This window comes from Cloeon dipterum, chromosome 3 (genome assembly GCF_949628265.1).
Source record: "Cloeon dipterum chromosome 3, ieCloDipt1.1, whole genome shotgun sequence".
NCBI classification, from domain to species: Eukaryota; Metazoa; Arthropoda; class Insecta; order Ephemeroptera; family Baetidae; genus Cloeon; species Cloeon dipterum.
The window spans coordinates 8,315,302-8,881,005 of record NC_088788.1 but is presented as its reverse complement, the minus strand read 5'-3'; the positions used below and the strand labels follow the sequence as shown (position 1 = coordinate 8,881,005).

At 38.5% G+C, this 565,704-nt stretch overlaps 43 protein-coding genes and 5 long non-coding RNA genes across 68 annotated transcripts; 25 read left to right on the top strand and 23 right to left on the bottom strand.

The window, feature by feature from the left end:
• The first annotated feature begins 98,257 nt into the window (after positions 1–98,257).
• LOC135941288 (uncharacterized) lies at positions 98,258–98,761 on the top strand. Its single transcript, XM_065486663.1, has 3 exons — positions 98,258–98,346; positions 98,400–98,517; positions 98,577–98,761. The coding sequence occupies exons 1-3, from the start codon at positions 98,323–98,325 to the stop codon at positions 98,759–98,761; spliced, it is 327 nt and encodes a 108-aa protein (XP_065342735.1). The 5' UTR covers positions 98,258–98,322.
• Positions 98,762–111,874: 13,113 nt separating this feature from the next.
• LOC135939591 (uncharacterized) lies at positions 111,875–115,500 on the top strand. Its single transcript, XM_065484060.1, has 21 exons — positions 111,875–111,918; positions 112,017–112,039; positions 112,098–112,130; positions 112,328–112,361; positions 112,431–112,492; positions 112,551–112,665; positions 112,719–113,005; positions 113,065–113,124; positions 113,183–113,228; positions 113,299–113,363; positions 113,481–113,816; positions 114,002–114,071; positions 114,134–114,183; positions 114,244–114,279; positions 114,340–114,454; positions 114,518–114,618; positions 114,677–114,742; positions 114,807–114,843; positions 114,898–114,968; positions 115,030–115,129; positions 115,183–115,500. Exons 5-21 carry the CDS (start codon positions 112,490–112,492, stop codon positions 115,413–115,415), a joined length of 1,791 nt encoding a protein of 596 aa, XP_065340132.1. The 5' UTR covers positions 111,875–111,918; positions 112,017–112,039; positions 112,098–112,130; positions 112,328–112,361; positions 112,431–112,489; the 3' UTR covers positions 115,416–115,500.
• A 456-nt stretch (positions 115,501–115,956) lies between these two features.
• On the top strand, positions 115,957–117,049 carry LOC135941282 (uncharacterized). The gene is made up of 7 exons (XM_065486656.1): positions 115,957–116,004; positions 116,085–116,304; positions 116,389–116,414; positions 116,472–116,504; positions 116,668–116,701; positions 116,773–116,834; positions 116,894–117,049. Exons 1-7 carry the CDS (start codon positions 115,957–115,959, stop codon positions 117,047–117,049), a joined length of 579 nt encoding a protein of 192 aa, XP_065342728.1.
• A 22-nt stretch (positions 117,050–117,071) lies between these two features.
• LOC135939885 (uncharacterized) lies at positions 117,072–119,830 on the top strand. Its single transcript, XM_065484489.1, has 13 exons — positions 117,072–117,350; positions 117,412–117,471; positions 117,527–117,572; positions 117,640–117,704; positions 117,760–118,113; positions 118,285–118,354; positions 118,407–118,456; positions 118,514–118,549; positions 118,602–118,719; positions 118,896–119,011; positions 119,070–119,333; positions 119,395–119,494; positions 119,554–119,830. The coding sequence occupies exons 1-11, from the start codon at positions 117,120–117,122 to the stop codon at positions 119,217–119,219; spliced, it is 1,296 nt and encodes a 431-aa protein (XP_065340561.1). The 5' UTR covers positions 117,072–117,119; the 3' UTR covers positions 119,220–119,333; positions 119,395–119,494; positions 119,554–119,830.
• Positions 119,831–122,420: 2,590 nt separating this feature from the next.
• On the top strand, positions 122,421–122,990 carry LOC135939144 (uncharacterized). The gene is made up of 3 exons (XR_010574722.1): positions 122,421–122,760; positions 122,827–122,896; positions 122,952–122,990. It is a non-coding gene; the product is annotated as an uncharacterized LOC135939144 (long non-coding RNA).
• A 2,447-nt stretch (positions 122,991–125,437) lies between these two features.
• GstS1 (Glutathione S transferase S1) lies at positions 125,438–126,951 on the bottom strand. Its single transcript, XM_065485033.1, has 4 exons — positions 126,814–126,951; positions 126,076–126,243; positions 125,872–126,014; positions 125,438–125,648 (listed from the first exon to the last, which is right to left on the bottom strand). The coding sequence occupies exons 1-4, from the start codon at positions 126,947–126,949 to the stop codon at positions 125,481–125,483; spliced, it is 615 nt and encodes a 204-aa protein (XP_065341105.1). The 5' UTR covers positions 126,950–126,951; the 3' UTR covers positions 125,438–125,480.
• A 48-nt stretch (positions 126,952–126,999) lies between these two features.
• Positions 127,000–130,179, bottom strand: Fancl (E3 ubiquitin-protein ligase Fancl). Its single transcript, XM_065485031.1, has 8 exons — positions 130,006–130,179; positions 129,669–129,791; positions 129,310–129,369; positions 128,987–129,250; positions 128,777–128,930; positions 128,027–128,148; positions 127,699–127,965; positions 127,000–127,135 (listed from the first exon to the last, which is right to left on the bottom strand). Exons 1-8 carry the CDS (start codon positions 130,117–130,119, stop codon positions 127,115–127,117), a joined length of 1,125 nt encoding a protein of 374 aa, XP_065341103.1. The 5' UTR covers positions 130,120–130,179; the 3' UTR covers positions 127,000–127,114.
• Positions 130,180–130,607: 428 nt separating this feature from the next.
• Positions 130,608–137,394, top strand: LOC135939903 (uncharacterized). Of its 3 annotated transcripts, none has more exons than XM_065484509.1 (6): positions 130,608–130,763; positions 131,133–131,459; positions 132,078–132,241; positions 133,771–134,217; positions 134,860–135,048; positions 136,717–137,394. In XM_065484509.1, coding segments are annotated over exons 1-6 (1,359 nt in total). In that variant the 5' UTR covers positions 130,608–130,762; the 3' UTR covers positions 136,948–137,394. The 3 variants fall into 3 exon arrangements, with proteins under 3 accessions (XP_065340581.1, XP_065340582.1, XP_065340584.1); XM_065484510.1 differs by having other exon boundaries at positions 130,608–130,993; XM_065484512.1 differs by having other exon boundaries at positions 130,611–130,763; positions 134,860–134,940.
• Positions 137,395–137,988: 594 nt separating this feature from the next.
• Positions 137,989–138,414, top strand: LOC135939595 (DNA repair protein SWI5 homolog). The gene has a single exon (XM_065484062.1). The coding sequence runs from the start codon at positions 138,059–138,061 to the stop codon at positions 138,323–138,325; it is 267 nt and encodes an 88-aa protein (XP_065340134.1). The 5' UTR covers positions 137,989–138,058; the 3' UTR covers positions 138,326–138,414.
• A 7,965-nt stretch (positions 138,415–146,379) lies between these two features.
• LOC135940171 (uncharacterized) lies at positions 146,380–199,165 on the top strand. Of its 2 annotated transcripts, XM_065484959.1 has the most exons (4): positions 146,380–146,609; positions 155,973–156,029; positions 191,988–192,103; positions 195,743–199,165. In XM_065484959.1, exons 1-4 carry the CDS (start codon positions 146,488–146,490, stop codon positions 196,447–196,449), a joined length of 1,002 nt encoding a protein of 333 aa, XP_065341031.1. In that variant the 5' UTR covers positions 146,380–146,487; the 3' UTR covers positions 196,450–199,165. The 2 variants fall into 2 exon arrangements, with proteins under 2 accessions (XP_065341031.1, XP_065341032.1); XM_065484960.1 differs by lacking the exon at positions 155,973–156,029 and having other exon boundaries at positions 146,382–146,609.
• On the top strand, positions 149,951–151,617 carry LOC135939729 (uncharacterized). Its single transcript, XR_010574774.1, has 2 exons — positions 149,951–151,036; positions 151,458–151,617. It is a non-coding gene; the product is annotated as an uncharacterized LOC135939729 (long non-coding RNA).
• Positions 199,166–206,908: 7,743 nt separating the features above from the next.
• Positions 206,909–209,464, bottom strand: LOC135939882 (uncharacterized protein C14orf119). Its single transcript, XM_065484485.1, has 3 exons — positions 209,156–209,464; positions 208,948–209,102; positions 206,909–208,737 (listed from the first exon to the last, which is right to left on the bottom strand). The coding sequence occupies exons 2-3, from the start codon at positions 208,972–208,974 to the stop codon at positions 208,393–208,395; spliced, it is 372 nt and encodes a 123-aa protein (XP_065340557.1). The 5' UTR covers positions 208,975–209,102; positions 209,156–209,464; the 3' UTR covers positions 206,909–208,392.
• Positions 209,465–210,440: 976 nt separating this feature from the next.
• Khc (kinesin heavy chain) lies at positions 210,441–219,658 on the top strand. 3 transcript variants are annotated; one of them, XM_065482457.1, is made up of 12 exons: positions 210,441–210,954; positions 211,109–211,424; positions 211,478–211,621; positions 211,674–211,798; positions 211,862–211,966; positions 212,031–212,317; positions 213,884–214,394; positions 215,074–215,223; positions 215,279–215,308; positions 215,681–215,995; positions 216,523–217,252; positions 218,049–219,658. In XM_065482457.1, exons 1-12 carry the CDS (start codon positions 210,808–210,810, stop codon positions 218,216–218,218), a joined length of 3,030 nt encoding a protein of 1,009 aa, XP_065338529.1. In that variant the 5' UTR covers positions 210,441–210,807; the 3' UTR covers positions 218,219–219,658. The 3 variants fall into 3 exon arrangements, with proteins under 3 accessions (XP_065338529.1, XP_065338531.1, XP_065338530.1); XM_065482459.1 differs by lacking the exon at positions 215,279–215,308 and having other exon boundaries at positions 210,442–210,954; XM_065482458.1 differs by lacking the exon at positions 215,279–215,308 and having other exon boundaries at positions 210,442–210,954; positions 215,678–215,995.
• A 12,067-nt stretch (positions 219,659–231,725) lies between these two features.
• LOC135940153 (uncharacterized) lies at positions 231,726–235,863 on the top strand. Its single transcript, XM_065484931.1, has 4 exons — positions 231,726–231,850; positions 232,701–232,892; positions 234,309–234,737; positions 235,184–235,863. Exons 2-4 carry the CDS (start codon positions 232,701–232,703, stop codon positions 235,616–235,618), a joined length of 1,056 nt encoding a protein of 351 aa, XP_065341003.1. The 5' UTR covers positions 231,726–231,850; the 3' UTR covers positions 235,619–235,863.
• A 340-nt stretch (positions 235,864–236,203) lies between these two features.
• On the bottom strand, positions 236,204–239,180 carry LOC135941278 (uncharacterized MFS-type transporter C09D4.1-like). Its single transcript, XM_065486646.1, has 6 exons — positions 238,822–239,180; positions 237,517–237,937; positions 237,267–237,462; positions 236,727–236,969; positions 236,659–236,661; positions 236,204–236,483 (listed from the first exon to the last, which is right to left on the bottom strand). The coding sequence occupies exons 1-6, from the start codon at positions 239,158–239,160 to the stop codon at positions 236,204–236,206; spliced, it is 1,482 nt and encodes a 493-aa protein (XP_065342718.1). The 5' UTR covers positions 239,161–239,180.
• Positions 239,181–240,226: 1,046 nt separating this feature from the next.
• dgo (diego) lies at positions 240,227–292,748 on the top strand. The gene is made up of 13 exons (XM_065483268.1): positions 240,227–240,531; positions 269,359–269,542; positions 271,050–271,148; positions 279,911–280,012; positions 287,969–288,169; positions 289,985–290,083; positions 290,147–290,245; positions 290,376–290,606; positions 290,903–291,082; positions 291,153–291,233; positions 291,298–291,639; positions 291,885–292,233; positions 292,475–292,748. The coding sequence occupies exons 2-13, from the start codon at positions 269,396–269,398 to the stop codon at positions 292,606–292,608; spliced, it is 2,064 nt and encodes a 687-aa protein (XP_065339340.1). The 5' UTR covers positions 240,227–240,531; positions 269,359–269,395; the 3' UTR covers positions 292,609–292,748.
• On the bottom strand, positions 292,714–295,646 carry LOC135939089 (CDK5RAP1-like protein). Its single transcript, XM_065483269.1, has 9 exons — positions 295,294–295,646; positions 295,000–295,239; positions 294,734–294,944; positions 294,431–294,576; positions 294,161–294,366; positions 293,847–294,002; positions 293,168–293,446; positions 292,972–293,112; positions 292,714–292,906 (listed from the first exon to the last, which is right to left on the bottom strand). The coding sequence occupies exons 1-9, from the start codon at positions 295,526–295,528 to the stop codon at positions 292,772–292,774; spliced, it is 1,749 nt and encodes a 582-aa protein (XP_065339341.1). The 5' UTR covers positions 295,529–295,646; the 3' UTR covers positions 292,714–292,771.
• Positions 295,647–295,872: 226 nt separating this feature from the next.
• Positions 295,873–296,976, top strand: LOC135939091 (PEST proteolytic signal-containing nuclear protein-like). Of its 2 annotated transcripts, none has more exons than XM_065483272.1 (4): positions 295,873–296,049; positions 296,239–296,405; positions 296,462–296,592; positions 296,647–296,976. In XM_065483272.1, the coding sequence occupies exons 1-4, from the start codon at positions 296,007–296,009 to the stop codon at positions 296,771–296,773; spliced, it is 468 nt and encodes a 155-aa protein (XP_065339344.1). In that variant the 5' UTR covers positions 295,873–296,006; the 3' UTR covers positions 296,774–296,976. The 2 variants fall into 2 exon arrangements, with proteins under 2 accessions (XP_065339344.1, XP_065339343.1); XM_065483271.1 differs by having other exon boundaries at positions 296,236–296,405.
• LOC135939090 (uncharacterized) lies at positions 296,820–298,280 on the bottom strand. The gene is made up of 6 exons (XM_065483270.1): positions 297,956–298,280; positions 297,703–297,891; positions 297,558–297,646; positions 297,406–297,503; positions 297,213–297,355; positions 296,820–297,153 (listed from the first exon to the last, which is right to left on the bottom strand). The coding sequence occupies exons 1-6, from the start codon at positions 298,132–298,134 to the stop codon at positions 297,033–297,035; spliced, it is 819 nt and encodes a 272-aa protein (XP_065339342.1). The 5' UTR covers positions 298,135–298,280; the 3' UTR covers positions 296,820–297,032.
• Positions 298,281–298,748: 468 nt separating this feature from the next.
• LOC135939248 (ubiquitin-like protein 7) lies at positions 298,749–300,563 on the top strand. The gene is made up of 5 exons (XM_065483527.1): positions 298,749–298,990; positions 299,047–299,237; positions 299,296–299,629; positions 299,684–299,826; positions 300,377–300,563. The coding sequence occupies exons 1-5, from the start codon at positions 298,840–298,842 to the stop codon at positions 300,524–300,526; spliced, it is 969 nt and encodes a 322-aa protein (XP_065339599.1). The 5' UTR covers positions 298,749–298,839; the 3' UTR covers positions 300,527–300,563.
• On the bottom strand, positions 300,547–303,142 carry LOC135939247 (uncharacterized). Its single transcript, XM_065483526.1, has 3 exons — positions 302,624–303,142; positions 302,044–302,343; positions 300,547–301,387 (listed from the first exon to the last, which is right to left on the bottom strand). Exons 1-3 carry the CDS (start codon positions 303,074–303,076, stop codon positions 300,905–300,907), a joined length of 1,236 nt encoding a protein of 411 aa, XP_065339598.1. The 5' UTR covers positions 303,077–303,142; the 3' UTR covers positions 300,547–300,904.
• Positions 303,143–303,337: 195 nt separating this feature from the next.
• Positions 303,338–307,341, top strand: CstF64 (cleavage stimulation factor subunit 2 CstF64). Of its 2 annotated transcripts, XM_065483524.1 has the most exons (11): positions 303,338–303,496; positions 303,560–303,638; positions 303,694–303,863; positions 303,916–304,061; positions 304,120–304,227; positions 304,361–304,568; positions 305,118–305,265; positions 305,344–305,373; positions 305,437–305,561; positions 306,893–307,014; positions 307,078–307,341. In XM_065483524.1, the coding sequence occupies exons 1-11, from the start codon at positions 303,451–303,453 to the stop codon at positions 307,195–307,197; spliced, it is 1,302 nt and encodes a 433-aa protein (XP_065339596.1). In that variant the 5' UTR covers positions 303,338–303,450; the 3' UTR covers positions 307,198–307,341. The 2 variants fall into 2 exon arrangements, with proteins under 2 accessions (XP_065339596.1, XP_065339597.1); XM_065483525.1 differs by lacking the exon at positions 305,344–305,373.
• A 1,661-nt stretch (positions 307,342–309,002) lies between these two features.
• LOC135940164 (uncharacterized) lies at positions 309,003–316,902 on the top strand. Its single transcript, XM_065484944.1, has 4 exons — positions 309,003–309,127; positions 310,381–310,554; positions 314,879–314,988; positions 315,465–316,902. Exons 1-4 carry the CDS (start codon positions 309,073–309,075, stop codon positions 315,690–315,692), a joined length of 567 nt encoding a protein of 188 aa, XP_065341016.1. The 5' UTR covers positions 309,003–309,072; the 3' UTR covers positions 315,693–316,902.
• A 254-nt stretch (positions 316,903–317,156) lies between these two features.
• On the bottom strand, positions 317,157–317,812 carry LOC135940165 (poly [ADP-ribose] polymerase tankyrase-2-like). Its single transcript, XM_065484945.1, has 3 exons — positions 317,592–317,812; positions 317,270–317,544; positions 317,157–317,219 (listed from the first exon to the last, which is right to left on the bottom strand). Exons 1-3 carry the CDS (start codon positions 317,680–317,682, stop codon positions 317,172–317,174), a joined length of 414 nt encoding a protein of 137 aa, XP_065341017.1. The 5' UTR covers positions 317,683–317,812; the 3' UTR covers positions 317,157–317,171.
• Positions 317,813–318,459: 647 nt separating this feature from the next.
• On the bottom strand, positions 318,460–319,917 carry LOC135940538 (poly [ADP-ribose] polymerase tankyrase-2-like). The gene is made up of 4 exons (XM_065485459.1): positions 319,686–319,917; positions 319,444–319,636; positions 318,603–318,877; positions 318,460–318,549 (listed from the first exon to the last, which is right to left on the bottom strand). Exons 1-4 carry the CDS (start codon positions 319,830–319,832, stop codon positions 318,502–318,504), a joined length of 663 nt encoding a protein of 220 aa, XP_065341531.1. The 5' UTR covers positions 319,833–319,917; the 3' UTR covers positions 318,460–318,501.
• Positions 319,918–320,300: 383 nt separating this feature from the next.
• On the top strand, positions 320,301–332,106 carry LOC135938981 (uncharacterized). The gene is made up of 4 exons (XM_065483082.1): positions 320,301–320,439; positions 327,071–327,282; positions 327,792–328,025; positions 331,095–332,106. Exons 1-4 carry the CDS (start codon positions 320,394–320,396, stop codon positions 331,467–331,469), a joined length of 867 nt encoding a protein of 288 aa, XP_065339154.1. The 5' UTR covers positions 320,301–320,393; the 3' UTR covers positions 331,470–332,106.
• Positions 332,107–332,928: 822 nt separating this feature from the next.
• LOC135938980 (NADP-dependent malic enzyme-like) lies at positions 332,929–393,844 on the bottom strand. 4 transcript variants are annotated; one of them, XM_065483080.1, is made up of 10 exons: positions 393,768–393,844; positions 344,054–344,240; positions 337,707–337,865; positions 335,991–336,353; positions 335,448–335,747; positions 335,112–335,393; positions 334,306–334,575; positions 333,946–334,069; positions 333,249–333,404; positions 333,058–333,196 (listed from the first exon to the last, which is right to left on the bottom strand). In XM_065483080.1, the coding sequence occupies exons 1-9, from the start codon at positions 393,830–393,832 to the stop codon at positions 333,286–333,288; spliced, it is 1,869 nt and encodes a 622-aa protein (XP_065339152.1). In that variant the 5' UTR covers positions 393,833–393,844; the 3' UTR covers positions 333,058–333,196; positions 333,249–333,285. The 4 variants fall into 4 exon arrangements, with proteins under 4 accessions (XP_065339150.1, XP_065339153.1, XP_065339151.1 ...); XM_065483078.1 differs by lacking the exon at positions 333,249–333,404 and having other exon boundaries at positions 332,929–333,196; XM_065483081.1 differs by lacking the exons at positions 333,249–333,404; positions 393,768–393,844 and adding an exon at positions 348,027–348,172 and having other exon boundaries at positions 332,934–333,196.
• Positions 393,845–395,010: 1,166 nt separating this feature from the next.
• LOC135940517 (suppressor of lurcher protein 1-like) lies at positions 395,011–423,048 on the bottom strand. Its single transcript, XM_065485437.1, has 6 exons — positions 422,938–423,048; positions 419,898–420,084; positions 404,872–405,062; positions 400,835–401,042; positions 398,513–398,775; positions 395,011–395,465 (listed from the first exon to the last, which is right to left on the bottom strand). Exons 1-6 carry the CDS (start codon positions 422,996–422,998, stop codon positions 395,404–395,406), a joined length of 972 nt encoding a protein of 323 aa, XP_065341509.1. The 5' UTR covers positions 422,999–423,048; the 3' UTR covers positions 395,011–395,403.
• A 3,019-nt stretch (positions 423,049–426,067) lies between these two features.
• LOC135941421 (3-oxoacyl-[acyl-carrier-protein] reductase FabG-like) lies at positions 426,068–428,958 on the bottom strand. The gene is made up of 7 exons (XM_065486936.1): positions 428,168–428,958; positions 427,949–428,098; positions 427,223–427,479; positions 426,631–426,700; positions 426,532–426,568; positions 426,405–426,468; positions 426,068–426,333 (listed from the first exon to the last, which is right to left on the bottom strand). Exons 1-7 carry the CDS (start codon positions 428,358–428,360, stop codon positions 426,175–426,177), a joined length of 930 nt encoding a protein of 309 aa, XP_065343008.1. The 5' UTR covers positions 428,361–428,958; the 3' UTR covers positions 426,068–426,174.
• A 477-nt stretch (positions 428,959–429,435) lies between these two features.
• Positions 429,436–445,751, top strand: E23 (Early gene at 23). Of its 3 annotated transcripts, none has more exons than XM_065486931.1 (13): positions 429,436–429,901; positions 432,558–432,733; positions 433,360–433,529; positions 435,650–435,755; positions 436,413–436,513; positions 437,618–437,779; positions 438,007–438,100; positions 438,906–439,223; positions 439,968–439,982; positions 440,267–440,587; positions 442,011–442,225; positions 442,669–442,877; positions 444,878–445,751. In XM_065486931.1, the coding sequence occupies exons 1-13, from the start codon at positions 429,795–429,797 to the stop codon at positions 445,059–445,061; spliced, it is 2,178 nt and encodes a 725-aa protein (XP_065343003.1). In that variant the 5' UTR covers positions 429,436–429,794; the 3' UTR covers positions 445,062–445,751. The 3 variants fall into 3 exon arrangements, with proteins under 3 accessions (XP_065343003.1, XP_065343004.1, XP_065343005.1); XM_065486933.1 differs by lacking the exon at positions 429,436–429,901 and adding an exon at positions 431,422–432,381; XM_065486932.1 differs by lacking the exon at positions 439,968–439,982 and having other exon boundaries at positions 429,438–429,901.
• Positions 445,226–449,147, bottom strand: LOC135941420 (UDP-glucosyltransferase 2-like). Its single transcript, XM_065486935.1, has 6 exons — positions 448,966–449,147; positions 448,694–448,906; positions 447,955–448,254; positions 447,289–447,667; positions 446,289–446,508; positions 445,226–445,463 (listed from the first exon to the last, which is right to left on the bottom strand). Exons 1-6 carry the CDS (start codon positions 449,116–449,118, stop codon positions 445,226–445,228), a joined length of 1,503 nt encoding a protein of 500 aa, XP_065343007.1. The 5' UTR covers positions 449,119–449,147.
• Positions 449,148–450,565: 1,418 nt separating this feature from the next.
• Positions 450,566–450,870, top strand: LOC135938691 (uncharacterized). The gene is made up of 3 exons (XR_010574688.1): positions 450,566–450,681; positions 450,747–450,779; positions 450,837–450,870. It is a non-coding gene; the product is annotated as an uncharacterized LOC135938691 (long non-coding RNA).
• Positions 450,871–454,110: 3,240 nt separating this feature from the next.
• On the top strand, positions 454,111–454,528 carry LOC135939143 (uncharacterized). Its single transcript, XR_010574721.1, has 3 exons — positions 454,111–454,238; positions 454,296–454,329; positions 454,379–454,528. It is a non-coding gene; the product is annotated as an uncharacterized LOC135939143 (long non-coding RNA).
• Positions 454,529–456,723: 2,195 nt separating this feature from the next.
• On the top strand, positions 456,724–458,756 carry LOC135940451 (uncharacterized). Its single transcript, XM_065485329.1, has 9 exons — positions 456,724–456,905; positions 456,959–457,019; positions 457,070–457,285; positions 457,398–457,741; positions 457,808–457,846; positions 457,904–457,937; positions 457,987–458,069; positions 458,301–458,400; positions 458,453–458,756. Exons 1-9 carry the CDS (start codon positions 456,798–456,800, stop codon positions 458,668–458,670), a joined length of 1,203 nt encoding a protein of 400 aa, XP_065341401.1. The 5' UTR covers positions 456,724–456,797; the 3' UTR covers positions 458,671–458,756.
• Positions 458,757–463,223: 4,467 nt separating this feature from the next.
• On the bottom strand, positions 463,224–463,945 carry LOC135939795 (acyl-CoA Delta12-desaturase-like). The gene is given in 3 exon segments (XM_065484364.1): positions 463,224–463,484; positions 463,746–463,809; positions 463,811–463,945. Coding segments are annotated over 3 exon segments (405 nt in total). The 5' UTR covers positions 463,912–463,945; the 3' UTR covers positions 463,224–463,244.
• Positions 463,946–468,216: 4,271 nt separating this feature from the next.
• Positions 468,217–476,411, bottom strand: LOC135939794 (acyl-CoA Delta-9 desaturase-like). Its single transcript, XM_065484363.1, has 5 exons — positions 476,108–476,411; positions 473,345–473,596; positions 471,694–472,120; positions 468,788–468,977; positions 468,217–468,511 (listed from the first exon to the last, which is right to left on the bottom strand). The coding sequence occupies exons 2-5, from the start codon at positions 473,592–473,594 to the stop codon at positions 468,272–468,274; spliced, it is 1,107 nt and encodes a 368-aa protein (XP_065340435.1). The 5' UTR covers positions 473,595–473,596; positions 476,108–476,411; the 3' UTR covers positions 468,217–468,271.
• LOC135939793 (uncharacterized) lies at positions 469,260–471,059 on the top strand. Of its 2 annotated transcripts, none has more exons than XM_065484362.1 (8): positions 469,260–469,445; positions 469,496–469,541; positions 469,599–470,296; positions 470,351–470,395; positions 470,451–470,484; positions 470,535–470,614; positions 470,669–470,768; positions 470,820–471,059. In XM_065484362.1, exons 1-8 carry the CDS (start codon positions 469,317–469,319, stop codon positions 471,032–471,034), a joined length of 1,347 nt encoding a protein of 448 aa, XP_065340434.1. In that variant the 5' UTR covers positions 469,260–469,316; the 3' UTR covers positions 471,035–471,059. The 2 variants fall into 2 exon arrangements, with proteins under 2 accessions (XP_065340434.1, XP_065340433.1); XM_065484361.1 differs by having other exon boundaries at positions 469,496–469,544.
• Positions 476,412–476,713: 302 nt separating the features above from the next.
• On the bottom strand, positions 476,714–483,621 carry LOC135939792 (uncharacterized). Its single transcript, XM_065484360.1, has 11 exons — positions 482,825–483,621; positions 482,420–482,515; positions 482,195–482,265; positions 482,073–482,136; positions 481,746–481,954; positions 481,511–481,674; positions 480,945–481,125; positions 480,471–480,887; positions 479,915–480,153; positions 479,791–479,866; positions 476,714–479,736 (listed from the first exon to the last, which is right to left on the bottom strand). Exons 3-11 carry the CDS (start codon positions 482,244–482,246, stop codon positions 478,406–478,408), a joined length of 2,733 nt encoding a protein of 910 aa, XP_065340432.1. The 5' UTR covers positions 482,247–482,265; positions 482,420–482,515; positions 482,825–483,621; the 3' UTR covers positions 476,714–478,405.
• Positions 483,622–488,586: 4,965 nt separating this feature from the next.
• LOC135939905 (uncharacterized) lies at positions 488,587–489,384 on the top strand. Its single transcript, XR_010574792.1, has 3 exons — positions 488,587–488,746; positions 488,808–488,991; positions 489,049–489,384. It is a non-coding gene; the product is annotated as an uncharacterized LOC135939905 (long non-coding RNA).
• Positions 489,385–494,175: 4,791 nt separating this feature from the next.
• LOC135940529 (uncharacterized) lies at positions 494,176–504,827 on the bottom strand. 2 transcript variants are annotated; one of them, XM_065485449.1, is made up of 10 exons: positions 504,737–504,827; positions 500,444–500,519; positions 500,334–500,385; positions 498,741–498,946; positions 498,521–498,684; positions 498,282–498,468; positions 497,825–498,226; positions 497,527–497,765; positions 495,810–495,885; positions 494,176–495,748 (listed from the first exon to the last, which is right to left on the bottom strand). In XM_065485449.1, the coding sequence occupies exons 2-10, from the start codon at positions 500,478–500,480 to the stop codon at positions 494,316–494,318; spliced, it is 2,796 nt and encodes a 931-aa protein (XP_065341521.1). In that variant the 5' UTR covers positions 500,481–500,519; positions 504,737–504,827; the 3' UTR covers positions 494,176–494,315. The 2 variants fall into 2 exon arrangements, with proteins under 2 accessions (XP_065341521.1, XP_065341522.1); XM_065485450.1 differs by lacking the exons at positions 500,334–500,385; positions 500,444–500,519; positions 504,737–504,827 and adding an exon at positions 500,167–500,265.
• A 4,412-nt stretch (positions 504,828–509,239) lies between these two features.
• On the bottom strand, positions 509,240–511,879 carry LOC135939791 (uncharacterized). Its single transcript, XM_065484359.1, has 3 exons — positions 511,667–511,879; positions 511,012–511,087; positions 509,240–510,950 (listed from the first exon to the last, which is right to left on the bottom strand). The coding sequence occupies exons 1-3, from the start codon at positions 511,811–511,813 to the stop codon at positions 509,527–509,529; spliced, it is 1,647 nt and encodes a 548-aa protein (XP_065340431.1). The 5' UTR covers positions 511,814–511,879; the 3' UTR covers positions 509,240–509,526.
• A 5,421-nt stretch (positions 511,880–517,300) lies between these two features.
• Positions 517,301–522,655, bottom strand: LOC135940499 (uncharacterized). Of its 2 annotated transcripts, XM_065485424.1 has the most exons (10): positions 522,534–522,655; positions 521,833–521,911; positions 521,722–521,779; positions 520,538–520,743; positions 520,312–520,475; positions 520,073–520,256; positions 519,619–520,017; positions 519,329–519,564; positions 518,830–518,905; positions 517,301–518,766 (listed from the first exon to the last, which is right to left on the bottom strand). In XM_065485424.1, the coding sequence occupies exons 2-10, from the start codon at positions 521,894–521,896 to the stop codon at positions 517,367–517,369; spliced, it is 2,787 nt and encodes a 928-aa protein (XP_065341496.1). In that variant the 5' UTR covers positions 521,897–521,911; positions 522,534–522,655; the 3' UTR covers positions 517,301–517,366. The 2 variants fall into 2 exon arrangements, with proteins under 2 accessions (XP_065341496.1, XP_065341497.1); XM_065485425.1 differs by lacking the exons at positions 521,722–521,779; positions 521,833–521,911; positions 522,534–522,655 and having other exon boundaries at positions 520,538–520,572; positions 520,628–520,947.
• A 1,433-nt stretch (positions 522,656–524,088) lies between these two features.
• LOC135940667 (snaclec botrocetin subunit beta-like) lies at positions 524,089–526,081 on the bottom strand. Of its 2 annotated transcripts, none has more exons than XM_065485644.1 (9): positions 525,613–526,081; positions 525,305–525,380; positions 525,162–525,225; positions 525,066–525,104; positions 524,934–524,996; positions 524,799–524,823; positions 524,691–524,746; positions 524,519–524,633; positions 524,089–524,459 (listed from the first exon to the last, which is right to left on the bottom strand). In XM_065485644.1, exons 2-9 carry the CDS (start codon positions 525,373–525,375, stop codon positions 524,230–524,232), a joined length of 663 nt encoding a protein of 220 aa, XP_065341716.1. In that variant the 5' UTR covers positions 525,376–525,380; positions 525,613–526,081; the 3' UTR covers positions 524,089–524,229. The 2 variants fall into 2 exon arrangements, with proteins under 2 accessions (XP_065341716.1, XP_065341715.1); XM_065485643.1 differs by having other exon boundaries at positions 525,652–526,081.
• A 455-nt stretch (positions 526,082–526,536) lies between these two features.
• LOC135940666 (baculoviral IAP repeat-containing protein 7-like) lies at positions 526,537–530,690 on the bottom strand. 2 transcript variants are annotated; one of them, XM_065485641.1, is made up of 10 exons: positions 530,643–530,690; positions 530,205–530,285; positions 530,004–530,148; positions 529,829–529,948; positions 529,433–529,759; positions 528,930–529,374; positions 528,493–528,875; positions 527,863–528,057; positions 527,606–527,804; positions 526,537–527,525 (listed from the first exon to the last, which is right to left on the bottom strand). In XM_065485641.1, exons 4-10 carry the CDS (start codon positions 529,854–529,856, stop codon positions 527,354–527,356), a joined length of 1,749 nt encoding a protein of 582 aa, XP_065341713.1. In that variant the 5' UTR covers positions 529,857–529,948; positions 530,004–530,148; positions 530,205–530,285; positions 530,643–530,690; the 3' UTR covers positions 526,537–527,353. The 2 variants fall into 2 exon arrangements, with proteins under 2 accessions (XP_065341713.1, XP_065341714.1); XM_065485642.1 differs by lacking the exons at positions 528,930–529,374; positions 529,433–529,759; positions 529,829–529,948; ... (1 more) ...; positions 530,205–530,285; positions 530,643–530,690 and having other exon boundaries at positions 526,644–527,525; positions 528,493–528,695; positions 528,752–528,876.
• A 1,740-nt stretch (positions 530,691–532,430) lies between these two features.
• On the bottom strand, positions 532,431–535,818 carry LOC135940923 (uncharacterized). The gene is made up of 8 exons (XM_065486052.1): positions 535,681–535,818; positions 535,349–535,550; positions 535,124–535,296; positions 534,883–535,069; positions 534,437–534,829; positions 534,153–534,388; positions 534,024–534,096; positions 532,431–533,971 (listed from the first exon to the last, which is right to left on the bottom strand). Exons 1-8 carry the CDS (start codon positions 535,729–535,731, stop codon positions 532,590–532,592), a joined length of 2,697 nt encoding a protein of 898 aa, XP_065342124.1. The 5' UTR covers positions 535,732–535,818; the 3' UTR covers positions 532,431–532,589.
• A 2,296-nt stretch (positions 535,819–538,114) lies between these two features.
• Positions 538,115–548,839, top strand: LOC135939991 (acyl-CoA Delta-9 desaturase). 4 transcript variants are annotated; one of them, XM_065484619.1, is made up of 7 exons: positions 538,115–538,294; positions 539,197–539,284; positions 539,347–539,476; positions 539,569–539,860; positions 541,684–541,814; positions 542,855–543,246; positions 547,099–548,839. In XM_065484619.1, the coding sequence occupies exons 4-7, from the start codon at positions 539,707–539,709 to the stop codon at positions 547,412–547,414; spliced, it is 993 nt and encodes a 330-aa protein (XP_065340691.1). In that variant the 5' UTR covers positions 538,115–538,294; positions 539,197–539,284; positions 539,347–539,476; positions 539,569–539,706; the 3' UTR covers positions 547,415–548,839. The 4 variants fall into 4 exon arrangements, with proteins under 4 accessions (XP_065340691.1, XP_065340689.1, XP_065340692.1 ...); XM_065484617.1 differs by having other exon boundaries at positions 539,347–539,860; XM_065484620.1 differs by lacking the exons at positions 538,115–538,294; positions 539,347–539,476 and having other exon boundaries at positions 539,261–539,284.
• Positions 548,840–549,177: 338 nt separating this feature from the next.
• Positions 549,178–561,039, top strand: LOC135940635 (acyl-CoA Delta-9 desaturase). The gene is made up of 4 exons (XM_065485605.1): positions 549,178–549,389; positions 556,806–556,933; positions 558,423–558,811; positions 560,687–561,039. Exons 1-4 carry the CDS (start codon positions 549,209–549,211, stop codon positions 560,985–560,987), a joined length of 999 nt encoding a protein of 332 aa, XP_065341677.1. The 5' UTR covers positions 549,178–549,208; the 3' UTR covers positions 560,988–561,039.
• An 884-nt stretch (positions 561,040–561,923) lies between these two features.
• Positions 561,924–563,155, bottom strand: LOC135941077 (uncharacterized). The gene is made up of 2 exons (XM_065486320.1): positions 562,816–563,155; positions 561,924–562,148 (listed from the first exon to the last, which is right to left on the bottom strand). The coding sequence occupies exons 1-2, from the start codon at positions 563,042–563,044 to the stop codon at positions 561,955–561,957; spliced, it is 423 nt and encodes a 140-aa protein (XP_065342392.1). The 5' UTR covers positions 563,045–563,155; the 3' UTR covers positions 561,924–561,954.
• Between the last annotated feature and the right edge of the window lie 2,549 nt (positions 563,156–565,704).

The window sequence follows — 565,704 nt, the reverse complement described above, 5'->3', positions numbered from 1 at the left end:
ATATTGCGTTTGGTTTATTCTTAACCAAAAACCTCTTTTGTTAAAAAAAAACTAATTGCCAAAGAAAAGGTTGAAACATTTCACCGATTATATATAGATTTTTTGCCTGTATAGGAGCATGAAACCACATATTAAAGCGACTATTTTGAAAATTATTTGCCTTGAAACCGATTATAAAACCGATTATTTGCCTCTAAAATTCCGACTATAATAATCGATTATTTCTTTGCCAAATGGACTATTTTTGCACATCCCTAATAATCAATGAATATCAATTTTCAGGTTGTTATCGTGCCCAAGTGGACATCTAAAGTGGAAACCTTTTCCGAGTGGACGTCCGCTAGGAAGAAGAACCGAGTAAAAAGGAATTCACAACTCCAGCAGTCTACCAGTGCAGTGTTTGACGAGAGATTTTTTTAGCAAAGCATATAAAATTCTAAAATGGTGTACCCACAAAGATTTCATCCCTACTTTATATGGTAAGAGAAATCAATTTCAGGAAAATCTATAAAAGTTTGCATTTATAATCTGGTCCGTTTCTGTGCGATTTCGAGCTTTCTCTAATAAGGATCCCTATTGTTCGCACTGAGATTTCAATCTGTCGGGCCACTCTTTCGCCTATTACTGATCTAAGAGCGAGGTGCCATGACCTGGTGTCCGTACCGAAAAGTCAAGTGCACGCCTCGCTAGATAGTACTCATTTTGTATTTTTTTCTTACTTTTATAATCTTTTTGGCCCATTATTTAGCTTTCATTTGCTATCTTATGCGTTATCGAATTGTGATTTTACTGGCCAGACGTTTTAGTGCACTGCGCCCCTTGCAAGCCATGTGTTAAGACGTTAAGGGAAAGGTGAGGTCATTGGCCCCGCAGTAGTGCTCTTTAGACCAGCCGCGCCTGGTGGAAGTAGTCAATGAGCACAAAATCGGCAGCAGAGAGCAGTGGCCTGCACAACAACACTCACACAAAAGAATTTGGGGGAGGTGGGATTTGCTGCCATCCGCGCGCGGGGTTGTACGCGTCGGTTAGTAAAGAAATAATTTAATTTCGCCTCTCAGATCAGTAACAGGCCAGAGTGTCACGACAATACTACTAAAATCAAACAAGATGCAGCCCCAGCTACAAAAATTAAAAAATTTGTTTAATAATGGAGTGAATTTTGGACGGATAAAAATTCAAATTATATGTTAATATAAAATACTTCTCGCGTTCTCGCACCTCTGTTGCAACGACGGTGCTTCACGCATAGAACAACAGGAGATTCACTAAATTTACCCCAATAAATCTTACGTTTGATTTTAAACCAAATTCGCAGTTTACCAATTTACGTTGATTTTTTTATGTACTGACTTCATGTTACGATTTTCTTAATTTTTGGTATCCTCGTTGCCATTTATTTTATTTCCAGGTACGAACCTCTGCATGGCGATCGTCTATACGCAGCCAAACAAGTGCCACAGCCACAATCTGTCGGGTAATATTCGTTACTACACATAAAATACCCAATTTTTTCGAGGGGCGCTGTAGGCACCGAGCCCACTTTTTGCGTCTCAAAAAGTTCCCCGGGGGAAATAAGAGTTTTGCCCACGGGCATATAATTTGGCCCCGCATGGCCCCGTGGAATAAATCACTTCTCTATAGAAGTGTAGGGATACCTACATTCCGTCAAACATTGTAAATTTCAACAACCCTGAGGACAATCTGGACGAAGAGCCTGTAAGGCGTTAAGGTCGCCTGGAATGCCGAAAGAAATTATTTTTTTTTCTTATTTTTACTCTCTATCTCGATAAATAAAGCGGGACATCAATCAATTATGTCTCAATATAGCTAAAATATTAAATATTAATATTTTCTTTGTAGAGAAACGTTTGTGGTGGCTCTGGCTCTCGCCCCCACTTGTGTGTGTAACTTCTCACCCCACATCTGGATACTTCCAGCAGCGTCTTAAGTGGGGTTGAGATGTCACACACACACACACCCACACACACACACACACACACACACACACACACACACACACACACACACACACACACACACACACACACACACACACACACACACACACACACACACACACACACACACACACACACACACACACACACACACACACACACACACGCACGCACGCACGCACGCACGCACGCACACACGCACGCACACACACACACACACACACACACACGAATTCGCAGTTTACCAATTTACGTTGATTTTTTTTCTGTACTGACTTCATGTTACGATTTTCTTAATTTTTGGTATCCTCGTTGCCATTTATTTTATTTCCAGGTACGGACCTCTGCATGGCGCTCGTCAATACGCAGCCCAACAAGGGCCACAGCCACAATCTGGCGGGTAATATTCTTTACTACACATAAAATACGGGGCGCGTACCCAATTTTTTCGAGGGGCGCAATAAATCTTACGTTTGATTTAAAACCAAATTCGCAGTTTACCAATTTACGTTGATTTTTTTTCTGTAATGACTTCATGTTACGATTTTCTTAATTTTTGGTATCCTCGTTGCCATTTATTTTATTTCCAGGCACGGACCTCTGCATGTCGCTCTTCAACACGCAGCCCAACAAGGGCCACAGCTACAATCTGGCGGGTAATATTCATTACTACACATAAAATACGGGGCGCGTGCCCAATTTTTTCGAGGGGCGCAATAAATCTTACGTTTGATTTAAAACCAAATTCGCAGTTTACCAATTTACGTTGATTTTTTTCTGTACTGACTTCATGTTACGATTTTCTTAATTTTTTCCAGGTACGGACCTCTGCATGGCGCTCGTCAATACGCAGCCCAACAAGGGCCACAGCCACAATCTGGCGGGTAATATTCTTTACTACACATAAAATACGGGGCGCGTACCCAATTTTTTCGAGGGGCGCCGTAGGCACCGAGCCCACATTTTGCGCCTCAAAAAGTTCCCCGGGGGAAATAAGAGTTTTGCCCACGGGCATATAATTTGGCCCCGCATGGCCCCGTGGAATAAATCACTTCTCTATAGAAGTGTAGGGATACCTACATTCCGTCAAACATTGTAAATTTCAACAACCCTGAGGACAATCTGGACGAAGAGCCTGTAAGGCGTAAAGGTCGCCATCGCAGCGAGACGATGTTGCTTTCGTCCCCGATATAGTCGATCGCACGCCAGGTAAGAGGCAAACACTTTGGATGTTGCGCGCCGCTTCAACAAAGTCCCTGACACACCCACTCGGACACGTCCGAGTCTTTATATCGTCCCATTCTCCAAACCTCCCCACTACATATACACAGCAACACAGCCAGTCTACTCATTTCCGATGTCGTCCCATTTACCCATCAAGTCGCAGTCCATCAACACGTAGCCAACAACTTCATCTTTAATAAAATTAATAACCCCCATCGAACCCTTTACCACCCCCTGGAATGCCGAAAGAAATTATTTTTTTTCTTATTTTTATTCTCTATCTCGATAAATAAAGCGGGGCATCAATCAATTATGAATGAAATATTTTATTTAACACCAAGGTGTGCTACAATACAATACAATACAATATACACATACAACAATACAATAAGCATGAATAGAACATTTTTTTTTTAAAAAATCACTTGATCACAGAAATTGCTGCTTGCGCGAGACTCATAACGTTTTTATCACAGCTGAAGAAGTGGTAGGAGCCAATGTTCTTTTCGCAGACACACACACACACACACACACACACACACACACACACACACACACACACACACACACAAGTGGGGGCGAGAGCCAGAGCCACCACACCTTCAAAAAATAAAATTGCTAATATTGAGATAGTAAGAATTTATTTAGGTTTGTTTTTAAAAAATAGCATTAAATTGCTTTTTAATTTATTCAAAATTACTTATATTATCTATATTTATTAAGAATTTCAAAATATATTCTATATTCTACAGTGCACTTTTATTTTTTAAAAATTAATGCCACCAAATCTAATATTTTGTATGCACAACATTTGCACCAAATGATGATGGCTAAGCAATTATAATTGGTTGCAAAAAAAGGCAAATTATATCGAGGTTTGTGATCAAAAAGTAATTCTTGAAGCTGAGAAATTATCCTATAAACTTTTAAATAAGAGATCTAGTTCCATGAAAGTTAATAATGTTCCCATGATTGAGTGGGAAGCACATTTTGATAAAAATTTTAATTCCTTAAATCTTTCAGTAACAGATTCATTAAATTTAAAAGAATTGTTAATAGATTATCCTATGGTTACAGATGTTAAATTTTTTATTGAAGATGAAGTAAGTTTTTCAATCAATGAATTAAAGGTTAAAAAGTCTCCCGGACTTGACTTGTTGAATAATGAAAACCTCAAGTTCTTAGGTAGTAATATTTTATACGAGATCACTAAATTTTTTAATAACTGTCTTGTTTTAGGCAAAGTCCCTGATAGTTGGAAAGTCTCTAATTTAAAACTTTTGTTTAAAAATAAGGGTAATCCGGACGATGTCAACAACTATCGCGGAATTAATATCTCCTCTTCTTTATGTAACTTACTTGACCGCATGTTAAACAAAAGAGTTTATTCCTGTTTAGCAGATACTATTCCTGCTAACCAATTTGGCTTCTTAAAAGGAAAATCGACTATTCAAGCAGTTAATACTTTAATCAAAGCTATTGAATTAACAGTGTATACAAACAGAAAGCCCCTTTATGGTCTTTTTCTTGATATGAAAAAAGCTTTTGATTCTATTGATCGTAAATTCATTTACCGTAAAATTATCGATAGTAAGAAGTTTACAATTCATGAATTAAATTTAATGGCTGACATTTTAGATATAAATTTTTTACAAATCAATGACGGGATCACAACTTCTAAGAAAATCACTCAGAGTAACGGTGTTAAACAAGGAGGCAGTCTATCCCCTTTTTTGTTCATTTTTGCCATCAGCGACTTCAACGATCTGCTAGTAGACTATCCTGATGTTAAGGCAATAATGTACGCGGACGATATTGTTTTGTATAGCGAAAATCTGCTAGTTTTCCAAGATCTCATTCGCGATATTAAAACCTATTTAGGCAAAATGTCTCTATATTTAAATTGGGATAAATGTCAAATTATAAAATTTAGAAATAAAGGTCTTGGTAGATATAGTAAAATTGAAAAAGCATGGGAATCTGAAAATAACTTAAAATTTTCCCCTTCAGGCAACTATTTAGGCGTAACTTTTCAAGCATCTGGCACTTGTTTCAGTCAACATATTAATCGAAGGGTTATGGCCTCTATTTTCGCAACATTAAAAATAAAAAATCTGTGCAAGTCCTCTATTGATACGGCTACAAAGTTATTTAATTTAGCAATCTCGCCTGTTGCATCCTACGGTATTGAAGCTATTTGGTCACATTTAAATTTAAATGATCTCAATAAATTAGAAAGTGCTAAATCTAGATTTTTTAAAAAGGCGCTAGGAGTTGATAAACGAATGCGTTCTAGATTGGTTTATGAACTTGTACAGACCGACCTATTTGTAAATGAGCTAAAATCAAAATTCTCTCTCACTTGTTCCGAAGCTTTTGTCAAGTTTGTAAGTAATATGAATATCAAAAAGCAAAATATTGATCCAAAATTCTATTATACTCCTGCAATGTTAAATACTGATTGGAAGAAAACGAATTGTAAGGATCGTTCCATGCTAACCAGATATTCTTTTCATGGATATCATTTTCTTATTTGCACAAATTCTTGTTTTCACCTGGATGTTACAGACAAATGTAAATGTAGTTATTGCAATGCTGATCCGTATAGTATGTACCATATTCTCGATTGTCCTCTGAAACCCTTGACTTTAACCAAAGCTGCCTCATATAAATGTTGGAAATAGTTGTACACCGTTGGCGTTGAATAAATATTCTATTCTAATTGGTTGCATTAACTGATATTCTTATTATATTAATAAAAGAATACTGTAGAATATGTGGAATTTATTTTAAAACGCACGTTTTTGTGGAGCGCTGTGCGGCAGCGCACGAATTTGCTTTGCGCGATATTGCAGCATGCTGTTTGGCGGCGTCTCGTGCGGCGGTATATAATTTGGATGCGGATGCTTTTGTGAAGCGCGCGGGGGTGGTGGCGCGAGTTTTTGCCGCGTGCGGCGCGGTGGCTTTAGCTGCCGGCAGAAGTGCTCTCTCAGGGGTCGTTCCGCTGCTCTTCAACGTGCTTGTTTATATTAATACTAGAATCAGATCTCACCTATAGTAAAAAAAACATATGGAACTATATTAAGAACGCTCAATTTTGACCAAAATTTTTAACTAACGTGAAAATCACGACACTGGGACATGGGGTGTAGTTCACAGTCTCTTCACACGACCTTAAAAAGCTTTATTAATGTTCAATCTATTTTGTGTCAATATAGCCATTTAAATTATAAAAATATTAACAAATATCCACAAACCTCGATTATCAGAGCTAAAAACCCATATTTTGTCGTTGTCTAAAGACTCTTGAATAATCCTTTTAAAGAGTCAGCCTAAAAAGATCTTCGTGTGCAGTAGATGATAATTAATGACATTATTCTTTTGTAAATTGCAGCAACCAGCTGACCCTTGGTGGAGATGCTGAATCAAACAATGTTCGGAATCGCCCAAGGATGTTCCTACGCAACATCAGAATTTCCTTCACCAAGTAATGCGATAAATTAAAAAAACGTTCTAGAAAAAGAAATATAATTATTCAATAAATATTTCCAAATATAAAATAAATTATGAACCAACGGTGCATTCGTGCTAGTGCAGTGCGCGCCCTTCCCGGTCCTCGGACAGGGATAAAAAGAGCAAAAAAAAAATACATTTGCATAAATATTTTGTTATTCACAGCATGGAAAATCGATCTGCCTATCAAAGAGGACTAACGACACAAATGACTTATCAGGATCTACAGTGGAGCCTCTATGAAAGATACAAATACAACTTCCACCCTGTTGTCTGCGGTCTAATGATACGTAAGTCGGTGTTAAAATCGTGTGGCATATAACTATATTGCTTTTACTTGTTTCCAGATTTGATCCACCCGAAAAGCCAGGATGTTGCCAAGGAAACTATCAGCTTCGAACAATACAAAAAATTGTGGCCCTTTTTCGACAAATGGTGTGCGAAATTTCGCGAATTCGCCAATTTCTTGGAAGGCAAAGATTTGAAAGAAGGAAAAACAGTAGAATTTTCCACTGTTTTTCAGAAAGGCTTCCTAATTCGTACGAGAGTGCACCCAGGTAAATACTTTCGATTGATCACTTCTTTGATCATTTTTTACAACCTCTCCCAATAGCACTAATGTCAGCGGGCTATAAAGTTACTGATACATTTGCCACGGTCGCCTTCGAAAGATTCAAGGAAAAAGAACATCCTGGAGCTGTATCTCTCAACGGCTTCGTGGCAATTTGCCTTACTTTTTTGCACTCCCACATGGTTCATAGGTAAGATTTACAATGATTTAATTAGTTATATTCAGTTTAGATATACACTCGATGTAAGTTTGAAACTATGAAAGCAATAGTTTTGGTATATTTGATCCTTAAAACTTGCTCCTCTAAACATTGATTTTCGGCGTTATTAGCGCTACGTTTTTTTGGAATACAACATGCTCTAATAGAAAACATTTCGTAATTATGTAATTAATGAGAATTTTATATAGTAACATATCTGCTAACATATATAGTTATCTGCTTGGCGGTGTTATTGGTGAGGTCATAAACACAGGATGTGCAAAGCGGCGGTCCTAAAAAAGCCGGGAGGAGCTTGTGCTCAGCCTGATTTGAATTAAGAGAACGTAGCTCGTTAAATTGCCAAATCAAAACTCTTTAGAAAAATTTTCATTGCCTACATAATCTGATTTCAGATTGCAAGATCAGAAGATGGACTGCTTCTAAGACACCATGCCACATTGCAGTTCAAGCTAGGGGCGGATTACGGCACGGAATTTTAGCTCGACCTTGAAGCATTGTAGCCATATATGCCCAGCGTTGCCATTTTCTACCAAGGTTGGGGTAAAAAAAAACAGTGCCGTAATCTGCCCCCTGGTCATCGCCAATTGTTTTTTATTGTAAATCGACTAGTATATGGTCAAATTCACCCTCCAGTCCCAACTTGTTCCGCTCGACCGAGGCGTACCCCCGGCCCCGACGCCACTCCTGAGTGAGAGCAAATCTGAGCTCTGCCCATGCTCTGGGGCGAAAGTTGCCGTACCTTTGCACCCTCTGAGGATCCGGCAACACCACGAAGTGCGGCCCCGACACAACTTTCTGGCTAAATACGTGGATTCGGCAACTATAGGGGGGCAGCTGACTGAAGTTTGGGGATATCTAAGGAGATGCGGCCGCACAAACCCGATTTTATCCTACGTCCGCGGAAAGCAACGGCGACGCTCCCTTCGAAGCCCCACGGCGCCCCTTTCCCGCGATCTGCGACCCCGGGTCCATATGCTCGTCCGGCTCGCCTCGGCCGCCTCGACCACCCCTGCGAATCTCGCGCCGATCCGATGACCCGCCCCGTGGTGGCCCCTCCTTTTGGGGGCTCCCGAGCCCCCCTCGGACGACACCGGGCTCCCGCGACGACGGCGCCTAACTCCACGACCCCCGCGCTACGGCCCACGCGAATTTCGGCCCGATCGCCTGAGCCGTTCCAAAGCCGACCCCGGGGGCGCCGTCTTCGGAGCCCCGCCGCGCCCCTTTCCCGCGCTCGGCGTCCCCGGGTCCCTATGCTCGTCCGGCTCGCCTCGGCCGCCTGCGCCGCCCCCGCGAATCTCGCGCCGATCCGCCGACCCGCCCCGTGGGTGCCCCTCCTTCGGGGGGCTCCCGAGCGCCCCTCGGACTTTTGCGGACTCCCGCGACGACAGCGCCTCGCTGCGCGATCCCAGCACTACGCCCCACGCGAATCTCGACCTGATCGGCAGTGCCGTTCCCGAGCCACCTTTGGGGGCGGCAACTTAAGGGCCCCGCCGCGCCCCTTTCCCGCGCTCGGTGACCCCGGGTACCTATGCTTGTCCGGCTCGCTTTGGCCACCTCCTCCAGTAAATCTCGCGCTGATCCGCCGACCCACCCCGTGGGCGCTCCTTGTTCGCGGGGCTCCCGGGCGCCCCGCGGACTTTTGCGGGGCAAACGGACCCTCGCGGTGGCCTCCCGGGTCGCCGCGGAACCCGCCCGCCGAATTTCGGCTCGATCGTCAGACGAAAGTTTCGGGGGGGGGGGTTGGTATAACCCCCTTCCTGCATTTAAATACTTGGGTATGTATCCACGTCGGGTGCGCCCCGGGCCGATCCATCACCCACGCGAATTCGGTCCCGATCGGCCGCGGTCGCCAGTGCCCGTTTTCCCTGACTTCTTCCGTGCATCGTACCCTGAAAGTACCATTAATGGGCCATATCAAACTGTACAAAATCACTCTCCTCTCAATATGTTACCTATGACTATGATTGTAAGTAGTAGTAGTAGTAGTAGTAGTATAGCTTTCCCCGGATGAAAATGTTCAATCCTCTTGTATTAAACACCGCAACCATTTCTGTTTACATTTTAAAATTACGGTTTTTTGTGGTAGTTGCAATCTTATGTAACTTGCAACCGCATATTTTTCTAAAAAAAAACACCTTACTACATTGAAAAAACTGTTTTTAGCTATTTTTTCTGCAATTTTGCGAAACTTTTTGTAAACATATGCGTATTTAATGATTATTAACCAGAAATTCTCATGATGCTGGTTAACCAAAAATATAAATTTTTTCACCGTTTTTTAGCTCGAATTTGAAACAATGCTTACCTTATGCCCAGTGTTGCCATTTTTCTCAAGGTTGCGTTGCCGTGATCCGCCCCAGTGGCACACTAATTATTATTCGCTAAAATCTTGTCTGTGTTGTAATAATAACCATAACGGTAAATATGACCAATATAGCACTTGAAATCATTTTGATTATTGTTAGAGTCACTTAAGTTCCAATAAAACCATATGTCATCAGCAGGTGCCAGATTCGTGCAACGCGCAGATATGGCGTTCGGTGGAGTATGGCGGGAAAAACGGTCAATGCGCGAAAAGAAAGAAAGTTTTGGTCAATATTGTGACCAAAACAATACTTGTCTTGTGATAATTGTATCTTTTGGATCGTAAAAAAACTCTTGTCACTCGTTCGGCGATCCAAAGAGAGTTGTTTGTTTCCCACATCAGACGCCATCTTTGATCTGCGAAGTGGGGACTAATTATATCGCACATCTGTACCCCGCTGCATGTCATCATCTATTGTTTGTACAAACCTAAACCACTGCATATAATTTCTACTTTTCCAATTGATCAATAAAAAGAATTCAAATATACTAACGTAATTAATAAAAAGAAGATTAATTAGTCAATCAGTTTGCAATTTTCATAGTTTGCTAATTTTTGGAGAAACTGGAATATTATTCATTTGAGTGTAGAGGTTGCTGAGAATTTTTATTCGCGCGCTCTTGCCAGGCCAGCAAAACGCATATTTTATTCTTAGGATTTTGGACTGCTCACAGGCAGTGGGGCAATTAATATTTTTAAAGTCTCATAATTATTCCAACTCGCTGCCGCGCCTGAGCAGCCGAGTTGGTAATAATTATGACCGATTTGTTGGCATTATTATTTAGCCGAGTTGAATAACATAGTTCAGCGGATAACAGCTTAATGAAAATGATTTTATTGTTAGAAGCATAATTAGAGAGAGAGCAAAAAATATAATAATAAGCAAGGCAGAATTAGTATAATATTGATGAGAGGCTATTGAGAATGGTTTGGCCCAGCAGCACAGATAGAGAAAATAAATAGAGAGATCGGCGGCGGCAGAGGTCTGCTTGAGTACGTCAGACAGCTTTCCCAGCTCTGCGTGGACCGTAAGTTACATGGAACAGCCAGGCATTTTGCGTGGTGCTACAGAGCCGACGAAATTTGGCCAGCCAGCTGCCGACACCTGTATTGACAGCTGGGAGCCGGAAAGCAAGCCGACGATCAAAATGTGGGCGGCTCAGATGTCTATAGTTACAAGGATGCAACCGCACGCTATGCCACCATGGATTGGTATAAAGGTAAATCGCAAACCGCGCAAAGCTCTGCTAATCACGTATAAGTAATTTTTAAAAACAAAATAATGTTTTGAGAAAATGCGTCTAAAAGAGACATATTGTCGAAGCATAGCAAGAAAACCTGGAGTTTTTAATTTTACAATTTGTCAGAACCTTCTATTTTCAAACTTTAATTAATGTTTAAGTAACAATGGCATGAAATTAAATTCTACAAATCAAGAAGGCCAAAAACATACACGATTGTCGTGATCAAGAATGGTTATGCAACGTGCACCACTTTCGTGCTGAACGGCACAGTTTTCCCCTGCTTTTTTGACACTTTTTATTCCTTCATGAAATGCTTTGAATTTTTGTTCTTGATATTTATGATATTTTGCCTTTTTAGCAATGTTCTTTACCAATCAATTAGCAAGAAAAGCAGGACCTAATTCCATTAATACTTAAAGGACCCCAACAGAGTGAATTAATGCAGTGAGTCGAAGAGCAGGTATATCCAAAGTGTTTCTTCCAGCTTTCTAGAATAGGAAAGGAATTTACAAGAGTAAAGAGTACATATTTTTAATCTTTTGGTGCATTGTGTACGTGGTTCCGAAGGTTTCAGGCCACACACGGCCTGTTCTACAAAATGGCTATGAAAAAAATTAAAAAATTCGATATATTCACTTTCACCTTTGACCATCCAATTTGATACAATTCAATACAAAAGTTGTTTGCATTGTTGAGACGAGTTAAGCGGTTTTTTATTTTTATTCTAGTACCACCCTGAGCGAAAAGTTGAGAATCACTCAAAATTCCCGGATTTTGACTTTTAAACGCTCGCAAAACCCGCAAAAATTAGAAAGTCGGAGTTTTACTTGTCGGTCATTTAGGGCAAAGTTTGCCCAAAAAAACTTTCGTCATAATCAATCGACCCCTGGACAGAAATTTGTTGCTTTGAGAGATATTTGCTCTATATTGAATAAAATGCGTTTTGCTTCACGCGTCAGAGCTGATCGTCAATTCTTCTTTTTCTTTTGTCGCACTTAATAGAAAATAAACTAGAGCCTGCAAAAGCTGTGCCACCTGCAACTGGAGAGGAATGCGGAAGCGAGAGGATCTCTACAGAGTTCGAAGAACTCCTTTCAAAGAAATGTAATCAACCTAAAAATGTGGAAATGCGCGGGAAGATTAAAGCATGAGGGTTAATCCCAAGGGAGGCTATTTTAAGGTATTGTTGCTTTAGGCCGACTCGCTTCTTGCTGGTTTGTTTTCCTTTCCATCATGCGAGATGTGGCATCACGGGACGAATGTCTATAGCGTTTCAATGCAGTCCTCGGTGCGGAGGCAAGTGGCCCTTGAGTGGGCTGGGTCCCTGTGCGGCCTGGTGCGCTAATAATATCCGTTCGCGGTGTTATTCGCACTCGGAATTCAGCATTCGTGCCAGTGCAGTGCGCGCCCTTTCCGGTCTGAGAACAGGAATAAAAAGCAAAAAAATAGATTTCATATTTGCCCTAATTGGTAACTTGCAAGTAGTGGCTAATAAATATCAAGGTGAACTAGATATCAAGAAATATCTTGGGCAATCTTTAGTTTGCAATAATTTTTAAATTTGATCTCTAAAAAGGGATAACACATATTAGAAATATTTCCAGCTATCAGTCGTCTTGTGTAGTCTTTATATTAGAAGCTAGTGTGGCAACAGTGTGTATTGCTCCTTTTCCAGCATAGATGTAAGCGCTGACAAAAGATCTGATTGATCACTTCTTTGACCATTTTTTTACAACCTCTCCCAATAGCATTAATGTCAGCAGTGGGCTTTAAAGTTGCTGAAGACTTTGTCAAGTTCGCCTTCGAAAAAATCAAGGAAAAAGAACAAGAAGCTGTATTTCTCAACGGCTTCATCGCAATTTGCCTTTCAATTGTGGTGGCGGTGCTTAAAGACCGTCTTGAGGGCCGAATTAGGTAAAGTGGATATTTTTTAAAGCAGAAAATGACAATTTAAAAAACACTGTTGAGGAAATTTGCTATCAAGGTAGTAAATTATTTCCTCGACACTCAAATTTTTTCTTTTCCGGAATATGTATGAATCTTAAAATGCAAATAAAAATACTCTGAAAATAAAATTTTGATTGTTTTTCTTTTTGACACCATGGACGGGCGCACTCGGACCCTAAACATCGGGTCCAGGCGTGCTCAAGCAATGAGATGATTTAAAATATCGGGTAAGAGCGGGTCCGGGTTGCGTCACTAGGGAACAATCTTGCCCGCGGGCAGCGAAAATTTGGCACGATGAATTACGAGTGCCTCGTCATGGAACCTCTCATGACCATTTTGATTACTTTCCCTCCATCTCTTTAATAATTATGTTCCTTTTGAATTTATTTGTCTGGATATGACAATGTATGGGGCAAAATAGCACTGCAGAACCATAATAAAGAACACTTTGAAACTAAATAATAACTGAAAGAAAAAACAGTTAAAATCGTTATATCTGATTTTGTACCAAAACAATTAAACCATCATTGATGTGCATGGTATTTTTTCAGCTTTCATGACGTGAAAAAATAAAGATAATTTGATTAATGAGTTTTTTTTCCAAAAATATAATTTAGATGAGAGCAATTGTGCATCTGTCGAATCATTAAAAATGTGTGGCAAGGTTATTTCCTTTTTATGCTCTGTCCGAGACGTTGTTGTGGAATGCGATTGCTTTTATTGTTAGCACGTGCTGTTTCGTTCTTCTATAGAGCCATTGAAAAATAATTCTTTGAAGAATTAGATAGACTGCGCATGTTGCTATTTCATTTATTATATTGAATAAGATGCGTTTCGCTTCATGTGTCAGAGCTGATTGTCAGTTATTTATTTTTCTTTTGTTGTATTTATAGAAAGTACACATAAGGACACTTGTAAACATTTGCCGCACCTGCTACATACATAACAATTTCAATTCTTCATCCTGTTTATCCCACCAGCGCTGGAGAAAAATAGGTAAGCTGGAGAACTAAATTTCAAAGAACTTCTTTTTCATGAAATGTGAAAAAATAGGAAAAGAGGTATGCAGGAGGACTGAAGTAACCCAAGGGAGAAACCAATTTAATGTTAAAAGTTCGCTTCTAGCTGCCGCTTTTTCAGTATTGCTGCGAACCAAAATTTTCAAGAGGATGTATATGGGGGGGTTGCTCGACTCGTTTTCAGGGATGGGGTGGTTTCGACAAGGCCTAAACAAACAATACATTGGTCCTAAAGTCGAGAAATTAATAGAAGAGCTCGAAAATGAGTCGGTATTTAAAGTTAAAAATTCAAGGGGTGGATTTTTGAGGGGGTGCTTGTCCATAATTGGTCTCAATTTGTTTTGAATTTTTATGTTAGAATTTTGTAATTTGAGATATTGTATTGATTTTAATTGATTTCTCGTGATTAGGACGAACTGGATGTAGAGGTCTGAGCCGCCCAATTTTTGTCGGCTGCTGGCTAAACCGGCTTAGCCGCCTAAATCTCGCGGCTGCGGCGGCTCGCCTAAAATAGGCGGCTGCTGGCTCACGGCGCAGCTTCAGTCTCTAAAATAAATGAGTAAACAGTGTGTATTGCTCCTTTTCCAGCATAGATGTAAGCGCTGACAAAAGATCTGCCGCACAAGGAGAGGAGGAGAGAGCATTGACCGCGTATAGAGTGCAGCCACCACATAATATAGTTTCATTTAATATTTAAGACAACTTTTGGGCTATAAAAAATGAGGTGATTTCAAAAAGAGCACCATATTTAGTGTGAGACAAAATCTTTTATTTCAAATTTTGAAATAGGCGAACCCTCGAGTTTGAGTTCATATTGGAAATAAATTAAACCAGGCTTCATCCTCGATGCTTCAAAAATTGTCGTTTTCTCACATTTCATCTTTGGAGCTAGCCTCAACTGCCCCATGAATAGGTGGGTGATATTTGTTAAGAAGTGTTTGGAATTTTCGTGCCGCAATTTTGTAAGCTTTTAAGCCAGTTTTAAATCCTAATTGCGAAATTATATTTCTGTTGCGGCAGTTTCTTGCTCTGTGGCCCGTCTTTCCGCATCCAAAGCGGCGCGGGCCGCCTCCGATGTTTTTCCCTTGCTGCCGCTTGCCGGCCGGCTGCTTTGTGTGCGCATAATTGTCTTGGGCCGGAGTCTGCTTTCTGTTTTGGTGTATATTCGATCACAAGCCGAATCAAACTCGCGTAACTGAAAGGTGGGTTTCCATCTTTGGCCCCGGTAGGTGAGGAGGAGGCGGCGTATTTGATGGCGTTATTGGGCGCTATCGCGTCCGGAGCCGCGGCTCGTTGATCGTTGAGACAAGGCAGCCAGGAAGCTGATCGCTGTCAGGCTACGGTCCAGATCGGCCATCTCGAATCACATGTTATGTAACAATCACGCATGTAAGGATAGCAGCAGTGCCTGGCACCTGGCAGTCCTCATAAATCCCGACCTTCGAAATCAGAATTCATTGCGAAAAAAAGATGAAAGAAAGGAATTAAATATCGCAAAGGGGCCCCCAAAATTTTGTGCCACAATAATTTCTAAATTTTAATTGGAACATTGGTGTGGCGCAATACTTCCCGCGCACTCACTCCTTAAAACGTATAGCACAAACGCCACTGGGTTTTCCGTGTAGAGAGGGAAACAGGGACGGGTTTTTGGTCCCGTCCCTGTCCCGTCCCAGAAAAAAATATTTTCCCGTCCCTGTCCCATTTTTTTCTCTCGGGTTTGTCCCTGTCCCGTCCCTGTCCCTGTTAGCTCTTAACCTTGTCCCTGTTTAGTCCCCCCTCGACCCCTCACCAGATTCGTATTTCGTAAATTTCTACTTTATTTTTAAAATTAGCTTCTTAGTCAGTAAATAACAATAATGATGTAACTTTTGTAAGTTTTTCTGCATGAAATGTAAACACCCTATAAAAATGGGGGAAATAGGAGGGGTAAAGCATCAGGGTTGCGTCCCAAGGGTGAGTCTATTAAGGGTAGGGGTTTTGGAGAGGACCTAGTCGTGTTTCAGTTTAATTGCTTTCATATTCGCTCTAATTGGCAACTTGAAATACATATCGAGGTGACCAATAAGATATCAACAAATATCTTTGGCAATCTACAGTTTACAATCATTTTTAAATTTGATTTCTAAAAAAGGAATTAACTCTAATTAGAAAAAGTTGTATCATTAAGAAGTACCACTTTTCTGCGTAACGATTTGTCAGGGAATGATTGTGCATGAGTCGTCATGTAAGGGAGCTAGTGCGGCAACATAGTGTAGGGCTCCTTTTAACGCAAAGACAAGTGCTAACAGAGTGCACTCTGCAGGACGATTCGTTGACCACACTTGTGAGCTGCGGGGGTGCATGGGAAAGCATCAAAATTTGCCTCGCTCATAGCCGAGTTTAAAAATAGGCTGATAGAATATTTTTAAATTATTATCACAGATTAATTTTTTAGTTCAACTTGCATGGTAATTGCAATATTGATTTTAAACATTAAATCACGCAGATGAGCATCTCCTTTTAGTCTCAAGTGTTTTGAATTATTTAATAAATTATCAGCTTTATAAGTTTTGCTGTTAATTACGAGTAAGAAATTGAAGCATGCAGCATCTCAGCGGCAAACTACTTATTTATAAACAAAACAAATTTCCAGCAGTGCTTAAAAGACTGCACCGCCGCGTAATTGCCCGCTCTTTTTAGGTAGCAGTGTTTTTTAAGTGTGCTGTATTCGTCACATAACTCACAATCAGGAAATTTTGAAACGTTCTACTTTTAAACTTTATCGCTATTGACATGATATTTTAGCACTCACACTATATGTAAATGCAGTCAATTCCTCTACATAGAAACGTCAAAAAAGATTTATTCTACAAAATTACAGATTTAGTTAAAAATAATTTGCTATTATTAAAATATCTCGCCAAAGCAAAAACTAGCATTGATCTGTGATTCATTTATTATACGTATGTCTGTTGTAGACTTTTGGTGAAAAATGAAGATTTTCATTTCATTAAAAAATATCAAGTGTTTGATATTTTATGGGAAAGTTGTATGGCAGACACTACTTAATATCTGCAATGAAAACTAGAAGCTAATTATTACAAAATATTTTTCTGGAATTTTCAATTGGAAAATTATGCTCATTGTCAGTTGAAATAAAATCAACTTCCTTGGTGTACAGCGAGATATCAACTAAACATCATGATCATGACACCCTAGAGTGGATTGAGGCGCCTCCTCGCTACAACTATCCTAACAAGTCGATGTGTCAGTGGATTTTGCCAGTATCTGCGCGGGGCAGCGAGCGCGGTAAAAGCCTGGCAACGAAAATGCCAGGGCGTGAAATACCAATATCTGCATTTCGTTGCCAAACACGTTTTCGCGCGAAATCGTTTTTGTTCGAAATGACCGACGTCCTGACAAAATTTTACATCATTACAAACATCTTTTGGGTGAATAGAATAACCAGAACAATAATATAGCCAACTAGTAAGTTTAGTCATGCCCAGGCGCGCATGATGTTACTTTTGCAACTCTAAATCTCGGGTTCTAAACATCAGAATAGCGAAAACTACCCACCGTTGGACTCGTCTCGATCTCCCCAATCCAGCTAAAGGGTTTAGGGGTGCTTACCCTCCACCCCTAAGTTGCTATACGTCAACCCCCTTAAAAAAAGAAAATCATTTTAAAGCTCTCGGATTTTGTATTTAATGTGCTTTTATTAAATATTGGGTCTGTTTCGGTTTGAAAGAAGGGATGGGGTGTTAGTTTAGAAGGAGTTTTAGACAATTTGAAATTTATTTTTAAGGCCAGAGGATGCATGCTAAAAATTTTATTATCGAAATAGTAGCAATATGGGGATGAAGGGGGATGGGGGTAAGCACCCTTAAACCCTTTAGCTGGTCAGGGGAGCTCGGGACAAGTCTCACGGTGGGTAGTTTTTAAGATTCTGATGGTTAGAACCCGAGATTTGGAGATGCAAAGAAAACAAAAAGTCAAAAAATGTCATATGACTGTGTATTAGGTTGACCCCGAAATTTAATAAATAAAATGAATGAAATAATAAATATCCATAAAAATATATTAAACTTTCCATAAAATTTGAATGGCATGTCTGTAAAACATTATTATCACGTGGAAACCAAGTGGCAACAATAAATGCTCCCGATTTTGCCTTGTTCGAGCAAGTGAATCTTGCAGTTAACGCATATTGATGATCGGTAAAGCATATGAAAATAACCGGATAATAGTGCAGATACAAAATGTCGACAAATTTTCATTCTATCTGTTGCTGTGTTGTGGTAAACCGGTTTTTTGATGCTCTTGAAAAAATTGGAAACATGCAGATACTGGTATTTACCGCCCTGGCATTTTCGTTGCCAGGCTTTTACCGCTCGCTGCCACGCGCAGATACTGGCAAAATCCGCTGCCACAGCGAACTACTTTGCATTAAATACGCTTCGCCAGGCGGCAGTATTAAGATGTGCGACAAGCAGTGCACCCTTTCTGCACCTTCTCCTCCACTGCACAATCAGACTCGCACCAAAACAGTCGCAACACAATATTCTCTCTCCGGCTAGGATGAGATTAGGTGCGAGAAAATTCTATAAAACTATTTCTTATTAGACCCGCACTACGGGGTAACTGTCATAATTGTTTGTTTTCGAATGTTATGTTTTTATTGTTATAATTATTTGTTGTAAATGTGATTTTTGATTATCTATGTAATTTCACAGTCTTGATCTTGATTACTGATACCTCAACCACGAGACATGAATAAAAGACTTAAGCTACTAATTGTAAAAGACGCATTTCTGTCACGGTTCCACGTACCCACAGTATCATCGGCCCTCTGCTTAGCGCGAACTCTTAAATTTTTTTATTAACTTTGAATAATATGTAGCAGAGTGCATCCCCCTGCATTGGTATCTATCCCATACAAAGTTTATTTTTCATTTTATAAAGCACTGGCAAATATTGAATTATAATTCATAGCATTAATCAATAATATGATATCTTTAATTTAATTAATTAAATAATATTATTTCAATATTTTACTTCTATGTTCCAATGATCATTTTAATTATAAATTATTTTGAATTGTTTGAAAGATTACTATAAATTCTCTGACAGCCTCTATGGAAATAGTTAGATCCCTTTATATCGTCCTGGTAGCGGAAAAATTGCGCAACTTTCAACAAACAAACGCGAATTTCTTTGTTGCAAGAAAAGGGCAACAATCCATTCGACAATGAAAATTTGGGTATTTGTTGAGTGATGCGCAAATTTACCGCGACCAGGACGATATATTGTCTTGTGTTATTTGGGTTATTTGAATTATTATCGGTTCTACCGAAAGCGGTTCTATCGGTAGACAATATTTTTTGGAAAATTGGCATTGCGGTGGTTATTGAATGAAAACCGGTCAAGATTAAATGCATCGGCTTCACCGCGGTAGCCTCTCGTTTTAAGAAACCGTGGTCAGGCGCGGGAAGTATTACGCCGCACCAAAGTTCCAATTCAAATTCAGAAATAGAAGCTTGCAATTAGGATTTGCAACTGGCTTAAAAGCTTAAAAATATGTCTGTTACTTATGAATGATTAAAACAATTTTTAATCTGTAAATATTTTGTTTTTGCACTAATCCAAATCAGATTCAAGGTTAAATTAATTGATTAAAATTAGGTGAACTTTTAAAAAATTAAGCTGATAACAGACAACAATACTGTGCTATTTAAAGAAACAAATTTTTTATCAAACCGCTCACAGTCTATTTTATGTGATTTTATATTTCAATTGTTGTAAATATAACATAATTAATTAATATCTCTGCTTCTGTTGGGTTAAGCTTGGTGCTGAATATAACTAAAAATATTCCAAAATCCAAAATAAAACAAATAAATCAAATTCGAAGTTTCTACGCCAATTAGCACCGGAATTATGAAATTTTTGGTTTGGAGCAAAATTAATCTAGCTCTGCTCTCTAACAAGTCAAAGCGGTGTGTACAGGATCGTTGGTTTTCATTAGAAAAATCATATTTGGTCATTTACTCATTCTTTATTTCATTCAATTGAATGATGTTTTACAAATACGATTAAAATCTAAATTCTCTATTTCAAAGTTATTATGGATTTATTTCGATGAAGCTTACACTTTTGATGAAATCCTGTATGTTAATATTTTGAAGTCAATCTAATTGCTGTTCTGGCTCATGCAATAAAATATAAATATTTTAAGAAATAGCTGTAAATGTGTACGAATAAAGTTGAGGTGTCATTTTCTAAAGCAATTTGCTTATAAACTTATAAATAAAGCCTCGCAAGAGTGCTCACTATTAAAAATAGGTTGGTGGAGACTGGAGACAGTTGACTTATTTTTCTATTATTGCTTGCAGGGCTCGCAAAAATTGCATTTTCCGTAAAACCCCACTCCATAGCTAAAAACTGTTTTTTGCTGGGTTTTCCGCAATTTTGCGCTTTTTACCGAAACAATTGCATTTTTCTCGAAAATAAAAAATTCTCATGCTGGATGACCAAAAATAGGAACGTTACAAAATCAAAATAAAAGCCACTGGTTGAGGGTTCATCAATTTTTGCACTACGTAAAAATGCACCACTGGGTTTTGGCGCATGAACGGAGTTGGAGGCGTTTTTTCCCGAATTTAACCCCGAAAAGGTCGCATTTTTCCCTAAAAGAAGTGTCAAAAATATTGTAAAATTGCGGTTTGTTTTACAATAATTGGTTGTCTTTTGGTGGAACCAGTGGCATTTTTACTAATTTTTAAAAATCCCTATTTCTGGTCATTCGTCTTAAGAATTTTTAATTTTCAATAAAACGCATGTACTTCGAAATAAATGCGCAAAATTGCGGAAAAACCTGCGAAAAAAAGCAGATTTTTTGCTGAGAATCTTTAGGCTTTTATTGCTGCAATTGCTGCCGATATAAAACTGTCCCTCGTCCCGCTGCAGATCGTCCCTGTCCCGTCGCATCCCTGTCCCAAAATACAAAATTCGTCCCGTCCCTGAAGGATTCCCTCTGGGACAGGACGGGAATCCCGTAATCCCTGTCCCTGGTCCCCTCTCTACTTCCGTATATCCACTGATTAATACATATAAGTTCTTAAAATTACGCAGAACTGTTCCCTTGTTATTTCAAAATAAAATCAGGACAGAGTCAGAATTTGTCTGTTTTAGAAGTAAATCAACATCTTAAAGTGGGTTCGTCATTTTTGATTCAAATCATTTTGCCTAATTGTGAAATAATTAAATAACAAAATTTTAAATGTTAAAATTGTGTTTCGTGACATGTGCCAGGAATGCACGTGACACTCTAAGGCGCTTACTGCCCTTACGCAGGCCGCCCCTTGCCTACTACCCCTAAACCGAATTTCGTCCCTCATCTTCCCTGAAATTTTCGAAATTTTAATCAAGCCTAAAAAAATTCACCAGCTCTAATATTTTTCCACACATTAATATTTAAGGTTAATTATGTATGTGAATTTTGTTCTTTGTATAAATAAACGAACTTGTTTTCAATAAGCGAATTGTTTCATGAATTAAATATTTTACGTTCTCGCTGGGTGGCCGCAACACAATTAACACAAATTACAATAGGTAGCAAGAAAAATACAGCGACACATGGGCTGTTCTCATTGTCAGCTCTCTCGCCGTACGACTTCCATAGGCCTCCTCAACAATAACATAGATTCAGGAATAAACAGGAGAATACATATTTGAGTCATAGGGGTTGCAGCAGAAAACTGAGCTCAACAATACATATTGCTTGTTCATTTAGTTGGGTTCTAGTTTTCAGCAAGTGCACATCCAGTCTTCTCGCATCCTCACACAGATTTAACGCGAGTACGCTTCTGAGTCGAAAAGCATTTGTTATTGCAACAAGTCTTTTTCCCCAGCTTTATCTGGAATCAATGTAAGGGATTTTAACTAACTTTTTTTTCTCAAAATTTATATTTTTAGCACTTTTTATCCCTGTCCATGTCCAAAGGCCATGTAAGTACGTAAGGAAATACGTTTTGTTTGTGGCTAGAGCGTATCCCAAGACAGGAAACCGAAGCTGGAAACCGGAATCCTGTTCTTTTCCGGTTTTTCACACGGAACCGGAACAGGACCGGACAGGATTTTCAATAAACCAAAATATTTTTATGGTTTTTCCTTTTTTAAATAATAAAAATACTTTTGTCCCGCAGCAAAAAAGTGGGCAAAAATCAAAACATTTTTTAAAATTTTTGGGTTTGCACCTCCAAATCTTTGGTTCTAACCATCAGAATTGCAAAAAAATACCCACCGTTCGGCTCGTCTCGACATCCACTAACCAGCAAAAGTATTTGGGGGTGCTTATCAACATCCCCTTTCAACCCCATTGCTATAATTTTGATACAAAATTTTTTAGCTTGCTTCCTCAGTAGAGCGTATTTCCGAGAGAGTTTTTCCGGTTGTTTGCGGTTCTTGTTTCAGCTACTAGGATAAGATCTTGTCCGGTCCGGTTCCGGTTAAAATATTTCCGGTTCCGTGTTAAAAACCAGAAAAGGACCGGATTTCGGTTTTAAATCTCAATCTTCGGATCGGAATTAAAACCCGCATTTTTCCTCAATTTTGCGTATGTTATGCATTTTTTAAGGAATACGTATGTTTTGTATGGATACTTTTAGTTTGTGAAGGTGCATCTTTTTTCCCGTTTAGTTTATAAAGGAGAATTAGATAAATAAGCAATTACGCATCAACAAATAGAATTCCAATAAGTTTCAAAACAAGAGTAAAAGTTTGAAATGACAAAAATATAAAAAATTAAACTATTTTTTAATATATGATTTGGAAAATTAGAAAAGATATTCAAAAGTGGTCCCATTACAAGTCTGAACTTTCAGAAAAAGTTCATTGAGACTGGTTTATATTTAAATAATTCCATTTCAACTAAAAGAATTTTTCCTTAACTCGCTATTTTTGCAACTCGAAAACTCGGGTTCTGACTATCAGAATTGTAAAAACTACTCACCGCTGTACTCTTCTAGACCCACCCTGACCAGCTGATGGGTTTAGAGGCACTTACCCATCACCCCTTAGTTGCTATACTTCATCCCCATCAAAAAGAGTAAAACATTTTAAAAATCTGGAATTTTGAATTGATTTGCGTATAATTTTAAAAAGTTTTTATTTTTTAGTTTGAAAGAAGGGATGGGGTGGTTATTTAGATTTAATTTAGGATAGTTTAAAATATTTTTAATCCCAGAGGTAACATGGTAAAATTGTTGATATCAAAATTGGAGCAATGGGGTTGAAAGGGGATGTGAATAAGTGCCCCCCTATCACTTTGGCTGGTTAGTGGAGGCCAAGACGAGTCTAACGGTGGGTAGTTGTTGCAATTCTGATGGTTAGAACCAAAGATTTGGAGGCGCAAAGAACCAAAAAATTGAAAAATTTCATGTTTATTTTCAAACTGAAGTGGAATTCCACGCAAATTAAAATTAAAAACACTCTGAAAATTAAGAAATATTAAGCCTTCTTTTTTGCTTCGGGCCATAATAATTTTTATTATTATTTATATTATTAGAAACTGAAAAAACCGGAAAATTTTTTGATAAATAAAAATCCTGTCCGGTCCTGTTCCGGATGAAATATTTCCGGTTCCGTGTGAAAAACCGGAACAGGACAAGATTCCGGTTTCCGGTTACGGTTTCTTGTCTTGGAATACGCTCTATTCCTCAGGGCTTTAAAATATTTTAGTGCATCTTTAATTCTTTTCTTTCAAAACTTAAACAGAAAAATACTTTCAAAATAAATGTTAATTAATTGGAGAAAATATTGGAGAAAAGTACCTCCACAAACTTTAATGTCCATATAAAATATTAATATTTTGTCGAAACATCCGCAAAAAACAGTTTTTCGTAATACAGTGGTTTTTTCCAGAAAAAAACTATTTTTTTGCGAACCCCGATTCCAAAAACCGGAATCTTGTTTTTCACATGGGACCAGGCCCGGATAGCCCATCGGGCGAATCGGGCAATGCCCCGGTGGGCCGCCGGGCAGGCCACCAGACCGGCCGCAGGACTGGCCGCCCGCCGACACTTGATTAACTCAATTCCTTAAAATAGCACGTCTCGTTGTGCGCCCCGCGATCTGGGTACACAAACACCCAGACTGAAAATTTCAGTGTTATTTTATATTTGGTTTTGAAAAATTCTTCCAAATTTTCAAAACAACTTTTACATTGACCTCAAAGTGGTAGGTCAAAGGTCAAGGTCATAAAAATTAATTTTTTGATTTTAAACTCAAATTTGAAAATGAATATATTGAAATTTTTCGTAGCCATTTTGTAGAGCACAAAAAAATCAAGCTAAAAACGTTAAAATTTGGAATGGCGTCTTGCCTCATTTTTTTTAATAAAAAATGAAAACTTCGAAAACCCTTGTTTTTCGAGGTTGGTAAAAAAACGATGATTGACCAAATCTCGACTTCTAGTCATCCGAATTTCAAAAACCGAATACCGTTAGACTCCTCTCGATGTCCCTAAGTGCATTAAAGGGGTATGAGACCCACCAACCCCCAACCCCCTTTTAACCCCCTCAATAACGTGAAATTTAGAATTTTTCGTCCGTTTCAACACCTTATCATGACGTTGACGAGTAATTGTCTTCTTCAAACCAATTCATTAACTTAGTTCACTCAAAGATGAGTCAAATGGAACTTATTTTTTTTAAATAGGACCACCACAACCTGAGATTCGGGTGCACAAAGATTTTTTTCCAAACGCGATGCAATAAAATTCTGGATGATCGACCAAATCTCGGCTTCTAATCATCTGATTTTGAAAAACCGCATACCATTAGACTAGTCTTAACATCCCCAAGTGCATTAAAGGGGTTTGACACCCACCAACCCCCAACCCCCATTTCGCCCCCTTAATAATGTGAAATTTAGCATTTTTTCGGTCGTTTGAACACCTTATCATGACGTTGACGAGTAATTGTCTTCTTCAAACCAATTCATTAACTTAGTTCACTCAAAGACGAGTCAAATGGAACTTATTTTTTGTAAATAGGACCACCAAAACCTGAGATTCGGGTGCACAAAGATTTTTTTCCAAACGCGATGCAATAAAATTCTGGATGATCGACCAAATCTCGACTTCTAATCATCTGATTTTGAAAAACCGCATACCGTTAGACTCGTCTTGACATCCCCAAGTGGACTAAAGGGGTATGAGACCCACCAACCCCCAACCCCCATTTCGCCCCCTTAATAATGTGAAATTTAGCATTTTTTCGGTCGTTTCAACACCTTATCATGACGTTGACGAGTAATTGTCTTCTTCAAACCAATTCATTAACTTAGTTCACTTCAATACGAGTCAAACGGTACTTAATTTTTGTAAATAGGACCACCTTTTTGTGTTTTGTTCGAGATTTGGTGCTCACCGAGCATTTTAATGCACCCGCGTCTTAATAAAAAAACTTTGTGCCACACAAATATCAGGTTGTAGTGGTCCTATTTTCAAAAATTAAGTATCGTTTGACTCGTATTGAAGTGAACTAAGTAACTAAATTGGTTTAAAGAAGACAATTACTCGTCAACGTCGTGCCAAGGTGTTGAAACGGACGAAAAATGCTAAATTACCCGTTATTGAGGGGGTTCAAAGGGGGTAGGGGGTTGGTGGGTGTCATACCCCTTTAATGCACTTGGGGATGTTAAGACTAGTCTAATGGTATGCGGTTTTTCAAAATCAGATGATTAGAAGCCGAGATTTGGTCGATCATCCAGAATTTTATTGCATCGCGTTTGGAAAAAAATCTTTGTGCACCCGAATCTCAGGTTGTGGTGGTCCTATTTACAAAAAATAAGTTCCATTTGACTCGTCTTTGAGTGAACTAAGTTAATGAATTGGTTTGAAGAAGACAATTACTCGTCAACGTCATGATAAGGAGTTGAAACGGACGAAAAATTTTAATTTCACGTTATTTAGGGGGTTAAAAGGGGGTTGGGGGTTGGTGGGTCTCATACCCCTTTAATGCACTTAGGGACGTCGAGAGGAGTCTAACGGTATGCGGTTTTTGAAATTCGGATGACTAGAAGTCGAGATTTGGTCAATCATCGTTTTTTACCAACCTCAAAAAACAAAGGGTTTTCGAAGTTTTCATTTTTTATTAAAAAAATGAGGCAAGACGCCATTCCAAATTTTAACGTTTTTAGCTTCATTTTTTGTGCTCTACAAAATGGCTACGAAAAAAATAAAAAATTTCAATATATTCATTTTTAAATTTGAGTTTAAAATCAAAAAATTAATTTTTATGACCTTGACCTTTGACCTACCACTTTGAGGTCAATGTAAAAGTTGTTTGCCTTGATGAGACGAGTTTACGGGTTTTTTAATTTTTGTTCTAGGACTACCCTGAGCAAAGTTATGAAGTACTCAAAATTCCCAGATTTTGACACTTGAACGCCCGCAAAACCCGCAAAAATTGGAAAGGCCGAGTTTTCTCAACTGTTTTGAAGTACAATTAGGGCAAAATTAACGCAAACAAAATTTCATCAAAATCCATCGACCCCTGGACAGAAATTTGCTGCTTTGACTGATTATGGCTCGTGTATTCCTGAAAAAATGCTTAACATACGCAAAATTGAGGAAAAATGCGGGTTTTAATGAACTCCGATCCAAAGAACGAAATTGGAAACCGGAATCCGGTCCTTTTCCGGGTTTTAACACGGAACCGGAAATATTTTAACCGGAACCGGACAAGATCTTCTCCTAGTAGCAGAAACAAGAATCGGAAACAACCGGAATAACTTTTTACCGGAACCCGGAACTGGAAAGACAAGATGGGAAAATCTGTTCTTGAATACGCTCTATTTGTGACTCTATTTGGGTTGGGTATGTTAGACGATTTGTTCCTGGCGCACGTGTTTTTGACTAACAAGGGAACCCTGGATATGTTATGTTTAGGGATGTGCAAAAATAGTCGATTTAGCAAAGAAATAATCAATTATTATAGTCGGAAATTTAGATGCAAATAATTGGTTTTATGATCGGTTTCTAGGCAAATAATCTATCAAATAATTGATTTCATCTATGTTCCTAAAGGTAAAAAAGTTAAAGTAGAACTTAACAATCCCCTAAAGGATTAAAAATATTTTTATTTAAAAAAACGCTATTATTCAATTTACTCGGTATATATATATTTTTTTAAGAAATATATTTATTTTTAAAAGCTACAGAAGTCCAGCCAATTCCGGAGAATTAACGGCTGGTGCTTATTCTGCTACACAAGGCAGCATAATTTTAGTACATTAGTGTGCAAATTACATCAATAAATTATTTTTTAATGCAGTGTCGTCATTGAGAGTCCATTCTATTTTTAATAGGTTTTTTGATGTTTCGCTTCACAACACATTTGTCAGTTAAATTTTTAAGTTCACTTGGTAACATGTTCCAAAGTCTTGGCAAGATACATTCAGATGTTCGGTTAAAATATTTGTTCACATGCATTGGTTCCAAAACTGGGGCAGAAAGCAATATATTCGAGTATTATACTGGTGTGTTCTCTGAACACCAAAATCGCCATCAAAATATTTAACACTCAGTAAATTCAGTTGGTAAATTTTGTCAACAGGCAATAAATTCCAAAATTGAAAGAAATCCTCCACTTTTTGTCGGTCTTTTTTAGAGCACATCTTATACAATACTTTCTCTTGGAGGTTCAACAAAGGCGTCAATCTAACAGCTCCCCATGCGGTTATGCTATAATTCAAATAGGAGTGAGCAAGAGAAAAATACATAATCCTTCTCACACTGTGAGACATATTTGCCTTTAAATAATTAAATTCACAAATAATTTTACGAAGCTTTTTAGAAACATGTTGAATATGAGCCTTAAAATTAAATTCTTGATCAACTAGCACACCTAAATACTTTGTTTGAATAACTTGCGACAGTTTCCTGCAGCTACAACCAATACAAAAGTTATGAATACAGTCTGTATCATGGCACACTATTTGCAGCTGGCAGTTTTCTCGCAGCCGCGATTGACAAAAAAGTAAAAACACGGTCTTTTTCGTGTTAATTAAAAAACCATTATCGTGGCACCACTCAGTAACAATATTAAATTCAGACTGTATTACGCTCTGGCATACCGCAAAATCTTTGTGGGGGTACAGTATCACAATGTCATCGGCGGAAATATTAACAAAGCACTTTTTCAATAGCGGAAACAGATCGTTCATATACAAAATAAACAAAATTGGGTCCAGATTTGATCCCTGGGGTACACCGCGGTCAAGCTCACTTTCTCGCTAATCTCTTTGCTTATTTTCACCACAAATTTACGATTATTTAAATAGCTTCTGAACAGATTTAAGACAGGTTCACGAATGCCAATATTCTCTAGTTTGACTAGGAGTTTATCATGATCAAGCACATCAAATGCTTTTTTATAAAAAAACTGAAATGGGGTGCAGTACACCACGTTCCAGAATTAAAAAAAAATAACGATTTTGTTCAATTTTAGTCGGAATATTTCCAAAAAATGAAATGGGGGATAGTTCACCCCGTTTCAGAATTTTTAAAAAATGCTATTAATCAAGAATTCTTTAATAAATTGGTTTTGGCAACCTCTCTGCTGCTTACAACATTTGAATCACGTTGAGCGGTTTTCGACGAGATAATGTGAAAATCCCAATTTTTTTCAAAACCAGACAATAATCGCTTTTTAAATGGGTGATAATCAAAAAGTAGTCGGTTTGAATGAAATAATCGAAAAAAAAATCGATTTTGAAAATCAGTCAAAATGCTTAACAATTATTGATGATTCGTACTCATTTGATAGTCCGGATATCATAAACGGAAAAGAAAAAATAATCGATAATCAGTTTTGCACAAACCTAGTTATGTTCCGCCCGGTGAATCGGAATACTCGCCGCCAATTTTTAGTTTTAAGTGCAGTAAGAAACGAGAGCACCAATTAAAATTCTTCCATCTAGCATAGTTTTCGAATAACAGAGCTGCAAAGATTTTCCAAGTGTCCACGGCGCTCAAAAAATTACTGCCAGCTAAAGCCTATACGCATTACTGAGCAGTTTCACGACATAATTATAATTGTTACAATAAGCGGATTCAGTTTATCCTACTCCGGTAATAAAATTTTCATCCAAATCTTAAACTGATAAAATCGTAGAAGTTTTTCCTAAACAATTTTAACTTTAACAAATCCTGGCCAGGATATAGTTGTATTAATTAATATGTTTTTGCTTAATTTAACATTGTATTTCGGAAGGGTTAGCAATACCGACTGTTTATTATTATTTTTTTTTTTAGAAAAACGATGACCGGATAACGAAAAGAGTTCAAATCATCCATTTTTAAGCTTAAAAAAACACGGTCAACGCCTTGACGGATTGTGTGTGGTCGCGAAGATTTCAGGCCGCAAACCGCCGCTTTATATATCAGCTCTAAATACAGGACAAATCTCATCTTGCACGGCTTAATCTTAAAATTTCCTTCGTTTTTGTTCAATAGAGGAAAAAACAAACTCACAGAAAAAATCAATGCATAATTTTGATACGTTTTTCACGAATATCAATTTTCAGGTTGTAATCGTGCCCAAGTGGACATCTAAAGTGGAAACCTTGTGCGACTGGACGTCCGCTAGGAAGAAGAACCAAGTAAAAAGGATTTCACAACTCCACCAGTGTACCACTGCAGTGTTTGACGACAGATTTTTTAGCAAAGCTTAAAATTGAAAAATGGTGAGCCCAAATCAGCAGCGTCCCATCATTAAAAGGTAAGAGATATAAATTTCAGGCAAATCTATAAAAGTAGCATTTCGTCCTGGTCCCGGCAAAATTGCGCAACGTTCAACAAAAAACCCAAATTTTCATTGTCGAATTGATTGTTGCCCTTTTCTTGCAACAAGGAAATTAGCGTTTGGTTGTTGAAAGTTGCGCAATTTTGCCGGTACCAGGACGATTTATAGGCTGGTCCTTTTCTGGACGATTGTGAACTTCCTCTAATGAGGATCACTTGTTTGAACTTTTTTACGCATCAAATTTTTTACCATGGATTTTTTAACTGTTTTTTTTGTTTTTTTTTTTTTGCTCTTTTTATCCCTGTCCGAGGACCGGGAAGGGCGCGCACTGCACTAGCACGAATGCTGAAACCCGGGTCGCAGTAACACCGCGAACGGATAACATGGGCGCACCAGGCCGCACAGGGACCCAGCCCACTCAAGGGCCACTTGCCTCCGCACCGAGGACTTTTTGAAACGCTAATAGGCATTCGTTCCGTGAAGCCAAATCACGCATGCTGGAAAGGTGCAAACCAGCAAGTGGCGAGTCGGCGCCGGTGCGCCTCCCAGCCCGTTGAGCAATTTGAGCATTTCGAGTCACTAAAATAACCACTTTTTGCCATTTCTGACATTGGGTAGCCAGTATTAGATCTCCGAACTGCTCAAATACCTCTCATTGCTTTGACACTCCTGAGAGTGGCTTAACAATGCGAGCCAACGGGCTGGTTTATACTTTATAACTGTTAATATTTTTTAACGAGTTGCGGAGAGAAAATTTTTTTGAAAGATGAATTATATAAAATCCAACAAGATACAGTCCTAAGTCTGTCATGAAACTTTTTGGCCTATTAATGTATTAATTAATGACCTGAGAGGTTCCATGACGAGGCATGCACCCGTAGTTCATCGTGCCAAATATTTGCTGCCCGGGCAGGATTGTTCCCTAGTGACGCAACCCGGACCCACTTTTACCCGCTTTTTTAATCATCTCATTGCTTGAGCGCTCCTGGACCCGATATTCAGGGCCCGAGAGCGCCAGCCCACGGTGTCAAAAAGAAAAACAAATAAAATTTTCTTTTCAGAGCATTTTAATATCAGCAGTATTTTTAATTGCATTTTTAATTTTTTATGTATTCTGCAAAGAAAATAAAAATCTGACTGTCGAAGAAATTTTTTACACTCCGATCCTCGCAACAGTACATTTTTGTTAAATTCTCATTTTCTGCCTCAATTAATTTAATTTACATTTACAGAATTCAGAATGGTCATCCTCAAAAGGCAGTAAAAAATTGGCTGAATCAGCCACAATCCTATTCACCCATTCCCGTGGAGTATAATCCCATGCTCCATGTTGGCAGGTAACAGCCATAATCATTAAATTACCTTACAAAGAGAGCCTCTTTTAATAGCTTCATAGGCAGCAATTGATAATAAATGACATTTTTTAATTACAAATTGCAGCAGCCAGCAGACCTTTGGGGAAAAGGATCGATCCAAAAATGATTTGGTTACGCCAAGAAAGAACCCTCGCAACATCAGAAATCGTTCAACCAGGTAAGGACATAAATTTTAAAAAATACGTTACATGAAAAGAATTACAATTATTAAATAAATATGGCCGAATACACAATAAGTTGGGAACCAACAGTGCTCAACGATCGAGTAATTGAATTTATTTCATAGGAATGAAAATGAAAAATTTATTTCACTTTCTAAAAATTATTATAGATTTTAATTAAAAATGAATGAACCTGCTTCCTTTTTACCTATTTTCAAAGTTTTTAGATGTCTTTGACATATAATTCTGAGAAAAATCAAGTACATCCTACATAACAATTTTCCGCAATTTCACGCATTCAATGCTTTTTCCGAAACACAAATAATTTTATGGTTATACAAGTAAAAAAAATAAATATTGCGTTTTTTAATTTTGAAATCTATAAAAGGTGTTTTTAGGATTTCGATTAAAAAATTTATTTCTGATAAATTTCCATTTACAGAAATTCAAATCATGCTACTCAACAAGGAGGAGTCAGTGTGAGCCAACCCTCACGACCACTTCCAATAGAAGGGAAAGATTTGGTGTCTTCACCATTGAAAAGGTAATATTAAACATATTAAATTCGTAACGAATTTTACTTGTATGTGATATGTTCACCTGCAAATTAAAAGTTGCCTTACACTTTTATAATGTGGATTTCATCTAATCCACAAATTCAACATTTTATTAGTCCTTAAAATAAAATCAGGACTGATTTTGTGGGAGTCAGGATTGGATTGATTTAGGAGCAAATCGACATTTTAAAGTGGATTCATCATTAATCACTCAATCAATTCAAAACTCGTAAAAATGCTTAATTTCCAAATTTCGTTCTTTTTGCAACTCAAAATTTCGGGTTCTTCCCGTCAGAATCGCAAGAACAGAGGTCAAGGTCACAAATCTGCGTGCAAAATGTTCAATTAAAAATATCGCAAAATACGCCCCCTCGGAATTTTTTTCTTGAAAACGTAAAAAATGTAGCCCTGAATGCGAAGACCCGAATGTCCACGAGAAATCGATGGAGACTCTCGCGAGATATTTTGAATTTATGGATTCATGTTTGGCGTCTGGCGTCTGGCACCATGACTGAATCTTATCCGGCGATTTTACTTCCATCATTTCCGGCGGAATTTGATCTGCATCTGCAACCCCAAATGATATGCATATATGATTACCTATAGAAAAATAGTAGTGCATTTGCTTTAAAATTTTTTTGGCCTCAAAATTTTAAAAATTAAGTGACCGCGCGCACCGAGAAAACAGGAATTTTTCAAATATCGTTATTTTTGCAACTCCAAATCTCGGGTTCTAACCATCAGAATTACAAAAACTAACCACCGTTGGACTCGTTTCAACCTGCCCTGACGAGCTAAAAGGGTTTCAACTCTCCACCGCTAAGACCCTTTTACTTTTTTCGAGGGGGTTGAAGTATTGCATCTTAGGGGTGGAGGGTATAAGCACCCCTAAACCTTTCAGCTGGTCAGGGCAGCACAAGACGAGTCCAACGGTGGGTAATTTTCGAAATTCTGATGGTTACCAAAAAAATTAATTAAAATTTAATATCATAAAGTTTTTAACTTGTTTTTGCTGCTCTTTAAAGAGGCACATGAAGCAATCAGATTGCCCACTATCACTTTGAGGGGGGGGGGGGTCGATAATAGGGTCTCAGGGGCTTCCATGCCCTGGTGAGCTTTTCGATGCTAGTCTGGCGTCTGGCCCTAGTAATGAAAATCAATATTCGGAAAATCTTTAAAAGTAAAACGCATAATCTGGTCCTTTTCTGGACGATTGCGAGCTTCCTCCAATCGAGGATCATTTTTTGTTCGCACTGAGGTTCCAATTTTTTCACATCAAATGATTTAATTTAGATTGTCATAATTTTGCATGTTGTTTTATCTATTTATTGCGGAGAACCTAAAAAAAAGAGATTAGCAATAATTAATCAAACGAGAGATTTAGTCCCAGCTAAAAAATGAAAAGAGTTTATTTAATGAAGAAAATTTTAGACACAAAAATGCAAACTACCTCCCGTGTGCCTCTATGCTGCAATGTCGGTCCTTCACGTAGGACATCAGGAGATTCACTAAATTTACTCCCAATCAATCCTACATTTGATCATGCCCCAAATTCAGGAGGGTCTCATCAGTTTTCATCAGTTTTTTTCTGTAACTGACCTCATGTTATATGATTGTCTTAATTTTGGTGCCCTCCATCTTCATTTATTTTAATTCCATTTACAGATTTCCTAATGACGACCCTCATAACGCACACAAATTGATGATGCAGCCACAATCAGATCAATTCATTTCCGCGGGGCAAACTTCCGCGCCTTCAACGTCCCGTGTTGGGTAATATTAAATTTTGAATAAATTGCATGTTCTTCCCCAATTAACCCCTAGAAATATTTATAATTTTTTTATTTATATAAAATTGAAGATATTCGACTATAGCCTCCCTGCCTATCGTGATGTATAAATTTACATTTTTATCAATTTTAATGATGCTTCTCAATCTCAATATGTGAAGTCCAATTTCCTAAACCACCACCACATTATCCAACTAGGGGGCTAGCTTCGGTGTGTCTTCACAGATAAATGGTTAAAAAATATCTTTAAAAGCAATGTTATGTGAGGTAGAAGAAAGATAATGAGATTTTACAATTGCACGTTGCAGCAGCCAGCAGACCTTTGGTGAAAAGGATCGATCCAAAAATGTTCAGGTTGGGCCCAAGAAGTCCCTTCGCAACATCATCGCTTCCTCAAACACGTAATGATATATATTAAAAAATACGTCATAGCAAAAGAAATATAATTATTCTATAAATATTGCCGAATATACATTAAATTGTGAACCAACTGAGCTCATGAATCAAGTAATTAAATTTATTTCATATGAATGAAAAAGAAAAATTGTATTTCATATTCGAAATTAGATGTAAAATTTTAAGGAATAGCAATAAAGAAGATTTTTGTATTAGACGTGTAAGATTAGTACACGTGATAGAACGAGATTATTAATATTTTCAACTCATTTATTTTAATGTCAGGGACTAACAGTAAATTGATTTTTTTTCAAACTAACATAGAAGTATCACAAATAAGTTAAAAATATAAATTTAATACGATCAATTCTTTTGACAACGAGGATGAAGCCTGGTTTTAATTATTGAACACGTAAATATACCTTTGTAAAACTATTCATCAAGTTCTTCATCGGTTTGAAATTTTCAAAGGATTATTCAAGTTATATCTTTCTTATTATACGTCTTACAGCCTTAAAAAACATAGCAATTAGCTTAAATATTTTAATATTCACAGCGAGGCAGCTCCAACTGCCTATCAAAGAGGACAATCGACACAAATGACTTATTGGGATCTACAGTGGAGCCTCCAAGAAAGATACGAATACAACTTCCACCCTGTTGTCTGCGGTCTAATAATACGTAAGGTGGTGTGAAAATTTTGTGGCGTATAATTACATTCCTTGTATTTGTTTCCAGATTTGAATCGCCCGAAAAGCCAGGATGTGTCCGAGGAAACTATCAGCTTCGAAGAATACACAAAATTGCTGCCCCTTTTGGACCAATGGATTGCGAAATTTCGCGAATACGCCATTGTCAAGGATGGAAAAGATTATATCGAAGTAAAAACAGTAGAGTCTTCTACTGCTTCCCAGAAAGGCTTCCAAATTGATGCTAGACTGCGTCAAGGTAATTACTTTCGATTGATCTCTTCTTTGACCATTTTTTCTAATCCTCTGCCAATAGCATTCATGTCAGTGGGCTTTAAAGTTGCTGATGCGATTATTGCCAAGTACGCCTTCAACAAAGTTGTGGAAAAAGAACAAGGAACTTTATCTCTCAACTGCTTCATCATAATTTGCCTTCTTCATATGCGGTCTTCTATGCACAAGTAAGCTTATTGTTGTACATACTATACTGGCCTGTTACTGACCTGAGAGGCGCCATGACCAGGCGCAAAACTAAGAATAACATTGTGAAACAAATTAATCGATTTCTTGACTGTTCTTGGAATTATCAAGGGATAAATAAATGAAAATATTCAACCCTTCTTTGTTGTCTGTAATTATTTTAATATTCACAGGGCTGCAGTTGCCTATCAAACTGAACAATTGAGGAAATTTACATTTTTGTTTATCTTAGAAATATTTTTGTACACAATTCATTCCAAGAACGTATATCATAGAAATTTTCAGAAAGAAAATATTCAATCATCAGATTATTTTTTTCTGTACTGACTGGCCTAATTTTGGTACCTTCATATCCATTTATTTAATTTCCATTTATAGAATTCCGAATGGTGAACCTGAAAACGCCGGCAAAAAATTGAAAACGCAGCCAGAATCACATTTATCTACTCCCGTGGAGCATGCACCCAGGCTCCCGGTTGGCAGGTAACATTAAATTTTGAATAATATATTCCTGTTCTTTTAATGTTTTTGTTATTCATCGATTCCCATGTCTTCATCGTTCCACGAGGGATAATATCATTTTTTCATTTTTTCATCAAATTAATCATATTTTGACACTTTTTTCACTAAATTTTGTTTCTTCTCGCTATCTTTATTTACCAAAATATACTTCCATTTACAGAATCCCAAATTGTGTTCCTCAACATGGAGACAGTTTGCACCAATTTAAACCACCACTTCCAAAAGAAGGGCTTGCTTCGGTGTCTTCCCCGCATATAAGGTAATATAATATCAAATTTTAACGACGAAAAAGTTAAATTCAAAAATTACGCCCACGGGGGCCGGGGTAGATCACACTATCTACACACGGCCTAAAAAGCCATAATCATTAAATTTCCTTACAAAGAGATCCTCCTTTAATAGCTTCGTGGGCAGTATAGATGATAATAATTGACAATATTCAATTGCAGCAGCCAGCAGACCTTTTGTGGAAATGTCGAATCCTTAAATGGCCGGGTTGGAGAGGGGACCAAGGACAGGGATCGATCCAAAAAAAATCGGGCTAGGCCAAGAAAGAACCCTCGCAACACCAGAACTCCTTCAACCACGTAAGGACATAAATTTAAAAAAATACGTTACACGAAAAGAATTATAATTATTAAATACATTACCGTGGAGCATACTCCCATGCTCCATGTTGGCAGGTAACAGCCATAATCATTAAAGTACCTTGCACAGAGAGCCTCTTAATAGCTTCATAGGCAGTATAGATGATAATAAATGACATTATTTAATTACAAATTGCAGCAGTCAGCAGACCTTTGGTGGAAATGTCGAATCCTTAAATGGCCGGGTTGGAGAGGGGACCAAGGACAGGGATCGATCCAAAAATTATCGGGTTACGCCAAAAACGTACCTTCGCAACGTCAGAACTCCTTCAACCACGTAAGGACATAAATTTAAAAAAAAAATCATTACATGAAAAGAATTATAATTATTAAATAAATATTGCCGAATATACAATAAATTGTGAACCAACTGTGCTAAAAAAATCGAGTAATTTAGTTTATTTCATAGGAATGAAAAGTTATATTTCATTCAAAAACTTTAGGAATAGCAATAAAGTAGCTTTTTTTATTAGACGTTAAAGATTAGTACACGTGATAGAACGAGATTATTAATATTTACAATAGATTCTTTTAAGATCAGGGGATTAACAGTGAATTAAATCATTTGATTTTATCACATAAACATGGAAGTATCACAAATAAGTTAAAATTGTAAATTTACACTTTTGTCAAGTAAAACGATTCATCAAGTTCTTTATCGGTGTGAAATTTTTAAAGATTTATCCATGTTATTTCTTAGATGTGTCTCCCAACCTTAAAAAACAGCAATAATTTGCTTAAATATTTTTGTATTCACAGCGTTCTCAAACGATCTGCCTATCAAAGAGGACTAACGACACAAATGACTTATCAGGATCTACAGTGGAGCCTCTATGAAAGATACGAATACAACTTCCACCCTGTTGTCTGCGGTCTAATGATACGTAAGGTGGTGTTAAAATTTTGTGGCGTATAATTACATTCCTTGTATTTGTTTCCAGATTTGAATCGCCCGAAAAGCCAGGATGTGTCCAAGGAAACTATCAGCTTGGAAGAATACAAAAAAATGCTGCCCCTTTTCGACCTATGGATTGCGAAATTTCGCGAATACGCCATTGTCATGGATGGCAAAGATTATAAAGAAGGAAAAACAGTACAGTCTTCCACTGCTTTTCAGAAAGGCTTCCTAATTCTTGCAAAACTGAAACAAGGTAAACACTTTCGATTGATCACTTCGTTGATTATTATTACAACCTCTCCCGATAGCGTTAATGTCAGTGGGCTTCAAAGTTGCTGAAGACTTTGTCAAGTTCGCCTTCGAAAAATTCAAGGAAAAAGAACAAGAAGCTGTATCTCTCAACGGCTTCATCGCAATTTGCCTTTCAATTGCGGAGGCGATGCTTAAAGTCCGTCTTGAGGGCCAAATTAGGTAAAGTGGATGTTTTTTAAAGCAGAAAATGACAATTTAAAAAACACTGTTGAGGAAATTTGCTATCGAGGTGGCAAAAATTTCCTCGACACTCAAATTTTTTCTTTTCCATAATATGTATGAATCTTGTCTGAATGCAAAAAAAATACTCTGAAAATAAAATTTTAATTGTTTTTCTTTTTGACACCATGGACGGGCGCACTCGGGCCCTAAACATCGGGTCCAGGCGTGCTCAAGCAATGAGATGATTTAAAATATCGGGTAAGAGCGGGTCCGGGTTGCGTCACTAGGGAACAATCTTGCCCGCGGGCAGCGAAAATTTGGCACGATGAACTACGGGTGCCTCGTCATGGAACCTCTCAGAACCATTTTGATTACTTCCCTCCATCTCTATAATAATTATGTTCCTTTTGAATTTATTTGTCTGGATATGACAATGTATGGGGCAAAATAACCCTGCAGAACCATAATAAAGAACACTTTGAAACTAAATAATAACTGAAAGAAAAAACAGCTAAAATCGTTATATCTGATTTTGTACCAAAACAATTAAACCATCATTGATGTGCATGGTATTTTTTCAGCTTTTATGACGTGAAAAAATAAAGATAATTTGATTAATGAGTTTTTTTTTCAAAAATATTATTTAGATGAGAGCAATTGTGCATCTGTCGAATCATTAAAAATGTGTGGCAAGGTTATTCCCTTTTTATGCTCTGTCCGAGACGTTGTTGTGGAATGCGATTGCTTTTATTGTTAGCACGTGCTGTTTCGTTCTTCTATAGAGCCATTGAAAAATAATTCTTTGAAGAATTAGATAGACTGCGCATGTTGCTATTTCATTTATTATATTGAATAAGATGCGTTTCGCTTCATGTGTCAGAGCTGATTGTCAGTTATTTATTTTTCTTTTGTTGTATTTATAGAAAATACACAAAGACACTTGGAAACATTTGCCGCACCTGCTACATACATAACAATTTCTATTCGTTATCCTGTTTATCCCACCAACGCTGGAGAAAAATAGGTAAGAGAGAACTAAATTTCAAAGAACTTATTTTTCATGAAATGTGAAAAATATGAAAAGAGGTATGCAGGAGGACTGAAGTAACCCAAGGGAGAAACCAATTTAAAATTAAACGTTCGCTTCTAGCTGCCGCTTTTCTGTATTGCTGCGAACCAAAATTTTCAAGAGGATATAGGCGGGGATTGCTCGACTCGTTTTAATGGATGGGGGGTTTCTACAAGGCCTAAACAAACATTACATTGGTCCTAAAGTCGAGAAATTAATAGAAGAGCACGAAAATGAGTCGATATTTAAAGTTAAAAATTCAAGGGGTGGATTTTTGAGGGGGTGCGTGTCCATAATTGGTCTCAATTTGTTTGGAATTTTGTAATTTGAGATGTGACAATATATTGTATTGATTTTAATTGATTTCTCGTGATTAGGACGAACTAGATGTAGAGGTCTGAGCCGCCCAATTTTTGTCGGCTGCTGGCTAAACCGGCTTAGCCGCCTGAATCTCGCGGCTGCGGCGGCTCGCCTAAAATAGGCTGTTGCTGGCTCACGGCGTGGCTTCAGTCTCTAAAATAAATGAGTAAACAACAGTGTGTATTGCTCCTTTTCCAGCATAGATGTAAGCGTTGACAAAAGATCTGCCGCACAAAGAGGAGAGGAGAGAGCATTGAGCGCGTATAGAGTGCAGCCACCACATAATATAGTTTCATTTAATATTTAAGACAACTTTTGGGCTATAAAAAATGTGGTGATTTCAAAAAGAGCACCATATTTAGTATGAGTGAAAAATATCTTTATTTCAAAATTTGAAATCGGCGAACACCTCGAGTTTGAGTTCATATTGGAAATAAATTAAACCAGGCTTCATCCTCGATGCTTCAAAAACCTCTCAATATATGGGTGGCCCGGCAAAACAAATTACAATAGGTAGCAAGAAAAATACAAGCGACATGGGCTGTTCTCATTGTCAGCTCTCTCTTCGTACGACCTTCATAGGACGACACTTCTTGCACAGAATCCTCCACAATATCATAGATAAAGGAATAAACAGGAGAATATTTGAGTCATAGGGGTTGCAGCAGAAAACTGAACTCAACATATTGCTTGTTCATTTAGTTGGGTTCTAGTTTTCAGCAAGTGCACATCCAGTCTTCTCGCATCCTCACACAGATTTAACGCGAGTACGCTTCTGAGTCGAAAAGCTTTTGTTATTGCAACAAGTCTTTTTCCCCAGCTTTCTCTGGAATCAATGTAAGGGATTTTAACTAACTTTTTTTCTCAAAATTTATATTTTTAGCACTTTTTATCCCTGTTCATGTCCAAAGGCCATGTAAGTACGTAAGGAAATACGTTTTGTTTGTGGCTAGAGCGTATCCCAAGACAGGAAACCGAAACTGGAAACCGGAATCCTGTTCTTTTCCGGTTTTTCACACGGAACCGGAAAGATTTTAACCGGAACAGGACCGGACAGGATTTTCAATAAACCAAAAGATTTTTATGGTTTTTCCTTTTTTAAATAATAAAAATACTTTTGTCCCGCAGCAAAAAAGTGGGCAAAAATCAAAACATTTTTTAAAATTTTTGGGTTTGCACCTCCAAATCTTTGGTTCTAACCATCAGAATTGCAAAAAAATACCCACCGTTCGGCTCGTCTCGACATCCACTAACCAGCAAAAGTATTTGGGGGTGCTTATCAACATCCCCTTTCAACCCCATTGCTATAATTTTGATACAAAAATTTTTAGCTTGCTTCCTCAGGGCTTTAAAATATTTTAGTGCATCTTTAATTCTTTTCTTTCAAAACTTAAACAGAAAAATACTTTCAAAATAAATGTTAATTAATTGGAGAAAAGTACCTCCACAAACTTTAATGTCCATATAAAATATTAATATTTTGTCGAAACATCCCGCAAAAAACAGTTTTTCGTAATACAGTGGTTTTTTCCAGAAAAAAAACTATTTTCGGCCGGAAATTTAGCATTTTAGCATTTTTCGTCCGTTTCAACACCTTGGCACGACGTTGACGAGTAATTGTCTTCTTTAAACCAGTTTAGTTACTTAAATCACTTCAATACGAGTCAAACGATACTTAATTTTTGAAAATAGGACCACTACAACCTAATATTTGTGTGGCACAAAGTTTTTTATTAAGACGCGGATGCATTAAAATGCTCGGTGAGCACCAAATCTCGAACAAAACACAAAAAGGTGGTCCTATTTACAAAAATTAAGTACCAGACAATAATCGCTTTTTAAATGGGTGATAATCAAAAAGTAGTCGGTTTGGATGAAATGATCGAAAAAAGTCGAATTTGAAAATCAGTCAAAATGCTTAACAATTATTGATGATTCGTACTCATTTGATAGTCCGGATATCATAAACGGAAAAGAAAAAATATTCGATAATCAGTTTAGCACAAACCTAGTTATGTTCCGCCCGGTGAATCGGAATACTTTTTTACTTTTAAGTGCAGTAAGGAACGAGCACCAATAATTAAAATTCTTCTATCTCTATAAAAAATTATAACTTTAACAAATCCCGGCAAGGATAAGAGTTGTATTAATTAATAAGTTTTCGTTTAATTTAACATGGATGTCGGAAGGGTTAGCAATAGCAATACCGACCGTTGCTATTTTTTGAGAAAAATGATGACCGGATAACGAAAAGAGTTCGAATCATCCATTTTTAAGCTTTAAAAAAACACGGTCAACGCCTAGATGCATTGTGTGTGGTCGCGAAAGTTTCAGGCCGCAAACAGCCGCTTCCTATATCGGCTCTAAATACAGGAGAAATCTCATCTTGCACGGCTGAATCTTAAAATTTCCTTCGTTTTTGTCCAATAGAGGAAAAAACAAACTCACAGAAAAAATCAATGCATAATTTTGATACGTTTTTCACGAATATCAATTTTCAGGTTGTAATCGTGCCCAAGTGGACATCTGAAGTGGAAACCTTGTGCGAGTGGACGTCCGCTAGGAAGAAGAACCAAGTAAAAAGGATTTCACAACTCCACCAGTGTACCAGTGCAGAGTTTGACGACAGATTTTTTTGGCAGAGCAACGCATTAAAAAATGGAGAGCCCAAATCAGCAGCGTCCAATCATTAGAGGGTAAGACAAATCAATTTCAGGCAAATCTATAAAAGTAGCATTTATAGGCTGGTCCTTTTCTGGACGATTGCGAGCTTCCTCTAATGAGGATCTTTGTTTGAACGGAGGTCCCAACTTTTTTACGCTTCAAATTTTTTACCTCGGATTTTTTAACTGTTAATATTTTTTATCGAGTTGCGGAGAGGAAAAAATTTTGAAAGGTGAATTATATAAAATCCAACAAGATACAGTCCCAATCGGTCGGGAAACTTTTTGGCCTATTAATCAATGACCTGATAGGTTCCATGACGAGGCACCCGTAGTTCATCGTGCCAAATTTTCGCTGCCCGGGCAGGATTGTACCCTAGTGACGCAACCCGGACCCGCTTTCACCCGATTTTTTTATTAATCATCTTATTGCAGCCCCAGCTACAAAAATTAAAATAAAATATATTTAATAATGGAGTATATTTTGTAAAAATAAAAATTCGAATGGTATGTTAATACAAAAATACCTCCCGCACCTCAGTTGCTTCGCGCCTAGAACACCAAGAGATTCACTATTTTTATTTAAATTAAACAATTTTTGAAACTTTTCTCTTCATTTTGTTTCTTTTCGGCGGCTTTATTTACTAAAATATACTTCCATTTACAGAAATTCAAATCATGCATCTCAACAAGGATTCAGTGTGAGCCAATCATCACGACCACTTTCAATAGTAGGGAAAGATTTGGTGTCTTCACCATTGAAAAGGTAATATTAATTTCGCAACGAATTTTACTTGTATATTAAATATCCACCTTCAAATTAAAGGTAACGTGGATTTCATCTAATCCCCAAATTCAACATTTAATTAGCTCTTAAAATAAAATCAGAACTGATTGTGAGAGTCAGGGTTGGTTTGTTTGAGGAGTAAATAATCGACATCTAGTCCCGATCACTCTCACTCTGCGGAAAACGAGACTGGTGATCAGATCAGTCTGCCCAGATAAACCGGGGAGTGTATACTTCTTACGGGAGGCACGGCTGCAGTGGTTGTCCCTCCTCAACCGGAGTCAGTTTCCTCCCAGCTTCTGTGGACCTCCATCCTGCAATTGCGGTCCTTCGCGTAGAACTCCAGGAGATTGTTGCGCGAACAAAGACAGAACAAAGAATTCTAAGACTGACTTAAACCCAAAAAATGCTCACTAGAATTTCCCAAGTTGCTCTCAGCTCCTTTCTTCGTGCTAGTATGGTTTCTCCAATAAATTGCCTAGCAGAAAATTCTTATAATTCCCCTGAACCAAAATTCCAATAATTGCCAAGGGTGCAAAATTTATACCCACAGACGTTAACGAATAGAACTTTATTTTTTACTAATGAAATATTAGAGAGATCACAGAGATTCGCCTTCTCGCCTAAAAAGAGCTTCCTTTTGCTTTTGCATGACCAACAAAACCCAAGTCTGCTCTCATCAAGATTCACAAAATTTTATCTAACAATTCCCACGTTTCATCCTGCTACAAATTCAGAAAAATTTTATTGTTGCTTGTTTGTCAATTTCAGAACCCATGGTGATCAAAACCCACTGGAATTATTAGAAGATATGACTCGTTACCGCTTTCCAAAGAGCATTCCGTTGTATTCAAGGTTTGTACTTTTCAATCGACTGATTTTGATTTATGATGCATTGATTTTTTTACCATTTGTAATTGTTTTATAAAACAATGTAAATTTTTGTGTATCTTAGAATAAGTTTTATAAACAAGTCATTCCAGAAACGTATATCATAGAAATTTTCAGAAAGAAAATATTCAATCATCAGATTTTTTTCTATACTGACTGGCCTAATTTTGGTACCTTCATATCCATTTATTTAATTTTCATTTACAGAATTCAGGATGGTTATCCTCAAAACGCCGGCAAAAAATTGGAGACGCAGCCACAATCACATTCCTCCATTCCCGTGGAGCATGCTCCCATGTCCTATAGCAGGTAACATTATATTTTGAATAATTATATTCCTGTTTTTTTAATGTTTTTGTTATTCATCGATTCCCGTGTCTTCAACGTTCCACGAATAGATAATATTTTTTTCATTTTTTTCCTTCTTCAAATTAATCATATTTTGACACTTTTTCACTAAATTTTATTTCTTCTCGCTATCTTTATTTACTAAAATATACTTCCATTTACAGAATCCCATATAGTGTTCCTCCCCGTGTAGACCGTTTGCATCTATCTGCACCACCACTTCCAAAAGAAGGGCTAGCTATGGTGTCTTCCCCGCTTAAACGGTAATATAATATCAAATTTGTAACGACCAAAAAGTTTGATTAACTCGAAAATCACGCCCACGGGGGTCGGGGTAGATCACGCTATCTACACATGACCTTAATTAGCCATAATCATTAAATTTCCTTAGAAAGAGATCCTCCTTTAATAGCATGATGGGCAGTAAATGATAATAATTGAAATTATTCAATTGCAAATTGTAGCCGCCAGCAGACCTTTAGTGGAAATGACGAATCCTTAATTGGCCGGGTGAATCAAACGACGTTCCTCCCCAACAGCAGCCTTTCCTCAACCACGTAATGACATAAATTTTCTTTTAATATTGTTGTCTACTTTGTTATTATATTATTATTATTATTATTTACTGTTTACTGCTCATTTTAATTATGTACCTGCGTAAATTATTATAATTAATGAACAATGGCGAGAAATGACAAGCAGGAACTGCTTGAACGCCCGAAACAAAAAATTGATTCGTCGTCGTCACGGGCCGTAAATTAATAATTTAACACTCACAAACACTTTAAAAATGCACCACAGGAACTGGTCGCACAATGAGGGGTATTTTGATGCGCCACTGTCCTTTAAACTTGGTGGCAGGTCGTTCATCCAGGGCTGGCATACCCTGAATGAAAAGGTGCTTCGGCCAAAAGCGGTTCTCGCCGGGGGTGGCTGGAGGCGGGAATGTGCCGTGTTGTCCCCTTGCAGGGTGCGCCCCTTAATGATTCTCGCTCTCGCATCGAAGTCTGTCTGGCCACTTTGGCACCTTTGCAAGAAGACAAGATCAGTGTGCCGCGCAGGTACATGTCGAACGGCATCACATTTTGCAGCCTCGGCACCTGCAGAATTTTTTCATAAGCAAAGCGCATCGCCCTGTTTTGCACTCAACTTAGTTTGTTGATATTTTCCTGCGTCGATGGGTGCCATTTTAAAAAATATAAAATTTTTTTAAATGATGTTACTTTTCGAAAAATGATCGAATTTTAAAAAACCAAACAGGCTTCCCTTGTCAGAAATGTAATTTACGGCCAATATTGAGATCGCATGTCATTTTCTCTGTTAAGGTATAGTCACTCTAGAGCCAAACAAACACCAAACACGAGAGGGACTGAGACGGGTTTTTGATCCCGTCCCAGAAAAAAAATCAATAATTTTTTTCTCAGGTTTGAGACTGTCCCTGTTTAGTGTTTAGTCCCCCTCGACTCCTTACCAGATTAGAAACTTTTCAAATATCTGAACTTAACTTTTAAAATGAGCCAATTTTTGTCAGTAAATAACAAAACTGCGTATGTGAATTGTAAACCTCGCAAGGGTGTTCACTTTTAAAAATAGGTCAGTGGATACAGATACTATTTATTTTAATTCCATTTACAGAATTAAGAAAGTTGATCTTCATAACGCTCACAATAGGATGGTGCAGCCACAATCACACCCATTCTTTTCCTCAGTGCCAACTCCCGCGCCTTCAACGTCCCGTGTTGGGTAATATTAAATTTTGAATAAATAGCATGTTCTTCCTCATTTAACCCTTAGAAATATTTTTTGTACACAATTCTTTAAAAAAAAGTATATCAATGAAATTTACAGAAGGAAAATTCATCAGTTTTTTTCTGTAACTGACTTCATGTTTTATGATTGTCTTAATTTTGGTGCCCTCCATCTTCATTTATTTTAATTCCATTTACAGAATTCAAAATGTAGATCCTAATAGCGCACACAAATTTATGATGCACCCACAATCGGATCCGTTCATTTCCGGGATGAAAACTTCCGCGCCTTCAACGTCCCGTGTTGGGTAATATTAAATTTTGAATAAATTGCATGTTCATCCCCAATCAACCCCTAGATAAATTTTTTGTACACAATTCTTTATAAAAAAGCATATCAATGAAATTTACAGAAAGAAAGTCAATCAGCTTATTTTTCTGTACTGACTTCCTGTTATAATTTTCTTAATTTAACTACCCTTGATCTTCATTTATTTTAATTCCATTTACAGAATTCTAAATGTAGATCCTCATAGCGCACACAAATTTATGATGCACCCACAATCGGATCCGTTCATTTCCGGGATGAAAACTTCCGCGCCTTCAACGTCCCGTGTTGGGTAATATTAAATTTTGAATAAATTGCATGTTCATCCCCAATCAACCCCTAGAAATATTTTTTGTACACAATTCTTTATAAAAAAAGTGTCTCATGAAATTTACAGAAGGAAAATTCATCAGTTTTTTCTGTAACTGACTTCATGTTTTATGATTGTCTTAATTTTGGTGCCCTCCATCTTCATTTATTTTAATTCCATTTACAGATTTCCTAATGACGACTCTCATAACGCACACAAATTGATGATGCAGCCACAATCAGATCAATTCATTTCCGCGGGGCAAAATTCAGCGCCTTCAACGTCCCGTGTTGGGTAATATTAAATTTTGAATAAATTGCATGTTCTTCCCCAATTAACCCCTAGAAATATTTATAATTTTTTTTATTTATATAAAATTGAAGATATTCGACTATAGCCTCCCTGCCTATCGTGATGTATAAATTTGTATTTTTATCAATTTTAATGATGCTTCTCAATCACAATATGTGAAGTCCAATTTCCTAAACCACCACCACATTATCCAACTAGGGGGCTAGCTTCGGTGTGTCTTCACAGATAAATGAGTCAAATAATATCTTTAAAAGCAATGTTATGTGAGGTAGAAGAAAATTAACATTTTACGATTGCACGTTGCAGCAGAGATTAGTACACGTGATAGAACGAGATTATTAATATTTTCAACTCATTTTTTTAATGTCATGGACTAACAGTAAATTGATTTTTTTTTCAAACTAACATAGAAGTATCACAAATAAGTTAAAAATATAAATTTAATAGATACGATCAATTCTTTTGACAACGAGGATGAAGCCTGGTTTTAATTATTGAACACGTAAATATACCTTTGTAAAACTATTCATCAAGTTCTTCATCGGTTTGAAATTTTCAAAGGTTTATCCAAGTTATATCTTTCTTATTATACGTCTTACAGCCTTAAAAAACATAGCAATTAGCTTAAATATTTCAATATTCACAGCGAGGTAAATCGTTCTACCTATCAAAGAGGACAATCGACACAAATGACTAATCAGGATCTACAGTGGAGCCTCTTTGAAAGATACGAATACAACTTCCACCCTGTTGTCTGCGGTCTAATGATAGGTAAGGTGGTGTGAAAATTATGTGACGTATAATTACATTCCTTGTATTTGTTTCCAGATTTGAATCGCCCGATGAGCCAGGATGTTGCCAAGGAAACTATCAGCTTCGAAGAATACACAAAATTGCTGCCCCTTTTGGAACAATGGATAGCGAAATTTCGCGAATACGCCATTGTTAAGGATGGAAAAGATTATATCGAAGTAAAAACAGTAGAGTCTTCTACTGCTTCCCAGAAAGGCTTCCAAATTGATGCTAGACTGCGTCAAGGTAATTACTTTCGATTGATCTCTTCTTTGACCATTTTTTCTAATCCTCTGCCAATAGCATTCATGTCAGTGGGCTTTAAAGTTGCTGATGCGATTATTGCCAAGTACGCCTTCAACAAAGTTGAGGAAAAAGAACAAGGAACTTTATCTCTCAACTGCTTCATCATAATTTGCCTTCTTCATATGCGGTCTTCTATGGACAAGTAAGCTTATTGTTGTACATACTGGCCTGTTACTGACCTGAGAGGCGCCATGACCAGGCGCAAAACTAAGAATAGCATTGTGAAACAAATTAATCGATTTCTTGACTGTTCTTGGAATTATCAAGGGATAAATAAATGAAAATATTTCACCCTTCTTTGTTGTCTGTAATTATTTTTATATTCACAGGGCTGAACGATTGAGGAAAAAAACTGAGGATCTACAGAAGAAACTAAGTGTTATATTCAAATATAACTTCAGCCTTGATGTATGCTGTAAAATGATATGTAAGGCAGTGTTAAAATTGTATTGCTTGTAATTATATTACTAATATATTATTATTTGTTTCCGCAGGTGAAGTTCACCTGACAAGCAAGAATATTGCCGAAGAAACTAGCGGTGGAAAATTCAACAATTTGCAGGCTAATTTGCAGAAATGGATTCTAGAATTTCGCAGATTCGCTTATGTTTGGGATGGCATGGTTATTGGCAGTCAATATGTTGGAGCACACACTGTGGCATTCTTACCTGCTATTCATCAGGGCTTCTTAAATCTAGATAGAATGAAAAAAAGTAAGACTCGCAATTTATCACTTTTTTCTCTGACCGTTTTTACACCCTTCAAATAGCATTGGAGTTTCTAGGCTGGGATATTCCTGATGAATATGCCGAATTCATCTACAAGAAATTTAAGGAAGAGGACAAAGGAGGTGTTTCCCTCAACGGCTTCATCGCGATTTGCCTTGATTTCCCATTTCCCCATGCTTAATGGTAATTTTTACAACGATTTTATTAGTTATATATTTTATTTAGTTCTTCCATTTAGACATCTGAGCCGCCCACATTTTGATCGGCTCCGGTTCCGAGCCGTCAATACAGACATCGGCGGCTGGCTGGCCAAATTTCGTCGGCTCGGCCGGCGGCCAGATTGCAGCCGGCTCATGTGCTTTTCAAGACCGCGTAACCCGAAAGTCGCCACTCAAAACGTCAGTGTAACACGCTGTAAGCTGCAGGGATCACAAAACCCGCATTTTCCCGGATAACACAATGCATTGCGAAAAAAACTATTTTTGCGAGTTTTTCCGGAATTTTGAGACTTTTGTTCTGAATTACACACGTTCATTTAGGAACCCTGTAATAAGCCGTTAGTTGCGTTTTGTGCCTTAAAATGGACGACAAAGTGAAGTGAAGTTTTTTGAACTTGAGGTTTTTCCCCTCAAATGGCCACCGTTAACCCCCACTGCGTAATTAGACTCGAACATCTGATGTTGTCTCTCCAAACTGGATTGAAGAGACCGTGCGAGATCAATTCAAGTGGATTTGTAATTTATGATACCCGATTTGGAGTAACGATTTATTGTTAATGATTTGGCATTATTTTTGTGTTTGCCAAATTGTTGAACATAATTGTGATTTGTAAATGAAATTTTCATTATCTTTTGTAGTTCTTTCATGTATGTGTATACTATGTATAATTAGGGATGCGCAAAAAAAGTCGATTTTGCAAAGAAACAATCGATTATTTAAGTCTGAAATTTAGAGTCAAATAATCGATTTCTGGGAAAATAATTTGTTAAATAATTGGTGTCATGTGTTGCTAAAGGCAATATTCATATGTTTTGCTGAATACTATTTTTATGTGAACAGACGAGGAAATGATAGCGATGAAAAGAATATCTAGTTAACATAGCCCTATCTTTGGAATTTTGTATTTGAAATTATGGAATGCCTGCAAGTAAAATTTTTTTTCTTGTTTGTAAACGACAACTACCATGAGCATTATTTTTTGCTAAATTACTGCTGATGTAGCAGCTGAGCGAGAACCAGCCGATAATTCAATCTGAATTCTAAATAAATATGTATATACTTTCAAAAAAAAAACATTTAACAGACCTGATTTCATTATTGCCCGTTGTAGGAGTTAATTGTTGCTTAATTTAAAAAAAATTGAACATAAAAAGAACAACTTGCTAAAGCCAACAATGCAAAAATATTTTTAATCCTTAGCGGCCTCTTAAAGTGTAATGATCCTGGGCAACAATTGAAAATTCTTTAAATTGTTCGAAGCTATAAACAATTGATCCCTTAACAATTTGTTCAACAATTTGAAATAACAGAAAATGGACCTTCTACAATAAATATTCAAATTTTGCCAATTTTCTCCAAAATTTACAGTGCTTGAACATATTTTCTTGCAATATTTAGATTCCTCTCGTCGAGATCTGTCCAACTTATTGGGGAAACTCTTGGTTTTGAAATTAACTCGGATTTCATGTAAGGAGACAGCCATTACCATTTGAAAAGCACGGTAACTTTCCAGCCAAATTTCTCAAAAAATTACAGCGCTTCTTAGATCAATTAAGGCTTTATCTGAATCCTAAGGGGCGAGGTTATGCATTGGCAACAAGCATTTTCCAGGCTTTTCCAGTATCATTCCTCTTTAAGTTCTACTTAAAAAAATTACTAAATCTCAATGGTTATTCTACTGTATTTGACCTATTACTACGACTTTAATTAACTTTTAACTATCTAAAATTCTCAAACTAAACATGTTTCAAACATTCCACATGCGCCCATATTATCCGTTCGCGGTGTGATTGGGACCTGGGTTTCAGCATTCCCGGTCCTCGGACAGGGATAAAAAGAGCAAAAATGACAAGCAGGATCTGCATGAACGCCCAAAACAAAAAATTAATTCGTCATCGTCACGTGCCGTAAATTTGAAATGAAAAATACATTTTGAATTTTCTCTAAGTGAAATTACCAATAATCTAATAAAATAATAAAATTGTCGTGATCAAGAGTGGTTATGCAACGTGCACCACTTTTCTGCTGAACGGCACAGTTTTCCCCTGCTTTTATGACATTTCTTTATTCCTTCATGAAATGGCAGGCCCGGACTGGTAATCGGGCGCACCGGGCGAAACCCCGGTGGGCCGCCCTGACCGCCCAATATTTCCAAGACTGTCAAGCGGCCCGCGTTTGTGGCTGTCGCGGCCCATATTTTGTTAGTGGCTTTCCCGTGTTGGGACTGGGGCTGGAGGCAACACACGCTCTTATTATTCAATTCCTTGTTTTAGCTAAAATAATTTCAAAATCATAGGATAAATCTTGAAAATAAAAAATCGAAAAATAAATTTTCATTTTTGTTGCGCGTGTTGCATGCCCACCGCTTTGGCCGTTCGGCCCGCTCCTCATTAAATTCATTTTATCATATTTTTGTTGGGGAGTGAGCAAACGGGAAAAACTATCATCTCCTTTTTTCCGTCTTTGCACACAGGAATATAAATTAAACCGAGAGCTTGATCAGGTACTAGGACTCGGCGGCCCCCACTTCGAGAGTGAAAAATTCGCTATGCGTGTTTGAAACTAGCGCGGAAATTATTGAATGCATTATTTGGGCTGCGTTTGAATTAGATTTTTGGATGAGAATAGGCCAACAAACGGCCGAAGGAGCTAAAACTTCTTTTTTCCATTTTCGAACTATTGACCGGCGGCAGGCGTGCCTGGCGAGCTAAAACCAAATTGGCTAATTAAAATTTGGCGAGGCTGGCTGATGTGAGTGCTCTAGTATACGTTTCTATTTTTATTTAGAAGTCACATATTTAAAAAATTATCAAAAAATTATTTCAGATGATATATATATTTATACTGCACAGCTAAATAATCCGTACAATTAAAAATCAGTTGACATGAATGGCAGCTTCCTCGGTGAATAGCGAGCTTTATATTTTTCTGTATTTCTACAGAAATATCCTGCTCAACTAGTTTCGGCTACTGGTTGTAGTCCAAATTCATGAGCTTCCTGTCCCGACTAGGGGCTTATTTCTCTACGTAGAAATACGGAAAAATAAACAGCTCGCTTTCAGGGTTGTATTTGCTTTAGTAATACCACCCGATTTTTTCACCACTGGTTTTTAACGGTTTCTACAACTCAATTTTTAAAAATTTCTTGCGCAAGAAATGAATTTATTCCATTTTCCCCTTGCGAAAATCTAAGATTTTCGGTCGGAAGTGGTCGGAATTTCCTCTACTGTACGATTTTTTTGTATTTAAATTGCCATTTGCTGCCTCAATTTCTAAAAAAAGTTATCTAAAAAATTTTGAAGTCGAGATCTTCAGCAAATAATTAGAAAATTATTGAAAACTGAGATGCAAACATGGCCTCCAAGAAGATGGTAAAAAATTGAAAAAAAAACTTTTTACCACTTCACCGCGTTTTTTTTTAAATGCCGGTCTTTTGCAACCCTGACTCTCTATCCACCGAGGAAACTGCCTTTTATTTCAATTGAAAATTATAAAGGTTCGGGGGGGGGGGGGGGGGGTAATACGCCGCGGTGGCTCGGTGGGCCGCGAAAATCAACAGTCCCCGGTAAAAAATTTGGTGCCAGTCCGGGCCTGGCGAGCACTGTTTAAATTTAACGTTGCTTTCGCGCACTGAGCGCACGACCTATTAATCGGTTCAAATGGGCCCCTATCTTTTAATTTTCTTCGCTCTTCTTAGTTGTTCAGCTAGCACACCGCCCAGCGAGCAGATTGAGGGAGAGAACGCACCAACAGCGGCTGACGCTCAGCCAACAGAAGTACCAGCCGCTTCAGGAGATGGCGTGGCGCCTGTCGTGGCGCCCGCTACGCAGGCTGCCGGTACGAGCAGCGAAACACAGCCAACGAGAGGGAAGAGAGCCAATCGCTGACTGACTCATAAAGCGGCCGCCAAATGCACCCTCTCCCCGAGTTATCGAGGAGGCTGCATTTGGCCCGTTTCACAGAGGGTTTTCCGACAAAAGACCATACTCCGCCTCAGATCCTCCATTTCACCGCGCAAAGCGTGAGGCACCCTGTAAAGCGCGTTGTACGTTTTTGAATCCACACGCTGGTATCACAATATTTTATCAGCTTTTTAAAAAAAATTCACGCAATAAACACAGCTTATGGTTAACAGTCCGTCATTGAGTGATTGAGGATCTTCGCGAGTTACAAAGTTCACTGAACGAAAATTCCCGCATACACTGGTCAAGACCTCCCGCTGCGTAGGCGATGTGCCTCCTCCTTTACCCGGGTGGCTAAGCTTTTGCTCACGGCTTTGTTCATGATTTTGCCCCCAATACACCGCGGCTTCCTGCTGCATGCATTGTTGGTTTCGTTTTTGTTTGTGTTGTATTGTTTTGCTGTTTTCCTTTTGGACGGTATTTTGTGAATTCGTGTCAAACTCTTTATACAGTAGCTTCTTCCGAATCTTTCTCGGTAATCCCAAGCGACTTTGTCATTGAATTGATCTTTTCTGAAGAATGTTATTCTTCTTTTTCTTCGTCTTTTGACAGCTTTTGCAACTATGAGATGTTCCTGCTGCTTTTCTACGCAACAAATCATCTTGTTTACTTGTGCAGTTTTGATGATATTTGACTCAAATTTTTAATTTCAAAGGTAGTCAAATCAATAGAGAATATTCACATAGCTATAAGAGATATTTCAGCTTGAGGTGCACTTGAAAAATCGCGTGAAGAAAACCAACAGCGTGCGCGTTTTTATGAACACAATGTCAATTAATCGAGTTTCATTATAGCCAACTTTATATGTATTTAAAAAAAATGCAATATATCGTAAGGTGTAGTTTTTACATCGTTTGTTCCGGAAAAGAAAGTGGGTGCTGGATTATTTTCTATCGCACACTAGTGAAAAACTAGAAATTTCAGAACGGGTGCTTGTTTTCACTCTTATGAAACCATTGCTGTTGAGCATGAAGGGGCCCAAAAGCCTTGCTAAAATGAGCAATTTTATTGCGATGAATATATAAATATAATTTTCCTAACTAATCGCGTCATTTCCCACTGGCATACTCTCTATTATTATTATTCCTATTTATTCTTGCTTTGGGTCAAATATATTAAATATAAAGGGTTAAAAGCAAGAAAGGGGCGAACAATACTAGCGATTGAATGCTTAAAAGATCGATCACAATACATTGTAATATCAAGCCGCACCGAGGCGCAAAAATTTTAACTATCACTGATCACATTCAGTATAGACTTCTTTGTTGCCACAAGTGTTTTTTCAGAGGGAGGAAATTTAAGCAAAATTGCAGTCCTTGAGCTCTAATAGCACGCGGATGTACTGCTCTGTAGGAAAAAGCACGCTGGCCGAAGACATTGCGGGCTGGCGGCTACAGACGCTGTTGTGGCCGGTCTCTCGCGTCGCCTTGCGTCCGTGCTGTGCTGCGCGCACGCTTGATGGCAAATCCCTCGTAACTCTTGAAGGCTGAGAAGTCATCGATGCCATTTCATGCAGCCATGATTCGCCAATTTTGCAATGCGCAAAAATGCACCACTGGTTTTTTTGCGCAAAAAACCGGCTGGAAAAACCAACCAGTCTTGGGTTTTTCCGAATTTAGCCCGAAAATAGTCAATTTTTGCTTGAAAAGAGTCTAAAATTTCAGAAAATTATGCAGAGAGTTAAAATTTTGAGTCTCTTGGTGGAACCAGTGGCTCGAATACTGATTTTGGAAAATCCCTATTTTTGGTCATCTATCATGAGAACTTCTTTATTTTCCTTAAGAATGCATGTGTTTCGGAAAGATGCGCAAAATTCAGAAACCCGCATAAAAACAGTATTTTGCAATGCAGTGGGTTTTTCCTGAAAAATGCGGGTTTTTGCGAACCCTGGATACAGCAAAGCCGGCCACCGCTGCACCTTATTCATTAAAGAAGAACCAGCAGCTAATGGATGGAGCAATCACCCAATAACCAGAACCGGCAACAAGGCTCGTCCGCGGCAACGCTAACTTCATTAACGTAATTTAAGGCCAATTTCGTGATCTAATGTTGAATTGCAAATCATTTTTTTAAAGAAATAAATGAAATTAATTTGCGCGGCGCTGCCAATGGAAATCTTTAAATTTGTAAAAGTTCATTAAAATGCGTCAACGAAACTAAAGATTTTAATTACCCCCCTTCACCTTTACAAGTAACAATGGCAAAAAATTGTACAAATCAAGAACTTCAAAAACATTCACGATTGGCGCGATCAGGAGTTGTTATGCAACGTGCACCACTTTCGTACTCAACGGCACAGTGTCCGCCTTATAAATCCGTCGGAAAGTTTTATTAAACGCATCAGCTTTATCGGTCAGGGGCGAGCTGTTGAGCAGCAGTAAGACGCCGAATTTGGAGATTATATTTGGAGTAATAAGAGAACTATATTAGTTTGAATGATATCGACGCAAAGCGGTACGCGGGTATGATGGAACAAGAAAAAATATGAGTAACCAATCATTCAACTCTCTAGGCTCTATCCCTAACCCCTGCCACAAAACCCCCCTCCCCCATTTGCGCTGTCCCGAAGGCTGGGACGACTCAACGCAAAGCGGGCACTAGCGAAGCCTTAGCGAAGCCGAAGCATTCTTATTCCAGATTTGTTTGAGAGAACAAGTTTAGTGCACAGGGAAAACTTAAAAGGTAATTTCAACCCGCATCGCGCGTCCACCCCATACATAGTAATAACTAATGTAATTATTTGTTTATTTCTCTCCCATGTCGTTTACATAGATACAAAGATAATAATGTATAAATAGAAACATCAATTTCTTGTAATAGCGGCTGTTTCAGCCACAAAGCCACGTCAGCATTATTTGGCCTCGAACATTAAATTCAGTCTAAATGAAAGCTGCCAAAAAAATTAAATCTGCAATTAAACACGGCCGCCTTTATTCAATAATTTACAAAGCTATTCGCGTTTTATACCACGTTGCCGAAAACTTTGTTGTTTGACTGTTTCCTATCAGAGATTTTTAATTAATTCAGTTTTTCTTTTATTTTTTCAGAGGCAAAAATTTGACGAGACGAGGAAATCAAGGAAAAATTCTCTACGCTTCAACCAAGTTTCCAAAACTTGATAACCGGTAAGAAAAAACATTTAGTCCATATTTTAAAATCTATTTTAAATAAAATTAAAATAATACGCGCAATGATGTCGTTTAGCGGATGTTGATTACGATAATTAGCATTAAAAATTACGTTCAACTGGAATTTTATAGAGCATTAATTTAATTTTAAATTTAATTTAGGGCCAGTTTAATTTAACGATTCATATATTTGCGTTTTTAAATTCCTTTTAGTAAGAAATTTTTCATTTAATTAAATTAGGATTTTTAAACTCACAAGTCTATTAAAAATAAACTTCATCTTATATTTTTATCTTAACGATATCAGTTGTCGTAAAATTGATGTGCTTTTTATCAAGTTGAAATAAGTATTATTCTGAGCGCGTCAAGAATTATTTTATATTATTTGTCTGTTCCCAATCAGATTATTAATATTTTCAACTCTCTTAAATTTTCAGAGGCCAAATTTTGACGAGATGAGGAAACAATGGAAAATTAGTTACTGCGCTTTACACAGAAGTCTCTAACATTTGATTGACGGTAAGAAACTGTTTTTGCCCTTTCTCAAAATTTGTACCAATAATACTGTATTTAATATTAAAGATATTAAAACCATTTTATGAAGCCAAATGCTGATAAAACCGCAGGTAGAATATAATATTTAGCATTGAAAAATTGCGTTCAGCTGGTTTTTTTATAGAGTTATCAGTTATTTGTCAAATTTCACTGATTAAAAATTAAATTAAAAAATGTGGCAAATAATGATCCAAATAATAATACGACGATTTTGAACATATAATGTTAAACGAAAATATGTGAATTGTGCAGAAAATTTAATTATAACTTGTTCGAGATTCTAATTTATAGTTGCATCATTAAATTTTTTTTCAATTTTTTTTCTTTCCATTCTGTATTATTATTGCTTGTTTATTCTCACCAAATACATGCTATATTAAAATATTTACTTGTCGTATTTAAACAAAGCATATGCCAGCTAGGGCGTGAAATTCGTGCTTTATATTAAATTATGATATTAAATCAAATCTGAGAGGCTTTGCCAAACATGATTTTCGAATTTGGCTTTTCCAGATATCAGAGTTTAACTTGAATCTCTTTTACTTTTAGGACAACCAATTTGACGAGAATCTGCAGAGAATCCGGTGAGAATTAAAAGGTAAATATTAAAAAGTATCACAGAAAACTGTTATTCAATTTTTAAATTTTAAACCTTTTGTTCAGAGGTCAAAAATTTATAATATTAAAGATATTAAAACAATTTTAAAGCCAAATGATGATATTACCGTATGTAGAATATAATATTTAGCATTGAAAAATTGCGATCAGCTGGTTTTTTTATAGTTGTCAGTTATTTGTAAAATTTCAGTAAATTTCAATGATTAAAAATAAAATTAAAAAATATGGCAAATAATTATTAATGATGCAATTAATAACACGGTGGTTTTGAACATATAATGTTAAACGATAATATGCGTATTGTGCAGAAAATTTAAATAAAATTTGATCGAGATTCTATATAATTTATAGTTGCATAGTTAAATTGTTTTTTTCAATTTGAATATTGAAAACTGAGATGCAAACATGGCCTCCAAGAAGATGGTAAAAAATTGAAAAAAAAAACTTTTTACCACTGCACCGCGTTTTTTTTAAATGCCGGTCTTTTGCAACCCTGCTCTCTGTCCACCGAGGAAACTGCATTTTATTTCAATTGAAAATTATAAAGGTTCGGGGGGGAGGGGGGGTAATACGCCGCGGTGGCTCGGTGTGCCGCGAAAATCAACAGTCCCCGGTAAATAAAAGAACAAGTTTTCAATAAGCAAACAAGGGTATGAATGAAATATTTTCTGCCTCTCACTATATGGGTGGCCCGGCAAAACAAATAACAATAGGTAGCAAGAAAAATACAAGCGACATGGGCTGTTCTCATTGTCAGCTCTCTCGCCGTACGACCTTCATAGGACGATACTTCTTGCAACGAATCCTCAACAATAACATAGATAAAGGAAAAAACAGGAGAATATTTGAGTCATAGGGGTTGCAGCAGAAAACTGAGCTCAACATATTGCTTGTTCATTTAGTTGGGTTCTAGTTTTCAGCAAGTGCACATCCAGTCTTCTCGCATCCTCACACAGATTTAACGCGAGTACGCTTCTGAGTCGAAAAGCTTTTGTTATTGCAACAAGTCTTTTTCCCCAGCTTTATCTGGAATCAATGTAAGGGGTTTTAACTAACTTTTTTTCTCAAAATTTATATTTTTAGCACTTTTTATCCCTGTCCATGTCCAAAGACCAAGTAAGTACGTAAGGAAATACGTTTTGTTTGCGGCAGTACAGTATCACAATGTCATCGGCGGAAATATTAACAAAGCACTTTTTCAATAGCGGAAACAGATCGTTCATATACAAAATAAACAAAATTGGGTCCAGATTTGATCCCTGGGGCACACCGCGGTCAAGCTCACATTTCTCGCTAATCTCTTTGCTTATTTTCACCACAAATTTACGATTATTTAAATAGCTTCTGAACAGATTTAAGACAGGTTCACGAATGCCAATATTCTCTAGTTTGACTAGGAGTTTATCATGATCAAGCACATCAAATGCTTTTTTTATAAAAAAAAACTGAAATGGGGTGCAGTACACCACGTTCCAGAATTAAAAAAAACGATTTTATTCAATTTTAGTCGGAATAATTCCAAAAAATGAAACGGGGGATAGTTCACCCCGTTTCAGAATTTTTAAAAAATGCTATTAATCAAGAATTCTTTAATAAATTGGTTTTGGCAACCTCTCTGCTGCTTAAAACATTTGAATCACGTTGAGCGGTTTTCGACGAAATAATGTGAAAATCCCAATTTTTTTCAAAACCAGACAACAATCGCTTTTTAAATGGGTGATAATCAAAAACTAGTCGGTTTGGATGAAATAATCGAAAAAGGTCGAATTTGAAAATCAGTCAAAATGCTTAACAATTATTGATGATTCGTACTCATTTGATAGTCCGGATATCATAAACGGAAAAGAAAAAATATTCGATAATCAGTTTAGCACAAACCTAGTTATGTTCCGCCCGGTGAATCGGAATACTTTTTTACTTTTAAGTGCAGTAAGGAACGAGCACCAATAATTAAAATTCTTCTATCTCTATAAAAAATTATAACTTTAACAAATCCCGGCAAGGATAAGAGTTGTATTAATTAATAAGTTTTCGTTTAATTTAACATGGATGTCGGAAGGGTTAGCAATAGCGATACCGACCGTTGTTATTTTTTGGAGAAAAATGATGACCGGATAACGAAAAGAGTTCGAATCATCCATTTTTAAGCTTTAAAAAAACACGGTCAACGCCTTGATGCATTGTGTGTGGTCGCGAAGGTTTCAGGCCGCACACTGCCGCTTTCTATATCGGCTCTAAATACAGGACAAAGCTCATCTTGCACGGCTGAATCTTAAAATTTCCTTCGTTTTTGTCCAATAGAGGAAAAAACAAACTCACAGAAAAAGTCAATGCATAATTTTGATACGTTTTTCACGAATATCAATTTTCAGGTTGTAATCGTGCCCAAGTGGACATCTAAAGTGGAAACCTTGTGCAAGTGGACGTCCGCTAGGAAGAAGAACCAAGCAAAAAGGATTTCACAACTCCACCAGTGTACCAGTGCAGAGTTTGACGACAGATTTTTTTGGCAGAGCAACGCATTAAAAAATGGAGAGCCCAAATCAGCAGCGTCCAATCATTAGAGGGTAAGACAAATCAATTTCAGGCAAATCTATAAAAGTAGCATTTATAGGCTGGTCCTTTTCTGGACGATTGTGAACTTCCTCTAATGAGGATCTTTGTTTGAACGGAGGTCCCAACTTTTTTACGCTTCAAATTTTTTACCTCGGATTTTTTAACTGTTAATATTTTTTATCGAGTTGCGGAGAGGAAAAAATTTTGAAATGTGAATTATATAAAATCCAACAAGATACAGTCCCAATCGGTCGGGAAACTTTTTGGCCTATTAATCAATGACCTGATAGGTTCCATGACGAGGCACCCGTAGTTCATCGTGCCAAATTTTCGCTGCCCGGGCAGGATTGTACCCTAGTGACGCAACCCGGACCCGCTTTCACCCGATTTTTTTATTAATCATCTTATTGCAGCCCCAGCTACAAAAATTAAAATAAAATATATTTAATAATGGAGTATATTTTGTAAAAATAAAAATTCGAATGGTATGTTAATACAAAAATACCTCCCGCACCTCAGTTGCTTCGCGCCTAGAACACCAAGAGATTCACTATTTTTATTTAAATTAAACAATTTTTGAAACTTTTCTCTTCATTTTGTTTCTTTTCGGCGGCTTTATTTACTAAAATATACTTCCATTTACAGAAATTCAAATCATGCATCTCAACAAGGATTCAGTGTAAGCCAATCCTCACGACCACTTTCAATAGTAGGGAAATATTTGGTGTCTTCACCATTGAAAAGGTAATATTAATTTCGCAACGAATTTTACTTGTATATTATATTTCCACCTGCAAATTAAAGGTAACGTGGATTTCATCTAATCCCCAAATTCAACATTTAATTAGCTCTTAAAATAAAATCAGAACTGATTGTGAGAGTCAGGGTTGGTTTGTTTGAGGAGTAAATAATCGACATCTAGTCCCGATCACTCTCACTCTGCGGAAAACGAGACTGGTGATCAGATCAGTCTGCCCAGATAAACCGGGGAGTGTATACTTCTTACGGGAGGCACGGCTGCAGTGGTTGTCCCTCCTCAACCGGAGTCAGTTTCCTCCCAGCTTCTGTGGACCTCCATCCTGCAATTGCGGTCCTTCGCGTAGAACTCCAGGAGATTGTTGCGCGAACAAAGACAGAACAAAGAATTCTAAGACTGACTTAAACCCAAAAAATGCTCACTAGAATTTCCCAAGTTGCTCTCAGCTCCTTTCTTCGTGCTAGTATGGTTTCTCCAATAAATTGCCTAGCAGAAAATTCTTATAATTCCCCTGAACCAAAATTCCAATATTTGCCAAGGGTGCAAAATTTATACCCACAGACGTTAACGAATAGAACTTTATTTTTCACTAATGAAATATTAGATAGATCACAGAGATTCGCCTTCTCGCCTAAAAAGAGCTTCCTTTTGCTTTTGCATGACCAACAAAACCCAAGTCTGCTCTCATCAAGATTCACAAAATTTTATCTAACAATTCCCACGTTTCATCCTGCTACAAATTCAGAAAAATTTTATTGTTGCTTGTTTGTCAATTTCAGAACCCATGGTGATCAGAACCCACTGGAATTATTAGAAGATATGACTCGTTACCGCTTTCCAAACAGAAATTCGTTGTATTCAAGGTTTGTACTTTTCAATCGATTGATTTTGATTTATGATGCATTGATGTTTTTACCATTTGTAATTGTTTTTTAAAACAATGTACATTTTTGTTTATCTTAGAATAATTTTTATAAACAATTCATTCCAGAAAGTTATATCATAGAAATTTTCAGAAAGAAAATAACTGATCATCAGATTATTTTTTTCTGTACTGACTGGCCTAATTTTGGTACCTTTCATCTCCATTTATTAATTTTCCATTTATAGAATTCCGAATGGTGAACCTGAAAACGCAGGCAAAAAATTGAAGACGCAGCCACAATCACATTTGTCCACTCTCGCGGAGCATGCTCCCAGGCTCCATGTTAGCAGGTAACATTAAATTTTGAATAATATATTCCTGTTCTTTTAATGTTTTTGTTATTCATCGATTCCTGTATCGTCAAGGCTCCACGATGGATAATATTATTTTTTTCATTTTTTCCTTCAAATTAATCACATTTTGATACTTTTTTTCACAAAATTTTGTTTCTTATCGCTATCTTTATTTACTAAAATACACTTCCATTTTCATTTACAGAATTCAGGATGGTTATCCTCAAAACGCAGGGACGAATTGGGTTCCTCAGCCACAATCATATTCCTCCATTCCCGTGGAGCATGCTCCCAGGCTCCCGGTTGGCAGGTAACATTAAATTTTGAATAATATATTCCTGTTCTTTTAATGCTTTTGAAATTCATCGATTCTCGTGTCTTCAACGTTTCACGACGGATAATATTATTTTTTCATTTTTTTCCTTCAAATTAATCATATTTTGACACTTTTTTCACTAAATTTTGTGTCTTTTCGCTATCTTTATTTACTAAAATATACTTCCATTTACAGAATCCTATATAGTGTTCCTCCCCGTGTAGACCGTTTGCATCCATCTGCACCACCACTTCCAAAAGGAGGGCTTGCTTCGGTGACTTCCCCGCTTAAACGGTAATATAATATCAAATTTTTAACGACGAAAAAGTTTGATTAACTCGAAAATCACGCCCACGGGGGCCGGATAGATCACGGTATCTACACACGACCTAAAAAGCCATAATCATCAAATTTCCTTACAAAGAGATCCTCCTTTAATAGCATGATGGGCAGTAAATGATAAGAATTGAAATTATTCAATTGCAAATTGCAGCCGCCAGCAGACCAGAAATGGCGTATCCTTAAGTGGCCGGGTTAATCAAACGACGTTCCTCCGCAACAGCAGCACTTCCTCAACCACGTAATGACATAAAATTTCTTTTAATATTTAACTTATCTTATTTATTGAATAGTTTATTTCTCTGCTATGTCATTTACATATATCAAAAAGAGTAAAAGGGCACATGTACAAAGTGATCAGGTCACTGAAACGTCGGCAATCAAAGAATTGTTGTCTACTTTGTTATTATATTATTATTATTTACTGTTTACTGCTCATTTTAATTATGTACATGCGTAAATTATTATAATTAATGAACAATGGCGAGAAATGGCAAGCAGGAACTGCATGAACGCCCGAAACAAAAAATTGATCCGTCGTCGTCACGGGCCGTAAATTAATAATTTAACACTCACAAACACTTTAAAAATAGCACCACAGGAACTGATCGCACAATGAGGGGAATTTTGATGCGCCACTGTCCTTTAAACTTGGTGGCAGGTCGTTCATCCAGGGCTTTCATACCCTGAATGAAAAGGTGCTTCGGCCAAAAGCGGTTCTCGCCGGGGGTGGCTGGAGGCGGGGATGTGCCGTGTTGTCCCCTTGCAGGGTGCGCCCCTTAATGATTCTCGCTCTCGCATCGAAGTCTGTCTGGCCACTTTGGCACCTTTGCAAGAAGACAAGATCAGTGTGCCGCGCAGGTACATGTCGAACGGCATCACATTTTGCAGCCTCGGCACCTGCAGAATTTTTTCATAAGCAAAGCGCATCGCCCTGTTTTGCACTCAACTTAGTTTGTTGATATTTTCCTGCGTCGATGGGTGCCATTTTAAAAAATATAAAATTTTATAAATGATGTTACTTTTCAAAAAATGATCGAATTTTAAAAAACCAAACAGGCTTCCCTCGTCAGAAATGTAATTTACGGCCAATATTGAGATCGCATGTCATTTTCTCTGTTAAGGTAGTCACTCTAGAGCCAAACAAACACCAAACACGAGAGGGACCGAGACGGAATTTTGATCCCGTCCCAGAAAAAAAATCAATAATTTTTTTATCAGGTTTGAGACTGTCCCTGTTTAGTGTTTAGTCCCCCTCGACTCCTTACCAGATTAGAAACTTTTCAAATATCTGAACTTAACTTTTAAAATGAGCCAATTTTTGTCAGTAAATAACTACTGCGTATGTGAATTGCAAACCTCGCAAGGGTGTTCACTTTTAAAAATAGGTCAGTGGATACAGATACTATTTATTTTAATTCCATTTACAGAACTATGAAAGGTGATCCTCTAAACGCACACAATAGGATGGTGCAGCCACAATCACACCCATTCTTTTCCTCAGTGCCAACTCCCGCGCCTTCAACGTCCCGTGTTGGGTAATATTAAATTTTGAATAAATTGCATGTTCTTCCCCAATGAACCCCTAGAAATATTTATAATTTTTTTTATTTATATAAAATTGAAGATATTCGACTATAGCCTCCCTGCCTATCGTGATGTATAAATTTATATTTTTATCAATTTTAATGATGCTTCTCAATCACAATATGTGAAGTCCAATTTCCTAAACCACCACCACATTATCCAACTAGGGGGCTAGCTTCGGTGTGTCTTCACAGATAAATGATTCAAATAATATCTTTAAAAGCAATGTTATGTGAGGTAGAAGAAAATTAACATTTTACGATTGCACGTTGCAGCAGAGATTATTACACGTGATAGAACGAGATTATTAATATTTTCAACTCATTCTTTTTAATATCAGGGACTAACAGTAAATTGATTTTTTTCAAACTAACATAGAAGTATCACAAATAAGTTAAAAATATAAATTTAATACGATCAATTCTTTTGACAACGAGGATGAAGCCTGGTTTTAATTATTGAACACGTAAATATACCTTTGTAAAACTATTCATCAAGTTCTTCATCGGTTTGAAATTTTCAAAGGTTTATCCAAGTTATATCTTTCTTATTATACGTCTTACAGCCTTAAAAAACATAGCAATTAGCTTAAATATTTCAATATTCACAGCGAGGTAAATCGTTCTACATATCAAAGAGGACAATCGACACAAATGACTAATCAGGATCTACAGTGGAGCCTCTTTGAAAGATACGAATACAACTTCCACCCTGTTGTCTGCGGTCTAATGATAGGTAAGGTGGTGTGAAAATTATGTGACGTATAATTACATTCCTTGTATTTGTTTCCAGATTTGAATCGCCCGATGAGCCAGGATGTTGCCAAGGAAACTATCAGCTTCGAAGAATACACAAAATTGCTGCCCCTTTTGGAACAATGGATAGCGAAATTTCGCGAATACGCCATTGTAAAGGATGGAAAAGATTATATCGAAGTAAAAACAGTAGAGTCTTCTACTGCTTCCCAGAAAGGCTTCCAAATTGATGCTAGACTGCGTCAAGGTAATTACTTTCGATTGATCTCTTCTTTGACCATTTTTTCTAATCCTCTGCCAATAGCATTCATGTCAGTGGGCTTTAAAGTTGCTGATGCGATTATTACCAAGTACGCCTTCAACAAAGTTGAGGAAAAAGAACAAGGAACTTTATCTCTCAACTGCTTCATCATAATTTGCCTTCTTCATACGAGGGATTCTATGCACAAGTAAGCTTATTGTTGTACATATTATACTGGCCTGTTACTGACCTGAGAGGCGCCATGACCAGGCGCAAAACTAAGAATAACATTGTGAAACAAATTAATCGATTTCTTGACTCTTCTTGGAATTATCAAGGGATAAATAAATGAAAATATTTAACCCTTCTTTGTTGTCTGTAATTATTTTAATATTCACAGGGCTGAACGATTGAGGAAAAAAACTGAGGATCTACAGAAGAAACTAAGTGTTATATTCAAATATAACTTCAGCCTTGATGTATGCTGTAAAATGATATGTAAGGCAGTGTTAAAATTGTATTGCTTGTAATTATATTACTAATATATTATTATTTGTTTCCGCAGGTGAAGTTCGCCTGACAAGGAGGAATATTGCCGAAGAAACTAGCGGTGGAAAATTCAACAATTTGCAGGCTAATTTGCACAAATGGATGCTAGAATTTCGCAGATTCGCTTATGTTTGGGATGGCATGGTTATTGGCAGTCAATATGTTGGAGCACACACTGTGGCATTCTTACCTGCTATTCAGCAGGGCTTCTTAAATCTAGATAGAATGAAAAGAAGTAAGACTCGAAATTTATCGCTTTTTTCTCTGACCGTTTTTATACCCTTCAAATAGCATTGGAGTTTCTAGGCTGGGTTATACTTGACGAATATGCCGAATTCATCTACAAGAAATTTAAGGAAGAGGACAAAGGAGGTGTTTCCCTCAACGGCTTCATCGCGATTTGCCTTGATTTCCCATTTCCCCATGCTTAATGGTAATTTTTACAACGATTTTATTAGTTATATATTTAATTTAGTTCTTCCATTTAGACATCTGAGCCGCCCACATTTTGATCGGCTCCGGTTCCGAGCCGTCAATACAGACATCGGCGGCTGGCTGGCCAAATTTCGTCGGCTCGGCCGGCGGCCAGATTGCAGCCGGCTCATGTGCTTTTCAAGACCGCGTAACCCGAAAGTCGCAACTCAAAACGTCAGTGTAACACGCTGTAAGCTGCAGGGATCACAAAACCCGCATTTTCCCAGAAAACACAATGCATTGCGAAAAAACTATTTTTGCGAGTTTTTCAGGAATTTTGCGACTTTTGTTCTCAATTACACACGTTCATTTAGGAACCCTTTAATAAGCCGTTAGTTGCGTTTTGTGCCTTAAAATGGACGACAAAGTGAAGTGAAGTTTTTTGAACTTGAGGTTGGCCACCGTTAACCCCCACTGCGTAATTAGACTCGAACATCAGATGTTGTCTCTCCAAACTGGATTGGAGAGACCGTGCGAGATCAATTCCAGTGGATTTGTAATTTATGATACCCGATTTGGAGTAACGATTTATTGTTAATGATTTGGCATTATTTGTGTTTGCCAAATTGTTGAACATAATTGTTATTTGTAACTGAGATTTTCACTATCTGTTGTAGTTCTTTCATGTATGTGTATATACTATGTATAATTAGGGATGCGCAAAAAAATCAATTTTGCAAAGAAACAATCGATTATTTAAGTCGGAAATTTAGAGTCAAATAATCGGTTTCTGGGCAAATAATTTGTCAAATAATTGGTGTCATATGTTGCTAAAGGCAATATACATATATTTTGCTGAATACTATTTTTATGTGAACAGACGAGGAAATGATAGCGGTGAAAAGAATATCTAGTTAACATAGCCCTATCTTTGGAATTTTGTATTTGAAATTATGGAATGCCTGCAGATAAAATTTGTGTGAAGAAGAAGAAAGTGTAAGATTGGTTGCTATTGTGTGACTAATTATTTGTAATATTTTTATGCACACTCTATATTTGTAAACGACAACTACCATGAGCATTATTTTTTGCTAAATTACTGCTGATGTAGCAGCTGAGCGAGAACCAGCCGATAAATCAATCTGAATTCTAAATAAATATGTATATACTTTAAAAAAAAACATTTAACAGACCTGATTTCATTATTGCCCATTGTAGGAGTTAATTGTTGCTTAATTTAAAAAACATTGAACATAAAGAACAACTTGCTAAAGCCAACAATGCAAAAATATTTTTAATATTTAGCGGCCTCTTAAAGTGTAATGACCTGGGCAACAATTGAAAATTCTTTAAATTGTTCGAAACTATAAACAATTGATCCCTTAACAATTTGTTCAATAATTTGCAATAATAGAAAATGGACCTTCCACAGTAAAAATTCAAATTTTGCCAATTTTCTCCAAAATTTACAGTGCTTGAACATATTTTCTTGCAATATTTAGATTCCTCTCGTCGAGATCTGTCCAACTTATTGGGGAAACTCTTGGTTTTGAAATTAAATCGGATTTCAAGTAAGCAGACAGCCATTACCATTTGAAAAGCACAAAAACTTTCCAGCCAAATTTCTCAAAAAATTACAGCGCTTCTTAGATCAATTAAGTCTTTAACTGAATCCTAAGGGATGAGTTGATGCATTGGCAACAATTCCAGGCTTTTGCAGTATCATTCCTCTTTAAGTTCTACTTAAAAAAGTACTAAATCTCAATGGTTATTCTACTGTATTTGACCTATTACTACGACTTAAATTAACTTTTAACTATCTAAAATTCTCAAACTAAACATGTTTCAAACATTCCACATGCGCCCATGTTATCCGTTCGCGGTGTGATTGGGACCTGGGTTTCAGCATTCCCGGTCCTCGGACAGGGATAAAAAGAGCAAAAATGACAAGCAGGATCTGCATGAACGCCCAAAACAAAAATTAATTCGTCATCGTCACGTGCCGTAAATTTGAAATGAAAAATACATTTTGAATTTTCTCTAAGTGAAATTACCAATAATCTAATAAAATAATAAAATTATCGTGATCAAGAGTGGTTCTGCAACGTGCACCACTTTTCTGCTGAACGGCACAGTTTTCCCCTGCTTTTTTGACATTTCTTTATTCCTTCATGAAATGGTTCGAATATTTGTTCTTGATATTTATGGTATGTTGCATTTTTAGCAATGTTATAGCAAGAAAAGCAGGATCTAATTCTATTAATTCCAAAAGGGACCCCAACAGAGTGAATGCACGCAGTGAGTCGAAGAGCAGGTGTATCCAAAGTGTTTCTTCCAACTACTTTCCAGAAATTGACGTAAGAGTGTTTTAGAATTTTCTGTAATATGTTCAGCGTTACACTTATTTCTTATACCTCTTCAGAAAAAGAATTATTTTAATATTGTTTCATTACATTCGTTTAAAATTTTGAATTATAAAAAGCATATATTTTGCTAGTTTCTTGGCAAAACATTCAACCTTCTTTGGGTTGTTTTTGGAACAGAATGTTGAGGTTTTTATTTTAAAATAATAACACAGAAAATATTAAAGTTTCCCACGCGATGTACTTAATTTAAAAACCGTTTGATTCGCTTCACTGTTGAGAACTATCCAAGGAAAAAATGCACTTTTCATCAACAGTTCTCCCTCCATCTCTCTTTCTCAATTTTGCTGCATATATATTTGATTTTTCGGTACACTCATCATATTTGGATTCCATACGTTGCAATGAGTTTAAAGGAAAGGAATTTACAAGGAATTGTTAATCTTTTGATGCATTTTGTGCGTGGTTCCGAAGGTTTCAGGCCACACACGGCTTTTTTATTTCATTTCTAAAAGCACACTTTGCCCAGCTTCATTTTAAATCTACACAACCCTTCTTTTTTGTTTATAAAAAAACACCACACAGAAAAAAAGCGAGGCTAATATTTTGATTTTTTCCCCTGAATATTAATTTTCAGGTTGTTTTCGTACCCAAAAGTTGGCATCTTGCGACTGGACGTCACAACACCTAGTAAAAAGGATATCCCAACCCAAGTAGTGCACCAGAAGGGGCGCAAGTGCAGATTTCGATGAGAGATTTTTTCCAAAGCATATAAATTTATAAAAAAAATGGCCAGCAATTATCATCAGGACTCAAGATACAGCGAGTAAGGGAAATAAATTTTGGGAAAATCTATGAAAGTAGCCTAAGCTGGTCCTTTTCTGGATGATTGCGAACTTCCTCCAATCGAGGATCACTTCTTGTTTGTTCCATTTTTTATCGCATCATATATGTTTTAATCTAGATTATCTTGCATTCTCATCATTTTCCATTGAAATGCGGAGAAAACAAAATTTAAACAATTTTACTGTATTTAATCTAATCTCAAAGTTTGTCTCGTTGTAATTAAATCAGACAGCCAAGATAATTTACAAAACTACATATTTAAAACGGAAAACAAGCACATTGTCAAGTAGAAACTTAAAAAAATGGAATTCGACAGTTGCATCCCTTTTTAAATAAAAACTTATATTTTAAATCAATTGAAACAAGTCTCACTTTTTTCATTATTTAATACATGACAACGTGAAACAAAATTATGACAAGTCTTCATCTCCATTTACAGAATTCAAAATTATGTTCCTCAACATAGAGTCCATTTGCAAAAACCAGCACATCATCCAACTTGGGGGCTAGCTTTGGTGTCTTCGCCGCTTGAAGGGTAATATCAAATTTATACCGAATTGTGTATGTTCATTTTATTTTCACTTGAAAAATTAATAGTTGCCTGACACTCGTAACGTGGATTTAAACCACTAATTCAACAGTTTGTAAGTTTATTAAAATTACGCATAACAATGCTCCTAATTAATTATGGCAAGATTTGTATGCAAAGAAAAAAATACAATATCAGGCAATATACTGCTTTTTGCTTTTAATATTAATATTATAAATAGTAGCCAGTCGGCTCGCATTGTTAAGGCATTGCTAGGAAGTGTATGAAGGAAATGAGCGTTTCAGGGATAGGATTGATTTTGGCTACCCAGTGTCAAAGATGGATAGCAGAACATTTTTCATTCGATTCAATAACCTGATTTCAGATTGGAAGCTCAGCAGATGGACTGGTGCCCAACCTTGCCGCAAAGCGAAGTACGCAATAGCAAGTTCTTCCAATCATGGCACTCTGAAGGTACCAGCATTAATGGGCCACGTGAAATAGTACCAGATCAACCTCACCGTAATGTCCTACCTATGTGGGTATTCATCTTTTAAAACAAAATATTATTTTAACAAAAGCTTCTACGGGCAATCTCTTCAGCCAAACCACCACAAAAATTTTGGCGAAACTTATTATGAAGCTATACAAAAAAAAAACGCTCAAAAATTTTAACAAACTACAAAATCACGCACTGACGGAGGAAGGGGATAGGTATAGCCCCTACCTTCGACCTTAAAAAGCCTCACTAAATTAGTTGTCAATTTATTTTGTGTCTACGGCCACCAGAATTATACAAAATATTCATAAACCTCGATTTCCACGGCTAAAAAGACAATTTAATGTGCAGTAGTTGGTATTAATTGACATTATTCTTTTGAACATTGCAGCAGTCAACAGACCTTTGGTGGAAATGGTGAATCCAATATTGTTCGGATTAGCCCAAAGAGGTTCCTTCGCAACATCAGCATTTCACCAAACACGTAATGACTTGATTTAAAAAAAATCGTTACAGGAAAAGATATTTACTAAGGAAATATTCACATTTATATAATACATAATTAATTAAGATACTAAGGTGCTCAACATTTGAGTAATTTGATTTGTTTCGTATAGAATTCAAAAAGAAAAATAATACAAGAAAATTTTAAACTTAAAACGTAGTGACGTTCAAGATTTTATTACAAAATAATAACTTGGTTGATATGATTTCTTATTATGAAGTCTAAGAGTATATTTTAATATTCACAGAGCTCCAACTGCCTATCAAAGAGGACTAACGACACAAATGACTTATCAGGATCTACAGTGTAGACTCTATGACAGATACGAATTCAACTTCCACCCTGTTGTCTGCGGTCTAATAATACGTAAGGTGGTGTGAAAATTTTGTGGCGTATAATTACATTCCTTGTATTTGTTTCCAGATTTGAATCGTCCGAAAAGCCAGGATGCGTCCGAGCAAACTATCAGCTTCGAAGAATACACAAAATTGTGGCCCTTTTTGGACAAATGGATTGAAAAATTTCGCGAATTCGCTATTGTCATGGATGGCAAAGATTATATCGAAGGAAAAACGGTAGCGTTTTCCACTGCTTTTCAGAAAGGCTTCCTAATTCTTACGAGACTGCAACAAGGTAAATACTTTCGATGGATCCCTTTGACCATTTTTTACAACCTCTCCCAATAGCATTAATGTCAGTGGGCTTTAAAGTTGCTGAAGGCTTTGACAAGTTCGCCTTCGAAACATTCAAGGAAAAAGAACAAGGAGCTCTATCTCTCAACGGCTTCATCGCAATTCTCCTTCTTCATGCGCGGTTCTATATGCTTTATAGGTAAGCTTGTTGTACACGTCCTGGCCTGTTACTGACCTGAGAGGCGCAATGACCAGGCGCAAAACTAAGAATAACATAATATGGTCTAACAAATTAATCGAATTTTTTTCAAACCTGCTTGGCTGTATCAAAGAATATAAAAATGAAAATTTGTATATCTTATTTGATGTCTCTAAAATATTTTAATATTCACAGAGCTCGAACAGATATGACTTTTCGGGATCTACAGCGGAAGCTCAATGATTTATACAAATACACCTTCCAACCTTTGGTCTGCATTCAAATGATACGTAAGGAGGTGTTAAAATCGTGTAGCTTATAATTATATCGCTATTATTTGTTTCCAGATTATATTCACGGGACAAGCCAGGATGCTGCTAACAGTCTGCAAACTATCAGCTTAGTAGAATACGAAAAATTGTGGTCCACTTTGGACAAATCGATTGCGAAATTTCACGAATTTGCCTTTGTTAAAAAGGATGACGGAGATTATGTCGAAGGAGTCTCAATAGACTTTACCTCTGCCATTCAGCACGGTATCCTAAATCTTGATAGACTCAAACAAGGTAAAGACTTTCGATTCATCACCTTTTTTAGTTGACTAATTTTTTTCATTCTTCCAATAGCATTTGAATCAATGAACTCGCATATGGCTGATCACGTTGCCGAGCAAGTCTACGAGAAATTTAAGGAAGAGAAAAAAGGAGCTGTTTCCCTGAACGGCTTCATCTCGATTTGCCTTATGTATTGCGGTTCGCTGTGCTAAATAGGTAGCTTTGCAACGATTTGATTGTGTAGTTATATTTAGTATAGATACGATCTTTCGAGGTTATTTGTTCCATGTTATGGAAACTAGATGCGAACACTCGATGTAAATTCAAAATTATCAAATGAATGTACCTGCCACTTATTTTACAGCTTACTGCGTTTTTTAACCATCTGAATGAGTGAATGAAAAATAAATTTTGAAATTTTTGTAAGTGAAATTACCATTACTCTGATAGAAAGAGATTTTCTTTCAACAAAAAATCTCCTTCAGTCGCAGAACGATTTTGAGTTTAAAAATCGTTTTATCCAAGAATATTTTGGAGCAACAAGTTTTAGCCCTCCCTTTGGCTCGCATTCTTAGGACTTTCAAGGCAGGTGGGAGATATTTGAGCATCTCTGGGATCTATATAAGTAGTTAGTTGATAGTTAGTTCAAACCAAAAAATCTGTCCTTCTTGTATTAAGTTCAATCGGTCTTAAAAGGATTTGAAGGAACAGTTAGTGTCGAAATGCTCTAATAGCTCAACGGAATGGGAGGCGCACCGGCGCCAACTCACCACTTGCTATGGATTTCGCACCTTTCCAGCAGCTTTACGGACAAATTTCTGGCGTTTCAATGAACGACCTCGGTGCGGGCAGGCAAAAAATGACCTTAGCTAAGATTAAGTAGTTAATGTTATTTGCAAATTTTCAATAAAATACGCATCAATGCACATTTGATCCATGCGAAACTAATGAGACTTTGATTATTTTTAATCCTTCTCTAGAAGTAACAATGTCACAAAAAAAAGTTTCTACAAATCAAGAACTCCAAAACCATACACGATTGGGGTGATCAAGAGTGGTTATGCAACGTGCACCCGTTTCCTCCTGCAAACCGCTTTGGTCCTCATGTTCGGAAATTTTAAGTTTTATTAAACGCAAATTTCTCGATGTGTGGCTGTTTGATATTTTTTTTTTCATATTTCTAAGAAAGGTCCTGCTCAACGCTCAACCAAGCTTGGTTCGGAAAACACATCAATATCACTCCTACTCATTTGAGCTTTTAGATCTTCGCTTTTTGGTCTATTTTTTACTAGAGTTAAAACTAAACGTTTTAATTTATAAAGTTCTAACATATGCTTTAAACATGATCCAATTTTTTTTTAGAAATAATCAGAAAATAATGGGTTGATTATAATATTGAAAATTTGAAGGGAGGAACAAAGAAACATTTCTACGTATTTTTGCTGCCTTTCTGAATTGGTGAGTTTCTTCCGCGCATTCCCAAAGTAACCAATGGCATATTTTTAGGTTTCTGTTACATATCTCACTATCTGAATGTGTGATTTGAATGGGTTGCTCATTTCTAAAGTGATGAATCAACAATTGGTGTTAATTTTTTAATTTGTGCAGATGTTGTTTTATACTATATGCTTAAATAGTAATAAATCTTTTATGATAAAAATAATTTGATGAGTGTTTATAAAAATATATCAATACGTCTGTGATGCAAAAGAAACTAATGAATTTGATTATTTTCTCTCCTGATTTAGAAGTAACAATAGCAATAAATTAAATTCTACAAATAATCAAGAAGGCCAAAAACATATAAACGATTGTCGTGATCGCAAGAGTGGTTATGCAACGTGCACCACTTTCCTGCTGAACGACACAGTTTTTTAATTTAGGAAACTGAGTGTAAGGTAACATTAAATCTGCATTTTATCAATGAAATTTTTACGAGAGAAAATAAAATGACACGTGTCCAGCTGTTTCGGCCCCAAAGACCTCATCATCAATACTTTTCCTCATAACCGCATATTATAGCAGCAGATAGAAATCTGAGTTAGCGATTTTCAAAAACGACACGCTGTGCCGATTTCTAAGAGTAAAAATCGGAACGAGTGACGGAATTCTCGTCCTCCCTGTGATTATAACCACAGCAGGGCGTAGCATAATTTTGTTGGACACATAGCGGTTCTCGTTAAATCCCCGAAGTTAAGCAGTCAGTAGTTGAATGAGTGACCGCCTGGCTGCCGGCTGCATAGCTCTATGCTTCACGGGACGAATGTCATATATAGCGTTTCAATGCAGTGCTCGGTGCGGAGACAAGTAGTGGCCCTTGAGTGGGCTGGGTCCCTGTGCGGCCTGGTGCGCCCATTCAATACGTTCGCGGTGTTATTGGGACCCGGGCTTCGGCATTCGTTCCAGTGCAGTGCGCGCCCTTTCCGGTCCTCGGACAGGGATAAAAAAGCAGCGACGGAATTCCCTCTAGAAAAGCAAGATGCGTGTGTGTAGCAGGGGGGCCAGCACACTACCAGAGTGCATAGCACTGCACGCCACTTTTGGCAAAAAAGCGGCTAGAGCGAGAAAAATAGCAGTATAACCAGAACCGGCAAGTATCGGGCGTAAAGACTTTTGATTGATTACGCTATGTCTTTGACCGTTTTTTCATCCTTTCCAATAGCATTCAAGTCACTGGGCTGGGAAATGACTGATGAATTTGCCAAGCTCACCTTAAAATTTTTTAAGGAAATAAAGAGAAAAAGATGTTTCGCTCGACGGCTTAATCGCAAGTATCCTTAACTCTTGCGGTTCCCCGTGCTTTTGATTAGGTGTTTAGATCGGGGTTTGCCAGTTTGAAATGCGCAAAAATGTACCACAAAAAACCGACAGGAAAAACCCCACCAGTATTGGGGTCTTTTTCCGAATTGAACCCAAAAATAGTTAATTTTTCACTCCAAAAGAGTCTGAAATTTCAGAAAATTACGTTGAGAGTTAAAATTTTCAGTCACTTGGTGAAGCCAGTAGTTCTAATACTAATTTTGGTGATTTTGAAAAATCCCTATTTTTGGTCACTCATAATGGGAATTTTAAATCTTCCATAGGAATGCATGTGTCTCGGAAAAATGCGCAAAATTGCAGAAAAAAACGGAAAAAATTATTTTGCAATGCAGTGGGTTTTCCGGAAAAATGCGGGTATTTGCGAACCCTGGTTTAGATACCAAAACTCAAAAGTGAGCAAGATGTTTAGAAGCTTAGAAATATGGCAAAATATCAGCTCAGCACACACCGAGGAAGCTGTATTTAATAAAACTTTAATAAAGGATAAATAACGACACCAAAATCGTGTACATATTGCTTGATTTGTAGAATTTACTTTTGTGTGCCATTGCTATACTAAAGAAGGAGACAAAATAAAATCAAAGTCATAAGTTTCTTTTGCACTACAAATATATTGATGCATTTCAATGAAAACTTATCAAATTATATTAATTATAAAATATTAATTACTCAACATATAGTATAAAAAACATTCGCACTAATTAAAATTGAACTTCAAAAGTTGAGTGGTTCTCTTTTGAGATGAGCGACCCCCTGAGAGCGACAAAATATCAAAACCGACTTAACATTTATTTAAAAGCTGCGAGGGAGGGGGGATGGCTGGAAACGAGGTATATGAGTGAGCAATTGTTTCACCACACTTTACAATGAGCAAATAAAACACCCTTACGTAATGAAATAGAGATGGTCGAGGGTTACGTGCTTTAGTTTTGGCTTTTCTTTTGTTACCCCAAAAAGATTACAAGTGCATCAAACAATATTCTTACGCAAAGATCATTATTAAGAAATTTCGAGTGCAATCCTGTGTATTGGTAAAGTTAAAGGCATTCAAATATTTTTTCAAATCACTCTGACTGGCACGTAACACCCCAAGCGGTGTCACAATAAATATCAACCCCCCCCCCCCCGAGTTTCGAGGCGGCTTTCGCCGGCTCAGACCGCAGTTAGTTTCCTGGCCCCTGCCGAGCATCATCTCTCCTGCGCCTCTGCCTACAAGTTTCCTCTCTTTTGCCTTTCAGTCACAGTAAGAATAATTGATCTTTTATTTTCAAAGTCTCGTTCTGACAAGGTATATGTTCCGCCCGGCGAATTGGAATACTCGCCGCCAATTTTGAGTACGAGTTGCAGTAATAAACGAGCACCAATTAAATTTCTTCTATCTAGCATGGTTTACTAATATTAAGAGTGTCCACGTGGTAAAACCAAAATATTATCAAAAGTGTCCAAAAATGTTTGGTTTTTTTAAAATCCAAGCATTTTATGAAAAGTAATACTTTTTTCTAAAATGTTAATATTTTTTTGAAAATTTCCTTCATATTTCAAAGTACCAACACTTTTTGAAAAATGCTCGGATCTTAGAGCCAAATTAACACCAAAATATAGACGGGAACCGGGACGAGTTTTTGATCCCATCCCTGAAAAAATCCATTTTTTTCTCGGGATTGTCACTCTGTACCTCTTTAGTCCCCCCTCAACTCCTTATCAGATCCGTAATTTTTCAAAAAACTAAACTTAACTTTTAAAATTAGCCAATTTTTGTCAGTAAATAACAACTGCGTATGTGAATTGTAAACCTCGCAAGGGTGCTCACTTTTAGAAATGGGTCAGTGGATACAGACACTATTTATTTTAATTCCATTTACAGAACTATGAAAGGTGATCCTCAAAACGCACACAACTTTAACGCAGCCATAAAATCCATTCAGCAGACTCGTGTCTCTGGAACGCTCCATGATGGACGGTAATATTAAATTTTGAATAATTTGCATGGTTTGCTTTATTCTGGTACCCTCATCTTCATTTATTTTAATTTCATTTACAGATTTCCAAATATATGGTGGCTATCCTCAACATGCAGACAAATGGATATATCAGCAAGAACCTTATGCATACATTCCCGCGGAGCAAATTCCCGTTTCGTCAACGCTTTATGATGGGTAATATATTGTAACGCTTAGAAATATTTTTGTAAACAATTATTTCTAGAAAAGAATATTGCATAAATTTTCAGAAAAAAAATCAATCAGTTTATTTTTCTGTAACTGATTTCATGTTATATGATTTTTTTATTTTTAGTGCCCTTCATCTTCATTTATTTTAATTCTATTTACAGATTTCCTAATTACGATTTTCATTACGCACACAACTGGATGATGCACCCACAATCAGATCAATTCATTTCCGCGGGGCAAACTTACGCATCTTCAACGTCCCGTGTTGGGTAATATTAAATTTTGAATAAATTGCATGTTCTTCCCCAATTAACCCCTAGAAATATTTTTTGTAAACAATTCTTTATAAAAAAGTATCTCAATGAAATTTACAGAAGGAAAATTGATCAGTTTTTTTTCTGTAACTGACTTCATGTTATATGATTTTGTCCTGGTCCCGGTAAAATTGCGCAGCATTCAACAAACACCCAAATTTTCATTAGAATTGATTGTTGACCTTTTCTTGCAACAAGGAAATTCGCGTTTGGTTGTTGAAAGTTTCGCAATTTTACCGGGACCAGGATGATTTTCTTAATTTTGATACACTTCAACTTCATTAATTTTATTTACATTTACAGAATTCCAAATAATGATCCTCATAGCGCACACAACCGGAACCGGGTAATTTATTCTCTCGTCGGCAGGCCCGGACTGGTAATCGGCCGCACCGGGCGAAACCCCGGTGGGCTGCGGCCCAAGTGGGCCCAATTTATCCAAGACTGTCAAGCAGCCCGCGTTTGTGGCTGTCGCAGCGCATATTTTTTGTGATTTTTCCGTGTTGGGACTGGGGCTGGCGGCAAAACAAATTCAATTCTTTGCTTTGGCTAAAATATTTTCAAAATCAAAGGAAAAATCTTGAAAATAAAAAAAAAAACGAAAAATAAAGTTTTATTTTCGTTATGCTTGTTGCATGCCCACCGGCCCACCGCTTTGGCCGTTCGTTCGGCCCGTTCCTCGTTAAATTCATATTATCATATTTTTATTGGGGAATGAGCACTCGGGAAAAACTATTATATCCTTGATTTTTCCGTCTTTGCACACAGGAATAAAAATTAAATCGAGAGCTTGATCAGGTACAAGGACTCGGCGGCCCTCACTTCGAGAGTGAAAAATTCGCTTTGCGTGTTTCTAACTAGCGCGGCAACTATTGAATGCATTTTTTGGGCTGCGTTTCTATTAGATTTGGATGAGAATAGGCCACCAAACGGCTGAAGGAGCTGAAACTTGTTTTTTTTCCATTTTCGAAATTTTGACCGGCGGCTGGCGTGCCTGGCGAGCTAAAACCAAATTGGCTAACCAAAATTTGGCGAGGCTGGCTGATGTGAGTGCTCTAGTATACGTTTCTATTTTTATTTAGAAGTCACATATTTAAAAAATTATCAAGAAAAAAATTAATGTCAAACTGATTTGTTCAAAAGGGAAAAAGGTAATTAATATTAATCTGACAAAAATATTTATTCTTATGGTTTAGCCAACCAGGTGCGGGTAATTTAAGAAACCCGATCAACCAATAAACTCAAACCTCAGTCTCATATAATTTGTATTGGCTTTAAAAGAATTTCTGTACCTTTTATGATTTTATGATTCAGGTGAATGTTTGGCATTTGTAGAAACTTTATGATTTTTGTGTGTATTTATTTTATGTGTGCATTGAAATTGGGGGGCGTATAATCAGAAATGTAACCATATCTGATGTATGACCTCGCCAAAAGACAATAAAGACATTGCTATTATTTTACGCTCTCAGAACAAATTCCAATGTATTGGAAAATTTTGTTCAATGAGAGAGTGAAAAGAGCTGACAATGAGTGGGCACGGCCGTGGGAAAAATAACCCACATTTTTTTAAATGCAGTTTGGTTATTAAATGCGTCGTTTTTTTTAATTTTAACCAGTCCTGCAGGCAATGTTTGCACCTTAGTTTTCAATAATTTTCTAATTATTAGGTAATAATCTCGACTTCAAAAAATTGTGAAAATTGCATTTTTTAAAAACAGAGCCAGAAGCAAAAAAATGACAGTATAAAATTCAGAGGAAATATTCGGTCGGAGTGGTCAATATTTCCTCAAATGTGAAGATTTTTTTCTTTCGCAGCATAAATTTATGCAAATAAAATACTGTTGATATTAAAATGTATTGATATGAAAAGGAAATTTTAATTCATTTTTTAGGCGGGCGCACGCGGGCCCTGAATATCGGGTCCGGGCGCGCTCAAGCAATGAGATGATTAAAAAAAAATCAGTTACGAGCGGGTCCGGGTTCCGTCACTAGGGTACAATCCTGCCCGGGCAGCAAAAATTGGGCCCGATGAACGCACTAAGCGAGACTAGGGGATTTCAAAGACTTAAAAAGCTAATGGCGACGGGCACTCCTACGACGACTTGGACAAGTCGATCGGTCGCGCGGATTAAAGTAAGGGACTCTTGCAATCGGCGTCTAACGGATAAACAATTTGACGAACAGCCGGGCTGTATACAGGGGAAACCTCAGGTCGGTTTCTCCCTTGCCGATAGCAAGTTAGTGATCAGGGTAAGGAATGACACACTAAACGACTGAGCTATATGTATAGCTCCTGCTCTGACGGACTAACTAGACTCGACAGGTTGCGAAACTCAGAATGATTACAATCAGAGCTGCCGCGCATTATTTAAAGTGTCGCTCCCTACTCCAAATTTACTTACCTATATCTATTGACATGTTATAACTTGCATGGTGTTGGTCGTCTCATATCAAATAAATTTTCAGAAAGAAAGTCGATCAGCTTGTATTTCTGTACTGACTTCCTTTTATGATGTTCTTAATTTTACTACCCTTCATCGTCCGTTATTTTAATTCCAATTACAGAATTCTAAATGAAGATCCTAATAACGCACACAAATGGATGATGCAGCCACAATCAGATCCGTTCATTTCCGCGAAGCAAACTTCCGCGCCTTCAACGCCCTGTGTTGGGTAATATTAAATTTTGAATAAATTGCATGTTCTTCCCCAATTAACCCTTAGAAATATTTCGAAAAACAATTCTTGATAGAAAAGTATATCATTGATATTTTCAGAAAGAAAGTCGATCAGCTTATTTTTCTGTACTGACTACCTGTTATAATTTTCTTAATTTTACTACCCTTCATCTTTATTTATTTTAACCCCATTTACAGAAATCTAAATGATGACTCTCATAACGCACACAACTGGATGATCCAGCAACAATCAGATCCATTCATTTCCGCGGAGCAAACTTCCGCGTCTTCAACGCCCTGTGTTAGGTAATATTTTTTTTTTAATAAATTGCATGTTCTTCCCTAATTAACCCCTATAAATATTTTTTGTAAACAATTCCTTATAAAAAAGTATCTCATGAAATTTACAGAAGGAAAATTGATCAGTTTTTTTTCTGTCACTGACTTCATGTAATATGATTTTCTTAATTTTCGAACCCTTAATCTTCATTTATTTATATTCCATTTTCAGAATTCTAAATGAAGATCCTCATAACGCACACAATTGGATGAACAAACCACAGTCAGATCAATTCATTTCCGCGAAGCAAACTTCCGCGCCTTCAACGCCCAGTGTTGGGTAATATTAAATTTTGAATAAATTGCTTGTTCTTCCCCAATCAACCCCTAGATATATTTTTTGTAAAAAATTATTTATGAAAAAGTATATGAATGAAATTTACAGAAAGATATCAATCAGCTTATTTTTCTGTACTGACTTCCTGTTATAATTTTCTTAATTTTACTACCCTTCGTCTTCATTGATTTTAATTCCATTTACAGAATTCTAAATGAAGATCCTCATAGTGCACACAAATTGATGATGCAGCCACAATCAGATCCATTCATTTCCGCGGAGCAAACTTCCGTTTCTTCTACGGTCCATGATGGGTAATATTATATTTTGAATAATTTGCATGTTCTTCCTCATTTAACCCCTAGAAATATTTTTTGTAAACAATTCTTTATAACAAAGTATCTCAATGAAATTTACAGAAAGAAAATCGATCAGTTTATTTTTCTGTACCTGACTTTATGTTATATGATTGTTTTAATTTATGTACCATTTATCTTCAGCTATTTTAATTCCATTTACAGAAATCTAAATGAAGATCCTCGTAACGCACACAACTGGATGATGCAGCCACAATCAGATCCATTCATTTCCGCGGAGCAAACTTCCGTTTCTTCTACGGTCCATGATGGGTAATATTAAATTTTTAATAAATTGCATTTTCTTCCCAAATTAACCCTTAGAAATATTTCGAAAAACAATTCTTGATAGAAAAGTATATCATTGATATTTTCAGAAAGAAATTCGATCAGCTTATTTTTCTGTACTGACTTCATGTTATATGATTTTCTTAATTTTCGAACCCTTAATCTTCATTTATTTATATTCCATTTTCAGAATTCTAAATGAAGATCCTCATAACGCACACAAATGGATGATGCAGCCACAATCAGATCCGTTCATTTCCGCGAAGCAAACTTCCGCGCCTTCAACGCCCAGTGTTGGGTAATATTAAATTTTGAATAAATTGCTTGTTCTTCTTATTTTAATTCCATTTACAGAATTCTAAATGTAGATCCTCATAGTGCACACAAATTGATGATGCACCCACAATCAGATCCATTCATTTCCGCGGAGCAAACTTCCGCGCCTTCAACGCCCTGTGTTAGGTAATATTTTTTCGGAATAATTTGCGTGTTCTTCCCTAATTAACCCCTAGAAATATTTTTTGTAAACAATTCCTTATAAAAAAGTATCTCAATGAATTTTAAAGAAAGAAAATCAATCAGTTTATTTTTCTGTAACTGACTTTATGTTATATGATTGTCTTAATTTATGTACCATTCATCATCAGTTTTTTTAATTCCATTTACAGAAATCTAAATGACGATTCTTATAACGCACACAACTGGATCATCCAGCAACAATCAGATTCATTCATTTCCGCTAAGCAAACTTCCGCGCCTTCAACGCCTTGTGTTGGGTAATATTAAATTTTGAATAAATTGCTTGTTCTTCCCCAATCAACCCCTAGATATATTTTGTGTAAACAATTCTGTATAAAAAAGTATATCAATGAAATTTACAGAAAGAAAGTCAATCAGCTTATTTTTTGGTACTGACTACCTTTTATAATTTTCTTAATTTTACTACCCTTCATCTTCAGTTATTTTAATTCCATTTACAGAATGCTAAATGAAGATCCTCGTAACGCACACAACTGGTTGATGCAGCCACAATCAGATTCATTCATTTCCGCGGAGCAAACTTCCGCGTCTTCAACGCCCAGTGTTGAGTAATATTAATTTTTGAATAAATTGCATGTTCTTCCCCAATTAACCCTTAGAAATATTTCGAAAAACAATTCTTGATAGAAAAGTATATCATTGATATTTTCAGAAAGAAAGTCGATCAGCTTATTTTTCTGTACTGACTACCTGTTATAATTTTCTTAATTTTACTACCCTTCATCTTCATTTATTTTAATTCCATTTACAGAAATCCTAATGACGATTCTTATAACGCACACAACTGGATGATGCAGCCACAATCAGATCAATTCATTTCCGCGGAGCAAACTTCCGTTTCTTCTACGGTCCATGATGGGTAATATTAAATTTTGAATAAATTGCATGTTCTTCCCCAATTAACCCTTAGAAATATTTCGAAAAACAATTCTTGATAGAAAAGTATATCATTGATATTTTCAGAAAGAAAGTCGATCAGCTTATTTTTCTGTACTGACTTCATGTTCTATGATTTTCTTAATTTTCGAACCCTTAATCTTCATTTATTTATATTCCATTTTCAGAATTCTAAATGAAGATCCTCATAACGCACACAATTGGATGAACAAGCCACAATCAGATCAATTCATTTCCGCGAAGCAAACTTCCGCGCCTTCAACGCCCTGTGTTGGGTAATATTAAATTTTTAATAAATTGCATGTTCTTCCCCAATTAACCCTTAGAAATATTTTTTGTACACAATTCTTTATAAAAATGTATCTCATGAAATTTACAGAAGGAAAATTGATCAGTTTATTTCTGTAACTGACTTCATGTTTTATGATTGTCTTAATTTTGGTACCCTTCAACTTCATTAATTTTATTTACATTTACAGAAATCTAAATGACGATTCTCATTACGCACACAACTGGATGATGCAGCCACAATCAGATCTATTCATTTCCGCGGAGCAAACTTCCGTTTCTTCTACGGTCCATGATGGGTAATATTAAATTTTGAATAAATTGCTTGTTCTTCCTCAATTAACCCTTAGAAATATTTTTTGTACACAATTCCTTATAAAAAAGTATCTCAATGAATTTTACAGAAGGAAAATTGATAAGTTTTTTTTCTGTCACTGACTTCATGTTATATGATTTTCTTAATTTTCGAACCCTTAATCTTCAATTATTTATATTCCATTTTCAGAATTCTAAATGAAGATCCTCATAACGCACACAATTGGATGAACAAGCCACAATCAGATCAATTCATTTCCGCGAAGCAAACTTCCGCGCCTTCAACGCCCAGTGTTGGGTAATATTAAATTTTGAATAAATTGCTTGTTCTTCCCCAATCAACCCCTAGATATATTTTTTGTAAAAAATTATTTATAAAAAAGTATATCAATGAAATTTACAGAAAGAAATCAATCAGCTTATTTTTCTGTACTGACTTCCTGTTATAATTTTCTTAATTTTACTGCCCTTCATCTTCATTTATTTTAATTCCATTTACAGAATTCTAAATGTAGATCCTCATAGTGCACACAAATTGATGATGCACCCACAATCAGATCCATTCATTTCCGCGGAGCAAACTTCCGTTTCTTCTACGGTCCATGATGGGTAATATTAAATTTTGAATAAATTGCATGTTCTTCCCCAATTAACCCTTAGAAATATTTTTTGTACACAATTCTTTATAAAAAAGTATCTCAATGAAATTTACAGAAGGAAAATTGATCAGTTTTTTTCTGTAACTGACTTCATGTTATATGATTGTCTTAATTTTGGTACCCTTCAACTTCATTAATTTTATTTACATTTACAGAAATCTAAATGACGATTCTCATAACGCACACAACTGGATGATGCAGCCACAATCAGATCTATTCATTTCCGCGGAGCAAACTTCCGTTTCTTCTACGGTCCATGATGGGTAATATTAAATTTTTAATAAATTGCATGTTCTTCCCCAATTAACCCTTAGAAATAATTTTTTAAGCATTTTTTTATAGAAAAGTATCTCAATGTAATTTTCAGAAAGATAGTTGATCAGCTTATTTTTCTGTACTGACTTCCTGTTATGATTTTCTTAATTTTCGTACCCTTCATCTTCATTTATTTTAACTCCATTTACAGAATTTTAAATGTAGATCCTCATAGCGCACACAAATGGATGATGCAGCCAAAATCAGATTCATTCATTTCCGCGAAGCGAACTTCCGCGTCTTCAGCGTCCCCTGTTAGGTAATAATTTATTTTGAATAATATGCTTATTCTTCCCCATTAACGTGACGTCACTTATTTTGGTTCTTTCGAGTTTCTCAATGCAGATATTGAATTTGCGTATAGAGCTTCAACGTTGTGGGTGAACTGCTGCATCGATTTTTTGCTTAATCTATTGCTATTCGGACCCGCAAAACGATCTGCCGCGTTGTCCAATGTTATATTAATGAGAACTTTTTTCAACACGATTGACGAGAAACGGCAAGGACGGCGAGCACGTGCTCGAGCTAACGCGGCACGATCGTCTCGACGGACATTTACCTGAAGGCGCGAGCAGCCTGGTGGCCCGTCAGCGCGTGCCGCAGCAAGCGCTTGTCAAACAAGTGATAAGTCCCAGCTGAATAAAAAACATATTTAATGGAGTAAATTTTAGAAGATTAAAAATTCAAACTATCTCCCGTGCCTCTATGCTACAATGGCGTGGAACCTCAGGAGATTCACAAAATTTTCTCCGATAATTCCTACAATTGATCTTGCCCCAAATTAAAAAAAGCCTTAATATTGTTGCTCATTTGTTAATTTCAGAACCCATGATGATTGCGACGCATCAATAGATGGAAATTTAGATTCTTTAATAAAGCTCTACCTTACAGACGGATATTCGTCATCTTTAGGGTTTGTAAGCTTTTCAATCTTTAAAACTTTCAAGATTGCTTCTCTAGTTGGCAAAATTTTTTTTTATGGTGAATAAATCCCTTACGGTTGATTTAATTATATATAAAATTGAAGAAATTCGACAAAAACCTCCGTATCGTGATTTGAATATTTATATTTATCAATTGAAATGATTCTTCTCAATATTTGTGAAGTCCAATTTTGTAAACCTCCACCATACTATTCAACTGGGGGGCTATCATCGGTGTCTTCACCTCATAAATGATTCAAACTACGTCCTTAAAAGCGATGTGTGAAGTAGAAGAAAAGTAACATTGTTCAATTGCAAATTTCAGCAACCAGCAGACCTTTGGTGGACATGATGAATCCTTCAATGGCCGGGTCAGTCTTAGGACGGTCCTTCGCAAAATCATTCCTTCCTCAACCACGTAATGACATAATTTAAAACAGTTTATGCTAATGGAAAATGTATAATATGCGAGCAAAAATCTCAAAGCAAACATTTTTTGTCCAGGTGTCGATAGATTTTGACGAAAGTTTTTTCGCAAACTTTGCTCTAAATGACCGACAAAACAGTTGAGAAACCCCCGCAATTTGCAATATTTTTAAGGCTGGGTGACACACAACACATGAGATATAACTTGAACATATTTCTATTTTTAGGACCAACTTTAAGAATAGAAATTAAACTGCTTACCATTCACACAGTCCCTTAAAATTTTTAATATTCACAGACAAAATCTACGGAGGAACCTCAATGATATATTCAAATACAACTTCCACCCTGTTGTCTGCGGTCTAATGATACGTAAGGCGTTGGTAAAATTGCATTGCTCGTAATTATATTACTTATAATATTTGTTTCCGCAGGCGTGATTCACCCGACAAGCGAGGATGTTGCCAAAGAAACTGTCAGCGGTGAAAAATTCAACAATTTGCTGGCTAATTTGCACAAATGGATGCTAGGATTTCAAAGATTCGCTTATGTTTGGGTTGGCGAGGTTATTGGCAATCAATATGTCGAAGCAGAATCTCTTGAATTCTTGCCTGCTATTCAGCGGGGTGTCTTAAATCTCGATAGAATGAAACAAGGTAAGACTTTCGCAATTGATCACTTTTTTCTTTGACCGTTTTTTACACCCTTCCAATAGCATTCAAGTGTCTAAGCTTGGTTGTAACTGATGAATTTGCCAAGTTCACCTACGACAAATTTAAGGAAAAGGATAAAGGGGAGGTTACTCTCAACAACTTCATCGCAATTTGCCTTCTTTTTGCGGTTCGTCGTCGTTGTGAATGAAAGGTCGTGGCGACCTTTCATTCACCACAGCCTACTATGTAAGAGTCGACGAATGCAATGTTATCACGGAACTTGAAAACGGAAACTATGTATATATATACATATATACAAGCCCGAAAACCAGCCCGTTGGCTCGCATTGTTAAGGCACTCTCAGGAGTGTCAAAGCAATGGGAGGTATTTGAGCAGTTCGGAGATCTAATACTGGCTACCCAACCCAATGTCAGAAATGGCAAAAAGTGGTTAGTTTAGTGACTCGAAATGCTCAAATTGCTCAACGGGCTGGGAGGCGCAGCGGCGCCGACTCGCTACTTGCTGCTTTGCACCTTTCCAGCATGCGTGATCTGGATTCACGGGACGAATGTCTAGCGTTTCAAAAAAGTCCTCGGTGCAGAGGCAAGTGGCCCTTCAGTGGGCTGGGTCCCTGTGCGGCCCGGTGCGCCCATGTTATCCGTTCGCGGTTTTATTTGGACCCGGGTTTCAGCATTCGTGCTAGTGCAGTGCGCGCCCTTCCCGATCCGAGAGGACAGGGATAAAAAGAGCAAACAAAATTAATAAATCTAATAAATAAAATTTAAGTAAAGTTATAGTAATTATTCAAATAGCTCGCAAATAAAACGCAAGCCATCTAGGGTGTAGCATGTTGGACTCAACAGTTCTCGTTTGCCGTGACATGACTCAGCCTCATCCGCCTCCGGCCATCCTACGCAGGCGAGACAGCCGCCTCTCGAAGGAGTCTTCAGGACCGGATGACCAAGTCCCAATTCCTTCGTGGCTTGCCCGAAAGGCTGTACGGCAAACTTACTGGCCGATGAAGGAATTAGGGGCCTGCGACCAACTGCGCACCGGTGGATGTTATAAAGAAGGCAATGTGTACTGAAAGTCCATTTCTGATCGTGAGTCCACCGCTATTTCGTGTGTGTGTGTGTGCGAATACGCCGCTCCAGCGTGTGTGTTTGTGTGCGCGCGCGCCGCTCCTGCGGGTGTGTGTGTGCGAGCACGCCGCTTCTGCGTGTGTGTGTGTGTGGTGGCTCTTACAAATTTTCTTGTTGCATTCAGCTGTCTGTGAACAAAATCTCGATTAATTTCGTCTAGTGTAAAGGGTGTGCGTGGGGAACATATTAATTCGCAACATCGTTAGATCACCGAAGTTAAGCAACATTGATTGCAGTCAGTATAGGTGGATGGGTGACTGCCTGGCTGCCGGCTGCATAAATCTAGGCCGACTCGCTACTTGCTCTGGTTTGCATCTTCCCAGCATGCGTGATTTGGCATCACGGGACGAATGTCTAGCGTTTCAATGCAGTCCTCGGTGCGGAGGACCTTCAGTGGGCTGGGTGGGTCCCTCCCTGTGCGGCATGCTGCGCCCGTGTTATCCGTTCGCGGTGTTATTGGGACCCGGGTTTCAGCATTCGTGCTAGTGCAGTGCGCGCCATTCCCGGTCCTCGGACAGGGATAAAAAGAGCAACAGAATACATATTTTAGAAGATATATTTAGCGAAGGACATTGCTGTGAGGGTGATCTGGCCATTAATGGTACCTTCAGGGTGCGATATGGTCGGGAGAAGCTGGATGTGCAGCTGGTTTTTGCAAATCGACTCCATGTTGCGGAACATAATTTTGAATTCTTTATATGGAAATATAATATAATATGGAGATGAAGACTTGTCATAATTTTTTCACGTTGTCATGTATTAAATAATGAAAAACGTGAGACTTTTTTCAATTGATATAAAATTTAAATTTTTATTTAAAAAGGGATGCAACTGTCGAATTCCATTTTTTAAGTTTCTACTTGTCAATGTGCTTGTTTTCCGTTTTAAATGTGTAGTTTTGTAAATTATCTTATACAAGAAATCGTGGTTGTCTGATTTAATTACAACGAGACAAATTTTGAGATTAGATTAAGTACAATAAAATTATTACAAAAAAAATTTCGCCGCATTTCAATAGAAAATGATGAGAGTGAAAGAAATCCAGAAAAACTACAGCTTTTCTGCAATGCAGTGTGTTTTCCGGAAAAAATGCGGGTTTTTGCGTGTTACACTGACGATTTGAGTTGCGACTTTCGGGTTGCGTGGTCTAGAAAAGCACATGAGCCGGCTGCAATCCGACCGCCGGACGAGCCGACGAAATTTGGCCAGCCAGCCGCCGATGTCTGTATTGACGGCTCGGAACCGGAGCCGATCAAAATTTGGGCGGCTCAGATGTCTAAATGGAAGAATTAAATTAAATATATAACTAATAAAATAGTTGTAAAAGTTACCATTAAGCACGGGGAAATGGAAAATCAAGGCAAATCGCGATGAAGCCGTTTAGGGAAACACCTCCTTTGTCCTCTTCCTTAATTTTGCTGTAGACGAATTCGGCAAATTCATCAGGAATATCCCAGCCTAGAAACTGCAATGCTATTTGAAGGGTGTAAAAACGGTCAGAGAAAAAAGTGATAAATTGCGAGTCTTATACTTTTTTTCATTCTATCGAGATTTAAGAAGCCCTGCTGAATAGCAGGTAAGAATTTTACAGTTTCTGCTTTGACATATTGACACAATTTTAACACTGCCTTACATATCATTTTACAGCAGACATCAAGGCTGAAGTTATATTTTAATATATCATTTAGTTTCCTCTATATACTGATAAGTTTTTTTCTCAATTGTCTAGTTTGATTGGCAGCTGCAGCCCTGTGAATATTAAAATAATTACAGACAACAAAGAACTCTAAACCAAAGGTCTGCTGGTGGCTGGAATTTGTAAAAGAATAATTTCAATTATTATCATCTACTGCGCATGAAGCTCTATTTCAGTTTGACGCTTTAAAAGGGTAATTCAAGGGTCATATCAAAATGACAAAATATTTATATTTAGCTCTGATAATTGAGAGGGTTTGTGGATATTTGGTAATCTTTTTCATAATTCACATGGCTATTGACACAAAATAGATTGAACATTGATAAATTATGGCTTTTTAAGGCCGTGGATAGGGGCAGTTACCTACCCCCTGCCCCCCCGGGCCGTGATTTTGAAGGTTACAAAAATATTTGGTCGCAATTGAGCGTTCTTATAGTTTCATAAAATGTTTTTTGCTTCGAGAATTGCGATTCTAGTATTAATATAAACACGCACGTAGAAGAGCAGCGGCACGACCCCCGAGAGCACTTCTGCCGGTGGCGAGCAAGCGCTGCCAAATTTGAACAACTGTTTAAATATTTCCCAGCCAGCGGAGCACCTCACCGCCGATGTCTTAATGCTCCATAATTGGAATCGACCGTGTGTAATCATATTAAAAATCTTTTATCGTTTAATCTGGGATTGCTCATAATTCGCACATACATATTTCTTAATTTTACAACAACTGTGAAGCTAAAAATGCTCATATTTTTTAGTTACTTTCTAAAATAAATATTTTGTTACCTATGTCGAGATTTTTTTGTTAGTTGCTGGCTGGTAGATTTTTTCCTCTTATAGGGGCTAAAACTTTTGGCCTGTAACAAAGGACACTTATACTGAGGGGAGAAGAAGAAAATCTGAAAGAATATTTTGATGTCGTTCAAATAGTGGGTGCTCTTTGATTGGAGGAGACAAGATTGGGTGTTATTGTACCTTTGGAACATGCAAATGATCTTAGAAAAAGCAAAATTCCTGAAAATTCCTGAATTCCGAGTGCCAATAACACCGCGAACGGATAACATTGGCGCACCAGGCCGCACAAGGACGCAGCCCACTCAAGGGCCACTTGCCTCCGCACCGAGGACTGCATCGGAACGCTAGACATTCGTCCCGTGAAGCCAAACCACGCATGCTGGAAAGGTGCAAACCAGCAAGTAGCGAGAGTCAGCCTAGAATTATGCAGCCGCCAGCCATGCCTTCCAGCTATTGACTGCACTCAATATGTTGAGTTTAAAATTCACATGGCCGAGGCCCGGGTATGGGAGTGAGCAATTGTTTCACCACACTTTACAATGAGCAAATAAAACACCCTTACGTAATGAAATAGAGATATTCGAGGGTTAAGTGCTTTAGTTTGGGCTTTTCTTTTGTTACCAAAAAGATTACCTGTGCAACAAACAATATTCTTACGCAAAGATCATTATTGAGAAATTTCGAGTGCAATCCTGTGTATTGGTAAAGTTAAAGGCATTCAAATATTTTTTCAAATCACTCTGACTGGCACGTAACACCCCAAGCGGTGTCACAATAAATATCAACCCCCCACCCCCCAGCTTCGAGGCGGCTTTCGCCGGCTCGGACCGCAGACGGTTTCCTGGCCCCTGCCGAGCCTCATCTCTCCTGCGCCTCTGCCTACTAGTTTCCCTCTTTTGCCTTGTCAGTCACAGTAAGAATAATCGATCTTTTATTTTCAAAGTCTCGTCCTCACAAGGAATATGTTCCGCCAGGCGAATCGGAATACTCGCCGCCAATTTTTATTATTAGGTGCAGTAAGAGACAAGCACCAATTAAAATTCCTCTATCTAGCATAGTTTAACAGAGCTGCAAAGATTTTCCATGTGATCACGGCGCTCAAAAAGTCACTGCCGGCTAAAGCTTACACATTACTGAGCAGATTCACGACATAATTGTAATTGTTACAATATGCGGAGTCAGTCTATCCTACAACGGTGATAAAATTTTTCATCCAGATCTTCAACTGATAGAAGAAGTTTTTCCTAAAAAATTATAACCCGAACAAATAACGGCCAGAATAAGAGTTGTATTAATTAGTTTTCGCTTAATTTAGCAGGGATGTCGGAGTTTTAATTCCATTTACAGAATTCTGGAAAGTGATCCTCAAAACGCACGCAACTTTACGCAGCCATAAAATCCATTCATTCCCGCGGAGCAAACTCGTGTCTTCGACGCTCCATGATGGACGGTAATATTAAATTTTGAATAATTTGCATGGTTTGCTTTATTTTGGAACCCTCATCTTTATTTATTTGAATTCCATTTACAGAATTCCAAATATATAGTGACTATCCTCAAAATGCAAACAAATGGATGCCGCAGCAAGAACCTTATGCATCCATTCCCGCGGAGCAAATTCCCGTGTCTTCAACACTCCATGATGGGTAATATATTCTAACGCTTAGAAATATTTTTGTAAACAATTTCTCTTATATGATTTTCTTAATTTTGGTTTCCTTCACCTTCATTTATTTCATTTACATTTACAGAATTCCAAATAATGATCCTCATAGCGTACAGCAATTGGATGGTGCAGCCACAATATCAGATCCATCCATTCCCGCGGAGCAAACTTCCGCGTCTTCTACGCCCCGTGTGGGGTAATATTAAATTTATAATATTTTTGCCAAATACTGATATAACAGACTGATTTTACTTTTCCCTCTGTTATCAATACAAAAAAAGGTTTTGTTATATTTGGTTGTTTTCTGGATGTGGCTGTATGGGGCACAGTTGCCATCTGCTGAACCGTAATAAACCGATTTTGAATCTAACACACACTATTGGATGGTGCAGCCACAATCAGATCCATTCGTTCGCGCGGAGCAAACTTCCGCGCCTCCAACGTCCCGTGTTGGGTAATATTGAATTTATAATATTTTGCATGTTCTTCCTCAATTAACCCTCAGAAAAATATTTGTAAACTAATCCATTCTAGAAAAGTACATCAAAGAACTTTTCAGAAAGAAAATCGAACAGCTTATTTTTCTGTACTGAGTTCCTGTTATGATTTTCTTAATTTTCGTACCCTTCATCTTCATTTATTTTAATTCCATTTACAGAATTCCTAATGACAATCCTCATGACGCACAAAACTGGATGATGCAGCCACAATCTGATCAATTCATTCCTGGAGGTGTAGTAATTCCCACGGAGCTATTAACTCCCTCGCCTTCAACGGTCCATGATGGGTAATAATAAATTTTGAATAATACGCATATTCTTCCCCATTAACGCGACGGCGCTTATTTTTGCTCTCTCGATTTTCTCAACGCAGTTATTGAATTCGCATATAGAGCTTCAACGTTGTGGGTGAACTGCTGCATCGATTTTTTGCTTAATTTATTGCTATTCGGACCCGCAAACGATCTGCCGCGTTGTCCAATGTTATATTAATGGGAACTTTTGTTTTTTATTGCAAGCGCTCTCCTCCGCCACTCGGTGGACCTCATCGGCTCTATCGCGAACAGCCATTGGCGGGTGACCTGGCCAGGTCACGCTACCTGAGCTAAGGGCAGGCGGAGATTTTTTTCATTACTGAATTTTTCGGCGTTTTTCAACACGATTGACGAGAAACGGTCTCGATTGACGGTTGCCAGCATGGTGGCAGGCGCCCAAAGAACCGAAGGCGCGAGCAGCCGGGTCGCCCGTCATCGCGTTCCGCAGCAGGCGCTTGTCAAACAAGAGATAAGTCCCAGCTGAAAAATGAAAACATATTTAATGGAGTAAATTTTAGAAGATTAAAAATTCAAATTATCTCCCGTGCCTCTATGCTGCAATGGCGGTCACTCGCGTGGAACCTCAGGATACACTAAAATTTCCCCGATAAATCCTGCGTTTGAGATAGCCCCAAATTCAGAAAGTCTTTATTTTGTTGTTTATTTGTCAATTTCAGAACCGATGATGATGACAACACATCAACAGAGGCCAGTTTAGATGCTTTAATAAATCTGCACCTTACAGACGGAGATTTGCCATCTTTAGGGTTTGCACTTTTCAATCTTTCAAACTATTTTAAGATTGCTTCTCTAGTTGTCAGAAACCTTCTTTATTATTTATATGGTGAATAAATTCCTTACAGTTGATTTAATTATGTAAAATTAAAGAAATTCGACAGTAGCCTCCCTATCGTGATTTAAAAATTTATATTTATCAATTGAAATGATGCATCTCAATATGTTAAATCCAATTTCCTTAACATTATTATCCAACTGGGGGGTTAGTTTCGGTTAAATGATTCAAATTATATCCTTAAAAGCGATGTGTGATGTAGAAGAAAATTAACATAGTTCAATTGCAAATTTCAGCAACCAGCAGGCCTTTGGTGGAAATAAGGAATCCTTAAACGGCAGGGTAAACCCAAGGACGTTCCTCCGCAACATCTACTCTTCCTCAACCACGTAATGACATATTTTAAAATATTTTATGCTTTTGGAAAAGATATAATATTAATATTTATTCAATCCAGACAAACATTTTTTAATCAATTCAGAACCAAGCAGCGTTTAAGTTTTTTCATAAAACAAAAATATAATAATGAAAAATTTATTTCATAGCCAATATTTAGGATTTTTAGGACCCATTTTAAGTATAGAAATTAAACTGCTATTTTGTACTAAACGTTTTAAAGATCATTATTACACCTGATCGAACCAAAATTTTAATTTCTTAAAAGGATTTCTACCTACGAGGCCAGGGGAACTTAAATCAATCGATTTCATTCCAAACAAATATATAATATGGAAGAAAATAATAAAAATAAAAATTTATACCTTCAAGTAAAACTGTTCATCAAGCTCTCAATGAACGTCAATTTTCAAACATAATATGTTCTCATGTTGTATGTCACCCCAGCCTTAAAAATATCACAAATAGCATACCATTCACACAGTCTCTTAAAATTTTTAATATTCACAGCCAAATTCTACAGAGGAACCTCTATGATATATTCCAATACAACTTCCACCCTGTTGTCTGCGGTCTAATGATACGTAAGGCGGTGTTAAAATTGTATTGCTCGTAATTATATTACTGATATTATTTGTGTCCGCAGGTGTGATTCACCCGACAAGCCAGGATGTTGCCAAAGAAACTGTCAGCGGTGTAAAATTCAACAATTTGCTGGCTAATTTGCACAAATGGATGCTAGGATTTTGCAAATTCGCTTATGTTTGGGTTGGCGAGGTTATTGGCACATATTATGTCGAAGCAGAATCTCTCGAATTCTTCTCTGCTATTCGGTGGGGCGTCTTAAATCTAGATAGAATGATACAAGGTATGACTTTCGCAATTAATCACTTTTTTCTTTGACCCTTTTTACACCCTTCCAATAGCATTCAAGTGTCTAAGCTTGGTTGTAACTGATGAATTTGCCAAGTTCACCTACGACAAATTTAAGGAAAAGGACAAAGGGGAGGTTACTCTCAACAACTTCATCGCAATTTGCCTTCTTTTTGCGATTCGTCGTTGTGAATGAAAAGTTTGCTTCCATGTGTCACGGCCTACTAAGAGACAACCAGAACAATTTTATAACGGAACTTAATTTAAAACGGAAACTGTATTTAAGAAAACTAATATATATATATAATAAATATAATTTAAGTAAATTTATAGTAATTATTCAAATATTTCTCATATAAAGCGCAAGCCATCGACAGAATACATATTTCAGAAGAAGATATATATATTTAGCGAGTATTTTTAAAAGCAACATAGCAACTCCATTTCCCTTTATTTCACATATAGCATAATTATTTTGCATGTAATTTTTCTGCACGCTATCTATAAGTTAAATTAGCAACGTTTTTAAGCTGCAAAGAGCTTGTGCACTATAGTGCTTAGCCTGGTTTATGAAAGAGTTAACTCTCTTGCACGCAATGAGAAATGAAATTATTTTACGGTATGAATGTCAAAATTGCGTAAGTGACAAGCCCCTGAAGCTGGTCCAATTCTCGACTCATGAGCTTCCTCCAGTGAGTCCCTTCACCCATTTTATTCGTTCGAGATAAAATTGGGACAAGGAGATTTTGAGAGGTTGTCGCGCTATCAGGGGGTCGCTCATCTTAAAAGAGAAGAACCAATCAACTTGAGGGTAATAAATTTTATTTGCTTAATAATGAATCTTTTTTATCATCAAAATGCAAAAGAAACAACTTTTGACACTGATTATTTGCTCTACTTCTTTAGAAGTAACAATATGGAACACCAAATAAATTCAAACTAAAAAAAACACACACGATTGGTGTGATCCAGAGTGGTTATGCAATGCGTGCACCTTTTTCCTGCCGAACACGGCACATTTTTCCAGTTGCAAAACGCTATTAGATCATAATGGAATTGAAGAAAATAAATTGAATCCTAATATCGTTGCGATAAAAGCTACCAAGTTCTCAACGCCTGCAAAGAGTTCGGAAAATTTCAAAATTCCGGCTCGATTTAATATTTTATGGAATAGATTACAATAAAGGGATAGGAGGTACTTTTTTTAATTTTTATTAAACGCAGTCTGCTCGGTGTGTGGTGAGCTGATATTTTTTTCCATATTCCTAAAAGAATTCCTGCTCAGCCAAGTTTCGGCTGCTGTTTTTGCAGAGAAACATATCGATCTCTCTTTTCTCATTGGAGCTTAGATCTCCGCTTCTGTTTATAGTATATTTTTACTAGGATTAAAACTAAAAGCCATAAGTTTTATTACATTCTAGCGAATGCTTTAAACGTAAACTAATTTATGTGAGGTTTTAGTATCTCTATTTTTGATATTTTTTTAAATTCCTATTTTACTATTGAAAAATTGAAGGGAGGAAAAGATAAAATTTCTTCGTATTTTCTGCCTTTCTCATTTGGTGAATATTGTCATGATATCATTTAGGCGAGTGTTTGCTAGCGCAGAAAACGAATCAGTCATAAATAAGAGAAGCATTCGTTGTGGGCGAATAACAGAGAAAAGCCGCGTGTCTGAATTAATGTGCGCGTTATGCGGCAGGCGCCTGATGCCGGAGAAAAGAGCGTAACCAGCAGCGAGACCAACGGAAGGGATTGGGGGACACTTTTATATGTTGATATGTTATTTCTTTTGTACATTTCAAATTATACCACTCTCTGGTTTCCACGTCAGACACACATTTTTTATTTCCTTTTGATTTTAGTTTTCAATATGTTTTTTGTGTATAAATAATTGTAATTTTCTACCAAAGCAGTATTAAAATTAACTGTTCACTCTCGGGTCGGAATTAAATTTGATCTTAATCTGGACAAAATTTGTTAGGCTCGGTAAAGAAATCCACAATTTCATTAATTAAAATTTTAAAGACTGATTTAAACCGTTAAATTTAATTTAAAAATGGGCTCAGGAGCAATCTACAGCCATCCGGCCAGAGGTTTCCTTGGGAAGCAAACATTTTGGCACTCTCAAAATACCGTTCGTAATACACAAATTCACGATTTTTTTATTTAAATACTCACAAAAACTATAGAAAAAATACAAATAACACAAAATCACACTATACTTATTTAAATCTTGCTGTCACGCACGCCTTGCATTTGGGGGAAACATATCAGTCCACTCTATGTGTTACGACACGATATATTCAAACACATTTTAGCCGAGATCGGTGCAAGCAGGCGGCAGCTGCAGCCGAGAGCAGGGAGCTGCAGGTCGCCGTCGATCGGCAGAAATTTCTGACAGGCGAGCGCATCGAAAAAGGAAAAAACCAGACGAGCTAATATGAGTGACTTTGATTATCTTGATCTGGAGATATTTTTAATCTCTGTGTTTCCAACATTTTGTAATAGCCGCGTGACAAGAAAAATACCAAAGAAACTCCCAGAAAGTAGTTAAAAAAGAAAAAGACTTTTTAATTGAACGAAGAAAAAATTATTTTTAGTTAATAACAAAATCTTCCTGAAAATATATGCTTTAAAACAAGTCATTTCCCAATAACAATAATTTGAAAATCGACGTCACCGTAACAATTCATTTGGAATTTGTTCCGCATAGACGAGAGTTAAAAATAGAAAAATTCATTCTATTCAGCTATGTCATAGCTTCTCCTGTTTTTATTCTTAACCTTTTCATGCAAGCTGACACACATCTGGGTGAAAATTCCGCTTGCAGAAACAATCACCATTTTAATAACCATTTCAAAGCATGGCACACTACTTGGGATACTCGGTACGCAATTGAGTTTTTTTTATTTAATGTTAAATTGACCATTTTACAGGAGTCTGAAAGAATTCTGTCCGCGGAAACAGTGAATTCATCCCGGCTGCGAAGGTTGCTGGCCGTGAGACTCAACCTTACCTTGAGCTACGAAACTTGTTACCTCCTAATTCGTGAGTTGAAATTTTTTCTAACCAATTAAATTTTATTTACCATGTATATATTCCTAGAATTTTGCAATAAAGGACTGGAGGACACGATTACCTTGGAAGGATATGCTTGCTATCTAGAAAAAGTGGTTAAAATTTGGTTCAATGTCTTTAGACGAATTGAATGCGAAGGCCGAGGCTTCGCCAACAAAGATGACATGTGCAAAAGTAAGAATCTTTTAATTTATTGTTCTCATTAGGGAAACTTTCAAACCCCTGAAATTTTAGCTATTTTGCCGTTCCCTGGCGTGCCTTCGGAAATCAGCAATTCCACCATTCGTTGGTTCATTGGTGAGGAAAATCGAGTTGCATTGGACAAATTCATCCAATTGTTAGTCTTGCTGACGCAGCAAGGAATGCTTCGCTTGGAATAGAATATTCAGCATTTTCTAGATTATCCTGAGCTCTGAACTAACTATGACTTGACGGCAGTAAAATGCAGGCATGGTGTGAGGTTTCATATAAAATAGTGTACTTTTATAAACGAAATAAAGAAATCGTTTTCAAATTGAAGCAGAAAAGTGTTTTTATAATCAATTTGAACAAGAAATGAAAACGTAAATATTTTAGACAAATATTAAGCCTCGGAATTTTCCGTTGCTTTACAGAATTGAAGGGAATGAATTAATTTGAGGAAAAATAGAGAGAAAAAATAAAATAATATAATTATTTATTCAATGCCTGTAGCTTGTAGCAGAACAAAACATTTCGTTGGTGATTAGAAATTCCACTGGAGAAAAATTCTTTATTATATTCAGGTTAAGAAGTGAAGTGTGAGTTATTGGTGCAGTTGAACAAAATATTTTTGCTTCTCGAAAGGAGGCAAAGGAATGGCTGAAATGGAAAGAGTTTCCAACAACAATATTTGGAATCTAATCAATGCAGTTGTCATTATTTGCCTTTCTAGTGCAGGCCGACACACATCGCTGCAAAGAAACTACAAATTCTCATCAATACCGGAAATTAAATTCTCAGAATGGCCACATGCTCTGGATACTCAGTGAATATTAGAATATTCATCTAAATCTATTATTTTTTTAAATTTAATTTTAGGAAATTCCATTTCGTGGTCCCTGGGAGCAGGGTACCATCGACAAGAGCTATCTGCAAGCGCTGCTAGCAGTTGATCACGACTTAACCCTGAGCGAGGACACTTGCTTGCAATTGATCCGTGAGTACTAATTAATTATGAAAATAATTAGAGATCATCTCTCGTTGCATCAATCCTAGGACTGTTCAGCAAAGAAGGAGGCGATGATATCACTAATGACCTCTACTACTCGTATGTCAATGATTTGGTCACCATGTGGTTGAACGTTTATAGGGAACTGCTCAACCGCTCGCTTTTCATCACCAGGAATACCGTGTGTAATGGTTGGAAACCGAATTCTATTAAGCGCTCCATATTATATTAAAAACTCATTTATTCTAGCAATGAAGCAGTGCACCGAGGAAGAGGACCACGACATCATCAACTCGATTGTTCGAACGGAAATCAGTTGTGATGACGATGAAATCTGTTTGGAGTGGTACATTCGCTTGTGGATTTTTTATTTGGAGAAGAAGCAGACATACCAACAAGATGAATAACAAGAACGGATCGATTCTTTGTTCTCTCGGAGCAAGCACGTTCTTTTTTTCAGCGGTTCAAAGACGGAATTCTTTCAAAATACCATATAATTGAAAGTAAAAAAAAAACAAGTTGGCTAAACCCTTAAATTGGTGTTCGAAGTCACCAACGGACGGAGCAACCGTATACTTTAGATTTTATGGCACTTTCCGCTCAATCTTGCTACTGTACTTTCTGCTTCTAGAATTATTTCTTCAGACGCGCTGAAAACAAAAATCAGTCCAGCATTTCGCCATAGAAACGTTGGAAAATATTTTTTATTTAAAAAAAAAATAGTTTTTCACGTTTCTACGGCGTTGGACTTTTGCACGTCAAAAGAAAACATATTAAGTGAACCGGACTGAAATCACAGCGGAAGTGCCCTAATATCGAAATTCGAACACCAACTTGTGAATGTAAGTCCTTTTAAAAATCAGTAAAGTCACGCTTGCCAGATTTGAAATAAACTAATAATCAAATTTTGAGATTCTTCAAAAAATCCATTTGTTGGCAATGATAATTTTGCGAAGCTGAATGTTTTCAAGACTATAGGAAACACACTGCGGTGTGATAGAATCAATAAAAAATTTTAAAGCTAGAAAAACCTATATAACACAATTTTAACCATTCCGCTTGACTAGCAGAAATAAATTCAAAATTCAATAACGAATGCCTGCTTTTTATTTCCAAAATATATAAGATTTGATTTTGACTGTTAGTTGCTGAAACTTAGTTGTGAAAATACGCTATGGATTGCTTGGGAAGAACGCTTCAGCTTGTTTGCCGGCGACAGTCCTCTATGCATGCTCATACCCATCGAGAGCATAGTAAAGCACAAGCAGTTCGAGCGGTCACATGACACTCAATCCCGCTAGGGTGTCAATAATTTTATATATTGAATTATATGTAGATTTTTAACAAGTTTTATTGAAAATATTTAAAAAAAAAGATGTTGCCTCTACAAAAATTAATTAACAACTTTTTATGACCAATATCATTGTTGACAAACATTCAAAATTTAAAGTCCAGGAAAGTTTATTAAAATATCACTCAAAACTTTACATAATAGCAATTATGTTTGACGGACATCATTCATTTAACAAGTCGCCTAGTAAAGACTGCTGCTTTTTGACCTGTGAACAAAGAGTTTAAAATTTTAAAATTGAATAACAGTAGTTTTCTATGATACTTTTTATTCTTCACCTTTTCATTCTCACCGGAATCTCTGCAGATTCTCGTCAAATTACTAGTCCTAAAAGTAAAAGAGAATCAAGTTAAACTCTGATATCTGGAAAAGCTTGATTCGAAAATCATGTGTGGCGAAGCCTCAGATTTGATTTAATATCATAATTTAATATAAAGCACGAATTTCACGCCCTAGCTGGCATATGCTTTGTTTTAATATGACAAGTAAATATTTTAATATAGCATGTATTTGGTGAGAATAAACAAGCAATAATAATACAGAATGCAAAGAAAAAAAAATAAAAAAAACAATTTAAATATGTAACTATAAATTAGAATCTCGTACAAATTATATTTAAATTTTCTGCACAATACGCATATTTTCGTTTTACAGTCTATGTTCAATATATGGTCAAAACCACCGTGTTATTAATTGCATCATTATTTACCATATTTTTTAATTATATTTTTTAATCATGGAAATTTACTGAAATTTGACAAATAAATGATAACTATAAAAAAACCAGCTATCGCAATTTTTCAATGCTAAATATTATATTCTACATACGGTAATATCATCATTGGCTTTAAAATTGTTTTCATATCTTTAATATTATAAATTTTTGACGTGTGAACAAAAAGTTTAAAATTTAAAAATTTAATAACAGTTTTCTGTGATACTTTTTAATATTCACCTTTTAATTCTCACCGGATTCTCTCCAGATTCTCGTCAAATTGGTTGTCCTAAAAGTATAAGAGAATCAAGTTAAACTCTGATATCTGGAAAAGCTTATTCGAAAATTATGTGTGGCAAAGCCTCAGATTTGATTTAATATCAATTTAATATAAAGCACGAATTTCACGCCCTAGCTGGCATATATGCTTTGTTTTAATGCGACAAGAAAATATTTTAATATAGCATATTAAAATCTTTTGGTGAGAATAAACAAGCAATAATAATACAGAATGCAAAGAAAAAAATTTAAAAACCAATTTAATTATTCAGCTATATAAATTAGAATCTCAATCAAATTATATTTAAATTTTCTGCACAACACGCGTATTATCGTTTAACATTATATGTTCAAAACCACCGTGTTATTAATTGCATCATTAATAATTATTTACCATCTTTTTTTATTTTATTTTTAATTATTGAAATTTAACGAAATTTGACAAATAACTGATAACTCTAAAAAAACCAGCTGAACGCAATTTTTCAATGCTAAATATTATATTCTACCTGCGGTTTTATCATCATTGGCTTTAAAATTGTTTTAATATCTTTAATATTATATATTTTTGAACTGTGAAAAAGTTTAAAATTTTTAAATTGAATAAGAGTTTTCTGTGATACTTTTTAATATTCACCTTTTAACTCTCACCGAATTCTCTGCAGATTCTCGTCAAATCTCTAGTCCTAAAAATAACAGAGAATCAAGTTAAACTCTGATATCTGGAAAAGCTTGATTCGAAAATTATGTGTGGCAAAGCCTCAGATTTGATTTAATATCATAATTTAATATAAAGCACGAATTTCACGCCCTAGCTGGCATATGCTTTGTTTAAATACGACAAGTAAATATTTTAATATAGCATGTATGTACATCTTTTTGTGAGAATAAAAAAGCAATAATAATACAGCATGCAAAGAAAAAAAAATTGAAAAAAACAATTTAACTATATGCAGCTTTAAATTATATAGAATCTCGATCAAATTTTATTTAAATTTTCTGCACAATACGCATATTATCGTTTAACATTATATGTTCAAAACCACCGTGTTATTAATTACATCATTAATAATTATTTGCCATATTTTTTAATTTTATTTTTAATCATTGAAATTTACTGAAATTTGACAAATAACTGATAACTATAAAAAACCAGCTGATCGCAATATTTCAATGCCAAATATTATATTCTACATACGGTAATATCATCATTGGCTTTAAAATTGTTTTCATATCTTTAATATTATAAATTTTTGACGTGTGAACAAAAAGTTTAAAATTTAAAAATTGAATAACAGTTTTCTGTGATACTTTTGAATATTCACCTTTTAATTCTCACCGGATTCTCTGCAGATTCTCGTCAAATTGGTTGTCCTAAAAGTAAAAGAGAATCAAGTTAAACTCTGATATCTGGAAAAGCTTATTCGAAAATTATGTGTGGCAAAGCCTCTCAGATTTGATTTAATATCAATTTAATATAAAGCACGAATATCACGCCCTAGCTGGCATATGCATTGTTATAATATGACAAGTAAATATTTTAATATAGCATGTATTTGGTGAGAATAAACAAGCAATAATAATACAGAATGCAAAAAAAAATAAAAAAAAACAATTTAATGCTGCAACTATAAATTAGAAACTCGAACAAGTTATATTTAAATTTTCTGCTCAATTCACATATTTTCGTTTAACATTATATGTTCAAAATCATTGTATTATTATTTGGATCATTATGTGCCACATTTTTTAATTTCATTTTTAATCATTGAAATTTGACAAATAACTGATAACTCTATAAAAAACCAGCTGAACGCAACTTTTCAATGCTAAATATTATATTCTACCTGCGGTTTTATCAGCATTTGGCTTTATAAAATTGTTTTAATATCTTTAATATTATATATTGCTACGAATTTTGAGTAAGGGCAAAAACAGTTTCTCACCGTCAATCAAATGTTAGAGACTTCTGTGTAAAGCGCAGTAACTAATTTTCCATTGCTTCCTCATCTCGTCAAAATTTGGCCTCTGAAAATTTAAGAGAGTTGAAATTATTAATCATCTGATTGGGAACAGACAAACAAAATAAAATATTTCTTGACGCGCTCAGAATAATACTTATTTCAACTTGATAAAAAGCACATCAATTTTACGACAACTGATATCGTTAAGATAAAAAATATAAGATGAAATTTATTTTTAATAGACTTGTGAGTTTAAAAATCCTAATTTAATTAAATGAAAAATTTCTTACTAAAATGAATTTAAAAACGCAAATATATGAATCGTTAAATTAAACTGGCGTTCAATTAAATTTAAAATTAGATTTTGAATAATATTCTATAAAATTCCAGTTGAACGTAATTTTTCAATGCTAATTATCGTAATCAACATCCGCTAAACGACATCATTGCGCGTATTATTTTAATTTTATGGAAAATAGATTTTAAAATGTGGACTAAATGTTTTCTTACCGGCTATCAAGTTTTGGAAACTTGGTTGAAGCGTTGAAATTTTTTCCTTGATTTCCTCGTCTCGTCAAATTTTTGCCTCTGAAAAAATAAAAGACACCTGAATTAATTAAAAATCTCTGATAGGAAACAGTCAAACAACAAAGTTTTCGGCAACGTGGTATAAAACGCGAATAGCTTTGTAAATTATTGAATAAAGGCGGCCGTGTTGAATTGCTGATTTAATTTTTTTGGCAGCTTTCATTTAGACTGAATTTAATGTTCGAGGCCAAATACTGCTGACGTGGCTTTGGGGCTGAAACAGCCGCTATTACGAGAAATTGATGTTTCTATTTATACATTATTATCTTTGTATCTATGTAAACGACATGGGAGAGAAATAAACAAATAATTAAATTAGTTATTACTATGTATGGGGTGGACGGACGACGCGGGTTGAAATTACCTTTTAAGTGTTCCCTGTGCACTAAACTTTTGAAAGTTTGTCATCTCGATGCAGCACGTGTTCTCTCAAACAAATCTTGAACAAGAATGCTTCGGCCTTCGAGCGCTTCACTAGTGCCCGCTTTGCGCTGAGTCGTCCCAGCCTTCGCCACGGGACAGCGCAAATGGGGGAGGGGGGCATTGTCGCAGGGGATAGGGAAAGAGCCTAGATAGTTGAATGATTGGTCGGATTGGTCACTCATATTTTTTCTTGTTCCATCATACCCGCGTACCGCTTTGCGTCGATATCATTCAAACTAATATAGTTCTCTTATTACTCTAAATATAATCTCCAAATTCGGCGTCTTACTGCTGCTCAACTGCTCGCCCCTGACCGATAAAGCTGATGCGTTTAATAAAACTTATTACCGACGGATTTATAAGGCGGACACTGTGCCGTTGAGTACGAAAGTGGTGCACGTTGCATAACAACTCCTGATCGCGCCAATCGTGAATGTTTTTAAAGTTCTTGATTTGTACAATTTTTTGCCATCAAGCGTGCAAGCAGCACAGCACGGACGCGAGGCGACGCGAGAGACCGGCCACAACAGCGTCTGTAGCCGCCAGCCCGCAATGTATTCGGCCCGCGTGCTTTTTCCTACAAAGCAGTACATCCGTGCTATTAGAGCTCAAGGACTGCAATTTTGCTTAAATTTCCTCCCTCTGAAAAAGCACCGATGGCAACAAAGAAGTCTATACTGAATCTGATCAGTGATAGTTAAAATTTTTGCGCATCGGTACGGCTTGATATTATATACAATGATCGATCTTTTTAGCTTTATATCGGTAGTACTGTTCGCCCCTTTCTTGCTTTTTAATCTTTATATTTAATGCATTTCATCAAAGCAATTATAATAATAGAGCATGCCAGTGGGAAATGACGCGACTAGTTAGGAAAATTATATTTGAGCAAGGATTTTGGGCCCCTTAATGCTAAACAGCAATGGTTCCATAAGAGTGAAAACAAGCACCCGTTCTGAAATTTCTAGTTTTTATCGAATGTGCGATAGAAAATAATCCAGCGCCCATTTCTTTTCCGAAAAAAATCAATGTAAAAACTACACCTTAGGCTAGATTGCATTTTTTTAAATATAAAGATGGCTATAATGAAACTCGATTAATTGACATTGTGTTCGTAAAAACGCGCGCGCGCTGTTGGTTTTCTTGACGTGATTTTCCAAGTGCACCTCAGACTGAAATATCTCTTATAGCTATGTGAATATTCTCTATTGATTTGACTACCTTTGAAATTAAAAATTTGAGTCAAATATCATCAAAACTGCACAAGTAAACAAGATGATTTGTTGCATAGAAAAGCAGCAGGAACATCTCATAGTTGCAAAAGCTGTCAAAAGACGAAGAAAAAGAAGTAAAACATTCTTCAGAAAAGATCAATTCAATGACAAAGTCGCTTGGGAATTACCGAGAAAGATTCCGAAGAAGCTACTGTTTAAAGAGTTTGACACGAATTCACAAAATACCGTCCAAAAGGAAAACAGCAAAACAATACAACACAAAGAAAAACGAAACCAACAACGCATACACAACACGAATCCGCGGTGTATTGGGGGCAAAATCATGAACAAAGCCGTGAGCAAAAGCTTAGCCACCGGGGTAAAAGAGGAAAGGCACATCGCGGACGCGCAGCGGGAGGTCTTGACCAGAGATCGCGGGAATTTTCGTTCAGTGAACTTTGTAATTCGCGATGAGCCTCAATCACTCAATGACGGACTGTTAACCATAAGCTGTGTTTATTGCGTGATTTTTTTTAAAATGCTGATAAAATATTGTGATACCAGCTAGCGTGTGGATTCAAAAACGTACAACGCGCTTTACAGGGTGCCTCACGCTTTGCGCGGTGAAATGGAGGATCTGAGGCGGAGTATGGTCTTTTGTCGGAAAACCCTCTGTGAAACGGGCCAAATGCAGCCTCCTCGATAACTCGGGGAGAGGGTGCATTTGGCGGCCGCTTTATGCGTCAGTCAGCGATTGGCTCTCTTCCCTCTCCGTTCGCTGTGATTCGTGATTCGCTTCCGGGATGAGAAAATTTATGTAAATTTAATAGTGAGAAAATAAAAAAAAATAGTGCTTTTGAGTCTTGAAAGTAATTTTTTATTTTTTCAAAAATCGCAGATTTTCAAAATGGGGTCTGTGTTTGGCTTCATTAAAATTCACCTGTTCATAGTTGCGTTAAATACTGCATAAATTCAGATAGCTGATTAAATTTCCAGTTTTTCCCCACTCAGCAAAATTTTCTCAAATTCAGCATTTTCGAAATAAAATCGTCTGAATATTAAATAATGTGATTCTTCAATAAATCCAGATTTTGGCAATGATTATTTTGCGGAGCTGAATGTTTTCAAGACTAGGAAACACACCGCGGTGTGATAGAGACAATAAAAAAATTTTAAACCTATATAACACAATTTTAACCATTCCGCTTGACTAGCAGAAATAAATTCAAAATTCAATAACGAATGTCTGCTTTTTATTTCCAAAATATATAAGATTTGATTTTGACAGTTAGTTGCTGAAACTTTGTCGAGAAAATACGCTATTGATTGCTTGGGAAGAACGCTTCAGCTTGTTTGCCGGCGACAGTACTCTATGCATGCTCATATCCATCGAGAGCAGTGAAGCACAGGCATAGTTCCAGCGGTCACGTGACACTCAACCCCGCTAGGGTGTGAATAATTTTATTTATTGAATTATAGATTTATAGATTTTTAACAAGTTTTATTGAAAATAATTAAAAAAAAGATGTTGTCTCTACAAAAGTTAAATAACAACTTGAAACCTCTTTTAGGACCAATATCAATATCATTGTTGACAAATATTCGAAATTTAAAGTTCAGGAAAGTTTATTAAAATATCACTCAAAACTTTACATAATAACAATTGTGTGTGACGGAGAACATTCATATAACATGTCTCCTAGTAAAGACTGCTTATTTTTGACCTGTGAACAAAAAGTTAAAAATTTTAAAATTGAATCAGAGTTTTCTGTGATACTTTTTAATATTCACCTTTTAATTTTCACCGGATTCTCTGCAGATTCTCGTCAAATTGGTTGTCCTAAAAGTAAAAGAGAATCAAGTTAAACTCTGATATGTGGAAAAGCCTAATTCGAAAATCATGTTTGGCAAAGCCTATCAGATTTGATTTAATATCAATTTAATATAAAGCACGAATTTCACGCCCTAGCTGGCATATGCTTTGTTTTAATATGACAAGTAAGTATTTTAATATAGCATCTATTTGGTGAGAATAAACAAGCAATAATAAAACAGAATGCAAAGAAAAAAAAATTAAAAAAAACAATTTAATGATGCAACTATAAATTAGAAACTCAAACAAGTTATATTTAAATTTTCTGCACGATTCACATATTTTCGTTTAACATTATATGTTCGAAATCATTGTATTATTATTTGGATCATTATTTGCCACATTTTTTAATTTCATTTTTAATCATTGAAATTTGACAAATAACTGATAACTCTATAAAAAAAACCAGCTGAACGCAATTTTTCAATGCTAAATATTATATTCTACCTGCGGTTTTATCAGCATTTGGCTTTATAAAATTGTTTTAAAATCTTTAATATTAAATATTGCTACGAATTTTGAGAAAGGACGAATACAGTTTCTTACCCTCAATCAAATGTTAGAGACTTCTTTAAAGTGCAGTAACTAATTTTCCATTGTTTCTTCATCTCGTCAAAATTTGGCCTCTGAAAATTTAAGAGAGTAGAAAATATTAATAATCTGATTGGAAACAGACAAACAATATAAAATAATTCTTGACGCGCTCAGAATAATACTTATTTCAACTTGATAAAGAGCACTAAATTTTACGACAACTGATATCGTTAAGATATAAATAAGATGAAGTTTATTTTTAATAGACTTGTGAGTTTAAAAAATCCTAATTTAATTAAATGAAAAAATTTTTACTAACGAGAATTTAAAAACGCAAATATATGAATCGTTAAATTAAACTGGCCCTAAATTAAATTTAAAATTAAATTAATGCTCTATAAAATTCCAGTTGAACGTAATTTTTCAATGCTGATTATCGTAATCAACATCCGCTAAACGACATCATTGCGCGTATTATTTTAATTTTATTTAAAATAGATTTTAAAATATGGACTAAATGTTTTTTCTTACCGGTTATCAAGTTTTGGAAACTTGGTTGAAGCGTAGAGAATTTTTCCTTGATTTCCTCGTCTCGTCAAATTTTTGCCTCTAAAAGAGTAAGAGACAATTTAATAAATTAAAAATCTGGTAGGAAACAGTCAAACAACAAAAATTTATTCTTGATGTGCTAAGCAATTGATTAATTTCAACTTAATATAAAGCATGATTTTTTTGCGCCAGCTGACCTTCATAAGATATTAACAGGAGAAATATTTTTTTAATAGACTGCTTGTTAGTTTTAAAATCCACATATTGAGTTAAAAATTAAAAACTCTCTTGGTAAAAGATTTTAAAATCGCAACTATGTAATTTTGGAAATAAATTTACTTTTATAATGAATGCCATAAAACCAAAAAAGATTGAGTAAAGCTAAAATTTGTAAGCCAAACAAGCATAAAAATCAACATTGGTGAGTAAATTAGTACTGAATCAGTTTAAAATTTTTTTGTATTGTTTGTTTAAAAAGCTATCCGGACGTATTTTTCAATGCTGAATATTAAATTGAACATCCGCTAAAGATCATCATATGGCACTTATATTTATCATTTTAATTTTAATTTTAATTGTGCAGAATATAGACAAATAATACCTGATATATTGAAGATGTATTAAGGAGCTGCGTCTAAACTGTGTAGTAGGATGCTGTACTCTAAAAAGAAAAATATTTAATTAATTGCTGGCTTAAAAAATTTTAATAAGAAAATGATGAATAAATTTTATTGATCAGATTAGTTTTTCGCCATTGTAACGTGTAAATATGTCAGAATGAGGGATTAATTCATCATATTTAATCTAAAGTAAATTATTTATTGCCATTTTCCTCACCAAAAATCGAAACGCTGATTTCGCTTCACAGCACTTGGTCACGAGATACAGGATGCTGTAGTAGAGTATTTATTCTCAGAAACGACGACCGCCGTTCGCGACGGCCTACCCTACAATGAGCTCCTCCTCGCTCGCTAACGCACAGAGGGGTCGCTTTATTCATAAGGTGATAGTGGGGGAAAAGGTTGCTCCTACATCTGAAGTAATCTAAGGAATTTTTGTTTTTCAGCGTTATTTTCCTCACCAAAAATCGAAACGCTGATTTCGCCTCAATGGCGTAGAAAAGCAGCAGAAATACCTGTCACAAGACGAAGAAAAAGAAGAAAAACATTCTTCAGAAAAGATCAATTCAATGACAAAATCGCCTGGGAATCACCGAGAAAGATTTGGAAGAAGCTACGTATAAATAGTTTGAAACGAATTCACAGAAATAACTTCAAAAAGGAGAACAGCCAAAAGAATACAACACAAAGAAAACGAAACCAACCACACAACACGAATCCGCGGTGTATTGGGGGCAAAATCACGAACAAAGCCGTGAACAAAAGCTAAGCCACCGTGGTAGCATAGGAAACACACATCGCGGACGCGCAGCGGGAGGTCTTGACCAGAGATCGCGGGAATTTTCGTTCAGTGAAAATTGTATCTCACTTTTTGTACATCACTTTTTAGTGTTATTTGAAATGCGTCGGATGGTTAATTGTTTCTCAAGCCAAATATATTTACAATTTATGTAACTGCTTGTATTAAATAAGATTATTAATGGAGCTGTGCAATATGGAAATACCATGCACCAATATGAAAATTATGACGTGGAAAAATCCTTGCAAACAAAAGAAAAGGCTTTTGATGAGTGTAACACAAAAATGAGTAAAAGAATTCAAATATCGAGAGGCATATTTTATAAATGGAGAACTCAATGCAAATCAGATCCAAATGGCGATGCTCGCAAGAGCGTGTACGAAATTTTCATCTGTGTTATAGAGCAAAAGATATTGTTCGACAATTCAGAAAATGATATAGTTAGAAATAAAATGTCTATATTTTTCCCCCAAAAATTTCAATATTTCAGGCTGAGCCAGCAGCGAAAATACCTCGAAGATGCTATTATAACCAGAACGTCCAATGCACATTTAATGTATTGATATAAGATGAAATTATTATTTTTGCAAGTATTTCTAATACGAATTTGTATTAAAAAGACCATTATTGGGGCCTTGTTCGATAAAAACGGAACAAGTGAGATATTTTTCTTAACTATTTTTATAAATAATGATATTTCAACTTAGCCCTCGATGGGGGATCATCTGTTACTGGGGTTGATGGTCAAATATGGTTCAAATCCGCACTAGGCAATTACGTAAATAATTATTGTTATTTAAGCTCAATCTGCGGTTGTGCAATGAGTTTATTTCAGACATATGCCTACATGTATACATATTGCTGCTCTCTTGGCATGCAAAAGCCATTTGCTACATCCTTCGATGAATTCAACAAACTTAGAGACAGGTGGATGGTGGTTTAAGAAAATTTAAAAATAACTATTTTTTGACAATGTAACTTTAAAGGAGAAAATTATGATAATTTCCTCGCCGACACACTGATTCGCAGACTAATGAAGAGAAATGGTGCGACACGGACACCACAGTCAATCCATCAGAGATGTCGGAAAACAATTTTAAACTGGACCAGGAGCCTAGCTTTTTTATCTACCCAAAGGCTCTCCCAAAGTGCGTTCTCTGCCTCATTCCAAGATGGACAGAGTCACTGTCTCGTACTTTTATTGCAAGACTCCCTTTTAAATGCGGCGCCAGGCGAAATCCCCACATAATATGATTTTCCAGGCTATGAATATGTAACAATGATCAATTATTGCCTTTGCTGATTTGTTTGGAGTTTTTGGGATTTTAACAAGGCTTGAGATTGAATAAAACATGTTTTGGTTGATCTGATATTTGAGTCTTACAAAATTTTAATTTTTATTAAACCTTTACTGTGGAAAAGAGATGATTGTACAACCTTCTTTGAAATATTGTTCTGCGGCACGGATAATTTTAATTCCCAAATGCTAGGAGTGCGTTTATTCATGTTTACATCATGATTTTTTTTAATATTGCCATCTTTGAAAGAATCTTGGCTTTGGCACTTGGTACCGCTTGATACCAACACAATTTTTGAACACTAAAATAATTTAAAAAGTTTTGGGTAAAATTTTAAGCCAAATTAACCCAGATTTAATTACTTTGAAATAAATTTCAAATTTTAACTGTTTAAGGAAAGTATAAATCCGACAATTTGCCAAAAATCCTGTAGCCCTCAATAAGAATTATATTGGGGGGGGGGAACAGAATTATTGGATCCTAATCAATCTATCCTTTCGACATATAAATTCAAATTTTAACAATTTTCTAAAAATATCCGTATTATTTACCACTCTAATTTGAAGAACAGCAAAAAAACATGATTAAAAATTTTTTAGTAACAAAATCAATTATTTATTTTGAAACATGGCTGACAGCGCAAAATTTCAACTGAAAAATATGGTTGGATGCCGAGCTCCTAGTTTCCTGAAACTCGATTTCAAGGAGAGAGTATGCTACACGCTTTGTTTTTCTCTCGATATCCTGTATATTTCCATTTTCACTTCCGTTAGTCTGCGCAGCGGATGGTTTTTCCAGCTTTTTGATGATAGAATAAAATTTTAGTGAGATGAAGTTGCTCGGTGTTGTCACATTCTGCGCAGTTCTCATAATTGTGGTAAATTAAACTTATATTGAATAGATTAATTATTTTTAGTAATCATTACTCTGGATTTTTTAAAATCGAATTCTATTTCAGGCTATCACACTTGCTGATGCCCAGAAGAAAGCAGCAGACAAAAAGAATAAGTCTAATGTCAAGTCTGCTGGAAACAAGATGGGCAGTGGAAAGGCGCTTAAAAAGACCACCACCAGCAAGTCAACCACCAGAAGGAGAAAAAGTAGCACAATGTTATTGAAAACGACGAAAAAAAACAACTGTAACTACAGCTTCAGCATTCAAATTGGCAACACCTTTCAATGGTGCGATTTTTACAAATTCATGTTTTCTCAACAATAAAATATAAAAGTGAAACAATTATAAATAAATAATTTATTTTAATTGTTATTATGATTTGCAGAGGATTCTCCAGACAATGAAGCTGTGAAATCATTTCTTACAACTCTATTGAATTAATTTAATGAAAAACTTTCGTTCCCAGGGATCTGATTGCTTTGACGCTTGCTATCCAAACGTAATTATTATTTCTGAGACACGTGCACACATCAAACTTTTGCTTCTTTTAAATAATTCTCAATAGTTGAAGATCAGAGCATTATATTGTTTTTATTTTAATTAATTATTATCTCGAATTGGTAAAGCCTTTCTGTCATGTTCATTTGCGTAAAATACTTGTTGTTTAAACTTTTTAATTTCGATCAAACACCCTAGACGTCATTTGTCACCGCCGAAGGAAAAGTTCGGAGTACGCTTTCAGTTTTTTAACCTAATTATCTCAAATTCAACAAAACCACATATTTATCTGTAATTCTAGATTCTGAACAGTACGGAAAGATTGTGGAAATCAAAGGTCAAACCTTTTTGGTGGGGACAATGGTACGCTGAAATAAACACATTTTATTGTGAAATTGATTAATTCACGAGAAACCGCCAGCAACTTGGCTCGTGGCAAGATAACTGGAAAACTTGCTGCTCGATTGGAATGCAGCCACTTATTTTTACCGAGGAAACAAAAATTAACGATTTCATAACTGCCGCTAGTCTGGCGAGTATTCGTTTTATATACGCGAACAGAATATCGCATTACAAAATTTAAATATAGAGATCGAGAAGGATACGCGATTCTGGACTGGCGGCTTCAGACACGAGATTAGTCGAATGTGGTCGTGGTGTACCAAAGACACTCCTCTGCCCATCGACGATGACCTGTTGCTGGATATAACAGACAATTCTGATAAAACCGATAACAACTGCGTGTCGATTTCTATTAATATTAGCACTTCCAAATATTCAATGCCTAACATTTTGTGCAATACTGATGAAACCACGGATCCGTCACCTCCACATCTTGCCTGCGAATTGATTGCAAAGAAGCCGAATGATAAAATGGTTTGCATAGTTTATTAAAATCAATTTAAGATTATTGCTAGCAATAATTTTTTTTGTAGATAGTAAACAGCACTTGCATGGGTGCCAGATGCGGCATCAACCGTCAATGCAAGAAAAAGGTTCGATCAATTCAAATTAAATTTATCAGATTCAAAAAATTATTTTTCTATTCATCAGGATGCAATAAAGAAATTTGCTGACAAAGGAGTAGATTTATCAAATAGTACACTTAAAAATTGAGTTCACCATATGTCATTTTTGTTACCAATTTCTTTCTTTCTTTCTATCTATAGTGAGATATGGATTCGGCGAACATTTTTCAGCATGCAACAGATATTTCCTGTTTTCTAATGAATCTGTGAGTTGAAATTTGAACAATGGTTCAGATTCTTTCTATATTTATTTAATAATTGAATCATTGTATTGTCATTAGCATCTCAATTTTAAGGTGTTCTATTATGAATTTCATGTTTAGACAACCTTCGACGATGCCCGTGAGAAATGCTGCGCTTTGGGAATGCAACTGCTCTCCGTCAAATCTGCTACCAAACGTATCTGTTTGTCGAAACTCGCGAGAAAATACAGAGACATCGCCGATGAGTTTTGGACCTCTGGCACCGATCTGGACTGCAAGGGCAACTTCCGTTGGTGCTCCGTGGACAGGGCCTTCCTGAAGAGCGAAGTCCTCTGGGCTGCCGGTGAACCTAATGGCAAGGAAGGGCGCTGTGTCACAATCAAAATGAGCACCATGTTTGGCAGCACCACTCTGCAAACGACCGACTGTGGAGCAAAGAAGCGATACGTTTGCGAGGTCAGATTACTTTTGTTTAGCAGATTCTTATGTTTTCTTAACATTCGGAACAAGGCTTAATAGAATAATTAAAAAACGCAATTGAAACCCGTTTGATTTTCCCTTGTATTTAATGTGTTGAAATAGTGATGCAAATATAATTCTTTATATTTTCTATCATTCCATTTTTATATCTAAAAATTCAGGCGCGTCAATCTGGAACAACTGTGAAATCAATCCTGAATAGGTGTACTACTCTGATCGGTCTCCAAAAAGGTGCTATATTGAAACGATAATTATTAGCAATTTGATCATATTTCAACCATTAACTCAATTAGATCAAGTTGATGCTCTTCAGGATACGGAAAATTACACATACGCGATGAAGGTTACCATCTCTCACTTTTGGACTATGTCTATAAACTTTAAAATGTTTCTTAATTTTTAGTGTTATTTGAAATGCGTCGGCGACGGATTAGAAATGGTTAATTTTTTCTTAAGCAAAATATATTTGCAATTTATGTAACTGCTTGTATAAAATAAGATTGATAATGGATATCTGCAATGTGGATATACCATGCGCCTATTTGAAAAATTTGACGTGGAAACATCCTTGAAAACAAAAGATAACGCTATTGATCAGTGCAACACAAAAATGGGTACATATATAGAATTCAAATTTCGATGCATATATTATAAATGGAGGACTCAATGCAAATCAGATCCAAATGGCGATGCTTGCCAGAGCGTGTACGAAATGTTCGTCTGCGTAAAAGAGCAGCTGCCTCAGGGTTTCAACAAGATATTGTTCGACAATTTAGGAGTTAATAAAGTTAAAAAGAAAATATGCATATCTCCATTCTCAAATTTCAAAATTTCAGGTAGAGCCAGCAGCGAAAATACCTCGAACATGCTATTATCAACAGAACGTCATGTGCACATTAAATGTATTGATATAAGTTGAAATTATTATTTTTGCAAGTATTTCTAATACGAATTTATATGAAAAAGACTACTCTTAAAGCCTCGTACGATATAAACAGAATAAGTGAGATACTTTTCTTAACTATTTTTTTTTATAAATATTGATATTTCAACTTAGCAAGTGACGGAGGCTCATCTATTATTGGGATTGATGGTCAAAATTGGTTCAAATCCGCACGAGGCAACTACGTGATTACGATTTGGTTTTGATTCGAGTTCACAGGTTGATTGCGAAATGAATTTATTTTAGACAAATGTCGACGCATTAAAATATTGCTGCTCTCTTGGCATGCAAAAGCCATTTGCTACATCCCTCGATGAATTCAACAAACTCAGAGACTGGATGGATGGTGGTTTAAGAATATTTACAAAGACAAATTTGTTTGACATTGGATCTTTAAAGGAGAAAATTATGATAATTTCCTCGCCGAGACTTATACTGATACGCAGTATAATGAAGAGAAATGGTGCGACACGGACACCACAGTCAAACCAGAGATTTCGGAAAACAATTTTAAACTGGATCAGGAGCCTAGCTTTTTTTATCTACCCAAAGGCTCTCCCAAAGTGCGTTCTCTGCCTCATTACAAGATGGGTAGAGTCACTGTCTCGTACTTTTATTGCTCTCCCCGTTAACTGCGGCGCCAAGAGTAATCCCCACATAATATGATCAATTGCCGTTATTGATATGTTTGTTTTGAGTTTATTGGGTTTTAACAAGGCTTGAGATTAAATAAAACATGTTTTGGTTGATCTGAAATTTGAGTCTTTTAAATTTTTAAGATTTATCAAACCCTATTAGGGGGGGGGGACAGGATTGTTGAATCCTAATCTATCTCCATACTATTCGTTCTAGAGATACAGGTAGGATTCAAATTTTACCAATTTTCTCCAAAGTGGACGAATGTTTTCCACTCACATTTATGAACAGCAAGGAACATGACTAAAAATTTGCATTTTTGTATCAAAAATCGATTTTCATTTTGAAACATGGCTGACAGCTCTAAATTTCCACTATCTGATGTGATGCAGTGCTCCTGGTTTCCACGGAGAGAGTATATGCCACACGCTCAATTTTTCGTTCTGCGCATCCTGAAAATGTTCATTTTCACTTCCGTTGGTCTCCGCACAGGCAGGTTTTGCTAGCCATTTAACGCTAAAATAAAATTTTAGTGAGATGAAGTCGCTCGGTGTTGTCATATTGTGCACCATTCTCATAATTGTGGTAGTGTGTATACTTCAATTCAAGAGAGCTTGATTGTTTATAATCATCACTCTGGATTTTTAAATTGACATCTATTTTAGGCTATCACAATCGCTGATGCCCAGAAGAAAGCAGCAGATAAAAAGAGTAAGTCTAACGTCAATTCAGCTGGAAACAAGAAGAGCGTTGGAAAGGCGCTTAAAAAGACCTCGACCAGCAAGCCAACCACCAGAAGGAGAAAAAGCAGCACTATGTTATTTAAAACGACGAAAAAAACAACTGGAACCACAGCTTCAACATTTATATTGGCATCATCTTTTGGTAAGAGAGTTTTGCAAATTGATGTTTATTTGCCAATACAATTGAAATAACAATAAAAAACTTATATAATTTTGTGATTTGCAGAGGATGATGCACCAGACAATGAAGCTGTGATATCATTTTTTACAATTCTATTGATTTATTTTATTAAAAACTTTCGTTTCCAGGGATCTGATTGCTTTGACGCTTGCTATCCAAACGTAATATATGATTACATAATACACCTCAAACCTCAAACTTTTGCTTCCTTTAAATACCTTCAATAGTTGAAGAGATTAGTGCATTATAATGTTTTTTTCTCTCATGTCCATTTGTGTAATTACATACTGTTTTAAGCTTTTTAATTTCGTTCAATTGCCTTAGACGTCATTACTCACCGCCGAAGGAAAAGTTCGGAGTACGCTTTTAGTTTTTTTAACCTAAATTATCTGATCTTCAACTAAACCACGTATTTTTCTGTAATTCTAGGTCCTGAAAATTACGGAAAGATTGTGGAAACCAATGGTAAAAAATTTTTGGTGGGGACAATGGTACGTTAAAATATACAAATTTGATTGTAAAATTTATTAACTCTCGAGAAAACCCCCAGCAACTTGGTTCGTGGCAAGATAACTGGAAAACTTGCTGCTCGATTGGAATGCAGCCACTTCTTTTAACCGAGAAAACAAAAATTAACGATTTCATAGCTGCCGTTGTTCTTGCGAGTATTATTTTTTTCTTGTACACGACCAGCTGCGCAATGTAAATTTTAAATATAAGAACTCGAGAAGGAAACGCGATTCTGGACTGGCGGCTTCAGACACGAGATTAGCAACATGTGGTCATGGTGCACCAAAGACACTCCTCTGCCCATCGGCAATGAACTGTTGAAGAATATATCAAACAGTGCTGAAATCGAGCGCAACTGCGTGTCGATAAATATTGATATGGGCAATCCTAAAAGTACAATAATAGCCAACATTTTTTGCAACACTGATGAAACCACGGATCCGACGCCTCCCAATCTTGCCTGCGAATTGATTGCAAAGAAGCCGAATGATAAAATGGTTTGTATAGTTTATTAAAATTAATTTAAGATTATTGTTAGCAATAAGTGATTTTTTGTAGATAGTAAACAGCACTTGCAGGAGTACCAGTTGCGGCATCAACCACCAGTGCAAGAAAAATGTTCGATCAATTCAAATTAAATTTTGCAGATTAAAAAAATATTCCCATTCATCAGGATGCAGTGAAGAAATTAGCCGACAAAGGAGTAGATATATTAAATAGTACACTTAAAAATTGAGTTCCCCAGACATCATTTTCGGTAATGATTTTTTCTTTCTTTCTTTCCAGTTAGATATGGTTCCGGCATACATCTTTCAGCATGCAGCAGATATTTCCTGTTTTCATATGAATCTGTGGGTTGAAATTAGATCTATATAGATTCAGATTCTCAATGAATTTCGTGTTTAGACAACCTACGACGATGCCCGTGAGAAATGCTGCGCTTTGGGCATGAAACTGCTCTCCGTCAAATCTGCTGCGAAACGCTATTGCTTGGCCACTCTCACGAAGAGCTACATGGAAAAAACAGGGGATAATGACATCTCCGACGTATTTTGGACCTCTGGCACCGATCTGGACTGCAAGGGCAACTACCGTTGGTGCTCCGTGGACAGGGCCTTTGTGAAGAGCGAAGTCCGTTGGGCCAACATTAAACCAATTGTCAAATCTGAACGTTGCGTCACGATTCAAATGAGTGATATGGAAACTAACACAGCTCTGCAAACGGCCGACTGCAGCGCAATAAAGCGATTCGTTTGTGAGGTCTGAATTTTTTTAATTTTCAAAATCTTCACATTTAAATTTAAAAAAAATCGAACCTCTAAAATGAAACAGTCATTTATCTTGTACCAAGTAACAAGTCAAATGAATGAATAATTTATCTTAATATAAAAAAGGTTTTAGTAAATTTTAACATTTTTTTTAATATTAAAGGTGCGTCAATCAGGAACTACAGTGCAGTCTATACAAGATGAATGTATTGATCTGATTGGTCTTTCCAAAGGTAAACAATTTCTAGTAATTTGGCGCTTTTTTATTTCTATGAAAATTTTTAGACGAAGTTGACGGTCTCGACATTACAAAAAATTACACGTACTCGATGAAGGTCTCAATATTTTAGCAATACGCATTTTAGAAAAGTATGTTCTGCTTGAATTTGAAGTGCTTCCTTAAATGTGTCGCGGACAATTTGGGAATGGTAAATTTGGTTTCGATACTAGTTGAAATGAAAACAATTGACAGAAAATTAGATCATCTTTGGAAACATGAAAGGTGGCAATACACTGCGCCTCATGGAAAAGTACGACAAGGAAAATTATGATTTCATCAAAAATACGCAAACAATCAACCTATGCAATACCAAACTAGGTTAGATGTGTGTTCTATATCTCAAATTTTAAATGACTGCTGAGAAACAGTTTATTTTTCAGTCTCGAAATTTGCAATAAAATATAATTTACGATGAATGTTTTAAGCTAGAACTGTGACTTTGATGGTTTCTAGTAGGGATTGTTTTTTTTCCTAATTGAATTTTGTTCCGCTAGTTCCAAACAGCGATGTTTGCCAGAGTACTTACGAAATGTTCCTCTGTGGAATATCCCGTCAGCGTCAGTTCTTCAACAAAATAATGTCACCTAACAATAAGTCCAATTATAATGACGTGCGTTAAATAAGAAAGTTTTGCAGTTATCCTGTTACCTAAACTTTCCTCATTTCAGAATGAACCTACACTAATGCCAGAAATACCCCGCGCTTGCTATAATAGAATGAACGTTAGATGTGGACGTAATGTATTTTATCAATTGATATTAATTTTATATGCATTTCTAACACATTTATTAAATAAAAACCGATACAAAGATGTTTAGTAAGGAAAATCTTATTGTTTTTTTTTTAATATTAAATGATTTAAAAAATTAGCCTATGAGTTAATGACTGGGATTGACGGTCGAGACTGGCACAAATCCGCACTAGGCAACTACGTGATTACGATTTGATTTTGATTAGAGTTATTAAGTTGATTGCGAAATGATTTTATTTTAGACCTATGTCGGCGCATTTACTTATTGCTGCGATCGTGGCATGCAACTTCCAGCTGCTACAAACCTCGATGAATTCATGAAAATCCGGGACTGGATGGATGGTGATGAAACCAAATTATACAAATTGATTCCCATTTGAAATTGAACCTTTATTAAAAAGGAGCAAATTACGACAATTTCTTCGGCGAGACCTATACTGATCCGCAGACTAATGAAGAGAGATGGTGCTTCACAGACGCCGTGCTCAGTCCAGAGTTGTCAGACGACAACTTCAAACTGGAAAAGGAGCAGAGCTTTTTTTACTCACCAAAGGGATCTACTGCTCCAAAAATGCAATCTGTTCCATATTCCAACATGAGCAGCGTTATAGTTCCATTCATTTATTGCCAGCCTTTGTAATGAGAGGAATCCACAAATAATTTAGTGGCACTGACCTGTTTGATGTTTGATTGGTTATTAAAGGGTTTAAAAACAAATAAAGCGTGATTTGGTTGATTCAAAAGTTAATAGACGCTAAATTTTGAATTGGGATAGAGCTTGGTATGCAACCTGCTTGTAAGCTATGTTCTGCGGTACAGCATCACTCTGAATTTTAGGAGATGTAAGTTTATTTTAAAAGTATAAGAAACACAAATTTAGAAAAGCCAGATGATGGTAAAAGATAATGCGTATGAAATTGAACTCTATTATATTGTAACTATGTATTGAATTGCTAGCAAATCTTAATCTGGAATATCTGGAAAAAATCATCAGACGCCATTGCTTGATTAGATTAGATTAAAAAAATATTGATCCCGGATCTCAATATGAAAAACACTTCTTAAAAGTTTTTTTGAGTGGTTTGTTACACTTTACATTTTACATTTTAAGGATAGCAGAGAATATTATCTGACAATGGGCCAAAAATCCCGTTACATTCCATAGTAATTACATTGGGAGGGGGGTAACAGTGGGTGGAATTCAAATTTTACCAATTTTCTCCAAAATAACAAAATTTCGTGCCACTCACATTTTAATAACAACAAAAGGAACATGACTAACATTTTTTTGTATCAAAAAAAATTATTATTTTGAAAGACAGCAGACACAGCTCTAAAGTCCCACTGGAAAATATTGTTTGATGCAGTGTGCTCCTGATTTCCTGAAACTCGATATCACAGAGACGGTATGTGACACGCTCTATTTTTTCGCTCGAATATTTCCCGTTTCACTTCCGTTGGTCTCCGCAGAGGCAGGTTTTGCCAGCTATTTGATGACAGACTAAAATTTTAGTGAGATGAAGTTGCTTGGTGTTGTCACATTCTGCGCGATTCTCATAATTGTGGTAGTTTTTGTACTTAAATTAAAGACATTGATTATTTAGAAATCATCACTCTGAATTTTTTTAAATTGAAAACTATTTCAGGATATCAATTTTGCAGATGATCAGAAGAAATTAATTGGTACACGAGTTTTACAAATTTATGTTTTCTTAACAATAAAATTGAAAAACAAAGTGAAATGCAAATATGAACCAATTAATTGCTGTTCTGATTTGCAGAGGATGGTCCAGACAATGAAGCCGTGATATCATTTCTTACAACTCTATTGAATTAATTTAATTACAAAACTTTCGTTCCTAGGGATATGATTGCTTTGACGCTTGCTATCCAAACGTAATGATTATTTATGAGCTACGACAAGATAAAACTTTTGCTTCATTTATATACTCTCAATAATTGAAAATCAGTACATAATATATGGGTTTTTTAATTCATTATAATTGTCTCGATTTGGTAAAGTATTTGTGCTACGTTCATTTGTGTAAAATACATAATATGTACTGTTGAAGCTTTTTAATTTCGTTCAAATGCCCTAGATGTCATTACTCACCGCCGAAGGAAAAGTTCGGAGTACGCTCTTAGTTTTTTTAACCTAATTATCTGATCTTCAACAAAACCACATATTTTTCTGTAATTCTAGATCTTCAAAAATACGGAAAGATTGTGGAAACCAATGGTAAAACCTTTTTGGTGGGGACAATGGTACGCTAAAATATACAAATTTGATTGTAAAATTTATTAACTCTCGAGAAACCCTCAGCGACTTGGCTCATGGAAACATAACTGGAAAACTTGCTGCTCGATCGGGATGCAGCCACTTCTTTTAACTGAGAAAACAAAAATTCTCGATTTCAGAACTGCCATTGGTCTTTCGAGTATTATTTTCATTTACATTTTCATTAGCTGCACAATGCAAATTTTGAATATAGAACTCGAGATGGAAACGTTATTCTGGACCGGCGGCTTCAACCACGAGATTAGCAACACGTGGTTGTGGTGCACCAAAGACAGTCCTCAGCCCATTGACAATGACCTGTTGAAGGATGTTTTAGAGAGGACTGAAAGCGAAGAACGCTGCTTGTCGATCATATATGGAATAAAATATGTTTATACACCTCTCCAAAGTGCAAGATTGACCAACAAATTATGCACCACTAATGAAACCAATTATCGGATGAGGACGCAAGCCAATCTTGCCTGCGAATTGATTGCAAAGAAGCCGAATGATCAAATGGTTTGCATAATTCTTATATAAATTAATTTAAGGGTAGGTACATGTGATTTTAATTTGTAGATAGTAAACAGCACTTGCATGGGTACCAGATGCGGCATCAACCATCAATGCAAGAAAAATGTTCGTTCAATTAAAATTGAATTTGCAGATTAAAAAAAATATTTTTCTATTCATCAGGATGCAATAAAGAAATTTGCTGACGAGGGAGTAGATTTAACACAAAGTACACTTAAAAAATTGAGTTCCCCAGACGTCATTTTCGGTACCGATTTCTTTCTTTCCAGTGAGATATGGTTCCGGCGAGTATATTTCAGCATGCAGAAGATATTTCCTGTTTTCTAATGAATCTGTGAGTTGAAATTTGAACAATGGTTCAGATTCTTTCTTTTAATAATTGAATCATTGTATCGTCATTAGCATCTCAAATTTTAATTTCTTGATGAATTTTCATGTTTAGACAACCTACGACGATGCCCGTGAGAAATGCTGCGCTTTGGGCATGAAACTGCTCTCCGTCAAATCTGCTGCCAAACGCAATTGCTTGGCCAGACTCACGAAGAGCTACATTGTATCCAGAAATAATAATGACATCTCCGATGAGTTTTGGACCTCTGGCACCGATCTGGACTGCAAGGGCAACTTCCGATGGTGCTCGGTGGACAGGGCCTTTCTGAGGAGCGAAGTCCGTTGGGCCACTGTCAAACCAAATGACAAATTGGAGCGCTGCGTCACGATTCAAATGAGCGACAAGGAGACGATCACAACTCTGCAAACGGCCGACTGCAGTGAAAACAGGCGATACATCTGTGAGGTCTGAATTTATTAATATTAAATAGCAAAAATTTTAAATTAAAAATTTATTGGTATAATTTTGAAGGTGCGTCAAACTGCAACCACAGTGCGATCTATACAAAATGAATGTATTGATCTGATTGGTCTTTCCGATGGTAAAATTAAACTCTAGGATTTTTAGCTCATATACATTTCTATGAAAAATTTAAGATGAAGTTGATGCTCTCGACAATATATATATGTACAATTACACAATGAAGGTCTGAATATCTTAGCGATATACTCTTTAGAAAAATAAATTCTATTTGAATTTGAAGTGTTTCCTGAGATGTGTCGCGGACAATTTGAGAATGGTAAATTTGGTTTTGATTCTCAACAGAATGAAAATAATTGATAGAAAATTAGATAGTCTATGGTAATATGCACATAGGCTATACAATGCGCCTCATGAGAAAACTGGACACGCGTAGAGAATATCTTTACAATATTATTGATGGTAAATTATTAATGGAAACACTCGACCTATGCAATACCAAACTAGGTGAGATGTGTGTTTTATCTCTCATTTTCTCATTTTAAACGAATGCTCATTAACTGTTTTTTCGGTTTCAAAATTTGCCATAAGTATAATATACGATGCTGCAATTTATTTCGGCTGTTTTAGAAACTATGAATTTGGTTTCTAGTTTAGATTGTTTTTTTTTAAATACAATTTTATTCAATTTTAGTTCCAAACAGCGATGCTTGCCAGAGTACGTACGACATGTTCCTCTGCGGAACATCCAGTAGTCTTCTTCGGGATTTCAACAAAATTATGTCACCTAAATTTAATAATTATGACGATAATGACGTACATCAAATAATAAAGTTTTAAAGTGCTTTTTCCTATACTTTCCTCATTTCAGATTGAACGTGCACGGGCTATACCCCGAACTTGCTATAAAAGAATGAAAGTCGAATGTGAAATTGATGTATTTTATCAATTTTAATAATAATTTTGTAATCATTTTAACATGTTTATTAAATAAGCCCGATAGGAAGGAATTTTTCGATACAATGGGAACTAGTAAGCAATATTTTATTGATTTTTCATAATAATAATTATGATTTTTGAAAAATAAGCCAATGACGGAGGATTATCTGTTACTGGTATTGATTGGAAAAAATGGGTGAAATCCTCTCGAAACAACTACGTGATTACGATTTGATTTTGATTAGAGTTCAGAGGTTGATTGCGCAATGATTTCATTTTAGACATATGTCGACGCATACAATTATTGTTGCTCTCTTGGCATGCACCAGCCAGCTGCTACAACCCTCGATGAATTCATGAAAATCCGGGACTGGATGGATGGTGATGAAACTAAATTATTCAAAAAGAATCCCGTTTGAAATTTAACCATTAAAGGAGCAAATTACGACAATTTCTTTGGCAACACATATACTGATCCACTGACCAATGAGGAGAGATGGTGCCTCACAGACGCTGTGCTCAGTCCAGAGTTGTCAGACGACAACTTCAAACTGGACAAGGAGCATAGCTTTTTGTACTCACCCAAAGGATCTACTGCTCCCAAAATGCGATCTGTTCGGTATTCCAAGATGACGAGTGTTACAGTTCCATTCATTTACTGCCAGCCTTTCTCTAAAGAGGAATCCACAAATAATTAAGCGTCTGTTTGATTGATTTAATTGGTTGTGGTTATTTAAGGTTTTAAAATCAAATATAGTGTGATTTGGTTGATTCAATAGTATGTGAGTATTTTATTATATAATGGAATAGTGTATGCAACCTCGTTGTAAGTTATGTTCTGCGGCACAGCATGAATCCCAATTTTACGCGGTGTATGTAAAAGCAGTTTATTTTAAAAGTTTCATACATTTTGACTAGGAACAAAGACAACTTTATAAAAATCAGAGCTCACACAGCTATCCGTCCAGGTTTGTTCTGGAAAAAGCATTAGATCTTTTTCTACGCGATAGATTTTTTACCCTATATCTCTAAAATCTGTGACTAAATTACCAAAAAAGTAGTGGTGAAATGTATGGAGAGGATAAAATCTTTCCAAAATGTTTAAAATCTTCGTTCATATTCTATTTCTGAATATTAAATTGAACTCGTTTTAGAAATTAAAAATGAAAGTAATTAGACAAATAATACACATAATATGAAATTGCACTCTATACTACTTACAATTAAGTAACTTGAAATGCTAGCAAATCAAGCTGGATGAAGCTTTGGAAAAATCCACCAATACCGGAACGCAATTTCTCGATTAGGTTTGATTTGAAAATATTGAACCCTTACCCAAATCAATATTAAAAAATATATTTAAAATATTCTGGTGTGGTTTGTTGATCTGGTCATTCAGCCATTTAGTTTATTGTGATACCTTTTCAGATCCAAGGAAGCTTAAATAAAATCGGAAAGGGTTCTAATGATTTTTATAGATATTTTCAATAGAACCAAAAAGTGGCAATTTTCATTAAAAATCTTACAATACAATTGTGGAAAAGGGTGGCTATTTTCAGAAGGAAATTTTGTCTATTTCCACCTATTTTGTCAGACCCTGCTAAAAATTATATTGAAATGTACAAAAAAAAAACTCTTACTTTGTTCGAGATTAATGAAACGCTCTAAAAAATGTGCATTAAAAAGTGATCAGATGCTTGGGCGAGAGAAAGAAAAGAACTGATTGTGAGTGGCGAGGGAGCTTATATCTTTTAATGAATGCGCAATCACATGATTGTGTCGGGGCGCTTGTCGACCCAGGACTTGATGGCCGGGATCTTCAACACCTTCTGCTCAAGCGCCTTCAGGGCAGGGTAGTCCTTCAGAAGGTCATAGCCGGCCATGTAGTTGACATAGTCTTGCACCCCGGCTAACACCACGTCCGCCCACGATAGCTGAAATTATTTATTTTATTTTGTAGGATTTTAAAATAAATTTGCTGCAAGTTCAATATTTAGTTTTTGGTAATTACAATTTTTCTTGGATGTAGAATTGACACATGTAAATGAAATAAATACTAAAATCCATCGCAAACGGTGACAAAAGAAACAGTTTTTTCCATAATAGATTTTTTCTTAAGAAAAAACACGGTGCAATGATAATGGGTTAGTTTCTCACCTTTCCGTTGACCAAGTAGCCGTCGTTGTTGATGACCTGCTGCTCGAGGCGCTGCAGGTAGAAGGGCAGGAAGAGCTGGAAGGCTTGCTCCTTCTTCCTCCTCTTAGACTCCTCGTTTGTGTCGTAGAAGAAATCGACCAGCTCTGCGGTCAAAGAAAACCGGGATTAGCGCGAGCAGGAATTGATTATTTGAATTTGACTGACGCGCTCTGTAGTCGGCGAGCGTGTCGACGGCCATGTCGATCAGCAGCTCCTCCTTCAGGTCGGCGCCGGCCAGTCCAACCTGCTTGGCGAAATAGCGTGCGATCGCCATGCTCTGGTGCACCACCTTGCCGTTCATCTCCAGGTTTGGAATCTTGTTGTATGGAAAACCTGTCAATACCACGTTTTAAAATAAGAAAAAAAAAATCTTTAAGACATATAATTAGGCCGACATTTGGGGAGGGGGATCCAGAGCCACAATGCTAATATTGAGAAGATCTTTCATAGAAAATAATAATTATATTGTGATTTAACTGCCCCTTGACTATATTTGTCCTTTCAGGGGAAAAATCAAATTTAAGTTTTTTTCAGACGCTATCAGGTTAAATTTAAAAGAGGCCTGGCACACGTTTGAACTATTTGAACATGCTATTCTTTAAACTGCCTGCATACGTTTTAAATAAAAGATAAAGGTAAGCTGATAAAACAGGTTTTGTCTAAATTTACGTGAGAACAACGAAAAATCTATTTGAGTGGACCGTTTGCCACTTGTGACACTTTGAAGCCTGGAAAATGAGGAATTTTGAGTTTTCCTTTCGTTCAAATACTCTAAGTTTGTCTAAAAAATATTGTAAATTTCCAACACACTGTATTTCAGACATATTTCTTCACTTTTTAATCTTCTTTAAGCATGAAATTGACCACGAAAGAGAAATAGAAGGCAGTATAAACGCGTCTTACGGCTCTTGTCGCTCTTGAAGTCCTCATGGCTGATTCGGTAGTCTTCATAGGCTAAATTTCCGTAGGCAAAGAGAAAGCGGATGGGCTCGGCCAACGCCTTGGCGTCCACGTAGATCAACTTCAGTTTCGGCTCCATTATTTCAGCTCCAGTTCCGCTAGAGTTGAGCCCAAAAATCTCAGTGCTTTTATATGACTGCCTGGAGAGCGCAAATTCGGATGATGTTTATATCTTATCTGGTCGTTTTTTATCAGTCTGGAGCCGTGGAGAGATACTCAAACTGAGAGATGACTCGCGTTTTCTCTATATTACGCAAGAAATTTCCTGCAGAAGAACAATATCATTAGTAAAAAGGGAAATTTGTTAAAAATTCGTAATATATTCATCTGTTGGAAAGGCTATTAGTGTTCGGAATCACCAACAGATGGCGCCACCATTCAATATGCATTCTTGATATTAAAAGCTTGGATTTTAAGTGCTGGAAACCAAAATTGGTTCAGTCAATCAAGTCAAAATCCTGAGAAAACAAATTTCCAAGATATAAATGCTCCAAAATGCTGGCTTTTTTAAAAATAATTTTTATAAAGCTGTTTTTAACCGGTTCTTTAAGCTAAATTGGCTAAAATTAGGAACGGAACAAAATTAAAATTATTCAAGCATAAAACACATCTCCACCTTGATTTTTAAAATCAAATTTTAGCAGTGTTTCAGTATTTGTTTCCAGAACGCAAAAATGAAATATAATTTTGCTAAAAATGTTCAGTAATGGAATTTAATTCAAGAAATCGCTGCGAAAATTAATTATGACCCTAGCACCATCTGTTGGGCTGTTGGCAGCTCCGTACACTCATTTTCCACATTGTCAAAATAAATAAAGAAATAAGTACCTGTTTGCATAGGGGACATTGTCCAACGATTCTGTTGAAGGCGGTGCGGTTGGAGGGGACGGACTGCAGCCACTGCAGCAGGCACTGCTCGTGGAAGAGTCCTTGGCACATTTCGCACGTTCGGTCCAGCGCGTCGGGCGCGAAGCACACGCTGCACATTGGCTCCTGCGACTCTGCCTGAGACGCAGCTGCGCCTGCCGCCTCTGCAAACTCGACGCCCAGGAATTCCTGCAACGACGCCAGCAAAGACTCGTCGCACACTCGCCACTGGAATCCAATTTAGAGCTTTTATTTGGAAAATTTTCAGTTTAAAATAATTATTGCGCACCTGCTTGTTGCGCACTCTACTCTCCAAAGGGTCAACTTTGCTGTCTGGACCGAGAAAGGAGAGTTCGGGCAGCGCCAGCGGATCGCTCGGGTCGACCGCCACTGTCACAGAAAATCCTGATTCTAAAATAGAGACAGTTTATAAACCTTCTGGAACAGTTTTAATGATAAACGAACTTCTTTAGAGCTTGAAAATATTTTTAATCAATGAAAATCTCACTCCTTTACCTGATCTCCAAATTAAAACGGTTTGTTTTAAAATATGGAATAAGAGAATACATAATATTGCAGTGTATGAAAGTATTTAAAGGAATGGAATAAAGTAGTAAGGAGTGGTATGGGGCGGAGGGTAAGCAAGCACCCTCTAAATCCTCCAGCAGGTCAGGAAAGATCAAGATGAGACTTGTGGTGGGTAATTTTTTGAATTTTGATTAGTTCAACCCGAGATTTGGAGTTAATATTATAACTTGTATAACAAGAAAAAGTCGAAAAAAAATCGTTTTTTTATGAAGGGGATATCAAATAATAAGTAAATCGCCTTTATAGATTACATTAAATATTAAAAAATCTTCAGCATGAAATATTCGCAAGAAACTTAACCCGTCCCTTGAAATATTGAATTCTAAATAAACTGAATCTGGAACTGGTCACATTAATATATTTTAAAAGAAATTAAACTTGAAATTAAGGTTTAAATTATTTCCATGCATCTCTTTTGTCAGGAATAACAACAAAAGCTTCCTGGACTCACCAATGGAAATTTGCCTCCTGGTGTGTCCTAGGTTGGGTTCAGCAGGGTCCAGGACCCAAGTTTTGGCATCAATCTCTGCGAGTTGTTTCCAGAAAGGCTGCAGATCTTGCACCTGCTGCTGCAGCGATTTAAACGCGGCACCTATCGACCGTGACTGCAAACAAAATTCTGTCAAGAGCCTCTACCACGATAGTGAACTGAATCTGGCACCTGCAAGACAAGCTGAGCGCTTTTGTCAGGTAAATTGGGGCACTGGCAGTTGAAGGAGCCATCAGGGTGTGCCTGCACGCGCAATAAATGCGTGCCTGCATCGCTCTCGACACTGAGCACGAAGCTGCCCAGGTCCGCCTGATCCACGCTGACGATGTTCGCGTCCCCAATCGACGAGAGCACGCTGACAACGCTCCTCCAGAAGTCCAGCGGCACCTCGATTGGTTTCACACCTGCCAATAGCTCGTCGACCTTTCTTGACATCTGGACATAACAGAAAACTGATAAATTAAAATTTAAAATCAAAGAATGGAAATACTCACTGCCAAATTCTGCAGCCATACAAGAAAGTCGAAGAACGCCCGTGAATTTGAAGAGAGCCACTGTCAACCCAGATTTGAATTAATTTTTAATTCACTGATAGCCGTTAACAGATGGTGCCACCAATCACTTGAAAATCTCGGGATTTACGATTTCAGATTGCTGTCGTTTCTACCGTGATTGACGAATCAAACAATAATTAGTATTAATATTTTTACGCTGAGAACGCACTTAAAAAGGATTTAATCTTAACTGGCAGTATATGTCTAAAATTGAAAATGAACAGTGGTGCTATCTGTTAGCGAATCTGAAAACTATGCGCACTGTCACAAAAAATAATTGGCAAATCACAATCACACACCTGCTGCATTTCAATTTGACAGTCTTTGGTGATCTGTGCCAACTCGTCGGACATCTCCTTGATGACCATGTCCTTCACGGTCGGCAGGTGAGGTACATAGACGTGCAGGAACAAGTCCACCTCCTGCGAGTGACAAGAAAATAAAAAATGCAAAATAAACAGAAGCTCCGAAGTGCGTCTTGCATGTAACAACGCCCATAATATAATTTGCCTAGAAGGATTCTCGCGGCGTTACGTGCAAAAGCTTAGGCAACTAAATATCGCGTTAATGCAGTGTCTGTCTGTCCGGCCGAGAGAGCAGAGCAGAATGTGTGCCAGTTTGTACAGGATGACTTACTCCTGCCGAGAAGAAACCGCGGTACTGGTCCAGCTCGCGGTTCGGAACCATCAGGGGGAATCGCTCGAGCATTTGGACGACCAGTCTCGACATGGCAACTTGACACCCGTCCATCGTGAGCAGTTTGTTTGTTTGTTTTTGTTTTTGTTGTGTTCCTGTTCCTGTCTAGTGTTTAACATCTGGGTATCTGGGTGACCAACGTATCTACTGCGCATGCCCGCAGAGTGATTTGCGTGAAGCTGTCTCTCTTTGCCAATCACGAGTGCCACGGTTCAAATACCGGTTACCACAGCTTAAATATTAAATCTTATTTAGCACAAATTTTCAACTGATAGGGTAGAAACTTATAAAATTAGTATATAAATTGATATTTTATATATAATTTATAATGTGTTTAAAATTCTTTATTGCTAGAATGTTGTGATTAACCGGGATTTGATAACCGGTTTTTAATTTACAACTGTCAGGGAATCTTAATTTGGATTGATTTTGGATTTAGAACGAAAGAATTTTCTAATACTTTATTTAGGATTTGAATGTTTTTTATATTGACCAATCTAAACCGGTTTTTTAAGGGCCAGTGATGACCGTGACTTGATTCAGTCGATTCACTGGTGGTCTTCTACGTGTGGCTAGCTTCACGACCATGCACACGTGGACAGCGGAGTGAAAATCAATGGCGTAGTCGCAAAGGCGCTAATTAATCCACATCTTCTACCCCAGCTGGGCCCTTTTTCGGTGGCTGACATCCGTCTTGAGTAAGAGCAGGAGGCTTCGTTGGCCGATTTGGCGCGATTTCAGTGCACCAAGCGCCACAAAGTTGCTTGTTATTGTTCGTGTTGGGCGCACTGGTGCAGAACCAGCTGATGCTGCGCTGCTGCAATCTAATCTCGATCCGCGGCCCAATTTTCGGCACTGCTGCGATGACAGGATCAGCCGAAACCAGATAACGAGGCCCCTTTTTTCTGCTGCCGAAGTTCTTCAAGGCGTAATTAAATCCTTCATTTCCAATCTCTGGTCAAAAGAGTAAAAATTCATGCATTGATTTTTGTATATACGGCTTCGACGGTGGCCCCATTTGCCAGCTGTCAGTGTGACAAATTAATTTAAATGCGTCCAATTTGCAGTGGCGATGCGTCGGTCGGCGTCCTTCAGCAGCGGCGGTGGAGGCGGCGAGGCTCGGCCGTCGCGGATCCCGGTGGCGTCGAAGGCGACGCCGCCTCACAATCAGCTGCGTCGGACGGGGTCGATGCGGCTGCCAAGCCGCAGCCCCGCGCACGAGAAGGAGGTGTGGGGCGTGGGCTCCGGCTCGTGGGGCAAGCGACAGCAGCAGTTGCGCCGGGACAACAACAAGTTGTCATCGCCGCTGTCGGTTGCCTCCTGTAGAGGCTCCAACACCTCCATCGACACCTTCGCCCTCTCCACGAGTAGACGGCCCTACGAAGACGAAGATGGTGCGATTCAAACCCAATTTATTAAATTGTTTTAATTTTCCTTTCAACCACCAAGAGTGTATTTCCTTACTATTTTTATGTAAGGAATTTTTCCTGATATTTTAGTCTTTGTTCAGGAATCATTTCTGGACTTAACACTGAAAAAAATATATATTTTGCTACTATTTTGGATAAACTGGTTTCTGATAAATGATTTTTATTCTAGAATTCAAGACCCAGTTTTCGACTTCAAAAAGTGGTCATGCTCGAAGTATCCAATAATTTTTATATTAATATTGATTTTTGACCAACCATGAGCCATTTTCACTCACTTTTCTTAAGAGAATTGAAAATTAAGAAAAATTTTGACACTTCTGGAAATGCTCAGAATAATTCTACAGAATATTAAAAAAAATTATCAACTTTCATTTAATTGCCACATTTTAAGGTGACAAATATAAATAAAAAACATTTTAGAAATCAGGAAAAATAATATTCTGAAAAGATTTTTTAATAAATTGAAATCCAACACGATTTCTTGTTTCAAAAATTTTACTAGCTCTGGAAAAGCACTATTTTAATTGAAACAACTCACTGTGACTCTGTAATGGTTGGTAAAATTTTGTTAATTTGACGCAGATCTGTGCTCGGAGGTGAGCTACAACTCGACCATGTCCGTGGACAGGACCTCCTCGGCCAGGCGGTTTGTCCTGCACTGTTCTGGCGACGCACACGCCCAGCAGAACGGCACCCCCTACCTGACACCCACGCAGCGAACTAACCTGCTCAATAAGGACCTCAGGGTACGTGAGATCTTTCACACTTGTCTGTAATACTTGAACTGTGGAAAAACTTGACAACTCCTCAAAGTCAGAACCTACTAAACTTGTTCATCATATCAAACGGAACGATAAACATGTCATAAAGATAAAGAGAAAAATATTTACGTTAATTATGTATGATGGTCACTAGGACAGTGAATTTTGAACGTTTACTTAAAAAAATTACAGTCCATTTTTCGTGAAATTTACACGGTTTCTGTGCCGGTTTAGACGATGTTATTGACACCATCTAACAATAATTCTGTTAAAATTTAGTTTTATTTACAAAAAAAAAATAAATTAAATAAAAATAAAAAATGTCAACCCTTTTTTGGAAAAAATAAAATGCTTAAACGCAAAAAAAAGAACAAATATAACGAAGTATTTGTCAAAACAGTTACTATTTTAAGGTCTGATATAGCTTGAAATTTTTAATGTATTTTTATTGGGAAATGCAGTAGTTTTCTTTCTAAAGAGGCTTCTCTTACAAAAGTCTTTCCATAATTTTCTTTCACAACACAATATCTTTATTTTTGGTGGATTAAAAATTGCATTAATTCACCAATTGCGTTAGTACTCGTTTAGTGTTTAAATTCACAAACTGATTGCGCCACTGGTTACTTACGATTTTGAGCCATTTCCGCCGTGAGTCCAAACTCCAAACTCAATCCTGCCACTGTGCTCTCTACACTTAAACTGTCTTCTTTTGTTGTGCAACAATCAGTCCAGCCAATCACCGTAGGAACGTTAGCCAAGATTATTTTTTGTTTTCCAAAAAATTTTGTTTCTAGGGTGATTGGCTGGATTGGTTTTTGTTTTCAGCTCACTAATAGAAATTAATTTACGTGCTGAATGCACACCGGTAGGATTGAGCCTGATATCGCAGAGTAATTGATTTAAATTCGCAATTTACTTGTGGCTCGCTTTGAATTCTTAAGGCTAATGGTTGAATTGCTAAAAAAAACGTTATATATAGCTTAAAGTTTAAAGAAAATTAGAAGATTCACACAGATAGATGCTCAGTAAAATGGGCCATTTAGTACGTTTGTTTATAACTCTTTTTTCTTGTTATTTTTATTATTATTTCCCAGCGTCTTTTTTTAACCACTCAATTTTTACCAATTTCTTGCGCTAAAATTATTTGTTTCCCATTTTCCCCTATAAAAAATTACACATTGCTGTCAGAATAATATATATTTCGTCGACTGTGCAGATTTTTTCTTTTAAATTGCCATTTTTGCTACATCAATAACTCCAAAAAAATATCCTTGACTATTTTTTAAGTCAAGTTCAAGAGCTAATGATTAGAAAATTATTGAAAACTGACAACGAGGTGCAAACATTACCTGCAAGAAACTGGTTTAAAATTCGGGTTTTACCACTGCACAGCATTAAAAAAAGACGCGTTTTTTACTACCCTGTTAATTTCTATTATTATTTTCTTCAATATTTTTTTATAATAATTCAACATTTAACTATACATTACTGACTACTGTTTGAATTAATTACAGGTAAAGTTGAAGCATGCGCTAGACGAAATTTCCCTTCGAGATATGGAAATATCTCGCCTGACGCAAGAGTGCGTGGAGCTGCGCATGAAGCACGCACGGCTGAGCGCCAGTCCAGACGCCGCGGTGGATGAGTCGCCGTCATCACCGACGCCGCCAGGCATCGAAAAAGATTCGCTCGACTCGTCAGCGCACAGCGAACTGCCTGGGGAGCCGATCCCCTCCGTCTCCGCCCCGGTCACCCCCGTTACCCCCGCCGCGTGCGAGCCCAAGCCGAGTAGGCCGGACATTCTGGACCTGGGCCGCCGCCCGCCGGACAACTGCCTCTTCAATAGTCTACCTGTAGTCATCCAGATGCCGGTCTGGTCACCTGAGGAGGCCAAACCTGTGATCCAGCAACCCAAACAAGACTGCACCTTCACCGACCAAACCACCACCAAAAGCACCAAGGTTTGTTTCCCACGTGAAATTAAAAAAAATGGTGTGAGACCTAAATTCCAGGCAAAAGGCTCGCAGCTATTTTAATTCTATTCATTTCAAAAAGTTTTTTAACAGTTAAATTGTGTGGTAAATCTGTGGTTGAAATTTAGAGCTGCGATTTTTAAACTTTTTTTATTAAACTGTTTATAAAACGGGTTTAAATTCTTTATCAAGGTTTAAATTGGCTTTAGCAGCTAAAATCAGCTGTCCAATTCAATAGTTTACTCCCTGTTTGGCCGCAAGAAGCGCCATTACGGCGTGACCTCTGGCACTAGAAGGGGGGCCAAGTGTGTTTTTCTATGAATACGACCAAAGACAGGAAATATTTCTATTTCCTGAGGAACTGACGCTGTTTTTGCACTATTTAAACCCAAAGAAAAATAGTTGTCATGCCTCTTTAACAACAGATTTTCCTATTGACTCTGGTCGAAGTTTAATTGGCGGTAAATTTGAGCTGAAAATTTGCAGTGCCAATTTTGGCTCTCTTTTGGGGATTAAAAAACCAGAGTTTTGCATATTTTGGATTATGAAGTAAGCGTAAAACTCTCATTAAAAATTTTACATTCCATCGAGCTAACAGTATGAATGACGTGCCTTTGGCTTTGGTTTCAGGACTGTGAGATTCAAACAGATGCGCGAGACGACGTGGAGGAGCAGCTGAAGGCGGCGCAGGAGGCCCTAATCGAAACCAAAGTAAGTTTGTGTCGCACTTGCAGCTGTTTAAAGCGCGCTGGAAGCAAGAAACACGTGCTACTGGACGCGGAGCAGGCGATGGTCTTGTGGCGAGCAGCCCACACTCAGGTCAGAGGCAAAGAGCCCGGGTCTCTTCTTTTTCGTTCGCTCCTCTCCGTAGGCGTCGGCTTTCCTCTCTCCTCTCTCTTGCAGCATGCTCCTCCGCACTTAAATTGGGCACCTTTTTAGTTAGAAAAAATACGCAGAGAGTGAGTGAGATATCAGGTATTTGGAGTCTATGGTGATTTTTTACTGTATGGGGACTGAATTGCTGACTGTCACTGGAGGAAAACGACAGTCGGCCGTTTCACGCTCTGGCAGGATTTTGCCATTGTTTAAAAGCAGCACTATTGTAGACTTGAGAACAATGCGCCGTCACGCTGGCCAGGGAAATGTAAACATAATACCCGCCTTCAGGGTCTTTGCAAAGCTGGTGTTATAGAACCATCTCTTCCAATTCGTCTTGGTGCCGTAAGAATTGCACACAGCTCAACAAATACATAAATTTTCATTGTCGAATGGATTGTTGCCCTTTTCTTGCAACAAGCACTGGAATTTCGTTTTTGACAATCGACTCCTGGAGAGACGGCCAAATCACTCTGTTGCCAATTGGAGTCGACGTGCCAAAAATTGGCAGAAACGTTAAGAAACCGTTTTTCAAGTAATAAGTGCCGGAAGAACGCCGTTGTCTGACGACCAATCAGAGAAACGAGTGGGTCTTTGATTGGCTCTTTGACACAGCTAGACAAAGATCGAGACAGCAGCCAGTGAAAGCGAAAAAGGCTGGTGGCTGGCTGACTGAGACCTGTCTTTTCTCTTGCGCTGGCTGTCGCTGTGGCGCTGTCGTCTCGATCTTGCGCCAGCGGTACGTCAAACAGACAGAGACCTGCTCGCGTTTTTTGCCGGTGTTCTTGTTGCACTTTTTACTTATCTTTCCCAAGTTTTTCAGAAAAAAATCTCTTGAAAAGCTAATATTTTCAGGGTTTGCATAAATCCGCATTTTTCCGGAAAGAACCACTGCATTAAAAATTGTTTTTTGCTGGGTTTTCTGCAATTGTATGCATTTTTACAAAACACGCATTTTTTATTCAAGGTCAAAAATTACAAAGTCATTACAAAAACGATAAAAATCACTGGGTTTTACCAAGAGACCAAAAATTTAATCAATTAATCGTATTTTTCCAAAATTAATGACTTTTTTGGCGCGAAATATGACCTTTTCATAGCTAAATGCGGAAAAACCAAAACTAGAAAAAAATTTCCTGCTGGTTTTTTGCGCCAAAAAAGTGATTTTTCATACTAAGCAAAACTGGCACACCCTGAATATTTTGCGCTTGTAATAACACAGAGAGGAATATAAAAATAGCTAATAAACGTTCAAAAATCCTTAATTTTGTGTCCCCATAGTGGCCCTGATTAAAAATTAAAAATTCCAATTTTTTATTTCCTAAAATTTAATACTATATTCGTAATTAATATTTTAAAGCTCATTTATTGGCTATAATCTATTAAAATCCTAATAAATTGAAAATTTGTCCCAGTCCTGACTGAAAATAAAATTCTTAGCAATAAAAACCAATAATTTCACCCTGTGGCTAAATTGCGGCCCTGGAGGCCGGCATGTTTTCGTGGCCTTGGCTCAATGACGGCGCATTGTGCTTGTGAATATTGTATTTTTCGATCAAAATTAGGCAGCCAATTTAAAGTTTTGCACTCGTCTGTTTCATGTTGTTGCAGGTGCAACTGAGTCGAGTGAAGAAAGCTGCGGAGAACTCACAGGCCGAGGTGACGCTCAAGTTCCTCAAGTCGGCCTTTTACCACCTGATTACGGACAGCAGCCAGGGCATGAGCCTGGCCACCAAGTCGCACTGGCGCGCCATCCAGTCCATCCTGGGCTTCAGCCCCGAAGAGTGCCAGGCGATGGACGCGGCCGTCGCCGCTGGCGCCTTTCCTGGCAGCACCTGGTGAAACGCCGCCGGACAATAAACAAAAAACAACACGATGATAAATTCAACGCTTTATACTTAAAGCTATATTACTTGACGAATAATGTGATGCCCGCGAGTTGTTTGTCTTTCAGCATTTTTAGCATATCACTCTCGTGAAATAAGCAGCAAACTGCGTGTATTATACACACACACTACACCTATATTGCAACTATACCATAGTTCCATCAGTTCTCATATCATTTATACAAATGTATTTGTTTCTATTAATATTAATTGTCCTTGAAATGAAAAATGTGTGATTTGCTTGTTGACATAGTTCACTTTGAACGTTGATCTTAGGCTTATTAATAGTGATAATTGGTTCCTACATTTACGCGTGTAAAACAACAACAACAACAGAAAACGAAATATACAAGTTATATGTATTGAAGAAAATAATGCAGCTTGCAATCGATTTGAAAGAAAATGTTAAGTTTTATTTACATCAAAGCGTTTCCCTTTCCACTTCGTTTTTAACCAAAAATATGTCCACAAATGTTGTAATAATTTCGATCCAGCTTAAATTTAATTTATTTCACTGTGGCTGACTAATTTTTCCAATCAAGTCTGAAATAAACATTATCGTATAATTATTAAATTTATTTTACTGTCTAAAAATAAGAATTCGTCCTGGTCCCGGCAAAATTGCGTAACTTTCCTCAACCAAACGCGAATTTCCTTGTTGCAAGAAAAGGTCAACAATCAATTCGACAATGAAAATTTGGGTGTTTGTTGAACGTTGCGCAATTTTGCCGGGATGAAGACGAATTATATTTTATTAATTCTTTTAATTTGATTTCCACTTTTAAAACGACTAAACTCGCCAAATTTATTTTTACTCTATTTATTTTCACTAGCCCTCTAATCAAATAATTGCTCACGTTAAGGGCAAAGAGCACATTGTTCAGAAATAATCGAAATAATCTTAAAATTCATCTCATTTCTGCTATGTACTACTTTTGACTCGATCACAGGTGGCAGCACCGATCTAGCAGCTGGCGGGAAAGCTGTAGTAAGACTTTTGGCTTCCAGCTGGTGTGTTTGTGACGTTCAGGTGGCCTAGCATAGCAAAAGGTCGGATTCGGAGGGTAATGTCGGACAGCGGGAGGCGGTTGGAGGAGCTGCGAAGCGAGGAGGCGCGGCTGGAGGCGGAGGAGCGTGCGCTTCGGGCGCTGGTTGCCGAGCAGACCGACGAGCGGACGAACGCCATCCTCAAGAAGCAGCACATCGACGCCTTGCACGAGTACAACGAGGTAAAGGACGCCGCTCAGGTCGTGCTCGGCGTCCTTGCCAACCACGAGCAGCTCACCATCAAGCAGATGCACCTCAAGTACCAACTACCCACCAAGGGCGACTAAAAAATCTAATTTTGAATTTTGTAATTATTTGAATTTGTAAAGAAAATTTGAATTGAATAAAGAATAATAAAAATATAACTGAAAATTAATTTTAAAAAAATTTCTTTTTTTAAAATTTAATACTTTGAAGAGGGAGCAAAATCAGTAATTTATATTAATAAAATTTTTAATATCAAATAATTGGGTTGGGTGATTTTAAATTAGATATAAATTCCGCGGTCTCTGCTGGGTCTATATTCATACGCACATATGTTGTAATAAATCTTTGTAGGAGGAAATATAAATAAATAATTTTAATAATGATATTGTAAAGCAAAAATTTTGAAAAAATCAAACTAGTTAGAAATTTTGGGAGTTTTGTCAGCTTTATAGCATGGAGAAAAAGATTAGATGGGAATTTTTATACATTTTATATTCGTGCACGGGGTAGGAATTTGGAATGTGACTCATTTCTCGTTACATCGTCCCTGAAGGAGTTATGTTCGAGATGAAGAGACGTAGATTTGTGTGTCGCCGAGGTCGGGGCAGCTGCGTAAAAGCGCGAGTCAAACGCGCCGCCCGCTACTTGACTGTCGAAAACCTTAGCAGCCGCGCATCGTAAAGCAAAAAGGCACTGCTTTTATGCCCCTTTCCACTTCCAGCCGAGAATAAAATCGGCTCTTCACACGAATAGGCGACATTTTCAATTCCAATCTCTCCGATCTGCACGGAAACTTTTGTAGCTTTTCTTCTTACCTACAAAAAAAATGGTTGGAAAGAGCAAACACAAAGGTGTGTGCTTTTTCCACTCGCCCACGACGAGAGCCGAGGGGATTTTTGCCACTTGAAGAGCGAAATGAGAGTGTGCGCTCTCAGCAGCAGATGAACTTTTGCCGGCTGAGTTGTTGCCCCATAATTTTGGTCCGAGAGCAGAGTAAAAAAGAGCAAATGTTGGGAGCTTTCATGAAGTCGGAATATGGGATTGTCCGACTGCAAATCGTAGCAGCAGGAGAGCTGTAAAATTTAGACAGTACCTTATTTGACTTTTTATGTGCTTCCTATATATGCGTAACCATCAAATGTGCAAGAATTAAGCATAAATTAGAAATTTCATAAACATATATTCGAAAGACTATAAATTTCCTATCTAGGAATAAAAGGGTCTTCAATCATCATTATCGACTATCTCGGAATAAATAAAAAAGGGTCCAATAGGTATCTGCTGGCAAGCCAAAAGATTATAATTACTTTTTCTTATTGAAAAAGTTATTTTTGATGAATGTTGAGAACAAATAATTATTTCAAAGTGCGTTTCATCTGTTCTCCATTTTCTAATTTGGTGCGGGGAAAACGTTTATTTCATTTTCAATTTTGCATTGTTTGAACAAAACAATTGGAATCTTCAAGCCATTTCAGAAAAACTTCCTGTTTGAAAAAAGATGTTCTTAAAAATATTGAAAAATGTAAGTTTCTTTGCAGAATATAAACCATATTTTAGGTCAAATACTGTTGAATTGTGCCGAAAACGGCTCCCTAAAAACCGTTTAGACCAGCGGGAGCCAGATGTACGGTAAAATTGGTTCCCACTGCGCAGATCCAAGATGGCGTCTGAATTTGTGAAACAAAAAGCTCTCATTGGATTGCCGTGCGAGTATCAAGAGTTTGTTTTTACGATCCAAAAGACACAATTAGTACAAGTGATGCAAATTATGTCTCAATATTGACCAAAACTTGGTTCTTTTCGCGCATTTTCACGTGACCATTAGTTCGCGCCACACTCCAGCGGACGCCATATCTGCGCGTCGCACGAATCTGGCCCCCGCTGGTTTGAACAAAACAATTGGAATCTTCAAGTCATTTCAGAGAAATTTCCTATTTGAAAAAATAATGTTCTTAAAAATATGGAAAATCTAAAAGTTTCTTTGCAGAATATAAACCATATTTTAGGTCAAATACTGTTGAATTGTGTCGAAAACGGCTCCCTAAAAACCTTTTAGACCAATTATTTTTATTAAAAAAATCACAACCTTATTTATTATGCGCACATTTCTTGTTTCCTGTCACGCTCCCGCGGAGATTCTTGAATTTCTAATGAACCATAAGCCTCAAGAGCTAGTCGATTTTGTCCTTGCCTTGATTTTTCATTTCCATTTGGATTTTATTTGGGAAAAAGGAATAAATAACAGGTCCGCTCAGACGTCGCCGAGTTATTTTCCCGGCGTTTATTGCGCCGCCGGGCGAGTCCTTTGACGCACAAACACACCGAAATCCGCGTTCAAAGGCAGAGCTTTTGCTCTTGAGAAACGCAAACTTTTGATGATATGACGAGAGCAGGCAGTCGGTTTGGCGTAATTGGCGCAGCGACTGCGTGCAGTTCAGATTCAGACCCGCGGCGACGCCGCCACTCACAAATGAAGCAACGAAAAATAATTCCAAGCACTTCAAACCGGCAAAGAGATCAAAGCGAAATTCAAAAATTTTACTCTTGAAAATGCTTTACTCTACCAGAAAGATCAGAATTGATTGCCTCAGGGGAAGAAAATCTTAATTTCAATTCGAGAGGAATAATTATTTATTCCGTTTATTTTGATTAGAAGCGTGAATTTGTTTTTTTATTGACTTGAAAAGCTGGGAGTGAACAGTTTTTCCATTTTTCAGTTTCAGGTGGGTTTTAAATCTATTATTTTAGGTGTTTTATGATTTTAGAAATTTTTATTCTTTGGGGGCACAAAAATTTGTTAAACCACTTGTGCCAAACTTTTTAAGTAAGTTTTACAGGACACAATGAATGTCAAAAAATATGCGTTACCGTCAAGCGCTGGAGAAAGCGAGCCGCCAGTCCATTGTGGCGTCATCAATTCTCAGAGTAGAAAAGAAAATTGTACTTTTTGGATCACGAAATGCATTATTTCCCAAAAAATTGAGATCTAATATTATAATTAATCTAAAACAGCTCGTCGAGAGCACTATATTTTTTTAAAAAATCAATTTTTTGACTGCAATGTGCCGAGAGAAGGAAGAAAACTCAATTTTAAACAGGATATTGAACACGCGGCTTTTAATATAATCGGTTAAAGATTATTTGTCGAATGGAACTTTTATTTATCTGAAATCTCGCTAGCCCAGAACCATGCTTTTAAATTCGTCTTGCTTTATTTTGGTCTTGTAAGCTCGAAGCAAAACGGGAAAAGCAGGCATAAAGCTTTTCTCTCTTCTTCATTTTTCCTTATTTAAACTGGCGCAGCCGCAACAATTGGTCTGTTTCCACTGTCTCGCGCGCGCCGATTGAGGCGGGCAAATGGGGAAAAGCTAGCTTTTGTGTGCACGAATCTTTTGAGTGTGTTTGACTCGCGTTTTCCATTTGCATAATGGCCACGTTGGCACTTGGCACTGCGTCGACGAAAATCTGCAGTCTACATGTGAGTGAGGCAAACAATAAAGGCGCAGAAGAAAGGCGTTATTTTTTTGTCCAACGACGCGTTCCCTTGGCGCGGCCAAGCCAAAAAAGAGAAAAATAATAAATCATTTAGTTTTGAATATTTGACTTGTGCTATGCGTCGGAAAAGTAAAAAAGATATGGCAATAAATACAGGGCTTGCTCAATTTTTTTCAGATGATCAAAATTCAATTCATCTTTCCAAATTTACGGTGCAAAAGATTTTAACATGAGTACCTAAAAAAGTTGTCTTTTGAAATTTTATGATAAATGATTTAGACATGAAAGAATATTTGATATTTGATATTTTGCGAAAAAAATGCGTTTTTACCACCCAAGTAATTAGTGAGGACAATTTTCCTGGTACATTTTTATTGTTTTCACTCGTTTTAAAAATTTCAAGTTCAAACTAACTGCTAAACAACCACTAGACAGTCTTTATGCCAAACCGTCTGCACAACAAGGTCGGGAATCATTTACACTAGATTGCTCACATTGTTGTGCATTGTTTTAAAGAAGGACTGTTGAACACGCTTGGATACGCAATCCTCCGCAGCCGCATTTGATCCGTTCCATTGAGTTTGATTGCGACCATGGACTGCAACTTTGTGTGCTCATTTTTCATGCCCAAGGCTAATTTTATGAGCTGTGCGGAGGAGCAAACCTTGTTTGCCTTTCCTCGTCGCCGCTTCTTATTCTCTCATTCAATTTCGCTCCTCTTAGTCCTCTTGGCGCTGTGCTCTGTGCACTTTGCAAAATCCTCTCTCGATCCTCTGAGAAATTGACGACGAGGAGCGAAATAGTTTTCAGCCTTTTTGCTCTCGCCTCTGCTAAATTGCTTTCCATGAGTTGTTTTTCTTGGAGAAAGATTTTAGCAAGAGGATGTTTTTTGCATTTTATCCTTCCATTTTTTTCCAATATAAAAGAAAACAAAAACACGCAGCAAGAAATGTCGGGTTTTTTCTCTAAAATTTAGATTTCCTAATTTATTTTCCACAGGAAACCACGAACATTTTCTAATTGAAAGAAAAATTTGTTTTCGCGAAAAAAAAATAATTCAGAGATAACTTTTCGAATTATTGTTTTTTATATGCTTTTCTGCAGTTCGCAAAAAAATCCAAATTTAGAATTCATCAGAAAATCATCCAAAAAGTTTATATTTCAAATTATTTCATTTTTTTAGTAAGAAACAGTGGGGTCCAGATGTGCGATAAAATTGGTTACTACTACGCAGATCCAAGATGGCGTCTGGATGTGGGAAGCAAAAAGCTCTCTTTGGATTGCCGTGCGAGTGTTAAGAGTTTGTTTTTACGATCCAAAAGACACAATTATTTTAAGTAATGCAAATTGTGTCACAATATTGACGAAAACATGGTTCTTTTCGCGCATTTTCACCTGACCGTTTTTTCGCGCCATACTCCACCGGACGCCACATCTGCGCGTCGGACAAATCTGGCCCCCGCTGTAAAGAAATCCTGTTTTTCTGAAAATTTTAGTTAAAAAAAACGCTGGAAATATTAATTACCGCTTTACTAAACCCTTTTCGCTTTTGACGTCGGCTTGTAAACCACGAAATATAGAGTTTTGAGGAAAAGAATGCGGAATATTTTTCAATTTACCTCAAGATAATGGAAAAATGCCAGCCATTCTTGCAGAGGCTGCTTTATTCTTTTGCGTCGCGAGGACAAGCAAGCCAAGTCGCTCTCTCTTTTGTGTGAAGCAACTAAGCAAGCAGCATATTGCGTGCTCGGAAAAATAAAATCGTAGCTCGTGTACTCAAGAGAGCAATAAAGACTCAATCCCTGTTGCAGGTAGAAAAATTGGAATCGCACGCCGCCTGTCCCGCCCCAGGCCGACGTCGACGTCGATTTTTCTTCCAGCTCTCTTATTGTGCAATGCAGACAAGAAAGTAGAAGAAGAAAAACGAAACGGCACCATAACGTCCGAGTGCTTTTTACTTTTACTTCTCGGCAACACGTCACACGTCGTGACCTCTGACCGGGCGCGGCTCTCTAATGGCCAAACGCAGTGGAAGTAATGGCAACCTAAAATCTTACTCCCGCGCCGCAGTTAACAGTTTATAGAGAGAGCAGTGCTTTTATTTTGTTTTTACTTGTAGGTATAGTTTCTTTTTATTTACATTCAAGTGTTATGTTCTTTATTTGCTTTGTAGCACGTACTAGAAGAATATTGTTAAAAATACCAGCGGGGGCTAGATTCGTGCGACGCGCAGATATGGCGTCCGGTGGAGTATGGCGCGAAAAAACGGTCACGTAAAAACGCACGAAAGGAACAAAGCTTTGGTCAATATTGTGACATAATTTGCATTACTTGTACTAATTTTGTCTTTTGGAAAGTAAAAACAAACTTTTGACACCCGTACGGCAATCCAAAGAGAGCTTTTTGTTTCCCACATTCAGATGCCATCTTGGATCTGCGCGGTGGGAACCAATTTTTTCACACATCTGGACCCCGCTGATTAATTTATTCAATGTTCCCCCTATACATACGTCTGTGTGTATGTAGATTATCTTATTTTTCAAGATAAATATCGAGTTGCTATGAAGTTTTCATTTCTAATCAAACAAAACCAATAAATTGAAATCGATTCTGGAGTAAAAAACTAATTTTTTCCCGTCCTCTCTCAAACCTGAAGCGTTTACCAGCATCAACGGAACGTTATATTTTTCTCCGCAATTTTCTCTAGCGTTCGCTCGAACGTTCGTTCATTTGCTGTTGGAATGCATTTTCCTTGCAGAGAAAAATGGAATTCATGCTGGTTATGTTTGCATTCTGGTCGTGGCAGGACGTTTTCCGCGGGCGCCGATAAGCAACCTGCGTCAGAAATGGGTCACATGCCACGCAAGCTGCTCTCTTTTTCCAATTTGAATACAAATGAGCACACAGCTCGTGGTAACCAGGGTTTCCTTGAAAGTTCTGACCTGCACGGATGACCCTGGAGCAGGCCGGTGGCAGGGCTCGGACCAGGTCAATTGCTGGCCCTATCGCGCATCGATCGTCCGTCCATTCACCGCCTACGTTCCTTCTGACACGCATTCCGAGACGCAAATATTTACCTAACTCGACAATACGGCGGCAGTCGCGCGGTTGGCAAATTTATAGTCACAATAAATATATGAATGCCAGCATTTTGGTGAAACAAATCAACTGCAGATTAACTTGATGCAAAGCTTTATTTCAAAAAAATTATAATAATTTATTTCCTGGATACTTTTAAAAAATTATTTTCGATTTTAAATTAATTCAATTTAATCAGCAGTTTATTTTTCTGTAGATTTCTAGCGTGTAATTTTAAATGACAACCTGGCACCACACCGATGAATTAATGATTAAAAATATCAATTTTTTTTTAATCAACAGTTAGAACAAATTGAAACCAAATATTTTTAGGAATTAATAAGGCGTTTTACAAAGACCGTAAGAAGACAAAGTCGTGGTCTGAAAATTGGTATTTTCCAATAAAATATTTTAACTATCAGTTAACAGAAATTTTCAGTTCGTGAAGTCTTTTTAAATTACTTTTTGTCTTATTACGTTCCAGATATAAAGTTATACCACTTTCTCTTGGGCTGACTCTCAAAATTTAGGATGACAGAGATATCATTTTTAGTTGCAATCAGTGACAATTTTAGAAAAAAAGTAGACGTTTGATGATTAAATAATAGACAGGTATTAAAAGGTAAGCCCTGGAACGACCTGCCATCGATTTTGACGGACTGCGACGCATCAAAATTCCTCAGTTCTTGTGGTGCAATTTTTAAAAAGTTTGTGAGCATTTAATTCATTAAATAACGGCTTTCCCATGACAACGACAAACCAATTTTTTGTTTCTGGCGTTTTTGCAGATAATGCTTGTCATTTTTTCCATTGCTCATGAATAAAATTTGCATAATAAATAGTTAAAATGAGCAGTAATACAAACATATTGGAAATAAATAAATCCAGGTTTCATCCTCGTTGCTTCAAAATCGTCGTTTAAATTTCTCGATATTTCATAGGCGGGTTTAGAACAATTTCAATTAGTTTTATATTACGAAATTTCATAAAAATTGAAAACGGGGCAAGTTATTAAACAATTTAATAGATTGAGTTTATTCAATCATTGATTGATTATTTTTTCTAATCAAATTTATTTGCGTAGCTATTATCAATAATGCACTCAACATCTTATATTCAAAAAAGCAATTCAATTTTTCAAATTTAATTATGTTGTAAAGTATATTCAGATGAATAAGTTTTTTCTTTCAAAACGTTCAATTTAAGCACTTAATTGAAATCCTATTATATAATTTTTAATTTTCCGACAGGTACTTTTCGGCAGTTCACGTATTTTTTCCAATCTTTGTGGAATAATTTTCGACGTCATCCAGTACGTACGTCCTAATCATGAATAATCAATCACATCTCAAATTACAAAATTCCTACACAAATATAAAACATTATTTGAGATATTCGAGTAGAAAGAGCGACTAACAAGACGGCTGTCCAAGCGTTATGCAACGCGTCGGTGTGTGGTGCTGCGCGGGTTGCCGGCGCGCTAATGATCGTGCGAGTGCGTGTGGGAGCTGCTGCTGCTGGTTCGGCGGTGGCGGCGGCGGCGGCGGCAGGGTCGGGCCGGGCCGACTAACTGTTGAGTGCGTGGAGGCGGCAGAGGGGCGCAGGTCTGTGACTGGCTCTCGGGGCACTGGCGAGTTGGGCTGGCGGTGTCAGTGTGCGGCCGGGCAGCATGACGAGCGAACCGCCGCCGCAGCAGCGTCACGTGCACCGCCGACGAAGAAACCGCGGGCCGACGCGCAAGCACCACGCCATGGAGCCGCCGCTGCCGCCAGAAGCCCTCACCGCTTCCAGGTAGGAACACCACAGCTCGCTCTCCACCGCTTCCATGCTTTTCCCGGCTTTTGCCTCCATCTCGAAATTTCATTTGCAATGGCGGGTCCGATTTGAGTTCTTCTTAGGCGGTTTTTCGAGCAATTTCAATTAGTTTTCCATAATTTAGAGGACAAATTTGAAAACGGGGCCATTTATTAAACAATTTAATAGATTTAATTTAAACCTAATCAATATTATTGTTTATGGACGCAGGTTGCGTTTATTAAATCATTGATTGATTATTTTTTCTAATCAAATTTATTTGCGTAGCTATTAACAATAATGTACTCTACATTTTATAATTAAACAAGCAATTAATTTTGTAAAGTATATTCAGATAAATCAGTTTGTTTCTTTCAAAGCAAAATTAATGTTCACTTGAAACACTCTTATTTAATTTTTTATCATTTTAACAGTTGTTACTTTCGGCAGTTCACGTTTTCCCAATCTTTGTGGAATAGTTTTTTTGAGTAGATATTTTTTTAGTTAATTTAAATTATCCAATAACGTATTAGACCTTTATTTTTTGGAAATTTCTCTTATAAACAAAATTAACAATACATACTCGACAGTAAAAATGTATAAATTAACTAATTAAAATAATGAACAAAACATTTTCTGAAAAATTTAATGCTTTTGTTAAAAATTAGACAAAACTTTTTTGTAATAAAGAAAAATGCGCAATTATTTCACAATTTAAACTTATATGATATATTTAATTTGAATTTTAAGATCGTTGTTTTCAGTAGGTTTAATTAGTTTTCTACGGAGCTATACAGATTCAGCAATAGCAACTATTAAAAAAATACTGTATGATTTAATTCAATCCTTATCAAATTTTAAAAGGTTTTATTTTTATCTTGAATTTTCATTCAGGTTATATATCTGTTTAAATCTAAGTCAAACCCATTTTGAGCATTTTGAGAAGGGGCAAAGGGTTAGATGATCGACACAAAGACACTTTTAATTGCGAAAATACTTCTGCTTGTTTAAGATCAGTATAAAATCATGAATTCCGCTTGCTCACCATTGGAAAATTTTATCTTGGGACAGTAAAAATTAATAGTTATTCGTTCTTTGAGCTATTGATTTCTCACTTTTGTCCACAAGAAATATCTATCTATCTCCACTAAAGTTCAAAGCTTTTTGTATTTTGATCGTTTTTCATTTAATGGCTCAAAAATCAAATTTAAAACCAAATTTTTCATATTTTCAAGGAGATCCCTAAGCGTCCAATTGATCAATGTACAATTTTGGGGGATTTCCATGCAAATTTAGGTAAAAGTCCGAAAAATCTGCCATGTTGAAAACCCTTATTTTTTTTAATTTACCAAAAAAGGCTTGGGAGGCAAAAATGCAATACAGCACAAACTTCCTAATGGAACGGTCTGAGTGCTAGCCAGTAATCATTAAGACATTGTTTGCATTGCGCCTGGCTGAAAACTCGCAGAGAGAACAAATTGGACCTGCCGGCGAGGAAAAAGACACTGCTTGGAAAACCGCTTTATCACGCACTAATCGCGATTTGATCTCGGCTTTCATTATTCGCAGCACGCGCGGCGAGATGCGATTTTCACGCTTTTTCGCAGCGCATCAGGATTCCGGTGGCCGGGGGATGAATGGTAATTCGGCCTTGACTCCGATCCACACAGCCCCCGATCGAAACCGACTTATGGCTTCCCGCTATTAGAGCCGCCGTAATAATCGACCTTACGCCCGTTTCTCACTCGATTCGAATTCGAGAGACACATCAACAATGCAAATGCAGCACTTCTTACTTTACTTTCTGTTCACGGAACGACAGACGACAGAGAGCATTCCCTTCTGACCTGCATGTTTGCGCAAACATAGAATTATTTCCGAAATCGATTCGTGTCTGCGTGCATCGCCCACGAATTTAAATTTCCTTATCAGATTGTTAGTACAAAAGGCCAGACATTAAAAAATCGATTCAGCAAGGTCAACTGCTTAAGAATATTACGGACACGTATTTTTAATTTGAATTTTTCTCAACTGATAGAAGAGTTGGTTTAATTACGATATTTACATTCCAAACGGACAATCTCTCTTTATTTGCTGTTTCCTATATAAGTTAATTCTAAAGTTCTGATGCCTGCTGAAACGCAATTAGCTCAAGTTTGCTCGAGCTCATAAAATATGCAGGATGCGCGAGCTCAATAAATTGTTTGTCTAGCCGGTGGAGTGCAGGGGAAATAATTAACATTCACTTGGCAGGCTGGAGGAAAGTAATTAATTGAGTTATAAACGTTAGACTATCGGTTGTTTTTTTTTATTTCCAATGGCAGATGGTTTGAATCATTAATTTTGAATTGAAGCGTTTAAAATTATAAATAATAATTGCAAAAATCTATTTTTTTATTCCTGGTGGAATTTTAAGCCTAAAATTTGGTCACGTAATGCATTATATTTTGTCTACTTCAAGTCTGTTAAATTGCCAATTTTCAGAATTACCTTTTTATTAATATCTTACAATTAGGGGGAGGAATATTTTAGAGCTAAGTCGTATTTGGCCATTAAATGGTTGAGTCTTTTGTAAAACCCTGATATGAAAAGACAAATTTTCAAAATGACAGACAATTTCTAAATTCACCCTCAGTTTAAAGATTTAAAAAATTGTACGGACTTTTTGCAACAGATGAGTCGCATTATAACTCAATTTTGAGTTTTAAAAAATCATTTAGAAAAATAAAGCGATTCGAATTAAAAGTTCCCTTTTTAAACTTTGGTAGTAGTGCACGAGACGCGAAGAAACCATCTAAAACCAGCTGATGAAAAATACTCTATAAATAGCAGATTATATATCTTTCCCGAAAATACCGTTTGAATTTTATTACTGCCCTAATAACATCAGTCTCTGTGCTGCTTACAGGATGCAGATGAGATTCATTCGATTAATTGGGGTTTGTGATGACGAGAGCGAGAGCTGCTGCTGTTTTGCATACCTTTGAATTCTCGGCTGTGGCCTCAATTGCGCGCGGAAGAATGCAAAGAGCCTTTCGCCGCTCCAGTTATACTTGATTTATCGGCATAAACGCGCGCGGCCGCAGTCTATTTTTACCTGGGCACTGATCAAAGTGTCTTAATTAGCGAATGGGCATGATCCGGCTTCGCGGTTCGCGCGCGGGGCCGATTCCAATCTCTCTTTTGTTGCAGCGACCAGCGCTGGAAAATTTCTCCTCGCGGCCGGGCTCTTGTTTTTGCACTTGTTGATGCTGAAATTCAAGCCGGGGCAATGAAATGTGCACCAAAGTTGTAGTTTTTTTAATCTGGCTTTATAGACGTTTGATAAAAACATTACCCGCATAAAAAAATATAACCCAGGAATATCCGGAATAATCTTAGATTAATCAAAATTTACCCGAAAAAATTAATCCAAAAAAATGATCCAGGATGAATACTGTATTAATTGAGATTAATCTATGAAGGTTTAAGATCAATCTAGAGATTAATCTAAAAATATATCCTCAGATTATTCTTTGGATCATTCTGAGATTAATCCAAAAAAATAATTTTTGGAATTTTCTTAGAATGAATCTAGATTAACCTTAAAATGTTTTAAAGTTAATCTAGAGATTAAATTACAAGAATATCCCTAGAATAATCCCAAAGGGGAAATTTGAATATAGTTAATAGAATATCCCCAGATTATTCTATGGATCATTCTGAGATGAATTCTCAATATTTTTTTAATGTTCCTAGAATATTCTTTAAAAAACCCCTAAAAGAGAAGAACTTAGATATTTTTCTTACAATTAAAAACATAAAAATAAGTATGAAACATAATTTAATCAAGAAAATGAACTGCCATACTGTTAAATATTTTGAAATCGTTATCACAAAAATTATTTTTTCTCGCAAATATTTTTTAATTAATGCGATGGATTCAATTTTTATATTAAAACCTAACAAATTTTTCATTATCTTAACACAAAATTATGATGCCTTTATTTTTCAAAGTATCTGCCCAGATTAAAAAGGGTAAAAATCATAAATGCGATTGAATAAATTAATTTCTTAACACAAGGAGTCTTAATTAATGCTACCGACAAACGGGCCAATTTGAATAAAAAATCAGAAGGACAAAAAAGGGTTAAAAGGGCGATTTTAGTGTGCGCGTGGTAGCGGCGGCTGCACATGCATGCACGCACTTGCATGGAATGCCTGCTGCCTGCCTCTGTTGTGGAGCGGGGGAGGGGCGACGGGCGGTGGCAGCAGCAAGAGACTTACAAAATCCTGCTTCGCTCTCTTTGTCTAACGCGTCAACGGTCAACCGCCGTTCAAATCGAAGTTATTAACGGACGCAGGACGCCGGACGCCGCCAATAAGGGACATCACGGACGTCCCGCGGACTCGGACGGATGGCCTGGGATCTTACGGTTAACAGGGTAAGTCTCATTTTATAGATTAGCGTCCAAAGAAATAAGAACAGATCGCGCAACTTTCAAATCCAACGGATTTATGGTAAAATTACACTTTTCGCCGCTACTTGTACGGTTTTCGCCACCAATATTTTGATATGGGATCCTCTCCAGTCCCAAATGTTCTTAATTAGAACCCTATAAATAAGTTTGGGTGGCGGAAACTGTAAATCGGTGATGAAAAATATAATTTTTCCATGTAAATCGCGGTCGCTTTTTTTGTACGCTTACGAGAATTTGTATTACACATTCTGATTCAATTGGCTTCGCATGGAAAATGGAAAAATATTTTGCATGAACTTTACATACTTCTACCTTCCATTTTCCAAGCAAAGCTGATTGAAAAAAGCTTTTATTTTTTTTTCTACGAGTCGCTCCCTTTTTTTAGCTTCAAGCCGTCCGCAGATGTTTTGCACGACGGGAAAAGATACAATCGTTTAAGTTCTGCAGTTTGGGCTTCAAGATTGGCGGTGCTGGCATCGAATGAGAGAAAATTGTGTACCTGATATGATGAAAAACCAATAAATTTTAAAAATTTAACTAAATAAGTTTGTAATTATTTAAGTAATTCCCAATTAAATCGCAGTTATAACATATTTTGAAATATTCTAGGAACAATCTGAAGTAATTTTAAAAATAACTTAGGGATAATATTTGTCACACTTAATATTGACCTTAAAATAATATTAGATTAACCAAAGAATGTTCCAGGATGATCAAAAAAGAATAATCCTATGTAAAGATTTGATACGCTAAATATGAATCCCAGATCAATCCAAAGATTAATCCATAAGTATATTCTGAGAATGTTCTAGGATCATTCTTTAGAGCTTTTTGAAACAAACCCCGGCAGAATAATCCTGGAACATTCTAAGGATATTCTTTTAAATTAATCTACAGATTAATCCAGTATCACGAAAAACCGTATCATAAGTTCATATATAATTAATTTTTTAGATTAATCCTGGGCGAAATCGGTATATTCTTAGAACATTCTCAGGTGATATTTTTTTATGCGGGATAAATTTAAAGGAATTTTTACGGGAATTCCCGGTAAATTGATAAAAGTGCAATTTGAAGGTTTTTGTGAGCAGCATTGAATTTAAAGAGTTATTTTAAAAAGCTGAGTTCCCCCTTAAAAACCTTTAAGCCAACAAATTTACATTGCATATTTTTTTAGATTATTTTACAGCCATTTTTAATTTACATATTACTACCTTTTTAAATTTTTTTACATATTCAATATAAAAAGGATGAGAGTAATATAATTTTCATTCCTCTTTAAACATCCTCCTCTAATTGAGCGTGTTTGTTGGCGGAAGAAACAATTTAGAACACGAGGAGCATGTTCTCATTTGTCAGAACGTCTTGGGAGCTCGACTTTCTCTCTAAATCTGCCCCAATCAAGCAGAGATGAATGGGGCACGGCTGAAACGTGTGTAATGACGGGGCGAAAGAGTCTCGTTTCTCGCGGCCTCAGCCATGATTAGACGCCTTTTTTCCGCTCCTTTTATTTCCTCGCAAGGTGTAACTTTAGAGCACGCTCTCTCGCATGACGGAGTCCGCGTTTCCTCTGCTTCCGCTCGTAAATTTTTAGTTACGACGCACATATCTCGTCCATAAATTTGAATCATGAAATTATATGGCGCGCAGCAGAGGCGCATTGTTTCCATTGGCCAACGGCTGGAGCTTTAATCAGACGCTTTGTGATACATTGTTGAAATAAAATCCGCGGATATTGTATTTCCTCTCGTTGCCAAGAGCGGATTTAATTTACTCGTTCTCTAGAGTGAAAACAAACTTCCTATGAAATGGTATTATTGCATCAAGCACGATATCTGTTTTGCTTTTCCTGCAGTTTAAATATGGTTTGACAAAAAGGCGGTAAATAGATAAAAGGACTGTCATGTGTGAGTCTCTTTGTTCAAATATAACAAGGCTCTGGGTTAATTACATAACTTTTTCCACGGTTGAGAAATCTAGAAAACGTTTCCATCTCTCTGAAATTTATTAATTAAACTTATCCAATTAAAAAAAGTTAAATTTACAGCTTCGAACCGAATTGTCATTTTTTGGCTGTTAAATTCTTTTTCCGCTTTGGACCACAATTTAAATTGGAATGATACTGGGCAACAATTGAAAATTATTTAAATTGTTGGATGCCTTAAACAATTGACCGATAAACAATTTGTTCAACAATTTGCAACAATAAAAAATGACCTTCCTACAATAAAAATTCAAATTTTGCCAATTTTCTCCAAAATGTACAGTGCTTGAACATATTTTCTTGGCATATTCCGATTCCTCTCGTCGAGATCTGTCCAATTGTGTATGCCACTTATTGGGGAAACTCTTGGTTTTGAAATTAAATCGGATTTCAAGTAAGGAGACAACCATTACCATTTGAAAAGCACGGCAACTTTCCAGCCAATTTTCACAAAAAATTACAGCGCTCCTTAGGTCAATTTAGGCTTTAACTGAATCCTAAGGGATGAGTTTATGCCTTGGCAACAAGCATTTTCCAGGCTTTTCCAGTATCATTCCTCTTTAAAATTAAAAATGCAATTTTGACTGCTCTAATTTATTTATTTATTCCCTGCTGAAAGCTCTCGTAATTTTGTAGTGAGCATAAAGAGCTCTGTTGGTTGGCAACGCAGACAGTCATTAAAATGCGCGCCGCTGCTGGCTCGCGTCGAGTGATGGATTCGGTTTCGAGCTCTTTTTAAAGCGCCGTTGAAAAGGAGAGATCGCTCAATTAACGCGTGCAGCAGCTAGGCAACTCGTCTCAAGGCAAATCGATTTCCCATCAGCACGGAGCGAGCGCGCGAAACATCAATCTGTGCGCCGTTTTTATTTCCGATAACGCATTCAACTCATTAAGTGCATTAATTTTTCAACGGCTGCACTCGCCGATAAGACGGACAGCGCATGAATAATTACACGATGGAGAAGCGCTATTCCGATTATTAATATTGGTCGACTTGCTCCTCGCCGCCGCTCGCGTCAATCTTTGATGAGGCTCTTACTGCATTCTAAGGAGAGTGGCTTTTAAATTTTCTCGGCTAAATTTATTTGCGTCTGAAGAAGGATAATGCATTTTTATTTATTCATGAATGAAGAATTTTCTCTCTATGCGGCATTGGAAAAATCTTCACTGTCTTTTCCAGATGTCCTGAAAACAATTAATCGATTTTAGTCAAAATTTGGTCTTATGTAATGACTAGTAAACCCGTCAAGAAACCACCAAATTCCCAATTTTTGCTGCTTTTGTGGGCGTCAAAACCCGGAAATGTTGAATTATCCATCAATTTGTTAAAGTTGTTCGTAAAACTAAAATTCAAATACCATTAGACTCATCTCGTCAAGTGTAACAACTTTCCTATTGAGCTCAAAGTACAAAGTCAAGTTCCCTAAATTCGATTTAAAAATAATTAAGAAAATAAAACATTGAAAATTTTTAATTTTGAGATAGCCATCTTCTAGAGCGTAAAAAATTAAAATCTGGAATGGAATTTCACCTTGATTTATAAATAAAAAATAAAAACCTAAAAAATTAATATTTTTGGGATTTTAAAATATTCCAACGCCCAAATCTCAGCTTGCAATGGTCGGATTTTCAAAATTCGCACTCCGTTAAAAGAGTCTCGACCTCCCCTGGATAGCCGAAGGGTGCAATCCCTTCAATCCCAAATTTTCACCCTTAAAACCGTACATTTTTGTGGTTTTTGCACCTCACTGTGCAACGGAGATGACAGTTTATCACCTTGGAACCACTTTACTACATCGTGAGTAAAATGTTCAAGATCAACTCAAGCTCTTCAATTAAATACATTCCCTTTTGATTTTGCTCCAGGGTGAGCGTTTCTCACTTTGTCAGTTCGTCGCGTCTTGGGAAGGAGAGGATGAGCATCGAGCGAGCAGAGTGACGCACGCGATGATGAATGGAATTAGCGCGCGATAAGAAGCTCCTTCTCAGCTTCGGCAGCAGCCACTTGCAGCGCGCGGTCGTTCAATGCTCTACACGTCTCCGCGCATACATATTATCGTCAATTCAATTACACGTGTGTATGTTTAGCCATGTCGCCCTGGCGCTGGCAGCGAATGGAAAGCAATGATAATAATATGACAGTCGCATGCACGCGGCGAGCGAAAACAAAGCATTTCGGTTTGCGTCACACTCGCGTTCGCTGAAATAACAAAAAGCCGCGGACAAAGGTACGTTGTTTGTGTGATTCAATTCCCATCGCTCGGTTCGAATTGCATTGTTCCAACTGTCTGTGCCAGCGAGAAGACGCGCAGTTCCAAAATATTATGTCACACGACCGAAACTAATTTCTCTCCATACGTCTCCGCCACCGATTTTCACCGCAGAATCGGAGCATTCAGAATTTTTTTTTGCGTCGCACCGTGCATTAGCTTGATTGCTCTCCACTTTCAAATCATAAGTGATTAAACCGCACATCGTGTATCGTGCTTCCAAATGATAAAAAAAAATAACGATGACAAACATGAAAAAAGAATGCGCGCGTAGGGAATATTGTGAAATGGTTTTATGTTACTCTCTGTTGGTAATGTAGCTTCAAAATAAAATCCATGTAACAGTATTAGCTTCGGGGAAGTCAGAATCAATGTACGAGTTCACCGATGAAATGAGAGAAGGATTTAAATTTCCTTTTTCATATTTTACACATAACAGGGCCATCATTAGTCCATTGCGTAAATCACAATGATTTTTTTTGTTTTGTGCTAGAATCATTTTATTTCTCATTACCACTTCATCATTTGTAAATAGTCAGAAACAGCCTCATCTCCATGAAAATCATAAAACTAGAGCTATTATTTTCCTATTTCTTTTGAACTGATTTTACTGAGGCATTTTTTTGTTTCTTCTCTGTTATTGCAGGATATTATCTCCGTATTTCGACGGCGGTATCTTTTCGGGGAACATCGATCTTTTCAGGTCTGTTTTACGTTACTCCATTTTTTCTTTTCTCAAAAAAACCTCTTGGAACCACGCACAAAAACGGCGCAAAATAATGCCTGATGTTTCCCCAAGGGCGGAAAAGAAAGGCAGTGAAGAAAGGCTATTGTCATCAATTTTCTCGGCATTCCGCAATATTTTTTAGCCTGGCGCCTGCATAAAAAATTCAAAAGGAATGGAATTGAGTGTAAAAAGATGGGGTCTTTTCATCGAAATTTCCACCGGTATCTTTATTCAATTCCCAAGGGGTGACGAGAGCATTTTTCACATCCCCCGGGCGGAGGAAGGCCAGTGGATCAGCTGCGGCGCGATGGCGGAGGGATATATAGGCCGCAGCTCGCGCGCAAGGGAGGAATAAAAAGACGAACACACACTCAATTAATCCATCTTGAAGGAGTTGTCACACCACAGAGTGCACTGAACAGGCGGCCTGCAGGACGGGAAGCCCCTGCGGCGGCGGTGGCAATGTCAAATGCGATTACGCGAGAGAAAAGTATAGTTGGACGCGCGCGCAAGGCCAGAAATGCAATAAACAGCGCGCGTGGTTATTACTCTTTACGACGCGGCCGGTGCCCTTTCATCCCTCAAATGATCGAAAAGCGCCCCGCCGACCCAAAGTAGAAAATGCGACACCTGTCACGCAGACGCCGACTTTTCTGACACGCAAAAGCAACTCTGAGTCTGAGTGCGTCTTCTCTTGGGCACAGAGCAGACCCTTGCCCCCCTTCAATTGGCCAGCCAATTTCGTGTAAGGGATTTTATCTGATACGAGATGGAAAATGCAGAGAGGGTTGTCGTTTCGGAAAAAGCACAGGGGCACGCGCAGATGCGGTATAGAGTACGGCGGGAAAATTACAAACGTAAAATAAAATTGGCTAAATTATATTTATCGTGAAAATATCTTCAGCAGAATGAATGTTTTTGTTTCTTTAGTAACAGTTGATTGCCCCAGTAATTGGGGAATGGACCATTAAGATGACACATCAGGCTAATTGAAATGTAACAAAATACGCGGGAATTAAATTACTATAGGCCTTCTGATTGACTGCTGGACTTTCTCCTGATTAGCCTACATTATTTTGACACCATGTTGACTTCTGACCGGCGGGAACCAACACAGATCGCAACCTGGCTCCCGGTGGGAAAAAGAGAAATTAAATAAAATATTATTATGCTTCACTCTTCTAATAAATGAGGCTTTGATTGGTCTTTTAAATTCTTAAAAAATACCTAAACCCAAAAAATTAACTGTAAATTTGGAAAAACTTAAATTTTCACAGGTTAGTGCAGTCTAAATTTGAGGTAAAAGTTGGCATGGCTAATCAAAATTCCAGATTTATTTAAACATATTAATTCGCACACCGTTTGATACATCTTGACAAGAGGATTAAAATTCAAGTGGACATAAAGCTGTTAAAAGGAAGACACTCCATAATGATGTATGATGTAGGAGTTAACGGCAGTTGACGGTACTTAATGTCAACAAAACCAGCTGACAATTATAATTAGTACCAGCCACTACAAAATGGAGTTTTTTCATCCTTTGTTTTATGCACCTTTTACGAGATTTCTTGCGACCAGCACGAAGAATGAAAGCCCTTGTGGGAAAGAACTTAAGCGACGCTCTAGCGACGAGGATCACGCCGCAGGGTGATAGATAGGGAACAAGAAAGAATCCTCAAGAGAATATATTACTCATTTTATGCCTCTCATATTGGTTGAAAAATTGCGTTACTTCCAAGAGTCAGATGATCATTTTTCAACGTAAAATAAAAATTCAAAGCCTCACGCATTCAAGTGTGTTAAAATGGCCAGGATTTTTGGTCTAATAAATACAGATTTAATAGGATTGATAACAGTTTTAACAAATTTTTAAACTAGGACCTTTGCTTTAGATAATATTTAAATTTTGCCAATTTTCTCCAAAGTCCACAGCACTTTTCTTGGCAGATTTTTATTCCTGCTCCTGTTGAGATCTATATCCAATGGTGCATGAATCTTCTAGGGGAAATGCTTTGTTGTTAAATAAATTAAGATTTTAAGTAGGGAGACAGTCCAAACCATTTGAAAACCATGCTTACTTAGCAGACAATTTTCTCAGGTCAATTTTGGCCTTAACATCATCCTTCAGAGACTATTTTTTGATGCATTTGGCCACACTCATTTTCGGTGATTTTGCAGTATCAATCCTCTTTAAATAATGCTTCCATTTATCTGATCAAATTTTCACGTTTAAATGTTGGCTAACAGATTTCCCAGTTGAACGACTGGAAATCACGCGTCATGAGGCGCGATCGGAAAGCAAACTAGATTGTGGCCGAAAACCACCCGAATTCGTTTCCGCAGCAGACGAGACGCGCGTGCGAATAGGAGCACGCAGCACTCCCTGGGCGCGCGCTGCAGCCTTGTTCCCATTCCCGCATTGTTCCTCTGGGAGCGGTTGACGGGTCGTGGTTGCGAATTAGCAGAGGGCTTTGCAAACAGCCCCACCGACAACCGAGATTGCGTCAGTCGCTTTCGAGTGCAATCCAACAACAATACCCCCACAAGCTGACCAAACAGGATAATATTGTTGCCGTCCAGCCTTAATTAGCTTCGTTGCAACCGTTTAAAGAGGAATATGACATTGCGAAGTCTGGAAATGTTCTTCATGTCATTGCAAAAGTTATGTTTGAGCATTGAGAAAAGACCAGTGGGGGCCAGATGTGCGATAAAATTGGTTCCCACTGCGCAGATCCAAGATGGCGTCTGAATGTGGGAAACAAAAAGCACCCTTTGGATTCCTGTTCGAGGATCAGGAGTTTGTTTTTACGATCCAAAAGACACAATTAGTACAAGTATTGCAAATTATGTCACAATTTTGACGAAAACTTTTCGCGCATTTTCCCGAGACCGTTTTTTCGCGCCATACCCAACCGGACGCCATATCTGCGCGTCGCACGAATCTGGTCCTCGCTGGAAAAGACAAAATCAACAGTGAATTTACCAGAAAATTGACATAATCAAAATTTAGTTAAAGCATTTCCCTCTTTTTGATGGTTTGCGCTTATTTTACAGAAATTTTCAGTGCAAATCTACTATAAACGAAACGGCTGGAGGTCTGGCCGTGGTAGCAATAAATTCTAAACAAAAAGAGGATGAAAAAATCCTCGAAGCGAGAGGCCTCGCCCACATTTTCCCTTAAATGAAATTACATCTTTGAATTGTGTGCGGGGTCACGTCTGTTTTTCGGCGTAAAACCGGCACTTTGTCACCCTCGCCGTGCCTATAATGAACGACCGAGTTTTGCCCCGAATTTTCCAGCGGCCGAGTTTAATCATCGTAATGGATGAGCCCCTCGGACGAAACACGCGAAAATGCCTCGCGCGCAGGGGCCCAACACGAATAATTAGAGCTCGTTAACCTTTTTCCCCAGCCGACTGCCCTTGCCCACACACGAAACACTAAAAAATAAGCGTCGACTTTTATCTTAATTTATATAGCGCACGGGCCGGAATTATTGTTCAAATTTTGCGCATAATTACTCGTAAACTTTTAGCACGCGCAGTCCAGCACCCCGAGATTAACAAACGCGCTGTGTGCCATTTGGGAAACGCGATATTTTACTGCGGAAGATTTACGACAATCGCCGCGTAAAAAGACGATTCAGCAGAACAGAATATCACTCTATTTTCCTCACAGTTCTGCCTCCATTAGAAAGATCAAACATCACCGTCTTCAATTTCCAATTTAGCTTCAAAGGCCTGAAAAATAGAATCGAATTGTTCAATCGAAAGGCTTGTTATACTCATGAAATCGATCTCTGCCTCTCGAGGGCGCAGAGACGGATTGTAATTGACGCTTCAAACAGTCCCGCGCGTAAACGTAAAGTGCGTCTTTCCAAACATTTGCCCATCAAAACGAACGTTGAGCGAAGAGCTTTTTCAAACAAGAAAACGCAGCACTTGTCTCCCCTTAAACTTTGATTCACCAGCGTCACCTGTTCCAATTATTTCATAGATTTTTTTATTTGCAAAGCCAGAAAAATCCTTGATGTCAATCCATAAAGTAATCCTTAAGAATTCGGTTGAAAAAGTGGCTGCAAAATTAGCATGCTTTTCAAAAGGTGAGGCCTGTCTCCCTACTTATTATATCCTTATTATATTCCACAACAAAAAGAGTTTCCCCGTACACCGTTGGATCGATCTCCTACCTAGGGAAAACAAGGTTTTGTTAAAAAGAGATAGCACGTTTGCCAGCAAATTTAATCCTGCTCTCGAACTATGAAGGAAGCGTGTCGTAAAGTGCATAACCCATCTTTTGTTTATTTTCCTCGTGGTTTGTTAATGAAAAAAGCAGCAAGACACGAGTCCCAGCTTAGAATTCTAAAAATAAACTCGTCCGTAATGTCTAAAACGGCGCAATTCCGTTGAAGCATAATCAACAAATAAAATAAATAGGCTTCTTTGTTTCCTGTTTTCGCATAAACAAATAACAACATTTACTGTGCGGAGCTTCCATTTTAAAACTGCAACATTTCAAAGGAGTGCTCGACATTTCTTCTTCGACTAAAAAGCGAGATTTTTTTATGATTATGCGTCCAATCTCTGGGGCCGAGAGGAAAAGAGCCGAGCTAGCTCAAATGCGGCGATCGAACACGTTTTACAGCTTGCTCAGGCTCGGACGTGCGGCTTGTGCGTGGAACGAAAAAAAAGATCCCGTGTGCGGAACAAGAACAACGCTTCCTCTGTCCGCGGCGGCGAATATCGAAATCGTTCAGCTGCAAAAGCGATAAAACCGTTCTGGCCAAGCAACAGCCTTCATTCCAGAGCAAATAACGGATTGCTTCGACGGTTCAAATGGTTTGTTTGCAGGATCGGCTTTGTCAGCAAGTTTTTTAATAGCCCCGGAGGGGATTCCTTTAGTTAATAATTTTGTAACAAAGGAATTATAGAAAATATGTTAATTTTTGAACCAATTTAGTACTTAAAGAAGCTACTAGATTTAAAATTAGATTTTATAATGACTTGTGGGTCAAGGAAATAGGAGATATTTTAGCACTTCGTGGATTTTTTACTGGCTGCCCAATGTCAGAGATGGCAAAATGTGGTTAATTTAGTAACTCGGAATGCTCGAATAGCTTGACAGGCTGGTTTTCGCAACATTCCTGCGGCTTTAGGGACAAATGTCTGGGTGCGGAGAGACAAAAAGATGGCCACGATTGGACCCCATTTTAATCGCTCGGTGGTGTTAATGAGATCCAGCGAGCTCAAAGCAAACGGGATGTGTGCTGATTGTGAGCAGAGGTAAAAAAAGGCTATGGAGAAAAAAATAGGGCGTGAGTGGCTCAAAGGAAAGTAACTGCATAGAAAATAATGTCACACACGCTTTTAAATTTTCACTTAAGTTCCATTTTAGATTATTGAACTGCATGTTTACAATAAAATTCAAACTGTTATTCAGCCATCTAAAATTTCGCTTTAAAATTGTAGAGTTTTGAGGTAAAAACTCGTGGAGTTAACAGTGGCGAGAGCATTCCGGTCGGATCGGTTTTGCGGAAACGCGAGTTCACGCGTCATAAAACCGATGCTGCGTGCTGCCGGGATTATTGTTGCGCTGGCTGCAAATCCTCTCTCGTAACTCATAACTTATTTCCCTGGGCAAACAAACACGTCGTAAAAGCGGAATTACACTGCCCCCGCCAACGCCGCCCCCGCCGCCGCTGCTGTTGCTGCCGTGACGAATGTTTCCAGCTAATGCACGGAATTTTCCTTGCGAAACGCGCGCGGCCGCCGCGCGCTGCAAATAGCATGGCGAATTGTTATTTGCACTTCTGCTTGTGAGTCTTTCCAGTTCACTGCCCCGCCACGCTGATGAACCCGATTCAAGCCTTCTACTTGATTTCGCAGAAAAAACAGCCTCATCTTTGATCCTTACATGGTGTAGAAAATTATGGGAGTTAATATTATTTATTTTATAAGACGTAGAGCTTAAATCGGTTTCCTCCCCCTCTCAGAAGTTTGTTTGAGAAAATATACACCTAAATTTCTAATTAAAAAGCCTGGAGAAAGAGAGCATAGAACGGCTTTAAAAATTTTAATATTAAACTCTCGGAAATTTTTTATTTATAATTGGTTTTTTTCCTGGGGGATCTCCAGTATAATTCCTCATCTTTAATTCAAATAAATAGCTGGCTAGATTAATTTCAAACTTGGCCCAGTTTTCGCCACGTCGACGAAACGCAGAGCCGCATATTATTGACGCTTTGCAGAGCATACTGGCTTTAGCTGGAACGACGAATATCTGTTTTGCATTTGACCAGAGTGCGGACGGGACGGGACAGCTGGTGCCGAATGCCCGGCCTTTTTGCGCAATATTTATTGCTGCTTGGAGGCGCTGACGAGAGCGAAAGATGCATGGCGTGTGTTTAGGGAAATGCACGTGTCACCCAAGGCGCAAAAGTTGCCGTCTGTTGCTGCTTGGGTCGCTCGGCCGGCAGTCTGGCAGGCGTGTATTATTTTTATCCTAATCTCGTGCATGAATGACCGTTTTGTTCGCCGGGCTATTTTGGTGCCTCCGGTCGCTGCCTCACATTCAACACACACATAATGATCATTGCTTTGCAATTTTTTTTTAATATTTATGCCTAAAGCATGTTTAAAACGGGTGGAAAAAATTAATTAAAAATAATTTGAATCAAATCGGTAGTTTTAAACATTTATTCCGCAATGTGCGATAAATTTGCGGCGCTTGACCTTTATTTTTGGCACATTTTGATACCTCTTGTCAAGATTTATCCAAATTGTTCGGGGGAACTCGTTTCTGTGAAATAAAATAAGATTTCAAACAGAGAGAAAATCCTCACCATTTGAAAAGCATGCTAAATTTTCTACTTAGTTAAATTTGGATTTATCTTAACCCTCAAGAATGATGAATGCGTTGGCAACATTATTACAAAATTTTAAATAAATCCATAATTTCATGTATATAAAAATGCTAATTAAAGAGATAAATTTGAACGTGTATGAGCGCAAAATGCCTCTCTATGCTCTTTTCTTGGACGTTCGAAAGGCTTTCGACTCGATTGACAGGAAATCCATTTTTGGTAGATTGTTAAATTCTAGGAAATTGGCGTTTGAGGAGATCAATTTGATAGCTCAAATGCTGGACCTAAATTTTCTAGTCGTCCAGGATGGAGTTTCGATGTCGGAGCCGATTGTCCAATCGAACGGAGTTCGGCAGGGTGGCAGCATATCTCCATTTCTCTTTATATATTCAATCTCCGATATAAATGCACTCTTACAGACCTTCCCAAATGTCAAATTAATCATGTTCGCCGATGATCTTGTTCTGCTCTCAAACTGCTTGGAGGAATTAAAAAATTTCATGGCCAATTTAATCGACTATTTAGCGGATAAAGAGCTCAAATTAAATTTTTCAAAATGCAGCATACTCAAGTTTAGAAACAAGGGAAGAGGGAGGCTGAAGCAAACCGACAAATTAGTAGTGAGAAATGAGGTCGTCGATTTCGTCACCGAATTTACCTATTTAGGAGTAACGTTTCAGTCTTCCGGAATTTCTTTTTCTAAACATATTGAGAAAAAAGTGAGAGCATCAATTTTAGCCACCTCCAAACTGAACTCTCTCCCTAGATCATCAGTCAGCACTGCTTTGAAACTTTTCAATCTTGCAATAGCTCCAATCGCAAGCTACGGAATAGAGGCAATTTGGCCATTTTTAAGTCTCAAAGACTTTAATAAATTAGAATCCTCCAAATCAAGATTCCTAAAAAGAGCTCTATCTGTATCTAAGTTAACTAAATCCAGGCTGACATATAAATTAGCAGACACTGAATTTTTTGTAAAAGAGTTGTTAACAAGATATTCACTGCCGGAGACTGACTCATTTAAAAAGTTCATAGCTAACCAGGACTTTAAGGCCTCCGAAATCGACCCGGGGTTTTTCGTCACCCCCGCCATGGTCAACCAAAGTTGGAAGGGAGCCCTTTTTAATAACAGACACATGTTCACGAGACACGCTTGTCACGGTTTTCACTATTTTATTTGTAAAAAATTGACCTACCACTCCTGCGCGAGTGAGGACTGTGAGTGCAAATTCTGTGATAAACCAATCAGTTTCTACCATTTCCTCCAATGTGATAAGAACACTTTGACACTGTGCCAAGCCGCCAAAGCAAAGACTAGCAATGAACCTGTGATTTAATTATTGTATATGCCTGTTGTTGTACACCCGTGGTGTCTAATAAATATTTCATTCATAATTTCATGTATAAAATACACAATTTTACTCAATTTTATAATTTCATTCACTTGGTCCAGTCAGTGTCACCAACTTGACAACATCTAAGAAGTTTAAATAGAAAAGAACTGTTTGGTCAACAGAACAAATTCATTTGATTCGGTGTTTAGGTGGTCGAAACGAGTGGAGAGGCGAGAATCGAGCGTCGCTAGCTCTTTTACGACGACAATTTCGCGCGTAATGAGCGCATTTCGTGTTTGCTCGTTCATCAATCTTCATCAGCGGCGGTGGCGGCGGCGGCAATTCCTCAGTTTATCGGCCATCAACGAAATCAGCCTCTATTTATATATATTATACGCTTTTCTCGTTGTCTGCGCGCCAGTCCGGGCCTGAGCAAGCGCGTCTGCGGCTGCGGAGAAGCAATTCCGGCGCTTGTAAATCGGCCACAACGCCGCACGATTCAATTATATGCTCTTGACTAACCAACCGATTACGAAACTTCAATAAAATCACTCGTGATTGCAAACTGAAGGACACTATCCGAGCCAAAGCCAAATGAGTTATAGGGTTGGGGATTTTAGTTCAGATGATTTTCTTTTTTTTCTGTGCGACTGATTTACTTCTCAACATCAAATTGACTAATTCCCCTCAATTCCTAACACAACAAATGAAAAAAGAATTTTGGGGTTACACCAGCGGGGGTCCAGATTCGTGCGACGCGCAGATATGGCGTCCGGTGGAGTATGGCGCGAAAAAACGGTCACGTGAAAATGCGCGAATACCCAGTTTTGGTCAATATTGTGACACAATTTGCATTACTTAAAATAATTGTGTCTTTTAGATCGTAAAAACAAACTCTTAACACTCGTGCAGCAATCCAAAGAGGGCTTTTTGTTTCCCACATTCAGACGCCATCTTGGATCTGCGCAGTGGGAACCAATTTTATCGCACATCTGGACCCCGCTGGGCTACACAAAATCAATTATCTCCAGGAAATTTACGAAATTACAATAGATTAGTAAATTTACATTAATTTAATGTCAATATATAACATAAAAGATATTAACTGACAAAGAGATGACATATTTGGCAATCACAAGAAAAAGGTGTAATTTTTCAGATCTATTTCCAATATTTTTCAAATAAATATTTGGTCGCGGGGAAGAGTTGACCAAATAATAATTCTTCTTTCAAACACAGACTAGTTTAATCACCAACAGGACTGTAATACATTCAATCAATTACAATTACAATAATATTTTATCACTAATGGCACTTACCCCAAATTCTTGGGTCCGCGAATTAATAAACGTCCGTTACAATGAACTGCCAATTGAAGAATGATACAATTTGAATATTCGCGTTAACAGTCAGAAAACAACAATGACAATTTGAAATTCTTACACGGCAACAATGAAATAATACAGACCAAATACAACAATCAAATCAACAATACGCTATAGTAGTCCCCTCCGTAGGCTGGAGGCCTGAAAGGAACATCCATATCTATCAGGTTGTTTTACTCGGCGGCCGTATCGAGTTGTATTTCTTGGTTGCTCGGCTGGCTCGACGCTGAGTGCAGGTTGGGGAGGTGGTTCGGGTGCGTGATCTTCTTGTTCGTCAGGTTCTTGCTCAGGTGGAGGAATGATATGTGGACTTGGTGCAAATTGTATCAATTTCGGAGGTGGGGCGATGAGAATGGGTGGCTCTGGCGCCAAGATGAAGGCGGGTTTCAGCCGGTCAATCGAAATGGATTTTGGCTTACCCTTAACTTCTAACTCGAAAGTTTTTTCGCCACGCTTGATGACTTTGAAGGGGCCTGTGTACGGCGGCGTCAATGCTGGTCTTACGGCATCGGTTCGGATGAAACAATGGCTGGACTTGGCTAGCTCGGGGTGCACGAAAAATGCTCGGCCGCTATGATGCGCAGCTGGTGTTGGGCACATTTCCGCTGTATGCGCTTGAAGACTCGTCAGAAAATCTGGGGGTGAAAGAGAGAGCGATGGCGGCGGCACAAAAAATTGTCCTGGAAGGCGAAGTGGTTCGCCGTAAACTAGTTCGGCTGGGGAACAACCAAGGTCATCTTTCAGGACGGAGCGTAGGCCAAGTAGCACGGTTGACAGAGCTTTCGACCAGGGTGTCTTATGGCACATCAGAGCTGATTTCAAAGTGCGATGAAATCTTTCTACCATTCCGTTGCACTGAGGGTGGTACGCATTTGTATGGTTAACTTGAATACCTGCGTTGCTTGCAAATTGCTTGAACTGGTTTGAAATAAATTGTCTCCCTTGATCGCACACGAGAACTTTTGGAGTGCCGAAGCGGGCTATCCAGTTGTCTTTGAAGGCGCGGATGACATCTTCGGCGGTGATGGATTTCAGGGGAACGACTTCAGGCCATCGAGTGTAGCGGTCCACCATGGTTAGGCAGTACCTAAACTCTTCTGATATCGGAAGCGGACCAATAAGGTCGATGTGTATCACAGAATATCGTTCAGTTGGCGTCTTGAAGTGCTTAAGAGGAGCTTGCGTGTGTCTGGTTACCTTCGAGCGCTGACACTCGAGACATGCTCGAGCCCAAGTGTAACAATCTTTTCGCATCGATGGCCAAACGTATTTTGCAGACACCATTTTTGACGTTGACTTTGCGCCAGGGTGAGCCAGATTGTGAATGGTGTCAAAGGCAGGGCGGCGAAATTGCTTTGGAAGGAAAGGGCGCGCTTCTGAGGTTGTCGTGTCGCACCATAGCTGATACTTGCTGCCGGACACGGGAAACGGTTTAAGATTCAGACAGCTGGAAGGCGAGCGGTATTTTTTTATGTCTTCGTCATCCAGCTGCGCCTTGGCCACGTTTTCAGACGTCAATTCCAGGATTTCGACGGCTTCAATTCGAGACAGCGCGTCCGCCACCACATTTGCTTGTCCGGGAACGTACTGGATGTCAGTTGTAAATTCGGCGATATACTGCAGGTGACGAATTTGACGTGGAGTTCGATCTTCTTTTCTCACCTTGAATGCGGACGTCAATGGTTCCTGGTCGGTGTACACCTTAAACTGCCGGCCCTCAAGGAGATATCGAAATTTCTTTACTCCACTGTAGATAGCGAGCAGTTCGCGGTCATAGGTTGAGTAGTTCTTTTCAGCCGGAGTCAATTTCCTGCTGTAAAAGCTGAGCGGTTGCCACTGGTCATCGACGAGCTGCTGGACGACGGCGCCGATCGCAAAGTCCGATGCGTCGGTCACAAGAGCAAGCGGTGCACCATCGAGTGGATGAGCAAGCACTGCCGCCTTTGCCAGGGCTTCCTTTGTCTTCTCAAATGCTTCTTGTGCCTCATTTGTCCAATTTAGTGGGCGCTTTTTGGGGAGCCTCGGGCCCGCTAAGAGCGCATGCAGTGGAGATAGAAGGTGAGCTACTCGTGGAATAAACCTATGGTAATAATTGAGCAGGCCAAGGTATCGGGACAGTTGGTCGGTCGTTTTGGGCAGGGGAAACTCGGAAATCGCGGCTACTCGATCAGGCAGCGGACGAAGACCATCCTTGCTTACCTGGTAGCCGAGAAACTCCAATTCTTCGGCGCCAAAGCTGCATTTCTCGACGTTGAGTGTTAAGCCATTATCTTGGAGCTTTTCCATGACGGCGCGCAGGTGGCTGTGATGCTCCTCCCTTGTTCTTGAGGCGATGAGTAGGTCATCTACGAAGACGAAAACAAAGGGTAGTTGGCCTAAAATGCTGTCGATCAAATTTTGGAAGGTGGCGCCAGCGTTCCTTAGCCCGAATGGCATCTTCGGAAATACGAACAGGCCAAACGGCGTCGTTACTGCTGTCTTGTGTATGTCTTCTTCAGCAACGGGAATCTGGAGATAAGCTTTTTTCAGGTCCACTTTTGAAAATACCTGGCATCCGTGAAGGGCTGAAGAGCAGTCGTATATGTGACGAGTGGGGTAACGATTGGGAATGGTGCGTGCGTTTAGCTGGCGATAATCACCAACAGGACTGTAATACATTCAATCAATTACAATTACAATAATATTTTATCACTAATGGCACTTACCCCAAATTCTTGGGTCCGCGAATTAATAAACGTCCGTTACAATGAACTGCCAATTGAAGAATGATACAATTTGAATATTCGCGTTAACAGTCAGAAAACAACAATGACAATTTGAAATTCTTACACGGCAACAATGAAATAATACAGACCAAATACAACAATCAAATCAACAATACGCTATAAATATATTTCAGCACTGGAGGAAATGTGCAGCCAGAAGCAAATCCAAAGCATGCTCAAGCGGAACGTCAAATTCAGGAATTTGGTCTACGGATGAGCAGTTTTTGTAGATCCTTTTGTGTTCAAAGTACTTGCACACGTATTCCAGCACAATTGACCTGGACAAAAGTTGAAGTTTCATAAATAATTTGAAGATAGTATTTTCTGAAATCCTCTTTGTGAGGAATCATTGTCTGAACTCACGAAAGACCGCTGAGATGGATTTTGTTAGAGTCGCCCACAAAACGAAGGCAAGACCTGTCAAGCATCAAACCCAAGGTTTCGGAATACGTGGTTGCGATCGTGCGATGCACCGGGAATTCCTTTCCATCCGACGAGACCAGGGTCACGAAGTCGGCATCTCCCTGCTCACAATCAGTCAAAAAACCAAAAGTTTAAATTAGTGTTTCACACTCACATTATTTTCAGCTGCCTGAGCCATGTTCAGAACTCACTGAGATCCTTCAAAATCCTAAAGAAACTGAACTGGTGTATCAGATATTCGGGTTATAAATAATTTGGAAACAATGGAATCATTTATTGACTGTTTGTATTTGTAAAATATAATACTTTCACCAGTGATTTCCAAAGCTTTCAATTCTTTTGTGACATCAGTGTGGTAACAATTTGTGTGTACTGACTTGTTTCGATCATTAAAACAACTCTTTTCATTGCACCAGATTATAGTAAACAATAATTGCTAGTATTTTCGACATTCTGAATTTAATCACCTATAATATGAGTTGGGTGAAAATTCAACTGTTATAATTTCACTATATCAGATTTTAAGGAGAATTGATACTACAAAATCCCAGGAAATCCTTGTTGCAAAAGAATTCCCTAAAGAATTCATTTAGAGCAAAAATTTGCCTGTACTTTTTTTAGAAAAATACTGCATATTTTCCATGCTGTTTTTCAAATAGTAACGACTGTCTCCTTAATGTAAATCTTATTTTATTTCGTAACAATTAATCTGCCCAACAGTGTCACAGTTGGATAGATCTCGACAAGATGATTCGCGAAATCTGTCGATAACATCATGGTCAAAATCATTTGAAAATTTGCAGAAAATGGGAAAAATTGAACTTTAAATTAAGCAAGGATCTCTTTTGATTATTGCACAATGTAGTTCACGAAACTACGATTTTTTCTGATATTCCTAAATTATTTTTCTACAGTTTGACCTAATTTTTGCCAGCGGGGTCCAGATGTGCGTTAAAATTGGTTCCCACTGTGCAGATCCAAGATGGCGTCTGAATGTGTGAAACAAAAAGCTCTCTTTGGATTGCCGTACGAGCGTCAAGAGTTTGTTTTTACGATCCAAAATACACAATTAGTACAAGTAATGCAAATTATGTCACAATATTGACCAAAACTTAGTTCTTTTCGTGCATTTTTACGTGACCGTAATTTCGTGCCATACTCCACCGGACGCCATATCTGCGCGTCGCATGAATCTGACCCCCGCTGTTTTTTGCTTTAAAAAAAATGAAGAAAAATTGGAATTTTTGCGTTGTTCGTTAGAGTGGAAAATTCGATTTGAATAGTGCAAATCACGATGCCTGAATCAATTTTCCCTTGTCTCGTTAATGCAGTTTTCAAGTGCGAAGAATGACTTGCATTTTCCGTCGCACGAGTTTGCAAATTCAAGTGCGGATCAATGTTTGAGAGGGAATCTGTGCGTCGGACTGCGCTACTGGAGTACGTGTCTCGGACACATGTTTCTAGCGAATCAAGCACGTTATAAAGGCCTTTTTGCGCTTTGCTTTGCGTGAGCGGTATAGCTCTCGAGAATTGTGCTGCCTCAAAGGCTTCGTTCGCTCTTGATTATGCGCGAGGAGCGCCAACAATGAAATTCCACCGACCGACCAGCCGGCCGACTTTTCTCTTACCTGCTTTGCATTATGCAGTAAGAAAGAGAGAACTCCTCCTTTCAAAAAAATGTATTCCGTATGCAAATTCTGCGGCACCGCGCACGAATAAAAGCCATCTTTCTCGCGTCGCAAAAATTACATTCCGGCCCGCAGTGCTTCCTCCCTGTTTGGCATGGCAATGTAAATCGCCTTGCGGCTGTAATTTCTTCCGTTTGAGCGAAGGAAGCAATTTTCTTTCTTATCCCTTAATTTGACTTGAATGAAACACCGTATTATTATAACAATTTAAAAAAACAATAAATTAAATTAAAAATTGATTTATTCGGGTGAAGCGAGTGGATGCAGTACAATAAAATTGTTAGAATTCCTTTTTACCTTTACCTGTATTTCCTATGAATTGGAGAAGACATAAAATTTAATCAGATTTCCGTTTAAATTTCGGAAAAATCGGAATTATAAATTCTAATCAAGTAGCGTTTTGTTTTAACAGGAAGGAAATTTTCCTCATAATTCGCACACGTTGGATAAATCGCGATGAGAGAGGAATAGAAACCAGGCAAAAAATCATAAACAGGAATTTGGAAAAAACCTGAAATTTAAATTTGGTATTAGGTCCTGATTTTTGGCACATTTTAGATATGAATTGCTTCGAAATTCCACACATAAAATCAATAGATAACTTGGCAGTGCTAAAAATTTGTAAATTAAATTGATCAAATTATTTTTTAATCAAAACTGCAAAATCTTGATGATTTTGTTTTGCCATTCAGTAAAAGATCCACTTTAATCTGGCGAGTTGAAGCCAATTTTTTTTGTTAAACAATTTTCAGTTGAGTTTTCAATGTCAAGCCAGTTTATGACAAGGCATTCACGTCCTTTAGCTGGGGAATTTCTCTGCCAGTTTGTCTCGCTTTTGCAACTACTTTGGTCTCCGCGCTTTTGCTTTTGCCGCACGTGCGTTCACATGAAGCTGCTTTAATTAACGCGCGCGCTTTGAGAGAGCAGCCAAGGGAAAATGTTTTGTCGAGCCTTTTCTGGGAAACGGAGTTGCTGGCTGGCAAGGCGCATGGCATATGTTTAGATAATCGCTGCTGAATGCGCCTTAGGCCTCGCAATCTCAATCCGAGACGCACACAGCACACAGAGACTACAACTTCTTGCCTTTCAAGCTTCAGCAAACACGCTGCAAACTGTTTAGCTGCGATTACCGGCCTCCAGGGGCTCAAAATCGACGGAAATTAGAGCAAAATAATGCACTGAGAACAAAATAAAATTACCAGGAAATTGCAAAAGGATGAATAGTGGCCTAAAAAGATTTTTATTAGTTGGAAATAACTGATTTTTTTTCAGCAGTCTGTGAAAAAATTGAAACATAAATCCCAATATTTGAAAATTTAGAGTTGAGGTTTTTAGGGTTTAGAGTTAAATTTTTGCGACGTTTTACAAATTTTGTCATCTGTTTTATGGTTTAAGACACTATTTAAAAAACCAATAAAAAATCGTGTGAAATTTTTTAAATATAATTTATTTTTTAATTTGCTGTTTTACATGCTCTATTTAACAAAATGACCAATGCAAAATTGTGCGTGTTGCGTGTTTGGTTTTTTTATTAACAGTATTTCCTGACATTTAAAAACAATTTAACCTTTGATTATGACTTTAAATTGAAACCCCATTTCTTGACCTTTTAAAATCAGTTTTAAATCTTCTATTTATTATACGCTCTTTTCTGTTGTTAAAAAAACATGAATTTTTTGCTGGTTTTTATACAGAAAAATAGGCAGTATTCGTAAACACAAACTAAATCTGTTTTTCCATGATAAATAATGTTTTACTCGCAGCGAGAGGAAAACAAATAAAGGCGCGGCACAGCGGGTAAATTAATTCAGCAGAGCTTAATTGAAACGGACCAAATTGAATTCGCCCGGGGCTACGATGCGGGCCGCCGCAATCACGCCGCCGCCCGCAAAAAAAACACAGCAGTGCCTTTGCAGCGTGCAATTAAAAAGTGTGAGACGAGGAAACCCTTCGTTATTGTGCGCGTATACATAACTCCAAATATTGGACGGCGCGGCAGGACTTCTCTGTTTTCTCTCGCTAGCTCATAAGGGGCCGAAGTCACAGTCAGATCGGCAGTGGTGGCGGCGGCAAATGTGCGGCTTCGCCCCCACGGACGGACGGACGACCGAGCGACTCGATTCACTGTCAGAGCGCGGCCGAGATTTCTGTTTGATCTTGTAAGGCGGACGTGCCATGATTATGGTTCTAGAGTTATTGCTTGTGTCACCACCTCCAAGCCACAACACACACATACCTTACGCAACAACTACAACAACAACAGTAATCATCATAACGAAACAATACAATTTACTCTTGGAGAAAAATCCATTAAGTTAATTGCCTTTTTGTGGCACTGAAACAAAACAACATTTGATTCCGACGGGAATCAAAGAAATCAGGTGATTTGTAAAATAACTCCTCTGAATCAGGCACACACAGTTGTCAATTTTTATCACACGCTAAAAACTTAAAATCCTTTATTGTAAATTTTAAAGAGTTATATTGTAAAATATTCAAATATGTTAAAATATTTTTTCGGGTGAGTTAAATAGCTTTAGATGATTTCTTGACAAATTAAGGATGTTTTGCTTGGTATTTTGAGACATTTTATAGCCTATTTACCATGAAATGCACTGCGGCGTCACACGACAGCCGCTCCCCAGAGCCTCCGTACAAATTCTTGAGTTTGGACTTGAAATAATAAAAATGACAAATACCAGACGAAACTTTTATATAAACTAACGACTAAAAGGAGATAGACCATAACATTTGAAAGAATTTGACTCATGGGAAGCAGACTTAAAAAAACAGATTTAGAATTTAAGTTCAGCGGGGTAAAAACAAACAAGGGAATCAACACAAAGATCTGCCGAATTCGGCAAATTTTATTTTCTGACTCTAATTTTAATAATAATTCACTCCCTATTGGTTTCTGGGTTAATTCAAGCCTCTAGAAAACTCCAAATTAGTTAAGGGTTCTCATTTTGACACCGAATGCGGTCGAAAACTGCGAAATTGGTGAATTTGCGAGTGAGCTTGATTTTTTGGGGTGCAAAATAAAATGCATTTTGCATACATGCTGGCGAAATTTTAACACAATTTTTTTTTGTATGTAATTCTCCATTTATTACATAGTCCATTTTGGCGCTCTCAAATCGAAATATTTTCACCGTCAGCAACGAATTTCCTGCTGTCTGGATCCAGTCTGTAATTTTCCATCGGCTTTTCCAGAATCAGCACCAGTGAAGATATGGCCCAATTTGACAAAAAGCGTGTGCCGCGTGCGTCAGGTTGTATGCTTTTCGCACAGCATTTGGCAAATTTCATTCAGTGCCGTTCGAGAGAGAAAAAGCGCGTGTCGTTCTCGCGACGAGCCTACTTTTTACGAGGCAGCTTTATTCTGCTCTGGCTGCCTGAGTGCCAGAGTCTGTGTGTTTATGCTCCGCCACATCAATTGCGCGACGCCGGCTGCGGCTCGAATTTTGCGAACGCGCGCCGCCCGACAGCTGTTTGGATTACATTATTGTAACAGAGCCAGCCAGCCAACCGCCCTGAGCACTCTGAGCGCACCGCCTCGCATTCGAACTTAAGCCTCACCGACACTCTCCCCACACACGGAGCAGCAAAACGCCTATTCGCAGTTATCCCCAGGTGGACTAGGGAAGTGTCAAAGTGCTTAAGAGGATAATGTGTGTTGAAAATAGAGTTTTCACGCGAAAGGTGATAATTCTTAAAACCAGAGTGCCGTTGGAGTTTTTTAATTATCTGCCAGCGGCAATATTTTGTGACGTCATCCCTGCTTAGGAGAGAAATAGAAAGATGTGTCAATTTTTACAGTAATTCTTGAGCTGCTTGTTGGATAATTTGTTGTTTCTTTTACTTTTTTTTAACCAAAAACAATTGGAAAGGAACAATAATCAAGGTAATCAGGGCGTGTCATGGGTATGACATTGATGACGTCACAATATGGTCGCTCTCTTTGTCCAGCGCTTGAATGATTCCAAAAATTCCAACGGCCTTCTGATTTACAGAGTTTCTAGGTGATTAGTGACTATTCCAAAATATAACTTTTTTCATGCATCAAGACCTTTAAAATTGACAAAACAAAATGTTGATTGAGCTTAAAATCTTTTCTTAGTAATGCAAATTAAATGGCAAATAGACAAAAAAGACTAGATTTTATCACTGGGGGCCGGTTTGCGATCTGTGTTGGTTCTTGCCGGTCAGAAGTCAATATGGCGTCGAAATGATGGAGGCTTAAATTAAAATTTTTATAGTTGTTTGAATATACACCCATTTTGATGCTGCGTAGTAAACTTGTGCGCATCTGAAGCATGCGCAGTATGTTCAGATCGCTTCTTCATCTCACAGGGAGGCTGCAACTCGTTACTGCGCATGCATGAACCAAATTAAAACCTTCTGCGCAGTCGAAATTCCCACCAGAGCACTGAGTTGCAATCTGTGTTGTTTCCCGCCGGTCAGAAGTCAATGTGGCGTCGAAATAAATGGAGGCCAATCAGGATAAACTCCAACGGCCAATCTGGAGCGTCAAAAAAGAGGCGTGCCGACCTAGTAGTTTCATTTCCACGTATTTTGTTACATTTCCATTTAGCTTGATGTGCCATCTAATGGTCGATTCACCAATTACCGGGCTAATCAGCTGTTAGTAAAGAAATGGAAACAAAAACTTTCATTGTGCAGTAGGTATTTTCCCGATAAATTTATTAGATCTTTTCCAAGCCGTTTGTAGCTTTCCCGCCGTGTTATACCAGACGCCATATCTGCGCGTCGCATGAATCCGGCCCCCTGTGGGCGATATTATATTAAAAACAGAGTTATTGCTCTGCCATAGGGGATCAAGTGTTCATTTCGGCTGAAGTCATGGGCGATTAAACTTTGGTCCGACCCGCAGATTTACTGCCAGCCCCGGGAATCAATCGCTATCGCAAGAGGATAGGAATCAGCAGAAAACGCTATAGCTGCACGCGTAGCACAATTTCCGGGCCATTTGAACGGTCCCTTTGCGTTTGGCCCGGCCGGATGGAATAATTCTTGCAGCAAAGAGAATTGATTAGCCGGGCCTAATTGCCGGCGGGCGTAATTACTCTGTCAGCCGGATTAGTGGATTTGCGTGAATGAAACGGATTACCAAAAGGACAAACTATCCGAATTGCGCAATTCTCCCGGAGGATCAGCGAAAACCTGGGAGCTTGAAAAGTTTTATGAAATGAAGCCTGCGATCTATAATTCCACTGGAAGACGAGTGTGCCTGCGGCTCAATATTGCTGTACGTTAACTTTTCTCATTAAAATCGACTTCATTCGACGATAATGAATGGGGTTTCATCCTTGAGTCGGCACAAAGACTTAACTCTACATTCAAATTATTATGCAATTCGATCAGCCTCAAATCAATATTACAGCTCACCTACTTCGTTTACAAATGCTTTTGTGCTAACATTGCAGCCATAACAAAAAACAACCAAAACTCCATTGAACAACCACTAACATCAGAATGGCGAAAGGCAGACTATATTTTCTCTTGATTAATATTGCAGTAGGATCTTTCTTCTAGAAGGTTACACAAAGTCAATTGATTTTTGAATGAAATTTGGTATTTTGATTGCATCAAGGAAGGTAATTACATTTTCCAAAATTACAAAATTGCCTACATTACAGGGAGAAAAGTTGAGGGGTTATAAAATAAACCACTTGCTTAAAATTCGGTTATCTTTCGGCTTCCAGAAGTGTAAATGAGACAAACTCAACGCCATTAAGTGGGCTATACAAATTAAAAACAAGGGGAAACCTCAATAAAACTAATATCCGAAATATTTGTGAAGCGGTTCCAAACTGTTGCACGCTAGCCAAACAACAAAGAATTTTGGTTTTTAAATTATTTGGACTATTACATGTGGTAAACATTTTAGTTAATTCCCAGCGCGACTCGAATTCCAATTTTACACAAATATCGTACATTCAGAACATTTTTATAACGTTGTAAAGGTTAATTGGCTTGAGACTAGATTTAACACGAAAACATTTACTTGTTTTGAAATGATCACGCACTGCTTTTGAAATAAACAGCTGCTCCTAAATAAGTGGGGCAAACTTTGGCAAAAAAAAAGCTGTGCGATAAGAAGTGTCACAAGAGGAAATTTCTGGATCGTTGTCCTCCGCAAGAAGTAGCAAACGGGAAGTGGCGCTGCCAAATTAAGTTTTCCCCCTCGCACTCTATCTAATCTCGGCGGCTCGCCTGTTGTTTCTTTCGTCCGATATACAGAGTTTCGTTGCTGCGGCGGTGGAAGGCAAAAACAAGGGTGTCACGCGCGTTTCGTGTCTGCTTTTTGGAGAGCAGTGCATTAAAGTTTGAAGGCGCGCGTCGAGTCCGTGGGAAAGAGAGTTTGTCCGCAACTCGAGAAAACAACGTGCTGGATGAAATATAATGTGCACACACACTTGTTAAGGGTCGTTCGCCCGCTCCAAAATCGATCGGTACCACCGGCACGTATTATTGATAATTTTGTCACATTGCACACTTCAAACAAGTCTTTTCTCGTCGTGCAAATGCGCAATTGACAACTTTCAGGTGACCTTTTCTCAAGTGGAAATCGTGCCGCAAATTGCTCTCGTTGCCAGAAAAGCCGAATTTCCAGATTAATTTCCGTTGATATGTGTACAAAAATAAAAAAAAAACCCCGCCTTTTTCCAGACCATTCGTTTGATGAAAATTGCCTTTTTGAACAACACGCAACTCGTGCAGAATTTCATTAGTGAAAAATCGCTGGCGGGCATCAGGAAAATGGAGAGACAAATAGTGAACCTGATTTCCCCGGCGACGGCCGAATTTAACAGGCGACACCGAAACTTTTGATCAACGTGTGCGCGTCCTCCGCCGCCCTCGCCTTTTTTCTTCTGCCCTTATATCGTCTTGAGTTGATAAAAGAATTTAGAGACTCTCGAAAAAAAGAAAGCGGCGGGCCTCTTATCAATGATGCTCGTCGCTGACTCGGCGGAAATTTATTGATTTTAAATAGCCTACGTGGCACACGACGCATCCGCTGTCGATTTTGCTCTTTGGCGTGTTTGGGGAAAAAATACTTTGGAATTTCTCCGAGTTGTCGTCGACCGAGCAAAGTTTGACTGACGAAAGAGCGGAGAGTTGACGAAACTATTCTGTCCAGAGGGTTTTTCCGGATATTCCAGAAATAAATAATGGTCTTTTGCCGTAGTTGTTAAATACAGGAATAAATCCTAGAGAGGAAAATCAGGGAAATTTTCCTGCATTTATAAAGTTGGCATTTTTCTCGCATCACATAAACTAAAATATTTATATTTGAAGCATTTAACCGATTGTTCAATTTTGAACTGTTATTTTCCCCTCTTTTGATTACATAAGGACCATTATACATTTTGCGTTGTAGTCGTTTTCATAGGTTTATTAACAAAATATAAATTCTGCTTACTTAGTATTTCTCACTTTCAACGTTTAGTAATTTTTCTGATAGTTTTTTCATCCATTTAAGCTCATAGCTTCTGACCTTTTATTAATTAAATTTTAACTGAAATTTAGTTCTTAATCAGTTTTGCCCGTCCGATTTTTTTTCTACGACTGCATTGGAAATTGGATACTACGGCCGTGGAAAATCGGAAAGGCAAAGCTTTGATCTAAACTTTTCTTATCCTTATCGTCTTTTTTCGAACAATCGATCTCGTTCTTGGGCGTGGCGTGTTTCGCGCCGGTTTCCAATTTCCAATCGAGCGATCAATTGTCGTTGACGGCCCCTTTTGTTTCTTTGGCTTCTCCGTCGCGCTTCCTAAGTTTTTGTTGGAAATTTCGGGATCGATTATTTGCCTCCTCTGCCGCGCGGCCGGATTCATCTAGAATCATGCCACAACAAGTTGACGAAGCACTAGAGGCAAACTAGGCAACCTGCGCGGTCGGGCTGCACGGCGCGGAGTCTGTTTATCTTTTTGCCGGGCACGAATTGAATTTCGCTGTGGCCCATTCAAATCCGTCCAAAACAAACATCAAGGTCAATGAGAGTAAACAAACAAACAAGCAAACAAGCAGCGGCTGCACGTTTCATCTCCTTTCAAAGCACGTATTAATGCATGCCAATTTTTGAAAGAACCACTCTGGCTAATGGGGAAGCGAGTGGAATTCCTATTTTTGAATGATGCTCACTACTAATCTTGGCTGGATAGAGTAAAGAGTATTTTGGGATGGGAAATGTAAACCGGAATTCTGAATCTCTGGATTTTATTTTGTGTTGCAATTTATATTTTTAAAGAAAATAAAATCTCCCGATAACCGAGCGAATTAAATTCTGTCTTAAAGTGAGTTAAAAAAATTAATTTAAACGGGTTTGAGCTCTAAAAACGGTTGGAGACCATTTTAAAAATATTATTTGATGCCTGTATTGAAATCTGACGCACATCTAGAACAAAAAAATCGATTGTCCAGTAAAAGAAACAGATTTCCTTGCAAAATTAGTTAAAAATATCACATTTTAAAATATTAGGATATTTTGATACTGCGTAATAGGACAATAGTCCTTAGTTTTGGCCAATATCCAGTCCAGCCTGCCCAGCTCACGGACCAACAAAGGAAAAGTCGCGAGTGAACTCTCATAATTAAGCGGCGATGCGAGCCAAGTCTCTTGTGCCATCGATCTGGAGCCTCTCTCTTTCTTTCTCTCTCTCTCTCTCTCTCTCTCTCTCTCTCTCTCTCTCTCTCTCTCTCTCTCTTCGGCCCGGCCCCAAATCAAATATGTTGTCACAGCGCGGTGCGTGTGTGGCGATGGCGACGTTTAATTTCGCCTCGGCTGACGAGACGCGCCTGCGATTTTTCACTCGGAGCGCGTGACTGACAGCGGCTTTGCCTCTTTTCCGTCTCGCAGCGTCGTTCAAAAAGAAACTAATCTTTTCATTTTTAGTATGGCGCGCGCGGGAACATTTCTCACTTGCTCTCTCGCTCGCGTCAGTCGGGAGCGAGCGAACGTTTGCTCTCGTAAAAAGGCAATAAATATATCGTTCAGCCCGCGAGCCAACTGCAAATAAATCGCAGACAGCGAATATTGCTGTGTGTACGCGCGCGGATGTAAAGCTGCAGCAGCGATAAAACACGCTTGCAAAGTGCGAACCGCCGCGCCGACAACGACGAATAAAATTGGCTCACCATTGTCGTATTGCCAACAATGGACCCAAAGAGCCGCAGTAAACAAGCAAATGAAGCAGTATTATTTGTTGGAGAGCACGGCTAACTTCATTGCTTTTAGTCCAATTGTGTAAAGAGGATCTTAATAAGACGCCAGTAAACAACAATTCTGCATTGTTGGCTCTTGGCGAGTGGTCAATTTAATCTATTTTTTATTGAATGCAGCTAGAATTCAACTCTTGCTCTGCGGATCCGCAATAAAAAAACTTGGAATGAATCTAAAATGTACATAAACGTCACAAAATAAATCATGACCAAGAAACAGTTTAATTTTAAAATTTTATTTATATTTAAAAAAAGTTTAAATGGTTTGTTGATCATTTTCTTGCTTAATTTCGCATCCTTTCGTCGTTATTTATCCAACAGCATGCAAACCTTTCTGCAAAATAAATCTTAATTTTCAAAAAGGAGAAATTATTCACCGCCTGATTAGCATGCAAATTTTGCAGCCGATTTTCTCAGAAATTACTCTGGAAATATTTTAGCTCTCTCCCACTTTTTAGATAATTTTTACGGCAAAAAAAACATTTTTTTACCAGAATTTCGCTCTACATTATCCACTTCGAGTGAAAAGCAAGTATTTTACGTCGCGTCAAGACTCTGAAACCTGGCGTGTGTGATTTGTCGTCTGGTGAAAATTGAGAAATCAATCGGGAGAGAGGGTGGAGTGCTTGTCATGCAGCTAAAGCCAGCTTGCGCGGCAGGCAAAAGCCAGGCAGGGAGCAATTTGGTTCTGTTGTAACATGCAAATGCGCGCGTGGCACTCGCGGCGCCGTCTTTTCCCAGTCGACGGGTGGCTCTCGTTGGGGGATTTGGAGCTGCGCTCGCGTGTCGTCTCCACTCCATCCAAGCCAGTCGCACAGCCAAAGCAATCTCTTCTTCGCGCCCAGAGAATAAAAAAAAATAGAAAAATCAACACATTTTTTTGCCAAACAGAATCGGAGGGTCGAACCTTTTGCAGTGCATCACTGATTTTCTTTTAGATGATGCGACAATGAACTCGAATCGCACAATTCAAAGGGTTTTTAGCCACGCTAAGAACCGTTCAAAAATGATATATTAAAACCTAATTTAAACCCTGCAGAGCCAAGAATGCAATTGCTTGGACTTCAAAAGAGTTTGGGAAGAAATTTCAGTAAATAAAAAATTAATCAAAATTCACCAATGCAACCTTATAGATTTGACCTTCATACTCTTTTTAAAATTAGCAAGGAAATTTTAAACCCTCTTCCAAACAGTAAATCACTAAAAAATAAATTATATATATTATGTATGTAATCCCTGGCCCACAAATCAAGTATTCATTTTAATAAAACTCCTCGGGCAAAAAAATATGTAATCCAAGGAAGAAATTTTAATTTCCAGCAAACCAATAGTAAAATTGAGACGCGAGCCTGACGGTTTGTCGTCGCGGCGTGTCGCCTAGGGAAAGAGCCGGAAAGATAAGTCCAATTAAGGATGCAGCTGCCATTGTGTAGGCAGAGAGCGTTTTGTTTTCGCTGATGAAGAGTGGCGTAGTGAAAAGAAATAGAGAGAGAAAGAGAAAAACAGAGCACGGTTCGTTATGTGTGCCAGCCAGCGAGCCAAGCAGCCCTCGGGTCTCATTCGTCTTAACTCGAAGATTAATGAACGAGCCTGACACTGCGCCGCAAACACAAATTAATCACGCAGCCGTGTGTTTTTCATACTTTGCGAATATTCGATCCGATTCCAATCAGCCCGTTTCGCAATTAATTAGCAACCTGTAATTGGCAATTTCCCCGAGTTTTATCCATGAATTTTTTACGAGACTGAAATGGAATCGCTCCAATTCACGGGTTGTCCACTTAGTGAGCTCCATCCAGCACGCAAATTTATAATAAATGATTGGAAATAATTTATGTCAACACCCTGTTGCCATGGGTACTCACTTTTGGATGAATTTCGTGGAAAATATTTCCCTCTCATAAAAAAATTCCTAAAAAAATTGCTTAATCAACAAGTGTTCAAAATTCGCGATTAAAAATAATCAGATCTAGTTAAATAAAATCGGCGTCTTAAATGTTATCCATTTGATGCTCAACAACTTGTCCATTGTGACAAATTCCATGTCAACTATACAAATATCAAGTCGATTTATTTCGAAACACTCAGATTAAAACCTAGCATACAAAATTCCTCAAATCCACAATATCAAAAATGTGACTTATACTTATACATACATATGTGTAGTATGGTGTTACAGATATTTTACAAGTAAAAAAAAATTGAAAAATGTTTTGCACAGTGAAAAACAAAATCTTTTTTAGGAAATTAGGCCAATTTTTGTTGAGATTTCGAGCCTATTTAACAGTAATTTGATTTTAAGTAGCACTAGAATTTTATTTTGACGATGTCAACAAATTCCTGAGGGTCAAATTACGTCTGATGGCAAAAGTTGAAAATTCTACATTAAGTGCTGAAAATCGGAAGAAACGTTACAATAATTATTTTTGGCTTAAATCTGTAACTATCAAAAATAGTACCACATTAAAGCCTCCGTGAACCAATTGGGAAAACCAGAGAATATCAAGAAGGGAAAAATTCTCTTGTTGGCTTTCTGATGAAGCGCTTTACTCAAGATTGAGACGTCAGCGCCACAGTGACAGCCAGTGGAAGCTAGTAAAGCGACAAGACAATTATTCTAGCTGCTGGCCTGCCGTATTGTTGCTTGCGCTGGATGTCGTTATGGCGCTGCAGTCTCAATCCTACAATAATTAGACTATTGCTACGCCAAAGTACCATTCGCATAAATAATTCCTTTCTTTGATGGGTCGCCGGCGTTCTTGTCGCACTTTTTTACTAAGTATAATTTACATAAAAAAAACGCCACAGTATTTGGTTTTTGCGATTTCTCGTCGTTTCAAAGTGTAGACTGAATTATTTGGCGGCTGAAACGTATTATTTCTACCCTTAGGAACCGATTGGCAATGCCTAAAATGAAATCCTAGTGTTACAGAAAATGTTCGGGACTTACTGATGTGGTTATGATGGGGGGCTGGGACTCATCCCTTATCCATGGAACTGGAATTTTTAATTTAAAAAAACTTGGTCAGAACTGGTAACTCTTGGTGTTGTTACAAATAATGTTTTCCACCATGAGAAACTCAATTTCTGGTCTTATATATAAACATCGTAAAACCAACAGTTCATGCTTCTTGAAACAAAATAATAAATTTATTCCAAAAAGGGCATTTGAATTCGCATGCGAAGGTCCTGGGAGACGATTTACATTTTCATGGAGTCACAAAAGCATTTTCGACTCTACAGGATTTCCTGGAAATAAAATACGAAGCAAAATTTAAATTTTGCTCGCGTGTGTTTCAAAGGCCCAGGGCCGACAAATGCAAATCCTTTGTTGATTGCTAGTCCCTGGAGGCGAAAAATCGGCGGCTGCTTTGATGCTGCTGATTGACGAGCGCGCGCACAATCGGCTTAACCCATTCGGCCGCGCTTGTTTTGTTGCGCGCGTGTAATCGAATTGCGCCTTTTCGGGCTTCGCGCGCGGCCGATCCCGCGCATAATTAATTTTTGAGCCAGCTAGCGCGACGCTCTCGGTGTTTGCTCGGCCGGCCACACAGCGCACAGACAGGTGCGAAGAAACACTTTTGTCGCCGTTCCAGCGCCTCTCTATTAACGCCGATCGATCTAGCCATGGGGGATTTTTCAATTAAGCCGAGACGCGCGCGCCCCGAATTCGCTTCCTCCCGGCTATATCTTTCAGCAGCGATCACACCGATTTCGTCGCAGGGTTTGTAGTTTTGATGTCCGGTTTTTCACGGTCGGTTTTTTCTGGAAAAAAAACAACAAGATAAACAATGGAATGTGTGTTTCCCATATTTTTAAATTAAAAATTATTGGAAATTAAAATTCTGTCAGTTTAATTGTTACTCGTGGAAAGGTTTAATCAAAGTTATAAAAATACTGGAAGTGGCACATTAAAATTTAATGGCGTGAAAGGTTGAAAAATAGGGGGAAGTGTTAAAGTAGATGCTCCAAACCGTAGAGAATTTGTTTTAGTTGCGGTTTTAACGAAATTAAATAGTTAACCAGAAGTTTCAGCAATACATGGGAAAATGGAGCTTTAGTTTTTTTTTAATTTATTCAAAAACTAATTTTAAACGTGCAGATATTGTGGGGAAAGAACTTTATTGAATACCAAGTTCTATTTCCTCGCGCAAATCCTTAACTGGAAGCTGTAAAATTCAGCTCTAAATAAATGTTGGAGCAAATGTTTGTGGTTTTAAATTGTTTTACCCTCGCGGGCTGAACACAGCACACGTTGGGCGTGTAAGATTACGTGAAATGTTTCCCAATGAGTAAACACACAAGGCAGTGTTTAACTTGACTTGTTTCCACGAAGTCCATGTGCCACATGACAAACACACGACAAAGTGGCAACAAGCTCAACACATACTACCTGCAGCACTTTGTAAATGTTTCAAAGCAAAACTTCTAATGGAAGAGGAAAGAGATGTTACAAACAGACTAGTGTGATTTATTGATTTCCAGGTAAAAAATAAATATAAATTCCAATTAATTGTTTTTTTTTAAATACTCTGAGATTCCACTCAGCTGCAGAGCAAAATTCCTTTTCCACTTGACTGACGTACGTTTTGCCGGCGAAATAATTCGATTTGCAAAAGTCGGCTGGCTCTCCGTCACAGGCGGTGGCTTTTGCATTTTTCATTGTTGCTCGCGCAGTTGGAGAAAATGGAAATGAAAGCCAGACGTCGCGGAACAAACTCGTTGGCACAAGTTAAAATTGGCGTGAAGCATTTGCAAATCAAATGAGCTCAGCGAGCGGAAACTAAATTTGATGCGCTCTTTCGTTAAAAAAGATTGTCCTGTCCGTCCGTCGGAACGAGCCGCGACTTTTTAATTGTGTGCCGAGGATTAATTGACACGTGTCGCCGGCCGGATTAATCGCGCAAGCGACGAGAGCACCGCTTTTCCATGCCACTGACCCTCGACCACCGACCGACAGCTCTCAACGACACACTTTTCCAACTTTCCAGCTCATCAAAATGTAAATTAAATGCTTTTAAACAAAACTGGATGTCAATTAGGTTTTCAGGGGGATATTGATTTTGTTATGCATAGAGTAGGGTTGCGGATTAATTTTAAAAAAGAAATGGGAATTTTTGGGCAAATAAGTTAATTATTTTTATCAGCGGGGTCCATATGTGCGATAAAATTGGTTCCTACTGCGCTGATCTAAGATGGCGTCTGAATGTGGGAAACCAAAAGCCGTACGAGTGTCAAGAGTTTGTTTTTACGATCCAAAAGACACAATTAGTAAAAGTAATGAAAATTATGTCACAATATTGACGAAAACTTGGTTCTTTTCGCGCATTTTCCGTTTTTTCGCACCATACTCCACCGGACGCCATATCTGCGCGTCGCACGAATCCAGCCCCCGCTGTTTTGTATAATGAACAATCAGAAAAATAGTCAAATTTAGACGTTTTTCAGTAAATATAGTTTCCACATAGTTTAAATGACATTATTTTGTACCTCTTTTTAGGTTAGAAAAATAAAACAACAAATTTTGCCCTGGAAATCCTTTGTTAAATTCCAAAAATGAAGAAAAAATCGTACTTGTCCTCTATGTGTGTTGTACAAAACATTTGAATTATGTTTCGACCTGGTCTGGTCCTTTTGCAAGCAGAAAACACCACCCCAAAAATTACGGCATAGCTTTTGGCGTCGAGTCACACGATTAATTTAAAAGCTGCAGATGTATGGGGCGGATAATGGATTAAAATTGCCTTTATTTCGTTCTTTTTTAATGGTCCCAGATAAAAAAAAATCCACCGTCTATAAAATTCACGCAGCTTTGTTGAATAATTCTTCTCACAAAGCAGGGTGTTAGCCTTTCCCCGCGCGTTGCGGATTAGCCCAGAGGAATGAGCGAGTGCCTCTCTTTGCAGCCGGGCAGAGGAAAAAGACACGCGGCCGCGTTTAATATTTAAGAGTGATGCGCACAGTGGGGTTGTTGGTGCGCTGCGGATTTTCGCAGCTGAGACACTCGCGGAAATAAATAAAAAGCAGGCACTGGCGCAGGATCAAAGTTTGCAATTGCGCTCACGTCGTTCCAGGGGGCGAAAAGTGCGCGCCGCGCGGGGGATGCTGGCTGGGTGAGAAAAGGCTAGCTCTCATTACGCATTTACGAGTGGCCAGCCGAAAATACCAACTTTCGGGGATCGATTGCACCCCGAGAAGCAGCAGCTGAAATGGGGAAAAAATAAATAAATCGATGTCACACGCACGCATCACCTTTGAAAAAACTCTTTTTACCTCCATCGATTTCACGCGCTTATAAAACTTTCATCCCTGCGGTCGGCTACGAAACAAATTTAGCCCCCGACCGGCCGCTCGATGCCGCACCAACGACGCATATTAAAACAAAAACTCACCTCTGAACTCAGGGTTTGTCAAAAGAGCGGGCAACTAAACACACTGACCTGTTTTTTCAGAATTTTTATTTAGGACTATCTCTTTGTTTTTTATTTTAACTAATTTTTTTGTTATTTATTTTAATATTTTTAATTTTTCACAAATTCTCTTGCATCTATTTATTTCTTTGCAGGTAATATTTGAATTTAAACATATTTTTCTTCGTTTCTAAAGAGTATTAGTTCATTAAACAGACCTAACCCTGAATAAAGCTCCTTTATTTTCTCCGAACGTATTTGGATAATAATTGGAAAGCCGAAACTCTCGCTCGTACGCAGCTTCGTAAACTTTTCCAAAGCACACAAGGCAATTTGGAATGAACAAACTGGACCCGTTTTTTCTTCATCTCCTTCTCAACCCTTTCAACTGCTCAAGTTTCTGTTTAATTGGCACGAGGTGGAGAGAGACACGTTTTTGCGGCAGCAGTTGGAGCGTTGCGTGCTCTTGGCCCCGCAATTAGGGCTAATGCAGTAATTGCAGCAGCGAACTCGCGGCTCGTTTTTTTGCACCACTCGCTCTCTAATTGGCCTCTTGTACACGCTCTGCACTCCCACAGACACAATTCTCTTTTATTCTTACGGCTGTACAGTACAGTGCGTCAAATTCAAACCTATTCGAGCAATTAACATTTCCTCAACTGCAGGTTATTAAATTCCAGGAATAAATAAAAAGTATGGTAGTAATAGAGAGATGTGAATTCTATTCGGTCGATTATTTCTTTTTTTCTTAGCATCCAATCGCCATGGGACGATCCTATGAGCATGAATCTTGTAATTTTTAGCCGTTTGAACCTACTTCAAACCATCTAAATCTATAAAAACCAAACAGAGCGTCTAAAACCGTCTTAATCGGTTTAAAGAGCACTGAGAAAGTGCATTTAATTTTTTTGCATCAGAAAATTTATTCATAATTAAATTTTTAATCGGTTTTCAGTAATTTTATTTTTTCACGTGGTAAAAATTGGTTTCATTAATATTTTTTAACTTATTTTGTCAGTCTTTTTTACCATGGGATCATCAATTTTGATAATTTATATTAAAAATTGCGTTTAATCCGTATACAAGATAAGGAAAAGCACAAATAATTTTTTTGATTCGATTTTTGCAGCTGGGAAGAAGAATCTAATCAAAAACTTGGATACAAAAAATATGTTCATGTATTTAGTGCAATGGTAGACCGTAAAAATTAAACTCATCTAAATTAAATAAAAAATAAATGTTAGAAAAGTGCTACATTTCAATCAAAGCAGTGTAAAATAGACTGATGTACCAAAAATCTTTCTTAAACCTTCTTTTCCCCCTAAAATAAAAAAACGACTAAAATTCACAGCCCCATTCACAAATCTCCTAAAAAATCATGTTAAACTATACAAATTGGCTCCCTTTTTCCTTTATTATTTTGTGAAAAGGGGAAGAGACTACTTCAATGGTTCGAATACCAATCGTTGTTAGTGGCGGAAAAACGTTTGCCCAGCTCAGTCTCTGCGGAGGCAAAGAATTCTCGAGCCGATTGGAATTGGAAAGGAGCCTGCTTTGAGCGTGCGAAAAGAAAAGCGCGCGGTGGCGACGCCGGGCGTGATTAAATTCCTTTGTACCTGCCGGATCCAAGAAAAGAGCTAGCTGCTGCTTTCGACGCCAAGCACACGTCGGTCAGTTTGAATTGGCCGGAAAGAGAGCGGCTTGTTTCAATTACAAATGGCAAACGGAACGATTTTACGGCCCGTCAGTCGACCAACTCAATTGAAAGAAAGGAAACCAACAAATAAGTCAGACATGCTTCTCTCTTTCCAGTTGCCCTGAACGAAATGCAGTTTTTTTCTGCGGCATTTATATTGAATTTCCTTCTTGGCAATTTTGTGTTCAAATTTAAGTTAAAAAAATGCCAAACTAACCAGCAAGTAAATTTATTTAAATTTCAAATATTTGGAAAATGTGTAAAAATATAGGGAGTTTTGTCAGCTTTCAGAATAAATGTTTAATTTCTTAAAAAAATCAATAATTAACGCTGTGTTTTGAGTAGAAAACTACTAAGCCAAAAGTATACAAACGCTTGAGAAAAAATATAAGTTTTTTCCGCATTATAAAAAATGACCCACTGATCGTCTTTTTCTCGATTTAACATTTTAAAAATCCAAGAGTTGTAAAATCTAATAAATATGTATTAATCTACACTTTAATTAGATTTTAAAATACTTGTGTAGGAAAAATTACAATAATTTCATTGTCTTGAGAATGGTTAATTTTAATGAGGCGGCTTTAATAATGAAATCATAATTCAGCGCCGGGGAAAGTGCATTAGGCTGCGGTCGCAATTTCCTTGCAAATGCGTCGAGGGGCGGAAAGATAAATTGCGATTTGATGGCTCGTTTCCGGCGGTGATTGATCGTGCGAAGGCGAAGGGAGCCGCGCTGAAGGTCTCCGACCCGAAACACGCTCTCTCATCTTATTTATGAAATATATACTGCACACTTTTTTATGGTCGTGAAACACGCGGCGCCGCATTAAAATATGTTTTTTTGGGCTGCGATTGGCATCGATCCGCGATGAGCAGCAAAAGGTGCGTGACCGAAATAAGTCTCCCAAGTTTGTTTGTAACAAATGTCGGCGAGCTCGGTGAAAGTTTGATGCACTGGCTTGCAGCCGAGCCTGCAGAGCAAATAAAGCGCCCCGTTTAACCCCCGTCGCGCCGTTTAATAATTCAACGTGGCAAACTTTCGCCTTAACTCGATTCTCGACTGTTGGAACTTCTTCTCGAGACGGTCTTTTCCGGCGAGTAGTTTTTGAATGCCTGCATGGCACCAACAATTTAGATAATAAATTGACCCTGGCCCGCGTTTTCACTTGGGAAGGGTGCAAAACGACCCTTTGGACGGCCGCGACGATTAATTCACGTCATCTTGGGCGAGATTGCAGCGTGTGTTGGCAGCAAAAAGCGTCGGAATTAATTAATCACCCCGTGTGTCGTCGTCGGAAATCGAATTTCGACGCTCGCTTGCCTGTGTTGGCACAAGCGTCTATGTATGCAAATTTGCGTTTCCGCATCACGCAGCCTGCACACTCACCAATATTCATTAGAATAATAACATATAGCTCTTCTTCTCTCTACAGACAGCGATCGGTAAAAGCAGGGAAGGGCGGAAAATTGACAAAAGAATGGAAATTAATGAATACATTTTCATTTCATTGTAATTTGTAAATTTGTTAGGATAATCATATACGGTTATTTATAAAGGGGTGAGTAAGGGGTTGATGAGGAATGGTGTATTAAAAACTTTCAGGGCCAGTTGCAGTGCAATAAGCGCTCGAAGAAATTAATTTTAAATTCCTTTAAGACGAGGGGTAGATAGGGGTTGAAAAGGAGGGATGGGAATCACCCTGAAACCTTTTTGGCTCGTCAGGGGAAATCAAGACGATTCAAACGGTATGCAGTTTTTGCAGTTGTGACGACTAGAAGCCGAGATCTCGCGTGAAATTTATAATTTGACCTTTGACCTTCAACCAGGCTTTGATCTTCGACCCGAAATATCTAATAAACGACACATGTCATATCATCATCACAAAATTTTCAGGGTAGATTGGTGTTAAAATTTCCAATATTTTTCGGTGATTCCGAAAAAAATTAATATCTAATTACGATTTGAAATTCAAAATTGAAAATTAAAGATGTTTGAAGTATTAAAACAATTTTCAGTGCAAAGGTTTTTCAGAGTTGTATGAGTGAAAAATGTTTGAAACTTAAACATAGACCAATTTCTTAACAGTTTTCTATTGAAAAGATCGATTTAGGATATTTTCAACGGTAAAAATATTAAAAAAAGATTTTATTTCTCAATTTCAAACCTTCCAGAAAAAAACTCTTTCTCTCTATGCAATGTGGATGTTTTTATTTTGCGTCCTGCGTTATTGTGGGGTCGATTCGAAGTAAAATAAAAATTACGACCCTTCCTTTCTCGATTCGCCGGCCGGTTGGGCGGGATGACGGGCCATAAATTTATTCGTTCATTAGGCGCGCGGCGGATTCAATTACCGATCGAGCGCGCGAGGGCCGCTCGAGGGCTGGCGCGGCGGACGGACAAACTCGGAGACGGAGATAACAAGCGGCGTGCTGTGCTCGTCGTCGAGAGCTTTTGCCGCCGCCCTAATAAGAGCACGGTCTCTTTCAATTTCGGCCCCGCCGTTGTTTATTCGCCAGATGCCAAAGGTCGGTCCGCGCCCCGAGACTAAAAATGGATCCTGCAAAGCGATAAAACGCGGGAGACAGTTTTCCTCGAATCCGCTCTTTGTGGAGAAAAATCGAGAAATCTGGTCCAGCCAAACCTTTTTGTCCTTTCTATAAAAGGCGTGTGTTCAATTCCCACGTCAATCAATGAAACTTCTCTTTTGATTTATTCTGAAAATCAAGTAGGGACACAGTCCTTACATATAATTGGAAAAGTGCTAATTTTTCAACAATTCACAGTGCAACCGAGATCAATTTGGCTTTGAATAAATCCATAGGGATTAAGTTCATGCATTCGCAATTAGGATTTTCCGGGTTTATCAGTATCAATTCCTCCAACCTAAAAAATTGACTTTCAGATGCGATAAAAAGCGCTGGTCAGTGTTAGCTGAATGAAATCTAAAAATTGGGTCCAGCCATGGAGGCCTTTGTCCTTTGTCGGGCGGCCAGGCAGGGTATCAATAGAGCGTATTATTTCCGCGTCAATCGGCCTCGATTGGCACGGCCATTGTGCGCGCGGCAAAGCAAACAGACGGACGGCCGGCCAGATGTGTGACACCCCCGCCGCCCACCCACCCGTCCGTCCGTCTGCCCTGTGCCCCGGTGCTTGCGAAACGATAAATAATGCACGCTCTCGCTTATTATTACCCGCCATCGCCGTCCTCCCACCCACCCTCCCGCCGAGAGAGAGAGAATGGAGAGAGAAGAGGGCAAAGTGAGAGGAAGAGCAGGTCCAGGAACAGCGCGTGTATCGATCCCACGCTCCCTGCCGCCGCCACCGCCTCTTCCCGATTCAATTCGCCGCCCCCTGTTACACAGTGCCACATCACATTGTCCCAACGCACGCTCCCAACCGATAAGAGCAGACAAAGATCCAAACTTTCACGACTCTAAGAGATGGGAGTTCCTTAAAATCAAAGTTTTTTCAAGCAAATGGAGTTATTGGATACATTTTTCTAGATTCCTGACAAAATCAAGAACAGAAATTCCTTGCCAGAATATTGATTTACCTTGTTTTCCACTACTAATAGGGAAGAAAAAACTATTATTACTCAAACCTCCTAATCTAGACAGATATTTTTCAACCAATGTTAAGTATCCAAAATGGTTCCCAGGTTGCCGTTTAAATTTCTAAATAAATCAGCTTCAAAATTTTCATACTAATCAGCTGGCAAGCATTTTCTCTAATATAAAAATATGATGAAAAATAATAAATAAAATAAATAAATCAGGATTTATTTCATTAGAAGGAAATTACCACAAATTTCGCACACCATTCGATAGTTGGATGGAAATCAAAATTAAAAGAAAAGATCATCGACTAAAAATTTATTTAATCTTTTGAGAAACTTCGCAGAGCTTAAATTGAATTGTTAGTCGGTCCTCGTTAAATTGTTTCACTTTGTAAAGGTGAAATGTTACTCAAAGAAAAGTCTCAATAAACCGCATACATTAGCCAACAACTTAAAATGTTTCTTAATTGTTAGCCTCAAGATCCACTTTAAAACTTTTACAAATCTTGGCAAAAACTTGACAATGTAAACAAACAATTTGTTAATTGAGTCTTTTTTCTGTTTTCAGACGCAAAAAACCGCACAACCCGCTGCCAGCGCCGTCACCTGATCCTCCGGGCATGGGCGAGGACGACCCCACAGCAGACGACAGCAGCGGCCTCATGGGCTCCGGTGAGGTTACAGGTCAGTACATAGCTAATTTAATTAAAATTTTCCGCTGTCATCCTCTCGAATACAATAAAATGCAAATTCCAATCCGCGTACGGAAGTAATATTTCAACCCTTCTACGGATGGATTGTTGTTATTATTATTGCTGCGCAGCTTTAATCTAGAGCTGTACGCTTCACCAAGTCATCGAATTCATCAGTCAGCCGGTGCAAAGGCAAAATAAATCATCGGTGGCGCGCACCCGCAGCGTCCAATCAACGCAATTACACGCTCCACATTTTCTCCGATACACTGACAGCGTCCGCAGCAGAACAGGGCCGTGAGAGACGCCCCTTTTTGTTTGTTTCTCATTTGAAAAAAAATTAATATTTGAAATTTTAAATTAGGCAACGTATTAAAAAATAATTTGAAACGCCTTAAAATTCAGTTAAGGACGCGAAATGTTTTTGACAGTTAGTAAATGGAAATTAGTTAAATAAAAATCGATAAATTTGAAAAAGAAAATGATAAATTTAAATCTCCACACTCCCAAGTAGAGATAAAAACTGCTGATTTTTACCAGAGCAAATTTTTAATTTGAGTTTCAATTTTTTAAACCGTTTGACTTGGCCGTTCCAACGGTGAGCAGATTTTGCAGATCGAACTGAGCCTCCCGCCATTGTTCAAGTGGATAACAAATAGGAATTTAATTAATTCAATCGTTTGAGGGGGCTACCCTGACGCCAGGGTTCAATTTCTCACCTACTTTGAAGATCATGGTCGAGAGTGAAAATGAACCAATAGATTTTGTCAAAGTACGGGCATGCTTTCAGAATAAGTATTAACATGAAACCAATTTATCTAATTTAAGTTTTAATCTCCTATATATGCCCCGAGGCAATTTATTTTTTGTGCATTGCTAATTTAAATAAATTAAAATTTTGATATATTAAATTAAATATATTTAAATAAATAAATTCAATAAATAAAAAAAGTTAAATTTGAAATTATAACTTAGAATCCCTCTTGCCTCTGTTATCAGCACAAAGACAACCAAGTTTTTGACTTTTATTATTTGTATTATGTTTGCACACTGCCCCAATATTGGGAAATGAGGTAAAATGTGTGCTGTCGATGCGGCAAAAATGATGATTGGGTTGGTCAGCGCGCAGAGCGGAGCAACGTCCGGCCATGAATAATGCAAAACGCAGCATCCGCGCGCTTTCGATTGGCGTAAAACGCGAATGCTGCGGCGTCGACGGGTGACAACTGCATATTTCAGCGCGCGTGTGGATTGCGGGCACGAAATCTCGTTTCGTTTTGTTTGTTGGTCGGTCGGTCGGTTTGGACAAAGCGTGGAAAAAACAAACAATGGCAATGCAGCGAACGCCGGGATGCCGACGGCGAAAATATAATTTCACGAGAGTGAGCTTGTGCAACAAAAGCTTGTCGCCCAGCGAGCACACACGCGTTCTCGCGCGCTTTTTGTTCTGCTGCTTGCACTGCGCCTTGCCGCGTCAAACATTCATTATTGCGGCTTGTTACACTGGCACGCAACCCTTTCAAAATGAGTGTAATTACGCCTTCAAAGGCCTTTGACTTTAAAGGCTTCTCTGTCTGTGCGCGAGTGCGTGTCTGCGATCCGTGAATAAAGCTTCGATAGGCCCGCAATCACTGTCTGTTAATAGTCAATAACTTATTCCAAATTACCTTGTGGTTAGAAATCTTAATTATTGTCATCAACTGCTTGGAAATTAGAAGCTGCAGTTTCAGGTAGTAGATTGAATTAGCTGTAATTTCGTGATATTTCTGTACACTTTTTAGGTCCGGGAATTTAAGATTAATAATCTTTTGGCGTCAAAATGTGTTTTAAGACACCAAATGAGCGCGAATCACGCCATTCTAAGATTTTTGAGACACACTTAAAACCGTCTAAATTGCCTGTGGAGCCTGATCATACGCGGAATATGATTAAATACTGTATATGTATTGAAGATTGCCTTTAGAAACCTGTTGGTTTCTTGAAATACAATAATATCATGATTTGACCATTGGAGCAGTTTTTAATTTTTAAAAAGGATTGATACTACAAAATCCTGGAAAATCCTTGTTGCCAATGAATGAAATCATCCCTTAGGATTCAGTTGAAGCCAAAATTGACCTAACGAGCACTGCAAATTTTTTAGAAATGTGGCTGTGAAGTTATCATGCTTTTTAAATGGTGCGGACTGTCTCCTTACTTGAAATACTATTTTATTTCAAAACTAAGAGTTTCCCCCAAAAAGTGTCATACACTGTTGAATTGATCTTGACGAGAGGAACCGAAAAAAGAAAATGTGGCCAATTGCTGTAAATTTTGGAGAAAATTGGAAAAATTGGAAATTTTACTCTAGCTAGATCCTTTTAATTGTTGCAAATTGTAGAAAACGAATTGTTTATAGACCAAATGATATTGCATCCAATATTTCGAATAATTTTCGGTCGTTGCCCGACAAACCCTCGAAAATTGGGCTTCAATTCTCAAATTTTCTCACTGTCCAAACAGTGTTTTTCAGGAAATAGATTGTTCAGCCTCATATTTTTAAAACATTTTGTGTTATATAAAATGTTTCTTGGGGATATTTAACTTCCAAAGCGCTTGGAAAAGTCTTCCCAATTGTGTTCTAGATTTAATTTTATACAAAATAAAAAATTAAATAGTTCAATGAAAACACCAGTGACAAACCATTCTGAATTTGACCTCTAAACCCCTTTTAAAGCTGAAACCACGTAGAAGAATTACAACCCAAAGAAAATAAAATTTAATCGGCCAAAAGAGCTACAACAATGCGATCTTTTTGTCGGGAAGCTTCTTAAAATCTACAATGCGCAACCCTGCCCTTTTTATATAAAGGATTTTAGTCGGCAACGTGCTTGTCGTTGCGGACGCGCGGGTTGCATAGCCTTGCCACTGGCAGGCGGCATTAAATCTACAGGGAATATTCAGATTTATATGCATTTTTTATCAACCGTATAAAAGACTCCATTGATTTTCTGAATGTGAATAAATTTATATGGTTTATCGGCGAGCACAGTATAAAACAATCTGGGAAAAATTCTTGTAATTTGATAGAGAGTAAAAACATTATCCATCCAATTTGTTCCATCAAATAGGCAATCTAAATTTAAAAAAAAAATCACGATTGATCAAAAATTAGATTTAAAATATGTACTAGATTAGGAAAATTCCACTTTAAATTCGTCACATAACTAAAAATGTGCACCAGCGGGGTCCAGATATGCGATAAAATTGATTCGCTTTGCGCAGATCCAAGATGGCGTCTGAATGTGGGAAACAAAAAGCTCTCTTTGGATTGCCGTACGAGTGTAAAGAGTTTGTTTTTACGATCCAAAAGACACAATTAGTTAAGAGTAATGCAAATTATGTCACAATATTGACCAAAACTCGGTTCTTTTCATTTTCGAGTATTTTCACGTGACCGTTATTTCGCGCCAAACTCCACCGGACGCCATATCTGCGCGTCACACGAATCTGGACCCCACTGATGTGCACGTGTTTGATTAAAATTTAAAAAAAATGAAATGCAAGCTGAGCTTCTCCTTTAGATTTTTGGATTTTTCATCGATTTAATTTATTGACTTCGTGTATTAAAATTTTATGTAATGTGTTGCAGGTGTGGGGAACGCCACGGCTGTGGGCACGACGCGCGGGAGTGGGGCGCCGCTGGTGCGGGCCGAAGAGGCGATGATCGTGTGCCTGGTGCTGCTGCTGTGGGTGGGCGCGATCGCGTTGTTCTTCAACCGCTGGGGCAAGATCCGGATGCTGGAGCCGTACCAGCCCAAGTTCCAGCCGTCGTCACACCGGCCGTCGTGTCCGCTGCTCGAGATGCCGGCGGTGGCGCCGACGGCGTCGCCGCCCTCCTGCCCGCTCAACCAGCGGCTGCAGTGCTCCAAGCTGAACGTCAGTCTCGACTCGGCCGCCGCCGGGGGCGTGTGCCCCCACGGGCACCGGCCGCGCCAGAACTCGGTGTTCGTGGCGGCGCCGTGCTTGGCCGCGCACCTGGCGCCGCCGCCGCGCAAGGCCAAGAGCGCCGTCGACCTGCAGGAGTTGTTCCTCGAGCACGAAGCCTCCGAGCTGCTCCGCCCCCGGCCGCTGCTCTTCCGCGCCGGGGGCGGCAGACGCGCGTCCACGCTGCTGCCGCCGCTGCTGCCCACCGTGCCCGACCTGCCCCTCACCGTCGAGCCGCCCACGCCGACCCCCGACTCGGCCCCCCAGCCGCCCCCGCACCACCACCCCCAGCAGTGCCACGTGGTCGTCGAGACGCCCCCGAAGCCGCCCCCGCCGCCCGCCCCGGCCATCCTCCGCGTCACGCACGTCTGAAGCGCTGCGCAGACGCGTTGGAGGAGGCCGGGGGGCGGCCCTCGTGCACAAAAACTCGGACACTTTTACGGACACGACTCGTCGACGCGCCAAAAAGCTTCTGCTCCCGCTTTCCGGCTGCCAATTCTTCGAATCGAACTTTTCCTCGGCTGGAAAAATTAGCCGCCTCTTTTCCTGGGTTCGCAAACACCCGCATTTTCCGGTTAAACCAACTGCTATAATTTTCACATTTTTCTGAAACACGTTCAAATTGTCAAAATATGTGAATTAAAAAATGCGATTGTAAAAATAGAAAATAAATCTCTAGATGGAATGATGAAATTTTCAAGATTGAACGACCAGAATTGAAAAATTATTCAAACACTAGAAACACTAGTCCGAAGACAAAAAAAAAGAATATTTCAATTCGCTCACGGCCAATTAGAGGCTTAATCAGCAAATCTGGCTACGAAATTACCTCACTAAGACACTCTAGGGAAATTTTGGTCCATCTAGAGTTTAATTACTTTCCATTTATGAACCTAAAAATAACCTTTCCGCAATTATTAATTCCATATTGGTCTCCTTGTGGCTAAAATAGGAAAATTTTTAGCTTCATGTTAAGATTTATCTTTTTTAATTGATCAAATTGATTTTTCAATATGTAGTCACACAGACAAAAGGCATGGAAGGCTTAAAAGCAATTATTTAAAAAAATATATTTGGGAAAATGTGGATAAATGCGTGTTTTTGTGCGAAAAACGGTTGGCAAAATTGGTGAACCCTGTCTGACGCCACAGCTGACTGACGTTTGTGGGGCCACCGTTGGAGCCATCATCAGGTCTTCAAAGTTACAAAAAATTCGAGCAGTGCTGTGGCGTCGCACTCGAAGCTTTTTTACCCTCAAGTCGTTTCGAACTTTTCTCTATTCGTTGGGCTGCGTGTTTAGGTTTTTCAACTTTTTTCGTGGTACGTGTTTAGAATAAATTGACTCGCATTGAGCACGAATAACGGAATTGCAGGAAATTAATGTGAATTTTGTTATTTTAGGCCCAATTTTTTGTACCTGTAAAAATCAAGACTTTCACAATCAAGAATGGGTATAGATTTATGATAAAATACACATTTAAAAAATATTTCTTTTTGTTTCTACAGAGTTTTAGGATTCTTGGAATAAAAAACTGTCTAAATTTTATCAGGCAGCTGTATTAAAAACGAAATATTTGAGTTTTATCCATTTTATTTGTTTGATTTGTCAAAAATGTATTTTTTAAATCATAATTTTCAGCTGCCAATCAAAATTCCTAAATAAGTTTTAATTTTAATTTTCAAAGTAAGCTAAAACAAAGTAATTTCAACTATTGTAAGTGGCAAAAAGTAAAAAAAAACTCGCCAGCTCTATCCATTCGTGTCTCACCCTGCGTTCTTTAGTGTTTTATGAAGGATTAAAACTCTTCAGGGGATTGTGTCTGACACTTCCTCACCGAACCGTGTAGCGTTTAGCTGATACTCGTTTGTTGTGTCAAATGATTAATCAAAAATGTCAGCGTGTAAGGTTAATTTTGAAGTTCAACCAGGCTGAACCTGATTTTTCAATCAGGAAATAATTATTGAATCGGTAAATGCCTCTGCGACTGCATTGAAATGGAAAGTTGTAACAGAAAAGGTTTTCTCTAAGAAGCTAAATATTTCCCAGCTCCAAAGTTTGTTAGAAAATCAAGCGGAGAACACTGTCTCTCTATTTAAAATCAGAATTAATTTTAACAAAGGGAAATTTCACATCGAGAGGAATCAAAATTAATTAAAAATAATATTCAGAAACTGTCTAATTTTTTTAATAAAAATTTGGTTAAACTCTGAAATTTTAAGCCTATAGATAATATTATTTTTCCAACTAATCCAATTTAATTTTTATCACTGCCTTGTATCAATCCACTTTGAAGTGCATCGATCGCAGAGAGTAATTTTTATTTACGGTCCCAATTAGTGGTGGAGAGCAAGCCTCTCAAAAGTCAGAGTGCGCTCTTTTCAACATCCGCAACTTTGATGTCTGCTGCTGTTTGAAAAGCGTCTTTGCGGCCAGAGCAGAAAAATCACGTTCAGCCATTTTATGAAACATGCATCGCTCCCAACAAAGTCCATAGCAGCGAATAGAGAACCTTTTTTGTTTTGTTTCCTTTTTTGCTTTTTTTTTCATCTGGCTCGTCCATGAAACTTAGATGTGTGCGTGTTTTGCCTGGCGTCCGCTTCGCCGGCGATAAATCTCTTTCTCTATACTCTTCTCTGCTCTATTCCCCGTTTCGTTTGCCGCGTGCGCGAGTGCAGAGACATTTCTTTAACCTCTCTGGCTTGCTGCGGCGTGCAAACAAACAAGGCTATAGCTACTACTGCCGCTGCGACGAGTGCTGCGTGCGAATTCTCGACAATTATTTCTGCCCACGCGCAGGAAGTAAAATTTAATAACAAATTACGCCATGTACATGTGTATGTATATCAGACTTTTGTAAATAAACACAAGCCAAAAACGAAAACGAAATAAAGAAGCGCGAAAACCCGAGGAAGAAGACATATATATTATATTATATATTTATCGACAGAGAGTAAAAAGCCACGCCGAGCTGAGTGATTTTCTATTAAAACGACGCGAAGAAGCGAAAAACATGACGAAACGTTTATTCTTAATGTTATATATCAAAGTTAGACTGTGTAACAATAAAAACATATATATCAAAAGTTATCACGCATTTTGTTTCATTTTTAGTGACCTTCTGACCATAAACAAACTCTTAAATGAGTCGAATTTGTTTGATCTGACAATATTCTTAAAATTTTATGTTTTATTTCAGTCAAAGATTTAGGATTAAATTGAAATTCTTCATTCGAATAATGCCAGAACTACTCTTCAACGTATAAAAAAATTCATACGTCTTTACAACATGGAAAAACTCGTGTCTTGTCTGTTTCAATGCCGTATACAAGAAATAATACTAGTTTCAAAAATTCAAATTTATTTATTTTTAATTCAAATGGCGTTTCATTCATATAGAGAAGAAGAAGAAAAATATTGGAGTTTTTGTTACAATTTAGCATTTTTAAAAATGTTCTGAACAAAATTAATTAAATTTATAAAAAAATAGAAATTAGAGCAAGTTTTTTAATTCTTCTTTAGAACTGTGAAATTGTGACCAAAAATAAAACCTGTTTTCCTTAGATGAATCAAATGTCAAGTAAATATTCTCATTTTAAAATCTTGTAATATTAATGCTCCCTGAGGCAATGATATTTTTATTGATATTTTGATGAACAAGATTATATGAGAAAAGTTACAGTGTTAATCAAAAAATTAGGTGTTGATTCGGCCGAATAGATGCATCAAATAACCAAATAATGGAGCAAATAATCATCGATTGCTAAAATGAAAGTGTTTTAAGTATGCGCAATATGATTTAACTGAAATATTTATTATAATAAGTATTTTTCAATTAGTAAAACAAAAAGAATTCAAGTTAAACTTATTATTATAATAAGATGAATGAAACAACACAAAAATATAATTAAACAATTATTTGTTTCACTCGTTTACAAAAATTATGCTATTGACAGAAAAATTTAAATCCATGTATCAAGTGTTGCTGCAAAATAATCCCTTCGTCCACGGAGAGAACACGAATTTTACGCTGTTTAGACACAGCTAGAGTTGCGACTCGTTGAAAAACGGCTTTTGCAGTGCTGCAGATGGAGCCGAACACGCCACTTTAATGTATTATTCGCAAACGACACACACTGCAGCAGTTGTTGTTCCTCGTAACATGCAAATTTCGCTGGCTGGCGTGCGCGCGTGTGTGTCTGTTTGTGCACTGTCGGTGTACATAATTCTATTTGATGTAGCTGGACGGGCGGATGCCCTCTGCACTGTTTGCACTTTCTGTATGCCTGCGAAAATGTGCATTAGTAAAATGGAAGCTGCCACCGCCGCTGCCGTCACCGCTGCTGCAAAAGGTGCGCAGCCGGGAACAAATGAAAACCGACACTGCTGCTTCATGCACTTTGCTAACGTTCCATAGAGCTCCACGACTGCCACATGAAGCTGCCAGTTCTAAAATTTGAATTCCGTGAAATTCGTGACAGTTTTTATCAAAAATATTAAGGATTAGATGTGTATGAAACCAATAATTGTTAAATTTTTGGCTGCTTCGATGTTTAAAAGCATTTTGAATATTGATTACTTCTGCGAAACCACAGTGTTATATAATTTAAAACCAATCACTCGGTTTATAATTTGCATGCGCATGACCAAATTGAAAATTAATAGCGTTGTGACCAAGGGAAACGAAATTTGTAAATTTTACTCAATATTCAATCGTTTGTAAAAGGTTTTTTTTATTTCGTTCCAAACTCTGCTGTGAAAACATCGGTGGTTAAATCCAGAATTTCTACAACTGAAAAGTTTTATTTTTTTCAGCGGGGGCCAGATGTGCGATAAAATTGGTTCGCACTGCGCAGATCCAAGATGGCGTCTGAATGTGGGAAACAAAAGCTCTCTTTGGATTGCCGTACGAGTGTCAAGAGTTTGTTTTTACGATTCAAAAGACACAATTAGTTAAGAGTAATGCAAATTATGTCACAATATTCACCAAAACTTGGTTATTTTCGCGCCATATCTGCGCGTCGCACGAATCCGGTCCCGGCTGATTTTTTTTTAACTGTCCGCTCTTTCGCCAACCCTTATTTTTGTGTCATTTTTGGAGTAAATCTAGTTCAAGACATATTTAATTCTACCCTTTAAATGCGATATCAAAGAAGGTCTGCAATTTAAAATATTTAGAACTTATTTTAATCCAATACAGTTAATTCCATATAATAAACTGCAAATTTAGTGCTAGACTGGCAATGCACAGAATTGTTAATTTTAATGGCTGGTTGGTAACCCTAAGTGCAATATAATAGCGCTTGTTCCTATGTGTGCTGTGCTTTGTGCTTTTGTATGAGAGCCGCGCCGAGAGAAATTTAATAACTGCCGCTCGACGGGCCCGCCCAACAGATGAGATGATAGCCGAAAGCGTTTCTTTTTTCCTCCTCTCGTCGTGAGCTGGAAAAGCGGCGGTGGCGGCGGCGCCAGGCGCAACGATCTAATTTTGCGTCGGAATTTAATGTTAAAAGTCGCCGCCACCGCCGCGTCTTTTTCGCAAATTGCAGTCGACGCGCGCCTTCATTAGCTTTTATGCGCGCGACGTGCGTATCGCTAATGAAAGCTGGCGCAAACAACTCCGCTTTTTATGCTCCGAGTTTTGTTAATTTTCACTCCTCTCCGCGGCATAATTGCCTGACAGTTACGTGACACACGAAATCAGGGTTTCACTGAAAGACAGACAGTTGGAACATGACTGGCCAGTTCGTTAATTATTTTTACTTAAAATCTTGCGAGAATCAAATCCTGGATATGAAATACTGGTTAAAGAATGTTTTTAAAAGAGAATTATGCACGTATTAAGTTTTATTTCAAAAGTAAAAATTATAAAATGGCTAATATAAGGAACAAATTAAGTTATGCTTAGCTTTGAGGCAGCGGGGGCCAGATTTGCGATGAAATTGGTTCCCACTGCGCAGATCCAAGATGGCGTCTGAATGTGGGAAACAAAAAGCTCTATTTAGATTCCCGTACGAGTGTCAAGAGTTTGTTTTTACGATCCAAAAGACACAATTATATAGTATTAGCAATGCAAATTATGTCACAATATTGACGAAAACTTGGTTCCTTTCGCGCATTTTCACGTGACCGTTTTGTTCGCGCCATACTCCACCGGACACCATATCTGCGCGTCGCACGAATCTGGCCCCCGCTGCTTTGAGGGAATTTTTAGGAAATAATTCTCTTCGCTGTGAAACTTTTTTTGTTTTCCTGTTTTGAGCCCCAAGCAACAGCAATTAAATTAAAAAAAAATCATGCCAAATGATTTGCTGAATCAACAGAAAATAAAAACAATTTTGTATTATTAATTATAAGATTTCATTTAATATTAAATTGAACTAACGATAGAAGAACTCCCCTATAGCATATAGCAGAAATATAGACATACATTTCCGTCTTGACAAAGTGCACACGGAAATTGGCCAAATTTGTTCGAGTCCTTCGGGAGCGCATGCAGCGTTCGCTTAATTAAAGGGGCCGCGTGTTTGCCCATGTCTGCGTGGCGGCGGCGGCGGACGCGCATGAACAAACAGCGAAACAAGCGTCGGACGGGTGGACGGACACGTACGCGCTGTTTGTTTTGACGAAAGCTCGCTGACAGCCGCCACGCCACGCCACACGCAGCCTTTTCTCGCCCGGCCCTTGCTTGTTACCGCCGACGCAACGCATTTCAACTCGCCCATCCGCCATGCTAACCTAAGTAACTAACTAACCTTAACCCTACTCTATTCTCTCCCTCTCTGTTGTAACGGTGCTCTCACAATTAGGTAGTACATATATTGGCCTCTGCTGAGTGTTTTGTTACACCAACTATTTTACTAGAACGTGAGCTATGGGATAATGGACTTTAGATAAGTAAATTAATTTTATAAGCAGGAATGAGTATTCATAATGTTAGACCCTGGATTCAATCCGAAATTGACCTAATAGGTAGCAGTGTAATTTTTAAAATCGTGTTGAATGCTTTTGAAATGCGGTGAGCATATATCTACCTAATTGAATTCTTATTTCGTCCTGGCTCCGGTAACTTTCAACAAACACCCAAATTTTCATTGTCGAATTAATTGTTGTCCTTTTCTTGCAACAAGGAAATTCGCGTTTGGGCGTTGAAAGTTGCGCAATTTTTCCGGGACCAGGACGATTTCATGTTTCACTACAAAAAGTGTCGTTTTTCCTTTTTCCCCAAAAAAGGTAGTATCATAAACCCGTTGGACAGATCTCGACGAGACAAATTGAAATCTGCCAAGAAAATATGGGCAAGTGCTGTAAGTTTTGGAGCAAATTAAAAAAAAATAACTTGTCCTCTTTTAAATATTGCGCACTGTGCCAATTGTTAAAAAAATTAATTTGATCTATGTACTACATTGCAGCTGACAATTCTAATCATTTACATTTGTTACTCTGTAACAATCGACAACTTCAATTCAGTGTCACAATTAACTATGTACATATTTTGGTATTTTTCTCTGATATATATATTTACTTTTTTGCTCTATCTGTTGCATTATTTTCATTTGCTTCTCAACTCAATTTTAATATTAATTTTGAGTTGAAAATTTTTTGCTGTAAATATATAAACTCGATAATATATGAAATATTTTACAAAACGACGGAATTACAATTTTTCTTAATGAAAACTTTTGTTTTTTCAGACCCTGCTATAGAAAGATAATTAATAAACGAATTTTTCCATCTAATAGAGGTGCCGTTTTTCCAACATACACAAATTTGGATATTTTTCATCTCTTCTTCAGCTTCTTCCAGTCTTTAAGGGACTGCGGTGCTTTTCCTCAGAATAATATGAATTTCTTTCAACTCGACTGCAAGTGGCTGGTGTTTTCTTTTTTCCTCGACGATGGTCCTCTCCATAGAAATATTAATGATTATACCCTCCTTCTTCTGGTCAATGATGATGATATGTCCGGCTTGATTGCCTCTGAATCCTAAGTGGTCGGACATCTCCAGTTTATTCCATGTAAAAAACTCCATGTTAAAATAACATAAAAGAGGCTTTTAAAGCGATACTCAGTCCTATTAACGTTTTATTCGTTTTCAGATGGTTTCTAAGAGCGGCGGGTCGTGTTCGTTCATTTAATGTCCGCCTGCATAGTGAATGGAAGCTGCTGAGGGAAAACGACTTGATCGCCTTTATTGCACAGCAGCCATTAGACTTTGCAGACGAGCAGCGGCTGCGACAATTTAATTAATTGTTTGCATGCATGAAAATAATCGAGAGATTACGCACGAATATTCGGAGGTGGGTGAGAACACCGCATGCACACACGCGAGATATTGTCTGTTGCGAGTTGCCATGCAGGCGCAACAGATTCGAGGCAAGCTTGCCGAGGCGATGATAATAATAAAACGAGATTACAGCGTCGAGTCGAGTGGAGTGAAGTGGAGACGAGGGGTGTGGAATATGCACGCGCATATATTTTGAATCTAACTGGGTCAAACGCTGCGAACCGAACCCAAAAGCTGCTCCGGCTGCCGGATGAGAAGCACTCGGAAACATTCGCCCCTTTCGCCGGCGCCGTCAAAAAGGGAAAAGCAGGGAAATGGGCTAGTGGGAATTCGCCGCCCTTGTCTTGTTGCTGTTTGCTGTTTCCATCTTGCCTTTCGCTCCCATAACGATCAGAGTGATGAAACTATAAATTACAATTACAAGTGATGATTTTGGTCTCCCTTTTCACTTCCCAATATTCGAAATTTAAATTAAACTATTAGTTTCTTTTTTAGGATTGTAGTCATAGGAGAAGAATGGAATAAATGAAATGTTTAATAAATTTTTCTCTTCAAATTTAAAATACCGCAGGTCCATTTTAAATTTTGCCTGATTTAAAAAGATCTATATGTTTTTAATCATAGCTTTTGTGGCTGAATTAAGTTGTTTTTCAATGACATTAAAACGGGAATTTTTCTCAAGTGAAATAAAGTTCCAATTTTAATTAAGAGTTGGAGCACTGAAGAATCCTTTTTTCCTACGAGTATTTTTCTGGGGGAAGGGAGCAGAGGAATAATCCAGAATTAAAAAAACGGACAGTGCTGTAATCAAATATCCACCCCAAAGCCAAACCCTTATCGAACAAACCATTAAAATGCAGGCCTCCAGTTTTAAGATAAATATCCCGGAGCAAAATTTTCTTTTAGATGCCAAAAGATTGCTTGAAACAGGAATCGCGACTTGTTGCGAAGCGACGGCCGGTCGCGGTCTTGTGCAAGAGGCCGGTAATGCGATTTAACCGTTGATTAAGCCATTCAGCGCGGTGGCAGCAGCGCAAAGCAAGTTGCAATTTGATGCCTGCTTTTTACCAGAGCTGCGCCGCGTCGTTATCTCCATAATTTGTTGCCGTCGAGAAACAAGAGAAAAGCGGACACGAGAACAAAGGTCAATTTATCCGCTCGTTTTCCAACAGCAAAAACGGCGGTGGCTCATTAAATATTTATCAGCGTAATTTGACGGATGAGGGTTGGGCACAAAAACACACACACGAGACTATAATAATCCTCAAATAACTCCTTTCGCGGGAAAAAGTGAAACAACAAGTGCGAAGGAAAAGGACGGTTATGGCTCAGTAAATTTAGCACATTTCTCCTCTCTCCTCGGGCGGCTTCGGGCGAAATCTGCATTTTCTGGCGCCCGGCCAAGACCGAATGGCTCGTCATCTTTCAATAAGCGTGTGTGTATGTATGTTTTGCGATCGCTGTGCCCCCGCCAAGGTTGCGTACTGCGTGTGCGGTGCATCTGGGCCGGCAAAAAAGCAGATAGCAGAGCGAGCAAAACGTTCGCAGCCCGCGCACCACCAGTGCTTCGCAGACTGCATACCCGCGAGCCATCTGTGCCCAAAGACCGACAACTCGTTGCCTTTTATTGGCTCAGCCACAGCCCTGTCAATCAAATTTATTGGAGAAATGTATGGCAATCCTGAGGCGAGGGAAACCGTACTTTTATATCAAGATCAAGACTCGTAAATTCAAATTAAAATGTTTAAAATGGTTGTGGAAAATATTTAATTTTATTAATATAACAATGTTATTTTTCAATTTCTTGTATTCAATTTTCTTATAGCTTTTATAAATGTGCAATATTTAAAATCTGAAAATTAATATGAACAATCTGAGAATACCATTGAGAATTGGCTAAAAAATATAACCCTGTTTGCAAAATCTAAAAGAACTTTAAAAATTTAACATTTTGCCGCTTATAAAGTGTTTGGGCTTCTCATAGAGACTAGAGACTGAGATTCTTAAATTAATTAATAATATTGCAATTTCCTGAGGATTTTTGTTGGTGGTTCTGCTAGTTTTAATGCGTCATAGAAGGATCAGTTTAATTCCAATGAAAATAATAGTTAAGTTAATATTTATCGGAAACTATGCGTGCTGCATTCCACCGATCGTTGCTTCACAAGCAAAGCGTTTTCCAGAGTGTTCTATTGGGTGTTCGCCAATTTTCCAATGCGCAAAAATGCACCACAGGTTTTATGCCCTAAAAATAGCAGAAAAATCTACTACCGATGTTGGAGTTTTCCGCATAATTTAACTTTCATAAAAAAAATGTCAGAGCATGATAATTTATGTTTAATTTCAACAAAATTATTTATTTAAATCAGCCAGTAGAGCTGATTTTTTTAAAATTCATATTTAGGTCACCTAATATCTTAAAATGCGCAGTTAAAAAAAAAAACAGATAAATACAATGCGGATTTATGCAAACCTTGTTAAAAACTAGAGTAAAATTTAACCTGTTTAAAATAAGAGGTAATTTGTAATGCAAAAATGAAAATCCAGTTTTAAGCCTAGAAGCTTGCAACCAAATAATATAATATTTTATTTCATCTCGACACAATATACAATAAAGTAGTAATATAGTAACTTAAAATATCAGCCAATGTTGGAATTATTACGAAAATCAGACCTGATCGCAATAACGGAATAAAAGTCGACATTAAACCAATTTACGAGATCCTACACTACGTCATAATTGAGGTTTTGATTTTGCTTCAGCGAGATTACACACTTTTCCCAAAGTGAGAAAAACGCAGCTTTTATATTTATGATACCCAAACACCGCCCAATATAGGAGAAAAACAAAAGTAAACAGCTGCGCTTCGGCGTCTTGTACATTATACATTACATGGTTGATTTTTTTTAAATTTATTTAATTATTAATTTATAGATGTATCAAGAAGTGCTTTCTTTGTTGCATGATCAACATTTGCTCAATTCATTAAAATTTGTACATGTTTGTAAATGATCAACAGCTGCGAAACATGGCCTTGCTGATGGCACATCGACGTCAATCCGTGCTTGCACGCGGAGGGGAGGTAGGGGAAGGGCCAATGCCGGGGGCCGACGAGGGGAAGGGGACGCAAGCGGGAACAAATCTCAGGGTCATCAATCGGATAATAGGAGCGTCGGTTGAAGGATTTTTTTTTAAGAAAAACAAACACACTTGGCCCCATCCCTCCCCCACTGCTGCCCTTGGAAAGGTAAAACTCCAGCTGTAGAGGGGGGCCAAGTGTGTGTTTTTGAGATTTTTATTTGAAAACAGCACGCATGGGGTGGAGTTTGGACTCAAAAGCACCAACACGAATCTCAACAATTGCATTGTGTAGTCAACAGCTTTAATTGTACGTTATTAGCCATCATAATATATTTGAGTATTGATTAGTCGGGCTACGCGATTAAAATGCAACAAACTAAATCGGTGGATATGCAGAGTCGGGATTAAAAAGGCCCTGAAAATTCCAATAGCACACATGGTTCAATCGAGATTCTTCGACGTGACTAGCTGATGCGTGTTAGTTTTCATTTTAAACCGAAGCAAAATGAGTGTTGAGCAAGAAAGAGGCGAGAAAAAAGCATATCCACGGCTGGTTTAAGTAGGTCTGTACAGCAAAATCCTAAAAATCATCGATTTATTTTTGGAAAGAGTTCAGTTTTTTTTAATATGAGAAAATCGGCTTCAAAGTTTGCATGCTAATCAGGCGGCGAACACCATCTCCATAAGGAAATATGAGGATATATTTCATTTATAGAAAAATTCGCACACCACTAAAGAGAGGTATTCGTTGGAAAAGCCGATACATATTTCAATGAAATGACAAATTCTGAAATTTAACTTTTACTTGCTCCTGATTTGATTTTCCAAAAGATTAAATTGTTTATGCATTCAATGTACCACTTCCTAAAGCCAACTGTAAAGATTCACTTGAAATAATTGAAGCTGAAAAAGGCGCAGAATAAAATTAAGATGGTTCAACGATTGGAGTTCAGACGACCTCGCCCTCGCGAGGGTCGTTGGCGACGAGGTCGGCGGGCGGCTTGACGCCATCGAGGCTGCTGAGGGCGACCTCGAGGTTTTGCACGAAGGTGGGGTCGACGTCGCGCAGGCTGTCCTTGAGGGACTGACGGCACGCGGCGTCCCAGCCGAGGCACCACTCGCGGAACAGCTTCACGCGGCACTGGAACAATGATGGTGGCCTTGAGCCGAGGCCCAGCTCCGACAGGCCGTTCACCGGGCAGAAGTTGGCAGAAAAGCTCTGCGCCATCACCGGCAAGAAGTCCTCGCGCTGCATGTCGCTCCACTCGCGGAACCAGGACTCCACGAATCTCACCTGATTTGAATTGTATAGTTAATTTTCAGTTGCTTCGAAAAACAATGGTTAGAATCTTCAAAAACCTAAAAATATTATTTTATCTGTCGATATTCAGAATGTTTTTATGGCCTCAGAAAAATTACCATTTTTTATTATAAGAGTTTTACTAAATCGATCGACAACGAAGCCGTTTAACTTCAACTCGATTAAATTTGCAACTTAACGGACCTGCGCCGCGGGCGTGTAGGTTGTCATCCTCTCGTCAGGGTGGTCAGCAGGTCGAGCAGGTCAGCCAAAACCCAGGCGGCCGACCAGCGGCGAAACAGCTTGACCTGGTAGTCGAAAAGGGTGCTTGGCTCCTCGAGGCTCAGTCCGGCTACCAGCTGAGGATTGAATTTTTGGAATTAAAACTTTAAAAATTCGGAACAGGACGAACCTGGTCCACGTCGACCTGGCCTGTGATGGTCTGCTCGACTTTGGCGACGAACTTGTCGCGCTGCTCGCCGTCCCAGTTGCGACACCAGCTGACGATGCACCTTTTCTGCTCCTCGATCACTCGCTGCGACATAACATGGCGCGAATTTCGGCCGGCGCCCGACCCGATTCAGGTCAATTCAATCAAGCTGTAGCCTCCGCTGCCGATCTGTGTTGATCACGGCCCAAGCGTCGCTTCAAAACATCTATTTGCCTGCCTGCAAGCCCAGTCGTAAATTCTTCTCCACTCTGCTCCACTCACTCCTGCCAATGCCGAAATGCCTTTTCAGCCCCGGCCAATCACAGCCCGCGCCGCCTTTGAAAAAGGGCGCCAAACATGACCTCCGACACGCACCTTAATGCGACCGTGTGAATTTTACGACTTAACGCCTTTCCTTTTTTGGTAATTCGAGATGCTTGATCCTATCTGTCAGATTTATGGCGGGAAAATTATTCTAATTGTATTTGAAAAGAAGTTAGTTTTAGAATCTCATATCATAAAATTTCATATCTATTTTCAAATTTGAATTTAAAAAAAGTCGAAAAATTCCTGTAATTTGTCAACAGTATCCAAATTTTTGGAAATTAGGATTTAAATTTAATATATATTTTCATTTTTGAATCCTGTTAATAATTATACGGTCGCAGCAGTTTCAGCAACAACTTCTTCAGCCATAAAAAAACATCGTGCTCGCTGTCGGCGTTCTTGCATTGTCTGTCTCTATTTTTTCTCGACGTCGTCATGCAGCTACCGCTTTTTTCATTGGGAGCGGATGCAATCAGGCAGTGGTGTTATTAAACCTCACAATACACAGCAGCTTTATTTTATTGTTTCCTTTTTGCTCTCTAATGCGGCGGTGGGTTCAAAAGCGAGACCGACGAGCCGAGAGCAAGTTTTTACGCACTCCACCCGATCGCAAAAAAGCGAACCGCGTGGGCCTTGAACAAGTTTCACGATGATCGGGTCCGCTATCTATAAAAGGCCCACTCATCGTGCGACCGCCTGCTGCTGTAGACAGACCCGTTACACACCCATGCCGTAGATCAATAGGGGGCCACGCATGGCTGCACGGCCATCGCCCACACAATAAAGAATTTCAGCATTTTCATTTCGCGCCAGCCGCGTTGGAGCAGCACCATGCTCCCACCAACCAATCAGAAAGCATCAGCTGGCAGCTGTTTCAGCTGATTGGCCTACACGCGCCTGGTGACCGATTATTGAACTACTTCCAGATAGCTGTGGCAGCGACAGGGGAGTGGCCGTTCGAGGGTGACGTCATCGCACCACTCGGTCTGGCTGGCCGACGAAAAATAATAAATGGGCGATTGCGGCTGTCGCTGAGGAGGAAAGAATTGAAATTCGGACGCCAGTGACGTTTGTGTCTCGTCCCGTGGGACAGGAGCGCCTGCTGGACGAGTCGGTGGCCGTGGTGCCGTGCCAGCTGGAGCGGAATTTCCGAGAACAAACAGACTGGAACAATAACTGCAGTGAAAATGGAGGCCATCTTGCAGTTGACGTGATCGGTCCGTCGCTGAGTTTTGTCCCGTTGCGATCACCTCGCGTTGCGTACGCGGTTTTGTAGTGCAGACAGCGTCCCGATAGCCAGCGCCACCATGTCCGGGGAGCGCGAGGTGCCGGCTGAGGACAGCATCAAGGTGGTGTGCCGCTTCCGGCCGCTCAACGACTCCGAGGAGAAGGCGGGTTCCAAGTTCATCGTCAAGTTTCCGTCCGGCACCGAGGAGAACTGCATTTCCATAGGCGTGAGTGTCCCACCCAACCAACTCCACCTGTCCAAATAGACCGGACAGAATTAATTTTTTGTAATCTATAGAGTTTCGACATTACATAAGAGCCGCGGGTTTCCCTTTTTAATTTCTGGGAAAAAGATTTTAATTTTTTATATCTTGTTTTCAGGGAAAAGTTTATTTGTTTGACAAGGTGTTCAAACCGAACGCGACTCAGGAGAAGGTGTACAATGAGGCGGCCAAGACGATCGTGTCGGACGTGCTGTGCGGCTACAACGGCACCATCTTCGCCTATGGACAGACGTCGTCCGGCAAAACGCACACGATGGAAGGCGTGCTCGGCGACACTCACAAGCAGGGAATCATCCCTCGCATCGTCAATGACATCTTCAACCACATTTATGCCATGGAGGAGAACCTCGAGTTCCACATCAAGGTCTCCTACTTTGAGATCTACATGGACAAAATTAGAGACCTGCTCGATGGTGCGATTTTTTTTATCAAATTGCTGTATTATAAATTAAAATTGTGCCTTCAGTGTCCAAGGTGAACCTGAGCGTGCATGAGGACAAAAACAGGGTGCCCTTTGTGAAGGGAGCAACGGAACGGTTCGTCTCGAGCCCTGAGGAGGTCTTCGAGACGATCGAGGAGGGCAAGGCCAACCGCCACATTGCAGTTACCAGTGAGTTTTATTGTTTAATTCTCGGAATTCCAAACTGATGTGGTTTTTGCAGACATGAACGAGCACAGTTCGCGTAGCCACAGCGTCTTCCTGATCAACGTCAAGCAGGAGAACCTGGAAAATCAGAAGAAGCTGTCCGGCAAGCTCTACCTGGTCGATTTGGCTGGTAGTGAGAAGGTATTAATTGTCTTAAAATATTTGTTAATGGTAAAATTAATAATTTTGTGTGTTTGTTGCTAGGTGAGCAAGACTGGTGCTGAAGGAACGGTTCTGGACGAGGCCAAGAATATAAACAAGTCGCTCTCCGCGCTGGGAAATGTGATTTCCGCACTCGCTGACGGCAATGTAAGCATTATTTAATAAATTTTTGACGTGATTTTGGGACTAATTATCCTGGATTTATTTGCAGAAAACGCATATTCCTTACCGTGACTCGAAGCTGACGCGTATTTTGCAAGAGTCGCTTGGTGGCAACGCGCGAACAACAATTATCATCTGTTGCTCACCGGCGTCCTTCAACGAGTCGGAGACCAAGTCGACGCTGGACTTTGGCAAGCGCGCCAAGACCATCAAGAACGTGGTCTGCGTCAACGAGGAGCTGACTGCCGAGGAATGGAAGCGCCGCTACGAGAAGGAAAAGGAAAAGTCTGCCAGGCTCAAGGGCAAGCTGGAGAAGCTCGAGGAGGAGCTTAGCAGGTGATTATTTAGAACTAATTGCCTCCTGTCCAATTCATCTCGTTTCAATTGCTGAGAAGGAAATGCTCATGATTCAACGTTGCAGTTCTTATTGAAATTACTAAAATCGTGTAGAAAAGAGACATCACTGGGGAGTAATTTTTAATTTAATTAGTTAGACTCTATTTGACAAGATAAATGGATCGGTGAGTTGTTTTTGACGCTCCGGAAAATACTGGTTAATTTATCTCATTGAACACTGTCTAAAAAACAAATTTTAGTTAAACTGAGCAAACAAATGTTTTTAATTTATTACATCAGAAAAGGTGACACGAATTCAAATGTTTCACCGAAATTTTAAAGAGTTTCCTTTTGAGAGCCTAAAATTGAAATCAGAATTTTATGGCAATGAGAGGAATTGGATGGTGGCTCCCGTCAGGAATGAATAATATATTTGTTTCTACGCACGCTCATAATTAAGTTCAATCGCGAATTAAATGAAAAGTAGGAACATCAACGGTTGCACCAAAAAATTCAATTTTGAACCTCTTGAACCGCTCATCGAAGGGAGGTAATTTTGTTTCAATTAATCACGTTCAGCCATTTTACGTAGTATTTTTTCTGTTAATTTTTACCAAACAGGTGGCGGAGATAAGATATTTGAAGTGTTTTTTTACTTAATTTCATTAAATTTTCTTGTTTTCTCGTTGCTGAATTGGTGATAGAAATGGTTTTTTACAAGGATGGTTCTTTTTATCTTGTGGTGAATACACCAGTTGTAAAAGCCCTTGGTGTTCGAAGCCGCCAACTGATGGCGCCGCTGTGTACTTTAGTATTTAATTGTATTTTAAGGCACTTCTGCTGCGACTTCAGACTCAATCGTGCCACTGTGCATTCTTCACTTAATATGCTTTCTTTTGACTTGCTGAAAACCAAAATCAGTTCAGCCATTCGCTGTAGGACAGTCGGAAAAGATTATATATTTAAAAAGATAATTTTTCATGATTCTACGGCGATTGGCTGAACCGATTTTGGTTTTCAGCACGTCAAAAGAAAGCATATTAAGTGAAGAATTTACAGCATCAGGATTTAATCTGAAATCGCAGCGGAAATACCTTAAAATTAAATTTTGTTACCCAAGTATACGGTGGCGCCATCTGTTGGCGGCTTTAAACACTAAGGGCTTATAAAAACTGTTGTATTGAATGAATTGGAGCATTATCCAACGAAAAAGTACCAAAAGGAGACAGTACAAAACGATGTTTACCACAAGAAATACTTTGGTTGGAATTTGAAATTGATTTGAAACTTTTTTCAAACCTCTGTTAATAGTGTTAATGGCAAAAGTTCGCGAATCAAACAATTTCAGCCACTCATCTTGGTTTAAATGCAGTTAGGTAAAAATCATGAGGCTATAAATATAATATAAATCATTAAGTCTCCTACTTTATTCTGGACATGATGTGTTTTTCTTCTTCGTGTTCTGGAGAGGCGGATATATTTAATCAGTAGCGGTTTAAATTAACTCTTTTCCTGCGTATTCGGAGGAAATATATCTAACGAAGTTGCTTTGTTGTCGTCGTGCAGGTGGCGGAACGGTGAGACGGTCAGGGTGGAGGAGCAGGTGAACCTGCGCGAGGAAGTGGGCGCGACGACGCCGGTGGCGGCGATGACCGAGTCGGAAATCGTTCTGGAGAAGAACAAAGCGAGCGGACCGCTGCCTGCGATCCCTGGCGGCGTGATGGTGGGCTCGATCTCAAACGAGGAGCGGCTGAAGCTGGAGAGCGAGCGCGAGCGGCTGTACCTGCAGCTGGACGAGAAGGACGAAGAGATCAACCAGCACACGCAGATGATCGAGAAGCTCAAGGACCAGATCATGGAGCAGGAGGAGCTGATCGCATCCACGCGCAAAGACTACGAGCTGGTGCAGCACGAGATGAACCGCATCCAGCAGGAGAACGAGAGTGCCAAGGAGGAGGTCAAGGAGGTGCTGCAGGCGCTCGAGGAGCTCGCCGTCAACTACGACCAGAAATCGCTGGAGGTTGAGACCAAGAACAAAGAGTACGAGACGCTCAATGAGGAACTCATCCAGAAGCAGGTATTAGAATATATGTAAAAATTATTGATTTAAGGATATGCATGTTTAAAATATAAAATAATCTGGAAAATCAGAGTGCAGTTGTAATTTTTCGAATTGGCCGTTAAGCGCTGGAAAGTGAGCAGCCATTTTGTGACGTCATCAGTGTCATGGCCGCTGATTTTAACGCCCTGAATGTTGTACCTTGCCGATTAATTGGTTTATAAGATAATTCAAAGGAAGAAAAATCTACAATCATCTCATAAGTCACTTCATAAATTGACGAAATAAATCTGATCTTTCCTGCCCTACCCTAGCAACCACTCAACGTTGATTCGAGCTTGACCGTCAAGCTTGACGTCAAAATTCCTCAAAAATGGCCTGGCCCTGGTACATTTAGGCCACTTTTCCCTTTTTATTTATTTATTTATTTATATATTTTTTGAGGTTTTTAAAGTAAATTTTCAGTTCACTTAACGATGTACTAGAACTCCTCAACGGGGGAGCCAATTCAAAAAATTCCAATGGCACTCACTGTATGTGATTCTCAGAATTTGAAGCTTACCAAAATATTACGCTCTCCTCAACAAAATGTCCCTTCAGTTAAAATATCAGAAATTTGTTGTCCTGGCCATTAAACTCCTCACGCGATAGATAATTCGGATTTTAAAACGGACGGTATTCTTTTTTTTGTGCTCAGTCGCAGCTGAACAACGCTTCAACCGAGCTGCAGCAGCTGAAGGACATGTCGACCCACCAGCGCAGGCGAATCACCGAGATGCTGACCAACCTGCTCAAGGACCTTGGCGAGATTGGCACCTCTATCGGCGGCGATGGCGGAGACATCAAGGTTAGTCCGCAATTAATGATGAGAAATTCAGTAGATAAATTAAAGTTAATTCTAGGTTTGGGATTTCACCTCAAACCGATTGCTTGTAAGGCGTAATTTCAACAATTATTTTTCTCTGAAAGGCTTATGTGATAAAATATGAATAAATCATTTTCTCGGGAAATACATTCTTGCATATCTGATGTAATATACTTCACTTTTTGTTCATTACAAATTTCTCCAATTCTATTGAAATAAAAAAAATAATAAATAACAACCATTCCATTCATCGCGGACGATTTTACAGGAAGGCTCATAGACTTTACTATCTCTTTAGATACCACCTTTAATTTTCATCAAACTCTTACTGCATTATTTCAAACGCTATCTGGTTTCATGAATGGACTTTTTATCGCTTAAAACTATTTCCCGTCATATTATTCTCGACTAAACCCCATTTTTTGCCTCTTTCAAGCAGTTTTCGGCTGACACGAACGGCAAGATCGAGGAAGAGTTTACGGTGGCGCGTCTATACATCTCGAAGATGAAGTCTGAAATCAAGAACCTGGTGCAGCGTTGCTCAAACCTGGAGACGAGCCAGACAGACAGCAACAAGAAGGTGGGCGAGTACGAGCGCGACCTTGGCGAGTGCCGGCTGCTCATCTCGCAGCACGAGGCGCGCATGAAGTCTCTTCAGGAGTCGATGCGCGAGGCCGAGAACAAGAAGCGCCAGCTCGAGGAGGACATTGACGCTCTGCGTGAGGAGTGCGCCAAGCTCAAGGCCGCTGAACAGGTTAGAAACTCGAGATTGTGTCATTTTTTGGGGGATATGTGTTTTAGCCTTTGTTTCAGGCATGCTCAGGTCATGAAGTACTTGAAAATGTGGAAATTTAACAGTTTCTCTTAATTGTTGAGAGATTTTAATTTTAATAGAGTTCAGTTTAAACGTTTAAGAAATTTTACCCTGAGCTTAGAGCATTCTCAGTTCATTTTTAACTGAGATCAGGGTGTGCTCAGGTGCCTCAGTTCATTGAACACTTAAATAAATATCTTGAATTCAATGTAGATTAGAATTATCCAAATTCTTCGTGGATATTTATTTTTTTCTAAGATTGTGCCATAGCCGTTAATAAACCATCGCGTGCTTTTACCCTGAGCTCAGGATCTGCTCAGGTCATGATTCAAACATTTCAATTTCAAAGAATTTTGGATCATGTACATTACTTATTTTTACCTTTTTTACCATCTCTCGTGTATATGGTGAATCTGCCGATTTTTCTGGATTTTGGTCACATTTTCGGTCTTCTTTGGGCTTCTCAGGTGCACCAGGTGAGCAGCAAGGAGAAGGCGGAGGAGAAGGCGCAAGCGACGCAGCTGCGGGAGGCGCTGGAACAGCAGATGGACCAGCTGCGCGACGCGCATCACATGCAGGTAGCGAAGCTGCGCGACGAGATTGGCGAGAAGCAGGAAGCGATCAACGAGCTGAAGGACTCGAACCAGAAGCTGAGCCTGGCGCAGCAGCAGCTGCAGCAGGACCTGGAGCGGCTGCGGCGCGACGAGCACGACAAGAGCCAGCGGCTGCAGGAGCTGGTGCTGACCAACGAGCGGCGCGAACAGGCGCGCAAGGACCTCAAGGGGCTCGAAGACACGGTGGCCAAAGAGCTGCAGACGCTGCACAACCTTCGCAAGCTGTTCGTGCAGGACCTGCAGGCCCGCATCAAGAAGTCGGCCAACTCGGAGGACAACGAGGACGACGGCGGCTCGCTGGCGCAGAAGCAGAAGATCAGCTTCCTCGAAAACAACCTCGACCAGCTGACCAAGGTGCACAAGCAGCTGGTGCGCGACAACGCCGACCTCCGCTGCGAGCTGCCCAAGCTCGAGAAGCGCCTCCGGGCCACCATGGAGCGCGTCAAGGCCCTCGAGGTCGCCCTCAAGGAGGCTAAGGAGGGCGCCATGAAGGACCGCAAGCGCTACCAGTACGAGGTCGACCGCATCAAGGAGGCCGTCCGTCAGAAGAACCTCGCCCGACGAGGCCCCCAAGCACAAATCGGTAAGTATCACTTTATTTTACTTTCTCTAACTGCTTGAAACTGCTCTGGAATTTATATTTCTGACATTGCCAATTAATTTCTGAGGGTCGAATTAGGTTAGGCAGCTGATATACTCGATTGGAAATCATGAAAACCTGATTTGGAATGATAGGGAATTTCCCTACTATATCCTTTAACACATTAGGTCCTAAGAATCATACACAGGTAGCTCTGTAAGTTTTTGAGAAAATCGGTCTCAAAGTTAGCATTGTTTTTAAAGGAGACTTCTCAAAAAGAAATTTTGCGATCGCGATTTTCACTGAATTTGCGCATTTGCCCTAAGAACCCAAAAAAAAACTCACACTGTCAGATAGATCTCGATGAGATGATTCCAAATCATGTGAGAAAACATGGTCAAGCGCTGTAAATTTATGAGAAAAGGGGGCGTAACTGGTAAAATTTGATTAACTTGATTTTGATGCAAATAAAAAAAATCAAAATCATTCCAATTAAAGCTTACAATTTAATTTTTTAACATTCGTGTCCTGTAAGGTCAAATTTTTTTTAGTAACAATGGCTTTTTAAATACATAGTGTTTGTTTGTGAGAAATTTTTAACTTGCTAACTCCCTCCTAAATAATTATTTTTTATGATTGTGCAGAGAAAGTTTTTTCTGGGTAAATCGTATGTTCAATTTTTTAACAAAGTATGGAATTTTTACTTTAGGTTTCTTCAGTTTATAATTTTTTTTGTTTCCAAAATTCAATTTCTTGTTTGTAAATGATTTTTCTGAGCCTGTGTTATTGCGTTTTTCAGCAAAGCCGATCCGGCCGGGGCAGCACCACACTGCGGCGCCGAGCGGCCCGGTTGCGATCCGCGCTGGCCCCGTTGGCGCCGGCGGCACCGCCATGAGCCGCAGCAGCATCATCGGCGGCGGCGGCGACGAGGAGCGCAAGAAGAAGGCCGGCACCAAGGGCGAGTGGTAAAAGAAACGCCTCCGCCGGCGACACAGACTGCGAGGGACGACGCCTACTTTTCGTTTCGACTAATTTCGCCGCAGCAAAGTAAAAAGAAAAAAAGGAGAGAAATGTCCCTCGGTTGATTTAATTGAAAGGAGCTTGTTCTTCTCGATTCTCTCGCGACTAAGTTATTCGATTGTGTGTAGCCTGGTAAGGTGCACTGGTAGCGTGTAATTTTCCCACTCTAGCGAGCACTTTTTGTTATTGTTTCACATTGAAATCGTCTGGCGATTCCTAAATGAACCCCAGTGCTTTAATCACTCACTTCCGGTGGCTATTTTCTTGATTTCCTAAGGGCCCCATTGGCCCGTTTAGTCGTCAAGATTGCTGACTCGTAGGCCCGTTATTATTAAATTATCATTGTTTTGAATAAAAAAAATCACCTGCTTTCGGCTCTTTATATGGAATTCTTGGCGTAGCTTCTCGCGACCAAAGAAATGAGTGTGTTAGTCTCAATGCCAGCGGCCGAGATGCGGGTAACCGCGACCGTCATGTGTAAACTCGTCATCTGCCAAATCTTCACTCGCCGCCGCACCAGCCCCGATTTTAAATCAACTAAAAATGTGCTAAAAAAATAATGAAATGGACTGGTGGGGCGCGCCTGGTTACCTCAGCTTCGCTTTCGTCACCTAATTCAATTAAATTAAAGTAAAGTAAAGAAATGAAATGAAAGGAGCCTAAATTTGCGTCTGATTCTCGATTGGGTCTCTTGTGATATGGTATTTTAAATGAACAAGAAGAAAGAGGGGTTTTGGGAGGGGAGCGGGCCACCCTGACTTGATGCCAGAGGTCAAGCCGCACGAAAGGGTGCGCCTGTGCGATCGCTCGATGTCGTCGAATGGTCAGTAGTTGAATTAAATTAATTTAGAAACCCAAGGTGCAATAAACCGAGCGAAAGACACTGGCTTTTAAGTTCTCTTTTCCTTTCTAGCAGCTATTTTTGTTAACTTGAGGGATTCTTGTTTTTGTGATACACATTCGAGCGCGTGCGTGTTTGTTTCGTGTCTTAATTAATTTATTTATTAATCTCTCGAGACTAAGCATGGTGGAGAAAGAATAATTAAAATTACTCTTGTAGTGCGTATGCGTAGTGCTCTTTTTGTTATAATTTTGCAACACACTTGGATCGCGGCAGTGCAACTTTATATCTCGATAAATAACTGAATAGACAAAGTATAATTACTACGCTCGCCTATATTTATAATTAATTAAATAAACCCGGATGCATTTGCAGATCACAAACACACCACCACCTTATTATTATTGTAGTTGTTATGATTTCCAGCCGAGAAAACCTTGTTTCGACATCACCAAAACTCACGGGGAAATTGAATGGTTTTGATGTTAAATTGTAAAGATGCCTTCTTTCATGTGACAATGAATAAATATGCACACTAAAACAACAAACCAACCGCAGTTTTGTTCACTCCGACAGCCAGCCCAAATGTGAAATCCCGAATAAATTTTGCGCGCCGGGGAAAGCGGCCACACACGTACACGCATTGCATGCGAATTTAATCTCGTCCAGCTGCCGACTTTTAATTTTATATATTATGTTTCTTCTCATTCATGCGTCACTGCGTGAGTGTAGGTATGTGTGTGTGTGCTGAGCACCGTGAACTGCAAGAAATGGATCATAAATCTCTGCTTTCGTCCAGATTGTGTGTGTGAGATATTTTCTCCTCTAATGACGCGCCTTCTCAACTTGATTGCTATCTAATTGCATTCCTTATTGCTGTGCCAGGAATTTGATCAGTTTGACTGGCTAGTTTCTTACAGGACAGTGACTTTTTAATTTTATTGAGCGTTTGGGACGGGATTCAGAAAATTAAGACTGCTTTTGAACGTTTGAGGAGACAGTCAAAAGATTGATACGATACAAATTTTTTCTTTCAAGGAAATTTTGGGGACTTTTTCCCTCGGCTTCTTGGTTTATTAACGGTTCGAGATACTGTTTTAAAAAATTCTGAGCTGCTGACAGCTGGTAGCTCTCGATTTTTGCCATTTTAAGAATATATTTAAAATTATGTAGCCAATTATTTTGTCATAGTTAACTTAAAATAATTTTTGAGTAATAAAAAATTATGCAAGAAACTTCAGGAAAAATTGGAAATTTCATCAGCTCTCAGAATCTGTTTTGTTCTACAATTATTAATCATTAAACACTTTTAAATCCCGCAACACATCCTTGTGAAAAATTAATAATTTTTCTTGAATGTTTAAAAAAATGATCCATTTGCGATCAATTTGTCACATTGAACAGAGAGTCTACAAACTAAATTACAGATAAATTGATCAAAAACTGAATTTTTAAATCAATTTAGAAATTTTGGGATATTCTCTTAAAATCCAGAGTTTGCAAACCCCCGCATTTTCCGGAAAACCTACTGCATTGCAAAATAAACTATTTTTGCTGTTATTTTATGCAATTTTGCGCAATATTCCGATACACGTGCTTTTTTCTAGTTTTTACGACCAGAAATAGGGATTTTTTTACTCCATAATCAGTATATAAAAGCTACTAGTTTCACCAGAAGACCGACAATTTTAACACTCATCGTAAGTTCCCAAATATTCTGAGATTTTCGGCGCAAAATGTGACCTTTTCGGGGCTAAATTCGGAAATATTTTAGCTGCTTTTTGCGCAAAAAACCATTGGTTCATTTTTGAGTATTGCAGAATTGGCAAACCCGGTTAAAATCTCCAAAAATCATTAAAATTTGAAATTTTCCAGCACTGTACAAGCTTCTCATAAGGATTAAAGGCAACATAAATTATGAATTTTAGGAAATTTAATGGTTCTACCAAAAAAACGTAGAATATAAAGAGTTAATTAATTGTTTACTATTTTCTTGTGAATTTTGTTACTTATTTGGAGGTTACAATTAATCTATGCGTAGTTTTAATTTTTTAAAGAGTTAATTGGTCAAATTCAAAAGGCTTTCTAGTTAACTTCGCTTGATTTTTATAAAGTTCCAACCTAGCAATTTCCTAAAAGGTGTCAATTTTGAAAAATGGATCAAAATTATTATTAATTTCGTCGGCGGACATGGACCAAAATGGATTTTTCACTTAGTTCTAATTTTAACACGGACTTGCACTGCTTGAAATACATTGATTCGTGCGTATTACCTCGTATCACGTACCAGTAAAATTTATAGTACCTATAGAGCAGGAAAGTCTTGAAAGAACTCTTAGGTGCCATGAACCTGAACGCACCTTTGCAGAGGCGTTTGCTGATGCCGACGAGCGTGTGAATATATTGTGAATGGGACGAGATCAGCTGCTCATTAGACTAATAATGAAATCAGACTGCTTTCGAGTGTAAATAGACGTCTCTCGAAATGCAAATGCTCGGAAAAGAAAGTGTAATAGAGGAGCGGCCGCGCGTCTTTCGCAAGACTTTTTGTGCGTCGGTGACGCAACGGCCAAGCAGAGAACAAGTCGCGAAAAAATGCGCTGGATTGTCCCCGTCGCGTGTGAGCAGTGTGTGTGTGTGTGTGTGTGTGTGTGTGTGTACTCGCCGCGCAAGGACAGCCGTTTCAGTCGAGAAGAATCGAAACGGAATTTAGTGGAGAGAATTAAAAAGCCTTTCACCGCGCGCGGCGACGTCGCGCTTGCCGCCCCGGACGCTTTGGTTCCGCGCTCTGATTGCAAGGTCACTGTCATAAACACAATTATTATTGCAACGGGCTGTCATTTAATCGAATAACTCGCTCTTCACTTCTTATATAACGTGTATTTTTTTCAATTGCTGACAGTTTACGCTCTAATGAAATCTAAACAGCGTCATGCTCTGACTTGAGAAATGAGAAACAGTTGAAATTAATTGAAAGATTGATCGTGAGAAATTTGTCAATTGACTGACTTGTTTGCTGTGAAAGATTGTAGTAGGATGACATTGAACTATATTGCTCATTGTTGATATTTGCGAGAGCGTTTTTAATTATTTACAGAGGACAATTTTATTATGTATTTGTTTGAAACAAATAAATGGTCAACTTTCCTTCTAATCTATCAATAGGATAAAAATTTTAAACACAAATATAAAAATTATTTTAAGTTTTTGGACAATTATTTAAAGTAATTTGAGTTTTTGGCTACAATGATGAATTTGTTAGTTTCGTTAGTTTGAATATTTTTTGCCTCAAAAATGAAAAATTGTTTGTGCATTGCAATTGGGGGGCAAATGTTTAGAAATACCTCACCAAAAGACTGATAAAATTATTTATCATCGTGAAAAATTTAAATTTCAGATTTTGGCTAATTTCTAAAAAAATATTTTGGCTTTAGCTCACGTATTGTTAAATTTCGATTTCTATCGTCACAGTTTATCCAACGTTTAACATAGTTCTAGGTAAATATCCCTCCTCGCGAAGTAAACCACGATTTTCAATGAGGAGACATAGATCATCACCGTTTTATTAAACTTGGTAGCAGATTTCTTTAGAAATTTAAAAGGTAGCCCAGGAAACTTAATCCCTGTTCCAAATATTTAGAACTAATTAAGAAAATGATAAATATATTTTTCAGAATTTTCCGTACATCTCCACTTCAAGATCGTCTCAACAATTAAATGTTTTATGCAATTCAAATACATATGACGGAAATTAAGAAATTAATTTGAGAGTGATTGAAATCTCTCATCTGCGATAATTTTTATCTTGAGTATCATTTGTTTAGTGTTATTGTTTTCTCCAAGTGATTAATTTGCACAAAACCACCATAAATTGTTCACATTTCAGCTAGCAGATAAAAGCATAGTTAGAAAAACAGCACCGCTTTCTCTACCTTTAATTTTGAGCGCCCTTTATGCATTATGCAGTCGCCGGGCGGGCCGGGCGCGCAATTAACAAAGCAAAGAAACGAACTGCAGAAAAGAGCGCGCGCGCAATGCATGTTCCGGCCTCGACACGTTTCGCTGCTTGGCTCGTCGCGCGGCAATTTCGCAATTTCTGTATTTCTTTTAACCTCTAAAACTGCGGCGCGACACAAGAAGGGTTTGCAAAAGGAAACCTTTGTTTCGACAGCTTCTCGCCTCTAAATAATTAATTAAGAATGAGTCTAGCAAGTCACTGCATCACACCTCAGCACGACTTAAAGCTGGCTATTTTGTTTCCAAAAAAAGCATGATGAAATCGACACCATACAGGGGATGGAAATTCAGTTCCTCAAATAAATCATTTGATATTGGACCGAATAAGAAAGTTTTTTTGCTAATTTTTTATGGAAGCTGTCCAAAACTTTGAGGTTTTTTTAAGGATAATAAAATATTCCTCATGATATTTAATGATTTTGATATAATATACAATAAAAATTAATTTTGATTAGTTTTTAACGGTTAAAACGATAATTCCGTGGATTATATAAAAGTAATAAAATTATGATTTGGTTACAAAAAGCCATGCATTGCAGTATGTATTGAAAAAAAATATGTTTTATTCAACTGAACAGGAAGTAAAAAGATTTAGAAAAATATTTATTGTTTTTATTGTTAGGAAACTTTCATATAAATTAAAATGGTTTTGAGTTAGAACGTTCATTAAATCAAAAATCATACTTCATTGAAACTTTCAAAATGAGATTTAAAAAAAATTGGACGTTCAGCTCTGACACCATTTTAAAATTGACCCACTTTGCGATACAGTTTTTTTTTTCATAACTTTCTGAGCATCGACTGTCTCTTTGAACTTCCCACTGATCCTATCGCAGAAGTAAAAAATGGTCTTGAAAAATTGTTTGGCCTGCTAATGGAGTGTGTCGTTTTCGTCGCGCTTGAGTGGCTTAATGGCGATGGCGAGAAGAAGCGCTGCTGCTTTTCACGCTTTGGTCGGTGGCGCATCTCGCGCTGCACCAGCGACGCGACAAAAAGCATGTAAGTATATACAGCGAAAGGTGCGACGTAAAAAAAAAATAGGTGAAACGTGGCTTCGCGTTTCGTTGTTCTGCACCGGCGCCTCATTTTAATTGCAAATCGCGGCGCAGAGCAAAGAGGGAAAACGCTCCAATTTGAATGCAATTAGATTATTAAATGAGCAGAAAATTAATTACATTTAAGATAAAATCTTTCTTGAAACTTTTTCAAATTAAACGAATGAATTTAAATTTTTAAGTGAACTTACAATTATTGGAACTATGGGGCTGTGAATGAAAGTCGGTCATCTCATCTTTTAAATAAAAACTGTGGTCTACTATTATATATTTTAGGAAAATGGTAGGTATCTCAGCTGATTGAAAACGGGTTTAGACAGTTATTCAACACATCATTTTAGTACATTAAACATTTTTTTACTAAATTTGCTCTTTGCCCAAGAAATCTAGCGGTTTGTCGATATTAACAAACTAAGAACGTTAAAAAATGCATTTCTTTCAAGCTGAAAAATGTTATCGAAGAACAATTGTCAAGAAAACCGATTAAAACATAATCCCAGGCTAATAAATCTTTACTAAAATTGAATCTTCAGGAAAATGTCTTGACAAGAAATAGCAATTTTCCCGGGATCTGTAGCAGATTCAGACGGTTTTTAAGCTGTTTTTTGGGTTTAGGCAGTTTTAAACGATTGTCTGTGTGATTTTATTGGCTCAAAATTGCATAATTCGACCCATACGACGATGGAAATTTCAGAAAAAATGGTCAATCGTCTGAATTTCACAGTTCCTAATTGGACCATCAATTGAAAGCGACTATTAGTGCACGCTAAAAATTCGTCTAGACTGAATACAAAATTTAAATCTATGCAAGATTTTAATTCTTTAAATAAAAATTGTCAAAGATTTTAAATTTCAGTTTAAGATTTTAAGCTCTATAATATCTGTTTAATCCGTGTTCTAGTCTAAATCGGATGAAAAATTGGTTTTACCGAGGAATTTAGCAATTTTTATTCATGGCGGGGGGAGAAAAATGCGAGTCATATTTGTTCAATTCATGTTTTTTATTTCAAAAACGTTATCCTTTATATAATTAATGATAAAATAACAAAATAAAATCGATAGAACAATGAGACTAAATCGAGGATTGAAAATTTCCTGAAATTTTCTCAATTGGGAAGTTCTGTTACTCTTTGTCAGAATTTTTTAAATAAATTATTGTAATTTTTAAATATATGCTGAAAATAAAGTCTGACAAGACTTTCAATTTTTCTCAAATAGAATCTGGAGTCATCCAGGGGTTTTTCCCAAATTAATTCAGGGGTGTGTGACGTGTGAGTATGAGGAGGAAAACATCGAGATCGCAGCGTGACGTACGTGCTATATATATATTTATTTATATTTTCGAGTGGATAGCGAGTCGAGGCGGTGCAAGGCACAACGCACATGTGTTTATTGGATCACTTTCTACTTTCTCGGTGTAATCAGCCATTATGTCGCGGGCGCGAGCGCGTCTCGTTCCGAGAGCACATTATTTTGCCACTTGCTGCCCAGGCTCTTGCGCGCGCGCGCCGGTATTTCCATGCAAATCACAGCACACAGCGCGCGCTCGGTGACACCCGAATCTCCCGTTCCGAGAGAAACTCCCATCTGCTCTTTCTCCTCGCTTGATTTACAGTTTTTCAGCTCACCTGACGCAATTCTTTTATCTGTAGTGTGTTGTGTCAAAAAATTTATATTTATTTCAGTTGAATGAAAAGAGCGCGCACGATTGCGTCAGAGTAGAAATGGTCGTATATAGTATTTCCTCCATAAGACTAATGTCAGAACAAACGAGACCGCAAAACAATAATTATTATTATGCCGTGAGGACCGAATCTGTTGCCTCACAGACCGCACCACCAACGTGAAAATGAAATTATTATGTAGTTCTCCTAGTTGCCGATGAGAAACAAAGGAAATAAATAGAACTGTGTTTCTCTGTTCACAGCAATTGAACAGTTTTACCGCATTGGTACAGCAAAACCCTTAAAGAGGAATGATACTGGAAAAGCTTGGAAAATGCTTGTTGCCAATGCATAAAATCATCCCTTAGGATTCAGTTAAAGCCTAAATTGACCTAAGGAGCTCTGTAATTTTTTGAGAAAATTGGTTGGAAAGTTGCCGTGCTTTTCAAATGGTAATGGCTGTCTCCTTACTTGAAATCCGATTTAATTTCTAAACCAAGAGTTTCCCCAATAAGTGGCATACACCGTTGGACAGATCTCGACGAGAGGAATCGGAATATGCCAAGAAAATAGGTTCAAGCACAGTAAATTTTGGAGAAAGTTGGCAAAATTTGAATTTTTACTGTAGGAAGGTCCATTTTTTATTATTGCAAATTGTTGAACAAATTGTTTATCGGTCCATTGTTTAAGGCATTTAACAATTTAAATAATTTTCAATTGTTGCCCAGTATCATTCCACTTTAAAGGTATTGTTGCCGATGCATAAACCAATCCCTAAAAGCCAAAATTGACTTAGATGAGCAATATGTTTTTTTTTAATATTTTATTTTTTAATTTTGCACGAGGACTTGAAATTTTCTATTTTTCAACAAAGAGTTTTCCTCAAAAATCGTCACAATCCGTTGGATAGATCTCGACAAGAGGAACCCAAACAATGTAATTTTCAGAGATAAAAAATGATCAAAATTTTAACTATTACAAATAATGTCATTTTTTAATTAAAGCTAAAAAATAATGATTTTTCGTTGCGATAAGAAGTGCCAGTATTTCACTGCCGTGACAATGAACACAGTGAAGTGTCCGACAATTAATTAACTGGCGCAGGTGTGTTTATAAATAAGTGAATGTTCACGTGACTTACCGATCTCGTTGTTGGCTGCAATTAGAGCCGACGGCGCCGCCGCTCTGTGTAATCGCTTGCTCTCTTGCGCAACTAATTACGCATGCGAACCCGTTTTTCGTCTCGAATTTCGCCTGGAAGAAAGCTGATCGGTCCGAAAGCGGCCTTTGCACCCCAAACCGCTTTTTGCCGCCGGAAGTCTCATACGCACTCGGTTTAAAATGCATCATTCGCACGGACAACTCGGGTCGATCCAGGAAGCACATTTTGCGCTACGTTTGCTCTCGTTTAGTAACTTTATGATGAGGAAATTAAAATGGAATTTGACTGAAATATTATAAAAATAATTTTTATCTTTACCTAAAATATTCTCAGGGAAGAGCAAATTGGGAAGAGCTAAATTTTCCCTTTGAAAATCAGCGGGGACCAGATGTGCGATAAAATTGGTTCAGACTGCGCAGATCAAAGATGGCGTATGAATGTGGGAAACAAAAAGCTCTCTTTGGATTGCCGTACGAGCGTCAAGAGTTTGTTTTTACGATCCAAAAGACACAATTAGTTAAAAGTTATGCAAATTATGTCACAATATTTACGAAAACTTGGTTCTTTTCGTGCATTTTCACGTGACCGTTTTTTCGCTGCATACTCCATCGGACGCCATATCTGCGCGTCGCACGAATCTGGCCCCCGCTGCTGAAAATCAGGATTTTTTTATCCCCGTGCAGTAGGGAAATTCAGTTCATAAATCGCACTCCATTTGGCGAAATCTTAACGGTCGCATCTTTGTCGATGGTCAGTGTTAAGGTTTGACGACTGTGAATCATTCATAATCGTTTAGTCTCTCTCCATTGCCGCAGCTGCTTTCTTTTCGGATGCTCAAGAGACCAGGATCTGACAATCAGATTGCATTGCAATTGATCCTGAAAATCAGTCAGGCGAGAATGTCAATTCCTTTATATTCACACAGTCGGTCGACTGTTTTTTTTTTGTCTGAGAGCGTCTGTTATACTTTTGCGCGCCAAATTAGCACGAATCACGCAATTTCCAGACTCTTGACCGACAATTAAAATCGTATACATTACTTACAGAGCCATTTAAAATTTTATGGCATGAGGAAAACGTGCTCTAAATTTTTGGTGCACATAATACTTTTCTGTTACAAATATTATAATTATTAGGAGATTTTACAAAATGAATAAAATGTTGCAAAACATTTACAGAAAAAGTAAATTAGAATCTGAGTTTTGATAGATTTTTGTAAAAGCATTTTATTCCCGGAAATTAGGCTTCAAATCACAATTTTCTTGCTGTTTGATAACATTTTTACATTTTTTTATGTTACACAATACCGCAATAGGAAGAGTAATCTTGAATCTTCTAAATTGGTTCAAAGCCTTTTTTTATTTAAAAAAATTGAATTCCTAATCCTTTATTATAAAAATGGTTATAATTATTTTAAATCGTGTTTTATAAACTAATAATAAAATCTTGGATGGAATAAAATTAAGACAAAAATGATTGTTTTCTTCTCTTTGTCGGTGTGTTTGTCTTTGAAGAAGAAGAAGAACAAATAATCTCGATCGTATGTGCGCGTTGGCGGTGCCGCCTCCGGACATGGTATGGTGGCGATAAATCTTTTTTGGCAACTAGTAGGTCCTTGAACTTGCACGGGGCCGACCGGGGACACACTTTCTAATTCAATAAAAATCTAATCGAGCTCTAAACTTTCAAAGCCGCGCACAGCAAGAGTGTGTGTTCCTGTCAGAAAATGAGCAATTGTTCGCGCGACAAAAGAGGATTGATTTTCTTTCACACGACGGCGGCGCCGAGAGGGAGAGTTCAACGCTCGATCGCGCAGAAAATTGAAATTCAGCACCAAACGGACTGCCAGGAAAAAAAGCGGCTGAAAATTCAAACGGGCACGTCCCGATCGACGATAAACGCAAACGCTGACCCCGGCGGCAATGGCAATCGCAGAAACAGAAACAAGGGGCGAATGAACTGATTTGAGAGCGGATTTATGTATTTGCCATATTTTGACAGCGAAATTGGCTCGGAAAAAAGTAGCAGCGCATATAATATGAGCGCAAATGGCATGAACCTCCTGCGAGAGAGCACTTTCTCCGCGCCACCACACCCTCGCGCCCGCCGTCCGCCGCCCGACCGCGCGCCCGTCCGCCTCGGCCACATGCAGACCGGCTGCTGACCCTCGGGCCTTAATTCCAGCTCGCAATGAGGTAACCGCGCGCGCTCGCGCTCGCTCGCGTAACCCTCTGCTCTCGCGTCCACAATCGCAAGTAAATCTCTAAATGCGTTTCTTCAGTCAAGAGAAGAAATAAATCTCAGTGGTATACTTTTAAATTGAACTCAGTTCTTCTCTTTATAATCTCGTGAGTCGTGAGTCGTTAAAAACAAAACAGGGAGGAAAATACACCGAATGATTTTTTAAAACAATATTTTTTAAAACAATAGTGGTACGAAGTAAAGGTCATGCCAGCAATTAAAATGGAATGATACTGGGCAACAATTGAAAATCATTTGAAATATTGGATGCCATAAATAACTGATCGATAAACAATTTGTTCAACAATTTGCAATAGTAAAAAAAGGACCTTCCTACAATAAATATTCAAATTTTGCCAATTTTCTCCAAAATTTACAGTGCTTGAATACATTTTCTTGGCATATTTCGATTCCTCTCGTCGAGATCTGTCCAACGGTGTATGCCACATTATTGGGGAAACTCTTGGTTTTGAAATTAAATCGGATTTCAAGTAAGGAGACAGCCATTAACCATTTGAAAAGCACGGTAACTTTCCAGCCAATTTTCTCAAAAATTACTCTGCTTCTTAGGTCAATTTAGGCTTTAACTGAATCCTAAGGGGCAAGAGGTTATGCATTGGCAACAAGCATTTTCCAGGCTTTCGAAGCATCATTCCTCTTTAAAGAGATCACTTTAAAAATCAATAAAAATATACATTTTTGTATAATTTTCTAAGTTTCACGCGTCTAAGTTTAATCTTAAAATCATCATTGACTGGAATGCATTCATTCCTACAGTAATTTAATCTAGATTTTATTTAACGAACGATGAAATTTCTAATTTTGTACAAAATCTTTCAATTGTTTAAATCTGCTTAGTTAAATGAATATAATTAAAACGTTCAGAACTGTCATCGTTCTATTTCTAAATTATTTAAGACAGTTTTCATTTCTATTTTCCAGCAAAAATATATTTTGTAACATTTTAAAAAAAAAATCACAAAAAAAAACCATTGTTAAGTGGAAAAGAATTCCACGTCGTTTGTTTTGTTTTGGTAATGCAAAGAAATATAAAAAATAAAAAGGCTCAGGTATGATTAAAATAGGGTTATATAATTAATTATTAAAAGACCAAGAAATTCATTTTTCATTTTTATTGCTATACTGTTTTCAGTTTAAATTTAAATGGAAAAATATAGTCAGTTCTACATAAAAATGGCAAATGTCTAGAAATTATTTGTACAAAAATAAAGGATAATTAATTAAAAATCCAAAATTTGACAGTTTTCAAGGTTCAGTTAATTGGGCTGAAACGATTGCTCCGAAAATATTTGTGTTTGCTAAAGAAAAACGCAGACAAAATGAAGTTTCCGGCTGTTTTATTGCAAACTTGATGAGCCCTGACGGTCAGTCCAAGGCTTCACAGCAGATTTCTAACCTTCTTTGACGCAACCTGTCAAAAAAACGTGCAGCTTCTGTAAGGAAAATTCTCATATCAGCGAAATTAATCGCCATTCTTAGCGTGCAGACAGTTAAAGTGAAAGACCAATTTGAAACTTAAACTCATTCAGGGTTTTATATTTATATTTAATTTGTCAGATTGACCATGATTTATTTAGTCTTGGTTTTGTTTTGTTTGATCCCTAGGCATGCAGTGCAGACGACACTGATATTTTTATATGTGTTTGGTTTAAACTTTATTTATCATAAGATCATATCCTCCTTTGACGTGATGTAGAGCAATCGCATGGTGATAAAAACCGCTCCCACTCACCTAAAGTTCAAGAGAATGTTCCAATATAAAAAAGCAATCTTACTGAATGAGCGGTAAGACCTCTTAATAAATAAATGATTATGAGCTACAAGAATGGTATATCAAAGGTAACAACTTCTCATTGCTAACTAAGTAAAGCTATTTCTGTATTTGTCGTGCTTTGCAAGGCGGTATATATGTACATATTCAATTTAGTTTCCGCTTGATTCAGGATACAAAGTTTCATTCTCTCATAAATATTACGATTTCAGGATTTGCATCGCGGATCGTGGCTCGGCGGCACTTTCATTTTCCGCCGTCACTTTCGATTGCTGCTCCAGTCGAAGCGCCCTTGCAACCAGCACGCAGCAATTAGTCATAAAATAGAGATAGAGAAGCGGCGGCGGCGGCGGCGGCGGCTCTGCACTTGGCTGCACCCGCGATATCTGCAGAAAAAAATTAAATCGAGAGAATAGATATAAAGCTTTAAGATTTGAGAAAGAAATTAAACAAAAAATAATTTGTCAGCAGTTATTGGGCAAAAACGCAGCAGGACCTTGGCAATGAAAAAGAAATCAAGCTTGCAACTGACGCCGGAGAAATTGGCTGCGCGCACGCATGCACGCAGAGAAACGTCGAATTTCTCGCCGATACACCGCGAATGAATACGTAATAAATTCCGAAATTAGCCGAGAAGATAAAATGAAACGAATGCACTTTTCATCCTGCTGGAGAGCAGCTCGTGGGCCGCCGCGAGACGCGAGTGAGAGAGAGAGAGAGAGAGAGAAGAGGGGCGAGATGTGTCTATAAAAGAGCTCAGCCCCCAGAGCGCTCACCATTTACTCTCGCTGCAGCTGCCTTTGCTCAAGGTAAGACCTCCGTTTAGACACTTGACTATTTTATCTTTCGATTAATTCGAAACTTGAAAATTTAACTATAATTTTAATTTAATTTAAACCGTAAGATAGTTAACTGAAATTGTTTCATTTTAATTTATATTTTATTCTTTGACTTTCAAATTGCTTTGCGTTTGATCGAGCCCGCGAGCAATTATCCTAAGTAGAGAGTAATTTATTTTGGACCGGTTTAACGAGCAAATAATCAGCGGTCTGCGATCACTTTCGTTTGTCTCCGCAGCTGCGAACCAATTTCCTTGCCATTCTAAATAACGAGTTGTGCAACTCACTCGGCATAAAGGAACTATGAGAATGATTCGTCAAATAATTCAATTATGCAGCGCTTTCTTATTGCCCGCTTTCTCCTGCTTATAATATTTTCTTGACCACCGCGAAAATGATTTTAGAAATCAGAATTGTAATGCGTTAATTTATTCACCGAGTGCAATTGCATTTCTAATTATCGAAAGCTCTCGTCGCTTCATTTATCCTATTCTTGCCGGGAAGAGAAAGGAAAACTTGCCGCGCGATCTTGATTTTCATCTTGCACAAAAGCTGACCACTGTTCTTTGTCTCGTCAGCACTTTCTATACACCGTGAAATTATTCCTTGCCTCGAAAACTAACACAAAACAACTTTTCCTTGATACGTTTTCCACCGTTCAATTTATTTAATGATCTAACATTGCGGGGATTTACTCAAGACGTGAAATAATTTGCACATTTTCCTAAATTACTTTCGGCTGTATTTTTTATCTTCTTCTGTGATATTTATTTGGAAGTGAAAGTAGCGAAGATTAATTTAAAATTTTTCGGACTTGCAGATGCAGCCATTCGCGACGTGGATTACGATTTGCTGTTGCGCGGCGGTAGCCGTAGCGCAGTTCAACGGCGGGCCCGTGCAATTCGGCCCCGCGCCCACCGCCGCCAGGGCCCAGCCCCAGCGCCACCAGCAGGCCCCCCAGCAGCTCAGGGCCCAGCCAGCCCCCGTCCAGCACCAGCCCTCTGCTTTCCAGGTGAGAAACAAAATCCCATCTTGTAAAATTGCCACAACGAGGGAAGCCGAACCAATTTTTTTGGCAAAATAAAAGGTTGACATTTTAGTTTGTGTTCAATTTATTTTAATAATGTTGCGTTTAAAATTATAATTTAAACTTAATGTTAATTTTTTATCAATAAAAGAATTAAAAAACATTCATACATATTTTTTTAAAACTAATTATTATTTTTTTACCAAAATAATTATTTTTGCAAATTAATAAATATGTTAAATTCTTCTTCTAAGAATTTAGCAAAAGCTCTGTAGCTTTTTTTAAAAAATATAATTTCGCGCGGCAATTGTGAGAGCTATAATCATTTACCAATATGTTCAAGTCCATCTACATTGTTTGTTGTCTGATAGGCTGTATAAATTATACAGCAGTATTTGATTTTTCCAAAATAAATATTACAATTTTTTCCAAATGGCAAAAATTTAGCGATTTTAACTGTTATTGAATTAAAGGGTAGGGATTTTAATGCTTTTCAGTTCGTCTAATTTTAAATTTTCTTCCGCCGTCACATTCAAAATCTCTTGATTTTCTTACAATTCGTTTTACCGTCGCAAAGTTTTTTTAATCCTGTAAAAATATGTAAATAGAAGTGAGTAAACTACAAAACAAAATATTCCTTATGATCTAATAAAAATGGGACGGGAAAGAAAGTTCATTGTGGTTTCAACTGTAATATTTTTAGGCAATTATTTTAGCCAACTTTTTAAACATGTAGATACCAGCAGTTGAAGAACAGATTTGACATGTGAGTTTCGGATCGTTAGCTTTGTATTTAATTCGTTGTTGTGAGACTATCCTAAATTATTTCATAGTCTGATAAATTAATGATATTAATGTTTAGCCTGGTTTTTAAAGCTTTATTCTATTTAAATTTTATTCGGAAATATCCTCTTTGCAACTGTGGGGCATATTACGGTGAGTTAAAAATCCTGATATGAAAAAAAATTGGTTAACTGCTCTACTTTGCACACTGAATCTAATTTTATGTTGTATTATTGCGAATTTTATAACATTTTAATTAAAAAGAGGAGTATCTTGCACAGCCAAGATCAAGAAGCACCGTTCAATAATATTTCGGAGTTGACTGGGGTTGAGGATTCAAAAAAAAAAAAAAAAATAGTATAATCTATCGTTTTGATATTAAATAATATCAAAATTAATTTTAATTTATTAACAATTAACGGTAATTAGGGCCATTGCACAATCTAGAATAAAATTAAGAAATTTTCAGCAAGTACTTAGAAAGTCATAAATATTTATAAGAATGACAGGGAAGTGATAGTTTCATAAGCTATCGAAGATAAATCAATTATTTATTTTAACAAAATTTATTATCAATATGATTTTTTTCTAATTATAATATATCATGTTTATTTTCAGGCTCCACGTTTCCAGGCGCCTCAGTTCGCGGTGCCGCAGGGCTTCCGTGTGTCTTCTGAGGAGCAGGAGGAGTACCGTGCGCCGGTGAGGGCGGCACCCCGGCCTCAACAGGCTGCGCCGAGCATCCCGCAGTACCAGGCTTCGTACGCCGCGCCGGCCCCCAAGAAGCCCTCTGGCGCGCCCAAGGGCCGTGGCGCCCCGTCCAAGAACCTAGCCGCGCTGGCCGCCGAGTTTGAAGAGGAAGAGGAGGAAGAGGAGGAGGCGCGTCCCGACAGACTGCAGGAGCTGCTGCCCAAGAGCAAGTTCGAATGCGACAAAAAGACCACCGGATACTATGCTGACGAGGGGCTTGGATGCGAGGTCTTCCATTACTGCCAGGAGGGTGCCAAGCACTCCTGGGTCTGCCCTGATGGATTCACCTTCCACCAGGTAATTTTCTTTTTTATTGCGGGAGAATAACAGCTTTAGATTTAATATATTTTTTTTCTGGTCAGGAACCAAACCCAAATAAGGCTGGATTAAAATTACGAAAGTAAAAAATCAGGGATAATTAAACCGTTTGAGGAACACTTAAAAAATGCATGGGTTTAATTTAGTTAAATATCATTTTTAAATTCGGGAGTATTCTTTTGCTCTTTATTTCAATTTTTTTTCAGTCAGAATTTTATAACCTTGCACATTTTCAAGGTATTGTTAAAAATAAATTAATATTTGTCACGCCTGGTAGGACGGAAAAAGAATTTCTTTAATATATGTCTGAGTTCAGGTAATTTTTCTACACTGTAAAATTAAAAAAAATTGGATAAGTTATGCTATCTAAATTTGACAATTTCTCGTCAATAAATGACCTGAATTTATTTGTGATTGCTCGTCAGGTTCATTTAATCTGCATGCCGCCATCGCACGACAACATCTGCGCGCAGAGCTCGCAGTACTTCTTCGTGAACGACTACCTGTACCAGCCAGTGAACGCCGAGGAGGTTGCCAGGAAGCCCAACACGACCCTTCGTTACTCCGACAGGTACTACCCTGAAAACGATTACCCTGAGCAGCCCGCCGCCTCCAGGCCAGTCTCCAAGCAGGCTCAGCAGCAGCACCAGCAGCAGCAGGTGCAGCAGCAGAGGCGGCCCGCTCCCGCCCCCGCGCGCAACCAGGTCTTCCACACTCCTGAGGCCGTCAACATCCCCCTGCAGCAGCGCAGGGTGCCCACCCCCGTGCAGGCCGCCCCCGCCAGGCAGCAGCAGCAGCAGCAGGCGTACGACACCGAGGAGTACGAATACGACGACTTCCCCTACAGGCAGCAGGGATAAATAAATTCTTTCAAGGGAGGGGAGGGGATTCAGGGCAGCCGCTGTAGTTGATTTAGAAATTGTGATCTGATCAAAGTTCGTGTGATGCTGCCCGCGCGTCTCTATTGTTAATTTATTTTCTAAGGAAACTGCTCTCAACCGTCAAATGAGACGGACTGTACATAAATGAAAAAAGAGAGAGAGAGCATCCCGTGTCTGTTTTAATTCTCAAAATAAAGACAAATAAAAATGTGTGTCAAATCTAACGGACTGCCTTCATATTTCATTAAAATTATCAGGGATCAAAATTTTTGCTAGGGGTACTGGAAACAACAATTTACACTTAGGTGTGCAATTTCTTGGCGTTGAATTAATATAAAAATTCTGGGTAAACATAAGCATAATTAAAAATTCTTGAGAAGAAATAATTCTTGAGCTAGTCGCTGCTTTTTTACTCTCGTTTTGATTATGAAGGGATTTTAGGGAGGTAAATTTCATTTATATTAAGAAGGAAAAGCTTAAAAATAATTGCATCTTTCAGTACTTTATCATAATTCCTCTTTAAATAATATTTTTAACATTCTTAAAGTACAAATTAAGGAACGATCAATCCGAGTTCTGGCGGTCGGCGCGGTGTCTCCTGAGGAAGGATTCTTCGATGCCGGCGGAGAAGACAAGCCCGACGAGCAGCAGGGCCGAGGCGATGTAGCCGGTCAGCGTGGCGTCGTTGTGGTCGGCAAAATGCGTGCCGAAGCAAGCGGTGAACACGCCGGCCACCAGGTATCCCGTCGCCAGCATCACGCCGCTCGTGCTGCTCTCCAAACCAGGGTAGCTCCGTTCCGCCGCGTACTCCAACGCCGCCGGCACGTAAGCAGAGAAGAAAAAACTACGGGACGACAAATTACAGTAGTAAATAAATATCTCAAAATTCCACTCAAGACGAAAAAAAAAACGTTTTAAGTTTCAATAATATAAATAAAAGAATTTCCTTAGCCAAAGCAGTTAAAAATTGTTTGGTAACTTAAACAAGACCGATTTTATTTCCCAAGTTACCGAATTACCTCCTGAAGATTTAAATATATTTCGCTTAAATTAATTTTTAATTTTAGTATTCTAGGTTTTAGCTCACCTGACACTGCCGTAGGAAAAGAAGATGAAGAACTCTGATCGGGAGTAGACGCTGATGACGAGGGCGATGTGGAAGGCGAACAGGCCCGAGTAGGAGCACTGTCCGAGCAGCTGGTGGCGCCGCGTGTAGTCGAGCACCAGTCCGGACACAACGGCGCCCAGGCAGCCGCACGCCGCGATCACCACCGACACCGGCAGGTCCAGGTCCTCAGAGTGCTCGTGGATCTTGAACAGCACCGTCAGCCTGCACGAGGAAAATAATTAAATCTTGATCTTTTTATCAGAGCTGTCAATTAATTATTGCCCAGTTTTTTTTTTAATTAAAACTGTTCGATTTTTTATTCAGCTTTTTTACTGGTTTGCTCTGTCAAAAAATAGCCATTTAAAATATTTTAAGGGAAAACAATTTAATCCCACTAAAAATTAATGTGCTGATACAAAAAATTAAAAGAACATGAAAAAGATCATGCTAATTTCAAAAGTTCTAGAAATGTAGATGAAAAACGCACAGTTCCAATCATTATAAAACAAAAAAACGGACCTGATGGGGTGAAACATCATCATGACGATGCCATAGGCAATTCCGAAGCCGATTGCATTCATCAGCAGGTTGGTGTCGCCCGCAAAGAGCGCGTGCAGGCGCTTGACAAAACCCACAAACGACCGGTCTGGCTTCTCCAAATTGCGGCGCATCTTCTCCGCGGCACTCGGCGCTTCTTTTGGCTCACCGTTGATGACTGTAGTGCAAGTTAATTTATTTTCTCTGCCTTTTAAAACTGTTAAAAACTCACAAAAGGCGCCGAGGGAGAAGGCAATCGGCAGCATCGACATGAAAAGGAACGGATACACGATGTGGGTCGTGAATTGCGAAAAGTTGTTGTCGTACGTCCACAGCATCAGGTGCGGCGTCATGAAGCCGAGTAAAATTCCAAACTTGGGAAAAGGTAAATAATTTAAAGAATAAAAAATTAATTGACAAGTTACGGTGTCGCAGAAGAAGACGACAGAGCAGATGAGCGAGATGCATTTCGGTCCGAACCAGGCGACGCAGAGCCTGTGAGAAACGGGCAGCAGGGCAAAGCGGCTCAGGTTGATCAGCGTTTGACCCGTGTGGATAGTCAGGTTGGATAGGTCCAGAAAGTTCGCAGCCACCTTCAGTAACACGCCTGCCGAGGCTGCAAGGCCCAGAGCCAGAACAACCACCCTCACGCCCTAAAAATAGTTTTTCTTCTCTTAAACTAATCGTACCAATTTGAAATAGATATATAAAATGAAAAATATTTTTTTTCGTTGATTTTGGACAAGTTAGAATGTTGTTTCTGAGCTCCCAATCGTCACGGGGCAATTAATTGAATTCAAGCAATTTGTACCTTCTTTATTTATCGGTTCAAATCTCCGTGCAAAGCTTTTAACATTTAGAAGGATTTTAGCAAACTTAAAATTTTATATTTATAATATCTGTTCTCAAGTTTGCAAACGATATTTCGTGCATACTTTATAAATTAGCCTTATTCATTGCGAATCTTTTTTCCTTAGTTAGTGGCTAGAAAAAGGGAAAAAAGACACTGCTATAGTGTCATATAATATGGGAATGAAATCAGGCACTTCTTTCTAATAAGAAATTAAACTTAAGTCTTTTCTACCGTAGAAAATATTTAAGAGGTTTAATATATATAGTACACAGATCAACAACTTCTAATTCGAAATTATTCTTTTGCTCTCCATTATTTCAAGCTTTAAGCGGATAATAGATTAGACGAATTAAGGCAACCCTCAGTGTTAAAACATTGGCAGTACGCCACTTTAAAAATTTTGATCAAAATTAAAATATCCAGAGAAATTAAGCTTCTTATAAAAAAGATACAAGATGAAGATATTGATTAAAATAAATATTAAATAAAATATATATTAAAAAACCGTTAAAATTAAATGCAAAAAAATCTTTACATATGGTATTTTAAAAATATGTATTATTATAAAAATAAAAAAAGAATTCAAAGTATTAAAATTAGCTGCTTCACATGTAATTAATAAAATATTTCTCTACAAAAAAGTTTTAAATCACATTCAAATTTCTGAGACAACAACAATTCTACCTTTATCTCGATGATCCAGAGGATAGGCAGGACAGCAACGAGGGCGACGAGGGAGGCAACGTAGGGCGGCAGGGCCCACTTGGTGACGAAAATGGCCAGGTCTTTGTACGGGATGGTCTGGTTGGCGGCGGCAGCGTCTTCCCTGATGGCGGCCAGGTTGCCGAACGCGTTGTAGTGCTGCTGCACGGTGAACTCCTGCGCCGCCACGCTCGCCACCAGACCCGTCACGGCCAGCAGCACTGCCCAACGCGCCGCACCCTCCCGCCACCCCCGACCTGACGGGGGTTTTCCCTCCTCCAAGTCCTTTGGTTGCTGCTGCTCCTCAACCTGAGCCGCCATTTTCACTTGAATCGCGCTTTTTGCTAATGACTGACCATTCTCTGCCATTTCTGAGGAGCAACAATCGACAAGAGGAGAATGCTCCAACAATCGGGTAAAAAGCAAGAGGTATTAACAATGGAATTTTTATTTTATTACAAAAAAACACTCTAACATCAAAATCACGGATAATAACTTTATAAATCTATATACATAGTTGCTTTGAAAATTTAAATTTCAACAAATTGGCATGTTGGCTAATTGCTCAACAATTTGCATTGTTTTGAATTTTGTTGCTGGAAAAATTACAAGACAAATTAAATAAATCACATTATTTCTTATCTTGATCCTTGAACGAACGCTGAGAACGTTAAAATATTTAAGAATGACAAAATTTAATTGGCAACAGGGAAAAAATTATGCACGTACATCAAGAAGATTTGTTTATTGTTTGTGGAATTGAAAAACAATTCATTCTGATCTGCATAGTGAGCAAAATTAAAAATTAAAACCAAGTCTCCGTTAATTTTCAGATTTTCAGCCAAATATTTTTCAAAAAGGCAACTATTTAGCCATTTTTACTTTGATCAAAAGTGTATGATTTAGAATTAAAAAATTGAATTGAATTAAAAAAAAAACAATTGAAAAATGACTATTACATAGGCTTTAAATGGTTTGTTTTGCATGACGAGATCTACGCTCGATGTGCAAACCACCGTGGGGTTAATTTTTCATTTCTGACAAAAAAATCGTGAATTTTCAGTTGCTCGCCTAGCTTCCAAATTTTAACTGATTTTCTGAGAAATTCAATTCTTAAAGAAAATTCTAGGCAAAGATATGAATGATTTACGCAAATTTTAATAAAAAATATATCAACAGGTTTTATCTCTAACGCCTGCATTTCGAGAGTTAGGCATCCTGCATGACCTGGCCGTTGCTTTTCGCGCGTGCGTGTTCTCCTCTCGGCCGGTAGATGGCAGGCGGTGCTTTGCAAATCTAAAACAAAACGCGCGGATCACAGCCTCACCTGTTGACTTCTGAGATGGCGCAACTGGCCGGGTGTGGAACAGGTATTTTTCAGCGCCGTTGAGTGGAGAAACAGAGTCGCGACCATCAAGAGCGGTGCCGTGGCCCGTGAGTGCGCATTCCTCGGTGTCGGCGGCGTGAAGTTAGTGTGCGTGACCTCGAGCAGCGAAGCAACCCCCTCTTGGAAGGGTTGTAGTGACAGTGCGTGGGTGCGGCGTGTGGCCCTGAGGAAGGGCGTCAGGCCCAGTTGTGTGACAAACGGAAAATCGACGCCGCCAATTAGTGCTCGTCTCGGTGAAAGCAAGAAAGAGACGCAAGGATACAAACCTGACTGGCTCGTCGCGATTTTTTGGCACAAGCATGCAGGTCAGTACCTGAATTTGGATTCATATTTTGGAAATTAAAGGGCTTGAAAATTATTTGCCCTTTTTTTGAGGAGTTTTGGTCCCTTTATCTCATTTCGAAGCAGGTGACACGATTTCAGCTGGTTTGAAATGCGGTTTGACAGAAGCTAAGGAAAATGTGATCAAACTGTCCCAATTTCACAGATCTAGTTTTTTTTAATCGTCGTGCGGTGCAACGGTTTTTAACGAGCAAACGACTCCAATCGAAAGCAATTAGCGGTCGGGTGCTATTTTCCACCTGAGAAGCGTTTTTCCCGCTAATTGGTTTTTGTTTAGAAGGCGACAAACCGTCTTAATTGCTTCCCGCGTCCGTCCGGTCACCGCGTTTTAGGAATCCATGAACAACGCATCTCTAGGCCAATAAAAAATGACCCACGCGTTAAGCTCTCCGCTGCGTGACAAATCGCCGATGAATTGCCATTGGCTCACCTTTCAACCTGGGGAAGGCGACCAGCAGGGACTAATTCTTTTCTTCTATCCAGTTTCCCTCGAGACAAACTTATTTCTCAAAGGATCACAATGGCTTTAAAGGTTATTTAAACAGAAATTTCTCACGAGTTAGGATTTTATTACCTTTTTGACTGAAGCAGTTTAAATTTTCCTTATTTGAAATAAAATGCAAATCAACTCCTGTGAATTTGGACGGCACCTTTAATTTCCCAACCAACGTCTTATACGTCGGCGCTTGCTTTGTGACCGAAAATTAGGGAAGAATGGCAGCCAATTACTCGGTCGATTGTGCTAATTGCGCGTCTGTTTTGACTGGCTGTCCAAACATCGGCACAAGAACACGATGTGCTGCGTCACCGCATAGAGCACGAGCCGCAGACCTTCGCGACCTGACAGATAAATCAGCGAATTGGCGGGGGCCCCGTGCTGCCACCCCCGCGAAACCTGAGACGCCGACAATTCCAATTCTTCATTTGTCCCTCCGACTGAGCAAGCAGGGCAGTGGAAATTAGTCGTCAGGGCACACCCTGACCCTGAAAACGGTCAATCTGGTCTGAAAATGATCAGTGGAATGAAAATGACGGGTAGTTTAAGCACAATATTCCAAGGAAAAATTATAAATTAAATAAATAATAAATAATGATGCTTAATTAATTCCTTTAAAGGTCACAATTACCAACTTGATGGTTCTGTGGGAATCAACACTTATTTTTTTACGCACGATTCAAAACAATTTGTAAGTGACAAGTTTGACATCATTCAAATCGATGTTTTTCCCTTTGACACAGTTGTGTTGTTATTTCGATCGGACTCAAGTATCGGAACCCGAGTGCGCGTGTTGGCCGGTCGTGTTCACCGTGGCTGGGAGATTAATTACGCCTCGCGTCCGCATTTGTAAATATTAATGAGCACGAAAGGCTCTCGTGTTTCCTTTTCGTCATTAATCGACGGCTTCATTTCAATTGGATCGCGTTTCAACCAACTTGTCTTCCGATCCGAGCAGAGCAGCGTGTCATTTGCTGCTTTGTTTTGCTCAATCGCCAGCTGAACTCATGCAAATGTGCCCGCGGAGCCGCAACAAAGCTCTTTTTACACTTTCGCGGTTTCGCTTGCTGCAATCCGCCTGATATTAATTACAAATTATGCGCTTGTGAAACATGCTCTTCATCGCGCCTCTTGCGCTGCCTACTCACCGTGAAATTCGCTAAATAATGCTCTGAGCACGAGCAATTAAATAGAAAAAATAAACTTTAATAGAATTTATCTAGAATAAATTGAATAGTTCTTTCAGAAATTCCATCAGTGAGACTATTAAAAATTAAAATAAAAAATCAGGAGCAATTTGTTTTTGGCCACAGATATTTTTTTAAAGTTAATAGATATCCTTAAACCATGAATATACCAACGGTATTTCAGGGCCTCTAATTAATAAAACAAACGAAAGACCAAAATTAACCAAATAATAATTAAAAATCGCTCCCGTTCTCTCATCCATTAGAAGCTATCTACTAGACTAGCGATGTTTTCAACGCTTTAATTTGTGCCCTAATTAACAAAAAATTATTAATCCGCTTTAATTTTAATCGAGGTTGGTGCGGAATGTGTTGATCGGCCTGGAAATTTATTCTGGCCGGAGCCGTTTATCACGTGAAATTAGAGTTTGACGCGGCGAAAGAAACCGGCTTTGCTCTTCAAGTCTTCAATCGACCGTTACGCAGAATCCTCCTTTGCTCCCGACTTCTCGAATGTTGCAAACGCGCCAAAAAAATGAAACAGAGCGTGCGTGGGTCATGCGCTGCACTTGCTTTTCAAAATATATATCTCCTGTCTGCCTGGGTGGCATCGCCGCGCTAAAAGCCTCGTGAATTCCTAGACGTGCTCGGAAAACAAATCCCCAGATTTATTTCTTTGTGTCTATAACCTTTACCCAAAGTGTGGCCACGGTATTTTTGGTACTAAAAATTTATTTAAGCTCTCAATCGATGCCGCGCGGAGACTGATTTTCCTATTCCCGTGTTTTTTTTTACTCTCGACTGGCTGGAAGGAGAGAGAAAAGTTGGTTCTGCTTTATGCAAATCGAGTGCAAGTCATGAGCGAGCGGCGCCGCCAGATTAAATCTTTTGTCTGTTTCTTTCTCTCTTTCCTTCTCTGCCTGCTCGAGGGGAAAATAAGGAGACGAGTATTTGTATTTGTATGCGTTTCTTTATTGTTCAGCCTTACAAAGCCAAGCGAAACGAGCTGAGAAATTGAAAAATAAAAATGCACGGGAAGGAGACAATCGGAGGTGTTCGATATTAAAATAACGCACAGCACAGGTGCTGCCACACCTGACTGAAATGGACTCGGGCTGCTGCCTGACGCACTTTGTTTGATCAATCAAGGAGTGGAAAGAGGCAAACGGGTGTGCCGCGCTCAAGCAACTCGACGAAAACGCTTTTAGAGGAGTGGGTCTAAAACAGGGACGCGATCAAATCGGTTGAAAATAATCCCAAGTTGGGTTTTGTTTGTTTAAATATCGTCCCTTTTTCGTTTCGAATTGATTAAGTGTTCAAAAAGTTGTTTTTATGACTGCGCGCTGTTTCGAAATTGAGTCATTAAGCGAGAGTGGACTGCAGGACAAACTGAGTCTGGTTGGTGCTCGGAGCGAACAACAATGGAAAGTGGACGGACAGGCAAAAAGCGGTCTGTAAACAAAAAGACGCCGGGGCGCAATTAAGACCCCCCAATAAACCTCGAGACGGCGGCGATGGCTGAGAAAAATATAAAAAAACGGATCGGAACGAATCACCGCAAACGGGGACTAATTTATTTTCTTGTTCACATGCAATTAATCCGGACAAATAATGCGAACGAACGAACGCACTCGAGCGTCAAACGCAATTATTTCACCGTGAGTTTCAATTTGGACCACCAGGCAAACACGATTCCTGATCGGCTGAGCACTAGAGACGGAATTGATCAAATTCTTATTCTTATCGGAATTTATTATCCCTGGAATTTTATTTTTGACGATTCCAATCGATTGCTGAGGCTCGAATTAATTTAGGCAGTCAAAAATTCAACATGACGACGGGCCGAAAATTGGTGCAAACGTAAACACCGTTATTAAAGTGGTTTTTTAGTCTGAAAAAAAAAACAAAAAATGCCACAAGACAAATCAAAGAAGAGAGTGATCCTCTGATTGGACGTTGCGCTGGACTATAAGATCGAGACAACAGCGCCACAGCGATGCCCACAAAGGTTGGTCAGCAGCAACCCTTGTCGCTTAATTGCGTTAGCTGTCGCTGTGTCGCTGCCGTCTTGATCTCAGCCCATCACTTGCTAGTAAAAAAAAAATGATCAAAGAACTGCTCCCTTCTCTCTGAGTGGTCGCCTGCGTTCTCCTGTCACTTTTTATGAGCCAAGTTTCCTCTGGTTTTCGGCACGTCATTTCGAATTACAGCCCGAGTGATTTGGCTGCCATAAATCAAATTTGACCCTCAGCAGGCATTGATTGGCACTGTCAAAAACGAAATTCCAACTGCAGCGCTACTTTAAATTTTACTCTTCGCGTCATTATTCGCATGGCAATCAATTTTATTTGAAAAGCTGAGAGACAGGCCAGGCATGGAGAATTATAAACGAGTTGTGTTGCGCCGACGACAAATCACGGTGCGCTTTTAAATAATTACGAATGGTACAATCACTTTAACGCTTCCCTGCTCTGCTCGTACGCAAAGCCTGTTCAACATGCATTAATAATATGTCTTTGCCAGAGTAAATCTCGACTTGAATCAAGAAAATGGCCGGCCTGCGACGCACAATTTCAATCTCACTCGCTTGCTTGCTGCAAGTCGAGCATCACGAATTCTTATATACTTTATATTTTCTCAAGAGACGAGCGAGCGTCGCCACACCCGCGACACGCCATTCTTGCATTATTCCCGCGCTCAACTGCATTTTTTAATAAATTTTATGTTGACTGTGAGCTCATGCTTGTAAAGTCCGCATTTTGAACTGAAAGGTGGAAAGTTACAGTGTGTAAATTACGAAAACCGAAGAGAAAGGCTGCGAAAATTGTTGTAATCAGGGAGCGCAGGGTTTTATTTATAGCTGAAATGCAACAATTAACGTTCGCATGAGACTCAGCGGATTGAATGAAAAGAAAATGAATGCTATTTCGAAAATCGAGCTGCGCCGATATATTTACGACTGAGCGAGGCTGTAATGATAGGGCGCATGATTTTCATCACCACTGGCCGACGGCACGAATTATTTATCGTCTGCCGAGTTAGCATTCAATGCAAGACTGTTGTTCTTTCATTGTAGGTAAATTCTGCCTGACTGTGTGTGTGTGTGTGTGTGTGCAATGGACGCCGCGGGCCTTTCCAAGAAAGCAAAACCAACAATATAAATCGTCGCCCATTACGCTAAGCAGTTGCATTGTGCAATTAACTCGATTGGCTGCCAGAATAAATTCTCCTTAATTGGCTCTTTTAGTGAAATGAAAATCGGAAAATCGCAGAGATATAATATTCAAATATTGGAATCGATTGCAGTTCAGTCCTTAACCTGAATTCCAGTTTGCTTGGCTCGTCGGCAAAAAGCTCGGCCCATTTTGCTCTCTCGCTCGATGCTAATTACATAGAGAGAGCACAAAACATGTGTACCTGATTGTGAGTGGCAGCTCATGCAGCTCCGATCCAGCTGCTCGAAATTACATACAGCATTGTCGGCGTGTCTGCGGCTCGTTTTCGGCATTGTTGAGAAGCTAAGGTCGTTGGAATCGGTGAGAAAGCGGAAGCAACGCGCTAATTGAAATTTAAATCCGGCCTAGAGGTGATTAAACCGATCGTCTTGAAATACCGCAGATCAAGAAACGAGTTGTTTGTTTGCTTGGCGTCTCCATTATTTCCGATTGGCCACGTCTGCTCTGTTTGTCTCGGACAATGGGCACTTTTTCCCTTGTTCTTGGTCGCCGGATGCCACGAGGAACGTGCTGCGTGCCCCCAAACAAAAGCGATTACATCGTCTCGCTTGAATGGCGGACCCACGCACCGAAAACTCGAGCTCCAAACGCCGTACTTTTTTCGTTTCCGACGAGTTTAATTTTTAACGAATTATTCAGCCATTCAAAAAAATTCCCGCCTTGCAGAATATGAATGAGACTTCGTGATGGCGAGCTGCACGCGATTCGCAGATTAGTAATTAAATTAATCACACGCACGCACTCTCGCACGGCTAAACTGTTTGTTTTGGAAATTCGAATGCGACAAATGCAGACGAATTAGAGATAAAATCGAGATGAATGATGGGAATTAAGCGTTAAGCCGACACAAAAGTTGATCATGATCGTGCTCTTTTTATATGAAATCCCATCGGACGCGGCACAAAAGCATCTCACTCAGTCGCAGCGTCGGGCGCATCACCGGAGGCAAGGTCAGCCCGGCATTTGAAGCATGAAATCTGGCGCATTAAAAAATTCAAAGTGAGCCTTGCAGTGTATAATGACAGCCTTTGTGTGTGATCTCTCAAGAGAAGGGCAATTTTACTTCTTTTTTTTGCAATAATGAACGCGTTTAATTTTTCCTCTTTTAAAAATTAAATTTTTCAAGTTGATTAATTCAGGGAAACATTTTATATTAATTTGAATTGTTGATTAGGGCTAGAATTTGATCAAATTATCAATTTGTCATGCATGTGCAATAAGAAATAATTCAAATTTTGCCAATTTTCTCCGAAATTTACATCTTTTCCGGCAGATTTAGTTTCCTCTCGCTATGATCTAGACAATGGTGGATGCCAATTTATGGAGGAACTGTTTTTATGGTGAAACAAACTGTTCTCACCATTTTAGAGGAGCATGCTAACTGTGCAGTCACTTTTCTTTACATAAAAAATAAAATAAACGATGATATACCTAGTTAAAATTTAGCTTTTTACTAAATACTAAAGGCATTGATAATTTTCCATGTTTTTACATTATCAGTCCTATTTGAAATTAAAAATTTTCTTATTTGAATTAAATATTTGCGTCAAGCGTTGCCAGGCGTTCGCTCAAGCCCAAAGCAGCTCAGCCTTTCACGAATTGTCACCGCTGAGCAAGCGCAGCTACCAGTGGGCAATCAAAATACACGTACTTGTCGTCTCCGGGAGTGAAAATCGTCAATGTTTTGCGACAAGAAGCGTGTCCACGTCTGTTCTGTGCTCTGCGTGTCGTGTTCGCGCCCACGATTCCATTTTCCACGGCTAATTCATCGGTGCGCGGCCATTGTTTGCGGCGCCGAGTGGGCCGCCGCGCGCATTAATGAACTCGCATCCGCGCCGAATAAAGGTAAACAAAACCATTTGAATGCGCGACGCACTTAGAGGCGCTAATTAAAAATTAAAATCCGTGTGAAACGCAAACCAGCATCGCCGAGACTTTCGTTTCTTTCGCGCTGAACGAATGAAAAAGCTTCGTGTTTCTTTGCTTGTTGTTGGAAATATCTTGTGAACGGTTCATTTGCATTTACACGAGCTGAGAAGGGCTTGGCAAATTAAACAAGTGTCCAAAATTGTTGAAGGGGTTTTATTTTACTAAATAATTATGCATACAAAATGTTTGGGCCCTGTGAATTATTTGAATGGAATCAAACAAATCTTACCACGTCGTTTTGAAATAATAGTTCTTGCTTAAATCGACAATTTATATCTACATCTAATACCATAGGGCTGTAAATTTTAGAGACAGTTAACTATTTATTCCGAGCTGCTGATTGTCGTATTATGAACAAACAGTAAAAGTAATTAAAATTAAGCAGATTATTTTGCCTTTGTCCTGATTTTATTTTTACACTGCATCATATTTCTAAGAATCTCTTGCTGGGGCAACTTCTTGATCTGCTCTTCCGTTGAAATCAATCCTTGACTGACGCATAGGTAGGCGGCCAAAGTAACGCTCAAAACCAACACCCAGGACTCGATGATTGTGGTGATTCCGTAGTCATCTAGAACTGTGATATTTTCCACAAAATTATTTTCTACCTTATTGTCCATAAAGAAATTGTGTGAGAGAATAGAGAGTTGTCTCTTGTGTTCCTTGCGCAGCTTTTTGAATTTGTCACTTTTGTCATTTGTCAAACCAAAGGCTCTGTGCAGGACCGACTTGACTGTGCAGTCGAATACGTGCTCACTTAGCTCGTAAATGTTGATGTTTCCATTATCGGTCAATTTCGGATAAGAAGTGACTTTCTCAAGTGCACCCAACTTTTCAATCAGGTCATCTGCACCGCAATTATCCAAATAATTTAGTATTTCTTTTAACTTGTCTTGATTAACGCAACTTCCGATTCTGCGATGCAGAAAATCGATCTGTTTTTCTCTGGAGGCAGTGTGAATGCTGATCGCGGTCACCGGGCAAATTTCCTCGAGTTGCATATCCAAATTATACATGTTCTGGGGCCTCGTCGACATCAACAGGCCGACTTTGTCTGTTGCCATCTGCGCCACCATATTCAGCAACTTCTCGCCAATCACATCATCTATGTTGTCCAGGATGATGAACTGAGGCATGTCTAAAAAGCAGTTTTTTCCCATCATCGTCCAGTATGTTCTAAATAAGTCTCGGTATTCATTTGTACGGTTCAGCGCCATTTGGAACTTGGAATTTTTCCTGAGGTCCAAAATTGCGACTTTATATTCTGCTGCGGCTCTATTGGCGATGGTCTCGGCCAAAACTGACTTTCCCCAACCTGCGTATGCGGATATGATGAAAACCGTGTACTCAGCCTGCCCTAAAACCGCAATTTTAATGAGTAAAAGCTGTCATTTGGAATTTTGTTTCTTCTAACCTCTTAAAACTTTATCAATTTTCCTCCAGAGCTTGTATACAGACACCGGCTTTCTCGTAAACCCCTCCAACAGGCTTAGATTTTTAGCAATGATTTTGGGTGGAAACGCCATATCCAACTTTAAATGAAGGGTTGACATGATCATTGGTTTGATGCTAAACGTGCTTGTTGATTGTTGCTGCATGGCAAAAAACAATTCCTGAAAGGTGGTGTTTTCCATCTTGTCACGCCGGGTAAAATCCTTAAGTTGATCAATGAAAAACTGCACAGAATCTAGAAGAAAATCGGCTTAAAATTAATTACACCTCAGCTTGAGATTTCTTATGCATACTTGTCTGAGGCAGGATCAGCGTTAGCAAGCCTTGGTGAATGGTCCCGCGTTTTGAGAATTTGGTATTTACGTAAACCTAAATATTAAATTAGAAATATTATAAAATATTAAATTACATTTGAATTTTTTTAATCACCTGGGACACTTCACCATAGGGTCGCTTTTTCGTTCTTTCTGTGGAATTGAGAAATACAAAAATTTTCGGCTTGCCGATCCAATTTCCAGTGCTTGGACCAATTGTTGGGTAAAGGAATTCCTTAATAGGAAAAAATTCTTCGTCAATTGTGGCATACACTTCACAGTTCACATCATGAAGCTCGGTCACAATGCATACAAAGACACAGCCATCAGAGTCTTCGTTCGCAGCCGAAACTGAAGTTAAAAGTTATTAGTTTCTTTTATTGCTATCGCAATATCTATCAAACCAGAATCAGTTAGGGACTGAAGATCTCTGTGAAATTTCAACTCAAATTCAAATTCGCTCCAAAGAATATTTAGCAAATCTAGAACCTTTTCGAAATCTCTGCTCTGTGGATGGACATAAAAATGGGCTTTTCTTCCCGAAAGAAGGAGTTTCTTGTCAGATTTCCAAAGGTAGCTTAACTCTGTATCAAATCTAAAAATTTGATTTCGTAAAATTTAGTTAGAAAGAAAAAAATCATGATTAGCCAAATACTCTGATTCTCGGCCAACTTTGGAGATAGTGAGTTGTCTATGCTTCATAACTTTGATTTCAGGTGTTGACCCAAGTTTAAGAATCGTTTGGTTTTCAAATACATCAAATTGGTACATCATTCGGGTTAGAAATTCTTCAAGTCCTATGTCTTTCTCTAAAATCTCAAAACATCTGCAGAAAGCTAAGACGGTCGAAGATCCATGCTCCCAGAGAAACGAAGTGGTCGCTACACATAACAAAAATGAATTTAATAAAAAAATTAAGATAATTATTTGACGTACTTTCGACGGAAGAAAAAAAGGTGATGAAATTTTTCTCGTCTGGCTCAACCGTCACTCGCACTGCGTTGAGGTTAGGTTTCTTTTTCCTATCTAGGTAGGTCATTTTAATTTCTTCTGTTTCATCTTTGCCGTTCTTATATTTTGCTTTCCTTTTCCGCCTTTGGTTTCTTTTTACCAAACCGTCAATAATTTCTCCACGACACGCCTTAATTTTTTAAAATCAACACTCAGCGAAATATAATAATTATTATTATGAAACTGACTTACGTTGACAAATAAAAGTTTCAGAGCATTTTTCAGGCTGGAATTTTGCCGGAGATTAGCGTACACGTCGCATAAATAGAAGCGGTCTTTTCCATTCTTATGATGAGTGGATAGCCTTCCGTTTTTATTTCCATGAGTCAAAATGAAGAGAAGGAATAGTTCAGGCTCCTCATCGTCTGTAAAAATATTCGTTTTAGCTAAGTGTTATTTTTCTTCTGATTGCATAATATGATATCTAATATGCAGCTGATAATATAGATTTATACACACCTTGCAACTTGAACTTTTTTTTAAGCTTTTTTCCATTATAAAGCAAGTCTTCCACTTCTTTTGAAGTCCCTGAAGTTTTGTAAATCCGTGCGTAATTTTTCAAAGTGTTTTCCAGGTTTTCAATGTCCATTCGGTCGCCATTGACGCGATTAAACTTTTCAGAGTTTGAAAAATCGTAGTGAATGATCAATGCACAGGTTAGTCTATAAATATTAAATGCGATATTAAAATTTTACCTTAATTGACCAGTTGCATAAACCCTAAGTGTCCGAAGCCGGCAACAGATGGCGTAACCATAGACTTTCTTAAAAATTTAGTTTTAATGCACTTCCACTGCGATTTCAGACTTAATGTAGCTACTCTTCATTCCTAATTTAATATTATGCTTTCTTTTTACGTTCTGAAAACCAAAATCGGTTCAGCCAATCGCCGTAGAATCGTGAGAACTATTTTTTGAAATAAAAAAATTTCCTACGTTTCTACGGCGAATGGCTGGACTGATTTTTGTTTCCAGTACGTCAAACGAAAGCATAATAAATTAGCAACGCACCGTAGCTAGATTGAGTCTAAAATCGCAGCAGAAGTGCAATAAAACAAAAAATTTAAGAAATTGGGTGTGTCATCTGTTGGTGGCTTCGAACACTATGGGTTTAAGCAACTGGACAATTATGAAATATTAATTGCATGCTTTAAAAACACTGTGAAATAACATACCCAACAGCTTTTGATGGTTCACCGTCCCAGTAGCCAATGCTTAGTTTTTTCTGTTCTGTATCTGTTGATATAAATACAGACATATGTGAAAGACAATAGTCAGTTGTCATTATTTTTTAACAAACAAAGCTCTGTAAAATGAGGATTGAAACTGGTGTGACTTTATTATTTTCCAGAAACTTAACGCAAACATAGTGCAACCAAGACCAAATCTAAAAATTACGAATAAAACAGACTAATGAATTAGATTTTTACCGTTGCATTATGAAAAAAAAATACCGACTATGCTTAATTTAGTAAGTGCGTTATTTCGTCATGTAGAGTTGTTTTTGGAAACATCCGTTCCCTTTTTATCTTAAAAACTTCTAAAAATGAAATAAGATGTGAAATCATTTCTTAAGTTATGATGCCATCTTAAAATTTAAACTACCAATCCTAAATATTGGTCCTAAATAAATCTTCAATATTAAAAAGTTGCACATCTAAAAATAAATTTCCGTTTAATTGATCAGAAATGCTAGAGCATTTATGCTTACGGAAGAGGGCAGAGAGACGAGCATTTTTACAGAAATGGCGTGCGCCGGGAGCAAAGCAATACTTCGTTATTATTTTGAAATATTTCATTTCCGTATCATTCATAACACTTTAAGTGATACTCGTCAGCATCTATTCGAAATTTAAATGCATTAACTCCGGTTAAAAATCTATCAAACTCGCCAGGAACTTAATTCAATTCAGTTTTATATCTCAAAGAAAAACAATGAAGCTGTAAAAAAGAAAAAGAAGCTAAACCTCACTACTCACTTTCATTTCGCTTGCTGAAGAGTGACATTTTTTAGCCAAGTGCTGAATTTGAATACCGAAACAAAAAAAAAAACAGCCCTGTTTTGGCTGGTATAAGAGTAGACCAGACCTCCTTCTGTGGATGATTTTTCAGCTCTGACTGTTTTCTTGAGCTGACAGGATACAAATTGTTTATTTTTTCATACTTTTGTTATTTAATTACAACAAATTAAGTAAAAATAGTTGGTTTATGTAACTGCGTTTATATTTCCACGAAACTCATATATACTGTGAAATTTTAAGTGTTCATCGTAACGGAAATCAACAAATTTCTAATTTATCAGGACAACCCAGAAAAAACACTGAATTTCACTGCTGCACACATTGTTTTTGTTTTCTTGTAATATTTATACTTGACGGTGTAATTAGATTTTGGTTAAATTCCAAATGTAACGCGGAAATTAACTAATTTTAATACTGTTAGGTAAAAAAATTAAAGTTCACCGCTTTTACAATAGGTTGCCAAATAATGAAATCGATAACAAAACCTGATAGGGCCGTTAGGTAACTCCACAAGTAGCTCACCAATTCGGTGTTTGGTAGTTAAAGTGCATGGGATGTATACAGTATATACAACAAATTGTAAATTTTGCTCTATAGCAGAAACAATGAACTTATTCTTTGTGAAAAGTAGCAACATTTCATCTCTATATAGGTTGCTGCGATCAAATTAGAACCAAGCAACTATTAATTTTCAGAATTTACTATATTAAAAAAATGTAAGTGGATTGGTGTAAGGCAACACTTGAAAATTATTTGAATTGAGAATGGATGCAATAAGCAGTTGATCGATAAACAAATTGCTCTGCAATTATCAAAAATATAAAATGGACCTTGCTATAATGTAGTGAAAATTCAAATTTATTTCAAAATTTATTTGGAAGTTTGATTGAAGGTTTCATAATTGTATTCGATAATGTTGATTAAGCAACATTACATAATAATGGAAAGACGAATTGAGTAACGCATTTAATTGATAAGTCTGACGTTCCTACAATTATTACAAATAAATTTTGCAGGAAGTTAATTTAAAAATTTTTATCATTTAAAATTAATGTGCGAATAAAAAGCTGAGTTTCTTTGCTTGTTTTTGGTAATACAGTGTGAACGGTTAATTTGCATTTACAATTTACACGAGCTGAGGGGCTTGGCAAATTAAACAAGTGTCAAAAATGGTTTAAATGGTTATATTGAAATACAAAATTAGACAAAAACAGTTTGACCCCTTTGAAATAATTAAATTGGAAACAAATAAATCTTACCACGTTGGTTTTGAAATATAGTTCCTCCTTAAATTGACAATTTATTTCTACAATTTAAAGGGCAGATTCCCTTGATGCACTCCTTCAATGCGTCCTCACATTCAGGTCTCGTGGTGATCGCATCAAATCACAAATTTGATCTTTGTGGCCAGGGATTAACCCAGAACAAAAATGCCATCTTACTATATTTGGCGAATAATATAACAGGGAAAGTAATGAAAATGAAGCAGCTTTTGAAACCTTACTGTCGTGACATGACTCGGCCTGATTTGCCCCTTATGATGACTATTCTGTCTAGATATTCCTTTTGCACTGCAACATAAATCTAAGAATATTTAAATGCTTCAGCTCTTGAACCTTCTTGAGATGCTCTTCCGTTGAAATCAATCCTTGACTGACGCATAGGTAGGCGGCCAAAGTAACGCTCAAAACCACCACCCGGGACTCGATGATTGTGGTGATTCCGTAGCCATCAAGAACTGTGATATTTTCCAAAAAATGCTCTTCTACCGTATTGTCCATAAAGAAATCGTGTGAGAGCATAGAGAGTTGTCTCTCGTGTTCCTTGCGCAGCTCTTTAAATCTGCCACTTTTGTCATCAGTCAAACCAAAGGCTCTGTGCAGGACCGTCTGGACTGTGCAGTCGAATACGTGCTCACTTAGCTCGTAAATGTTTCCATTACCGGTCAATTTCGGATAAGAAGCGACTTTCTCGAGTGAACCCAACTTTTCAATCAGGTCATCTCCACCGCAATAATCTAAATAATTTAGTATTTCTTCTAACATGTCTTCATTAACCCAACTTTCAATTCTACGATGCAGGAAATCGATCTGTTTTTCTCTGGAGGCAGTGTCAATGCTGATCGCGGTCACCGGGCAAATCCCCTCGAGGTGCATCTCCAAATTATCCTTGTTCTGGGGCCTCGTCGATATCAATAGGCTGACTTTATCTGTTGCCATCTGCGCCACCATTTTCAGTAAATTCTCGCCAATCAAATCATCTATGTTGTCTAGGATGATGAACTGAGGCATATCTGATGAGCAGTTTTTTCTATTTATCTTCCAGTATGTTCCAAATAAGTCTCGGTATTCTTTTGTACGGTTCAGCGCCTTGTAGAACTCGGAATTTTTCCTGAGGTCCAAAATTGCGACTATATTTTCTGCTTCGGCCCGATTGGCGATCATTTCGGCCAAAACTGACTTTCCCCAACCTGCATATGCGGATATGATGAAAACCGTGTACTCAGCCTGCCCTAAAATCGCAATTTTAATGAGTAAAAGCTGTCATTTGGAATTTTTTCTACTTACCTTTTATAACTTTATCAATTTTCTTCCAGAGCTTGTATAAAGACACGGGCTTTCTGGTTAACCCCTCCAACAGGGTTAAATTTTTAGCAATGATTTTGGGTGGAAACGCCATATCCAACTTTAAATGAAGGGTTGATATGATCATTGGTTTGATTCTAAACGTGCTTGTTGATTGTTGCTGCAGGGCAAAAAAGAATTCCTGAAAGGTGGTTTTTTCCATCTTGTCACGCCGAGTAAAATCCTTGAGTTGACCAATGAAAAACGGCACAGAATCTAGAGGAAAATCGGCTTAAACTTAATTACACTCATCTTGAGATTTCATATGCATACTTGTCTGAGGCAGGATCAGCGTTAGCAAGCCTTGGTGAATTGTCCCGGATTTTGAGAATTCGGTTTCTTCGTAAATCTATATATTAAAAGAAAAATGATAGGACATTTAATTATTTCTATACTTTTTAATCACCTGGGACACTTCACCACGAGTTCGCTTTTTCGTTGTGTCTATGGTATTGAGAAATACAAAAATTTTCGGCTTGCCGATCCAATTTCCAGTGCTTGGACCAATCGTCGGGTAAATGAAATCCTTAATAGCAATATATTTTTCGTCAATTTTGGCGTGCACTTCACTGTTCAGCTCACGGAGTTCGGTCACAATGCATACAAAGACACAGCCATCAGAGTCTTCGCTCGCAGCCGAAACTGAAGTTTAATGTTATTAGTTTTTTTTATTGCTATCAATATCTATTTATCAAACCAGAATCAGTTAGAGACTGAAGATCTACGTGAAATTTCAACTCAAATTCAAATTCGCTCCAAAGAATATTCTGCAAATCTGGAACCTTTTCGAAATCTCTGCTCTGTGGATGCACATAAAAATGGGCTTTTCTTCCCGAAAGAAGGACATTCTTGTTAGATTTCCAAAGGTAGCTTAACTCTGTATAAAATCTGAAATTTTAATTTCGTAAAATTTAGTTGGAAAGAAAAAATATGATGATTAGCCAAATACTCTGATTCTCGGCCGACTTTGGAGATAGTGAGTTGTCTATGTTTCATAACTTTGATTTCAGGTGTCGATCCAATTTCATAACCTCTTTGGTTTTCAATATAATCAGATTCATTTATGATTTGGGTTAGAAATTCTTCAAGTTCAACGTCCTTCGCTATCATATGAAAACATTTGCAGAAAGCAATAACGGTGGAAGATCCTTCCTTAGAGCTAAACGAAGCGGTCGCTACACATAACAAAAATTAATTAAATCAAAAAATAAAGATAATAGTTTCACGTACTTTCGACGGAAGAAAAAAAGGTAATGAAATTTTTCTCGTTTGGCTCAACCGTCACTCGCACTGCGTCGAGGTTAGTTTTCTTTTTCCTATCTAGGTAGGTCATTTTAATTTCTTCTATTTGATTTTTGACGGTCTTGTAGTTTGCTTCCGTATTCCAATTTTGGTTTCTTTTTACCACTCCGTCAATAATTTTTCCTCGGCACGCCTAATTTTTTTTTTTAAAAAAAATCAACACTCAGCGAAATATTATAACTATTATAACCACTGACTTACGCTAACAAATAGGAGTTTCAGAGCGTTTTTCAGGCTGGAATTTTGCTGGATTTTATCGTACACGTCGCATAAATAGAAGTAGTCTTCTCCATTCTTATGATGAGTGTGTAGCTTTCCGTTTTTATTTCCATGGGTCAAAATGAAGACAAGGAATAGTTCAGGCTCCTCATTTTCTATAAAAATATTCAATTTAGCAAAGTGCGAGACAGCGGGGGCCAGAAGTGTGATAAAATTTGTTCCCACTGCGCAGATACAAGATGGCGTATGAATGTGGGAAACAAAAAACTCTCTTTGGATTCCCGAACGAGTGCCAAGAGTTTGTTTTTACGATCCAAAAGACACAATTAGTTAAGAGTAATACAAATTGTGTCACAATATTGACCAATACTTGTGTTTTCCCGCGCATTTTCACGTGACCATTATTTCGCGCTGTAAGCCACCGGACGCTATATCTACGTGTCGCACGAATCTGGTCCCCGCTGGTGCGAGATGTTTATTTATCTTTTGATTTCATAATTTGATATCCGTATAATGCAGCTGATAATATGTATAGATTTATACACACCTTGCAACTTGAACTTTTTTTTAAAGGATTTTTCTTTACAGAGAAAATCTTTCACTTCTTCTGAGGTCCCTGAAATTTTGTAAATCCGTGCGTAATTTTCCAAAGTGTTTTCCAGGTTTTCAATGTCGATTTGGTTGCTTTGGCCGAGATCTGACAATGGTTGACTTTTGCTAGCTGCTCTTGTTGAGCAGTTTGCAAAATGGTAGTGAATGATCAATGCACAGGTTATTCTATAAATTTTAAATGCAAATGTTAGAATTTTACCTTAATTATAAAATATTAATTGCATGCTTTAAAAATATTGAGAAATAACATACCCAACAGCTTCTGATGGTTCACCGTCCCAGTAGCCAATGCTTTGTTTTTCCTTTACTGGTTCTGTTGATATAAATAACAGAAATATGTGAAAGACATTAAACAGTTGGTTTTTTTTAACAACCAAAGCTTAAAAAAAGGGTTGAGCCTGGTGTGACTTAATTATTTTCCAGAAACTTAACGCAAAAACGGAGTAACCAAGACCAAATTTAAAAAGTCCAGCAACTCTTTGGTTATTAAAAGAGCAGTTGCAGACGAATAAATGAATTATTTGCTGTTGAATTATGAAAAGCCAATTATGCTTAAGTTAATAAGTGCCTTATTTCGTCATGTAGAGATGGAGATATTCCGTGTTTGAGGAAACGTCCGTTCCCTTTTTATCTGAAAAATTTCTTAAAATGAAATAGGATCTGAAATATTTCTTGAGTTATGATGTCATCTTAAGACTTAAATATTAAGTCCTAAACAAAATCTTCAATATTAAAAAGTTGCACATCTAAAAATAAATTTCAGTTTAATTTATCAGAAATGCTAACAGAGCATAATATATTTAGGACCTTTTGTTTTATGAGCGTGACCCTTAAGAGACATTAAAATTCGATATTTTGGTAGAAATTTTTTATTGTTCTTTTCATGCAAGCATCCTGACAACTAAAGACGCATAACTTAATATCAGGCGCATCAATCTCCAACACTAATTCAACCGGGTTTTTAAGTAGGAAGCTTGCATCAGACAAAACCGCTTATGGCATTCGACTCTTAATATTTTTTCAACCAGTACAAATTGTTTCTTGAAATGTATCACGCATGATTTAAAGGGAAATGAGTACTTGCGGCAATAAGAACTCCAGTGCGTTTGAGTGCAAGAGAATAATCAAATAACTCTATATTTAAGGACAATTAGAGCATTCATGCTTGGGGAAGAGAGCAAAGAAACGAGCATTTTACTGAAATGCCGTGCGCCGGGAGCAAAGCAAGCAATACTTCGTTTTTATTTTGAAATATTTCATTTCCCTATCATTCATAACAAAAAAAGCAAACACTTTAAGTGGTATCCAGCAGCTATTCGAAATTTAAATGCATAAACTCCGGTAATAATTCTATCAAACTCGCCAGGAATTTAATTCAATTCATTTTTATATCTCAAAGCAAAACAATAAAGCTGTAAAATTGAAAAAGAAGGAAATTCTCATTACTCACTTTCTTTCTGCTTGCTGAAGAGTGGCATTTTTTTTGCCAAGTGCTGAATTTGAATACCAAAACAAAAATTCAGCCCTGTTTTGGCTGTTCCCAGAGTAGACCAGACCTCCTTCTGTGGATGATTTTTCAGCTCTGACTGTTTTCTTGAGCAGACAGGATACAAATTGTTTATTTTTTCATACTTTTGTTATTTAACAACAAAACATTAAGTAAAAATAATTGGTTCATGTGATTGCGTTTATATTTCCATGCAACTTATAAACACTGAATTTTTTTTAAATTCAACTGCATCATAACAGAAATGAACTAATTTCTAATAATCTATTAGGAAAAACCAGAAAAAAACACTGAATTTCACTGCTAGACACATTGTTGTCTTGCAATATTTATATGTACTTGACAGTGTAATTAGATTTTGGTTAAATTCCAAATGTAACGAGGAAATTAACTAACTTTAAAACTATTAGGTAAAAATTATTTGAAGTTCGCCGCTTTTACAATGCGTTGCCAAATAATGAAATGGATTACAAACCATAATAGGGTCATTAGGTAACTCCACAAGTAGCTCACCAATTCGGTGTTTGGTAATTAAAGTGCATCGTATTTATATATACAACAAATTGTAATTTTTGCTCTATAGCAGAAACAATGATTTTATTCTTTGTGAAAAGTAGCAACATTTCATCTCTATAATTTGCAGCGATCAAATTAGAACCAAGCAACTATTAAATTTCAGAATTTACTTTATTAACAAAAATAAAGTGGATTGGTGCAAGGCAACACTTGAAAATTATTTGAATTGAGAATGGATGCAATAAGCAGTTGATCGATAAACAATTATGATATTTGTTCTGCATTGTATGCCATTTCTTGCTGTAATTTTTATAATTTTTGTCTTATGTTATGACTTAAGGAAGAATAAACAACAATATAATTTGCAGCAATCAAAATACCTTGTTATGCAGTAAAAATTCAAACTTAGTCAATGTTTATTTCTTTTATTTCAATTATTCCTCTTGTCGCAATCAATCTGATGGTGTACAAATAATAGGATTGGTTTCACAATTGGCGCAATAAATCGTGATTTTAAATCGCTCTGCTTGATTGGAAATCAATTTTTTTTAAGAAAGAGAGATATGAATTCACAAAGTTGACTCCAAGCCATATGCTTTTACTTTTTTAAATTAATGTTATACGATGATGTTTATTATACAAAATATGACATTATAGTGGTAACACGAATTGATTAACGCATTTAATTTATTAGCATGACGTTTTTACATTTATTGATTACATATCAATATTGCAGCAAGTTTCTACATAAACTTGTTTTATTATGAAAAACGTGAAGCTTCCCTTGTCCTAATTTTACAATCGGATTCTTCATTCAGTTGATCTTTGTCACGCCACATCTTCTCGAGAATTTTTCGTTTCTCATCGGGCATCTTGCTGATCTGTTTGACCGAAATCGAGCCTTGACTCAAGCACAGGTAGGCCACCAAAGTTTTGCTCAAAACATCTACTCGTGACTCGAATACGCGAACAATGCCATAATGCTCCAGATTCGTTTCATATTCAAAGTCATTTTTCACTGGAGTGTCGCAAAAGTAAAATTGGGAGAGAATCGAGAGCTTTTTATTGTGTTCCTTGCGATACTTTTTGTTTTTTCCTGACCACGGAGGCAAGCCAATAATTCTATGCAGGACCATTTCAACCGTCAGGTCGAACACGTGCTTACTCAACGCGTAAATGTTGACAGATTCTTGTCTTGTCAGGTTGGGGAAAGTAACCAAGAACTCAAGAAAGCCGATTTTCTCGGTGAGGTCGCCAGCTCCTGCCCTTTCAATTTCCTCTAAGATGTTCTCGATCACGTCTCTCTCCACGCAGCCACCGATCCTGCTCTCCAACAAGGCGATCTGATTTTCTCTGGAGGCGCGGTTGATGTGCACAATGGTCACTGGGCAAATTCCCTTGAGACTCTTCTCCACAATTTCCTCGCTTTTAGGCCACATGGATATCATCAGAGAAACCCTGTCTTTTGCCATCTGGCGCACCATCTTGAGCACGTCTTCCAGTTCTACGCTGCGCAAACCGTCCAGGTTGTCCAGAACGATGAGCTCGTTCCTTCCAAAAGGGCGCGGCTGCCCTTTCAACTGCCAATATTGCTTGAAGAGTGCTTTGTAATCTTTATTGCAGTCGTTCAACGCCTTATAAAATTCGCTGTCGTTTCTCAAGTTTACATTGGTGATTTTTCTCTCCTCTTCGCGGACCCTCGAATTCAGAATTTGAGTCAACGCAGACGCTCCCCAGCCGGCGTTGGCGGAAATGATGAACACCGTGTACTCACACTTCATTTCCACGACGCACTTCTCGACTCGTCCTACGTGCGCTCGATCTGAATCCGCCGATATGCACTCTATAGCCATGATTTCTGGTCGAGAAGTGGCCGCTCTTGTACTTCCTCTCAGGATCCCGATATACATATTGCTGAGTGCAGACAGCGAAACTCGAACATTTTTGTACACACCCGTTAGAATGAAGTTTTTGGCAACAGTTTGGCATGGGAAAGACATGCCAAGCATCATTTCAAGAGTTGAAACAATCATCGGCTTTATTTCGAACGTGTTCATTGCTTTGCGTTGAACGTCAGTAAAGAATTGCTGAAATGTTGAAGTTCTCATTTTTCCCGATTTTGTGTATTCTTCTAGTTCACCGTTGAAAAATTTTACAGCATCTAAAACCCAATCAATTAACACAAAACGCTTGAAAATTTATTGCTTTCTTACTTTGTTGTGGCAGAATCAGGGTTAGTAGGCCAGCGTGAATGGTACCACTTCTAGTGAAATCACTCTCTTTGTAAACCTTTGAAAAAATAGTGCATTTTTTAGACTTTAATTTTAAATATTTGGCTTTGTTCAATTACCTGGCACACATCATAATAAGAGTCCCTTGAGGTCGATGCGTCAGAAGAATTGAGAAACACAAACAGTTTTGGCTTTCCGATCCAGTTTCCAGTGTTTGGCCCAATGGATTGGTAGAGAACTCGTTTAATCGGAATATATCCATCTTCGATTTTGGTGAAAATTTCGCCGGTCTTCTCGTCAGTTTTTAGTGGAGCCACAATGAATATGAAGACACATCCATCTTCTTCCTCGCTTTTGGCTGAAACTGATTTTTATATGAGTAAATAATCGCACAAAAATATAAAAAATGTACTAACTAGAATGAGCGAGCGTCATTAAACAATCGTGTTGCTTAACTTCCAGACCAAAATTGCTCCATAGCAAATCTTGCAGGATTGAAACGTTGGGCCCGTCCTTGCTCTGGTATGAAATGCAGAAATGTGCTTTCCGCTTCAGAATAAGCTTGTGCCTTTCAGAAATCCAGTCGTAGTTTACATTTCTTAGAGCCAGTTGCACGCTGATAATTTTTTTAAATGGCAAAATTAACAAATTAATTTAAAGATCTTACGACTTATCTGATCCTGCAAACTTTTTTGATATAGTTAATTCTCTGTGTTTGAAAATCTTCACTTCCGGCGTCTCACCGTATCCATAACATGTGTTTATTGCTCGGTCAATGTAGAACATGACTCTTGTCAGAAACTCAACAATACTGACGTCTTTCTCCAAAACATTGAGGCACTTGCAGAAGGATTCGCAGATAGATGTCCCTTCTTTGCTGCTGTATGAACATGTTTCTACGTATTTGCAATTAATTTAATTAAATCTACAGAAAATAATTAATTTGGTACCTTCGACGGAGGCAAACATGGTGATGAAATTATCTTTGTTTGGCTCTGCCGTCACTCTTACTGCGTTGAGGTTCGTATCTCTTCCCTTCCCAATCGTTTTGCTTGGAACGTCATTTTTTAATTCAACCTCGTTCGCATTCCCAATCCAGTGAACGATGTCATCTCTTATATCTCCACGACAAGCCTAAATTGCGTTAATTACCTTTCAATTATGCTACAAACTTAAAAACGTGTACTATACCGATATGATGATAATTTTCAGAGCTTTTTCAAGAATTCGATTGTTATTAAGCCGTCTGTAGACATCATTTACGGTGAAATATTCATGCTCAAAATGAGTGTACAAGCGGCCACCTTCTTTACCATGAGTCATTATGAACAAAAAGAACAGTTCCGGCTCTTCATCAGCTTCAAGCAGAGCCAATTACATACATGTATGAACCAAAAGCTGTTAAATAATTAAACATACCTCGCAGATTAAAAGTTCTTCTAAGTCTGTGTTCACTGCTTATCAAGTTGAGCACGTCTCTTTTATGCTCCGAGGTCTCGAAGACTCTTGCATATCTTCCCAGACATTGTTTCAAATTTTTTACGTCCTTTCTGTCGTATTCCTCACGGCTTTTCTCCGTGTTTTTGGAATATGAGTAGTGGACAATCAATGCACACGTCACTCTAAAAATGATATTGAAATGACCTAATCGTGATTTTCAGGTATGAGTTAAGGTATGAAATATGTGTCCGCAGATAAATTTTGATGCTAATTTTCCGGAAAAACATATTTTGGAAAAAGTTCGACCATGAATATCTCGGCTGTAGTGGAAATAAACCAAAAATCACAATATGATGAACCTATTTATTTAAAATTAAATCATTTCTAAACTTCAGTTTACTCGTTAAATAAATTTTGACTTGATTCTCAATTCAATGCTGATAAAACAAAAAATGGTTGGGTAATAATACTTTAAAATACGAACCCCACGGCTTTCGATGGGTCGCCGTCCCAGTAACCAATGCTCTCCTTCTCTCCGTCTGTCGTGGGTCAAATTTAGTACTTGAAGTGCAAATTGTTGGAATTACTATACCTTCGTATAGCACTCTAAAGTGAGACATGTTGAATCCGTTGAATCCAAATCAAATCGTTATAGAAAAACACCTAAATCATGTCTAATAGACGGAAAGCGAGAAACACGCCTTTCGAAGGATTTTCCTAAACTGACCGTGATGTAGAAGCGGAAATTTTTCATAATCTTTTTATTGGTCTTAATAATTACTTATTTGCTAATTCTTCCGAAATGAAATGTTCTAATTCCACCTTTCAACCTAATCATGTTGACTAATGAAATTTGTCAGACAAGTTTTGTAAATCAGGCATCATTAACAAATAGATTCTACGCGACCTTTTGATTATTTTTATGTCATCGCAGGGGTGCAATAATTTTTAAACGGTTATTTATCAACATTTTTCGCTTTATTTCGATTCCTCACGTCGCAATCACTTCGATGGTTTACAAATCTTAGGGTTTATTTGCAAACTGGTGAAATAAATCGTGTTTTTCTATCACAGCTTATTGGCTAACAAATTTTCTCAGATGAAACGGTAGCCTAGGAAAAGCTTTTAGAAAAAGGTTGGTGACAAGTCAGCAAATAGAGACAAGGTCACTTTTTCCGAAATCTTTTAATTCGATCAGATAGCGGTGGGCGTAATAATTATGCAACACGCGTATTAACATTATTCCAAAATTTTTAAAATCAAGAAAAGGTGCTATATTATAAGCTATTTTTATGTAATTTTCTTCCGTTTTGCTTTTCTCAAAGCCTAATTGGCCACTAAATATGTTAGAATAGGGCAGAGAAACAAATTACAAAATTAGACTAAGCCATATTTTTTAATCGATAATGTTTATAATACAATATTTCATAATAATGGAAAGACGAATTGAGTAACGCATTTAATTTATAAGTATGACGTTCCTACAATTATTACAAATAAATTTTGCAGGAAGTTTATTTTAAAATATTTTATTATTTACAATTATTGTGTGAGTAAAAAAGCTGCGTTTCTTTGCTTGTTTTTTTTTGCTCTTTTTATCCCTGTCCGAGGACCGGAGGACCGGGAAGGGCGCGCACTGCACTAGCACGAATGCTGAAACCCGGGTCCCAATAACACCGCGAACGGATAACATGGGCGCACCAGGCCGCACAGGGACCCCGCCCACTCAAGGGCCACTTGCCTCCGCACCGAGGACTGCTTTGAAACGCTAGACGTTCGTCCCGTGAAGCCAAATCACGCATGCTGGAAAGGTGCAAACCAGCAAGTAGCGAGTCAGCGCCGGTGCGCTTCCCAGCCCGTTGAGCAATTTGAGCAATTCGAGTCACTAAACTAAACACTTTTTGCCATCTCGGACATTGGGTAGCCAGTATTAGATCTCCCAACTGCTCAAATACCTCTCATTGCTTTGACACTCCTGAGAGTGCCTTAACAATGCGAGCCAACGGGCTGGTTCCAATGCGAGCCAACGGGCTGGTTGTTGGAAATATCTTGTGAACGGTTCATTTGCATTTACACGAGCTGAGAAGGGCTTGGCAAATTAAACAAGTGTATAAAATTGTTGAAGGGGTTTTATTTTACTAAATAATTATATATACAAAATGTTTGAGCTCTTTGAATTATTAGAATGGAATCGAAAAAATCTTACCACGTCGGTTTTGAAATAGTTCCTGCTTAAATTGACAATTTATATCTACAATTTACAGGGCAGATTCCCTTGAGACACTTCTTCAATGCGTCAGACCTCCATCTGTGGATGATTTCCATACTTTTTATTCTTGTTATCAGATAATGTTTATTAAGCAAAATATTACATAATAATGGGATCACGATTTCAATAACGCATTTAATTTAATCGCAGTGGGATCCAGATGTGCGATAAAATCGGTTTCCAATGCGCAGTTACAAGATGGCGTCCGAATGTGGGAAACAAAAAGCTCTCTTTGGATTGCCGTGCGAGTATCAAGAGTTTGTTTGTACGATCCAAAAGACAAAATTAGTACAAGTGCTGCAAATTATGTCGCAATATTGACGAACACTTGGATCTTTTCGCGCCTTTTCACGTCACCGTTTTTCGCGCCATTCTCCACCGGACGCCATATCTGCGCGTCGCACGAATCTGGCCGCCACTGTTTATTAGTGTAGTGTTTTTTACATTTATTGATTACATATCAATATTGCAGCAAGTTTAAACGAAAAATTATTTAAATATGAAAAATGTGAAGCTTCCCTTGTCCTAATTTTCACAATTGGATTCTTCATTCAGTTGTTCTTTTTCACGCCACATCTTCTCGAGAATTTTTCGTTTCTCATCGGGCATCTTGCTAATCTGTTTGGCCGAAATCAAGCCCTCACTCACGCACAGGTAGGCCGCCAAAGTTTTGCTCAAAACATCTACTCGTGACTCCAATACGCGTACAATGCCATAATGCTCCAGATTCGTTTCATATTCAAAGTCTTTTTTCACTGGGGTGTCGCAAAAGTAAGATTGGGAGAGAATCGAGAGCTTTTTAGTGTGTTCCTTGCGATACTTTTTGTTTTTTCCTGATAACGGAGGGAAGCCAATTACTCTATGCAGAACCATTTCAACTGTCAGGTTGAACACGTGCTTACTCAACGCGTAAATGTTGACAGATTCTTGTCTTGTCAGGTTGGGGAAAGTGGCCAAGTACTCCATAGAGCCGATTTTCTCGGTGAGGTCGTCAGCGCCTGCCCTTTCAATTACCTCCAAGATGTTCTCGATCGCGTCTCTCTCCACGCAGCCACCGATCCTGCTCTCCAACAAGGCGATCTGATTTTCTCTGGAGGCGCGGTTGATGTGCACAATGGTCACTGGGCAAATTCCCTTGAGACTCTTCTCCACAATTTCCTCGCTTTTAGGCCACATGGATATCATCAGAGAAACCCTGTCTTTTGCCATCTGGCGCACCATCTTGAGCACGTCTTCCAGTTCTACGCTGCGCAAACCATCCAGGTTGTCAAGAACGATGAGCTCGTTCCTTCCAAAAGGGCGCGGCTGCCCTTTCAACTGCCAATATTGCTTGAAGAGTGCTTTGTAATCTTCATTGCAATCGTTCAACGCCTTGTAAAATTCGCTGTCGTTTCTCAAGTTGACATAAGTGATATTTCGCTCTTCTTCGCTGACCCTCGAGGTCAGAATTTGAGTCAACGCAGACGCTCCCCAGCCGGCGTTGGCGGAAATGATGAACACCGTGTACTCACACTTCATTTCCAAGACGCACTTCTCGACTCGTCCTACGTGCGCTTGATCTGAATCCGCCAACAGGCACTCTATAGCCATGATTTCTGGTCGAGAAGTGGCCGCTCTTGCACTTCCTCTCAGCATCCCGATGTACATTTTGCTGAGTGCAGACAGCGAAACTCGAACGTTGTTGTGCACGCCCGTTAGAATGAAGTTTTTGGCGACAGTTTGGCATGGGAAAGACATGCCGAGCATCATTTCAAGGGTTGAAATAACCATCGGCTTGATTTTGAACGTGTCCATTGCTTTGCGTTGAACGTCAGTGAAGAATTGCTGAAATGTTGAAGTTCTCATTTTTCCCGATTTCGTGTATTCTTCTAGTTCACCGTTGAAAAACTTTACAGCATCTAAAACCCAATCAATTAACACAAAACGCTTGAAGGATTTATTGCTTTCTTACTTTGTTGTGGCAGAATCAGGGTTAGAAGGCCAACGTGGATGGTACCACTTCTAGTAAAATCACTCTCTTTGTAAACCTTTGAAAAAAATAGTGCATTTTTTTAGACTTTAATTTTAAATATTTGGCTTTGTTGATTTACCTGGCACACAGTACAATAAGAGTCCCTTGAAGTCGATGCGTCAGAAGAATTGAGAAACACAAACAGTTTTGGCTTTCCGATCCAGTTTCCAGTGTTTGGCCCAATGGATTGGTAGAGTACTCGTTTAATCGGAATATATCCATCTTCGATTTTGGCGAAAATTTCGCCGGTTTTCTCGTCAGTTTTTAGTGGAGCCACAATGAATATGAAGACACAGCCATCTTCTTCCTCGCTTTTTGCTGAAACTGATTTTTATTTAAGTGAATAATCGTATAAAAATTTAAAATTTATACTAACTAGAATGAACGAGCGTGTTTAAACAATCGTGTTGCTTCACTTCCAGACCAAAATTGCTCCATAGCAAATCTTGCAGGATTGAAACGTTGGGCCCATCCTTGCTCTGGTATGAAATGCAGAAATGTGCTTTCCGCTTCAAAATAAGCTCCTTCTTATCAGAAATCCAGTCGTAGTTTACATTTCCTAGACCCTGGTACTCGCTGATAATTTTTTTTTTAAATGGAAAAATTAACAATATAATTAAAGATCTTACGAGTTATCTGATCCTGCAAACTTTTTTGATATGGTTAATTCTCTGTGTTTGAAAATCTTCACTTCCGGCGTCTCACCGAATCCATAATATCTGTTTATTCCTCGGTGAATGCAGAACATGACTCTTGTCAGAAACTCAACAATACTGACGTCTTTCTCCAAAAAATCGAGGCACGCGCAGAAGGATTCGCAGATGAGTGTCCCTTTTTTTCTGTCGTATGAACATGTTCCTTTGTATTTACAATTAATTTAATTACATCTAAAGAAAATAATTAATTTGGTACCTTCGACGGAGGCAAACATGGTGATGAAATTCTCTCTGTTTGGCTCTGCCGTCACTCTTACTGCGTTGAGGTTTGCATCACTTTCCTTCTCAATCGTTTTGCTATGAACAACATTTTTGAATTCCACTTCCTTCTCATTCCCATGCGAGGGAACGATGTCATCTATCATATCGCCACGACAAGCCTAAATTGCGTTAATTACCTTTATGTTAAGCACAAAACTTAAAAACGTGTACTATACCGATATGATGCTAATTTTTAGAGTTTTTTCAAGAATTCGATTTTTATTTAGCCTTTCGTAGACTTCATTTACGTAGAAAGATTCATCTTGAAAATGAGTTCCCAAGTAGCCATCTTTGTTACCATGAGTCAGGATGAACAAAAAGAACAGTTCCAGCTCTTCATCAGCTTCAAGCAAAGCAAATTACATACATGTATTTACCAAAAGCTGTCAAATAATTAAACATACTTCGCAGATTAAAAGTTCTTCTCAGCCTGTGTTCACTGCTTATCAAGTTGAGCACGTCTTTTTTATGCTCCGAGGTCTCGAAGACTCTTGCGTATCTTCCCAGATTTTGTTTCAAATTTTCTACGTCCTTTCTGTCGCTTACCTCACGGCTTTTCTCCGTGTTTCCGGAATAGGAGTAGTGGACAATTAATGCACACGTTACTCTGAAAATGATATTTCGCACTTAATTTTTCTGGAAATGACCCAATCGTGATTTTCAGGTATGAGTTACTGCCAAAATTTGATGCTAATTTTCCGGAAAAACATATTTAAAAAAAAACATGAATATAATGTAGTGGAAGTAAACCATAAATAACCTATTACATCTATTTATTTATTTAAAAATTAAAACAATGGAGTCATTTCTAGACTTCAGTTTATTCTTTGAATAAATTTTGACTTGATTCTTCATGCAATGCTGATAAAACAAAAAATGGTTGGGTAATAATACTTTAAAATACAAACCCCACGGTTTCCGATGGGTCACCGTCCCAGTAACCAATGCTCTCCTTCTCTCCGTCTATCGTGGGTCAAATTTAGTACTCACTTAGTTTAAATAGAAGCAATCATTATACCTTCGAATGGCTCTCCAGAGCGAGACATGTTGAATCCGTTGAATCCAAATGAAATCGTTATAGAAAAACACCTAAATCATGTCTAATAGACGGAAAACGAGAAACACGCCTTTCGAAGGATTTTCCTAAACTGACTGTCGTGTATAAGAGGGAGTTTTTTTGATTGGTCACAATAATTACTTATATTTGCTAATACTTTGTCGGAAATGAAATGTGTACTAATTCCTTTACACAATACCACCTTTCATCGTACTAATGGAATTTGTCAGACAATAATAAACTATTTTTAAATCAGGCATTATTAACAAATAGATTCTACGCAACCGTTTGATTAACCTTTTTGTCATTAATTTTAATATATATATTTTTTAATTTGACAAAAATTAGTATGAATTAAATTTTCGGATTGTTTTGTTTCAGGTGGGATGCAGTGACTGCGCCGTGAAGTGAGGACGATATGCCCCTCGGCCGGAGCAAAAACGCCGCTCCGTCGGCCGCCGAAGCCGAGCTGCTCGAGCAAATTCGGCAGGCGGCCGTGCGGGGCGACTCGGACACCATCGTCCGACTCGTCGGCGAAGGCGTCAAGCCCGATGTGCCCGATGAGGTGAGCAAAATTCAATTAGATGGGAGGAAAATAGCCTGCTCCGTTGTTTTAATTTCAAGAGGACGGTGTAAATGACGCTCTTTTGAGTATCAATCGTGTGAAAGAAGCGCCGCCGCCGCGTGTATTTGTTATTATCACTTAATAAAAGTGATTCAGCCATTTTGTAGCATTCCGGGTGTTGTGTGAGTGTCGGCGGCGGCTTCATTAATAGGCATTGTGCCGCGTGGCCCGGCGTGTCGCATTGTTGAATAGCCAAACTACCATCGCTAATTACTTATTCACCGTGCGCCACGGCCGAACATTCCTCCAATCTCCAGACCATCCATCCCGCTGCTGTGAAAAATCGCATGGCCTCTCCAATTTTTTTATCTGTCTCCAAGCCGATTCGGCAAATCATTTTTCGATTGTCAATTTGCTGCCACTTGTAAACAAACGGCAGGAGGAAATTATTAATTTTTTTAATGGTTGGATAATACAATGAACAAACTTATTGAGAAACCTTCGAGGTAGATTGATGCAAGGATGGAGGATACCTTCTTTAGATTGATGCTGAGTATTAAAGTGGAATTATACAGGGCAACAATTGAAAATTTTCTGAATTGTTGGATGCCATAAACAGTTGATCGATAAACAATTAGTTTAACAATTTTCAATAATAAAAAAGGACCTTCCTAACCGTAAAAATTCTAATTTTGCCAATTTTCTCCAAACTTTACAGTGCTTGAACATATTTTCTTGGCGTATTTCGATTCCTCTTGTCGAGATCTGTCCAACTTATTGGGGAAACTCTTGGTTTTGAAATTAAATCAGATTTCAAGTAAGGAGACAGCCATTAACCATTTGAAAAGCACGGTAACTTTCCAGCCAATTTTCTCAAGAAATTACAGAGCTCCTTAGGTCAATTTAGGCTTTAACTGAATCCTAAGGGATGAGTTTATACATTGGCAACAAGCATTTTCCAGGCTTTTGCAGTATCATTCCTCTTTAACTACTATTAAAAAGTATTAGAATTGTTGGCTACACTAAGCAGTTGTTCAAATTGTTAGCAATGAGCAACAATCAAAAGAGGAGTTGAAATTAAATTTGTGCCCATTTTCTCCGAAATTCAATTCCTCTTGTCAAGATCTATCCAACGGTTTATGATAATTTTTAGGGAAATTCTTTGTTGTGAAATAAAGTTACATTTATTTTCAAGTAGGGAAACATTTTTCAAGCTTAATAACTTTGCAGCCACTTTTCTCAAAAATTTAAAGAGCTACCCAGGCCAATTTTGAATCCTTAGAGTTTATTTTATGCATGCCGGGTTTTGCAATATCAATCCTCTTTAAAATTTAATTTAAAGAACAAAACAATATTTTTCTTGAAAAATTTAAACTCTTAACTTTAATTTCTGTGTATTTTGTGTGTTGTGGTATAAATTTTTACCCTCAGGGGGTTTTGAAAATTATATTGTGTTTCAAAACATTTTTCGTCTGCGTAAAAAATTAATTTCCGTCTTTTTCCATAGGCTGGTCGGTCGGCAATGCACCTGGCGTGTTCGGCAGGGCACGCAAACGTGGTCGCTAGTCTCCTTCTCAGCGGTGCCGACGTCAACAGGCCGGATGGGGTGAGTGTCTCTTTCAATTTCCACTTAAAACCATAAATCAATATGAATTGTAATTTATTTGGCAAGGTTATATATAAATTTCGTCTGTCTACGTGTCTTTTTCAATCGCGTTGGCATAAACGTAGATTCGCTTAGTGATTTTGCGGCCGTAAAAAGTTCAGAGTTCGGCTGGGAACTGGTCGTTATTAATTTGCGCCTGGTGTAATTGAGATATTGCGAGGCGAGGCGACACTTTTATGCCCGGTGTGCTGCTCCTGCCGCTTCTTTACGGCCGTGCGCTGCGAAATTTTTTGTCCCCGCACCGCCGGCCGCGCGTTGACATGTTAATAAAGAAGCAGAGAGGCAGGCGAAAGGCGAACACGATCTCTCCGAAGATTATGCAACCGCAGCATTGAACACCGGCAATTAAAACTCATCCTAGCGGTTTTTTCTCCCAAATCTCGGCTTGTTTGCATTCCACCAACACTGGCAATTAACTCTTGACTCCTGGTGGGAAAACGTCACAATTCCTTTTTGTAATTTGAATTAATTATAAATTCTAGTAGGATGTGTGTGGTTTTAATAATTTTTCGGTCACTAGTTCTCCACCGCGATCGTTATTTGGAAATCCGCGGCAGTGCGAGAGTGGCGATAATTGTGATTATAAGTTTGCGCCGTGAATTGGTAAAAGTCAGAGCTCATCTCTTGGCTTGGTGGGTCAGCGCTTAATTGAGCAATCGCTGCTATAACGCTAAATTAGGATCAGGACGCGGATAATCAAACAAATCGGACCTTCGCAGGAGAAATTTAGCAAAACGCAAACCACTACGTGCCTTACTTTCTATCACGATAATTATTTTGATTAAAATTACACTGATTTGAAATTTTCCCCAGGAAGATATAATCTGACCTCGTCGGTTCAAGTTAAGAGATTTATTATTTTTCCCACCATCGTAAAATTCCATCTTTGCTGCGCCATTAAATGAATTCTTTAACGTCTTTTATTTCCCTAAATTCATTCTTCTCCTCTTTATAATTTTAGAAATTTGATATACAGAAAAAGAGTGGAGGTGAGGCCGCAGAAAGTGTTCGTGGCGACGAAAGCGGCGGACCAGTTTGTTTTCCGACCCGCGCAGATGCTATCTATCGATGCGGAGCCTGTTTGTTTGGCTTGGCCGAGTGTGTCCAGTTATACTTTTGACTGATGCAGATCAAGAAAAAGAACCGAGTGATTAATTCCCGGCCAACCGCCCGCCCGCTGAAGCGAAAACGCTGATTTTTAAGGCCGAAAGCGGCGGTGGCCGCGCGTCCGTCATCAATCACTCAAAAGAGCTGCGTTCTGGACGAATGCATAAGAAGCTGCATGCGTTCTTGCGCAATCGCCCCATCTGCATATGCACGCAGCCACGCACTATTGAGCCGCGCGAGGAATGTCTCGGGTGGGACGACGCAAACGCGGCTGCTCGGCGTAAATCGGCACGAGTAATTGCCGACCGACGCGATTTTATCTCGCGATAATTATATTTTATTCCAGATGAATTCAAATCTGGTTTGTCCAGACGACATTTTCCACGTTTAAGGAAAATTTAATATTGACACGATATAAAGTAAACGATACTAAACAAGTCATTTCATATTATGCAAAGCTGGAATTTCAGACAATCACTTCCATACGTTAGCAAACAAGCGGTCATCAAAGATACGCTATATCATTGCTCAAGGTGGCCATTTTTAAAGTCATTGTTGGGCTGCTTGTTGTTGGATTATCCATCATTTCGCGTGCTTTTAAATGCCTTGACATTTTTGATGTCACAACATGGCCGCTCTATTTGTCCAGCGCTGGACGGCTAACTCAGCGGCCGATTCCAAAAATCAAACGGCCCATTGATTTTCAGATTTTTAGCTGAAAATATCTTTTTTTAACACTCGCGTGTCTTTAAGATGAAATTCAGCGCCATTATTTGACTCTTTTAAAATCAAAACTGTGCAAAGCAACAATTTTAATAATGGATTAAATGATTTTAGTCGCAATTTTACTCCTGTCGTGGGACATGTTTTTGCGGCTAACTAGCACGACCCGTTAAAAATTGTGTGACTTTTGTAGTTATTCTCCTTTAAATATAAGAAAATCTTGATATTAAGCAAGCAAACATTGTCTCGGCTTTTAAAAAGCCTGAAAAATTTGAAGCTGATTTTTAAGAAATTCTCCCAGCAAAGCGTGGATAAATTTTAGTTTTACACCGTAAAAAGAACTTAAAATCTTTAATTGCGCACTGTTGTAAAAAAAATTGATTCAATATAATTTTCATAATTTGTACGAATATGTGGTAATTATGAATCAAGAGCAATCTATTTTTTTATTTTGTTCATTATGTTCGCATTTATTTTCATTAAAAATATATTTTATAGACGTAATAGTGTCAAATTACATCATAGGTATTAAACTATTAGGTCTGACAGTGTTATGTGTTACAATTCGTGCAAGAAATCAGGAAAAATCATTTTAATAAACGGCTGGTATAAAAATACAATACACCAACAAAAATCTTTAAGTCCATATATAGAGAGAGACAAACAATCTAAGAATAAAAGCAATTTAATCAGCTCGTTAAAACCCTCGTCTCAATTGCTAATGGACCAAACGTAAAGCACGCGATATCCGGGAGTCGTCGGCGGCGGGAGCTTATCTCGAAAAGTTACTTAAGAATAAATGCATTTATACCTTTTTAAACAAACGCCGCGAGCAAGAGAGTGCTCATTTGGCGGCGAATCGTGTGGCTGCTGCGTTAATTAAAACGACATTATTTGGCAGAAAAGAATCGGACAAAAGAGACGTGAGCTTTCTACTCGCGTCAAAGTAAAGCTCACGTACACGCAAATGTATATAGAAAAGTCGGGTTTTGAGCAGGAAAACGTGACACACTCTTTCAAGCGGAAGAAGCGCCACAAACACACTTTTGCGAAAGAGGAATAAATCAAGCCTACACTCGGCACAATTAGTTTAAATAATTTTTTATCTTTGCATAAGCAGATCCTCAGCATTATAATCTTTTAAACTTCAATTTAATTTATCTGCGTAAATTGTTGAGTATTTAAATCAATTTTATAAAGGAAAAGTAATAGCTTGAAGTTAAAAATACGATTTTAGTTTTTGAACAGAGAAAATTACTATTTAAATAAAAATATATTTAAAATAATTAAAAAATATTATTTCACTTACAAATTTTAAAATTACAGTCCAAATTTTAAATTCATCCTTTCTGTTTGATTTCGATTCAAAGAGTAATTTTGATATATTTAAAAAAAAAACCTGTTTCCAGCTGCGTAGTTCAGTATCTTTTTGCCCGGATTTTATAATTGAAGAGAGCAGGGCGAGGAGCAAGCGCAAGAAAGAAAGAAAGAAAGACGCAAGGAGCGATGGCTGCTCGCGTCGCAGATCAATGAACTCGTTGTAATGACGGCAGCGGTAATATTTTTATGATCGCACTGCACTCACACTCACACACACACACTCTCTCGCGAGAGTAAAATAGTAGCCCCGTCATTATCCTATTCATGCATCTGCGCGCAACAATCAACCGCACACATGTCCAGCTCGCAGCAACAATATACCCTGACAAAAACGACGGCGTGAAAAGCTGAACACGAAAAAGAAACACACACACACACATACACACGCCTTTTGCTCTGTGCCATTCTTTCTTTGTCGTGTTGCAAAGCGTGCTCTGCAAAAACTGGGTTTCACAGTCTTGTTGGAGTTATTGAAATGGAAATATAATGTACAACGAGGAGGCGTTTCCCTTCGTTATTTATTTTACAGCTTCTACGTGGATTGTTATCGGTTAAATGTTCTGGAGACTTATTTTTACCTCGACGGACTTTTTTTCTCTAAAATTGCGAGAGAGCTAAATTTTCCATGGTTTTACGTTTTAAAGTGGCGAAAATAGCAAGCGGTAAGCGTTACTGTTGGAAAGATTGCGATGAGGCGAATCGAAATGAAGGGAAAAATCATTGACAAACCGTTTAACTTAGTCGATAAATTGGGCGAAATTTTAATTTTTTTTCTAATTCTAGATATGAATTTTTGTGAAATTCTACTGTCAGTTTTGTCTTGTAAAAATCCACTTTAAAATTTCCAAGAAAATGTTTCTAGATCGTTGAGCAGTTAGATTTTTTTTTTTACAAACAGGAGATTTTTCAGTAAAATCGACCATATAGTAATATATTTTTTTCTGAAGCCAGCAATTCACTTTTACAGTGTATATATTTTGTCTTCAGAGATGGAAACGACTTAATTGATTTACTATTTCAAGCATGCTCCATATGTTTGAGATTTATTTTATGACTTGCATCGCTGCCGAGATAAACAATCCGGAAGCCAAGTTACAGTTTGAGACGAGTCTTTTGTTCCGTCAGCAGTCGTACACCTATTATTTCTCAATAACCAGAATTCAGGGGCTTGTTTTATATATGGCTCAACATCAAATCAGTGTTTGGCGGGGCATTGATAAATCCATTAGGCTCCATAATGAAAGTGCTCTGCTCCCCGGGTTGTCGATTAGGGTTGGCTCTTTCTCTCTCGAAAGGCCTCTTCTACCTGTGTGGCCCTTCTGCCCGTGCGATAGCTCTCATCCCATATTTTTTTCAATCAAAAGAAGCCTCCCAGCATTGCTCACGACCAAACGCTCCCAGCCTTTTCACTGTTCCCGCAGTCGGAAATTGTTCCCTACAATAAACCTGCACGGAATAGGAAATCAAATTTATTTGAGACTCTAGAGCTGCATTTTTCATCAGTGGATTAATTCTAAGAATAGTTAATTTAAAAATTGGGATTTAATTTCAAGTTAATGCAAATTCTACAAGAAAATTGTGGTTAGGTATGAAAAGACGGAAATTTAATTATGCCATTTTTGTTCTTTGGTTAACAATTAAAAACTTACATAGCCCAGAACAAATGCTTAAAAGAAAATTACGGTTTTCTCAAAATTTAAAAACGATTTCAACTATTCAATCATTAAATTCTACACGAATTTAATAATTTCACCAAAAACTGAAACGTGAAATCCCATCTATTAAGAGTTTCCTTTTGTGAGCACATCTATTTCTATTTTTCAAATTCCTTCCTTCCTCTGAGTCGGCGTTCAGCAAAGGTGAATGTGAGCGGGGGATGCAGCGCTTCGCGGGGCTATTAGGAAAAAATGCGTGCGCCCGTGCGGTGGGAAAGGTCGAATAAAGCAAAGCCGCGCCGCAGCCGCCGGATTATAATAAAGCGTCGCGTCATTAGGCTTTTCGGAGGTGTAATTTGGTCCGGCCGAAACCACGAAACACACTTCTTCATTCCTCATTCCACACATCGAGAGGCGCACGCACCACTGCACGAAAGCCTCTTCTTCATTTCTAGCTCGTTTGCGCGCATATTTCGCGCAAAAGTAGGCTGACTGCATGGAAGCAGTTATCTCCCGCTGCTTAAGATGAAAATAAATCCGATCGCACGTTTTATTGGCGCCTAATTATGTCTTCCTCCTGACGAGAGCTCAAAGCGGGCGCCCAGCGGAAGAGATAAACTTGGTCACGGCCCAATAATAATAATAAAAAATATACTTGTTTTCTTTTTTTTCGAATGAATGGCCAATAAACTTCAATGCTCAAAAAAGTAACCTGATATTTTAGTTATATGTATATAAATAAAAAAGCAAAAGATCTTTTAGAGTTTTCCTCAGCTTTAAAAATTAAAATTTTATTTTGTAACGGAGATTTCAACTTCCTTATAGGTTAGGTAATATTCAGGTTTGGAAAATTGGTGAAATACGTTACCAAAAACTTTCATTTATATTTTCCCCTTAATTTAAAAAAATAATGATGAAATTTTCATAGTTTTAAGCATTGATTTTACTATTAACGTCTTCATTACTGACTTAAACCAATTCCTCAACCTTCTAAATAGGAAATTTCAGTCTCTGTTCTATTAAAAAACGCAAGGACAAAACTGCAAACCCTGAATAAATCACACCAGATTTAAAAATGATACTAAAACTGGTTAGTTTGTTTTTATATATCCTTTTTATTTCAATCTTTTCGCGCCACGATTAGAGTGCAGAATAAATCCGGACAAGTAACAAGTAACAAACACACTTTGGACGTGTTTATTTCGTATTATATAGCGAGTGCGTGAAAGCGATACGTTTGAAAAAGCAGAAAACGATACTCAAGTGCAAAGTCTCGATTTCGCCGAGGAATAATTCGCGAAGCAAACAACGAGTGTAATTTTCACGATCGGCCAGCCATCCGGGGCAGTGCGAGTGTGTTTCTCGGGTTTCGCCGCGCCGACAGATAAAAAAGTTTGAGAAGCTCAACTCAATACAGAGTTGTCGCCCGCCGAGCGCGCACCCGCAGGCCCTCCTCTCGGCGCTGCTTGGCACGCTGCCTTTATTTCTTTCCTTCTCCACTTCGCTCCCGACATAAGCACTCAGTCAGGGTACTCGCCGCTTCAAGTCAGGGACACTCGAAGGCACAAGCACCGCGCCCCCTCCGAACGAACGAACGAACAAACCACTCTCGAACGCGCAGATAGCAATTAAATCTTCCAGCTTGCCTTCCAGATTAAATTTTTAGCTCTCATTTCAATTAATTTTTATTAATTGGATTCTTCCCCTGGTTTTATGTTTCTAATTAAAGGAAAGGATATCGAAAAAGAGCGGGGTTTCAAATGAAATTCAAATTTGGAGAAATGTTATTATTTGTTTTCTTAGAGTTTCAGGAAATTTATTTTGTCAATCATCGAACTCTTAAGAATTACCATTAATTCTCGAAAACGGATAATTTTCTAATAATAAGGAAAAATTGTGAAACTCTTTTGCTTCTTAAATGAGTTTAGAGTTTCTAAAACCCTCCAAATATTTTAATAACGTCAAAACACATGTGTTTTGATCGACGAAATAAATAAAAACGTATAAATATTTATCGGACATCTAGTTTTCGTGCAAAACAAGCGCCACAACGAAAATTTACCCTTATAAAATAAAACAAAATATTTCTATGAGCCAGCACAAACTAAAAAAAATCCAAAATCGACCGTTTTAAAAGGCAAAATACAAACAAATAGCCCTAAAAACGAGCATATTATTGTGAAACATCAACAGCACAATTTCTACGTTCGTTAATTTAACCACGAAATAAATAACTCGCCATGTCCAAGGCATCTAAAAATCTAATTTATTTCCAGACCGTTTTACTTTCGAGTTGAGCCCGTCCTTGCGAGTATTTTTAAGGTGCCTCTGCGATCAGATGCCAGGCTGTAAAATAAAATATCTGGTTTTGTTTTCACGACATTGCTCCGTGCGTCTCTTTTATACTCTTTGGCGCAGATGTTCTTGTGAGAGCGACACGCCTCCCTTTTGGTCCCGGCTGCTCCCACAACGCTTAAAATTTACGGCCTGCGATCTTGGCAGAAAATTTTCCATTGTTGGAAACGAGGCCTGCTTGGCGCCGCGTGACAGTAATTAAAATTCCTCAGGATTAATTTCGGGGAATAAATCACCGGCACGCCGAATGCTATAAATTTCTTTAATTCCTCCGCTTTCCTGTGCGCGCTGGCCCCGTTTGTTGACACGCAACACGAAACGACGACACGCCAGGAACTATTTCTCAAAACGGTTTGCTTCCTTATGCACGCCAAGAACGGTATTTTATCCGAAAAATACACTTATAAATATTTATTGGCAGTCTATGACGGATTTTTTTATTTAACATGAACTTTATGAAATGTAAATTTAACTTTGCGACTCAATTCTGGCCAAAAATAATTTTAAATCCAAATAAAAAATTTCCAGGTCCTTTAAAAAATTTTGTGGATTGTTCACAATTTAAAAATGGCAGGCAGACGGCTGAAACAATAAATTTCCGCCGATTTTCAAGCATATTTTGTATAAAATTTAGACAAGCTTTAATTAGACCTGATTTCCAAACCGTTTTTGTTTTAAATTAATTAAAATTCAGTGTGAAGCAAGAAAATTTTCAATTATAGTCATTGCTCTGCGTGGCACAATAAAGAGAAGGAAGCGCGAACAACAATGTTCTCTTTGTTTTGGGCGGCCGTTTCGTCGGTTTGCGGTTAGCGCTATAGCTGCTGCATAAATAAAATATCTCACGCGCACTGCAGCGCGGAGAAGCGAGAAAAAGGAGAAATGACGCAATAAGCTTAATCAGTCGTGACTCTGATTATGTGTGTACATTAATTTGGACGTCACGAGTTCGTCGTTCGCGGTTCGCGCGCGGCTGGCCCGCAATTTTCTGCCAAACCGCACAGACGCCAACTTTTGGTCCTTTTAAACAAACCCATTGTTTGCCTAATCAAAATTCCAACTGCAACGCAAAAGACATGGAATTTCGCTGCCAAAAGAGGCTTTAAATACGATCAAATATTATCGCTTTCATATTGACGATAAAAAAGCTTTTACACTTTTTTTGAAAGGGAGAGGGAAAATTGTTGAAAGTCATTTTCCACTTTGGCTCGAGCAGGCGCAGATTAATCGCTTTTGCCAAGAGGAGAAGCGGCTGCAAAATGATCATCATCACGAAAATTGCCGCAAATTACTCATGCAACAAAATCACTTTTTAAAAGGCGACAAGCGTTGAGGCACAAATTCACCCGCGGGCCAGTCAATCTTGCTACCCGAAGTAAAATTATTTCCATCTCAATCATTTTTTTTTGGTCCGCGTGCAAAAAATTGATCTGTTTTAGCAAAAACTTCTAAAAATAAATAAAATTGTATTTTAATTTTCAGAGTGGGTGTTCTCCGCTGCAAAGGGCGGCCGCCGAGGGCCACCTCGAGGTGGTGCGGCAGTTGCTGCGGCACGGCGCCGACGTCAACCACCAGGACTCGACGGTAAGCCACCTAATTTTTTGCTGCTCCTCCTCCTTCTTCTCTGTATTCTGTTCAAAAAGAGCCAGACGCTGTATGTCATTTTGTGCTTATCGTGGGATACAAATGCGCAGCGCATTTGTTAAAATTCCTGCTTTCGTGGCCGACGCAATTTATTCCGGCGTAAATCGCGAAAAAACGCCAAATTGCTAAGGTGGTTTGCGTGGCTGTCAAAAGAAAAATGCGTAATCTTTTGCTTTCTTGACGTGCATAATTAAAATTGATTGCCAAAAACACTGGTGGGTCTTTTTTTACTGAAATATTATTAAATTCATTTACAAATAGGTTTTTTTCTTGTTCTTAATAATTGAATTTTGGACGTTTGGAAGATTTTAAATCATTCTCGCAATTTTTCATATTTTTAGATCATAATAGTTCATAATTGACGAGTTTAGACAGTTATTCTAAAACTTAAATAAAACGTACAATTTTTTTAGTTTAAAAGAATATTGATTTTACATTATTTTTAAGAAATTTAAAAAATATTATACGTTATTAAGCAATTTATTATTTTTTTGTCAAATATTAACTATAGTTAAAATTATTACTCAAAAACAATTATATCAAGTTCAAAATAATGGAAGGTGACCAAGAAAAAAAAATAAATTCTTTGCATGCTCTAATTATGATTGAGGCGAGAAAATTTTCTTATTATTGTTGGGTCAGTATGAATTGTATACATTTTGCTTAAAACTCCATATCTTGGGCTTATTTCAACTCGTGCAAAATATATATTTGCGATAAATTCGACGTGCTATATAAATCAGTTAAATTCAGGAACAATGATTATTAATCTAAACAAATTCGTAGCTATAATTTTTAACCTGCCATTTTATAAAAAATTATATCCTTACTCCCATTTAATTCCTCCTGTCTTCTGATGTAGATTATTTTCATCCACATTTCTTGAGAAATTCATTTTGATCGGTGAAATTGCTCAATTGCGCGGGCAGGGAAACACGTGAGCTGTGATCTCGCACGCTCCATTACGAAATAATTTTCCTCTTTTAAAATAATTCCGAGCTGACCCTTTTCAAGTATCAAAACACTCGTAAATTTTTATTACATGACCTCTGTGGAGTGGAATGAAGAACTTTATATTATATTTGACGCCACTGTCACTGTCAAGAGGTTTGCGTAAGAAACGCGCGATTGGAGCGAGTCACGAGGCGGTGCATTGTCCAAACAAACGAACAGGATGACCGGCGTCTCTTATTTTCTCTCTTGGCGGCCCCCAAATTGATCCCGGCGACGACATCGCACGATAAAGAGAGAGAATAGACGCTGCGTGTGGGCAGATGAGCGATGCTCCTCATTCTTATTTATGTCTCTGCGCCCATAAAACACGCAGCCCGGCTCCGTTTTCCTAATTCAGCTTTTCCTGCTGATTTATTTCACTCCGGGCCCGGCCTGGTTGGGGAAAAGCCTTTGTGCACCTTTATACGGCTTTCAAAAAACACAAAACTGATTTATTCCACGCAAAGCTATAAATTTAATGCAGCACTCGGATTGGAGTTTATTTTGTTTGGATGATCACTAAATATATTGTTAAATTAGGCAATTTTAATAATGACATAAACAACTTTGAAATCCAATTTCACATCTGTTTTACACAATTTGATCGTCTGTTTCAACCAATTTGGAAACGAAAATAAGTTAAAACCATAATTCCACGCGTTAAAATAAAAATTGTAACGCATATGAGAATTATTTATGAATTAAAGTGGAATGTTGGTGATTTTTTTATTTAAAAAAAATGAAATTTCATGTAAAGTTGACCCTAATCGACCTGTTTTTTCCATGTCCTTCAGACCAAAAGTGCCCCAAATCCAGTTTTTCGAATTTTACTGGTTACGCCCTCTTTTTTATCAAAGGAAATTAATTGCTTTCGAGATGAGAAAAATTATGACAATTTAATACATTATTTGAAAAGTGCGACCACTCGAGGTTGTTTTCATGTTGAATATAATTAAAACCAGGCTTCATCCTCGTTGTCAAATTAAAGAGAAATTCGTCTTCTTTATTTCTCGACCAGTTTCGACGTCACCAAGTACGTCCTAATCATGAGTTACAATTACAATCAAATAACAAACAATACAATAATGTCACATCTAAAATCATATAAATTCCATACAATTTTTAAAAAAACACCCACCTATTCATGAGGCACTTGAGGCAAGCTCCAAAGACCAAATGTAACAAATTCTAAGCCACCCCTTTGTTAAATAACACGCACATCTCACAGGTGGTAGGGAACCTTTTTGTTCCGTGAGCTAAATTTTCCCCTTTCAGCGCGTAAAATATTTTTCCACACATCACAAAGCAGGTGGCTTGGGTTACTAATAACGTTTTCTGAGCATTCCATTGCAACCGCCTCCAAAACTACCCTCTTCCACAAATTTGTTTCTTGCTTCAAAATTTCCACATTCTTCCAATCAAACGTATGTCCTTTTTTCTGTGCATGCCGCGCTAACTGGAGACCATTGTTCGTCGAGCTTCCAGTGCTTTTTCCTACGGCTCTCCTATGCTCATCTAATCTGTACTGCACTTGTCTCTTTGTTTGGCCAATATATACTGACGTGCAATCTAAACATGGCACTAAATAAATACAGTTTTTAAGTACTGGTTCCGATGGAGGTTTCACGCGCATCAACCGGTCTCTTAGGGAAAGTCCACTTGAGAAAACTACCCTCACATTTGCGATTTTCTTGCTGAAGTTTTTAAATTTTTCAGAAAACCCCCTCACAAATGGAACGACCACCGACGTTGAATGCACCTGCTCCTCCTTGTCCTCTCTTTTTCTCATCCACTTCCGGTATGCCTTCTTGATGAATTGTTTCGGATATCCGTTCTTCTCCAACAAACCAAAAATCGTGTTTATCTCCTGGTTCAAACTCAAACTGTCGCTGCAATAGCCAAGTGCCCGTCTAAACATGTTCAGTGCCACCGCCATTTTTGTTTCGCAACTATGATTTGAGTCATATTGCAAGAAACTATTTTCACTTCCTGGCTTCCTATACACCGTCAGTTTGACTTTGCCTTGTTCGTGTACTAGTAACATATCCAAAAAGGCGATTGACTTGTCCTTCTCCAATTCCAATGTAAGAGTTATGTCAGGATGTACACTATTACAGCTATCCAAGAACTCGGCTATCGGAAAACATGCCTGGTCATAAATTACCAAATAGTCATCCACATACCTCCACATCACTTTCGGTTTTTTTCGGAATTTCTCCAAGCATTTTCTCTCAAAATCCTGCATAAAAACTTCTGCGAGAACCGGGGACAGTGACGAACCCATCGCCAGACCTTTCTTCTGCTTGTAAAATTTTCCTTCGAAAATAAAGTATGTTGACTTCATGCTAAAATCTACCATTTCACATAACGTATCAATCGGAATCAATGTTCTCTCCATTAGCTTGTGATCTTGCATTAACTTTTCTTTCAGGATTTTCAAAACACTGTCTCTTGGCACCGATGTAAATAGACTTTTTAAATTTAATACATATTGAGAAGATAAAAAATGGTACTTTTGAGTCTTGAAAGTTTTATTTTAATTTTTCAAAAATTGCAGATTTTCGAAAGGGGTCTGTGATATGCCTGATTAAAATTCACCAGTTCAAAGTAGCATCAAAAACTGCCAAAATTTTCAGTTTTTCCCCACTCAGCTACTATTTTCGCACAAAATTCGACTGAAAATTTCAGCTGGCCGTTAAAGAACCTTTATTTTTTTTATTTTTTTAATTTATTCAAGAATCATTTCAGTAATTTTGAATATTATTCTGTCAAGTGGCCTCAATCCACTTAAAAGAAATTTCTTCCTCATCCATACGTTTTAAATTTTTTGTTCTTTCCACTGGAGAGCACTACTTCTTCTTGTTTGCGTTTCTAATGTGCTGGTAAATATGTATTAATGCACTCGTGAACAGTTATTCGACACAAAGAATGTGTTCGCCTGCTGCGTCGGCACTTGTCTCGGCGTGGAAGCTCACGTTCGATTCGTACAAAAAAAAAGAAGAATATAACTGACGCATTTTTGACGAGCGTCCCGAATCGCGGGCACAAAAAGCACGCAGGCAGGGTTCCAGCGTTCAGCTCTCCTCGCCGCTGCCGTTATTTATCGCCTTAATTGTTTGGGAATATTTATGAAGATAGTGCGCGACGGCGGCGTTTCCGTGGAACATCACCCGCGTCGCATGCAGCGCTCACGCGCATTGTCATGCATATTAGTGAAAGTCCGGCCGCATCCAACTGATGGGAAATACAAATAAATCTTGAACTTGAATCTCTCATTCTCTCATTGTTTATTTCTCTGTCTGCACACATATCTGCTCTCTAAATTTAAATCTACAAACAAGAAATGTTAGAAATTTGAAAATTAAAAAAGGAAAACGTTTAATATTTGGTATTTTTTACTCATCAAAGACGCTAATAACCCACTTAAAAAAGGTTTTGCCTCTTTTGGACAATTTTAGTTCCGGATTGAAGTCGCGTTAGCCTGACGATTTCAAAATATTTCAAAAATTTCATGATATTTGATAGTTGTTATGTTTGGTATAGATTTTATAGCGTATTGTTGATTTGATTGTTGTATTTGTTCTGTATTATTTCATTGTTGCCGTGTAAGAATTGCCAATCGTCATTGTTGTTTTGTAATTGTTAACGTGAATATTCAAATTGTATCATTCTTCATCTGGCAATTCAGTGTAACGGACGTTTAATAATTCGCGGACCCAAGAATTCACGTCGGGGTCACCAAATTTGGTCGCAGGGGAAGAGATGACCAAATAATAATTCTTCTTTTTAACACAGACGTGTTTAATCGTCAACAGGACTGTAATACAATTCAATAAATTACAATTACATTAATATTTTTATCGTTAACGGCACTTACCCCAAATTCTTGGGTCCGCGAATTATTAAACGTCCGTTACACTGAATTGCCAGATGAAGAATGATACAATTTGAACGCTATAAGTTAGACAGTTTATCGCTACTATTTTTTTTTTAATTTTTACTCTCATTTTTATTTTTCCTCAGATGAAAATGTCACTAAAACAATTAACCGTTTTATTTTTTTAATTACATAACATTCTTCACTATTTTAACAATTTTATTCCTAATTTTTAAACTTGCCGTCGAAAAAATGGACAGACAAAGCTTGTAAATCTTGACTGACAACAAAGAAGACAATCCCTGCGCCGCAAAATACCTCGAATTTAATTCTTTATAAGCCCTAAATTTACATATTTTCCCCTTCGAAAATCGAATATTCCTGCTTACAAGAAGCAAGAGCTTTGCAATTGTTGTTCCTTGTTGTTTATCGAAGCTTTTGAAGTTGTCTGCGGACTTATCTGCATACCCGTATCGTACGGCGGCAACATCGCCTCGCGATCGTGCTCCGAGAGTGGAGAAAAAATGCGGATTCCGGGCAGTCACTCTACGCGGAATAAATTACGGACGCGCGGTTCGTGCGAAACTATAACAATAGATTCTTATCAGCCCACTGTTGTTTTTTTTCACTTTACGGCGTACGTTTTGTTTTCCCCGTCGAATAGGTTCAAAACAAATCACACTTTTTAACACCGTCGCTGCAACAATAAAATCGGCCCCGGGCGAGCGCGAAAAGCGCGTTCGTTTTTTATTTGTTCCGGAAAAGAAATAAAATGGTTTGCCTGCTCTTGTCCTACAAGGAAATCTATTTTCGGAGGTGCAGCAATAATTGCTTTTGAAATAAAAGAACGAGCGAGTCAAGCCGGAATTTATGAGGACAGGTTCGAGCCTGCGATAGCCAATAATTACAACCGGCATGATGAATACTGCGCCTCCAAATTTATTGTTGCCCGGCGCGCTCGATCGCTTTTTCTGCCCGCGAGTGGGTGGTCAACCTGGTGCTTTCTTCCTCGCCGCGGCCGCTTTACACTCGGACACTTTTTATTTCAAATTGACAATTTATATGCAACAGAATATCATGAATAATAATTGGATTAATCAATTATCAGTGGGTTTTTTTTGTAACAATGCAGGTCTTAAAGAGGAATGATACTGGAAAAGCCTGGAAAATGCTTGTTGCCAATGCATAAACTCATCGCTTAGGATTCAGTTAAAGCCGTTAAAGCCTAAATTGACCTAAGGAGCGCTGTAATTTTTTGAGAAAATTGGCTGGAAAGTTACCGTGATTTTCAAATGGCAATGGCTGTCTCCTTACTTGAAATCCGATTTAATTTCAAAACCAAGAGTTTCCCCAATAAGTGGCATACACAATTGGACAGATCTCGACGAGAGGAATCGGAATATGCCAAGAAAATATGTTCGAGCTCTGTACATTTTGGAGAAAATTGGCAAAATTTGAATTTTTATTGTAGGAAGGTCATTTTTTTACTATTGCAAATTTTTGAACAAATTGTTTATCGGTCAATTGTTTAAGGCATCCAACAATTTAAATAATTTTCAATTGTTGCCCAGTATCATTCCACTTTAAAGGACTTAGATGTTGGAAAAAATAGTTTAGCTTTCTGAAAATGGGGTGTCATTGGAATTTTTGGAATTGCGTCAAGCGCTGGACAAAAATAGCAGCCCTTGGGACATGTTATTTTCAGGGGTTAGTTATTTTTTTCTTAAATCCAGTTCCCCACATATTTAAAAAACAAAATATCGCCTGTAAACCAACTGGTTTCAAAACTGGATAACCTTTTATTTGAACTTCCTCGAAAAAATTTAAAATTTCTCTTTTAAGATTATTTATTAATAAAACTTCACCTCTCTTTGCCTCCAAGAATATAAAATTGAATGACAAAAACCATCACTTTGGATGTTATGGTGCCTTTATTTTGCATTTTTACCAAGATAAAATTCAAACAAAACAAGCTTATTGGCAAATTGATCGATAAATTTTATTTCACGACTCGAAAAGCCTCTTGACGGCACTTAAAGAGGAATTTGGACGACGCCGCAGTTGGGTGGGTGGATGCGCCGTAAAAATGCGAGACAATAAAGGCGAGACGAGAGGTGTTGAGGCCTCGCATCTTTTGTTGGCGTAAAAATCAGACTCGGACACTCCCATGCAGCATCTATCTCTTTCTCTCTCAGTCAGTCAGCGAGCAAGTGTCGAAAAACAAAAGCTAAAAGAGCAGCAGATAAAACCTGCAGCTCACGTCGGCAGCCGGGCTTTTGCTTCAATCACGACGCGTCAATTTCCTCTTTTTTTCCTTCTTTCGCCGGGTCAAAGTTGGAAATCCTGTTCCGACCGCTGCACGCTGATCGTTTCCAGCCGCCAATATTAATTGCTCCTTGCTGGGAAAATTGCAGCTCAAGTCGATTCCTCTCAAAATGTTGCCGCTAAATCGCCGGTAATAAATTAATTAATTTGTGCCTTCATTGAAAATTAAATATAAATTCCAGTTTCGAATTAGTTAAACAATTTTCTTCAGCCTTTCAAAATCCGTGACCGACACGATTGGCTCACCGGATTTTCGAAATCCTTGCGTCGATCAGCCAAAAAAAATAAATCACCGCCGGCCGGGCCGACGAGGAAATTTTGAGGCGTGAAATTCGCTTGTTGATTTTGTATTCATGACATGCGTAAATGGCGGCGATCAAAATCGGGGTGTCGAGCGGCGGGCAAGGCGAAAACATAAATAATAATCCGCTCGCACCGATGCCGCAGCTCCAGATTAAATTAAATGGACGCGCGGCGCGCAGATCATTATCGTAATTGCCTCTACAAAAGCAATTCTTATTTTGCACTCGCACGCCAAACGGATTAATTTGTGTCCTTAAATTGACTTGTACGATTTCCGCCCTCTAAGCCTAATTAAAACGCCATTTTTCAATTTATATTGCGCCTCTGGTCTCGTTTGGGCTCCTCCTGAAAATGTTATACGCACAATTTAACGATTGTTCATTGAATTTGTGTTTCAGCATGGGAACACGGCGTTGCACGAGGCGAGTTGGAAGGGCTTCTCGCGGTGCGTGACCGCCCTGTCGAAGGCCAAGGGCGCCGACCTGTCGAGGAAGAACCGCGGGGGCTTCGCGCCTCTGCACCTCAGCTGCCAGAATGGACACAACCAGAGCTGCCGCGAACTCCTCCTTGCCAACTGCAGCCCAGACGTTCAGAACAACGTGAGACAATTTTCGAATTTATCGTTTTGTTCATAAAAAATAGGGGATAAATTTAAGAGGGGTTTCCCTACTTGCATGTCACTGTAAAAAAAGTTTTTTTTAATTTCATTACGTTTCTTTACCCCTATTTTGAATATATAAGTAAAAATCCATAGGAAATGAACAGATGAAAATTGAAAAAATGACTAGATTCTTTGGAATAAATATCTAAAATTAATTTTATTCTACGTGAGAAATACATAATCATTTTAACAATTAAAAAACCGTTTATTTATTTAATTATTAAAAATAGAGGGAACTATAGCACCGAAAAACAGATACAATTTACAGTAAAAATAGTTTCTTCACGATTTCCAACTGTTTGCATGTGAAAAAATCGAGCCAGACTTCTTCATTTAAAGTAAGCATCGAGATTTTTAAATTCAGAGAGCTGATTATTTTCTCGTAGTGTCGATGCAATAAAGGTTTTGCCGCAGTCACGCTTGCTTTGCTACTTTACAATGGAAACTGCCAATAATTGCGTTGGTCGTGAGCATTTCGCACTTTTAAACTCGAAAATTGCTCAATGAGAGAGCGGCAGAGCAAGTGAAACCTTCTCTCGTTTCATTTTCGGTTGGAGAAAGCTCGCTCACCTCACTTTTCCGAGACTGAAAAAATGCTTTCGTGTAAATAATGTACTTAAATTATAATTCACGCAGTAAAGCAATAACTCATCTTAAAAAACTTCAAATTAAAAATGTTTTTGAATTTTCATTAAATTAGTAATTTAATTCAATTTATTTATTATTATTTTTTTGTTTATTCTCACAAATTGTCAAGTACGTTCATGTTTTTTTAGAAGAAATTAGTTTATTTTTAAATTTACTTTAATGTCAATTTTTTATTTATAATTTTCTTCATAGGAAACGGGATGAATTTAAGGTGGGTTGTAAATTCAAATAACTTGTATTTTCCGCTGGTGAAATAGAAATATGAATAATTATTTTTGTAATTGTACCATATTATTTAATCTTATTAGCAGTTTAGGATATTTTAATCATTGAGTAAACAAAAGCATTATGTAAAAATATACAATTTACACATAAAAATTTATTAATTATTTACATTTTTTCAACTGTTTGCATGTGTCAGCAAACAAAATATATTATCGAATCTAAATAAGTTAAGCTTCAAGACTTTTAAATTCAAGAGCTGATTATTTTCTCGGAGTGGCGATGCCGATGTAATTAAAGTTTGCGCATGAATACAAAATCAACATGGTAATAATGTCACCGGATACAAGGATTTCGAAAATCCGGTGAGCCAATCGTGTCAGTCACGGATTTTGAGCAATCCTGCTGAGAAATTTGAATGAAGAAAATTATTTCACTAATTTGAAACTGTAATTTACCTATACAGAGCAATAATGAACATTATTTTTTTTTGTAAATTTCATAAAAAAATCATATTTACAACGTGCGGCAGTCAAATAAAAACTGGGAAAATTGTGGAATTCTATATTTCGCCAAAGTTTCCAATAATTAATTAAAAGGGGATTTTTGTAAATGATTATTTCTCTTGAAATCGATTGCTTTCGTCTTGTTCTATCCAAAAGTGTGCGAATAACCAGGAGTTATAGTGCTCACCTCTTGACTAGCGTGAAAACAAATTTTCTCAGAAACTTAAGCGGCAACCTGAAATTGTTTTTAGCTTTTTTCAATAATTAAAAAGTATTATAATTAATATATATAGGAATGATCTTTTAAAAAATTTCAGTACAAATCCACTAACACTAGGAAGATGTGATTGTTAAACGAGAAATTTAATTGTTTTCAGTATGGAGACAGTCCACTGCACACGAGTGCTCGTTACGGGCATGCCGGGGTGACGCGCATCCTGATCAGCGCAAAGAGCCGAGTGTCCGACCAGAACAAGGTGCGTTTTATTTTTCGATTGTTCGGTCCAGCGTCTCACGAGAGCGAATCGGTCTTATTGCAGAATGGCGACACGGCGCTGCACATCGCGGCCGCCATGGGGCGCAGGAAGCTGACCAGGATCCTGCTCGAGGCCGGCTGCGACAAGAGTCTCAAAAATAAGGTACACATACATGATTTATATTGCCGTACAAACAAAAATGAGTGTAGTTGACTTTAATTTTACGACTTGGCATGCCCATGAAAGGAACGCTTGTATATTTAATTTAATTTCATGGACCTTTGTTGTTTAGCAAGGAGAAACGGCGCGGGACATTGCGACGCGCAAGGACCTGAACGAGATCCTGCAGATTCTGAACAGTCCTGCGGCGGTGCTGGGATCGAGCTCGGCGCCGGCAGATAAAATCAGAAGCAGCAGCCGCAAAAAGCCTGAGCGCAGGAGTGAGACTGGCAAAAAGCGCGAAAAGGCCGGCAGCGGCAACAGCAGCAAGGACTCCAGCTCCAGACACAAGGAAAGAAAGAAGGTAGAGAGGTCAATTTTAAAATAAAAATATTAAAAAATAGACTTTCATTGAGAGATATGCTAGTTGACTCGTTGGATGCCCTTGGGGCTCGTTTTCTTACCTGATCTGAGGTATTTTCTGACCTCAGGAGTGACTCCCAACATGTTCCGAGGGTAAAAATGAACCGATCGATTGTGCAATTTTGAATTTGCTCACTCTACAAAAACTCTTTCCTTCTCAAAAAAGTTTCACCGTCCTGAAATTTTCAGGCATGTGTTTATGTGTTACAAACACTAAAATAAATTAATTTGATTCAGGCGAAGAGCAGCAAGGTGACCTTCGACAAGCTGAAGAGCCCGAAAAAGTGGTCACCCTATGGCTGCCACTACTACCCTGACTCGACGTCTTTTCCGCAGCCCAACCTCGACTCCCTGCCTGAGGAGCCGCTCAAAAGGGGCGAGCAGTACTTCCTCGACCTGGCCGGCAATATTTGCAAGGTGGGAAAACATTTAAAAAACCTTAAAATATATTTTATTGTAAAACTGACAAAAATTATTATTATTTCAGGGTCCGATCGGTGTGGGGTACACGTGTTACTGCGCACCCTTCTTCAAAAACATGGAGGCGCGGCTGGACAAAGATAAGCAGGTGAGACACAACCCCCATCAATAACATATTCCCCAGGAAATTTACTAAAATTAACGAATTTCAGGAGCTGAAGGAGCACATCGACGCTGCGCATGCGCGTCTGGACGCGAAGGTGAGCAGCCTGGAGCGGAAGACGCATGGAAAGATGGAGGAACTGTCGAGGTGCGTGGCGGCCGAGCGGCTCGAGTGCCACGAACGCCACGTCCACCTCAAGCATTGGCTGCACGGCGAGCTGGTGCGCGGTGGCGCCACCAGAGCCTCCGAGCGCATCCCGTCCAACCGGCCGCGACTTGAGCGCAACATGTCGCGCACGAGGAGCCTCGAAGACCTGCTCGATCACCAGCAACAGAGGCCCCAGCTCAACCTTAATGGTTCACACCAGGACCTCAGGTGGCCGCCCCAGTCGGTAGGTCTAAAAAATTTATAAATTTGAACTTCAACACACTGCGCCCCCTCCTTGGGTTGGAGGCATGGTTGGGAATGGGAAGCAACCAAGAAGCATCTTTATGTCTTTGAGATGTAAAATTTCCCCTTTAACCAATTACATTTTACCGCGTTTTGTTTCATCCTAGACCTCCACTCAATGAACGGGGGCTCAATGTGGGTTTGACATATTTTTTACCAGCAGTTTAACTGTTTTGCTTTTTTTAGGAGTTCCGGCCGGTGGCGGAGGAAGAAGCAGACGATGACGGGGCGAGCTCCGAGTCAAGCGAGGAATTGGTGGAGACGGCGGCAGGACTGGGCATGGGGCCCGAAGGCAAGAAAGGCCACGACTACGAGAACGTGGCGTTCAAGGAGCCGCACGAGTGGCGCGACTGGGACGAACGCGCCGAGATGCTGGACGCGCGGCTCGCGTCGCTCGGAATGCGCTGCCGCACCGGCGTTTACCACAGCAACGGCGCCTCCCCGGCCACCGATACAACCGGCGAGACGCCAAACGAGTCTGGATACAGCAGCAAACTGTCCAAAGGACCCTCGCCGGACATCGTGGACGGTACAGGTACAGAACTGACGTTTTGATTATCATGAACATTAGGCTTGAGAATTTTATTTGAATGCGGTTTTTGTGAAATTTCTTTAAACGGCTATAGGTCTGTGCGGGAATATTGAGTTCAATAATTTTCCTGCCATTCACTACGCTTTAAATTTAAATAATTTGTTAATTGGGCCACATCAGAAAAACTTCCCAATTAATTAAATCATGACCATTATCCAGTTTTAATTTTTTATTTAATTTTCAGGCCAAGTGGTCAACGGTGGTGGTGCGAGTCAGCTGGGCGGCTTTTACACGTCGAGGGTGGCGGCGCTGATTGGTCGACAGGAGGCGCAGCTGCAGAAACCGGTAGTGCGGCGCTCAGCGGCCAGTCTCGTCTGAATATTCCACGACTTGTGACCAAAAATACTCAACAAACGAACGAACAATCGAACAATTTCTGTACAATTTGTGCGCGTGTGAATTTTGTAATTATTTAACCAGAGATTAAATTTATATAAACAATTTTTATTTAATGCGAATATAGACGAGATCTTATTTCCGTTCATGACACTGCCAATACTTCACGCAATCGTTCTAATTCCTCGGAGCTGGGGCCCACAGGCGAGCTGCCGTACTCCCGCACGCTGCTGTGGTGCACACCTACTCCTTGCAGGCACTGCGAATTCGCATTCGTCACCTGTAAAAAGAAAAAAATGCATTCAATTAAAATAAAAACCAAAAGAGAAGAGACAGAAAATTGACCTCAATAACAACATAGTCCCCTGGCTCGACAGGTCTTCTCTCCTGAGAGTCTGGCGACATCGGCAGCAAGCCGGCAGGAAAGTTGACTTTAATGTTGGCCTCGTTCCTGCCCGCCAGCACCTGGCGCGACCTCTTGCTCGCCTGCCAAAATCCCGAAATTAATTTTAAAATAATATTATTATAATGAATAACCAACCCCTTCGACAAGGATGAGCTGTCTAGTTCCGAGTTGCGCCTTGTTGGTCTGCTCCGTGATCATGCGCATAGTCTGGTGCATGATCTCAATGCGACGCCTCTTTTCCTCTTCTGGTACGTCGTCCTGCAGGCGCCGGTGGGCGGTCGTCTTCTCGCGCAGGCTGTACATAAAGATGAACATCCAGTTGTACACTACGTTGCGCATCAGCGTAATTGTCTCCTCGAAATCTTCCTCGCTCTCTCCACAGAAGCCGCAGATAAAGTCGGAACAAAACGACACCTGCAAAATAGAAATGATAATACAAAAAATCGTCATTTTTGGGTCGCTGAGGCTGGAACGCGGCGATTTTACCACAGAAAAGGAAAGCTTGAATGAAATTACGTCAAAATATCCTCAAACAGTTTAAGCTCTAAAGAAATTTTTCACTTTTAAAATTTTGCATCCATTTATTTTTTGTTCCTTCCTCAAGCTACGTTTCTGCAGTCCGCTACAGGCCTTGTTTGAGTTCAATTTGATGAAAATAAACCTGAGGAAACCATTTCTCTTGCCGATTTCCCACATTAAACAAACACAAGGAAATTTTATTTTTTTATTTTTTTTCTTAGCACTGTTTTTGCGTTTTCCATCAGCAAGTTTGGAAAAAATAATAAGAACTAAGGGTAGAGATCTTAATGCTGACCTTTGGAACCATTTCCCTGATGTGCTGGACCAGATCGATGTACGCTTCGCGCGTGTAGCCACGCCGCATCCGCTCAAGGACGCTGCTGCAGCCGCTCTGCGCCGGCAGGTGCAGGTGCTTGCACACGTTCGTCCGCTCCCTGATCACCTCCAACACCTGAAGCAAAATTTTAACAAAAATCCTCTCAAAGCAGCGGTTTTAGAAGTCGAAATAGGCTTTTGAAAAGAAAAAATGCTGCAGTATGAATTCTTTAATTTTAATACTATTTCAGATTTTTTAAAATTAAAATTACAAATATTAGATATCAAAAATACCTCATCTGGAAAGTCTTTGGGGTGTGGCGAGGTGAAGCGAATCCGCATTTCGGGGTCAATGGAGGCGACCCTGTCGAGCAGGTCTGCGAACCTTCGGCCACCCTTCTTTGGTTTGTACACAGTCTTGAAGCCTTTGGCCATGTTCGTGTCAGCCGCCACAAAGTGCTGCTGCTCAGATAAATCGCGATAGCTGTTCACGTTCTGGCCTGAAATTTATTGAAACATTTTTAATTGAAAAAAATCTTGATTTCTTGGAGAATTTGCATCTACCTAGAAGCGTGACCTCTTTGATGCCCTGCTGGGACAAATAGCGGATCTCGTCGACGATGGACGAGATGGGCCTCGACCGTTCCCTTCCCCGCGTGAATGGAACGATGCAATAAGTACACATATTGTCACAGCCACGCATTATTGAGCTGAAAATTAACAAAATATATTTATAAAACAACCGCGGTGTAAAATACAAGAAAAACTACAGAAATAACTATAAAAGTTCAAGGCAATTTTCATGAACACGTTTTTTGGCAATCAAATAATTTATATACAATTTTTTCTTCCCCAGTTTTCACTCACACATAGGCAGTTTTCGAGTTCTGGTCGAGCCGAACGGGCATGACGTCAGCGTAGGTCTCATCGTGCGACAACATGACGTTGACAGCGGTGTGTCTATCCCTGCTGAGGGCCAGCAGGCGCGGCAGGTCGCGGTAGCTGTCAGGTCCGGCTACGATGTCCACGGAGCGCTCCTTTTCAATCAGCTGCTCCTTCAGCCGCTCGGCCATGCAGCCTAATTTCCAATCAAATCTCACCAGGTCAATCAAAATATTTGTTGCTTAACTAACCAAGGACACCAATGCGCAAGGGCGGTCTGTCCCTGTTCCGCTTCTTCTTGAGGCCGCGGTAGTTTCGCAGCTGGTTCCACACCTTAGTCTCGGCGCCCTCCCTGATGGCGCACGTCACCACTAGGATGACGTCGGCCAGCAGCAACTCGTCCGTCTTCTCGTAGCCCTTGGCCTGCAGGATCGACCACACCACCTCTGTGTCGTTCACGTTCATCTGGCACCCGTACACATCGAAGTACACTGCGATTAAAAATTATGTATCAAACATTTTCATTGAAATTCGAATAAAAATACCTTTTTGTCCGTCGCCGCTTACATTGTCGATGTAGGGAATGTCCACCACTGAAGTGTCGATCTCCTGTTGGGTCGACGGGGACACGCTGTTGGCGATGAAGTGCTGTAGTCCCGGCCCATTCTTGATGTCCACCTTGTGCCAGAGGCTCGTGGATGAGCTCAGACTCCGCCGGCACGCATTCCGCCGCAAAACAAACGACGGCATGCACCGCAATACTCTCATAGAAATGCTCATAATTCAAATTAAATTCGTGTTAATACAATTTCAATAAGATTTAATTAAAATTTGGGAATATAGAGGCTGTCTAATAAAAAACGGCATGTTTCTGATTGTTTCTGATGTAACCCCGTGTGTTTACAATTTCCAGCTGGATTCTCATTCTGACAAACCTAACAGAGGAGGTTTGACGAAAGAATTAAAATTTTTATTGGCCTTTTCGGTGAAAATTTTGCTGAAACGAGATTAATCTAACATGAAGAAATTATATTAATGCTGAGAAATAATTTGTAGGTCGATTTAACTGATAAAATCGATTTAATTTTTAAAAAATTCTTCAAGATGGCAAACACTGTTTCTAGATTTTAGCCTTCAGCCGGTGCTTTGGAGACCACGGAAATTTTTATTGTTTTGAACCCCACTTGAATGAATTAAAGCGATGCTCTGCGAATTTCGGACTTTTCAGTAAGAATCTTCAGACAGTTCAGACAGAGCGATGTCCGGTCGAGACTACAACAGGCACAGGTCAAAGTTCTCAGGTTCGTTTTTTGCATTCTGCTCCTGCTGGGTCTCCAGCAGCGTCTTCAGTGTATGTATCTATATTTGTAACGTCAATGCGGCAAACATGTCATTAATTAGTAATTAATTTGAAATTGAGGCCGATTGATGGTTTCGTGTGGCTGACGTTGAAAGACGGTTGTCTGAATCCTCCAGTGTTAACCCAGCAGGATCGACGGCGCCGCGGAGCCGCAGCAGGTCGCGCTCCCCCCTGAGCGAGGAGCGAAAGGGGGCTGCGGAGGGCGAGGGGCCCAGGGCCAGGCCCAGCATTATGGTCGGCAATAAGACTAAGTCGCAAGCCGGCATCCAGATGAAGCTGCAGCAGGCCGGACCTCAAGTGAGCTGTTATAATAAATTTCAATTTCATTTGAGTTGAAATTCGTTTTATTTCAGGCGAGCAAGGCCGCCCCTGCGACCCCGAAGCCCAAGGCCAGCCTAGTGGCGTCAGTATTTAACGAGGACAGTGATTCCGAGCCTGAGGAAATGCCGCCAGAGGCCCGGATGCGCATGAAGAACATCGGCAGGTTGGGCTTTTTTATTTTAATTCTTCATTATTAATAAATTGATGTGGTTTGCAGGGACACGCCGACGTCGTCCGGCCCGAATTCATTTGGTAAAACAAAGCAAGGTTTCTGCGACCCTAGTAAGCTGTATGAAATGTCAGTAAAAAAGCTGCAACAAGAGTCTCCTGGCGGCAACTCTTGAAACGCCTCTCTCTCTCTCTGCTGTACAAATAATCGTGTGCAAGTCATTTAATTCACTGTGACTACTTTTTATTATACTTTTGGTGTGTACACTGATTGATATACAAGAAGTAATAATTGTAAATTTGAAATTAATGAATAATGATTGTCTACCCAGTATAATCCAATAAAAGTCTGTGCAGCAAAGCTGCTAAATATTAAAAACTGGTATTGTGTTCAACGAAAGTTTAAAAAAATTCTGGCTAGAACAGGAGGTACAATCACTCAATGCCACTCTCCATGGTGATGAGCATTTGCAGGCCTGTACTCAGCGATGTCTCCATCTCTTCGCTGCCTGCCGGGAAGTGGATCTCCACTGCAGTCTCTTCCTCTTGGCTTGGACTGGACAGTTTGAAAGATTGTTAAACGGGATTAAAAAAATACAAATTAAAAAAACTCACGGCATGGGTTCCGAAAGTGGACTCTCGCGTAGTTTCTGCACGGCGGCCTCCATGTTTGCCCTGTGGGCGAGTACTCGCTCCTCGTAATAACTGGCTATTTCGTCCAGAGTGCCGATTCCACTTTCCATCAAAGCTGACTCTGGCTGTTATTTAAAATCAAAACTCACTTCGAGAAAATTATTATAAAAATTACCGATTGGTTTGCCCTTCTGTGACTCAGTTGCAAGCCAATTTTGTAAATAAAATTTTTCGTCACGTCCGTCAGCGTCTCTAAAACGGAATTCTTGGCGGCTGCAGACACGAAATTTAATAACAAAAAAAATATGAATCAAACCCAAAACTCACAATGACATCCAGTGTGCGCCAATAGGGCGGTCACAGCACGCTTGGTCACATCCCGACACACTTGGGCGTCAATGCCTTCAACGTTTACGCTGGATTTGGCCAGAAATTAATAAAATTAGACTACAATCAATTTTAGAAAACTAACATTATCGATTTAGCCCCGTCACTGGGACTACGCCGCCTGCGCTTGCACGGAATAATTTTTTCATCTTCGCGCTGCAGCTGGACTAGGGCCTCGGACAGCTCGGCCTCCTGGCCCGTTTGCCGCACCAGCTGCAAGCACTGGAGTGATTGCAGAACGTTGTCGTCCAGCTTGGCCCAGTCGTCGTTCTCCCTGCAAGATTAAATTTTATTAAAATCAATTTTGGCGTTGAACACAGTCATGCAAGCTTATGTACTGTTTGGGCGGAGGCCCGGGCATCGGAATAAAATTTGTCAGCGCGTCGAACACCAGATTTTCGCGCTTGAACAGCATCAGCGGCGGCTGCTGCGACTGATTCTCTGTCGCAGATTCTGATCCTCCGGAAGGCTTCGGTATTGCGCCCCACAACGACGACAGTTTTCTATTCTCCGCCATGATAAAATGCGGAGAATCTTCTTTTTAGACGAGTCGGTTTTCACCACTAATGTCGCATTTTGAGAAAAAATGAAAACCGAATAATTTAAAATCCGGACGTTTAGTACGGTTTAGTATAGCAACACAGACAACAGACACTGCAGCACACACAAACAGAAACACAACGGACGGTATAACGAGGACTGGCGGACACCGCCATTTTTACATTTACAGAGGGGTACTCTTCCCCTCTCGTCTAACAGCGCGCGCCGTATAGACGAGAGAGAAAATTTATTCCCTCTGCAAAAATGGCGGTCCACCAGTCCTCGTTATACCGTCCTTGGGTCACGTTGGTAGTCATACATTTAAATTTAAAAAATATTATTGTTCCATATTTTCAGTGCTCTATCAGGTAATGAATTTACAAATAAAATGGAATTGGCTTAAAAAATACATCTTCTCACAAAAAAATGAACAAAAGTCAAGCAAAAATGTCCAAAAATGGAAATTTTAAATCTCAAGTTGGTAGTGTATATCAATATAAACAAATTTACTCAGTCACGCCCCCTTTTTGTCTGCGTTCTGTGGTCTTCTCTTCTGTATTCTGCTCTGATTCTGCTTCTGCATCTCATTCTAATACACATCCACACATATACTTGAAGTAAATTAAACGCTGCGTCACATCAGCGTTCAGAACGCAGTTAATTAATTTAATATCAGAACAAGATGGATTTTCAAAATAAGGCAGTTTTGTCGATTCGAGTTCCGCTTGACAGCAGCTGCGTTCTGCGAGAGGTGCTTTTCGGCTCGGCAGGCGCGGTGCAAGATCTGCGCTCGGCTGTGGCAAGAGAAACAGCGATGGATGCCGACACAATAAGTACGTGCAAGTTCTCAGCTTTTCCATTTTTTCTGACTGGAGACAAATTTTTGCAGACCTCATCTTCCGCGGGCTGATCATGCGGGACGGAAAGGCAGTGTCCTCGTACGGATTTCGGTCGGGCGATCTGATCCACGTCTTCGCCAAGAAGCAGCCGATGGAGACCGCAGCCAACAAAACACACGTGAGTGACGAGGATGCGAGCAGGATTGCTCTCTCGTTGAAGTCCCTTAAACAAACTATTGTGGTGAGTTTATTTATATATTTGAATTTACTTGCAGAATTATCGAAATTAAAATTTTCAGAGGCTTGGAAAGTCAGACACGTCGCTGGTGGAGAGGTTGACAGCCGCGATCCCATCTTTGAACGACGACCCTGTCGCTTTGTCGATCCTGCGAGAACCCGACCTGGTCGCCCACCTAGCGGACACGGAAGTGTTGAAGAAGGCGCGACACAGCCACCCGCGGCTGGTCGAGGCCGCCGAGTATCTGGCCGCGCACCTCACCGAGTTCAGCAAGAATGAGGCCAGCAACTCAGACGATATGGAGACAGACGACTCGCCCAGGCAGCAGCCGCAGGCCCCACAGCGGCCCATCACGGGCAACCAGCTGGCCGCCGCCCTCGCCTCAGCCATCTCAGGTCATTCTCAAGCTTTTAAAGATTTGAATTTGTTTCGATTTTTTATTAAAACAGGCGTGAGCAGAGCCCGACAGACGCCACCACAGAGGCTGTTTACACCCGAGATGCTTAACTCGGCCCTGGCGCAGGCCTTCCAATCCGTTCCCTCCCTGGCCAGTAGCCCAGCTGCCCCCAGTGCTGTCCCTGCTGTCACGCCGGTAAGTTACGGTTTGGTAGTAGGATAAAAAAAGCATTTAAGCGTTGGTGACGTTTTTTGCGCTTATAAACGCTCACCGTCATTTCGTTTGTGCCACGGACATTCTGCCGCCCTTTGCATCGCTCGTCGCCGTCAGCTTATCGGAGTGAAGTTAGGTCTGGGAGGTCTACCACATGAGCTAACTTGACTCTTATCAGCTAACTCAAACGCATGAGGGGTATAGAAGTAGGTGGGGGCAAACAATCGGCCAAATTTCAACGTTTTACTTTTTTAGTTTATATCATTTGATTGATTTCTTTTAATTCCAAGCTTAGATTTAAATTTTTCCTCGATAATTCAATTTTAACCGAATTTTTATCCGTTAATTAATAAATTTTACAAGTTTAATTAGGGTAGACTGTACTTTTCTAGTTTATTTTTTCCCTCAGTCAGCTGAATCACAACCCTGGGGATTTTATCTTCCTCTCAAACTAAAGTGTTATCTTTGGCAAAGAATAATATCTTTATTTAAAGCATAAGTGTAATGCAGCAATAAAATGAAATTATTTCAGGGTCCTTCAGTGGAGCAGTGGACGCAACAGTTGCAGCAGATGCGAGAGGTTGGCCTGATGGATGACAATCTCAACAGACAAATGCTGGAGATCACAAACGGAGACGTTCAGGCAGCTATTGATCTGGTTATTCAGAGTCAGCAGAATTAGGAAACTAAAATAGTCACTGGTTACATTTCAATGTTCATTTAATTAATTTATTTCCTCTCATCAACAAATACAGAGTACGCACATTCTCACTGTCGCACAAAAACACACCAGACAATGATAATAATTGGAACTAACGTAGCTATGCTTTAGCGGCCACCCTGATTTTAGGGTGTAATTAGAGAAGAGAGCGGAATGAACAAATGGACCTGACGTGCGAATGGTCAAAAGAAAAACATACCTAATTAGAATAGCGACAGAAAGCGAAGGCCAGGGATTATCGAGTTAACATAAGTCATTTGAAGAAATACACAAAACTGTGGTTCAGCATCACAGCGTCACACACTCGCTCGTCATCTGAGATTGCAACCAGTCTTGAGTTCATTCATTTGTTTCGGCGGTGATAGGCACCTCAGTCATGCGGACGCCGTACTCGCGCATGAACTCGTCGTCGTAGTTCCAGTGGGTGAGGTACTGGGCAAGCACGGCCGGCAGACCGAGTTTGGGTGCCTCGCGCCAGAAGGGCCGGCCGATGGCGGTGCGGATGGTGCCGCGACACATGCTCATCAGCGTGCGCGGCTCCTGCATCATGGTGTGTACAACTTCGGCTTCTCTGTTCATCTCGGGCCGCTCGAGGCGCAAATAATCGTGGGCGTCCAACCGCTGCTGTCGCACCAACTGCTTCCTCCACATTTTACCGCCCAGCTCGCGGTACACGTGCAGCAACTTCAGCGCCGTGCCCACGCACCGCGTCTCCGGCACTATCAGCTGCTCTACCAAATAATGCGGTACGGACTTGTCCAGGTTGATGTTGTTCTCCTGCTGCAGTACGAATTTCGCTCCGTGAAGTGTAAGGAGCTCCACCTGAATTGGATGATTTGCGCAGAAAATACGTTAAATTGAGGGAAAATCAAGGTTTTAGATGAGGGGAAGTATTTCAGGATTAAATTGCAAAAATAGAGGAGGGGTGGATTTAACCAGTGCTGCAGAAAAGTTGAAATTCCCTCAAATAATTATTTGCTGTTGAGCAGTGGGACGTTAAAGCAGCACTTCCCCTCAAAAAGGTAGCAAACTCAACAAGATGGTTGAGGGGAGGGAGTTCAGGGTTAAATAAAAATAAGAAAAAATCATGATTGCAGTTAAAAGCAGTTCCTTGTAATTAGTCTGTTGCGCAGTAGAAGTTCCTGGCAGCACTTCCCCTCAAAAAGGTATCATAATCGAAAAAGCTAGCAAGGAAGTGAATTTAGGTGTCTACTGTCTAGTTATAAAATGAGTCAGGACAATGGAACAAGCCCTAAAGGAAAACGAAATTATAGAAGGTGTGAATTGCAACTTAGTCAGAGGATTCACAAAGGGGAAGGAGTTCAGTATGAACTAGAGAGGAGAAAGGCCTGCAGGACTACTACCGCCAAAATTCAAACTCAGGGCAACAACTGTTAAGGTCAATTTGGGGAGGTAAACTCAGAGAAGATTTAACCTAGTGGTGGGGAAGTGAATATAGGGTTGCAAAAATTCAATACCCATTCGAGGAGATGCCTTGGAGGATCTGTGTAGAACTGGAAATGCCAGAGGCAGAAGCTGACCGGCGCGTGGCCGCTTCCATCTGCGCAGCGTTGTGTGCCATTCGGCGCCTTGACCAGTTGCTCGACAGTTGTGTCGCGTTCCAGCAACAGGCGGCCTACCTGACGCACGTTGGCCATCACGGAAGACATCAGGTAGCGGTTCCTTGACGAATCCAGCAGGGTGCCTCCCATGTAGTACAGGTAGTGAAGACTCACGCCCTGGTTGGCCATCGCCTCAATTACACTCACCACAAAGTCCTGAAACAGTGTGAAAGGTGGTTTTAATTTTCATGGTAAACAGGTTTGAATTGATTCAGGATTGTAAAAATAAAAATCTTTGAATCGTTCAGGGAAAACAGTGATAACCCTTTGATTAGTCAAATTCCGACCAATGGTGGCAGCACTATCACCGGAAACAGCCAATCAGGGAATACCTCAATTCCTCTCTTCTAGTTTTAACAAGGTTCAAACTCATCAGGCGCAAAGATTGATGGTTGATAATTAATTAAATATACGTATCAATCAAATAAACTGAAACCTCAGGACATCGGAGGCGGGCGGGTGTGCCCTTATCGGCGATGAGCCTGAGCAAGAGGACGGGTATCTGCTCGTCTGGAACATGTGCGAGACCGTGGGTGACCAGGTGGAGGCCGCATTTGAGGTGCTTGCGGCGGCCAGCTCCGCGCAAGAAAATCAGCAGGCGGTCAGCGGCCGGTATTATGCTGCGTCCGGACTCGAGCTCGTACAAGAATTTTTTGAACAGCAGAGATAGATCGTTGTCAGTCTCCTTGCAGCTGACATTGTGGTTGTTGCGCCACTTGCGGGCCTTATCCGGCCCTTCGAACGGATCTTCTCGCATCTCGGCGCTGCTTACTGACTCATGGTTCCGTTCTCTTGGAATCGGCACCGCACTCGATGGGATGCAGCTGAGATCGATCGCCACAGGACGATAAAAAATCCTCGCTGGTCTTGGTATCCTGATCGGAGGCATCAGTGCAGCTGAATGCCTAGCGAGTTGCGTATTCCTTAACGAGTGAGAAACTTTAGTCGGAAGATGCTAGATTAACACAAGGGGCGCGGCCGGAGTGCCATCTTTTATAATACGTAGTGATTAATTCTGATTGTTTTTCGAGAATACAATATGGCCGCCGTGTGTACCTTCTTGTTTAGAAGTATTTGTAAACAAAGTATAGTTGACAAGCTGGCCACACAATTTAAGATTGTAGCACTATATTTCTGTTGGCACTACTGAGGAGTGGCTTTTGCTTTGCCGACTGGAATAATATAAACAAAACCAAGATTCTCGTTCTTTGCCGGTTCATCTGACCGAGTTTTTTGGATTTTTGGGCCTGAAACAGCTGCATCATGACAGATCCGAATTTGATGGACAAGTCTCTTCGCTCCGTCTTCGGTATTTTTCTCCGAAATGCGTCTCAAATCTCAGATATGTATGACATTTATTTCTCTGTTCCAGTGGGCAACATTCCCTACGAGGCGACCGAAGAGAAGCTAAAGGACATTTTCAGCGAGGTTGGCGGCGTGCTCTCTTTCAAGTCCGGACTTTTCTTTATAATAACTCACCTCCAATTAATTATTGGTGCATTGTAGACTCGTGTACGACAGGGAGACGGGCAAGCCGAAGGGCTATGGCTTCTGCGAGTATAAGGACCAGGAGACGGCCCTGAGTGCCATGCGCAACCTGAACGGCTATGAGATCGGCGGCCGCACACTCAGAGTGGACAACGCTTGTACGGAGAAGTCGCGAATGGAGATGCAACGTGAGCCTGTCATTGAATTAATTTCAATATCGTTTTTAACGTCTGCTCAAAGTGTTGTTGCAAGGGCCAGTGGTGGAGAACCCTTACGGCGACGCCGTGGAGCCGGACAAGGCGCCTGAAGCCATCAGCAAGGCCGTTGCCTCCCTGCCGCCTGAGCAGATGTTTGAGCTGATGAAGCAAATGAAACTCTGCTGTCAGGTTAGTCTTTTTACTAAACTTAATTGTCTTATATTTTTATAATTTATCTTTTTTAAAGAACAACCCTACCGAGGCTAGGCAGATGCTCATGCAGAATCCGCAACTTGCGTATGCGCTGCTGCAGGCGCAGGTCGTCATGCGCATTGTCGACCCTGTCACCGCGGCTGTGAGTTTGTTTGTCAAATAATATTAATGGTCAAATAATTTTTGTATGTCAAACAGAAGTTTCTGTAAAATATATATATATCGGTCCTTGGTTTTAATTCCCATGGTCTTGGTTTTTCATTCAAATTCTTCAGGGCATGCTGCACAAAGCGAACCCGGCGCCCAAATCGCTACTGAGCGTGGACAAGCCAGTTCCGGCGCCGTACGTGCCTCCTCCGACCAGGGCGCGGCCCGACTACCAGCAGCAGCAAGACACCTGGTCCCCAGTCGCCCCAATCATTCCGCCACCTCAGAGGCCCCCTCCCGTCGCCGCAGCAGCAGCCGCCGCAGTCCCAGGCGCAGGTCAGCAACAATTCCGGTTTTTCTTTTCTTTGCGCAACAATAAATAACATTATTTCCTACTCATTTTAAAAATAATTAAAAATTTCAGCTGCAATTATATCCTAAAAGACTGAATGATTTAAAACATTGTAGCAAATATAAATTTTAATACAAAACTGTGACAAAAGTCAAGTAATAGGACCAATTTTTTAAACCTGTTTATGAGGTAGTAGCGAATTAACCGCCTAAAATTTAAAAATAGAGCGTTCTTTAGGAGCCATTTTAACTTAAGTATCATTACTGTCAAACGAAATGCGATAAAATATTTTTTCAACCATTATCTCGATTATCCCAATATTTAATTTCAAGAAATTAGAATCCTTAGCTTGCTAAAGCCGTCAAATTTAATCGTTTTCCCCTGGCGATCCTTTTAAATCGTTGGTAAGTGATTGCTCTCAATTTCAAAAATTCCCCACAAACTTTCCTTGTCCGCCTCTATATCGAAAATCCTTTCAAACCTAATAATTACGCTTCAGTTGAGTGAAACGCTTTTTTTTAATATATTTTCAGACCTGGATTTGCGTCACTTGGACCCACGGTCGCGTCCGCCGCCATCGATGGGCGACCTGGACCTGCGGATGCCGCCAGTGATTCCGCCGCGCGACCCTCGCGCCGATCGCGACCGTGGCTTCCCGTCCGCCTCGCAGGAGTTTGAGCCGTAAGTACCTCCCAATTTTCGCTTTTTCTCCATTCAAACGAGTGCATTTGAGATGAAAACTCGCCTTTTCCCTGTTAGTGCTCTCATTGCGAGTGCAGTGGATGACAGGTTGGTCCGAACCGAAAAACTCATTTCTCAGGGAAATAATTTTTACGCAACACGCAATTTCAGCTCGTTCCCGCGAGACCCACGTCGCGACCGCGACATGCGCGACCCCAGAGCCGCCTTCGCAGCCGACCCAAGAGCCGACCCCAGGGCTGACCCTAGGGCTGACCCCAGGGCAGACCCCAGATCAGGTTAGTACCTTTTAGCATTTTAAATATCATTAAAAATATTATTGGTAATTTTAAAAACGTTGGAAGTTTTAAAATTGATTCATTTCTTTTTGAAGAATTATTAATATAAAAATAAAAAGCTTTTGCTCACTTTAAAATATTTTTAAAAAATTGCTTCATACAATTTGAAAAGCATAATATTTGAAATTATTCAAAGAGGATTGATACTTTGATATTTTCGGGCAGCACCAAACGGTTTTACATCGTTGTACCGAAAATAAACGCAAAAGAAAGTACAATTACAACTGCAAAAAAGCCTAGAAAAGCCTTGCTGCCAATGCATAAACTCATCTTTTAGGATTCAGTTGAAGCCAAAAGTGGCACTTCTATTTTTTTAGAAAAGTGGCTGCAAAGGAAGCGTGCTTTTAAATTGGTGAGGACTGTTCCCCTATTTGAATTCTATTTTTGCAAATCGTTTATCGATCAACTGCAACAATAATTTTCAATTGTTGCCCTGTATCAATCCGCTTTAACCAATAAACCAAAAATATCAACATGATTTTTGTAGTTTGGAATTTGCTTCAACGAAATTTAATCTTTGCATTAGCACAAAGCAAAAAATGTCTGCCTTTTTATCGGTGGAAGAAGCACCCTGCGTCAAATTCCAATCTCGGGGAAACAGGAGCTTTCTCTTTTCTGAATGAAAATTCCGTTTGCGTCAAAATGGCCGGGAGCGATGAATTAATTCACTTGCAGATCGCGGCGTATCTTTCTTTATACATATATTAATTTATTTTTCCGAGAAAACAATTTCATAATGAAGCTTGACAATAACGAGGCGCCGCATTGGAAGCAGAAGCTGCGTACGGCTATCTGAAAACGCTTTGCTTGCGGTGATGTCGTGTGGCGCAACACACACCTGTCGATGTTTATGTGACACTTCAATGACTGTCCATCACGGCGACGATTTTACTTGCTTTCGCCGTAAAGACAAAGACGTTTTGTCTCATTCGACAAAAATTTAAACAAAAAATTTAATACATTAATTTTTAAAAGGAAGCTAATTATTAGTGCTTGATATAATTTTTAAATCTGGTCCACTTTTTATTATTTTATTTTAATTAATTATGCTATCAACTTTAAGTGAATAATTAAATTAGAAAGGCTCTTTTTATTTGTAGCTAGTTTAAATTATCAGAATTTTAAATTTAATTTGAACAGTCAAATTGCAAAGGAAAATCTGGACAAGTTGCTATCCATCATTTATCATGTTTATCGTGTTCTTTAACTTTTCAGCAAGTATAAGCAAAAATCCGCATATATTTAAACCGTCAATTTGATCAAATTTTCAGCCGCAGCGGCTGCAGCAGCTGCTGCTCCCGTGGGTGGCGTGCGTCCAGCGGTGCCGCCGCCGCGGCTGGCGCCACCGACCCTGACGGCTGCCGGCATGAACACTGCCACGGACAATGAAAAGGTATTAGCCCCTCCTCGTTCCGCCTCCTTGGCCGAAATTGCATCCGTTTTTCCACCTCCGCAGGCACAGCTGATCATGCAGGTGCTGCAGTTGTCCGAAGAGCAGATCGCCAACCTGGCGCCCGAGCAGCGCAACAGCATCCTCGTGCTAAAGGAGCAAATCGCCAGAACCTCCCAGCGTTGACGTCTCCGAATCTTATTTTCATATTTTCAGTGTACTATCTTTCTTTGAATTAATTGCATGCATTATTGACTTGAAAAGAAAAGTGTCGTCTTTTTTTCATATTTGGTAGGATACCAATAAAATAAATCTAGTTTGGACCAGTCATTCTTTAATCTAAATTAATTCCTCTAAAATACCTTTTGCAGTTAATTCTTTTTAAATTATTTTGTTAGGGTTTATAAAAGAAGAATTTTGACAAAAAAATATTACCAAGGCCAGATTCGCGCCACACTAAGGAAAATGTGGTAAAGAAGCCAGTTTTCGACAATGTGTAATAATTCGATCCTGATTTGACCAATGCAACACCTTATGGGTGCTCAGGGACGAGATTTTGGGCATGTCAGGGTGATTCCTGATGGCTTACAGAGGGTCAAACTAAGCATTTTCTGAAAGCTCTCGGCTTGAGCGTTCCAACGGTGTTTATAACTTACAGATCAAACCAACACAGTACCCGTCAGTCGTCGTTAAAGTTGCTGTATACACGTAGGAATTTAAAAATATCGATCCTTGAGGGCTACCCTGACGCCAGGGCTTGATTTCTGAATTGAGTTGATGGTCTCGTGTGACACCAAAGTATTTTCCGAGGGTAAAAATCAGGTTAAAAATCTGATTTTTTTCACGCTAATCATCATAGCTGATTTAATAATGTTCTTTATTAACATTTTGACTCGAAATCTGCAGATTTCCCCATCCCTAACAAATTACAGGAATGTTATAGACACTTATTAGGGAATTCTTTAAGTCCCAAACTTCGAAATTAATCCGAGTGGCCATTCTCAAGATTTCTTAGTGAGTTTGAAATTTTAAAAAACAAATTAAAACGCAGAACTTATTGGTCAACTAAGAGTGCCGGTTTAACTTAACTTTCCTTTATTTGTATTACACAGCGGTACAAAAATCGAAGCTTCTCCATTTCTGTCCGCGCATTTACAAATGAGTCTCAAACAACAAAATATTAATAACAATAAATAGAAGAAACATAGTGTAAACATTTCGTTATGTTTGTGTCGCAAGCGAGTGTGCGTGTTTTGCTACATTTGGTGCTCTGAAATTGAGTTGGTTCTAAGTTTGGGGTTCTATAGCTTTATTTTAACTTGAGCTATTCATGATTTTGCAAAATGTGCGATCGTCTGACCAGCTCGTTTTTTTCACATTTCATCTTACATTTTCAGGAAAAGTCTCAATTTTTTTCGTGAAACCTGTTTTTAAATGACCCCAACTATATTTAAAAAAAATTAAATCTTACAGACCGTATTAAATCTCCCCTGAAAGCCCAATTTGAGCAAAACTTCAAAGTTTTGAATATATTTTCACTTTTTTTCTTCCTTTTTAAAATCCAATAATTCGTTTAAACTATATGGAAATAAAAATATCGCGTCATAAAAGCCCACGCATGAATTAAATGGTTTCACCAAAAACTAAAACGAATCTAAAATTTTCTTGTGATCGAAATTCGCACATCATGTTCTCTAACTTAAAAAAGAACCATTTTTAAAAGATTGGTTTGGTGTTGATGCTCGATTCCCTCATCTTGAGCATGAAAACGATTTCTGAGAAGAAAAAAAAGGTAGAATCGCGAGCAAGCGAGGCATCCGCGAGAGTTTAGCAATTGTGTATTGCCATTTTCCGTTCGACTGATCATTGTGAGGCAAAACAAACAATGCTGGCGGTGTGGAGTGGAGGTGGAGGGGCCGGTGTCAGGGCCGAAAGGGTGTCGAGATGCACCTGCCGCACGCCCCCCTCCCTGAGCGCCCGCGCCACAGCAGCAGCCGCGCGCGGAGGCTGGACGCGCGGAGGAGAGCTGCCTGCCGCCGCCGCCGCCGAGTCAGTATCAGCATGGGCCGAGCCGCTGCTTTGCTTCTCATTTTCCTGCTCCGCCACCTGCGCTCAGGTCTGCAATATTAACTTTCCAACCTGATTTTCCACCCCGAAAAAAATCGATTTTCTGGGTGAATTTTGTTTTTTACTGTTCCATTTTAGAAACGTAATTTTTTATGAGTGTTTTCAATTCGAATTTTCAAGGCAGGAAATCCCAAATTATATTAAAATTACTTCAGCAATAAAATTTAAAGTTTTACGATCCGTATACAAATGTCACAACAACTCACGATTTCATTACCCATTTTTAAAGACCTTGTGTCGGCCTAAAAATTGTGAAAATTTTTAACAAGCCGGTTTTCCTTAACGAAGGGGCTCGAATTTGCCTTTTTATTTTTACCTCGCGTGATTCATCGCGAGAGTTGGGTTTCTTTCGGATGCTCGCGTCTGTGATTTATCGCTCTTTCTCAATATTATTATGTATGTGGCGGCGGCAGCGCTCGTTGCAGCCGTGATTTGTGTCCGCGTGTCGAATTCCCAAAGTCAAAAGTCAAGAGTTTCACCTCAACGTGGTGGCATTGTCGATCGATCGCTTATTCTTTTCTCCGCAGTTGGATAAGAAAATAAAATATAAAAATGAGTCAGAATAAATATATTGATCGGGATATTTACACGCTGTAAAAACTTTTCAATTTTTTTATAAAGCAGTCAGCAGAGCAGATTAAAATAAATTAAATTTCGTGTAAGAAACAGTTAACAATTGAATTTTGGAAATTATTTCTCTATCCTCTGCTCTATCTTAAAATAACTTAAATTTTACTTAAAATTTTGAAATGTTTAATGCACAATTTGTTTTTAATTTTTACTGTATACAAAAATACGAAAAAAAATCAACAGGTTTTCTACTTAAATATTTATTTATAGTTTTTAATTACAAAACAAACATGCTAAATTTCCAAGTAGCGTAGAGGAAATGTCTGATGGACCGTGTAATTTTTTGAAAGTGAATATTAGTCGACGGCCTAGAAAAGCGTTCGATATTTTGCCACCTTTGCTAATTGAAAAGGGATTGCACCACCTTTTGGCGTCGCGGGCAGACACGCGGCTGCGGCGGGTCAAAAAGCGGTGCAGAGAGCGGGGGCGTGACGTCAGGCACGCCAGTTGCAATATAATACATATAATTCGGGTCCCAGCGGCAGGGTGGAGTCGGGGCGTTTGCATAGTTTGCACAGAGACAATTAGAGCCGTTGCCGTTGCCGCCGCCGCCGCCGCGCGACTTTCACTTTTGCGACCTTTGACCTTTGCTTTTGCACGCGCTGCTCGCAGAGGGAGCAGAGGAAGGAGCGGCCGTGAAAAAGGCGAGGGCCCAGCCAGGCGGCGAAGAGCTGCGGCCGCCGGCAGCGGAGGACGGCGGCGGCCAGCAGGCGGCCACCGGCCTGCCGCTCAGCTTCCTCAGTCCGTCCGTGCTGCAGGCCCTCGAGCTGGGCAAGGCCATCCCAGGTACGTACACACCATTGACCTTTGCCGAGGCCACCACACGCGCGCGGCGCAGGTCCCATCCTTTTCCCTTCGTGCCTTTTAACCACACATATATAAATATACACGTGTAAAAACAAGCGAGAACGCGAATAACAGCGTGGATCGATCGGAAGAAGGGCGCCTTCAGCCTCAAGCCAGAGGAAATTCTTGACCTCTTCTCCGCTGAAGAGTTGACAATGAGAAGAATAATTGCGTTGTAGCTGTCTGGGGTTTTCCAGAAGGGTCGGAGCAAAACTTCACGTTTTTTTTATTTAAATTGGTGTTTTGTGTTTGGTGATTTTTCATTTTACAATTTCCCGACAAATCCAAAAGAAGCAATTTTTGCCCATGTTAAACTTCACTTAATATTTCATCTTTTCTGCCGATTTATATTTTTATTTGTACGTAATTTATGTTTTCATAGATAGCTTTTCAATCTGTTACATCAAAACAAAATATTAAAATTAGTCTAATTATCTTTTTAAAAAATTAGAAAAAATACTAAATAAATTTTCAAAATGATAAAATCGTCCCTTTAGTAGCTTGAATTGATTAATTTAAAATATAATACATTTTTGCGCTTTAAGGGTATCTGAAAAAAGCAAATTCAACAGCAAAAAGATTAGACACAAGTTTCAAGAGGCTTTAGAATCAAGCACTAAATACTTCAAATGTTTGACTTAAAAATAAAAACAAAAACAATTTGCTGTGGTTCTCTCGCATTTGAAAAATTCTGATTGTTTCGATTTTACTCTCAAAACTGTTAAAATCTCATTTTCTTATAGCAATGTTAATTTTTAAACTATTCCGTAAATTTAACTCTGAGTCGAACGCTTCAGCTAAATTCCCTGAAAAAGAAAATTAAGGAGGGGTAAAAACTAAAAAACTAATTCTATTTAAAGAGGAATGATACTGGAAAAGCCTGGAAAATGCTGGTTGCCAATGCATAAACTCATCCCTTAGGATTCAGTTAAAGCCTAAAGTGACCTAAGGAGCGCTGTAATTGTTTGAGAAAATTGGCTGGAAAGTTAGCGTGCTTTTCAAATGGTAATGGCTGTCTCCTTACTTGAAATCCGATTTTATTTCAAAACCAAGAGTTTACCCAGTAAGTGGCATACACCGTTGGACAGATCTCGACGAGAGGAATCGGAATTTATGCCACGAAAATATGTTCAAGCACTGTAAATTTTGGAGAAAATTGGCAAAATTTGAATTTGTACTGTAGGAAGGGCATTTTTTACTATTGCAAATTGTTTATCGATCAATTGTTTATGGCATCCAACAATTCAAATAATTTTCAATTGTTGCCCTGTATCATTCCACTTTAAAATAGTGCTTTTACATCTTTACAGGCCAACATTGTTGCTTTGTTGGCTATCGCAAGAAGTGGTTCATTGAGTCAATTGTTTGAGGAATTTTGACACAGTTTATCTCTAATATGAGCAACAATGAAATCAGGACCAAAGGAACAATTATTACATTTAAGATTTTGCCAAATTTCTCGAAATTTTAAACTGTTTTTGTCAGCAATATTATTTTCAATTGATATCGATCCCTCTCGTCGCGATCTACTCAAAAGTTGTTGTAAACTTCGGAGCCGATTTTCTCAAAATTGAAACGGCAACTTGCGAAAATGTTACCTCCTTCCTAATTTTAAGAGAGCAGTAGTAAAAATAAAGGTGAAAGGGATTTTTCACATATTTGCTCTGTAGAGATTGAAATTATTTACTTTAAATTATATTTAATAAATAAGGAAATCAGGAAAATACCAATTAATCTAGCTTTGATAAAATCGCGTAAGGAGACGCATCAAGGTTATCGCTACAAATTCTCTTGAACTCTCTGACAGCCTATAAATTTTCCTCTACAAAAAATTGCAACTCTAATTTTACAACCTGCTGAAAATTTCTTATTTCAATTTAAAAAAAGCGAAATTTAAGCCATGAGCAAAAAAGGCCAGGTCTGCCCGCGTCTATCGCATCGGCTTGACCAAAAAATGAGATAATCGCTCAACAAAAAGTTTTCGCTGCGGTCCTTGAGCGCAAATAATGACGCTTTTCCTTACACAAACGCTGCTGTGATTGTTGAAGCGAAACGAGAAAAGGTCTTTTTCGGAAGAAGATCCGAAGAAGATTCGCTCGCTGACACAATGTTCTCGCGCGGCAAAAGGACAAATGGCATAAAAGTCATGATGCATAATGGTCCCGCGCGCGAGTAATTTAATGCAGCCAAGGCTGCGGCCCAGATAAACACACAAACACACCTGACGAAAATCACGCGGCCCTCTTCCCAAGCCAATTATACACTCAGCACAGCAGCAACGACCAAATTAGAGGCTCGCTTTTTTCTCCCAGGGAGCAAATCGAACTTTTTTATTCCAATTCTAATCAGTGCGAATTTTACACGTTTTAAAATTTGCAACAAAATCAAACTCTTGTGTACTCAAAAAATAAAACATATAAAACATTTGAGATTGAATTTTCATTTAAAATTATTGAAAAGCTAAAAATAAATCGATTTATAGAGAATCAAAAATTTATAAATTTAATTTTATGACCTAAAAATTTTAACTTTTGCAAAGATTTCCAGCAGGTTTACGATGCGTGAAAATTAACCCTGTTTTTTAATACAACCCAATCAATTTGTGAATTTCCTGTCTGACAAATAATGCAAAATAAAATCGTAAAAATTGGCAAGCTTTGTTTTTCCCCGAAAAAATGCTTTTTTGCAAACCCTGAACTTTGAGACTGTTTTTAAATGCTTAGAAAAATTCAATCCGTTTCAGCTTGAAATTAAATTTATCGAGTCTGATGATTGGTATATTTCAGAAAAAAAATTCATCGTTAGTTTGATTCCACAGCAGCCCTAAAAATTATCATTTCTGTCCGCTGAACGTGTTTTGCACAGTAGCAATTAGCTTCAAATAATAATTGGAGCGAGCAGACAGGTGGTCTGGCGAATCAAAATTAATTTTATTCGGCGCCCGGTGAGAGAGGAACGAGAATTACATTACGTCTCCTTGGACGCGGCTGCGGAGGAGTCGCGTATATGTATAATAAAAAATCGCAGATCCGCCGCCGCCGTCGCGAATATTAATCCTGCTCCCACGTAGCGAAGAGCAAAAACTTTATCACGCCCTCCCTTTTATTTTTATGAGCTCACGGGGAGAAACAAAGAATGAATAAGGTCTAGGAACGAAAATTATGGCTTTTCGGGTTGCCGCGCGCCCGCCGAACGAGAGTGGCTGGAAGGTCAGCTTATTTCGAGACGAATTCATCTTCTGCTCTCGAGACTCGACACCCACTTCTCCTTTATTCCGGCCGCACACACACACACACACACATACGCGAGAAGGTCGAATCGTTCTCGCGCGCTGCTCGCGTTCATTCACAACGTTAATTTTTCTCTAATTGCAACTCTATTATCGGAGAAACGATAGTAATTGGACTCGTTTTTGCTCTTGCTGCACGTGTGCGCAATAGTAACAAAAATAAATGCCTCGTCTAATTAACTGCTTCTTTCGTCTTGGAGGAATTTTCGTTTGACTTTTATTATCATGGACTTTGTTGCTAAGCAGAGGAGTTGAATCTGGAAGCGCCCCTGGCAACTCGATTATATACCACGAGAGATCATTGCTGGTTAATTTTTATAAGCAGACATAATAAATTGCTTGGAATCGGCGTCCCTGGTTTAGAAATATGACGGAATGTCTCGAATCCTTGTTCGACGAAATGGTTTTTAAAATATGTAAAACATCATGGCCGTAATTAGCGTTCTTGGTGTCGATTTCCATGTTTTCCCCAATACGAGCCTCAAATCTGAGGGGATTTTTAGTCTCCACTAATTTATTTTAGTATAAAAATGTCGATATAATGATTATTTTCCCTTTTTTTCAGTGATATCGTACGTTTCCTCGAAAAAAATATACATCCAAGAGGAGGAATTAACAATTCTCCACTAAACCATTCTTCCTCATTCTCATTAGTCAAAACCCGATCTTACGAATTTAGTCCAATAAAAAGCATTTTTTTCTGCCCGATTCGAAGGTTCCTGTTCTCGTTACGGCTCGAATTAATTGGTTGAACACGCGAGAGCAACGAGAGCCAAGCCATACATCCAGCAATAATTACTACTTGACTAACCGCGAGATGAATGACAAGATTTGGAGCTGCAATTTATCCGCTCGAACGCCTTTTACCGCGCTGCCATAACGCAATATAATTTTTCAAAGAACATTACATACATACATACACATATTTTTGTGCTTCCGCATAGCGCGTTGTAAAAGAGAATTTGGGTTTCGCAGGCCGCGCCGGCACAGACTACCCGATCCTCGGCGAAATGCCCTACACAAACTTCTACTGCGACGAGCAACCCTACCCGGGATTTTTCGCCGACACTGAGACCAGGTGCCAGGTATGAGCACGAAAAACTTTGGTTTTTCAACATTTCTTTCTAAACCTAAATGTCCAGTGGTTTTTATTTATTTTATTGAATGGTATTCATGTAAATAAGAAACTTAATAATTTGTAAATAATAAGTAATTTAGAATTAACTTATTGGAAGAGATCAGTTTTCAAAGCCACCAACAGATAGCGCCACCATTTATTTACAATTTTGAAGACAAAAATCATTTCTGTCATTTTTAACGCGATTGGCTGGACCAATTTTGGTTTTCAGCGCGCCAAATGAGAACTTTTTAATCCAGCAATGTACAGTAGTAGGAATTTAATCTAATATCAGAGTGAAATTACTTGAAACTTGTAAATAACCGGTGGCGCCATCTTTTTACGGCTCCGAATACTAATAATTCCTAATTTGTGTCTTATAAAAATCCGTCGCCATTTTTATTTATAATAATAATATCATTTTATTAAATATGGGTTTTGTAGGCGTGGCACTACTGCGACATCGACGGTCGGCAGGCGTCGTTCCTGTGTCCGAACGGGACGCAGTTCAACCAGGCGGTGTTCGTGTGCGACTGGTGGTTCAACGTGCGGTGCGAGCTGAGCGAGGCGCTGTACGCTCTCAACGATCGCCTCTACCGACGGCCGCAGCACAACGCCGCCGCGCCGCACCGCACCATCACCAAGGAGCTGCTCGACAACATCTTCACCTAGTGCCATCCTTTAAAAAAAAACACCACAATTTAGTGTTTAGTAGAAAGACAGATGCTTTTCCAGGCGTGGAAAAGTTCACGAGAACGGAAAATGTTGGAATGTGGCACACTCAGACCCGGAGTGATGAGAATTGGATTTTAATTTGACGAACCACACACTCGACCCCCTCCCACTACTGGAGTTGCACTGCAAACGCCTCTATTTTGAGGATTTTTAATGTTGATTTAGATCAGGGTTTTCAGAAAACTAGAAATAGGCATTCCGTGCATTTATATAAGTAAAAAACGTGTCATTAAAAGCCATTGGGACCTCCAATTTTGGGAAGGGGGCCAAGTGTGTGGTTTGTGTTAAAATTTGGTCTTTGTGTGCGGAGCCCTTGGAAATGTGATCAAGAGTGATAATTAGACAAGACTCTCTTTCTGCGAGTGTTTTGGCGCGATCCTTTTGCGGTCAATCAAAATTTGCCTGAACAAAAACAGTTCCGGCCTTTTAGAGGTTTGCCCTCCAACCAATTTAGTGTCCTCTAGCTATCTCGTTTTACAGGTAGAATAAAAACGTGCCTTCTGCAATTTTAATTATAAGCAAAACTATGCAACGTCTAAATTATTATTTCCAACGAATTTCGTAATGTGTAAGAAGTGTTTTTATTCGGGCGCGGCCTTAGAAAAAGAACAAAACGCTTCCGAGAGCAGTGAGTGCAGACTTTGGATAAAAGCAGCGGTGCGGCTTCGGGTGCATTCGTGACTAGGCAATGAAAGGATATATGTACAATATATGGAGCAAAGACCTTCGCACAGTGAAAGGAACAACAAAGGAACAGGATTCGAAGTGGCAGCAGCGGGCGGACTACATTATCTCTCTCTGCTCTCAGTCAGCCTCACAATCAGAGACGCGGCGATGTTGGTGTCTACCCGCGGATCAATGCAAAATCGCAATCACGCGCGCGTTGGCCAATAAATAACACCTTCCGCTCTCCAACTTATTTTTATTTTACCTGGCCCGAAAGAAAATAAAGATAAAAAAAACGGCATTGTTTCCCGTCTCTCTGGTTGCGAGCGGAACTAAAAATGAAATTGTGCAGCGCAGCAAATGTACCTCTTTAATTCCCAGCAAGTACAACACACGGTAACTTTCTTCGCTATAAAATAGACTCGACACGATAGTTTCTAAAATAAAATATACAAACACACGTTTACGCAATCGGCTTTAAGCGGTGCTTTTTATTTGTCAGCCACTCCCTTTCGCTCTATGAAAATAAACTGCACTTTTTGTTTACTCGGCAAAAACTGACCCAAATTCGGAAGCTGAGCAAATATTTTCTTTAGAAATTGACAACTAAAATTCGATTCCTTTGAAAGGTTGAATAAGTAAAATAAATATAGTTGTCTGAAGCAATAAAACGATATTTTACTCCCCATAATATAACCAACAAATATTAAACAAAAAGAAGTTTCCAAATAAATGGCCCTTCCATGTATGTCACGAGGAATAAACTGCGTGGTACAAAATGAGGAATTGCGGGTACGCCTGGAGCAAAATAAATTAGATATCAAGGTAAAACGTCTCAGTGCAAATACCTGTTTTTCGTCGTAGATAATGTATTCGGTATTTTTGATGTGTTTGCTTTTTTCCCCTTTAAGCGCGTGATATTTGGCGCCCTTCTTTGCCACACATGCTGCTAGATCGGAATTATACTCCTTTGTCTCAAGCTGATTGCCCAGTGCCACAATGCAGAGTAGCATTTTGCGCTCGCACTTGCCGCATAAGTATGTTTCATGGACAGGACAAGGATCGGCGCTGCCACCCAGGGCGTAATAGTTGCTCTTTGATGACTCCTCAGCAAAGTATATCCCTATTTGAAATTATTATTTGACATTTAACGATTAGACACTTTTTCACCTTTGCCAAAGTAACCACCTTTCGCCTTAACTTTGCGAAAACCTTCCCTGGCGATGGTGTCCGCGTGGGGCGAGCCGTGGAAAAGTCTCATTTCCTTCACAAAAGTCTTTTTCTCGTTCACAATTCCAAATTTCCGCGTTGTTAATGCGGTAGATCTAAACCAGGCAATAAATAAAAATTAAAATAAACCAATAAATACTTTTTCAAACGTTTCTGAGTGTGTAGCCGGTCAACTTGTAGTCTCGTGGTGTGTTGCTCATCGTCTCCCGCATGTGTCGCTCGACGTACTGGTAATCACTCTCGCTGCTAATCAGCTCCTCCAAGTGACTCTCGGTGCCATGCCTAAGAAACGAGCTCATTTTCGACTATCCTCTAAATATTCCGGTCACTATTCAGATGAAGAGAGAATGAAAGAGTCTTATATCTCTTGCAAGAACTGACTCTATCTAGGTCATTTTAGTCTATTTACATATCGATTAGACTTTTGAAGTCTTGTATTGTCTCAGTTCATTCATTGATGTTTTTTATTCTCACTGAAAAATACATACATATATGTTTGTCAATCATCACAATGAAAAAGTTCAATGAAAAAAATTCTTTCATGAAAGCAAGACTGTTTTGCCCTTAATTGAAGACTTAACTAATTTTTGTCTTACTAATAATCTAGTAATTTTACATAAACAAATGTTATAAATAATTAGCAGCACTACCTCGGTCAATTTTGGCGTTAAATGAATCCTCAAGGGAATAGTATTACGGCAACAAGGATTTCCGGGGGTTCAGTATCATATTTAAAAAATTATTTGACTGTAAAAGGTGCATATATTATTTACTTCTTAAAAAATCACATTTTGGTTCTTCGCTGTACTTTACATATTTGGTGTAGACTTTGAAACTGTTTTGAATATACTCACGAAGAGTAGGTTGCTTTGTACACAATGAGGAATTGCGGATAGGCCTGGAGACAAAATTAGTAATGTAAAATCCAATTGGGAGTTTATTTTTAAGTACCTGTCTTTGGTCATAGATGATGTGTTCAGTGTTGTCAATGGATTGGCCTTTGGCCCCTCTGAGCGTGTGGTATCCTGAGTTTCTCTTGGTGACACAATCTGCCTGTTTTGAGCCAAATTTGTCCACCACATACTGCTTGCCTAGAGCCACAATGCAAAGCAGCATTTTGCGCTCGCACTCGCCGCATGTGTGCGTTTTGTGGACAGGACACGGGTGGCCGCTGCCACCAAGGGTGTAATAGTTACTCTTGGACGAGTCTTCGGCAAAGTAAATTCCTAAAAATTTATTGCATCGATCAAATTGCTAATTTACTCAAACTTTAACACTTCATTGTGTTGTTTTAAACTAATTTATTGCAAGACCACTCTGCGCTGAGGTTTATAATTTTAGTGATTGATCAACTTTTAAAATTTAATTTGCTCGAGCGACTTTTATAATATATAATTATGCTCGTGCGTTCTTCAAGGATGTTAAAAATTTTAACTTCATATTATAATTAGGTTGAAATTTCAAAAATCAGAGAGCAACGTTGGAATTTTTTAAATAATCGGCCGCCGCGTTAGCGCTGGACAAAGATTGTGGCCATATTATGACGTCATTAGTGTCATGGCCTCTAATAACGTTCAATTGTTCAAGGCACACGAACGAAAGAAAATCCAACAGCCCATTAATCTTGACGCCACCCCTGAGCAGTGAGATGACGTCACAATATACTATTTTTTCTCTTATTTACAAATTATTTTTGTTCTAAAATTATGTTCATAAAACAGTTTTTAAGTCAATCCAATAGAATATTTTACAACAGGTATGATAATCTTGAAAGCAAATTTTCAATTTATACCTTTCCCAAAGTGTCCATTTTTCGATTCATCAATACGAAAGCCTTCCGCGACGATTTTTTCCACGTAAGGCGAGCCGTGGTAAAGTCTAAGTTCCTTCACGAAAGTCTCATTCTCGTCTACGACTTCGGCGGCGATCTCCTTTTTCCGCTCGACGTATTTTTTCCAATTTTCTGGGTGGTTAATGCGGTAAATCTGGATGATATGATTTCATAAAATCTCTTGAAAAAATCTTCAACGATACCTTTCCGATTTTGAAGCCAGTCAACTCGGGATTCCAAGGATTCGTGTTCATCATCTCCCTCATGTGGTTCTCCACGAACTGATAATCTCTTTCGCTGCTAATCAGCTCCTCCATGAGATCGCTGCTGTGCCTCAGAAATGAGCTCATATTTAAATTTAAATCTTCACAAGGGAATGACTGCTTGAGTCTGCTACTGTTGCCAAAATACTAGCAGCAGGTAATAAGAGGTTATTTCAACTCCTCTGAATCATTAATTAGACTTTTTACGCATCTATCAGAAGTCTTCCCCTTTTTTTATCTGATCGAGACAAAGCGTTTACTCCTCGTGATTACAAAATTAATGAAATAACTCGCAGCATGTTCTAAAAAAATTATATCTAATTGTATCACAAAAGTACAACCTTTTTTATTAAAATTCCAGTAGAACCACACTAAAACTGAGGAAGAGACGCAGAAGTAGGATTTGCATAAAATTTAGCCAGCTGAGACTAGAATAAACCTGCATTTATATCTCGTTTGAAAAGCCGAATTTATTCCGAGAACGAAAAGCTAGTGGCAGCGCCTCTTGCTTTGTTGAAGCATTAGAGGAGAGAGAATGATTAGCGGCCTCTTTGGGACAAAGGCGAGCACCAGCGCAGCAGCTCAGAAACTCAGGGAAGGGAGGCGTGCAACCTTCGTCAGGGTCCGCGTACTCGAGTCGCTCTCGACATGGAGACCTGCACGCACCTTTTGCTCCGCGCACTCTTCGCTCTAGGTAAGTCCAAATATCTACTCTTCGCTGATTTTGAATGGGAATTTGCAAATAATTCAATTATCTTGGTCTCAACATTAATAAGAAACTCATATGTTTAAATTTAAATTAATTCTTTTAAAATAGGACCGAAACTTTTGGCTGAAACTTTAAAAGTTTAAATTTTCCTACATCAAACAATAAGTGTTGCAACAATTTCGAACCTTTTGCCTTTTTGTCGAGATTTCGGCATGCAATTTGTATCGTTTTGCTTGAGTGATCGTGCAAAAAGCCGAAATTACGCGAGAGGAGAGCAATTACGACATAAATTGCATCGAATTTAGCACGTCGACGGCGTTGGCAAATTATTATATAAAACATCGTGTCCAGGTGCGAACGCCAAATTTATGGCCCATCGTGCAAACAATTTTTTTCCACCTCACGAGCCGGCCTTTACATTCAATTATCCGTGTCGTTCTTTGTTAATGTTGTTGGTTCTTGGAATGTGTCATGCGAAATGCGCAATTAAAAGGCAGGCCAGTCGTGATACAAAATCGTGTAAAGGGCTTTTTGCATAAATTAATCTAATTTTCTCCTGCAGGGGCCCCATAAAATAGAAACACTGCTATTATATTTAGCTCCAATTGGTGCGTAATTAGCTAATTAATTAAATGAGACGTGAGATATTCATAATTTACGAGCCTATTTTTTTAAAGTGAATTAATTATTTAATTAATTGTTTCTAAACTAGAAATAAAGAGCTGAGATTTATATTTAGAATATAAAATTAGGTTAAATTGTAGATTTCCCAAATTAATATTATGCAACCAGGCCGCGAAGAAGAAGATTAATGTTTAATATTAAATTAAATTTAAAATATTTTGTGCTAAAAATTTAAAAAGAGCATCAATATGATTTAAATATTTTCCCGTTGTAGATTTTTTGGTTATTTTCACTTTTTGTAGAAAAAAATAAGTCACGACTAATGCGACGGAACAAATCGAGTTTAGCAATTCGCTGCGATGATGAGCGATGATGCACGCGGTTTTTGTTTTGTATTTTAAACGCGAGAGTCACGGCTTGCCCAAGAAAACAAACAAGAAACGCGCAGATTCCAGGGCAGCATCACGCGCTCGCCGCCGCATCTTCCGCCTTTCCCCACGCACGCGTATGCGAATCCGAATGCAATTATTCATTCACAGAGCGAAGAAAAAAAAAACATCTTGTCGAAATTGTAATTCGCTCGCGTCACCTACTGTAGCTGGGAAAAAGTCTCGTCACTTTCCTGGTGGAGGAGCAGAGTCAAGAGCGGAGATTGTCCGCTGTCGTCACTTGGGAAATATTTTCTGCGCTATTAAATACGTAAAAGCCCTAAATTTAAAGTGAGATAAATAAAAATAAATAATGCAGTTCTTTATAAAAATTTAATGTAGGTTGGGAATGCTAAAATTTAAATTTATAAAATATTTCAGCCCTTTACTTTTAATTTTAGCTCTTTTCCAAATAAATGTTTTTTATTTTTATTTTTATCTAGCGTATTCAGTACAATTAATGTGGTTAAGTTTAAACTTATTCCGTCATTTTGGCCCTTAGACCCTATACAGGAAATTTACCGATAAAATAATTAAATCATTTCCATTTCATCGAATCATTCGAGATAATATCTGATTTTGGCGCACACACGTTAGAAAGCTGACTGATTGTGAGAAGCACACAATGCCAAGAGAGATGCGCGCGCGATTAATTTTTCAGCACCTTGTAATCAAATAGAAAATCAAGGTGGAGCGCAGCGGATTATATGAAAGTCTTCTTCTTATTCTTCGGATGTGCAAATCTCGGTATTTTGCAAGCGAAACGAGAGCGAATCGCACACTCGGCTGCGCAAACTCGCAATTATTTAATCCGCGAGACGACGCACGCCGTCAAGTTCAAACGACCATTTTGCACGACACGTAATACCAAACGTAATTTTCTTATGAAAGAGGTATACAAACTCTACAGCTTAAAGAAAACTCCGCATATCGACCGAAATTATCAGAAATGAAGACTGAATGAAATTAGAAGAGAATTTAACTATGAAAAGTTTATTTTTTTCCATGTTAATTTTAAAAAAATGGTTTTATGTCCAAAATCTTGTAAGACTTGTTGTTTTTCATTTCATGTTTTCTCTGTAAAATACTGGTGAGTAACCAATGGATAAAAATATCTTCTAAATCTCATATAGAGAACGCCGGATTATTGTATTTTCATAAAGTGTATGGAATAATTCACCACCTTAGAAATATTATCAAAAATATTTATTTTCTTCTTTACATTTTTATTACTGTCAAAATTAATTTCAAATATAAGAAATTAAATGTAAAAATATATAAAAAATTATCATCTTTTTAATTATACTATAGTTTTCAGGCTAATTAATGATTTTTTAAATTTTTTAACATTGTACCAGCCCAAAATTAAAACTAAGTGGTATTCGTAAAAGTAAGTTTAAACTTCCGCACTAATTGATTTGAAGAAGAAGAAGAAGGAGAGAACCATGTACCGAAATGCATCAATATTAAATAAAAATTTGTATTAATAAAATCGATTTTCCAAAATATTTATCCAGTTTGCAACTCGAATTAAGCGATAATATTTTGAAAATTGTGAGTGCTGCTTCATTTTTACATCACAGAAGAGTGTTGATGAAAAATATAATATTGCTAGGAGCGTTCGGGCCGTGGGGTTTCCTTTTTGAACTTAATTTATTGTTAAAATTGGTCTTGTAAATTTTAAAATCAAAACTTAAAAATAACTAACAATCAATTTTATTTGCTGAGGTAAAAATTTAGAATAAAAACCACTTAAAACTTATTTAGGATAAAAACTCCTAAAATTCACTTGAATGAAATATTCTACACACTGAAAATAATAAAAAAAACACACTTATAGAAATATATCCTTGTTTGATATAATTGAATTATTCAACAATTTTAACTCTGAGATAAAAAAAAAGAATTCCATCTCTTTACGGAAGTGGCAAATTGCTGCAAATTCACCAGCGATAAAAGTCAAGATGGAAATCTCAACCTGGCCACGCACACGAATAATTATCCGGGGCGATTGACTTGAGCGTCGTCGAAGGCCAAGGTGAAAGCTGCTTTCTTTCTTTCCTTCCTTCCTCTTGTGTGTGTGTGTTTTTTTTTTGCTCGACACCGCTGGCCAGGGTGCTCGTCGCGAAATACGTCGTTTAAAATATTTACACGCACGCAACACGGAGAAGGATTGGAGCGGTCATCGCGCCGCGCGCAGCAGCGAAAGTGGATGCAGGTGGACGAACGACACCCGTCGCCTCGCGCAATTAAATGCACGCCACGCCAACCAGCATACGTTTAATTTACGAGCAGAGAGGATGGCGGAGCACTCCACTTTCACTATAAGCGAACGCGTGTCTTGTCTGCCTGCTTCTCACACTGCGCAGACAGACACAATGAGTTCAATAAAACGGTATTCCTGATATATATTACGCCTCTTTCTGCTGCAATCCAATTGCATAACGATAAACAGAAAAACGCGTTGTATAAAATCGGATTTTCTGGTTGATTTTACTTTTTTTTTGTGAGAAAAATTATTTTTTTCTGCGCAAAGTTGGTTTGCTTTCGAATTTTGCAAACTTTAAATTTAGAGGAAAAATTTAAATAATTACTCAAAATTTGTGTTTAAGTATTTTTAGTTAAAAATCACTAATACCTTATAATTTGGACTATAATGTGAAATTTTAAGAGTAAAAACGTGGTATTTAGGTTTAAAATATTTCAAAAAAACTGTTTTATTTTTATTAAAGTAACTAATAATATGTACATGTTGTAGTATATTAAGAATAATTTTTTATATTTTTAAATTACAGCGTTTAAAAATCCAATATTTTATTTTTAAATATAATTTATTTTTAAATTTTTTTAGAACTATTTAAAAACCTTTCATCGTTTTTATTTCTCTTATAATTTAATAAGGTATGTTGAAAATTTCAAATAAAACATCAAATAAATTAACGGATGTCACAGATGTTAAGGGGATTGAACAGAAATAAATTTAAATGGGGCTGTTGGTTCAGAGGTCATATAGATGAGACTCAGGAGTCGATAAATAGAAAATTTTGATTTATCTAGCGGTCTAATTTGTGAAAGTTTCATGAATTTTATTATTTTTAAAATGTACTTGATTTATTATTTAATAATTACATAATAATGGGATCAACAAAAACTAAAATCTGGATTTTTCTGATATCCATGAAAATTTTTGAGGCCGTCCGAAAATGAAAATATTCAGAAGGGTATATAATATGCCACAAAATAGCAAATTTTGTGGATCTTATTTTTCTGAAACCGAATGTAATGCCCTATACATGGCTGATTTTTTTAATATTAGAAAAAATAAAGTCCCTGTCTTCTGCGAACCATATAATTCCAAAACACATAAAAACCTCGCCTTAATTGCAGGCCAATTTTCGGTTGCAACACAATTGGCCCTTTGATTAGCTGGCGGTCACGAGTAATTAGTGCGCGGCGTGGAACAATAAAAGAGTGCGATATCATGATCGAGATCTTGACATTGCAAAACACACAATTTAACGCCTTCGATAAAGCAGAAAAAGCGCGGAAACCTTGGCGCAGCCGTTGCAACAATAAACCGCCTTGAAAATCACGTAAAAATCTGAAAACGAAAGGCCGGCGAAACAGTAATAATAAAAAAACGCTTTTATTTTAACTGGAGCGAGTGGTTGTTCATGAACCGTGCACTCTCGCCGCGTAATTTATGTAACTTTAATCCGGCACTCGTCACAAAAGCACACAATTTTCGCGACCGTGGGAACATTTGGAGCGGCACGAGACGGAAATAAGAGACACACTCGGCAAAATTATTGTTAATTTAGAGCAAAAAAGGCTTGTAAAGTGCTTCACAGTGTTACATTTTTGCCTCATTGTTAGTCAATATAATGAAGACATTTTAAAATTAAAATTCCTATCTGCATAGAAAAATCTAGCAAATAAAATACAACAATTAAAAAGAGGAATGATACTGGAAAAGCCTGGAAAATGCTTGTTGCCAATGCATAAACTCGTCCCTTAGGATTCAGTTAAAGCCTAAATTGACTTAAGGAGCGCTGTAATTTTTTTAAAAAAAATTGGCTGGAAAGTTAGCGTGCTTTTCAAATGGTAATGGCTGTCTCCTTACTTGAAATCCGATTTAATTTCAAAACCAAGAGTTTCCCCAATAAGTGGCATTCACCGTTGGATATAGATCTCGACGAGAGGAATCGGAATATGCCAAGGAAATATGTTCAAGCATTTTAAATTTTGGAGAAAATTGGCAAAATTTGAATTTTTATTGTAGGAAAGTTCATTTTTTATTATTGCAAATTGTTGAACAAATTGTTTATCGGTCAATTGATTAAGGCATCCAACAATTTAAATAATTTTCAATTGGTTGCCCAGTATCATTCCACTTTAAAAGGAAACTTCAGTCTTTTAGGGAGACATGCCGGTCGTTGGCATTCAATAAAATATGCAAATAAATCTGCTCTTGGAGAAATTTTCGGAAGCTTTGAAAGTGTGCAATAAAAATGCCAAGTCACGCCTCGATCTCGGAACGAAATGCACTTTGTTATTCCATTTTTGCGCTGTGTATCCCACGTCCGGCGTGCACGCCATAAAAAAATACACGACTGCGGTGTGCGTTGGCAAGCGCGTGTTGGAATTACGCCAGATTGATGAGATGACACATTGCTCTCTCGTTGAATTGTGCACTATGTCGCTCCTGACGGTTTCGGTAGAAAATTATACTCGTTGTCGTTCGTTGCTGCTTTTGCAACCAGCGAGCGTATGACACGGTAATTACCTTTCATTACAGAAACGAGACGAGGATGGAAATATTGCAAAAACTCAAATCTCACAATGGTTTGATCAATTTCTTGTTTTCATCAATTCAAGCATCTTCAATCAAGATTAATTACTATCATTTCAGAGTGGTATATTGACAAAACATCTATTTAATTAATAATATACCTGTATTACTTAAATATATATTCAGATTGAAAAAAATAATTATTTCCTGTAACTAAATTTAAACAATTGCAAAATATACTGAAAATAAATTATTAAATTCAAATTTTAAAAAAAACTTACACAAATTTATAGACTTACAATTTTCCTCAATCAATTTTACGTCACACATGTGTAGAATTTCGCAAGACGGCCTCTCCGCGGGTGCAATTTTGTTTAATCGTGTTTGTATTGACTTGGAACGATATAAAATCGAGAATTGATTGTTGTTTGCGCTCTCTCGCTTTTATTTCTTTGTGTGCAGATCACGAGAGACGGAGGCCGCCACGCCGTGACTCTCCGCTCGAATGTACACACACGTGGCCTAATAATTGAAAATCATACCAAGTGCGTGTGTCGTGTGTGCATTCGAATTCGCACGGCTCAATAAATTTTAATTTACGACCTCAACAAAATTAATAATCGACGGCCCTTCAGTTTAAATCGATTTGTATTAACAGATAAAAAAGTCGTTTCAATTATTGCAAAATTTTTTATAATATTTGATTCGACGCCAAAAGCTGATTTAGAAAGCTCTAGAGAAATTTAAATAAAATTTTCGTTTTATTTTGCAGCAATATTTGTTGGGCGGAGTGATGGAATCCAAGTGTCATTCAACTCGGAGCCGGCCGAGGCGCAGGACGGTCTGTCCACGTCGACGGAGGAGCCCGGGGGCCGGGCGCGGAGGCTCGTGGCGCCCACGCACTACCAGTTCTTCTTGTTCAACGGCATCCACCGCTATCCCCAGCAGCATCAGCAGCAACAGCCGCTGCCTCTCCTTGCCCAGGTGAGTTAATTTCAGAAAAAGTAAAAGTTCGAGTGGTGAACAGGCGGTAAATTTAATGCCCTGCAAGGTCTCTCTCGACCATCGACGCCGGGATAAAGAGATTGTTGATTTTTCCTGAATTATTAGCCGTGTAGTGAAATGTTTGATTTAGAAATTAATATTTTTATTATATTGACTTGCAATATAGTTTTTTATTGTGCATTAAAACCCTATTTCATGATCATAAATAAATTTTCTACGTTCATAATTTAAATAATTCAGATACAAGCACAAAATTATATTCAGAAGTTTTTCAACAATTATTATGGAGGTTTTTCATCCTAGAATTTCCGTTACTCTAAAATAAGGAAAAGGTCTGAAATTTTATATTTTTTCAGGATAAATCAAATCAGTAACTCCCCCTCTTGTTAAAAATATTTTTTTAAATAAATATAGCTGTAATTTGAATTGAACAAATTAATTAGCAAACAAAATAATCAGCCCTAAAATATTTTAATTTAAATTTTTAGGAAGACGGCGGTGTGCGTGTTCCATTGCTGTTGTCGCTGTCGCCAGTGGCGCCGCCGATTCAGGCGCCGCCTTTGGTGAAGGAGGCGAAGAAGAAGGCCAAAAAGTCGGGAAAGGGTGCACCGGGCCGGCCGGGGGTTGATTACCCCACCTACAGAACCATCCCGCAGACCAATTTCGACTGCGCCACCCAGCGGTACAAGGGCTTCTTCGCCGACCCCGACACTCAGTGCCAGGTGAGAATGAAAAAAAGCAACAAGAGAAAGATAGTGTCTCAAAATATTAGTAATTCTACGTTTCAAGGGGAATCGTGGGAATAGAAAAATTAAAATTCCAGGATTTTCGGTTTGATCTTGCGCATGTTGCAATATTATACATCCACGCATTTATTATGCTTTTGTTTTATTGATAAGCAGTGTTTTATTTTAAACAATTTTAATTTTAAATTTGGAGAAGACCTGAAGATGGCTCCATGATGGTGCCTAAACGTCATTATTTAAATAAGAAGACGCAAGATTAAGCCGAAAATCTTAGAAGTTTTATTCTAAAATTGTCGCCTTGGGAAATTAACGTCAATTCAACATGAAGTAGAAGATTTTGCTGGATTTTTCGTTACAATCATTAATTTTCTTTAATGTAAGGGATAAAGGTAATAAAAAAGAACGCGATAAGCAATGTATATCATTAACAAGTGGATTAAATTAATTGGCTTAGAATTATTTAAAAATTTTATTCTTATTTATAAGAGATTTAAAAAGTCTCAATATTTAAACATCAAATTAAGAAAAATTTAAAAAAACCATTTATTAAAATTTAAAATAGTATAACATTATAAATACATTTAATGTAGTAATTAATAAAATATAAAATTAAATTTTTTCAAAACTTTAATCAATTTTGTATAATACAAAATTAAAATACTAAATGCCTCTAACCATAAATATTTTTTAATATATAAACAAATATAAAAATTTTCTTTCACGTTTCAGTAGCATAAAATTCCAAAATTGATAGGCCAGGAGATTGAAATTATTCTAAAAATTAATTGAAAACGCAAGAGACATTATAAATTGATTTTAATGCATTTTTGTTTTAAAATTTCCAAAAAATAATGCAAACAAATATAGTTATCAGTGCATTATCTACGCTGCACTTAAAATTTATTTTCTAGCGCCAGTGTCTATTCAAACAAACTGTTATATAGATTCAGGAGAATGTCCGGCGGATTTGAAGTGAAAAATCGTGTCGTTTCAAACGTGAGGAAACAGCCAAGGTTGATTATATGTATATAGAGAGTGGAAATAAAAGTTCCCAGCACACTGCGCTCGCTGCCGACGGGCGGATATGAAAAATTTATTTACATTTTTTTACTCTTGTGATTTAATTGACGTGAGCGCCCGGAGAACTAGCTTTCGGATGCGCGCCGTTTGAAAGTGAACTGAACTAGAGTATATACAATAATATATCGAGAGCAAAAACTTGTATGTGCGAGCAGAGAAGGAAAATAAATCAGTCCAAGATCGACGACATGGTTTCCCAACCATCGACATAAATTCTTTTTCATATGCACTCGCGGCTCGTTCCTTCGTTTGTTTATCCATTGAAAAACGTATGTTCGGTGAACGACGAGACATAAATTTAATCGTTACAAAAGCCGATTCATTCAGTGTCTTTTGTGTCGTATGCTCATTCAACAACCGTAAAGTAGATTGATGCAGGAAAATAATTATATTTTAAAATTTATACGATTGGGCAAAAATATTTGATGAAAGAAAACACTTTAATTTAAGATTTTGCCGATTTACTTGAAAATTGGATCGGTACTGAAAATTGTCAAAAATCATCCCGAATAAATCTTTGCCGAAAATACAATTAAAAAATAAGAAATGAAAATTGCTATCTAAATTTTTGAAACAATTTGAGGCTTATCAAGTGTTGAGCACAATCTCCTAATTAAAAATTATGATTTATTTCCCCGGAAAGGAAAGTGAAAAAATCATTTACAAGCTTTTTAAATTTTTTTTTTTCGAGAAATTCATCAAAATTTAAATTTAAACTGTTGTTATTTGGCCCTGATTTGATCTGCATAGGGTCAAATATTTCAAAATAATATTTCAGCAGTATCATTCCTCTTCAATCAGACCCTTTGCGTGCAGACTGAATAAAGAACACGCCATAAATAAGACGCAATTGAGATTATCTAATAAAGCAGGCCCTGATTTACGGTGAGAAAGCGGCAATGCCATCATTGAATGGCGCGCGCATTTGCATAATGGTAATTAAAGCAGGCGCACATCTGTTGGCGTTGGCCATTGACGCGCGGCGCCGGATTGCGGAGGCGTACGTGCGCGTCGTGATCGCTTATTTATCCTCATAAAAGCGATAAAAACCGGCACGTCATAAATGCCGACAAGTATACAAATATGTAAAACCGCTTCTGCAACTTCATCTTATTTTTGCACAACACGCAACACATCTTCCCTGATTGGCAACTGGCCAGATAAATTGATAAATTATGGTAAATAGAATGAGAAATCAATTATGCGAAGAAAATAAATTTTATTTTTAGTTTATTGACTTCATTATAAAGATATTTCTTAATCATCATCTAGATATGACACCGGGAAATTGCAAAAGCTTTAATTTTGATTTAAAAGCAACTAATTGTGGACAAGGCTACGATAGCAGATATAATATCGTATTTTTAACCTCTCTGTTATAGCTTTTTTTGGAAAAATTAATTTTCTCATAAATTTTCAAATATTTAGTTTTTGAATAAAAATATATTTAAATTTTAAAAACTACTATGGTGAAGCTCGACTTTTTCTTTCCTTTTGATTGATGTTGAAATTTACTTATATTCGCAAGGTTAGCGCAGAATTGAATGGCGGCATCGGTGCTCATTTACAATTCATTGGTTCCATTAAAATAAGATTTCAGATTCAATCCTGCTGCTCTGTATTCTTGGCGTCAAGAGATTTTACTGAAAACGCCTGAAAACGAAGTGGAAGAAACCTGAAACCGATTTTTCAGGACAAAAATATTTCCCGTCATTTCTTCGGTTTCTACAGCGAATGGATATTTTAGTTTTCAGCACGTCACATTAAATTTGTTAACACACTACAGCAGGATTTTATCTGAAATCTCAGTGCAAGAATTCTAAATTGTAAATTAACGGTGACGCCATCTGTTGAAGTGGCTCCAAACTTCAAAAAATTTGTTTCCCGTCTTTTTCTTCTGCATTTCACCAATTTTTCAAACATTACCACAAATTACACAATCTTATATAATAATTTCTGATCCAGGTGTGGCATTACTGCGACCTGAACGGCGGCCAGGCGTCGTTCCTGTGCCCGAACGGCACCATCTTCTCGCAGGTGCTGCTGACGTGCGACTGGTGGTTCAACGTGCGTTGCAACTCGTCGCTGCAGGCGTACGTGTTGAACGAGCGGCTGTACAAGTTCATCACGCCGCTGAAGCCCTCCTTCCCTGAAGACTTCGAGGGGCCGCAGGTGGACGAGTACCTGGCGGAGAAGCAAGACGAGCTCAGGGCAAAGGAGCAGGCCCGCTTCCAGCGCCTCAAGAACAAGCACAGGCACAACGAGTTTGAGGACGTGGACGAGCTGCAGGCGCTGCTGGACAAGATGCGTGCCAAAGAGGAGCAAAATAATAGTAATTAATCCGGATGGGGTGGGCAGAACCACACACTAGCCCCCTCTCTGATACTGGAAGTCTGGTACTGAAAATAATTGAATGGTAGATGATTTTGAAAGATTTAGACTATAAAAGTTATCAACTCCAGTTTTCAGAAAGGGGCTTAGCATTAAAACAGGCCATTTGAAAGTTTAAAGCCCGGAATTAAAGGGGAGAAATTAGTTTGCTGAATATTTTCAAATTTGGCTGCAGTTATAATTATAAAACCTAAATAAATTATTCAGCAATTTAAACGTCGAGAGTCAGACGGACTTGTAGTCGCACAAACCAATTTTGCAACCTCATTAGATGTGCATTTACCGTAATCATTATACACTTCATATTCATTCGTTTTTCATCTTTGTGAATAAGCGTGTAGATCAACTGATAGAAGTTTAGTTTATTTCTAGGCATTATTACTTTAACCCAAACTAACCTTGATATGATTTTCATTTTTTATAAAAGAGCGAAATGTTGTTTACATTCATTTTCACCGTTGTTTATGTCTCACTTTTGGAATCTAGTCAGATAGGATGACCGTGCGTGTGCGCGCCAAACAATTTTTTACTTGCATTACGTTATTGTTCCCACGAGATCCAATAAAACGAATGCTGAAAACTGGTTTATGAGTGAATTTTTCTTTTGTTTCATCCTGGAAAGATAAAATTGGTCAAGGGTCGGTTGTTTCAATTAATTCCTAAAGCACTAAAAATAAAACTAGCTTAAATTTAAATTTAATGAAAAAAGTCAGACCAAAATGACAAAATCTATACCTGTTTAATTAGTAGTTAGTGTGAAAATTTTGGGCTTATTATTATTAAAAACAAAATTGGAAAATACCGCAAGGAATAAATTAAAAAATTTTCGCGTATTTCTGGCCCAATGACAAAGATCAGTCCCTAAAATTCCTAGAGGGCTAAAGAACACTAATTATTTTAAAATTTAATATTTTTAAAATTGAATATAATTAGTTACAATACAGCAACTAGCTTGAAAAATCAGAAAAATATACTGTTCAAGAGTAAAATATATTATTGGCTTTATTTTTGGCATCTTTCACAACTTAATAATCAAACTGTGGCAAACTTGACAGTGTATGATGATTTTTAGGAATATAATAAAGGGTCCTATCAGATGAAAGGTTAATTTTAAATTAATTAATTTATAACAAAATCGAAAATTAAATCTTAGTTTGAAGGATTAATCAAAATAATTATTACACATGGCATTAACTCACTCATGATCCTATATTTATATTTAAAAATTTCAGGTTAGCTCTTCTTTGTACAGACTTCAGGTCAAACCATAGGAGGAAATAAAAATGAACGAAATATTATTAATAAAAGAAAAATAGCTAAAATACCAACTATATTTCTTTAAATAGAACTGCATAGTATTTTTATGTTTAAAAAGGTTTTTATTCCAGATAAAAAAGCGAGACAGGTTTTTGCGTCAAAATAATAACTGTTTTTATTTCAAGAGAACAACCAAATAAATAAAAAGTAATACGTGTCGACGATGGAGTCGTGTTGTGCAACCCCGCAGCGAGCCGGGGGTTGAGGGAACGTGGGGCGAATTTAGTTGACGTTGAGGGTGGCGAACTCTGGCCACGGGTACCTAGGCGGGAGGGCAGAGGGCGCGTAGTGGAAGTCGTACATCTGGCCCTGGACGAAGGTGAGCGAGCACGAGGGCCGCGGGTAGGTGGTGGCGACGCCTGCGGGCAGCTTAAAATTACCAGCGAGCGGGAGGCAAGACCTGAGATAGACACTAGAGACTATATGGACAGAGCTCAGGCAAAAGAGGTCACAGCTGCGACGGCCACTTGTAGGCGGCCGGGAGGGCCGGCGCGTAGCGAGGCTCGTAGCACTGCGCCCTGATGAAAGCCTCCTTGTCCTCGGGCTCAGGGTACGTCCAAGCCAGACCTAGGCAGCCAAAGCAACATATTTGCCCAATCGTTAGTAGCGCAGCGCATGCCGGCCAAAGAGCGTTTCCACACGCTTTTCAGCCATCTTGGCACATTTAATTCCCATCTATCATAATATAAGCCCCTACTTTTTTGTACATATTTACACCATGCAACGTTACATTTGCCCGTAGAAAGAAGTGTATGTAATTATGAGCAGTGGGGACCAGATTCGTGCGACGCGCAGATATGGCGTCCGGTGGAATAAGGCGCGAAAAAATTTTCACGTGAAAATGCGCGAAAAGATCTAAGTTTTGGTCAATATTGTGACGTATAATTTACATTACTTTTACTAATTGTGTCTTTTGGATCGTAAAAACAAACTCTTGACACGCAATTCAAACAGAGATTTTTGTTTCCCACATTCAGACGCCATCTTGGATCTGCGCAGTGGGAACGAATTTTATAGCACATCTGGACCCCGCTGATTGTAAGTAAGTGTGAGTGTCGGTCGAGCTGCAAAGCGAGTCAGCCCGCCTTTCTAAAAGCCCATTTCTCACCCTTGGCGTACGCGTAGTCCACGATTTTAGCCGCGATTTTCAGCGAGCAGTCCTTAATCGAGTTCAGCGGTGGGTACAGCGAACCCTTGGCCAAGTCCCCGTCCGTCACCAGCTCGGAAAGGGCCTGGAAATCGTTACAGGTTTAAATTCAGACACAAATGCAAAATTGTTTCATTTCTCTAGATGCAATAAAAATCATCAAATAAAAAGTATGTCATTTAAACACGGCTCTTTTGCAGTGTAGCAGCTAAATTCTTCCAAGAAAAATTTGTGATATCAGCAGAGTATATTTAAATTTTCGTTTAGCCGAATCGCAAAAGTAGTTGACATTTAGCAGTGTGTGTTTGCCAAAAAATTTACTTGTGCGGCGATGAGGAAGAGCTCATCGCTGATGTGGTGGATGCCGGTGCAGATGACGCCGAGCGCCACGCCAGGGAAGATGTAGGCATTGTTGCCCTGACCAGGGTAGAAGGTCTTGCCCTGGTAGGTGACCGGCAGGAAGGGCGAGCCACTCGCAAATACCACTTTGCCCTGCGTGTTTTGGTACGCCTGTTCAGCCGTGCACTCAGCCTTGCTTGTCGGGTTGCTCAGAGCGAATATGATTGGTCGCGCGTTGAATGTCGCCATATCCTGAAATCGGGCAGAAACACGATATAAATTAGGGTAAATGAGGGAAATCTGCAGGTTTTTGGCTGATATAATAAATTTGGGAACGGTATAGAGTTCAAGATCTATTTTAATTTTAAAGTTTAGATAGTTCAGACTTGAAAATTGAAAAATTTCGAAAATTTCGTATAGCCACATTTCTTTCGGACTTATCTGGACTTCTATCACCTAAATTTAAATCTTTAAGTTAACTTTCATCACCTTAAAGGTTAATTTTTAAATTTAAATCTAAATTCTTTAAGGTTACACCCTCTTTTTCAAAGTTCCCGCGAATTATAACCCCTCCAGGAAAGTTTAACTATAACTATTAAGAAATACGGATAGTTTTTAAGCCTTAGAACATAGAACTCTCCCAAAATTCTAATTTAAAAGAAGGGATGATTGAAATTACGCGAGATGATGCAATAAAAAGCGCGCGAAATTTTCAAACCAGTCATTAATTAGAGGAAAAAGGCTGCTATTTATTTAATAACAATCCCCATTTTCTAGTAAATGTTTACCTGAAGAATTTCTGGGGTGAAGGCGCCGCCAATTGCCGCAGCACCGATCAGAACGGACGGCTTAGCCGTCTTGACCACCTCGGCCAGGGTGCGGATGGGTGGGTGGGCGCGGGCGTAGCGCAATTTGTGCCCCGAAATACCACCATCGGGTCGGTCCTTGACGATCAGGCCCTTGGAATCGACCATCCAGACGCGTTTGCGCGCTTCCTCCTCGCTCACGCCTTCCTCCATCATCGCCATCACGCACAGGTCCGCAATTCCAATTGCAGCTTCTCCCGCGCCCTGAAATTTAATTTTTAACAAGAGAAAATTATAAACTGGAGATAAAAAACTAACCTGGAAGACGAAGGTGTTTTCCGTGAGCTTCGTGTTGGTGACGCGGAGGGAGGCAAGGAGTCCTGCGACGGCGACCGAGGCGGTGCCCTGAATGTCGTCGTTGAAGGTGCAGTACTGGTTGCGGTACTTCTCGAGGAAGCGGAATGCGTTGTGGTTGCCAAAGTCCTCGAATTGGATCAGCGTGTTCTGCCCGTAGCGCTGCACCACCGCTTGCATGAACTCTTCGATGAAGTCGTCGTACTCGGCGCCTGTCACTCGCTTCTGACGCAGGCCGATGTACAGAGGGTCGTCCAACAGCGACTAAAATAACCCAGAAAATAATAAAATATTGAAATCCAAGGAAAAAAACAACCAAAATTTAAATTTGACTCGATGATTCGTCCCGTTAAAGAAATTCCCGCCAATTCTTACCCCCATTTCGATCAAATTCTACTTCCTTTTAAATTTCCCGCCGATTTTTTTTTATCTCTAATTACGCCTACTATTTAAAACTCCCGCTTGCTACGCCCCTCCCCCTCCAACTCTCGATTTCAGGGCTCATACCTGGATGTTAGTACCGACGTCGAGGGTGATGGGCAGGCACTGGTGGGGCTTGATGCCGGCGAGGGCGGTGTAGAGCGCCATCTTGCCGACCGGGATGCCCATGCCGTAGGCGCCGAGGTCGCCGAGGCCGAGGATGCGCTCGCCGTCGGTCACCACGATGGCGCGCACGTCCGACTCGGGCCAGTTGCGCAGCACGTCGTACACATGGCCGCGGTCGTGGATCGTGATGAAGAGGCCGCGTGGCCGCCGGTATACCAGTCCGAATTTCTGGCAGGCAAGCCCAACGGTCGGTGTGTACACGATCGGCATCATTTCTTCTACGTTCTCGGACAACAGCCGGTAGAAGAGATGCTCATTACGGTCCTGTAAATTATTAATTTTTTTGAAAAACTCTTCAAACTCTTTAAAAATTGGACAATTTTAAACTATCAGGGTAGCAGCTAAGATTAACATAAGATTTTAATGAGAAAATATTGAAAAATTGAACAAAGTAGATGTTTTCGCTCTTTAAAAACCGACCAATGTTCGACCTCAGGGGGTCTAAATTTTCAGGGTCATGAATCTGAACCCTGAGATTGACTGTAAGAAGTTTGGCTAAAATATTGCAGACTTCATTTTAAATAAAAATTGAGAAAAGACGGTATTTTACGTTCAACCAACTTTTCTATCCCCAAAATATCAACCCCTGGCTCACTTAGGGGTAGTTTTATATTTTTATTGCATGCACCTATACCTAGATTTGCGTTTCTCATATATTTTACAGTGATACAAACTTAAATTTAATTTTTAATTAAATCTCAAATCTTGAAAAAATGAGATTTATAGATAAATTCTTACCGAAATCGCTTTTTCTACCCCTCATAAACCAGCCCCTGATAATGGTAGGGTGATTCAATTTTTCAGAATTCTACAATTTAGCACAGATATTAGATTCTGAAATTTTGGAACCTTGCAAGTAAAGGAAAAATTCATTTTCTTCTTCTGAAAATTGAGAAAAGTGATATTTTTTGTTTAAAACATTAATTTTCTAATCACAATAAATCAACCCCTGATTGATATGGAATGTTAAAATTGTCCACAAAACTCAATCAAATCCTTACAAAATGATTCTAAAAGTTTGGAAGCTGTTGTGCTAGTATTTTATTTTAAATCAATTTATGAAAATTGTATTCCAAATAAATTGATTCCTAATAATGGCTGCAGGTTAAATTTTCTCAGGTTACCATTACTTCACCCTTCTCAGGTACAGTAAAAAAATAAAATGTTTAACAGGATTTCCTTTTACTTCCGTACCCATATGAAAGGAGAAATTTGGTCCGCTTACAAATAAACAGTTTTCACGGTGGAATTCAAGGAAGACAAAGAAATCGTCGTGAATGAAAAGTGACGTAAGCAGCAGCAGCTAGTCCTGATTATGTGTGTGCCTGGTCGTAATAACAGGATCGATTTTTCAAATTACACGCCTCACTGGCTTCATTCTCTGCGCCCGAGTTGGCTTTCTCGCAGCAAAAGAGGTCTGACCGCGAGCGAGCTATAGCAATCATTGAGATATTGACCAGACTCGCGGTGACTCACCGCAGCACAACTCAATTCCCAGCTGCACAAAGTGTACTAATAATAATAATTATTATTTACGAGGCGAAAAACCGTTTCCAATCAGAAATCTGAGCTGCTTTCCCGCAATTTGTTCTCTATTTTTTAATTCGGGCGACGCACCTGGAGGCCTGTCAGGTAGATGTACTTGTTGAGGTCCTCGGAGTACCTGTTCACGCTCAGTTTGCACAGCTCCAGCTGCTCGTCCTGCGTTTTGAAGCGCGGCGGCAGCAGTCCGTGGATGCCCAGCGCCTGCCTTTCCTCCAGGGTGAACGCCATCCCCTGCAACATCCAATTTAAAATTAAATTAGCACGCACAACTACACACATTAACGCTAGCTACAATTACACCGCCGGCTAATCGTGTTTCCACGTAAATGGAATTCTCTGCTCACCTTTTACAACGTGCAGTGAAAATTTTATTTGCGTAGATTAAAACGGGTTAATTAATAAAACGGAGCTTGTTTTTTGTTTGGGTGGTTTACAAGGAAATTTACTGCTGTTAATTTATTATCTGGTAGAGAACATTTCGAAAGAAAGCAACTTTACTGGATAAAATGATGGCTTTTAAAAATGCCTGGCTAAATTGATTGCTTGAAGGTACGGTTTTCAGGCAGTCTGGTAAAATGGCTGAGAAATAATAATTAATTACTCAACAGTATTTAAAAAGGAACGATTCTAGTTTTAAGGAACGTGTTATTAAATGTATATACCTTGTAAATATTTTGCTATAATTAAATAAATTTTATTAGAAATTGAATTCCTAAATTTGAAGCTAATATCTACTGGCTCAAATTAGGTGCCCAAAATGATTTTCGATTATTGCTGTTTCTAATTTTTGGTAAAACTGGGTGTGGAAAAACGTTAAACCCGGCAGTAACAAAAATTTCCAATAATTATGGCTGTGAATTTTTAACGGTCGGCAATTTTTTAAGCTTCCAACCGTCACAGGGCTATCAAATGAGAAATTTTAATTCATACAAACGAACTGAAACCGTATATAACTGCCAAAAACATTTAGAAATAATCCAAATTGCCATTCATTTGTGCAAAGATGCAAAATTTTGGAATTTGGTGGGACATTTTTTCTAAATTGAAATTTTCAGGTTGAACTTATGGACTCGAAATTACCTTTTTAATTGTTTGTGTATGTCAGTTTTACCTTTAAATCTTTAAATGAAGATTATAAAGTATTTTTGCCATCAAGAAAGTAAAAATTACAACCGAGTCGGATTTTTCAACGAAATATCCTTTTTAAAATTAAATTGAAATCTCGCAGACCTCTTTAAATGCATGCTAGATGATGCAAGGATTACAAAAGATAAAATTGTCGAATTAACAATCAAAAACCGCTCTGTAAAATTACTATTCAGGAAAAAGTTGATTAAAAATGTCATTTCTGGTGTTGTATTTTTTTAAATGCATAATATAGCAGTTTTTTCGAACTTTTATCAGTTTCTTGAAGGCAGTTTTTGCCCTTATAATTGAAATTAATAATTTTTAGTTTAGCTATGAATTAAGGACAAACAGAAAACTATGGTAAGTTAAGAACAGCAACAGAAAATTTAAAATATAATTAAAAAAAAAAACATGAATGAATTTTTCAACTAACATCTCCAATTTTCAATTTAGTGGGGGAAAAATTAAAATAAAAACGTATTTGCATTTTTGGTACAAGAAATTGATAATTAACCAGTCACTTGCATATCGTAAAAAGGTTTCTAGGGATTTTTATAAGCAGTTAAATGAACATGAAGTCTTCAAGAAAATTAATCCTCGTTAAAATGGTGAAGAATGTCGTTTTTCCCATTGAAAAAAACATTGCTCTAAAAAACCATCTAAAATCAACAACACTTTTATTATACTTAACAAACCTTTCAAAAACTCCCAGCCCAGCAAGAATTAAACAAACTGACAATATGCCACGCTTAAAATCAATTTTTTTCGGATTTTTTTTTACAATTGGCCCTACTTGACCTTGTGGCTGAGTTTGACTTTTGAACTCGTCACGACCTATCCGAATTGGTGGCAAATCTTCTTCAAAGCCAAATAAATAACAATTTTCAATAGGAAAATAGTGCGCTCAAAAATCAAAATTCGACAATATCTAAATTTTAACAACGATCGATGCTACTCTAAAGAAAATTTAATGTAAATTTAACAAGGGACACAGGAACCGCAATAACAGTAAAATTATAAACAAATAGAGGAGTTGAATTGAGTTTGAATCGAGCGAAGAGAAGCTTATGCAGCGGTTGAAATCCGCATTGCATCAATTATGGAGGAGCAGCAACGAGAAAGAGAGACAGCCCGGATAAAACAAACTGCGACCCGAAGACCGGATGAATAATGAATTTTTTTCTACCACGCCGTCGGGTTCGAAGAGGCCCTCGACGAAGACGTCGGCACGCAGGGGCCGGTGCGAGGGCCGCAGGGCCCCGATGCGTTCCCACTCCGAGTCCATGGCATCGCCGCCGCCGCGTGTCAGCCACCGACTGCCGCCTCCTCCGCCCCCTTCCACCCCCGGGCGTCGCGTGACTCGCCCCCAAGCGCCCCCTATGTCAGGAGAAGTGAATCAATGAGCCTGAGAAATAGGGGTCAAATGCAAATCAGCAGCAATCTTTTTGAATATAATTATCGTAATAGGTCGATCTTTGACCCCTATTATCCACTTTTGTTTTTGTTTGTGATTTTCATGAGTTGAAAGATGAAAAATAATTTTAAATGACAGTTTTTATTGGTTTATTAATTGCCCAAATGCTTTGCAAATTATTTTACTTACTTTTTTATTTATTTTTACGTGCCAAAATTAACATTCTGTTATTTAAAATTATTCAAAGGTAAATACAGTTTTAAGTTCCAGTTATGAAATGTAAAAAAATAATTTGCAGCCTTTAATAAAAAATTAAAATAGACTTGCAAGGCAAAAGGGGCTGTGTATTGCTGTGTTCCAGGGGAATTTAACACTCAACTTCCTGCCTACTGTTAGCTCGGGCCTCTCGAGTCTGATAAAATGCGGTCGTGCTTGCGCCGAAATTTGCATACGCGTCTGTAAATCTCGATCTTTTTGTCATGCAAAATGCTAATAATCACGAACACCGCCTGACTGCTAATTAACCGATCTACCACTAGATTGCGTGCAGCGGCATCTGACGGAAAAGTCTGGAAATAGGGTCAGAACTTCCATTTCGTTATCAAAAAATTTTAATTATTAATTTCATAATTTTTCCTTTTTTTATAATTAATCACAGCGCTGTTAAAAATCTTTCCCTTCTGTCGTGCATTAAAAAAGACATTTTTTTCACTTTTTTCACAGAAATAATGTCGTGGAGAGGAAGAGTGAGTGGCATCACATTCACAAAAGAATGAAAATGAAAAGCGTGTTTGCATCAACACGTGTCATAACATATTCATCTCGGTTTGGAGCGAGTGTGCTGTCATAAAAGCCGAGTTTTGTTGTTGCACAAAAGTCGTCCACTCGAGCAGACAAAAAGCTGAGACACACACACACCCGACGTAATAAAATGCATCTCTTCACGAAGGAAAGAAAGAAAGATGATAACACACTTCCGTCCGTCTCTCACGGGAGCGAAAACGTCATGAATTATGTAAGCGCAGAGAAAGAAAATTTTCCTCTCGTTTGCGAGTGCGAAGAAAGCGGAAAATGCAGTTTAAGCGGTCCAATTAGCGTAATTGAGTTTTCTTTTGGCTGCCGGCCGGAGCCTGGTGGCCGCACCGCAGGAATTTTAACAGCGCTTACGTGGATCATGCAACGTGCGCGTCTCTCCAAGCATGGCAAACACGCAGAGAGAGAGAGAGAGCAAATTTCAACGCGGAGAAAATAATAAACCCGTCCTCCACGCCGAGATTGATGAGAGGATCGAATATCATTTTTTTAGGCGCAAAGCGACTTCACCTAAATTGACTCGACCTGCCCGCAGGGTAAACCCACACTAGCCTGATTTTATATTCCTTTTTATTTTCGTTTTCATTAAGAATAATTATTTAGCCTGAATTTTTAAAGTGTCAATACTTCAGTTAAATTTTACACCTGATAAAAAAATGTATAGATCAAATTCGTCTGAAATTGCTTTTTCTATGCCTCAAAAATCAGTCCCTGACGAACGTGAGTAGTTTTAAAGTTTTAGGATTGTATAATTAGGTCCAGATATGAGATTCGGGAATTTTGCACCTTCTCAGGTCTAAGGAATATTACCTATCACTTTCCGGAATAGGGCAAAAACGGGATTTTTGTGATAAAGCCGAATTGGCATTTCTAACCCTGACAAGGAGAGGTTGAATTCCCCAAGCAATTAGATCTGAACCCAGATAAACGATTCTAGAAGTTTCAAAACTTTTAAGCTTCCTCTTAATTTTTGTAAGAAAATAAAAAAAAAAATTAAACAGTGAATTTAATTTCTAATTATGCCAGTGAGTTTATTTTCTCAGGTAAAAAATTCTTCGCTGTCATTAAAGTGTGTTTTCGCACAAAAGGCGTCCACTCTTGAGCAGAAAAAAACTGAAACACGCAAAAAAGCATATCTTCATGAACCTGCAAGTCTAATTTTTGTAGCTAAATTAATGAACAGTTTATTTTTTTTTTTTGTACAATCTTTGGGCTTGTGTGGGAAGAAACTATTTTTTTAATATTTTCAGAAAAAAATGAATATTTCTATGGAGCTCTTCCAGTTTTCCTGTCCTAAAATCATTACTGGATCAACAATAAAAAGCTGCAAAATATAAGAATATAATATAATAACCGTCAAAATAGGAGCAAATTTTTAGAAAAATATTGAAAGCAGTTATTGAGAAATATTATTTATTTTTTAAAATCTAGCAAGAAAATTGCATATTGTTGTCTGCAGACAGAAGAAAAAAATTAGGTCAAATTGGGTAAAAATTCCACTAGAAAATTTAAATCCATGAAATTAAATTATTTGATTTGCGAAATCTGTGTCAACAGTTTTCAGAGCATTATAAATTTCTCCTACACTCTCGATATTTGCTCTGGCGCGTTTTCTAAAAATTTCTTCGCCCGCACCGAATAATTTAAAAGGCGAAAATTCACGGTCTATTTTCGTTAGTTCAAACCAAATAACAGAGCCGTTCCGGGAAAACAGTCGTGACGTCAGGGCAGTGAGTAAATAATTATGATTATTGAAGCTGGCGGTTGTATAAGGAAAAAGATAAGCAGAGTCACCGCCGCGCGCGCGTTTATGTCGCGTGATTGTGGAAGAACGCGCGGCGGTGGCATGATTTGCCGTTTTCACTTTCATTAGAGTTGCAAATAATTCAATGCCACGGCTCTGTAACTGCTGATCCGCATCTCCACGGGGCATCCGCAACTCGTGGCGAGAATTGGAAAAGTCATGTGATGCGGGATTTTATTTGTAATTTTTTTTTATCACGATGCGCAGTTATCAAAATACAATTAAAATTTTGACAGTTTTCTCCTAAATTTAAAGCGCTCATCTTGATCATATTTTCTTGGCAGTGAGTGCCACTTTTAAAGAAAAAAAAAATTCTACTTAAGTTAATTTGGCAATATGGATTTTCTAGAGTTGTGCAGTATCGATTTCTTAGCTAAAAATTTAATTTTCAGCTTGTAATTTATTGCAGACACTTTAATACTTTGTATAAAAACCTAGCACTATATAGAGAACTTTATTAATATTAATAACTGTTTTTTTATTAACAATAACGTTTCAATTTTTAACAAAACTCTCGTTTATATAGTTTTAATTTTTAAACCTACATAAAACTGTTGACAACGGTATGAGATGAAAAATTTAATATATTAAATTTCTGTTTTTGATCAAAAAATTATTGCAAGTCGAATCATTGTATTAAGACCATAATTATTAAGTTTTATTTGGCCTTCAAATAAAAACAAATTAAGTATATTAAAATTGAGTGTTTCTAAATTAATATTCAACCATAAAAAGTTAATTCATAAATACATATATATTGTTACAGTAGGTTTATTTTGAAAAATTTGAGAAAAATATATAATTGTGCTTTGCACTGCAGTGTTTTATTTAAAATTCGTGCAGAATTGGTTCGAAAAAAAAGAAAAAAAAATGTTTTAGAAATTGCTAGAGATTAAAAAGCATTAAATTTCCTTGTTGCTTTCGTTCTAGGGGGAACTAAAGAAAAATTAGCGGAAACAAGAGGGTCGCGTCGGCTGCTCTAGAATCGCGGCGGGGAGGGGGAGAATAGAAAAGTCGAATTTGAAGGTGAGAGCAGAGGGCGATCAGCTGAATGAAAATCACGTGGTGCGATTGCCGGATCGATACGGCCGGTCCGCATGCAACGCAAAAGTGCAATCGAAAGAAAGAAAGAAATTATCCAGGGAGCTTGAATGAGCGCCTCTCGAACCGGAGTTGGAGCAGACATTCAAGGCCGGCAGCCGGTTAATTTCCAGAAATACAAAAGGCAAAAAGGGGCATGATTTTTCAGCAGGCACTGACCTTGTTGAGGTGCGGGTCGCGGAGGCGGTCGATGCCGCGCACCAGGCCCGGACAGGTGTCGTCGTCGGACGGCTTGGAGCTGATGGGCCGCTGGCCGAGTCTGTCCCTGTGCAGGTCTGCCATGCTGAGGCTGAGGAGTGGTCGTTTCGCCGTAGTTGCGGCTCGACTGCCTCCGTCCACCGCCCAGCTGCGCCAAATAAATACCCCGACAAGAAGCACATTAGCAGGCGCACGCGCCCTTTCAAACTCGCGAGCCGCGCCGCGCACCGACGGCCGACAAGCCGCGGGCCGCAACTCGGCACAGCAATCTCTGCCTCGCTCGCTCGCTTATTATATAATAATTCTCAGTTGCTTAGCTATCTCTGGCTCGCGAGTGCACCCACATCTCAGGAATTTTTGCATCAAAATTTGTAACTTTTAGACAGTCTAATTTTTTTCTGAAGCTTCCAATAGTTGCGGGACCATAAAATTAGCACTGATCGTGAAATTTAGGGCCGTTATAAATAGTATAAAACTGTGTAAAACTGCCAAAAGGGTCTATTAACGTCTGAAAAGAGCCTTAAAAACATTTAAATCGATACATTGACCGCGGAAAAGTGCAATCTCATTATATTTAAATGTTATTTGGTGGAAATATTTAGCCCGAAATTGTTTTCAATCAAAAAACGAGTAATTTTTTCTAAATTGATGCGTCAAAATCCCGTCTAATTCGACTTTGAAACCATAAAGAGTCGACCATAACTTTAAAAAAACAGCAATAATTGATTAACCTTTTTGGAGCAGAATAAAATATTGTAAAGTTATTTTTAAACTCCGCATACACGAAAACTGTTAGCTATTTAATCTCAGTTCCGAAAATGGAATTTGATTTCTTGAGATTGCTGGCTTTTTTATCAAATGATAGAGTCTAGAAAACAGCTGATGATCGACTATTTTTATTTGACCTTTGAAATGTCACTATGCTATCAAAATGAACTCAATAAATCATACAATTTTAAGCGTCAAGAAACCCCCTAAATCTAGGGGTCTCACAGCCACAGCCACGCCAGCAAAAAATAAAAAAGTCTCCGGCCCTTCAGTCCATTAATCAATTATTAAACTTCACTTTAAAGCATTATTTGTCAGTCGCGCTAGCTAACGGTGGTTTGTAATTCATTTTTTTACAATAACTTGAAAAGTACTAAAAATCAGGCGATTTTTGGAGCGACGCATTGCAGCTAGTGTGTGTTAATGTCAAAGATTATCACACATCGCGATGAACATGCCGTGTTCACCACGTGCGCCAGTTGTGAATTTACAAACTTAATTTGCCAGTTCAGCAATCCGAGACGCGAGAGCTGATGCAGAGTTGAGTTTGAAACAGCAGGTCTTCATTGCCTTACCAATTATATTCCGTCCTCAGAACACGCGATTTTGCTATTCTCTATTCCAGCCAGCGCAGCCAGCCAACAATCAAACTTTCAACAACTAATGATGAAATAATTATTTCAATTGTTTCAGTAAGTTGCTTTTGTTCGAATAGTCTACAAACTCTACAAAAGAGCATTGGAGTATGCCTTTATGTTGGGAAAACTCCTTGAAATTAAAGTGGAATGATACTGGGCAACAATTGAAAATTATTTAAATTGTTGGATGCCTTAAACAATTGACCGATAAACAATTTGTTCAACAATTTGCAATAGTAAAAAACGGCCCTTGCTACAATAAAAATTCAAATTTTGCCAATTTTCTCCAAAATTTACAGTGCTCGAACATATTTTCTTTTTTCTTGGCATATTTCGATTCCTCTCGTCGAGATTTACGGTGTATGCCACTTATTGGGGAAACTCTTGGTTTTGAAATTAAATCGGATTTCAAGTAAGGAGACAGCCATTACCATTTGAAAAGCACGCTAACTTTCAAGCCAATTTTCTCAAAAAATTACAGCGCTCCTTAGGTCAATTTAGGCTTTAACTGAATCCTAAGGGATGAGTTTGTGCATTGGAAACAAGCATTTTCCAGGCTTTTCCAGTATCATTCCTCTTTAATATAAAATATTCAGATTTCAAGCAGAGAGGAGAAATAGTATACTTGGCTGCATGCTGTATTTGAAAAGATCAGACAAACAGACAGAATTTTCTGGAAATGTTGTTCGGTTTCAAAGTGGATGAGTACTGAAAAAATCCGAAAAATAAATTTATTACCTTTAGAAAATCGCTGAATATTGGGTTAAGGCTCAAATTTTCTCATGTTGCTGTTAAAATTTCTGAGAAAATCAAATTCTAAGTTTGCGTACTGTCAAGTGGCGAGCACTGTTTCCTAACTGTAAAATCACGATTTGTTTCAAAATTTAGGGAAATTTTCCTCATAATTCGCACACCGACGAGAGAAATCGTAATCAAGCGAAAAAATCATTGACAAAACTGACTAATTTTTCGGGAAACTAGGCAAATTCTTAAAACAAACTTTCACTTGGGCTTAATTTGAATATTGCACCCTGCAATTATGACATTATTATTCAACTAATTGTAAATATTTGACTACATAACTGTTTATTGTATTCAACAATTTAAATTAATTTCAATTGTTGTCCATCTTAACAGAACGAACACAAAATGCCACCGTATAGTTTACCGAAAAAATGAAAACGTCTATTTATGCCTTTCTAAATAATTATTTGTAAAGAATAAAAATAAATAAATACCTTATCAGGAATTTAGAGCATTTTATTGGAGTTAAAAGAAATTAAATAAGAGATTTTAAAAATTTTTAGCTTTTCTGGGCGTGATTTGGGTCGGAACTTAGAAATGTACTCGAAGTTATCAAATTGTACGCGCAATTACTTGACTCACGATTATTTCCACGTTTGTCAGAAGACTGCTTCTCCAAAATTTCTAATTAAATATTGTTTCCTAACAATGCATGTTTCTTGCAGAGACGTTCTTGCCAAAATACGAGATATTAAATTTAAAAATGTGTACTAATTTATGACAGACCAATATTATTCCACTCTCAAATAATGAGATACTATTAAAACAAAACAGGGCCTTTAGCAATCGGTTGTTTAAAATTATTTATTGTGAAACGTAAAGATGCGATTAGTTTTTAATTTTTTTAAAGAACGCAAACATTTAATAGGAACCAAAGTGCATAAGAGGAAATCAGCAATTATTACGATTTTTCTCGTGATTTCGCACGGTTCACCAAGGTTTCAGATTCTCCTCGCAGCGAGAAATGTACAAAAAAAGGTGTGTTGCTTTTTGTGAGGGGAATCTGCTTTTAATAGCAAAATAAAAAAAAATAAAATAGGAGGAAATAAAATGCGCTCTCTTCTTTGAAGTTCATTTTCAGCTTTGGCCTAAAACTCGCAAATTCAAGAGCACTCTTAGGTCTAACTAGTCCTGGGAGTGAGCAAAAATTCGTATTTAAAATGTGCAAAGATGAAATCAGGACCAATTTAACAGTTTAAATATTAGAATTGGCCCAATTTTCCTAAGATCTATCGAATTAAGAGGCAAATTTTCCCTGTTACAGAAATAAATCGCGATTTATGTGAAAAGGAGACAGTGCTCACCGCTATATTTTAGCTTAAAAACATTAGAGCCGATCTCAGAAACTTAAACGGTGACCTGGGAAAATTTTAGCTCCCTCACAATTTTCAGATAGTAATTTCAGTCATTTTAAAAACATTTTTTCGAATTTAATGAACATCCACTCTTGGCCCATTTCATTTAGAATCATAAATTAATGGACAATTTTTGTCTACCTTCAGCGTGACAATTAAATCAGAAACCAGCAGTCGATAAGGAAAAAAAGCACGGGCGACCGTCAGAACAGATAAAAAAAACCAAAAGTGTCGATCACATAATTGACCTTGAAAGAGTTTTTCCGGTGTGGCAGCTAAATTACGGTAGATATGGAAAAGGAATGGGAAAAATAAGCTCGGCCTCGGATCGGGCAGGTGGCGGCGGATTAAAATAATTGTGGAGCGCACCTGAGACACCTGGGGCGGAACAGCAGCGCGGCCCGCATGTCGTCTCGTTCAAAGTCTTGCGTTCTTTGTCGTCGTCGTCGTCGTGGCCGTCTTGGGGGCCAGAGAGCGTGGGTGCGTCCGCTCTCCTCTCACACGAGCCGAATAATCAGCAAAAACAACGGCTGCTGCAATTAGCGCTCGAACACGCGGTTGCCAGTTGATCGCAGCCCGAAAAATAAACAAGCTCTGATCTGTAGATGGGAGGAGGCCTTAAAAATTAGTGCAAAAAAAAACGTCCAGACGTTTCGGGGACGTGCACTGCGCGGAGAGAGTGGAAAGTCCGGTTTTGGCATCCGGGCGGCTGGCAACCCTGGCAACTTTGCGGCTTTTGCGACACCCGCCGCGTCTCTCTGACGAAATCCGTGCTTTTATATATACTGTGTGTACTTTTGTTCCCATCAAAACAGCTAAACTGCAACGACGAGCCAGTGCAGTGCAGCAATCAAAAGTTGAGCAACAAAAGCTGTGAAATTCACTCGACGAGAAGAGAAATAAAATGAGAATCGTCCACTTTTCTGCTGTGCAAACCACACTTCTTGGAACTATTCCCAAGGACGGAGAAAAATCTGCACAACAATTGGCACGTATCAGGGTTTGAAAATTTAAAAAAGTGTTTCCGGAAATTTGTTAAAATAAGCCGCTTTTTGCAGCAATAAAATTGTTTCAAAGCGGAAAAAATTGGAAAATCCACTGATTTTTTAAATTTTACTTGAGAAAAATCCTTACCAATTTAAATTTAGCATCCTGTGTCCTATATGAGAATCCCTAACGCCTACAAAACAGCAAAATTAAAACAAAAAATCGCCCAAAACTGACGTTTTTGTGAAGGGATTTTTTAAAGTCAGTCTCAACAACGTAATAAAAGTGTTTTTCGGTTGTCAGTTGTTTATTCCAGAGCTTTCCTGCTTCAGATTTCTGAATGTTGCAATTTATTAGCAGCTATAAAAATAATATCTTTATGAGAGAATAACGAATAACTTCAAAATTTAATCTCAATCATCAAACAATTTTCAATAGCCTAAATGAGTCATTTTTATATCCAGGAAAGAAAAAAAATAACGTGGAAAATTTAGAAAATACTTAAATTATAGTCAAAGTTTTATGAAATTACTACTACAGTATAGGGAATTGGATGGACGCTATGCGCAAACCTGTTAGAAAATATGGAAGGAAATTTTGCACGAAAAACTTTATAAAGTTTGCTGGGAATTAATAATAGAAAAAAAAGATATTAATATATTGGAAAAAACGAGGATAGATATACCAAAATTTTTGCTTTTCTATTTTTGTTAAGATATATATACAAAAACTTCCTTTCACCATTCTATAGCAATGTAGAGGGTTTATATACTTTAAATGTTATAATTTAACAGCATGGAATTTGCCTCCCTTGATATTCTCTTCATTGTTCATTATAATTCATATACATATGTTTATACCTGTAGATGAAATTGGGCATACCAGATAACTTGATAAAATATTGATGTTAACTTAAATTCGTACTTTTTTATAGTAAAAAATAATGAAAATTTAGTAAAAAACTATTGTTTTTAAATTAAATATAAAACAATTTTAATAATAATTAATTTTTTTCTTCTAAAGCAATGTTATAAAAATTAATTTATTACTATACATTAAATAACTAACTTATTGTATTTTCTGTCTTTCACCGTTACTAAATTAATTTTGTTAAAACTTATTTTTTTTTTTTTAATTTGGAGTAAATATTTTTGTATTTTTCTTGTCAAATTTTCCTTTTCCCTCCCCTCATGTCGCTTTTTTCCTTAGCATTTGGAAGAAATCTAATTATATTTCACTGTGAATTTGTTCTTCCGACGCAATGAATCAGCCAATGAACAAAAAAAAAATTACAATCTGTATATTTGGAAGAGAAACTACCAGAAAAATAGAATGACTCACGAAATAATCGGGGTGATCGACTAAACGCCGCGTCCACTTAGAGAGAGTGTGTAAATTCGTCCGCAGTGCAGAGCTGAGAGTAAATTTCAAGAGCAGTTCGTTCAACTTTCGACAACGCGCGCGTGCACACAATCGAAACTAAAAAGTGCAACAATTATTTAAATGACAATGGCAACAATCGAATAAAATTACCACGGCCTATTGTGCACGCTGTCGCTTTTGTTGCTCTCTTTCGTGAATTAAAATATTTTTCGTGGGAATTTACTTCTAAACAAGAAAGTACATTTTTTATTACGGAAGAAAATTCGATTTCCCCCAAAATGAATAGCAAAAAATAATATTTTATTGAATTTATTTCTAAAATTCGAACCCCTTTTAGGTTAAGGGTTAAATTACTGACGAAAAAATGCTCTTTGAGTGATTTAAACACCCATTCTTTCTCTCTTGACAAAGTAAGTGCAATGCGAGCAGAGCTGAAAGTGAAACAAACCGAGGGCATGGACTTGTTTAACAATGTGCTAAACGACTGAAATTGGCTCCTCTCTCTGCTCAGCGGCAGCAATTTATTCGGCGTCCGCTCTGATTGCCTCAATTGGTCTCGTTAGAGCAACGAAAGAGAGTCAAACAAGAACAATTCAACTGAACTTTCAATTTCTTTTCCTGCGAGAGCAATTTTTGGAACACTTCTCAATATCTCGTCGGCGCGGTAAATAACTCTGATAATCAGCCGCAGAGATAACACGCAGACGCTGAGGAAAATAAAGCTCTCGAGTGTGCATGAAGACGCAAACACTTGTATATATGGCAAAGCGATTGACTCTCTCGAGCTCTTTATTTCCTTTCAAAAAAGGTTCGTTGGTTGCATGTCGTAAATCGAGCACGTCTTTCAATGGGCTGCCTGCACACATACATACAACCCACTTTTCCAATTGCAGCACGAATAGGACTTCGCTCGAAAAAGGATACAAATCATTTTACGTGCGCGAGAAAAAGATATGGTTCTGCAGCCGCTCAAGGGCCGAGTTCAATGTCTTTCAAGAAAACTAAAAGTCGAATTTTCAATGGTAAATCTGGAAATGAATGAATTATTTCGGCGCGTAGGGATTTATTTTTATTGCCCCTGTCAGAAGCTGTCGAAATCAAAATTATGATCAATAATAAGAGCAGGGATTTGCCGAAATTTGATCTGCTTAAATATGATTTACGATTGCTTCCACGCATAATCGGATCAAGAAAGTTTGCTCCGAGGGAAAAGCTTGAAGGGAAACCAACGTTTGGATAAAATCGAATTTAAGTAAGTTTTAATTTGAGTTTCTAACAAGATTTCGGAATAATTAACTTAAAACTAGAGCATCAGTTGATTAAAGTATTCTTAATAGTTGATCGTCTATAATTCAAGAGAGTTGTTGGATGCAGTTGATCGATAAATAATTCGTTCTACAATTTGTTACAGTAAAAATGGCCTTGCTACAGCAAAAAATCAAATTTTTCAGAGTTTCTTCAAAAGTTACAGCGCTCGACCACATTTTCTTGGCAGATCCTCTCGTCGAAATCAGTCTAACAGAGCATGAAACCCTTTAAGGAAACTCTTTATTGTGAAATAAAATCAAATTTAAAGTAAGGAGACAGTCCTTAACATGCTAACTTTTAAGCCACTTCTCTAAAAAATTTACAGTGCTTTACTTTGGTCAATTTTGGCTTCAACTAAATCCTAAAGGATGAGTTCATTTATTGGAGACTAGAATTTTCCAGGATTTTGCTGTATATAATCTGATTTTTAGCTGCTTTAAACCCCTTTAAAATTTCCTGAGCTTTTAAATAAGTGATTTTTCATTTTTAAATTACTTAATACAAATCACATTTTTATTAGGAACTACACCAGAGAAACAACTGATGGTTTAATACATAAATAAATGTGCCCGAAATGGTTTAAAATGTATTTTAAAGAGTGAAATCAGTGTAACATCAGCCGCCCTCGGAAAATGAACCTTTATCGCGTCGCATAGAGAATTGAGACACCGCATTTTCCGATCCGCGCTTAGTCGATAGGTAAAATTGATGGCGGTGAGAGTGCAGGTCAAAGAGCAGTGCGTGTGAAACAAAGGGCTGCCGAAAAGGAAGCGCCACGCATTATGCTGCCGGGCGAACGAAGGCAGAAAAAGCGGCGGCGGCGGCGGTGGCGCGTGATTTACGGCCGAGAGCGAGCAACAAGTGCGGTGCGGTGCTCCCGAGAGTTAAAAAGGGCGAAAAAACGGCGGTGATTAGAGCCGTTTGTTTGGCAAAGTACGAATCGCGCCCGCGGCCGGCCTTGGCCCTCGGCGTGCGTCACTCGGGGGTGGCTCTCGCGCGGGGGGTGCCAACCACGCGCCGCGCACGACCCGCCCTCGTGAACAAAAAGCCGATCCGTTAATTACTCATAGTGTTTGATGTGGATGCGATTCTCGATTAAAAGCCTGTAATACTAAATGAGCAATAATAATAGTCAAGTTCTGGGAAACGTTTTGTGGAACAAAGAAAGACAGATATTAAAATTATATTTTAAAGGAAATCGCACTGCTAAATTTTTACTTTCAAATATCATGCCGATAAGATTCTATGTGAGCCTAAAAACAAAACTACTTTAACAAAAATTAATCAATTTTATATTTCGTACAGAAAAAACGTACCGAAGCACAAGTTAACAACAAATTTTATCTTGCAAACAGTTTTAATTACAATTTATTAATATTTTGATTTTATTTTCTTGTCCTATTTAATATTTTAAAAAATCTCTTTCCACAAATTAGAAACGTTAAAATTTTGAATTTAAATTTAAACTATGATCATTAGCTAATAGATATAAATACAATTCATCAATAATTTAAATATGGTACATTGTATATAAATTATTCTAATTTACATAATAAGAAGAAAATTAAAATTTCAGAAAAAACTTTTTAAAGCTCCAATAAAAAAGACAGAGTAGAGGTGAAGAAATAATTGAATCAAATCACTTTTGGCCTGTGATTCGGATTCGATGAGATCGAATAAGGTGTTTGTTTTCGGTCTGGAGGGAAAAAGCGAGGGCAAATTGGCCGATTGAGCGCAAAAAGCAGCAAGAATAAGGCGGCTGGCTGGCTGGCAATTTTCCATCGTATTGCGTGTCCTGAGTTGGCACTTCTTCTTCTTCTTCTCCTTTTCAATGACGCGGCCAACTTGTTTTCCCGGCGGCGGCAGCAGCATTTTCCTCGCTGCATGTCGACTCAGCTGTTACGAGAATTATTCAACTTCTTACTTTTCCAGTTTGACCGCTTACTACACGCACAGACCGAGAGAGTGTTTCGTAAACTCGTAATCCATCCATCAAAAGAATAAAAAATTATTGTTTTTGAAAATAAAAATAAACAACAAGAAATAATTATTCCAGTGTGATTTTTTTACTTTTAACTTTATTATAAAATACAAAAAATATATATTCTTGAATTACACTAAGATCTCTTTAATTTTTTAAAATTAAAAAAAATAATACTTCATGCAAGTTCAGTTGATTCATCCTCAATCTCATGAATTATTCAGACGCATTTTTTTACAATACCTTTAGCTACAATCCTAATTGCGTTCCAATTATAATACAGCACACTATAATATCGCTGTTTATACATCACTCATGGCAAACGTATGATTAAATCCAACGCAGAGAGAGCATTGACTATTTAATTGTGTTTGGTGTCCCATTTAAGCCTCATTTTGAAACGAATTAAGCAAATTAAGACATCCTTCAATCACCTAATATGAAAATACAGAAATTAATGGTGCGAGTAAAAATATTTGTGTTTATTTTACTAATTTTGAAATTCCTCTAATTAAATGAACTGCAGTCTGTTGACGGCGCTGCGTCCTGTGACTTTTATTTTTCAAATCATACTTGTTGTGCAGTAAAAATATTTACACAGGATGAGAATTGATCACGTGTCTCGACCTTCAAAATTTAATGTGTAATTTTTTTTTAATTTTCAGATTATTTTCATTTAAATTTTGTGAAATGCATTGAAACGTCAATTCACAATTGAGAGCAGTGAGATATTGTGCAACGGATAATTGGTGCGTTTGAAATTGCTTTTGTAACACAATTGAGCAGCAATTATAATATACCACAGCTATAACTATAATATCGCGATATACAAACACACAAGACAAATGTGATTAAATCAGACACGTGAACGAATCAACCGACACAGAAACGAGACCTGCGTGTTAAATTTAATCGCGAGCACGACTAATTTTTACATCCTTTATAGAGCACTGCAAATTAATTCACTTTAAATTTAATTCAACTGCTCTCACTAAGAAATTAAATCTATACACTGTACAAAATTACAGGACTTATTTTGAAATTTCTTTTGTCGAATTGCCGCGAATGGGTTGGAATGAAGCGAGATGTGCACCGCGAGGGAAGGTGTGTGCAAGGTCAGGTCGCGCGGTACCTGGAGCAACGCACGAGCAGAACCCAGGTGTTCGAGTAGAAAGTGCTCTCGCCGCGCACTCGCACGCCAGGCAAAGGGCGTTTACCTTCCTGACCTGCTTTGCCAACAACCGCCGCCGCCGCATCGACAAATTATCACATTTCAAGAGAATTCTTTCTTCAAACCACACACACACTACAAAATAATTCCATAATATGTACTAAATGCTTGTAGAGCACGACAAATTTTTTTAGTTAACAAAATTAAAGCAAATTAAAGGGCATAGATATTGAAAATTTAATTTATTTCGATGTGAAGCTGGGAATTCTGAACATCAAAGTGCCGTTGGAATTTTTGGAATCGGACTCCGCGTTAGCTATCAAGCGTTGGACAAAGAGAGCGGCCATATTGTGACGTCATCAGTGTCATGGCTGCTGAAACTCACAATCACCACACACTTTGACTGGTTCGTTTAAAAATCATTGTGTAATAAAGGGAAATCCAATAACAAGCAGGCTTTGTAAAAATTTACGCATTTTGAGCAGCGATGACGTCACAATATGGCCGCTCTCGTTATCCACCGCTTAACGGCAAACAGGTCGGCCGATTTAAAAAATTCCAACGGGTGTCGGATTTTCAGAATTTTTAGACTCACTTAAAAAATTAAAATTTTTTCAATGTACACATCCTTTAAAAGGTTAAAAATTTCAGCAAGAAAAATATGAAGTATCTATAAATATAAACCTTGTGAATTTAATTATGAAAATTCACCGAAAAATATTTAATTAATTACATTTTAATGCTATTGCTAAGATTACATTGAATTATGCCAATTCGAATGAAAATACACGTCTGTATGGTTTAGATACGGAAATGTGACATTGATCAGGGCTTTGAGAGCTGGAAATGGTATCGTGTGTGTGTTTTGTGTTAGCAGCGGGGGCGGCGTGGGAACTTTCTTGCCTGATTAATTGCACCGATCGCGAGTCAATGATTTAAGCGCGCGCGCTTGATTGTGATTAATTGCGCTCGCAGCGCGGCATCGTGCGAGGCTCAGTCAGCATAATAATGTGTATATATGCTTGCTGCTGAACAAGCTCGCAGCTCGAGCGTTCCTCGAAAACACAATAAGCTAATTATGACAGCCAATCGATGCTCGCACGCGCACCTGATCAAACGCGGAACACACCATCCTGCTCGGCATCTCTAAAAAATTATGTATTTAGATTTTCAGATATTTGTGTATATTTATGTAAAATGCATACTCAATCATTGTAAATAATAAATAGTTTTATACATGTTTTTTGTATGTCAGATCTATTTTTTTAAATAAAATATTGCTAGAAAGTTAGGCAAATATTGGTTTACAGCTTACATCCATGTTGATATAAATGTTAATTTAATTTAAAAACTTAAGATTAGCAATTTTAAATAATTTAAAAATACTCTAAACTATAATTACTTCCATGGAAAATTTTTCTGAAGCTTTTTTTTCACCAAAATTTTGTCGATTTGAACTTTTTAAATTCTCCACCAGGTAAAATAAGGGTCCTTGCCAATTAAACGTATGACCAATAAAAAATAAAATCAAAATATCAATTTGTTTATTATCAAAATAAGAAATTCACACATTGAATTACATGTTTTACGTCTCTCTGCCTCTCTTCTCGCCTTACGAGCAACAATTTGCTCTGAATTCGAAAGGAAAATAGCTCGAGTTTGAGCAACACACTCTAACAATCTGCGTGCGAAATTGGCTTTTTTGCCTGTCGGTTGCGCTTCTTGATGCTTTCGTTTCGTCACATTTCCAAGCAAGTTACGCGGCGCTCGTCCTTGTTATATTATACCGCTCGTCGCTCGTCGTCGCTGGGAAGATGAGAGAGCGGCAATAATTACGCAACGCGCGCACCGAGATCGCAATTATTATATAAACCCATGGAGCCATCCGCCGCCGCCGACGCGTCTAATCTTTCAAACCCTCGCGGCAGCACTATTGAAACCGGGATTTTCGCTCAAATTATTATTTGCTTGCCAAACTCAATCAATATTGAACAGCACTCGGAGCGCGTTGGCAAATGAGATTTCCAACATGCTTTTAATAACCGCCGCGCGCTGACCTCGAATCGAAAATAAAATGACGGACTCGACCGCCGTTCCGATTTTATCAAAGAGGACGTATCAATATTAAAATCCCTCAGCTTCATCTATCTGCATCAATCCCATTTAATCCTGTTTGTTTTTAATGAAGAGATACAGATGATAATCATTTATGCAGTGGATTCAGTCAATAGCGAGAGCTGGATTAGAATTAATTTTAAAATTAGATTTAAGTTGTAATAAATTTGAAATGGTTTATTTTTATTTTTTTAAACAAATAAAATTTAAATAGCAATCAAATTATTATTTTGAGCCCCTAGTATTTTTCTTCTTATATTAATTAAAATTACAATAAAAATTGAAGATTGTAATTATTACATATAATTAAGAAATTCAATATCAACTTGAAAGTAGCTGTTTAAATATAACTGTAATTGAACTTTTTCTCTTGGGGGAAAGAGACAAAAACTATAGGGAGAATTAAGACCATATCAGTTAACACCCTCTTTGAGCATTTTGGTGTTACGAATTACGAAAAACGTGAGTGAGATACGGTGAATTTAAGTCCGTATAATTGAGTTTCTCGTGAAAAAATCAAACGACGCCAAGAACACTCATTTCTGGCAACGTTAATTTAACTAAAAATTACACACCCGAGGAGCAAGGGGTGGATTTCAGCTCTCTTAAACCACAACCTCGAAATCTCAAAATAAATTATTTCCAATCAGATTTGTTTCACACCCAGTCAAGCTCTGCGTAAAAATTGTCCTATATCAAAAATTCTCGTCGATTTTCAGGGGGGAAAACATTTATCCATTCTACTTATATTTTTTCCTATTTAAAAAAAATAGGAAAAAAACGTGTAATAAATTTTAATATGTTGTTTCAACGTAAATGGGCCACGATTTGGCTATTTTGGAATTTCAAAATGTTACGTGTATACTAGGGTATGCCAGATTTTTGTACCAATTCGAACTATTTGACCTGATTTTTGTAAACTTCAAAGTTGGTCAGCAACGGCAGCTTGTTTGGCGTATATGTAGAACATTTTTAAGCCAATTTTTCTGATCCACAAACGTTATTCTCTGAAAAAATTTCACCTTAAACAAATTATGAACTTTGATCCCCTGTAAAAAAGGTAATTTTATGAATTTTGGTCCAATATTTTAGGGTTTGACACAGAACTACTAAGACTAAGGCAACCCCTCCATCAAGTTTTATCCAAATCTACAGGGTATATTCACAATGTTTATTTGTGCTCATTTTTGTTGCATAAAATTTTAGATTATAAATTTATTTGATCAAAGAAAAACTCGATTTAAAAAAAACAAATGCCACTCTAATGGGAAAAATTCTGTTTTCATCTGAATTTTGCATGACACTTGAGCTCCGAGATTTGCATATTGCATATTTATTATTCCCATTCGTTTAACCGAGGCCGACTTGTCTGCTTCTTGTATGTGCAATCGTCCGTCGGCGGAGGTAAAACATATATAAAAGTTGGTCTCGGCAGACTTACGCTGTAATGGAAAATTCTGTTTGCTCTTTCTGCGCATCTCCTGAGGGCTGCGGCAAGACGTAACTTTTCGGGCGCCTCGAGAGCCGCGATGATTCTTCCTTCTCATTATTTGGTGCGTGCGTGTGCAACGTGTGACGATGCCTTCTTTATTAATGTTTGCGTCATCATTTTTCTTGATATTCTTTCGATTGTCTGTCACCACGCTGGATGAAATATTGCCGCACTCTCTTTTATATATAATATATTTGATGCGTGCGCGCGAGGAAACGGTGCGCAATTTCCTGTTATGTCGCCGCGAGCGAGAGAGACAAATCAATGAACAACAAATTCAAATTCAGCAGCAGCAGCAGCAGCAATGAAAATAAATCATCATCACAAACCAAATAAACGGATTTTGTATCAAACACAAAATTTTAACTACAAAAAGAGCTGAGGACATTTTATACATATTTCTATTTGGACTTTTCTTGACATTTAGTGGGGTTGAACTCTATTTAAAAATTAAATTAATGCACGTTTTCATTCTAAATAAGTAACGATGTTAAAATAAAATAAACCTATTTCAGTAAAAAAATATTTTGACCTTAAAATTTCATTTAAACCATTTTGAAACATCCAGCACCACTAGTTTCGTGTTTTCGTGTTTTGATTTTGAAATCACGGAAGGCCAGCGTGTCTGCTTTGATATCGAGTTCGCATCAAGCAAGTCAAACACACGTTGCTGTGTGCTGATTTTGAGCGGCAAATAAGCTTTGATTGCTGCACATTCGCCCATTTGATAATGACGGGAAGGAATTTCCCTCGCCCTCCCATGTCGACGCAACTCGGCCCGAAACGCTCATTTCGCTCGACAAACATATACCAACAAATAACACAAACTGACGCGTATAGCTGATGCATCGAGAAGTTTAGTAACCCATGAGAAGAGGGCGACAGAATTAACAGTTGCATATTTACTTTTTATTATTTTTGTTGCAATTTTTACTTGTTATGAGCGCTACTTGCGTCATGAAACTCCTTACAATTAATTTCCGTAATATTTTCCCTGCAATGAATTTTTATTGGCTCATCTCTATCTTTTTGTGACAAAATACTTTCGTTTTTAGAACTGTGTATAATGAAAATATATCGACACATTTTTAAATCAGACCTAAATGGTTTTTCCATGGAAATAATATTACATTTTTCTTTTCTAGAGTTTCAGGGTTCTTGGATTAGTCGACCATGAACCCTTAAAACCAACTATAAACCATAATTAATAGCCCTGGAAATTTTAATTTTTAATTTAAAATAATGCACAAAATCGTTTAAATAAGTTTATGCTTGATAAGATTTAAAACTCATTTTTCATTTGGATTGCAGTTGTCTTCTTGCCTAAATGTCCACGTTTTCTTCTATATCACATAATAAAAAAAAATTTGTTTTTGTCTTATTCAAGCTGCTGGCTAAAAAAAACCCTTTGGAGTTAGAATTGGAAAATTGACGTGTCGGTGGTGCAAGGAAGAATGCCTCTCTCTGGTAAAAGCGAGTAAATAAAAATTTATAGCTCCATAATTTCTAATAAAAATGACAGCTGAAGGAAGTATTCGCCAAAAAACTGTATAAAAAGTCAAATTAAATCGTGTAGCCCCAAGTTTATTAGAAAAAAGACACAGCTGAAAATGTTGCAATTTTCCTTCTCAAAATCCTGGCGGAGTAAAATTGATTTTCTCGGTTGGAAAGGGCCGATGGTCTGGTCTGCTGACAATAAGTGGGAAAGTGCGCTGCTGTAGAGTGGTGGGCGATCAGAAGTGGCGATCACTCGGCCAAAAGTGAAATTTCGTTATTGTATCGAACTCATCCATCCATCCAGAATGAGAGGAGACGTGGGAGAGAGAGAAGAGAGCTTGGGTTTTATTACATCGGGCAAAGAGAGTCGAGCACATTTTATGGAGAGGGAGAGAGAGAGATCAGAGAGGGTTAATTCACCTGCTGGTGGGCCGAGAGAGCGAAATAAATCCGGCTTATCGGCGCTGCGCTTTTATTATCTTATTTCAGCCTGGTCCTCTCTCTCGGACGCGACGCAGCAGCACTTTTATTTGTCATCAAGCGCCTCGGATGTCCCGCAATCTCGGACACTGCGCTGCTTATTTCCCTTTTACGGCAGACGAATGCACCCTCTGATTATAAGCAGAGAGAGATTTCCGATAAAACGCCGCCATCGCGTCTTACCTGCGCCGAATGCCAAAAATGCCTTGCAGCTTTTTCTTTTGTTCCAGGAAATTAGGAAACAACGGAAACGTCTTAATTTCGTTATGTCGAACATTTAAATAAAAAACAGCTATATGAATTAATGTTTCTTAAACTTATTAAATAATATCCTGACCAAATATTCATTTCAAAAGTGCTGATTATGTGCATCTTTAACCGCATTAGGAAATTCAGAATCGACTTACATTAACATGATTTGTCAATTTGGTTGCCTTATTACCATGAGATGTTTGTGAACAAATTGATTCCGAACGTGCTTTATCCGTTCTGCTTTTTAAATAATAATAACAACATTGAGTTTGACCGGATTTGCTTCATGTCAATATATTGTGTAACAATATTTACAAAACCAAAAAATATCGTTTAAAGTCATTACTTTTTGTGGTGGCTGTTTATGAGTTGCACAACGCTTTTGCGTTTATATTAATAAACGGGAGCAGGTTTTTTAGTAAATACAGGTTAGATTTTCGATTAATTTTGACCGTCTTAGAGAAAACTAACAACTGGAATCTCAATGTGCATTACTTCAAAATTTTCTTTAAATCTCATGTACAACTTGAAAACTGACAAAATGTGATCGATGAAATTCTCGACAAAAACTATTACAAATGAGGCCATAAATTTGATAAAAATTGAAAAAAATCATTGAACTGCAAGACAAGTGTTCCTAATGTTAGGATTTTTTTTTATCAAAAATCATAAAACAATTAAAAAAAATCATTGCACCAAAAATGTAAACGATTTTAGTGAATTTTAGATTATGAGGCAAGTCCAGGGATGATTTTGACAGTTTTTGAAAGATTTGTGCTCCAAAGATGGTTTAGTACTATTTTAAGTGCGACTCGAAAGCATAATTTATGCTCCACCTTGGTGTCTTAAGATAAATCAGACGTTCTCTGGAGAAAAATTTGTCAGTCGCGTCTTCAATTTCCAACCCTATTTGGCTATATATCCTATTAATTTCATGTTTTTCTCCATTTTTTAGAAATTTGTGCCAAGCAAAATACGGTGTTCATTATTTCCGCGGAAAGAGGCTGGGGAAAATCCACACTGATCGAGTTTCTCGCTGAAAGGATGCGTGGAGAAGGAATAACGGCTACTAAACTTTTTAAATAATAATAACAACATAAAGTTTGACCGGATTTGCTTCATGTCAATATATTGTGTAACAATATTTACAAAACCAATCAATCATTGCAGCTTTAACTCTCAGTATAGAAGAAGCAGCGACCAAAGCAAGAAGGCTGCAGGCCAACTGTAAGTACTTTAAGTTGAGCTGGGATTGAATTTTGTAATTAATTAACAACAATTCTAAAAGGCTCTAAGCAACTAATTCTTGATTGGGCATTGACTGTGATTCAACATGGCAAAATGTAAGCTAATTTACTGTAAAAGTAGCGCTGGAATTAATTTTTTATTGCCAATCGATTTCTGAGGTTTGAATTAGGGTTGGAAAGCAAAATAACTGGGATGAATAATCGACAAGATGTGCTGAAAATGTGGTGGAAATGTTAAAACCATTACTTTGGAGGTTTTTAGTCCAAAACCTTTATCAAAAAGTGTTACAAGTTACAATCGAGCACCAGTGTGGACAATCAGAGAAGGAAACGGTTCCCTCTGATTACCGGTCTCGATCCTAGGCCTACATCCAATGAGAGAACGACCCTCTTCTCTGGAAGCAGGCGTTTAGACCAAAAACCACCACAGAATGATTTTTATAATTTGTCGAGTTTCCCATAGAGCGATTCGGCTGTAAAACCTAATTTTACGCTCAGAAATCCATTTTAGTAGTGTCAAAAATTAATTCCAATGCTACTTTTTAATGATTTTAAGATTAAACCAATTATATTTTTAACAGATGGAGGAAAGACAAGTATTGGTTTCTGGGACAGCGACCCGCAAAAAGCCGTCAAGTAATGCTTTTTTTATTTAAACTATTACTTGTTCTTATTCATATATATTTAACAATCTCAGAACAACGTGTGCGTTGATCATCTATTACGCATTTGAAGATGATTCACGAGACCCTGAAATCACTAACGCAGTCAGAAATGACATAATGAATTTAAAATCGACCTTGGGCAGATACGCACGCATCCACGAAGCTTCATTAAGGTCAGGAGAATTGCTTAAATTGCTTGGAAGCAAAACGAAGCTCAGAAAGAAGTTTGAACTTGCGGGTAAGATCAAAATTATACACATAAAATATATCCTGATTATTCTGGTTAATCTCGGTTTTTGAGCAGATGACGATAAGCCGGATCTATTCCTCGTGTTCATCGTTACTCACGGAGACAAAAATGGCTTTTTTCACACCGACTTCCCTCGAGACCCCTTTAAATTGAAGAAAAAATCGGACACGTCCTCGAAGTATTTTCACATGTCAGACGTGTACACTGCGCTCAAGAACAACGCTTTCCTTGCAAACGCTCTCAAGCTCATTTTCGCCTCGGTAAAAGATAACTATATAATTATTGTATTATTATTTTCTTTTTTAAATTATTCTTTCAGGCGTGTCGTGGAAGAATTCTAGAAAACGTAGTTCACCAAAATGAGATGCCAGGACCTTCTGGTGTAAACACACCATTTAGAAATAGTAAAACTTTAGAGAAGGAAACGCCGCTAAACCTGAACGCGGTGCGTGTGACCACTGAACCCAACACGGAAAATTTCATCACGATGTTTTCTACCGTCGAAAGTGAGTGTCAAATAAATTAAATGTAAAAAAGTGTGTCATTAAATTTTGTCCGCAGGTACCTTGTCCTTATATAACAAACATATGGGTGGAACTACACTCACTTCTGCTTTCTGCGACTGCTTCAAAAATTTAACAATAGACATTAGTCTCGCTGAGTTTCTCACCAGGGTTATGCGCGGAGCGCATGCAGTACTCAACGATTGGAGCACCAACGGTATCTCGCCAGAACTCAAAATTTTCAAGAACAGAGAGCTCACCATCACCAGAAAGCGAGATAAAGAGCCGCTACTCAAACTGTAAGAACAAATAGGCTAATTTAAACATCTATAAGCTTTTAAACCGAAAATTATATAAAGGGATTCATGCTACGATTGGATGTCTGACGAGTGCCACTTCATTTGGAAAAGAAAAGCCCACTTTTACGTGTCTCCTCACAGCAAAGACTCAAATCTGATTGCAAATTTGCAAAAAATCCTCTGGAACAAATTCGAATTTGAGTTGAAGCAACACGATTCCTTTGAACGGCTGGCTAATTCAGGTTAATATTCACTGTTTGTATGGTTTCTTTTATAAATTATTAAATCAAACGGTATTCAGTTGCGGACGAGAAAGAGGAAATTTACGGCTGCATCTTTATTTGCATCGTAGCTGAATTGTCTGAAGACGAGAAGACCAGCGAAGTACGAGTTAAAATTGACGACGAATGGATGCTGATGAAAAATATTTTATATAAAACGATCGGACCAACCACAGCTAATTGGATAGGCAAGCCGAAAATTTGTGTCTTTCTCAATACCGCCGAAACAGCAGGAAAGCAAGCCTGTGGTAATTTGTACCAGGTAATAAATCGCATAAATATAATGTAAGATTTTTGTTTTCAAATTTAAAATTGTTAGGTGTACGAAAAGACTAAGTATACCAGGCAAGGAACCATCCATGAAGGCTTGATGACCCTGATTCTACCTCAAACAGGTAAGGAAAGTTTTTTTTTATTCCTACGCGCATTAACTCAAAAGATTTTCTTCCAGGGGCGGTGAAATTGTTCACCGAATGTCTCACGGAGTACACCAGCAAACGAGAATGTCAGGCAAACACAACGTTTCTAGAATTTTTCTTGGCCGTGCAGCGAAGAGCAACGGCCAAGGCCGGGATTCAACCAATGGTTATTTCCACGCTGGCAAAGGCACCAACCATGTTGTTTCCTCCACAAATCGTGGCAAAACAATTCACTCTTGTTAATGGCCTACAGAGAGAACGAGTAGGTTCTTTGTCAACAATCTGGGAGCGAATCAAAGTTCACCGAGGAGGTAATAAAAATTCTCTCTTGAACTTAAGTGTTTGAAGCCGAATAGAATGTGGCAAAATGAGATTTTAGGTTTCATCTTACTATTTTGGCGTACAAATAATTTTTGTAGTGTTTGAAAACTAAAATCGATTAAACCTGCAATCGCAGTTAAACCTGCAATCGCAGTTTAAACTGTGCACAATAATTTTGCCTCGCTTTTGTTTCTTCCGCGATTGTTTCAATCGATTTTGCATTCAAGCTCGCCAAATGACATCTTTTACGCAATAAATGCACAGTAGCATGAAAGAATCTGAAATCGCAAGAAACCAAAAATCACAAACGAACGGTGGCGCTATCTGTTGCCACGGCTTTAAACGCTAAAGAATTTCCTTAGGGTTCGAAGCCGCAAACAGATGGCGCCACCGTATACTTTTGTAATAAATTTATCTTTAAGGCACTTCCACTGCGTTTTCAGACTGTATCCTGGTACTGTCAATTCTTCACTAAATATGTTTTCTTTTGACGTGCTGAAAACCAAAATCAGCAGAGCCATTCGCCATAGAAACGTTGGAACAGAATTTATATTTTAAAATATAGTTTTTCAAGATTCTACAGCGATTGGCTTAACCGATTTTGGTTTTCAGTACGTCAAAAGAAAGTATATTAATTGAAGAACGCACAGTGGCAATATTGAGTCTGAAATCACAGCGGAAGCGCCTTTAAATTAAATTTATTATGAATATATACGGTGGGGCCTCTGTTGGCAGCTTCAAACACTAAGGGCTTATGCAATTGGTGTATTAAAGGGTTAAGAAATATATTAATTCAGCATATTTTTTTAGACGAAAAGCTTTCCGGGGTGGCGAACAAGAAATACTCCGTGTACGTCATTTCCGCTTACGCTGGCTGGGGAAAGTCTGTTTTGGCCGAAAACCTTCGCTTAAAGGCCAGCGGAGAGGAGATCGAAGTAACCCTTATCGACCTGAGGGATGACCCTGAGTTCGACAAAGCGCTGGACACGACCAAAGGGTACCGTGCCTGCTTCAAGAAATATTGGAGGATGGTCGCAGACCCATACCGCCATTTCGGCAAGAATGAATTTATCATCCTGGACAACCTAGACAGTCTGGTGGACAATCCAAGCTTGTATTCAATGATTCAGGAGCTGGCAGAGGACAATGTCACCCTGTTGATAGCGACGAGGCCGTACGTTGAGGATGTTTTGGAGATATGTCTCGAAGGAATTTGCCCCGTGACCATGGTCTACATCGACGTGGCCTCCAAAGAAAAACAGATCTCTTACATGCAGCACAGATACGGATGCGGCGTCGAAAAAGCCGAAATTGAGAGAATCCTTGCTGAAATCGAAAAAGCAGGAGCCAAGGACCTCATTGAAAAGGTCGGCACGTTGGAGCATGTGGCCACTTTTCGGGACTTGATGAACTGGGACGCTCGTTCAATTTACAATCTATGCGAGCACGTCTTCAACGCGACTGCCGAAACGTTGCTGTGGAAGCTCTACGGCTCAGAAAAGGGGAAAAAGTACGAAGCACAACGCGAAGAACATACTCAGCAGCTCTCGAGACTCGCTAACGCTTACTTTTTTGACACACCTTTACCGCAAGATATCAAGAATGAGAGGGAACTCGATCACTACGGTATTTTGCGCAAACTTGGACCGCGAGTGCTGGTTTTGAGCATCACTTTGGCAGCGTACCTTTGCGTGAAAGATGGTAAATTCAAAAATGATGAGAAAATAAAAACGATAAAGCTCAATCTGAAGCAAAAAATACTTTATAACATGTGGCTAAGCCAGACTAGATAATTTACTTGTAATTAAATATAATAAAATTAAAAACGGACTATAATCACGTATTTTTTTAACATATATGTGTACAATATTTAAAAAATTTATTAATTCTTTTTAATATTAAATTAATAATCTATTTACAGTACTAAAATATTTTTAAAAATTAGATTTTAATTTAAACAACTCTTAGTTTTTTATTTTTGTTCCTATAAAAAAATAAAATCTTGTATGCCAATGTTGTTTTCAAATTACTAATCACTTAATTTTCTATACTGTGTTCTTTGATGTAGATGAATAACTAACTCATGTTATTTGTGCAATTCTGAAAATTAAAAAATAAAACAGCTGATACAGCCATGTAGGCCTCATAAGCAGTACTTTACTCCCAAAACAAAATTCACACTACAATATTAATGCAGATGATCAGATTATTCGTAAATCAGCGTTCGTTGAAAACGTCTGCTTCCATACTCATCTTAAAAAAAAAAAAACGAAAAGACGAAACGGGCAATATTTAATCCTCCGTCACAAAAATTCTTAAGCTCAAAATGCCAGCCTTTTTCTAATGAAATGCATTAAAAAAGGAATATTATTCTTGTTATAACCTGAAAATTCGCATATTTGTTTCCTATAAATTGTAATAACAGCTTAATCCATCCCACGTAAATAAGCGCAGAGTTGAAACCACCTATGAAATTAATTTCCTAGCATAAATTTGCATTCTCAACAATCCTTGATGTAAAATGGTAATCAAAACGTTTTTGTTAAAACCCGCATTTACAAATCACAACAGCTGGCCATACTTCAAATTAATTGAGATACAAAAAAAGTTTGTTCGATATAAATGACGTAATTATTATGTAAATAGAATATCGTAACATTAAAAATTTTCGGAAATAATAGTTACGAATTGTATTAATAAAGTGAGAAATTAAATTTGCTCAATATTTTACTAAACATTTCTAGATATAAATTACTGGCAATGTTTTAGTTTTGAATAAACTTCACCGAGTGTGTGTTCGCTGCCACAAGTGAAGTGAATAAGAAGAGCTTCATACATAAATCACAAAAATTTCCACCTCAACATGCTATTTTTCAAAAAACGAACACAAGGCAAGTTTATTAAAAAAATTAATGGCCTTTTAGCTTCAATGTATTCATTTGACAGATTGGAAGAGAAAGAGTATTGGCTACTGGGATGGAGATCCATCGAAAGCCGTTGGGTTTGTAGTTTCAATTTGTTTCAATTTTCCCTCTAATGCCAAGCGAACATTTCAGCCTAACGTGTGCATTAATTATCCACTACCCATTTACCTCCGATACAACCGATATGGGAAATCCAAAAATTCGAACCTTTGCAGACCTGAGTGACATCAAGAAATTCAAACATTTTCTCGGTCCCTTTGCGCGAATTCACGAGACTTCAGACCCCAAAAAAGATCTTCTCGAACTGATAAGTAGCGAACGAAAGCTGAGAAAGAAATTTCACCTTAGCCGTTAGTAAATGTGATAAAAATTTATTCTCATCATATGAAATATTTTTGTCCGTGAAACAGGGAAAGAAAAACCTGAACTGTTCATTGTGTTCATCGAGACTCATGGCGGTCCAGATGGACTATTAGTGACGGATTATGGTCCTAATCGTGTTTTCAATGTGAATGACATATACAAAGCGCTAGCAAAGAATGGCATCCTTGAACCCGCACTAAAGCTCGTCTTCATATCAGTGAGTTAAAAAAATAATATTTTATTTTCCTTCATGAAAATGATAAAATTTCAGTCGTGTCGCGGGAAAATCAGAGATGACGTTGTCCACTGCGATGTAGATACAAATAAAACCTCGAAATACATGAGCGATATTACAGATTGTGTTATGAGTAAAAGCATTACTACGAAAACTAAAGAAAACTCAAACGCAGTTCGAGTAACCGCTATGCCAAACAAAGAGAACTTTGTCATCATGTTTTCCGCTGTTGAAGGTGCAAAATGATGGAGCACAATTTTCTTATTCTAAACGAAATATATTATATGTCACGTAGGTACGACTACGTTAGAAACCTATGGGGGGACGTATTTGTGCCAAGCTTTCTGCAAACACTTGGAATCCTTGGAGCAGGACGTAGGCCTCGAAGAGTTTCTGACAAGATTGATGTTCTTCTTCCATCAGACTGCCAACGAGTTTGGATACGGAATGACGCCGGAAACTAAGATTTTCAAGCACAGACAACTCACCATTTCAAAGAATTCAAGCAAACCGTAAACGTCTCATTTTATTTTCGAGTACTTTATTTTATAAATTATTTCCAGCGATTGTGAAATACCAGGAGTGTTAAACTACGATTGGAAATCTAGCGAAAATCGTCCTCTCCTGAAAAGGAAGGCGCATTTCTACATTTCTCCGTTGAGCAATGATCTGAATAAGACGCCGCTTTTGCTAAATAAACTATGGACCGAATTCGAATTTGAGTTGAAGAAACACGACTACTTCGAGGACCTTGCCTCTGCTGGTAAATTTTTTATTTAAAATTTGAGCAATCTAAAATATTCCCATTTATAGTCTCAGCAGAAGACAATGAAGAGGACGGCTGCGTTTTTATTTTCATTGTTGCCGAGCTGTCTGTTCAGAAAGAGACCAACGAAATATGCGGCAAGATCAATGACAGACAATGCCCGATTAAACACATCCTTTACCAAACGATTGGTCCAAACACGGGGAGTTGGATCGGAAAGCCTAAAGTGTGCATCTTCTTAAACACCACCGATAAACCGAAAAAATGGTCTGGTGGAGATCAGTTCCAGGTATTTTTCGTATACTAAATAAATTAAAAATAATGTAACGCACGTTCCTTAAAAAAGGAATACCACAGGACCCAGTTTTCAAGGAGTGGAACGATTCACGTGGGACTGCTCACCTTAATTCTACCCCAAAATGGTACAGAAATTATTTCATTAATTTTTTAAATCTTGTTAAAAATCTTGTTTTCAGATGCTGTGCAGTTTTTCTTTGAAAACCTATATGATTTTACCAAGAAAGACGAGTTAGGAAACAAAACATTTCAGCAATTTTTCGTAAAACTTCAGCAAAAAGCAACAGCCACGGCCAGCATCAAACCGATGGTCCAATCAACTCTGCATCTGTCCCTCGGCATGGCTTTCCCACCAAAGATTATCGCAGCAGATTTTACAATTACAAGTGACAGCCTGAGACCGAAGGTTCCATTGTGTTCACTCTGGATGATGATTCACAAGCAACTGAAAAATGGTATGTGAGAAATTCATACCAAGGGTTTTTTCAACCAAAAATAATGGCAATTTTTTATAATTAGTCGGTTTTGGAGCCAATTAACGGCATTTAACCCATTTCATAGGCCAATTTTCTAAACAACAACAAAAAATCTCGTGTAAAGTCATTACTTTTTGTGGTGGCTGTTTTAGAGTTGCACAACACCTTTGCGTTTATATGAATAAAAGGGAGGTTAGATTTTCGATTAATTTTGACTGTCTTAGATAAAACTAACAACTGGAATCTCACGGTCCATTATTTCCAATTTTTCTTTAACTCTTCATATACAACTTGAAGACTGAAAAAATGTGATCGATGAATTCTCGACAAAAACTATTATAAATGAGTAGGTCATAAATTTGATCTAAATTGAAAAAAATCATTGAACTGAATTGTTCCTAATGTTAGGATTTTTTTATCAAAAAGCATAAAACAATTAAAAAAATCATTGCACCAAAAATGTAAACGATTTTTAGTGAATTTTAGGTTATGAGGCACGTCCAGGGATGATTTTGACAGTTTTTGAAAGTTTTGTGCTTCAAAGATGGTTTTGGACTATTTTAAGTGCAACTCAGAAGTCTTAAAATTGCCTTGGCATCTAAAGATAAATCAGACGTTATCTGCAGAAAAAAATTGTCAGTCGCGTCTTCAATTCCCAACCCTATTTGGCTATATATCCTATTAATTTCATGTTTTTCTCCATTTTTTAGAAATTTGTGCCAAGCAAAATACGGTGTTCATTATTTCCGCGGAAAGAGGCTGGGGAAAATCCACACTGATCGAGTTTCTCGCTGAAAGGATGCGTGGAGAAGGAATAACGGCTACTAAACTGAATTTGAGGGACGAGCATTACGAGGCATACGACTCTGACAGCCGCGTTTATAAATTGAAAAATACAGAAGATGGGTTCAGTAGGCTGGACAAAATCATTATTGTGGACGATTTGGACAGATTAAAAGGCGCTCTCTTGCTTAAAATGGTGCGAAAGCTGACCAAGGACTGCGTCTGCATGGTGATCGCGACTACACCACTGAATGCGGACATTCTGAAGACGAATATCGAGAGGATCTGCTCAGTCAACGTGGTCGAAATTAACAACGCCTCCAGAGCGAAACAGATCGCTTTTCTGCGGAGCAGACTAGGAAATGGTATTCCAACGGCTAAAATCATGGAATGTCTGGCGAAAATCGAAAGAGCGGGCGCTGGAGACCTCATCGAAAAGATCGGAACTCTGGAAAAGGTGGCCACCTTCCCGGACTTGATAGGCAAAAACGACGTCAATATTTACGATTTGTGTGAGCACGTCTTCAACGCCAAATTCGAGACTTTCCAAATTAGAGCCTCGAGTTACGGCAAGATTCACGCTGAAAAACTGGCGGCCCTCTCTCTCAATTTCTTTTACAATACTCCTGTTGACCCTAAGCAAAAAATCGACGAGATGCTCGATGACTACGGAATCATTCGCGTTCATGACTCACAAGTGGTTGTTTTGAGCACAACTTTAGCGGCCTACTTGTGCGTGAACGAGAACTTGATTCCAATCGAGCAGATCTGCAAGTGTCCTTTAGGGGAGCAAAATATTCTCAGGACCATGTGGCACTATCGAATGCTTACTGATGAGCGAAACATTAAAATGACACGCAAAGGCTCTAAATGTTTGAAGACTAAATACCGCACGTTCCCCTTCTTGCGGAAAAAGCTCTTGTGGCTTGATAATTAATGTGTGTTTTCCTTTGGCTAAGTGATTTTATGAATGTATATTATCGTTTTTGCAGACGCCTGCTAGCATTGTATGCCATTTCTTGCGTTCTTAATTGTATGACTTTGGCAAGGGTAAACAACAATAAATAAAAAGAGAAAATGTGTTAACGCTTCTATTTTAAACAATAAAGATAAACAAATCTATACCACATGCACATTATTTTTTAAATTAAAATTAACAACAGGCCAATATAAATATTTCATCTTGCAATCTAAATCATTAATCATTACCGATTTGTATATTTATTTTAAACGCAAGTTCCGAGAAATTTAGCAATCAAATATTTTGAAATCTGATTGAATAAATAAACATGATGTAAATAGTTCAAATTTTAATTATTTAATAATTTAACGAATCATAATAATTTAATGAAAACAAATGTTTTTCACAATATCTGATGGCGATAGTATATTCGAAGAATGGACTTAGTCAACTCAGCCATATATTCTTGTTAAGTTTATACCATTAGAAAACTAAAAATAGGAAACAGTGAAAATTGTTGTCGCGGAATAAAGCATCATATTTTAGCCTGTTTCGTTCTTCAAGTGCATCTTTTGTAATACAGCATAATTTTCTGATCATTAGGTCTCTTATGGCGCCGGCCTTTGTTTTTCTAACGAACTCTTATTTGTGCGTTGCATTATTTATTGCATATTTTTAATTTTGTGTCATATTTCAGCTGGTGGACATTGATTGCTTGATTGCATTAAGTTATCTTGTGAAACAGGGCGCAAACTGGTCGAGTAAGTGGAAAAAACTCCGGAATCTTGTTTTTAATTTTCCTTTATCATAAACATCAATTTTTATGTTGAGCTCATTTATTTTTTAATATTACATTAGTTTCGGTTATAATTGTCTTAAATTTTTGTAGGCCATTTTACACGTACAACATTGGGAAAGGTCTATCGATTTAGATGATATTAAACTCTATAATATTAATGCCAAAGAAAGGAGAATTTCTAATTAATTTTTGTCTAATACTGAAAGTCATGTAAGACCGACGGGGAACGCCGAAAATTGTCGCTGCTCAAGAATGAATTTTTCATTAAATAATTTGCAAAATGAAATTATTTTTGTAAAATTGTAAAATTTGATTTTTCAAACCAACAAAACGGTATATTTTAACCAGATGAACACAAAAAGAGGACTTAAAAATTGCTGTTTAAGCTATAAGTTTGGGACAGTAAATTCAATTCTGCTAGGAGCAAATTCCAAACTCAATTCCCTTGGGGGAAATGATTATACCATTTATGCGTCCTGAGATAGATGAAGAACAACAAGCCGTCTCTATTTTATGGTTGAAGAGTGTGGTAAACCTTTCTGCAGGCCTAAGAGTGTCACAGCAAAGAGCGTGAAATTCAATGAATGAGCTTGTGTCCGAATCTGCTGCAGGTCGCCTCCCAAAGTCCCAAGAAGCGATCTCTTGCTCGCCACAGGGACAATATTTTAGTTTTTGTGGTTTTCGGGATATAGCTCAAAAGACAATCAATTGGGTGTTTTAACTTATTTTATTTCACAGGAGCTTTCCACGCATAAAATGTGCGTGAAAGAATTATTTATACTGACAATGCGGTACGATACTGACAACATGTAAATATATCGAGCTCTGTAAATAGTAGCTGATTCGTTTGCATTCAAAATTTTAGCTTAATTTTTCATCAATCCCAATATAAGAGGAAATGAGTGAAATCGGATTATTAGAATGCCACGTTCTAATAGAGTTCAATTAGTTTCAACCGGATTAAGCCTTGCCTTCTCTACACACTTTTGTCCCATTTTTCTAATTTAATGCATGAAACCCGTCATGTTCTTCAACGTAGTAAGATTCCATAGCATTCTTTCTGCATTCATCCGAGCAGAATAAATTTATGTCCACATAATAGTTATCGTTGCTTGTGCACTTGGAGCATGGATTTGGATATAAATCTTTGTTTAAAGCGCCGCAATTCCTGCAGTGCTTGAAAGGAAAGTACCAATAAGTGTCCAGCTTGGTGTTGTCGATCACCAATTTATCGAATTTTTTGTTGCATTCGTTGAATGCGACGTAGTACAGAACCGGAGCCTTTTCTCCTGCGAATTTACGCGACACCCTCCACTCGTCATCCAGCATCGTGATACTTATAAGATTTCTCAAAAACCACATCCTCCCACCCTTCAAGTAGTCGCTTAAGGCGAAGTCTAACATGCTGTCAGTTTCCGATTTATTCGACAGCCTCTGCAATTTTTCTCTGGGAATCAACCTCATGGTCAAGTAGAAAGCGAGACTTTGAATTTGGGATTCATTCAGATTTTTAATTTCCTCTTTAGCAATCTCTAAGAGACTCTTGGGGCTCAAGTCGGAAATTTTGAACTTTTTCAAACGGTGGGTGTGCGTGAGATCATCCTTAGGCTCTCGATGCAAGCAGTGTTTTACGAGAGAAAGCACGACGTTTGAAGAAGTTGGCAGATCTGGGTGAGCGACGTCAATGATTTGGTCAGGGTAGAAGGAAACGTGGAACAGAACTCTGATCAGGTCGTTCATATCAGCGACTTTGAGAGAGTGAACCGATCGCCGGGAGTGTTGCAGTTTGAAATACGAGTTTCTAAGAGCTTGCTCGAATTTGAGGAAGAAGTCGAATGTCAACAAGTCAAAGTGGTGGTTGGTCTGCGACGAGAGTACTGCACCCGGAAAGCACTCGTTGCTGCTATTCGTCAGCGTCTTTAAAAGCGAAGTTAGTTGAAGACAATTTTCAAAATGCCTCTTGAATGATTCGTCTTCGCTGACCACACGATAAAAGTCATCGATCGTTGACCTGAAGAAGGCCTGAAGCAAAATCGGCGAGGAATAACACTTTTTCACGTACAGATCGAGATATTGGTAACCCAGGACCATTGCTAAGTCGCTGCGGCGTTCATAAGCAGAAATGAGCTCATGAACGAAGTTTAAGTACCATCCTTTCACTTTTTGGCTGATCACCGGTTCATCATCATTTGTATGATTAAATAATTCGAGCAGGGAGGCCACGAAACAGGGCAAAAGGTACTGCGCGAACTGCCAATCGTTGATTCCCGGGTTGTTCTTGTTCGATTCTAGGGTTTTGGTGCGATGAATTTTTATTCGATCCAAAACTAACGTCTTGATTCTCGTCTGAAAAAATTTAAATCAAATAAAAATCATAGATATTTGCTATAATTATAGCAGCAAATGATGGTAGAAAAATTTCTTGACAGATGAGGTCAACATTAAAAACGGTTTCATCATTTTATTTTTCTTTTAGCAATAGGTTGGTATTTTTATGGAATCGGGAGCATATAAATCGTTGAAAATCTAATTTTGAGAGAACCATTTGAAAATGCTTTTTTTGCTGATTTTCTAGAGATCTATTTTTTTAATTAATTTTAAAATAGGCCACCAGCGAATGGACCTGAATGCAATAGTAATGTGAGGCTGAGATTTTAAATGAAAGTTATACCGTTAGGGAAATAACATTAACCCTAATTTTAAAGGTATTATATTTGTAAAGATAGTTACAAACCCCTTTCTCACATCCTTTTTTTACTGTGGCTTTTTGATACTTTAATTTATTTCTTTATGACTTACGATTGCGAGAATAAACAAACATACTAATAAAATACCATGGCATACGCTGATATTCTCACCTCGAATTTCCATGCAATTTGGTATGGATCTTCAGTGTAGTCTGGGCAGTCATCGCTCATCTCGCCTATTGATTTTCCTAGCAGATCCTCTATTTTTTTGAACATCGCAACTGTTGAGCTCCTATCAGAGTCTTCCAAAGCTGTATGAAGAATAATGTCATCATCCGATTCCGTATCAGAAATATTGCCGTAATTGTATCTTAGCAATTTGCTTGGGTGTATTCCAGTCAACTCGCAGAGACGACCTTTTGCACGGTTAGCGACATCGTTTATTTGTTTATACGCCGTGATGCTCATCATCGTGCCAATTATTCCATGCTCCTCTTTTTTTATCCTCAGAGCCGAAGAAATGCCTTGAAAAAATATAATTGCAATTCTGATACTATAAATACAGGACGCTATATTTACCTTCAATTCTTATCAGATCTGAAACAGCTCGCACGAATAATTCGTCTTTTGCCAAAAATACTTTAAGCCCGTCGCTGAACACGAGTTTGTGGTTGCAATGACCCTGAAGGGGTTCCAAAAGTTCGTCGATTTCAAAAACAAAATCGTCGTTTTCCTCTTCCTCCAAAGGCGCAGAATATTCTTTTTCCGGGTCGTAGAATATCTTACGGCATGCACTTATGTCTCTCCAAAAATTCAAATTGTAAATGTTATTCAGCTCGTCGGACGGGTCGTACTTTTTGTTGCCTTGTGCGGCTTGCAAACTTTCTGCCGAAACGAGCCTTTTATATGCCCTGATATTCTTAATACCCTTATTATTTGTGAACCAATCATTTATAGCGTAACATGCGAAATTGAGATCAGGAAAGTCACTCTGGTTTTCTGGTGTGGTGTAGGCTTGAAGAAAGTGAAATCCTTGTGAAACGAAATCCCACACGTTTTTCTCAAAAACAAATAAATTTTGGTACTTTGGCGGACGTTCTGCACTGTCGAGTAAATAGTAAACTTCGGACAATTCCATTGAAATCTTGAACGCTTCGACGGCGAATGCGACAAGCCACTGGTGAAACAAAGCTGGCTGGAACGGCAACTGTGCTACTACCCAAAGGGTAGTCAAAAATTCCAATCCGCTTTGGCACTGCGGTTGAGACCCCTTTTTGAAATTTCAATAGTGAGTAAAATTTGCTCCAAACTTTTTAAATTTCTCCTTACCGGAAGCAAAACAGGCAGCACAGAGTCTGAAATGTAGGGAGCCGTGCACAGGGTATCCTTTGAACCTTTGCCTCCACTACGGCCATCCAAATGCCCTTGAAAAGTTTTCCACTCGTCCTGATTAAAGCCCTTGCTGCTGATCAAAAAGTGAATCGCCACAGCCCAGTACTGGCCGTCTGGACTGTTCTTGGCCATCTGTCTGACGTCCATATTATGATGCCTGTTCGAAAAATAAATTTAGGCCATTTAGGGAAAAACTGAAAATTTGTGTAGCCTACTCCTTTGGAATGTAGAATGGAAACCACTGGTTGAAGCTCTTGAAAATTTCTAGTTGCTCGTTTTTCTCGGTGCCTTGGAAATATTTGAACACAGCAGAATTTTCCAGATTCAATTCCGGGTCGTTGCTGATCGGAACCCACGGCAATGTGGCTAATTCCCGTCTTGTGTCCGCCATATTTTCTTCCCTGCTCACGCGAAAAATATGAGAAGAGGATTAATAATTTTTGGGTAAAAATCGAGCGATCTCACCAACCTTTTTTTATAAATCCACGCAATCACTAATATACCACACAATGTCTCTGTTGCTGCTGCGCCACTGGCTTTGAATTTTTTAAGGCAGTTGTTAAAGAGTACATAGTATGCTAAAGATGGGAGAAATTCCGCACGGAATTTTGGATATTCATGCAAGCACCTCCAAATTATGGGAATTCCATAGTAAAATAGGATCAGAGGTTGATAAATTGTCTTAAAAGTCACAAACCATTACCATGCTCCTTTTAATATCCTTTTAAAATCAATCGTGATTTATGGTTAACATGCATATCATTTATTTTGGCTTCTCCTATTAAGCCAATATTTTTTCTCGTATTTGCGAATAATAAATCATGCCATGTAAGACCGACGGGGAACGCCGAAAATTGTCGCTGCCCAAGAATGAATTTTTTATTTATTAATTTGCTAAATTAAATAATTTTTGTAAAATTTCAAAATTTGATTTTCCAAACAAACAAAACGGTATATTTTAACAAGATGGACACAAAAAGAGGACTTAAAAATTGCTGTTTAAGCTATCAGTTTGGAACAGTAAATTCAATTCTGCGAGGAGCAAATTCCAAACTCAATTCCCTTGGGGGAAATGATTATACCATTTATGCGTCCAGAGATAGATGAAGAACAACAAGCCGCCTCTATTTTATGGTTGAAGCGCGTGAAATTCAACGAATGCAGCTTGTGTCCGAATCTGCTGCAGGTCGCCTCCCAAAGTCCCAAGAAGCGATCTCTTGCTCGCCACAGGGACAATGTATAAACCTCTGATCATATTTTATTATGGAATTCCCATAATTTGGATGTGCTTGCATGAATATCCAAAATTCCATGCGGAATTTCTCCCATCTTTAGCATACTGTATTCTTTAATAACTGCCTTAAAAAATTCAAAGCCAGTGGCGCAGCAGCAACAGAGACATTGTAGTGTGCTAGTGATTGCGTGGATTTATAAAAAAGGTTGGTGAGATCGCTCGATTTTTACCCAAAAATTATTAATCCTCTTCTCATATTTTTCGCGTGAGCAGGGAAGAAAATATGGCGGACACAAGACGGGTATTAGCCACATTGCCGTGGGTTCCGATCAGCAACAACCCGGAATTGAATCTGGAAAATTCTGCTGTGTTCAAATATGTCAAAAGCAACGAGAAAGACGAGCAACTAGAAATTTTCAAGAGCTTCAACCAGTGGTTTCCATTCTACATTCCAAACGAGTACGCTAAAAACGTTTTCAGTTTTTATCTAAATGGCCTAAATTTATTTTTCGAGCAGGCATCATAGTATGGACGTCCGACAGATGGCCAAGAACAGTCCAGAGGGCCAGTACTGGGCTGCGGCGATTCACTTTTTGATCAGCAGCAAGGGCTTCAATCAGGACGAGTGGAAAACTTTTCAAGAGCATTTGGATGGCCGTAGTGGAGGCAAAGGTGCAAAGGACACCCTGTGCGCGGCTCCCTACATTTCAGACTCTGTGCTACCTGTTTTGTTTCCAGTAATGAGAAATTTAATAAGTTTGGAGCAAATTAATTTTACTCACTATTGAAATTTCAAAAAGGGAACTCCACCGCAGTGCCAAAGCGCATCGGAATTTTTGACAGATCTTTGGGTACTAGCGCAGCTGCCGTTCCAGCCAGCTCTGTTTCACCAGTGGCTTGTCGCATTCGCCGTCGAAGCGTTCAAGATTTCAATGGAATTGTCCGAAGTTTATTATTTATTCGACAGTGCAAGAATTACACCTGACTGCCAAAATTTATTTTTTTTGGAGAAAGACATATGGGATTTTGTTTCACAAGGATTTCACTTTCTTCAAGCCTACACCACACCTGAAAACCAGAACGACTTTCCTGATCTCAAATTGGCACGTCATATTATACAAGATTGGTTCGTAAAGAATAAGGGTATTAAGAATATCAGGGCATATAAAAGGTTCGTTTCGGAGGAAAGTTCGCAAGCCGCACAAGCGGGCAACAAAAAGGACGACCCGTCCGACGAGCTGAATAACATTTACAATTTGAATTTTTGGAGAGACATAAGTGCATGCCGTAAGATATTCTACGACCCGGAAAAAGAATATTCTGCGCCTTTGGAGGTAGAGGAAAACGACGATTTTGTTTTTGAAATCGACGAACTTTTGGAATCCCTTCAGGGTCATTGCAACCACAAACTCGTGTTCAGCGACGGGCTTAAAGGATTTTTGGCAAAAGACGAATTATTCATACGAGCTGTTTCAGATCTGATAAGAATTGAATGTAAATATAGCGTCCTGTATTTATAATATCAGAATTGCAATTATATTTTTTCAAGGCATTTCTTCGGCTCTGAGGATAAAAAAAGAGGAGCATGGAATAATTGGCACGATGATGAGCATCACGGCGTATAAACAAATAAACGATGTCGCTAACCGTGCAAAAGGTCGTGTCTGCGAGTTGACTGGAATACACCCAAGCAAATTGCTTAGATACAATTACGGCAATATTTCTGATACGGAATCGGATGATGACAATAGTCTTGATACAGCTTTGGAAGACTTTGATAGGAGCTCAACAGTTGAATTGTTCAAACAAATAGAGGATGTGCTAGGAGAATCAATTGGCGAGCGGAGTGGTGACTGCCCAAACTACACTGAAGATTCATACAAAATTGCAGAGAAATTCGAGGTGAGAATAACAGCGTATGCCATGGTATTTTATTAGTATGTTTGTTTATTCTCGCAATCGTAAGTCATAAAGAAATAAATTAAAGTATCAAAAAGCCACGGTAAAAAAGGATTTGAAAAAGGGGTTTGTAACTTTCTTTGCAATTATAATACCCTTAAAATTAGGGTTAATGTTATTGCCCTAACGATATAACTTTCAGTTAAAATCTCAGCCTCACATTACTATTTACCAACTTAATTATTGCTAAAAGAAAAATAAAATGATAAAACCGTTTTTAATGTTGACCTCATCTGTAAAGAAATTTTTCTACCATCATTTGCTGCTATAATTATAGCAGAATAATATATATCTATGATTTTTATTTGATTTTAATTTTTTGCAGACGAGAATCAAAACGTTAGTTTTGGATCGAATAAAAATTCATCGCACCAAAAACCTTGAATTGAACAAGAACTACCCGGATATCAACGATTGGCAGTTCGCGCAGTACCTTTTGCCCTGTTTCGTGGCCTCCCTGCTCGAATTATTTAATCATACAAATGATGATGAACCGATGATCAGCCAAAACGTGAAGGAATGGTACTTAAACTTCGTTCATGAGCTCATTTCTGCTTATGAACGCCGCAGCGACTTAGCAATGGTCCTGGATGTCCAATATATCGATCTGTACGTGAAAAAGTGTTATTCCTCGCCGATTTTGCTCCAGGCCTTCTTCAGGTCAACGATCTATGACTTTTATCGCGCGGTCAGCGAAGACGAATCATTCAAGAGGCATTTTGAAAAATGTCTTCAACTAACTTCGCTTTTAAAGACGCTGACGAATAGCAGCAACGAGTGCTTTCCGAGTGCAGTACTCTCGTCGCAGACCAACCACCACTTTGACTTGTTGACATTCGACTTCTTCCTCAAATTCGAGAAAGCTCTTAGAAACTCGTATTTCAAACTGCAATACTCCCGGCGATCGGTTCACTCTATCCAAGTCGCTGATATGAACGACCTGATCAGAGTTCTGTTCCACCTTTCCTTCTACCCTGACCAAATCATTGACGTCGCTCACCCAGAACTGCCGACCTCTTCAAACGTCCTGCTTTCTCTCGTAAAACACTGCTTGCATCGAGAGCCTAAGGATGATCTCACGCACACCCACCGTTTGAAAAAGTTCAAAATTTCGGACTTGAGCCCCAAGAGTCTCTTAGAAATTGCTAAAGAGGAAATTAAAAATCTGAATGAATCCCAAATTCAAAGTCTCGCTTTCTACTTGACCATGAGGTTGATTCCCAGGGAAAAATTGCCGAGGCTGTCGACTAAATTGGAAACTGCTTGCACGTTAGACTTGGCCTTAAGTCACTACTTGAAGGGTGGGAGAATGTGGTATTTGAGAAATTTTTTAAGTCTCCCGATGCTGGACGACGAGTGGAGGGTGTCGTGTAAATTCGCAGGAGAAAAGGCTCCGGTTCTGTACTACGTCGCATTCAACGAATGCAACAGAAGCTTCGACAAATTGGTGATCGACAACACCAAGCGGGACACTTATTGGTACTTCCCTTTCGAGTACTGCAGGCATTGCGGCGCTTTAAATAAAGATTTACATCAAAATCCGTGCTCCAAGTGCACAAGCGACGAGAAGTTTTATGTGGACATAAATTTATTCTGCTCGGATGAATGCAGAAATAATGCGATGAACTCTTACCACGCTCAAGAACATGACGAGTTTGATGCATCACATTAGAAAAATGGGAAAAAGTGTGTAGTGAAGACAAGGCTGTGTCCGCTTTAATCCGGTTGATATTAATTGAACTCTATTAGAACGTGGCATTCTAATAATCCGATTTCACTCATTTCCTTTTCTATTGGGATTGATGAAAAAGAAAGCTAAAATTTTGAATGCAAACGATTCAGCTATTATTTAAAGAGCTCGATATATTTATATATTTTCAATATTTTATGGTTCCACGCACGTTTTATGCGTGGAAAACTCCTGTAAAATAAAATAAGTCAAAACACCCAATTGATTGTCTTTTGAGCTATATCGTCACGAAAACAATAAAAACTAAAAGTCACAAACCATTACCATGCACCTTTGAATATAATTCTAAAATCAATCGTGATTTGTATGGTTAACATGCACATAATTTATTTCGGCTTCTCCTATTAAGCCAATATTTTTCTCGTATTTGCGAATAATAAATATTGTTGCCCCGACTCAGAATTGATATACAAAATTGTATCAACTGTAAAGTAGCAATAATCTTTTGATACATTTTATAAGTCAAACGTAATGTCTGCTACTATAGCTCTAAGAATCGAAACAAAAATTCAAAAGTAAACATTTTTTTGTTTATCTTATTTTAGATCCATAATTTCTATTGATTTTTTTTACATATTTATAGTGCAATTTTATGACGCTTCTAAAATGAAAATTTTGATAAGAATTTAAAATGTGTAATTTTTTCGGACCTCCAAAAAACAGAATTTACTAGAACTGGCACCTTGCATTCTGGCCTGCTGACTGTGATTCTTCGTCAAACAGGTTAGACCATTAGAAAACTAAAAATAGGAAACAGTGAAAATTGTTGTCGTGGAATAAAGCATCATATTTTACCCTGTTTCATTCTTCAAGTGCATCTTTTGTAATAAAGCATAATTTTCTGATCATTAGGTCTCTTGGCGCCGGCCTTGGCTTTTTTAATGAACTCTTAAATGCGTTGCATTATTTATTGCGTATTTTTAATTTTGAGTCATATTCCAACTGGTGGATATGGATTGCTTGATTGCATTAAGTTATCTTGTGAAACAGGGCGCAAACTGGTCGTGTAAGTTGAAAAAAAACCCTCCGAAAACATGTTTTTTTTTTATTTTCCTATATCATAAACATCAATTTTGGTGTAAAGCTTATTTATTTTTTTAATATGTTACATTAGTTTCGGATATAATTGTCTTAAATTTTGATAGGCCATTTTACACGTAAAAAATTGGGAAAGGTCTACCGATTTAGATCAAGCTTCCAAAACACTTTTAATTTTCAATTTGAGGTTGTCGATTTTTCACATTATTAAACTCTGTTATTAATGCCAAAGAAAGGAGAATTTCTAATTAATTATTGTCTAATAATGAAAGTCATGTAAGACCGACGGGGAACGCCGAAAATTGTCGCTGCCCAAGAATGAATTTTTCATATATTAATTTGCTAAATTAAATAATTTTTGTACAATTTTAAAATTTGATGTTCCAAACAAACAAAACGATATACTTTAACAAGATGAACACAAAAAGAGGACTTAAAAATTGCTGTTTAAGCTATCAGTTTGGGACAGTAAATTCAATTCTGCTAGGAGCAAATTTCAAACTCAATTCCCTTGGGGGAAATGATTATACCATTTATGCGTCCAGAGATAGATGAAGAACAAGCCGCCTCTATTTTATGGTTGAAGCGCGTGAAATTCAATGAATGCGGCTTGTGTCCGAATCTGCTGCAGGTTGCCTCCCAAAGTCCCAAGAAGCGATCTCTTGCTCGCCACAGGGACAATGTATAAACCTCTGATTCCAATTTATTATGGAATTCCCATAATTTGGAGGTGCTTGAATGAATATCCAAAATTCCGTGCGGAATTTCTCCCATCTTTAGCATACTGTACTCGTTAACAGCTGCCTTAAAAAATTCAAAGCCAGCAGTTGCGCAGAGACATTGTGCGGTGTGCTAGTGATTGCGTGGATTTATAAAAAAGGTTGGTGAGATCGCTCGATTTTTACCCAAAAATAATTAATCCTCTTCTCATACATTTTTCGCGTGAGCAGGGAAGAAAATATGGCGGACACAAGACGGGTATTAGCCACATTGCCGTGGGTTCCGATCAGCAACGACCCGGAATTGAATCTGGAAAATTCTGCTCTGTTCAAATATTTCCAAGGCACCGAGAAAAACGAGCAAATAGAAATTTTCAAGAGCTTCAACCAGTGGTTTCCATTCTACATTCCAAACGAGTACGCTAAAAACGTTTTCAGTTTTTATCTAAATGGCCTAAATTTATTTTTCGAACAGGCATCATAATATGGACGTCAGACAGATGGCCAAGAACAGTCCAGACGGCCAGTACTGGGCTGTGGCGATTCACTTTTTGATCAGCAGCAAGGGCTTCAATCAGGACGAGTGGAAAACTTTTCAAGAGCATTTGGATGGCCGTAGTGGAGGCAAAGGTTCAAAGGATACCCTGTACACGGCTCCCTACATTTCTGACTCTGTGCTGCCTGATTTGCTTCCGGTAAGGAGAAATTTAATAAGTTTGGAGCAAATTAATTTTACTCACTATTGAAATTTCAAAAAAGGGGTCTCCACCGCAGTGCCAAAGCGCATCGGAATTTTTGACAGATCTTTGGGTAGTAGCACAGCTGCCGTTCCAGCCAGCTCTGTTTCACCAGTGGCTTGTCGCATTCGCCGTCGAAGCGTTCAAGGTTTCAATGGAATTGTCCGAAGTTTATTATTTATTCGACAGTGAAAAAATTGCACCTGACTGCCAAAGTTTATCTTTCTTTGAGAAAGACATATGGGATTTTGTTTCACAAGGATTTCACTTTCTTCAAGCCTACACCACACCAGAAAACCAGAACGACTTTCCTGATCTGAAATTTGCACGTCGTATTATACAAGATTGGTTTACAAAGAATAAGGGTGTTAAGAATATCAGGGCATATAAAAGGCTCATTTCGGAGGAACGTTCGCAAGCCGCACAAGCGGGCAACAAAAAGGACGACCCGTCCGACGAGCTGAATAACATTTACAATTTGAATTTTTGGAGAGACATAAGTGCATGCCGTAAGATATTCTACGACCCGGAAAAAGTATATTCTGCGCCTTTGGAGGTAGAGGAAAACGACGATTTTGTTTTAGAAATCGACGAACTTTTGGAATCACTTCAGGGTCATTGCAACCACAAACTCGTGTTCAGCGACGCGCTTAAAGGATTTTTGGCCAAAGACGAATTATTCATTCGAGCTGTTTCGGATCTGATAAGAATTGAAGGTAAATATAGCGTCCTGTATTTATAATATCAGATTTACAATTATATTTTTTCAAGGCATTTCTTCGGCTCTGAGGATAAAAAAAGAGGAGCATGGAATAATTGGCACGATGATGAGCATCACGGCGTATAAACAAATAAACGATGTCGCTAACCGTGCAAAAGGTCGTCTCTGCGAGTTGACTGGAATTCACCCAAGCAAATTGCTAAGATACAATTACGGCAATATTTCTGATACGGAATCGGATGATGACAATAGTCTTGATACAGCTTTGGAAGACTCTGATAGGAGCTCAACAGCTGAGATGTTCAAAAAAATAGAGGATGTGCTAGGAAAATCAATTGGCGAGATGAGTGATGACTGCCCAAACTACACTGAAGATTCATATCAAATTGCAAGAAAATTCGAGGTGAGAATATCAGCGTATGCCATGATATTTTATTAGTATGTTTGTTTATTCTCACAATCGTGAGTCATAAAGAAATAAATTAAAGTATCAAAAAGTTACAGTAAAAAAAGGATTTGAGAAAGGGGTTTGTAACTTTCTTTGCAAATATAATACCCTTAAAATTAGGGTTAATGTTATTGCCCTAACGATAAAACTTTCAGTTAAAATCTCAGCCTCACATTACTATTTACCAACTTCATTATTGCTAAAAGAAAAATAAAATGATAAAACCGTTTTTAATGTTGACCTCATCTGTGAAGAAATTTTTCAACCATCATTTGCTGCTGTAATTATAGCATATATCTATGATTTTTATTTGATTTTAATTTTTTGCAGACGAGAATCAAGACGTTAGTTTTGGATCGAATAAAAATTCATCGCACCAAAAACCTAGAATTGAACAAGAACTACCCGGATATCAACGATTGGCAGTTCGCGCAGTACCTTTTGCCCTGTTTCGTGGCCTCCCTGCTCGAATTATTTAATCATACAAATGATGATGAACCGATGATCAGCCAAAATGTGAAGGAATGGTACGTAAACTTCGTTCATGAGCTCATTTCTGCTTATGAACGCCGCAGCGAATTATTAATGGTCCTGGATGTCCAATATATCGATCTGTACGTGAAAAGGTATTATTCCTCGCCGATTTTGCTCCAGGCCTTCTTCAGGTCAACGATCTATGACTTTTATTGTGCGGTCAGCGAAGACGAATCATTCAAGAGGCATTTTGAAAAATGTCTTCAACTATCTTCGCTTTTAAACACGCTGACGAATAGCAGTAACGAGTGCTTTCCGAGTGCAGTAATCTCGTCGCAGACCAACCACCACTTTGACTTGTTGACATTCGACTTCTTCCTCAAATTCGAGAAAGCTCTTAGAAACTCGTATTTCAAACTGCAATACTCCCGGCGATCGGTTCACTCTCTCAAAGTCGCTGATATGAACGACCTGATCAAAGTTCTGTTCCACCTTTCCTTCTACCCTGACCAAATCATTGACGTCGCTCACCCAGAACTGCCGACCTCTTCAAATATCCTGCTTGCTCTCGTGAAACACTGCTTGCATCGAGAGCCTAAGGATGATCTCACGCACACCCACCGTTTGAAAAAGTTCAAAATTTCCGACTTGAGCCCCAAGAGTCTCTTAGAGATTGCTAAAGAGGAAATTAAAAATCTGAATGAATCCCAAATTCAAAGTCTCGCTTTCTACTTGACCATGAGGCTGATTCCCAGGGAAAAATTGCCGAGGCTGTCGACTAAATTGGAAACTGCTTGCACGTTAGACTTGGCCTTAAGTCACTACTTGAAGGGTGGGAGAATGTGGTATTTGAGAAATTTTTTAAGTCTCCCGATGCTGGACGACGAGTGGAGGGTGTCGTGTAAATTCGCAGGAGAAAAGGCTCCGGTTCTGTACTACGTCGCATTCAACGAATGCAACAGAAGCTTCGACAAATTGGTGATCGACAACACCAAGCGGGACACTTATTGGTACTTCCCTTTCGAGTACTGCAGGCATTGCGGCGCTTTAAATAAAGATTTACATCAAAATCCGTGCTCCAAGTGCACAAGCGACGAGAAGTTTTATGTGGACATAAATTTATTCTGCTCGGATGAATGCAGAAATAATGCGATGAACTCTTACCACGCTCAAGAACATGACGAGTTTGATGCATCACATTAGAAAAATGGGAAAAAGTGTGTAGTGAAGACAAGGCTGTGTCCGCTTTAATCCGGTTGATATTAATTGAACTCTATTAGAACGTGGCATTCTAATAATCCGATTTCACTCATTTCCTCTTCTATTGGGATTGATGAAAAAGAAAGCTAAAATTTTGAATGCAAACGATCCAGATATTATTTAAAGAGCTCGATATATTTATATATTTTCAATATTTTATGGTTCCACGCACGTTTTATGCGTGGAAAACTCCTGTAAAATAAAATAAGTTAAAACACCCAATTGATAGTCTTTTGAGTTATATCACGAAAACCACATCTTATTTTGGATCCATAATTACTATTGAAAATTTTGTAAATAATAAAAATACAATTTTATGACGCTTCTAAAATGAAAATTGACTTTTGGCCCTTATTTCAAGTTATTGCAGCTTATATTTGCAGCACTGGTTTTAATTCGTTTTTGAGTTCCCGTTAGCGTTGTGGGGAGGCTCTCTATGAATTTTAATCAAAATAGCATTTCAACCAACCAAATCAGATCAGAGATTTAGACGCGGTTAATTCTGTTTTTAAGATTCTTGTTTTTTGCTATGGGCCAGCAGGACAACTTGGCCCCACATCGTAAACCAAAATATTCTAACAGAACAATAGAATCTCATAATTGACCATGCTAATTTTGTTTTAAGTGAACTAACGATTAAATGAATATAAGCAACTGTAAAACTTTTCTTGTGATACAAAAATAATGAAATTGAAATGTTTACATGTATCTGAATTATGAACAATAAACATGTGTAGCAATGGAAGAATTTGTAACAATGTGTTTCCCACTAAAGCAAACTCATTACAATAAATTTCTATTATTAAAAATGTTATACGCAACAGGAAATTATTTAACTGCATTATTTCTTTATATCCGATTAATCGTGGCCTTTATTTCAACCATGCAACCGAATTTTCGAAATTTGAACACCTTTAAATATACGTAATTATGTCATCGTGTCCTATATTAAATTATGTGTTAAGCTAGACAGCAACCGTGACGGCCGAAGGCTCTCCCATTCTTGTTTGTGCGCCACTTCAGACAAGACCTAATACAAAAAATGCAGACTAAACTGAATGAAGCTGGAACTGTACTGATTCCTCCGAATAATAAGAAAGTGAGATCCATTGGCTACTGGGACGGAGACGAGTCTAAAGTTGTGCGGTAAGCTGTTAAAACTTACCTTTTTAAATACCTTTTGTTTTTTTACGATTTTTAAAGATAAAAAACTCCCCATTGTATCTTAAGATTTGCAAACCATTGATTAAAGTTAGGTTAAAATCCGTTATATATATTTTATTTAAAAAAATGAAGGGCTATAAATTTCAGATAATGGTTTTCGGGCCAAATTCTTGACTGTGTCCAGTGTCCAGTCCGACTTTATGAACAAAATACTTTATTTTTGTTTTATTTTATTTACATGGTTTGTGAGTACATCGAGACAGTTAAGTTGGACATCAAATGTAGCGAAATAGAGTCCTTCAGTCTTTAAAAGCATTTTTTTACTTTCAAACCTAGGTTTTTCATTTTTAATGAGGATTTTAGAAAATTCAAAAAAAAGAGAGCTATTTATTACCATTTTTGTCATAGAAACATCGGTATTATATTGGAAAAAAAAAACGTTGTCATCATAATAATATTCTTTATATTTTTCATATTTTTATTTTATTCTATATCCAAACTCATGAGTTTTTTGGCATTAATCTAAAACATTTTTTTGCGTCTTAAGCTAAAGGTGAAATTATGGAGTTGCATAGTTTTTTTAATTAGGAAGTGTAACTGACTCAATCGAAAAAAATACGACGCGAGCAGAGAGTTCTAAATATGCTAAAAATATTTTAAATTTTAATTGTAAAATTTAGAAGCCAAAGAAAAACAATGCTTTTATTGCGCAATTCATTACGTCATCGTTTACGAACGTGATTTTACACAATTTACGTGTTTTAGCCAATACGGCCATTGCGTCAATTACAATTATTAATTGTAACGAGTGATCATTTTAACTCCTAGAAAAATGTTTTATGCTTTAGATCGTACATGATTCAATTGAATATTGTTGCCCCTCTTTTAATATAATTCAGAATTATTTTTTAATAATAAAATCTTTTACAGGACGGCGTGTGTGCTGTTGATCAACTATTCGTATTCGAATGTTCCCGATAAAGAGCGAACAGCTGCGGTTGAGGCAGACAAAAAGCAGATAATGGGTGCATTTAGCGGCTTAAAAGTAGGACTTTACGTAACGTCAGAGCCTTTGCAAGACATATTGGCTTATTTATCCAAAAAAGATAAAATTAGGCAGAAATTCCGGCTGCTTGGTAAGTTTTCAAGATCTTTCACACGGATTAAAGGAACATTAATTTATAATTTCGTTCTGCAGAAGACCAATCTCCGGAGTTGTTCTTCGTCTTTATTTCTACGCATGGGGGCAAAAACGGAATAGTTCATACGCATCACAAAGAGTCTGTGGAAATTTCTGACGTTTACTACCAATTAAATAACAATCCGTTACTATCCAAGACGCTCAAGCTTATTTTCATTGCGGTAAGAGTTGTTTGGTTGTAAAAATTCAAAAAATTTTATTTGCCAATCAGGCCTGTCGAGGAAAAATCCACGACGAAATGTTGCTTGGAGAAAAATACTGCAAATGTGGTAAAAAGATGATGATGCGTCAAAATGTCCTCAGGGGCAAAGATATTACCAAGGACACCCAACGTAACATAAATGCTGTGCGAGTGATCCAAGAAGATGTTCGCCAGGCTAAAGAAAAGAAACCATTAAATTTCGTCACTATGTTCGCTTCCGTCGAAAGTAGGAATAAATTGTTTTGTGTCAGGATGAAATAATTTTCACTTCTTGTCTACAGCTACATTGGCGTTACGGAATAGTGAAGGAACGCATCTAATCCAAGCGTTCTGCAAAACATTAAATAATTTGGAGAAGGATGTTAGCCTCGAGGAGTTCCTCACAAGATGCATGTGCTATCAGCATTTCGAACAAAATTTACAGAGAGGGTGCGGATCGACCCCAGAAATAAAAGTTTTCTCGCACAGACAATTCACTTTTTCTCGCAGGTCAGTAAATGATTTATTTTTTCAAATCAGACGATATGAATTATATATATTATATTCTTTTGCAGAGCCAAAGTGCAATTTCGTAAGAAGTCCAGTTTACTTAAATTTAGTTACGATTGGAAATCAGACGTGGAAATTCCGCTTTTAACGCGCAAGGCCTACGTTTACACCACTCCCCGACACAGGGATTCGAAACATATCCAAAAATTGCAAAATAACTTGAAGGGAATTTTCGGGTTTGAGGTACACAGCCCTCCCAGGTTTGACGAGATTAAAAAATTAGGTATGGTAATTTTATTAAATTTTAATATGATCCTATAATAATCTTTTCAATGCAGTCTCAGATGATGAAGAAGAACTCGAGGGCTGTCTTCTAGTTTGTATCGTAGCTCCAATCTACTATTCAAAGCAGAGTAACGAATTATTCACCAGCATTTATGGAGAACGAACTCCAATCAAGAGAGTCATTTACTCTGCGGTTTACCCGAGCACTAAGAAGTGGATTGGAAAACCGAAAATCTTCGTTTTTCTCCATGCAGACGACAGAGAAAGTGATTTAAAAACTCAAGGCTATCTGGTATTTAATGCCATTGCATAATTTTGATAAGAAATTAAAATGTGTAATTTTTTAGGACCTCCAAAAAACAGAATTTACAAGAACTGGCACCTTGCATTCTGGCCTGCTGACTGTGATTCTTCCTCAATCAGGTTAGACCGAGAACCAATTAAAAAAAAGCAATGAAATTTCTTTTTTGACGGAGTAAAATTGGATCCAGAACAAAATTTTTACATTTTCCGTCTCTTCAGCTGCGAAACCTAACTCGAACCTTTGGGAATCGATTGGCAATGTAAAAAAAACGGGGTCCAGATTCGTGCAATGGCGTCCGGTGGAGTATGGCGTTAAAAATCAGTCACGTGAAAATGCGCGAAAAGATTAACCAAGTTTTGGTCAATATTGTGACATAATTGCATTACTCGTACAAATTGTGTCTTTTGTATCGTAAAAACAAACTCTTGGCACTCGTACGGGAATCCAAAGAAAGCTTTTTATTTCACACATTCAGACGCCATCTTGGATCTGCGCAGTGGGAACCAATTTTATAGCACATCTGGCCCCCGCTGGTCAAAAATTAAAATTTCAGAGTGCTACTGTAAGAGTTGAATTAATGTAAATTTCTTTGCAGACTCGGTGCAACTGTTCACCGAAACGCTGGAGGAATTTGCAAAGCCCGGTTCGATAGAGGAGAACACGTTCCAGAAGTTCTTTTTCACTTTGCTGCGGAGAGCCAAAGAGGAAAACAGAGTTAGCCCGCTTGTGATTAGCACGCTAGAAAAGACACTGAGCATGAAGTTCCCGGTTGACCTTTTCATCGACAGTTTCACTTTGATCACGCCGACAAAAAGGGAAATATCATTCAGCGAGCTCGAGCAGATACTCGGTTTGGCTGACGAAGATGCTAAAGGCAAATCAAAAGCAACGTACTGCGTACCGATTATCACAGCCGAGTCCGGCTCCGGAAAGTCCAAACTGGCCGAAACCCTCGCCGGGAGAGCCCTGACGATGAAGCAAAAACTGGTCACCTTTGTGGACATCAAAGAGGAAAACCAGTTCCTTGAAGAGTTCGACTGGAAAATGGGATATCGGTGCTTCGTCGAGAAATTCGCAAAGATGAAAGGAGAGCCGCGGACCTTTGGAGCGAGCGAATTCATCATTCTAGACGGCTTCGAACAAGTGCAAGAGGAATACAAGGATGGTATGCTCGGCATGATTAGGTCCTTGGCCAGGGACAAAATCCCTTTGTTGATACTGACCAGGCCCGGGAGTGACATTGCCCTGATTGAATGTCTCAAAGGGGTTCGTCCAGTACTCATCGTGGCCAAAATCAACGAAATTTCTAAAACTAATCAAATCGTTTTCCTGCATGAGAAACTTGGCATGACCGTTAAATTAAAAGTGATAAAAGAAATTGTGTCAAATATTGTGAATGCTGGGGCCGGCGACTTGATTGAAAGGATCGGCACCTTGGAAAAGGTGGCCACCTTTCAGCCACTGAGGAGCGGGCCCGACATCAACATTTACGAGCTGAGCGAGCATGTCTTCGAATCAACCGTCACTTCAGTCCTCGTCAAATCCGGATTTCTTGAAGGCCACTCAGCCCACCGCGATGAACGGGAAAAGGTCCAATTGCTCACCGAGTATGCGCACGATTTCTTTTTCGGACACCGAGATCAGCGAAAGAAAGACGAGACGCTCGACGACTTTGGTATTTTTCGCTTTACAAAGTACGGAGGAGTCACTATCAGCATAACGTTGGCGGCCTTCCTTCTCGTCAGGGACAAAATCTCAGATGGAGAGATAAGCGAACTACCAAAGAGTAAAGAGAAAAAATTACTCAAGACCATGAAGCAACATCGGGAAATTATGCTAAAGAAGAAGTTATTTGGACCAAAATAAGAGTCTAAGTTGTAAATCTGTAAATAAATGAGTGATTTCCTTATCCATTTTTTTCATAATTTTCATAATTTTTGACCAATGTACTCTGACTTGAATAAGAATAAAAGCGAGAAGTGGCACCAATCAAATTAAAAAAAATCACTGAGGAATTAGCATTTAGTTTTAAACTCTTTTTAAAATAATATTTAACAAATAAATATTCCTTATTTGTTTCGATCCATTTCTATTAGTAGAGATCTGATTACTGCGTAGCGAAAAATGCAATATTAACTAGGTCAATATTATGTTCTCTTGATTTTTATTTGAATAATTTTAAGCCAGGTGTATGATTATAGTTACTGCGATTGAATCAATATAAACAAAATTCATTGCAATATACTACATGAAAAACAGATTGCAAACGATTCAGAAAGTAAATAAATAGCGTTTTAAAGTAGGTCAGAACTTATTTTAATTTCTTCTGCTTTCTGACATTTGAATTATCGGGCGAGCGTGGAATTCCAGAAATTCCGCTGGGCATATATACCGTCGCAATTCAGCGACACGTGCACGCGTTGGAAATTATGAATTAGGCGCGGCTTTGCTTTCGCTGATTGAAAGTTAATTAAACTCGCCCCCGCGCAAAAAGGCCAACGATACATTGTGTCCGAGCAGGCAAACACGAGCACGCGCGCGGCCGACGCAATTAATTCGGCCAATATTCGCTCGACGGCGCGTGTACCATAATAATTAAACAACACACCGGCAGCGCTAATTTACAACGCTTCCACTATCAAAACGCCTCGGGCCGTGGAAAGATTCTGACGGAGAGGCAGAAAATGAGGAAAATAATCTCGTGGTTTTCCAGAAACTCTCCAAAAACAGCATGTAAAATTATGAAGTTAATAATTTAACAAATATTTATTAAATGTTATTACAAAATAAATATTAAAATAAATTGAGAACCTGTGCAGACTTTAAAGAGTAATTTTTTATAAAAGCCTAATTGAGAGATTTCCTGAACAAAATTTTTGTAGAAATATCGTCCTTAATTGTTCCCCGTTATTTTTCATTTCCGGATTTTCAATGTGTTTATGAAGAATACTCCTGAAACGATTTTAAAATTGTAAGATGCATCTTCATATTTGATAATTTGTGCTATTTAGAGTTTTAAATTACTATTAGAAGTACGCAAAAGAAGTTTTTTCTAATTGAAGATGCTCTCTTTGACATATAATTTTATTGGTCTCGCTCAGTTTATATAATATGAATAAATGTGTAAAAAACAGTTAAATTAATTATTTATCTGGTTTAATTATATTATTGCTAGTTTAATTTTTTATTTGCTAATTTTTAGCAAACAAAATTTCATGTACCCTTTTAAATTGATGCTCTTTTGTCCGTCGCTTCAAAAATTAGCAAGCACAGCACGGAAAGTTTTTTTGGCCTCTTATATAAAGAGCCATTTTCTAGGGCCTAATAAATCATGCACGGAGGAAACTTAAGCCCCAAAATATCCTAAATATATTGGGGACGATATTAAAAAGTGTCCCGGAATTTCGATGGTATAAAAAGTTTGGCGCGTGCGGAGCCGGCAGAAGAGACAGTTTGGCGCACGCGGACAAGTTTTGCCGGCGGTGCATTAACGGCAGCTGCTGTGTGTCAGATCGAGATCGATAAATTTGATAAGAATGGCGGAGCCGACGCTGATTAGCCGCCGCCGCCGCCGCCGCTTCAAATTACTCTCTGGGCTCCGAGCACCGTGCGTCGAGTGAAAAGTTTTGTTTGTTTGTTTGCAGCCATTACTCTATGACGACTGCTACTCGATTGCGAAATTATTATATTTCGCTTTTACGAGTCCTCGGAGGGCCGTAAACCCCCTGCCGCCCCTTCCGCCGGTCGATGTGCGGCCCGCGTTGGGCCCGTCGACGTGCGGGCCCACTCACCCGGCCAGCCACAGGAACAGCAGCACGAAGAGAGCGTCGCACGCAGTCCTCAAGAGCACCTCCATCCGCCCACAACACCGCGCGACTTTCCTCCCAAGAGACGCCAACCGGTTTTCCATCCTGTTTATAACCGGTTCAGCTGCGAAATTCGGCGCCAAAAGGCACAACGGGAATACTACTGACAGTGAAATAAAAATATCATGAAATTAAAACAAAAACTGCTAAAAATTACAATTTAATTTTGAAGGGGTGAGTTTGGTGTGAGGGTGTTTAAAGTGATTTCAAACTTTTAGGGCCAGGAAATGTGCAAAAATAAGCGCTGGAAAAACAATTTAATTTACTTGAAGACAAGGGTGGAATGAAAATGGGTGGGGTAGCCACCCTAGATCCTCTCCAGCTCGTCAGGGGCATCAAGATGAGTAAAATAGTATGCTGTTTTTGCGTTTCTGACCAGTGAGGCCAAAGTAACGCGTGAAATTAATAATTTTAACTGAAATATTTTTAAAAGAATCAAATATCACCGTCATTAAAATTCAGGGTATAGACTAATAATGTAATAATATTGCAATCAGGAATAACAAAGCATGTACCTATTTTATGAAAGTTAATTTTTGAATAATGGTGACCTTGATCTTCAACTTAGTTATATATTTTTCTTCCAAAAGTTGTTGGGTATAAATAGTTAACTTCAAACGGTGTCATTTTTATCAACCTGAATTATCTTCAAAGTCTTTCATAAAGTTTGAAATACGTCTCAATTTTTATTTATTAGAAAACAAATAAATGAAAATAAAAATATTTAAAAATTAATAAATAATTTCAAAATTGAAATGCGATAAAATTTTGGTTTTAAATTTTCTGAATAATTTTTGGAACCTTAAATATGAAAAAAAATCAAAAGGATGGTGTTAAGATATAACGGAACATACATATTCTGGCAAATTAGTTTGAAAATATTGCTGAGACCTTTCTGTTTTTTTATTATTTACATATTATGTCCACTTAATTGAAATAAAATATTTTAAATTAATTCCTATAACGTAAAAAAATTAAAGAAATCGTATAAATTGCTTTATTTTTATATTTAAACTATTTAAAAATTGGTTTCAAGACAATCTTTGGATGATCTTCTAGTCGTATTATTTTCTGTCTAGATAGGAGTTTGAACTGCCGGCCGCTTGAGCTGTGGAAGCGCTGGTTGAGGCGCGTCGAGCAGGTTGCATAGAGTGAAAGGCGTCAGGCGTTGAGAAAAATACTAACGAGCTATTTATTTTTATTTTTCGAGTGTCGCTTGCTTGGCCTTTAGCTGTACAGAGTCGTCGCGTTTTATCACATGATTTTTAAAATACCATATTTACAAAGTACTTGAGCGTTATAATTGGTAATTAATTCACTGATCTGAGCTACAATCATAGTAAGTGCGTCTGCCGCCGGGAAATTCTTTTAATTAATTAATTTTTATTCCTAAAATTCCGGCGGAGTCGAGATTTTACAGATTTCCCCACGGCGGCCGGTTAGCAATGAGTGAGAGTGCTTGTTGTCGTTTTTCATACATAATTGAAGAGAGAACGAACGTGTGTGTTTGTGTGAGTGTGTGTTTGTGAGTGAGTGAGTGATTGTGTGATGCCTTAGATGCTTAGTAGTAGAAGGGGGCGTTGAGCAAAAGGGCGGCGAGCAGCAAACACCCGGGCACCTCGTCTGAAATCAAACATTGGCGTCAGTGCTTTGTTCCGGACGGCCGGCCGAGCTGACCTTTTGCCCCTTTCCCGCACACTTTCAAAAGCCGACATCTGCGAGATTAAACCCAGCCCTTTCCCGCCAACTAATTATTCATCGCAATCAAATTCGGGGCCCCTCTTCAGCACCGCGAAAAGGCAAACGCAACTTTGAGAGCAGCAAAATCAAACAATAATTGGCAAGGGTCAGTTTGCATGTCAGAAATTACTGTCGTAATAGTAAAAAGAAACGAATATCCTATAGATATTTTTAATCCAGTAGTCAAGTGGCTTAACGCGGGTTTTTTAAAAAAAGGGAAAGCCCACAGCATTTACGGAAAAGCGTCTTTGCTTTTTCCAATAATATCATGCTGAGCGGGGCAACAAAGACGAAGAAAAGCCAGCGGAGGGCGCGGAAAAAGACGAGCAGAAAGCAACAAAGCAAATTATCGAGTTGCAGAGCAGAGAGAGAGAGAGCGAGCAAAGCCTTTCGTTCGCAGCGCACGGCACGCGCGAGCAAATATTGGAAATCTCTCTGCGAAACAGCCGTTTTGCGGATAAATACACGACCCGCCGACGTGAAATATTAAACGAACCGAGCAGCCGAAATTTACACACGCGCTATTTGCGTGTCTCGACGCGCCTGATGCAAGTGAGAGGATTCCAGCCGATCGAAATTTATTAAGAGAAAATTTCAGAATAATCCGTTGCACTTAGTTTTGAAACGAACATTTTTTTATCATGATTTCCACGAAAATCGGCTCTACAGTTTTTTTGTTTGGTGATAAAATCGTTATTTAAAAAAATATACGTAAAAAACGGACGGATTGCAACGAGAATGACACAAATAAGGCGCAAAATTATAAACAACCCGTAGGAATTTTCAAGAAAATCTGCAATTTGTTTTTATTTTGTAATAAAAAAAACCGACAAAACTCATTAAAATGCCCGAACATAATTTTTTCAAATCCAAAAACCAGAGATTCAAACAATACCACTATTTTATTTAAAATTACTAAATATTCCGTGTCTTATTTAAACTTTGTCTCTTTTCCAATTCCCATTTTGACGCCTGTTTGTGTGAATGTTTGCCAAATTCGCCGCTCTATATGGGTTTGTAGGGTGTGGGAGCGGGTGGCTGAGCGTGAAAGTTTGTTTCTTCGCAGGCGGGCGGGCGGACGGGCGGGCGTCGCAGGTGCCGGCCGGAATTGGTAATAAACGGAAACAAGGGACGGTAGATGGGCGGGCGAGCAGAGGGCGGCTGCATCGGCAAATTGCTAGTTAGTGGCGTCGTTCTCGGGCCAAGTGCACCCTCGGGACGTGTGCCGCGATCCGAGGGTCAAGGGCTCGCGCGCCGCCATTTTTCTTGGCGCGCCTGACGACGCCATTAATTATTCACATCTGCCTAATGCCCCCTATTAGCGGCGTATCCAATTAGAACTCAATGTCTTCCAAGAACAACCAAGAACTGGAGAAGCAGCTTCGCAGCTGCTTGAATTTCAATGGGATTGCGTTTGCCACACATTGACCCCCTTTTGGCCACTGGAGCTGCCACTGAAGCGCCTCCGGAGGGTGGATTAGAGAGGAAGTTGTTCAGGAATGGAATTTTTTGGTCTCAAAATTGACATTAGAACGCCAGCAGCTACCCAGAGGAAGGAAGCGGCTCTCTGATTGGCTTTTTGACGTTTCTAGAATCTAAAGGATCAAGAAGTCAGCGCCACAGCGACAGCCAGAGGCTAGCCTTGTCACTTAATTGCGTTGGCTGCCGCTGTGGTGCTGCCGTTTCGATCTCAGGCCAGCGTCACGACGTCCAATTAGAGAACCGCCTTCTCTCGCATTGATCACCGGCGTTCTTGAGGCACTTTAATTCAGAATAAAAATTTAGGGGTTTTTCCGTGTCCACCGATTTCCAGCGCGGGAATTTTGAAAAAGGGGGCGTGGCTCCAGGAAAATTAAAGAATGGGCGTGCTAGATACATTTAACAGTTGAAATATCGATTATTTTTATGATTTTTAAATTAAACAATTACCAAATAATTGATTTGCGTACATTAATCTGCAAGAATTTGATTTAGAATGAAAAAATCGATTTTTACGCTGTTCCGCAACGTTTAATTATTCAAGATTCGTGCCCATTTGGTGTTAATCAGTCCAGCAAATCCTCAAGGGAATTGTAGTCAGCAAATATTGAGTTGCACTGCGGAATTTTCTTGGTGGAATGAAATTCAAACAAATTGCACTGAAGCAAAACTGTCCGTCCATCTGCTGCAGTAAGATTGAGAGGCTTTCCTCAGGGACAAAACGAGCTGCTTAATTAAAAATGGAGCAGACTGGCGGACGGGACGGGGTGGGTGTAATTAACACGAGTGGCGCGCTAATTAAATTTAATGCCGGTGATCGAGTCGAGCATTCGGAGAGGAATTAATCTGGCAATCAGCGAAATTGATACTTGGCTCTGCTCGTTTTCTCATTAATCAAAAGCAGAAAGCTAGGCAATGCGGTCTGCTGCGCTTTCGCCAGCAGAAACAAAACTAAACTGGGCAGGCGGCGGCAGTTAGATGGCGAAAATATGTTTTAATGCAGCCAGCAAGCAAACAAGCCTGGCTTTTCTTTGTCTGCTGCGCTGCATTATCCAGATTGCTTTTTCCACCAATGCCATGCCACCGACACACACGTGAACTTTTTGCTAGAACAAAACTTTTCAAGGCAAAAAACCCGTCTCATCTTTTGCGGTGCTCAAATCAAACTGGAAAGGGGATGGGAAGAGAGATTGATCAACTTTTAATCGATCGAAGAGTGCAGATGATGCATCTCGTTTTCTCAGCTGATTTAATTCTCTTGGGGGCCAAAATTCTCAAGAAAAAGGTAGCAAAAAAGAAGCAGGTTCTATCGCAGTATTGATTGACTCGAAAAAATATTTAAATTAAAAATTCCTAACTCTCAGCAACTTAGAACTTTTTTTCCGTACTTTTTAATAATTTATGATTGACATTTTTTATCCCCGCATATTAATTAGGAAATTTCCGGTCACCTGTGATTGAAGTGGCGGCGTTTGGTGCGGCGCTGGTGCGCACCGGCCGCACCGTGTTGGTGTCCTCGTGCTCGAGGAAGTGGTAGGTGGCGTGGAAGCCGGTGCCGTCGAGCCGGTCGTTCGAGCGGAAGGTTACGCGGAAGAAGTGCCGGTCCGACTCCACTTCAAACTCGCGCAGCTGGCCGCAGTAGCGAGAGAACTTACGGTCCTGCGTCATGAAGTTCGAGAACTCCACATAGTCAGACGCCGACGTCGCCTCGCACCTGAAAAAATTACACAAACAAAAAATGGTAAATTTTCTAGAGCCGCAAAATCAAAAAGGTTTGAAATAAAAAATTCCCTTATGAATGAAATCAAAGATACGAATCTTCTTTGAAAAGATAAACTTTTTCAGCTGAAATGAGTGAAAGTAAAAATGGTGGGATATTTAAACCAGCAGTTCACCACTTGAACAGTCACCAGCAGATGGCACCTCTGTTCATTAACGATTTTCGGGTAATTTTCGGGCGCGATTTCAGATTTAAAATCCAGTTACTGTGCATTCTTGACGTGAACATATTCGGCCAATCGCGGTAGTAACGAGACAGCAAAGATTTTATTTTCTTGTCTTGCAGTTCTTTAAATATTTAGCGCCAAAAAATCTCGGGGTTGCAGTCAGGGTCTGACAGCGGCCATTTTGGAATAATTTTCTGCGTAGAAAGAGCCAAAAAGCTATCGATTTATTTAAAGACTGTCTTTGACGAAGTTTCTGAGCACACTAATCAATTTTTGAGGCTCGAATTCCGTAAATGGGATATTTTTTCCCCACCAAAAAGTCCAGCGCGACGTGCGAATTTTTTTTCGCGCTAAAACAAAATGAACTATTTGCGAGAAGTGCGCATGCGTTGGAGCTGGTGTAGCCGAGGAGAGGCGTCACGTCAGCCGCCAGCAGCCGGTGGTTGGCGTGTGCCAGCTCTGACGCATGCGCATTTCTATTCATTCATATTGTTTTGGCGGGAAAAAGTCCTACTTGTGCTACGCACGTCACGCTCTGAACTTTTTGGTCAGAAAAATAACCATTATACCTAATTCCACTCTCAAGAATCGATTGGTGTGCTCAGAAACTGCGTCAAATGCGGTTTTTAACCACTGTTTGAGGAACTTATTGACAAAAGAGTTTTGAATTACGGTAAAAAATTACCATCGAGAAAAAATTTGATTTGTTACATCATTGCTGGGTACAAGGGTTGCAGGCTGGGATTGAGTTTGTTTCGCTTTGGCAGGCTGTGGGGGCGCAGGAAATTTTGCGAGCAGTGCGGCCGTTTAATTGGCTCGTCTGGTTGTTTTATTCATGCCGCGTGCTTGCGGTGGCAGTACTCGGCTCTCTCGCAACTGTTGCGGTCGCAACTCGCAGAAACAAACTCTCGCCTAATGAGCTCGGCTTAATATTTAACCCCGGTCGGCTTCGGTCCAATTGTTGTATGCGGAATTATTCATTTGAAAGGCTCTTGAAAAAAAAATACCATCCAAGCGGGGTTAATTCATTTATCTTTTGAGTTTTCCAGTCAATGTGCTTTCAATTTGAGCGCAGAAGAGGCGGAATTGGCGGCAATTAAATCATCGTTAACAGTTTTTCTTTCGGTGTACAGAAGAGTGAGTGCAGGATGGGGAAAGGCACGGCCGGTGTCTCGTTAACTTTCAGAATACATTTACACTCATCAAAAGACACCTGAGAGAGGCTTTTTAATGGCATTTCCATAAAGTTGGCCGCCCGGCCGTCGAATTTTGCGCGCCGACGAGGCTCTTCTAATCATCAGAGAGGCGCCGCCTGAATAAAGTGCTCGAGAATGACATCAAAAGAGGCGAAAGAAAGTTGGCAAAATGTAAATTTCACGGCAGGGGTGCAAAAGCAGAGAAGAGCCGGATGAAAAGCTGGCGAATAATCGCCCTCGAGAGCGTGTTTTGCAAATTCAAAACTTTTCCCACGGTCAGCAACTTATTCAACTTTCCCTGTTCAAAACCGTCACTGCTGCCGCGCTTTGAATATTTTCAGACTAAACGACTACAAAACGTTTTTTAAGCACAAGAAATAAATCATAGGCTTAAAAAAGAGTATTTACTTCCGGAATTAAAATTTTTAAATAATTTTTACAGCAGGATTGGAGAAATGGCTAGTTGTTGCTTCTAGAAATTGAAATGGCGGTGGAAATCTTTCATCACATTTCAGACATTTAAATAAATAATGTTGAATTATGAAGCATAAATAGAATTTGGTGCCCAATGGTTTCGCGATTGTTTAATTCAGGAGAGACAATTTAAAATAATTAATCTAGCGAGACTTACGGCAAGACGCCTTCGACATCAAAGTAGGTGAAGTGGAGGTGTATCCGCTCGCCAGGTCGTCCCTTGAAGAGGTAGCTGCACTCGGTGTCCCTGGGGTAGTAGCCGGGGTAGTTGGGCGACGAAAAGCTGCCGTTCGCAGCCTCGGAGCTGTTGAACGAGAAGCCGCACGTGTACTCCATCAACTGACGACCGCCGCTCACCCCAAAATCTGCCACAAAAAAGCACAAAATGATAAAAAAAAAATTATCTATATACCAAAGGTTATCTTACAATTTGTAACACTCTGATATTTTTTCAGTAAAGGCCATCTGAATTGAACGATTAACGCGCCATTTTAATGTTTTTATTAAAGAGGAATGATACTGGAAAAGCCTGGAAAATGCTTGTTGCCAATGCATAAACTCATCCCTTAGGATTCAGTTAATTAAAGCCTAAATTGACCTAAGTAGCACTGTAATTTTTTTGAGAAAATTGGCTGGAAAGTTACCGTGCTTTTTAAATGACAATGGCTGTCTCCTTACGTGAAATCCGATTTAATTTCAAAACCAAGAGTTTCCCAATAAGTGGTATACACCGTTGGACAGATCTCGACGAGAGGAATCGGAATATTCCAAGAAAATACATTCAAGCACTGTCAATTTTGGAGAAAATTGGCAAAATTTGAATTTTTATTTTAGGAAGGTCATTTTTTATTATTGCAAATTGTTGGACAAATTGTTAATCGGTCAATTGTTTAAGGCATCCAACAATTTAAATAATTTTCAATTGTTGCCCAGTATCATTCCACTTTAAAGAATCGTTTTGCTTCATTCTTCAGAAGACCAAAATTTTTGTTGAAAGAAAAATGGTTACTGATTTTTAACAATTTAATCAATTCTTACAACAATTAATTGTGCAATTAAGGAGGCATTTAAGATTTCAATTTAGAAGTTTACAAATATTTATTTCAGCTGTATTTCTTCACCTATTTATTTAATATTAATTATTTGTCTAGGAGAAATAACCAATAAACAAAAATGAACTACCGTTGTATGGAAATTTGACGAGGCCAATTCGCCTTCTCAAAGAGGCTTGAAATCAATCGATAAAAAATCATCTGCAAGCTGAAGTAGTTGGAAAACAAAGAGAGCAGGAAATATGCGCAATAATTTTACTGCCAGAGAGAGAGAGAGAGAGAGCATGCATGGTAGAGGCGGAAAAGTTGCGCCACTTGTGGTGTACGAGTGCAGAATCGGGCCAAGAGAATAAAAGTAAAGTTTCACGGCCCGCGTCCGGCGCTATACTTTAGCTGCGAGAGGAGATAATCACGTCGCTTTTGCTCTCTCTGCATGTCGCGCGCGCTTCTTGCGGTGTGCAAATGCAAGGCGCGATAAGCAGGAGGCAAAGAAAGTCAAAGCGAGTAGCCATTGCGGTGGCCGGGCAGTAAAAATTTTATTGCCCCTGATTGCGGTGGTTGCCAGACGCCAGAGACCTCTGCCACATCTCGCTGCTGATGCGAAAGCACTAAAACACCTAAACGACGCAGGCACACGGCAAGAAAGATGTGCCTGACCGACACACTTTGGCTGAGCCAAAGATAAAACTGCTGAGCACAGCATAAAGATCAAAATTTAAAATTATTTTACGGCAGGTGATTGTCGTCAAGCAGAAATTTAATCTTCTGGATTGGCAAATGGAGAAAATCTTATTGTTAAAGTGGATTGATACAGGGTAACAATTGGAAATTATTAGAATTGTTAGCTTTAATAAGCGGTTGTTTCAATAATTTGTTCTACACTATTTTTTCAATTCCAATAATCAAAAGATGACCTATTGTAACAGGAAAATTCGGGAAAACTCTTTTGTTGGGAAATAAAATTGGATTTCAAGCAGGGGGAGACAGGCCTCACTATTTGAAAATAATGCTAACTTTTTGCAGACACTTTTCTCTAAAACTCATTGGGTCAATTTTGGTTTTATCTATTAAACTTTAGGGAATACTTTATACTTAGGATACAAGGATTTTCCAGGGTTTTGCAAAATCAATCTTTTTTAAGTGTTTGAAGCCGGCAATAGATGACACCACCGTCTATTTACAATCTTTGGGTACTTCTGTAAAACTGTGAAATCCTGTTACTGTTCATTCTTGGCGTAAAAATATTTCATTTGATCCATTTTCTTGAAAAATGTTCTTTTAAGGTCTTTACCGCTGTTTGCCGAACCGAATTTTGGATTTCTTGCAGCTTTTTGAGTTTTTTCGTACCAAATATTTTTGGTCAAAATCTTTAAAAGGTGACGTTTATGTGTGAAAATGACGAGAATCCCTGAAAGCCACCATTTCTAATTCATTTTACGCGCATTTATTTGCCAGTCTTCGAGATAAGAAAGTTATAATTTTCCAAACAATTCAGTAATATTTATTTTCCCCCAAATATCTCAAATAGAATTCGTCGATTTTAAATTCGTTTTTATTTTCGCACGGTCTTTGCAAAAGTGTGCAAGTGACGCAGGCTTTGCTACGAGTTTCGGTCGGCACACGCAGAGCAGAGAAGGACGCGCTGCTTGTACAGCACATTTGTCTGCGCTGTTTCGGACGAATACATGAATGAAAATTAACGAGACAGCCGCACGCACGCCGTTCCGAATAATTGTCAAATTGTCTCGCGCGCGGCCGATGGAATAATTTCGACGCCGACCAAAACAAGCTCCGCAGTTCCCGCACACCCCCAAATTTGTATTTATGGTTTTAAAATGGAAAGCCGAAAAATGCTGAGATTAACGAGGTTTGTAATTTTTTTGGTTAACATTTAATCGTGATAAAAAAACTTTTAAATGTAATTTTTGGCATTCAAGCAGATCGAGTTTGTCTTCATAATATCCAATTTTTAAAAACTTTCCCTTGTAAGAGGATTTTCCATTCTATTTAACTCTGGAGGAGCAAAAGAAAGTTCACGAAGAAAAATTATTCGGCTCCTCCTTCTCTCAGCGTCAAATTTCGCTCGGGCCCATCGAAGATATTTTTCGCCGGGCGGTGCAAACGGAGCTCAGACCGTATTAATTATTCAATGCGGCTGCTTTTTAAAGTAGTCGGCAAATACGCTGCTCGCCGCTTAATTGTTAATGAGTTCGAAAAGGAAAATTACGGCGAAAAACTGACTGTTCGCGTTCCATGCAAAGAGAGCTTCGCGTCTCCTTTGTTCACCTGCAACTCGAGTTAACAAGTTGAACAACAGGCTTTTTGTTCCCGTCGTCGGCGGTGAGCACATAAAATATTCATTTCGAATCGGGCCTAAGCTGATTTCTTTCGCCGACAATCAGCACCGACGGCAGCCGACGAATAATTGAAAAGAAGCAATAAAGTTCACGCAGCTTGCCTTCTTTTTTCGTCCTCCCGCGAGAACTAAACCCGATTAAATAAGGCCGCTCCGGCTCTCAATTCTTAAAGGGCACACCTTTGCTGCTCCAGCCTCTGCCAGGGCAAAATCGATGCAGCAAACATTCGCAATTTTTCGCAAGAAGTGCAAACAAACTATGCGCCGGATAATGAGGATAACAACACGCCTCAGATTCTTTGATCTTTTTCAACACGGATGCTATGTAACTTGATCAAGAAATTTCCTCAATACTGATTAGCCTGAAGGGAAGGAAGTTTCCTTAAAATCTCGCAAGGAAAATATTATATTTTTTTAAAGTTAAAAAAATTGCTAAGCGAAATCGCTAAAATTTCTAAAATAATTTGTCATTAATTTATATTGAAAGATATAAAACATTGCATTTAATTAATTCTTTAAATTTGATATTTTGGTATATTTGTTAGTGTCTAGAACAGCAAACAGATGGCACCACCGTTTATTTCCAATTCCTGGCACTGCAATATCAGTGAAAAACCTGTTTTTGTGCTTTCTTGGCGGGAAAAAGGATTGCGTTTGACGTGCTGGAAACCGAAATAGGTTCACCCAATCGCGGTAGAAACGAGAGCAAAGAGAATTTGTACCTATCTCAAAACTAAAATTTTAGAACAGCATTTAGGAACTGTTTCCAGGGTGTGCGGTACTCACTCTCTGTAAAGGTGTAGAGGGCCTTGAAGCCCCTGACGTATCTGGAGGAGTGGAGGCCGCGGAACTCAAGCGAGAGGCGGGCGCCGCTGGACATGAGCGGCAGCGGCACCTGGCCTCCACAGAACGTGTCTATCTTCTCGGAACGGCCCTCCATGTGCACGTACGCCACGATCGAGTCGGCAGACTCGCAACTGCAAACACACGAAAAAATAAATTAATTCATTGCTAAACGTACTAACGGTCTTACGTCTGATTGTGAGAAGTATTTTTGTGACATATTTAATTTTTCTAAATTGGTACGCATGATAAAAACTAAATTATTTTAATGCGGTACACATTTTTCATCCATAGGCGTTTTTTTTTTAAATTGCAAAGCAGCAGAAAGGTTTTTTAATGTTTTAGTGGTCGAAACAGCTAAAAATCACCCATTATCCGCTTTCCTCGCAAAAAATAATCGTCAGACGCCGCAAGAATTAATTAATTGCAAGGCAACAGGGTGGAGCTGAGGGAGAGGGACGACGGAAGAGCAGGCAAACTTATTTCGGCACGCGGCAGTGAGAAATGGCCGACGTAAAAAATGACCAGATAAAAGTTTTTCCTCTCTCTCTTTCCTTTTTGCTGTTTTTGCGCCAGATGAGAACGCAGCGAGGCAAAGACAGTGTCAAACTTATCGATCGCCCGTTTTTGACACATTCCCTGCACTTGTTTACGCGTCGCCGAGATTCTTTGGCTGATTCGCACAATCCTCTACTACCACGTCAACTCTCTCGCCAAACAAAATAACAAAAAGGCCCAAAGACAATCTCTTCTCTAGCTCCTTTCCTACGGTAAACATTTCATTTAGTTCCTTCTGCTTTTCTTTAAATTGTCCAGGAAAATAATTTTGTTTGCATTGGGAGAAATGGTGTTTGCGAGTCGTGTCCTCGAGTAGTGGCTGATTTTAATTTGGCATAATGGAGCTCTTTGATCAGCGGCCTTTATCGGCGAAATTACGGCCAAACACACACACTCGCCCAACTTTGCCAGCAAAGTTTGCTCTCTGTGTGCGCTACATAGTTGTGCAGGGTGAAATTTCGACATGCATGCCCCCGCTATCTCTCGTTCTTTGGGGAATAAACATAACATATGTAATAGCTATACGTGCGCCTCGCACACAGTCGAGTGTGTGTGTGTTTAATATGTGCCCTCTGCGATGTACTCCGAGTGCACACAATACCTATACTGTGTGTACATGTTCAAGTTTTAAGCAAGAAAGTAAACTTATGAATATTAATTTTAGGCGAAATAATATTTTATGGTTTAAATTTTAGGGTTTTAAAGATAATTTAAGATTTAGCGGAGTTTCAATGATGCTTAAATTCAAATTTTAACTGACTACACCAATAAGTAGCAAGACCTTTTAGATGTTAAATAATTTATAGCTGTATATTTTGTGGAACCTCTTACCATAAATTCGAATAAATTTATTATTTACTCAAAGTCAGATACATTTTCGATACATTAGTCATCTCTCAATTATTGGAATATCGTTTTTAGCAACAAAATATCGGTCTTTTTCGTTTTAGGCAACATATCAAGTATTACAGCCAAATATATCTTTAAAAATCACACTGGAATTAAGCTTTTTGACAGTGCCTATCGATTCCTGAGGGACAAATTAGTGCAGGATGGTTGGAACTTTGACAAGTCGTGACAAAAATTGGTGGTAACGTAAAAACCGTTAGATTTTGGGGGTTTCCAACGATCCAAAACCAAACAAAAAGTGTCACAGGAACATGCAACCGGCAGTCAATCAGAGAAAGGAGCGATTCTCTAAATGTTTTTATCGTTTTTATTTTACTCTTGACTCAGAGTGCTGGACTAAGTTCGAGACAGCAGTGCCACAGCGACATCCAGCACAATTAAGCGACAAGACTGGCTGCTGGCTACCTCCGCTGGCCGTCGCTGTGGCGCTGCTGTCTCGATCTTATTGTTTGTCCAGCAATACGTCAAAAAGCCAATCAGAGAGCTGCTTCCTCCTCTCTCTGATTGGTCGTTGGCGTTCTTGTGGAACTTTTTGATATAGGTTTGTTTAAAAAGCCACCATAGTTAACGGTTATGCGTTTCCGCCGATTTTTGGCACATTCTGTCGAATTTTCGACCGATTTGATCGGCTATTTCAACCCTCAGGAGTGGATGAGCGTTTGTTAAAAATGAAATTCCAGGACAACTTGAATTATACCAAAAAAGAACAACCAGGTTTGACCATTTTTCGTGTTTGGAATGGTTATAATAGGCTTTTACAAGCAGTTTTCGGCAGTTTTAGACAATTTTTCTTGCTTTTAGGCCGTATTTGGTCGTAAAACTAAATGATTCGTTCTACTTTTGGAGCTGAAAATATTATCAGATGCACAGAAAAATATTAGACGGCTTTCTTTGAATTTTCAAACTGTTATATACACTTATAATAACACATTTTATAAATTCACATAACAAAATATATAAAATCGGATCAAGACCCTTCTTAACTGGCACAATGGAACCGTGAAAGTATGTCCTCTTTCTTTCTTTCTTTCTTTCTTTCTTTTTGTTATCCACCACGTGCAAATCTGCAGACAAAACGCGAAAAGCACCGACGAGTCTGATCCGAATTGGCAAACACGGTTCAAAGAAAAGAGAAGAATCGAAATCTGTCGGCTGGTTTCTTTTTTTTTTTTGCGGCGCTGACGATGCGATAAAGAGCGAGGTAGGGAAAAAAGTGGAGTCTGCGGATTGATTGTTGCCGCTCGCGCCGAATTTGGCTCACTCTGAAAGAGATAAGCCGACGGCGCTGCCGCCGAAAAGAAATTCGGCTAATTCTTTTCTCATGCAAAGCTCTCTCTCTCTCTCTCTCTTCTTTTTATCTCTGCTGCTTTTGAGGCCGCCGCCGCGTCGTCATCTTGGTGGTGAAAGGAGCCGCCCCCGCCTCCTCCCGGGGGCTGTTTTTTCAAAGCGCGCGTGTGTTTACTGGCGCGTGTTACACTCTCACTTAGCCAAAGTTTGCGCCCGAAAATTTGCATTCACCGCCGCTGCCAACGACGACGACGAAGAGGAGAAACAATTATTCAAAAAGTTGCTCGCTAATAAATCCAGGCCGAAATGAGCGCACGGCTTAATTCTTTTTTACTTTTTCTTTTTATTCTCGAGCCAAACGACTCGCTAAATTGCTGATGTCGAATTTGTTTTGTAAATCAACTCAGCACTCCTTCATTAAATTTGCATTTGGTTTGTTAAGCAAGATGAGAATTTATGCCGTTCATGCGGATGGAAGGACGAGAAAAAAGAATTTTAAAAAAGACGCAAACAATATTTCATCCAGTTGGTGCTTTTTTTCTTAAAATGAATTGAACGATTAACGCCATTTTGTTTTAACAATTGATTGAATTGTTGCAAATCATAAAAAATGTATTTTTGAAATGAATATTTTGGTTTTCTGACAATCAATCCAAACAATTATTTTTATAATAAAAAACGGCGTTAAATAATTGCTGAATTCAGAGGCCTTTTAATAATTGATTTTATTTTCCTACACCTGACGTTTAAAAAAACTGTAAGTGCTTTTAAAATAAATATGTTTTTTTAGAAAAATGTCTTGGAACCTTTAACACGTGTATTTCTAAGTCTTGATTGGCAAAACAGCGTTGCGTCGTTCTTCAACCGCAGTGTGCATGCAGTTTTCTGATTTGATCACATTCGATTGGTCGGTATACATACATCGTTTGTTTGTTCCGTGTTTGTTCGTTCGTTTGGTTCGTGTTTATTGTTTGCCCGAGTCTGTCTGTTTGAACACCTCTCTGCCTGAGCGAGCGAACGCGGCATTAGACACAATTGCACGGATGTGTTTTATGCAAATTGCACTCGCGGCCGCCGCCTCATCGGAAGGCAAGTCGATTGTAAAAGTAAATAAAAAGCAGCCGAGCCTGAGAGCGAGCGAGCGAGCGAACGAACGAGAGAGCAAGCGACTATGCAGCAAAAGCGGAACGACACACAACAACGGGGACGTGACAAACAGCCGCGAAATGCAATACACGCGAATATGATTTATGCTATTTTATAGGTAATAGTTGATAAATTCCGAAGAACACAAGAATTTAGAAATAAGAAATTATTAAGACTTGACAAAGAGCTGAAATATGTACAAAGGGAATAAAAGTTGGAATTTTTCTGAATATTTCCGGTTAAATTAACTTTTAAAGAAAAATATCCAATAACCATTATTTATTCCGATAAATAAAATGAAACAATTAGTTGATTGTTAGAAATATATCGATTTCTAAATTAGAGTGATAATAGTTTTATTTTGTTTGGATTATTTTGTAATAATTCTGTTACAAAAAATTTTACAAAATAAAATATTTAAAGTGAAATTTGTTAAATATATGCCAAAGTGAACAATATCAAAAGAGTTTATCCATGCTTCCGGACAAAATGTAAAGAGCTTTTCACATTTAAAACTTAAATTTTGTAAAAATTATACAAAACTCAAAATTTACATTAAAATGAATGGATGACCAGATATTTAGTAATGACGAGAGAAAATTATTTGCATTCACTCAAAAAAATGTGAATCCTTTTTGAAATTCAATTTAAATTTCAAAATGGCATATTAGTGACCTTATCCTTTGACCTAGTAAAATATTTCCTACACGTTGATTGTTTAGCAAAGTAGGTTGATTAAAGTTGAGTTCAATTCAGCTTCATATATCTTTAAAACATTCCGCGAAATTGCCAATTTTGTTGTTAAAAGCCTAAATTTCGGGGAAATTACTCAAAATTCAGAATTTAATGAATATTCCTTGAGTCAACGCATCCAATTTAATTATAATATTATGTGCAACGGTGGTTAAACGGGAAAATTATCGTACAAAATGTTTCCTGAATTTTAATTTGGAAAAAGTTTGACTGCCCTGCCATTTAATCTTTGGAGCAATAATATGATATACATTTTTCGCTCTTAAATTTTCTCCCTAGATTTTCGAGGACCAATAAACAAAAATTCGAGTGTTTGTTGTCGTTGTTGCGTCAAATTTACGAATTCAAAGGAATGCGCTGAACGCGAATTGCGAGAGGTGGCGAGGGCGGCGGGCGGGCGGGCTGGAGCGGCTGACTGTTTTCCGCACGTCCCCGGCGCGGTAGCAGCTCCACCCTTGTTTCTCATATATAATAAATGCAGCAACATCAGTCTCTCTCTACTCGCTACTCTCACATATTCGGCCCGGCCGCTGCCGTCGTTGCTGCATGCCGTTTCTGCGCAAACACACGCGAGAGAGCGCGGGGCTTCTTTCGCTGCTTTCTTCGGCGCGGCGCTCTTTAAATCTCACTTTAAGCCTCGCCGCCGCCGCCGTTGCCGCCGCCGTCTTTTGTGAATATTCATTAAAATATGCGCTGCGTCGTCGTTTTGTCACACACTGCACTGCACAAAAGCAAACAGCCAAATGAGTCGCTTGAAACGCGCGCTCGTCCGTCTTTCTTTCTTGTCCCTTTCTCTCCCGCTCCAGGCCAAGAACGCATCTCACGCACGCACAGCCCTTCACATTCAATTCTAAAAAATTCGGACAAACGCCTTTGAAAATGACACTCTTGACTCTATTGTCTTTAGTCTTTCCTCATTAAATCCCTGATAAATTCTGATTTGGACACCATATTTTAAAATTCAGATCAAAACGAGTTTTCTGTTGCCTTTAATGGCCCACTGACAAATAAAATTAATTGTCGGGACAGATTGTCGAGCAAAAACTATTTTGTAGTCGATACAATGCAAATAAAAGAGCTGCCTGTACTTTTAAAAAATCGAGAAATGAGAAAATTTCATCAAACAAAAGTCAAATATTTTATTTTGGAGCGTTTAGGAGGATATTGAAGTGGTTTTAAATAGTTTGAAGACACAAGTTTTAGGGAAAAATTAAAAAAGCGTAGCCGTGGTTGAAATTATTTCAAAAGACCCCGTAACTTCCTGCGCTAAAGGTGCTCTCGTTTGCTGCGTCACTGCATAATACACGTGCCGGAGGAGCTGTTGCTGCTGCCTTTTAAAAATGTATAATATAGACTCGCTATCTGACTGACTGCAGCGCAAGTACATACCCGAACTTGGGCAATAAAACGCCGGTGAGCCAGGAAAATTGATTTGCAATTAAGCGGCAAGTTTAGGATTCGTCGCCCAGCGAAAGGAAAGCCGAGAGATGATGCGCGCGGCCTAATTCAATTAGTCCAAAGTTTATCAAGCCTTGCTTGCTTGCTTCCCTTACCCACACACGCACACGCTTCTTTACTTCGTACTCGGCAATTCACTCGGCAACAAATGTTGTTCGCTCGCTCGCTCACTCGCTCCCTGCGAAAAGTTGCAAAAGGCCGGGACCACCGCCGCGTGCATGACTCTCTCGGGATCAGCAGCGCAAAATCGAAGACCGAGAAAACCCAGGAATATTGGATCCAGAACACGATTGCTTCCCGTGCAACAGTTAATGAAATAAAAATTGATTTAAATATGTTAGGTACAAAAAGATAGACATATTATTGAAATGCTAAAAACAGTAATTTTTATTTTTGAAGAAAGCGACGAAATTTCTATGTTGACAGAGCATATTGATTTCTGGGGATCGACTTACAGTTGGCAGTCGAATCCCTCCGTCAGCAAATCAACATGACGGTGTTGAAAATCGGGGGAAACGTAAAAACTGTTACTTTGATGGTGGTTTATCGTCTGAACCTAGCAAAAAATGCCACAAAAACGCCAGAGACCAATCAGAGAAGGGAATAGTGCCCTATGCTTGGACGTAATGCTGAATTAAAATCGAGACGACAGAGCAAAAGTTAGCCAGCAGTCACCTTTGTCACTTGATTGGGCTGGCGGTCGCTGTGGCGCTGCTGTCTCGATCTTAGTCAAAAGCCAATTAGAGAATCGCTCCCTTTTTTGATTGGATGCCTGCGTTATTGTGGAACTTCTTTCTAAAGTAATGGTTTTAAGGCTTCCGCCGATTTTCTGCAAAAATAAATTTTCATGTGGTTTTTCATTAAATTTAAAAGCTTTTTGAATTCTGTTGGTTATATAAATACGCTTTGTACATCCAGAGAAAACATTAAAATTCGTATATAGCGTATTTTATTTAGACTAACCCAAAAATAAAATCGTGATCGGTTCAAATTGCGTGAACTCGAATGCTCACCGTCAAAATGTTGTTTGTATTTATTTGCGGTTTAGACAAGATCGATATTATTATATTGACTTGTTTATTGTTGGAGTTAAAACAAAGAAAATAATGCTAGAAATAACAATCGGAGCTGACAAAATAATACAAAAACGTAAAATTTTAGCTCTCAAATAAAATGAACAGTGAGCACAGTGTGCTCAATAGGAACGTGCAGGATGAAAATTTCAACAGCAAATAGTGCCCGCTCTTTGATGCACAGAGTTTGAAATGAAATACCGCATACGTTTGTTTATTTTTCAATATTTACGCAACCATTGGCCCTTTTCCTCGGGCAGCAAGGTCGAATCGAATTTAATTTTAATACCCGCGTACACGTTTTAGTTCATTTTTGCTCTCTTTGATAGAAAAAAGTGTAATTTTCGTTTGCGAACGATGATCCGTTTCGTAGAGAAAGGGAATTCGGGAAGAGGAGACGAACAAAGAGAGAGAGAGAGAGAGAACACGGAATGGGAACGCGCGCGTGTGTGTATGTGTGCAAATCGTTACGAGCTGCGTGGCCGGGGGAGAAAGTACACACCACACAGAGGAGAGTAATAAAAAAGAAGCTCCGGCGTTTTTGAATATGCTTTTCCACCTGAAAACTATGCTTTTTCCAAAGCAGCGCAAAAAGAAGCTGGTATTTGCGCGAGGAAATTGAACAAAAAGCAGCAGCGTGTGCTTGAAAAGCGAGCCAACCAGCCAGCGTGTGTCTATAGGGAGGAATACACACCGCACACACCGCCAAAGGGTCGCCCCGTTTCCTCTCGAAAAATTGTCTATCAAACTCAGAGCTTATACCATCCGGTTTTTTCAAAACTAGGTTTTAACGGTTTTTACCACTCAATTTTTACCAATTTCCTGCAAAGAAACGCAAAACATGAATTTATTTTATTTTTACCTTGTGAAAATTTAAAATTTGCGGTCGGAGTGGTCAAAATTTCCTCTAGTTTGCTTATTTTTTCTTTTAAATATCCCTTTTCTGCCTCAATTTTACTAAAAATGTTGTCTCTAACAATTTTTCTTAACGAGGTCATAAGATAATAATAAGAAAATTATTGAAAACTGAGGTGAAAACATTGCCTGCAAGAAACTAGTTTAAATTTTAAAAAACGCTTACTATACCACTGCATTTTTGTTTAAAAAGTGCGGGTTTTTTTACAACCTGATCAAACTGTAGAGTAATATTGTTTCTTAAATTATTATGTGTGAGCAATAAATTAGTTGGATACGGGAAAGAATACTGTTGTATTTATTTATTTCCATGTTAAAAATATATGTGCATTTAATAAGGCGGTTGTTTTGACATTTAAGACAAAAATAATAATAATTTAAATAAAATAAATATTGAAAATTTGATCAAATATCTATTTAACAAACTGGTCAATACAAAAGTGCATGTGTCATTGAAAAATTACTTTGGCAACAAAATTATTCTAATAATTAAATAGATTTATTGAAAGTTTCGGAATCGCAAACAAGAGCTGGTCAAAGAGAGAAGTCATCACTTCTCATGGTGGCGAAGATGCGTAAATTTTAGTTTCCTCAGTTTCCTTAGAATTTTAGACAAAAAAAATCAGGGCGTGTCCTGAATATCAGCGGCCATTGACACAATACATATATAACCTCAAAAAATGGCCGGTCTCTTTGTCCAGCGCTTGACGGCTAACGAGGCGGCCGATTCAAAAAATTCGAAGGCTACTGATTTTCAGATTTTTCACCAGAAAATATCAAATTACTCTTTTTCAACATCCATGTCCTTAAAGGTGCATTTAAAAAATTTATTTTTATTCAAAAAATGCAAAAAAAATCATTTTTTAATTTTCTTTAATAAAATTGTAAAAGTAATTTTGATGGTAGGGCAGTCCTTTGATCTTTTAGTCCATCCACCGCGGAGAAATAGATTTTCGGGGTGGACGAGGGCTGCGTGGCTGGCGTTGTGGCAGCTATGGAAACATCACGTATACATACATGAGAGGCGAGGGCTTTTGCTGCGCTGTAGCCGTGCCATTACGGCGTGCAGTGTGTGGATTTTGCAAAGCCATTGTACGCGGGCACAATGCGAAGTTGGAAATCAGCAAACACCTACTGCCTGCCTGCCTCGTGCCCCAGCCCCGGCCTCGCGGTCACGCCAGTCTAATTAATTGTCGCGGCTAATTGAAGCGAAAATTATTATGTTGCGGCCGCCACAACGCTGCTTTGCTTTGCATTCGTCTCCCAGCTAGTAGTTTGCTGTTCTCTGCGGGCGGCGAGGCGAAAATTATGGCGTGTGCGCGGCGATGAAAGTGAAAGAATTCATCACCACGCCTGCAGCACGCAGAAAGAGAAAAAATCGTCTCTCATCCCCCTAAGGCCGCTTTTTCCCCCGCTAATTCGCAGAAGACGAGGAAAAATTAGCCCCTTAGCCGCGTTTCGTGCCTGAAATTTTGATCTACTCGAAAGGATTTATCAGGAAGAGCATCATTAAATAATACTAGAATGGCAGTTACAATCAAGATCTAGAATTTGGTAAAAAAAATAACAATTTAAAAAAAATATAGGAAGGAGATTGTTTAAAATCGTTTAAAGAAGCATTAATTTATTAAGTGTCTATCGAAATTACGGTTAGCAAATTTTCAGTTTATTTTTTTCGATTTTTATCGAGTTCAGTTAATTAGAAATTCATGATCTGCGCAGATTTGATTAACTGATGAATGAGCACCCACAAAAAATTCTTTAGTAGTCACCCTGAATTTCCAACTGGAATTTTTCATTGGAATAGACTTAAAAAACCACATTCCAATTTGTATTAACGAATAAAATTCCTGCCTACTAATCAACTTTTAAAATTTTCGTATATATTTGAAGAACATTACTTGTTCTGTTTCTAAATCGAATCAAAGCATTCCATGAACATCCTTTTTCCCATTTCGTTTTGCTGGTGAGTGAGCGTCGTATTTGTAAGAATTAGTCGGTGGCGCGATGCCAAATTGCGCGGAGTGGCAATTTGCATTCGGTGCAAAAGTGCAAGCGAGCGAACGAAGCGAATGCACTCTTGCGCAATTAAGCGCCGGCAATGCGAATGCTAATTCCTGCAGACCCAGCAGCGAGCGGTTTGATCCGAAAAATGAGACGCTAATCCTATGCCCAGTTCTTTTCTCAAGCGCGGAATTGAACTAATGCAACATTCGATGTTTTTCCTGCGGATTTGCAGTGAATTGCAACTTGGCACTTTTCCCCCCAGCCGCGACGAGCGGCGTGTTTTGTTATTTTCTTTTTGTCGATTGCAAGCTTTCACATCTGCTCTTTCTCCGATGGAATGGGTTTAAAAATTGTTCTGCTATACGATTTGCCACTCGCTGAGAGAGATTCAAGCTGAGTTTTTTTTTAAATACATAATCGGCGGTTGCTCTAAATGGGAAAATGCTTCATTTTACAATCAGTTGTGACCTCAATTTCAAGTGGCAAGTTTTGTGATACAAAAAATTGGTCAGTTTGGAGTATCTTTTAAAATTCAGACTTTTTACAGAAGTTTTAATCATTCTGAAAATGTTTTATTCAATTATAGCTTGGAGTAGTAAATACAAAAAGGCTTTATTAAGATTTAATTTTTTTAATTTTTTTAACAATCAAAATATTAAATATTTTTGCAAATTTAAATTAAAATGTCAATTGTTCCCAGAAAATTAATTTCATCTAGAATTAACATGTTATTATATTGTCATGGAAAATGTGATTAAAATTTGTTATTTATAATGAAATGAGAAAATGGCTAACCATGCAAAAACTTGCAATTAAAATACTATTATAATAATATTTTATTGAAGATGCGGGACACAAAAATATACGATTTCTCGGATTTCTCCATTATAATTTCAAAATAAACTTTTCCAAAAGGTTGAATCCTATCTGGAGATTGAAATTTGTACATCACAGGGAAACTTGAAAATATTCACAATTTAAAGGATTTTGGACCGTTATATAAACTGCAACCCTAGGTCTGCAAGTCAAATTTAATGGTAATTATTTCCTAAAGATGTCGATAAATAATCAAATTTTCTCCTAAAAGTAACACAATACATTTTACTGTTTAAGGAAGACTGTTGTGTTTTGTTTCGTAATTGAGGCAAATGAACGCGTTCAGTTTTCCTCATAAGAAGGAAAACTTGAGAGTTATCAAGTTTCTGGCGGAAAATAAAACAATCATGCTAGCTGAATGCGTGTGTGTTTTTCTAATAGGAGCGAGAAAGACACTTTTGTCGTCGGGGAAAACGACGACGAGTCGTCTCGGGGGCAACAAACAAGCAAGAAGCAAGCAAGCGCGAGGATCATTTTTCAAGCGTGAGTCGTTAGAGCAAACGAGCCATTTGACGAGCCCAAGACAAAAGCGGGGCTAAATTCGGCAAAAGTTGCTCATGGGGTCGAGAGATGCGATTTTCCTGCAAACTTTGTCGCAAAGCAAACATTGTATTATAACAAATGCGCCTCCAACTTTTCGTCTGCTCGCATGGCTTCCTGCGCGCTGCCATATCGATATCAAATTCGGCGACACAGCTTTCATTCCCTCTCATTTGCATCTCCCGCTGCGAACCCTGACAGTTCAAACTGATGAAAACCAATATCGCCGAGCAAATTTCGCGGAAAGCACTCAGATGAACTGCTTTTCTTGCGTTTTATGTGCTGTTCAACTGCCGAGATAGCGGCGGCCTCTGGAGATTTGGCGCGAAATGTTCAAAACTGCTTGGAGAGAAATTTTTGGGAAACCGCTTTAATAAAATAAACAAGAAGTCGGAAAGTGAATCAACGCAGCACAATTTTACAATTGCTTAATATCGCGTCTTATTAAACAACTTAGAAGTTCCAAAAGTTGGTATAGGACAGATTGAAAATAATATCGGGTCACTAAAAACATAAAAAAAAGACTTTCTTACATAGTTAAAGTCACATAAAATCCAATCAAACTCCAAATAGGGTGACTTTTTATAGCCCTATTAGCTCTCGTTTCAATTCCCAGCAATTTTTATTAAAAGTAGTACGGGCATTTCATTTTCGACAAAGCCAGTCGATTCCTGAGGGAATAATAAGTTAATTACTAGGTCGATGATTCGACATATCATGTTGAAAATCGGCGAATAAGTAATAACCGTTAATTTGGCGGTTTTTGGTCTGAAACCTGGTATAAATAATTCTACAAGGACGCAGGCAACCTGGATTTTTTACGTAGGATAATATAGGATTAAGATCGAGACTGCAGCGCCACAGTGACAACCAGCCTTGCCGCTCAATTGCGCTGGTTGTCGTTGTGGCGCTGCTGTCTCGATATTAGGCCAGCGTTGCATTCCATCAGAGAACCGCTTCCTCTGATTATAAGCGTGCGTTTTTGTGACACTTTTTGATAGATATAAGATCAAAAACCGCCAACGTATCAGCTTTCAAGTTTCCATCTATTTTCGGCAAGTGCGTTGACCGATTTAATCTGCTGTCAATATCCTGATTCAACCCTCAGAAGTTGGTTTGCAGTGCCATAAATGTATTTCCTGTACTACTTTAAACTCAATCTAACAGTAAAAAGATAATAATAATCCTGTATCATCTATTTGTCGTGTTACAACCTCATTTCACTGATATACAGTTATAGCACACTTTTAATACCTGCATTTTTCATTTAAACAGAGGATAGTAAACTTTTTGCTCCTCAGTTTATTAATCCCGGCAAATTTTATGACAAAAAGGAGCAAAAGAGAAGTGGAAATAATGAATTACAGAGAGTGGATATTGCGTCAGCAGCGAGTAAACGAACGAGGAGCATGGTGATGGTGATCAGAAAGTTTTAATCATTCCACGCGCGGATTGTGCAAATTGGATGAGCAAACTTGCGCCTCAGTTCGCCTCCTGGTTCTCGTCGCGTCATATTTCCCTTTTTTGATTAAACACGCGTCAATTATTAGTTCATTTCGCCGAAAGACGGGCAAAGAATAAAACAGCCAATTTTTTTTCGTTCGCATCGCTGGGAAATTTCGAGAGATATGAGAAAGAGGGCAAAACAATCTTTTTGTTTCACGCGCGCTGCCGGCCAAGCGCGGTGGTGAAAAATGGAATATTTCAGCTTAAAGGAGAAGCGCTGCAAAAACGGGCGCGCGGACAAAAAACCACTTACGGGGACGCGTGAAAAATGCCCTCTTTTGTCAGCATTTCCAAAAGCCCTACTTTCGCCATCCATCTCGATTTTACACGCACAAATTTTACTCCCCTCTAAAAGCCTAAGTACCAATCCTCACACGAGTGCCGAGTTTAAAAAAAGCATGCGTTTTAATTGAAGGTAAATAATTTACGAATTGCCGACTGGTTCAATTTGATGCCAGGCAAAGAGCGATGCTTTGCCGTAATTAATTTGATTTTTTTTTATCGCAGGGTTTTTTTCTGGAAGGGGCACTCGGAATGGAGCAAATGCGTGTCGAAAGAAAGGAAGGGCCTGCAGATACACGCCTCGCCAGAAGGAAAAAAAATCGAGAGTTTGGGGTCGCTAGAGACAAGGGGCGGAAAAGGGCAAATTGGGGCGTGCCAGGCCTCGCCAAAAGCAAGGGCATGATGAGAGGTTTTTCTGCACAGCAATATTAACACTGACTGTATTACATTTTATATTAAATGTGACACTAAAAATATATATAACCTACTGTGTATATCATACAATGTTTTCTCTTCGTGCAAAATACGAAATAAAAAGGAACTGAAATATTGATCATGAACTCCCAGGAATATCTGGATGCTCTTAAGACGCAAAAACTTTGAATTTGCGTTCAAATAAATCAAGTTGGATCAATTTTGTATCAAGCCCTGTCACCAAATTGATTCTCAAAAAGTCTAATTTTCTTCAAAATGAAGTGTTACCATTCTTATAGTCTGGCTTTTGTGGAATGTCTGCTCCAAAACCATGTTCCCACAGACGAAAACTGGATAATTAATTAGTCCACTCATTTGACTTTTCCAGCACTGCACTCACTGAAAACACCTGAAAAATCCAGCGGCTTGAACTTGAACACATTTCGCGGCGTGAGTAAAAACAATCACACATGATAGGCCGACTTGGAAATTCTTGACAAATCACGTGCGCTGTACTGATTTATCTGATTATTACGAGGATAAGTAAGTTGAAGAACCAGGAGCACACCGCTTATTCTTATAAATTCCCAAATGATCGGGAATCCCAAATGATTTTCCGTTTTTAAGAGTAACGTGTTTGGCCATGAAAAAGTTAGCCAATTCAATTAGCAAGACGTTTACTCTCACTTCTCACTAATCAGATGGCGAGTAGCGGGTCGGTCTTTTCAACATATTCTCGCATCTCGCACGTCTCACTATCAGCTGGTAATGCATAGAATTCGCACGGAAAGTGTTCACGTCGTTTGCATTTTTGCAGTTGTATTTCAGATATTTTTTAGTGAGTGCAGTGGCGTAGTGCCAGATAAGTTTTAAAATGAGCAGTGATAAGAAGTGGACAAAAATGTGTGAACGTCATGATCGTGCTGTCCAGCACAGTCCAATTTTTCGGAACGTGCGATGTCGGAAAAATAACAATGGAGGCGAAACTCTTCACGAACCAGACCAGTCGCAGTCGTGAGTGTTAAATTTTTAAAACATTCTTTTTTCATGTTTCATTCACTTTTTGGTTTCTAGCGTGAAACTTTTCTCAGTTTTACCGAAGATTTATGGACTCTCTATGTACATCTTATTATGTATATTTTATTTTTATTTATTTTTGTAAATGAGACAAGAATATGAACTGAGAACAATAATCATAGTTCTGTCGAAATCAAAGATTTTCGTTTTGGGTGGATTCGTACTCACTCATGGTCGTCGTCGTTTGCTGTGAAAAGGTTGAACTCTGTGAAAACGAGCTGGACGCGCTCCTTTCCGCGGCCCTGGAACTCGTAGCGGCAGACGGAGCGCGGTGGGTACGGCTGCGGGAAGCCTGGCGACGACACGCTCCCGTTCTTGCCCGCGTCGCTTGTGATCACCACGTCACAGTTGCCCGCTGAAACAAACACCACCAGACCAAAATTTAATCCTATAAAAACCACACAAATCTCCTGGCTGCAAATTTTTTTTACAGAAAAACCGACATAATACCACGAAAACAATGTAAAAAAAATAATATTTCTTCATTTCTGATACTAAATTTATTTTTCTAAATTGTTAAAAATAGGAGAAGAACTCTTCTTGCACATTCCATGAAATATTTAAATTGTTTTCAGTCCATCTGAACTTTAATTAAATTGTGCCATGGCCTAAAAATGCAATTATTCGGAGGCTCGATTTTTATTTTTTGTGTTTTGGACGATCGCGGAGGTGGCGATCAGTGAGTGTCCGGGCGTGCGAGTGGTGCAATGCGCTGCACCGGGGGCGGGTGGCGAAGTCTCAGGGGAGGCGCGCAGCCGGTCGCTAGGTCAGTTGGCGCGCGTCCAATCGATGCATGCCGCCGCGTCCGACGATGACAATTATCTCCTCGGCACGCGGCCCCGGGGACACTTTTTTCCCTCGGCCCCGCACTTTTTTGCGCGGGAAAAATTGCGCCGCCGCCACCGCCAACGCCACGGCCGAGGTGATAAATGGGGTTGCGTGCGTTGCTCGCCTGACACAGCGCCATAAAGGAGCCGCAGCATCCTCTCTCTGCTCTCCTGTTCTCTGCACCTGCCTGCACCGAAAATCGCGACTTTTTCCATCTCTCTCTCTCTCGCCGCGCGGCCAAAGGTAAATTGATTTTTTGTGTCGGATCCATTAAGGCGCGCGGCCCTGGGGAGATTTGCGCCCCAAAAATGCAAAAAGCATGCAAATCTCACTCAGCTGCCCGCCTCGCGCGCGTCTCACTTTCACCGCGCAATTGACATTTTGTTCAAACCGAGAGGAAAAGGATCTAAATAAAATGCTTGATTTTTTGGGGAGAAAATTTGTGTTATTTCTTGGCAGGCCGGTTTATAAACGCGGCAAAAATTGAAAATTCTAAACGATTAAGAATTGTTGACTGTTAAAAAGTTGATCGGTAGTTTTCAGCAATGTGAAATGATCAAAAGAAGATCAATTTAAATTCAAAATTTGCCAATTTACTCCAAAATTTAAAGCGCTTTACTATATTTTCTTGGTTGATTTCGATTCCTCTCTCATCAAGATCTATCCAACGGTACATCGTGGCACTTTTTGGGGAATCTCTTATCTCTTTGCTGTGAAATAAAATGAGCTTTTAAATAAGGTGGGACAAATCTCACCATTTGAACTTTGCAGCTAGCAACTTTTTCCCCAAAACTTTACTCTGCTATCTAGGTCAATTATATGGCTTTAACTGGGGCTTCAGAGGATTAGCTTTATGCATTGGCAATAGTTATTTGATTTCAAATGACTTGATGAAGCTTATTGATTTTAAATTTTACTCGAAATATTGGGTCAAACTAAAAATCTCTTTAGGTCATCGTGAAAAATTGACTAGAATTTGAGAATTTGATTCATGTATTTCAATTTTTAATGTAGTTCAAAATGCCATGCTAATTTTCATTTCAGAGGTTTCCGAAATCAATTGTTGCTTCGCCAAATATTTATTTAAAATTTTAAGTTTTTGGACTTTGAAAATTTCATGTGGTTTAATTGTTATTAAATGTTAGAAAAATTCAAATGCAGCCACTACTTCAATAACATTAAAATTGTATGGTTAAATTTATGCTAATTATTAAAATGATTTTAAATAAGATTTTTGCTAACAGTAACTTGCACATTATTTTAAAAATTACCTAGACATTCAATAATGATTTTGAACAGAGAAAGCATTATCTGCAAGCAAAAACTCACTTGAGACAGAAATTGCCATTGAAATCTGCATATTTTTTGGACAGATTGCAATGAGAATGAAAAGAAACAAAAACGGGATGAGCGGTTAAAATTTTGGACGGTAAATTGGCAAAAATTTGATTTTTACCTTTAATAGACCTAAAACCCTCCACAAATCCACAGTAGCATACAGAATTACGCTGTTAGGAGTAAATAAGCGAATAAATGAATACTTGAAGCAATTTTGATCAGCAAAGCTTCTGCTGCGTTTGAGATTTTTAGGTGTGAAGAATTTTGGCATCAGATACTTTCAGAGAGTTTGAAAGCGACAGTGATAATTATTTTGTTGAACACGGAAACAATTTTGTGTGCATTTTTATGCATAGTAAACGAACAGATATTTAGAAAAGACAGTTAAAAAAATAAATTTGAAGCAAGACAAAGCTCAAATTAAAAATTTCCGTTAAACTTCAAGCGTTTGAAAGAGGCAAACACGAAAATCGGGATTTAACGGTCGCCAAAATAAGTAGAATAATAATTTTATCCACCCTACCTTTAAAACCTTACGTTTTTACAAGATTCTCGATAAAAACTGAGGAAAATCTAGAATAAAATCGGTGAATTCTGTATTTTTATGCCTATGTTTACTTGAAATTTCTGCTCTAAAATGTTAACTCACCGTGTTTTAAGGCTAAAATTATTATGGTTTCGGTACAACGTAATTTTTAAGGAGAAATTTGAAGTCATGAAAAAGATAGTCTGAACTTGCCAACCGTTAAATATATAATCTCACTCTGAATTCCGCGAAGCGGAAAATTTGCAAAGGCAAGTTTGAAGGCGCGCGTTGCGGCCGATGTTTATTCATGTCGGGGAGAAGGAAGACGCCGGCCGCGCGTTGAATACCTCGCTCTCTCTCTCTCTTCACGCCGAGAGAAAATTAATTACGCACGGAACAAATTAGTCCCTTTCACCCCCTGGAAAAAGGCGGCAAAAAGGGGTTGAAAATAAAGGGACACTGCGCGGCGATATCAGATCTGCCTTTGAAGTAAATAAAAAAAAAATCGGGTGTTACCTTTGACGTCGCGGCTGCTGGCGGCGCCGAGGAGCAGCAGCAGGAGCGCGAGGGCCTCCATCACTGGTCCATGACTGACTCTGCGTGGCCGTGGCTGTGCCTGAGTCGGGCGACAGGCGTGCTGTCGGGTGGCGGGGTGCGCAAGCGCCCCCGCCCTGACGCGCGCATCGATTCGCCCTTGGCGCGCGCTCTTCCCGGCTCCGACCGAGTCTCGCTGTTAATTAAATCACCACGGGGATCGCACGCCGGCCTTAATAATTCAGCCCCGCGCGCCGCAATTAAGCCCTCCAAGTAATGAGACACCGGCCCGATCGCACCCTGCCTGCCCTGCGCCAGGGCAACCCCTCACACCTATTTCTAACGCCTGGAATTGTGCGGAATGTGGTCGGTATGTTTGTCCAAACTTCAGGGTTTGTCAGCATTATTTACTCTGATTAACTGGAAACTCTTTTGCAAGAATTGTTGGAAATTTTTTTGTAGATTAACTTATGTATTTTAAACTGAATTAACAAATTTATATATAAGATATTTTTTATTTCAATATATTTTTGTTTTACAAAAAATTCAACTACATATTCATAGTGACATTTATATACTGACAAATTTCACATTTACTGAAAATGAAAAATAATAAAGATTTTAGGAAGCAAATTCAGTCATCATTTTGTCAAAATAAAATTTCATTTTACAAGACAATTTAGGAGTTTTCATCACCTTCATCGCAAATTATGTAATTGAATCAGTAGAAATAGAACGCTGTAGGAAATTGTATTTTTTTTTTACAAAATTTAAAGCTGCCCAGGAATTTCATTTTTAACAAATTCCTGAGGGTCGAAACAGGTTTGGCAGCCAGGGTTGCATTTGCACCACTGGTTTTTAACGGTTTTACCACTCAATTTCTACTAATTTCTTGCGCCAGAAATGCAAGAAATGAATTTATTCCGTATTTCCCTGTGAAAATCTAAAATATTCTCAAAATTTCCTTTACTGTGCTAATTTTTTTCTTTTAAATTGCCATTTGCTGCCTCAGTTTCTCCAAAAATGTATCTCCGATAGTTTTTGAAGTCGAGGTCAGGAGCAATTAATTAGAAAATCACCGAAAATTGAGGTGCAAACGTTGCCTGCAAGAAACTGGTTAAAATTTGATAAATAAAATAACCAGTTTTTACCACTGCACATTTTTTTAAATGCGGGTTTTTTGCAACCCTGTTGGCAGCCGACTCACACAGTCTAATTCGACTCAACGTGCTAAAAATCGGTGGAAACGTAAAAACCGTTGCTAAAAGGCAATTTTCGTTTAGGACTTAACACGAATTTATTTTGATATCAATGCACTTTTTGCCTTTTTAAATATAGGCGCTTAATAATTTGATTTCAACCTCGACTTAAAACTTTTTCGCCACTGATTGGATTTCATGAATTTTCATATCTATAAACTGATAAACTCTGGGAGATAACTAATTCTTTTTTGATCTCACTGAAATTGACTAGGCTGGCGTGACGATTTAAATAAAAAAATTTCATTTTCAAAACATTTATTTTTTTAAAAAATATAAGTATAAATAAAACAAAATATTATAAATATAATTTTTAATTGTGAATAATTCAAGCTATTCAAACTGTCTTCTAGGAGCAATGGAACTAAGCCATCCTCCCGATTTCCCTTGATCCCTGACAGGCAGACAATGAGAACAAAAAAAGCAAGGATTGGCTGGTTGACTGACAAGATTGGTATCCGCATTGGGGAGTCGATCGTGTGTCGGCGGGTGCAGAGGGCAAATAAAACGGGCGTCTCATTAGGCAGAGTCAACAAAAAAGACGGCGCGGCGTCGCTCCAGCAGCAGCAGCAGTCAAATTCGGAATTCCGCGAGGCGGGCTGCCTGGCGGGCGGGCGGGCGATTCATAATGCATGGCTATGGATCGGGGTGGGGCCTGCGTCGCCCGCGGGCCCCGCACCGCACCGGCGGCGCTGCGCACCTGTTGCCGCCTGCCTACCCCAACTCGAGCTGCGGCCGAGAGCAGAGAGAGAGAGAGAGAGAGCGGACACAGCGCCTGCGGTAACGATCGGCGTGCAACCAGCGTGACGCCAGCACCCGCCCGGTTGCATACCTCGAATTCCTTTCAAAACTGTTGAGCGGTCTCTATTTCTCTCTTGATGTCTTGATTTTTATTTTTACAATGAATATATGATCTAATTTAAAATCCAATAAATATACGAACAAAATAAATTCAAAATTATGATTTTGGATGGTTTTAAATTTTTAAACAAACGCATGTGGAACTTAATTTTAACCATCGCTAAGAAAATACCTCTTCAACTATTTAAATGGAGCAATCATGCACATCACTTAAAATCAACTGAAAATGGAGAGTTAAAAACAAAGATAAATTTACCATATTTGTAAAAACCCTTAGTGTTCGAAGCCGCCAACAGATAGCGCCACCGTATACTTTCCTAATAAATTTATTTTAATGCACTTCCGCTGCGATTTCAGACTCAATCCTGCCACTGTGTATTGTTCACTTAATAATTTTGTTTTCTTTTGACGTGCTGGAAACCAAAATCACTCCAGCCAATCGCCGTAGAATTTGGAAAAACTATTTTTAAAATATGAAATCTTTTCCAACGTTTCTACGGCGAATGGCCGGACTGATTTTGGTTTCCTGCACGTCAAAAAAAGTATATTAAATTAGGAATGCAGAGTAGCTGAATTGAGTTTGAAATCGCAGCAGAAGTGGCTTAAAATAAATTTAATACGAAAGTATACGGTGGCGCCATCTGTTGGCGGCTTCGAACACTAAGGGTTTATAAAACTTGTGAATTGGTTAAAGAAATAAAAATTAACTTAACTACTCTTTAAATTCCAATTGAAAATAACTAAACGTGAAAAATATGATTAGTAATAATAATTATATATTATCAAAACATTTTCAGTTCTCATCTTGAAATCTTTCAACAATCATACCAGCCTTTTTTATTTAATATTTACATTTCCAGAACTCTGTTCTGGGTCATTTCTGAAGAAAATCTGAAAAGAATTTGGCCCAAATTTTCGTTCCCATGCCAAAAACAATTATATCCCCAGATTAATGAGGGAAATTAGTGTCACTGATTGATGATAATTGAACATAGAGTAAATATATTTTTAATTCTGTCAGTCACACTGCTACAGTGATGGTTTTGAGTTGGCCATGCCATTGTACACATCAAAAACTTGGGAGGAGGCTCTCAGCGGATCAACGGGGGCACATTGCGTGTCTGCCGCCGTCCACGGGCAGGTTGGCGCCTGTGATGTAGCTCGCGGCGTCGGAGGCAAGGAAGGCAATGGCGCTGGCCACCTCGTTTGGGTCACCGGGGCGTCCAAGGGCATGTGTCTCCTTTGCCCGCTCCAGGAACTGAAAAAACCAAATCGTGACAAACCAGAGCAAGTAATTTTTACATTTTTCCTAGATTTAAAAATTCGCACCTTTTTGTAACTTTCCTCGTCGAGTCCGCCACGCTTCTGCAGCTCAGTCAGGGTGACCCCGGGGCTGTATGTGGAGGACAAATTTATTTTAATTTTACGAGCGTCGCACGAAAAATGTGGAACTCACTTGACACTGTTGACGCGGACCTTCTTGGGCGCCAGTTCTGCGAAAGACGGGCAAATTATTCAAATTAAATTGACGAGAGCAAGGAGAAGCAGGTCGTACCGAGCGCCACGCACCGGGTGAACTGGTCCACCGCCGACTTTGACATGTTGTACGCCAGCACTCCCGGGAACTGAAACACATTTGTCAATTTTTTACTAGGAAACACTCGCTCGTCGTTTTATTAACTAACTTAATAAACACAGCACTACATGACGAAAATAAAAAATAATAAACTTCTTAATGATGATTTAAGTTATGAAACGGCCAGAAATTTTCAATAGAATTATCAAGCCGCCAGTAGATGGCGCCTCAATTATTTTCTGGTATTTTCCCTGTGATTCTCTCCTTCTTTTACATTTTTTGGCGCTGTACAACAAGAATGGTTCAGCCGATCGCAGAAAAAGCCACAGCAAAGATTATTGGTGTTTAAAAATTAATATTCTGGTTTCTAACACAATTGGCTGAGCCGATTTTAAGTTTTCAGCACGTCAATATATGAAATCTCTCTACGCCAAGAATGTAAAGATTCAGGATTAAATTATAATATGTACCAATAAATTGTAAATGAACTGTGGTGTCTTCTGGTGGCTCCAAACACTAAAGATTAATATTTTCAATCGACCAATACAATCAAAACAAGGATATAACGAACCGATCTGATGCCATTGACGCTGGAGATATTGACGATGTTGCCCTGGGTCTTAACGAGGTGCGGCACTGCCAACTGTGTCAACTGGTAGATGGAACGCACGTTGGTGTTGAAGACGCGGTCGTACTGCTCCAGATTGGTCGTCTCAATGGTGCCCATCTCAAGAATGCCAGCGTTGTTCACCAGTACGTCCAGCCGGCCAAAATGCGCCACCGTGCTTTCCACGATCTGTTTTGTGTCTGATTCATTTGTCATGTCACCTGACACAAAATTTAAATGAAAATATTCATTAAAAAATGCTTAGAAAACCCCCAACAAACACGTTTCCTAATTTTTAAAAATATTTTTAGCTTTAAAATAATATTTATCTGTAAGAGTTTTATTTAACTCATTTTCGATATCAATTAAACCATAAATCAGAGCCAACACGAAATATAACAGTGGCACCACCTGTCAGCGAGGTTTAGAATTTGTACAGAAATGCCTGAAGAAAATTGCCATGTCCCATTGGCAGCTGCTGTGAAAATTGCAGCTCGTTAGGACGGTTTTTTACTAAAGCGCCGAGGGGAATAATAATTTAAAAGGAGGCTGTCGTTGCAGTGCATTCATCCGGGCTGCATCAAAGAGCACTTTGCCCCTTGCTTTATCCTCGTCGTGTCGCGTCGAGATAAAGACGAAAGACGGCGCTGGCGGCGAGTGAGCATAATGGGCAGCAGGTCCCAGGGGTACCTTTGAGGAGGAGCGGCTTCAGGCTGCCGGTCTGCTCGCACTGCTGGCCCACCCTGTTGAGGTTATCGAGGTTGCGCCCCGTGAGCGAGAGCGACGCCCCCAGCTTCGCCAGGTGCACGGCCGTGGCGGCGCCGATGCCCGAGCTGGCCCCTGTCAATTAATCGACGAATAACATGATTAATTTCGCCTTTGGCCGGCAAAATGGTCGACTGCTCTCACCGGTGATGAGCACCACCTTGCCCGCGAACGCTGCTGCCATGGTTGTTGCTGCGTGTCCGTCCGTCTGTGTCCCTGCGGATCGCAGCAGCTGAGAGAGAGAGAGGAGCACGCCCCCCGGGCCACGTGACCCCTGTCTGCCTATCGGAGGCGGTCGGTTGCGTAAAGCGGCGACTTTGCTCCTTTTGCCCTTCATTGAAGTGGTGCCATGCCACTTTTCCACTTAGCACCAGCCTTTTTCGCATGCAAATTCGAGTAGATATTTTTATTGCCCTTGCTCGTCCGTGTATAGACGGCGGCTAGATGGCGAAAACTAGTTTCTGCGACCTTTGATCTCGGCTAGCTGCCTGGCGATATTCCTCTTGCGCTCGCATTTATTTTTTGCCAATGCAGAACAGGTTTCGAGGCCGTTGTGGATATAAAAATGGTTTCCCCGCTTGCTCGCGCTCGCTCGCTAGCTCTCGCATGCCAATGTTTTTTTTTCATCCGTCGCACACATGCGTTGCCAAAATTATTTTAATTGAAGGTTTGCTCTTGGGCTAAGCAGACACGATAATTACTCCCGACGCGGCGCATATTTCATGATCGTAAATTGCATCACACAAAAGCCCTTTATGCGCGCGTCAAACGTTACGCTGCAAATTCGAAAAGTTCAAGGCGCGCCGGGTCATTATTCATTAAAGCCGGGAGAGACAGACGACGACGCCGATTGTTTATTCCTCATGAATCAAAGCAGCCGAGAGGAGCGAGCAAGGCTTTGATAACGCGCGCGACTGATTGCTTAATCACTTTGTGTTACATTGTAACTTTTTAAGTATGTGTTTAGTAAGCCTCTGTCTCGCTGTTTGCGTTTCCTATCAAACACGAATTTTTATCTGCTCTTTAATTGATGGGTAGGGCGTTTTGAAGCATATTTTGTTTATTTATATTTTTATTGAAAGAAATATTGGGCAAGACACTTGGAGAATTCCTGCGGTCCGGACGATTTTCGCGCCGGATGCCGGGACAAATGTGTGGCCAATTGTTCTTGTAAACACGCGGCCATATGCTTGCTTTAATTCCTACGCATTTAGCGGCGAGTGTATTTTCATCTGGCGGTGGCGAGACGCGCGCGCGAGAGAGCGAGGAGTTTGTTTACTCTCTCTCTTCTCTCCCCAGGCCGGTCGGGCTGGCGGGCAGGCGGCGGAGAACGCGGAGAAGGCCGCGGCGGTGCGTCCGAGCGAGCATCGCGAGTGGCCAGCAGTCTGCGTTTGTCCGTGGTTCAGGGTGTGCGGTGCGCGGCGACCGGAGTGGAGCGACCGAGCGGCGACTTTGCGAGGCTCGCGCGGCTGCTGCGGCGGCGGCGGCGGCGCTGATAAAAAGCAAGCGAGCGAGCGGCCGGGCTGCTAGATGGCAATGGCAGCTGCTGCCGCGCGCGGTGGTAAAAAAGTCGTCATCACGTGGCGCCCTCGGTTCGCTTGTCTGGTTTAGCAGCGCATTTCAAAGCAGGTTTCCGCCGCGCGCTAACTGGGCCAGTAGTAAGTGCCGAGTGCGAGCGATCGTCATGAGCAGCGGCGGCGGCGGCTGCACCGCACCAAAGTGAAATCAAAGTGTGTGAACCGCGCCACAGGACTCTCGGTGCTCGCTGGCGATGATAATATCCAAGGACCTCTTCCTGCTGGGCGACCAAGACTACCTGCGCCTGCCCAAGGACGACAAGAGCCGCGCCATGGGCCACAAGTCGGCCGCCAAAAGCAGGTTGGGATTTACGTATATATATTTATGTACAATAAAATATTTTTGCGCGCAGATTTGGGTTAAGGCCGGCTAGCGGCCCCGTCAGCCTGGGACCCCGGCCGCCGGCCGCGGCTGCCCCGCTGACCCACTTGCCGGGGGTGCGGAAGGGCGGGCGGTCGGGCAGTTCCCCTCCCGCCGGTTATTGACCCCTGGTACCAATATGGCCGTCGGGCCGCTGAACTGTGCTGGCAGCTTTCCCTGCCCCTCTCTCTCTCTCTCTCTCGCTCTCTTGCATGCGCACGCAAACCCCTGGTGCTGGTGCTGCTGGTGTCTCGCCGCCGCCGTTGCCGCGCGCACCTAATAAAATCGCAGAGAAAAAAGGAAATTCCGCGTTGCCATCGAGACGGGCGGGTGCATTGTTGCCGGCCGGCCGACCCCGCGGCAGCTCTATTGACCCAGTCACGGTGCTCGAAAAGCGCGAGCGGATCGATGCGGGTCGTTCACCCGCGTGCCTCCGCCCGCCCGCCCGTCCGCCTGCGATATTGCACAAACCAAACACTCTGGCACATCGATCGCACACAGGCAGGCGGGCGAACGAACGAGCGAGCGGCCGGCCCACGATAAAACCGTACTCACACACATGATAAAAGCCTCGGCGCGGTTCAAGGCCAAGTTCACTCCCCGCGAAACGGCCAAGGCCGCCGCACGTCCCTCCGCTCAGGGGGAGGGGGGCCTCGAGGGCCGCTCGCGGGCCGCCATGTTGGTTTTCGGCCAAGGCCGCGTTGCGTCTGGCCGCGGCGGCTCAGGGGTGGCGTGGGCTGGTTCAAGGCTATTTCGGCTCGGCGCGCGTATACGCACCGCACGCACGCGGCCGTGAACTTGCCGCCGCTCGCAGCCGAAATAAACCCGGAGCTCGACGGCGTTCACTTTCATCCGCGCGGCGGTCCGGTCGTTGCAGCGCGCGCGTGTTGCAAGGTGGCAGGTTTCGTCAAACGGTTTGGAAAGAGAAATGCAGTGTGGTTACGAAAACGGCCTTGAACCGCTCTCGGCGTGCATGCACCGGCCAGCGCAGGTAAAAATAACAATAATTGATCCGCTGGCGAGAAGCAGCAGCATCAGCAGCGGTAGAGGAGAGCTAGGGTCACCTTGAGCAGCGTCCCGCAGACGTCATAATGGCGAATAAATCGCGGGCGGCGTGGTTTAATTAGCGACGTGTGCGTGCGTGTTGTGGGAGGTCAGTTTAACGACAGGAAACCCCTGGTTAAGCGCGCAATTGTTCGGCAATCAGGGGGCTGCCTGGGTGCACGGCGCCGCGGGTTGAGGTAGGCAAAGGTCGACGAACCCTGCGGCCGGTCCGTGCGTCCGCCCGCCACACCCTGCCGCTGCATTGGCGCATGCACCGCCACCTGCAGCGGCCGCCGGCACTCTCCTCTCTTTTGCGCAATCAGATAAACAAGCCGCAGCAGCTTCTTCGCATCTCTCTTCTCGCCGCGCGTCGCTCCGGGCGGCTGGCGATCGGTCGGTCGGTCGGTCGACGACCCCGGGGGGTGTCGCTCGCTCCGTGCCCGGGGTCGTCGACCCGCTGCTCACACGGGGGGTGGGTCAAGGACGCGCGCGGAATAGGAAGCGGCCTGGATCTGCGCTGCTGGCGAGGCGGCGGTGGAGGTTGACGACCGCACGGCCCACTTTCACGCGCGCCGCGGCAACAACAGCACACACGAGAGCAGTGCACCTCGATCCACGCGAGCCGCTCGCTTGCTGCTGCTGCGGCTGCCTGGCCGTGTCGAACGCGAGTGAAAGTGTTGGTTGGAAAATCAAATTGAGAATTTTCAGGGTCCGAGCGACCGACCGGGCGGACGACCGCGCGGCCGACCGGCCGGCAGGGAGAGGCCGTTGAACCAGGCAGTCGCGGCCAATCGCTTTCTATTAGGGGGGTTAATTAAAAATTATTGCGAGGTGAAAGTGTCTCGGGGGCAACAAAGGCATCAACCTCGTTCAATTACATCTCTGCTCGTAACCGCGCGCAGCAGATCGCGCGCGCGAGTGGTCGGGAAGGAGCCGTTGCCGTTTCGTAAGCGGGGCGGCCTGGATTCAGGAGATCCGTAGGTCCGGGTCGTCGAACCCAGGCCGCCCACGAGTGCAGGCAGCACTGGGTCAGGCGGCCACCAAAGCCAGCAGCGGCAGCGGCCTGGATACTCGTACGCTTGCGCTGCCTAGTTGGCGGGCGGCTGACTCTAATTCGGGTCGTCGACCCACAACAAACCCCAGCCACCCTTTGTTGGCGAATTCCTCTCCTCTCCGGCCGCTCGACGGGCCGGTCGGTGTGTCGGCAGGCCGCTCCCCCCCTCCCTCGGCGGCGCTCGGCGGCTGCGGCTGGCGTAACCGAGTGTGTGTGCCGCGCGAGTTGCTGGCAGGCTCTCTGTGGCCATGGTGCCTCCCAGGACGAACCCAGCCCTGCACGGCGACGCGAGGAACAAGTCGCGCCAGCTGCTGCTGCTCAGGTAACGGCGCTCGCCACGCCACTCCACGCCACCCTGCCCGGCCCACCCTGCCACCGCCGCCAACGGGACAAACTGGCTCGCTTATTCTATAACGGGCCTCGTTGCTCAACTCTCGCTGCGTATATACATGTTGAGTGAGTGTGTGCTGACCCGCGTGTCCATATGTGTGCTTGCAGGGCGGACAGCACGAGTGTTCACTTCCCTGCCGAGCAGCGCCAGCACTTGGGCCCGCTCAGGCCGGTCGAGCTCGTCTTCAGCGGCGTCTCGGTCACGGTCAACCGTCGACGCATCCTCCGCGATGTCAGCGGCGTCGTCCGCCCCGGCGAGCTCCTCGCCGTCATGGGGCCTAGTGGTGAGTATCTGCTCTTTCCTACGACTCAATCCCACCAAACGAGAAGAATTCTGGTAGAAAAATGTATAAACCTTACACCCTGAATGCACCCCTAAACTTAAAATGAAACCATTTTAGGATTAAATGATTTTCTACCCAAATTTGTCTTGAATAGGAGCCACTTTTCTGGCCGTTTTTTCGGATTTTTGCAGGGCTAGTCAGGGGGTTAATATCAGAGGGCAGAGTTGTGGGTCCTCCTCCTCCTGCCCCTAAATCAGTTTCAAAATATTTTGAAGTCCCTCTATTCCCAGCAGCTCCAGAAATTTTAACATAGCAAATCAGGGCTTTAACCCTGTCCCCGTAAAACCCCAGAAAAGTCAATCTTGGCCACCCCTTTTTATTAAAAGCCACCCCCAAGACCCATCTGTATAGTCTAGAACGTCCTAGACGTTATGGGGTGTGTCACGGGGTGAAATTAGGACCCGCACAGGCTCGGATTGCATCAGCGCTGAAACGTGGCAAAAGTGGCGTTGAGATGTGGGCCGGTTAGCTAGGAAAGGTTTCGCTGGTCACGCAAGCAAGGCGCTGCTGCTGCTGCTGCTGCTGCTTTCTTCCTGCCTTTGCTGACCTGCGGTTGTGCCCGACAGGTTGCGGCAAGACGACGCTGCTGAACGCGCTCTCGGGACGATGCAGACTGGACTCGGGCAGTATTCGACTCAACCGCGAGTGTCTCAACAAAAAGTGGAAGCGGCGGATCTGCTACGTCCTGCAGCAGGACATCTTCTTCACTGACCTCACCTTAAGACAAACACTAGAGGTGAGTGACCCTTGCATGTTTATTCCTCCTCCTCGCGCGCGCGTAACCCAAGCCGCCGCTGCCGCTGCCGCCGCCGCCGCAGCGAGAGAGATGTTCGCGCGCGGCCGTAAATTATACAAGGAGAGGCTCTCTCGCATCGTTTTATGATGCATTCCGCCTGCCTCTCGCTCACTCGCTCGCTCTTGGTGCACTCACACACGCGAGAAAACTTGCTCGCCTCTCATGGGATGCGCCTGGCATGCATAAAAAGTGGCAGTCGGTGCATAAGGAAAGTGGCAGCGCGGCAAATAAATCGATTGCCCTCTTCCTTTTCCGACGCGAAAACTTGCAATTAACTCATTGGTATTTACGCGGCACGGCATATTCATATTTGTGAGTGTGAGTGTGTGTGCGGCGATTGCTACATTTTTAAAGTGTCGGTTTTGTTGCCTGCGCGAACAATGTTAGCTCTGGCAGCTTGTTTGTCTTGAGTAACGACACCGCACTTGGCATGCACCAGCCCACCGACGATGATTGCAGGCCAAAAACTTGGGCTCTTTTCAATTTGTTTGGTTGCACTTTTAGCAACTATGCCACGAAATACCTTCATCCAATTAAAAGGGAATTAGTAAAATTTTGAAACCGAAATTTTGAAAGGATTTTTAATGTTACGCTCATTCACGAAATCATGAAATTGTATAAATCCGCTTTTTTACACTCTTAGAATGCTACGTTTTATTCTGGGGAAGAATCCTTAAAGGATTAAACATGAAAATCGTTTTCAAAATGAATTTTAAAAAGTATAAATATTACTTGATCAGCCGTCATTTTTTAAATTTCTGAATGAAATCCCTGATTTTTTTATTTTGAGCTTGTTATGGACGTTTTGGATAGTAGAGAGAATTTAAAAAAACATCCTAGTTTTCAAATATTTCAATTTTTGAACGAAACAAATGCAAGAAATTGTTATCAAAGAAGGTATAATAGGATATTTTATTACCAGTTTTTAGGACATGGATTTTTGCTGAATTTTCGTGAGTTAAATTTTAAAAAATGAAAGAATCACACCCAATTTTTCTAAGATTTTCGAAGTAATCTACAACTCCAAAATACCTTAAATCGAGCAAAAAGTAGCATTGAAATCGATGGCAATTTGTCAACTCTCAGCAAACCGATTTGTGGCTACCCGAATGAAATGAAATTCAATTCCATCCAAAACGCAAGAGTTTCCATGTGTCATTTTTTTCTCGCTTCTCTACTTGTGATGAAAATTAATCACATCTATAGGGAATAGAATTTTATGGCATTGATCCTAGTTAGAACCAATTGAAAAGCAATTTGGATCGTTTGAAAAAAGTTAATTGATCTCATTTATCAAGCTATTGAGTGTGTTTGTGTGCAAAAAAGTTGGCGCAACGGTTGCGGCCGCAGCGGGGCGAGTTGTTTTTGCGCGCGAGTCCAATATTGGCTGGCGGTCGTCGGCCTGTGAATGCGAAAAACGGCAAGACAAAGGGCAAAAAGGCGGCAATTGTATGTGCAGTTCCGCTCGTTTGCCACTCGTCTCGCGCGCGCGCGGGACAATAAGAAACGGAACGAGGCCATACCGACGCGCAGATCTCTCAACGTTTTTCGCCTTGATCGAATCGCGCGCGCGGGCAACAAAATTGCGGCACAATTAAAATGCATCATCTTTCCAATTAGCGCCGCCGCGTGACATCACTCTCTCGAATTGAAATTCAAATTAGATGCCGGCCGGGTTCGTCCGAGTTCATTCTCTCGTCGCTGGATCGACGCCTGTTGACGCGGAGAAATTATCATTCGACCGCTCACTCTCGCGTCAGTTTCCAACCGAATTCTTTTGAAATTTCCCAGTGTTTTTCATCATCAAGGATTAGAAATTTTCGTTTCCCAACCAACACAAAAGAGAAAATTTAGTTACGTAACATTTGCCTCGTATGGACCCCGCGAGATTTTTTTTTATCTTTGAAACGTCTTTGTGCGGTCGAATTGCTATTCGTCGGCCGAGAATACATTCGTGACATTCGTGTGCGCTTGTAAATTCAAATCTTGCTCTCGGGCGCTGCACAATTATTATGTTTGCATTTCGCTCTGGTGACTGACACCCCTTCTGTTGTCCACAGTATGCAGCCAGACTGCGGTTACCGGATTCAATGTCGTACACTCAGAAAATGCTGCACGTGGACCACATTATTGACGTGCTGGACCTCGAATCGTGCCAGGACACAAGTGAGTATATGTATTAATAATTTTTGATATTCGGTCGCATGCAACTTTGAACTTGAGAGATAAAAATCGTGCGTTGTCCGTCGCCGAAATGACGAAGGCCCCGTTCGCAGATTGAGCGAGATTAACAATCTTGTTTACAGCTTGACCTTGAATTTTTTCGGCAATATCGTGATAAGGGCCGTTTGCGTTGAACTTGAGACGCGCCTAAGTTTCAATCTCTCGCCAAAGTTTCCCTTTTCGGGCTTGCCGCGCTCATTATTAACCTGGATTCGCGAAAGCTGCAACAATGCGAAGAACCGGTTTTACGACTAGACAAGCAAAATTGTCTCTCAGTCAGTGGCAGAGTTGGTTGGTAATTGCGCGCCAGGTCCGCAATTTGGTTCAATTTTTGGCCAACTCTGCCAGTGCCGCGCGATCGACTGACTGACTGACTTTCTCCATCTTGGGCTGGCTCGGCGTTGCACTCTCCGCGCGATATTTGCATGCAACGACGCAATTGTGCCCGGCCGCGCGGCGATAGGCGCAGGCCATAAATAAATAAATAATAGCCGAGCGCTCTCTCAACTAATTGAGTCAATAGACGGCGAATCTGCATGCAAAATACACAACCGATCGAGTAACAACCTGCGTGTGTGTGTGTCTTTCCCTTTGCCGCAGTTATCGGAGATTATTTGGAGCGGGGCCTCTCGGGGGGCGAGAAGAAGCGGGCCAACATCGCGTGCGAGCTGCTCACCAACCCCTCCCTCATGCTGCTCGACGTAAGTCACACAAAAAAATTCCTTCACTTACCAAATTAAACTCGAGGAAGAATGCGAAGGAAATTTTTTACGTTCGTTTTTCGTGCACTGGCTTGGTTTTATGGTATTTGTATTCCTTAAGAGTGAGGAATTTCAGACAAATATTTTTCATCAAGCCATTTAGGTTGTTTTTTGTCATTTATTTTTCTTTCCAAACACATTTGGTGTAGATATTGTTTGAAAAAATTGAAAGCTAAAAATTCTAAAAATCAGAGTTGCGTTGGAATTTTTAAACTGGCCTCTGCGTTAGCAAACAAGCTCTGGACAAGAGAGCGGCCAGTCACGTCACCACTGTTCAGGCTGGCGTCAATTATTTTTAAAGTGATTATTGGGCCGCTTGTTTCAAATTGATTTGTGTTTCCTTGATTTGTTAAACCAAACGATCGGGAAGGAAAACCAACCATCGGTGGTCATAGCAATGATTCTAAAAATTAAATCTCCATCAGATCTCCAGAATTTTTAGCTTGATAAATCAAATTGTATTTTATTTCAACATCCATGACTTTTAATGCATAAGTTAGCATTCGATTTCATTATTTAAAAGGATCGAGAACAATAGCTATAAAAAATTTCCTTTAAAATCAACTCAAATTCCAGATTAACCCTTTGTTTCCAATAAAAAAAATATTAAAAGAAGCTTTATTTAAAGAAAATGTTGAGTTTGAGCAAATTTTTCGCATTGGAAACAACCTAAAAATTATTTTTGTTAGAAAATTCTTGAATACCATGAAACATTTAGGCGGATTTTGGCTTTTGGCGGATTTGTTTTTGCAATTTTAGTTTAATTTAGTGAGTCGTGCTTTCATTTAGTGTCGCACAGAGACAGAAATCATCTTAAATTCCCAACCCTACCAAACCCAAAAATTCTGCAAATTTAAAAATAATAAAATAAACAAAATTCACTAATTGTTTTGCATGTTTTTAAATGGATTAAGAACTCTCCTACATTTTCTTTTCAAAGATACAATTTTTTAAATAGCAAAGATCTTTCCTCCTTTTTGATTTCCTAAAATTTCAGCCATTAATTTTTTCTCTTGAATTTACTGAATAATTTGAACGGTACAGGAGCCGACGTCGGGCTTGGACTCGCACGCAGCCTACAGCCTCATGTCCAATCTCAAGCGCTACGCCGAAAAGTCGGGCAAAACGGTGGTGGTCACCGTGCACCAGCCCTCCTCGCAAATCTTCCACATGTTCGACAAACTGCTGCTTCTCTGCAACGGACAGGTCAGTGGCCTCCCTTCACTTCACACTCTCTATTTATTCAAAATAAATATTTCAAGAGGACAATTGAAAATTAAATTTGAATGCACTCGTTTATATTCCTTGTTGTATAGTGCTAAATTTAGAAATTCTCGAATAGACAAATTGTGAGTTCATTGGTGCGTGCTAACGGTGCGCAAACGAGTGCCGCCTATTCACGTGTGTGTGTGTGTGTGCTTCTCTAATTGCAGACGGCGTATTTCGGGGCTGTAAACAAGGTGGTCGACTTCTTCAACGGGATCGGCTTATCGGTGATGCCCCATTACAACCCAGCCGATTTCATTCGTAAGTTTTTCCTGGCTTGACGTGACAAAGTGGGTCACGCAAACAAACCTGCGCTGTCGTTAATTAAATATTTGACTCGAGAAAATCACCATTCCGAGATTAATCAGTGTGAATGAACTTTTTTTGCGCATATATTTGCCAAGTGTCGAAAGTGCGCTTGCTCTTAACGGTCGTTGCTCTTCGCACCTTCGCACTTTTATTTAAGCCCCCCGAAAACGAATGTCAAGTCCAAAACCAAGAGCACGTAGTTCAATTTAATTTATGTCGACACTTTAATTACATAATGTTCTTCTAACGAGATACGACTTCTTGTTTTCGTTTTCTTTTTGAAGGTTAAAATTATTATTTATGACCGTAACAATTTTTTGTTTAATTATTGCTTTTTAAAAAATTTAAACACCGGAATTATCTAATAATAGCTTCGAACAAAATAATTTAAATAGTTTTAGACATTTTTTTAACTCGCATGCGAAAAAAATTATTTTCGCCGTCAGTTTTATGAATTTTGTTTAAATTTAAGTCTTGAAAAATATTGTTCTTGACTATTTCTGTAAAAAGGCCAAAATACTTGATTTTGTCACAACATGAAATTACACGCACAGCCCAAATTATGGGGTGAAAAATATTATTTTAACGGTCAAACCGATTTCCAAGGGTTAATTTTTTTAAAGAGCAAAAATATAGATTTTCAAGCAACCCGGAAGTGAAATAAAACCTTCATATCACAGCTTGGACATTTTTTTAGCTTACATTCAGACATTGATTTCCCTTTGTCTAAAATGCGCATTTGTCTTTTGCGTCGTAGTGGAGCAGGTGAAAGGGTCGGACGAGCTGCGGGAGCGGATCATCAGCGCGTCGCGGCAGGCGCGCAACCAGCCCGACTACCCGCAGGAGCTTCTGCCCGACTTCGTTCCCAACTCAATCTGTGATAACAAATACATGTACCAGGAGAGCCGACTCCAGTCAAACGGCCACATCAGCAGCAGCCGCTGCCCCTCGTGCCCCTCGTGCCCCCCGGTGCACATCAACTGCGCCCACGCCCACGCACACGCCGGCAACCCCCAGCGACCCTCGCTCTGCGTCTCCTCAGTCACCGAAAAACAGGGCGTCTACACCGCAGTAGGTGAGCCTCGAAAACACTTTGTTTTAATTGTTTTATAATTATTAAAAAATGACCAAAGTAATTGGTGAGGTTAGAAATTTTGAAGAAGCCGTAATATTTGTTTGTAATTTTATTTGTAGATAAACATGTCCGGTTAAATCATAATTCCATTTCTATTAATTTGGTTTGTTGATAATTTTAAACAATTTTTTAATGATTGTTCAAAGAGAGATTATTCTTATCTAGGAAGTTATTTTTCTAATGAACTTGTTCACGGCCTAACGCGTTTTTTCTCGTCACGGACGGCTGTTATGAAAACGTGAATCGATTCAATCAGAGTTGTATATGAATATTATCTCGTCTTTGCCATTACCGCGTGTTGCGTAAAAAGGCAGCCAGCCGCAGCTAGTGTTTGTTGATTAGCGCTGCGCCATCGTGTGTCACGCACAATATTCGCTCCATCTCGGAGCTGCCACCGCCGCTGCAGTTAGATAATAAATGAGTTGTTGCAACACACAGGCTGCAGCACAAAGAGACTCGGCGGCAGACGCGAGTGAAAATGACCTTAAATTTTTCCATTTCGAAACGAAGGTTAATAGTTTGCTGGATGCTATTTGCGTTCTTGTTTGCTGTCAATTGAAATCGCGGCGCGAGCGTCACACTCTCTTTCTTTGGGTCATGATTTATCTGGAAATACACACATATACGCACCGTGACTCATTTATTAATCCAACCCTTTTCCTCCTTTCTAACGCTGCCGGACAGACTGCAACTGTCGAAGTAAGCCACACACCCCAAAATCCCAAGACGGGGAAATTCGCTCTTGACTCCGTTGCCATGTCGTAGTCCCCGAAGCTACCAAATGGTGGCGTCAAATAATAATTTTTGCTCTTTTTTAACCGTTTAAAACGAAAAATTTAGTATTATTTGATCAGAATTTTTGTATAAAAACAATTATGTGCATTATAAGCCAAATTTTCCATGAGCGAATTTTCCCTTACTTAGTAAACCGCACCAAAACTCCACCAACTCGAATCTAATTTCAAATTCTCCTTCCTGGACAGTACGGGAAGACGAGGGCCGGTCGCTGTGGACAGACAACCAGAGCCACGGGTCGACGAGCAGCAGTGGCGACGATGAACTCAGTTGGCCGACCAGTTTTTGGACTCAGTTTAGTGTGTTGACGCAGCGCAACTTCCACGAGGCGAGGCCTCGTATGTTGTCCAAGCTCAACTGGATCCAGACATTCGGCCTCGGCGTGCTGGCCGGCCTCCTCTGGTTCCAACTGGAAAGAAAAGAGGAAGCCCTGCACGACATCCAGGGCTGGATGTTCTTCTCCACCACCTACTGGATGTTGTTTGCTCACTTCGGAGCGCTCTCCTCCTGTGAGTTACCGTTTTTTATTTGGTTTGATTATAAAAATTCGAGTGAAAGCCGCAAGAGTGTTCGAAAAATCTAAATTTTGAAGTGGGAAGTTGTTAAAAATAATTTTTAACTGGGCTTTAAATACTCTCTAAAAATTAGGAAAGAGGTGAAAGTTTCCCAGGTTGCTGTCGAGTGATTTTGCGAGAAAATCTGCGATTTATTCAATCACTCTCTCCATATTAAAATATCACGATTTATTTCACAATTACAATATTGATTAGAATTTGCTCACAAAGTTGAAAAACATTGACAAAGCCTTTAAATTTTTGAGAAAATTGGCATATATTAAATTTTAACTGTTGCTCATGGCCCTATTTGAAATATTTTGGCTTCATTCATCTAAGACTCGACCTAAAAATATTCATTTTTTGGTTTGAAAATAAAAGGAACATTTAGAAATTAAGCGGAGAACGTTTGCAAATATACAAAGTAATTTTAGCACTTAAATCGAAATTATCTCTGCGAGTGCTTCCTGCGAGCGAGCATATTATTCATTATCTCGTGCCTTTCGGATTTCCCAACGAGACAAAGAGAAAACGTGACCAGAATGTTTATTTTTTCCGTTGGTGCTCATCGGAACAAAGTTTCACGGCCGTCAACGGGACCCGGTTTTTGTTAAACAAATTATGCAAATTAATTAGATAAATTCTAACATTAAAAGCGCTGCCAAAATTCTTGAGATTTTTAGCTACCGAATTTTTGATCCAATTCTTTATGTCCGGTTCCTCCCTCATTCATGCGGCAATTTTTAAATTTAATTTTTTAAGGACCTTTCCCCAATTTAATTATTTTCCGTTGGCTCTGCGATAAAAGTCATCCGAGTGCACTTAACTTTCGTTTTCTTTTTCTGATTTGAATTTTTCGCGAAGGCAACCTTGGGCGTCGTCGTTGCGAGGCGTTATCTATCTATCAGCTCGCGGCGACGAGTACACCCAGTATAAATATTTGACACAACGCAAAGTTCGTTCGCCTCTGCGCCGCGCTTGCGTTCGCCGTCGTTTCATAACACATGCAAGTGTGTCACAATCTCTAGCTCGCTCGCTTCCCCAAAACGACTCTTTTATTGCTTTTGTGCATGACCACGCTCTCGTTGCAACACGCGGCTACTTCTCTTTATTTTTTTTAAATATAATAAAAGCAGTACGTTTCGATCCCATTCATCGATCCGTGACTTGTTGTGTCTCGCCGATTATCAAAAAACGTGTCGTTTATCCAAATTACGCCGAGAACGGAAATCCCGTTTTTTATTGGGCCAAACCGAGGGAATTTCTAAACGCCGATAGCAAAACCTTGAAACCTTTATATTTTCCGTCTGTCTGTGTGTGTGTGTGTGCATGCCGAACGAGGCGAGGGTTAAAAATAAATTGTGTGTTTGTTGCGCAGTTCCGCCCGAGCGAGAGGTGATAAACAAGGAGCGTCTGTCGGGCGCGTACCGTCTTTCCGCTTATTACCTGGCCAAGATGGTGGGCGAGTTACCTCTGACCGTGGCCTTGCCCTTCGTCTACCACATAATATCCTACCCCATGCTCGGCTTCCACAGCTTCCCCGTGTTCGTGACACTTCTGGCCTTTTTGCTGCTCAACACAATTGTGGCCCAGGTACGTTCCTCTTCGTTCCACTTTTTCCCGCCAAAATTCGCGAATTCATTTCCTTATTTTTAATGGTTGTTGGCATAGTATTCAATTGAGATTTTTGAAATCCACCGCCACAATTCACCAACGGGGAAAGTCTGTTTAGTTTTCGAGGCCACCAACTGATGGCGCCACTGCTCATTTACAATTTATTTAGATTTCAATCGCGCTTGACTGAACTGATCTTGGTGTTGAACACTTCAAATCAAATGTTTTTACACCAAGACTCCACTGTAGCAGGATAACATGAGAAATCGCAGTTTTCGAATGTTTCTAAATGAACCGTGGCGCCATCTGTAAGCAGCTCCGAACACCAATTAACGATTTTTCGCTCCAAAAACCTTAGAATTTATTTTAATCCCCTTGAAATGATTTTCTGGAGTTGGAATTGAGGATTTTTGGCTTTGCAGAGTGTGGGCTTCTTCGTGGGAGCCTCGTGCATGGACATGCAGGTCTCCATCACCATCAGCGCCCTCTACACGCTGGCCACACAACTCTTCGGCGGCTACCTGGCCACCAACATCTCGCCGTGGCTCAAGTGGCTGCAGTACCTCAGCATGGTGCACTACGCCTACCAGAATATGCAGATCGTCGAGTTTGGCGAAGGCTCGCCCATCATGTAAGCTCCAAAATCCATTTTATTTAATTTTAAGCCTAAAATTCCATTAGCTATACGTATCAAACTAATTCTAAAAAAGCTTTACACGTGCTGAAGTAAATTTATGAGCACACAAGCATTTATCTCTTTGGGAGACGATTTTCACGGTCTAATTTTGGTTGTGTACAACAACAAATAATAAAAGGCCTAATTAAATTATCGAAACGAACCCTTTTGTTGTTTTCACGGCCGCCTTTAAATTCCTTTCCGTGATATTACGGAATTGTGTTCCACTAATTTCTCTTTATCGAAACACAAACAATAAATGTCGTTAACGTAAACAATTAACCAGTGACTTGTTTTTATTGCGGTTATGTCAACAGAAATTATTGAGAAATTTTTCGTTGGTTGCCACCTGCCACCGCGAATTGCCGCATTTTCAATCGAATTCCTCTCGCGCTTATCTCTTTCTCCGGCGCCTCGCTCGACGCTTTTTAGAAAGGAGGACAGTCAATATTTAAATTCCTAAAACTTTCACGCGAACTCGTGGACAATGTTATATAAAAGACGAATCTCAAATATTTGATTATGATTAAGCATTATCTATTCTTAAAAATAGAAAAATGTGCGGTGGAGATAATTTTTTGTAAAAACGGGATTAGCTTCGAGGTTTTCTTGCTCGTGTTGGAAAATAGATTTAGCTTTATAATTCCGTGGCTATGAATACTAGAGGAAAAAAATCATCTGGTGGCCAATTTGAACAGCTGATTAAATTTGCAATTTTTCCATTTCTGGAAAAATGTTTCTTTCACTAATTTACCGGTAAAGATGATTTAAATATTTAAAATCAAAAGTTATGCAACTCACAAAAAGTTAAAAAAATGCAAAGTATATTGAGCTTGAATTTATGGAAACTATCTTTGAAGAAATTAAAACACTTCAAGTCTTTACATTTTTACACGCGATATTCCCAGGACACTTTTCTGTCGGAATATTTTGGAAAAATCATTACCTTATGCGAAAGTAAAAGAAAAGTGGCACGTATGATTCGATTTATCTTGCTGAGCAGGTTCCAAAAGTATTTAATTCATTTAAATCCGACAATTTTTAAGAGTTTTGAAGTTACGGAGGTGTCGGTCTAGCGACGTTCCATAAAAAACTGGAACTTATTCATCTTACAAATTGTCATATTTCATTTGAAACAATAAAACATGGTAGCGAATTACACATTAAGCCACTAATTTAGGACAGATTGCAAAGAGAAGAATCGAAATCGACCTTGAAAGCTGAGGGATTTGTAAAGAAATTATTTGACCAATTTATGATTTTGTTTGTTACCTGGCCCTCTTTAGATTAATAAGAAAATACAGCTCGAATATAAAATCCTTGATTTAAATCACAAATTATCAAATCAACTAATATTCCAGTTATTGCAAAGCCGAGATTGGCTGCCTGCATTACTTGTTTTTTTAAAAAAGGTTTACCTATTTTGATGATAGTTTCATAACAAAGCTGAGTAATGTAGTTTCAAAATACAGTATTTTGCGTCGTTAACTGATAACACCGCTCTGCTTTCGCTCTAATTCTTTTAAAATAATTCACTCGTCGCTTCATTTGTCGTGTTCTCATTACCCTAACATTATTAACTGTTTAGTTTTCTGTAATATACTTTAATTTTTACAAAATATATAATTAATTTTAACAATAATGCAGCGTTATATTAAATAAGAGCTTTTATCAGACTTCTAACTTCATACATTTTAAGTTAATCATCCATATTTCCATCTTTATATATATTTTTCTGTGTAATAAAACAATCACTTAAATGAATATAGTCAATGGAATCATATATACTGCAATATTCAGAGATATTTAAGATGATAATGACAGCAAAAAATATTTTTTTTCATTTTATTGTAACGCTTTATAATTACTCATTTTAGCAAAAACGATCGTTTTTTTTTAATTTTCGGACTAAGAGGCCCAAATTCAAATTGATTTTCGCGATTTTTTGTCGGCAGGTGTGCACCGCAGTCCAAGTTCGAGATATGCGCAAATCAAACGAGCATCCCGGTGGAGGAGATCCTGACGGCGCAGGGCGCCAACTTGCCGCTGTGGGCGAACACGCTGGTGCTGCTGCTGTTCCTGATCGTGTTCCGCGTGCTCGGTTACGTGGTGCTGCGCTACTTCCGCCGGCCCAAGTGAACAAACATTCCTCAAGTGCCTTGACACGTGCCAAGTGCTTTTAAAACACAAAAATACGATACATAGACGAGAGACCGAAAATCGCTAAAAAAAAAGAAATGAAACGAACGTGTTTGTTCCCACCTGGTGGCGGGCGGCGCCGATGTCGGCGCCGCCTCTCGCTTTTATTTCCGCAGCACGACAACGACGAGTAGAAAAATGGCGGCGGCGGGCCCCAGCAGCGCGGCGCCGACCACGTCCAGGCTGTGTCGCTGCCAGAAGCGGAGCCGCGGCGCCGACCACGCGTCCCCCCGACCGTCGCCGCGGCGCCGCAACACCCACTCCACCCAGAAGACGGCCTTCTCCAGCGCCGCCCCCGTCTCCGCCCCCGCCACTCGACGCTGCACACTCGCTTCTTTTATCCTTCGCAATCAAACAGAGTTGTTTATTTTCAACAATAAATACTTTGAAATGTCAAAATGTACAAAAAAAAAATCCACCGGGCTCACGCCAACCTTTCATTTTAGCTTGACAAAATGTTCCGAACCCAAAACAAATATTAAGACCACAGATTTTATCATATGCATTGGATGATGTCTATGTTTTAAAGTTTTAAAATGTTTAAAAATGCTGGAGCGTCCGCCATGTTGGAATATGTGATAAAAAAATGGCTGAAACTCGAATTAAATCTTAAAAATACCTAGAAGAGAATATATGGCGTCTATTTCAGTCCTCTAAGTGTTACACGAAATAGTGAAAATTCATTTTTCTGGATCATTCAGGCCTCTACGCAACTATTTGACCACAGAACTGGAATCTTCTGACTCTTTTACGGAAGAGAAAAGCCTTTTAAGTTTCATTTTCAAACCCAAAAAAATGATGTGAATATCTATTTGATTTTCCCGCCATTTTTGTTTTTTCTCAATTTAATAATATAGTATCTGGGCAATTTTTTAAAATGTTCCGAAGTGAAAATGCGAAAATGTAGATATCTGCAACTGGTTTTAGGCGTTTTTCCCTCGGTGACCCAGAAAAAGCGATTTTGTTTCAAGAGTTTTTCATTTATGAACATTTCAATCATGATTTTACGTAACTTAATTATTATCTTCTAAAATTACTTCATTACTTTTACTGGATTTTCCAGCCCTGTCAGGCTTCCTTTAAAGAATTTTTTGCCACGTGTGTTTTGGATTTATCGGAACAAAAATGGCTGCGATTGGCGTCAGAGAATGCATTTCACGGGCTCACCTGGGGTTTGTGGTGACCTCTTTCAGGGCCCAGAGCAGCGAGGGTGTCGTCACGTTGCGCATCTCGAGCATCACGCCCAGATTGTCCCTCTGCGTGCGTTGGGCACGGATGCGTTGGTCGCCGAAGACAGGAATGGCCACCACGGGCACGCCGAAGTGGGCCGCCTCCTGCCCGCTCACCGGCCCGCCGTGCGTGATCATGGCCACCGTGTTTGGATGGGCTAAAATACAGTCAATTCTTAAATATTATTTTTTTTAAATATTTAAATAAGTGAATTGTTTGGCGACGAAACTAATTTTTATTTGTTAATAAAAATGGCGGGATGCATAAGAACGTCTGTTTTTTAATGTTAAAAAGTCCTGGTTTAATTTTTTCTATCTCCCTGAAAAAATAAAACGAGAACAAAATTATTCTACTCTTTCTTATTATTAAATTTCCTACATTTATTTGTAGTATAAAAATATGGCTCTAATCACATCAGCCTGAATTTTTTGAAATAATTCTGATCAAATAGAGCACGAAGTCGAGAAGAGTCTAGCGGTGAGAAGATTTTGCAATTCTGATGATTATTTGTTCTGACGATATTTATTATTATAAACATTAGAAAAATCGGAAAAGTCGTGTTTTTCTGTGCCATGGTGGAATCTCTTAAATATAAAGCAAAGGACCACTTTAAAAATTTCACACAGGCCTTATTTGATCTGCTTTTAAGCAGGGTTTAATTTAATTAAAAATAATGCTGTTTTTTTAAAGAGCACAAAAAACAACTGAAATTTTCAAGTAAATACCCAGAATTACCTTTTTACTTGACCAATAACCTTTAATTTGGTGTCAAGTTGATAGAGAGGAATTCGATGCATATACACCGTTTTTTACGAGATCAAAAAATACTGTGTTTAAAAAAAACGGCGGTGTGATTTTCAGTAATGTAGTTAGAATGAGCCAAAACTGTTTTCTCTGTTCTACGTCCCATTTAAAAAAAGAAAACCATTTTGCCAACCTAGCACCTCCTGCTGGTGGACCCACTTGGCGATGAACACGTTTTCCGGCTTGCCCTGCAGTTCGTCTTCGTCGTAGACCCAGACGACGCGCTGCGGCAACGCTCTAAATGCGTCAACAAAAACCTGTCTCAGGGCCGGCGGCATCTGCGAGCACCTGAGGCTGCTGCCGAACGAGAAGTAGATGAGGCCAGCGTCGGCGCCATCCAGGAAGGCCTGCAGCTCGTCCGGCAGCGGCCACGGCGTCGACCGGACGTGCAGCCCGCCCACCTCCACCTCCCAGGGCATGCGGGGCACCGGCCCGTTTAACGCTGGATCGGAATTTAGGAGAACCAGCCACGGCTCCGTTTCCCAAACGCTAGGCGCCTCGTTACCAAAAACCTAGTAAAACAACATAAATAGAAAATTATATAAATTTGGGTTATTTTTATTTGTATTTATATTTTAATTTGAATTCTTGTTCTTAAGAAACTATTTTAATTTATAATATTTCATTTTAATATATTCTAATTTTTTTTTAAAGAGAGAGAGTAAAATATAATGCTATTACTGAATTAATTTAAATGCTTCCTTTGTTTCCCTGTCCATTAGACATTAACTGCTTCAATAATAATTAAATATGAAATACAAATTTAAATTGAAAAAAATCTGCTCTTCATAATTTTAACCTCTTTGCTGATGGCGTCCTGCTGTGGCAGATAGTAATAATTGTATCCCAGGGTCCAGAAAGCGTTGGCCAGCACGTTGACCAATCTGTCGGTGAAGCTCATGGGCTTGTTGAGGGCGAGTAGGGGGTGCGGCACGTAGGAAAGAGGTGCCACGCCCGAGGGAAGGGGCACCAGGTCGGAGGGTGCGAACAGCACCAGCGGCACCTCGAAGTACCAGGCCAGACCGTGCAGCGCCTCGTGCAGAAAGTGCTCGGCGATCACCAGGTCGTAGCCGCCCTTGTTCTTCATCACGTCCTTCACCTGACGCAAAAATTGTAGGATGAAAAATACTAAAATTTTATTTCTATAAAAATATATTTAAATGTTCATGGAATAGGGATGTTTATTGGTTAAAAAATAGGTCATTACAAATGTCTTCAAATATTGTTTTAAATTTTGTTCTAAATACATATTAAATGTATATTTAAAGTCCTACCCATAGACAAAGAATTAGTAATAAAAATCACCCTAATTTCAAATATATCACTTTTAACAAATTTAAAAAAAATTGTTCAATAAAAATATTCAATTGGATTATTTTAGATTCCACGATTTTATTTTTTTATTTTATTCAAATATTTAATTACGCATTCGCAAAAACTTGGTAGCAGTTTTAAATCTGCAATTAGCTGGTGCTTATAATTTTCAAATTCAATAACTCTTTAAATACCACATTTAACAGAAATATTCTAAAACACACCTGGGGAGAAGTCATGACGGCGTGCGTGAGTCCGACGGAGACGCGCCACAGGTGCAGGGCCGTGTGGAAAAAGTGCCTGGGCTCCGGCGAGTAGAGCACGGGCCCCTCGTTTGCCAGCGAATTTTTGAACTCGGCGACCGGCCCGTGCATTAGATCGAAGTCGATGTAACCTGGCGGCGCTGCCTTCTGCGGAAATGGACTCAAAACCGTCACCTAATATATGAAAAATTTAATTTTCTTTTAAGTGAATTAAATGTGAAATTATTGGTGACCTGGTGTCCCCTGCGGGCCAGCTCCTTGGTCAGGGCGGTGAAGACGTTGACCTGGCTGGGCGAGGAGGAGGGGAAGACGGCCAGGATGCGCTCGGCCGCCGCCCCGCAGGCCGCAGCGGCCAAAAGTACGGCCAGCAGCACCGGATTTTGCATCACCTCGCGCACAATAACAAGAGCAACACACTATGACAGCGTGGAACGACTCTGCTATCTTATCTAATCGATAAACTGAGATCGTCTTTGCTTAATCTGAAGGTACAATTTGTCTAATTTTAATTGATCCAACTAACCCCCATAAATTAATTAAAAAGAAAGGCATCAGGAACTTGGAATTTTTTATTTTAATTTTTTTTAATATTTTTGACCACCTGGTAAGTTGCATAGCAATGTTTGAGGTTAGCAAATGGCGGGCCCTTCACTCCGTGCCAGAACATCCGCCCTTGTTTATTGGAAATTAGAACGGCTCAGTTTTACCGTGTGTGTGTGTCCTACTGGATTTTGTGGGTTCGCGGTGCGCAGTTTCCGCTCGACGTCCCATCAATGCGGCCGATGCGGGCAACAAGCACTCACTTTTGTCGTGACAGAGCCAATTTACCAATATGCAGTGAGTTTGCTCGAAAGTTTTCACATTTTTAGTTTAAATTTTCTTCCAATTTAGAAGGATGATAAACTTTCTTTTGTGCGGCTCGTCCCCATGCTCCTTTAGAACTTTGCTCACAGCGCTCTTAATCCTTTGCACATTCTACCCATCGTTACTCGCCGTCCAAAAGGTTAAAATACACCAATTTTAATAATATTTAGATGATCAAAAATGATTATACAACAATATCAGCATTAAATTGTTTTTTTCTGATTATTTCATGCTAATATTTCTAATAAATTTAATATCAAATTGACAATTTGACTCGAGGAACAATGATGGTTGCTATTATTTAACTGCTCAGGTCTTCAAGAAATATTTTATTGATATTTGTGAGCATGCATCACTTTCAAATCGTTCAATAGGAAAATGCAACCCGTGAGAGCCGGAAATCACAAAACGCCATCAAACTGACAGGGTGTAAGTGACCAACAATTAATTAGGACTCAATAAATGATCGAAGTTCATAGTGCTTGGCAATGGGCAAGCTCTGATTCTGGAAAAGCCCAAACGAAGGCAAATCATCATTAAGTGCTGCGGCAACACAAAATGCCAAGTCTCAAACGCGACGCTGAGCGTCACGACCGCGAGCAAAGTCACGGTAGTCCTGCTGACTACCCTGCGTACTTCGGCATCCACCGAAGCGGAGACAAGCTCTTTGGGTTTGCAAAATATTGTTCTAGCTGCACCAAAAATCGATAAACGTCATAAATTAATGTTTTTCGTTTTTTAAATCTCTTAATAATTTGAAATTTATTAAGAAGTCATAAATCAATTTCACAGAAACGTCAACTTCTTCAACCCCAACTGCCACATCAACATCAACGTCGACTTCAACATCAACTTCTACGTCAACATCAACGTCGACCTCAACGTCAACTTCTACATCAACGTCGACCTCAACTTCTACGTCAACATCAACTTCAACCACAACTACAACTTCAACCACAACTACAACTTCAACTACAACTACAAGACCAACTTCAACATCCACATCAACTTCGACCTCAACTTCCACGACGGTATCAACTACAACAACCGTAACTACAACTACAACCACTCCAACGACAACCACTGTGAGTTTTAAGCCACAAAATACAATTTTAAATCTTTGCAACTATTTTCTTTTCTGTCTGATCAGGCGTCGTGCCCAGCCGTCAGCTGCACCGTAGATGTAAAAATGGCCTCTCCGCCTTCCATATTCTATTAATTAAAATTATTAACATTTCAGCAAGCCTTGTGGAATGAAGTTAACACTTTCAACAGTATGCCGAACATCAAAATGATTTGGACATACTCATTATAAAATTGTAATTAATTCGCAGCCGTCTCTTCAAACGGGGTCAAGCTGACATCTGGCTACGCGATTATCCTTTGCAACAAGAAATACGTTCACAGCGATATCGCAGTAAAATTTTGTAAAAATTATTTGATTTCAAAAACTGACTTGATGAGTTCACAGGCGAATTTAGCCACTGCTTACTCAAACTGCTGCCAGTACGGTATGAAGCTGGCCTCGTTCACCGACCAAAGTCAAGTTGATTGCCTGAAAAACCACTTCAGTAAACTAAATTGACCTGAAATAGTGAATTCGTGCGAATTGTGATAAAATTTCAATAGGCTCTGGACCGACCTGGGTGGCGGCCAGCATCACCGGCAGCATTGTAAATCCGCGCTGGTGCACTGAGAACTCATCTTTCTACTTGAAGGACTTCACGGCGGCCAATCCGACCCTGCCTGGTCCCGGATACGACGCTATCAGTATGGATATCAGTACCGGCACCCTTTCATACGCAAAAACGACGGACGTCTTTTCTTGGACTCTGTGCGTTGTGTAAATTATCAAAATTAGCGAAGAAACCGTGTAAAAAGGCTCAATATATACTTACCGAAAAAAATAATTAGCGTTACAGAAGCAAACGAGAATTGGACGACCTGAATCATTTTATTTATTGCAAAATAACCCATTTTCCCGTTACTTGTATTTATAATCAAGCGTTTTTAAAGGTTCTGATTATAATTTGAATCTGCTAAATTTGAATGAATTTTTTCAAACGTCAGCCACCGTGAATTTGTCTGAGCTGTGGTTTAAAAAAACGATTAATTCCGGAGAAATATATTAGTGACCGGCTGACCGCACTATCAAACATCATGTTTAAAATATTGTGAGCTGCCAGCAAAAATTCTCAGCCGCCGCTGGGATGAATTTCGACTTAAGCCGATGAGAATGAGCCAGCCGCCGCCTCAAAATGGCTCGACTGAGACGTCTAGCAAGAGCAAGTATGGATTTTTGTGTTATTATCTAAGTTGGATTAATAAAAAATAAGGTAAAAACATCAACTTGCTCAGCTGATTGTGAAGCTTATCATATTTTTTACTTTTGAAAATTGAAATAAATTTTTTTATTTATTCAAAATTGAAATAAAGTTTAGGCACAATTATCTAAAAATATTGTGTAATCACAAAATTTGTCCTAAAATAAATAGACAAAGGGAGTATGACAAAAAAATAAACACTTGAACAGGATTTTACTACAAATGTCAAGTTTCTGCGTCACTATAGCTGTTTGTATGGTTATATATGCGACACAAAGCTCTGTATTCGTAATACATACAGCAGGCATGATGGATCAATTTCCATCAGAGTAAGCACTACTATACCTCCAGATCGATGTTGACAAACTAGTTTAAACTGTTCCGAAGCCTCTTTTTAAGTTTGTTATACCTGCTGGGACTCTTATAGTTTTAAATTAAATTAAATTCTCTTCAGACAATTATTGTTGATTGTTTTGCTGAGCATCTGCCCGTATTCTTATCGGGTTTGGTTATCTGCGTTAATTATTTTTTTATTCGGATAACAGGTTTTTAAATAATTCATTGATAATTTTAAATTCTGTAAATCTTGGTGACTCAAATAGAAGGGAGGAAAAAATTCAAAATGCATAGTAAATTTTTGCTGTTTGAATTAGTCTGCTTAAATAATTACATCAAGTACATTATTTGTAAAGCATTACTCACGGTCTTTCTCACGCTTCCCAAGATTTAAATGTTTACATCAATATATTTTGCGATTGTTCTTCAATTCTCTAGCCTTATATAGACTTAAAAGTTATATGATATTCGCGGCCAAACCATTACTCAAAAAAATCTGATTGAGGGACGCACGTTCATGACTTGAAGTATAATTAGGGAGAAAAGTTTCTTAGGCAGCGGAGATAACCAATCGGAGGCAGATCATCGCCAAGTCCTACAGCAATCAGAAACGTCGGAAAGGTACGAGACATTTACATGAACCTCAACTCTGGCACCCCTTTTTCTACGCCAAATCGACGGACGTCTTGTTCTGGACTCTGAGCGAAAAGTGAAATATGATGTCTGCAAAAAAATTTAAATGTTCCGTCAATGTGTTTATCAAAAATGAATTATTTTAAACTTTAAATTATTTTGAAGGTTTTTTTTTAAAAAAAAAAGCTCCAATTCACCTCTAGCTTTTGTTAAACTTAATATTATCGAGATTAAGAGTGGGAAATTGACACGACGTGTGCAGGAAGCCCATGTGATTGACGCTTTTCTGTTGTGTATCACGGTGGTTGTTGGATGAATTTCCGGTTAAACTGGCTCATCAGTTGCCATCGAAGTGGACTGTGAATAAGCTTAGATTTTTTGAAACTATAGCGAATGGGTTTGGCGAGATGCTGCTTTTTCCCTTTTGCTTCAGTCCGCGACTCTCGAAATACTTGTCTTTCGCGCTGCTCGTCCTTTATTCGCTGTCCCAGTTGGTGGTCAGCACCATGCAAAAGGTTTGACAATATGAACTCGACCTAGATTTAATTTAAAATTTCGTTTCAACAGGGCAATGCGATCCAAGAGAGAAGGCTCTCCATCTCGGGAAATGCCGTAAAAGTATCAGGGGGTAAGAAAATATAATGCTTCAAACTCACGAGGGGGCAAATAATCGAATAAAAAGTAGGACACGTACAGATTTTGATCAAGGGGAAGTTGAAGCGGAGGCAGATCATCATCAGGTGTTGCGGCAGCAAAAGATGTGCGATTACCCACAAGACAACGGAAAACAGCACGACTCTGCGGACCACACTGAAAGAGTCACAACGGCCCTCAATGGTTACAGAAGCCCCTGAAGACACGACTGTTCCAGACTCCACCACTGAAATACAGGGTTTGTGAAATGTTCAAAGTAGACTCTTCCAAATTTTGACTGCGCAATATATGTCGAAATACTTCTTTGAATTTTTAACCTCATTTTCAAAACTTTTGAAACTAAATGCAGAGACAACAACCGCGGCTACGGAAACCAGCTCGGCGCCCACGACGTCTTCCAGCTCAACTTCAACCACAACAACCACGTCTACAACAACAACCCCGACTACAACAACAACCACGACCACAACTTCAACCACAACAACCCCGACTACAACAACAACCACGACTACAACTTCAACCACAACAACCACGTCTACAACTACAACCACTACACCTACAACCACGACAACCACAACAACCATGGTATTTTCAATTATTTTCACTCTACACCTGTTCCCATTTGATTTAGACAACAAATAAATTTCATTTTACAGAGACCGGCAGTGTGTCCAACAATTAACTGCACCGTGGATGTATAAAAAATCATTCCAAATAAAAAATCCATTTCATGGTTTGATTTTAATTTTCAGATCAGTAAACAGAACGAAGTAAAAAACTTCACGGGTGAGTTTCAGATACAAACAGTTTCAGCTGATTATAAATTTTTGTTCAGCTGTCAATCCGTACGGGGTTCTGCTCTCTGTTGGCTGGGTGATTATGGCGTGCAACAAGAAGTACGTCCACTCAGAAATTACCGTAAGTTTACCTTTTAGCCGGTTATATAATGATTAAAAACACTTGGTGCCGTGGAAATATATGTTGCAGCTTTTCTTTTCTAGCTGAAAATTCCACTAAGGCAGGGACAAACAGTGGGAATTTCCGAGAAATATATTGGACCTATAATTTTACAGGCATATTTTCCAGCAAACGACCTCTTTTAATATAAAAAAGGGTTTCCCAGTTTCGGATCAAAATCACGATCTGAAAAACAAATTACGATTTGGATCAGGTAACCCTGGCCGACGCGTACCTGAAGTGCTGCCAATGGGGAATGAAACTGGCGTCTTTTGCAAACGAAAGCGAATCCTCTTGCGTCCGAACGCCATTCAGTTGAGTTCACAGAGACAAAATACGGATATTTAGTAACTTTAAAGAGTGCAGATAACGAGTGGTCTTGGGTGGCGGCCAGCATAGACGGCAACCCGAGCAACCCGAGGTGGTGCACGGCCAACTCGTCCCACTTGCTCAAGAACTTCACCTCGGCCAACCCGACGCTGCCAGGGCCCGATTACGACACCATTGCCATGGGCATCGGCAACTTGGCATTCACGTACGCCCGGTCCAATTCTACCATGACCTGGATTCTCTGCGAAGAGTGAAATCGTGGACCTGATATTTGCTTATAAATCAAAGTTAATGAAAAAAAGTTTTTAGATATTAAAAATAAGAGTAATGTCAGATTAAGATTTGATTACTATATCTTCTCACCTTCTTAACCTATTAGTGGATGATGATAGCCTGAATTTTTTTAATATCTATTTAAATTTCAAATTTGTTGATGAATACTAAAATCCCTAACAAAAACTTGATTTGAGTTAGATACATTGGAAGAAAAATAAATTATTCAATAAAATCTCCCATGATATAAGAATATTTTGTTTGATTTTTTAAATCACAAGAAAAAAATAGAGGAATGAAATAAATTTTTTTTCTTTCGAGCTCGTTAACTAGCAGCTGGTATACAACCTGGAGAGGCGGGTGGTCATGCTGGTTGCTTCTCAGCTCTGGTAGGCGTCGACCGACGTCAACTTTTGGTGAACATCTAGTCGCTCACAATCAGCGTTTGCTGCGTTTCATGCACGTGGGGATCTCAATTTGTCAGTTTCCGCCCGGATGGCTTCGCTGCAAGGTGGAAAATGAGCCAGCTGCCTCTTCGAGATTGATCGGCTGAGACGTCTAGCGAGAGCAAGTATGAATTTTTTTAAATTATTTTTAATGTTTTATTAAATGGACTCATAAAAATGGTAAAAATGACAACTTGGAGAGCTAATTTAGGGACGTATAGAACTAGTTTAGCCAAGGCCGAAGCCTCTTTTTTAAGTGTGCTGTACCTGTACCGAGACTCAAGTATTAAATTTAATTTAATTCATTTCAGATATTGTTGAGCATCTGCCCGTATTTTTTGGGTGTTTAGTTTTCTGCGTTAATAATTATTTTATCGCTTTGCTATTCAGTTCTGGCTAACCAAAAGTTTTTAGATATTCATAATATATTTTCAATTCTGTAAATCATGGCAGCTCAAATGGAAGGGCAGAAAAATATGGAAAACACAAAAAATATGATACTCGAATTAGTCTGATTGAATATTTAAGATCAAGCATATTTTTGGAAGTCATATTACTCATGCTTTCCCCATATTAAATTGTTATTTGCATCATTATAGTTTCCATGCTTCTTCAATTCTCTAGCCTTATATAAACCTTTACGATATACGCGCGGCCAAATCATTAATAAAAACGTTAGCGCAAAAATCCGATTGAGGGACGCACGGTCATGACTTGAAGTAAATTAGAGAGTAGGCATGTTTAGGCAGCGGAGATAACCAATCGGAGGCAGATCATTGCCAGGTGCTGCAGCAATCAGAAACGACAAGAGGGTACGATTCCATTTCTATGAACCTCAACGCTGGCACCCTTTCGTACGTCAAATCGACGAACGTCTTGTTTTTTACTCTGTGCGTAAAATGTAATATGATATACGATGTCTGCAAAGTTATGAATTAAATTGTTAAATTTCCGTTTGTTTGTTAGTTAATAATGAATTATTTTAAACATTAAATTATTTTTAAGCTTATTTAAAATGATTCAATTCACATCCAGCATGTTCAATTTTATATAAAACGAGAAGAGTGGAAAATTGACGCGTGCGCAGGAAGTCCATATATTATGTGTTTGACACGCATTTCTGTTTCTGTTTTACATCAAGCGGCTGCTGGATGAATTTCCGGTTAAACTGGCACATCATATGCCAAATCGAAATGGACTGTGAACAAGCGTAGATTTTTTGAAACTATAGCGAATGGGTTTGGTGAGATGCTGCTTTTACTCTTTTGCTTCAGTCCGCGTCTCTCGAAATACTTGTCTTTCGCGCTGCTCGTCCATTATTCGCTGCCCCAGTTGGTGCTCAGCTCCACGCAAAAGGTTTGACAATAGCTAACTGGACCTAGATTCAATTTAAAATTTTGTTTCCATAGGGCAATTCGATCCAAGAGAGAAGGCTTTTAGTCTCGGGAAATGCCGTAAAAATATCAGGACGTAAGAAAATAAATTATTTCAAAATCACAAACTATCAATCCAAAAAATAGGAAATTTACAGATTTTTATCGTGGAGAAGTTGAAGCGGAGGCAGATCATCATCAGATGTTGCGGCAACGAAAGATGTGCAAATACCAACACGACTGCAATCTTTCCGGCAAACAGCACGACTCTGCTGACCACCCTGAAAGGGTCACAACGGCCCCCGACGGTTAAAGCAGACCCTGAAGACACGACTGTTCCAGACTCCACCACTGACTCACAGGGTTTGTGAAATATTCAAAGTAGACTCTTCCAAATTTTAATTTTAAGCAATATACGTTGAAATACTTCATTGATTTTTGAAATCATTTTCAAATCTTTTGGAACTAAATGCAGAGACAACAACTGCGGCTACAGAAACCAGCTTGGAGCCCACGACGTCTTCCAGCTCAACTTCAACCACAACAACCACGTCTACAACAACAACCCCGACTACAACAACAACCCCGACTACAACAACAACCACGACCACAACTTCAACCACAACAACCACGTCTACAACAACAACTCCGACTACAACAACAACCACGTCTACAACAACAACTCCGACTACAACAACAACCACGTCTACAACTACAATCCCAACTACAACAACAACCACGACCACAACTTCAACCACAACAACCCCGACTACAACTACAAGTACTACAACATCGACCACGACAACTACAACAACCACTGTACTTTTAAATATTTTCACTCTACACCTGTTCCCATTTAATTTAGATAACAAAAATATTTTACAGAAACCAGCAGTGTGTCCAACAGTCAACTGCAACGTGAATGTATACAAAATCCTTCCAAACAAAAAATCCATTTTATTGTTTGATTTTAATTTTCAGATTAGTCAACAGAACGAAATTAAAAACTTCAACAGTGAGTTTCAAATACAAACCGTTTCAGTAAACAACAAATTTTTGTTCAGCTTTCGCTCAGTTCGGGATTGCGCTCACTTATGGCTGGGCGATTATTGTGTGCAACAAGAAGTACGTCCACTCGGAAATTACCGTAAGTTTACCTGTTAGACAGTTATATAATGACTAAACACACTTCGTGCCGTGGAAATATGTTGCATCAGCTTTTCTTTTCTAGCTGAAAATTCTACGAAGGCAGGGACAAACAGTGGAAATTTCCGAGAAATATTGGACTTATAATTTTACAGGCACAATTTCCAGCAAACACCCTCTTTCAATATAAAAAAGATCACGATCTGAAAAAAACAAATTACGATTTGCAAAGGTTACCCTGGCCGAAGCGTACATGAAGTGCTGCCAATGGGGAATGAAAATGGCGTCTTTTGCGAACGAAAGCGAATCCTCTTGCGCCCGAGCGCGATTCAGTTGAGTTCACAGAGACAAAATACGGATATTTAGTAACTTTAAAGAGTGCAGATAACATATGGACGTGGGTGGCGGCCACCATAGACGGCAACCCGAGCAATCCGAGGTGGTGCACGGCCAACTCGTCCCACTTGCTCAAGAACTTCACCTCGGCCAACCCGACGCTGCCAGGGCCCAATTACGACACCATTGCCATGAGCATCGGAAACTTGGCCTTCACGTACGCCCGGTCCAATTCCACCATGACCTGGATTCTTTGCGAATTGTGAAATCGTGGACCTGCGAGATTTGTTTATTAATCTAATGCGGGTGCAAAAATAAAATTTAGCGGATATTAACAATAAAAGTAATGTCATATTAAGATTTGATTACTTTATCTTCTCACCTTCTTAACCTATTAGTGGATTTTGATAGCCTGATTTTTTTTTAATATCAATTTAAATTTCAAATTTGTTCCAATAAAAACTAAAATCCCTAACAAAAACTTGATATGAAATTGTTACTATCAGCTGGTATACAACCTGGAGAGGCGACTGGTCAAGCTGGTTGCTTCACAGCTCTGGCAGGCGTCCGTATTTATCACAGTCACGTCACTGCTAAACGTGAATGTCAATTAGCGTTACTCATGCTTGTCCTTGGCCTCGGAAACGTGCTCAAATCGATCTATTGTATTGCATTTGTTTGTTAAAAACAGAACATATTATGTACATAGCAATAATAAAGTTCAATAAATTTACCTATTTTTTACTTTCTTATCTACTCTTTGTGATTTTGATTTAATAATTAAAAATGACTGCTTATAATTAATTGGCTTAAAGGGATCACCATTTTTCTTCTCAAATAAAAAGCGATGGATTTGAGTAAAGAAAATTATTTTTTTGGTGATGATGAATATCAAAAGCGCATAATATCTTGCTAAATTTTAATTGCTTACGTGAACATGGCAACCGACGTCAAATTGGTGCATATCTAGCCGCTCTCAATCAGCGTTTGATGCGTTTCCTTTACGTGCGGAATCCAATTTGTCAGTTTTCGCTCCGATGGTGGAAAATGAGCCAGCTGCTGCCTGAAAATTGCGCGGCTGACTCGTCTAGCAAGAGCAAGTATGGATTTTTCAATTATTTTAAATTCTCTAAATCTTGGCAACTCAAATAAAGGCGATAAAATATGGAAAATATACACAAAATCAACGGACGTCTTGTTCTGAATCCATGCGTAATGTGAAGTTTGATAACAGATGTCTAAAAAATAATATGTTTCATTTGGGTTTTTATTAAAAATGAATTTTTTTCCCAATTAATTTTATTTAAAAAGCTCCAATTTACACCTAGCTTGTTAAAATTTTATCTGTAACGAGAAGAGTGGAAAATTGACACGTGCAGGAAGTCGATATGTGTTTGACGCCTTTCTGTTTTACACCAAGTGTATAACAATGGCTGTTGGATCAATTTCCGTTCAGCCTGACACATCAGACACCAAATCGAAGTGGACCGCGAACAAGCGTTGATATTTTAAAACTATACGGGTCCGAGATGCTGCTTTTTATCTTTTGCTTCAGTCCGCGTCCCTCGAAATATCTGTCTTTCGCGCTGCTCGTCCTTTATTCACTGTCCCAATTGGTGCTCGGCCTCAGCACCACGCAAGAGGTTTGAAAATAACGATATCAAACTGGATTTAATTTAAATTTTCGTTTCAATAGAGTGAAGCGATCCAGGAGAGAAGGCTCTCGATCTCGGGAAATGCCGTAAAAGTACCACGTAAGAAAATATAATGTTTCAAATCACGAGGGGGCAAACAACCGATCTAAAAAATAGGAAACAGACAGTTATTTATCTTGGAGACAATCAAGCGGAGGCAGATCATCATCAGGTGCTGCGGAAACGAAAGATGTGCGAATACCAACAAGACTGCAATCTTTCCGGCAAACAGCACGACTCTGCTGACCACCCTGAAAGGGTCACAATTGCCCCCAATGGTTAAAGGAGACCCTGAAAAAACGACTGTTCCAAACTCCACAACAGAACCGCAAGGTGTGTGAAATGTTCAAATTAGAAACTCTTCCGAATTTTGATTGCGCAATATGTTTGATTTTTTTTGAACTCATTTTTATATCTTTTGGGACTAAATTTAGAGACAACTGCGGCGCCCACGACGTCTTCCAGCTCAACTTCAACCACTACAACCACGTCTACAACTTCAACCACAACAACATCTACAACTACAACCACGACAACTTCAACTACCATTGTATATTTAATTATTTTAACTCCGCCTGTTCCATTTGCTTTAGACACAAACAAATTTAGTTCTAAACTCCATCTGTTTTACAGAAACCGGCAGTGTGTCCAACAATCACCTGCACCGTGAATGTAACAAAAATTACTCATATTAAATTCATTTTATGATTTGATTATAACTTTAGATCGATCAACAGAACGAAGTTAAAAACTTCAACAGTGAATTTCAGATACAAATCATTTCAACTGATAATAAATTTTTGTTCAGCTATCACTCAGTACGGAGTGCCGCTCTCTTTTGGCTTCGTGATTATTTTGTGCAACAAGAAGTACGTCCACTCGTTTACTACCGTAAGTTTGCCTGTTAACAGCCAATTAAAATGATAAAAACCCTTCTTCATATGGATATAGCCATGGTTCCGTAGAAATGCGTTGCAGGATTTAGTCGCTAGTGGAAAATTCCACGAAGGCAGGGACAAACAGTGGAAATTTCCGATAATTTTTCGGGAAATATACATATTATATATATTAAGCATAATTTCCGGCAATCATCCTCTTATAATATAAAAGACAAAGTCTTTAGATTTCGTTTCAAAATGAGTTTAAATCACGATCTAAAAAAACAAATTATGATTTGCATAGGCAACCCAGGCCGATGCATACCTGAAGTGCTGCCAATACGGGCTGAAACTGGCGTCTTTTGCGAACGAAAGTGAAGCCTCTTGCGTCCGAACTCGATTCAGTTGAGTTCACAGAGACAAAATGCGGATATTTAGTAACTTTAAAGAGTGCAGATAACGAGTGGTCTTGGGTGGCGGCCAGCATAGACGGCAACCCGAGCAACCCGAGGTGGTGCACGGCCGACTCGTCCTACTTGCTCAAGGGCTTTACCTCGGCCTTTCCGACTCTGCCAGGGCCCGATTATGATGCCATTGCCATGGCCATCGGCCACACGGCCTTCACGTACGTCCAGTCCAATTCCACGTTGACCTGGTTTCTCTGCGTAGAGTGAAAAATCAATCCGTAATCATGGACCTGGTTTTTGTTTATAAACCTCATAAGGGTGATAATTTACAATTTTGTCGAAAATAAACAATAAACTAAATAAACTTTTGTCTTTTAATTATTACATCTTCTTACCTTAATGTAATTTGAGTCTTTAAATATCAATTTAAATTTTTAATTTGTTTATTTTAATTTAAATCCCGAACAGAAATTAGTATAAATTAGAACTTAATTTGTCTTTAGATATTGGAAAGAGAATAAAATTTCGCATGGTCTAAGAATATTTTTCTTTAAAATTTTTAAGAACTCAAGAAAAAATATAAATAGAGGAGAAGGAAATAGAATTTAATAAGAAATGTTAATATTTTTCTTTTGAGCTGACTGAGCAGAAATCGTTAACTAGCGGCTGGTATACAACCTGCAGAGGCGGGTTGTCGAGCTGGTTGCTTCACAGCTCTGTTAGGCGTCCGCATTTATCATAGTCACGTCACTGCTAAACGTGAATGTCAATTAGCGTTACTCATGCTTGTCCTTGGCCTCGGAAACGTGCTCAAATCGATCTATTGTATTGCACTTATTTGTTAAATGCAGAACATGTAGCAAGAATAAATAAATATAACTATTTTTACTTTCATATCTGCTTATTTGATTGAATAATTAAAAATGACTATTAGATTAATGGCTAAGAGATCACCATATTTTTGTATGAGAAATAAAAAGCGATGGAATTGTGTAAAGACAATTAATTATTAGGAATGATGAATATATCAAAAGAGCACATCATGCTAAATTTTAATGGCTTTAAGTTAATTATAATCGAGAACATATGGTGACTGACGTCAACTTGGTGCATTTCCGCTCTACGTTTGCTGCGTTCCATGCACGTGCGGACCCCAATTTGTTATTTTCCGCTCGGACAGTTTCACTGCAAAGTGGAAAATCTCACACCATGTGAGCGGATCATGTTTAAATGAGTTCTATTTTTCCTTGCTAAGCCTTAAAATTGTCAGAGTTTAAAATAGAATTCAATCTTGCGCAATTAGTCTCAAATTTCTCTTTCCGGCTGGTAACAAGCAATTATTTACGTTGATCCAGGTCAGTTTATATGCAGCCTTCTTAGCCGTGCTGTCGCGCTGGTTGCATCACCGCTTTTGGCAGGCGGTCGCTGCTAAACTCACTTTACTGTTTGACGTCAGCAGCTGCTCGGCCTTGGCTCACGCGACGCACCTTGGACTGCCTTGGACGCAGAGCACAAAATACATTTCATTGAACCATCGTAATGGTCAACTTGATAGCATAGAGTTTGTTTAAAACAAATAATTCAAACTCAAATTCATTCTAAATAATGTAATAAAATAAATTAATGATTTTTTGACCTTTTTATTAAATTCTTAAATTAAAAGTTTATATTTTTCTATCTATATTTTTAATTTAAAAGCGCCGCCTCCGTTTTTCTATTCAAGAAAACTTATTTCTCCAAATTATTTACTCGTTCAACTGATTGAGATATCGATATAAAAAAACCAATGGTTATTAAATCTGTAAAACATTTATTCCCTATACAAAATTACAAATATTTAAAATAAAGACTGGAAAGCGTTTTATTTTGAGTTGGAGAGGTCGGCAGCATCCTCAGGGCTCATGTCGGTGTCGCCCCAGCCCCAGAGGGCAGGCTGATCGGGGTTGTGGTGGTCCAGCCAGCTTCCGTCGCCGGTGCGGAGGGCGCGGCGCCGCACCAGCGACTCCGGCACTGACTTGAGGTCGTAGGCCAGCCCCAGCCGCGCGCACAGGTCGATGAACGCCGTCGTCAGGTTCATGCTGTAGTCACCCAGCTCGGCCGCCTAACCAAACACAAATTTCCTAATTAGTTTAATTAAAAATTATTTCATTTAATTAAAAAAAGATCGTCTGAATCAACAATTTCCCACCTTGAGATAAAGCCCCCTCAACAACTCGGAGTCATGGAAAAAGTGCCCTTATGATTGGCATGAAATCGAACCATATTGTTCGGTAAAGTTTTAGAAATCCCATTTTCCTCTAGGTAATAGAGGCGAAATTACGTATGCCATTCTATTTATTGTGGGTTATTTTCATTCACTTACCTTGTAGTCCCAGGGGAAGACGTGGTGGTAATTGTGCCAGCCCTCTCCGAAGGCTACGATGGCGGTTCTCTGTGGGGCTGATACCCTTGTCGTAGGGTCTGTTGCCCCACATGTGCGCCGCGCTGTTCACCAGCCAGGTCGCATTCAGCGATAGCACGTATCGCATCACACCCGCCACGTACCTGCCAGAAATTCCAATTTCACACTTTAAATATTTTTTTATTAATTAAAAACATCAAATATGTATTTCGTCCGCAATGATATCAAAATCGAAAGAAGATTTTCCTTTCTGCAGTTGTTATAGAATTGCAATTTATCTATGCAGCACAGGCTAAATACAATTTGATTTTTCGTGCTTGGCAGCAGGATAACAATACAGCTGCTGAATGTCACAGCCACAGCACACGTGACACTTCGAATTGCGACGCGACGCATCCGCTAGAGTTTGCTGTTTTGTTTTGCCCTGATTTTCCAAAAGGAATAATTTTATCAGTATTCTCTCGGATAAAATCGCTGTCGAATGTGCGCGGTTAAAATGTTTGGTATAATACACAACGTGTTGTGCCTCTGCTCATGGAATTCGAAGAACTTTATCCTTGCTATAATCCTAATTTATTTGCTGTCTCAATCCATGCTCAGCATAGACAAGGTCCAGTTCTGATTGTGAGTACATTTTGAAACAAATAAATTTTGATTTCAAAGCAGGGGAGCGTTGACTTGAGAAGTGTAGAAAGGTCATTTCTATATCAGGTTGCTAGTGCTTTCCTCAGATTTGATTCCATGAGTCTTGTATATTGATAAACAGGGCGAGGACAAACTGTGTATTTGAAGACGGCAAAGCGGAGGGTTATCATCGTGAAATGCTGCGGCAAAAATAAATGCCGAGGAACAAACCATATACGAAAAGCACCACAGAGCGGACGCAGCTGACTACGACCTCAGGTAGTTCAGCTCAGCTCCTAATAACGGAAATTACGGAACTACAGGAAACTTTAACTAGCACAGCCATCGACGTTGTGACGACTGTCCAACTCACAAGCTCTGCTGAGACATCTATTTCAACCTACGACCACAACTATAGAAACAACCACAGAGCCTGGGACTTCCTCAACTGCAGCCCCTACGATAACAACAGAAAAATCCACGACTACATCAACTTCGACTAGCACTTCAACTACAACATCAACTTCCACCAGTACATCAACGATACTTCAACAAGTACTTGAATTCTTTTATTTTTCCAAGTTAATTTTTATTTTCATTTTTTTTTTTTAATATCTTTGACCACCTGATAAGTTGCATAGCAATGTTTGATGTTACAAATGGCGGGCCCTTTACTCCGTGCTCCGTGCCAGGACATCCGCCCTTGTTTATTGGAAATTTTAACGACACTGTTTTGCCGTGTGTCTACTGGATTTTGTAGTATCGGTGCGCTGTTTCCACTCGACGTCCAATCAATGCGGCCAATGCAGGCGACAAGTACTCGATTTTGTCGTGAGTCGTGACAAAGCCAATTTTCCAATATCGACAGTGAGTTTGCTCGAAAAATTTCACATTTTAAGTTTATATTTTCTTCCAGTTTAGAAGGATGATGAACTTTCTTTTGTCCGGTTCGTCCCCATGCTCCTTTAGAACTGTGCTCACAGTGCTCATAATTCTTTGCGCATTCTACCCATCGTTGCTCGCCTTCCAAAAGGTTAAAATACACCAAATTTAATAATATTTAGATTATCAAATGATGATACAAGAATATCAGCTTTAAATTGTTTATTTTTTCCTGATGTTTTCATGCTAATATTTTAATACCGAATTGACAATTCGATTCGAGGAACAATGATGTGATTGATAACATTTGAGCTGCTCAGATCCTTCAGTAATATTTTTGAGCATGCATCAATTACAAAAAATCGTTCAATAGGAAAATGAAACCCGTGAGAGCCGTAAATCACAAAACGCCATCAAACTGACAGGGTGTAAGTGATCAACAATTAATTAGGACTCAATAAATGATCGAAGTTCATAGTGCTGGGCAATGGGCAAACTCTGATTCTAGAAAAGCCCAAACGTAGGCAAATCATCATTAAGTGCTGCGGCAACACAAAGTGCGAAGTCTCAAACGCGACGCTGAGCGTTACGACCGCGAGCAAAGTCACGGTAGTCCTGCTGACCACCCTGCGTACTTCGGCATCCACCGAAGCGGAGACAAGCTCTTTGGGTTTGCAAAATATTGATCTTTTAGCTGCACAAACATCGATAAAAATCATAAACTATTTTTTTCATACTAAAATGTTTATGTTTAATCTCTTGATAATTTTAAATTTATAAAGTAGTTCAGTTTATAAAACAATTTCACAGAAATGTCAACTTCGTCAACCCCAACTGCACCATCAACTTCAACAACAACTACAACAACAACAACAACAACAACAACCACTACAACATCAACTACAACACAACCAACTACAACCACTGTAAAATTTAATTTAACTTGATATAATTGGCGAAAATTCCTTCTTTTGCAGAAAATTTTCCGAGCTGAATGCCCAGTCGTCAGTTGCACCTTTAATGTAAAATTGAGAGAAAGTAGAAATTCATACGTGATACTCCCTATTTGTCTTGCAGGCGGCCCTGCGTGCGGAATTTGATAACCAAATAGGTATTTTCCAAATTTGAAAACCTGTATAGTTTTAAAAGAAAAAATATAGCTTGGGGATTGATTTCACCCGGCTATGTGACGTTTTTGTGTGACGCCAAAGACAGGAAGTACATTCACTATATTATTCGCGTAAATTTTCCCGAAAGCTTACAGTACATACGTGTTTTGTTAACTGTGTATAAAAAAGGCTACTTTAACCGATGCATATATCAACTGCTGCCAAATGGGCTTGAAACTGGCGTCGGTGGCCAACCTGACGGACCTAAACTGCGTCAAGGCACATTTCAGTTGGTCCAAACAAAAGAAACATCACTTGGTTTTAATTAAAATGTTCATAGATGATGAAATTTCCTGGGTGGCCTCTAGCATAACAGGAAGCCTGGTCAACCCGAGGTGGTGCCCCGAGGACTCTGATTACTTGTTAAAAGACTTCACGGCAGCCAATCCGACCCTGCCAGGGCCCGGATACGACGCCATCGCTATGAGACTCAGCGACGCAACCCTCATGTACGCAAAGTCAACCGACCTGCTCTGGGCCCTGTGCGTGCTTTGAAATCTTCAAAATGAGTATACGCAGTCGTAGAACACGAATAAATTGATTGGTTACAATTGGCTAAACAAGCGTGATTAAATTACATTTTTTATTTTGTTCCCTCATAGGTGCTAAAAATTGGTAAATTGTTGAGAGTAAAAAAATCAATAAATATACGAATTAAACATATTCAGCTTCATATATAAAACTTCTTATCAAAAAATTCTTCTCAAATAATGTATTAACGGGGGTTTCAGTGGACAATAATTTTTTAGAGAAAAACGTCTAAACTAATTGTAAATATTACACATATATATTTTAATTTTAAAAATGTAAATATATATTAAACATAATAAAAACCTTTGTTTTGAAAATAAAAATATCTGATTATTTTAGCTATATTTTAACAATTAATTTTTTTTATTTTCCCGAGTGTCAGAATAGTGTGTGAAGATGTACAATTAATACAAAATTCACTTAGGGGCAACTGTGCCAGAATATCTTTTTTTTAATGATGAAAACAATATTGCAAAATGACAGAAGTTTTACTCTTTTCAATATCGAAAAGGAGTGGTTTAAAAATAAAAACTAATATTTCATTTTTCAATAGTATCAGTTTCAAGGGTATTAGAAATAATTTCCTTATTTTTTTCAACCGCTCTGAAGATATAAATACACAATAAAACTATCAAAATTCTACCATTTGAAATAGATTTTTACAGGATATATTTATACGATTTATACCGTTCAAATTTTTCAAAATTCAACTAATAAATAGGTTCAAGAACAATTACTACACTGGATTGTCAAAACTTTTTTGCTCTGTAAATGTGTCAAAATTTCGTTGAAGAGTTATAACGACTGTTTTATTTTATAAAAAAATCCGGCAAGCAACAAAAATTGTAGTGCTACTATGCCTTAAAAATGTTCAATGGATTCGATCTTGGCTCACGCGACACACCTTGGACGCAAAGCACAGAATACATTTCATTCAACCATCCTAAACGGTCAACTTGATTTCTTACAATTAGTTTTATATTCTAAAACGTCGTTTAAAACAAAATTCAAAGCTATCACTCTTACTCTATGTAATAAAATCAATGAATTTTTTTAACATTTTATTAAACTGTTCAATTAAAAGTTTCTATTTTTCAATCTATATTTTAAATTCAAAAGAGTCACCTGTTTTTTTATTCAAAAAATATGTTCTCAAAATTATTCACTCGTTCAACTGATAGAGAAATCGATATAAAAAAAACAATGGTTATTAAATCAGTAAAAAATTTTATTCCCTATACAAAATTACAAATATTTAAAATAAAGACTGGAAAAAGCGTTTTATTTTGAGTTGGAGAGGTCGGCAGCATCCTCAGGGCTCATGTCGGTGTCGCCCCAGCCCCAGAGGGCAGGCTGATCGGGGTGGTGGTGGTCCAACCAGCTTCCGTCGCCGGTGCGGAGTGCGCGGCGCCGCACCAGCGACTCCGGCACCGACTTGAGATCGTAGGCCAGCCCCAGCCGCGCGCACAGGTCGATGAACGCCGTCGTCAGGTTCATGCTGTAGTCACCCAGCTCGGCCGCCTAACCAAAACACAATTTTCCTAATTAGTTTAATTAAAAATGATGTCATGTAATTAAAAAAAAAAGATCGTCCAAATCAACAATTTCCCACCATGAGATTAAGCCCCCTCAACAACTCGGAGTCATGGAATGTGCGCTTGTATTATTGGCAAAAACTTAACCATTATTGACTGGTACAGTTTTAGAAATCGCCTTTCCTCTAGACAATTACGTATTCCTTTCGTCAGAGGAGGGTACGTACGTTCTATTTATTATGGATTATATTCATTCACTTACCTTGTAGTCCCAGGGGAAGACGTGGTGGTAATTGTGCCAGCCCTCTCCGAAGGCTGCGATGGCCACGGAGCGGTTCTCTGTGGGGCTGATACCCTTGTCGTAGGGCCTGTTGCCCCACATATGCGCCGCGCTGTTCACCAGCCAGGTCGCATTCAGCGATAGCACGTATCGCATCACACCCGCAACGTACCTGCCACAAATCCCAATTTCACACTTTAAAATTTTTATTAATTAAAATATCAAATATTTATTTCATCCACAATGATATCAAAATCGAAAGAAGATTTTTCTTTCTGCAGTTGTTATAGAATTGCGATTTATCTATGCAGCACAGGCTCAATACAATTTGATTTTTGTGCTTGGCAGCAGGATAACTATACAGCTGCTGAATGTCAAAACCACAGCACACGTGACACTTCGAACTGTGACGCGACGCATCCGCTAGAGGTTTGCTGCTTTGTTTTGTTTTGCCCTGATTTTCCAAACGGAATAATTTTATCAGTATTCCCTCGGATAAAATCGCTGTCGAATGTGCCTGGACAAAATAATTGATATGATATACAATATTTTGTGCCTCTGTTCATGCAATTCGAAGAACTTTATTCTTTCCCTAATCCTGATTTATTTGCTGTCTCAATCCGTGTTCAGCATCAACAAGGTTCAGTTCTGAGTACATTTTGAAACAAATAAATTTTAATTTCAAAACAGGGGAGCGTTGCCTTGCGAGCTGGTAGAAAGGTCATCTCTATATCAGGTTGTCAGTGCTTTCCTCAGATTTGATTCCATGAGTCTGAAGTATCTTGATAAACAGGGCGTGGACAAACTGTGTATCTGAAGACGGCAAAGCGGAGGGTTATCATCGTGAAATGCTGCGGCAAAAAGAAATGCCGAGGAACAAACCATACGAAAAGCACCACAGAGCAGACGCAACTGCCCACGACATCAAGAAGTTCAGCGCAGCCCCTAATAACGAAAATTACTGAATTACAGGAAACTTCAATAGAAGACGCCACCAGCACGGCCACCGACGTCGTGACGACTGTCCAACTCACGAGCTCTGCTGAGACATCACCACCAGAAACTACGTCATTAGAACTTACGACCACATCTGTAGAAGCAACCACCGAGCCTGAGACTTCCTCAACTGCAGCCCCTACGACAACAACAACAGGAGAAACAACTTCGTCAACTTCAACCAGCACTACAACTTCAACATCTACTTCAACAGGTACATCAACGAGTACTTCAACAAGTACTTCAACGAGTACTTCAACAAGTACTTCAACGAGTACTTCAACAAGTACTTCAACGAGTACTTCAACAAGTACTTCAACGAGTACTTCAACAAGCACTTCAACAAGCACTACAACAAGTACTTCCACAAGTACTTCAACAACAACAACAACAACAACAACAACAACTACTACTACTACTACTACTACTACTACTACTACTACTACTACTACTACTACAACAACAACTACAACACAACCAACTACAACAACCACTGTAAAATTTAATTAATTTCACTAAATATGAGTGACAAAATTCCTTCTTTTGCAGAAAATTATACGGGCTGAATGCCCAGTCGTCAGTTGCACCTTTAATGTAAAATTGAGAGAAAGTAAAAACTTCGACGTAATGCTCCCCACTTATCTTGCAGGCGGCTCTGCGTACAGAGTTTGATAACCAAAAAGGTATTTTCCAAATAAAAAAGCCTGTATAGTTTTAAAAGAAAAAAATATAGCTTGGGGATTGATTTCAACCGGCTATGTGACGTTTTTGTGCGACGCCAAAGACAGGAAGTACATTCACTACATTATTCGCGTAAAATATCCCCAAAACCTAATACGTGTTTGGTTAAGTGTGTATTAACAAAAGGCTACTTATGCGGATGCATATATCAACTGCTGCCAAATGGGCTTGAAACTGGCGTCGGTGGCCAACCTGATGGACCTAAACTGCGTCAAGGCACATTTCAGTTGAGTCCAAACAAAAGAAAATCACTTGGTTTTAATTAAAATGTCCATAGATGAAGAAATTTCCTGGGTTGCGACCACTATAACAGGAAGCCTGGCCAACCCGAGGTGGTGCTCCGAGGACTCTGATTACTTATTAAAGGACTTCACGGCAGCCAATCCGACCCTGCCAGGACCCGGCTACGACGCCATCGCTATGAGACTCAGCGACGCAACCCTCATGTACGCGAAGTCAACCGACCTGCTCTGGGCCCTGTGCGTGCTTTGAAATCTTCAAAATGAGTATGCGTAGACGTAGAATACGAATAAATTGATTGGTTACAATTGGCTAGACATGATTAAATTAAATTATTTATTTTTTCCCTCACGAATGCTAAAAATTGCTAACAAATACCCCGCTAAATACAATTTTCCTTGTCAGTTATTTCGTTTCAAGAAGAAAAAAGTTCTACCAAAAAAGTTTCAAACAGCGGGGACTAGATTCGTGCGACGCGCAGATATGGCGTCCGGTGGAGTATGGCGCGAAAAAACGGTCACGTGAAAATGCGCGAAAAGAAGCAAGTTTTCGTCAATATTGTGACATAATTTGCATAACTTGTACTAATTGTCTTTTGGATCGTAAAAACAAACTCTTGACACTCGTACGCCAATCCAAAGAGAGCTTTTTGTTTCCCACATTCAGAAGCCATCTTGGATCTGCGCAAAGCGAACCAATTTTATCGAACATCTGGCCCCCGCTGGTTTCAAATTTTTGCAAAGATCGTTAAGAAATGGAATTTAAATTTATTAAACCGTACAAATAATAAAGCAAAAACGCCTTAATTAATGATGTATGCATTTTAATTGTTAATTGCTCCTATTTTTTTTTAACTTTTTTAATTTTGTCAACGGAAATTTCCGGCGTTTAAGTAAGATTTTGATACTGACCAGGAAGTCCAGGCGTTTTCGTTCCACAGTCGGCAGGGCAGCCAGACGGGGAGGACGAAGCAGAGGAGGGGCATGAGGACGAGGTAGGTGCGGCGCTGCCAGACGACGACGGGGTCGGCGTCCAGGTCGCTGAGGTCGACGGCGGCGCCCTTGCGGCGGACGTCGGGGTGTTTGCGGCACAGCAGCCAGCCGACGTGCGAGAAGAAGAAGCCGCGGCTGGCGTTGTGCGGGTCGGCGTGCGTCTCGCTGAACTTGTGGTGCACCCGGTGGTCGCGCACCCACTCGCGGATGTCGTTCTGGAAGGCCATCGTCTGCAGCGCCGCCAGAAACACACGCAGCGGCCACCGCGCCTTGTATGCCCGGTGCGACCACAGCCGGTGCGCCCCCGCCGTGATCCCCATCGCAGCCAGGGACGCGAAAGACACCGCTGCAATTGTAATTTGCATTAGAATTAATTTCAAATTTGAAAGTGGAAATCTGGCAGGTGCTTTAAACTGCTAGAAATTAAAAAAAATGAGGTTTTAGGGAAAATAAGAGACGGACAAATTTTATCTTTTAACAATTGCTGTTATATGGAAAAAAGGTCGATTCTTAATGCATAAAATTGTTATTTAAATGCTGATATAAAAACACCACCAGTAGGGCTGCGAAAGTTTGTCGATAAAATATTTTTCTAAATTCCAATCGTTGCGGGACCATTAAATGAGCTTCCATTTCATGCTCATAAGACAATTAGGGCAATCTTCCACAACGATTTCTTTCTTAAATACGAATTGAACGGGGCACTTATAATGTTAATTCGATATATTATTTTTAATTTCATGCAATTCGTGTGAATCATTGTAGAAGTGACAAAATCTTGAAAATAGGACGAAAAAGGGTAGATTTTTTGTACAAATGCTAAATTTTAACAGCAAAATATTTGTTTCAATAATTTTAAAAATGTCTAAATCATTCTTATTGGAGCAGTCTATTGCTTCTCTAAAATAATTGTAAATATTTAACATAATTATACTTTAATTTTAAAAATTTAAATAAATATTTAACAAAATAAAGACATATTTTGAAAATAAAAATATATATTATCCAGGATATTTATGCAATTAATTATATTTTTTCCTGAGTGTCGTGATTAATTATATGAATAAGTACAATTTAAATACAATAGGAATACTCTTTCAATCAATTAGTATAGCTAATTATTTTGATGAAAACAATTTTGTGAATAATAGCATATTGACACTTTTCAATATCGAAAAGGAACGGTTTAACTATAAAAACTTATGTTTAATTTTTGATAGTATCAGGGTTCTTAGAAATAATTTCCATAATTTTGTCACCCTCTCTGAGCCTATAAATACATAATAAAACACACAAAATTCTACCATTTAAAATAGATTTTTAAATGATACATTTATAACATCCAAATTTTACAAAATTTAACATATAAATAGGTCCAAAAAAAATTGCAGACTGGATTGTCATAACATTTTTGCTTTGTAAATGTGTCAAAAATTCTGCTCGTGAATATGAATTATTTGAATTGTCAAAATACATACAAAATTTATTTGGTGAGCTAAAATAGAAAACTGGATTTTGTTTGCAAAAAATTAAATTTGAGAAGCCATAAATAATGAATTTTTGTACTAACCCCAGAGAAATGTGAGGAAGCTGGCCTGCGCGGTGAGAACGAGGTAAAGTCCGTAGACGGCGCCGAGGTGCAGGTAAATGAAGGCGATTATGTTCCGCCACACCAGCTGCACCCGGTACGGCTCCTGTTGCTGCTGCTGATCAGAGTGGTCCGCCTCCAGTGCCGCCTCCGCCGTCGTTTTGCTCGCTCCGGCCAGGCCGCTTGCGGCGAGGTACTCGGCGGTCGTCGGACTTGGCAGATTCGGCGCCATTGCTAAAATTAAAAACCGTACTTAGGGTAAAAATTTCATCCAATACACGGTAAAAATCGAAATATTTCTTTTTTAACATTAAAATGGTACAAAATTACTCTGTTAATTGAGAAAGTAGCAAAATTATGGTTACAATTAAATTGTAGAATATTGGGAATATTTTCGCATTAATTTTAATTTTCTAGCATTATTAGAAATAAAAAAACGCAGTTTGTTCAGATTTCTTCCCGATCGATTTTCCAAAAATATGCGATTAATTTTTTTCCTGCAAACTTGGTTGTTTTCAACAAAATAACAAAAAATCAGGGTTTTGCTTAAAAAAAAATGAACAATTGCAGATCATTTTTGAAAATTTTCCTGGAGAGGCCAACTTAATATTTGTTAAAATTAATTTTATCGGTTTTTAAAGCATAAAATTTGCATATAAAAATATGTGGCAAGCAATCACGCATCACTGCCTGAAAATTAAAATATAATAAAATCTGGCTTACAATGTATCATTAAATTTAATATATATTTTTTAATAACGCATGTTTTATTTAAATTTGAAGTAAAATTTATGCGGGAATTTCTCCTCGTTTTACAAAGTTTCCTAATTGCCTTCGCGCCGAATGAGAACACAAACATAATAATAATTTACTGATTGAGTATAGCACTTCTTTGTGATTGGTCGTTCAGTTTTTCAGCCGCTATAGCGCTGGTCAAGTGATCTGCTCCCCTATTCATCGATCAGCTGGTTAGACTTTTCAGTGTTTACGCCGGCCCTTTTGATCGGATTTCGTGTTAATTTCAGTGAGAACAATGAAGACAATGTGCTCAACTGTTTAGTGATTGATTCGTCCTTTTCCGACGGCAGAATCCAAGTGTCATTCATGCGGAATCCGGACCGGTGAGTGTTAAAACTTGTTAGAATAAATTACGACGATGTTCTTTAGAATATCGAGCTCAATTGTGTGTCCATGCGTATGGATCAAGTAATAATAATTGAAGATAAAAAGATGTCGATAACGGAGACAGGCACTCACCGAAAATTCAAAATTTCTGTGACAATTTCCCTTACGGAAAAATTACATTTCAATCATTTGGCAACTTCCGAAGAGAGAACCAACCTTTTCAGTCAAAGAACATATATTTCAACCCTGATTTTGGACCGGGTTCTCGTCCTTTTGCATTTCAAATTAAAATAACAAAACCCATTACTCGACGAGAAAGGGAATCAGCAAAAAAAAAAACGAAATTTTGTGCAGGGTTAAATATCAATTTATGTTCTTGGTTGCATTATTAATTGATTTGAATTATAAACATCTTTAGAATAGCTTCAGCATAAATTGGATAGTTTTCAGGAACTGTTCAACCTAGTTTAGTGGCTTAAAGAGCTAAGCATTCTTTAATTCAAGCCGTATACGTTCTGGGAAAATTACCAATCAGCTGCAATTTGACGCAAAACATAATCGAAAGCCTTTCAGAAAATTCGTGAAAATCTTTGTTACCTAATGATTCGCCCACCATTAGATAGATCGTGTCGAGAGGAATCTAAATCAAGCGAAAATATCATTGACAAACAAAAATAACCGTTCAAATTTTAAGATCTTTGGCAAAATATGAAATTTAACCGCCCCTCGGTCCTGATTTAATTATTGCACATTGAATTGAGAAACCTGTTGCTAAATTTCACAAACTGCAATATATGTAGTCAAGAACATAATTTTTCTTGCCTGAAATCTCCACAAAAGAGCAGAGGTTTCTATTTATTTTCGTTAATCTAGAGGGAAAAACATGGCCATGACGTGCACTCTTTAGTAGAAAATTACCAAAATATGGATTTTAACTTAATTAAATTAAAAAAAAATATTGCATTTTAGAATAAATATAATTTGAGTATTTAAGATTTAACGGGGTTTGCTACTGCAAAACTTCAGTAAAACCTTATTGCCATTAAATTAAAATTATCATTACAAGGATTCAAAGTCAAAATTGACCGTGGTAGCAGAGTAAATAGTTTAGAAAAGTGGCTTCAATGTTTTTCAAGAGACGGAGGACTGTCTCTCTACGTCTCTACTCGAAATTTTGTTTTTCCCACGCAACACAGAGTACCCTAGAATTTTTCCGTACACCGTTGGATAGCTTTCGGCGAAAGAAATTAAAATCTGCCGAAAAAATTTGGTCAAAAATGCTGCAAGTTCGGCAGGAAATTGGTAAAATTTGAATTTTTTAAGTATTTTTTTACTAATTACTTTATAAGTCATTCAAATTGTTTATCTGTATTTTAACAAAAATTAATTGCTGAATTTGAAATTATTTAAAATGTATTTCCCCCTTTAAGTGTATTAAATTAAAAATGAATGAAACCTTATTCCCGTCTGGATAAAAACGTGAACAAATTAAAAGTTACGAAGAGATCAGACATGCGCCTCGGCAGCGAAATGCTCGAGTTGGTCGTTAAGCAAAACACTCTGAGTCAGAGTCAAGCTGACAAGAGCAAAAAAAATATAATTGCGAAGAGAGCAACTCACCTGATTGAGTGGCGGCTTTGTACTGGGGTGTCGGAGGCGGGATGGGCCGCCTTTATCGGCTCTTCTGCCTCCCCAGGCGCTCAATCGCGCGCGGTAATCGAGAAATAAAATGCATTGTTATGTTGCTTCACGGCCGGCATGACCTGTCGAGAGCCATTGACACACTCACACAACAGCGCAGCGCGGTTATGCAGCCGAGCAGGAAGTAACTCGCCTAGAGTTTCAGCACTGTGCTAAAATTATCGCTTATTATTATTTGTTCGTGGATAATTTGAATTAAAATGCAAATTGTGAGCATTTTATTACGTTTGAGGATTTTTATGGTCCGTTGAAAGATGCTCGTTAAACTGTATATGCGAAGTCTTAATTCGAGAAGAGGCGATTCATTCATTTCTGCTACTTGCCTTAATTTAAACTAACTATAATGCCTGTTAAAAAATTAATTGGTCATATTTTATCCCTATGAATAATACAGTTTGTCTATTTTAATCTCTCAGAAATTATTGCGTGCAATTTTAAATCCTAATTTAATAATAATTATCAATAATACAATTTTAAATTAACACAAAACGATTAGAAGCTCCAAAAAGAAATTATCCAGTTAAATGATAATTATTTAATAAATTTTTTATTATTATCAATTCATCAGTGTATATTGAGTTCTAAAATTTATAATTTAAATTAATTGCTAATTTTAAATCTTATTAAATGATCAATTACAGTTAAAACACTTTTCCGGGCATTGAATCTCACAGGAGAAACGGTTGGTGTGAGTTTCATCTTCTCTCTGTTGTTGTTAAACGCAGTGCCGTGGATCGTGGAGGAGTGTAAAGATGATCTCGTTGTCGTGGTGCGGCCGCAAGATGAAAAGAGCGTCGTATTTTGCAATAATTACACTGCGGTCGCTCTGCTGACAATGGGCACGTAGCGGCGGCATCGTGAATGCCGGCGGGAGGCGTTTATTTTGTTTCATTTTCAGGCTGACTCGGCGGAAAAAAGGAGCTGACAGCCGGCGAAAAACGTGCGCCGCTCACGTGTAACTGTAAACAAATCGATCCGCTTGGGCGAGTCGCCAGCCAAATGTAACAAATTGAAAGCGAAAATTTAATTTTTATTATTGCGTCGAAAAATAATAATTAATGCAGCTCATTAGTTGCCCCTGGGGAAATAGAAAATGGCAAAACACCGTGAGAACAGAAATTGTCGGTATTGATCTAGATAAACCGAGCAATTGTTGTAATTATTGTAATCACAGTGCTTACAAAATGAATTAAATTATTTTTTTAATATTTTGAAAATTAATTTAGATTTTACAGGTGAGCCTGTCTGAGAAGCATTATTTGGTAACTTGGTGTTGCAAACCTTTGCGCCTGACGAGAGAGTAAATGTGCAACAAAGTGGCAGAGAAGCGAGAAAAGCGCCAACGCGCGCGCGGCGATTTATTTTGGAAGTGTTGACAAAACGCCTGATTCTCGACCGCGTTGAGTAAGGCACTCGCGCGCGTTTCTCGCCCACTCGTTTGTAAGATTATCTCGTTCGCTGCGCGTCAACTCGGCCTTAAATGACGAAGTGACAGCGTTGGCCCAGGTCAGTGTCTCCTTTCTGGATTGCGTAAAAGGGGGCGAGGGCTCATTCATTCCAATAAATTCAGTTTTTTTAATACAAAGTGTTAAAGATTTATTTTAAGTAACGTCTCACAATAAAATAAAAATTTCATAGACTACACAAAATAAAATTAAAAATTGAAAAGCATAATTTTGAACGTTGCGGCATCTTTGATCAAAATTTGTCCTAAATGCGATGCCTAGTTAATTTTGGCTTTAACTGAATACGCATCTATGCTTTTTCCTGTGGACTATCGATTATTGATCTTCTTAAAGTTTGAATTAAAATTGGTGAGATACTTTGATTTTTGTTTAAATGCACTTGCCAAGATTTCATCAACAATTGCACAGCTTGGAATAGCCAAGAACACTTTTGGCATGAGTCTTTTTGTCCAGCCTAACGGAGTCAAACAAATCTAGTAAACATAGTCGCTTGCTTAAATGCCTAAATTATAAATTTATAAATTCGACCTAAATTTAAATTGGGATAATTTCCACAGCTCGACTAGTAAATATTCACCTAAACGATGAATATTTTTGACATTTTTAAAATAGTGCTCTCGACAGTTGTAAAGTTCTGCGATTTTAAGTGCAAAGTATAATTTACTTAATTAATATCGTTTTTTAACTTTTATAAGATAAATTTAAGGCACACATTTTTATAGCGAAATGCCCGCAGTTTTGCTTTTTTAAATTAATAAGAGCAGAGCTCTTGATCAAAAACTTTTTTGGAGACAATCATGCGTTTGAGGCATGATTTCTTTCTAGGCTCGATTTTCATTTCGACGATTTGATCAACACTCTCAACTCCGCCATTCTTGACAAAGTGGTAGGCAGCCATTGTGTCGGCGACGTGAAAAACGTCGTATCCTGAGCAAGTTTCGTTTGCACTGATGTCTTGGTCTTCTTGGAAGTAGATAGAGGCGCGTTTGGAATGATTTTTCTCGATTTTATCTATTTGAATTTTACGTTTGGTCTTTGAAAATGATGCGTGCCGTTTCTCCATGTACGAATCGACCGCTTCTTGGAAGATGTGAGTGCACAATTCGTAAATGTTGACGGATTCTGGATCTGCAAGCTCTGGAAATGAAGAGACCTTTTCGAGGTTGCCGACTATGCTGATTAGGTCGCCAGCGTCTTCCATTTCAATTTTTCTCAGGACCTGTTCGATTTTAGCATCATTGAATCCGCTTTGCTGCAGAAATATCTTTTTGCTCTCCATGGAGAGATCGTTGATCTCGATCACGGTAACAGGGAAAAGACCCCTCAACCTGGCTCCGCCCTCGGGCCTCGTAAAAATCCAGAGGTCCACCTTATTTTCGGCGAGGGCTTGCACCATCCTCAGCACTTTTTCCAGCAGTTCTTCATGCAAAGCATCGATCGCGTCGAGAAATAAGACTTGATTCGCACCAAAAGGCTGATTGTTAAGATATTCTTCATGAAGAGCTTTAAATCCTTTGCTCCTGTCAGGATCGTCTAAAAGAGTGACCAACCGCCGGTTCTGGGCGAATTTTGCCAGATGTGCGGCCAGGTGCGATTTGCCAGAGCCAGCTTCAGCCACCACCAAGAACACATTGTACTCTGGAGCTTGCTCTTCTGCTTCATTTTCTTCGCTTTCTGCCATTACTTCGACTTCCATATTTGAGGGCTCCTCAATTTGAGTCATCGGGTTCGCTCCTTTCGGAACAACTCCCTTTGACGCTGCGTCAATGGCAAAAGTCTCCTCTGCTTGGGCGTTTGGCCAGATTTTAATTGCGCCTGCCATGCTGACCAAACGCTCCAGATCTGTTAAAGAGACGTTAAAGGTTTCCTTTGGCGTCGTCATCCTGAAGCTGTCGATCACAATTGGCTTGGGGAATTTCATTTCTAGACTCTTGGGCAGAGTGCTGACGATCATCGGGGGAATGTCGTTCGCGGTCGACGCTTTTTGCAGCACTTCGTGGAAGAACTGTTGGAATGTTCCGCTTTCTATTTTCTTGGTTGCAGCAAAATCTGTGAGCGTTTTGAGGAAAAAATCAGGAGCATCTGAAAGAAAAACGCGGATTAAACCAAATAAATTTAAATCTTCAAATAAACTACCATTTTGCGGCAGAATTAAGGTCAAAAGGCCTGAGTGGATGGTTCCGCTGACCGTATATTGGGTTCGTGGATAGTCCTAACACAAAAATATGGATCTTTGCATAATGTTTATAACATAAATTACCCTGGAAACATCAATAGCAAGAGATTCAGTGTCCGCTGAAGTATTCAGGAAAACACAAATTTTTGGCTTCCCGATCCAGTTGGCAGTGGTCGGACCGATCATTGTGTTCAAAACAAATTTCATTGGTATCATTTGTCCGTTCATAAGAACGCAAAGTTCTCCAGTTGTTACATTCCTGGAAAGCATGGTCACGATGAGCATGAAGATACAGCCAGCTTTTTCCCCGTCCTGATCGCCAACTGTAATTTAAGACAGTCAAGAATTATCATGGGAACAGGGAAATTCCTTTGATCAGAGCCGCTAATTTTATTTAAATCTTCTGGCGCTGAAATTTATGTTTTTATCTAGATTTTTTGCATTTATAGCATTAATTTTCTCATTTCACGTTTTGATAACCAGAATTTCTGCACAAACGACAGCTAAGAAAATATTTTTTTGGTGTCTTCCGCGATTGACTGAACCGATTTTTAATATTAGCATCAAAATATTTTTACGCCAAGAATGCACATAAGTGGAATTGGCTTTCCAATATGTGATTTTATATAATGTGTATCACCTGAGCTCTGAAGTTGCTTAAGATTGCTGTGGTTTTTTACATCAAAGCTGAAAATTTTCCGCAAGTCTTCTTTGATCAAGTTCACCGTCTCACGAGTTGAGCTGCTGGCTGAATTTAAGTAAACGTGAGCATCACGTTTGAGAAGAGGAGTTTGTGCATCTGACAGCCAGCTGTAAGACCCTTCTTCTTCTTCGCGGCCTTTTCCGTCAAAGCTTTGCCTTGAAAAGGTGAGTCTTCTCTGCGTGATCACCATGTACTCTGGTGTCGAGCCGTATCCCCACTTTTTGTTTTCCGAGTGGTGAATATTCAAGACTCTGGTGAGAAATTCTTCTAGATCTACGTTTCTCTCCAACCTTTCGAAAGCATTGCAGAAGGATTGAATGAGAAATGTTCCACCTGCTCGAGGGGAAGTAGTACCTGGTTTTAAAATAATGTTAGTAAATTTATCCATGAATTAATATTTCATTCACCGACGTTCAACGCAGGAAGACAAAATGACGATATTCTCCATCCCAGACACACTCTTGATCTGAGTTGCATTCAGATTTTGAAATTTTTGTATATCAAGCTGACTGCTTAAAATAACGCCTTGGACATCAAACGGCATCTCTTCCCTCCGGTATATAACCTCTTCTTGAATGTCTCCACGGCAAGCCTATAAATGTCAAGCAGTAATTTTATTTATTATTACAGCAACGCATTTGGGGACTGCGTTTAGAAAAAAATTAACCTACGATCTCAGCTTATTTTCATGGACTGATCAATTTGTATCACATGCTTTGCACTAAAATACCCCTTAAAATTTTAGCAAAACTAATTTTGATTACACGTTTAAATAAATATAGCAAATCCTGAAACGCTTGAATCATCATAAATTAATGAATATCAAATATTCAGGCACTGTGTAATAAAAAAGTGAAATTATTTTTTATTTTGCATGGACTTATTTGAAGTTTTAGACGCCGAATCTGCTGCTAGATATTTTTTCCCTTGAACTTTTCATCTATCCACTTATAAAGTTAGGAAATTTATAAATTTACCGAAACAACAAGGAGCTTGAGTGCGTCCTCAAGAGAGGCATTTCTGTGCAACTGCTCCAGCACATTGGACACGTAGAACTGATCTCCATGATGAGTTTTTAGCAGTCCATCGCTTCCTCCGTGCGTCATGATAAATACCATGAAAAGTTCTGGTTTTTGATCGCCTGCATTTATAGAGAACACGCTTATTAATTGAAAAGCAGTTTTTAATAATAAACTGCTGCTTTTAGTATACCATTCAGGTTGAATAAGTTTCTCATTCCTTCTTCGCTGCCGATTAGATCAAGGACCTCATCGCTGCGGCCACTTGTGTCGCGGACACGAGTGTTTAGGCAAGTTCCAAAAGTTTTTTTAATCCTTTCGCAGTCTGCTGAGTCGTCTTTGCTCCGATCTTTTTTGTTCTGTCCAGCGTAATTGTAGTGAATGATCAAAATGCACGTCAGCCTGCAAATAATGAACCATTGATCAATCTGGACCTGTTGTTTTTAATTATCGATCAGAGAGGACTGTTTTTAATGTTTTTGAACTTGAACATTGTCCTCTTTAACTTAAATTGATATACCTCACTGCTGCTGCTGCTGCTGCAACGGCTTTATCCCAAAAGCCAATTACCCTTTCAGCACTGCCTTTAAATCAAATTTAAAACTTAGACTAGTATAATAATTGAATTTTGATTATATTTACCTTCGGCAGAATCATTTCGACACATTTTTTTCCTTTTGGCCGCTGATTCCATCTCGATGGTAAAACGATACCTGAATAAAAATTATCATTTTTAAAAAAATACTTAAAAATACACAGGTTTAATTTTAATTTTTAAGCGATCGGTCCATATAAGTTCAGAACCAAAACAATGCCTTGATCTGTTTCGTAAGTGATTTTTTATATTTTTTATGAATAAAAATTTACCTTTATACTGGCTTGAGTTTTGGCTTCAGTCGTTCAATGGAGTGTTTTGGTGCCGTATGTATGTGTTTCATCGGGAGAAATTTGTCAGCTCAGCATCTAGTTTAACAAATACCTGCGATATAATGCCGGTTTCTTTCCCATATGTGTGATATGAACTGTTGGGAATTTAATTACTCTCGAGTTTAAGAAAATTCTGGAATTTCATCAACTCCTTTCTCTTTGCGCTTGTGTCAGTTTTATTTTTATTATTTAGTTTTGTACGTGAGTCATGTGTACAGTCACTCGTGTTGTTATAAATAATTTAATTATTAATAGTTAAATGTACACGGAGACTACTATATTTGGCATGCATTGCCTCCGGCAGATATTCAAGCTGTTTAATCAAATGTTTCATGTCAAACTTACTGATGTTTTAGTCAGCTAATTGCTTGTTAATTAGCGCAGCTTCTACACTAACCGCAATGTGGTTATTATATAGAGGTAGGCGTGTCACTGTCCTTATTATCATACCGGTATTTCTAATTCAGTATCGGTGCTATTAATCCTATTAATATTGCACTATAGGTTAACTAATTATTTAGCTTGCCACTAATCCTCTTTTTATGCTAATTGTTTAATTTTCCGCAATTTTCAACAGTTCATACGCCTTCAGCAGCCAAAATGTTCTTTCTTTCCTACCGACAGTGATCAATTATTAATCGCAATTTAACCGCAATTCTGACACTGATGTGTTTCATAAAACTCATTCATTGAACCTCTCTCCTAAATTAAATCACATGAAAAGAAGATCCACACAGCCACACTTCTCTACGTCACGGACACTAAATATATTTAATTGTTTGAACAAGTCAAAGCTATTTATAAATTAATGACGAAAATTTCGAAATTAATTTTATTTAAATAAAATGAAATTTTAAAATTTGATTAATTTAATTTTAAATGCAATATAACTAAAAGAATACAAAATTTTTTTAACGATTTCCTATTAACTTAACTTTTAGTTTACGTTTTAATAACTACGTTGATTTTTACACTAATCGAGAAAGAGTAAGGTGAGACGCAGAAATAAAGAGCACCTGTTTGCGCCGGCAGCGTCACTGGTCTAGTGTGCTCTTAAAGTGCTTGAAAGCACAATCAACTCGCACCCATTGACTCAAGGCTAGCTCGCGATTTATTAAACAAAATTGCTTTTTTTCGTTAGACATGGTTTGTCCAAGTGAGATAATCATCCCAGATTAGGCCTAATTATTAACGATTTACTTGCGCCATCATTTGCAGCACAATACACTCAAAGAAAAAATTCTCATTTTGAGACGAAAAAATCGGCTCTCAAGTGAGAGCAAAAAAATTCGTCTCACTTTGAGAGCGAAAAGCGGCCTGCCGCTTTTGCGTCTCAATTTGAGACGAAAAAATCGGCTCTCAAAAGAGAGCGAAATTTTTCGTCTCACTTTGAGAGCGAAAAGCGGCCGGCCGCTTTTGCGTCTCACTTTGAGACGAAAAAATCGGCTCTCAAGTGAGAGCAAAATTTTTCGTCTCACTTTGAGAGCAAAAAGCGGCCGGCCGCGTTTCCCTCTCAAAGTGAGACGAAAAAATCGGCTTTCAACTGAGAGCGAAATTTTTCGTCTCACTTTGAGAGCGAAATGCGGCCGGCCGCTTTTGCTTCTCAATGTAGAGCCTATTCTGTTTTGTACTTACGATCGGCTATGGCAGGCCCCGCAGAACTTTATTTTCAATCCATTTGATGATCCGCTTGGCCGAAAAACTTGAAACGTCGATCACGAACAGCATTATTACCGCACTTTTTGCCACTTAGGGACAATGCACTTGACATAAAACGACCTCAAAACCCGACTAAAAACGCCAGCGTGAGCCCTTGCCGCGAAAATAGACGGACCAGCTGAAACTGAAACTTTAAAATGTAAACAATGACACTGATAGGCCAATTTTAATTTTTTGGACCAATCACAAATTAGTTCTGGTTATAACCTCACATCCTTGACTTTGACTGGCGCGAAGTCAGTCTGAAAAAAAATAGAAACAAACTAATTTTTTTCAAATCAAGAGAGATGCCAACAATAATAAAAGTGGAAATAAATTATAAAATAAATACAAAATTAATTGAAATAATAAGTGGTATAATAATTAAAATTATGAAAGAGTAAAATATAAATTAATATGGATAAAAGAAATTTAAATTAAAAAAATAAATAATTTAAACATGAAAATAAATACAGTCTTTAGGAATTATTGTTAAAAAAAACTTCTTAAATTCAAATCTGGAATATATAACATGCTTCATAAAACGAATAGCAGGTAGACTGGACATGGCTTAAAGAAGTATACATGGTTAGACTCTCAGTTACACTGTTAGGAATAAACCTTTTTTTAAACCAATTGCTTGCATAATTTTGAATGTTAATTTTGATTAAATCTTTAGAAATCTAGAGTCGGCCACAGGGACATCATAGATTTCAATTTCACGTACAAATTTACATGTTTTAATGTTTCCTGAGCGGCATATTAACAATGAGCAACATAATTTGAATCAATCTGGCATATTTTTTGGATGAGGACTGTCATCAGTGATGTAAATTAGTGATTAGAAGCATCGTTTTCGTCTTCTTTCATGACAGTATGGACCTGCTTTTAACTTGGAAATTTTATCAAGAATTTTAATTTTAACCCACCAATTCTAATTAATCTGAATTGAATATATTTAAACCATCTCAATTAAGAAAAAACATAATAACGGCGCATCTCTTCCAAATTTCCGCAAATTTGCCTGAAACTGCCCCAATGGTAAAATGTGATAACATGCACCAGGAAAGGAAAATATTGCTACAAATAAAAATTTTGAGACATTTATGCATAGATTGACCAGAAAGCCAGGATTTCCCGGGAATTTGTTTTCAGGCTTCTGGGATATCACGCAAATAATTAGAACATTGTCCCGGGACTGGGCCGAACCCGGCAAATAATTTTCGAAGAAGTCAAACTCGCAACAACAAAAATAATCCCGATGGACGCTCTATTTTAAACCGTCTAGATTTAGAAATTAATAATAATGGCGCAGTTCTCCGCGAATTTGGAAATTGATTGGTCGCGATTTGTTTTTTGAATTTTTATGAGACAATTACGTTTGCTTTTAAAATTGAAATTTACACTGCCCAACCTAGTTTACGTTCCTGGGCGACTTTTCATTTTAAAAACATTCACAGGTCGAAGGTCAAGGTCCCCTTTAGCAAAATTATTTGAAATTTTAAAATTGAAAAGGATGATCGTAAATATCTGCAACAGCACAACAAGTTCCAAAGCTCCAGTGGCGATTGTTTTGCTGCAATTCGAATTTGAAGTCAAAAAATCGCGTCCAATCAATTTTTTTATTTGTAGCCATATGTTTTCCTTTCCTGGTGCATGTTATCACATTTTACCATCGGGGCAGTTTCAGGCAAATTTGCGGAAATTTGGAAGAGATGCGCCGTTATTATGTTTTTTCTTAATTGAGATGGTTTAAATATATTCAATTCAGATTAATTAGAATTGGTGGGTTAAAATTAAAATTCTTGATAAAATTTCCAAGTTAAAAGCAGGTCCATACTGTCATGAAAGAAGACGAAAACGATGCTTCTAATCACTAATTTACATCACTGATGACAGTCCTCATCCAAAAAATATGCCAGATTGATTCAAATTATGTTGCTCATTGTTAATATGCCGCTCAGGAAACATTAAAACATGTAAATTTGTACGTGAAATTGAAATCTATGATGTCCCTGTGGCCGACTCTAGATTTCTAAAGATTTAATCAAAATTAACATTCAAAATTATGCAAGCAATTGGTTTAAAAAAAGGTTTATTCCTAACAGTGTAACTGAGAGTCTAACCATGTATACTTCTTTAAGCCATGTCCAGTCTACCTGCTATTCGTTTTATGAAGCATGTTATATATTCCAGATTTGAATTTAAGAAGTTTTTTTTAACAATAATTCCTAAAGACTGTATTTATTTTCATGTTTAAATTATTTATTTTTTTAATTTAAATTTCTTTTATCCATATTAATTTATATTTTACTCTTTCATAATTTTAATTATTATACCACTTATTATTTCAATTAATTTTGTATTTATTTTATAATTTATTTCCACTTTTATTATTGTTGGCATCTCTCTTGATTTGAAAAAAATTAGTTTGTTTCTATTTTTTTTCAGACTGACTTCGCGCCAGTCAAAGTCAAGGATGTGAGGTTATAACCAGAACTAATTTGTGATTGGTCCAAAAAATTAAAATTGGCCTATCAGTGTCATTGTTTACATTTTAAAGTTTCAGTTTCAGCTGGTCCGTCTATTTTCGCGGCAAGGGCTCACGCTGGCGTTTTTAGTCGGGTTTTGAGGTCGTTTTATGTCAAGTGCATTGTCCCTAAGTGGCAAAAAGTGCGGTAATAATGCTGTTCGTGATCGACGTTTCAAGTTTTTCGGCCAAGCGGATCATCAAATGGATTGAAAATAAAGTTCTGCGGGGCCTGCCATAGCCGATCGTAAGTACAAAACAGAATAGGCTCTACATTGAGAAGCAAAAGCGGCCGGCCGCATTTCGCTCTCAAAGTGAGACGAAAAATTTCGCTCTCAGTTGAAAGCCGATTTTTTCGTCTCACTTTGAGAGCGAAACGCGGCCGGCCGCTTTTTGCTCTCAAAGTGAGACGAAAAATTTCGCTCTCACTTGAGAGCCGATTTTTTCGTCTCAAAGTGAGACGCAAAAGCGGCCGGCCGCTTTTCGCTCTCAAAGTGAGACGAAAAATTTCGCTCTCTTTTGAGAGCCGATTTTTTCGTCTCAAATTGAGACGCAAAAGCGGCAGGCCGCTTTTCGCTCTCAAAGTGAGACGAATTTTTTTTGCTCTCACTTGAGAGCCGATTTTTTCGTCTCAAAATGAGAATTTTTTCTTTGAGTGTATATCTTTATTGTACGTATTTTTTTTGTAATAATACGGATTTCAGTGAAGTTTCTAAACGTTTATCTAAATACATTTTAAGAGTTGCAAATCAAAATTTTCGAATTCAACCAAGCCCAGGAAGCAAGAATATTTTATATGCTCCCAGTAGTTTGTACATGTCTTTAATCTTTAATAGAAACGCTGCTCTTTGTTTTTCCTCTATATTATTTATTGTCTAATGATTAAACAAAAGTTTTGTTAGTATCAGTGGCGGGGTTCAGAGCTTTCATTGGAAGATATAGAGTAGTTCGAGTTCGGCGCCTAAAGGAGGAACATGACACTCTTCACTAGGCTTAACCAAGGTACATTAATTTCAAATGTGTGAATTAATATTTTAAGCAATAAATTCAATTCGTGACAGATGCTGAAAAAGAGAGCATATAGGCTTCTGGGACGGCGGCCCTTCAAAGGCCATGGGGTTAGCTATATTTTGAACAAAGATAAATTTAACAGGCACAATATTTTTTATTGACTCTCTTGTTCAGATTGTGTTAACAAATTATATCTTGTAATATAGGCCAAAGCGTAATTTCCTCATACATTTTTAATTTTTTTTTTCACAGTGTCAAGTGGGGCAGCGACTGTGGAAGAGATGGCTCCATGATATGATCTCTCTTACTTTCAAACTTGTCTCGTCTAGCTGATGGCTTTTAAAATGAATTGCAAAAATTTTGAGAAAATGTTGGTGGATTACAAGAAATGCATAGGCTACTGGGACGAAGACAAGTCAAAACCCGTCAGGTTCGATTTTCCTATATTATCGTCTGTGAGGTATTAATTTTTGGGATTAATCGAATCCTTTTATTACTACTTTTTTGTGAGATTTATCATGTTAGATCGGATTTTTCGATGCCATCGTGGACCATCGTCATTTTAGTTTTGGTTTTAACCAGATTTTTTTTAGGACAACCTGTGTGCTGATGATACACTATTCGTATCTTGATATTGAAAATAAAGAAATAACTAAACATGTTAAAGAGAGCATAGCAAATCTAAGAGATACATTAGGCCGCCATGTGCACTTTTACGACACTTCTGCTAAATACCAAGAAATATGCGAAATTTTGTCCCATGAGCATAATATCCGGAAAATATTTGGTCTGAAAGGTAGATTAAGCTTAATTATGCGTTTTTCTTTGAGTACAAAATAAATAAAATACGTTCTTTTTCATCAGACGATGCATTGCCGGATCTGTTCATCATTTTTATCATCACCCATGGGAACATAGGCAGAACACTAGGGACGGATCATGGAGAAAAATTTCATGTTTCACATCTGAAGTCCGTATTGAACCAAAGTCCTGCTCTTTCAAATGCCCTCAAGCTCCTTTACATTGCGGTAATTAAAATTAAGATTACGGTAACATTAAAATATGTTTTTATTTCCAACTAACAATAAGGCATGCAGAGGTCTAATCGTAGACGAATTGGTTCAAGGGCGGTTTAACCCTCCCCCTAGAAAAAACAGAATGATGAGCAGAGATATTGACGTAAAAGGGCAAAATAATCTGAATGCAGTGCGAGTGACTGTTGATGTTGACCCGATCCACGAAAATTGCGTCACAATATTTGAATGTGTTGAAAGTAAAAATTTTATTGCATTTTATCAAAGATTGATTAATAATTATCTGCATTTCAAAGCAACTTCTGCGCTGGTTAGGAATGGCTCAAATTTGGTGAATGCGTTCTGCGCAACCTTTAGGACTGTGGAGAAGGACATCGGCCTCGATGAGTTTCTCACCAGATGCATGTGCCAACACCATTACACGGAAACTCAGAGGGGGTACGGACCCACCCCTGAAATCAAGGTTCTCAAGCATAGGCCGCTCACCATATCAAAGAAATTTTTCGAGAGTCCCACGTCTTGGAGGTGCGTGATGGTAAGGACGGCAAAACTAGGATGAGAGAAGACGCCATGTAAAAGAGGGTCGATAAAATGCGAAACGCTTTATATCCCTATTGCCAATATGTACAATATAATTTCTAGGGATTTACTTAAATCCAATATTGATCAAGGAAGCACTGTAAATAGTAAAAATGTTTGGTACACAGTTCGCATGATTTACAAATAGTCCTCTTGTTTGAAATCTTATTTTATTACAAAGCAAACAGGTTTCCTAACAAATGTTAACGAGACGATCAAAATAATCTGCTAAGAAAACTGGCTTATAAATTTAAATTTTTACTGTTGCAGTTAACAACAATTAAAATTTATTTAAATTGTTTCTCTCTATCAATCGACTGAAAATGCATTTATTTTCTAATACTATCTGAGTGGGTGATTCAACATGGCAGCTTCGCTTTTTTTGGATTTGCCGTCAATTTTAATAAGTATATTGAGAGAAAATTGACAGCTTTATAATGCAGACTGAGGCCCAAGAAAATAGCACCGTTGTCAGGAACCCAAAAGCCTATCCAATATGATTACGATTGGAAATCAGACCAGGATATTGCTCTCTTGACACGCAAGGCGCATTTGTACATCACCCCAAAAAGCAGAGATTCAGTACACGCACGAACCTTAGGACAAAGCTTGAAGACTGTTTTTGGGTTTGAGACTAAAAATCACGACGGTCTCGCACAGCTTCAGAATTCAGGCGTGTTTAAGTTTCAATTAAATCTTAATAGAAATACAATGTATAGATTTTAGTATCTAGCGAAAAAGATAATCACGCTGGCTGCATTCTCGTTTGCATCGTAGCTCCCCTCTTTTATTGTGGAGATGACCGTGAACTGTGCGTTAATATTGGGGGTGTTTCTTCACCGATTAAAAACATCCAATATTCTGCCATTGGTCCTAAAACAGAACAGTGGATTGGAAAGCCAAAAATATTTATCTTCCTCCATGCTACCCATGCTACCGAGAGAAAGAGTGATCGATTCATTCAATCAGACAGTCCAGTAAGTCTTAAGATTTCAAATAATTAAATAAAAAATAATAATATGTTAAAAGTCATATCAAAATACAGCATTCACAAGAGCTTCTACTCTGCACGCGGGCTTGCTGAGTTTAATTCTTCCTCAAAAAGGTGCCCCATTTTTTTACAATAAATAAGCCCGCTATGCTGATATCTTTTACAGACTCTTTAGAATTGTTCGTAGAGACGCTACAAGAATTTACTAAACCAGGTACAATAGAGAAAACTTCGTTTCTGCAGTTATTTTTTGCACTCTTGCGAAAAGCAAAGGTCGAGAACGGGATGCCTCCAATGGTGTCAAGCACGCTTGAATATAGATTGTGTTTGGATTTTCCGGTGAAATTCTTCACAGACAAGTTCACACAGAGGACAGGAGATACAAGCCAGGATTACTCAATGAATGAGCTAGAGCGGAGCCTCTGTTCTGCAAAAATTGCGAAAGATGCCAGAGGAGGCGAAAAAAACGTTTCAAAATACTCAGTGACCGTAGTGTCAGCAGAGATAGGCTCTGGGAAGACAGCTCTTGCAGAAATTCTAGCAGAAAGGGCTCAGAGGGAGCAGAGACCGGTCACCCTGGTGTACCTGAGGAATAATATCAGGTTTATTCAATCGTTTCGTCACTGGGTCAAAGGATATAAAGCATTCATTGAGAAATTCAGAGGCGAGCTGCATCAGCCTTTCGGGAATGACGAATTCCTAATTCTGGACGGCTTTGATTCGTTGCAGCCAGGCTATTATCAGAGGAGCATGCTCAGGATGATCGAATCCCTAGCCAGAAATAAAATCGATTTGGTGGTCACCACGAGACCGGAATGTGAAGACGCATTGAAGGAAAGTCTCAAGGAAATTTGCCCTGTAAATGTCGTCACCATTAACAAGCTCTCTGAAGAAAGCCAGATAATTTTTCTGCACCAAAATCTCGGCATGAACAAGACGGAGATTAAAAAAATCCTGGCGAAAATCCGGGAGGCCCATGCTGAGGACCTGATCGAGAAGGTTGGCAATCTGGCAAAAGTCGCCGACTTTCTTCATTTAAATGGGCAGAAAATAGACAATTTTTACCTGTTGAGCAAGCACGTTTTCGAGGAGACCATCGTATCCGTCCTGAGAAGCACTGGTGAGACTCCAGGCTTCAAACGTTACCGTGACCTGTATAGTAAACAGGTTAAAATCCTCACCGAGCGTGCCTACGACTTCTATCTCGGCCGAAATGTAAACCAGGAGCAAGATGCGTTGATTGCTGATTATGGGATTTTCCGCATTCAGGGATCCAGAGTAGCTGCTCTCAGCGTAACGTTGGCGGCATACCTCATCGTCAAGGAAGAAAATTTCTCAATGAGATTGGGAATTATTGAAAAGCTACCAATTAATGTTCAAATTTTAATCGCGAACCTTTGGAAATGTCGACTGTCCAGATCTATAAAATAAAAGCTCATTGATTTCATAACACTGTTGAAAAATAATTATTATGAACTATTGCCGTCCTTAATTTAGATGACGCTATTAGTTCAAAAAATACTCTTTAAAAATCAAGAATTGACTTAAATATTCCAATGTTGGCCCAATATATTTTTTAAGAAATCAAGACGTGGAAAGCACCGTCGCGATATTGAAAGTCATGATTTTTTCAATTTATTTCGCGCTAGACTAGTGGAAATGAGGAATAATTAAGATTCGTGATAGGTAAAAATTTTATCGGATCGGCCGATCCAAACGATTTTTTTTTTGCTCTTTTTATCCCTCTCCGAGGACCGGGAAGGGCGCACACTGCACTAGCACGAATGCTGAAACCCGAGTCCCAATAACACCGCGAACGGATAACATGGGTGCACCGGGCCGCACAGGGACCCAGCCCACCAGAGCGTATTCAAGAAAGGTTTTTCTGTTCCTGTCCTGACCTGTTCCGGGAAAAAAATTTCCTGTCCTGTCCTGTTCCTGTTCCAAAATTGGATTTCCGGTCCTGTCCTGTTCCTGTTTTTTCCTGTTTTTTTTCTTTAATTTAATTCAAATTTACAAAATGGTCTTCTAATTCTTCCATATTAATATTTATACCTGTTTTTTGTTTGCTTTTAATTATTTGAGACTTCCATTTGACAGATTTTCTAAGTGTTTAAATTTTGATAGAGAATATAATTTCTAATTCATCTAATTCCCCTTTATGAACAAAACGGAAAAATTAATATGCACCCCGCACAGAATTTAGTATCCAACAAAAAGTATTTCAAAAAGTGCTTAAAATGAAAAAGAATTGCAGAAAAACTCTAAAAAATGTTATTTTTGATACAGTTGATAGTTTCCGCAAAACGCTTGTTTTTTCGAACACCGCTGACTATAATTAAAGAGTTGTGCATTTTAATTAAAGCTTTAGAGCAAAATTGTAAACGTCGTGGATAATTTTTAGGCTTTTTTGGAAAAATATTTATAGTTACATGAAAGAAAGTAAACATTGTAAGGCAGTATCAAAATGAAAAGTAATGCTGTCTATAAATGAGGTATATTTGATATAAAATAGACCAAGAATGGAATTGTTTTGAAACAAAATTCTTGTCTTGTCCTGTTCCTGAAAAATATTTTCCTGTCCTGCCGGAATTCCAGGAAAAAGCAGGAATTCTTGTTTCCTGTTTCAATTTCCTGTCTTGGAATACGCTCTACGAGCCCACTCAAGGGCCACTTGCCTCCGCACCGAGGACTGCATTGAAACGCTAGACATTTGTCCCGTGAAGCCAAATCACGCATGCTGGAAAGGTGCAAAGCAGCAAGTAGCGAGTCGGCGCCGGTGCGCATCCCAGCCCGTTTCCGCATCCCAGCCAGCAATTCGAGTCACTAAACTAACAACTTTTTGCCATCTCTGACATTGGGTAGCCAGTATTAGATGTCCCAACTGCTCAAATACCTCCCATTGCTTTGACACTCCTGAGAGTGCCTCACAATGCGAGCCAATGGGCTGGTTTAAACAATTTGATATGTTCTAAGTGTCTGTCAATTATAGAGCAGTCTGTGTTCAGTTTGCGCTAACCTAGTTCAGCTTTAGTGTCTGAATTGAATTTAAAGTTGTTATATTTTGCAAGGGTCGTGATGAAAAAGTTGTGAATTATGAGGTGATGTATTTTGTGATTTTTTTCAGGATCAGCAGGAACATGCGTGGTTTAATTTTGGATTCGAGACATTCCTGGTGAGTGTTGACATTTTTATCCTTTTTATTTGCGTAGAGTATTGGGCTCAATGAGGCCCTTGGGTCTCGTCGGCGCTGATCAATATGATGCAAAGACCGGCTAAATTTGTATAGAGGTGGCAGAGCGCAATTTCGTTTTTAGCCAGCGAAACTGGCGCGTTTGCATTTATGTGTTAAACTCGAATTTTCGTGCTTTGAGGGATTATACTACTCATAGTCTTATTTCTTCCTGTGAGGAGAAAGTTTGAATTTTTTACTTTCCTTTCCAAACACCTTGGCCGTATTAAAGCTATTTGGACGTCTTTATTATAGTCTCAGAATCTGCTCCAGCACCTGACGTCTTCTTTTCCTTGAAACTTTGTCAAAGCAATTTTGTACCTCCTGTGGCGCTATCATTTACTCCTCAGTTCAAATTATTGCACTGAAAAAGGACTGAGCAAATTAATTCTTGAAGACCTGTCCTGAACGTATCAACAAAAATACTGCTTAAAATGAAATCTATACCGCTTGTAAAGCAGGCAACTCGCAGCGAAGTGCTGTTATGCGGCACAGCTTGCTAACGTTTGCAAGGCGTTTTTAATTGCAATAGTTGGACGAAGGGCTAATTCGTTTCTCTGGTGCATGAATATTGCTCCACCATTAAATAATTGCGGGAGAAACCAATTAAAAGTATTAATATGACTATCAAACTGAAATTTTTTAATAATATAAAATCAATTAAACACACGTTTGAAAATTACGTAATGCAAAGATTAGGTGATAGAAATAACATATCAATACATACATTAAACTAACAAACCGATGCAGCATTGCTTAAATCAAAACATCTTATTCAAGATTTCGCGTCTAAAGTTAAACATGCGTTGAAGGCTTGCTATCTTGTCAGCATCCTTGAGCTCTTCAGAAATCTCCAGTTTGTATCTCATATTTCTGACGCAGAGGTAGGCGGCCAGGGTTCCGCTCACCTTGGACGCAGGGTATCTGAAGAAGTGGTCGTCGAGGGCTTCTTTCCCATTTTCAATGGGGGGTGTCTTCTGGATTTCAGTTGGTAGGAAAAATTTGCGCGCCCCATTAGTGAGTTCATTCATGATTTCGTTATAAACTTCTTCTTGAATCGAAATTTCCAAATCTGGCTTATATTCACTTAAGTACGACTTGATCGCCGTGTCAACGATATGTTTACTTAGTTTGTAAATATTGATGGTTTCAAGATTTTTCGCGAGGTCAGGAAAGGTTGAGAGCTTTGCCAGGTAACCAATCTTACTGATCAGGTCCTCTGCTTTTTGCTGCTTGATTTTCTCAAGAAGAAGGTCGATTTGTACTCTTTCAAACCCCTTATGCTGCAGAAATTCGGTTTGTTTCTCTTTGGAAAGAGGGTCGATTTCGATCACGCTGATTGAGCAGATTCCAGAAAGATGCGACAGCAACTCATCTTTGTATTCAGGGCTTGTGAAAATCCACATAGGCACCTTTTTCTCTGCCAGCCCTTGCACTGTATCAAGCACAATTTTCCGCAGATCTTCAAGCAAAGCGTCAATCGCGTCGATAATCAAAACTCCGTTCGGTCCGTTCTGCAATTCCTGATTTATATGCTCTCCGCACTCTTGGACAAAAGCTGAGAGGCAATTTTGATGCTTTTCCCAGTCGAATTTCATCACGAACTGGTACATGATCGTCATCAGGTCCACACATGTTGCCTCTTGAGTGCGCTGGGCGAAAAAAGTGAGATACTTAGCCAGCTCGGATTTTCCCGAGCCCGCATCGGCCGACACCACGTACACCGTGTCCACGTCTCCCTCTGAGCCCGTGTGCTCATCTACGGCGTCATCGGAAGTTTCTACTTCAGTGTTTGAAACTTCTGTCGCTTCTTTTGAGGAAATAGGTTTTGTAGTAGATGGGTACTTGGCAATCGTTACATCGACCTTTAGTTTTGCGCCCTGGGAACTCACCTTCGCTGATTCTTGTCTTGCCTTCTTGTCTTTTTTGCTGATCAACGATTCAAGTATTTTTAAGTTGCATGGCTCTGTTTCCCAATTCTTAGTGTTAGTCTTTGTGAAGCTTTCTGTGTAGCAGGATGGCGGAAACTTCATTTGTAAGGTTTTGTGTAGAGTCGTGACAACCATCGGAGGGATTTCCCCGTTCTTCTCTGATGCTTGTAGCAGTGAAAAAAAGAACTGCTGGAAAGTGGCGTTATCAATTTTCTTCTGAGAAGTGAAATCATCGAGGGTCTCCATGAAAGTCTTAACTGCATCTGAAATAAAATGTATTAATTTATAAAATCATTTCTATGTTTCATCTGGCTTCATTCATACTTTCTTGTGGCAGGATAATAGATAAGAGGCCCGCGTGGATGGTTCCGCTGATCGATAATTTCGTCTTTTCGTACTTCTGAAACATGTGTAAATATAAATTTAGTATCTCAAAACACATAATATGGGAATTGACTGTAACAAAAGGCCGGACATTTGGAAAAAACAATTCCACGTTTTGTCCTCTAATAACTATACTGCCCCCTTTCTACAGGTTTTGAGACGTTTGCACGTAGGAAGGTCCACTATTTTACAATTAGCAATATTACTAGGCCAAGTTTCTCTTACGGTCTTTAAAATCATAGGGAAACGCAACCCTTACAATTCAAATGTATCGCCCTGTTTCCAGGAAGAGAAGTCTGAAAATATCATAGGGCAAAATATCCAATAACCACTCTAAAATATTTCAAACTAACGTTTGTCTCGATTTCACTCAAGGGTCAATTTTTAAATTCATTCTCATCCTTGAGAAATGGCGTTTAAATATATAAATTATTTTTTAGTGATTTCCAGCTTAAGATTATTTGAAGTTGCGCATTTTAAAGTAGAATTTTATATTAATTTTTTTATTTAAAAATCTGACCAAAAGTGCCCCAAAATCCAATTTTACCGGTTACGCCTACTTTTTTAGCATTGGAAATTAATTGCTTCCGGGGTGAGAAAAATTATGAAATACTGAGAAAATAAAAAATAGTGCTTTTGAGTCTTGAAAGAAATTTTGTTTTTTTCAAAAATTGCAGATTTTCAAAAGGGGTCTGTGTTTGGCTTCATTAAAATTCACCTGTTCATAGTAGCGTCAAATTCAGAGAGCTGATTAAATTTCCAGATTTTCCCCACTCAGCAAAATTTTCTCAAATTTAAAATTTTCGAAAAAAATCCTCTACAAATTTCAGATGTCCGTTAACGAACGTTTAAAATTTTTTGGGAAAAATCGAAATACCCAAAATTAATTTACTTTATTCAAGAATCATCTTAGAAAAAATGTTTTTTCATTTTAATTATTTCAATGATTTTTAGAGGCAAACTCGGACCCTTATGGTTATCAGAGACTACGTATGATACAAATAAATTTTTTTATTGATTTTCAAGGACAGATTCATTGTTTACCATGTGCGAAAATTTCAAATTTTTCTGATAATGAAAACGTTATTAAAATGATAATTAAGTTGCGCGCCGGCCACCTTCTGTAATGCAACCAGAAGCGATGGCGTGAAACGCCCCCCCCCCCCCCCCCCCTGTTGGCTAGCAGCGGCTGACCAATCAGATTGTTTTTGCCAATTTTCTCCGAAATTTACAGTGCTACACTATGTTTTCTAACATGATTTGGAATCCTCTCATCGAGATCTATCGGACAGCCAGAGTATTTTTTTGGGGAAATGCGGAATTTCAGAGAAAATCGCGATTACACAATTCCGTTGAAAATTCTCCATTTAAAACAATGCTTAGTTTGAGGCCGATTTTCTCGAAAATTTACAGTGCTGCCTATGTATTTTTTTAACCGTACATGATTTTTCGGACCCAATCTGTATGTGTGTTAAAGGATTTTGCGGGGAAATTCACTATCATTCCTCTTTAAGAGGCTTAGTAAAAATTTAAATTACTGTATAGCTTAAATATCTTTTTACGGATCAGTTGGATATTGTGCGCTAGGTAATCCCGAAGAAATTTTCGGAAAATCTTTACAGATAGTTGTTTGAACCTTGAAACAAATTGGTTTTACCTGTTGATCTATATCGACCGAGAATGATTGGGAAACGGTCTTTGCGTTTAGGAAAACACAAATTTTAGGTTTTCCAACCCATATTGCATTCATAGGACCGATTGGGATGCCCAGGATCGATTTTATTTTGATTCTCTCTTTGTCTGTCACCACACAAACTTCTTGGTTTTTATTTGTGACCAGTTTAGCCACGACGCAAATCAGCATGCAGCCGTCTTTATTTCCACTCTCGTGGGAAACTGTAAAAAAGTGATTTAAACATAGGAATTGGGTTGAAAATTTGAAATATTTTCCTAACCAGAATTTGTCAGCTCTGCTAGTGTTTCCCAGCGCTTTGGTTCAAACTGAAAATGTTTTTTCAACTCCTCGCTTACTGACTGGTATGTTTCGTCGGATGCTGCGAAGATATGTGCTTTTCGCGTGAGAAGGCGGTACGCATCGTCGGACTCCCACCTGTATAAGAAATCATTGCAATTCTTTTCAGCACACTGCTTGACAATGGTGAGATGTCTGCTGTGCTTAAAAATCTTGACTTCTGGCGTTGATGTGTATCCTTTTGCTCTTTGATTGGGGTCATTATGTTGGTACCACATGATTCTGGTTAGAAACTCCTCAAGGTCCACATCCCTGTCCAACTCTTTGAAACAGACGCAGATGTTTTTGACAAAGTACGATCCTCCTGAGCGCAGGGAATATGTGCCTGCCAGACGAAATAAATTCCTGATATTCAATTGCAAACGAAGAAAATTGCATACCTTCAACGCAGGAAAACATAATGACAAAATTTTCGCTGTTGGGGTCAGTTGTCACGCGTGTTGCATTCAGGTTGTCCGGATTTTCTTTGTCCAAATCTTTGCTGAAAACTGTGCCTCGTGGAGGAAGTAGTTTTTCTCTGATATATACTGCTTGAGTCAACTCGTCTACAATTTGTCCACGGCACGCCTTTGATATATCAATTAGTGTGCGCATGAAACAGTTTTAACTTTACACTCACAGAAATGAATATAAGTTTCATGGCGTTTTCAAGGAGTGGGTTTGATTTCAGTTTTTCGCACACTTCATACACGTTAAACTCTTCGTCATGATGTGTTGTAAGTTTTCCATCCTTGTTTCCATGCGTCATGATAAAAACAATGAACAACTCGGGTGTCTGGTTCTCTAAATATGTAACGAAAATTCTAATCTGTAATATTACATAATAAAATCTAGCTTACTTTCGAGCTGGAATTTCGTTCTTAATCCATCCTCACTGCCAACTAACTTCAGCACTTCATCCTTCCGATCAGATGTCTCACAAATATGGCCGACTGATTTGAAAGTAGACGTAATATTTTCGACGTCTATTTTGTCATCTACACTGCGATTCATGGGTTTTTCTTGATCGGCGAAATCGTAGTGAATAATCAAAATGCATGTTGGCCTGGAAAAATTCAAATAGTTAAAGAGGATTGATAAAGGGCAACAATTAAAATGATTTTGAATTGTAGACTATATAAAATTAACATACTTTGAATTGTTAGTTTAAACCGTTTACACAATATGCTCAACAACCAGCAATAATAAAATTAGGATTAAATAAGTTAATTTTTAATTTTTTGCTGTTTAAAAATTAAATTAAATGGTGATTTTATGCTTGGTTTTGACTCCTCTCGTCATGATCCATCCAACTTTGTGCGAATTATGACGTAAATTTTCTATTTGATGAATTAAATCACGATTTTCAATAAGGAGACATTTGCTCGCCACATGATAAGCATGCAAATTTTGAAGCCGATTTTTTCGCAAGATAAAATGGACGCCTGAAATAATTTTAGCTCTATCCCAATTTTCAGAGCATATATAGTTATGATATAATTATTTAAAAAAAATCACATGCTTACTGGTTAAGTCTTTTGTCAGGAATTTACCTGGGGGCGGATCTCGGCAACGCAACCTTGAGAAAAAAATGGCAACGCTGGGCATAAGGCAAGCATTGTACAGTGTTTCAAGATCAAGCTAAAAAAACGGTGCCGTAATCCACCCCCGTGATCCGCCCCCTGAAGAGAATACGATCAATATTATTGTTACCGATATAAACGATGTTTACCATTTGGGCGCTCAAAGGGGAGAGCGAAGGGAGGAGCCTGATCGTATTCTCGTCAGGTAAATTCCTGACATCTTTAAATTTAGAAAAAAACTGAACTATAAGTGGGGAAAGATAATTTAAATGAATAAATATTTTCAGATTTTTCCAGTGCTCATTCACTTTGAATGTTTTGCTGCAACTCTAATTTTTGCATTTACGGGGTATTTTTTCTGAAAATGATTAAGGAGATTTGCCTTTTTCAAAGCCTTGTTACTCTTATTAAGAAAGAAATCCATTTTTGCGTCTGCTGTGATTAAAACTTAAATTTTAGACAGAGAAGTGAAAGCTGTGATTTATTGAATAGAAAGGGGAGGTCGATTGGCGTGATTAAAAAATTGTTCACTTTTTGATCACGCGTTAAGTGCATAAAAATTAACGCATTAGTCAAAGTTCCTTGAGATTCAGTTAACTCTATAGTAACCATAGGCAAAAATGAGAAATATAAATGAAGAATCAAGGGAATGACATTGCGTGGAGATGGAGACTCAATTTTTGTTATTCGCGGCTCAACTTACAATCAGTCGTGGCGGGAAGCCTACATGCCCCCCTTTTATAATATCAAATCCTAGCGAGATTCCTTTTAATATATCCGTATAATTCTAAAAGAAAGTTATAGGAAAATCAAAGAATAATAATTAAGAAGAGAGAATAATTAAAGAGAAATATCATAAATATATCATACCCAACCGTTTCGTCTTTGTTCCAGTAGCCAATACTTTTTTTTGCAGAATTTTCTGTAAATTGAACTTCAATGTTAAATATCCGGCAAATAAATAAATAAATCTTATTAACTATTGGTAGTGGCCCCATTCGATGCATTGTCGCTCATTTTCTTCTTTGCTTTCTTAATGATTAAGATGGTTTAAATCTGTAACAAAATACTTATATTATAGATCAATTTTACTGAAACTAAGTCTATTTATTCCATTCAAAAGCTCAAAAAAGACGAGATATTTTAAAACAACATATATTTTTACTACATTTTCTAAACTATAGCTGTGTAATTTACTTGATTTAAAACATTTAAAACAAAGTTTATTTGCATAAAACAATTTTTTTCCAATGTGATCCAATCAGTGCACTATGTTGTTCCTGCCTTCCTTTTGTTTTTCACCTAAGTAATGATGGTTAATTTTTGAACAGATGTTGATATTCCACCGGCGCTGATTCGCCACTTGTTGCTTTTCGCATGTCGTGCAACAGTCCTTGGCCTCATCTGCCTTAAGGCGTGCCTGCAGACCCAAGGCGCGACGAGCGGCCGCGGGGGGTTATCCTCCCCGCAGTCACAGTAAGGATTTCCTTTTATTTCCAAGTCTCGCCCGCGTTAACTTGAACCTCAGTAGTAACGTAATTCACGGCCAATTTCGCGATCGAAGTCTTTTCTCTCTTAGAGTTACTTCGAACAATAAGTCGAAGTTCAACTTATTTTTCTAAATTCTCGCTGTTTCACTGGTTTGTCCCATTTCTTGATCAATAGCAGAATTAAAGAAACGATAAAGTAACTCAAATATTCTACTATTAATTAAAGGCTCGCTGAGGAGCAGCTTTTCTTGCATTTTCAAACACTTGAAACAGTCTAATTTGAATTATACCGCGGCACATCCTGATTATTCTCGGCTTGAGAGCCACTCTCGACGCTGAATAATTGAGATTGGCTCCGGAATTTGTTGATTGTTTGTGGGACCTTGTGGCCGCTGGAGGAATAAGAAGGCAATAGCAATTAGCAAATAAGAGAGATGAACGATCGTGAGAGGCGGCCACCGCGACAGCGAATAAAAGAGACAATGCTTCGGCAGTGAGTTCGCTTGGCACGTCAGGAGTCGTCGCAGTCCTGCGTATAGAGAGGGGACCAGGGACAGGGATTACGGGATTCCCGTCCCGTCCCTGAGGAATTCCCTGAGGGACGGGACGAATTTTGAATTTCGGGACAGGGACGGGACAGGGACAAACGGCAGCGGGACGAGGGACAGTTTTATCGGCAGCAATGGCAGCATTAAAATTAAAAGGCCAAAGATTCTCAGTTTGTCAGTCTGAGGAGGAAAGGAAGCAATCAGAGTTCGCCAAATTTGCAATACGGAAAAATGCACCACTGGGTTTTTTGCGCAAAAAAGCAGCTGGAAAACACTAGTTTTGGTTTTATACGAATTTTTCCGAATTTAAATTTAAAAAAAGTTAAATATTCCATGCCTAAAAAATCAACATTTTGGAAAATAACGATAAAAGTTAAAGTTTTTGGTATCTGCGTGACCAGTACAGCGTTCGCAAACCCGCATTTTTTCAGAAAAATCCCACTGCATTGCACAAACTTTTTTACGGGTTTTTATGCATTTTTTCCAAAAAACATGCATTTTTCTTGAAAAAAAAAAATTCACATAATGGATGACCAAAAAATGGGATTTTTAAAATTCAGTAAAAATGCCACTGGTTTCTACAAAAGACAGACAATTGTAACATAAACCGCAATTTTCCAAAATTTCCAACCTTTTTTAGCGCAAAATTTAACCTTTTCGGGTAGTAAAAAAAATTTAAAAAACTCAAAACTGGTGGGTTTTTTAACTTTTTTGTGCGCAAAAAATCCAATGGTGCATTTTTGCGCATTGCAAAGTTGGCGAACCCCGAACCAGTGGCTTTTATACAGATTTTGTAAAATCCCTATATTTGGTCATCCATCGTGATGCTATTTTATCTTCTACAAAAAAATGCATGTATTTCTGACAAATGCGCAAAATTGGAGGAAAAAAGCAAAAAGCATTTTTTTTTTGTAATGCAGTGGTTTTTTCCGGGAAAATTAAGGTTTTTGGGAACCGTGGAGCAATAAGCAATAAATTTCCCTGGTAGTGGAAAATGGAGCAACTTTCAACAACCGAACGCGAATTTCCCTGTTCCAAGAAAAGGTCAACAATCAATGCGACAGATAAAATTTGGGTTGTTGTTGAGCAATGCGCAATTTTACCGCGACCAGGACTAGTAAAAAGTCACTGTCTCCACTGAACTATTTTTAAAATTGAGCACTGTCGTGACATGAGTGAGACTGCAGTTGCACATGTGGTTGCCAGCCTGGCTGCGTCGCGGGTGTCCAGTTGGGTTGAGCTTGGGGGGCATAGGGCGCAGCATGACGACAAAAGAAATCTTAAGACGCTGATAGAAAATTAAATGGCTCTAACAGGAAAGAAAGACTTGCGATCGCGAAAATTGGCCGTAATTTAAGTTACTGAGATTGAATTTAACGCGGGCGAGACTTAGACAAATAAAAAGGAAAATTCTTACTGTAACCGACAAGGCAAAAAGGCCGCTAACTGGCGGAAGGCAGGAGTGATGCTGCTCGGCAGAGGTCGCGGCTTTAGGTTCAAATTTCTGGAGATTCAATAAAAGATCTCGGTGCGGGGAGGCGAAAAGATGGCCAAATTTAGCCCAAGCTCCTCTGCGACCACTCGAGTCCCATGGTATCCGCTTAAAATCAGCGGTGTTATTAGGACTCGGTGAACTCAAAGCACATAGCCCACGGGATTTTCTGAGCAAGTTAAAAAAAACATAAATACAACTATTGTACAAACATTTCAACAAAAATTGACCAAAATTAAAAGAAATTTAAATTTTCAATATGGTGTGTGTTCGGGAGACTTTTAAGGGTAATTGTCAATTTTACCGACTTTATTTCTCCATCCTGAATTTTACATATGTTGTTAGGGGTGTTTCATAGTGTGTAACCTGAAATTTTGAGCAAAAAATTCGGGGGCTTTTTTGGGAAATCACGATTTTCGAAAACGGAAAATTTCAGATAGTAAATCCGAAATATCAAGGTATCTTCGGTCCAGATTGGAATTTCCATGTGGTTTTTTCACCTCCACACGTAACTTTTTTAGTAGAACAAATTTGCCATTGGTCAAAAATTTGTAGGTCAAAGGTCAAGGTCACAAATTCGCGTCAAAATGTTCAATTAAAAATATCGCAAAATACGCCCCCTCGGATTTTTTTCATGAAAACGTTAAAAATGTAGCCCTGAATGTGTAGAATCGAATGGTGAAGAGAAATCGATGGAGACTCTAACAGATCGCGAAATATTTTGAATTTAAGAATTCGTGTCGCGCGTCCGGCACGACGACAATATCATCCGGCGATTTTACTTTCGTAATTTACGTTGGAATTTGATAAGTAAGCCACATGTTATGCATATGATTACCTAGAAAAATAAACTAGCTTTCCAGTGGTGTGCTTACATTTTGTTTTGGTTTCAAACTTCTCAAGAAATAGGGGCGCGCGAAAAGAAAATATAGATTTTTCAAATATTGACATATTTACAAATCTCAAATCTCGGGTTCTAACCATCAGAATTGCAAAAACTACCCACCGTTGGACTCGTCTCGACCTTCCCTGACCAGCTGAGATGTTTAGGGGTGTTTAGCCTCCACCCCTAACCGTAAGATGCTACATTTTTTGTTTTTTTTCTTGGGGGTTGAAGTTCAGCAACTTAGGGGTGGAGGGTAAACACCCCTAAACCTTTCTCTTCACCATTCGATTCTACACATTCAGGGCTACATTTTTTTCGTTTTCATGAAAAAAATCCGAGGGGGCGTATTTCGCGATATTTTTAATTGAACATTTTGACGCGAATTTGTGACCTTGACCTTTGACCTACAAATTTTTGACCAATGGCAAATTTGTTCTACTAAAAAAGTTACGTGTGGAGGTGAAAAAACCACATGGAAATTCCAATCTGGACCGAAGATACCTTGATATTTCGGATTTACTATCTGAAATTTTCCGTTTTCGAAAATCGTGATTTCCCAAAAAAGCCCCCGAATTTTTTGCTCAAAATTTCAGGTTACACACTATGAAACACCCCTAACAACATATGTAAAATTCAGGATGGAGAAATAAAGTCGGTAAAATTGACAATTACCCTTAAAAGTCTCCCGAACACACACTATGTTAAACTGATTAGTGAATTTTTTTTTTAAAAAAAAGGGCTTCAATGACTTTTCTCGGTCTGAAATTTAAAACATTATAGCAATGGAGAAAATAGAAATGCCAGAAAAAATCTCACTGAAACAAATTTAAGAAAAGGAATCATTGAAAACAACTCACTGAATTCAGTAAATCAAGTCCACCTAGAATCGAGATGCAGCGGTTAGTTATGCCTCGTCTGGTGTGAAGCACAACCGCTGCCTCAGACGCGACTAACACTGTCAAATCGGCGCACGGTTCCTTTTATTTGCCTGCTGCTGTGTTCGCAATTTTGACCAGCCGGTTTTTGCCGGGGCGGTTAAAACCGGATGAAACCGAGCAATTTTTGTCAGGCTAAAATTGGCTAAAATTAGCATTTTTTAAATTGGTTTAATTTTTAGGCATAAAACGAGCTCAATTAATAATTACGGGAATAGAAAAATTTTAATGCGAACAAAATCACGATATTTTCATGAAATATTTTTGAATAAAAAGATTCAAAATCATGATTTTTCAGGTGAATCCATTTTATTCTTACTTTACATACTTCAGCTCAAGGAAACCTAATTTCAGCCAATTTTAGCCAATTCAGCCGGGTAAAAACCGGTTATAACCGGCTTGGTCGAAATTGTTTTAAAAATGCCGGCACTTGCTGCTGTCTCATATTTTGGTTTAAACCGCAGTCGCGCCTCTCAACCTGGAATTTTATTTCCTTCCCACTTTTTTATATCGATAATGATACACGCAGCTTGAGAGGCGCAATAGAGAGAAAGAGATCTATCCAACAGTCTATGTCACTTTTTGGGGTATCTTTTTGTTTCAAAATAAAATTTTAAGTAGGGAGAAAAACCTTGCCATTTAAAAAAATGCAAACTTTGCATACTCTTTTTAAAAATATTTCAATGATGCTTAGATCAATTTTGGCTTCCACTGAATCCTAAGGGATGATTTTATGTATTTGCAACAATGATTTTCCCAGATTTTGCAGTATCAACCCTCTTGAAATAATTTACTCAACAATGTGCAATTGTAAAATTAGGTCTGAATAAGTTAATTTTATTAATTTGCTACATATTTTTCAAAAAATTAAACGGTGATCGGGCAAATGTTTGTTTCGGGCGATCATGCTGTTATTGCTTGTCATTTTATGTCATATTGTTCATGAAAATTTTTAATTGTCTGTACTTTGATATGTATGAACAATAATCAACGATATGTATAATGATTTTTACTTGGTTTTGATTCCTCGTCACGATCAATCCAACGGCGTACAAATTTATGACGTAAATTTACCTTCTGGCAAAATAAATCACGACTTTCAATAAGGAGACAGTGCTCGCCACTTTTGATAAGCATGCAAAGTTTGAAGTCGATTTTTCGCAATTTAAAACGGACGCTTGGATTAATTTTAGCTCTTTCTCTTTCCCAATTTTCATAGCTAGGTATTAACGATCAAAATTATTTTAAAGACACAAAGAAACACAATTAATCTTAAAATTTAAGAAAAACTAGTTCTACTCCACGTGGAAAACTAGTTTTAAATTTTTATCTGATTTTTCAGTACTGATCCACTAGGAGTTTTGAAGCTGCAACTCATATTATTGCAACTATGGTTCATTTTTTCTTAAAATGATCAATCAGGGAGATTTGCCCTTATAAAATTAAATTTTATTATTTTTAAGAAAGAAGTCCGTTTGTGTGTCTGCTTTGAATAAAACTTAAATTTCAAGCAGATAGGTGGAAGCTATGATTTATTGAATAGAAAGATCGACTGGTGGGATTAAATAATTTATCACATTTTAATCACGCTAGCAGTTAAGTGCCTAAAAATTAACTTACTGCTCAAAGTTCTTTGAGGAGTTTACTCTATAGTAGCTCGTCAAAAAAATATAAATATTAAAAGGAGAATCGCGAGAAACAAGAGATTGCTGAGAGACTCTATTTGTTATTCGCGGTTCAACTCAGTCGTGGCGGGACGCCTACGTGCCCCCTTTTGTAATATCAAATCCTGGCCGGCGGATGCACGTCGCGGATTGGCTCCTCGGCTTTCCTGATAGCTCGCAAACGGTCATATCAATGTGCCTTTCGAGTAAAGGAATCCGGCCCTTGTTGCCGATATTCATTTTTATTATATCCGTATAATTCTAAGAAATATAGGAACAATCAAAGAATATAACAATTCTCAAGAAAAATATCATAATTATAATATCATACCCAACAATTTTGTCTTCATCCCAGTTTTTGTTGCAGAATTTTCGGTAAATTGAATTTAAGAATGTTAAATATCAGGCAAATGACTAGAAATAAATTAATTTTACTACCATTCAATGATCTGCGGCTCATTTTCACCCTCTTTGTTTTCTGAGTCATAATGAAGGTTTGTTTCTGTAACCAAATTCATAATGTAGAAAAATTTTACATTAAAAATATACAGTATAATATTTTAAAATATTTATGGTTACTCTACATTCCTTAATTAAAATCAATTGATTTAAGATTAAAGATTTTCTCCAATGTGATTCAACAAGCGTAGAATGTTTTGCATGCTTTCCTTTTGTTTTTTCACCCAAGTAGTGGAGCTGGATTGTTGAATTGATGTTAATTTCCCAATTGTACGCCTTCACGAGGGATGCTATGAAATTTTTCCATGACCCGATAGAATGAAAAGATGATAATGTTGGAAAAGAGAATTTCCTTACTTAAGAGATATTGAACCACATCTCTTTTGGCAAATGTTCATATTTGAATTTATTTGTCTGGATGTGGCAATATATGGGGAAAAATTGCCCCACAGAACCATGATAAAGATAACTTAGAAACCAAAATAAAAATACATCTATATATTAGAAACTACTAGATTTCCATTCAGTAGAAACTACCGCCATTTTTACAAGTGCTTTTATTTTTAGAATGGCATTTTTAAAAATCTGCATAGAAAAATATTAATACCTCTAATCCTTGATTTTTGTTTAGAAAAAAATATATTTGACAACAAAAATCTGTGACCAGCCTGTTGGCTCGCCTTGTTAATGAATTCTCAGGAGTGGGAGATATTTGAGCAGTTTGGGGATCTAATATACTGGCTGCCCAATGTCAGAGATGGCAAAAGGTGGCTAGTAAAGTGACTTGAAATTCTCAAATAGCTTAACGGGCTACGGAAAGCGCACCAGCGCCGACTCGCGACTTGCTGCTTTTCGCAACATGCCAGCGGCATTAGGGACAAATGTCTGGTGATTAAATAAAAAGACCTCGGTGCGGGGAGGCAAAAATATGGCCACATTGGAACCAAGCTCATCTGCAGCTACTCGGGCCACATGTCATCCGGTCGGTGGTGGTCGGTGGTGTTATTTTAGGGATCCGCCGGTGATCTCATAATATGCCACGGGATGTGCTGTGCAGATGTTAAAAATAATAACCAACATATTTGGCAAAACCCTGGGAAAATGGATGGCATTTAGTGAGCAACGAGAGTTTAAAATAACCAACTTTAAAAAATTGGATAATTATGATTATAACACTTCCTGGAAAATGGGGATAAAAAGAGAAAAGCAAACGCCAAAATCGTATTAGTGATTTTTTTCAGTCCAACAAAATGCGATCCTTAAGAGGAGCAAGCTAACCCATGGTGACATCAGCGTGTGATTTCATTGTCAGTTTGCCTTTAACCCTATCTATGGGCGTCTATCCTGTCGTCAAGTTAATAAAGTGAATGGTGGTTAATTTAAATTCATTTAGGAGAAAACTTTTAACGTTTATCAAATACATACTTTGATTTAAATAAATTATCGCCAACAACAAGTTAATGAAAGTTAGTAGCATTTAAATTGGATGAATTCAAAGTCTTGCTTTCCGTGATTCATTGTGGTTTACTCGGCAAAAAGGTAACTTTAAACCAGTTGTTTATCTCTGACATACTAGTTGAAACAGCACAAGCCCGTGGAACACGTGAGCGTAATTTATTGCTATTTATGAAACGCGAACTGCCAAATTTTTCGTATCTTACGACTGAAGAAGCCCTGCTTGCTGTCTCGCCTGCTGCCTATCGTCAATTTGGTAGCACAAAAGCTTTGGATATACACTCTCCATCCTGCGTTATTTCAGACAAATTATAAATTTGTTATGCACCGCCGCCATGTTTCAATTTTAATTTAAATCACTCAACTTCAATTTGTTAGAAATAAATAATTCATTTTTTATTTGGGTAAAGTAAAAATAAGTGATATTTTTTTAGAAATTAGCCAAGTCAGTGATAAAAATGAAAGTTTGAATCCCATAACAGATCAGATGTTTTGTTCTTAATATTAAATAAGAAAAAATAGCAAATTTTCAACGAGATTTACGCCTTCAAAATGACTCCTCTAAAACTTTGCAGCTCGCTAAAATGAGGAAAGATCCTCGAGCTAATAACTGCTTCCAGCCTGCGGGAGTCGCTCAAGCACGAAAAGCAGATGTTCATTTAACGTCGAGGAGGCGAAAGCATTTTCCTGCAATGTGCTCAATAAACCTCTTTTTTTAAACATTCAAATTTCTTAATTCAAAATCTAAATAAAATTAACCATTTCTATTTTAAATCGAAAGCTTTATTTAAATCTCATATTTCATACCTCTAACCTTAAATAATCATTTTGTCTTTGTTACAATTAATTACAGATGTCTTATATGAAACACAAGATAAGAAAAGACAGAAAACTTGCGGGATAGAACCATAAAACAGATACGAGCCATCGCTATGCATCCGTAGGAACAAGATCTATATGATTAACACAAAATATTGTTAAAATTGATCTGAGTACCAGTGCCGATCCAGCGAAGCAATTTAAAATAAACAAAAGCAAGACAGGTTTAAAAATAAAATGATGCAAAGTTTAGGTGATAGATATAACATAATATCATATTTTTTAAATTAACAAGCCGATGCAGCATTGCCTTGATCAAAACAAATTTAAAGTTTCGCGTTTCAAGTTAAACATGCGTTCAAGGCTTGCTTTCTTGTCATCATCCTTGAGCGTCTCAAGCACCTCGTCCAGTTCGATATCCATTTTTCTAACGAAGAGGTAGGCGGCCAGGGTCCCTCTCACCTCGACTGCAGGGTATCTGAAGAAGTGATCGTGGAGGGCTTTTTTCCCTTGTTGAATAGAGTTTTTCTTCTGGATTTGAGGTTTTAGGAAATAATTGCAGGCCTCATTAGCGAGTTCATTCTTGATTTTGTCGAAAACCTCGTTACGTTTCGAAATTTCCAAATCTGGCCTTTGTTTGTTTAAGTACGACTTGATCGCCGTGTCAACGACATGTGCACTTAAATTGTAAATATTGACGGTTTCCAGATTTTTCGCGAGGTCAGGAAAGGTTGAGAGCTTTGCCAGGTAGCCAACCTTGCTGATCAGGTCCTCGGCTTCTTGCTGCTTGATTTTCTCAATGAGTTGATCAATTTTTAATTTTTCAAAACCCCATTTCTGCAGAAATTCGGTTTGTTTCTCTTTGGAAAGAGGGTCGATTTCGATCACGCTGATTGAGCAGATTCCAGAAAGATGAGAAAGCAACTCATCTTTGCATTCAGGCCTCGTGAAAATCCACATTGGCACCTTGTTCTCTGCCAGTCCTCTCACTGTCTCAAGCACATTTTTCCGCAAGTCTTCAAACAAGGAGTCAATGGCGTCGATAATCAAGACTCGGTCGTTTGGTCCGTTCTGCAGTTCCTGCTTTATATGCTCTCCGCACTCTTCGACAAAAGCTGAGTGGCAATTTTGTTGCTTGTCCCAGTCGAATCTCTTGACGAACTGGTACATGATCGTCATCAGGTCCACGCATGTCACCTCTCGAGTGCTCTGGGCGAAGAAAGTGAGATACTTAGCCAGCTCTGATTTTCCAGAGCCCGCATCGGCCGACACCACGTACACCGTGTCTACGGCTTCCTCTGAGCCCGTGAGCTCATCTACAGCTTCCTCTGTTTCTACTTCGGTGTTTGAAACTTCTGTCGCTTCATTTGAGGAAAAAGGTTTTGCTGTTGGGTACTTTGGAATTGTATGATCGACCTCAACTTCTGCGCCATGGGAACTCGTCTCCGCAAATACGAGTCTTAGCTTTGTGATGTAATGGCTGATGAAGGATTCAAGATCGCTTATGGTACAAGGCTTTGTATTCCCATTCGTAGTCTTTGTGAAGCATTCAGTTACGATGGGTGGTGGAAACCTCATTCTTAAGATTTTGTGTAGAGTCGTGACAATCATAGGAGGGATTTTCCCGTTGGTCTCTGATTTTTGAAGCAGTGAATAAAAGAACTGCTGGAAAGTGGCGTTTTCAATTTTCTTCTGAGAAGTGAACTCATCGAGGGTCTCCATGAAAGTCTTAACTGCATCTGAAATAAAATGTATTAATTTATAAAATCATTTCTATGTTTCATCTGGCTTCATTCATACTTTCTTGTGGTAGGATAATAGATAAGAGGCCCGCGTGGATGGTTCCGCTGATCGATAATTTCGTCTTGTTGTAGTTCTTAAATATACGTTAACACAAATTCAGTATCTCATAACAAATAAACTGTAACAAAGGTACGGACATTAGGTAAAAACTCGTTCCACGTTTGTTCTTAAAAAACTACGGCCTTTTTCTAAAGGGTTTGAGACTTTTAAATGAAAAAAAAAACTATTTTATAATTAGCAATGTGAAGACAATTTTCATTTATATCCATAGAGATACGCAACCCTTACATTTCAAAAAATGTATCATCCTGTGTCCTAAAATAAAAGTCTGAAAATGTAATAAACTGCAAAATCACCCACAAACAGCTCCAAAATAGATTTCATATTGACGCGTAAGTCTTGATTTCACCCATGGGTTTTATTTTTAATATTTTAGTCAGTTGTGAGAGATGGCAAATGACGTTCTAAGATGTAAATTATTCTTTACAGTTTTTCTAGCTCAAGATTATTTTAAGTTGAATATTTAAAAAGTAAAAGTCAATTAATTTTTTTTACTATTTTTCGATTATTTCTCGCTGGATTTTCCCGAAAAAATGGCCTTGGAAAAATCTGTACAGATAACTGTTCCAACCCTGAAACAAAATGTTTGTACCTGATGTATGTCGATCGAGCAAGATGGGGAAATCGCGTTTGTGTGTAGGAATACACAAATTTTAGGTTTTCCAACCCATTTCGCAGTGGTAGGACCGATTGGGATGGCCAGGATAGATTTTATTTCGATTCTCTCTCCTTCTATCATCACACAAACTTCTTTGTTTTCATTTTCGAACAATTCAGCCACCACACAAATCAGTACGCAGCCATCAAAATCTCCACTTTCATGTAAAACTGTAAAAAGGAAAGTGATTTAAACAGAGGAAATGGATTGAAAAATTTCCCAAACCAGAATCTTTCAGCTCTTCAAGTGATTTCCAGCGCTTTGGTTCAAATTGAAAATGTTTTTTCAACTCCTCGCTTACGGACTGGTATGTTTCTTTGGAAGCTGCGAAGACATGTGCTTTTCGCGTGAGCAGATGGGACTTTGCGTCGGACATCCAGTTGTAACTGAAATCACTGTATTTCTTTTCAGCACACTGTTTGAGAATGGTGAGATGTCTGCTGCGCTTAAAAATCTTGACTTCTGGCGTTGATGTGAATCCTTTCGCTCTTTGTTTGGGGTTAGTTTGGTACCCCATGATTCTGGTCAGTAATTCCTCGAGGTCCACATTCCGGTCCAACTCTTTGAAACAGTCGCAGATCGATTTGACCAAGTAAGTTCCAACTGAGCGCAGGGAAAATGTTCCTGCGGGATGAAATATTTTCCTGATATTCAATTGAAAACGAAGAAAATTGCAGACCTTCAACGCAGGAAAACATAATGACGAAATTTTCGCTGTTGGGGTCAGTTGTCACGCGTGTTGCATTCAGGTTTTTCGGATTTTCAGTGTCCAATTTTTTGCTGTGAACTGCGTCGTCTGGAAGAGTGATTTTCAATCCATCATATTTCTGTTGAGTGACCTCGTCCAGAATATTTCCACGGCACGCCTTTGTTATATCAGTTAGTTTGCGCATGAAACTTTTTTATCTTTGCTCACAGAAACGAATAGAATTTTCAGGGCATTTTGAACTAACGGGTTTGATTTCAGTTTTTCGCACACTTCATACACGTTAAACTCTTCGTCATGATGTGTTGTCAGTTTTCCATCCTTGTTTCCATGCGTCATGATAAAAACAATGAACAACTCGGGTGTCTGGCCCTCTAAAAATATATAATGAAAAATTCTAATCTTTAATATTATAAAATAAAATCTAGCTTACTTTCGAGCTGGAATTCCGTTCTTAGTTCATCCTCACTGCCAATTAAATCCAGCAATTTATCCTTCGGATAAGATGTCTGAGAAACATGACCGACTGATTTGAAAGTAGACTTGATATTTTCGACGTCTATTTTGTCATCTTCACTGCGATTCACGGGGTTTTCTCGACCGGCGAAATCGTAGTGGATAATCAAAATGCATGTTGACCTGTAAAAATTTCAAAAAAAGTGTTATAAAAGAGATATGACAGCGAGGTTATTATGTACATATTACAATTAAAGAGGATTGACAGAGGGAATCAATTGAAATGATTTTGAATTGTTGACTAAAATTAACAGACTTTCAATTATTGGAACCTTAAATAATAATATTCAACAATGCGCAATTAGGACTCAAAAAGTTAACTCTCAGATTTCGCCATATTTTTCAAAAAATTATAAACGAAGATCGGGCAATGATCTTGCTCGGTTTTGATTCCTCTCATCATGATCCACCCAACGGGGTGTGCGAATTATGACGTAAATTTACTGTCTGACGAATTAAATCACGTTTTTCACTAAGGAGACGTGCTCGCAACTCGATAAGCATGCAAACTTTGAAAACGCAAATAAAACGGACTCCTGAAATAATTTTAGCACTCTCCCTATTTTCAGAGCATATAATGATATGCTATATTTGTTCTTATAATGATCAATCAGGAAGATTACTGATTTAAAATTATATTTTTTTTTCAATATTAATTAGGCAAAAAATTAGGAATAAAAGAAAAATCAAGGGAAACTAGACATTGCGGTGAGACTCAATTTGTTATTCGCGGCTCAACTCAGTCGTGGCGGGAGGCCCCCTTTTATAGTATCAAATCCTGGCCGGCGACTTAGTGGCGCGGATTTGCTCCTCGGCTTTCCTGATCGTTCGCAAACGGTCATGTCAATATGAACCGTTCGATTAACGGAATTGGGCCGAGATTCCTTTTATTAAATCTGTATAATTCTAAAAAACAACAATAATAAAATCAAAGAATAACAATCAAGAAGAGAGAATAGTTTAAGAGAAATACATAATTATATCATACCCAACAACGTTTGTTTTGTCTCTATCCCAGTAGCCAATACTTTTTGTTGTAGAATTTTCTGCAAATTTAACTTGAATGCTATAAATATTAGGCAAAGTACAAATAAATTTTATTAACCATTGGTAGGGGCCACATTCAATGAACTACTCTTACTCATTTTCTTACTCGATATGATGGTTTATATCTGCAACAAAAATTCATAATACAGAGAAATTTTCCAGAAATGAAGTCTATCCCGTTTAAAAGCCTAAAAAAGAGAAGATATTTTGAAATATTTATATTACTTACTACATTCATGTGAGGAAATTTATTCGGTTGTGACAAACTATTGTTTGAATGTTAAAAAACATGTCTCGAGCGAAGCGATGGACAAAAAATTGAGCCGTCAGGATGTGTAACGAGAGAAGCGCTTCTTCAGGCTAACACTTTCACAGCCGCGTGCGGTAACTCGGATTTTTCCTGTTGCTAGCTGCGTCTCGTATTTTGGTTGCTGGTGTCCGCTGTCATCGCGGTCGCAACTCTGGATCGACCTTAAATTTTAGTTCCTCTCCACTTTTTTTATCGAAATTGCTGCACGTTGCTTGAGAGGCGCGATAATGAAAACGATCTTATCTTAACTTTAAGATTAGGCACCTTATTTTGAGGACTTAATGTGATTTTAATATAAATACATTTTTAACCGTCATTTTTACTAGTAATTGTATTTTTACAATATGCCTTTTTAAAAAATTGAAACAAAAATATAATACCTTGATTTTTTTCATATTAGTTCACAACAAACACGTATTTTGCAATATTCTGGGAAAATGGATGACGTAGTGAGAGCAATGAGAGTTGAAAACTTTTAACCAATTTTAAAAGATCTTGTTAATTTTGATTTTAACTCCTGGGAAAATGTGCATAAGAAGCGAGAAACGTGTAAGTGGTTTTTTTCACTGATAATGAGGTATCCTAAAGACGAGATAACTCGTGGTGGCATCAGCGTGTACCTGTGCACACGTAGAGTGCTTCGAGTTTTATGAAACCGCGACCTGTTCGCTTTGTAAAGTCCTTTCATCAATTTGATTTTGTAATGTTGGTGATCAGTGAAAATATTGAATTAATTTTTAGCAAACTGGCTATGTTTGACCGGTGAATTGTTTTTTTCATGCTTTTTAAATAAAACTTAGACTTTTTTTAACTGCGTCGCAATGTGGTGAATTATTTATCTTATCATATTATTGTGTATAGTCATAGTCATGTGTCCTTGATTGTAAATATATTCCCTCCCTAATGCCAATCAACCTTTCCAAATTTAATCATGAAAATCCAATTTTTTTCAATCTGATAAAAAGAGAAAAGATGAGCAGGGCATTCAGTTTTGTCAATCTGGGGGGGGGGGGGGAGGGGGAATAGGCCACCTGCACTGAAGAGCTGTTTAGCGGCGCAGCACATGAATTTCCTTGCTAGGCGTTTGTGAGTGCGAGACTAGAATGGAAGAATATTGCTGTGAAACGGAATGACATGGGTAAAGGGGCCAGGGAGGCAAAAGAGCAGGGGTGCGGTCTTGTCTATAGGGGAACAATAAAGCTGGGAATCACGATATTACCCTCGGCCAAAGTGACCGTCTGCTCTCGCTGGAATAGCGAACTAAGTAAGAGAGGGATAAAATAAAGACAAAATAATTGTGGGTAGAAAAGTGTTGGGCGCATGTCAGGTGGGCCACAGGGTTGGCTTTTAGTGAAAGTGACAGGATGTGAGGTGTGAGGGGAAATTACACATGGGTAGCTACGCTTGTGAGCATGATGTTATTTATGCTGACGTGAATTTATTGAAAAAAGATTTTTTTTCACTAAGGGAAATTAGCCGAAAGGAAATTGCCGATTCTGGGATTTTCCGCATTCAAGGATCCAGAGCGTAACGTTGGCGGCATACCTCATCGTCAAGGAGGAAAATTGTTCTATGAGATTAAGATTTATTGAACAGCTACATACCAATTAGATTCAAAGTGATTTTATTGCGGATCAGCAGAGCAACTATGCTCCACACCTCCCCACATTCAGAACACAACAATAAAAATACAAAACATTTTTTTTTTGTTTTTTGCACCACTTGCTAAGGCCAACAATGCAAAATGTTCTGAACTGATGTTAGCCTGATATGATCCAATAAATTCGAGTAATACCTAAATAATACCTTTAAAATGTTATCCATCATTTAGCAGTTTTTTCAGAAACCCCATTGAGTAGCTAACGGTATACATTATTGTCACTCTTTTGCACTCTATTTCGCGCCAGACTAGTGTAAATTAGAAATAAAAGGATTGGTCAGAGAATTATATCGGATCGGCCAATCCAAGCTATTTTTAAATTAAATTTCATGTTCTCAGTGTCTGCAAATAATGGAGCAATGTATTAAGTTTGCGCTAACCTAGTTCAGCTATAATGTTTTAGTTGAATTTAGAGTTGTTATTTTAGGCTAGGGCCAAACTGAAAAAGTTGTGAATTGTGAGTTGAACTGTGTTGTGTGGTTGTTTTTTTTCAGGGGTGCCAGTTACATGGTTTAGGATTCGAGACATTCCTGGTGAGTGTTAACACTTTCTAAACTTTTATTTGCATGGAGTATCGGGCTCAAAGAGGCCACGGGGCGTTGTCGCTGATCAATATGATGCAAAGAACGGCCAACTGTGTATAGAGGCGGCAGAGCACAATTTCGTTGTGAGCCAGCGAAACTGGTGCGTTTGCATTTATATATTAGACTCAAATTTTCGTGCTGGATTAGTTTTTACATATAATTTAGGTCCATTTTTAAACTTACTGAGTGAAGAGATACTATTTTTACCTGCTCTGTGGAAGCTTCACTAGCAATGAGACCTTTTTAGCTAAATGTTTTGCGCTCAATAGGACAACCATTTCTCTTTATCATTTTTCTGATCTGCTCTGTTGTTTCCTTTTCCTTGAAACTTAGTAAAGCACTTTGAACCTCCTGTAGCGCTATCAGTTACTCCTCAGTTCAAATTATTGCACTGTAAAAGGACCGAGCAAATAAATTCTTGAATACCTGTCCTGAACGAATCAACTAAACTGCTGCTTTTTCCACAATTTGTATGAAATCTAAGTAAGCCGCTTGTAAAGCAGGCAACTCGCAGCGAAAGGCTGTTGTGCGGCACAGCTTGCAAACGTTTGCAAGACGTTTTTAATTGCAAAAGTTGGACGAAGGGCTATTTCGTTTCTCTGGTGTAGGAATTTTGCTCCACCAATCAATAATAGCGGGAGAAATCAATTAAATGCAATAATATGACTATCAAACTGCTACTAATTTTTAATAAAATATAATAAATTCAGTTAAGAATATGTTTAAAAAATAAGTAATGCAAAGATAAGGTGGTAGAAATAACATATTATTACATTTATTAAATTAGCAAACCGATGCAGTATTGCCTAAATCAAAACACATTCAAGATTTCGCGTTGAAAGTTAACCATGCGTTCAAGGCTTGCTTTCTTGGCATCATCCTTGAGCGTCTTAAGCTTCTCATCCAGTTCGCTTTCCATTTTTCTGACGAAGAGGTAGGCGGCCAGGGTACCGTTCACCTCGACCGCAGGGTATCTGAAGAAGAGGTCTTGGAGGGCTTTTTTCCCTTGTTGAATTGAGTTTTGCTTCTGGATTTGAGTTGATAAGAAATAATTGCAGGCCTCATGAGCGAGTTCATTCTTGATTTTGTCAAAAACCTCGTTACGTTTCGAAATTTCCAGATCTGGCTTTTGTTTGTTTAGGTACGACCTGATCGCCGTGTCAACGATATGTGCACTTAAATTGTAAATATTGACGGTTTCCAGATTTTTCGCTAGGTCAGGAAAGGTTGAGAGCTTTGCCAGGTAGCCAACCTTGCTGATCAGGTCCTCGGCTTTTTGCTCCTTGATTTTATCAAGGAGTTGGTCGATTTGTACTTTTTTAAAACCCCATTGCTGCAGAAATTCGGTTTGTTTCTCTTCGGAAAGAGGGTCGATTTCGATCACGCTGAGTGAGCAGATTTCAGAAAGACGAGACAGCAACTCATCTTTGCATTTGGGCCTCGTGAAAATCCATATTGGCACCTTGTTTACCGCCAGTCCTCTCACTGTCTCAAGCACATTTTTCCGCAAGTCTTCAAACAAGGAGTCAATCGCGTCGATAATCAAGACTCGGTCGTTCGGTCCGTTCTGCAGTTCCGTCTTTATATACTCTCCGCACTCTTGGACAAAAACTGAGAGACCATTTTGTTGCTTCCCCCAGTCGAATCTCTTCACAAACTGGTACATGATCGTCATCAGGTCCACGCATGTTGCCTCTCGAGTGCTCTGGGCGAAAAAAGTGAGATACTTAGCCAGTTCGGACTTTCCCGAGCCCGCATCGGCAGACACCACGTGCACCGTGTCTACAGCTTCCTCTGAAGTGACTTCTTCAGTTTTTGAAACTTCTGTCGCTTTTGTTGGGAAAGGCGTTGCATTTTGCCGTAATATGGACGACTTGTTTTCATCGACCTCGACTTCTGCGCCACGGGAATTCGGCTCGGCAAATACGAGTTTTAGCTTTTTGATATTGATGCTGATGAAGGACTCAAGATCGCTTATGGTACAAGGCCTTGTATTCCCATTCGTAGTCTTTGTGAAGCATTCCGTTATGATGGGTGGCGGAAACCTCATTCTTAAGGTTTTTTGTAGAGTCGAGATCATCATCGGAGGGATGTTCCTGTTGGTCTGTGATTTTTGTAGCAATGAAAAACAGAACTGCTGGAATGTGGCGCTTTCTATTTTCTTCTGAGAAGTGAAATCATTGAGGGTATCGATGAAAGTCTTAACTGCATCTGAAACAACAAATTACTATAGTTACAAAAATATTTCTATATTTAATCCCGCTCCATTCATACTTGCTTGTGGCAGGATAATAGATAAGAGACCCGCGTGGATGGTTCCGCTGATCGATAATTTCGTCTTGTTGTAATTCTGAAACATACATAATAAATTCAGTATCTCATACCAAATAATACGGGGTTGACTGTAACAAAATGGTGGACATTCAGTAGAATCACTTTCCATGTTTAGTCCTCAAATAACAACCTACAGGTTTTGAGACGTTTGCCCAGTATTTTACAATAACCGAAATTAAGATTTAATATTTATTAAATTTTTTGCTTAAGATCATAAAGAAACATAACCGTTAAAATTCTTATGCTTTGTCCTGTGTCCTCGAAGAGAAGACATACAATTCAATAAACGGCATAACCAACAAACCACTCCAAAATACATATTTCAAACTAACGCTTTGTCTCGATTTCACAAAAGGGTTATTTTTTAAATATCTGTCACAGTCTTGAAAAATGGAGTTTTAACTGTGTAAATTATTGAACTGAAACAAAATGTTTGTACCTGATGTATATCGATCGAACAAGATTGGAAAACGGTGTTTGTGTTTAGGAAAACACAAATTTTAGGTTTTCCAACCCATTTCGCAGTCGTAGGACCGATCGGGATGCCCAGGATAGATTTTATTTCGATTGTATCCCCGTCAATCTTCGCACAAACTTCTCGGTTTTCGTTCTCAACCAGTTCAGCCACGACACAAATCAGTACGCAGCCATCAAAATCTCCACTTTCATGTGAAACTGTAAAAAGAAAGGGATTTGAACACACGAAATGGATTGAAAATTTTCCCTAACCTGAATCTTTCAGCTCTTCCAGTGTTTTCCAGCGCTTTGGTTCGAATTGAAAATGTTTATTCAACTCATCGCTTACTGACTGGTATGTTTCGTTTGAAGCTGCGAAGACATGTGCTTTTCGCGTGAGCAGATGGGACTTAGCGTCGGACATCCAGTTGTAACTGAAATCATTGTATTTCTTTTCAGCACACTGCTTGGCAATGGTGAGATGTCTGCTGCGCTTGAAAATCTTGACTTCTGGCGTTGATGTGAATCCTTCCGCTCTTCGATTGGGGTCATGTTGATAGCCCATGATTCTGGTTAGAAACTCCTCGAGGTCCACATCCTTGTCCAACTCTTTGAAACACTCACTGATGGACGTGACCAAGTACGTTCCTTCGGAGCGCAGGGAATATGTGCCTGCCGGACGAGATAAATTCATGAGATTCAATTGTAAACGAAGAAAATTGCAGACCTTCAACGCAGGAAAACATAAGGACGAAATTCTCGCAGTTGGGGTCAGTTGTCACGCGTGTTGCATTCACATTGTCCGGATTTTCTGTGTCCAATTTTTTGCTGTAAACTGCGTCCTCTATAAAATTGATTTGCGCATCATGTTCCTCATGAGTGACCTCGTCCAGAATATTTCCACGGCAGGCCTTATGTTAGATGTATCAATTAGCGTGCGCATGAAACAGTTTTATCTTTACTCACAGAAACGAATAGAAGTTTCAGGGCATTTTTAAGTAAAGGGTTTGTTTTCAGTTTGTCGCACACTTCATACACGTTAAATTCCTCGTCATAGTGTGTTGTTAATTTTCCATCCTTGTTTCCATGCGTCATGATAAAAACAATGAACAACTCGGGTGTCTGGCCATCTACATAATATATCACAAAAAAGTATAGTTTCTGATACGAACTCAAAATAACTATAGCTTACTTTCGAGCTGGAATTTCGCTCTTAGTTCATCCTTACTGCCAATAAAATCCAGCACTTTATCCTTCCGATCAAATGTCTCACAAACATTACCGAGTGGTTTGAAAGTAGACTTGATATTTCCGACGTCTCTTTCGTCAGCTTCACTTCGATTCATGGGTTTTTCTTGGTCGGCGAAATCGTAGTGAATAATCAAAGTGCATGTTGGCCTGGTAAATTTTCCAAAAAATTTTATAATTAAAGAGGATTAACAGAGGGCAACAATTGAAATGATTTTCAATTATGTTGACTAAAACTTCCAGACTTTCACTTGTTAGTTTAAATAATATGCTCAGCAATGTGCAATAAAGAAATTAGGACGGAATAAGCTAAATTTAAGATTTTGCCTCATTTCCGGAAAAAAAACAGTCACGGGTGCAATTTTTGCTTGGTTTTGATTCCTCTCGTCACGGTCCATCCAACGGTGTGCGAATTATAACGTTAATATTAACCTTTTGGCGAACAATAAATCACGACTTACAATAAGGAGACAATGCTCGCCACTTGATAAGCATGCAAACTTTGCAGCCAACTTTCTCACAAGTTAAAACAGACACCAGGAATAATTTTAGCTCTTTCTCAATTTTCATAGCAAATAGGTGTTAAATTATTTTAAGACAAAAATAATTCATATGTGTACTGGTTTAATCTTAAAATGTAAGAAAAATAGTAAGTCTGTTTGGAATACTTATATTAATAAATACAAATTATTTGTCAGTACTCATCCACTGTAAATTTTGACGCTGCAACTCATATTATTGCATTAATGACGCATTTTTCTTAAAACGATCAATCAGGGAGGTTTGCCCTTTTATAAATCCATTTATTTTTAATATTTTTAAGAAATCAATTTTTGTAACAACTGCTACTGTGATTAAAAATTAAATTTCAGACAGTTTTGTGGATGCTGTGATTTATTGAAGAGAAAGGCGATTTGCGGTTCAGTTAATTCAATAATAAATGGGCAAAAAAAATAGTAAAGAAAAGAAAAAAAGGGAAACTCTGAGCCGTTAGAGTCAAGGTATTGGTGCTGAGATTAATTTAATTTTTTTTAACTCAGTTTAATTCTTTAACAAATGTAGGAAAATCAAAGAAAACAATTCAAAAGAGAGAATAATTAGTGAGAAAATGTCGTAATTAAATCATACCTAACAATTTTTTTTTCGTCTTTATCCCAGTAGCCAATACTTTTTCTCGTAGAAATTTCTGTAAATTGAACTGTAAATATCAAGCAAATATAATAAATAAATCTTATTTACCATTGGTAGTGGCCCTATTCAATGATCTGCCGCTCAATTTCACCCTCTTTGCTTCTTGGGTCATTATGATGATTTATATCTGCAACAAAATTAATAATCTAGAGGAATTTTACAGAATGAAGTCTATATCCCATTTAAAAGCCCAAAAAGGTCGAGACATATCAAAATATTAATTACCACATTCCTAAAATATAACTATTTAACAATTATATTTTGAAAAAGTTCTTACATAAAAAGATTTTCTATAATGTGGTCCAATTAGTCGCAAACCCACCGTTAAAAAGAGAAATTTCGTAAACTGCTGCAGAGTCAATCATTAGGGGGTTGTGATTGAGCCACGCGCTCGCCCTCCTCATGACTGTACAAGCAAATGCGAAATTTCAACTACCTTCTTGGGAACTTTTCCAATTTAAACATCTTTTTCAAGGTCATGGCAAAATTCCATCAAATCCGGGCAAAATTAGAATATATAAACATCAATACAACAACTATATTTAAAAATAATCAAAAAAATTTGATTGGAATAGAAAAATTAGCATATTAAACCTATCATTCAAAATTTAAAATGGGCATTTATTATAATAGAGACTGGCCTTTTTTCCGGTCTGAAATTGAAAACAGTAGAAATGGACAGCAAAAGAAAATGCCAGAAAAACTCACCGAGACAATTTTAAAATAAGGAATCATTGAAATCAACTCACTGAGTTCAGTTAATAAAGTCCACCTAGAATCGAGATTAGGCGGTTAGTTAACTCTCGTTTGTTGTGAAGCACAAGACGCCACTAACACTTTTCACTGCCGCTTGCGGTTCCTTGGATTGTGCCTGTTGCTGCTGTCTCTGTTGCCGCGCCTCTGGACCTTGAATAATTTTATTTCCTCCCCACTTTTTAAGTCGAGAATGCTACACGCAGCTCAGAGGCGCGATAAAGAAAACAATCATCTATAAGATTAGGCACCTTTTGATGACATTATGTCATTTTCATTTCAATACATTTTTTATTATCTTAATTTGATTAATTAACTTATTAATTAATTTGCAAGATTCTTGGAAAATGGATGACGTAGCGTGCAATGAGAGTTGGAAACTGATAACCAATGCTGAAAGATCTGATTAATTATGATTATATATTAACTCCTGGGAAAATGTGGATAAGAAAAGCGAACAGGAAACGCAACGCCAAACGTGCCAGTGATTTTTTTCACTGACATCAGGCGCGATCCAAAAGATGAGCAAGCTAACTCGTGGTGACGTCAGCGTGTGCTCACAGAATTGGCGGCCATGAGCCCTAAATATCAATTTGTCAGTTTGTGTCTATAGTATGACATGTCATCTCTAAGTTGTTAAAGTGAATGGTGGTTAATTTAAATTTATTTAGGAGAAATTTTTAATGTTTATTAATTGCATTCTTTGATTATAATAATTATAATAAATTATAGCTCCTAATGACAAAGACTAAAAATGTCCTACACTGAACAACAAGCTAATGAAAGTGAAAGAAGTTTAGAGTCTTGCTTTCCATGATTAATTGCGGTTTACTCAGCAAAAAGATATTTTTAAACCAGTTGTTTATCTCTGGCATCTTAGCTGAAAGCAAAATCCCGTGGAACATGTGAGCGTAAATTATTGGTATAAAACGCGCACCGTACTGCCAAAATTTTGCGTATGTTATGATTATGACTGACAATGAATAAACACTGCTTGCCATCTCGCCTGCTGTCTATCGTCAATTTGGTAGCGCAATTCGAAAGCTTTGGAAAAAATACTCGGTACTTTGTTAATTCAGACATAACATACATTTTCTAAGCACCTACATATTTCAATTTTATTTTTAATCACTGAACTATAATTTGATTGAAATACATGCATCAATTCATTTTTTTATTTGTTAAAAATAAGAAAAGTAAGTGTTTTTTTTTATAAAGTAACCAAAAGTCATTGATAAAAAATATAAGTTTGAATCCCATAATAGATCAGATAATTTTAAATAAAAAAGAAAACAACAAAATCTCATGGAGATTTATGCCTTCAAAACGTCTCCTCAAAACTTTGTGGCTCTGGGCGCTGCAATGAGGAAAGATCTCGTGCTGATAGTGCTTCCAGCCTTGTCGCCTACGGACAACAAGCGCATGTTCTTTGACGGTCGAGGAAGTGGTATTAAAGCGAAAATATTTTCCTTATACGTGTCAAATAACCTGATTTTTGAAAATTTACAACTTCATAATTTTAAATCTAAATAAAATTCTATTTTTCAACAGTTTTAATCAAATGCTTTATTCATATCATATATTTCATTTTAAAAGAGGTGCAATGAAATGTAAAAAATCCAAGAAAATAAACAAATTAAAATCAGAATTTTTTTTAAATAAGAATTGTGAATTAAGATGTGCATAATTAAGTTATTCACAAATGAAATTGGTGTAGTCGGAGCATTTTTCTTCATACAGTTTATCGTCTAGTATTTTCCTGATAAAAACGCAGGATTTTGCGGTCTTGCCGTAATTAAGAGGGGCGTTCAGCCTCTCCTTCTCCCACAAAGAACTGTCGAGGGGCAACTTTTCGCCGTCCAGCCACTGAAAATCGGTATTCGTCAGTCCCACGTCCGATGCCGAGAGCCAAAATCCAGATTCTGTAAATAATTAATGCTAAATTGATGTGAGCTCTAAAATTTAATTAATCGATTATAACCTGGCTCCAATTCCTTCAGTTTTTGGTGCAGGATAGTGACTTCTCTCTGAGTTTTCGGGCTTGCCAAGCGCATACCGTTCTTCTCGCAGCTTTCCTTTGCCTCTTGCCACGTTTTCTGTGCAGCGTGACAATAGAAATTAAGAGAAATTATTTATTTTTGCCCAGAACTCACTTTTTCGAGGGAAAATCTGTAGCTTTTTCCGTTTGCCAGCGTTGCTTCAACCCATCCTGGAAAATGCATCAGTTCTCAGATTAAAATATTAAATATAGCGATACTCACGTTTTGACTGGCGCTGTTCTTCCAACTGAAAAAAATACATTTTAATAATTAAAGTTAGTTTCTTTTATGCCCTGTTACTTTTTTCATATGATTTGAAGGGCTATATATTTGTATAAACATAAATAAACATTTCACCTCTCTATTTAACACCTCCTGTTCTTGTGAGAGCTTCCTAATCACGGTCAACAAGAAATCATACTGGAGACAAAATAAAATTTATTCTATAAATATATATTGTTACAATAGACTTTGCTTCCTGGCGCCCACCTTGTACTGCAATTGTTTAATGGCAGAATCCATCTCTCGCTGTGCAAGATAAATTGAGTAAGAGAAATATTGAAATCAAATTCAAATCAGTGTTACATATTTCGCTTCTTGATTGTTGATGTGGCCTTGGTTTTGAGACAACTTTCTATAGTAGTGGTCGCTGGTTTGGATGTAACAGAAATGAAGATGCATTAAAAATCAAATCATTCAAAATTTTTTTAGATAAAATCGTGACTCACAAAATTGGGGGTCTTGCAAGTGCAACCACCGAGCAAAAACAGACGAGCCAAAGTAGCCGCAATACCGACATTTTCCCTAATAGAAACATTGCGTTGTAGGTATATAAATTTACGCAATATAACGTGCATGAAATGTTAAAGAAATGCCAAAAATAAAATTTGATTAAATGCGATTAACACTATTATATTATTTAAGCAAAAATTGTGATAAAATTTAATTTGCAACTTGGTTGCACAGTGAAAAAAAACTATACATAATGCAATTTTCTTGATTAAACCGATAGCACAATTAATTTTTTTAAACTCACTTGCACATGGAATACTCTCTGATATAGAAATAGAAATACCTTCGTGAGGAAAAAATGGAAGCAGCAGTAAACTTGAAATTTCTCTATTTTAATGTAAGTGCTGCTCACAAGGAAAATGTAAACTGAGAGTGTTAGCATTTATAGCTGTTAAACGGAGCCATGACCACAAAATGACAACCACTTCCTTTAAATATCATACTTCAAGTAGAAATTCGTTCTAAAAATAAATTATTAATCGTAATAAATTTTTGGAATTACGTGTTTTAACCTTATTTAAAATTCAAAATATATTTAGAATTCTCCAAAAGGAAGTTGGTTTTATCCCTCAAAAGTTGGAATTACGTCAAAATTAGCGTTGTAGGAAAACCACAAGATTGTGTATTTTAGAACAGTGCAATATACTGATAAGAATGAAAGTCGTCTGCACATGGCTTTTCCGCCCGCTGCAGAGAATAAACATTGAGATTTTTAAATTCAAATTGCAGACGCAACCAGAAGATGCCTCTCCAGAGTCTAAAGTTTTACCATCGGCAAAAATCGCTGGTTTATTTAAGCTTTTCCGCTGTAAACTCATCAAGATATAAATTAGATCTTAAAACTAAAGCAGGTGGAGACAACTAATTTTAAATAAGTAATGTCGCATAAAAGAGGAATACAGCCAACCTGCCAAAATTATGTTTGGCTTCCGTATTTTTACATGGCGCTCGATTATGTAGTCGAGCAGCGGGGGCCAGATGTGCGATAAAATTGGTTCGCTTTGCGCAGATCCAAGATGGCGTCTGAATGTGGGAAACAAAAAGCTCTCTTTGGATTCCTGCACGAGTGTCAAGAGTTTGTTTTTATGATCCAAAAGTCACAATTGGTACAAGTAATGCTAATTATGTCGCAATATTGACCAAAACTTGCTTCTTTTCGCGCATTTTCACTTGACCGTTTTTTCGCGCCATACTCCACCGGACGCCTGCGCATCGCACGAATCTGGTCCCCGCTGGGATCGAGCATATTCGAGGATATTCCTGGTATTGCTATACCGTTTGATACGCTTGAAAATTCCAGTTATTTATTTATCTGTTTATTATTATCTGAGATAATCAACCACCTTAAAGCGATCCAATCTACGTTCCAGTAACATGGTTGCAAGGGCCTCATTAGAGGAGTCGAGAAACGCTGGAAAAATTCAAACCACCAAAAGTAGCGAGTCGGACAGCCAAGAGTAGTCCTTCCAAAAATCCGAATGAAATCGTCATTGTAATCGAGAGAATCAAACGAAGGAACAAATCAACCCGCATTTCACCCCCTAACTCGCTCGCATTCGTAATAGCAAGTTCACACAAATCATTCGCTGAACAATGCAAGCCAACGGCTTGATTTCTATAGATCGTACAAATTTCACCTTAACAAGTCAATGAGGAGTTTTTTTCCATTACTTATAATAGGTTTTAATGTGTTAATTTTAATTAAAAATTCTATATATCGCAATATAACAATTTGTATCCATTTAGTGATTAATATAATAGCTTCATGTTGGGCACGTTATGTTCTTACTTACTAAAATTGACATGTTTTATTCTGACATCTTAAATTGCAACTCTAACAATGCAATATATAAGTAACCCCTTGATAATATATTATCACATATCACACAAGAAATAAAAAAAACTGTATATATTAACAAGTGAATTAATAATTATAATTATTTAATCTTAATATTTCAATGTGCCTACCAATTTCTATCAGATTTTTAAAGGAAGACTTCTATGTATGCAAGTATTTTGCCATCACACGCTCTACAAGTGGTTTCTTTTGCAACGCAGTTGACACAGCTGGTGATGTGTCCGCAAGGAAGGTTGACGTAATTTGAAGCTTGGCTTTTGCACACCCAGCACTGCAAACTTCCACGCACGGGGGATTCTCTGAATTTGAAGATTATTTATTAGTTGAATAAATGTTTTTCCCTCTCAAGGATTAGGGTGAAATTTGATTAGGAAATTACATTGCTGTTTTGTCACTGGCCAAGGATTCTTGCTCTTTGTTGGTGCGAATTATGTGATCGATGAACTTCTTTCCTTTTTTGATATTTAAATATGGACACGAGCTGAACCATTTGGAGTGCTCAATCCATGGACTGTCGTCGGGGTGCCAGTCTTTCAAACCTCCTCCGCATTGAAAACAGATGACTCGGTCTCCGGATCCTTTTAAGAGGAGATGCAATAAATTATTGCAGTCATTGTTCGTTTGGCGAACACACACCAGTGTAGAAAAATCCTGCAGCACAGAGTACATCTGGCGTTTGGGAAATCTGTTTCGGCCACGATTTGAATGAATGTTCTCTCGACTGCAAAGTTCTATACTGCCGGTATTTCATGTCCCCGATCGGTGTGATGCCTAGTGCCTCAATCAAAACGTTCTGCTTCGTGTTTTTGCACAATTTTAAATGGGGTCCGTCTAAAATCAGATATTACAATACAAATTATTTATGAAAATTCACGAAATCGTCCTTTTTCCTTTAAATTTTGGGATGTGACCGTAGAAATTCGTGTTCAAAAATAAATTGGAAGGCCGTAAATCTTACTAAGTGGTTCAGAATTAAAATTGGAACAATTTTTACTAACCTAAAAATTCACTGGCGCCAAAATTAGTCTGAAAAATTATTTAAAAACACCAAAAAAATTAATTTTTAGAAGCCTAAATAAATTGCAGATAAAGGGATTGATTTTTAACACTTAAGAAGGATTAAGATGATTGTTTAAAGAGTCAATCAAAACTCTAGAATTTGCATATTTCGTGCAAATTCGGTGTTTGAATAAAGTAATACTCAGAAAATATAAACAACCCTATTAAAATCCAAACCCTAGAAAATATTAACGAATATTCACTTACATTTAGTTATCGGAGTCGGCACAAAGGGGTTGCTTAAACTGTCGTGCGAAGAGAAACTCAATTCTAGGCCGATGGGGACATTTCCAGTTTGATTGCCTGGTTGCAAAAACGGGCAGTGAGGATTCCAGCGTCGGTGTTCGCCCTCCGCCGTGTCTCCTAGCTCCCAGCCCCTGACTTCCAGCTTGCAAAACATGCATCTGCAGCTGTCTTCGTCACCAGTGAAATAAAATCCATGTTTCGCAAGGTCAAAGGCGCTTACGAACGCATTTAGCCAATTCGCTGACAAAAATGAGTACAGTCGGTGTGACTCAAAAATGTAGTTGCTGGGATTTAAGATCGGGACGTCGAGGACATTTTCTCCCTCCATTAAATGGCATTTTTCCCTATAGACAGAGATATGGTAACTCAAAGACTTCGAGCAAGTAATTAAAACATACCTAATTTTACTTTCGCACAAGGCTGATGCATTTCCTTCGTTTGCTTTGTCATGGTTCAATTCGCAGCCGTCGAAGTGTAAAAATGGAAGTAGCAGGAAACAGTAGTGGCACTGTATGCTTTTATCGTCGTTCACGTAGAAGAAACCACTTTGAGCTAATTTTAATTTCTTCGTATGGTCGATCTCTTCTCGAAACGTAAAATATCGGTGCAGGGCAAAATCCAGGTTTAGCTTTTTGTGCAAATGCCCGTTGACAAAGTAATCACGATGGTTTGACAGCGATGCGTTTAGTTCTCCCTCCTTTCTATCTGATCCATCTTCTTCAAATAATCCATTTTCGTCTTCATTTTGCCCATTCTTAAACAGTCCAACAGCCTGGTCGCTTAACAATAATTCGTCTTTGTATACATGCCTCATCATAAAAACAGGGACGGATGTGTGATCACCTACGTAATGTTATGTAATTATTTTATTGCACAATATGTGAAAAGTTGTATTTTTTACCTTTCTCAATGTCCCATTTTTCTTTGCAGAGTTGGCGGACTTTCTTTTTTAAAGTTTCCATTTCGGATAAATGGAAAAAATTGCTCATATTTTCATTGCAATTATAACCCATAATAACAGTGTCATCTTTATTGCGAATTTTTTCGTTTATTTTTAAAGAAATGTGAAAAAATATATTATAATATCGTTTACTTAAAATGGGTTCTAAGCAATAAATATTTATCTGCATGTCCTTCACATACATTATTTGGGTTTTTTTGTTTCTGGACTGTTCGGCCACGTCGCATATGAGGACGCAGCTTAAAAATTTGTAGCACGACTTCACAACTATTAGAGAAAAATTAATAAAAATCAGTTCTAACAGAATGCTATAATTAACGTAATGAATTCACTGACCTCCTACGATGCAAGCAGGGCTTTCCATGTTGGTCTTCGTTTTTACAAATCGCTCATCTTGAAAAAGCTTCGAGTTTTACCTCAACTTTTCTTTTCAGTATGTGTGCTTTACCTCATGTGCTATGTCACCATGTCAGTTAATCTCAAAAGTAAACAAAATTGTAGTGTCCTTTACCGAAGCAAACAAAAAAAATTTAGAGTTTCTGTCGATGTCCTTCAATATTTGTAACAATTCAGACAATTCGAACCCTTCATGCTGTTCTTTTTCAAGAAGTGCAGCTCCTTCCTTCCCATCATGTGCAGTTTTTGAGTCTGATCTTCTATTAATTTGAAACGATAATTCATTTTATCCGATATTTCTTCCACTGTTGCATACCTCTTGTTTTATATTCATCGCTGTCTTCTTCAATAGCAGGTTTGTTAGTTTAGCTGAATTCCAAGGATAAACGCAAGAGCTCTAATTACAAACAAAATATGGTCATGAAAATAACAACAAAATAGTAGTTACTTAGGTCTCCAAAACATGTTTTTTTTCATTTGAGGAATTATCCCTTGCTATCAAACCCCGTGAACCAAAATTAAGACTTTTAATTTAGCTTTAGAAGGAATCTGTGTGAAAATGATTGGACTAAAAGGAGAGAGTTATTAAAATGTTAAAAAGCCATAATTCCCCACATTAAAAACTTTGATCGAGTCTTCAACCCAGGAGCCAGGGTTTTTTTTGACTGCTTAGTTAGACGAACACAATAATCAGTGAACAGACATTGTGAAAAATCTAAGAATGATATACTCTTAAAAATTAAATATAAATTACCAATGATAGTGCGCAGAAATCATGTTCTTGTGAATCCCCTTGTTTTGCTGATATTGAGGCTGAGTGCAATCCGCTCGTACTTATTAATACGTCCCGCGGTATCTTATCATTTTGGTTGTTAGACTTAAAATTGAAGTGTCATTAACGATAGCTAATAATGCGCAGGAGAAAATTTCAAGTTCTGTTATACTTTGCAAATATAGATGATGTTATTTTTTTCAAAAAATATTCAGGCTCGTAACGCGGAAATGTCGATGCTGTTGTTTTTATGTTTGTTTTTTTACAAAATAAGTATATAAAAGTCCCTTGTTTCACGACCAATAGACCGACAATCTTATAAAGCTCTCATCGCTATTTTATAACAGTTCTTATTTTTGGCGCAAAATGAAAAACGTGGAAAAACTCAAAAACTGGTGGTTTTACCAGCTGGATTTTTGCGCATTGCAAAGTTTACGAACCTTGATAAAGCCTAGTCCGACTTGACTTTATCTTGATTGGCCGACGCTTAGCGACCTGTTCGCTTTGAACATACCGCTTTTTTGTATTATTAGTGATCAGTGAAATAATTGAATTAAATGAAATTAATTTAATTTTTAACCAACTGGATATGTTTGATCGTTGAATTGATTTTACATGCTATTTAAAAACATATTAACTTAGACTTTTTTCAACTGCGTTGCAATGTTCTTTGCAATATTTTGATTAGATCTTATCTCATTGTTTATAGTCTAAGTCATGTGTGTCATTGTCGTCCTTGATTCTAAATATATTCCCTCCCTAATGCCAATCAAACTTTCCTAATCATGAAAATCAATTAATTTTAATCTGATTAAAAGATAAATGACGAGCAGGGGAATACACTTAAGTTGTGTCAAACTAGGGGTAAAATAGGCCACCTGCACTGCAGAGCTGTTTAGCGGCGCAGCATGAATTTCCTCGCGAGGCGTTCGTGAGTATGCGAGACTATATTGGGATAATGTTGCTGTGAAACGGATCGGCACGGGCACAGGGGCAAGGAAGGCAAAAGAGGGGTGCGGTCTGCTCTAGGGGAACAATAAAGCCGGGAATCACGATATTAACCTCAAATCGCGATATTTACCTGCAGGAGCAGGCCCTGACGATGGGCCAAAGTGACCGTCCGCTCTCACTGGAACAACGAACTAAGTTAACGGAAAGGCGCTCCACCAGATTTATGGCAGAGGGTGTTGGACGTGGGGAGGTGAGTCGAGAATCCCAGAATGGAAAAGCTTCTTTGCCTTTTTAATCGTCATTTTAATCATCATCATGATATTTGATATTTATGTTTTTATATGACATGTCAAGAATAAGCAATGATAATCTTGGTTGTAGCCCTCAGTAGATTTGTATTTCATAGATAAGAACAGGAGTACAATACTGTAGAACAAATAAATCACAAAAATTGCACATTAATTGTTTACAACAAATAATATATCACAAACCTTGAATCCGGTTCTACAAATTATTAATGGTTCTTTTTCTCGCACTGAATTTCATAATTGAAGTGAGTGCTTGAAGTCGAGCGAGGTGGAAGTGTCCGTTCAGGTATCTCGCTTATCGTCCAGTTCTACCGATTCGGTAGAGTATGAACTACAATTGCGCAAGTATGTGGTGGGGACCGCCACGGACGCACATCAGGTGGGACACAGGGTTGGCTGGCTCCGATACGAAAGTTACAGGATGTAAGCGGAAATTACACATTTGCGAGCATGATGTTATGCTGAATTTATTGAAAAAAGGATTGGGCACCAAATGAAATAAGCATGAAAATTGTAAAAATTTCACTACAAATTCAAACGTACGTTTTATTATTTTTCACAAATTAACAAAATGATGATGAAAAAAGACACTTATGGAAATGCAAACTGTTTAGTAATAATCGTAAGTATTTCTTTAAATTAATCAACAAATAGCAATCTCGCTGAAGCATTATTCCATTTCTTGGTAAAGCGCATTCTTATTTTCATCTTCAAACATGCGCTTTAGAATTATTTTCTTCTCTGACCCAATGGCCAGTTGTTCAATTTGATCTGCACTCTTGATTTCTCCTTTGCTGATATAGAGGTAGGCGGCAAGAGTCCCGCTGACATGAACCACCGGGTATGCCACGAAATGCTGAAGAAATGCATTGCCATTGACTGCCGGCTCCGTAGGATTTCCGGTAAAATACGCGGTGGCGAGATCAGTCAGATTTTTCTTGATTTTGTCACGCAGCTCATGACTCGCCCACATGGCCGAATCTTTTTTGCGCTTTTCCAAGTACGATTTAATCGCCAACTCGACGACGTGGGCGCTCAATTCATAAACGTTGACTTGTTTCGTTTCTGAAAATAAAGTCGGGAAGGTGGCCAGCTTATCTAGGATTCCGATATTGCTGGTCAGGTCGTCGGCGTGCGCCTCTTCAATTTTGTTTAACATATATTCGATCGGGCCTTCTTTGAACCCTCTGCTCTGCAGAATTTTGATCTTTTTCTCCTTGGTGAGGTCATTCATTTCGAGCACGCTAACGATGCAAACACCGGCTAGCCTCGTCTTTATGGTGTCCACTCTCTCAGGTCTGGTGAAAATCCAAAGATCGACTTTGTCCTCTGCCAGGTGTCGCACCATCTTAAGCACATTCTCGAGTGAGTCTCCGTGCAAGGCGTCGATTGCGTCCAAAATGACGACCTCGTCTGATTTGAACGGCCGTGGCTTCCCAATATGCTCTCTATACTCTTGAACAAACGCTTTATAGCCTTTTTTCCAATCGAAATTCTTCAGAAACTTGGTGTTTATCATCAGGTCGATGTGAGTGACGCTTCGATATCTTTTGGCCTGGCTTGCCAGGCGTTCGACCAGATTGGACTTTCCCGAGCCTGCATCGGCGGAAACCAAGTACACGATGTGGTCCGCCTGCTCCGTTTCCTCTTTACTTGTATCCTCTTCTGGCTTTTTAACATGGCTTATTGGCTTGGCTCCGGTGCTCACAGATGATTTTCCGTCAAGACTTAGGTCTGTAGCTGTTTCATTTGAAATCTGAACTGCACGCTGGATTCGCTGGAAGCCCGAGCAGATAATCTGGTAAAGGATTTTCAAAGGGACGTCCCAGCACTGTCCTGGCATTGTCATTTTGAAGCTCTCAGTGGCAATCAGAGACGGAAATTCCATTTCCAGAATTGTGTGAAGAGTGCTGATAATCATTGGCGGAATGCCGTTAGCGGGTGTGGCTTTTTGCAGCAGTTTAAAGAAAAACTGCTGGAACGTGGCACTTTGCTCTTCGCTCTCTTGTTTAGTGAAATCCTTGAGCGTTTCAAGAAACAAATCCACAGCGTCTAAGATTAAAATAAATAATATATTGGGTTTATTTAAAATTGTATAATTCACCTTTTTGAGGAAGAAAAATAGTCAGAAATCCAGAATGGATGGTCCCACAAATCTCGTATTTTTGCCCCGTGGCCTTGAAATTGAAATCTGAATTAATATGCCGTGTTTTAACAACATGACGGAACTCACCGGTGCACCGTCAATCGCAATGCTGATGGCTGGAGGAGTGTTGAGGAAAATGCAAATCTTAGGCTTGCCAATCCAGTTTTTTGTGGCTGGATGAATTAAAGTGTTTAGGATTTTCTTTGCTGGCATCTTTTTCCCGTCTATTTCCACGTAAATTTCCCCATTCACTCTGTCCCTGGACTGTTCAGCCACGACACAAATCAGGACGCAGCCATTCACTATGTTGGAATCATCGACAACTTGAAAAAAAATCATAAATCTGGAATTTATGTAAAATAAGACCTTACCAGCACTTTTCAGCTGCTCAAAATTCTCGTGGTGTTTAATTTTAAACTCAAAATATTTATGCAAGGCATTTGGCAATTTTTCTTCCCCGCTTGGGGTCGAGATGTAGAAATGTGCCTTGCGCGTCAGAAGAGGAACATTTGCGTTGGAAATCCACCTGTAGCTAAAATCGCCTTGGTTCTCATTGCACTGCTGGGACAAAGTCAAATTTCTGTGTTTCAGAATCTTCACTTCTGGTGTTGATCCGTATCCCTTTTTCAAAGTTTTGCCTTCATGTTGGTACCACTTGATTCGAGTCAAAAACTCATCGAGCCCCACATCTCTCTCCAACTTCTTAAAGCATTCACAGAAGGAACCAACTAGCAACGTTCCTTCATCACGCAACGAATATGTGCCTGTGGAGATGCAAAAAATATATTTAAAGTTTGTTAGATGGTAAAACTTGTACCTTCGACGCAGGAATACATGATGACGAAATTGTCGCTGTCTGGCGCAGTTGTTACCCGCACTGCGTTATGATTTTTCGGATTACTCGCGTCGAGCTCACTGCTCCACATTCCCCGCTGTGGAAGCGAATTTGATACTTTTCTCACCCTGCTATTGATGACGTCTTCCATGATTTCCCCGCGGCATGCCTATGAAATAATCACTAAGAGCAGGACAGTAAAATTATTGACCTAAATTTATACCGAAACAAAGAGAAGCTTGAGAGCGTTTCCAAGAATGGGGTTCGTCTTTAATTGTTCGCATACTTCAGACACGGTGAAAAACTCTGCTCCTTTTTCTGTGCACGCCAGCAAATATCCAGTATCCTCTCCATGCGTCATAATAAAAACAATGAACAGGTCGGGTGCTTCTTCACCTAGATACATAGAAATTTTAGTTTTATTTTTTTGAATTTCCTTTTGATGAACCTTGAAGCTTGAACGTTTTCTTGATTTGTTCTTCATCACCGATGAAATCGAGCAAATTTTCCTTCGAGGCAGAAATCTCATGAATGTGATGACTGACTGATTCTAGCGTGGAATATATGTTTTGGACGTCTATCTTGTCGTCATCACTTCGGTCTTCGTCTGATTGGGCAAACTCGTAGTGTATGATCAAAACGCACGGCCTGTATAGAAAAACATTGAATTGAAAGTTGAAATTATTACCTTTAGATTCTGATATGTTTAAATTGAAAGTAATCGATAGCTTCCGACTCGACAAAGTTTTTTGGGATATAGATTAGCAAAAATACTTTCCTCGCTTTCTTCGTTGGGTCACCATCCCAAAATGCAAAGCTCCCCTCAGCCATGTCTATCAGCAGTTAGAAAAGCAGCAGCGAAATTGCTAATTGTAACACAGTTGATCGAAAATCCTACGATGGTTGTTTGCAGGGATCTTGTTTGTGTGTGGCACCAAATCGAAATATCTGGAATGATATAATCTTATCTTTTAATATCGCTATTCAAGTGAAGGCACAGAGACAAGAGAGGCATTGAACGTACGTCAAAGAATGATTATTTTTACTGCTGAAATATGATGTGAAAAGTAAGAGAAGGGAATCGTTGAATTGGGAGCGTTTCAAAGTTGGTGAAAATTTGTTTGGTTTTTCGTGCTTTGCCACTCTTTAATATTGTTTAGGTGCGGCTGATATCTGGAATTAATCTTATCAAATTTGTTTAAACTATCATGAGACTTTTTCTGAGTATTATCCGCAATACTGTCGCATCAAATGTAGAATTTTTATCAAACGTCCATCGCGAAAGTTTTGACTCACTTTTCCCAGAGAGATAACGCTGAAATCGCTGGGATGAGACTTTTGACGTTCCATGTTGAAAGACAAAAATAAGGTCTAGTTTTTGTATTGCAATAATGGACAAAATTCATAAAAAGGTGTATTAAATTTACTAGGACGTTATCTGGACTAGTCTTTTCTAAATTTGGATATATTTATAAGAATTTCTCTGTTTATTCTAGATTTAGATTAAAAATTTGGAGATAAAAATATTGAAACTAATAAAATGTTTTATCAAATTACGGCTAAAAACTCTTCTCTAACAAATTATAGCTCATACTTTTAAAAGTCACATTTCTATAGATTTGGCCACCCGCTTGGAAGAATTGTAGCGCGGTACAATTTGCATTCATTTCTTGTCGGCATGCGTTTATAAAACATTCAGTTCCAGTTTAAATATTTGTATAGATAATAATAATAATAATAGACAAATAATCCAAGATTTGCAAAACCCTTGCATGTCAAAGATTTCTAAAAAGTCGAGCACTAGAGTTTACATAAAAATTGTATATTGTTTGGCTTCACTGATTCGTTTGCTCAAATCGAATCGAACACTTTCAATTTTTAAAATTTCCAAATTAAGACAACGAATTAATATTTACTTATATTTCAGGAAAATGTCTCAATCCACCCTCAACGACTCGGCGTGTGCGCCTCTCTCATCAGAAGAGGAAGCAAGAGTAAGACTTTTTTTGTTTTGTTTCAAGCTTTAAGTTCAAAAGCACGTAGAGTCGCGCAACCAGTTCATTGGAAATTTCGAATAAAAATTCAAATCACTCTTTAAACAATACACCATGGGAATAATTATTTCATGATGTAAAACTGCCTTAATATCCTCATATTTTCCCTCTTTCTTTATCAAATTGACGCAGCATTTAATTTATACAAACATTGAGGCAAATCATATTTTAGAGCGCAGAGTTTGCTCTCTTTTCCTGGTGGGCGGGGCTTGGATTTAAGCATGGTAGTTGCTGCAATTCAATAAATCCAAAACAATTAATTAAAAATGTTCGATGAATTATTTGTGCTTCTTCTCTATAGGGTTGAGTGAGTGACTTTGATAGTGTGTGATATTTCTATTCATGACGAAAGACGTAAGTCGTCTCGAGAGAGAAATATTCAACCGTGCGGTGGCGTCATCAGCCGGCGTCTCCTCCGCGAGAACCGTCGCTCCATCTTTTGCCGACCAAGAGAGAAAATATCAAAGGGGAAAAATTTACATTTTCCTCTCAATGTATTTTGCAAGCCTCAGATTCCTTTAACTCCCTGCAGACAAATAACGTAAAAAATATGTTACATTTATCATTTGGTTCCACGCGTTTCTCAAATTAATGCTTATTTATTTAAATAAGGGTGTGAAAAATGCATATTGGTCAGAGCAGCACGTCATTGTTTGGAATTTAATTTAGAATTTACTCAAATGTAAGAAAATAAAAAGAGAAAATAGGCGCTGCTTTTTAAATTAAATTATTTTCTTTAATATTAATGTTCCAAAATCTAAACACGCGTTGAAAATATTTATAATTTTTGGAGAACAAAATATGCAAATTTATCACATAATTCAATTTAAGAAACTGCTCTATCTGAGAAAACAAATATGTCCTTAAATAAAGACGAATTTTCGAGACAATTTACGTTGATTTTAGGATGTAAACTATTCATTTTGGAAAAGTATATATTTATTTGGAGCATTCTGTAAAATATTCTATGATTAAAAAGAATCCACAAAAAGAGTTGAATTCACAGTAAGAAATGCCGAAATAGTATTTTTATTTTTTACTCTAAATAAAGCATCAGTGAATTTTGCCAAAAACCAAGTTTTTATACTGCTCTCTGCGTCTAATTTCGATTGAAACGATTTGTTGATAGCTGCTGCCACGATTTTATCGGCGGCCAGGCCATGGGCGAGCAGCCAAAGTTGCAGTTGAGCGTCGGGCGCGCAGGGGCCGCCAGCAGACGGGCCGAACAGGTGCTCAATTCAATCACGCACGCAACGCACCGACTCCAAAGCTTGTCTTGTCAATCGCCACCGGCTCCGCTTACAACACACGAACACACCCCCGCAGACGCACGAGATCAGGTAATTTACAGTACATAAAAAAGCACTTTTAAAAACGCGTTTTTTGTATTTTCTCTTGCAACTTTTCTTTTATGTTTATTTTTATAACAACGCAAAAAATATTTTGTGAAAATTTAACGTACAAAAACATTCCTGACACAAAAAAATTACAAATATTTGAGTAATTTCTTGTTAATTAGTATTTTGCTACTTGTTATTTTAAGGGTACAAACACCTTCACAAAATTAAGTAATTAAGCTATATGTGACATATTTTTAATTTAATAATCATGTTTGTTTTTTCTTTGGGGAACGAATAGAGGTCGGTCGCCTTTTTGATAAAATCATGTCTCGCAGGAAATGCGATAGAAACAAAATAAAACATTCTTTCCAGTTTAAAAGCTTTTTCTCCTTGTATGTGTCAAACTGAGTGTTGGAAATCACTAAAATACTCACAATATTTTGTTCAACATTCTTAAGCGCTTATCATAGTTCGGTTTCTCTCGTTGAGATCTAGCATGCAACCTTTTAGGGAAACTCCTTGTTGTGAAATAAAATGAGATTTCAAATAAGGAAACAGTCCGCCTCACTGTTTGAAAAGAATGCTAACTTTACAGCCATTTTTCTCAAGTATTTACATTGCTAATAAGGTTAATTTTGGCTTCAATTGAATTCTAAGGGAAGAGTTCATGCATTAGAAACAAGGATTTTCCAGGATTTTGCAGTTATCTATCCTTATTAAAAAAATATAAACTTTTATTAATTACCTTTGCTACTTTTATGCCATTTATCTGAAAAAATTCAATTTTATTCACACAAAATCATAACTAGAAATCATTTCTGCTTTTTCAGTTATAAATTTTAATTCGATGTGAAATTAAAAATGTTTTTCTTCTTCTGATATACCACGCAAAACTGTTCCAGGATCCACGCGAAGGAGTAGAAAACAGTCAATTGGAGCGAGGCAGGAGACGTGTCTGCCAGTGTGCAGTGCAGCTCTCACGTTTATTACGTAAGAAACGCAACACGAGACTCGCGGCTGCATATCGTTCGTAATTTCGGTCGCGCTTGCAGGGCTGCCTGAGAGCCGGTGCGATAACGCAAAATCAACAAGAGCAGAAAAGGGAAGGGAGGAAAAATAAAATAAAAAAAGCTCCTTATCGCATGCAGCGCCGAGAGAGAAGCAGGCGCGAGCAATAATACAGTAATTTCCTACTCGCGGTGGTGGCGGGCGTTTGTTTTTCGGTCTCCACGCGGCCAGTCCGTGTTATTTTGTGTGCGTCTTTGCAACCACAGGTGGTCACGTGACACTGCGCTCTTTATCTGCAGAGGATGTGAGCTGAGCCCCAGTTAGTTGACACTTCTTTGCATTCGTTCCTTCGCCAGTGAGAGAGAAAGAGAGAGAGAGAGAGAGAGAGAAAGAAAGTAATTACGATGCAGCAGCCGGAGATAAAGGAAAAGGAGCCGCCGTTTTCGGCCCAAATCCGCTGGCCCGACCTGTTCGTGCAGATTTTCCTGCACGCCGGCGCCTTCGCCGGACTGTGTCTCGTGCTCGCCGGATATGTCGACCACAGGACCACCATTGCAGGTAAACACAATTTAATTAAAATCCTAGAAAAGCAGACAGAAAATTTTCAGTTTAGTCATTAAAGAACAGGAAACGTTTCTGAATGTAAAAAATTGGAAAATTATAATTTATTTAGCCTTTTGCCTGATTTTAAAACGTGTAAAATAAGGAGAAAAATTAAAATTGGAAAATGTTCTCCACAGAATCCACTTTTCCGGTTTTTTCTTACGTCATTTGAGCTTCAAGAATGTTGCTCAACGTTTAAAAATATATTTGGAGTTAATGAAATCGTTGGGGGATAATGATTGTTTTTATTTTTAACAAAGCCAGGGAAAATTAATTCCAAGGTTTTGACTCTATACCGTTTAAAAATTGTGAGAAACCACGAGAATTTAGCAAAAATCCTTTTCTTTCGAAGCTTCTACTCAGCCTTTTATAATTAAAAACTGTTAATGAATTAGTGGATTCAATATTAGATTTATCCGAGAGTAAAAATAGCAATTCTTAAACCTATTTAAAGACTTGCCGTAATTCCAAATCTTATTTTCAAAAACTGAAAATAACAGCTCATTAATTCCAATACTAAAATATCAATTTACACAATTACATGCAACTAATCCTTTTTGAAAAGGTAATTTTTACTCGCTAAACATTTTACTTCAGTCGAGTTTGATGACGTAACCGCACTCAAAGTGTTGTTTTCCTAGATTGCGTTCGCTTTCATTGGCATTCAAATAGTCGCCGTGTGTGTGTGCCTTTCTTTTTTTGTTTGTTAATGCACGACACACACACACACACACTGGCTGGAAAGAAAAACAGCCATTACGAGCGAGCCATATCTGCGCATCAGAAGCCAAACATCAATAAGCGCCATGAATTATTTGCCGAGCGCCTTTTTCCTTTATTTACCGATGAGAGTGCCTTGACATTTTTTTATATAGAGCTCAATTTATTATTGAAAGGGCACATTGATTATTTCGGGTGAGCGCATTAATTATTTAGCACGACATGACCACCTGCTGCCGCCACATGCTTTTTTTATCTGATAAACGAGCAGGAAATAAATCGATAGAGCATTCTAGATTACTGTCCGTCCTATAAATAGAAATAATGTACATGGCAAGTGAATTTTTTTTATTATCGAACTGGCGGGAATGGCTTGGAGGTCACAGGAAGTACTGAGATTTCTGATTTCGAAGTCGCTGACGAAAATGATATTGTGAGATATCAGGCTTTTTCCTTTGCTCTACATTAAAAGACAATTTTCTTAGGAAAATATTTTTGGACGTAAAATTATACTGCCTAATTGCTTGGAAATTTCTGAAAAATTCAGTTGGAATTTTTTCAAATGTTTCGTAGTCCTATTTTAACAAGTATTTAATTTATTGGAAGTGGATAAAAATGACTCCAGAATCAATTTAACTCTTGTATTATTGTTCTGCGCTCTCTTATTCTCCAAAGTCTAGTCAAAAAATCAGTTATGTTTTGTCAAAATTTCAATTATAACCAACTAAATTGAATTTGAACCCTAATTAAAATTAAAATTCATATTTATGTCAAAAAGCAACAATTTCCGACATTATTTTTAGTTCATTTTATCTAAAACCTCAAAAGAGTAAGAACCAGAAAGGAAATAATTATTATTTTAAAAACCACAAAAACGTTATCGCGTTAGAAACGTTTCCGTTGTCTTTAAAAGAGTTATTTGCACGCCTTATTTTTCTGACGTTGGCAGACTGAGTGAGTGAGCTGACACTTAACAGAAACGTGCGTTTTCTCAGAAGCAGGCACATGACACCTATGTACATCTTTCTATAAAATCTGTTTCTGTCTGTTTTCCACAGCGGTGCTGTTTGTGATCGCGTCAGGCTTCGGAATCACGGCTGGGGCGCACCGCCTGTGGTCGCACAAGGCCTACAAGGCCAATAGACCCTTGTCGGTGCTCCTCATGTTTCTCTTCACCATCACAGGACAGGTGAGAACGAAATAAAAAAAATAGACGAAATTAAAATGCATTAAGTATATTGCTTATGTTGCAATGGATTTTTTTATTCGTCATGGAGTTTACGAAGGAGAGTGAGTCCTTTTAATGTCAAAGCATTCCATTTCGTCAAAGGATTTCCCCTTCAATATCTTATTTTAACTGAAATAAGCAGCCTCTTTCGCTGCAAACGCTGCATGTTTGCGGATTACACAAATTATACGAAAAGAAAACACACGCCCAGACTTATCGGGGAGGCAGTAAATTTGATAAGAAAATGGTTAAGCTTTTTGGGGAAGAGTTGAGGATACTCTTTTCCGCCTCATAAATCAAACAAGAAGTGACGCATATCACGAGGAGCCAGCAAAAACTTCTAAATGAATTTGAAATTCCATTTTAAGTGTTTAAAGAACTGTGAAATTTTAATTTCCTTGACTGCTTCTTGAAAAACATTACAGTGAACAGCTTTATTTAAAAAAAACTTGTATTTTATTTTAGTTATACTTCTGAAAATTAATTTAATTTTAGGGCTTTTCCGCTGCAATTTCTGGTTCAATTTTGCTGCTGTGCATTCTGCTTCTATAACTATTTCTTTTGATTTGCTGAAAACCAAAATCAGTCCAGCCATTTGCCGTAAAAACGTCGGAAATATTTTTTATTTCAAAAAATATTTTTTCTCGATTCTACGGCGATTCGTTCAACCGATTTTGGTTTTCAGTCCGTCAAAAGAAAAAATATTAAGTAAAGAATGCGCAGTGGCAGGATTAAGTATGAAATCACAGCGAAAGTGCCTTAAAATTAAATTTATTACGAAAGTATACGGTGGTGCCATCTGTTGAAGGGCTTATACAACTGGTGAATTGCTTAAATTATTTTGAATTAACCTTTAAAAAATCGTTACATCTTAGTGTTTTAATAAATAGTTTGGAATTACTTCAATTTAAATTTATTATCTTCTCTGTTTATTCACCACTCTCTTTCCTTTGTTTCAATCTATCCAGAGAATGTTCTAATTTCTCTTTTGATTTTGTCAGAGGGACGCGTACACGTGGGCAAAAGACCACCGTGTGCACCACAAGTACAGCGAGACGAACGCCGACCCGCACGACGCGCGGCGCGGCTTCTGGTTCGCGCACGTCGGCTGGTTGGTGCTGACGCCGCGGCCCGAGGTTGAGCAGCGCCGGCAACAGGTCGACGTCTCCGACCTGCTGGCCGACCCCGTGGTCATGTGGCAGCGACGGCTGTTCGTGCCGCTGTTTGCCCTTCTGGCCATCGCGCTGCCCGTGGCGCCACCAGTGCTGCTCTGGGCCGAGCGGCCCCTCGTCTCCTTCCTTGTCATGTTCAACCTGCGATTCTGCACCACCCTCAACATCGCCTTCTTCGTCAACAGCGCCGCCCACATGTGGGGAAACAAGCCTTATGACAAGTGAGTAGAAAGAGAGAAATATTCACACTTAGGACCCCTTCGTCGGACTGGAGGTCTGATTCGAGAGTTTATTGATCTAGCTGAAGAATGGACGGGTGGATAGGGGTAAATGGGGCTTTTGACGGATTTTATTGATGGAAAAGGGTGGAAAATTCTGGACTCCGTTCGCAGGGAGGGGATCTAATGTGTGGTTTGAGATTTTTAATCGTTTTAAAGAATGGAATTAGGCACAAAATTTGTTAAGAGAGATGTTTGAATTTTTAATTCCACTCTAAGAGGTGAGTCGTGACTCCAGTAAGAGTCATGTGAGTTTTTTCATGAAGATTTATTAATATTTGTCAAGTTTAAAATGGTTCTGGACGTAATTTCTTTTCATAAATTTTGAAAGTGATATATTTTATAAAGATTCGATCACGAGTCTCTTTTTGATCCACATTATCTGGAGAGGGCTCAAAAGCCAATTTAGTTATTCAACACATAAGCCGACGTAAAATGTGAATCACGAAGCGCGTGACACACTTTACGTCTGGAGACACTTATCGCTCTCGTTTATCGCGTTTTCCCAGGTGTTCTTTACGCCGTGACTCATTCTCAGACCATCCGAAGCACCTGTCTACTAATAATCTCTTTGATTGCCTCAACGATGATGACAAAGTGCGACTTTTTAATTGCTGAAGCTTAAAACTATGTGTCAATATAATATTGATCTGTTTTTGTCTGAATGGAGGCAATAACAAATCCCGTTTGGCATTTTGGCCGAGTGCCTAACGAAAAATTTGGAAAGTGAAAGAGCCGTTTATTCATCGGCATTCGCAGCACGCGCGTGCGGTTTGACCCGAGCACGATATTTCACAAATATGTTTCAAGCACAAAGGAATTCCGGCCGGCGGAACTCATAATTGATGGACGCGCACTTTTGAAATTTCCTCCCTTGTTTAATTAATGGCGCATATTGTCCGGCGCGCGGAAGCAGAGAAATACGCGTTTTCGGCCTGGAGAGGGATTTTAAACTTTTTGCCTTTTAATTTGGACTAATAACCCGCGTCAAATTATGCAAATCGGACCAAATTAAGGTCAACGATGCGCCTCAATGCAGAAAACTGGAGGCAAAAGGGGCAGCGAGAGATAGAGAGTGAGAGAAAAAAAACACGTCGGCGCTAATTAAAAATCGGCGGGCAGCGAGAAAGTGCCGCGGTGCTGACAGTCATTGACAGAACGTGCTTCTTTTTCATTAGTTTCGCACACGTGCTGCTGATTGAATTAACGGAACTTCTCGAACTGCTTAAAAATAATAGCAAATTGATCTTACTCTAGTTTGACGTTTTCGTAGATTTAATTAGTATATTTCCTTGACGTGTGGAGAGCTGTTTATATTTTTCTTCATATAGGGCTTCGTTTCTAGAAAAATTATAAGTGGACGTGGCCAATTTTTTGATTCCACGGGAAAATTAAAAACAAAACACTGTTTTATATAGAGGAAATATCATTGATACTTCAATTTTTACGCAAAATTTATAAAGAAAATACTTTTAAAATTTTCATGACTCATTGAATGATTTAACAAACCTGTAAAGTCAAGAAAAAAGATAAAAAGAAGCTCCAAAGAATTTTTATTTTGGCAAAAAGCAACAAACGCAGGGGATGGGCAGCAATTTGAAGCGAAAAAGCGCACTTCTGAAAAATAGAATTCGTTCCGGGTCACTCGTTTTATTTTAGTGTGGCGCGAACGTCTTTTGTTGTTGCCTCGAAAGCACTCGTTCGTTCGCGTGCGTTTCTTCCCGCACTTCCCCGCCACTTTCCACTCAATTTGCCGCGCTGCGAGTGATTTTTTTTCAACATAATTCCGACTGCGGATCCGTCCCACTGGTAGAGGCGGCGAAACTTGGCCGTCGCCGCGATCGGGATTAAGAAACTTTTCCATCCCTTTATTGCTATCACTCACAATCGGCGGCCCCTCATCCACTCAGCTAGATTTCCTGGTCGGCTGGGCACAATCGAGGGCGTCGCCGCCGCCGCCGCCACCGCCAACAGCCCAATTAGAATCGAGAACCTTCTTTTCCGGGACGACTGCAAGAATGAGAAAGCTTTTTGCCGAACTCTTTGTCCGGAATAAATATTCCATGCACGCACACGGAATAATTTTTGGACGCTACAAAGACTTGTCATATTAACTTTTAACTAATACCCGCCCTTTTTGAAAGTGTGGATGACCTGAATTCAATTTTTTGTTGGAATTTGTTTAATTTTATATTCTTTAATAAGTATGTAAAGAATTGACCAGTTGTATAAACCCTTAGTGTTCGAAGCCGCCAACAGATGGCTCCACCGTATACTTCCTTAACAAATTTATTTTTAAGGCACTTCCACTGTGAAATCAGAATCAATCCTATCACTGCGCATTCTTCGCTTAATTAGCTTCCTTTTGAAGTGCTGAAAACCAAAATTGGTTAAGCCAATCGCCGTAGAATCGTGAAAACTATTTTTTTTTAAAATATAAAATATTTTCCAACGTCTCTACAGCGAATGGCTGGACTGATTTTGGGTTTCGGCACGTCAAAAGAAAGCACATTAAGTGAAGAATTCACAGTGGCAGGATTGAGTCTGAAATCGCAGCGAAAGTGCCTTAAAATTAAATTTATTACGAAAGTATACGGTAGCGCCATCTGTTGGCGGCTTCGAGCACTAAGGGTTGATACATCCTGTGAATTAGACTTCATAAAAATTATTAAAAATTAACCTACGAAACATTATATTTTAAATATAAAAAACATGTATAGGAATTGCTTATTAAATTTAAATTGATGTCAAATTCCTTCACAAGATTCTTTCTAAAATTAGTTTTGGGTAAATTTAATTTAATTTTTTTTTTTTTAATATTTTTGTATCCGACATTTAAGTTTGTGTAAGAGCAACACTACCTACTCTTCTTGCCGGTGTAGCTTTTGTAAAAGCGGTTAGCCAGCCGAAATGTTTGTTTAATTCAATCGGCGGGCGGCAACACGTGAGGGAATTGTGCCTGGACGTGCGCGGTCCAACGTCACACGCACAGACCACATGGCGCAAAACAAAGGAAATAAAGAGCACACACACACACACACACGTCTTTTTTTCTGCCCGAGGCACGTTTTCCGAATTGATCTTCGACTCTCCGGCCTCTGGCACTTCACCTGCCTGCGTGTTATTGCGCAAATAAATCGTGCCGGGGATTATTTCGGCCAAATTGGCTCTTCGCTCGCAGCGTGAATCATCATAGAAGGAACTAGAGCAGAGCGGCACGATCGTTGAGATATTGGAACGCATTTGCTGCCAAAGTTTTTTTTATTACGCCCTCTGCTGACGAGGAACAATTCTGAAAATTTTTAGGAGCTGATAATATAGATTACATTTATTATTTTTTTATCGTGTAATAAAATAATTTATCAATACGGAAAAATTAAAAAAAGTTCTGAACCAAATTGTTAGTATTTTTATTTTTTGAAGTTTTGGCAATATTGGTTCTTAAAATATTTAAAGAATCAATAAAAATGTTTTTTGCTATATTAAAAACTAACCAATTAAACAATTTTTTAAATAAGGTTTTTTTGTTTCCATTTTTAATTAAATAAAATGAACAATTTTAGTTCCTCATTATTGCCCACTTTTAATGCGTTTAATAATATATTTCCTTATTGACTTTAACTGCCGTCAAATTAACAAATATTTTCCTGCACAATTTCATATTATTCAGACTTAAAGTATATAAAATTACATAGAAAATTAAAGATTTTTGTTGACATTAAATGGTATTCAATAAATTATTAAAAAATCTTCTTCACAGTAAATTTAAAAAATATTTTCTCTGATTTTTTTCAGACACATCAGTCCTACCGAGAACGCATTTGTGTCGCTGGCAGCGCTGGGCGAGGGGTGGCACAACTACCACCACGTCTTCCCGTGGGACTACCGGACAGGCGAGCTGGGCCGGCCGCTGAACCCGTCGACGGCGCTGATCGACTTTTTTGCCCGCATCGGCTGGGCCTACGAATGCAAGGCGGTGCCGGCGGCGCTGGTGCGGCGCCGCGCCCTTCGCACCGGCGACGGCTCCGACCACCCCAACCTCTGGGGCTGGGGCGACAAGGACATGCCCAAGGACGAGCTCCGTGTCTGTCTCAACGCCTGTGAAAATTAAATTAGTACGAAGAAAATGGAGCGCTGGAACTGGCTTTTGCACGTGGAAATGGTGGAAATACTTATTTTAATGAAAACCACACACTTGGCCCCCTTTAGACAGCTGGAGTTGTGAACCTAAAAACCCTGGTTGCAGACAAAATAATGGAAATGTCTGTGGAGTAGCGATATTTGACGAAAATCTGCTCTTTTTTATTCTTTTTGAGGTTCTTGACTGTCTGAAACAGGAAGCCAAGTGTGTGTTTTTCAAGAGCGGAGAAAAGGAAACATGAAAATGGCCGTTAAAACCTCTTAAACCGTCTATCTCACATGTGTACGACAACCGTTTTGATTTTAACGGCAAAAAGGTGTCGAAAAAACGTTATTTTGTTCAATCCACACACTTAGCCCCCCTTCGAATGCTGGAGTCGTTATCCTTGAGTCCCTTGGGGCAGGCAGAAAATATAAAAATGTCTCTGTTTAATTAGAGGAGTTGAACTAATTTAAAAAAAATGGCTGCCTGAGACTCTAAACTCGAGACTCCGGTCCAAGGAAGGGGGTCAAGAGTGTTTATTAAAGTGTGGTGGCACTGAAAATAGACAAAATAGTCGGAATGAACTGCTGGAGTAGAGGTTTGTGGCCGTGCGAGCGTAACAACTCCTCCCTTGGCCCGAAACCCTGACTCCTACCCAAGGAAGGGGGCCCAGTATTTTTTGTATAGTTTTTTTCACACCATATATGATCTAAATATGGAGGAAATGACCCAGTTAAGCTGTCTTAGACTAAATGACTTCGCATTTTTACTGGATTATCAGTCCAAATAAAAGGCCATTGGAAAAATAATGCCGTTCATTAAAACCCACACACTTGGCCCCATCCAGCAGCTGGAGTTGTGATTCACGTGTCCCTGTAAGTATGCAGTAGAGGTTAACAATTGTACTGAGAAGGAATCTTGCCGGTTGTTGTAACTCCAGACCGTGCGAGGGGGTCAAGTGTGGTGTGACACATTTAAAGCAGAATTAGGCAATTTTGTGGCAAGGCCTATTGAAAGATAATCATGGACTGCAATTGCTGCCTTTATAGCTGTTAGTTTTCGTGCTTCCGCACCATGGTCTTCAGAAGACGCTTCTCTAAAAAAATGTGTTTCTATTTTCAAGCTGCAAACGCACCGCTCTGAAAATTTTCAAAATTTTTTGATTTAACTTTGAGTGACGTTTGAGTGTGACGGGTGCAATATACTGCATTTCAAGCTGTTTTGTTCATTTAAAGACTGAAATAAATAGCCATTTTCCTTGTAAATTATATTATGTAGAATTAAATTTCTGCATTTGCAGCCAGAAGAGTACAGTAAAATTAGATTAATTTAAAAAAAATAACTTGTAATTAATTAAGTGTAGCGTTATAATTTGTAGATGTATATTTGAAAAATAAATTATTTGGTTAAATATTTGAGCATTTTATATATTATATTCATCTTCCTACAAACTTTTGTTTATCACATTTAGTCTATTAAATTAAATTAAAGTTTCATAGAGAGAGGATTTACTACAGATTAATCTTCTTCCCTTTCTCTTTTTTATCTGCTTACACTTTGTATATTAATATGTGTCTCATTAAAATAAACAAAATAATTCCCCTATCGAAAAATTAAATAAAACCCAACTGTCACGTTCGATTTGACAATGGAAAAGCAGCAGCAAATAAAAATTAAATATTCTGCTTTTGGCGGAGGAAGTGGCCCTTAGTTTTTTTTCCCACGGAGCAACGGCGTTTGTCGGGCGGCGGCCGGCACTTTTGCGCCGGCCTCCGCTTTGTCATGTCGCCGAGCAGCCCCGAGCCGTCGCAGCCGCCCCAGCCGCAGCCGTCCAAGCCGCCGCAGCCGCCTGGCGTCAACGTGCACTGGCTCAACGTGCTCTTCTACATCTACCTGCATCTCGCCGCCGCCTACGGACTCATCCTCATCTTCACCGAGGCGAAAATCGCCACCACACTTTTCGGTCAGTAATTAAAATTTAAATTTTAATCAGAAAATTGATTTAATTTTGATAAATAATTTTACCACCCTATTTATAATTTTATAATAAAATAAAAAATATTTTGCAGTTTTATGTCTTTTAAAATGATGAACATATTATAAAGGTTCATTTTCTACTTTCAGTGAAACTAAATTTTCAACGTTTTTGTTTCCAAATTTCAACATTATTTGAAGCTCAAGTTTTGTTATTACATGTCTGCAAAGTTTATTTTCAAACAACCTAAAATTCAGAGGGCGAAAACATGATATCGATCGCTTTGACTGAGAAGGGTTGGCAAATAAGTTGCTCCAAACAAAACATTATTCGCGAACTGCGTTAAATATTCATGGACCGTGCGCTTAGAATTTCCATTTATCCGCGCTGTTTGATTTCGCTCCAGCCGGTGGAACGTTATTTGCATATCGTTACGTCTCAATATTGCGAGGAGAACACATCCCCAGGAGCTGTAGAGATAGCGAGTTTCTTGTTTTATTTTTATTATTTTGCTTAGCAGGAAAGCAGGAATAAAAAAATTCTAGAAATGGATCTGTGTTCCCGGAATGCTCAGACTTTGCTCTTGAAACTTGCCTTTGAGGTAAATCGACTTTAATTAGATATTTCCCAAGCTTTTGAGAACCTCAAAATAGGTTTTTATTCCTGAAAATGTAATTTGAACTTTATTTTCTTGACTTGTTAATTAAAAACTTTTAAAAGTTAAAATCCAAACACTATACTGAAGAAATAAATATTGAACGAAAAAAGTTTTGATGGGAAATTGACACGAATGTACCGTTCATTTTTTATTTTGGTCTGGAGTTTTCCAGGCTTCTAATTATTTAGAAATCATGAAACACTTTATGATTTAGGAATTTTCAGCGATTAATTCAATTATTTAAACTTTAACATCTTTTGCCTTTTTGAACTGTTGAAAATCTGTCAAATTCTAGTCAATAAGGAGTGGTTAGATATTTCTGCATTTATTTTAAATTATTTTAAAAATACATATTTTTGTACGATTTCCAACTCTAAAAAGACATTCAAGACTTTTTTAAGGTTTATTCAAATACCTAGCGAAATTTTTGAGACCTAAACAAAAATGGTTACTATATATATTTTATTCTTGGATATTTTTCAACGAGAGATTTTGCAATTTATTACGCGTTTGTTACGCACTTTTTTAGTTCTTATAAACCTAAAACATTTTGTTTATATCTTAAAAATTGACTCTCTAATTTTTTTCTGGCAAGTGATAAAAAATAGCCCCAAGTGTACATAAATTTAAAAGATGTTGAAACTTTAAATATTCGAGATATGGAGGGCCAAAGGTTGAAAAATGGGAATTTTATAGTTCAAATATTAACAATACAAAAATTTCACAATTAATTGATATTTTTACCCTTGAAACTTGCTTGGGGTCACCCCTGAGGTCAGACAAGACCATACGAACGGGAAATAAATCGACACCTGGCGTCAGGGTAGCCCTCGAACGATCATTCAATTCTCATGAGTGGTCACTTAACCGACGCCTGGACGAGTTATGTATTGGTTCGATCTGCAAGATTTACACACCGTTGGAAGGACCATCTCTAGCGCTTTGATATTAAGTGAAATTTTACTCTTTTGAAACTATCAGGTGCTCAGGAAACACCCTAATGTGATTGCAATCATAAGATTATCGTTGGGCTGTGATTTTTTTACGGTTCATTACTTTTTCCGAGCTTCCCAATCGTAACTGGACCACCAAATGAGCATGAATCGTAAAAAATCTTCTCAATTGTATTTAAAAATATCTAAGACCGTCATAAAATCCAAAACAGTCTAAATTCGTGCCAATTTTTGTCCCGCACGAGGGAAATAATTTTTAATTTATAAATTTCGCATGGAATTTTCTGCCCAGTAATATTTATAACTTTTCCTGTTTGAAAAAGTTTTCGAATGTATAAAAAAGTCGATTTTATGGCAATTTTATAGAATATATTCATATTCCTCCTTTTTTATCATCCTTCTCATCACATCCTTTGGGCTATAAGCTCTCCGGGTTCCAAGCAGATAACATAGAAAATAGAACGTCTTAAGAAACGGTGAAAAAAGCACATCTGGCATAGAAAAATCGATTGATTCACATACGCACTTCTAAGCCCGTATTTTTTGCATAAAAATAAGAAATATGACAGTATTCTAGAGCTCTTTGAGAAATTGCCTTTCCCACTATCTGATCAGGGCGGTATTGAAGGGCCAGAAAATTTTTAATTATTTTTATTTAAATGAAATCACTTAATAGCTGAAGTGCAATTGGTACGGCAACTCTAAGAAAATTGGATTCCTTTTCTGAAGTGTCGTCAGGACAGATTGGGCCATTTTTCCTCTTTTTTCCGGTCGTAAGAAACACAGTGAAGAGGCGAGGCGTGTGTCCTAGATTTACTTTTTGCGCCGGCCGGGGCGTCGAGCTGGCGCAGATGTGTCAAGTCATGTTTTTGATTAATAATGCATGCGCTGGCTGACGCTGCATTCGGCGCCCAAAGTGTCGCAATATTCGCCGCCGCTGCCGAAGGATAAAAAAGGGATAAATGCAAGCAGTATAATTGTTTGATCGCTGGCTAAATTCGCTCGCGGTGTTATCTCGGCATCTGCTGTGTCCGCGGCCTGCTGAAAATACGTGCAATAAAAGTGCGGGAGCGCGCGCTGCCAGCCGCGATCGTAAATCAGACGTTTCATTTCCTGCTCGTCGCGCCAGCCAAAATGACACGCGCTCGCCTTTGCCCCCGCGCACAAACTTTACGACCCCTGCCTTTTGTTTCCACTCGGTGGCGGTCACAAAAGGACAACTTCCTATATAATCTCCACTACGCGTGTCCGAAAAGTCACAACATTGGCGAGAAAATTAACACCGCAGATCTGCAGATGACTAAGAAAGCGGAAAATACGTAAAAAAATAAATTTCGTTGAGAAAAAAATACGTTAGACGATATGTAGCTGAATTTGCCAATTTTTTCCCTAAAGATTTTATCCCCAATAATTATTACATCTCTGTTTTTGCTTAAAAACCATCTTTGACGAAGTTTCGGAGCACACCAATCGATTCTTGAGGGTCACATTAGGTTAAGTGGATATGTTTTCCAACCAAAAAGTCCAGCGCGACGTGCGTAGAACAAGTAGAACTTTTTTACCGTCAAAACAATATATGAACCTATATATATGCGAGAACTTCGAATGCGTCAGAGCTGGTTTGGCGGTCGACTGTCTTTAAAAGAAATTAAAAACACTAACCGACAAATTTTTTCATGTACTTCTGTGCCCCAAAATCTAATTTTCCGAATTTTATCGGTTACACCCTCTGTTTTGAGCAAAGGAAATTAATTGCTTCCGGGGCAAATAAATAAATTGTGAAAATTTAATAGTGAGAAAATAAAAAAAAATAGTACTTTTGAATATTGAAAGCTATTTATTATTTTTTTTCGAAAATTTCAAATTTTCGAAATCTCTGTGTTTGGCCTCATTAAAATTCACTAGTTTATAGTAGCGTCAAAAACTGCCTATATTCAGAAAGATGATTAAATTTGCAGTTTTTTTCCATTGAGCAAAATTGTCTCAAATTTACTATTTTTGCACAAAATTCGTCTGAAATTTTAACTGGCTGTTAGAGAACCTCCAAAATTTTTATTTAAAAATAAAAAATACCGAAAATTAAGTTAATTTATTCTAGAATCATCCCAGAAAAATTATTTTTTCCATATTTTAATCATTTTTGTGATTTTTAGGGGTAAACTCGGTCCCTTATGGCTCTCAGAGACTCCGCATATATGACAAATAAATTTTTTATTGATCTATAAAGACATAATTTTTGCTTACCAAATTTTTCTGATAATGAAAACGCAATTAAAATGATAATTCAGTTAAATTAAGCCGCCTCGTGCAACAAAGCGAGAAGTGACAGCGGGAAAGTGACACGCCCCTCTTTGTTGTCCAGCAGCGCTGGACGCCGACTTATCAGATGGTGTTTGCCAGTTTTCTCCGAAATATAAAGTGATTGACCATGTTTTCTAACATGATTTGGAATCCTCTGATCGAGATCTATCTGACAATGTGAGCCTTTCTTTGGGCAAATGCACAACTTCAGTGAAAATCGCGATTACAAAATTCCTTTGAGAATTCTCCATTTGAAACAATGCTTTGATAATTACCATAATTACACTGCAGTAAAATCGAACATCTTTAAAACTATGATTAACTGCTCATAGTTTCTCTGGCTTATTTTAATTGATTAAAATATTAAGATACAATTAGTTTTTTGGCAGAGTAGTTTCGAAAGTGAATTTAAAATTCATCTCGACTGCATTTTTGAATTACCTACTGAAGAAAAGTACTGAAAACATGTTTAACTGGCTCTACTATTTACCGGTTTAATGCTGAAATTAAACAAGAAATATTCCGTTTCAAGTGTAAATTTTTATTCACGTGCTACTCTATCTGAAGTGGCTCATTTAGCATTCCCTCGCTGCTCCTCTTTGCTCCGTATTTCTGTGTGTTTTCCAGGCAATGAGGTGCTCTATGCGCTTTGTATGGCGGCAGGTCTGCTCGGCAAAAGGCAACAAATTTCGCGGAACGGCTCGTTCTCTCACTGCTTACTTATTCAGCAGCCAGCGAACGGGAGTAAAAAGCGGTCCTTTTCCTTTCTCTAGCTGCGCGCGCGGGGCGAAAAAGTGTCACTAAAATAAACGCGCAATCCCCGCGACAACTATTCAAAAGCAGCTCGATCTCCGTTTTGCCTGCGCCAGAAACTCAATTTGCATTTTGTCATGCCGCTAAACTCGCCAAAGGGAAAAGAAAAAAGGCCAATACATAGTCTCCCTACCGCACCGAAAATTTGGATGTTTTCTCGCTGTTTTTCAAGAGATACATACTGGAGAAATGTGCTGCTGGAGTCCATTTTCTAAATAGTTCCTTAATTAAATAATAAATTTTAAAAATGCTGATTAAAAGTAAAGTAAGTGATTATTTATTGGCTCTCTGGCAGTTGTTATTTTAACTATGTTAAAAATTGTAGCATTTAAATATGGTTTTAGTTTAATATAATTTAAAATATGCGCGTTTTTAAAAAATTTTAACATCTTTAAATATTTTTTTATACAAATTTAATAAATATTTCACATTTTTATTTTACTTGAATATTGATAAAATATATCTTGTTAAATTTAACAAACAAAAAATTAAATTATCTATTATATTAAGAATTATTTTAAATAAATTAAAAGGTGGCGTACAACTCATATCATCTATATAATAAAATAAATTTACCAGCTTTACTCTGTGCTCTGTGCTTACTGTAATGATTTACTTATTTAAAATATTTCGAATAATCAGAAGTTGTTAATCTGATTTAAATATAAAAAGGACATTTCAAATTTGCTCATTTTTTTAATCTATAGAATCTACAAACATGTAAAGAAATAAAATAAATTACAAAAAATGGAGTTTTTACAAAACTCATAGAATACTGTTATTCAGGGAGGGACAAAATTGAAGAACTGAACACCCCAAAAAGTTTGGTCGTAGGGGGATCGAAATTTTCCAAGGGTACGTCGTTCAGAAACTGTGGAAGTTTTGTTCACTGAGCGCGTAGGTGCTTTAGGTGCCATACAAGTGTAAGCACGAGCTTTGCGAGAGGAACAAGCGCGACCCCTTGTTGTCTCCTTTGCCTTTTGCTTTCTTCGTATTTCGCACCTCATCAGAATTTATTCGCTCTCCGCGCATGCAGATTAAAAGTACAACCAGAGTACATATTTTAGCCTTACTCTGGTTTCTCATCACACTCACAGAATTATAAGAGGAAAACTCAGATGACACATTATCGTAATGACACTGTATTGCACGTGTCGTTCTATTTTTCTTCGTATGATTTTTCAGAAATGAACAAACAACCAAAATTTAACTTTCCACACAGAGTAAAACCATTCAATTTTTCTTACATTTATAATTTTTTTTCGTATAATTCAATCTTAAAAGTAAATTTTTATCGAATTAAACTTTTAAATTTGATTTTTGGCTTTTGAAATTTCATGTTATTCGCACAGCTTTATAAAATGAGCGCATTAAGTTAAGCTTAAAATTGTTTGTTATTCTACTTTTAATTATCTTAAAAAGAAATCTATGCATAATTGTGCTGATTAAATTAAATTACTCAACAAGCTTAACGGCATAAATCGGAGCAGAAAAGTTTCATGCTGGAAATTCATTAAATGCGTCATTGCGATGAAATCCAACGAGTCTGGTGAGAAATTAGAGTAATGCTAAAATAATCCGGTTGCACTTTGAATCTACGTGCGGAGAGCAAATGAATTTTGATGAGTTGCGAAATGCGAAGAAAGCAAGGCAAAGGAGACAATAATAACGGGTCGCGCTTTTTCCTCTCGCAGTGTTCAATATCACGCTTGTATGGCACCTACCCCGAAACGCGCTCATATTGCTCCCTTAGTCGCGCCGCCCTTAACAAAAACGCAAACTGGCTAAATTCACCATCCGTTTCTGATTAACTCTCGAATCATTTTCCGCAGCCAATGCCGAAATGCAGACGAAAATGATGACGAATCCTTGAAACTCGGTCCTTTTTTATTGTCATTTCACAAGAATCTGGTGAGATCCGGAAGGAATATTACGTGGCACCCAGGGTAGTAGGTGCCTGAAACGAAGTGTGTGAAGTTTTCATAACGCATTTTTCGAAAATAATTATGTTAATCAAAATTGTTTGGCTTGGACGCATTTACTTGATATGGAAACCTTTAAAAAATCGTATCGATTAATTTTTTCACAAGTTACTTCTCTTGTCTGGCTTCCGTTTAGGACTAAAAATTAATTAGCAGCCTTCGAAATGCGGTCATTGAGGGGTAATAAAATGTTCAGATTTTTTCCAATTTTTCTAAAGAATACGAAAAATTTAACCTCAAATTTGGCCTTTGTGGAAAATTTCACCCCGGAAACATGTGTAGCAGTGCAAAATTTTGGTCTAGAAAACAGTTTTGCACGATGGATTTTTGAAACTTTTTTCCAAAGTGGTCTCCCTTTAAAACCCTTTTTCAAATTTGGATTTTGGGGTGCAGCGACGAAACCGCTCGTCCTAAAGGGTTGAAAATTTCACCAACAAAACTTCCACAGTTTCTGAACGATGATCCCACCTCGACCACTCTTTTCGGGGTGTTCAGTTCTTCTTGAACGTTGAATTTTGCCCCTCCCTGTATATCCATAAAAAAATATTTAACAAATAAACGGACTGGTTTTATCCATTTCTTGTCTTTTCAGCAATCTAATTAGTCGATAATATCGACTTTCAGCGCATTGATTGCTCCGTGTCATTTGGATTGAAACTGAGGATGAAAGGCGTCTCTTGTGTTTGTGTTTTTGCAGGTGCGGCTCTGGCGCTGGTGGTGCCGCTGGGGACGACGCTGGCGCACCGTTTGTTCGCTCACAAAAGCTTCGAGGCGAGCACACCCTTCAAAGTATTGATAGTCACCCTGCACACCTTTGTTGGCCAGGTACGTGTGTGTGTTTGCGACGATAACAACCCGCGAGCAGTGCACGATCGCTCCCTGACACTGACAATGAGTGAGCGGTTGCATCCAAACGCAGCCGCCTCCAGCCAAACACCCTTTTCGTTCTGATTCCTCGGTGAAAATGGTTCTTGAATTAAAATGAAAATTATTTTTAAAAAGTGTTGATTGATATGAGTCGCTCAAGTTAAAAATGATTATATTTAAAAAATTATCAAAAGATGGCTTTTGTATTTTCTTTTTTTTAAAATTAGGTTTTATTTGGTGTAAATTATTCTGATTTTAAAACTTTGCAGTTCTAACTTGCGCAGAGTACATTTGAAGTATTTTTTAAGAGAAAATCAAAGAATTTAAAATAGGCTGTTTAATTATAAATTATTTTGGTACCTAAATCTGTCTCTCAATCATAATTTGAGACGAAAATTTAGTCTTGGTTAAAATAATTAAATTTAGAAATAAACAAAATAAAATAAAGAATGAGTTTTAATTTAAAAAATACGTGTATGAATCGGTGGGCAGCCTGCGAAGCTCCGCTTTGGCGCGGGTTGCATAACTAATCCGCTCTCCGGAGCTGGAATAGAAGCGTGATTTGCGGCGGCAGCGCCAATTTCATCAGTTGGTCGCGTTCCAGCGGATAAATTGCCTCCCGGCCGGCCCATCCTTCCGGCTCTAATTGCTCGCCGGACCAAACGAGCCGATCAAAAGCGTGCACGTAAATGCACCTTGCACTAAATCCCTCTGCACGCCGCAGCTCTGTAATCTCCGGTTCCAGCCTCGATTGTACGGAATTTAAAAAAAATATCATAAAATGAAATAAGAGGATTTGCCAGGGATTTTATTTATTTTTTGCTGGAAATAGCGCTGTTATTTATCTAAACTGGATTATTTCCATTCCGGTGTTTTGCTACAAAATGAAAATCGCTAGAGAACATAAAAGTTCTATTTGCTCAATAATTTCAAATGAAAATGCAGGATTTTACCTGATCGAACCAAATTTCCGATTCCCCTCCCCCCAATACACCAGTTGTATAAAGCCTATAGTGTTCGAAGCCGCCAACAGATGGCACCACCGTTTATCTTGGTAATAAATTTATAATTAAGGAATTTCCGCTGTGATTTCAGACTCAATCTTAGCTACTGTACATTCTTCACTTAATATGCTTCCTTTTGACGTTCTGAAACCAAAAATCAATCCCGCCATTCGCCGTAGAAACGTCGGAAAAGAGTTTATATTTAAAAAAATTGCTTTTCACGATTCTACGGCGATTGGCTGAACCAATTATGGTTTTCAGCACGTCAAAAGAAAGCATATTAAGTAAATAATGCTCATTGGCAGGCTTGACTCTAAAATCACAGCGGAAGTGGCTTAAAATTAAATTTATTACTAAAGTATACGATGGCGCCATCTGTTGACGGCTTTGAAAAATAAGGGCATAAACAACAGGTGTATTTCATTATATTTTTTTGTTTTCAGGGCAGTGTGATTGACTGGGTGCAGGAGCATCGTTTCCACCATGCAGTGCGGGGCACGAATCTGGACCCGTACGACGCACGGCGGGGCTTCTGGTTCGCGCACCTGCACAGCAAGGTGGTGAAGCGGCGGCCGGAGCAGGAGGCGGCCAAGGCGGCCGTGGACGTCTCCGACCTGGCCGACGATCCGCTGCTGGTGTGGCAGCGCCGGCTCTACCCCTTCGTCATGCCGGTGCTCGGCTTCCTGCTGCCGACCAACGCGCCGTCCGAGTACTGGTCCGAGTCGCTGATCGTCTCCGTCTGCGTGGTCGGCGCCCTCAGGCACGCCCTCGTCCTCCACTACGCCTGGCTCCTCACCAGCGGACCCCTCCTCTACGGACTCAAACACGGACAGTCAGTATTATTGAACTTATTTTTCTTAAATAGCATAAATAAATTAAATTAATTAATCAAATCTCTAAAAATATATATATATGATGAATCAACCTCGACCAATGATTTTAATAATCGATTTCCGTTATTATTGAGGATGTCTCTAATTGATTAATATTTAAATGATCATTATAAATTGCGGGAAAAGAGCGTAAAAATAAATAAATTAGAAATTTTGAGTGTTAAATTAGCCAAATAAAAAATAAATAAGTAAAAAATGTAAATTAAAATTTTCATCTACAGGTGGGTTTTTATTTGCTAAATTTACTGGCAAAAATGTTAATCATTAAATTTTTTAAATGTTAAATTATTTATATCAAACAAAATATAAACTAAGAATAAGAGGGAAGGAAATGAAATAGACTTTTCATGTCACATTTTATTAGGGTCAGTTTTAAGAGTACAGCTTGCAGATTAGCGCTAAATAACGACAAAAAACGAATAAAAGAATGTGGGGTTGAAGGCAGTGAAGAGTTTAGTACCAAACCATTTCATTTCATCAGGATTTAAAAGACAAAATCAATATATATTAGGATTTTTGGCAAGTAGAAGCCAGGATGCAGCGTATAAAACGTTTCTCGAGGTGGGAAATGTCGTGTTTTTCCAGATTCATGGGTTGATATCTCGAAAACAACGGAGGATCCTATCGCGATTTTTTCTAGGCACTTTGTATACATGCCTTGGGAAACATTTCTCCCTATATCACACAAAATCGAGATAAAAAGGAGTCAAGATATTCAAGGTTAAAGTAAACATCTAGTTTTTCCCCCGAAATTGAAGTAAAATTTTCGTACATAGTGGACACCACTTTTACAATCTAACGAGGTTTTAATTTAACAGATAAACTTTTATAAGCAAAAAAAATGTGATGACGCCGAAACTGGTCGAGGAATAAAGACAACGAATTTATCTTTTAATGACAACGAGGATGAAGCCTGGTTTTAATTATATTCAACATTTAATAAGTAAAATTAATAAAATTCAATTATTAGCACCAAATCTGATTGAAGTACGAAAAAATTTGTAAATTATTCAAATAAGCCAATTTCTATAGAAGAGCCGCTGATGATATTATAAACTGTTACATTTCGTTGCGGATACAATTTTTACGTTATTTCACAAGAGTTTAAAAAAATCGAGATTTTAGCTCCTTAATTTAAAAAAAAAATACACAAGAATTGTTTAAATAAGTACTTTTACAATTTTTTTGTTTTGATTTTTAGTAAATTGAACAAATAAAGGCACAAATTGAGTGATTTTTATGATTTAAAAATATGAATAGGAAACCCTATCAAAATCATTCAATGAGAAGTCGGAATCACGCATCGAAAATGATTTTTAGTAAAAACCACAGGTCAATTGTTATTTTTCAGACCATCGGGCACGATTCGTAATTGAAATTCCAATTAGTCAAAAGCTGATATTTCGTAGGCAGTTAATTATAACCGAGCTCGTACAAAAGCAGCTTTTTATTAATATTGACAACGAGGGTCATTATATGCATGTTCACAGCGCACTTTGCTGATTGAAGCGTCCGCACAGATTAATTTCCGCTCTACTAATTATTAATCAACACAACACAGTCATGTCATACACGTCAATCAGCCTTTCAACGGTGATTCTATTTCCAAAGTGACACAACCAGCTAGTTTAAAATTACAAAATTATGTTTTGAAACCTGAAAATGAAAAATGTCTAAGGAAAGAATTTGTTGGAAATTATTTTAAAACCATTGTATTTTCAATCACCATTCGAGTATTAAAAATGCAAAATCTACTCTTAAAATTAAAAAGGTCCCCATAATTCTAATAATTTTTTGTTATTTATTTTTAATAGGAACGAGGCGTACTCGAACCAGGTGTTCTTTGTGCGTCGTTCTCGGTGGCCAGACTACCACTACCTGTTCCCGTGGGACTACAAGACGAGCGAATACGGCGCCTACGAGAGCGACTGGAGCTCGTGGCTGATCGGGCAAGCCGCCGGCCTCGGCTGGGCCTCCAACCTGAAGACCGTGTCCAGCGACGACATGAAACAAGCCCTGCAGCTCAGCCTTGACACCAAGCTGCCCATCGAGCAGACCGTGCTCAGCGTCATTGCGGCCTCCAACAACGCTGATGCTGCCCCCGTCGCCTCGTGATTTTTGTTTCTGTAGAAAAAACGACTTTTGGACTAAAAAAATTTAAAATTGATATCGATTTTTATTTAAAACCCTTAAATTTTCAACTGGCTGTGGAAAATAGATTTTTTCCTCTGATAAAGAAGCCTTCAGTGTGTTTTTAAAAAAAAAAAAAAAAACTAAATAACAGTTAAAACCAAAAATTACAAAAAGGTTAAAATTTAAAAATGATCTAAAAAAATTCTTCTTTATAAATCAAAATTTAAATCATCTTTTGAATAAATGAAAAAAATATTTATCTGTTTAGCATATTTTTTTTAAAAAACTGCCATTTCAAAATAAAAATAATAGAAGAATTTTTAAAATTTTTAATTGCTTGCATTATTACGTTGCCATTTCTCGTGAGTGCATGAAAGAGTCGCGACTTCACGAGCCGAGAGCGTATAATGAACACGTTTCGACGGTGGCACATTATTCTGCGAACGCTCGGCGTCGAAAAGGCAGCAAAAGGCTTTGATAAAAAAATAGCCTGGCTCGGCCGGCCTCGTGTCCGCAAACGCACGTTCGTTTTTAATTCAGCCACCGCACCCCGTAACCAGGCAACCGACATCAACATCATGGACACCGCCGCCGCCACCGCAGCAGCCGAAAAAAGCCGCAGGTTAGTCCGTTTTCCAACTGGAAGGCTTCAATTTTGAATCTTTTTACTTCCTAGAATTTTAAATGAATAGTTGGTTTAAAAACATAATTGAAAAATTAATTTCTTTGTCCTATATTTTGCATAATTATTTTCCTCAATTTAAAAATAATATAATTCATACTCTCTAATCAACGTGAAAGAAAATCTAAAGGTAATTTACAACTGAAAGTAGATTGGAAAATAAAGAGAAAAAAATTACGGGCTCTAAGCAATATTTATAAAATAAAATTTCCTTAAAAAGCAATGATAATTGTATTTTAAATTCATCTGGAGTTGTCGTGTGAGCGTTTAGAGCTCTTGGAAGTCCTCCTCGAGTTGCTTGAAGGCGGCGATTTCGTGGGCCGTGGGCTCGTATCGGCCCAGCAGGGCCCCGTGCTCGTCTCTCAACTCGCCAGGTCGATTGTGGTCGAGCAGGTCGCGAATCCGCCGAAGCATCGCCGTTCGACTCGCCCACTCACACGGCACGCACATGCACAACAATCCTGACCAAAAATTATGATTTAAATTTAATATTCAACTTTGAGGAAGAGACGTGATACAATTATTCGACCACATCAAAATTTATTTTAATTTCATTTAATTTAAATTAAAATAAATATTTTATAAAATCGTTAACACTGAATTCGAAGGAATGTAAACATGCTAAATACTAATTTTTACTAAAGAGGAATGATACTGGAAAAGCCTGGAAAATGCTTGTTGCCAATGCATAAACTCGTCCTTTAGGATTCAGTTAAAACCTAAATTGACCTAAGGAGCGCTGAAATTGTTTGAGAAAATTGGCTGGAAAGTTAGCGCGCTTTTCAAATGGTAATGGCTGTCTCCTTACTTGAAATCTGATTTAATTTCAAAACCAAGAGTTTCCCCAATAAGTGGCATACACCGTTGGACAGATCTCGACGAGAGGAATCGGAATATGCCAAGAAAATATGTTCAAGCACTGTAAATTTTGGAGAAAATTGGCAAAATTTGAATTTTTATTGTAGGAAGGTCCTTTTTTATTATTGCAAATTGTTGAACAAATTGTTTATCGGTCAATTGTTTAAGGCATCCAACAATTTAAATAATTTTCAATTGTTGCCCAGTATCATTCCACTTTAAAAATTAATATTTAGAAATATTTTGATTTGAAAATAATTCGTTAATTACCAGAGTAGCAGATAAAAAAGAGTAAAAGTCCAAGCAAAACAAAGACAACGGTGCCACCGCACATAAAGCACTCGTCCTGCTCTTCAACTTCATCTTTGCGGTTAGTTCCCGCACTCTGCTGCTGCTGTTTGGCAAACTGGCGCTGCAAGTCTCCTGAAGAAACGCTACTGCCGCAGCAAATAGTGGTTATCAGCAGCGCACACAAGCCGATCTGTCGGTGTCGGCCCATTTCCCGAGTTTAAATTAAATTCTGCGCTGCGAAAAGTGTCAACACGCAGCACGCGACCATCAGACAAGACAAATCGCATTCAAAGCAACACCGTTTGTCGCCGTATTTGCATCTCATTGTTGGCACCCGACAACCCGATTTTCGCAGCTGACAATAATTTCGTTCGCGACAACTGTCTAATAAATTACATACATATAAGGGAAATGTATCCTCCATTGTTCAAGAGCTAGAAGGGTAATTTTATTTGTAGTGATATTTTGAAAATCAATGGAATTTGTCGGGAACATTAGGAGGTTTATCAAATTGCTAGTTTTAAATTTGTCCTGCGAAGTGCTACAATTATGACACTTTTTGGCATAATTTTTTGTTGTGAAACGAAATAAGTTTTCAAATAGAGACAGTTATGAACCTTTTAACATGCTACTTTTGTAAAATTTGCATTGTTTTTGGTGGATTTTAACGAATAAAGGGATTACGAATTTTCAACAAGGATCCTGCGGGAGTTTTGCAGCATCAAATCCTCTTAAAACCGTTTAAACAAGGGAAATTTCTCTTGTTTTTTTTTTTATTATTCACGCACAGTTTAAATATTTTCCCCGTGAAATATTGCATTGAATTAAACTTTGATTCTTTTCTAAAATGAAAGGAGTAAACAGTTTGCAAATATAATAATCGGATATTTGTCACTAAAATTAGCCACAGTAAATTATGCATATTTAATTAAATTTAGAATTTACGTGCATCTTGAAACAACAGATAATTACATACGAAATTTTGTAGATTCATAAAAGATATTTTTAAATAATTTTCGAGATTAAATTTAACGATGAAATTTAATTCCGCATGGTTTTTTAGTTTTAAAGAGGAATGATTCTGGAAAAGCCTGGAAAATGCTTGTTGCCAATGCATAACTCATCCCTTAGGATTCAGTTAAAGTATAAATTTACCTAAGGAGCGCTGTAATTTATTTGAGAAAATTTGCTGGAAAGTTACCGTGCTTTTCAAATGGCAATGGCTGTCTCCTTACTTAAAATCCGATTTAATTTCTAAACCAAGAGTTTCCAAAATAAGTGGCATACACCGTTGGACAGATATCGACGAGAGGAATCGAAATATGCCAAGAAAATATGTTCGAGCACTGTACATTTTGGAGAAAATTGGCAAAATTTGAATTTTTACTGTAGAAAGGTCATTTTTTATTATTGCAAACTGTAGAACAAATTGTTTATCGGTCAATTGTTTAAGGCATCCAACAATTTAAATAATTTTCAATTGTTGCCCAGTATCATTCCACTTTAAAAAGAGCTTAATCTTCGTCTTTGGCACAGTATTTGCAGAGAAATAGATTAAAAACTTATTGTTGAAATTTTGTATCGACATAACATCTGCTATATATATTTGTCTGTTGAAAAAATTTAATCTCTCGAGCGATTCCGTACTATTTAAAACTGTATTTTTTAACTGCAGACGAATATTAAATGTTTGATAATATAATCGTTATTGTTATTAGCTAAGAATTTCTTTTTAACTTAATTAATTAATAACAAGTTTAATTAAACGTAGATTAAAATATAGCAACAACAGATGACGTTGTTATAATTACATATATGGAAAGAGTAATTAAATTTAGTCAAGTTGGATAGCTGGAAATGTTTGAGTGGGTCATCCGCTTGAGTGTGTTATTTCAATTAACTGTCTGCTCATCGTAATCAAATTATCCCTCCTCTTCTCCTAACAATTGAATACCGCTGGATTTTTAACACAAAACCACATTAATTTGTATTTTACCTCCATCTTTGTTGTCATTTGTGGTTTATTATTTCAAAATGTGTTGCGCAAAGTGACATATTTGACGAGACGACGCAAATTTTCTGTGCATTATATAGCTGGCTGGTTGTGTGGCCTCTCTGCTGCGGCTGCTGGATGAAGCGATGGAGCAGAAACGCACTCACTCTCTCTGCGGTTTTGCCCGACCTGCAGATTTATTACAAGCGTACGCACTCTCTTTGCCTGCCCACATTACTCAAATGTCAAACAACAAGCCTGAATTATACGCGCAGCCTCAAAGTTTGCATCAAAAGAAAAATATAAGTGCCCTTAAAAAGACATTTCTAAATATTTATTCTGGGTTTTTTGCAAATTGAATGTTCAAAGCTATAGTCAGCTGAAGTTAAACATAACTCCGGTGATCACAAAAATCCATTCCAATTTTGTGAATTTTACTTAAACAACTTTTACTGGAGATCATAACTTCATAATTTAATATTGCTCTCAATGAAATTATAGATTTAAAAATTTTAATTCGGGATTCACACTGATTTAACGAAGTTATAATGGATTAATGAAGATTTTTATGCTGTTCGTTCTGTTTGGCGCAAAATGAAGATATTTTTGGGTGGAACGAACAAAACAATCGTATTTTTTCAGCTGTTCTTATTATTGTTAACAAAAACGCATTTCAAAATTACAAAACCGGATTCGGAAGTAAAAAAATAAAATTTTGAGCGTTTTAAAAATTTAAAAATAATAAAAGGTTTTTAGAATTGCAAAGGAATTAATTTTTTTGCAGTTTTTTATATGCAAAATTGACACTTTTTGGCCGATGTTACTGTTCTTTAAGTTGTATCTTTACGCTATTCTGTATAAAATTGGCACTTTTC

Excerpts from the sequence above, each read along its gene's own strand:
- LOC135939591 (XM_065484060.1), top strand. Across the intron at positions 114,072-114,133 it reads TCTGATCGGTCTCCAAAAAG|ATCAAGTTGATGCTCTTCAG; the intron begins GTGCTATATTGA and ends TAACTCAATTAG. Across the intron at positions 114,619-114,676 it reads TATTGTTCGACAATTTAGGA|GTAGAGCCAGCAGCGAAAAT; the intron begins GTTAATAAAGTT and ends TCAAAATTTCAG.
- LOC135941420 (XM_065486935.1), bottom strand. The coding sequence starts at position 449,118 with ATGCAAAATCCGGTGCTGCTGGCCGTACTTTTGGCCGCTGCGGCCTGC. Across the intron at positions 448,255-448,693 it reads CCGTCATGACTTCTCCCCAG|GTGAAGGACGTGATGAAGAA; the intron begins GTGTGTTTTAGA and ends TTTTTGCGTCAG. Across the intron at positions 445,464-446,288 it reads GAGGTCACCACAAACCCCAG|GATAAAAGAAGCGAGTGTGC; the intron begins GTGAGCCCGTGA and ends TTGATTGCGAAG.
- LOC135940635 (XM_065485605.1), top strand. The coding sequence starts at position 549,209 with ATGTCGCCGAGCAGCCCCGAGCCGTCGCAGCCGCCCCAGCCGCAGCCG. Across the intron at positions 556,934-558,422 it reads TGCACACCTTTGTTGGCCAG|GGCAGTGTGATTGACTGGGT; the intron begins GTACGTGTGTGT and ends TTTTGTTTTCAG. Across the intron at positions 558,812-560,686 it reads TACGGACTCAAACACGGACA|GAACGAGGCGTACTCGAACC; the intron begins GTCAGTATTATT and ends TATTTTTAATAG.
- LOC135941278 (XM_065486646.1), bottom strand. The coding sequence starts at position 239,160 with ATGGCGGCTCAGGTTGAGGAGCAGCAGCAACCAAAGGACTTGGAGGAG. Across the intron at positions 237,938-238,821 it reads TCTGGATCATCGAGATAAAG|GGCGTGAGGGTGGTTGTTCT; the intron begins GTAGAATTGTTG and ends AACTATTTTTAG. Across the intron at positions 236,970-237,266 it reads ATGATGTTTCACCCCATCAG|GCTGACGGTGCTGTTCAAGA; the intron begins GTCCGTTTTTTT and ends TTCCTCGTGCAG.
- LOC135940164 (XM_065484944.1), top strand. The coding sequence starts at position 309,073 with ATGGGCCGAGCCGCTGCTTTGCTTCTCATTTTCCTGCTCCGCCACCTG. Across the intron at positions 309,128-310,380 it reads GCTCCGCCACCTGCGCTCAG|AGGGAGCAGAGGAAGGAGCG; the intron begins GTCTGCAATATT and ends CGCTGCTCGCAG. Across the intron at positions 310,555-314,878 it reads GCTGGGCAAGGCCATCCCAG|GCCGCGCCGGCACAGACTAC; the intron begins GTACGTACACAC and ends TGGGTTTCGCAG.
- Khc (XM_065482457.1), top strand. The coding sequence starts at position 210,808 with ATGTCCGGGGAGCGCGAGGTGCCGGCTGAGGACAGCATCAAGGTGGTG. Across the intron at positions 212,318-213,883 it reads CTCGAGGAGGAGCTTAGCAG|GTGGCGGAACGGTGAGACGG; the intron begins GTGATTATTTAG and ends GTCGTCGTGCAG. Across the intron at positions 214,395-215,073 it reads AGGAACTCATCCAGAAGCAG|TCGCAGCTGAACAACGCTTC; the intron begins GTATTAGAATAT and ends TTTTGTGCTCAG.
- LOC135940517 (XM_065485437.1), bottom strand. The coding sequence starts at position 422,998 with ATGGAGGCCCTCGCGCTCCTGCTGCTGCTCCTCGGCGCCGCCAGCAGC. Across the intron at positions 420,085-422,937 it reads CAGCAGCCGCGACGTCAAAG|CGGGCAACTGTGACGTGGTG; the intron begins GTAACACCCGAT and ends TGTTTGTTTCAG. Across the intron at positions 401,043-404,871 it reads CCTCTACACCTTTACAGAGA|ATTTTGGGGTGAGCGGCGGT; the intron begins GTGAGTACCGCA and ends TTTTTGTGGCAG.
- LOC135941077 (XM_065486320.1), bottom strand. The coding sequence starts at position 563,044 with ATGGGCCGACACCGACAGATCGGCTTGTGTGCGCTGCTGATAACCACT. Across the intron at positions 562,149-562,815 it reads CTTTTTTATCTGCTACTCTG|GATTGTTGTGCATGTGCGTG; the intron begins GTAATTAACGAA and ends ATTTTTGGTCAG.
- LOC135940153 (XM_065484931.1), top strand. The coding sequence starts at position 232,701 with ATGCAGCCATTCGCGACGTGGATTACGATTTGCTGTTGCGCGGCGGTA. Across the intron at positions 232,893-234,308 it reads ACCAGCCCTCTGCTTTCCAG|GCTCCACGTTTCCAGGCGCC; the intron begins GTGAGAAACAAA and ends GTTTATTTTCAG. Across the intron at positions 234,738-235,183 it reads ATGGATTCACCTTCCACCAG|GTTCATTTAATCTGCATGCC; the intron begins GTAATTTTCTTT and ends ATTGCTCGTCAG.
- LOC135938981 (XM_065483082.1), top strand. The coding sequence starts at position 320,394 with ATGGAGACCTGCACGCACCTTTTGCTCCGCGCACTCTTCGCTCTAG. Across the intron at positions 320,440-327,070 it reads CCGCGCACTCTTCGCTCTAG|CAATATTTGTTGGGCGGAGT; the intron begins GTAAGTCCAAAT and ends TTTATTTTGCAG. Across the intron at positions 328,026-331,094 it reads ACCCCGACACTCAGTGCCAG|GTGTGGCATTACTGCGACCT; the intron begins GTGAGAATGAAA and ends TTTCTGATCCAG.
- LOC135940667 (XM_065485644.1), bottom strand. The coding sequence starts at position 525,375 with ATGTCGGTATTGCGGCTACTTTGGCTCGTCTGTTTTTGCTCGGTGGTT. Across the intron at positions 524,824-524,933 it reads AGGAGGTGTTAAATAGAGAG|TTGGAAGAACAGCGCCAGTC; the intron begins GTGAAATGTTTA and ends TATTTTTTTCAG. Across the intron at positions 524,460-524,518 it reads ACTGAAGGAATTGGAGCCAG|AATCTGGATTTTGGCTCTCG; the intron begins GTTATAATCGAT and ends AATTATTTACAG.
- E23 (XM_065486931.1), top strand. The coding sequence starts at position 429,795 with ATGATAATATCCAAGGACCTCTTCCTGCTGGGCGACCAAGACTACCTG. Across the intron at positions 436,514-437,617 it reads CCTCCCTCATGCTGCTCGAC|GAGCCGACGTCGGGCTTGGA; the intron begins GTAAGTCACACA and ends TGAACGGTACAG. Across the intron at positions 438,101-438,905 it reads CAACCCAGCCGATTTCATTC|TGGAGCAGGTGAAAGGGTCG; the intron begins GTAAGTTTTTCC and ends TTTGCGTCGTAG.
- LOC135939089 (XM_065483269.1), bottom strand. The coding sequence starts at position 295,528 with ATGAGCATTTCTATGAGAGTATTGCGGTGCATGCCGTCGTTTGTTTTG. Across the intron at positions 294,367-294,430 it reads CAAAGAGGTCACGCTTCTAG|GCCAGAACGTGAACAGCTAT; the intron begins GTAGATGCAAAT and ends AATAAATTTCAG. Across the intron at positions 293,113-293,167 it reads AGCTCATCCTTGTCGAAGGG|GCGAGCAAGAGGTCGCGCCA; the intron begins GTTGGTTATTCA and ends GGATTTTGGCAG.
- LOC135941282 (XM_065486656.1), top strand. The coding sequence starts at position 115,957 with ATGAAGTCGCTCGGTGTTGTCATATTGTGCACCATTCTCATAATTGTG. Across the intron at positions 116,305-116,388 it reads TATATTGGCATCATCTTTTG|AGGATGATGCACCAGACAAT; the intron begins GTAAGAGAGTTT and ends TGTGATTTGCAG. Across the intron at positions 116,505-116,667 it reads TTGACGCTTGCTATCCAAAC|ACGTCATTACTCACCGCCGA; the intron begins GTAATATATGAT and ends CAATTGCCTTAG.
- dgo (XM_065483268.1), top strand. The coding sequence starts at position 269,396 with ATGCCCCTCGGCCGGAGCAAAAACGCCGCTCCGTCGGCCGCCGAAGCC. Across the intron at positions 271,149-279,910 it reads ACGTCAACAGGCCGGATGGG|AGTGGGTGTTCTCCGCTGCA; the intron begins GTGAGTGTCTCT and ends TTTAATTTTCAG. Across the intron at positions 290,084-290,146 it reads GAGTGTCCGACCAGAACAAG|AATGGCGACACGGCGCTGCA; the intron begins GTGCGTTTTATT and ends GTCTTATTGCAG.
- LOC135939792 (XM_065484360.1), bottom strand. The coding sequence starts at position 482,246 with ATGGAATCAGCGGCCAAAAGGAAAAAAATGTGTCGAAATGATTCTGCC. Across the intron at positions 481,675-481,745 it reads AAACTTATTCAACCTGAATG|GCGATCAAAAACCAGAACTT; the intron begins GTATACTAAAAG and ends CTATAAATGCAG. Across the intron at positions 479,867-479,914 it reads TTGCTATTGATGTTTCCAGG|GACTATCCACGAACCCAATA; the intron begins GTAATTTATGTT and ends TTTTTGTGTTAG.
- LOC135939091 (XM_065483271.1), top strand. The coding sequence starts at position 296,007 with ATGTCCGGTCGAGACTACAACAGGCACAGGTCAAAGTTCTCAG. Across the intron at positions 296,050-296,235 it reads GCACAGGTCAAAGTTCTCAG|CAGGATCGACGGCGCCGCGG; the intron begins GTTCGTTTTTTG and ends GTGTTAACCCAG. Across the intron at positions 296,406-296,461 it reads TGCAGCAGGCCGGACCTCAA|GCGAGCAAGGCCGCCCCTGC; the intron begins GTGAGCTGTTAT and ends GTTTTATTTCAG.
- LOC135940171 (XM_065484959.1), top strand. The coding sequence starts at position 146,488 with ATGACGAGCGAACCGCCGCCGCAGCAGCGTCACGTGCACCGCCGACGA. Across the intron at positions 146,610-155,972 it reads GAAGCCCTCACCGCTTCCAG|GATATTATCTCCGTATTTCG; the intron begins GTAGGAACACCA and ends CTGTTATTGCAG. Across the intron at positions 156,030-191,987 it reads GGGAACATCGATCTTTTCAG|ACGCAAAAAACCGCACAACC; the intron begins GTCTGTTTTACG and ends TTCTGTTTTCAG.
- LOC135938980 (XM_065483078.1), bottom strand. The coding sequence starts at position 393,832 with ATGGAGGTGCTCTTGAGGACTGCGTGCGACGCTCTCTTCGTGCTGCTG. Across the intron at positions 334,070-334,305 it reads TCTTCCTCATCGCCGCACAA|GCCCTTTCCGAGCTGGTGAC; the intron begins GTAAATTTTTTG and ends AACGATTTCCAG. Across the intron at positions 333,197-333,945 it reads GGACTACGCGTACGCCAAGG|GCGTCGCCACCACCTACCCG; the intron begins GTGAGAAATGGG and ends AGCTGCCCGCAG.
- LOC135939791 (XM_065484359.1), bottom strand. The coding sequence starts at position 511,813 with ATGATAGAAGGAGAGAGAATCGAAATAAAATCTATCCTGGCCATCCCA. Across the intron at positions 511,088-511,666 it reads GCTCGATCGACATACATCAG|AACTACAACAAGACGAAATT; the intron begins GTACAAACATTT and ends CGTATATTTAAG. Across the intron at positions 510,951-511,011 it reads TATTATCCTACCACAAGAAA|ATGCAGTTAAGACTTTCATG; the intron begins GTATGAATGAAG and ends ATTTTATTTCAG.
- LOC135939247 (XM_065483526.1), bottom strand. The coding sequence starts at position 303,076 with ATGCCTCCGATCAGGATACCAAGACCAGCGAGGATTTTTTATCGTCCT. Across the intron at positions 302,344-302,623 it reads CCCGCCTCCGATGTCCTGAG|GACTTTGTGGTGAGTGTAAT; the intron begins GTTTCAGTTTAT and ends ACACTGTTTCAG. Across the intron at positions 301,388-302,043 it reads CAAGGCATCTCCTCGAATGG|GTGGAGCTCCTTACACTTCA; the intron begins GTATTGAATTTT and ends CATCCAATTCAG.
- Fancl (XM_065485031.1), bottom strand. The coding sequence starts at position 130,119 with ATGGACGGGTGTCAAGTTGCCATGTCGAGACTGGTCGTCCAAATGCTC. Across the intron at positions 129,370-129,668 it reads GTCAAATTGAAATGCAGCAG|TGGCTCTCTTCAAATTCACG; the intron begins GTGTGTGATTGT and ends CTGGGTTGACAG. Across the intron at positions 128,931-128,986 it reads GCGCTCAGCTTGTCTTGCAG|TCACGGTCGATAGGTGCCGC; the intron begins GTGCCAGATTCA and ends TTTTGTTTGCAG.
- LOC135939882 (XM_065484485.1), bottom strand. The coding sequence starts at position 208,974 with ATGACAACCTACACGCCCGCGGCGCAG. Across the intron at positions 208,738-208,947 it reads CCTACACGCCCGCGGCGCAG|GTGAGATTCGTGGAGTCCTG; the intron begins GTCCGTTAAGTT and ends AATTCAAATCAG.
- LOC135940666 (XM_065485641.1), bottom strand. The coding sequence starts at position 529,856 with ATGGAAAGCCCTGCTTGCATCGTAGGAG. Across the intron at positions 528,876-528,929 it reads TTGTGCGAAAGTAAAATTAG|GGAAAAATGCCATTTAATGG; the intron begins GTATGTTTTAAT and ends CTCTGTCTATAG. Across the intron at positions 527,526-527,605 it reads GCCAGTGACAAAACAGCAAT|AGAATCCCCCGTGCGTGGAA; the intron begins GTAATTTCCTAA and ends CTTCAAATTCAG.
- LOC135940923 (XM_065486052.1), bottom strand. The coding sequence starts at position 535,731 with ATGGCTGAGGGGAGCTTTGCATTTTGGGATGGTGACCCAACGAAGAAA. Across the intron at positions 535,551-535,680 it reads GTGACCCAACGAAGAAAGCG|AGGCCGTGCGTTTTGATCAT; the intron begins AGGAAAGTATTT and ends GTTTTTCTATAC. Across the intron at positions 534,389-534,436 it reads TGAGCAGCTGAAAAGTGCTG|TTGTCGATGATTCCAACATA; the intron begins GTAAGGTCTTAT and ends TTTTTTTTCAAG.
- LOC135939794 (XM_065484363.1), bottom strand. The coding sequence starts at position 473,594 with ATGGCGCCGAATCTGCCAAGTCCGACGACCGCCGAGTACCTCGCCGCA. Across the intron at positions 468,978-471,693 it reads GAAAACGCCTGGACTTCCTG|GTACGTTGCGGGTGTGATGC; the intron begins GTCAGTATCAAA and ends GATTTGTGGCAG. Across the intron at positions 468,512-468,787 it reads TCTTCCCCTGGGACTACAAG|GCGGCCGAGCTGGGTGACTA; the intron begins GTAAGTGAATGA and ends TGTTTTGGTTAG.
- LOC135939885 (XM_065484489.1), top strand. The coding sequence starts at position 117,120 with ATGTGGTCATGGTGCACCAAAGACACTCCTCTGCCCATCGGCAATGAA. Across the intron at positions 117,351-117,411 it reads AGAAGCCGAATGATAAAATG|ATAGTAAACAGCACTTGCAG; the intron begins GTTTGTATAGTT and ends GATTTTTTGTAG. Across the intron at positions 118,550-118,601 it reads TCGCGGACAATTTGGGAATG|ATCATCTTTGGAAACATGAA; the intron begins GTAAATTTGGTT and ends ACAGAAAATTAG.
- LOC135940165 (XM_065484945.1), bottom strand. The coding sequence starts at position 317,682 with ATGAGACTTTTCCACGGCTCGCCCCACGCGGACACCATCGCCAGGGAA. Across the intron at positions 317,545-317,591 it reads AGGTGGTTACTTTGGCAAAG|GGATATACTTTGCTGAGGAG; the intron begins GTGAAAAAGTGT and ends AATTTCAAATAG. Across the intron at positions 317,220-317,269 it reads TTATCTACGACGAAAAACAG|GCGTACCCGCAATTCCTCAT; the intron begins GTATTTGCACTG and ends ATTTTGCTCCAG.
- LOC135940451 (XM_065485329.1), top strand. The coding sequence starts at position 456,798 with ATGCTGCTTTTACTCTTTTGCTTCAGTCCGCGTCTCTCGAAATACTTG. Across the intron at positions 456,906-456,958 it reads TGCTCAGCTCCACGCAAAAG|GGCAATTCGATCCAAGAGAG; the intron begins GTTTGACAATAG and ends TTGTTTCCATAG. Across the intron at positions 458,070-458,300 it reads ACGTCCACTCGGAAATTACC|GTTACCCTGGCCGAAGCGTA; the intron begins GTAAGTTTACCT and ends CGATTTGCAAAG.
- CstF64 (XM_065483524.1), top strand. The coding sequence starts at position 303,451 with ATGACAGATCCGAATTTGATGGACAAGTCTCTTCGCTCCGTCTTCG. Across the intron at positions 305,374-305,436 it reads GCGAGTGCAGTGGATGACAG|CTCGTTCCCGCGAGACCCAC; the intron begins GTTGGTCCGAAC and ends ACGCAATTTCAG. Across the intron at positions 307,015-307,077 it reads CTGCCACGGACAATGAAAAG|GCACAGCTGATCATGCAGGT; the intron begins GTATTAGCCCCT and ends CCACCTCCGCAG.
- LOC135939903 (XM_065484509.1), top strand. Across the intron at positions 134,218-134,859 it reads CCACCACCAAAAGCACCAAG|GACTGTGAGATTCAAACAGA; the intron begins GTTTGTTTCCCA and ends CTTTGGTTTCAG. Across the intron at positions 135,049-136,716 it reads GGCGAGCAGCCCACACTCAG|GTGCAACTGAGTCGAGTGAA; the intron begins GTCAGAGGCAAA and ends ATGTTGTTGCAG.
- LOC135940538 (XM_065485459.1), bottom strand. The coding sequence starts at position 319,832 with ATGAGCTCATTTCTGAGGCACAGCAGCGATCTCATGGAGGAGCTGATT. Across the intron at positions 318,878-319,443 it reads AAATGGACACTTTGGGAAAG|GAATTTACTTTGCCGAAGAC; the intron begins GTATAAATTGAA and ends ATAAATTTTTAG. Across the intron at positions 318,550-318,602 it reads TCATCTATGACCAAAGACAG|GCCTATCCGCAATTCCTCAT; the intron begins GTACTTAAAAAT and ends TTTTGTCTCCAG.
- LOC135939090 (XM_065483270.1), bottom strand. The coding sequence starts at position 298,134 with ATGGCGGAGAATAGAAAACTGTCGTCGTTGTGGGGCGCAATACCGAAG. Across the intron at positions 297,647-297,702 it reads GACGGGGCTAAATCGATAAT|CGTAAACGTTGAAGGCATTG; the intron begins GTTAGTTTTCTA and ends GGCCAAATCCAG. Across the intron at positions 297,356-297,405 it reads ACAGAAGGGCAAACCAATCG|CCAGAGTCAGCTTTGATGGA; the intron begins GTAATTTTTATA and ends TTTAAATAACAG.
- LOC135941421 (XM_065486936.1), bottom strand. The coding sequence starts at position 428,360 with ATGAAGGGCAAAAGGAGCAAAGTCGCCGCTTTACGCAACCGACCGCCT. Across the intron at positions 426,701-427,222 it reads GCGTCAATGGCATCAGATCG|TTCCCGGGAGTGCTGGCGTA; the intron begins GTTCGTTATATC and ends AATGTGTTTCAG. Across the intron at positions 426,469-426,531 it reads GTCCGCGTCAACAGTGTCAA|CCCCGGGGTCACCCTGACTG; the intron begins GTGAGTTCCACA and ends CTCCACATACAG.
- LOC135939248 (XM_065483527.1), top strand. The coding sequence starts at position 298,840 with ATGGATTTTCAAAATAAGGCAGTTTTGTCGATTCGAGTTCCGCTTGAC. Across the intron at positions 299,238-299,295 it reads CCCTTAAACAAACTATTGTG|AGGCTTGGAAAGTCAGACAC; the intron begins GTGAGTTTATTT and ends TAAAATTTTCAG. Across the intron at positions 299,827-300,376 it reads CTGTCCCTGCTGTCACGCCG|GGTCCTTCAGTGGAGCAGTG; the intron begins GTAAGTTACGGT and ends AAATTATTTCAG.
- GstS1 (XM_065485033.1), bottom strand. The coding sequence starts at position 126,949 with ATGGAGCCGAAACTGAAGTTGATCTACGTGGACGCCAAGGCGTTGGCC. Across the intron at positions 126,244-126,813 it reads CTTCAAGAGCGACAAGAGCC|GTTTTCCATACAACAAGATT; the intron begins GTAAGACGCGTT and ends TGGTATTGACAG. Across the intron at positions 125,649-125,871 it reads GCTACTTGGTCAACGGAAAG|CTATCGTGGGCGGACGTGGT; the intron begins GTGAGAAACTAA and ends AAATAATTTCAG.
- LOC135941288 (XM_065486663.1), top strand. The coding sequence starts at position 98,323 with ATGGCCACATGCTCTGGATACTCA. Across the intron at positions 98,347-98,399 it reads CCACATGCTCTGGATACTCA|GAAATTCCATTTCGTGGTCC; the intron begins GTGAATATTAGA and ends ATTTAATTTTAG. Across the intron at positions 98,518-98,576 it reads CACTTGCTTGCAATTGATCC|GACTGTTCAGCAAAGAAGGA; the intron begins GTGAGTACTAAT and ends CATCAATCCTAG.
- LOC135939793 (XM_065484361.1), top strand. The coding sequence starts at position 469,317 with ATGTGCCTGGACAAAATAATTGATATGATATACAATATTTTGTGCCTC. Across the intron at positions 469,446-469,495 it reads CCGTGTTCAGCATCAACAAG|GGGAGCGTTGCCTTGCGAGC; the intron begins GTTCAGTTCTGA and ends ATTTCAAAACAG. Across the intron at positions 470,485-470,534 it reads AGAGTTTGATAACCAAAAAG|CTTGGGGATTGATTTCAACC; the intron begins GTATTTTCCAAA and ends AAAAAAATATAG.
- LOC135940529 (XM_065485449.1), bottom strand. The coding sequence starts at position 500,480 with ATGAGCGACAATGCATCGAATGGGGCCACTACCAATA. Across the intron at positions 498,685-498,740 it reads AACGAAATTCCAGCTCGAAA|AGAACCAGACACCCGAGTTG; the intron begins GTAAGCTAGATT and ends TTACATATTTAG. Across the intron at positions 498,469-498,520 it reads TGAAACTTATATTCATTTCT|GCGTGCCGTGGACAAATTGT; the intron begins GTGAGTGTAAAG and ends GATATATCAAAG.
- LOC135940499 (XM_065485424.1), bottom strand. The coding sequence starts at position 521,896 with ATGACCCAAGAAGCAAAGAGGGTGAAATTGAGCGGCAGATCATTGAAT. Across the intron at positions 520,257-520,311 it reads TGAAACTTCTATTCGTTTCT|GCCTGCCGTGGAAATATTCT; the intron begins GTGAGTAAAGAT and ends ATCTAACATAAG. Across the intron at positions 518,906-519,328 it reads GTTCGATCGATATACATCAG|AATTACAACAAGACGAAATT; the intron begins GTACAAACATTT and ends TGTATGTTTCAG.
- LOC135939991 (XM_065484619.1), top strand. The coding sequence starts at position 539,707 with ATGCAGCAGCCGGAGATAAAGGAAAAGGAGCCGCCGTTTTCGGCCCAA. Across the intron at positions 539,861-541,683 it reads CCACAGGACCACCATTGCAG|CGGTGCTGTTTGTGATCGCG; the intron begins GTAAACACAATT and ends TGTTTTCCACAG. Across the intron at positions 541,815-542,854 it reads TCTTCACCATCACAGGACAG|AGGGACGCGTACACGTGGGC; the intron begins GTGAGAACGAAA and ends TGATTTTGTCAG.
- LOC135939595 (XM_065484062.1), top strand. The coding sequence starts at position 138,059 with ATGTCGGACAGCGGGAGGCGGTTGGAGGAGCTGCGAAGCGAGGAGGCG.